The 567469-nt window shown below is 49.6% G+C and overlaps 11 protein-coding genes and 2 long non-coding RNA genes across 63 annotated transcripts in view; 6 read left to right on the top strand and 7 right to left on the bottom strand.

Annotated features, from left to right (window-relative positions):
- Positions 1 to 6920, bottom strand: part of D2HGDH (D-2-hydroxyglutarate dehydrogenase) — a 33435-nt gene extending 26515 nt beyond the window's left edge. For all 4 annotated transcript variants that reach the window (XM_063595664.1, XM_034955590.3, XM_063595665.1 and 1 more), the window contains exons 1-3: positions 6798 to 6920; positions 5979 to 6362; positions 389 to 446 (exon numbers count right to left, since the gene is read on the bottom strand). In XM_063595664.1, the coding sequence (XP_063451734.1) occupies positions 389 to 446; positions 5979 to 6270 (350 nt within the window). In that variant the 5' untranslated portion in view covers positions 6271 to 6362; positions 6798 to 6920. The remainder of the gene's footprint in view (positions 1 to 388; positions 447 to 5978; positions 6363 to 6797) is intronic.
- A 27-nt stretch (positions 6921 to 6947) lies between these two features.
- LOC117979509 (uncharacterized) lies at positions 6948 to 10770 on the top strand. Its single transcript, XR_008624626.2, has 2 exons — positions 6948 to 7098; positions 7675 to 10770. It is a non-coding gene; the product is annotated as an uncharacterized LOC117979509 (long non-coding RNA).
- A 1289-nt stretch (positions 10771 to 12059) lies between these two features.
- Positions 12060 to 55233, bottom strand: ING5 (inhibitor of growth family member 5). 21 transcript variants are annotated; one of them, XR_010109562.1, is made up of 10 exons: positions 54856 to 55233; positions 52374 to 53072; positions 37529 to 37600; positions 32881 to 33047; positions 30707 to 30818; positions 30125 to 30218; positions 21914 to 22043; positions 21425 to 21549; positions 20095 to 20543; positions 18449 to 18584 (listed from the first exon to the last, which is right to left on the bottom strand). XR_010109562.1 is itself a non-coding variant. In XM_063595659.1 (9 exons), exons 2-9 carry the CDS (start codon positions 52414 to 52416, stop codon positions 16491 to 16493), a joined length of 729 nt encoding a protein of 242 aa, XP_063451729.1. In that variant the 5' UTR covers positions 52417 to 53072; positions 54856 to 55233; the 3' UTR covers positions 12060 to 16490. The 21 variants fall into 21 exon arrangements, 11 of the variants coding, with proteins under 11 accessions (XP_063451729.1, XP_063451730.1, XP_034811477.1 ...); XR_008624623.1 differs by lacking the exons at positions 52374 to 53072; positions 54856 to 55233 and adding exons at positions 35608 to 35949; positions 40173 to 40224; XR_004670388.2 differs by lacking the exons at positions 52374 to 53072; positions 54856 to 55233 and adding exons at positions 33171 to 33327; positions 40173 to 40220.
- An 840-nt stretch (positions 55234 to 56073) lies between these two features.
- On the top strand, positions 56074 to 67565 carry DTYMK (deoxythymidylate kinase). 4 transcript variants are annotated; one of them, XM_055109318.2, is made up of 6 exons: positions 56074 to 56267; positions 57044 to 57152; positions 60004 to 60120; positions 62599 to 62689; positions 64644 to 64841; positions 67075 to 67565. In XM_055109318.2, the coding sequence occupies exons 1-6, from the start codon at positions 56138 to 56140 to the stop codon at positions 67183 to 67185; spliced, it is 756 nt and encodes a 251-aa protein (XP_054965293.1). In that variant the 5' UTR covers positions 56074 to 56137; the 3' UTR covers positions 67186 to 67565. The 4 variants fall into 4 exon arrangements, with proteins under 4 accessions (XP_054965293.1, XP_003813098.1, XP_063451733.1 ...); XM_003813050.6 differs by lacking the exon at positions 60004 to 60120; XM_063595663.1 differs by lacking the exon at positions 60004 to 60120 and having other exon boundaries at positions 64644 to 67565.
- Positions 67566 to 69462: 1897 nt separating this feature from the next.
- On the bottom strand, positions 69463 to 106362 carry ATG4B (autophagy related 4B cysteine peptidase). 4 transcript variants are annotated; one of them, XM_003813046.6, is made up of 13 exons: positions 105774 to 106362; positions 92413 to 92514; positions 92188 to 92259; positions 89918 to 90016; positions 88877 to 88978; positions 88164 to 88236; positions 84323 to 84402; positions 76439 to 76632; positions 75051 to 75129; positions 74580 to 74725; positions 72542 to 72598; positions 71914 to 72007; positions 69463 to 71128 (listed from the first exon to the last, which is right to left on the bottom strand). In XM_003813046.6, the coding sequence occupies exons 1-13, from the start codon at positions 106045 to 106047 to the stop codon at positions 71055 to 71057; spliced, it is 1446 nt and encodes a 481-aa protein (XP_003813094.1). In that variant the 5' UTR covers positions 106048 to 106362; the 3' UTR covers positions 69463 to 71054. The 4 variants fall into 4 exon arrangements, with proteins under 4 accessions (XP_003813094.1, XP_063451726.1, XP_063451728.1 ...); XM_063595656.1 differs by having other exon boundaries at positions 69463 to 72007; positions 105774 to 106304; XM_063595658.1 differs by lacking the exon at positions 89918 to 90016 and having other exon boundaries at positions 105774 to 106268.
- On the top strand, positions 106322 to 161390 carry THAP4 (THAP domain containing 4). 2 transcript variants are annotated; one of them, XM_034955582.4, is made up of 6 exons: positions 106322 to 106557; positions 109423 to 110585; positions 137537 to 137696; positions 140726 to 140835; positions 141804 to 141907; positions 161092 to 161390. In XM_034955582.4, exons 1-6 carry the CDS (start codon positions 106481 to 106483, stop codon positions 161209 to 161211), a joined length of 1734 nt encoding a protein of 577 aa, XP_034811473.2. In that variant the 5' UTR covers positions 106322 to 106480; the 3' UTR covers positions 161212 to 161390. The 2 variants fall into 2 exon arrangements, with proteins under 2 accessions (XP_034811473.2, XP_008963853.1); XM_008965605.3 differs by lacking the exons at positions 106322 to 106557; positions 109423 to 110585 and adding an exon at positions 126447 to 126576.
- A 10015-nt stretch (positions 161391 to 171405) lies between these two features.
- LOC134728767 (uncharacterized) lies at positions 171406 to 173156 on the top strand. Its single transcript, XR_010109565.1, has 3 exons — positions 171406 to 172836; positions 172878 to 173009; positions 173050 to 173156. It is a non-coding gene; the product is annotated as an uncharacterized LOC134728767 (long non-coding RNA).
- On the bottom strand, positions 172031 to 187573 carry BOK (BCL2 family apoptosis regulator BOK). Its single transcript, XM_034955580.3, has 5 exons — positions 187436 to 187573; positions 186726 to 186974; positions 183967 to 184095; positions 176167 to 176330; positions 172031 to 173665 (listed from the first exon to the last, which is right to left on the bottom strand). The coding sequence occupies exons 2-5, from the start codon at positions 186943 to 186945 to the stop codon at positions 173540 to 173542; spliced, it is 639 nt and encodes a 212-aa protein (XP_034811471.1). The 5' UTR covers positions 186946 to 186974; positions 187436 to 187573; the 3' UTR covers positions 172031 to 173539.
- A 52516-nt stretch (positions 187574 to 240089) lies between these two features.
- STK25 (serine/threonine kinase 25) lies at positions 240090 to 253538 on the top strand. 3 transcript variants are annotated; one of them, XM_057301568.2, is made up of 12 exons: positions 240241 to 240259; positions 240567 to 240696; positions 246955 to 247185; positions 247866 to 247922; positions 248381 to 248489; positions 249248 to 249405; positions 249488 to 249673; positions 249878 to 250023; positions 250313 to 250427; positions 250876 to 250947; positions 252030 to 252166; positions 252862 to 253538. In XM_057301568.2, the coding sequence occupies exons 2-12, from the start codon at positions 240667 to 240669 to the stop codon at positions 252899 to 252901; spliced, it is 1281 nt and encodes a 426-aa protein (XP_057157551.1). In that variant the 5' UTR covers positions 240241 to 240259; positions 240567 to 240666; the 3' UTR covers positions 252902 to 253538. The 3 variants fall into 3 exon arrangements, with proteins under 3 accessions (XP_008963858.1, XP_057157551.1, XP_054965292.1); XM_008965610.4 differs by lacking the exon at positions 240567 to 240696 and having other exon boundaries at positions 240090 to 240259; XM_055109317.2 differs by lacking the exon at positions 240241 to 240259 and having other exon boundaries at positions 240391 to 240696.
- Positions 253539 to 253718: 180 nt separating this feature from the next.
- FARP2 (FERM, ARH/RhoGEF and pleckstrin domain protein 2) lies at positions 253719 to 392959 on the bottom strand. Of its 4 annotated transcripts, XM_034955575.3 has the most exons (28): positions 392814 to 392959; positions 375906 to 376112; positions 343987 to 344091; positions 343079 to 343121; positions 340302 to 340380; positions 336789 to 336886; positions 334498 to 334612; positions 329832 to 329979; positions 316160 to 316255; positions 313639 to 313802; positions 312931 to 312999; positions 311437 to 311494; positions 306390 to 306642; positions 291044 to 291219; positions 285679 to 285768; positions 284827 to 284960; positions 284315 to 284396; positions 279899 to 280136; positions 272221 to 272351; positions 264819 to 264887; positions 264021 to 264110; positions 258849 to 258869; positions 258536 to 258618; positions 257403 to 257521; positions 256902 to 257065; positions 255545 to 255652; positions 255142 to 255293; positions 253719 to 254552 (listed from the first exon to the last, which is right to left on the bottom strand). In XM_034955575.3, exons 2-28 carry the CDS (start codon positions 376086 to 376088, stop codon positions 254435 to 254437), a joined length of 3186 nt encoding a protein of 1061 aa, XP_034811466.1. In that variant the 5' UTR covers positions 376089 to 376112; positions 392814 to 392959; the 3' UTR covers positions 253719 to 254434. The 4 variants fall into 4 exon arrangements, with proteins under 4 accessions (XP_034811466.1, XP_034811467.1, XP_034811468.1 ...); XM_034955576.2 differs by lacking the exon at positions 258849 to 258869; XM_034955577.3 differs by lacking the exons at positions 253719 to 254552; positions 255142 to 255293; positions 255545 to 255652; ... (4 more) ...; positions 264021 to 264110; positions 264819 to 264887 and adding an exon at positions 268605 to 269691 and having other exon boundaries at positions 392814 to 392956.
- A 2174-nt stretch (positions 392960 to 395133) lies between these two features.
- Positions 395134 to 433551, bottom strand: SEPTIN2 (septin 2). Of its 3 annotated transcripts, none has more exons than XM_003813068.5 (13): positions 433046 to 433551; positions 424512 to 424537; positions 422633 to 422753; positions 413693 to 413779; positions 412800 to 412923; positions 411383 to 411517; positions 411110 to 411227; positions 406047 to 406148; positions 405243 to 405388; positions 402909 to 402992; positions 400968 to 401025; positions 398960 to 399090; positions 395134 to 397192 (listed from the first exon to the last, which is right to left on the bottom strand). In XM_003813068.5, exons 2-12 carry the CDS (start codon positions 424518 to 424520, stop codon positions 398989 to 398991), a joined length of 1086 nt encoding a protein of 361 aa, XP_003813116.1. In that variant the 5' UTR covers positions 424521 to 424537; positions 433046 to 433551; the 3' UTR covers positions 395134 to 397192; positions 398960 to 398988. The 3 variants fall into 3 exon arrangements, with proteins under 3 accessions (XP_003813116.1, XP_034811456.1, XP_034811457.1); XM_034955565.3 differs by lacking the exon at positions 433046 to 433551 and adding an exon at positions 432687 to 432793; XM_034955566.3 differs by lacking the exons at positions 424512 to 424537; positions 433046 to 433551 and adding an exon at positions 432687 to 432810.
- HDLBP (high density lipoprotein binding protein) lies at positions 432802 to 519714 on the top strand. 13 transcript variants are annotated; one of them, XM_055109314.2, is made up of 29 exons: positions 433460 to 433554; positions 457583 to 457705; positions 479938 to 480002; positions 481564 to 481676; positions 483866 to 484023; positions 485549 to 485764; positions 491686 to 491892; positions 492093 to 492308; positions 492912 to 493118; positions 493324 to 493431; positions 494987 to 495091; positions 495449 to 495527; positions 498507 to 498646; positions 500139 to 500243; positions 500371 to 500484; positions 501345 to 501431; positions 501604 to 501735; positions 505766 to 505984; positions 508310 to 508531; positions 508612 to 508830; positions 509644 to 509782; positions 511659 to 511813; positions 512840 to 512944; positions 513179 to 513313; positions 514471 to 514614; positions 517982 to 518167; positions 518657 to 518773; positions 518965 to 519093; positions 519239 to 519714. In XM_055109314.2, exons 4-29 carry the CDS (start codon positions 481601 to 481603, stop codon positions 519323 to 519325), a joined length of 3807 nt encoding a protein of 1268 aa, XP_054965289.1. In that variant the 5' UTR covers positions 433460 to 433554; positions 457583 to 457705; positions 479938 to 480002; positions 481564 to 481600; the 3' UTR covers positions 519326 to 519714. The 13 variants fall into 13 exon arrangements, with proteins under 13 accessions (XP_003813102.1, XP_063451718.1, XP_034811448.1 ...); XM_063595655.1 differs by lacking the exons at positions 433460 to 433554; positions 457583 to 457705 and adding exons at positions 475637 to 475721; positions 479184 to 479278; XM_003813054.6 differs by lacking the exons at positions 433460 to 433554; positions 457583 to 457705 and adding an exon at positions 432802 to 433086.
- A 4349-nt stretch (positions 519715 to 524063) lies between these two features.
- On the bottom strand, positions 524064 to 562065 carry ANO7 (anoctamin 7). Of its 2 annotated transcripts, XM_055109315.3 has the most exons (25): positions 561911 to 562001; positions 560512 to 560626; positions 559420 to 559477; positions 554802 to 554944; positions 550307 to 550414; positions 549503 to 549639; positions 548411 to 548468; positions 547462 to 547572; positions 546272 to 546437; positions 544777 to 544867; positions 543157 to 543253; positions 541392 to 541535; positions 541185 to 541322; positions 540428 to 540526; positions 540251 to 540353; positions 538612 to 538723; positions 538191 to 538245; positions 535455 to 535552; positions 534120 to 534265; positions 532475 to 532680; positions 531445 to 531587; positions 525963 to 526053; positions 525458 to 525577; positions 525284 to 525334; positions 524064 to 525142 (listed from the first exon to the last, which is right to left on the bottom strand). In XM_055109315.3, the coding sequence occupies exons 1-25, from the start codon at positions 561946 to 561948 to the stop codon at positions 525086 to 525088; spliced, it is 2685 nt and encodes an 894-aa protein (XP_054965290.2). In that variant the 5' UTR covers positions 561949 to 562001; the 3' UTR covers positions 524064 to 525085. The 2 variants fall into 2 exon arrangements, with proteins under 2 accessions (XP_054965290.2, XP_034811451.4); XM_034955560.4 differs by lacking the exons at positions 524064 to 525142; positions 525284 to 525334; positions 525458 to 525577; ... (16 more) ...; positions 549503 to 549639; positions 550307 to 550414 and having other exon boundaries at positions 554482 to 554941; positions 561911 to 562065.
- Positions 562066 to 567469: the final 5404 nt, after the last annotated feature.

Genomic DNA, 567469 nt, shown 5'->3' with positions numbered 1-567469 from the left:
CTGGAGACAGCAAGTCCCAGGGATGGAGTTTAACAGAGTAAGTGCACGTTGCCCCAAAGCACCTGCTGAGGATGATCTAAAGCACTGTCCATAATCATGGACACCCGGAGACCAGTGCCACCCTGTAGTGTGTTCATGGGGGAGGAGCTTTGCTGTTACAGACAATGCCAAGAAACGGGCATGGGCATTGCCAAATGGGGGGAAATGATTACACACCACAGATGCATTGAGATAGCACCGAAAAACCACAGAACAAACACTGAGACACACAAACCAAGATGTCATTGGCTGGCTTCCCACCGCGTCACCCCAGCTGCCTGCAGGCTCCATGAGGAAATGACCCACAGGCAACAGGGAAGGCTGGGGGAGCCGGGAGCCACCACCTCACCTGAGGATGTGGGACACCTCCTCCGACGTCCGTGGCCTCAGCAGCACCTTGCTACAGCCTGTGACAGGAAGGAGACCCTATGAGACAGCGTGGGGGGAGCTGCACATGAAGCAAGTGGTCGCTCGCCCCAGAGAGCGAGCTTTTTTTTTTGGAGACGGACTCTCACTCTGTTGCCCAGGTTGAAGTGCCACGATCCTGGCTCACTGCAATCTCTCCCTCCCAGGTTCAAGTGATTCTCCTGCCTCAGCCTCCCGAGTAGCTGGGATTATAGGCACCCGCCACCACACCTGGCTAATTTTTGTATTTTTAGTAGAGACAGGGTTTCACCACATTGGCCAGGCTGGTCTCGAACTCCTGACCTCATGATCCACCCACTGCAGCCTCCCAGAGTGCTGGGATTACAGGCATGAGCCACCATGCCCAGCCCCCAGAGAGTGATCTTATTTGGGAAGCTGAGGAGGGAGAATCATCTGAGCCCAGGAGGTCGAGGCTGCAGTGAGCTATGATCGCAACACTGCACTCCAGCCTGGGTGACAGAGCAAGAACCCATCTCAAAAAAACCAAAACTAGGTCCCACGTGGGAGGTGGTGGGCTGGGCACTGGGCACAGTGTGCAGAGGTGGGTGAGGCTGGGCCCATGGACGAGAGTCCCACAGGCCAGGCACTGGCAGCTCCGAGGTTGCCCACCCACTTGTGGTGAGGTCAGCTCGGTCCCACGGTAACGGGATGTCTGCAGGCTTCCCTCCTGCCACGCCACCACACTTCCTTTCGTGATGTGTGTGCACCTCGCAAGCAGACGCTTGAGACTATGTGGACATCCTGTTGCTCCTCGAGCTTCACCCATTAACATCTTTGATTATCCTAGACCAAATCAGCTACTAGGATAGTTGCCAACTGGTGATTTTCCTAAATCCATCCGTCCACCTACATTTCCTTTTATTTCTTTTGAAACAGGGTCTCACTCCGTCACCCAGTCTGGAGTACAGTGACACAATCACGGCTCACTGCAGCCTCAACTCCTGGGCTCAAGCGATCCTCCTGCTTCAGCCTCCCAAGCAGCTGGGACTATAGGTGCCTGCCACCATGCCCGGCTAATTTTGATATTTTTAGTAGAAACAGGGTTTCGCCATGTTCCCCAGTCTGATCTTGAACTCATGGCCTCAAGCAATCCACCCACCTCAGCCTCCCTAAGGGCTGTGGTTACAGGCATGAGTCGCCGCGCCCGGCCTCTTAGCTGACTCTGCCACGAGGGAGGGCTTTCCCTTCGCTCCCACTGACGTGTTTATGTAGCTGCTTATTCACAGTGATGTGGGCTCTCGGCTTCTCACTTTATTCACTGGGCTGTAAGTCTTGGCCGCCTTATTTGCTGAATGCCTGGATGTGACCAGTGGGAGCCCTCTGAGCTAGTTGGCCGGTGTTGCTAACCACTGCTGCCCCAAGTGAGCAGGCGTCTTTCTGCCTTTGGGTTTCCTTGAGACGACTTTCCCAGGTGATGGGGGCTGCAGAGAGGCAGCAGGTGCAGTCACGGGTGCCTGTCACCTCTTCGTGGAGCTCTGAGAACCAGGCTGTGGTGTCCACCTTGCTTTTCTGATCAGAAAGCCACTTATCTCTCTTTTATCAAATGAGCAATTTTTGCAGAGGGGCCTGCTGGGCACCTGGGCCTCGGCCCGACACTTCAGTGCAGCACCTGAGGGAACCCTGGCACCTGCGCTCACTGCGTCCCTGTCCCGAGTGGGCTCAGGAGCCCCAGGACTCATGGCAAAGCTTTCGACTCGGGCACACTTGTGACGCGCCTGTGGCAGGGTTCTCAACACAAACATGAGTACCCCCCAAGAATGCAGGCCAGGCCGCGTTCCAGACACAGAATGAGCACAGAATTTCCCACTCCTGTGATGTCTACCTTCTAACGGGAAAGATGAGAAGGAGGGCTCCCTCCCGGTGGTGCAGTGTTAACAACGGGAGCCCCACAAAGACGGAGGGGGCCATGGGGGCAGAGCCGCCAGAGGTGACACAAGGGCCCAGCCTGTTTTCACACCGCGAAGCTCCCACCTTCCCGCCAGTGCAGGCGTGCTCACTAAACGTCTGCAGCATCCATCCTGAGCAAATGGTCTAGATTTTTGAATATGATGCTTAATGAGTTTTCAGAAGTCTAGACAAGCTCTCTCTCCAAAAGCAAGCCACATGAAGGGATAATTCACCTAAAATTCAACAACTAAGCCTCACATCAGCAAACACCTACTGAGCAGACATTCAGGACCAAACCTGTGGACTCAAAGATGAGTGAAATTCAGCCTCGCCCTCACCAAACTCGGGGCAGCAGGATGCAGAGGAAGGCGCCCTCCCACAGGCGCACACAGACACCGAGGGGCGGCCCTGCAGCAGGACAGGGTGTCCATGGCCACGGATTCCCAAAAAGGTGCTGATCAGAGAGAGGGAACCCAGGGGGACAGCCAGTTCTTGCCCAGTCAGGCTCAGGCAAGGCAGAGGAGAGGAAGAGTGTGGTCACCCCTCAATCTCAGTTACAGCTTCCTCCCCGCTCCTGCAAGCCCCGGGGGGGCCCTTGCCCACAAGGGCAGCAGCGGCATAGCCCAGGGTGCTGGCCTCCGAGCAGGCTGGGAGCACGGGAACCCAAGCATTGTGCTCAAGGCTCACGCTAGGTTCCTGCCCCACTTACCCGCACGGTGTTCCTGAGGCAGTGGCTCCAAGTCCCATTTTGTAGGGCAGGCACTTAGGGTCATCTGCCTAGGGCCACCCAGACAGCAGTGCTGAGCCAGGACTGGGGCCCGACTTAGCCAAGCCCAGGGTGGGCGTCCATCCTCACCTGCCTCCGGGGACAACATTCGTGAGCCCGCAGGCCCTGGGCCATGGTGTGCACTCAGGGCAGCAGCTTGAGATCGCCCCAGAGGGGTCCTTACTTCGGGAGCAAGGTGAGGGTGGGGGCCCTTCCACTCAAGAGAGCTCCTACACAGTGACCATCGGTCCAGCGATTTCCAGTGACTCCCAGCCTTTCTGCAGGGAAAGAGCTGCTTCCATTATCTGAGCCTAGACCCCAGTTCAACTTGCTAACTTTCTGAACTGTTTTAACATACACTGCACTCCCAGATTACACGGTCTGGAAACTTTCTGAGTGTTCTTAATAATTTCAATCTTCTACAAGGGCCAACAAAAAAAAGACAAAAACAATTCCAGATCTTCCCAATGACAGCACACCCTACGTTCAGCCCCAGGACCTGGTGCCAGTGCTACAGATTTAAATATATCATTTTGTTGTAAATTAAGAGTCAACCAATTCTCTTCTACCTCGCTTTACTATTTTAGCACACAGACACATGCCACCACACCCGGCTAATTTTTAATTTTCTGTAGAGATAGAGTTTCACCATGTTGCTCAGGCTGGTCTTGAACTCCTGGGCTCAAGCGATCTCCCACAGAACTGGGTTACAGGTGTGTAACCCAGCTGTAGTCCCAGCTACTCAGGAGGCTGAGACAGGAAAATCGCTTGACCCCAGGAAGTGGAGGTTGCAGTAAGGGGAGATCGTGCCACTGCACTCCACCCTGAGTGACAGGGCAAGACTCCATCTCAAAAACATAAATAAAAAAAGAGAAAACTGGGCACTGTTACCAAAAGGAAGTGCCAGCCCCAGAGGCTGAGAAGTCCCTCATTCGTGCACAGACTTGTATGCCACTGGGCAGAAGTGCAGTGGGAGGAGAGGAGCAGGCATGGTTGGCCAGGAGCCCTGCATCTTACCTAATGGGCTCCAAAAAGATACGTCTACTTCCCAATGCCCCAAGACCTGTGAATGGGACCTTATTTGAAAAAATGGGGCTGGGCATGGCGGCTCATGCCTGTAATCCCAGCACTTTGGGAGGCCCAGGCAGGCGGATCACGATGTCAGGAGATTGAGACCATCCTGGCTAACACGGTGAAACCCTGTCTCTACTAAAAATACAAAAAGAATGAGCCGGGCGTGGTGGCGGGCGCCTGTAGTCCCAGCTACTCGGGAGGCGGAGGCAGGAGAATGGCGTGAAGCCAGGAGGCAGAGCTTGCAGTAAGCCGAGATCACGCCACTGCACTCCAGCCTGGGCGACAGAGCGAGACTCCGTCTCAAAAAAACAAAAAGAAAAAACGGTCCAGCTAAGTGCAGTGGCTCATGCCTGTCATCTCAGCACTTTGGGAGGCCAATGTGAGTGCATCACCTGAAGTCAGGAGTTCGAGACCAGCCTGGTCAACATGGTGAAACCCCGTCTCTACTAAAAATACAAAAATTAGCCGGGCATGGTGGCGGGCACCTGTAATCCCAGTTACTTGGGAGGCTGAATTGCTTACACCCAGGAGGGGAAGGTCGCAGTGAGCCAAGATTGCACCATTGCACTCCAGCCTGGGCAAAAAGAGTGAGACTTCGTCTCCAAAAAAAAAAAAAAAAAGGATGAACGGTCTTTGCAGATGTAATTAAGTTGACAGTACTGAGATACGATCATCCTGGATTAGGGTGGGCCCTCAATCCAATGAGAAGTGTCTTTATAAGACAACTGGAGAAGAGTCACAGAGAAGAAAAACCTGTATGAAAAACAGAGGCAGAGACTGGAGTAATTTGGTACCTGGGGCCACCAGAAGCTAGAGCTACAAGAGACAGGAAAGAGCCTCCTCTGGAGGCTTTGGAGGCAGCGGAGGGAGTGCAGCCCTGTGATACCCTGATTTCACACTTTTGGCCTCCAGAGCTTAGAGAACAAACTTGTGGGGTTTGGTGGGGAGGGGAATTCTGTTTTGTTTTAGAGATGTAGTCTTGCTCTGTTGCCCAGGCTGGAATGCAGTGGTGAGATCATAGTCCACTAAAACTGGAACTCCTGGGCTGGAGTAACTTTTTTACTTTTTGTTTTTTCAATCCTGGGCCGGCTACTTTTATTTATTTATTTTTATTTTTAGAGGTGAGTGGGGCAGGGGTTCTGGCTATGTTGCCCAGGCTGGTCTTGAACTCCTGGCTTCAGCCTCCAGGGCAGCTGAGATTACAGGCAGAGCCACTGCGCCAGGCAAACTTGGGTTGTTGGCAGGGCGGGGTGGCTCACGCCTGTAATCCCAGCAATTTGGGAAGCCGAGGCGGACGGATCACGAGGTCAATAAATCGAGACCATCCTGGCCAACATGGTGAAACCCTGTCTCTACTAAAAATACAAAAATTAGCGGAACGTGGTGGCGGGCGCCTGCAGTCGCAGCTACTAGGGAGGCTGAGACAGGCAAATCGCTTGAACCCGGGAGGCAGAGGTTGCAGTGAGCCGACGTCGCGCCACTGCACTCCGGCCTGGCGACAGAGTGAGACTCCGTGACTGCACTCCAGCCTGGCGACGGAGTGAGACTCCGTCTTAAAAAAAAGAAAAAACAAAACAACAACAACAACAACAAAACTTGGGTTGTTCTAAGCGACTTGTTCGTGGTCATTCATTCCAGCAGCCTGTGGCGGTGCACACGCCCCTCTCAGCGCAGCCAGGGGCTGGCACCCCCAACCAGGTTGTTCTCAGCCCGCTTTGAAGCCTCCACGGGAAGGCGCAGGGGAGCAGGGACGCGGCCCCGCCGCAGCTTCCCAAACCTCACCCACCTCGCAGCGTCCGCAGCCAGTCCACGTTGGGAGCCTGCAGCGCTTCCGGGTCCGTGATGACCCCGCCGGGCACGATGCGCTCAAAGGCGGCCAGGTCCTGCTCAGACACCGTGGAGAACGGCAAGCGCCGCACGGGGTAGCGCTCCCGGGTCAGCGGCACCTCGGGGATCCCCGGGGCGGAGCAGCAGCCTCTGCGGGCCAGGGGGCCAACCGGCCGACCCCAAGAACCCGCGGCTCCCGGAGCACCCCGCAACAGCCACGCGGGCCACGCCAGAGGCCGACGGGGCAGCATCGCCGCCGGGACGGAGACCTCGGGCTCCTCCTTGGTGGGGGGCCGGTACTCAGGGCCCGGAGGGGAAGGGCAGGGAGCCGCTGGCTGCGCGCCTGGAAGTGGCCAAGGGTAATTTCATGTTTTATGCACGTTGTACAAATTGAAACACGCTTGCAGAAGCAGGGAGGGGGCAGGAGGGCAGCGAAGGGAAGGCTCCGAGCACCCGGGCCCTCCCCCTGCCCGGGCCGCAACCCCGCGAGAGCGCGAAGCCCCACGCAGCAGGCCTGGACTTAGCGACGCGCAGGCTCGGGGCGGCCTCGCCGGGACCTTGCCCAGGACCCCGTTCCGCCAAGCTCGCCCCCCGAGGGGATCCCGCGGACGCGCGCGCGTTCCACGCGGTCACGTGACGAGCTGCAGCGCCGTCCCCCTCCCCCCACAGGCACCGACTGGCTGACGGCGCCCGAGATCGCGCCCCGCCACCCCGACCCGCGGCTGAACCGCAGCCCGGGACCCTAAGCCCAGCGCTCCGCGCGGCCGCGCGCACGCACCCACGACCACGTCCCGGGCTCCAACCCGCAGCGCCCGCCGCAGGCCCAGAGCCGCCGAGCCGGAGTGGGCGGGGCGACGCCGCGCCTGCGCATTGACGGCTCCGCCCAGCGGCCGAAGCCCCGCCCCGCGCGCCTAACGGGCCCCGCCCCGCCTGCCCTCCAGGCCCGGCCCTGCGCGCCTACAGTCCCCGCCCCGCCGTCCAAGCCCCGCCCCGACTGGCACCGGAGGCTCGACGGCCACTGCCTCGTCCTGCGTTTCCTGAGGGCCTCCGGCGCCCCGCTGTCGGGCGCATCCCTCCAGGTAGAGAAGGGACTAGGCTGAGCGCAGCCCAAGACGCCCAAGCAGCAGCTGGAGGGTTCTCCAGAACGAGGCCCGGGACGTGGGCTCGGCCGAGGGACCTGGGGGCCGGCCCGCTCCTCCGAGGCCGAGCCCAGGGGGCGCCCCTTTCCCCAGCGGCCTCCCCAGCTCCTGCACGGACCACCCCTCCTGGGTCCCCAGCCTTAGCTTAGGGGGCAGCTGCCTCCTGCAGGTGTTTTCTTGCCTCCGTGTCCCCTTCTGCCTGTTCAGCCCTCCGTGCCCTCAAACCCTTTGCACACCTGGGGAGCTCCTGCCCTCCTGACGCAGTAACTGCTGTCCCGAGGAGCCTCCCGGCCTGGGATCCCCTGCCTGAGGCATCGCCAGCACTTGTTTTGTGTTTTTTTGAGACAGGGTCTAGCTCTGTTGCCCAGGCTGGAGTTCTGGGGTTGATCTCAGCTCACTGCAACCTCTGCCTCCCGAGCTCAAACCATCCTCCCACCTCGGCCACCCAAGTAGCTGGGACTACGGGCGTGCACCACCACACCCGGCTAATTTGTTGTTGTTGCTGTATTTTTGTAGAGATGAGGTCTCATGTGCTGCCCAGGCTGGTCTCGAACTCCTGGACTCAAGCGATCCGCCCGCCTCGGCCTCCCAAAGCACTTGTTACTTCAGCTCACCCAATTCCATAGAACCCTAGGGGGTGCAGAGGATGCAGATCTCTGAGCAGATGAGGGCAGAGAGCAGGAGGCCACACTCGGTCCGAAGCAGGACTGTGCAGCTGTGCAAGAGGTGGAGGCTACGCCCGTGACAGCAGATGGGTCCTGGTAGTCACACAGAAAACCGGCGAGCTGGATTTGTCCTGGTGATGAGGCTCTGGAGCAGCAGTTGCATGGAGTCATTCCTGTCCTCCTTAACCACATCCCCAGGGGCCACTCACCTTCTTCCCAGGTGAATCACCCATGCAAGACTCTTCCAAGTCAGCAATGCATTTTGCCTTTGGACTACAACCCTGGAAAGAAGACATCCACCTGGCCCTTCCTACCTGGCTGGCCCTTGCTCTGCAGATGAGTGTGGGAGTTTGCCCATTGTCAAGTGTAACTGTTTCAATTACACATTCAGGAACTGGAAAGACGACCACAGATGAGGTCTGTGGACCCCCTTACCACCTGACCTCCACACACCCTCCCTTTGACTAGCAGGCCAGTGGCATCTTGGACCCCTGGGATTAGGAATGATTCAAAACCCATAAAGATTACCACCCATACCATCCCCTAAAATAACTGATTTTTCTGACCAGGCACGGTGGCTCATGCCCGTAATACCAGCACTTTGGGAGGCTGAGGCAGGTGGATCACCTGAGGTCAGGAGTTCGAGACCAACTGTGGGCAGCAAGCCACCCAGGTGCCGAGGCAAAAGACCGAGGACACGAGCTGTTCCAGTATAATAAAATAAGAATAGTTATACCAAATATAGATCTTAGATATGATTATATATGAATATCATTAATCATTAGTTGGTAGCAATTACTCTTTATTCCAATATTATAATAATCCTCGCTCTACAATCACAACCTAGGAAAAACCAGGCCATACAGAGATAGGAGCTGAGGGGACATAGTGAGGAGTGACCAGAAGACAAGAGTGCGAGCCTTCTGTTATGCCCAGACAGGGCCACCAGAGGGCTCCTTGGTCTAGCGGTGACGCCAGCGTCTTGGAAGACGCCCGTTACCTAGCGGACCGTGGTCTAGCGGTAGCGAAAAGTGTCAAGAAACAACACCCGCTACTTAGCAGACCGGAAAAGGGAGTCTCCCTTTCCCCGGGGGAGTTTAGAGAAGACTCTGCTCCTCCACCTCTTGTGGAGGGCCTGACATCAGTCAGACTCGCCCGCAGTTATCCGGAGGCCTAACCGTCTCCCTGTGATGCTGTGCTTCAGTGGTCACGCTCCTAGTCCGCCTTCATGTTCCATCCTGTACACCTGGCTCTGCCTTCTAGATAGCAGTAGCAAAATTAGTGAAAGTACTAAAAGTCTCTGATATGCAGAAATAATGGCATAAGCTGTCTCTCTGTCTCCTCTCTCTCTCTGCCTCGGCTGCCAGGCAGGGAAGGGCCCCCTGTCCAGTGGACACGTGACCCACATGACCTTACCTATCACTGGAGATGACTCACACTCTTTACCCTGCCCCTTTTGCCTTGTATCCAATAAATAACAGCGCAGCCCGACATTCGGGGCCACTACCGGTCTCCGCGCATTGGTGGTAGTGGTCCGTAGGGCCCAGCTGCCTTTTCTTTTATCTCTGTCTTCTGTCTTTATTTCTGTACTCTCTCGTCTCCGCACATGGGGAGAGACCCACCGACCCTGTGGGGCTGGTCCCTACACCAACCTGGCCAACATGGTGAAACTTGTCTCTACCAACAATACAAAAATTAGCTGGGCATGGTGGTTGGTGCCTATAATCCCAGCTACTTGGGAGACTGAGGCAAGAGAATGGCTTGAACCTGGGAGGCAGAGGTTGCAGTAAGCTGAGATCACGCCACTGCACTCCAGCCTGGCGACAGAGTGAGACTCTGTCTCAAAAAAAAAAAAAAAAAAACTGTCTCAGAAAATAATAACAACTGATTTTTCTTTTTCCCAGGGCACAGTCACCCTAGCAAAGCCCACATGTACCCTCAGAGAATGCTTGGAGGAAAATACGGCATGTGCTGGTTTCAGCGTTGTGGGGCCCTCACCCAGCATCTCAGCCTCCTCTTCCAGCGAGATGGCAGGTGCTGGTTTCGGCGTTGTGGGGCCTTCCCCCAGCATCTCAGCCTCCTCTTCCAGCGAGATGGCAGGTGCTGGTTTCGGCGTTGTGGGGCCTTCCCCCAGCATCTCAGCCTCCTCTTCCAGCGAGGACTCCGGTCTACGGATTGGTTTTCACCTGGACGGTGGGTGAGAGGCCGACTGTACCTCGTGATGACCAAGCTCTTCCCAGGTTCTGTTAATGCACTCCTCAAGGCAACATCTTGAGACCCATCAGCTCCTGTTATGTTTGTGTCCCCCAGAATTCGTATGCAGAAGCTGTAACCCCCAATATGGCCGTATTTGGAGATGGAACTTCTGAAGAAGTAATTAAGGTTAAAGTCAGTCACAAGGGTGGGGCCCTGATCCGACAGGACAGGCATCCGTAAAATAAGAGACACCAGAGAGCTCCCTCTCCCAGTCAGTTTCGTAGGCACACATGAGAAGGCAGTGTTCACAACCCAAGGGAAGAGCCCTGGACAGGCACCAGACAACCCCAGCACCTTAATCTGGGACTTCCAATCTCCAGAAATATAAGACATTTTTCTTAAGCCTCCCAGTCTGTGGTATTGTGATAACAGCCTGATATGGTTTGGATTTGTGTCCCCGCCCATAATCCCCCATGTTGGGGGAGGGGCCTGGTAGGAGGTGACTGGCTCATGGGCGCAGATTTCCCCTTGCTGTTCTTGTGGAGGTAAGTGAACTCCCAGGAGACCTGCTTGTTTAAAAGTGTGGCACCTTTCCCCTTTGCTACCTTTCTCTCCTGGTCCGCCATGGTAAAACGTGCTTGCTTCCCCTCCGCCTTCTGCCATGATGTAAGTTTCCTGAGGCCCCCACACCACGCTTCCTGTACAGCCTGCAGAACTGTGAGTCAATTAAACCTCATTTCTTTATAAATTACACAGTTTCAGGTCGTTCTTTATAGCAATACAAGAATGGACTAATACAGAGCCCAAGCTGACTCCAGCAGCTTCCAAAAGGCAAGTGCAACACGGTAAGTCTTGCCCTTCCAGAGCAAGCACAGTACTCCTTTAGAAAGCAACTGCAGCGGCCGGGCGTGGTGGCTCACGCCTGTAATCCCAGCACTTTGGGAGGCCGAGGCAGGCGGATCACGAGGTCAGGAGATCGAGACCATCCTGGCTAACACGGTGAAACCCTGTCACTACTAAAAATACAAACAATTAGCCGGGCATGGTGGTGGGCGCCTGTAGTCCCAGCTACTCGGGACACTGAGGCAGGAGAATGGCGTGAACCTGGGAGGCGGAGCTTGCAGTGAGCAGAGATTGCACCACTGCACTCCAGCCTGGGCAACAGAGCGAGACTCCATCTCAAACAAAAAAAAAGCAACTGCAGCATTCTCACACGTTTTCCTTGGAAGTCAACTTGAGCCCCAGCACTGGCCACTGAGCTTCCTGAGCAACCACCCAAGGTAAGGCACAGGGTCCTCCCCAGACCCCCAGCCAGCAAGCTCCGCAAACCACTCTCCAATCACTGCATACCCCTTCAGAATTCAATTTCACACACCTGTCTCTGGGCACAACACTAACATTTTACACCTGTTTCCCAAAATGATGCTGAGTCTTGGGGGTGGTTCCCCCATACTTTTCTCGTGGTAGTGAGTAAGTCTCACGAGATCTGATGGTTTTTTTAAGGGGAAACCCCTTTCACTTGGCTCTCATTTTCTCTTGTCTGCTGCCATGTAAGATAAGCCTTTCGCCTCCCGCCATGATTGTGAGGCCTCCCCAGCCATGTGGAACTGAGGGTCCACTAGACCTCTTTTTCTGTCAGGTGAGGTGGCTCACGCCTGTAATCCCAACACTTTGGGAGGCTGAGGCAGGCAGATCACCTGAGGTCAGGAGTTCAAGACCAGCCTGGCCAACATGGCGAAACCCCATCTCTACTAAAAATACAAAAATTAGCAGGGCGTGGTGGCGCGTGCCTGTAGTCCCAGCTACTCAGGAGGCTGAGGCAGGAGAATCACTTGAACCCGGGAGGCAGATGTTACAGTGAGCCGAAATCATGCAGTGCCATTGCACTCCAGCCTGGGTGACAGAGCAAGACTCCATCTCAAAAAAAGAGAAAAGAAAAATTTTTTTTAAAAAACCTCTTTTTCTTTACAAATTACCCAGTCTCGGGTATGTCTTTATCAGCAGCGTGAAAACGGGCTAATACAGATGCACTTTCAATTGTTTGTTCCAAAAAATACTTTATTTATTAAACAATATATCCATAATCTATAACATGATCCAAAAATACTGATATACATCTTTACATTATCTAATAAAAAGATTTACAACATTATGTTTCCTTTACAAAGGGAACATAGATAATAATTCCTTGAAAATAAAAATGTAACATTCATGTTAAAGCTGCATCATCGTTTTGGATGAAACGTGGTTAAAGGTGGACACCACAAAATACATACAGAGGAAGAAAGAAACTCCTGAATGGGAACATTTTCTTACACTTCCCCTGGCTTAAAATTCCTCTCAGCACAAGTATTGAAGGCCAATCACTGCTCACTAAAAATTTAGGAAAACCTTAAGTCTTCAATGCCCATAATTAACATCCCTCACGATTTTATTCTAAACCATGGGACCTAACCTAGGACAGGGCAGACCCTCGGCTCTGGGGTCATGTGGGAAGCTGCTCTGGGCCAGCGTCATTGCTCAAAGCAGCCCCAGCCAGGGCTCCCAACGACAGGACAGGAGGCCAAGTCCGACAGGGCTGCTGGACAGAAGACAAGCTGGCCGGTGTCCCCATCAGTCCCAGCAAACCCTCCCACCGCCACCAGTCCGCACAGCTGCTTCTCGCTGCTCCAGGCAGACTGGAAAACACCCACGCCACAAAGCCCTGGCCAACAGTGAGACGGGCAGTCAGCTGCTGCTCAGGCAGCCACGTAGGCCTCCGCGCGGCGTCCCTGGCCAACAGCGGTCTCACGTCCACCCGCCCAGGGGTCCCGTCCAGCATGAGACGGGTGGTCAGCTGCTGCTGCTCAGGAGGCCACGCAGGCCTCCGCTCGGCATCCACGTCCCCAGCAGCAGCACCTAGGGCACGTTCGCAGATGCAGAGGGCTCGGTTTCACCAGCTCCTGTTTTCACTGCAGCCTGCCTTCCCCTACAGGATTTCCTCAGATCACTGACTGACACCGTGGCACTGAAAACAAGGAAAATGGGCAGAACGCTCCTTCCCATCGAGGTCAATCGCACAGCCACTGAGGACCCACACCTTCAGCTCAGATGAAGCTGCCACAGTGACCCACTGGGTCCAGCCCACACACTCTCAATCCAAGAGATGGGTCTGGGACCGGGCAGCTGTGGAGGGGGGTCTGGTCTGAGACCAGATCCCTGAGTCACCCCCAGGGAGAAGGCGGCCAGGCCTTCTGGAGCAAGGCGTGGATGGTGCAAATGGTGTGGCTTCTGTGTCCCTGCAGGGCGGGGTCCAGGCCAGGGGCCATGACCTTCTTTTCTGGCCAAACGGCCACTCCTGAGTGTGTCTCTCCCACAGGTAGACAGCGTCAGCCACAGAGCACTCAGGATTCAGTTGGGTCCAAACTACAGCCCAAGGAATTGTCTCATTCTGCTCATGTTTTCTGTGTTTCTTCCAAAACTCTATGCATATTATTTTGGTGATATTATTGTAAGTGGCAAAAGTAAACATTAAAAACACTAAGCACAGAAACTTGAAAAGAAAAGGTCAAAATTCAATACCTGGGATGGTGCACAGTGGCAGGCAGGACCACATCATCACGTGTCAGACAAAAGCTTCCCACATGGAAGCCAGTCATCTTTCCCCAGAAAGCAGCGAGACCTCAGGAAGCCGGGCAGCCAAAAGCATCAACAACCCCAGCGCTTTCCAGGGGTAGCCACGGGTGTGAACAGCTCAAAGGTGGAGCGCAATATCAAATTCATTTCTGAAAAATTGCCAGGCACTGTTTCAGCACAAACTCCCTGCACTTACCTATCCCTCTTCCCAAAAATGGTAAAAGAGAGAAAAACATTTTCCACAATGTATCCTCCAAGATCAATAAACATCTGTGTTGGCTGGGTGCAGTGGCTCATGCCTGTCATCCCAGCACTTTGGGAGGTCGAGGCGGGTGGATCACTTCAGGTCAGGAGTTCGAGACCAGCCTGGCCACACATGGTGAAACCCCATTTCTACTAAAAATACAAAAATTAGCTGGGCGTGGTGGTGGACGCCTATAATCCCAGCTGCTCCGGAGGCTAAGGCAAGAGAATCACTTGAACCCAGGAAGCAGAGGTTGCAGTGAGCCAAGATGGTGCCATTGCACTCCAGCCTGGGTGACAAGAGCAAAACTCCGTTTCAAAAACACAAAACAAAAAACAAAACACACACACACACACACACACACAAAACCTGTTCTAACAAAACGTTAAGTCATTAAATGAAAATTCATCTCCCAGCTGAGCACAGTGGCTGACACCTGTAATCCCAGCACTCTGGGAAGCCGACGCAGGCGGATCATTTGACCCCAGGAGTTTGAGACCAGTCTGGCCAATATGGTGAAACCCCGTCTCCAACAAAAATACAAAACTTAGCTGGGTGGCCAGGCGCGGTGGCTCACGCCTGTAATCCCAGCACTCTGGGAAGCCGAGGCGGGCAAATCACGAGGTCAGGAGATCGAGACCATCCTGGCTAACATGGTGAAACCCCGTCTCTACTAAAAATATAAAAAATTAGCCAGGCGTGGTGGTGTGCGCCTATAGTCCCAGCTACTCGGAGGGCTGAGGCAGGAGAATGGCGTGAACCCGGGAGGCGGAGCTTGCAGTGAGCCGAGATCACACCACTGCTCTCCAGCCTGGGTGATAGAGCAAAACTCCATCTCAAAAAAAAAAAAAAAAAAAAAATTAACATACAAAACCCACCCATCTCCAGTTTCACAGCCGTGGTGGAGGGTGTGAAGCACTGTAGCCTGCCCTCTCTGGCACTTTCCCTTCTAAGCCGCAGGAAGGCACCGCTCAGAGGGAGCCCCTTCAGGCCCAGACACTGGCAGGGACGAGCAGCAGCAGTGGCCGACCGCCCGCCTGCACCTGCCTGGCACCTGCACCCGGAGGATCCACTCCCACCCACACCCTCGGAAAAGGACAGGCGGCCCAGAGGCATCCGTGTGTTCAAGAACCGCAGAACACGAATGTGGACACCATCCCAACCAGGACTGTTCGGGGTGTTCTTGTTCTCACTCACTGACTACCAGCTTCTCGACGGGAGGGCCCCGTCTGAGACACAGAGCTTCACACGTTCCTTCTGCTTTATTTCCTCTCCCTAGTGAAACATTAAACACAGGAGGTAAAGATACAGATGTAGCCATCAGAAGGAAGTGAGGCTGTCATTCCAAATGGCCCCCCACCATGAAGAAAACCAGGCTTTTCTTAAATCGGGAACCTCACGTCTCAGTTTTCCTTCAGGTTTCTTTCTGTGGTGTGAGGACAGAAACAGGCTTCCCTGCATTCCTCAGGACTCCTCTCCTTCCTCTAAAGGCACAGGAGAGGATTTCCGAGCGCCTGCGATGCTGTCGGGAACCGCAGGCTGGGCACCGTCACCAACGCATCACAACAGAGCAAATCTGCACGGCCTTCCCCAACTACCACCGAAAGGATGGCTCCGGCTCAGCTTGGGGAACGCTAATTAAACAAAAAGCACACTCGAGTTTCCTAGCTTCATTCCAGAACTGCTATTGTGGCACAATAAATTCACAACAAATTCACATCGGAGTCCCCTTGAACGGGAGCTGCGGGCCTGGGAACGCGCAGCACAGGCAGAAGCATTCGTGGTTCGTCAGCTCCTGGCAGACGGGACTCACTTCACAGACACACAGACCCACGATCTTCATGCTATTAGGATAATTTCATCTTCACAGTAAAAAATCACCAATTCCCAGAGAAACGGAGCATCAGCCCAGCTGTCGCGCAGGGTCTCGTGGGTGCTGGTCACAGGACCTACAGCTACTCCAAGCTAATGAAGAGCCGTTTACTCCAGAGGTGAGTCCCCCGAGGGAGGACCGAAGTCCAAGCTAAAAAGGCGGCGCACAGCGAAGCGGAGGCCGCTTCCTCCGGGGAAGAGCCCCCAGCCCTCCTGGGCCCGTCAGAGGCGCCCCAAGCGGGAGTGCGCGGTGGCCGGAGGCGGCGCGGAGCTGAGTGTGAGGAGGGCAGCGGCCCCACCCGCGCCTCTCAGTGGCAGGTGTGGCAGGTGTGGCAGGTGTGCTCCAGCGGGTGGGGCGCGCGGAGCCCGGGCTGTAGCAAACGGTCCTGGAGAACCACAGGAAAGCTACGCGAGGGTGGCGCCGCTCTCCGTGGACCAGGTTACCACGTCCCCGCCCGCACGCCCGGCCGGGCAGCCCGAGCTCACGAGCGCCCGCCCACGTCCGCGGGGGGAGTCCTGTAAAAGCCACACTAAGGTCGCGGCGGCGAGTCCCTGCAAGGTCGCCCTTCTGTGCGAACAGGGTTTGGTGGTTCTTGTTCTAGGAAACATCCAGCGCTTCAACTGGCCACGGAGTTACTAAGTATCAACCGAACAAGGTAGTTTTAAAAGGAAGGGAAATATTGCGACACGAATGAAGGGATAGATTAACTTGCTCCTCGGATCCGGGCACACAGCTCCTCCTACTTCTTCTTCCTCTTTTCCTGGACACACCGTGGACAGAACCTGTGACAAGAAAGGCGCAGTGAGGCCCTGGGCGCCATTTCCGCCAGCGCGCAGGGTGCCCAGGGCCCGCCTCCCCATGTCTCCCAGGGCTGCTGGACGCCGGCAGGAGGGCACCAGGACAGGCACACGCAGTGGGGCCGCGGCCCTCCCGCAGGGAAAATGCGCCGATGCACGTGCGGCTCTATGCAGGACGCCGGTTCTGAAGTTGACAGATACACATCAATGAGCTAGACCGATTTGACACCCAGGCGTTCCTCCTTAACAGGTGGGTCCTTCTTCCCCGGCCGATGGCAGGGTCGCTGGTGCCCTCTGTCTGCAGTCTGTGGGGGCTGCAGGTACGAAGCACGCGTGAGAGCATGGCAGCCCCTCAGGCCCACGGAAACCCAGCCAGGCACCCTGCACTGGCCCTGGAAGCTGCCGTCTCACAAGTGCTCCCTGGTGACTCTGAGCAAGTTCTGGAGCCGCACGCACAAGGGGCTCCTGAACAGAGGCAGCTGCTGACCACAGAGAACATTCCATAGGTTCCCCACGCAGGAGGCAGCCGACTCGCATGACGGCAACCGTCAACCACCGCCTGGCCCAGGCCCAAGCCTGCCCAGGGCCCTCCGCCCTAACAGCCTCCGTACCCCTTCTCAAAACCCTCGGTGCACCGTCCCCCAGCCGCACGGCGTGGGGCACCACAGTGCCATGTGTCCCTGTGACAGGACAGTCTGTGTCGACGCCACGTGACACCGTGAGCTCGGCCAGCCTCCGAGACACGGCATCCTTTCCCTGTGTCCTCACACCGAACACCAAGGATAACTGGCTCTTACCAACTCGGGCGAGTCTGCCGGAGTTTCAAACACGCTGCCACGATGACCTCTGAGTGCCACACAGAAGAGCACATTCCGATTTCATTTTCAGAACATAGATATCCATTTTTAGATTTTCAGCACAGGCAAACAAAGCCAGGTTTTTATCTTTTTATTTATTTATTTGAGACAGGGTCTTGCTCTCCTGCCCAGGCTGGAGTGCAGTGGCGCGATCTCAGCTCACTGAAGCCTCGGACTTCCAGGCTCAAGCCATCCTCCCGCCTCCGCCTCCCAGGTAGTTGGGACCACAGGCACGCACCACCACGCCCAGCTAATTTTTGTATTTTTTGTAGACTTGGGGTCTCCCGATGTTGCCCAGACTACAGGTTTTTATTTAAATGAAATCTGAGGAACAACAATGCAGAAAGTTGCCATTGCCAAGGGGATGCAAGGGTCAGGTAGAGAAAACGCACCCTTCTCCACTAGACAGAGCCAGGGGCAGAGCCCCAGATCCATGCCCCGGCTTCAGGGCTCACATCTCATGCTACCTTTCCCAAATTTCCCTAGGGGACAAGAACCTCTCATTTCTGATTTAAGACGATCCCTACCTCCCACAGAGTCTGGAAGGTTGTCCTTCAGGAGGGGCCGTTAACGTGAACATTACGTAACCTGGTAACCACCATTCCTGGGTGACAGCATCCCTCTGCCAGCTCGGACAGGCACAGCAGCAAAGGGGAGATAAAGCCACACCCAGAGCAGCCAGCCAGCCAGCCACACTCCTTGAGGCCACAGTGGGGCATGCCTACATGGCTACCGTGTCCCGCTAAGCCCGGCAAGATTCTGCCATGGAGCGCCTTCTCCCGGGGAGGCCAGCAGCGCAACACCCAGCAGACTGGGAGAAAACAGAGCGAGCGTCCCCACACTCACCATTTTCCTTTGGGTTTCGTGGTAAGGTCCACGCAGGCAAAGTGAAACCACTCAATTGGACACTGCAAAGTAAAGGGAGAAACCGCAGTCAACACGCCTCATGTTCTGTATGCAAAACACAAGAAATGCCAACATCCGCCAGCCCTGCCCCACACAAGACCCCGCCCCATGGCGCGAATCCTGCAGGCGACACTCACGTCTGGATTGTCACAGCCAATCATCTCCCCATAGGAGACCTGGTGGCAAAGGCAGTACGTGGGTTCGTTCGGGTCCACGGGCATGTCCAGCACGTCAGAGGGGTGCACGGACAGGATGGTGTCAGTGAACTCAGACCTGCAGGGGACAGGGCACAGGCACCACTGAAGGCCATGGTGGGAAGTGAGGTGGCACGGACACCACAGGCCCTTCTGTCTCTGACTTAAGGCCCCCTCACCCCAAAACTGTGAAGGCAATCATTCCAAGGGGGAAATTGGTACCGTGCTCTGAGCGACACATAATGAATAAGCTTGCTTCCATTTTTCCCATTGTCCTTTAGAAATGAATGCGACTCCAGGGCCAGCCACTGCAGTCATGCACTAACTGAATACACACCTTGTGGACGTTTTCTTCCTGGAGCACACATTTTCAAAACCTCAATAACCCCTCTGAACACGCAATGTTCTAAGAAGGCGCAGCAAGAAAATCATTAAGTATACGAACAGATTGTCAGCTGATGCTAGAAAGAACACTGTTACCCACAAAAATCCAGGAACAGCAGCAGCTGGCAGCAGAGGGGTGGAGACCTCACGCCCACCTTCGGACCCAGGCAGGGACATGAGGGCACAGAGGGTCCCCAGGAGGCCATGAAGCGCAGCACTCACCCACAGCACCGGGGTTCTGGTCCCACTCTGGGGACGAGTCCACTCTCATCTCGGTCCCTCCTCCCAGACAGAACTCCCCCAGGGACCTCTGGACTCAACCCACTTCCGGGCCATCCCTCCAAAGACCCCGGCCCCTTTGGAAACAAGCACACGTCACCTCTGCCAGCAGACGGCTGACACCTGAGAGAAGCCTGCCAGCCTCCCACCCCAGACTGACAGGTGTCAGAGCAGCCCACACAGTCAACAGCTCTCCCGTAACTGTGACCTCCTCCCAAGAGAACAGCCATGCGTCCTGCGCCCAGGCCCTCCACGCACCTACTCAGGCACCTCTGCCCCAATACTGACTCAACCAGCAGCTCCCCACACACTCCCTGGACCGCCCACCACCCACCCAGCTGTCCACCTGGCACAGGGCCCCTTCCGACCACACACCATCCTTGTCACTCCTTCATCCCCATCAGCTCCCACGTGGGTTTCTACACAGCAGCCTGGTGGGTGTTCCACCCCGTCTATGCCTCCCTCCAAGCCTGCCACCTGTAGCACCATGGCCGTCCCACCAGGACCACAGACCTCAGGTGGAGACTTTCCTGTTTGAAAGGGATGCACTTAGGGGGAAATTTACGCTTTTATATTTCAGTATTTTTCAAATAAACTTACAAGCTGCAGGTACTATAGACAGTGTATTCCCACTAGTACAGAAAGAAAAAGTATCTTCCCTATCCCACCCTCCAACCCAAGAATATCTAGTTGGTATGTAAACACAGCAGGTTAGCAGGAGGAACGTGGCCGTGAGAAAAACAGTCACGATCAGGGAAAGCCAAGGAGCAGAAGTCTGGGTCCCAGAGGGAATCAATACTCAGCTTTTCCTTGGATACCTGTCTAAAGCTTTTCTACGCCTTTGCAATTGCCTGTACACATACACACACACTCGGGCTCAGCATGCACCCGGCCTCCCCGCTGCCCTCTGGCACAGGGGCGCCCACCTAAGTCTGTCCTTTGCAGGTAGTCTGCTCTTCTGCTCTTTCTCTCTGTCTGGGAATAGACAGGAGTTTCTCTTTAGAGCTGAAATCCATCAGCGTCACAAGTCCAGGTCCAGGTGCTGCCGACACTGCTTTCAAGCAACAGTCTCAAGTAGTCTTCGGGTCTCTCCTCTGACAGCAGCACGCAAGGGTCTACGTCTCAGCCTCCTGCCGATTCCGGGATGCCACCTGTGGCTTCACCTCCAAGGGGCTCCTGCAGTCTCCTCGAGTCACCTCTCACCCACGGAGAGCAGGGCAGCACCCTCTGCTGCCAACCGTCCCCGAAACGCTGACGCCCTCCTCTTCTGCGCCGAGCCCAATTCTGTCCGCAAAGCCCGACCTGACATCTTGAGCTGCCACTTGACCTGTGTCTCAGCATCACCAGGTTCGAGGGCACTGGCCAGATTTGATGGCTGTGGGAGAGGGCCAGGGGCCTGAGGGGACTGCCCAGCAAGGGCACCCCAGAAGCTGAGGCCACCGTGCAGGCCTCACTGGCCTCTCAGTCTCGCCTGAGGGAGCGCCATGGCGTGTGGCCAGGGAGTGCTGCTACCAGCCCTGAGGGAGGCAACCAGGAGGCCATGGGGAGCCCTGTCCCTTGCACAGGCCAGGGTGACCCCAACTGTCAGCGGCTGCTGACTCCCTTCAGCACCACTGCCACAAGAGGCACCCTCTGTGCTAACTCCCCAGGGTGTGGCAGGCACCCCTCGCCAGACGGTGCCAGCGAGCCCTTCCGCGCCCGGCCCCGATGGCTTCCCAGCACTCCACGTGGCTCCTAGCAGGGGGCTGGCTGCCTGTCCAAGCCCCAGGATTCCAGGTGCTACAGGTGACACTGCCCTTCATCCACACACACAGGTTCTGCCTCGCCAGAGCAAGGCCACAGGGCAGCAACAGTGCAGGGGGCAGCCTCAGGTCACGGGATCTCAGACGAGACACGGAGCATCTGTGCAGTGTAGGAACACTGCATTCCAGGAAGAGCCCTGGGCACGTGGGGAATAGGCCTGAAGAGGGCAGTCCACAGGGACAGGATGGTGCGTGCGCCTGGGTCCCCAGCAGGGAACAGGACCTGCCTTGAGGCAGAGCGGCCTGGCACCACAGCGTGACCACGAGGGGCGTGAAAACCCACTGTGCTGATGGGTCAGGGACGCGCACCACAGAACTCCAGAGCCCAGGGGCAGGCGGGCTCCTGCACACACCCAGGATGATGCCCTTGGAGGCACCCGAGTGCACACTCCCGCCCCGGCAGGCCAGGCTTTGGGTCCAACCGACTGGTCCTCAGGATGACCCATCTGCCCACCTGCACCATCCTCCTGTCCCTCTGGAAGGGGCCTCCTTGGCGCCTTGGACGTCAGAGCCCAGCTTCAGAGCTGGCCTTACCAGCCTGTCTCGACGTCTTGCAATGGGACAGGAGCAGCACTGCCACTTGGGGGCACAGAGAAGAAAGAGATTCACACACAAGCTAGATCCAGAGCCGCAGGGGCCCCGCAACTGTCGCCATCGGTGATCACCCTTCTCATCTGTCACTACTGGGACCTGCACGGCAGGCAGCGCTGAGCTCCCAGGCTCCGCACTGCTACTAAACAGTGCTGGTCAGCGCACTGTCAGGACAGGAAAAGCCATGAGGCCACAGTGGATCTTCCTGTGTTTGCAGAGGTGCTGGCTGTTCCTGAGGTCTCTGAAGCTGGGCAGAGTCCTCAGGGAGGAAGCCCCGACCCCAACAGGGAGCTGGAGTCTCCTTCACCCCCACAAGGACCCCCAGTGCCTGCATTCCTTATGCCTAGCATACCCTTGAGAAACAGCACTGGGTGAGGAAGAGACCAGGAGGAGTCCCACTTTCACGCAGAAAAGGCACGGTCGGGACAGGGCCTTCAGGTTCCGAGCAGGAAGGAGCAGGAAGACTCAGAACGCTGTTGCCACTGAGTTAGAAAACACAAAACCCAGCAAGTCACAAAAACCACATTCTCAAAGATGTCGGGGAGCTGTGGAGCAACAAGAGCTAGATGACCTGCAGCCAGAGTGGGGGTTGTTGGGGGGTTGGGGGGGGCGTCCGCCTGCCTCATGCACTGAGTGAGGGCTGGGCTGGCCACTGGGCCACGCTGAGCCCACACAGCCACACATGGCGGCCGCGTCCCCACCGACATTTATAGTCCAGAGGCTGCAAAGAGCAACTAAAAGCAGAGGGAAAATCCCTGCAACCTCGGAGTTCTCGAGCAAGGGGTCTGCTCGGGCACCGCTGGTCTCCTCCCCCACACTTCTACCAACTGTGGAAGCCGCTGGGGCAGGAGGCGAGAGAGGAAATCTCAAGGTCCTCAAGGGGCCTCGGTGGAGCTGAAGCTGAGACCCTGCCCCGCCCCAGGCCCCCAGCCCTATTGGCCTGGACCAAAACAGAACGAACACCTCCTGGGGAGAACGGAAATTTCCCTCTCCACGCTTCCTTTATACCTAAAGTCAGACAGCTAATAAATCATGAGACATGTACCCTCAGCAGGGAAATAGGACTGATTATGTTTTTTTAAAAGCTGGTTACCAAGGAATGGTGGCACATGCCTGTAATCCCGGCTACTCAAGTGACCCTCCCACCTCAGCCTCCCAAAGTGCTGAGATTACAGGCATGAGCCAAAGCACCCAGCCCTACAATCTCTTAAATGAAAAATGTATTAAAGGAGATTAAAACTAACTTAGGGCCGGGCACAGCAGCTCACGCCTGTAATCCCAGCACATCGGGAGGCCAAAAACAGGCAGATTCACCTGAGGCCAGGAGTTCGAGACCAGCCTGCATAACACGGTGAAACCCTGTCTATACTAAAAATACAAAATTAGCCAGTCATGGTGGCATGCGCCTGTAATTCCAGCTACTTGGGAGGCTGAGGCAGAGAATCGCTTGAACTTGGGAGGCGGAGCTTGCAGTGAGCCAAGATTGTACCAGTGCACTCCAGCCTGGGCGACCAAGCAAGACCTTCTCAAAAAAAAAAAGAAAGAAAGAAAGAAAGAGAAAAGAAGGAAGGAAGGAAGGGAGGGAGGAAGGGAGGGAGGGAGGGAAGGAGGAAGGAAGTGAGGGAGGGAGGGAGGAAGGGAAGGAGGGAGGGAAGGAGGAAGGAAGTGAGGGAGGGAGGAAGTGAGGGAGGGAGGAAGGAAGTGAGGGAGGGAGGGAGAAAGGGAGGGAGGAAGGAAGTGAGGGAGGGAGGGAGGAAGGAAGTGAGGGAGGGAGGGAGGAAGGAAGTGAGGGAGGGAGGAAGGAAGTGAGGGAGGGAGGAAGGAAGTGAGGGAGGGAGGGAGGAAGGAAGTGAGGGAGGAAGGAAGGGAGGGAGGGAGGAAGTGAGGGAGGGAGGAAGGAAGTGAGGGAGGGAGGGAGGAAGGGAGGAAGTGAGGGAGGGAGGAAGGAAGTGAGGGAGGGAGGGAGGAAGGGAGGAAGGAAGTGAGGGAGGGAGGAAGGAAGTGAGGGAGGGAGGAAGGAAGTGAGGGAGGGAGGAAGGAAGGGAGGGAGGGAGGAAGGAAGTGAGGGAGGGAGGAAGGAAGTGAGGGAGGGAGGAAGTGAGGGAGGGAGGAAGGAAGTGAGGGAGGGAGGGAGGAAGGGAGGGAGGGAAGGAGGGAGGAAGTGAGGGAGGGAGGAAGGAAGTGAGGGAGGGAGGAAGGAAGTGAGGGAGGGAGGAAGGGAGGGAGGAAGGAAGTGAGGGAGGGAGGAAGGAAGTGAGGGAGGAAGGGAGGGAGGGAGGAAGGAAGTGAGGGAGGGAGGGAGGAAGGGAGGAAAGAAGAAAGGAAGGAAGGAAAGAAAGAAAGAAGGAAAGGGAAGGTGAGAGGCTGAGCTGGGCGGATCACTTGAGGCCAGGAGTTTGAAACCAGCCTGGCCAACAGGCTGAAACCCCGACTCTACTAAAAATACAAAAATTAGCCGGGTGTGGTGACGCTCACCTGTAATCCCAGCTACTTGGAAGGCTGAGGCGGGAGAATGGCTTGAACCCGGGAGGCAGAGGCTGCGGTGAGCGGAGATTGCGCCACTGCACTCCAGCCTGGGCCACAGAGCCAGAACCTGTCTCATAAATAAATAAAGTAATAGAAACAAATCAAACTGAAGTACAGAAAGAAAAAAGCTTACAGAAAGTAAGCAGAGCCTCGGTGAGCTGTGAGAAAATCTAAGCTAAGGAACGCACAGGGAGCTGGACAGCAGGAAGAGGAGAAAGGAGAGCATAAAAATACTGGAAGAACTGTCTGAAAATTTTCCAAATTCGATGCAAAGTATAAACCAACAGTTCAGAGATGCTCAACAAGTTCCACGCAAAATATACACAAAAAAATCACACCAATACACATCATAATCAAACTGTTAAGAGCCAGTGACAATGAGAAATCTTAAAAGCAAAAAAAAAAAGAGAAACCACCAAAAATAATTATTATCAGTAATTTATCATCAGAATCAATGAAAGACAGAAGAAAATGAGAGAACATCTTTAGTGATAAAAGAAAAAAGTCAACATAAAATTCTATATGCAGTGAAATAAAAGCATTTTCAGAGAAACAAAAACAGAATTCATCACCATCAGCATACATGTACGGCAAAAAATGTTAAAAGTTCTTCAGTAGAGGAGAAATGACAAGACAGAAATTTGCATCCACATAAAGAAATATACATAAGCAGAATATGTATGGAAAAAAATTTTTAAAGAAAGAAAATAAATATTAAGAAATAATAGTTGGGCCAGGCACGGTGGCTCATGCCTGTCATCCTGCCACTTTGGGAGGCTGAGGCGAGAGGGTCACTGGAGGCCAGGAGTTCGAGACCAGCCTGGCCAACATGGCGAAACCCCATCTCTACTAAAAATACAAAAATTAACCAGGTGAGTAGGTGGGTGTAATCTCAGCTACTCAGGAGGCTGAGGCACAAGAATCACTTGAACCTGGGAGGCAGAGGTTGCCGTGAGCTGAGATCGCACCACTGCACTCCAGCCTGGGACACAGAGCAAGACTCTGTCTCAAAAAAAAAAAAAATGAAGGTTACCAGAAATGGCAACTATATGGGGTAACTATATATGGGGTGACTTTCGTGGTGAGAACACTTAAAATCTACACATTTTTTTGAGACTATATTGTTATCAACTGTAGTCACCATGTTGTAAAACGGATCTTTTGAACTTATTCCTCCTATCTAAATGAAATTCCGTATCCAACATCTCCCCTGACCACCCCAGTGCCTGACCACCATTCTACTCTCTACTTCTGTGAGTTCAACATCTTTACATTCCACGTATATTTTAAAACGTGTTTCACGTAATCAGTGGGTTGCGTCTAAGGTAGCAACGTACTGTGAAGCTTAGATCACAGGCAGAAGCAAAGTGAAGGACAACAGCACAAAGGCAGGAAATGGAAGAACACTTGTGTGGAGCCACACATTAAACATCAAATAGTGTAATATCTGAAGCTCACTGTGATAACTTAAGGAAACTGAGTGCACACTAGAACAATCCTTAAAATACAGGGGCTGGGGCAGTGGCTCACGCCTGCAATCCTAGCACTTTGGGAGGCCGAGGTGGGTGGATCACTTGGGGTCAGGGGTTCGAGACCAGCCTGGCCAAAATGGTGAAAACCTGTCTCTACTAAAAATACAAAAACATTAGCCGGGTGTGGTGGCACACACCTATAATCCCAGCTACTGCGGAGGCTGAGGCATGAGAATCGCTTGAACCTGGGAAGCAGAGGTTGTAGTGAGCCAAGATCATGCCATTGCAAATTGTACTCCAGCCTGGGCAACAGTGCAAGACTCCGTCTCAAAAAAAAAAAAAAAAAAAAAAAAGCATGGCTAATAAGACAAGAGTGGGGAAAAAAACGGAATACTAAAAAATACCTGATTAGTCCAAAAGAAGACAGGAAAGGAGCAGAAGGAACAAACAGAAAACTAATAGCAAGATGGTGAACCTAAATCCCACCATATCATTAATTATGTTAAATACGAACAGACCAAATATTGCAATGAAGGCCGGGTGCGGTGGCTCATGCCTGTAATCCCAGCACTTTACAGGGAGGGGAGGCCAAGGTGGGCAGATCATTTGAGGTCAGGAGTTCGAGATCAGCCTGCCCAGCATGGTGAAATCCTGTCTCTGTTAAAAATACAAAAATTAGCTGGCCTTCAAAGGATTTCAATTATGTAATGTTCTTTGACCACAACAGAACTCAACTAAAAAATTAAAATTAGAAAGGTATCTGAAAAATCCCAAATTATTTGGAAATTGAGACACATACTTCTACATAAGTTATAGGGCAAAGAAGTAGCATGAAAAAAAAAATTCTAGGTCAGGTGCGGTGGCTCACGCCTGTAATCCCAGTATGTTGGGAGGCCAAGGCAGGTGGATCACCTGAGGTCAGGAGTTCAAGACCAGCCTGGCCAACATGGTGAAACCCTGTCTCTACTAAAAATACAAAAAAAAAATTAGCCAGGCATGGTGATACGTGCCTGTAATCCCAGCTACCCAGGAGGCTGAGGCAAGAGAATTGCTTGAACCCGGGAGGCAGAGGTTGCAGTGAGCCAAGATCACACCACTGCACTCAAGCCTGGGCAACAGAGTGAGGCTCCGTCTCACCAAAAAAAAAAAAAATTCTATTCCAGCACTTTGGGAGGCCAACGCGGGTGGATCACTTGAGCTCAGGAGTTTAAGACCACCCTGGGCAACATGGTGAAACTCCATCTCTACCAAAAATATAAAAATTTAGCCAGGCACGGTGGCATGCACTTGTGGTCCCAGCTACTTGGGAGGCCGAAGTGGGAGGATCTCTTGAGCCCAGGAGGTGGAGGCTGCAGTGAGCCAGGATCATGCCACTACACTCCAGCCTGGGTGACAGAGTGAGACCTCATCTCAAAAAACAAGAAAAACATTCTAAAATATTTTAAATAGGTAAATGAAATAAAAATTTAAAACAATATCAAAATTATATCAAAATCATAATATATCAAAATTTGTGGAGTGCAACAAAGATAATAATTAGAAGAAGGAAGATACAAAAATCAATTATGCAAGCTACTTCCACCTTAAAAACCTAGAATAGTATAGGCAAAGTAAACCTGAGTAGAAAACAGGAAATAGAGAGTAGAAAAAAATGCAATAGCAAACAAAAAAATAGAGAAAACAATAAAAATAATGAAACTAAAAGCTAGTTCTCTAAAAAGATCAAGACGGCCAGACGCAGTGGCTCACGCCTGTAATCTCAACACACGGAGAGGTTGAGGCAGGCGGACTGCTTGAGCCCAGATGTTTGAGACCAGCCTGGGCAACATGATGAAACCCTGTCTCTACAAAACATTAGCCAGGCATAGTGGCGCGTGTCTGTGGTCCCAGCTACTCGGGAGCTGAGGTGGGAGAATCACTTGAGCCTGGGGACAGGGAGGTGGAGGCTGCAGTGAGCCATGTGCATGCCACTGCACTCCAGCCTAGGTGACACAGCTAGACCCTGCCCTCAGGGGAAAAAAAAGGATCAAGACAAAATGAGAGAAACATAAATTACCAGTATCAGGACTGAAAGAGGGGTCATCATAACAGACACATCAGAATCATAATAATGCAAAATTATTAACAACCTGATGTCAAAAAAATCTGACAACTTACATGAAACAAATTTCTTGAAAGACACAGATTTTTTCCAAAACTGACTCGAGAAGAAATAGAAAGCCTGAATACTTCCATAACTTTAAAGGAACTGAATGCAACATCAAACTGTACACTTAGAATAACATTTTATTGTATGTAAATTATTCCTTAATAAAGTTAATTTAAAAGGTTAGAAAAACAACAGGACTAAACTATAATGTATAGTGTCTAGGAATGCACTATAAAACTATTAAAGAAACAAGGAAATAAACACTATAGAAATCTGGATCACGTTTATTTGGGGGCAGGAGGAGTTTATGATTTTAACAGGGCATATGGAAGGCCTTCCAGCAGCAGTTAATCACTGACTAGGTGCTACTTACAAAGATCTTCACTTTACGGAAATTAATTAAACCATGTTTGTTCTGTGCGGTTTTCTGTATCTGTGCACTACTTTACAACACGAGAATGTTGGGATTTTTTTTTTTTTTTTTTTTTGAGACAGAGTTTTGCTCTGTCACCCAGGCTGGGGTGCAGTGGTGTGATCTTGACTCACTGCAACCTCCACCTCCCGGGTTCAAACAATCTCCCTGCATCAGCCTCCCGAGTAGCTGGGATTACAGGCAGCTGCCAACTACTCAGCTAAGTATTTTGCATTTTTGGTAGAGACGGGGTTTCACCATGTTGGTCAGGCTGGTCTTGAACTCCTGACCTCAGGTGATTAACCTGCCTTGGCCTCCCAAAGCGCTGCGATTACAGGCATGAGCCACCTCGCCCGGCCAAAAGGCTAAGCCCTAGCTAAAAAACTGAAAATTGGGGCTGGGCACAGTGGCTCACGCCTGTAATCCCAGCACTTTGGGAGGCCAAGGCAGGTGGATCACGAGGTCAGGAGATCAAGACTATCCTGACTAACAAGGTGACACCTCATCTCTACAAAAAATAAAAAAAAATTGGCTGGGTGTGGTGGCATGCACCTGTAGTCCCAGCTACTTGGGAGGCTCAGGCAGGAGAACTGCTTGAACCTGGGAGGCAGAGGTTGCAGTGAGCTGAGATCGCGCCACCACACTCCAGCCTGAGTGACAGAGAAAGACTCCATCTCAAAAAAAAAAAAAAAAAACAAAACTGAAAATTGGGTCGGGTGTGATGGCTCATGCCTGTAATCCCAGCACTTTGGGAGGCTGAGGCAGGTGGATCACCTGAGGTCAGGAGTTCGAGACCAGCCTGGCTAACATGGTGAAATCCCATCTCTACTAAAAGTACAAAAACTTAGCCAGGCATGGTGGTGCGCACTTGTAGTTCCAGCTATCCAGGAGGGTGAGGCAGGAGAATCGCTTGAACCTGGGAGGCAGAGGTTGCAGTGAGCCGAGATGGCGCCATTGCACTCCAGCTTGGGCAACAAGAGCGAAACCCCATCTCAAAAAAAAAAAAAAGAAAATTGTCCCTTTTTTGTCAAGAAGAACTCTTTTTTTCTCTTTTTTTTTTTTTTTTTTTTTTTGAGACAGAGTCTCATGTTGTGGCCCAGGCTGGAATGTAGTGGTGCGATCGTGGCTCATGATCCTCCCAGCTCAGCTTTCCCTAGTAGCTGGGACTACAGCCCACACCACCACCCTCAGCTAATTTTTTCTATTTTTTGTAGAGATGGGGGTCTCACTTGGTTGCCCAGACTGGTCTCAGATTCCTGGGCTCAAGTGATCCTCCCGCTTTGGCCTCCCAAAGTGCGGGAATTACAGGCATGAGCCACCGTGCCCAAAACTTACACTCTTTGACCCCTCCCTCTGTGAGATCATCTCCATAGAGGTTTCGTGGCATTTCAGCATTTTCTCTTTAGTCTAAATGTCACTCCTCTGAGGTAATGCTACGATCTCTTTGGAGGGTATACAACACCTTTGGCAGGGAGGGTGTCAGTGGGAGAATGCTTTAAATAAAGTATCTCAAAAAACTTCAAGTTAAATGACATGTCTATTTAATAAATGTGGCCACATAATTAACAATGAATATATGCAAACTATATGTTGACACATAAAATAACTGACAGGTATACAGAAATCTAGCTACTTAAAGAGTGGTCTACATTGGCCTCTGTCAACAACACGTTGCTCACCATCCTCCTGTCCCTAGTGGGGCAGCACACAATGTGGCTAAGAGGACAGGCACTGGAGTCAGACTCCAGGTGCAGGCCCAGCCGCACCACAGCAGCCCTAAAGCCTGGGCAGGTCCCTGCGACACCGAAAATGCCCCTGACAACGGCACCCCCTCAAAGGCTGCGGGGAGGACGGGCTGACGACAGGCGTACAGCGTAAGAATCAGAATACCGCCCCGCACACGGTGTGCACTTCACTCAGGTCAGCTTCCATCAGTGTTCCTACATCCGGGATACAGGCTATGGGTATTCGTTCTTTTGGGAAAAAGAGGGGAAAGCCTCTTACCCTCCTTTGTGCTTCTTTTTCTTTGGTGTGTCTTCCTCTGATGTCCTCCTGCCTCGGCCCCGGGACCCTCTTTTTTCTTTCTGACCCCGGCCTTCTGAAAAATAATCAAGACGCAAATTATTTTTATAGAATTCACTAAAGCAAGGCAAGTTTTGTGTTTTGTTTTTAAAAAGGGGTCTCGCTCTGTCTCCCAGGCTGGCTGGAGTGCAGCGGAGCAATCACAGCTCACCGCAGCCTTGACCCTCGGGCTCAAGCAATCCACCCACCTCAGCCTCCCGAGTAGCTGGGACCACAGGTGTGCACCACCACACCTGGCTAATTTTTAAATTTTTTGTTGAGATGAGGTCTCGCTATGTTGCCCAGGTTGGTCTCAAACTCCTAGCCTCAAGTGATCCTCCTGCCTCAGCCTCCCAAAGTGCTGGGGTTACAGGCGTGAGCCACCACACCCAGCCTGCAAGACAAGGTTTACCCAAATGTGATACTTACCCTAGTGATCATACTTTAATGATTTACCATGACAAAACTCTTCAAAACTCCATAGTTAACAGTAATAAAATAAAGAAAAAAAATTAACAGACTTGCTTTTTAACCCTCGCCCTCCGGAGCTTTCAAAATCACTGCCCTCCATCTTGTCCTTCAGATCTGCCTCAAAGCGCGCCAGGTCTGCATCAAGCCTTCGAATGTGTTTATCCACCTACAAAAGGATACCCAAAGTCTTATTTTAAAGTAAAACCAAAACACCTCAGAATCACGAATGTACAAAAGTATCCACCAGGAAACACCTTCTTGCCCTTTAATTGAGTCTCCAATGAACAAACCTCTGCTAAAACAAGGCCCACTATTTCAAAGTCCATGCAAGGGTCTTGTGCTTTTTCTGCATATTTTGACATTGCAATGGAATAAATCCCATTTAGGGAAAAGACATGAGTGTGGGCAATAATGAGAAGCAGAGTTGTGAAATGCAGTGAACAAGGCCTGGGATATCTGACGCTGAACCCTACTTTAAAATATGGCTACCTGGAGGCCAGGTGCAGTGGCTCACACCTGTAATCCCAGCACTTTGGGAGGTCGAGGCAGTCTGATCACCTGAGGTCAGGAGTTCAAAACCAGCCTGACCAACATGGTAAAATCCCATCTCTAAAATAAATACAAAAATTAGGGCAGGCGCGGTGGCTCACGCCTGTAGTCCCAGCACTCTGGGAGACCGAGGCAGGTGGATCATTTGAGGTCAGGAATTCAAGACCAGCCTGGCCAACATGGCAAAACCCCATCTCTATTAAAAATACAGGCCAGGCACGGTGGCTCATACCTGTAATCCCAGCACTTTGGGAGGCTGAGGCAGGTGAATCACCTGAGGTCGGGAGTTCAGGACCAGCCTGACCAACATGGAGCAACCCCATCTCTACCAAAAATACAAAATTAGCCGGGCTTGGTGGCGCATGCCTGTAATCCCAGCTACTCAGGAGGCTGAAGCCGGAGAATCGCTTAAACCCAGGAGGCAGAGGTTGCAGTGAGCCAAGATCGTGGCATTGCACTCCAGCCTGAGCAACAAGAGCGAAGCTCTGTCTCAAAAAAAAAACCAAAAACAAAAAACAAAAATTAGCCTGTTGGTAGTGGTGCACACCTGTAATCCCAGCTACTTAGGAGGCTGAGGCAGGAGAATCGCTTGAGCCTGGGAAGTGCAGGTTGCAGTGAACTGCAACCATGCCACTGCACCCTAGTCTGGGCGACACAGTGAGGCCCTGTCTCAAAAACTAAATAAATAATACAAAAATAAAAAAATAAAACTACAAAAATTAGCCAGGCTTCGTGGTGGGTGACTGTAATCCTAGCTACTCAGGAGACTGAGGCAGGAGAATTGCTTGAACCTGCGAGGCACAGGTTGCAGTGAGCCGAGATCGCACCATTGCACTCCAGCCTGGGCAACAAGAGCAAAAGTCCATCTCAAAAATAATAATAATAATAAAGTATGGCTACTGCATGCCTGTAATCTCAGCTACTCGGGAGACTGAGGCAGGAGAATCGCTTAAACCCAGGAGGTGGAGGTTGCAGTGAGCCGTGATCACACCACTGCACTCCAGCCTGGGCGACAGAGCAAGACTCTGTCTCAAAAAAATAAATAAATAAAATAAAAAAATAAAATAAAATATGGCCACCTGGAGGTCGGGCACGGTGGCTCATGCCTGTAATCTCAGTATTTTGGGAGGCTGAGGCGAGTGGATCACTTGAAGTCAGGAGTTCGAGACCAGCATGGCCAACAGGGTGAAACCCCGTCTCTTCTAAAAATATAAAAATTAGCTGGGCGTGGTGCTGCATGCCTGTAATCACAGCTACTCGGGAGGCTAAGGCACAAGAATCACTTGAGCCTAGGAGGCGGAGGTTGCACTGAGCTGAAATCACACCACTGTACTCCAGCGTGGACGACAAAGTGAGACTGTCTCAGAAAAAACCCAAATGGTTCCTCCGAGCAGATACACAAACAAAAAGGGCCCAGAAAAAAACAAAAAAAACAGGGATGGTCCTACATGAAGTGTATTCCGTCTGCACTTCCTCCAGCAGCGTCAGCTACCAAAGCCAGCCTTCCATTTGGCTATGCCCATTTCCGGGCAGTTTTTACATTTTGTTGCATGAGAGGCAGGAGTAGAGGTCAGAGGAAGAGCTACGGCCCCCGCCCCGCCCTCGCCATCTCGTAGGTCTGTGCGGCCAGCGGCACTCTGTCATTGCCGAGAAAGCCGTGGCCCCCGCCCCGCCCTCACCATCTCGTAGGTCTGCATGGCCAGCTGCACTTTGTCGTCACTGTATTCCTTGCACTTGCTGTAGGCGTTCTGGATCTTCTGCAGGCGCTCCACGCGCTGGTCTGGAGACAGCGTCTTCACCGTGGAGATGTACTCTGCAGCCAGGATGTCAATCTCTGCTTTCTTATCTGATGGAGAAACGGGGGAAAAGCTAGCCCTGCACAAGACACCATGATGTGCTCACCAGACTGGCAACAACTAAAGTCAGCCAACACCAAGTTGTGGCAAAGATGTAGCTGATATGAACTCACGCTGTGCTGGTGGGAGCGCAAGTGGGCAGAACCGTTCTGCACAAACAGTCTGGGATCGTGTGGATGTGCAGACTTTACGGCAACGTGCCCAGGACAGTCCCAGCTCTGAATGTTACACAGCAAGTGGTCACAGTGCCCTCTTCGACTCTCAAACATCCTGTGTGAATAATTTGTAGTCACCTTTCCTATGACCTGGCATACTACTCTTTTTTCCCTTTTCTTTTTTTCCGGTAGAGCAGTCAAGAAAGAACACACTACTCTTAAATACCCTAAACAAACCTTATGTCACCTAAAGAAATCCACACGGGAAACATTCATAAGAGCAGAAAACAGAAAACAACCCCAATGTCCAATCCTCAGTAAAATGGAGAAATAAGCTGTGGTCCCTTCAGACAACAGAGTGCTACTCAGCAACAAAAAGAGCAAACTACAGCCACACACAGCAACACGGATGATTCCCAGAGAAGGTGACACGGAGCAAAAAGAGCAAGAAACAAAAGAAAACATACTGGATGATTCCATTAATATGAAGGGCAGAAACAGACACAACTCTTAACCCTTCAGTTTAGAGGGGTAAGAAAACTAGGCCAGGCGTGGTGGCTCACGCCTGTAATCCCAGCACTTTGGGAGGCCGAGGCGGGCAGATCACGAGGTCAGGAGATCCAGACCATCCCGGCTAACATGGTGAAACCCCGTCTCTACTAAAAATACAAAAAATTAGCCTGGCGTGGTGGCGGGCGCCTATAGTCCCAGCTACTCGGGAGGCTGAGGCAGGAGAATGGCGTGAACCCAGGAGGTGGGGCTTGAAGTAAGCCAAGATAGCGCCACTGCAGTCCGGCCTGGGCGAAAGAGCGAGACTCCATCTCAAAAAAAAAAAAAAAAATGAAAACTGTTGAAGGCCATGCACGGCGGCTCACGCCTGTGATCCCAGCACTTTGGGAGGCCAAGGCAGGAGGATCACGAGGTTAAGAGATGGAAACCATCCTGGCCAATGTGGTGAAACCCCGTCTCTTCTAAAAATACAAAAATTAGCTGGGCATGGTGTTACGTGCCTATAGTCCCAGCTACTCAGGAGGCTGAGGCAGGAGAATCACTTGCACCCAGGAGGCAGAGGTTGCAGTGAGCCGAGACCGTGCCACTGCACTCCAGCCTGATGGTAAAGCGAGACTCTGTCTCAGAAAAAAAAAAGAAAACTACTGTTAAAGGTGGAAGGTGACTGTTACCAAACTCAGGATGGTCACCCCTTGGTTGGGGAGGGGTGTCATGACTAGGAGGGTCACAAAGGCCTTCAGGTGCCAAAGGGCTTGATTTCTCCATCTCGGTAGCAGAAAACAGAGAGGTTCACCTGGTAATATTTGTTAAGCAATGTATAATTGTTGCACATTCATTTCCTGAATATATGTTACATTTCACAATAAAATAACTCTCTGTATTCCCTAGTCAAGATGCTGTACCTAAGGAAAAAAACACAGCTATCTCAGTCTTGCAAAACATGTGCCCAGGCCGGGTGTGGTACTCACGTCTGTAATCCCAGCACTTTGGGAGGCCAAGGCGGGTGGATGAACCTGAGGTCAGGAGTTCGAGACCAGCCTGACCAACATGGAGAAACCCCGTCTCTACTTAAAATACAAAAAATTAGCAGGGTGTGGTGGCGCATGCCTGTAATCCCAGCTACTCGGGAGGCTGAGGCAGGAGAACTGCTTGAACCCGGGAGGCGGAGGTTGCGGTGAGCTGAGATCGTGCCATTGCACTCCAGCCTGGACAACAAGAGCGAAACTCCATCTCAAAACAAAAAAAACAAACCTGTGCCCAGCATAATGAATAAAAAATCTCAGGCCAGGCACAGTGGCTCACACCTGTAATACCAGCACTTTGGGAGGCCAAGGCGGGCAGATCACCCGAGGTTGAGAATTTGAGACCAACCTGATCAACATGGAGAAACCCCATCTCTATTAAAAATACAAAATTAGCTGGGCATGATGGCGCATGCCTGTAATCCCAGCTACTCGGGAGGCTGAGGCAGGAGAATCACTTGAACCTGGGAGGCAGAGGTTGTGTTGAGCCAAGATCGCGCCATCGCACGCCAGCCTGGGCAACAAGAGTGAAACTCCATCTCAAAAAAAAAAAAAAAAAAAAATTGCCACACCGAAACACATTACCATGAAATTTAAAACTTCAGAGATAAAGGTAATATCTCAAAAGCTTCTGAATAGGAATAACAACAAAAAAATAGATCACACATATAAAGGACCAAGAATCCAAACGGCACCAGATTTTCTGCAGCAACGTGGAAGCTAGGAGACAAGGCAGCAATGTCGCCAACTTCCTGAGTGAAAACAATTGTCAACCTAGGATTCTATACCCAACCAAACTATCAGCTGAGTATGAGGCTAGAACAAACACATTTTCAGACATGCAATGTTACAAGAAAATCTACCTTCCTTTTTTTCTTTTTTTTTTTTGAGATGGAGTTTCGCTCTTGTTGCCCAGGGTGGAGTGCAATGGTGCGATCTCCAGGTGCAACCTCCGCCTCCAGGTTCAAGTGATTCTCCTGCCTCAGCCTCCCAATTAGCTGGGATTACAGGCATGCGCCACCACACCCGGCTAATTTTGTATTTTTAGTAGAGATGGGGTTTCTCCATGTCGATCAGGCTGGTCTCGAACTCCTGACCTCAGGTGATCTGCCCACCTCGGCCTCCCAAAGTGCTGGGATTACAGGCATGAGCCACCACGCCTGGCCAAGAAAATCTACCTTCCTATGTGCCTTTTTTTCAGGAACCTACCAAAGGAAAGGCTCTATCAAAACAGGAGAGCAAGGGCAAAAAGAAGACATTTAAGATTCAGGGAAGAGGGTCCCACACTGAAGAGGGGTGAAAGGAGATCCCAGGAAAACCTCAGGGCAACAAGTGTGCAGTTGGCATGGCAACAATCAGGACTGTGGCCTCCAGGACAGAGGGCTCTGCGGAAAGAAAGCACACACAGAACTGTCAGGGTAGACAGCCTGACAGACCACAAGGAAAAGCCCAGCTGGGGAGATAAGGGTTGAATGCAGAAAACAAAGCCAACAAACAGGGCCATGAGTAACTCTAAGAAATATACAAAGTTATTCCAAAGAGGTCATATAAGCACAGCAGGTGGCATGGCTCAGTGTTAAAGTACCTACACAGCTGCCCAATGGAAGTCCCATCACTGGTCTCACCACAAATTCTAACAACCTACAGCCAGGAGATGGGGGAGCCAGGTGAGGGCATGTGAGGGTGTGGGGGCCACTGGAGAAGTACAGCTGCCTGTGCCATATACGGCTGAACAACGTCTAAAACTGACGAGAGATAAAATAAGAAACAGCAACAAAAACATGTTGTTTAGAAACAGGGAGTTTAAGGGCCGGGCGCGGTGGCTCATGCCTGTAATCCCAGCACTTTGGGAGGCCTAGGCAGGCGGATCATGAGGTCAGTAGATCAAGACCATCCTGGCTAACATGGTGAACATGGTGAAACCCTGTCTCTACTAAAAATACAAAAAATTAGCCGGGTGTGGTGGCATGTGACTGTAGTCCCAGCTACTCGGGAGGCTGAGGCAGGAGAATCACTTGAACCCGGGAGGTGGAGGTTGCAGTGAGCCAAGATCATGCCACTGCACTCTAGCCTGGGCGACAGAGTGAGACTCTGTCTCAAAAAAAAAAGAAAAAAAGAAACAGAGTTAGGGCCAGGCGAGGTGGCTCACGCTTGTAATCCCAGCACTTTGGGAGGCTGAGGCGGGCAGATCATGAGGTGAGGAGATCAAGACCATCCTGGCTAACACGGTGAAACCCCGTCTCTACTAAAAATACAAAAAAAAAAAATTAGCCAGGCGTGGTGGCGGGCACCTGTAGTCCCAGCTACTCGGGAGGCTGAGGCAAGAGAATGGTGTGAACCCAGGAGGCAGAGCTTGCAGTGAGCTGAGATCACGTCACTGCACTCCGGACTGGGCGACAAAGCGAGACTCCATCTCAAAAAAAAAGAAACGGAGTTAAATATCAAATGGCCAAAAAGTACTACCAAACTTTTAAAACAATGCACGCACTACACACTTTGAAAATTGAAAATATTTAAAAGAAAAAATTGGCAATAAATATTTTGATTGGAAAGGGTGATGGTTATAAAAACGTGATATAAAGATGTGTAAGAACCCAAGAAACAATGTGGCTTCGAAAGTATCAACACCTCCTGCAAGACACTGAGTGATACCCACGGCCCAGGGCTAGGCCAATGCCCCACTAACCTGGGTCCCCTCAAAACCCTCTGCCCCCAGCCTTCAGGAGCTGCTGGCTCCCACCTGTCAGAACCCAGTTCTGGTTGTACGGAGAGGTCTGAACCCACCTTCCGTCCTCTGGTCCAGCTCTCGCATCAGCTGGAAGTTCCTCTGAAGTTCGCAGGGAAGGTTCTCGATACCTGAAACGCAAAAACACAGAAGCCATGTACCTCTCAGCAGCAAGACAAAAATTCACCTCCAAAGGTTTTTTGTCTTTTTTTTTTGAGATGGAGTTTCACTCTTGTTGCCCAGGCTGGAGTGCAGTGGTGCGATCTTGGCTCACTGCAACCTACACCTCCCAGGTTCAAGTGATTCTCACGCCTCCGCCTCCTGAGTAGCTGGGATTACAGGCACATGCCACCATGCCCGGCTAGTTTTTGTATTTTTAGTAGAGACGGGGTTTCACAAGGTTGGCCAGGCTTGTCTCAAACTCCTGACCTCAGGTGATCCGCCCACCTCGGCCTCTCAAAGTGCTGGGATTACAGGTGTGAGCCACCAGGACTGGCCAAAAGTTTTATACTTCAAGTCTACAAGCCCACTCTGTATTCTGTCTCTGTCAGGGTTTGCGGAGCGGAAGGATTGTGATCTCATTTTTAGACGCCGGTACCAAACAGTGCTGACAAGAGGCTGTGTGCACACTTCAGAAGCTGTCAGAAGTCAAAGAAGGGAGAGGGAAACTTGGAAACCAACAGCACAGGCAGGGGAGGCCAACTGACCCCACCCTCTAGGCTGCCCCCCCTCAGTGAGCAGCATCCTCCAAGGCTCAGGCCAAAATCCCCTGGGTCCTCCTTGATCTTCCCCTACTTTACCCAGAAATCCAGTGCATCGAGCAGTGTAGCCACGCTGCCCACGCGACTTTATGCAAGGATAGAAATGTTTCCTCTCTCGGATGGGCGTGGTGGCTCATACCTGTAATCCCAGCACTTTGGGAGAGCAAGACAGGCAAATCAGTTGAGGTCAGGAGTTTAAGACCAGCCTGGCCAACATGGTGAAACCCCGTCTCTACTAAAAATACAAAAATTATCCAGGCGTGGTGGTGCACAGCTACAGTCCCAGCTACTCGGGAGGCTAGGGCATGAGAATTGCTTGAACCTGGGAGGTGGAGGTTGCAGTGTGCTGAGATCATACCCTCCAACCTGGGCAACAGGGTGAGACTCCATTTCAAAACAAAACAAAAAAAGAAAAAGAAAAGAAATGTTCTCTCTCTGAGCTGCTCAAGACAGTGGTGGCCATAGGGAGCTACTGAGCACTGGAAATGGGACTAACGCCATTCAATTTTTAATTTTACTTAAATAGTCCCTGTGGCTAGCGCAACAATTCCCCACAGTCTGCCAGGAGGACCCCCGTGCTGCTTTCCCGTCTGCTTTGTTATCCCCTAGACCAGGCCAACCTCCGCCCCCTGCACAGCTGACACAGGCTCCTAAGGGGGGCTGCCTCCTCCAGTCTTGGCCACCCTCCCATCTGCTGTTCACAGTTACCAGGCAATCATTTTAAACCTAACTCTATCTTACGCATCTGATGCTTCCAGCCCCAGTGTTTTCCCAGCTCCCCTAGAGGACAGAGGCACAGCCTCCCGGCTGGCACAGCCTCCCAGACACACACACAGTCAACCCTCCTTGGGAGGCCAGCCCACTGGGTGGGCACCAGGATAGAGAAGGCCTCCCCTCCAGCGTGCTCCCCAGCTTGACTCTTCTACCCAGGGAACCCCCCACTACTCAGACCCCCAAGAGACAGCGGAGCACATGGGCAGAATCGGGCGTCCCTCTAGGGCAGCGGTCTCCAGCTCCAGGCCACGGCTCACTCGCCACTGTCTCAGCCCCTGGGCGGGTGCCAGGCCGAAGACCATGAGGATCCCCAGTGCAGCGCCCCCACAAGGGCCCTCCAGGGCCACCCGGCACAACCCCAAACACCGCGACCCCAAAGCTGTGCCCATCCCGGGCCGACGTCAGGGGTCCCGCGTGGGGTCTGCCCCTCTACGAGCGGGAGACCCTGAGCAGGCTGCTCGGCAGCGCTGGGCCTTCCCTGGTGTGTAAAGTGAGGGAAAGCACCGTCCGCTCAGCCGCTGGGGGCGCCGACCTGCTGCCACCTGGAAACAGCACAGCCCGCCCACCAGGGCCGACTCGGCACCGCCCTCCCCACCTCCGCGCCGCAGTCCCCAGTGCCGGGGAGAGACGCCCCGCGGCCCGCACGCCCTCCCCAGCCGCGGTCACACAAGAGGCCGGCGCACACGGGCGCACAGCCAGGCGGAGGCCCAGACCCCGGAGCCCCCAAGGCCCGGAGCCCCGCAGCAGGCGCCGGCTCCTCCTGCAGACGGGACGGGGACCGGAGGGACCTCGCGGGGCCGGGGCCCGAGCTGGGGGCGGAGATGAGGCGGGGCCTGGGTAGGGGCGGGACCTAAGATGTGGGCGGGGTCGAGGCCGCAAGCCCCGCCCAGCACCGCCAGGCCCCGCCCAGCACCGCCAGGCCCCGCCCCGCCGTGACGCACCTGGAATTGGCGCGACCCAGCCGGCGGGACCACCCGCGCCCGCCCCCCGCGCCCTCCCCTCCCTTGCGGCCCTGCTCCGCCCCGTCCGCGCGCCCCCCGTCGCGCCCGGCCGCGCCCGCCGCCCTCCCGAGCCCACACGGTCTGCATGCGGTGCCCGGCGCGCGGGGGGCTGCGGCACGGAGGACTCCGCGTGGGCGGCGGGCGCGGGGCCCGTGGGGCGCGCTTACTGTCCAGATAGTGCTCCAAGTACATGGCGGTCGCCATCTTCGTCCGCGGCCGCGCTCGGGGTCTGCGCGAGCGGGCGGTGCCGCGGGAGGCGGGGGCGGGGCGGTGCCAGCGCGCTCACTATTCATGAGTCGCGCGCGCTGATTGGTCGCGCCCGGGGGCGGGGTCTGACACGCCTTTCAGCTTCCGGCGGGCGGCGGGCTGCGGGGCCCGGGCGGAGGTTGTGGCAGCGGCGTCGGGCAGAGAGCAGGACCCAGGGCCGCAGCCGATCGGAGGCCGAGGAGGAGCAGGGGTTCCCGGCCCCACCGCCCGGCGTGCGGCCCAGGGCACCCAGGTGGGCGTCTCCCCTCCGCATCTGTCAGCGACCCCTGGGCCACCAAACGCAAACACGTGGTCCCGGGGACCTCACGCCCGTCCAGACGGCGCCCACGCGACCCCTGCTCCCGGCCGGGTCCCGGACAGGCCGCCACGAGGCCCTCCCTTCCCGAAGGCTCCTTGGGACCTGTCTGGCTCAGCGCCTTCCCCCCGGACCCCGAGCCCCCGGGGCCTCAGCCCGGCCTGAGCCGAGGGCCCGCACCGCGTGGCCCGGGCGAGCTGCCCCTCCCTCAGGGCCTGGGCCCTGGCGCCCTTCCCCCGCCAACGCCGCCCCTTCCCTCAGAGGAAAGCGGCCGCCCCGCCCAGCACCAGTGAGGGCACTGGCTCCTTTGCTGCCACCTCTCGAGGCAGGCAGGACCCGCACCATCTGGATGCCTTGGCCGAAAAGGCACGTGCGGCAGTATGATATAGTTAATAAGATGGCGTGCAAAGGTGTGCCGTAAGATGCATGCAAAAATACTGGAGAAGGCCAGCGCGCTGGCGCATGCCTGTAATCCCATCACTTTGGGAGGCCGAGGCGGGCCGATCACTTGGGGCCAGGAGTTAGAGACCAGCCTGGCCAACGTGTTGAAACCCCGACTCTACTAAAAATACAACAAAAAAAAAATTAGCCAAGCGTGGTGGCGTACGCCTGTAGTCCCAGCTACTCCGGAGGCTGAGCCGGGGAGGCGGAGGTTGTAGTGAGCTGAGATCGCGTCTGCACTCCAGCCTGGGCGACAGAGCAAGACTCTGTCTTAAAAAAAAAAGAAAATTTTAAGAAAAAAAAATACTGGAGAAACATAATTAAAATATGTTTCAGACTCGGCACGGTGGCTCACGCCTGTAATCCCAGCACTTTGGGAGGCCGAGGCGGGCGGATCACTTGAGGGCAGGAATTTGAGACCAGCCTGGCCAACGTGGCGAAATCATGTCTCTACTAAAAATACAAAAATTACCCTGGCGTGGTGGCGGGCGCCTGTACTCCCAGCTACTCGGAGACTGAGGCAGGAAAATTACTTGAACTTGGGAGAGGGAGGTTGCAGTGAGAAGAGATCACGTAACTGCACTGCAGCTTGGGTGACAAGAGCAAGACTCCGTCTCAAAATAATAATAATAATAATACAAAAACTAGCCGGGCATGGTGGCAAGTACCTGTAATCCCAGATACTCGGGAGGCTGAAACAGGAGAATCGCTTGAGCTTGGGAGGCGGAGGTTGCAGTGAGCCGAGATTGCACCACTGCACTCCAGCCTGGGCAGCAGAGCAAGATTCCATCTCAAAAATAAAATAAAATAGGGCAGGCGCGGTGGCTCACTCCTGTAATTCCAGCACTTTGGGAGGCCAAGGCAGGAGGATCACGAGGTCGGGAGATTGAGACCATCCTGCCTAACACGGTGAAACCCCGTCTCTACTAAAACTACAAAAAAATTAGCTGGGCATGGTGGCAGGCGCCTGTAATCCCAGCTACTCGGGAGGCCGAGGCAGGAGAATGGCGTGAACATGGGAGGCCGAGCTTGCGGTGAGCCGAGATCGTGCCATTGCACTCCAGCCTGGGCGACAGAGCAAGACTCCGTCCCCCAAAAAAAAAAAAAAAAAAAAAAACTTAGCCGGGCATAATGGCTGGTGCCTGTAATCCCAGCTACCCAGGAGGCTGAGGAAGGAGAATCACTTGAACCTGGTACGTGGAGGTTGCAGTGAGCCGAGATCGTGCCACTGCACTCCAGCCTGGGTGACAGAGCGAGACTCCATCTTAAAACATAAAATAAAATAATTAAAAATGTTTAAATATTAGTCTTTGGGGTGATTCTTCTCTGCCTCCAAACTGTGTAGCATCATCATGCAGTGCTCACCAGTACCCATGTCATTCCTCTTCCCACTTCACCGCTGGACGCCCCCAAGCTGGGGATCAAACTCATCTCTGGCAGGTCTTTCATGGGTGAGGTGTGTCACTTCCCAGTCCTGTCTCCACTCCCTGTGATCTCAAGAGGACGTCCCAAAGGCTCCCTGAGCCCCAAGAACTGATGACCACTAGATGTAACGTGTAGGCCCCAGAACCCCCCGCCCCACCCCCAGCCACATCCTTGACTTCCGAGATGCAACGTTGCTGGTCACACAAATTAGCATAAGCTGATCAAAGGAGCAGTACTTTCATTATTTAAAATGCATTTTTAAAGATATTACGCCAGCTGCTGTGACTCAAATCCGTATGATCACCATGAGAGGCTGAGGCGGGAGGATGGCTTGAGCCCAGGAGGTCTAGGCTGCAGTGAGCCACGATCAAACCACTGTACTCTTGCCTGGGTGACGGAGACCCCCACCTAAAAAAACAAGCTATGTCCCCCTTGGTGGACTCTTCCCTAAACCCCAAATATTGAAAGCCAGAAACAATGTTGTTGCCACTACTATGTTCATTATAAAAATTCAGGCCAGGCATGGTGGCTCACGCCTGTAATCCCAGCACTTTGGAAGGATGAGGTGGGTGGATCACCTGAGGTCGGGAGTTTGAGACCAGCCTGACCAACATGGAGAAACCCAGTCTCTACTAAAAATACAAAATTAGCCAGGCGTGGTGGGCACGGGCCTGCAATCTCAGCTGCTCGGGAGCCTGAGGCAGGAGAATCATTTGAACCTAGGAGGCAGAGGATGCAGTGAGCTGAGGTCATGCCATTGCACTCCAGCCTGGGCTACAAGAGCAAACCCCTCCCCTCCAAGAAAAAAATTCAGCTGGGGTGGTGGCTCACGCCTGTAATCCCAGCACTTTGGGAGGCCAAGGTGGGTGGATCACCTGAGGTCGGGAGTTTGAGACCAGCCTGACCAATACAGAGAAACCCCATCTCTATTAAAAATACAAAAGTAGCTGGTTGTGGTGGTAGCTGCCTGTAATCCCAGCTACTTGGGAAGGTGAGGCAGGAGAATCACTTGAACCCAGGAGGCAGAGGCTGCGGTGAGCCAAAATCATGCCATTGCATTCCAGCCTGGGCAACAAGAGCAAGACTCTGTCTCAAAAACAAAAAAATTAAACAATACAGGAACTTGTAGCTTCCCACCTCCCCAGGGGGCAGGACTGTGATTGCCTTGTTCAGCTTTCAGTCCTAATGTTAGCAGTTTGAGTGCATCCTTACTGGCCTCATTTAATTATAGACTATTTTTCCATCAGTTTTAGGTTTATTGAAAAGTTGAAGAGAAAGTAGAGTTCTCATATACTCCTCCACACACACACACACACACACACACAGATTCCTCTATTATAAACATTTTGCATTAATGTGATACATTTGTTACAATCGATGAAACAATATTGATACTTTTTTTTTTTTTTGAGACCTCAAATTAGCTGGGCTCGGGTCACTGCAAGCTCCACCTCCCGGGTCCACGCCATTCTCCCGCCTCAGCCTCCTGAGTAGCTGGAACTACAGGTGCCCGCCACCATGCCCAGCTAATTTTTTGTATTTTTAGTAGAGACGGGGGTTTCACCGTGTTAGCCAGGATGGTCTTGATCTCCTGACCTCATGATCCTCCTGCCTTGGCCTCCCAAAGTGCTGGGATTACAGGCGTGAGCCACCACGCCGGGCCCCTGATACATTATTATTAACCAAAGTCCATCATTATTTCCATAAGGGTTCATTCTGCCTTGTGCTTTTTTTTTTTTCTTTTCTTTTCTTTTTTTTTTTTGAGATGGAGCCTGGCTTCTTCGCCCAGGATGGAGTGCAATGGTGCAATCTTGGCTTACTACAACCTCCGCCTTCTGGGTTCCAGCGATTCTCCTGCCTCAGCCTCCCAAGTAGCTGGGATTACAGGCAGGCACCACCACGCCTGGCTAAGTTTTGTATTTTAAGCAGAGATGGGGTTTCACCCTGTTGGCCAGGCTGGTTTCAAACTCCTAAACTTAGGTGATCCACTGGCATCAGCCTTCCAAAGTGTTGGGATTACGGGCATGAGCCACCACGCCCAGTGCCTTGTGCATTCTTATAGGTTTTGACAAATGTATAATGTCAGCTACCCCCCATTACATGCCATACAGCATAGTTTTGTGGCCCTAAAAATCCCCTGCACTTCCCGATTCATCCCTCTCCCCCTCCCCTGAGGCCCCTGGCAACCACTGATCATTTTACTGTTTCCAGTTTGCTTTTTCCAGAATGTCATGTAATTGGAATCATACAGTATGAGCCTTTTCAGAATGGCTTCTTTCACTCAGCAATATGCATTTAAGGTCCCAGCGTGCCTTTCCGTGGCTTAATATCTAGTTCATGTTTAATTTGAAAAATATTCCAACGTCCGGATGTTCCACAGTTTACACATGTACTTTTTTTTTTTTTTTTTTGAGACGGAGTCTCGCTCTGTCACCCAGGCTGGAGTGCAGTGGCAGGATCTCGGCTCACTGCAAGCTCCGCCTCCCGGGTTCATGCCATTCTCCTGCCTCAGCCTCCCGAGTAGCTGCGACTACAGGCGCCCGACACCACGCCTGTCTAATTCTTTGTATTTTCAGTACACATGGGGTTTCACCGTGTTAGCCAGGATGGTCTCGATCTCCTGGCCTTGTGTTCCGCCTGCCCCGGCCTCCCAAAGTGCTAGGATTACAGGCATGAGCCACAGCCCCCGGCCACCCATGTACTTATCAAAGAGCATCTTGGTTACTTCCAATTTTTGGTTATTATTATATTATTATTATTATTTTGAAACGGAGTCTGTCTCTCTGTCACCCAAGCTGGAGTGCCGTGGCGCAATCTCGGCTCACTGCAACCTCCGCCTCCTGGGTTAAAGCGATTCTCCTGCCTCTTCCTCCCAAGCAGCTGGGATTACAGGTGACTGCCACCGTGCCCAGCTAATTTTTGTATTTTTAGTAGAGACAAGGTTTCGCCACATTGGCCAGGATGGTCTCTATCTCTTGACCTTGTGATCTGCCCGCCTCAGCCTCCCAAAGTGCTGGGATGAGAGGCGTGAGCCACCACGCCCAGCCTTGGTTATTATTATTTTTAGAGTCAGGGTCTTGCTCTGTCACCCAGGCTGAAGTGCAGTGGCACAATCATGGCTCATGCAGCCTCGACCTCCTGGGTTCAAAGGACCTGTTGTCTCAGCCCTGAATATCTGGGACTACAAGCACACACCATGACACCTGGCTAATTTTTAACTTTTTTTCTGTAGAGTTGGGGTATCTATGTTGCCCAGGCTGGTCTCCAACTCCTGGGTTCAAGCACTCCTCCAGCCTCAGCCTCCCCAAGTGCTGGGATTACAGACATGAGCCACCGCACCCAGCACTTTTGCCCATTTTTTCATGGGGTTGTTCTTTTATTGACTCACCATTTTTCTACTACTTTTCATTCTGTTTTGTTTTTTGTTTTGGAGGGTTTTTGTTTGTTTTTGTTTTTGTTTTTGAGATGGAGTCTTGCACTGTCACCCCGGCTGGAGTGCAGTGGCGAGATCCCGGCTTGTTGCAACCTCCACCTCCCAGGTTCAAGCGATTCTCCGGCCTTGGCCTCCCGAGTAGCTAGGATTACAGGCACCCACCACCACACCCGGCTAATTTTTTGTATTTTTAGTAGACACGGGGTTTCACTATGTTGGCCAGGCTGGTCTCGAACTCCTCACCTCGTGATCTGCCCGCCTCGGCCTTCCAAAGTGGTGGGATTACAGGCATGAGACACCGAGCCCAGCCTGTTTTGTTTTTTGAGACAGGATCTCACATTGTCGCCCAGGCTGGAGGACAGTGGTGTGATCACAGTTCACTGCAGCTTGACCTCCTGGGCTCAAGCAATCCTCTTGCCTTGGCCTCCGCAAATGCTGGGACTATAGGTATAAGCTGCCGCACCCAGCCTGTCTTACATTTTTAGCTGAATACTCCTTGTGAGCATCTGGCCCTGCTTTACTCACCCTGCTTTGTCCCACTGACTAGATCTATTTCATTGTAGTGGTGTATCAGACTTTAACAAACTCTTTACAGATGTTCCCAATATTTCAGTATCATAAATCATGCTCTAATGAACATGGCTATACATAGAACTGCAAGTATCTGTTCCCATTATGTATCACCGCCTTACAGACCCCTGAAAACTTAGTGGTTTAAAAGAACCATTTTTTTTTAGACGGAATCTTGCTCTGTCACCCAGGCTGGAGTGCGGTGGCGCGATCTCGGCTCACTGCAACCTCCACCTCCTGGGTTCAAGCAATTCTGCTGCCTCAGCCTCCTGAGTAGGTGGGACTACAGGCGCGTGCCATCATGCCTAGCTAATTTTTGTATTTTTAGTAGAGATGGGCTTTCACCAAATTGGCCAGGCTGGTCTTGAACTCCTGACCTTGTGATCCACCCACCTTGGCCTCCCAAAGTGCTGGGATTACAGGCGTGAGCCACCGCGCCGCCAAGAACTATTTTGTTATATGTGACAGCGTGTCAGGAATTTCAGCAGCTCCACCAGGTGACCGTCCTGTCCAGTGTGACAGAACAGAGATCACCGGGTGACCGTCCTGTCCAGTGTGACAGAAAAGAGATCACTGGGGTGGCTGGAAGGCTGATGTCAGCTGGCACCGTGGGCCAGAACACCCACATGTGGCCTCTCCAGCACAGCAGTCTCAGTAGCAGCGGGTCTCACAGAGTCCCAGGAGGCTGGGGTGGAAGCCACCGGCTCTTGTGACCTCACTTTGGTAGCCCTAAGACATCACCTCACTACATTCTATTGGTCAAGCAAGTCACTGGGGCCGACCCAGGTTGAATGGGAGAAACATTATACCCACAACTAACAATGGGAGGAGGAGCATGAATACCACATTGTCTTACCAGTCCTTTTTTTTTGAGATGGAGTCTTGCTCTGTCGCCAGGCTGGAGTGCGGTGGCGCAATCTCGGCTCACTGCAATCTCCTCCTCCTGGGTTCAAGCGATTCTCCTGCCTCAGCCTCCCAAGTAGCTGGGACTACAGGCATGTACCACCATGCCCGGCTAATTTATTGTATTTTTAGTAGAGACGGGGTTTTACCATGTTGGCCAGGATGGTCTCGATCTCTTGACCTCGTGATCCGCCCTCCTTGGCCTCCCAAAGTGCTGGGATTACAGGCGTGAGCCGTCTCGCCCGGCCTGCAGTACCATTTCTAATAATTTATTCTAAAGAACTGGTAGGGGCCGGGTGCAGTGGCTCACGCCTGTAATCCCAGCACTTTGGGAGGCCAAAGAGGGCGGATCACGAGGTCAAGAGATCGAGACCATCCTGGCCAACATGGTAAAACCCCGTCTCTACTAAAAATACAATAAATTAGCCGGGCATGGTAGTACGTGCCTGTAGTCCCAGCTACTTGGGAGGCTGAGGCAGAATCGCTGAACCCAGGAGGCGGAGGTTACAGTGAGCCGAGATCACGCCATTGATCAGCCTGGGCGACACAGCGAGGCTCTGTCTCATAAAAAAAAAAAAAGAAAAGAAAAAAAGAAATGGTACTGCAGGCTCAGAGAGTACTGCACTTTTTTTTTTTTTTTTTTTTTTTTTTTTTTTGAGACATTGTCTCACTGTGTTGCCCAGGCTGGAGTGCAGTGGTGCGATCTCGGCTCACTGCAACCTCTGCCTCCCAGATTCAAGTGATTCTCCTGCCTCAGCCTCCTGAGTAGGTGGGACTACAGGCGCCGCCACCAAGCCCTACCAATTTTTTTTGTATTTTTAGTAGAGACCGGTTTTCACTATGTTGGCCAGGCTGGTCTCGAACTCCTGACCTCATCATCCACTCGCCTCGGCCTCCCAAAGTGCTAGGATTACAGTGTGAGCCACCATGCCTGGCCGAGTATTGCACATTTTAAGTGCTGATACTTTTAAATGAATTGCCCAAAGGGAAGGTTATACCAACCGGCATGGCCACTGGTTGCTTTCCATACTTCTGCCAACCCTAGATTTCATCAGGCTTTTTAAATGTTTAACCTTCGCTAACTCATTAGAGGGGGGAAAAGCCAACCTTAAATATTTTAATCACATTTATTTCATTTTAAGTGAAGCTAAACTTTTTTTTAACATATTTGTTGCCTATTTGTGGTTCTGTCCTTTTCTCCTTTATATCTTTTACTGATTCTTTTTTTTTTTTTTTGAGATGGGGTCTCGCTCTGTCGCCCAGGCTGGAGTGCAGTGGTGTGATCTTGGCTCACTGCAAGCTCTGCCTCCCAGGTTCATGCCATTCTCCTGCCTCAGCCTCCCGAGAAGCTGGGACTACAGGCGCCCGCCACCACGCCGGGCTAATTTTTTGTATTTTTAGTAGAGATGGGGTTTCACCATGTTAGCCAGGATGGTCTCGATCTGCTGACCTTGTGATCCGCCCGCCTCGGTCTCCCAAAGTGCTGGGATTACAGGCGTGAGCCACCGCGCCTGGCCATCTTTTACTGATTCTCTGTGTAGAAACTGGTCTTCATGTATTTTGTCTTAAAAAAAAAAATCTTTATTATTAAGGGTTATTGGCCCTCACATATCATATATTAAATATAACTCTCCCAGAGATCAATTTGTCTTCTTTCATTCACACACACAAAACTGGCAAACCCTTTTGAAGGGACCCTGTTTTAGAAACTGCCAGAGAGGGCCAGGCGCGGTGGCTCATGCCTGTAATCCCAGCAATTTAGGAGGCCAAGGCAGGTGGATCACCTGAGGTCAGGAGTTCGAGACCAGCCTGGCCAACATGGTGAAACACCCCGTCTCTACTAAAAATACAAAATTAGCCAGGCATGGTGGTGGGTGCCTGTAATCCCAGCTACTCGGGAGGCTGAGGCAGGAGAATTGCTTGAACCTGGGAGGTGGAGGTTGCAGTAAGCCGAGACTGCGCCATTGCACTCCAGCCTGGGCGACAGAGCAAGACTCAGTCTCAAAAAAAAAAAGAGTTGTATTTCTCAGTGCAACAACTCCAATGTGAACAGGCAGGACAGCACACTCCATGGGGCCTCTCAGGGACCCACATTCCTTCTTGTATGGTGTCTGTCCACAAAGGGCCTTGCCATCATCTGCCTGGTCAAGGCTGGGTTGCAACAAGGGGTATGTCGGAGAGCGTAGGGGATGCAGGCCTGCTGTGTGAAGGTCCACATGCCACATCTACCTGCAAGGAGGGTTGGGAGTTTAGCAGAGCAGCGAGTACCAGCACAACTCGAAGCTCCTGGGAGCAGGTGAGGACATGGACTGAACTGTGTCCCTCCAAATTCCTGTGTTGAAGCCCTGACCCCCAACGTGACTGTTTGTAGATAGGGCCCTTAAGGAGCTTTGCTTTTTTTCTTTCTTTTTTTTTTGAGACAGTCTCGCCCTGTCGCCCAGGCTGGAGTGCAATAGGGCGATCTCAGCTGCAACCTCCGCCTCCTGGGTTCAAGCAATTCTCCTGCCTCAGCCTCCTGAGTAGCTGGGATTACAGGCGCCCGTCACCACACCCAGCTAATTTGTGTATATTTAGTAGAGACGGGGTTTCACCACGTTGGCCAGGCTGGTCTCGAGCTCCTGATCTCGTGATCTGCCCGCCTCTGCCTCCCAAAGTGCTGAGATTACAGCCGTGAGCCAACGCGCCTGGCCAAGGAGCTAATTAAGGTTAAATGAAGCCCTAATGTGATAGGACCAACAGTTTTCATGTGTCTGCTGCACAGTTAACAGACCCATGATGCTCAGACAGCAGGGTTTGCAGCAGAGAAAGAGTTTAACAAACAGAAAAGAGTTTAACAAGGCCCAGGTGAGGAGGCGAAAGGAGACCTCTCCTCAAATACATCTCCCTCAGGAGTTCTGAGCTAAGGTTTTTAAGGGGATCATGGAAGGTGAGGGGCTGGAAAATGGGGGTCGCTGATTGGCCAGGGTAAGGAGGATGATTCACTAGAATGTGGAAACTGCATTCCTTGCTGAGTCAGCTCCTGTGAGGTCCTTCAGAGCAGCTGGCATCAGTACTTTCACTGGTATGCAGGGCCTGAAAGAATCTCAGGCTGGGCGTGGTGGCTCATGCCTGCAATCCCAGGGCTTCAGGAGGCCGAGGCAGGATGACCGCTTGGGCCCACCAGTTCAAGACCAGCCTGGGCAACAGGGCAAGACCCCGTCACTATTTAAAAAAAAAAAAAAGCCAGATGTGTGTGCCTGTAGTTCCAGATACTTCAGATGCTGAGGCAGGAGGATCACTCGAGACCAGAACCTCAAGGCTGCAGTGAGCTATGATTGTGCCACTGCACTTCAGCCTGAACAAGAGTGAGACCCTGTCTCTAAAAAGAAAAAAAAAATTAAAATAAAAAAAAACTCAAAGGGAAAAGTTAAGGTTTCATAATGTTCAAGTTGTTATCTCTGGAGCAGTTAAGGGTAACTGTAATCTTATAACAAGAGTCTACCTGATTCTGAGGCACGAGGCGCCAGCTCAGAGGGGCTCACCGCATGACTGGTGCTGCGTGTGCTGCAAGCTCGGTTATTCCATTTCCCCCTCCCCTCTTCCTTGATTAATTTTGTGTTTTTAGTGACGGTTTTCTTTTTTTATATTTTTTTAAAAATTGAGACAAGGTCTCACTCTGTCACCTGGGCTGGAGTGCAGTGGCACAACCATGGCTCACTGCAGCCTCAACCTCCTAGGCTCAAGTGATCCTCCCACCTCAGCTTCCCAAGTAGCTGGGACTATAGGCACGCCCACCTATTTATTTTGTAGAGATAAATAAATCTACAAATAAGTCTATGTTGCCCAGGCTGGTCTCAAACTCCTGAGCTCAAGCAATCTACCTGCCTCCCAAAGTGCTGGGATTGTAGGTGTGAGCCACCATGCCTGGCCAGGGATGGTTTCAATAAGGGTGCAACCCTAATCCGATAGGGCTGGTACCCTCATGAGAAAAGGAAGAGGTACCAGAGCATTCTCTTTGCTATGTGCAACTCTAAAAGACAGCCCTTACCAGGCAGCAATCTGTCGGGCACCTTAATCTTGGACTTCCAGCCAATAAATGCCTATTGCTTCAGTTCCCCAGTCTAAGGTAGTCTGTCGTGACAGCCCGAGCCCACTGACGGTGAGAAAGACTTTATTCCCTGTGTGGTGGAAGTTGCAGCACACTAAGAAACAGGGACCAGCAAAAGAGCTTTCCTGCTCCTTCAGTTTTTTTGTTTTTGTGTTTTTTTTTTGAGACAGTGTCTCACTCTGTCACCCAGGCTGCAGTGCAGTGGCATGATCTCAGCTCACTGCAACCTCCACCTCCCAGGTTCAAGTGATTCTCCTGTCTCAAACTCCCAAGTAGCTGGGATTACAGGCATGTGCCACCATACCCAGCTAATTTTTGTATTTTTAGTAGAGACGGGGTTTCACCATGTTGTCTAGGCTGGTCTTGAACTCCTGACCTCAAATGATTCACCCACCTCGGCCTCCCAAAGTGCTGGGATTACAGGTGTCAGCCACAACACCCAGGTCCTTTTTTTTTTAATGGAAAATCTCAAACACAAGAAAGCAGAGAACCTGGCTGGGTGCGCTGGCTCACGCCTGTAATCCCAGCGCTTTCGGAGGCTGAGGCGGGTGGACTCACCTGAGGTCAGGAGTTCAAGACCAGCCTGGCCAACATGGTGAAATCCTGTCTCTACTAAAAATACAAAAAATTAGCCGGGTGTTGTGGCGGGCGCCTGTAAATCCCAGCTACTTGGGAGGCTGAGGCAGGAGAATCGTCTGAACCTAGGAGGTGGATGTTGCAGCGAGCTGAGATCACACCACTGGACTCCAGCCTGGGTAACAGACCGAGGCTGTCTGGGAAAAAAAGAAAAAAAAAAAGCAAGCAGAGAACCTAATGAACCCATGAACCCATGTGTTCACCTGCATCTTTCTGCAATTATCAGCCTGTGGCCAACTCCATTTCACCTGTATCTCTGACCACACAGACCCAGCATCCCACCATTTCCCCTATAAAGTGGATGTACTCACCTATCAGGCCTCCAGGGTCTTGTGGAGTGACTCTTGCTCCCATTGCTCCTGGACAGACAGTGCTGGAAATCAGGCCTGAGGCTGTCAGTGGCAGTACGAAGGACACTGGATGCTCAGCCACGCAGACCCTCCTATGCCCACGCCAGGGCTGAGGTCAGCAGGCTGGGGTGTGGCAGTCATCCTTTGATCACGCAGGAACACCAAGAGAACTGCTAGGATGTGGACCAACCTGATGTCACTGAGTCACAGGAGCAGCTCCTGCCTGCCTAACACTGGACTTCATGTAATGTCAGATGATTAAATATCTTAATGCTGTGAGCCACAGGAGGCTGGCTGGTATTCTGCTACCTGTGCTAAAAGGTATCCTAAGAGAGGTACACCATGCTGGAATAGGCAAAAGCAAACCTGTTTCTTGTATCTTAGTAACACACTTCAAGGTGCTTATGTGCTTGAGCAATTCCTGCAGTCAAATGGGCCCTCCACCCCCCAGTACACAAGGCCCAGCCAGCCAGATTCCCTCCATCTTCACCCTCCTCCCCTGTCCCAGGGGAGCCAGGAAAGCCATGCATCCACCAAGGCGGATGCGCTGTGTCCCTCTGCATCAGCCTGCTGAGTCCTCCTGGACCTGATGAGAGACAGTACTGCAGCCTTGCCCAGCCCCGGGAAGGTGGTCTTCCTTCCTACAATCCCCTTCATCCTCTGGAAGGCAACAAGATGGAATTTTATAAGGAGACATCAATCAGAAAAAAGGATATTACTTTTATTACTTATCTATGTAAGGGAATAGTAAGTACTATTCTTAGTACTTGTAAGCGTTCGCTAGGTTGTGCTGTGGTAACAAAGGATCCCAAAGTCTCAGTGACTCAAAATCACGATGGTTTACTTCTTGCTGGTGCTGCCCATCAGCTACAACGGCTGTACTTCATGGGCCTTTGTTACAGGATCTGGGGTGAAAAACCAGCCCTCACTGTGCACATGCTGTGTTCATGTTGGGGGCAGAAGGGGAGGGACCAAACCACAAAACACCCTTTAAAGCTTCTGCCTGAACAGGGCACATGACAGCAGACTACTTTACATTACCATCTGGAAGTCTCACCGCTAAGCTTGACGTAAAGGAAGAAAGGGTAGGCCAGGTGCAGTGGTTCACGTCTGTAATCCCAGCACTTAGGGAGGCTGACGTGGGTGGACCACCCGAGGTCAGGAATTCGAGACCAGCCTGGCAAACATGGTGAAACCCCATCTCTACTAATACAAAAATTAGCTGGGCGTGGTGGCAGGTGCCTGTAATCTCAGCTACTTGGGAGGTTGATGCAGGAGAACAGGTTGAACCCGGGAAGTGGAGGTTGCAGTGAGCCAAGATCACGCCATTGCACTCCACTCTGGGCCACAAGACAGAAACTCCGTCTCAAAAAAAAAAAAAATTAAATTAAAAAATAAATTGGCCAGGCACAGTGGCTCACGCCTGTAATCTCAGCACTTTGGGAGGCTGAGATGGGCGGATCATGAGGTCAGGAGATCGAGACCATCCTGGCTAACACGGTGAAACCCCGTCTCTACTAAAAAATACAAAAAAATTAGCCGGGCATGATGGTGGGCACCTGTAGTCCCAGCTAGTGGGGAGGCTGAGGCAGGAGAATGGGATGAACCCGGGAGGTGGAGCTTGCAGTGAGCCGAGATTGCGCCACTGCACTCCAGCCTGGGCAACAGAGCAAGACTCCATCTCAAAAAAAATAAAATAAAAATACAAAAATTAGCCGGGCGTGGTGGTGGGCGCCTGTAATCCCAGCTACTCAGGAGGCTGAGGCAGGAGAATAGCTTGAACCCGGGAGGTGGAGGGTGCAGTGAGCTGAGATCGCGCCACTGCACTCCAGCCTGGGCGACAGAGCAGGACTCCGTCTCAAATAAAATAAAAGCAATAAAAGTAAATTAAAAAGGAAAAAAGGGCATAACTGGTAATAACAATATAACCCATATCCTTCCAGAACCCCAAACTGAATTGGGGAGGCTTCAGTCTGGAAAACATAAAGCTACTCTAAGTATGCAATGATAATATAATCGCGGGCTTACACAAATGCTGGGAGTAAAGTCCGGGAAATTGTTGCCAATGACCTCAGCCCAAAGCACTGAAGTGGGTGGTGGTCTCAAGAGCTCATGGGGAAAAAACCAATGCAAACTCAACACTTAAAAAGCTACCAGCAATTTCCTGGTCTACATCAGAGAGGCAGGTGGTTCTCAAAACAGACAACAGCTTTGAATTTCATCTGTATTTCTGGCTAAGGGTGCCTCCCAAGAATAATCGCCTCGAAAGGTAAGAGTGCCTCGTCTGGTAGACTGTAATCCAGGGCTACACAGATGATTCTGGGAAATGCAGTTCCTACCATTTCTTCTGCTAAGCAGAGAAAGTGATGTCTAGCTGACAACTGACAATATGGCACATATAGATAGTAGTATTTTAGATATCTAAAATAACAAAAAGTCTCACCTGAGAAATGTCCAGGCAGCCTGATATCCCTAAGATAACAGCAAACACTACTGAGCGCTTTCTAGATACCGGGGACACTTCGCGGGACTTTTTCCACCTCTCTATGGCAGAGACAGTTTTTCCTATTATCATCATGACCCACATTTCAGAGGAGTTGGAGGCATGGAAAGAGGAAACAACTTGCCGGTTCTCTCTCCGTGCCATAATTTGTATACATCATCTTTTAAAACGGACTTTTCGGCCAGGCGCGGTGGCTCACGCCTGTAATCCCAGCACTCGGGGAGGCCGAGACGGGCAGATCACGAGGTCAGATCCAGACCATCCTGGCTAACACGGTGAAACCCCGTCTCTACTAAAAATACAAAAAATTAGCCGGGCGTGGTGGCGGCCGCCTGCAGTCCCAGCTACTCGGGAGGCTGAGGCAGGAGAATGGCGTGAACCCGGGAGGCGGAGGTTGCAGTGAGCAGCGATCGCGCCACCGCACTCCAGCCTGGGTGAAAGAGCGAGACTCTGTCTCAAACAAACAAAAACAACAACAAAAACACACACACGGACTCTCCAGAGCCCTGCAGTTTTGCGCTTCAGGGACAACAGTGAACATTTATCGATCCCATGGTTCTCCTACAATTGCCACGTGGCCAGTGTCTACACAGCCCCCTATCCTGCCCCTGCTGTCAAACACAGCGTTTCCAGAACGCAGTCGTGCTGGGCTCCAGGTGAGCTTTGGGAGGAGCCCCGGCTGAGCCCCTGCACTGGGCCCCGCGCTTCGGGAAGCATCTCGCTCGTTCGTCTCGCGCGCCGCGTGACCGGAGCCCTCGCGCTGGCAGCGGGCACCGCAGGGCCCTGAGAGTCGGGCCCGCTGCGCGCAGCCAGGGGCCAACGAGAGCCGACGCTGGGCGGGCAGCGCCCGGGAGCCCCTCCGACCCTGCGCTCCCCTCGTCCGCGCCCTGACCCCGCGTCTCCGGCCGTCCAGCCCGCGCCGCGTCACCTCCCCTCCCGGAGCGAAGGGCCCCGCTCGCCCGAGGACGGAGGCCCGCACGGGACACGGGGCCCCAGTTTCCGCCCCGGAAGCCCAGGACACGGCTCCAGTGGCGGCGCGGCCCAGGGCGCAGGCGCGGGTGTCGGTCCCACCGCGCGTCGTCCTCGCCCCGGCCCCGGCCAATCCCTTCGAATTTGGCCGAGGCCGGGAAATACTAGCTAATCACGGCGCGCGCTGTTGACGCCGGCCAACGGGAGCTCCGGAAGGCTGTGTGGAGACGCCAGCGGCGGGCGGTGGACAGTCATGGCGGCCCGGCGCGGGGCTCTCATAGTGCTGGAGGGCGTGGACCGCGCCGGGAAGAGCACGCAGAGCCGCAAGCTGGTGGAAGCGCTGTGCGCCGCGGGCCACCGCGCCGAACTGCTCCGGTTCCCGGGTGGGTGCGCGCGGCGGGGGGTGCGCCGCGGCCTTCGGTGCCTCTGCCTTCCCAGGGGCTCTTTGCTCCGCTTCGTTGTCTGCGGCTGACGTGCTGTGAACTGTGCGGTTTTTATTTTAAAAGACGGGCTTTCGCTGTGTCGCCCAGGCTGGAGTGCAGTGGCGCCATCTCGGCCCACGGCAGCCTGGACCTCCCGGGCTCAAGCGATCCTCCCGCCTCAGCCTCCCGGGTAGCCGGGAACATAGGCGCGCGCCACCGCGCCCGGTCCACGCTGCGTGTCTTTAAGTGCGGGGTATGGTGATGACTGACGGGTAAACCCGCGCGAAACCGTGGTCTCGCCCCCAAAAGTTTCCTCCAGCTCTTTTGTAATCCATGTCTCGTTTTTGTGGGTTTTTCTGGTGTTGTGTTTTGTCTGATGGCTGTTCGCGCTTTCAGGGGTTTTATAGCATATATTTAAAAGTTTTCAAGTGAAGCATTGACCTTAATCTTTGGCCACCCAGTCCACAAATTTTATAAATGCTTTCTTTGAAGTCTCTACTTTCTACCCGAGTTCTTTTTTCCTAAAGCATTTTTCATCCCAGCTTGTTTGCAGATTGCTGTTATTTCTCAGAGAAATTCCTTTGGCTTCCGCAGAAGATCCAAGCCTGTCTAGAGATTTAGTAAAGTAAAATTCAACGTGAGACTTGAGTCCGGGAGAAATTCAGTCCAAACTATATTGTAATGTAGAGGGAAAGCCTGATCTCATTTGTATTTTGTCTGTTTCTCTTTTTTTCTAGAAAGATCAACTGAAATCGGCAAACTTCTGAGTTCCTACTTGCAAAAGAAAAGTGACGTGGAGGATCACTCGGTGCACCTGCTTTTTTCTGCAAATCGCTGGGAACAAGTGTAAAAACCATTGCACATTGCTCCCTCTGCCCTTGCCACTTTCCTTCCTCCTGAGATTCAGTGAACGCAGCACTCGATTCTGAATGACAATGACAGTAGTGCTGGGCCTGAGGTTCTTCTATTTAGCAGTCCTGTGGGCAGAGGTGGTGAAGCGCCCTAGTTCCCAAAGGGCGCTAATGAATGCTATTTCGTCCTCCTGCTCCCCACACCCCATAATTAATAGACTTCAGTTTTTCGGGTTTTTTTAGACGGAGTTCCGCTCTGTCACCCGGCAGAGGTGCGATCTTGGCTCACTGCAACCTCCGCCTCCCAGGTTCAAGCGATTCTCCTGCGTCAGCCTCCCGAGTAGCTGGGACTACAGGCGCGCCCCAGCATGCTCAGCTAATTTTTGCAATTTTAATTTACTTTATTTTTAAATTTAATTTTTGTATTTTTAGTAGAGACAGGGTTTCACCATGTTGGCCAGGATGGTCTCTCTTGACATTGTGATCCACTCACCTCGGCCTCCCAGAGTTCTGGGATTACGCAGGTGTGAGCCACCGCACCTGGCCCTTTTTTTTTTATTTTTAAGACAAGGTATTGCTCTGTGGCCCAGGCTGGAGTGCAGTGGCACCCGATCATGGCTCACTGCAGCCTCAACTTCCTAGGCTCAAGCAGTCCTCCCACCTCAGCATCCCGAGTAGCTTAGGGCCATAGGGGCATGCTACCAAGCCCGGCTAATTTTTTTTTTTTTTTAAATGTAGAGTCAAGGTCTCACCATATCACGCCCAGGCTGGTCTCAAACCCCTGGCCTCATAGACTTAATGTTTTAAAGATAGCTTTAGGTATATAGAAAAACTGATCAAAAAGTAGAGTATGTAGAGAGCTCCCTACATACTACCCCTGCCTTCCCCGCTTCCCCATTATTTATGTGCTGTGTTATGTTACATTTGTTAAAATTGATAACCACTATTGATACATTAGTAACTGAGTTTGTATGAACTCTCCTACCACCTTTTTTTGTTTTACATCATTGTAGTAGGTTTCCTCTTCATTCAACACTTGATGTGTGTTCTTTCAATGTTTTTATTTACATTTATATACATATGTAGAAACTACTATAGTTAGAATTTTGTTTTTTAACATAAATGAGGTCATACCAATTATTTGGCAGCTTTCTTTCTAACTCTGCCTTACAGATTTCTGCACTTAAAGATCCCCTAACTCTGCCCTTCTCATTCTCTTTAATTGTCGTCGCATGTTCTCTAGAAAAGTTGTTCCACGGTGCGTGTAGCCAGTTCCCTGCTGGTGAATTTTCAGTGGTTCCTCATCATCTGTGTTACATGCATGAAACACTGCATTACTCTCCTCCGGCTTAGCTTTGTGTCTTGCTTGGAAAGGCTGTCCCCACTCCAAGTCTTGAATGAAAATGAGACCATTTTTATAATCTTTTTAACACATCTAGAATTTATGGAGGCAATTGTTCTTCTGATTCTGCTTTTTGTGGCTTTGTAGAAAAGTGATGAAACACGTATATGCCCAATTTAAAATGAAGAATAATCCTGATTTTACTTTTTAGATAATAGTCTTATCCCAGGTACCCAGGGCTACATCTCTTTTGTCCATCTATTCTCCTACAGGTTACTTGTTTCCCTAATAGATATTTAAGTTTCCTCTAACCGTGGCTTGATAGTTTTTTTTTGTTTTGTTTTGGGTTTTTTTGAGACAAGAGTCTCGTTGTGTTGCTCAGGTTGGAGTGCAGTGGCTCAGTCTCGGCTCACTGCAACCTCCGCCTCCCGGGTTCAAGCAATTCTCCTGCCTCAGCCTCCTGAGTAGCTGGGATTACAGGCGCGTACGACCATGCACAGCTAATTTTTATGTTTTAGTAGAGACAGGGTTTCACCATGTTGGCCAGGGTGGTCTTGAACTCCTGACCTCAAGTGATCCTCCCACGTCGGCCTCCCACAGTGCTGGGATTACAGGCATGAGCCACCATGCCCGACCAATAGTTCATGTCTTTTTTGCCCTAATTAATAGTCCCTTGTTTGGATGTACCATAGTTCATTACCTACTAAAGGACATCTTTGTTGCTTCCAAGTTTTGGCAGTTATAAATCTGTTATAAACATCCTGGTGCAGGATTTTGTGTGGTCATAAGCTTTCACTTCTTTTGGGTAAATGCCAGGGAGCACCACTGCTTTAATATGTGGTAAGACTATTAATTTTTGTGAAGAACTGCTAAACCATGGGTGTCCAGTCTTTTGGCTTCCCTGGGCCACACTGGAAGAACTGTCTTGGGCCACGCATAAAATACACTAACAATTGCTGATGAGCTTAAAAAAAAAAATCTCGTAACGTTTTGAGAAAGCTTAACAAATTTGTGTTGGGCCGCATGCAGCCTGCGGGCCTCAGGTTGGACAAGCTTGTGGTAAACTGTCTTCCAAAGTGGCTGCAGCATCTTGCATTCTCACCAGCAGTGAGAATAGCAGTTGCTATTGCTCCAGATCCTCACCAGCATTTGGTGTTGTCAGTGTTTGGATGTTTGCCATTCTGATAGGTGTGTGGTGGCATCTCATTGTTCTAGTTTGCATTTCCCTGCTGACATATGATGTGGAGTATCTTTTCATATGCTTGTTTGCCATCTGTGTATCTGGTTTCATAAGGTATCTGTTAAGTGCTTTGGCCCACTCTTTTTTTTTTTGGGACAGGGTCTCAACCAGGCTAGAGTACGGTGGCACAGTCTTGGCTCACTGCAGCCTCTACCTCCCAGGCTCAAGCGATCCTCCTGCCTTAGCCTCCCAAGTAGCTGGGACTACAGGTGCATGCCACCATGCTAAGTTTTGTATTTCTTTTTTTTTTTTTTCTCGAGACAGTTTCATTCTTGTCGCCCAGACTGGAGTGCAATGGGGCGATCTTGGCTCACTGCAACCTACGCCTCGCAGGTTCAAGCAATTCTCCTGCCTGAGCCTCTCAAGTAGCTGTGATCACAGGTGCCCACCACCATGCCCGGCTAATTTTTCTATTTTTTAATTCGTGATGGGGTTTCGTCATGTTGGCCAGGCTGGTCTTGAACTCCTGACCTCAGGTGATCCACCTGCTTTAGCCTCCCAAAGTGCTGGGATTACAGGCACGAGCCACCATGCCCGGCCAGTTTTGTATTTTTTGAGGAAATGTGGTTTCACCATGTTTCCCAGGTTGGACTCAAATTCCTGGGCTCAAGTGATGAGCCTGCCTCCGCCTCCCAAAGTGTTGGGAATATAGGCATGAGCCATTACGCCCAGTCTTGGCCCACTTTTTAAGGGGGTTGGTTGATTTCTTATTTTTGAGTTTTAAGAATTCTTTGTATGCTTTAGATAACAGTCCTTTATAAAATGTGTCTTTTATACATATTTTCTCCTAGGCTGTGGTTTGCCTTTTCTGTTTTCTCACTCTCTCTCTCTCTCTTCTTTCTTTTTTTAGACAGGGTCTCTGTGTCATGCAGGCTGAGTGCAGTGCGCAATCACAGCTTACTGCAGCCTCGACCTCCCGGGTTCAAGTGATCTTCCCACCTCAGCCTCCCAAGTAGCTGCAGCTATAGGCACATTAACACACCTGGCTAATTTTTGTAAAATTTTTTGTAGCGATGGAGTCTCACTATTGTTGCCCAGGCTGGTCTTGAACTCCTGGACCCAAGCAGTCCTCCTGCCTTGGTTTCCCAAAGTGCTGTGATTAGAGGCATGAGCCACCCTGCCTGGCCTTATTTTTTTAAGAGAAATGTCTTGCTCTGTTGCCCAGGCTGGAATGTTGTGGCATGATCACAGCTTACTGCAGCCTTAAACTCCTGGGTTCAAGTGATCCTCCTGCCTCAGCCTCTGGAGTAGCTAGGACTACAGGTGCGTGCCACTATCCCTGGCTAATTTTTACATTTTTTGTAGAGATGGGGTCTCACTATTGTTACTCAGGCTGGTCTCAAACACCTGGCCTCAAGGGATCCATCCCGCCAAATGGCTTCCCAAAGTGCTGGGCTCACAGGCATGAGCCACCACGTCCGGCTGTCCTTTCCTCCTCTTGACAGTGTCTCTCACAAAGCACAAAGTTTTTATTTTCGTGAAGTCCATCTTAATCAATTCTCTCATGGGCTGTGCCTTTGGTTTTGTATCTAAACAGTCTGCCAAACCCCAGGTGATCTAAGTTTTCTCCTGTGTTACTGTCTAGGAGTTTCATAGTTTTGCATTTTACATTTGGGTCTGTGATTCATTTTGTCTTTTTTTCCCCCCTTTTGTGGAGAACAGGGTCTCACTATATTGCCCAGGCAGGTCTCGAGCTCCTGGGCTCAAGCAATCCTCCTGCCTCTGCCTCCTTGAAAGCTGGGGTTACAGGCGTGAGCCACCGTGCCAGGCCTGTGATTCATTTTGAATTTATGTTTGTGGAGGGTATACGGTCTGGTCTAGATTTATTCTCTTTCATGAGGATGTCCAGTTGTTCTAGCAGCGTTTATTGAGGAAAATGCCTTTGCACCATTGCATCCCTCTGCTGCTTTGTCAGAGGCCAGTTGACTCCTTATGTGGGTGCCCCTGTGATTTGAAGGCCCCAGTGAGACTGGCTGAGTCGAATGAATCGGACTTTTCTTTCTCTGTCTTGAGCAGTGCTTCTCTCTAGTGTCAGGCCCCGTGTCTTTGTACATCCGTGATCTTGGCAGCTGTAGGGATGATGGTGGACTTGTGGTATTTGGTTGAGAACATCCTTGCAGTCCAGGCTAGGGGTCATGAGCATGGATGAGTCACCTGCTGGCTGTGCCCACGCTTCCCCCGCCACCATCCTCTGCTCTCTTCTTTGCCTGTGCTTTCTTCTTCCTCGACAGGGTAGTGCTGGCCTCTCTGCCCAAGACAGCTGACAGTGCATCTCCTTTCCCCTGCCGTGTTTCTGGAACATTGAACTTTACCAGTTGTGTTTGTTACTATTTAGTAAGGTTATCTTTTCCATGTTGGGTTTTGCTGGAGATGTGGGTATGGCATCTTCTAGAGAAGATCCAGACCTTTTTGGATTAAAAGTAAGGTTACAAATCACTGTGCTATACTTGTTGTCATATGAGATTTCTGAGTTGTATTGTTGGGATAATTTTTTTTTTCTTTTTTTGAGATGGAGTCTCGCTGTGTCACCCAGGCTGGAATGCAGTGGTGTGATCTCGGCTCACTGCAACCTCCACCTCCTGGGTTCAAGCAATTCTCCTGCCTCAGCCTCCCGAGTAGCTGGGATTACAGGTGCCTGCCACCATGTCCAGCTAATATTTTGTATTAGTAGAGACAGGGTTTCATCATGTTAGCCAGGATGGTCTCGATCTCCTGACCTTGTGATCTGCCCGCCTCAGCCTCCCAAAGTGCTGGGATTATAGGGGTGAGCCACTGCGCACAGCCTGTTGGGATAATTTAAGCTTGACAGTTCAAGGCCTATGAAACAGGACCAGGGCTCAGGAGCATCCTCTTTTTCAGGCCGTTAATTAAGGAAAAGTTGAGCCAGGGTGTGACCCTCGTCGTGGACAGATACGCATTTTCTGGTGTGGCCTTCACCGGTGCCAAGGAGGTGAGTGCCACTTGGCCTCCTGTCGGGCGAGCACAGATGTGTGGACCCAGGACTGCCCTTGAATGCGAGTACGAGTGACATGCCTCAGATTACTCTGCAGAGTTTCGTGATTCTTATATTCCTTTTATCTCTTTGCTAGATTAATTTGGTTTTATCAATAAGAAGAGCAAACATTTATGTAGCTAGAGATTGTTTCACAGATAGAACCATAGTTGGTATTTGGATTATATTTTCCACATGCTTTTTTTTTTTTTTTTTTTTGGGAGACAGTCTCTCATTCTGTCACCCAGGCTGGAGTGCAGTGGCGTGATCTCAGCTCATTGCAACCTCTGCCTCCTGAGTTCAAGCGATTATCCTGCCTCAGTCTCCCGAGTATCTGGGATTATAGGCATGCACCACCATGCCCAGCTAATTTTCATACTTTTAGTAGAGACGGGGTTTTACCATGTTGGCCAGGCTGGTCTCAAACTCCTGACCTCAAGTGATCCACTCATCTCAGCCTCCCAAAGTGCTAGGATTACAGGCATGAGCCACTGCACCCAGCCTCCAGATGCATTTTCAAAGATGGTTCACTTGTAGTACTTTTTTCCCCTGTTTTTTGAAAGAGGGCGTCTCCCTCTGTTGCCCAGGCTGGAGTAGAGTGGAACAAGCAAAGCTCGCTATAACCTTCAACTCTTGGGCCCAAGTGATCCTCCCGCTTCAGCCTCCCAAAGTGCTGGGATTACAGCTGTGAGCCACTGTGCCCAGCTCTGTCCCTTAAAGAGACAGTAAAAAGAAGGATAATGTGGTTATTTTTCATGATAACCGCCCTCACTTTTTATTTTATTTATTTTTTTTTAGACAGAGTCTCGCTCTCTCGCCCAGGCTGGAGTGCAGTGGCACAATCTAGGCTCACTGCAAGCTCCGCCTGCCGGGTTCACGCCATTCTCCTGCTTCAGCCGCCTGAGTAGCTGGGACTACAGGTGCCTGCCACCATGCCCAGCTAATTTTTTGTTTAGTAGAGGTGGGGTTTCACCGTGTTAGCCAGGATGGTCTTGATCTCCTGACCTCGTGATCCGCCCGCCTCGGCCTCCCAAAGTGCTGGGATTACAGGCGTGAGCCACCGTGCCCGGCCACGCCCTCACTTTTTAATTCTGCCATTTCTTCATGTGTTAGCTTGAGTCCTTCCCCTCTGAAGTATTACGTTGTAAATAAGGAGGACAAGACTCATGATTCCTTTGCTTCTTCCTGCTGTGCGGATCAGCTGACAGAGCCGCAGGCTGTGTGGGAGGCGCTCGTGGACGCCTTCCCTCAGCTCATTGTGCTGTCGTGTGATGTGTGGCCTGCAGTCACAGCCTTTCTGGTCCTACCTTTCCTCCGGAAACAGGACAGCATTTGGAGGGAGATGGGATGAGTAAGGGAGGGAGAGAGGGTGCTCGCACAGCCCTGGCAAGAAGGGCCAGTGGATGAGACTAGGCTGGCACATAACAGGCTCTAGGAGTGCCTGTCTTCTTCCTGCTCTTCCGTGGGAGAGGAGACCCTGGCGTGTGTATGTGGCAGAAAAGACACTGCCAAGGACCTCGTGCCTGTGTCCGGACCCAGCTGCTCTCTGCTGCAGGCGTCCTAGGCCGGGGGTCTCCAGGGGCTCTGTACATAGACTGTTTCCTCCTGGCCAGCAGGCCTGTAGCTGCGCTGGGAGGGCCTCCATGGGGCCTGGGCTGTGGGTGGCGGGGACTGGGAGCCATTCTATCTACCTACTTTTCTGTCCACTTGTCTGTTTACAAAGGAAAAACAAAGGTGACACTGGAGAAACCGACACGTTTGAGGTTCTAAAAATTAAACAAGAGCCACAATATAAACAGTCTCACGTCTTGGTACCTCACCAAATGTCCCCTCATTTTTTCCTGTTTTTACGACTTTCGAAACAAAAACCTAGACTACACTAAGCTTTAACTGTTGGGTTCTTTCTTGGCAGAATTTTTCCCTAGATTGGTGTAAACAGCCAGACGTGGGCCTTCCCAAACCCGACCTGGTCCTGTTCCTCCAGTTACAGCTGGCGGATGCTGCCAAGCGGGGAGCGTTTGGCCATGAGCGCTATGAGAACGGGGCTTTCCAGGAGCGGGCGCTCCGGTGTTTCCACCAGCTCATGAAAGACACGACTTTGAACTGGAAGGTGAGAATCCCAGAATTGCACACTAGGAAGCGTGGAGAAGTGGCTCAGGATGACACCGTGGTGACTGGCGCAGTCGTGCCAGCAAAGCTGCTGCCGTTTCCGTCTGGTCCTCCCAGATGTGGTGCCCCGGGAGTAGTCGTTCAGGGGTTCTCGGTGCCAGCAAATTCTTTTTTTTTTGAGACTGAATCTTGCTCTGGGTGCCAACCCAGGCTGGAGTGCAATGGCACGATCTCAGCTCACTGCAACCTCCGCTTCTTGGGTTCAGGTGATTCTCCTGCCTCAGCCTCCCGAGTAGCTGGGATTACAGGCACGTGCCATCATGCCTGGCTAATTTTTTTTGTAGAGATGGGGTTTCTCCATGTTGGTCAGGCTGGTCTCCAACTCCTGACCTCAGGTGATCTGCCCACCTCGGCCTCCCAAAGTGCTGGGATTATAGGCGTGAGCCATCGCGCCCGGCCAGTGCCAGCAAATTCTAACCCGATGAGTTTTGCTAAATGTTGACATTTGGCGCTTTGTCTGGTGGGTCAGGTGAGAGTCTGCGCAATCCTCCACATCCTCAGCCCCTCTTCAGACACGAGTACCAGCCTGTTCCTGCCACTGTGTCCTCTGGTGTGGCCTCTCGCTGGGCATGGGCCCTGCAGCAGCACCTGGCCATCTAAGTTCAGGAGGGTGCTGTGTGCTGCCGTCTGAGTTCAGGAGGGTGCTGTGTGCTGCCTCTCCCTTCAGTCCTGCCTCCTTCAGTCTCAGCAGTCCCAGGTCTGGCTCTGCTCCCAGGATGCTGGACTCTCCCCTCCCAGTGGACTTGCAGGCTGGCCGCCTCTGCTCCTCCCGACCACAGCCCCTACCTCTCTCCCAGACTCCAGTCGCCCGTGCCCACCGCTGCCCACGTGGCCTCTTTCCAGGCGGCAGCCAGGGCTTCTGGCACGTCGGGCGCCAGCACTGTCGCTTGTGGCCACGGCCCGCGGAGCTTCAGTCCCTTGAGCTCCTCCTCCAGAGCAGGGCCGAGGATCTCGCCCCAGCCCGACTGGCTGTGCCTGCAGATGATGCTGGTCACGCAGCTTTTCGTTTCCCGGAACGCAGGTGGGATAGCAGTGCCCTTTTCTGGCAGTGCGGCATTCTCTGGCAGTCATTCCGCCCGGAGAGGCTCATCTTGGGCGGTTCTGGGCGACAGCTGTGTGGCTGCACAGTGGCCAGTGAGAGGCATCTGGGAAGGTGGCCCTTGTGTAGGGACTCTCCTTCCGTCACGGTCACACCTCATGAAATGGTTAGATTCTTCCAAGTGCCTTCTACGCCCCTGGCAGATTTTCTAGAATTTGCTGTCCCAGAAGCTTGAGAAGGGTCCGGTGCCACCCGACAGCAGAAGCCGGGATGCCGTTGAGACGCCAGCGCTTCTGAGTCCCTCTCACTGCCTGCCTTCTGGTGGAGAGAAGGCTGTCCGGCGCGCTTATGCCCTCCCCACGTTCCTCGCACCGTTCACGCCATTGTGCAGCACAGCTGTTAGGACCAAATTCATCTTCCCCGCAAGGACGAGTCAGGCCCAGTGTTGCATTGGTCCTGCTGTCTGGCTTCTGCTGTGGAACTTCCTCACCTTCCAGGCAGGGCCCAGGAGCCACAGGAGCGTGGGCAGGGCAGGGTCTGCCCTCTGTGCTTCCGACTCGCCGCTTGCGAGCTGGACAGTCACCTCGACCTGGTGGGCTGGGTGGGCCTGGCTGTGCTGTGGGCTGTGCCTCACTCCTGCAGGTGGGCACTCAGCGGGGTTGGGGTCACGAGGCTGAGGTCGGCTTAAAGCAGGAGTGGGCAGTTGGCACGTCATGTTTCTCCTGCATCAGGGCTGTGGCAGGAATGCCGGGTGACTACCGTGGACACTTGTCAAGGTTGAGGTTCAGAGAAAGGTGTGGGGTATCCCGGAGGTCACCACTGTGTGCCAGGAGGTTCAGGTTGGCCTTCCAGAGCCCGGCCTGTGAAATCCCCATGAGCACAGAGGACACAATGAAACATGGTGGTGTTTTGAGACAGGGTGTTACTGTGTCACCCAGGCTGGAGTAGAGTGGTGCCACATTTTTTGTAGAGATGGGGTGTCCCTATGTAGCCCAGGCTGGTCTTGAACTCCTGGGTACAAGCAGTCCTCCCTCGTGGGCCTCCCAAAGTGCTGGGATTACAGGCGTGGGCTCCCGTGACCAGCCTGGAACGTGCTGATGAGCCTCTTTTTCTCCTGAAACCCCGGTGGGAACAGATGGTGGATGCTTCCAAAAGCATTGAAGCTGTCCATGAGGACATCCGCGTGCTCTCTGAGGACGCCATCCGCACCGCCACAGAGAAGCCGCTGGGGGAGCTATGGAAGTGACCCAAGGCTGCCCACTGGAGACGCCTCTCCCTGCAGTCCCCCGAGAGGTGGGAGACTCGCGGAAGGCCCCGTCCCCAGCGGTGTCCAGACCCCACAACTTCAGGAGCTCTTTCCCGGCAGCAGAGATCTGCAGGCTGCCTCTTCTGCCCCGGAGCTGGGGTGCACTGGGGAGCCCCGTGGTGGGGACCTTGGCAGTGTGGACATGAGCAGAGCGATGGAGCAGTCTCCTGCCCTCTCCCCTGTCCTGATGGCACTCTGTTGTATTTTCTTACTGAAGTTCAGTGATAACTGAGCAGTTTCATTGTGATCACTGTAAATGGTAATCAGTTGGAATTCTCCTAAATGTCTTCCAGACACTAGTAAAAAACGACCTGAAAATTGTTTGTGGAACGCTTCACTTTTCTTAGACTGAGGACGGAGCTGGCTTTGAATGGGAACCTCCATCCCAGGAGAGAAGAGGCTTCATTGGGCCCAGTAGGGCCTTCCTGGACCCTGGTTCCTGCCTAGTTGAGGGAGTCCCACTGTGGGTCTGAACAGTTGCAGCCATGCCCTGGGCTCGCTGGGTCCAGCCAGGCTATATCCGAGTGTCATCACAGCTTACGTCCTGAACTCACCTAAGTTAACTCTGCTATTTTCATTGCAACCCTGGAGCTTAACTTCTCATCCTATCCTTTATTTTTTATTTTTTTGGAAACAGGGTCTCACTGTCGCCCAGGCTGGAGTGCAGTGGCACGATCGTGGCTCACTGCAGCCTTGACCTCCTGGGCTCAGGTGATCCTCCGACTTCAGCCTCCTGAGTAGCTAGGCCTACAGGCCTTCACCGTGCCTGGCTAATTTTTTGTGGAGACAGGATTTTGCTATGTTGCCAGCCAGGCTTGTCTTAAACTCCTGGGCTCCAGTGATCTACCTGCCTTGGCCTCCCCAGAGTGCTGGGAGTACAGGCATGAGCCACCATGCCGAGCCCATTGCATCCCCTTAAAAGTGACACTTAGAAGGAATGATTTGACACTCCTGGCAGAATCTGTCCCACAGAGCACACTCCGCGTAGACAGCAGCATACAGTGTGCTGGAGTAGAAGGCAGGCAGGGTCCCCCATCTGTGGGGGCAGCAGCTGTGGGTCTCAGCACCCTTCTGTGGCCAAGAGACAAACCCAGGCAAAACAAAAGGATTTCACTCTTGGGTAAGCATTGCCAGGGGCTGTGGGATGGGCCTGGGTGAGGAACCTTCAGATGAAGACTTTCCTGGACTATCCAGGTGGGCCCGGTGTCATCACAGGGGCCTTTTTTTGTTGTCTTAAGACTGGGTCTCACTCTGTCGTCCAGGCTGGAGTGCAGTGGTGCAGTCTTGACTCATTGCAGCCTCTCTTTCCTGGGCTCAAGTGATCCTCCCACCTTAGCCTCCCAAAGTGCTGGGATTACAGGCTGGCGCCACCATGCCTGGCCCATCATGGGTCCGCATAACAGGGAGGCAGGCGGTCCGAGTCAGGAAATGAGATGCCAGCAGCAAAAGCTGGAGAGATGCCATGTTGCTGGCTGTGAGGCTGGAGGAAAGAGCGAGCCATGAGCCAAGCAGTTTCTGGCATCCAGAAGCTAGAAAGGCACAGCAACGTTCTCCCCTAGAGCCCACAGCACGATATGGCTGTCTGCCCTCCGGGTCTGGAAGAGGCTGTGCTGTTCCAGGTACTGAATGTGATCATCTTTTAGAGCAGCCACAAGAAGAATACGAGCATCGGAGAGGCCACAAGTCCTCAGCCACCTCACCGGGGACCCAGCAGGGCCCCCTCCGGTCTGGCTTTGGGCCCTTCACACCTATACCAGGGCTGCCCACAGGGATGCACTGGCCAGAGTGAGCAATGTCCTCACCAAGCCCCCTGCTGTGCCCCAGGCATGGCCTCCCACAGGCCAGGACAGTCACTGCGCACTTGGGGAAGGCTTTGCTGTGATTCAAATCGAGGCAAATCCTGCAACTCCAGGCACTTCCTGTGACTTCCTCCTGCTGAAGATGGGAACCGCCATTTTACTTTCCTAAAATCCTATTTTCCTTGCACTTTTTCCTTCTAGGGTTGTATGAGGTGGCCGATGCCACGGCTGGTAGAGAGCCAGGCTGCAGGCAGGACAGGCCCCCCGCCAGGGCTGGGGACACACCTGCTCAGGCCCCCACAGCCCGCCACGCAGGCAGCCGCATCCTTTACGTGTGATGCTACGGGCTGAAACATTCACTTATTTTTTTTCTGGAACTGACATTCAATTAGAACTTAAGGAAAAAATAGACACAAGGTTTGTTTTCTACTGAAACTTATTATTTGCCATTAAGAATTGCAAACTATACTACTAAGAATGAACAACATTGTCTTCATTAAGCCTTTTTCAAAACACACAAGACAAAGCTCCCCTTTGGTCAAGGTGTCCCACACATTCCCACTGCAGCTCCCAGCACAGCGGCGCACCATGAACTCGGACGCGGAGCCCAAGGAATGGAGATCGCATCAGCCTTCCCTGCTTCCCCACCCCAACTACACCCAAGGGAGAAAGGATACGAGGAAATACACTATGTCTTCAATGCTTGGGGGGCTGGGGGTGTCCTCTGCTACCAGGTGGGCCGGTCAGTGCCGAGTGTCCGGCGCGCGTCCTCAGGGATCTCCGGCTCCCCCACCTACACAAGCAGCAGCAGCAGCAGCGAGTCCTGCCAACGCCGCAGTAGCTGCTCGTGAGAAAGGTGCCCACGCTCCCCAAGCCCTCCTGTTTACATTTCCTAGTGGGGCAAAGCTACTTTCCCAGGACAGGCAGCAGAACAGCGGGGCAGCGTGCACTCTGGGACCCGGGACAGCAGGTTACACAGGGTCAGGCGGTGGTGGGTGCTGGAATCGGGGCTGAGGTTCTGGAAATGCCACCAGGTGATGCCACCCTGTGGTGTCTGCCCACCACACACCACAAGACTCAAGTGGTTTTCCCCTTTTGGCCCTAAACCACCTAACACCTCAGCGGCATGGGAGGGCAATTCTCAGCAAGGCAAGGACATGGGGAAGGCTCCTGGGAGAGGCACGCCGTCCACCCTCAAGCCTGACCGTCACAGGTGGAGGCCCTGCCCCACCCGTCACCACACCTGGGGAAGCTGCCACAGAATGCCGCAGCACTGGAAAGGGACACTCTGAGGGCAGGTTCCAGCAGCAGCTCCAGGACAGCCAGCCGCCCTTCTGCCCAGGCCGCCCACGCCGTGTCCTGTGCACGCCATCTTCAGGTTTCCCACACACCCACTTCCTGAATACTTTTCTCCCCAAAGCAAGGAGGAACCTTGCCTTCGTTCCTCCAACCTCATCTCCCACTGAGGTAGCCCTTGGTAAGCCAGGCTGGGCAGAGAGGACACAGCGGTGGGCGCGCCCCACTGGAGAGCAGCCTAGTCCTTGGACGTGGGGCCGCAGTGTAGCTGCCGCTCCTCTCACGCCAGCCTGCACAGGTCTTCTGAGACTCTGACTCAGGGAGCGCCCCAGAAATTCATGTCTGTGTCTGACAACTTCAAACAGGACTTTAATTCCAAACCAACCACAGAACCGGCGCCTGGGAGCAAGTGGGACTGAGGCCCAAGCGCTAACACGGGGCTGGCAGTGTCGAGAGAACGCTCTGGAAGCTCCTAACAGACGGCTCCACGTGCGGATGCACAGGCCCTGACGGGCACTCTGAGCTGGGCAGTCTGACACCAAGCAGTAAGGCCTCCCGGGCAGCGCAGCCTCAGTCCACGAGCACAGCGGGTGGCCCTCTGCGGGGAGGCAGCACGGGGCACAGCCCTCGGCAGGCGAGCGGGCGGGATGGATGGAACGCAGCGGCACCAGGAGCCCCAGGCTCTCACAGGTGCCACCCCCGACCCCAGGATTTTCAAAGGGACAGGATTTCAAAGTCTTCATCTTCTGAGTCGAAGAATCTTTCCAGTCGCTCTACATCAGAAGAATCTAGAAGGAACAGGACATAGCGCATCAGGCATCTTGAGTGGGCCACCTGGGTGTGAGTCAAGTGCCCTTGGCGTGGGGCAGACTGAGCAGTGCCTGCTCTGCAGCCCACAGACAGCTGTCCCCATGCGGGTGTGAACAGGTCCTGGGGTTGTGCAGACCTGCGAATATGGGGGGAGGGAGCAGAGAAGAGGAGCAGGGCAGGGTGAGGAGGGCAGGGGGCGGCCGGCACAATCTCAGGCCTGAGGGGCCTCTGTCCCGTGTCTGACCCTCGTGGTCATCAGGAGTGGTTCCATTGCCATTGCCTTGTTTGTAGAGTTTCCCACAGGGAGACAGGGATGAGGAGGACACGCTCACGGCCACTCACTTCACTGCACGAGCCCAGGCTGGCTCCTGCGGCACGCTGGCCATGGTCCAAGGGGTCTACGCCACCCGTGGCCAGTGGTGCCCAAGTGAACCAGTCCCCCACCCAGGACTGCGTCACCACAGAGCCTGCATGTTCTGTCTGCTCCAGAGCCCTGAGGACTCCATGGGAGCACGCCCAGCTCCACAGTGCCCGGGCAGGCAGCGCTGGGGGGGAAGACGAGGTGGGTCCTGGGCTGCTGGGCGCAAGCTTGGAGGAGGGGACGCTCCGCTCCACACCTGGTCTCACAGGCGAACCACTGCCAAGTGCTCACGGCTCAGGCTCACACACACCTTAATGGTCAAAACCAAGGGGGCCAGGACTGGGGAAGCAAGGGCACAGATCGTACCTCCGAGGGACCCCACCTGGACTTGGCAGCTCTCACCTAGGGACAGGTTCAGGACGTCGGGGCAGGCCAGATGTGAAGGCTGCTGCTCCACCAGCTCAAACATGGGCAGGGCACCTCCGAGCAGAGACAGCTGTTAGTGAGACATGGCCGTTAGGTGCAGCCTCACCCCAGTGCTTGCTACGGCCAAGAGAAAGGGGCCGGCCGGCCACAGCCAGCGGACAAAGCTGACTGTCATCCCATCTCACTGATGAGAAAACAGAGGCAGCTTCCACACTAAAGGCTACACGAGAACCCAGTGTGGTGATCAACACACAGCACAGTCTGACCACAACAGCAGAGGGGGTGGGCCACACGCACTAGGCCAGCGTAGCTTAGCACCCCATCACCACCCCCATCTCAACAGGAGACGGATGAGGACACTGGAAATCCCATTCTAAAGTCAACACGCAACATCCGTCCCCAGGGTTGTTAACTGTGTTGCCAGATGGGCAATCCAGGACACCCCACCCTGGCTCAGCTACATAGCTGTGCCAGGCGGGACAAAGCTCCCCACGGCCCAGTGAGGCTGCCTGAGACCTGGACGCAGGCCTTCGACCCCTGCACGCCCCGCTGCCTGTCTCCCTGGGTGGCTCAGCTCGGCTGTGGGTGTGGGGCGGCTACAAACCTTTTTGACTTGCTGGCACCAATCATTGAAGTCATCTTCAGTCTTACAGAAAAACCCCTAAAACGAAATGACGATGAGCAGAACACGACACCCCCATCTGCAGGCGGCTAAGAGGTGGGGGCTTCCATTCCCACTGCCAGTGGCGCAGCAGAGGCCCCCAGCATGCAGGTGCTGGACACTCCAGCCTGCCTTGGCTCCTGTGGCCGGGAACGGAGCTCCGAGGGTGCCCTGTGCATGGTCCCCTGCACCAGTGCCCGGCTCCCCTCAGGCTCCACTGCGTTGCTGTGCCTTGATTCGCCCACGAGATGTTACGTGGTGTGCATCTCTCAAACCTCACCGAGTGTTCCGGGATTGGGGCAGGTTATGAGTTAGGGCCAAGGGGGGAGCTCTTCTCTCTGTGACTGTGAGGCAGGGCCGCTGGGTCTCAGCCTTCACCCAGCAGCTCCCTGGAAGCTTGGCGGCAAAGGCCACCGAGAACTGCCCAAGGACACCGTGACACAGGGAGCCTCCTGCTGAGGAGCCAGGAGACGGGACCCGCCAAGGGTCACCGGCAATCACATCCTTAAAGCTGCCGCCTGTAATGACAGTCACTAGGAATTCTCAACGCTGCCAGATGCGCAGATGTTAACACAAAAAGAAACTAAATGGGAGGAGAAGCTCAAACTGAGCACTCTCTTCCCCTGAAGACACCGTTTCTGCCGCCTCGGCGCTGGTGTAGGAGCACTCTCCCCCGGGGACAGGGGACATTCCTCCTCCTCACGGGTGAGGACAGTTATCCCACCAGGTGGCCCCTTTGGTCTCAACTCAACGTTCACGCGTCCACTTCTCTGTCTGCGGTGGCTGGCTCTCTAGCCCGACCTGACTGTTAGAGTGCCAATCACTGTAAGCCACCAAGCCGCGTTTACAGTAACAAACATACCTAATTCTAGTTAGACGAGGAATTCGTGACTAAGTTCTGGTAAGAAGTGTGCGCCAGGCTGCGCGCGGTGGCTCACGCCTGTAATCCCAGCACTTTGGGAGGCCGAGGTGGGTGGATCATGAGGTCAGGAGATCAAGACCATCCTGGCTAACACAGTGAAAACCCGTCTCTATTAAAAATACAGAAAATTAGCCAGGCGTGGTGGCGGGCGCCTGCTGTCCCAGCTAATCGAGAGGCTGAGGCAGGAGAATGGCGTGAACCTGGGAGGCGGAGCTTGCAGTGAGCCGAGATCGCGCCACTGCACTCCAGCCCAGGCGACAGAGTGAGACTCCGTCTCAAAAACAAACAAACAAAAAGTGTGAGCCACAGAGCTCCAGCCCATGTTCCCCACTACTGCCACCCTGCCCAGGAGGTGCATGGAGCGTGGTGTGCACTCTGGGGCTGTGCCACAGCTCAGAGACCGTCCCATTTCAGGCCCAGATCTGCCTTCTTCTTCCTAAATGGGGCGGAGCATCCACAACAGAGCCCCCGATTCGGTTAACTGCTTCCCTGAGCATGTCACCGTCATTCATGATTTCTAGGGGGGTTTTTTGGCCTCTTTCCCCATCAAATATATTTGAGGGCAGGCACGTCTGCATAAATCACACACCAAAAATCACAACTAGGTCATCAAAATGGAAAAACAGGGAAGCTCCTTCTTAGGAAATCCCCCAGAGAGGTCAAGTCAGAGCCTCCAGAAAACAAAAGGTGGTGCAGGAGTGGGTGGGTGGAGGGGCCGCCCGTGTGTTTAAATGTAGGTGTGAGGGGGACACACTCACCATGGCTCACACTCATCCATGCACACTCAGCACGCGCCCACACATGCTCACATCCAGACACACGCTCTCTGGGCCACTCGAAGGCCATGAAGGCTGCGCAGGAGGTGGTGCCTGGGGGAGGGACGTGAGGGTGCAAGGACACAGTTCCGGCTCTTATACCCTTCAGATTCCCAACCACGTGAACACAGTACTTATCCCAACATGCTGAAAAAAAAAAACGCAAAAATCCGAAAGTTTTCCTCGTCATTCCCAAACAGCATTCAGCACCAAATGCCTGTGTGCTCAGGTGGCCGCCACGTACCACAGCGATGGACGGGTCAAGCTCCGCGATGCTCATGCGGCACGGCGGGTGCTGGCAGTGGAAGCTCTCGTCCGGGATGAAGCAGCCGTCAGTGGGCTCCACGGCTGGCTGCGTGGTGTGGGGGTCCAGGTAGATGAGCTCCTCACCTGGGAGGATGAGGCAGGCGGGCAGGTGGGCGGCCGAGCCGGCAGAGGAAAGGGACAGAGGAGGCCGCGTTTCAGACCCACTGCACCCACATCACACTGAGAAGCAGTGGGCAGGAGGTGGGGAGGGAGCCGAGGGCACCAGACCATCAGGGAAAGGGGCACACAGGAGGCCGCCCGCGACCAGGCTGAAAATGAACCCCCCCTCTCAGAGCATGCTGCTTTTCCACCAGTGGCCTCAAGTGGCCACCTGGGGTGTGGTACCTGCTCATGGAATGCCCTTAAAAGGCACAGGCCCACAGGGACACGGTGGGAACCCTGGACTCACCAACGTAGCCGATGAAGTAGTGGGCACTGTTGGGCTTCCCTCCGATGACGCCCAGGGACTGGGGCATCATGAAGCAGTGCTGTGGAGGGGCGGGGGACTGAGCACAGGTCCCAGGTGGGAGCAGACGATCCCCCCACCCACTGCCATAGGGGGCCCAAGGGCCTGCTGAGGCCCAACTGGGTGACACAAGAGGCGACAGGAGGGGACATGGTACCAAAGAGCTTACTGTCCAGGAAAGACCACAGGACATCCCACAGGCACAAGAAACCCAATCTGCAGGCTCAGCTCAGGGAAGCTTCATGTCAGAGGTGGGCTTTGGGGAGGCTGGGAGTGAGGGGGCCTGGCAGGAGATGTGAGCAGGGGTGCGGGAGGCGGCCCTGCTGAATGCTTTGACCTGACAGGGCAGAAACGATGGAGATGGGGCCTATGTGTGGGGGCAGCTGAGACCCCGCAGGACGGGCAGAAGGCTGGACGGAGGGGCCAAGTTCAGACAACTGAATAATTTTAACAGGAAGCCACATTTCAGTTCCATACAAATGTGACTCCTTGGTCTAAAATTTGAGTTACCTGAAGAAAGGATGGTTTTCCCTTCTGCTTGCTTTTTTTTTTTTTTTTTTTTTTTTGAGACGGAGTCTCACTCTGTCACCCAGGATGGAGTGCAATGGCATGATCTCGGGTCACTGCAAGCTCCGCCTCCTGGGTTCAAGAGATTCTCCTGCCTCAGCCTCCTGAGTAGCTGGGACTACAGGCGCGCACCACCATGCCCAGCTAATTTTTATATTTTTAGTAGAGACGGGGTTTCACCATGTTGGCCAGGCTGGTCTCAAACTCCTGACCTCGTGATCTGCCCGCTTTGCCCTCCCAAAGTGCTGAGATTACAGTCATGAGCCACCGTGCCCCGCCCCCTTTTGCTTTCATGACATGGGGGAGCCTGTGGCTGGAGCTCCTCACAGAGCCCTGCCCATCCCCAGGCCCTGCCCACACGTCCCTTCCTCACAGGCCAACCCACCCTCCGAAGGGACCTCAGGCCAAGAGGGCTGTGGGGGAGTGGGGCGGGCATGCCTGGGGCACAGTGGAGACCCGGGAGGGGGCGGGGCTCCCCGTCAGGCCGAGGAGTGGCACCTGGTTCCGAGGACCCCCTGCAAGCGCCTCATGCTTTCATCTTCGACACTCGCCTTGACACTTGCAGAACCAAAGCAGCACGTGCCTACTGATGGACGTGCCTCACGCCCACTCACCCCTTGGGAAACGGTGTAAACCAGGGTTGTTTACCCCTCCCCCGAGAGCCGGCTGCACAAATGGCCACGTGACGACGACGCACTGAAAGTGACTAAGAACTGGGAGAAGGGGACGGGGACTCAGGGCAAGCGCTGCACGGCAGGACCCACCTTCAGCGTCTCCACGTAGGCCTCGTTGATGTCCGTGAGCCCCAGGCGCAGGGGAATGAGAAGTACCAGGGGTCTCCATGGCGACAGCCTGTTGGTGACCTCAGCTCCGGCAGGGAATCCGTTGCAGTGCCGGTCGGAATCTGCAGGAAACGCAGTGGCGCCTGCACAGGGAACGCTGGTCCTGCACAACCTTCCTAGAAAGGGAGACATGCTTTCACTAACCAAGCAGACCTGCGCAAAAGTGCTCCCACAACAAGCAAGCAAATGATGACTGTGTAACAGAAAAAAGGCAGTACAAAGCCAGGTGCTTACAGTGAAATTCAAACTTGGAAAATATAGAAAAGCATAAGAAAATTTTTTCATAATCTTGCCACCCAGAGAAAAAAGAAATATTTTCTATGCATACTTAATTCAAGAGTTTTATTGTGAAATAAAGCACACACACGAAACAGTGCAAGAAAAAGCCACATGCACTTGAGAGGAAAATCACAGAAGTATCCATGCAGCCCGCCAGCCTGGCTAGTGCCAGCATAGCCAGAACCCGCTCCCTCCGGGCCTCCTCAGCAACGCCTTTCCTTGCTCCCACCCCTTCTGCCTACACACACCCGTGAGTCAATGGTCCGGAGGACACATCAACCGGAGGGTGCGGTGATGGGAGAAGACACTCCGGGAGCATGGAGCATGCCCGGCGTCTAGATCGAGGTTTCTCAACACCACTCCCCACTCAGAGGAGCCAGGCTGATTCCAGGGCTAGGCAGGGAATGTTCAGAGGTGCCTGCAGCATCTGCTTAACCCAGAACATAAGGGAGGGCTCAAAACATAAACGAAAAACGCCAGAACACGGCAAAAGACACCACCAGACTGAGGTGGCCACCGGCCAAAGGTGGAACCGTCAAGCATCAAAAAGATGGACAGTGACAGGTGACAGTGACTGACAGGTGATGGTGACAGTCACAGGTGACAGTGACTGACAGGTGACAGTGACTGACAAGTGACAGTGACAGGTGACAGACAGGTGACAGGTAGCACACTGCACACTAAGTGATGGGAGAAAAGACGGCTCTTCTCAAGAACGCCAACCAATAAACGTGAAAGGAAAGGACAGGCTAGAAAAACCACCATTATCAGGCAGGAGTCACACAGCTCACCAGGACACGCTCAGTGTCACCACTGGATTATTCATTAATTACAAAGGAAAAAAGACACTATCTCCGGGGATCTGACATAGTGTCCCACTGCAGGCCCCGGATGGGATAGCAGAGGACACTGCCACCCAGAGGCTACTCTCAGCCACAGGCTCAACCCAAGCCCAACTGTGAGGAAGCAGACAAATCCAGCCTGTGGGATGGTCAGCTCACCTGAACTCCTCAAAAATGCCACAAAGCAGCAACAACCACAACAAAGAGGCAGAACCTTCTCAATTAAAGACTAGAAAGACATCACAACTATATACACACAGCACCGGACCCTCAACCAGGAACACAAATCAGCGGCACGGGTTGTTCCCTGGACAGCAAGGGGCCAAGACGGACCCTGGTGAGTCGTGGCGTCACCTCTTTTGTGGTGATGAGGCTGTGTGGCTCTCAGGAACACTCTCATTCACAGGAGGCTTGCTCATAAAAACCAAGCGTGTCAAAACACAATTGGTGGATCTAGGTGGAGGGTTTGTGGCCATGACTCACTGAACTTTTTTGTAGGACTCAAATTTCTCAAAACAGACAGCTGGAAAACAAGGATTCTGAGACAGAAATTTTTAAATTTCTTTTAGAGATGGGGTCTCACTCTGTCACCCAGGCTGCAGTGCAGTGGCGCAACCACAGCTCACTGCAGCCTCAAACACCTGCGCTTAAGCAATCCTCCCGCCTCAGCCTCCCGAGTAGCTGGAACAACAGGTGTGGGCCACTGTGCCCCACTGACTTTTCTTTTTTGAAGCCGATTCTCTGTTGTCCAGGCTGGAGTGCAGTGGCATAATCTCGGTTCACTGCAACCTCCGCCTTCTGGGCTCAAGCAATTCTCCTGCCTCAGCCTCCCCAGTAGCTGGGATTACAGGTGTGTGTCACCACGCCCAGCTAATTTTTGTATTTTTAGTAGAGACGGGGTTTTGCCACATTGGCCGGGCTGGTCTCGAACTCCTGACCTCAAGTGATCTGCTCGCCTCAGCCTCCCGAAGTGCTGAGATTACAGACATGAGCCATGTGCCTGGCCTGATTTTTCTATTTCTTATAGAGAGGGAGTTGTCCAGGCTGGTCTCAAGCAATCCTCCAACTCAGCCTCCCTGAGGGGTGCGATTATGGGTAGGAGCTACCATGCCCAGCCTTAAGGGAGTTGTTTGGGTTTCTGTTTGGTTTTTGAGACAGGGTCTTACTGTGTCACCCAGGCTGGAGTGAAGTGGTGCAATCACGTCTCACTGCAGCCTCAACCTCCCAGGCTCATGGGATCCTCCCACCTCAGACTCCCGAGTAGGTGGGACTACAGGTACATGCCCCCATGTCCGGCTAGTTTTTTTGTTTTGTTTTTTTGTCGAGATGAGGTTTTCCCATGTTACCTAGGCAGCTGGTCTCAAACTCCTGGACTCAAGCAATCTGCCTGCCTCCGCCTCCCAAAGTGCTAGGATTACAGGCGGGAGCCACAGCGCTTAGCCAAGGGAGGGATTTTAACTTTGATTTTTTTTAAACATATATGTTATTGCTTCAAAGAGCCAGTTCTAGTATGTGTTAGTTCTAATAAATTTAATTTTAAAATTTATTTTTAAAATATTTTATAGAATGAGGTCCAGGCACGGTGGCTCACGCCTGTAATCCCAGCACTTTGGGAGGCCGAGGTGGGCAGATCATGAGGTCAGGAGATCAAGACCATCCTGGCCAACATGGTGAAATATGGTGAAACCCCATCTCCACTAAAATACAAAAAATTAGCCAGGTGTGGTGGCATGCACCTGTTGTCTCAGCTACTCAGGAGGCTGAGGCAGGGGAATCACTTGAACCTGGGCAGTGGAAATTGCAGTGAGCCAAGATCGTGCCACCACTGCACTCCGGCCTGGCGACAGAACAAGACTGTTCCAAAAAAAAAAAAAAAGACATCTGGCTATGTTGCCCAGGCTGGTCTTGAATTCCTGGCTTTAAGCAATCCTCCTGCCTCAGCCTCACAAAGTGCTGGGATTACAAACATGAGCCACTACACCTGGCCTAATACATTTCTTCCTTTAAATAATTAATTTCTGTATTTGTCTTTAATATTATTCTTTGGTTTCTTCAGTTAATTTTGCTTTTTCCGAATTCTTGAGTTGTATGCTTATGTCATTAATTTTCACTTTGTAAAGAACCCATATACTAGTATTGAAGGTACACAGGTTTTCTTCTGAGTTCTGTACACATCAGGTTCAGATACATAGTTATGGTCTCTACACTCGACTTTTTTGAGGTTTCACATTTCCAGGCAGCAGGGTTTTGTCCTTTTTTCATTTTATTCCTCATTAGTTTCACAGAAATTCCCAGGCACACTCTGCTGTCACAATCTAGGGTTTGACACGTATCTACTAAACTCTGCCTGTTGTGTTATCTGGGTCCCCTGTAGCTTTGATCTTTCCATAGCTAATCTGTTAATTATTCTGTTTTCTATATATTTTGCTTTATTATTTTTTGTTGTTTTGGTTTTTTGAGACAGTCTTACTGTGTCACACAGGATGGAGTGCAGTGGCATGATCTCAGCTCACTGCAGCCTCTGCCTCCCAGGTTCAAGCAATTCTCATGCCTCAGCTTCCCGAGCAGCTGGGATTACGAGGGCGTGCCACCATGCCAATTTTTTTTTTTTTTTTTTAGTAGACATGGGGTTTTACGATGTTGACCAGGCTGGTCTTGAACTCCTGACCTCATGTGATCTACCCACCTTGGCCTCCCGAAGTGCTGGGATTACAGGCGTGAGCCACCGCGCCTGGCCCGCTTTATTGGTTTTGAAGTTGGGATTATAGGCGTGAGCCACCGTGCCCGGCCCGCTTTATTGATTTTGAAGTTGGGATTATAGGCGTGAGCCACCACGCCCGGCCCGCTTTATTGATTTTGAAGTTGGGATTATAGGCGTGAGCCACTGCGCCTGGCCCGCTTTATTGATTTTGAAGTTGGGATTATAGGCGTGAGCCACCGCGCCCGGCCCGCTTTATTGAAGTTGGGATTATAGGCGTGAGCCACCACGCCCGGCCCGCTTTATTGATTTTGAAGTTGGGATTATAGGCGTGAGCCACCGCGCCCGGCCCGCTTTATTGATTTTGAAGTTGGGATTATAGGCGTGAGCCACCGCGCCCGGCCCACTTTACTGATTTTGAAGTTATGTTTTGATAGAAAGGCTTCCTGGTGGTGACAGTTTCCTGCTGCCTGGTGCTTTGTTACCTGCACAGACCCTACTGTCTCAGGAATATGATCGAACACATGAATCGGCTCAAGGGCTGATGTGTAGCTGGGCCGGTTGCTTCTGTGCCTCCAGAGCCCAGCACTGAGTGTGTGACCTACCACGTCACAAACACCCTGCTGTCAACAGGGTGCAACGGGCTTTTGCCTATTCCTGCCACCACCTGAAATTTTCTCGTGTTCTCTTTACATTTTGAACACATTTAAATTTTATATTTCTCTATCAATGACAACTACACAGTACACATACCTACTCTCACCTCATGAAGCCAGGTCTTTTCTCAGAATTCTAAACATTTTCCAGTAGCATTTGGTGTGGCACAAAGATGAGATGCCCAGGCCAGTTGAGACTGCCTTTCTTCAAAGCAGCTTAGTAGTGATACTATTATTTGGATGTTTAGAGAAGTTTCCCTTTACTTCTGCAATTTGGAAATATTATCAGGAACATGTATGTTTAAGTACTTCTGATAAAAAAATTTGGGGGTCTTTAGCTCTAAAGACTCAACTCTCACCAACTCAGGGGAATCTTCTCCTACTCTGAATCAGTGGCCAACTGTCCCGAAAAGTTCTAATCCACACACTCTGCTCTCAGCTGCCTCTATTTGGCTGCACTGCCTCTCAGAGAGTTGAGTTTCTCCCCACTCTGTTTCTGACTGTGCTTGCTCTGGTATTTACTTTTCTTTCATTGGAGTCATTTGTCCTCACTGCCAGACTGACACGTTTTCCAATCTGTATTTCCTCCCTACATTCAGTGACATTCTGTCTACTGTCGTTAGAAAGGTCTAAGCCCATCAACGTTAAGGACAAGAAGAGCATGCTAAGGATGTCCTGGCTGGCCTTTGACTGGGGGTGGACGGAAGGATGAGTTGCGGGGGGGATGGGTTGGTGGATGGGGACACTGTAGGCAGTAAGGTCTCCCCTTACCCCACAGGCTTCACCTAAAATCTGAGTGGGAACACCGTCAGGCAGCTCTTTCGCGGCAGGAAGAAGCTTTAGTGGAATTTCTGAATGGCATGAGTCTTCTCCTATCTAACTGCTCCTTCCACAAGCAGTTCCGAGAAACTAGAAGAAAAGTCCTTGCTTGGCCCAGGACCCGTCTGTTTCTCTAGCTCCGGCTTTGGGGACTTCTTCCTGGGATGTCCTCCCTTGCGCACTCTTAGCAGCACGACTGAAAAAAGCAGCCTGCTTCCTGCCCTCCCCCCACTACTCCCTCCTGGGGCTTTTGGTGCTTCCTGCCCTCCCCCCACTACTCCCTCCTGGGGCTTTTGGTAGGGGTCATTCAGAACGACCCCGATGTCCTCCTCACAACACCACGCCACACTCAGGAACCCAGAAACCCCAGCCTTGTGCATCAATGCCAGTGCCTTTGCCGGGTGGATGTGGATGCCCTTCTTCCTAAACGGGGGCATCAGGCACCTTCCACATACTCCTATGAGGAACAGTGTCCTGTCAGGCAGCTGACGCAGTGAGACGAAGCCAGTCAGACCAGGCAGCCTCCACATCCTCCTGGGAGCCACCATCCCCAGGGGCTGGGAAATGCAGATTCAAGCTCTTCCAGGACCTGACCCCACTCTCACTCTGACAAGCCACGTTTCAGCAGCACTGCTTTGGGCAGCCCTGAGACTCCCGAAGGGACGGAGCTGGAGTCCACACAGTCAAGCTGCCCCCGAGACTCCCACCAGTGCTACCTGCACCCAGAGGGACGGAGGTTCTAGGAAGCCCTGACCCTTGCGCCTTCCTGGCCAGTGCACCCAGCAACAGCCTCCCTAATCCGAGGCCAGGGACTGAGGTGTGACTTGGTGAGATCCTGAGCACAGGTGCGGAACGAGGGGGTAAGTGATTTCCCCAAACACGGGAGGGAGGATGGGGCAGTGAACAGGGAACTAAGGTATAATAGTATATTGTGTAGCCAGTTAATAATTACAATGCTGTCACTCACGGCCAGGAGAAAATACTTAGGAAACTATGTAAGTTTTTGAAAAGCACAGCAGAAATACTGAGAGTAAGAATGTCAAAATGCTCATATGAGTTATTTCTGAGTGGTAAAATCAATAATTTTTCTCTTTCTTTGTACTCTTCCTGTGTTTCCAATGTTTTATAAAAATTTCAAGAAATAGAATGGAGGGAAAAGGCAGATGGAAGAAACAAACACCCTTTGGTTATGATCCCAAGTTCAAGTCTCTGAGGAACAGAATCCTGGAAGGAGAGCCTGCTGTGGCAAAGCTCTCAATGCTGCAGAAGCCAGCCTCACTCTCCCTTATAAAGTCCTGCCTCACTCCCTCCGCTGTGTCACAATGCCCCCGAGGATGGCCAGACGACGAAGAAACAGAATGGAGAGGCAGGGAAGGGGCGTGTCTGTGACCCAGCACACACCTGTGTGGTGACCTGGCACACCCACAGTCACAGGGCAGGACCCACTCCCACTGTGAATCTGTGCGCAGTTACGGCTGTGGCTCTGAATGAGGTCTTTTTTTGGGGGGGCGGGGGACGGATTCTCGCTCTGTGGCCAGGCTGGAGTGCAGTGGCGTGATCAAGGCTCACTGCAACCTCCGCCTCCCAGGTTCAAGCGATTCTTCTGCCTCAGCCTCCCGAGTAGCTGGGACTATAGGCGTGTGCCACCATGCCCAGCTAGTTTCTGTATTTTTAGTAGAGACGGGGTTTCACCATGTTGGCCAGGCTGGTCTTGAACTCCTGACCTCATGATCCACCCGCCTCGGCCTCCCAAGGTGCTGGGATTACAGGCATGAGCCACCGCGCCCGGCCTAAATGAGCTCTTTCTTATGGAAAATTGGATTCAAGGCAATAGCCTACATGTAGAACTTCAATAAAATTGGAATTGAGGGAGTTTTGAGAAGCTCCTTGGGAAAAAGGTGGCCCTGAGTAAAAAAGGCGGTGAGGCATTTTTAAGAGTTCTCAGCTTGGCTACATCATGGAAGGTGAAACATGAATTTGGAACTCACTCAATGAGCCCATTTGTTAAAACTGAGCCACAGTTTTCCTCCTAGATGTAAATGTTGCCACGCCCAGGTTCCTTCAGGGTTGCAGCAGACCTTTCTTCCAGAAAGCTGAAAAGAGCTCTGCCTTCACGACGTGCCTTTGCTCGAGATGGTGCAGCTAGAGATGGTTGCTCCATCTCTCTGTGGCACATCAAGGCACGCAAAGTAACTTCACCAGAATTCCCACACGAGGGCGCCTAAGCACAGCAGGCCTTCACAAACGATTTGTAACCAAGACACAAAACACGACATGAGATACCAAGTCGCGGCCTCCAGACAGCCTGGGCTCTCCTCTCTTGGTATGACCGCCGGGATAGGAGAGCGAGGCCACCGTGCATCTGGCTTGGCGCACAGGCCCCACGGAGCACCTGCACGGCATGGGGCGACTGACAACACTCGCCGAGGCTCCCGTGGGGACTCAGGCGAGGAAGTGTGTATGCTGCCCGTGATTTCAACTTTCTTGTCCATGGAAACCCTGAGCCACTTACTGATTTCCTCCATCACAACAGTGTTGTCCATTGCAATGTGGACCGCCAAGGAGCTCCACGTGTCGAAGACAGCAAGCTTCCTACAGAGAGTAGGAGAATGACCATAAGCTTTTGTACAATTCAAAGACGGTTCATCTTTGCAGCGACAGCTGCGCGAAGGAGGGTTCGCGTTAGAGGTGCTTCTCGGATGAGAAGGGCCAAGGCTCCTAAAATACGGGGCACAGCCAATGCCACAGACAGGAAGAAAGCTGAGGGTAAATCTGCTTCTTCTCGCCTGAGGCCCAGGGGTCCTGCCCTTGACCCAGCCTCCATTCATAGAGAGCACACGCAAGAGGCTTTTGAGTGGCCTGGTTTTCTGGTCTCACTGGCACAGAGGCAGGAACTAGAACATGAACGCAGCTCTGAGACGCTGTGGGTTTTGCCAACTTTGAAGCAGGCCTCCCAGCACCTTCACGCTCTGCTCTGCTCTCCCCTCCACCAAACACGCTGAGCTGACAACCAAGGAATCTGAGTCCTTACAGAGAAACCTGCAGCTTAGTGGGAAGCACGACTGTGCACGCCAGTGAGGAGGAACCATGGCCTTGGATTTCCCGTTCTGAGGGAAGGGCAGATTCTGCAGCCAAAAGTCTAACACGACTCTGATCTCATCTCAGGTCTGGTGGAGGTGGGGTCAGAGGACCTCAACAAAAGGTAAAACAATAGAAAAGGCCCTGAGGCAGCAAAGACCTGGTGCTCCCGGGGACAGAATGCAAGACCTGTGGAGGGGAGCTGGGTGGGGGTGGAGCAGGGGACTGGGGTGACCACACAGAGCCCCTCCCAATGCACAAGCCCAGAGGGGACACTGGGAGGACAGCCTGCCCCCCACTGCCCCCCTGCCCCACCACCTTCCTCCTCCCATCTCCAGCCCAGCTGCAGTGCTGAAGATGGGAGGACAGCCTGCTTCCCCGCCCCACTCCCACACCACCTTCCTCCTCCCACCTCTAGCCCAGATGCAGTGCTGAAGACGCACCCACACACAAGGGACACAGCAGCACTGGCAAAGCTGACCTGGCGGAGGGCAAACAAGGAAGCAGCAGCCACGTGGGCCGGTGGTCAACACTGCAGAGAACAGTAACGCAGGAACGGGGAGTGGCACTACTAACGTAGCCACAGGGAAGACCTTGGTGCCAAAGGGTACCTGGGCAGACATGGGGCGCAACCCAGGCAGGTGTCGGGGGAACAGGGTCCAAGTGCCAGGCACCACACATGCAAAGGCCCTGAGGCTGGTGTGTCCCAGGAGCACAAGGTGTCATGCCAGGGAGGTGGGGTAGAGCCCCGCCTGAGTCAGCAGTGAAGAGCCAGGGCAGTTCAAGGCAGAGCAGTGGCCAATATGTTTTATGCAGATGGCTCTGCTGTTATTTGCTAAAGAGACTGTAGGATGACAAAGAGAGAAGGAAGATCAACAAGAAAGAAGAAGATGGGGCTGGGACCAGCACAGGGAGCGAAAGGATGAACACTGGTCAGAGTCTGGACATATTTTCAATGGGCCCACTGAAAGAAAGAGGAATTGATATTTTGAATGGGCCCACTGAAATAAAGAGGAATTGGCCAGGAGCGGTGGCTCATGCCTGTAATCCCAGCACTTTGGGAGGATGAGGCAGGTGGATCACGAGGTCAGGAGTTCAAGACCAGCCTGGCTAACATGGTGAAACCTTGTCTCCACTAAAAATACAAAAATTAGTTGGGCATGGTGGCACGTGCCTATAATCCCAGCTACTGAAGAGGCTAAGGCAGGAGAATTGCTTGAACTGGGACCCGGGAGGCGGAGGTAGCAGTGAGCCCAAGACTGCACCACTGCACTCCAGCCTGGGCTACAGAGCTAGACTCTGTCTCGGAAAAAAAAAAAAAAAAGAAAAAGAGGAGTCCTGGCCAGGCGCGGTGGCTCACGCCTGTAATCCCAGCACTCTGGGAGGCAAAGGCAGGTGGATCACGAGGTCAGGAGTTCAAGACCAGCCTGGCCAACATGGTGAAACCCCATCTCTACTAAAAATTGAAAAAATTAGCTGGACATGGTGGCAGGTGCCTGTAATTCCAGGTACTGGGGAGGCTGAGGCAGGAGAACTGCTTGAACCGGGACCCGGGAGGCGGAGGAAGCAGTGAGCCCAAGATTGCACCACTGCACTCCAGCCTGGGCTACTGAGCTAGACTGTCTCAAAAAAAAAAGAAAAAAGAGAGGAGTCCTGGCCAGGAACGGTGGCTCACGCCTGTAATCCCAGCACTTCGGGAGGCTGAGGCAGGAGAATCACTTGGGATTCTGAGCAGAGATCATGCCACTACACTCCAGCCTGGCGACAGAGCGAGACTCCGTCTCAAAAAGAAAGAGGGGTCTAGAACAATCCCAGATTTTGGTTTGAGCACCTGAAGGACCACTGTAGGAGAAGCAGGCTGGGGCCAGCACGGGCTCTGGCTGTCAGGTCACCATGCACACAGATACCTAGGTGGAAATGCAGAATAAGCAGCTGGACCTGAGCTTGGAGTCCAGGGACAAATCAGCCCTGGAAGCCGTCCATGTGCCTGGGTGCCACAGCACTTGCAGGTTGGGAGGATCATCCAGCAACAGGGGCGGGGGCTGGTGGGGAGCAGGCAGGGGACCAGGAGAAACAGTGAGCATGGCGAGTGGCCTGGTGCTTCCAGAGAACAGCGCTGACTTGGTGGGGCCACTCCAGGCAGCAGCAAGAGAAGTGTGAGTGGAAGGGTGTGGTGGGGGCTGGGGAGCTGCTGGACAGAGGACTCTGAAGGGCATGCAGTAGGGACTGAGCAGGTGCCACGCCAAACACAGGGCGGGCCCTGGAGACAGAGGGAGCAGCAGGCTGGGGATGTGGGACAGGGGTGACGTGGGACGCGGGTGACGTGGGATGTGGCAGAGACGGACTTGTGCAGGACCCCAGGGAACCTGACAGAAAAGCTGGGTGGAGACAGTGACTGCCATGCTGAGGAGCAGGCTGTGGGTGAGGGGAGACAGGGCCACTTCAGGAACGTGGAACGTGGGATGCCTGAGGGCCTTGAGTGGGATACAGAACAGGCAAATGCAGAAGGAGAGGCTTCAAGGGGGCCGTGGCTGAAGACAGGCTGGGGAGACGCTGGCCCTCAGACCAGTGGGGAGGAGACCCTGAGGGGACAAGTCCTGGGGGAACTGGCCAGAGCCTCCCCAAAAATGCTGGGATGCCAGGACACATGGAATCAGACCAAATGACCCTGGATGGGTCAAGAGGAATGAAGAGTGGACACGAAGCTGAAACCACAGGCAAGTTTCTGGAACTGCAGGGAGGGTCATCTCAGAGGAATCTGGGGGGCGGGCACGCAATGGGGCTGAGTGAGGTGCGAAAGGAAGCAGGTGCGGAGCAGGTGCAGAGCACACTTTCAGACGCTGAGGTGTATGGGAAGGTGAGCGAGGCTACAGGGAGTCTCCGGGTAGAGTGAGAAAGGCAGGTGGCAAGGGCTGCGGAGGGCAGCCTCCAACAAGCCTGCAGAGGTGGAAGGGCCTGGCACCCGCACAGATGGCTGCAGACTAGCTTCAGCTGCCCACCCCATCAGAAGCCACCATTACAGGTGGATCCATGCAGCAAAGAACAAGGGTCCAATGTGCCAGCCAGGATGTGGACTACGGTGTTCATTTTGTTAGAAAACATAAATTCCTATTCACAAGACCTCGACACAGTCATCGCTGAGAAACCTTCCGAGGGCCATGAAGTAAATAATTAGAGACCCCTTATTTCCTGTAGCCATGAAGACTCAAGGAGAATTTAACCCCCAGGGAACATCCCTGCTGCCCCATGCTCGGCAGTGGAAGCACAGTACATACTTGAGGACCTGGGCGACAGTGTTCGGCCCGTACCACTGGCCTATGGACTTGCCTTCGCCAACTCCCATTTGCGCTGCAGGGAACAGATACACATTAGCAACACACACCCGCCCCGACCATCCCAACGCCCCCAGCCCTGACCTCTGGTGGCACGTGGTGCCAGGAGACACATCACAGGAAGGCCTGGACAGCACCCTACCCAGCCTCCAGACGGAAGGATGCCCCAACAAGATCGGGGGAGGCGTGAGGGGGCAAACAAGGTCTCGGGGACTGTCCTTCACTATGAACTTAGAAAAGAAGGGGAAATGAAGGGACCACTTCCTTCTATAAGTGAAAACACAGTGCTCAAAAGCCGGCCTTGCTTGCAAGAAAGGCCAACTCTTCTTTACTCACTCCACTTCAATCTGAGCATTCAGATTCACTGATGGGGCGAGGCCAATTTCCCCAGACTGTGCCGAGCACCAGGCACTGCAAGCCGCATGGACAGCAGGAAGGGCAAGGCCCAGGGTCTGGGCCTGGGTGGGACAGGGGTGATGTGGGATGACACTGGGGTGATGTGACAGCAGCGCACAGATGGTCAGAGGTCAGTGTTTACAGGTTTACAGCCTCCTGCTCCACAACCCACGACACCAGAAAAGCTCTGAGGGGAAACCGACCACTCCACCCTCTCCAGACAGCCCGGGTGGGGCCTGGCACATTCTGCAGCCTCCCACCTATCTGGTGAATGGAGTAGTAACTGTCCTTCCTGTCGATGAATGCGTTGAGGACGCTGAAGTAGCTGTCTGGCTGCCTCTTCCTTTGTGTCCACCTCCAATCTATTGGAAAAAAAATTACAGGTCAGCTCTACCATCAATATGAGAAACAAGTTTTCACTTTCACACTAAAGATACAGATGGCATCCAAACCTTTTTCAGAATCTTTTCTTTTCTTTTTTTTTTTTTTTTAAACAGAGTCTCGCTCTCTCACCCAGGATGGAGTGCAATGGCGTGATCTCGGCTCACTGCAACCTCCACCTCCCGGGTTCAAGCGATTCTCCTGCTTCAGCCTCCCGAGTAGCTGGGACTACAGGCACGTGCCACCAAGCCTAGCTAATTTTTGTATTTTTAGTAGAGATGGGGTTTCACCATGCTGGCCAGGATGGTCTTGATCTCCTGACCTCGTGACCCACCCGCCTCGGCATCCCAAAGTGCTGGGATTACAGGCATGAGCCACCACACCCAGCCCAGAATCTTTTAAAAGTAAAAACCCATGTTCTTCAGGATTTCAAATACATATACGCCAAGTTATCAAAACAAATCTGTACAGAAAACAGTTTCAGTAATTTAAAACATTTATTAGCATTCTTCTTCTTCTTCTTCTTTTTTTTTTTTTTTTCAGATAGGGTCTAACTCTGTTGCAGAGGCTGGAGTGCAATGGTGCGATCTCAGCTCACTGCAGCCTCCATCTCCTGGGTTCTAGCAATTCTCCATATCAGTCTCCCAAGTAGCTGGGACTACAGGCAGGAGCCACCACGCGTGGCTAATTTTTGTATTTTTTGTGAGACGGGGTCTCGCCATGTTGCCCATGCGGATTTATCAGCATTCTTTAAAGTCAGTTTTTTAAATCAAGAAAAACAAGTGGCTCATTACTCAAGAAACCCCCAAGTTCTACTTACTGTTTTACCTGTGGTCTGCTCTAAAGAGCCCTGACCCCACAGTCCCCTTTGCTTCCTGAGAACACCGTGGCCATGCGCCCTCCCCAGGGCTGTGACTCACCTCGGCCTAGGTGCCGGCACACCAGGGCTTGGGCAAAGATCATCTGTCCACACCGCAGCATGCAGCCCCAGCCTGTGTCCGAGGTGGGGCCTGTCCCCCCTGTCGTGGCAGACAGAGAGAGAAGTGCTCATGGCCAAATGGCCCCACAGGCCACAAGCCCACTGGCAGGAGGCAGCCGGTCAGTCCCACACCACAGGCACCGACTCCCTCCTCCATCAGCTCCACCTGGGGCAACACACACCTCTTAGGACTCAGTAACGCCAAGGGCCACATTTACTGGAGAGTGAAATGTCCCGACAACCTCCTCAAAATGGGCAAAACACATGAACAAGTCAGTCACGGAGCAAAAGGAATGTCTGACAAACATATGAAGACACTGACCCCCGTAAGTCATCCAGAAAATGCAAAGTTAAACAAAACAACGCATTTTCCAATTATCAGAAAGGCAGAAATTCAAACGCTTGATGACAACCAGTGCTGCTGAGAGCACAGGAAGGGCCGCAAGGGCAGCAACTCAGCCCTTCCAGCACAGGTGCCTGGGCCCTGCCCTCACGGCCACTCCCTGGGGCCCAGAAAGATCGACAACACGCACCATGGAACTGCGCGGCATGTGACAGGCACGTGGGAAACACTGCCAGCCCATAGCAGGGGTCCAGTGGAAGGCCACTGCACAGCTGTGACAACAGAGAGGGCCACCTGTGCAGCAGACAAGAGGCTGTGGCTGCACACCAGGGTGAGAAGCAGAGATTCAGGGGTCAGACCACAAGGTTCGCCCTGTGCCCACCTCTGGGCTTCCGGCAGCTTCTCCATGCACTGGCAAGGACAATAAACCCTGTGTCTTGGGGTAGTGGTGGCCGTCACCCACCAACAACCCAATCAGCAGTGCCCATGGTCACCCTCGCTCCACTGCTCACCGCTCTACTGCTGATAAAAACGTATCTCAGAGCCAGGCGTGGTGGTGTGCACCTGTAGTCCCAGACACTCAGGATGCTGAGGAGGGAGAACTGCTTGAGCCCAGGAGTTCAAGTCCAGCCTGGGCAACATAGCGAAACCCCATCTATTAAAAAAATGAAAGTAATAATTTTAAAAAGTTCTCTCTGTGGGGCTAAGAAGGAAACACAGCACACTGCCCTTCAGAACTGCGACAGGGCTGCTTCACGTGCAGGCTCTTCCCCAGCCTCCACCTCCTCCACAAGGCCTCTGCCAAACCAGAAAGGCTTCGCTCCAGTCCTGTTCTCCTTCCCAGCACGCGGCAGGGTAGCTGTGAAGGAGATGGAGGCTGGGGACAAACCCGCATCCAAGGCCGCCAAGAGAGCAGGTTCAGCGCAGCTGCGAAACAAGCGGAAACTGTGGAATGAGCAACTATTCCCAGGGCACATCTGACAAGGTATGTCATTAAAATATATCATTACATATCAATATTCCCAGGGTACATCTCACAAGGTGTATCATTAAATATCAACCTAAGGAGACACTGTCGTATGTCCCTACGCGTCAGTGTTCTCCAATGTCCAGCCGTTGTGGCTATTTGACTTCCACCTCACTTCAGGATAAAGAATGAAACCACCCCTAGAAGAGGGACCAAACCCTGACCTGGCACTGAGGAAGCATGACGCCAGCCCGGCCCTCACCTCCGGCCTCAGTTCTCCGCCGGTGAGAGGCAAGGCTGAGAACCAGTCCCCATCTCCTTCCAGCTCCAGGGTATACAACAATGATGAATGGCTTTTAACAGAATGCACCTTAGTGTTACACAAAAACATGTCACATTCACCTGGCCCTTCAAATCTCCCCACAGGTTAAGTGTGGAAAATACTAAAAAAGATGAGGGCTACAGAGAATGGCTTCCAAACATTCTGGACCTAAGTAAGAAACACATTGTACAGCTGTGACCCAGAACACACACTCAAACATGCAAACGAAAACGAAGATCCCTGAAGCGCCATGCTGCGTGCCCGTGGCGGACAGACACTGCTTTCTATGACATTCTGTCCTACATTTAAAACAATGTTGGTCGTAACTCATGATACTGATTTCCAGCTCCAGTAATAAGCTGGGATTTGCAGTTGAAAACACACTGGCCTAGAGTCAGGCGCCGTGGATTCTAGCTTTGCCACTACTACACGTGAGGCCTCGGCCAATTCAGTTAAGCAGGATTGCTGTGAGGAGTCAAACGAAGTCAGTGGCATACTGAAGTCAAATCTACAAGCATAAGTTTTCCTCCTTCCTAAAAACATATTTTGTCCCGCGTTGTAATAAAACAGAGTACTTACCAATGGCTGGAAAGTTTTTCCTGTATGTAAACCAAAGTCTAGATGCCACATCAGACAAGATCTCGTCCTTTTCTAGAGGTTGTTTAAAAGAAAAAAAAACACACACACACAACGCCTTAAGTTTGCAAGTCACAAGTTATGGCAGAGTTAGCAGAGAACAGTGATCACAAAATGCTTCTGCAGGCCAAGCAGTCAGACCAGGGTGGGCTCCAGCATGGCCGATACCTGTGAAAATGCTGTATTTTCTACCCAGTATCCAAACGGGCTCTGAGGTCTCAGGAAAATCTTCAAACTCAGCAAACCGGAGAGTGTCGTAGGTCAGAGTAGCTGTTGAAACCAAAGATGCACAATCATCAGACACTTATAATTTCATAAACTAGTATCGAAAGAGGCCATTTACAGCATTTCTGTGCTGAAGAGAACAACTGTAAATTCTTGTAACAGCAGCACTCCCTCTCGTATCTCGGGCCTACCAAGACACCCACCATGGATGGAGTAAACTCTTGGGAAAGAGCAGGAGGCCCTGCTGGGCAGCTGCTCTGCTAAGGTATGGGGACAGGGAGGTGGGGCCGGCATGCTACTTCCTGAGCCTTTCATATTCTGAGCCACTGAGTCAGTGTCTAACAGCTGACACGAGGGTGAGAGGCCAAGTTAGGGGCCAACCTGAGGGGTGAGAAAGCAAAAAAATGAAAACCCACCCGATTCAAGCACTTACTTTAGACTTAAAAAGTAACGGACAAAAATAAAGTTAAACCACCTCCTTCATCCTTGTACGCAAGGGAAGCCAAGAAGAAACAGGGCAAAGAGTCGTTTTCCATGGCCATCCTAAGGTTTACCAGATGTCACCATGGCAGCGTGTTCAGAGTCACTGTGATGAAGGCAGATGCTCCGGGGCAAGAAACACTGAGCTGCTGGGAAGACTGGGGTTCTGGTCTACCCCAATTTCCTGGTTAGGAGCAGGTGCTGGAGAAGCATGGGATGCTACTCTCAGGTAGAAAGTTAACCCCTGGACACTGAGAGATCAAACTCTCTGCCAAGTCCCCAGAGGTACCTGGGTACAAAAAGCCTAGTGATCAAGGACTGAACCTGTTTTCATTTCAACAATGCTACCAGAAGAGCATGTCACCACTTCCATGGGGCAACATCCCACTTTCTAAGGAGGCAGCTGGCTGCAGAGCCATGGTGCTTACCTGCTGGGCTAATGATTAGCCCTGCATGCCATCTTACTCTGTTTTACTTCAATTAAGAAACTAGGCCAGGCACAGTGGCTCATGCCTGTGATCCCAGCACTCTGGGAGGCCGAGGTGGGCGGATCACCTGAGGCCAGGAGTTTGAGACCAGCCTGGTCAACATGGTGAAACTCCGTCTCTACTAAAAGTACAAAAATTAGCCAGGCCTGGTGGTGGGCGCCTGTAATCCCAGCTACTAGGGAGACTGAGCCAAGAGAATCACTTGAACCCAGAAGGTGGAGGTTGCAGTGAGCTGAGATTGTGCCACTGCACTCCAGCCTGGGTGACAAGAGTGAAACTCCGTCTCAAAAAAAAAAAAAAAAAAAAAAAAGAAAAGAAAAAGAAAAAAAAGAAAGAAAGAAACTAGAGAGGCCCAGGGTCTTCCTGTCCACAGAACTGTGGCTGAGGATACCCATGTCCCACAGTGTTCCTGAAAAGAAGGCGCCAGCCAGCAGCAATGCACCAGCCCAAACACCCATGCGGCGAGATGCCCATTGCGTATTCTGGGGCGGCACCAGAGGCATCTCTCTCCAGCTGCTCTTCAGGGAACTGGGAACACACAATTCCCATCTGCTGCCTCTCCAGCTCTGATGGTGTCTGATCACTCATCCTTCACCAGCAACTTTACAGCAATCTTTTGAAAATCAATCACATATGAATTTCTCCCACATCTAAATTTACTTTTTGATAACAACCCCACACTTCGATAAGAGTGACATATGCTAATCATAAAAAATTCTGAAGACTACAAAAATACACAAATCACGTGAAGCCTCGTTGCCCAGCAATGACTCTTTCCAGAAGTCTTTATGCACAGGTTCGTACGTGAAATCATACTATGCCTGTGGTTTCCTCAGCATTCTACATAAACACAGATCTCCACCTAAGCTGATACTATAAAGCATCGTGTGTGAACTTCTGTGCTGTGCACAATCCCCTTGGGGAGGCAGGGGGCAGTCAGAATTTAAAGCCCAGCTTGGGTACTGGTAAATTGTAGTTTCCTGGGCCACTCACTTAACTTCTAAGTGTGAATGTTCCCTCATCCATAAAATGGGATAATAACAGGACAGCCTCAGCATATGGGTGTGACGTTTCAATGAAACACTTCCAATGAGGTGCTGGCTGGCAGACAGAAGGGCTGCAGTGTCCGCTCTGTCATTAACATCGAGGACTCAGAACCACAGGGTCAAAGGCACACAAATTTTACTATACCCAAAAGCCTTAATTGTATGCGCAGCTAATTCCCAAACGCAGGGTTCAGAAGCACCTGCAAGCATCTCCCTCGGTGCAGGCAGAACTACCAAATCCACAATAGAGGGCCCTACAGGCACTGTTTAAAGGATTCTCAGCTGCGGGAGACCCAGGCCCCTCTCTGCCCTTTTCCTAGAGTAGTGCTGTGGCTTCCTGAGCAAGACGACGGGCGTTGTGGAGTGGCTGCAGCCAGATGAAGCAAGCTTTCCACAGCAGGGCTTTGTCGAAGAGCTCTGCCCCTGTTTTTTTTTCTTTTTTTTTTTTTTGAGACAGGGTCTCATTTTGTCACCCAGGCTGGAGTACAGTGGTGTAATCACAGCTTACTGCAGCCTCAAACTCCCAGGCTCAATCAATTCTCCGGTCTCAGCCTCCTGAGCAGCTGAGACTACAGGCAAGTGCCACCACACCCAGCTAATTTTTGTATTTTTTGTAGAGATGAGGTCTAATCACGTTGTCAAGCTGGTCTCAAACTCCTAGGCTCAAGCAATCCACCTGCCTTAGCCTCCCGAAGGCTGGGATTACAGGCATGAGCCACTGCACCTGGCCCCCAAGAGCTCTGCTCTTACATATTTCACTTGTCCATGCTTTCAGAGACATTATCAACCAAACTGCTTGGTGACTGTGAATAAAGTCAGTCCAAGTTTACATCCTCTCCTGCCTTTTTATATATATGTTACTTGTTTCTGCACATGATTACAAAAACTGAATTAGGATGAATTAAGGTCCATGCCTTTTTTTTTTCTTTTGTGATGGAGTCTCACTCTGTTGCCCAGGCTGAAGTGCAGTGGCATGATCTTGGCTCCCTGCAACCTCCGCCTTCCGGGTTCAAGCAATTCTCCTGCCTCATCCTCCCGAGTAGCTGGGATTACAGACATCTGCCACCATGCCCGGCTAATTTTTGTATTTTTAGTAGAGACAGGGTTTCACTGTGTTAGCCAGGCTGGTCTCGATCTCCTGACCTCAAGTGATCCACCCACCTCGGCCTCCCAAAGTGCTGGGATTACAGGCGTGAGCCACTGCATCCGGCCCACTCCTATCTTTTTAAAGAGCTGAAAAACATCATGATGTCCCTGCTACCTCTCTAAAGCCACTCCTGAATCTTCAGAAGTCCCTACTATTCTTTGACCTGTAGGCTTTATTCAATATATAGACTAAAATCCAGAAAACTTATTCTCAAGGAAAAAGGATGAAAACACCACCGGTCTAATTTCTTTCTTTTTTTTTTTTTTGAGACGGAGTCTCGCTCTGTCGCCCACCAGGCTGGAGTGCAGTAGCGCGATCTCGGCTCACTGCAAGCTCTGCCTCCCGGCTCACACCATTCTCCTGCCTCAGCCTCCTGAGTAGCTGGGACTACAAGCGCCCGCCACCACGCCCGGCTAATTTTTTGTATTTTTTTTAGTAGAGACGGGGTTTCACTGTGTTAGCCAGGATGGTCTCAATCTCCTGACCTCATGATCCTCCCGACTCGGCCTCCCAAAGTGCTGGGATTACAGGCGTGAGCCACTGCGCCTGGCCACCACCGGTCTAATTTCAACACTGCAAGACAATGATTCCATCTTGCTGTTGGAACATTCTTCTCATGTTTGACACCGTTCCAAGGCACCAGCTTTGAACTAAAGATACACATATCTTTTATTTAAAGTACAGCAGAGCTAAATGAACACTGGCAAGTATCTCTTTGTAGACTACAGATGTTCCTTAATTAGGATGGGATTATGTCCAATAAACCCATTGTAAATTGAAAATACTTAGGTCAAAAATGCACTGAGGCCAGGCACAGGGGCTCATGCCTGTAATCCCAGCACTTGGGGAGGCCAAGGCGGGTGGATCACCTGAGGTCAGGAGTTGGAGACCAGCCTGGTCAACATGGTGAAATCCCATCTCTATTAAAAACACAACAAGTTACTCGGGCATGGTGGCAGGTGCCTGTAATCCCAGCTACTCGGGAGGCTGAGGCAGGAGAATTGCTTGAACCCAGGAGGCGGAGACTGCAGTGACCTGAGATTGCGCCACTGCACTCCAGCCCAGGTGGGAGAGTGAAACGCTATCTCAAAAAAAAAAAAAAAAAGCATTGAATACACGTAATCTACCTAACATCAGAGCTTAGCCTAGCCTGCCTTAAATGTGCTCAGAACACTTACATTAGCCTACAGTTGGGCAAACTCAGCTGGCAACACAGTGCCCTGTAGAGCAGGGGTCATTCCCCCTCCCCATCATGTGGCTGACGAGGAGCTATCTGGCATCTCGAGAGTATCTGGAGGCATACTGCTAGCCCAGAAAAAGATCAAAATTCAAAACGTCAAGTATGGTTTCCATAGAATGCATACTGCTTTCACACTATCGTAAAGTCAAAAAATTGTAAGTCAAACCATGGTAGTTTGGAGACCATCTGTACTTCAGAAGAATGTGGCGTATGTCATCAGGAAAGGGACCATATTGTTGAATCAGTAACAGTCTGCAGTAACAGAATCTGGAAGCTGAGAAACTTCTAGGATGTCTAGTTTCCCATATTAAAAATATAAATGGTAAAGGAACGAGAGAAGTATAGATAAGGAAGAAAAGGAAAAAGGCTCCCTCTGAAAGCAGGGTCACGAGGCCTGAGCGGCTGTGAAGTTGAGGGATTTTCATCACGGACGCAGTAAAATGCACAGCAGGTGTATTTCTTAGGTTTATCACCAAACTTTATAGGCAAGGAAGCCAACTTCAGAGTGAAGGGAATAAGAGGTGTTCCATTAAGTTCAAATACACCACCACACCTCCAGCTATAACTGTGAAAATTACAGGTGTGTGGCCTCAGATTGCTCACTGTATAAACCATCAAGGAGACCAGGAAACCCCAGGGGAGCAAATCCAAGGAGCAATCACGGTGCTTGGCAGTGAACAGGAGTGGCGCAGCCATGGCGAACGTGACCCATGAGGTCCCTAAGGAGGGCTCCCACACCGTGCCCCAAGCTGCTCTGCTCCTCCATCCAGAGAAACGCACTCCGGCCCTCCCCCAGAATCCTGCCCTCTGTTGGGAGCGAGTCACACATTCCCCTAGGGCTAGTGGCGGACACTCTGAAAACACGATCCCTTGCTTCTCCCACCACATTGCACCCTCCTCTCGGTACCGTGGAGGACGCTGCAAGTGGGGAGTGTCCGCACGTCACACCTGGAGCACGTTCCTGACAGCTGGAGCGCCAGCTGTGGAGTCAGAAGTCTGAGCCCACCACTGAGCAGTCATGCAACCTTACAGGCTAGTGACCTTCTTGTGACTTGGTGTCCTCACTGTGAAACGGACAAGTCAAGGTGCAGGAAGAGCTCTAAACCGCACGGGAGCAGTAACTGCTCTTTCAGGGCCAGCCTTCTCAGATCACTGAAACGGGTGAGCAGTCACGACCCGGCATGGATGGGAGGTATTCTGTAAGCAGAGGTGCAGCACAGAGTACAAGGTCAACAGAGACCCAACCAAACATGAGTCTCTTTACTAACACTGAATCCAACATAACGTCCTTTCCTCCAAGAGTGACTGCATTTAGAGAGCAAGAGCCTGCCCCCGGCCTCACGGGCTGGCTCCAAGGACCAGAGAGACCTGCAGCAATTCCTACAAAAGAGCCAATAAAGACTCTCAGACTCGCATCTCTTCAGTTATGAGGAGGTCTTCCCTGTACTCTAGGGGCCCCACACTGTCCCTCTCATGCTGGAGGACAGGAAGGAATGCCCTCGGCAGGCCCTCTGAGCAGAACTCACCCCTTCTGGACACCCTCGCAGCTTCAGCTGAAGAGGAAGACACAATGAGGAGCCACGGACTGAGGCATCGGAACGGTACAGAGACCTCCCTGACCTTCCAGATCTTACTTTATAATGGAGGAAGATAACTTTCTTGGAATTAACACTTCTAATTTCTTTTTTTTTTTTTGAGATGGAGTTTTGCTCGTCACCCAGGCTGGAGTGCAATGGCACGATCTCGGCTCACTGCAACCTCCGCCTCCCGGTTTCAAGCGATTCTCCTGCCTCAGCCTCCCGAGTAGCTGGGATTACAGGCGTGTGCCACCACGCCTGGCTAATTTTGTATTTTTAGTAGAGATGGGTTTCTCCCATGTTGGTCAGGCTGGTCTCGAACTCCTCATCTCAGATGATCCGCCCACATCAGCCTCCGAAAGTGCTGGGATTACAGGCATGAGCCACCGCAACCGGCCGACACTTCTGATTTCTACTGAGGTTTGGTTCTGGAGTCTGACAGCCTGCTCGATAGCTACAGGCAGACCGCGCCAGGCCAACACTTCTGATTCCTACTGAGGTTTGCTTCTGGAGTCTGAGTGCCTGCTCGATAGCTGATTTCTACTGAGGTTTGTTTCTGGAGTCTGAGAGCCTGGTCGATAGCTACAGGACAGACACAGGCCTGGACTTCTTCCAGCCTCAGTCTCCTCACCCATGAAATGGGGCACAGCCACCAGTTTTCCAAGTGGGGTGAGAACCCACAATGGGTGCAAAACTAACGCTCACAATCACTAACATCTGCAGATCGACCAACACGATGATTCCATTCCCAAACGTTCCTTCTGGCTCTGTCACCCAAGGGTCTGGCTCTGTCACCCAAGCTGGAGTGCAGTGGTGTGATCTCAGCTCATTGCAACCTCCCCCTTCCGGCCTCAAGGGATCCTCCCACCTCAGCCTCCTGAGTAGCTGGGACTACAGGCATGCACCGTCATGCCTGATTTTTGTATTTTTTTAGAGGTGGGGTTTCCCTATGTTAAGCAGGCTGGTCTCAAACTCCTGGGCTCCAGTGATCCACCCACCTCAGCCTCCCAAAGTGCTGGGACTACAAGTGTGAGCCACCACACTTGTTCCTTCACTGACTCTCAGATGAATGAGATCCACTTAGGCCTGAGGCCAGCTGCCTCAGCAATTCGCCATGGAGAGGTTCCCTTGTCTTATTTCATAGCCCCTGTCATAATTTCATCATCTTCCCATGCCACATCATGTGATTTATAAGGTAATTCACGTAGCTCCTGATAGAAAAGGAGTCAAGCTTCGGAAAAAATATCCACTGGCCGGGTGCAGTGGCTCACACCTGTAATCCCAGCACTTTAGGAGGCCAAGGTGGGTGGATCACCTGAGGTCAAGGGTTCAAGACCAGCCTGGCCAACATGGCAAAACCCCGTTGCAGTGAGCCGAGATCACGCCACTGCACTCCAGCCTGGACGACAGAGAGGGAGGGAAAAATATATATATATATATATATACACACACACACACGTATATATATATTTATACATATATGTGTATGTATTTATTTATGTGTATATGTACATATATATTTATGTATATATGTACATATACACATAAATAAATATATAGACCCATCTCTAGACTTCCAGGTAATGATATTAATTTGAAATAAGATGACATGTAAGGCCAGGTGCCGTGGCTCATGCCTGTAATCCCAGCACTTTAAAAGGCCAAGATGGGAGGATCACTTGAGCCCAGGAGTTTGAGACCAGCCTGGGCAATACAGGGAGACCCTGTCTCTCTTAAAAAAAAAAAAAAAATTAGCTAGGCGTGGACATCTGTAGTCTTAGCTACTGAGGAATGTGAGGCAAGAAGATCACTTGAGCCCAGGAGGTCAAGGCTGCAATGAGCTGAGGCCGCAACACCATACTCCAGTCTGAGCGATGAAGTGAGACCCTGCCTCAAAAAAAGATGACACGCAGGAGGAACAAGATGAAGAAGTAGGTTGGATGCAGTGGTTCACCTGTAATCCCAGCACTTTGGGAGGCCGAGGCGGGCAGATCACTTGAGGTCAGAAGTTCGAGAACAGCCTGGCCAACATGGTGAAACCCCATCTCTACTAAAAATATAAAAAAGTTAGCCAGGCATGGTGGTGCACACCTGTAATCCCAGCTACTCGGGAGGCTGAGGCAGGAGAATCTCTTGAACCCAGGAGGCGAAGGCTGCAGTGAGCTGAGATAGAGCCACTGCACTCCTGCCAGTCTGGGCGACAGTGAGACTCCGTCTTAAAAAAAAAAAAAAAAGATGGAGAGGTACTGTACACCTTAAGAAAGAGTCCCCCTTAGAAGCAGTTCTCCCATTTGGTCGGCTGGATCCCAGACACTTGCGATCACAAGCAGAAGAGGGCAGATGGCATTTTAATAATATAGTAATTCCATCAGAAAAAACATGTGACTTAGTATTACTAATCTGACAGGCAGAAATGTAGGGAATTGTACTCAATGAATTTAACCAACTTCTCTCCATTTAGTACCAATTACACTTCATTCAACCAGAGAGGACTACAAAAAAAAAAAAACGAGCAAATTTAAGAGCTTACTGTAAACCACTTCATTTCGAAGAAACCTTCCTAAAACACTTAGAAGTTATTTTCCAAAAGATTTATATTTTATAAATTCAACAAAGGTTCTTCTTTTCCTTTAGAAAACTCTTAGGTTTAAGATAACAGTTTGCATATGATTACTACTTTTTTTTAAATCTCCAAGAGTTTACATGAGAATGCTAGTAGTTCAGTCCTGAATGAAAACAGAGAAAGAGAGAAAGGAACTCCAAATTTAGCTACATCAGAAAGCTAGAAAACACTGTTTCAGTGCACACACTGGGCAGATTGCGCACATTAAAACCCACTCCCCAAGATCGCGCCCACCGCACTCCAGCCTGGGAAACAGAGCAAGACTCCGTCTCAAGAAAAAAAAAAAAAACCACTCCCCAGCAGCCTCTGCATTCATTACATGTTATGCTAACATACTGGATTTATGTTAAACTCTACAAACTGAAAGCTTTGATAGCAGGGGAATGTGTAGGTTATTATTAATTCAAGTTCTGTTTTTTTTTTTATTACCAACCACATGCCAGACACAAGTGATGCACTGGAAATGCAAGCACAAGACACCAGCTCTGTCCTCAAGGAATGGGCAGTGTGGCTATTTAAGTGCTGGCACCTGCCAGTCGTCTGAATGGGGAGCATGCTTTTAGGGACAGTGCTAGGGACTGGTGGAGAACACAGCCACACTGTGGTCTGCCTGCCACCTCCTGGACCTCTCCACACCCGCAGAGGCCTTTGGCCTCTTTTGTTTCCCACCCACATTCACACCCTGGGTGACCTCATCTGATGTGACCTCCAGTCTATCTCCAGCCCAGGCTTATTCTTTTAGCTCCAAACCTGTAGACCCAAAAGCCCACTGGACACTGCTCTACAAGGATGTCTAACATCCACCTCACATTCAACACACATAAATCCAAACTCGCAACAGAAAGCTTCCCACCAGACAGGACCTCCCCAAGTCTTCCCCATCTGAGTTTCTTTTTTTTTTTTTTTTGAGACGGAGTCTCGCTCTGTCGCCCAGGCTGGAGTGCAGTGGCGCAGTCTTGGCTCACTGCAAGCTCCGCCTCCCGGGTTCACGCCATTCTCCTGCCTCAGCCTCCTGCGTAGCTGGGATCACAGGCGCCCGCCACTATGCCCGGCTAATTTTTTGTATTTTTAGTAGCGACGGGGTTTCACCGTGTTAGCCAGGATGGTCTCGATCTCCTGACCTTGTGATCCGCCCACCTCGGCCTCTCAAAGTGCTGGGATTACAGGCGTGAGCCACCACGCCCGCCCCCCCCATCTGAGTTGCTTAGCTCAGGCCATACACTATGGGGCCATCTTTAACTCCTCCCTCTCTACCCATCCCTCTCCCAACTTCCAATCTACAAACAAATTCTATTGTCTCAACCTCCAAAACACATGCAGAAGTCAACCTCTTACCCACCCTGAGCTAATCCACTGGCATCTCCTTGCTGGCTTGTTCAACAGTCTCTTAGCTGGTCTCGTTGCCTCTGCCCTGGCACCTCTGCAGTACATTCTCAAAAGAGATGCCAGAGCAAGCCTGTTGAACACAGTCTATCATGTGACTCCTCCTCTAGAACGAAACCTTCCAAAGGGCTGCCATCCTGTTCAGAATAAACACCGAGTCCTCACTATGAGCTGGCAAGGCCCCACTACACTGAGCCTAAGTCACCTTTCTATCCTCAGCTCCTGCTTCTCCCACCGCCACCCGCTGCACCCGAGCCACACCAGGCTCTTGCTACCTGCCCTTCCTCCTACACTGCTTTAAGTCTTCGTCAAAACTTAAACCTTCAGAGTGAGACCCTTCCTGGCCATCCTGGCTACAATTCCAATCTTCCTCATCCTTGGCCCAAATCACCATCCCCCAGGAGCCACGCACTTCGCTGCTAATGCTGGTCTCATGTCTAGAACGTTAGCTACCGCAGGGCAATGGTTTTCATCTATGTTGTTACTTCTCTAGTCCTAGTGTCTAGAACAATGCCTAACACATATCTGACAGTCAGTAACAAACAGTGTATTGAATTAATGACTATCAGAACAGAAACTGTATTACACATGGTCAAGGAAGGCAGAATCTTCAAGAACTCTAGAGATCAGAGGAGGGCAGATCATTAATCATCTCTGAAAGGAAATACAGCATCAAGTCAGAAGGAAAATTCCCCATGATATCCTACAAACATCATATACGTTTTTATCAGCATAAACAGAGACCTTTAAATGCAAACACCTTTTCTACTCTGATCCCACATGCAGCAGCATCCAGTGTCCTATTAAAGTATCATCATGTCAACACAGTTGTCAAGGGAAAATAAAAGATAAAAATAAAGTATCGTCATGTAACAACATAACTGTTCTCCCAACTTGAACATGATGATTTTCACATTTTAGGTCATATGATCGACACTGAACTGTGTTTTTGACCTTAGCCAAGTCTCTCATATGACACTCCAGCCTCAAGGTATCGAAATGATAGAGGCAGGAGGCAGACAAATCCTAGGCAGAGAGGGGTGGGTCACCAGTGAAACCCAACCTTCAAGCCACAGTTTAAAGCCTGAAAGCCAAGCGACGAGTCTCGGATAAATTCACAGACTGGATTGCGAACCTCTCTTCCTGTTTGGTGTGCTTTCCTCTAATTAATCCCCACCCTTCACCTATTTTACATATACCTACTTTTCTCTAATTGGTTTATTACACTGTTGTGCCCACCTTTGAGTAGTGACTTTCTTTTAGCCTTTTTTGCATACTCACAGACAAATCAGCACACACTCCCCATTCTGAGCCTATAAAAGCCCTGGACCCAGCCACACCAAGGGACACCACCCGACTTTGGGTGGAAGACCACCCTTGAGTCCCCTCTCTGCTGAGGGGTGTTTCATCACTCAATAAAACTATTCTCCACCCTCCTCACCCTTTGATTGTCAGTGTTAAGTGTAGTCTCATTCTTCTTGGACGTGGGACAAGAACTAGGGACCCAATGAATGCAAGTACAAAGAAGGCTGTAACACTGTGGCCCTGGGCCCTCTGCCGGCAAAGGGCAGCCACCCCACGTGACAGGAGGCAGCAAAGGGAAGCAGCGGGGACGGAGCCAGCCCCAGAGCTATAGCCTGGAGCAAAGCAATGGGAGTAACAGGGCTGCTGACACTCTGCAACACCCCCTCTTGGGCTTCAGGGTTGCAAGCACCCCTGCTTGGGTGCCACTACCTTCCCCTTGTCTGGACACCAGAATCCACTGTCGCTTTGTCTGGACGCTGGAGTCCGCGGTGGGAGTTGCTTGCCACATGTGTAGCTGTAAGCTCTGCAGAGCCCACTCTGGTGCCTGCGCTTGAAACAGCTGGCGGGACCCGGCACTCACTCACCCACACACCCACTACCGCCAGGGGCTGAGCATACAGTCATGGTGGCCATGGTATCCGTGCCATAGTGCAAACCAGGTGCCCACCGGTGGACCAAGTAGATGGGGGCATCTCCTGCGGTGAGCCTGGACCCAAGCAAGGCCTGGGCAGGGGCCTCGCCAGCCGGAGGTCTCTGGCTGGCAGAGTGGCTGAGAAAAATCCTGCATCACAAACAATAACACCTAAAAGATATAATACAACAGTTGTAAAATAGTAAACAACAAATAGTACACAGCTGCAAATAGTTCAACCGTGAATGACGGTTATTCTAAAAAACAAACTTCACAAGATATACACCTGGTCAACATGCTCCTTAGGGAGTCAGGGCTCCTGTTTCCTCCAGCCACTTAACCACATTTAAGTGGTGAGCTGCTACAAATCATTTTAATAGATATTGGCAATACACATTACAGTTTTCCAACTCAGATCTTAATAAATTTATGTTGTAGCTACCAGAAAAATAAAAAGTAAAAACAATCCCATTCAGAATGACAGAATTAAACCAGATGAAAATCTTTCTTTACAGATGGGGGATACTTGATAAAAGGCAAATCAGTTCCCACAAAGAATGAATGAGCTAAAACGTCTGTGTAAAAATATTTCTAGGGCTACTGGGCAAGCGATGGGTTTGGCACTGACTTAAAATAATCTTGCTAGCAAAAATGGAGCGGAAGCATGAAAGGATAGGAAAAAAAACCAACACTCCCTATACACACACACACACACACACACACACACACACACACACTCCTTCTCTTTCTCTCTTTCTTAGGACCCCAAGAAACTAAGACCCGATGATACAAATTCACTGTTTCTCTTTCTCGTCACGGAAAAGCAGCTTGGAGAATCTACTGGTTACTAAATTGAAGACAGAAACAAAAAAGATACGTATACTGTGATGAACACGTCACGTTTCTCTCCTCCAACCTACCAATAACTTCATAAAAGTAAGAGTTTCCATCCCTTTACGCTCAGCTGCGGAAAGGCTACGCTTTCGCCCGCCGCTCGCGTCCCCGGCCCGGACCGCGGCCGCCCCGTTCGCCGCCGCGCCTCTCCCCGCCCGGCAGGCTCCGCCGCCCTCCACGGCCGACCTGGCGCAAGGGCCTGTGCAGCCACAACCTCCGGAGCGCGCCGGACGGGACCGGAAAAGCAGGAGAAGTTCCAGCGCAAACGACGGCGGGTTCCGCGGCGCAGGGCGCCGCCGTCCCCCTCCCGCTCCCACCGCCCACCACCCACCAACACCGCCCCGCGCTCCCGCAGCGCCCGCCGCCCCGGCCCAGCCTGGCCCGCACCGGCGTGCCCCGAGGCGAGTCGCGGCAGCCCGACCCGAGCAGGGGAGGCCAATGATAAGGCGAGCACCTCCTGCGGAAAGACCGATCCCCGGCAACTCCTCACCTGCGTCCATCTTCCCAGTCCGGCCGCCGACTGACCCGAGCGGCGTCGCTCCGACGGGCCAGCAACGCGACGCGGCGACGGGACGCCGCGGGGGCCAATAGCGGTGCCGGCGCAGGCGGCGAAGACGATACGGCGCGCGAGCGGAAATACGCGGGAGCCGCCATTTTGGCGTACGGCCGGGCCGACGCGAGCCCCGAGGCGCCCTGCGGGCGGCATGGGGTCGTGTCGTGGGACGACGGCTGGTTCTGCTGTCCGACGGGACACTGTGTGCCATGGGTGGCGCTTCCTCCTCTTAGAGGACCCAGGAGCAGTTGTCGAGGCGGCAGAGGCGAGCTCTGTCCCCGTCCGAGCAGCCATCTTGCGGTACGGACGTGCTCGGCGCGCCCATGTCGCGGTACGGACTTGCTCCGCCGGGGCGACTCCCCCGCCTGTCTGCCCGCCTGCCGACGGACGCTGCGAGGGGCCTGCGGCGCCCCGCTGGTCCGAAGACGCCCGAACCCGCGGCTGGCGAGGACGCGGGCGGGGGCGGGGGCGGGGGCGGGCCCGCTGCGGGCGCCTGCGCCTCCATCTTGCCGTACGGCGCGGACGCCGCGGGCCGGCCCACGTCCCGAGCCGTGTCGCCGCCGCGCTCCCTCCCTCGGGGCGGTCCGCGGGCGGGCGGGCGGCTAGGGCCGGGGCCTGGCTGCGCGGCTGGGCCAAGGCCCGCGATGGTGATCTGCTGTGCGGCCGTGAACTGCTCCAACCGGCAGGGAAAGGGCGAGAAGCGCGCCGTCTCCTTCCACAGGTACGCGGGCCCCGGGCCGCCACGCCCCCGCCCCGACCCGACCCTGCGGGGAAACTGAGGCCCCGCGGCTGGCCCGAACGCGGGGGGCGGGGGCGCCGGGCCTCGGCGGCCGGGGCGCGGGGGAGCGGGCGTGGGCGCTGTGTGACCTTGGCCCGGCCGCCGTCTCTGGGCCGGGCGCCTCGGGCAGCGCAGCCGCCCCCACCCCGGCCGCCTGGGTCCGCCCTGCGCGCGATCGATCCGGCCGGCGCCGAGGCTTCAGAAGCCGCAAGCTCTGGAAGCGCAGGTCTTGGGCCGATTGTCCTGCTCGGCCGCGACTGCTGACTCTCCGGACCGCGCGGGCCGTCGGCCTGGATGTCTGCGAGCAGGAGCGACCGGGCAGACGCGACCTGCGCCTCCCTAGCTGACAGCCCCCGAGAGGGCTTTCCGGGACTGGGCCCCCGAGCCCAGGACGCGGGTACACGCGGAGAGTCTACGGGACGGCCGGCTGGGGACGGCATCCTACTGCGCTCCCTTAGAGCCTGGCCCGGGGCTCTCGGCCGCTTCCCACGTGGGCCCCCGCGGCAGGGCCCAAACCCCTCTAAGGCCTTGTGAGTTCAGCCTATTTCAGTGAGATTTCTGCGGATTACACGCGGGAGGCACCAGAACCGCGAACAGACTTTAAAAACCACTTTGAAGATGTTTCTGTTTTATGTTGCATGGTGTTATTTAAGTTTTAAAGACGGGAATGGCACGTGTTATTTATAGGGTTATTGAAAGTTCACAGTAGTTTGCTGTAAGTCTTAAATCATTACAATGTATTATAAGAATTAGTAACATTAGATTATTTCACAAGTCAGCCAGCGCACTTTCTTGACAATTTCCTTCAGAGCTTGTGTCCTAGAAGTTTTGTTATTGTTTTTTGAAAACGAGGCAACGTGTTGCCACGGTCTAACATGGTATGGGAGGAAAGGACATCGGAATTGGGTGTGGGGGGCGTACCTTTGCAGTTGGCCTCACAGTGTTCAGAAAGGAGGTTAGAAGGTCCTGTTGCTCAGAAGGGCCCAGTCCATCCTGTTAGGATTTGTCCTGGTCCACACTGGCCTCAGGTGGAGCAAATAGCAGTTAGAACTGACCACCCTGTCCCTTATGTGCACATTAGGGCCTGTTTTTTTTTTTTTCTTTTTTTCTCTTTTTTTTGAGACGGAGTCTCCCTCTGTCGCCCAGGCTGGAGTGCATTGGTGCGATCTCAGCTCACTGCAACCTCCGCTCCTGGGTTCAAGCTATTCTCCTGCTTCAGCCTCCCAAGTAGCTGGGATTACAGGCAAGCACCACCACGCCTGTCTAATTTTTTTGTATTTTTAGTAGAGACAGGGTTTCACCATATTGGCCAGGCTGGTCTCGAACTCTGGCCTCAAAGTCCTGACCTCAAGTGATCCACCCGCCTCGGCCTCCCAAAGTGCTGGGATTACAGGCATAAGCCACCCCGCCCGGCCCAGGCCTATTTTCTTAAACACAGAGTTTGCCTTAATGAAGAAATGGTTATGAAGGATCTTTATTAGGTAATAAAGAAATGACTAAACATCCTATTCAGTATCTTCCTGTGCTGGTTGCTTTTTTCTCACCATTTTTAAATTATGGTATAATACATGTAACATGAAATTTACCATCCTAACTTTTTTTGGAGACAGAGTCCCACTCTGTCACCCAGGCTGGAGTGCAATGGTATGACCGTAGCTCACTGCAGCCTCAGCCTCCTGGACCCAAGTGGTCCTCCCATCTCAGCCTCCAGAGTAGCTGGGATCACAGGCATGAGCTACGGCTCCCAGCCTTTCCTACCGCTTTTTCAGTGTACAATTCATGGCAACAAATACATTCACATTGTTGTGCAACTGTCACTACCATCCACCTCCAGAATTATTTTTATTTTGTAAAGCAGAATCTCTGGACTCATTAAACATTAATACCCCAGTCCTCCTCTCCCTAGGCTCTGGGAACCCGCATTCTCCTGTCTCTATGAATTTGATTACTCTGAGTACCTCATGTGAGTGGTATCATGCAGTGTTTGTTTTTTTGCACCTGCCCTATTTCATTCAGTATAATGTCCTCAAGGTTCATCTGAGTTGGTTGATTTTTTTTGAGGGGAGAAGACCGGGTTTCACTCTGTTCCCCAGGATGGGGAGCAGTGGTGCAGTCTTAGCTCACTGTAACTTCGAATTTCTGGGCTCAAAGAACCCTCAAGCCTCAGGCTCCCAAGTAACTGGAACTGCAGGTGAGCACCATTGTGCCCTGTCCCTGAGCTGGTTGACTTTTAAAAGGAGCATGTTTACTCCTGGAGGTGGGCATGTAACAGGAACACAGAACTGTAGCTCTGGAGTCTTCTGGAGGTCTCCAGATTCTCAGCTGCTTGCGCACAGCCAGGGCTGCCTCCGTGCAGTCCTGACCTCTCACGCCCTAGTCTCTGTGGATGCTGGCCCTGGTTTTGGTATCCAGAGTCCTACCTTCCAGGCAAGTTGGGAGGGTTGGTTAGCAGTCAGCTTCTAGGAGCTATTTCCTGCTGTCCTGAGGCCATCCTGGCACTGTCTGTCAGCATCCTGTGTCCCCATAGGGCATTTACCACAGCCTGGGGAGCAGTTGGTTACCTTCTTTCCCATCCGCCCTACAGACTATAAGCTCTGTATGGGTAGACAACGGGTCTTTCAGATTTCTACTCCAGTAATAACTGCAGGTAGAAGATGTTCCTTAAATCTTTTTGAAGTATTTTTGTAAGTGGATGAAGTCAATACGGCTTAGGGTGTGTGCAAAAATACTTGTTTTGCTTTTACAGTTGATTATTTTAAGGGGAGACATTGAATTATTTCTAATGACTTTTTGTCATTTGTCCTGTAGATTCCCCCTAAAGGACTCAAAACGTCTAATCCAATGGTTAAAAGCTGTTCAGAGGGATAACTGGACTCCCACTAAGTATTCATTTCTCTGTAGTGAGCATTTCACCAAAGACAGCTTCTCCAAGAGGCTGGAGGACCAGCATCGCCTGCTGAAGCCCACGGCCGTGCCATCCATCTTCCACCTGACCGAGAAGAAGAGGGGGGCTGGAGGCCATGGCCGCACCCGGAGAAAAGATGCCAGCAAGCCCACAGGGGGTGTGAGGGGACACTCGAGTGCCGCCACCGGCAGAGGAGCTGCAGGTTGGTCACCGTCCTCGAGTGGAAACCCGATGGCCAAGCCAGAGTCCCGCAGGTTGAAGCGAGCTGCTCTGCAAGGTGAAGCCACACCCAGGGCGGCCCAGGAGGCCGCCAGCCAGGAGCAGGCCCAGCAAGCTCTGGAACGAACTCCGGGAGATGGACTGGCCACCATGGTGGCAGGCAGTCAGGGAAAAGCAGAAGCGTCTGCCACAGATGCTGGCGATGAGAGCGCCACTTCCTCCATCGAAGGGGGCGTGACAGATAAGAGTGGCATTTCTATGGATGACTTTACGCCCCCAGGATCTGGGGCGTGCAAATTTATCGGCTCACTTCATTCGTACAGTTTCTCCTCCAAGCACACCCGAGAAAGGCCATCTGTCCCCCGAGAGCCCATTGACCGCAAGAGGCCGAAGAAAGATGTGGAACCAAGCTGCAGTGGGAGCAGCCTGGGACCCGACAAGGGCCTGGCCCAGAGCCCTCCCAGCTCATCACTTACCGCGACACCGCAGAAGCCTTCCCAGAGCCCCTCTGCCCCTCCTGCCGACGTCACCCCGAAGCCAGCCACGGAAGCCGTGCAGAGCGAGCACAGCGACGCCAGCCCCATGTCCATCAACGAGGTCATCTTGTCGGCGTCAGGGGCCTGCAAGCTCATCGACTCACTGCACTCCTACTGCTTCTCCTCCCGGCAGAACAAGAGCCAGGTGTGCTGCCTGCGGGAGCAGGTGGAGAAGAAGAACGGCGAGCTGAAGAGCCTGCGGCAGAGGGTCAGCCGCTCCGACAGCCAGGTGCGGAAGCTACAGGAGAAGCTGGATGAGCTGAGGAGAGTGAGCGTCCCCTATCCGAGTAGCCTGCTGTCGCCCAGCCGCGGTCAGTACCGGAGCCTCGCGTACCCATGTTCCCTTCCCGTTAGGAGGGGTTTCTCTGCAAGGTGGCCAACGTCCCCTGAGCATTTCTGGGAGGTGTCACAAGCTCCCTGCGCTCTCAGAAGGAAGCTCTGGTCGTAACCATACCTTGTGGATGAGGGAACCCAGGTTAGAAAGCAGGCCTCACTGCACCTGGTCCCACAAGAGGCATCTGTGTGTGTAGGGATGTAGGCCGTGAAGGAGGCAGGCAGCACGCGTCAGCCAGGAGCGCCTGAACGCCTCCGTGGAGAGTGCACAGGGAAAGATAGCTTCTGTTTCATACCTTATGCAACAGAAATTCCAGATGAGTTAGGAACTAGATGGAAAATAAGAGAGTAAACTTTCAGAAAAAGCAAATATCAGAAACTGTTAAAATCATGAGGAGGTTCTTTCTGTTCACGTTTTAAGGAATATCCTTGAAGTTAAATCATCATGAACGTTAATAATTATTTTAACATCTATTCAATTAAAACATCTATTGAGGCTGGACTCGGTGGCTCACACCTGTAATCCCAGTACTTTGGGAGGCTAAGGTGGGCAGATCACTTGAGGTCAGGAGTTCGAGACCACCCTGGCCAATATGGTGAAACATACAAAAACATACTACTAAAACATACAAAAACCAGCTGCACGTGGTGGTGCACGCTTGTAATCCCAGTTATTGGGGAGGCTGGGGCAGGTGGATCGCTTGAACCTGGGAGGCAGAGGTTGCTGTGAGCCAGGATTGCACCACTTCACTCTGGCCTGGGTGACAGAATAAGACTCTGTCTCCAAAAAAAAAAAAAAAAAAAAGACACACATCTATTGAAACACATTCTCAGCCGGGCATGGTGGCACACTCCTGTAATGCCAGCTACTCAGGAGGCTGAGGCAGGAGAATAGCTTGAACCTGGGAGGCGGAGGTTGCAGTGAGCTGAGATGGCACCACTGCACTACTCTTTGTCAGCCTGCGTGACAAAGAGCACAACTCTGTCTCAAAAGAGGAAGAAAAAGAAATACAATACATTCTCTGTTGCAAAAATTAAAACTGCAGAAATAGACTAAGAAGTGGTAAAAAAATTATTGTTTCTCATCCACCTCCCAAGTTCTATTCCTTGTTGTTATTAAAAATTTGGTGTGTAAGCCAGGCACAGTAGCTCTTGCCTGTAATCTCAGCACTTCGGGAGGCCGAAGAGGGAAGGTTACTTGAGTCCAGAAGTTCAAACCAGCCTGGGCAACATAGGGAGACCCCATCTCTATAAATAATTTAAAAATTAGCCGAGTACCATGGTGCACGCCTGTGGTCCCAACTACTTGGGAGACTGAGGCAGAAGGATAGCTTGAGCCTGGGAGGTCGAGGCTGTAGTGAGCTGTGATCGCACCACTGTACTCCAGCCTAGGTGACAGTGAGACCCTGTCTCAAAAAACAAAATTTCCTGTGTAATCTTTGTATGTATATTAGCTCTATTTCTGTTTTTTCCCGTATTTTACTGTTAAGTACTTCTTAAAATTGGTTTCTAGATGTTTACATAGGCGGATGGTTTCCTTTGCCTGTCGTGTACATAGGAAAACCATATTCCTACCACATTGTTGATTTCATCTGGATCAATGCTTGTCAATAAGTATATGATAGTGGGACAAGATTTTCAGGACCTCCTGGATCCTCAGGGTAACAGCTATTAGCACAACCGAAAACAAAGCCCATCCGACATGTTTTCCAGATGTGTCCTGGGGAGGAACGGTGCCACTGAGTACTGCTGACCTAGATTTTCAGATCAAATCTAGATTTTCGGATTCTCGGGTTGAAATTGTATACTGTTTTTCTCTTGGAATTTTATTTTATTTTTTGAGACGGCATCTCACTCTGTTGCCAAGGCTGGAGTGCAGTGGTGAGATCTCAGCTAACTGCAACCTCTGCCTCCCGGGTTCAAGCAGTTCTCCAACCTCTGCCTCCTGGGTTCAAGCCATTCTCCTACCTCAGCCTCCCAAGGAGCTAGGATTACAGGCCCCTATCACCACACCCGGCTAATTCTTATATTTTTAGTAGAGATGATGTTTCACCATGTTGGCTACAGTTGTGAGCCACCACACCAGGCCTTCTCTCGGAATTTTTTTTTTTTTGAGACGGAGTTTTGCTCTTGTTGCCCAGGCTGGAGTGCAATGGTGCAATCTTGGCTCACCGCAACCTCCACCTCCCGGGTTCAAGCGATTCTCTTGCCTCAGCCTCCCGAGTAGCTGGGATCACAGGCATGCGCCACCACACCCAGCTAATTTTGTATTTTTAGTAGAGACAGTGGTTTCTCCATGTTGGTCAGGCTGGTCTCGAACTCCTGACCTCAGGTGATCCATCCGCCTCGGCCTCCCAGCTTCTCTTGGAATTTTAAAGCTGTTTGTAGTTATCAGAGCTAATGCTGCTTTTGACAGCTTCTCTCTGTTCCTGTTGGTTAAACTTCCTGAAGTTTGTCTCCATTACAGGTTTTTGCAAACAGCCAGCCCTTCGTGTCTCTGAGTTGTTGTTTATGCTGGTTAATCCTTACATCTTTTTGCTTTGTTGGGTTTTTTCTTGTAGTTCTGGTTCCTGGCGTGTTCCTTAACCCTGCAATGGAGGCTGTGGCTCTCCTGTTCCTTGGGCTGCGCGCCATGGATCTGCCTCTCTCTGCTTTTGTTGCTGTTCATTTCTGAGTCGTTTGTAATTCCAGCCTTGATGCCCCCTTTAACCCTGTGGTTATTTAAAAGGGTGTTGACAGATTTTTAAGTGCACACAGATTGGGCGAGGGGAGCTAATTTTTTTGTAGTTACTTTAAAATTTGATTGCATTAAGGTCTAATGGTAAGGACTGAAGGAGTTCTGCTTTTTGGAATCCTTTGAGACTTCACTGTGGCTAACACAGTCCCTTTTTGTGACTGTTGCAGTGTGGTGCTAGAAAAATGTGTCCTCACCACTCCTTGGTTACATTGTTCCCGCCTGAAGCTGGGCACTTGCTTACTTGTGTTAGTCAGCGGACCAGAGCGTTCCCTAGCTTCTTGTCAGGCCCTCGGTCTGCTGATTTCCAAGAAAGGTGAGGTAGACCTCCCCTGTGGTTCTGGAGGTGCCCGTTTCTGCTTGTATGTCCAAGTTTTGCTTTCTGCCCCAAGACCATGCTGTTTGATGCATAAGTTTTCCTGTTACCAACACAAGAAACTCCTTTTTGTCCTGTTTAACGTCTTATTTCTTCATTTCCTTATTTTCAACCTTTTCATCTTATTTTATAGTTATATTTTTAACTCAATCCAAAAGTCTTTTTGTAGAGTAATTTAGTCATTTACAATTGTGATTACTGATAAGTGGGAATTCAGGCCTACCTTTTTAATTTGTTAGGCTTCCTCACCGTTTTCTTATTATTCTTCTAGTGGATGTGTTTCAATTTTTTCTTTTCTTTTTTTTTTTTTAAGAGATGGGGCTTTGCTCTGTCACCCAGGCTGGAGTGTGGTGGTCCTATCACGGCTCACTGCAGCCTTGACCTCCTGGGCTCAAGCGATCCTCCCACCTCAGCCTCTCGAGTAGCTGGGACTACAGGCACATACCACCACATCCGGCTAATTTTTAAAATTTTTTGTAGCAATAGGGTCTTACTATGTTGCCTGGGCTGGTCTTGAACCCTTGGCTTCAAGCGATCTTCCCGTCTCAGCCTCCCAAAGCTCTGGGTTTATAATTGTGAGCCACTGTGCCCAGCCCATCTTTCAGTTTTAAAAACAAACACGTGAGCCCCTCTTTGTGTAACTGTTGAGAGCTGATCGGTCCTGTGTGCCACCTTCCCTAGGTGGAGGCTGTATGTCATCTTAGTTCCGGTGCTTCTTATTCTCCCATCAAGCAACCATGATTATTAGATTGAAGTATACATTTTACTGGTTACTTTATTTACCATTGTTTACTGTATCCAAGTTTCCCCTCCTTTTTGGCAGTATTTAATGACTTTTTTTTTTTTTTTTTTTGAGACAATCTCAGACTGGAGTGCAGTGGCATGATCTCGGCTTACTGCGGCCACGACCCCCTGGGCTCCAGCGATCCTCTCACCTGAGCCTCCTGAGTAGCTGGGACTACAGGCATGTGCCATCATGCTCGGCTAATTTTTTGTGCTTTTTTTTGTTTTTTGTTTTTGTTTTCTTTTTGTAGAGATGGGGTTTTGCCATGTTGGCCAGGTAAGCCACCGCACCCAGCCATGACTTTAAAAAAAAAAAAATCCTATTCCAGTACAGTTTTGAGGGGGGCGCTGCTGACTGTTGTGGCAGTCCCAGGGTAGATGGCGATGGCTCAGACTTTAGGGAGGAAGTGGCGGTGGTAGCAATGCTGGAGGACTGGCTGGGTTCAGGGGGTTGAGAGGCAAAAGAGCAGCAGACCAGCTACAGGGATTAGGCTTGAGCACCTGGAGGATGCTGAGTGGGAGAGGCTTTTGGGGAGGAGCAGGAGATGGGGGTGAGGAACGGAGTTTGAGATGCTCTTGGGTGCTGAGGCCAGAGTTTGAACAGGCAGTCTGAGGCCAGCAGCTGGCCTCTGGGATTTGGGCATGTGAGTGTGGGGGTGGAGGGCAGAGGTGTTTGAAGCCTTGGGGGGTCGAGTGTGGTTCTAGGCAGGGCTTCAGTGCCTGGCCCAGGAGCAGGCCTCGCTGAGAGAGGGGCAGCCGAGGCGGGTCCAGGGCAAGGCTGAGGGGTTGTTCAGGAAGGAAGGGTGCCTTGCTGTGCTGGGTGCTACTCTGACCAGAATGGAGAGAAGGGGGCTGGATGTGCCCCAGGATAGTGGAGAGAAGGGGGTTGGATGTGCTCCCAGGGTCGCTGGTTACTGGAATCTCACTGGAGAGGCCGGTGGAGCCGGGCGGAGAAGGGGCCAGTGATGAGGGGTCAGGGCCAGGTTTGGCCGTGAAGTGGAGTGAGGCAAGTAGACAGGAGCCAGAGGGAGTGTGGCTCCAAAGAGAGTGTGTCAGTGGGGAGGGCTGTGAAGGGCCGGGCTCCGGAGAGCAAGGGACAGGTGCAGGCACCACCCTGCATGCCTTGTGCCCCTCCAAAGGTGAGGCCAGGCCACGGCTGGGCATGCGGTGTGGGCACAGGGGTGGCAGGAGCTAGGGTGTGGTGGGGAGAGGACATCCTCTCCCTGGGGTTGCAGTCTGTCACGCCGGCGTCGCAGGCCCTGGGGTCTGCACTCTGTGGTTCTCGCTGTCCGTGTGGATTTGTTCTTCAGTGACAGACTCTTTGGGTCATTCTTTAGGGATTTATGTGGAAAGTGCTACACACTTGTCTATTCAGCTCGTTAGCCAGTGTCTGCTTTTGGGCAGGTTCCCCAAACTGAAGGATGCGGGCCAGTGGGCTTCAGAGGTGGGTTGAAGCCACCCTCCAGAGGCAGTGCCCGGTGGCGTTCTGTGGACGTGGTGTTCTTCTCCGCCAGCAGCGATTCCTTGAGGGTACATTGTTAGCACGTCTATGAACCACATGTTCGCGGTCTTGCTTGCCCACTGAGTTATAAACGTTCTTGATATAGTAAGGATACCAACGCCTGTTAAATATTATTCACCTGTTTCCTAAGTTCAGCAATTTAACACTTGCTTCAAAATCTGTTTTCTTTTTATTCCTTTATGGATTCATTATCTACATATAATTCTTGAAATCTGGATTTTCAAAATCCAAGTACAAAACAAGTGAACCTTAATGTAAACTATGGACCCTATTTGTAGCAATGAATCAGTATTGGTTCGTAACTTGAGACATACATACCCACACTAATGCAAGATGTTAATCATAGGGGAACAGGGCAGGGGGTGAGAGGGTGAAGGAATTCTCTGTACTACCTGCTGGATTTTTCTGTCCTAAAAACAATCTGTTAATAAATAATAAATGGAAGCTGAAGAGTTTGGAGAAGTGCAGACAAAACAGGAATGTCAGAAGAGTGATAAATGGTGAAACTAGGGACATGTGTGTGGATTTATTATACTAATCTGTTTAATTTGTAATGTTCAAGATTTTTCACAATATAAAGTTGTTCAAAAATCCAGATTAGCTGGGCTCAGTGACTCATGCCTGTAATCCCAACACTTTGGGAGGCCGAGGCAGGCAGATCACTTAAGGTCAAGAGTTTGAGACCAGCCTGGCCAACAGGGTGAAGCCCTGTCTCTACTAAAAATACAAAAATTAGCTGGGCATGGTGACACGTGCCTGTAATCCCAGCTTCTCAGGAGGCTGAGGCAGGAGGATCACTTGAACCCGGGAGGTGGAGGTTGCAGTGAGTCGAGATCACGCCACTGCACTCCATCTTGGGTGACAGAGCGAGACTCCGTCTAAAAAAAAAAAACAAAAACTGTTAAGAAATAGTAGAAAGAATAACAGTGTTTTTTTTCCTCCTTATGATGTGAGCTGTAGTACTTTGTTGTTGTTTTTTGGTTTTTGTTTTGTTTTGTTTTTGTTTTTGTTTTGAGACGTAGTTTCGCTCTTGTTGCCCAGGCTAGAGTGCAATGGCGATATCTAGGCTCACTGCAACCTCCGACTCCCTGGTTAAAGCAATTCTCCTGCCTCAGCCTCCCAAGTAGCTGGGATTACAGGCATGTGCCACCATGTCCAGCTAATTTTTGTATTTTTAGTAGAGATGGGATTTCACCATGTTGGCCAGGCTGGTCTCGATCTCCTGACCTCATGATCCGCCCGTCTCAGCCTCCCAAAGTGCTGGGATTACAGGCGTGAGCCACCAAGCTGTAGTTTTTTTATATGTCCTTTATCAAGTTGACAGAATTCCCATTTATTCCTGTTGCTGAGAGCTGTTATCATGAATGGGATGTTGGAATGTGTCAGATGATTTTTTTGCACCTATTAATGTGATCCTGTGATTTACGGTCAGATGGTTTGCCTGTTGGTGTGACGGGTTACGTTAATCAATTTTAGAGCACAGAGCCAGCCTTGCATACCTGGAATAGATCTCACTGGGTCATGGCAAATAATTCTTTTTATACATTTTTTTATTCAATCGCAAATGTTTTCTTAGAGATTTTTGCATCTGTGTTCATGAGAGATATTTGTCTGTAGTTTTCTTTTTTCTTTCTTTTTTTTTTTTTTTTTTTTGAGACGGAGTCTTGCTCTGTTGCCCAGGCTGGAGTGCAGTGGCACGATCTCAGCTCACTGCAAAAACCACCTCCCGGGTTCAAGCAATTCTCCTGCCTCAGCCTCCCTAGTAGCTGGGACCACAGGCGCCCGCCATGACGCCCGGCTAATTTTTTGTATTTTTTAGAAGAGACGGGATTTCACTGTGTTAGCCATGGATGGTCTCGATCTCCTGAACTCGTGATCTGCCTGCCTCGGCCTCCCAAAATGCTGGGATTACAGGCGTGATCCACACACCTGGACTCTTTTTCCTTTTTCCTTTTTTTTTTTTTTTTTTTTTTTAAGACAGTGTCTCACTCTGTCACCCAGGCTGGAGTGCACAGTACAGAGGTGTGACCTCGGCTCACTGCTGCCTCAACCTCCTCGGCTCAGGTGACCCTCCTGCCACAGCCTTTCGAGTAGCTGGGACTATGGACACGTGCCGTCACACTGGCTAGTTTTTTAATATTTTTGTACAGACAGGGTCCCAGCCTGTTGCCCAGGCTGGTCTCGAACTCCTGGGTCCAAGTGATTCTCCCAGCTTGGCCTCTGAAAGTGTTGGAACTACAGGTGTGAGCCACCACACCCGGCCTGTAGTTTTCTTGTAGTGTGCGTGTTTTGGTATTAGGGCCCTGCTGGACACACAGAATGAGTTAGGAAGCATTTCCTCTGCTACTGTTTTCTGGTTTCATTTCTTCCTTGAATGCTTGGTAAAATCCACCAATGAAGCTAGCAGGGCTTGGTGCTTTCTGTTTTGGAAAGCTATTATTCCATTTCTTTAATAGATGCTGTGACATAATAAAAAAATATATTTAGTCTCTGCCCCAGAATATGGCACAGAGCTCCTAAAACCCTTGTCGTCTCCTGAGCAAAATGGCGCTCCGACCACCTTCCGTTCTCATAGTCGGTCTTTGCTCTGTTCGTCATACAGAGCTCCTAATCCCTTGGAATGTTCTAATAAAGTGATTCTTGGGGGGCTCCCAGATGAGGGCTGCTCACCAGAAAGACCAAGACATAAACAGAAGCTAGGGGCTTTGAGCCCCACCCCTCCATCCTGCAGGAAGAGGAATGGGGTAGAGTTAATAATTGATCATGCCTGTGTAATTAAGTCTCCATGAAAACTTCAGAACTACAGAATTTGGAGAGCTTCCAGGTTGGTGAACACATCTGTGTGCTGGATGAGGTGGTGGTGCACCCCCAACTCCACAGGGACAGACGCCCCTTGCCCGAGACCCTTCCAGACCTCTCCCTGAGCTCTTCCTCTGACTGTTTATTTGTATCTTTTTTTTTTTTTTTTTTTGAGAAAGAGTCTCACTGTGTTGCCAGGCTGGAGTACAGTGGCGCGATCTCGGCTCATTGCAACCTCCGCCTCCTGGGTTCAAGCGATTCTCCTGCCTCAGCCTCCTGAGTAGCTGGGAGTACAGGCACGCGCCACCACACCCAGCTAATTTTTTGTATTTTTAGTAGAGACCGTGTTTCACCTTGTTAGCCAGGATGGTCTCGATCTCCTGACCTCGTGATCTGCCCGCCTCGGCCTCCCACAGTGCTGGGATTACAGGCGTGAGCCACCACGCCTGGCTATTTGTGTCTTTTAAAATATCCTTCGTAATAAATTGGTATTAGTAAATAAACTCTTTTTCTGAGTTCTGAGAGCCTTCTAGCAGATTATCAAACCCAGGGAAGGGGCTGTGGGAAGCCTGGATTTGTAGCCAGGTGGGGCAGAGGCTGTGAGTAACCTGGGACCCACTACTTGCCATCGTCCTCAGATGGGGGCAGTCTTGTGGGACTGAGCCCTTAACCTGTGGGATGTGCACGAACTCCAGTTCGTGTCAGAACTGAATTGATGTGCAGGACACCCAAATGGTATCAGAGAATTGGTCAGTGTGGGAAAAGACCTGCATGTGGCCACAGAAGTGTCCTGAGTGTGCGTATAGAGAAAGAGATTGTTTTTTTCCATATATTCAATATAGGCCTGTTCAGATTATCTATTTCTTCTTGTGTGAGTTTTGGTGGAGGTGTCTTTCAGAGAATTGGTCCATCTCATCTATATGATTAAATTTGTGGGCATGGAAGTGTTTATGATACTGCTCTATTAAGCTTTTAATGGCCATGGGATTAACAGTGATTGACCCCCTCCCTTCTTTTTTTTTAAATGATATCAATAATTTGTACCTTCTCTCTTTTTTTTTCCTTTTTTCTTTCTTGAGACAGGGTCTTGCTCTGACACCCAGGCTGAAGGGCACTGGTACGATTTCGGCTCACTGCAACCTCCGCCTCCTGAGCTGAGGCGATCCTCCTACTTAGCCTCCTAAGTAGGTGGGACTACAGATGCGTGCCACCATGCCCTGCTAATTTTTGTATGTTTTGTAGAGACAGGGTTTTGCCATGTTGCCCAAGCTGGTCTGGAACTCCTGAGCTCAAGCTATCTGCCTGGCTCAGCCTCCCAAAGTGCTGGGATTACAGGCATGAGCCACCATGCTGGCCTATCCCTTTACTTTTAATCTATGTTTTTATATTCAAAGTGGGGTTTTTTTGTTGTTGTTTTATTTTTATTATTATTATTTTTTTTGACAGAGTCTCACTGTGTCACCAGGCTGGAGTGCTGTGGTGCAACGTTGGCTCACTGCAGCCTCCGACTCCCTGGTTCAAGTGATTCAGGAGGCCTTAGCCTCCTGAGTAGCTGGGATTACAGGCATGCACTACCACACCCAGATAATTTTTGTATTTTTAGTAGAGATGGGGTTTCACCATGTTGGCCAGGGTGGTCTCGATCTCCTGACATTGTGATCCGCCCGCCTCGGCCTCCGAAAGTGCTGGGATTACAGCCGTGAGCCACCGTGCCCGGCCTCAAAGTGGGTTTCTTATAGTCAACATATATTCAGGGCCAGGTGAGGTGGCTCACACCTGTAATCTCAGCTTTGAGAGGCTGAGGTGTGAGGATTGCTTGAGCCCAGGAGTTTGAGACCAGCCTGGGCAACATAATGAGACCCCATCTCTACAAAAAAAAAAAAATAAGAAAATTAGCTAGGCATGGTGATGCACACCTGTAGTCCCAGCTTCACAGGAGGCTGAGGTAGGAGGATCGCTTGAGCCCCGGAGGTTGAAGCTGCAGTGAGCGGTAATTATGCCACTGCACTCCAGCCTGGGAAACAGAACAAGACCCTATCTCAAAAAAAGAAAACTTTTTTTTTTGTTTTCTGTTAGGTCAATTAAGAATAAGAAAATATTTTATTTTACCTTCACTTAATTCTCTCTGATGCTCTCCCTTTTTTTACATACATTTTAGTTTCTGACGTATATCATATTCCGTCTCCCTGAAGAACTTTTAATATTTCTCAAAGGGAAGAGGTACTGCCAGTGAATTCTCTGTTTTTATTTAAAGAAATTTTTTTGTTTGTTTTTTGTTTTGTTTTGTTTGAGACAGAGCCTTGCTCTGTCGCCAGGCTGGGGTGCAGTGGCGTGATCATCTCAGCTCATTGCAACCTCTGCCTCCCAGGCTCAAGCAATTCTCCTGCCTCAGCCTCCCAAGTAGCTGGGATCACAGGCGCCCGCCACCAGCCCCAGTGTCGTATTTTTAGTAGAGACAGGGATTCACCACGTTGGCCAGACTGGTCTCGAACTCCTGACCTCAGGCGATCCACCCACCTTGGCCTCCCAAAGTGTTGGGATTACAGGCGTGAGCCACCGCGCCTGCCTAAATAAGTCTTTATATTAAGTTTCTTTTTCAGAGATTTAGAAAAAAATGGGAAAAAAGTAAGTTCTTTACTTCTCCTTTGCACCCGAAGAATAGTTTCACTGGATGTAGAGTTGCACGTTTTTGGTTTGGTTTGGGTTTTTTTTTTTTGCTTGCGTGGTTTCTGACAAGTCTGCTGTAATTCTTATTCTTTCTGCTCTACATGTAAGGATTTTTTTTCCTTTTGATTCTCTTAGTCTTTGGTTTTCTGCAGTTTGAGTATGACATGCCTATGTGTAGATTCTTTGGTATTTATCTTGCTTGATGTTTTCCGAGCTTCCTGGATCTGTGGTTTGGTGTCATCGATAATTTTGGAAAACTCTGAACTATGGTTAATTCAAATACTTCTGCTCCTTTCATCTCTTTCTGGCATTCCCATTATGCTCATGTAACACTTTTGCCCCACAATTCTCCAATATTCTGATTTTTTTTTTCCGTTTTTTTCTCTTTGCATTTCAGTTTGGGAAGTTTCTATTGACATATCTTCAACTCAGTGATTCTTTCTTCAGCCATATCCATCCTGTTGATGAGCCCTTAGAGATTCTTCATTTCAGATAGCATTTTTGGTTTGCAGCAATTTCCTTTTTGTTCTTTTGTCCATCACTCCTCTTACATTGCCCATGTTTTCTTGCCTATCACCCACTTTTTCCGTTAGAGCCCTTAGCATATTAATTGTACTGATTTTATTATTATTACTATTATTTTGAGATGGAGTCTTGCTCTGTTGCCCAGGCTGGAGTGCAGTGGCACAGTCTCGGCTCACTGCAACCTCTGCTTCCTGGGCTCAAGCAATTCTCCTACCTCAGCCTCCTGAGTAGCTGGGATTACAGGCACCCACCACCACGCCCAGCTAATTTTTGTATTTTTAGTAGAGACGGTGTTTCACCATGCTGGCCAGGCTGGTCTCGAACTCCTGACCTCAAGTGATCCACCCACCTTGGCCTCCCAAAGTGCTGGGATTACAGAGGTGAGCCACTGTGCCCAAACTAACCAGTAATTTTAATTTCTCCGTGTGGTAATTCTAAAATCTCTGCCATACCTGAGTCTGGTTCTGATGCTCACTCTCTCTCTTCAGATTTTTTTTTTTTGCCTTTTAGCATGTCTCGTAATTTTTGGTTGCGAAGTAGACATGAAATATCAGATCCAGCCGTGTGCTACATGATGATGTTTTGGTCAATGACAGACCACATACACCATGGTAGTCCCGTAAGATTATAATGGAGCTGAAAGAGTCCTGTCACCTAGTGACATTGTAGCCATTGTAACATCGTAGTACAATTTTTTTAAATCGATTTAGTGTAGCCTCTGTGCAGTATTGAGAAAGTCTACCATAGTGTACAGTCATCTCCCAGGCCTTTGCATTCACTCACCGCCTCAGTCACTGCCTCAGTCACCGACTCACTCACCCCTCAGTCACCGACTCACTCACCCCTCACTCACTGACTCACTCACCCCTCACTCATCCCTCACTCACTGACTCACTCACCCCTCACCCCTCACTCACCGACTCACTCACTCCTCACTGACTCACTCACCCCTCAGTCACCGACTCACTCACCCCTCACCCCTCACTCACTCCTCACTCACCAACTCACCCCTCACTCATCCCTCACTCACTGACTCACTCACCCCTCACCCCTCACTCACTGACTCACTCACCCCTCACCCCTCACTCACCGACTCACTCACTCCTCACTGACTCACTCACCCCTCACTCACCGACTCACTCACTCCTCAATGACTCACTCACCCCTCAGTCACCGACTCACTCACCCCTCACTCACGACTCACTCACCCCTCACTCACCGACTCACTCACCCCTCACCCCTCACTCACCCCTCACTCACCGACTCAGTCACCCCTCACCCCTCACTCACCCCTCACTCACTCCTCACCCCTCACTCACCCCTCACTCACTCCTCACTCACCGACTCACTCACCCCTCACTCACCCCTCACTCACCAACTCACTCACCCCTCACTTACCCCTCACTCACTGACTCACTCACCCCTCGCTCACCGACTCACTCACCCCTCACTCACCAACTCACTCACCCCTCACTCCTCACTCATCCCTCACTCACTGACTCACTCACCCCTCACCCCTCACTCACCGACTCACTCACCCCTCACTCACTCCTCACTCACCAACTCACTCACCCCTCACTCATCCCTCACTCACTGACTCACTCACCCCTCACCCCTCACTCACCGACTCACTCACCCCTCACTCACCGACTCACTCACCCCTCACTCACCGACTCACTCACCCCTCACCCCTCACTCATCCCTCACTCACCGACTCACTCACCCCTCACCCCTCACTCACCGACTCACTCACCCCTCAGTCACTGACTCACTCACCCCTCACTCATCCCTCACTCACTCCTCACTCACCAACTCACTCACCCCTCACTCATCCCTCACTCACTGACTCACTCACCCCTCACTCACCGACTCACTCACCCCTCACCCCTCACTCATCCCTCACTCACCGACTCACTCACCCCTCACTCACCGACTCACTCACCCCTCACCCCTCACTCACGACTCACTCACCAACTCACTCACCCCTCACTCACTGACTCACTCACCCCTCACCCCTCACTCACCGACTCACTCACCCCTCACCCCTCACTCACCCCTCACCCCTCACTCACCCCTCACCCCTCACTCACGACTCACTCACCCCTCACTCACCCCTCACTCACCCCTCACTCACCCCTCACTCACCAACTCACTCACCCCTCACTCACTGACTCACTCACCCCTCACTCACTGACTCACTCACCCCTCACTCACCAACTCACTCACCCCTCACTCACCCCTCACTCACCAACTCACTCACCCCTCACTCACCGACTCACTCACCCCTCACCCCTCACTCACCAACTTACTCACCGACTCACCCAGAGCAACTGCCCATGCTGCACACTCCAGTGCTGGTAAGTGCCTTATGCAGGTGAACCATTTTTTGTCTCTTATGCCATATTTTTACTGTAGGTTTTCTATGTTTAGATGTGTTTTAGGTACACACACACTTGGCACTGTGTTACAACTGCCTGCAGTATTCAGTAACACACTGGGGTGTGTAGCCTGGGAGCACAGGCTGTGCCATACAGCCTAGGTGCGTGGTACACGGTAAGTGCACTCTGTGACGTTTGTACAATGATGAACTTGCCTCATGACGTGTTTGTCAACGCATCCCCCATCAGTAAGTGCTGCTTGACTGAAAGGTGAAGTAAGTGTGCCTTGTTTGGAGGGCATCCATCCCCTTAACCTGGCTGGCACTCGGGCTGTGTTTAATCCTGCAGTGGCTGTAAAATTCCTCGAGTGTCCTTGTTTTGTCTCCCTGTTGTCGTGGAGTTTCTCCGAGCATGCCTTCCACAGCCTGCGCCTGGGCCCTTTCCACTCCCACCCAGGATGTTATGCTGGAGCCTGCAGGGCTGGGAGGGGAAGCAGGCTCCAGCCTGTGACTCGATTTAAGCCCTTCGGTGGCCCGTGTCCCTGAGCCGTGACCTTCACACGTGTCTTTCCCTTTCTCCTCCCCGCTTGGGTGAGACGGAAGACTGGTGGGGCTGGAGCAGTGAAATGCCCTTCCCAGCTGAGATGAGGTCCTGGTGAAGTCAGCTTCGCTACAGAGCAGGCCTGGCCTTTGCCTGGAGAACGCTCTGGGCTCATTTCAAGGTGGTCACCTCCCCCTCCTCATCCCAGAGACATGAGGTGTTTTTTTGTTTCTTGGCTTTTCGTGGGGAGAACCTGATGGGGTTCCTGGAGGTGAAACCTATGAAAATGTAGGACCCCAGGAGATTCTCACACCTGCCATGTTCAGCCTCCAGCATTTTGTTCAAATCAAGTTCCCACCAGTTCCTTCCCCTGTAGACTGTAGATTCTGCTCCACGTGAGCTGATCTCACTGCTGTTCTCTGTGGCAGGAGAAACATCTGTGACCTTACTTCCTTATGGATCCAAGAAAAGTTGTTGATTTTCACTTCTTTCAGTGTTTTTTGCTGTTGTTTTAAGGCTGTGGTATATGACTCCTAAGCTCTTTACATGCGAGAGTGGAAACCGGAAGCTTACTCCCCACCCATTATTTTTCGGTTATTGCTAGCGTGTGGGAAAGCTACCAATTTTAGTAATTGGCCATCTTATCAAATTCACTTGTAGATTCTAATAGTTCTTCAATTGAGACTCGGATTAACGAGGAAATCAAACATAACATTTGCAAATTATTTGTATCCACTTTATGGCCTTTTTATATTTTATAGAAATACTTGCTGTATTTTCTCTCCATCATGATTTCTGTTTTTCCCCTGGGCATGCAACTCCTTCCGTTTCATGGTTGATAAGTTGAGGGCCTTGATGTCACTTTAAAACAACAGTTCCCTGCTGGTATGCCTTGTCAGTGGACCCAAACATATCACGGTGTTCCTGGACAGCTCCTCCCCACCTTGGGACAGCTGGTGCGGGCCGCGCACCCTCAGCTTCCATGCACCCTGTTGTACTAAGCAGTAAGTGTCCCTTTCTGTGTGTGCCTTGGCAGGAAACACCGTGTCACTAACACAAAGAGATGTGAGGGTGGGAGCTCCAGGAAGGAGCCGTCCCCAGGTCCCAGTGGGTGCATTTGCTCACTTCCTGTCCTGGGTTCCCGGGCCGCTTGCCAGGAGACAGGACAGTCTCTGAGCCTCCATGTCCAGGTGAAGATGAGTCTCCAGCCACCCTCTAGGAGACAGAAAAGGACATGCCAGGGGTGGCCAGAGGGACTGCTCTGGAGAGAGAAAGCATTTAGGATGTGCCTGGCTCTGTGGAGTTGCCTTCCTCTGCTGTAGCTGGTGGAGGAGGCTGAGGGTAGAAGCCGCACTCGTCACTCCGCCCAGACCTCTGGCCAGTCCCTCTTTCATAAAATTCACCTAACCTCCAAAGCTCCTTCCAGCTCTGAAATTCTGTGATCTGGGCTGTCATTGTCTTTTACTTTCTTTTGAGACGTGATCTTTCATAGTGGAACTACAATTCCCAGAATGCACCATTTAAAGTTAGCATTCACTTCCTGCAGAGCCATTAAGAGCCAGGTGCAAACATTTCCCGTCAATTGGCAGAAAACAACCTTGAGGAACCTTGACGAGTGTCCGGAGTTTAGAAAACTTAGGGATGGGTAAGCCTGCTTTCAGTGTCTTGGGCCAAAACATGAAAATTTAAATTTCTTGCAGGAAATTTAAATTTTTGTTTTTGTGTTTTGGTTGAGATTTTAATAAAAGAAAAATGAAATCAGAAAAGAAATGCCTAGAAAAGCCTGTCTGGTTTATTTAAAGAGGTGGAAAGTGACAAATAGACTAGGTCCTTTATAGTATTTTTTGTTTCATGTTTAAATTTATTTTTTTCTAATGAAGTATAATTTACAGAGAGTAAAATACACAGATATTGAGGTCACAGTTTGATGGATCTTAACATATATCTAGGCTCAAGTAACCTGATGTTTGGATTCTAAAATTCTCTTACTGGTCGTCCTCACCCCCACCCATGCTTCAGTGACAACAAGGAGGGACAGTGGCTAGGCTGCTGCCACGTTCCGCGCGGCCTGAAGTGGTAGAGGGTGCAGGGGGAGCGGCCCCAGGAGCAGGTTAACCTGGTGAGGTGCAGCGTAGCCAGAAGGAGGCGCCGCCGCTGCTTGTTTACTGCCTGACCTGTTGTCCCTGTCCAAATTAAACTCCATTAAGATTCAGAGCAAATAACAGCAAGCCGGGAGGGCGACAGGAAGAGAAGTATTTCTCACAGCCATTAGTTGCTCACAGCCGTAAGCCTCCATCTAGTTGCTTAGCCGCATGCTCCTTCCTTTCCAGTCTGATGTTATTTTTTCTGCTCAAAAGCATTTCTTTTGAATTTCAGAGCTATCTTAGAATTCTCTAGTTTTTTAAAAAGAAATTGCCACATAAGTGCTGCGTCCTGTCCTGTCCCCAAGTGTGGTGTGGGCCCTGTGCCCCCGAAGCAGCAGCCGCCTGCAGGGTAGCTTCTCTCCAGGGCCCGCGGGACTTGCTTCCCTGACCTGGCATGCACATAGCAAAGTCCACTCAAAAGCTCACTTTTAGCCAGAATTTTTGAGGCAGCCTCTCCCTACCTGTTCTTACCAGGACACCATCCCCCTGCTCAGGTGCCACTGCTTACCCGCTCTGTGGTGGGCCTCTCTGGTCCTGATGCCAGGGCTCGCCCTCAGCTCTCGTGCGCCTGCACCCGCCCTTCTCACTGATGTCACGGGTCGCCTTCCAAGCTGCCAGCAATGCCAGCTGCTGGCCATCTCCAGCCCACCCATCCCTCTCATCTCACTCTCATTTCCGTCTCCCTTGGGCTAGTCGTTGAGGCAGAAAGCCCGGGCCACGTCCCTCCTACGTAAAAGGTGCTGGCCCATCCAGGCCCACTTGGGGGAATAGATGGTCCAGTTCAACTTGACCAGACTTCAGATAAGCCCAGTTCTTCCGAGGAGCCAGCTGTGCTCACCTGTCCTTGCCAGCCCCCTGACCGAGTTCTCCCAGGCGTCTTGTGGCAGGGGCTCTGGGCTGCTCCAGCTGCAGGACTGGGGCAGAGTGTGTCCCCATGGGCGCCCTCCTTGCTTCCAGGCCAGCCGGGCTGGGCCTGTGTCTAGAACCAGCTCCCCAGCATCCTGAGGAACGCGAAACCTACTCAGAAACACGGCTGAGGGCGGCGAAGAGCTCTCCTGATGGGTCGGGAACCGTGGGCTTGGGGCACGGGGATGTGCTGGGTGCCGCCAGTGGCGTCCTCACTCCCACCTGGGAGAAGAGAGGAGTGAAGAAGAGAGGTGGGAGGTGAGAGGCACCGGGCAGGGCGCTGTGTGTGGCTCCAGCCCTCTCTGGCCCTCTGCATCTGCCCCAAGGTATGCGACTCACACCACAGTGGTGTCATTTGTTTTAATTTGAACAGATGTTTAGAAATGGGGATATTTTAGCCTAAAATCAGCTTCTGGCTTTTCTCGAAATATTGGATCTGCAGTAGGTGCTGCAGCTTGGATGGCAGCAGACCCTGGGGCCAGGAGCCAAGGCCCTGAGCTGTGAGGCCGACCTCACTCCCCACCACATCCCCTGCTCTGAGGCCGCCCAGAACCCTGTGCTGCAGTGACATAGTAAACACTCTTGAGATAAAATGCTTTTAGTTTTTTTACGTTTTCTGCTTTTTGAAATATCAATTTGTTTGGGGAGGTTTTTCTTCATAACATTTTTATTGAGGTGTAATTCGCATAAGTGAAACACAAGCTCCTAGGTGTTCCCGTGGTGAGTTTTGGCAGGTGCAGGCGCTTGTGCAGCCACACCCACGTCCAGCGGTCCGGGTTCTCCTTTGCACTCCCCTCCAAGCCCCTCCCCGTCACCGTTCAGATTCCCCACCCTCCATCCTTTCTGCCTGGTCTGGAATTTCATCTAATTGGAATCATAGAATATATACGTTTTTGTCTGGCTTCTTTCTTTTCGCGCAGTGTTTTCAAGGGACACCTGATTGATTTTCATTTCTAGTCTCACTGCATTGTGATCAGACAGTAGACTTCTTTCTGCTTTCTAGAACTTACAGGCTTTCTTTGACCCTTTAGAAGGCCAGTTTGCATGACTGTTCCAGAGGAACTTGAAGAAGGCATTCCTTAGTTGTTTTTTTTGTTTTTGTTTTTGTTTTTGTTTTTGTTTTGAGACGGAGTTTCGCTCTTGTCACCCAGGCTGGAGTGCAATGGTGCAATCTCGGCTCACCGCAACCTCCGCCTCCCAGTTTCAAGCGATTCTCCTGCCTCAGCCTCCCGAGTAGCTGGGATTACAGGCATGCGCCACCACACCCGGCTAATTTTTTGTGTGTTTTTAGTAGAGACGGGGTTTCATCATGTTGGTCAGGCTGGTCTCGAACTCCTGACCTCAGGTGATCCACCCACTTCAGCCTCCCAAAGTGCTGGGATTACAGGCATGAGCCACTGCGCCCGGCGGTATTCCCTAGTTTTAAGCTACAGAGTTCAATATGTATCAGTCAGAACTACCTTATTAATTATATTATTTGGGAATTTTGTTTTATTTGTATTCATTCAGACTTAGAGGTGAATTGCAATTTCATTTGGTTTCTTTCTCTCGACATCTTCGTGTGTCATCAGTAATTTCTGCTTTATAGATGTTGCTGTGCTTGGTGCATGAGTATCCCTCACGGTTACGTCTTCATTGTGCATTCTGCCCTTCATTCGGGAGAGCCATTCTTTGTCTAGTTCCATGCATTTTACGTGATGCTAAGATTGGGAAGCCTGCTTCCTTATTGCTTATTGCCCAGCTTTCTGGACTCTCTCTCTGAATTGCTTTATTTTAGGTGCATCTCTCATTTACAGCAAAAGAGGTGAGGGTCTTGCCTTGTGGTCCAATCTGAAAAGCCTTTTTTTTTTTTCTCAAGGCAGGGTGTCTCTCCAGTTGCCCAGACTGGAGTGCAGTGGCGCGATCTTGGCTCACTGCAGCCTCAACCTCCTGGGCGCAAGTGATTCTCCCCACCTACCCTCCCGAGTAGCGGGGGCTACAGACACGCACCACCATGCCTGGCTAATTTTTTTGTATTTCTGGTAGAGATGGGGTTTCACTATGTTGCCCAGGCTGGTCTCGAATTTCTGGACTCAAGCAATCCACCCACCTCGGTCTCTCAAAGTTTTGGGATTATAGGTATGAGCCATCATGCCCGGCCCTGAAAACCTTTTTCATATGTAAGTTCAAGCATTTTTAGTCTTGGTTCTGTCATCTTATTTTATATTATGCTTGTTGTGTTTTACTTTTTTTTGTTTTGTTTTTGTTTTGTTTCTGAGACAGGGTCTCGCTCTGTCACCCAGGTTGGAGCGTAGTGATGTGCTCTCGGCTCATTGGGATCTCTGCCTCCCAGGCCCAAGCGATCCTCCCACCTCAGCCTCTGGAGTAGCTGGGACGACAGGCACGTGCCACCACGCCCAGCCAATTTTTTGTAGTTCTGGTAGAGACAGTGTTTTGCTATGTTGCCTGGGCTGGTCTCAAACTCCTGAGCTCAGGCGATCCACCCTCCTCGGCCTCCCAAAGGGCTGGGATTACAGATGTGAGCCACTGTGACCGGCCCAGTTTTCAAAATGAAATCTTCCACTGCTTCTTCATTTGTAAGCCTCTGTGGTGTCAGCTCTCAGGGACAAGACCAGTGGGGAGTTCTGTCCCTTCAAGGGTCCTGTGAGTTGAGTGTCATGCCTGTACGACCAGGCATCTACCACCTATAACCAGTTTTTTTTTATTGTTTCTATAACCGCTTTTTTTTTTTTTTTTGGCTTAGTACATTCAGTGTTTACGGAGGTTTCTTTCCGCATCATTTCCCTGTTGTCTCCTGATGACATCCAGCTGCTGGTAATGTCCTCAGGGAAAAGACATAGAAACAAAGCTCCTTGCGTGCTGAGGGTTGAAAACTCCATTCCTGCACTGTCGAAAAGGTCTAGAGAGTGAGTCTCTTATGTAGTTTAATATTTTCTAATAGCTACATTAAAAAGGTAAAAAGAAACAAGTGAAATCGATTTTAATAATATATTTTATTTAACTCGATATTATCTAAAAATTATTTCAACAGGCAACCACCCATACTATAAGATTATTGAATTATTTGAAGACTTTTTGGACTGAGTTTTCGGAATCTAGTTTGTAGCTTGCACTCACTGCACGTGTCAGTGAGCCAGCTCATGCGCCTGCAATCTGGAAGGATCGCTGTGGCCAGCCGTAGCATCCTTGCCACTCACCTTCCCTCCTCATGCGCCTTCTACGTGTGACTCTAGCATCTTCTGCCACAGAACGCAGCTATGGAGAAACACTGACCCACGTTCTGTCTCTGTAGATGTGTGTGTTCTGCACCTTTCACAGAAATGGAATTGCAGGATATGTGCTCTTTTGAGCCTGATTGCTTTCATATGGCGTGTTGTCAAGGGTCATTTGAATTGCAGCTTATATTAGTGCTTCATTTTTATGGCCAAATAACATTCCATTGTCTGGATATACTGCAGTTTGTTTACTCATTGGTTGACGGACATCTGTGTTGTTTCCACTTTGGGGCTGTTGGGAATGGTGCTGCTGTAAACATTCATGGGCAGCGTCCTGTGGGGACAGGTGTGTCATTTCTGCTGGGTATGCATGTCTCCAGGAGTGGCAGTCCTGGGCCACTGCTCCACGCTTAACCTCTCAGGCACATGCCAGATGGTCTTCACTAGGCTGTGCCAGTTCACGTCCCCATCAGCAGTGTGCCAGGCGTTCCCGTCCTTGTAACTTTGTTTCCATTTCTCTATCTTTTGTCTTTTTTTTAAGTCATTTCTGTCCTCTGTATTCCGCTGTGTTTCCCGGTGTTTGTTTCTCCCTGTGCTGCTTCCAATCTCCACTTCATTTGGGTGGTGGCTTGATTTTTTTTCTTTTACTTTCTCGACTTCTGCCAGGTCACGTTTCACCTTCTCCTCTTTCCTTGCCGTTTCTCTCCTGAGTTCTTACATGTTTAGTTAGTGGTCTTTCTTCATGGAGCAGCTTCATTCAACTACTCGGGAGGCTGAGGCGGGAGAATCGCTTGAGCCCCAGTGGTCAAGGCCGCAGTGAACCGTATTCATGCCACTGCACTCCAGCCTGGGTGACTGAGCAAGACCCTTTCTCTTAGTTTCACCTTTGCCCCATCCACATTTTGCAGTTTGTATGTTTTACTGCTCTTGTTCACACTTGGTGTCTTGTCACCTTTTGTCCATCTCTGAACTCAGGCAGTGTCTTAGAGTCCATTAGTCCATTGCTGGAGAAGCAGAAGGTCTTCAGGAGCAGCACGCCTTTCTTTCTTAATTTTTTTTTTTTGGAGACAGAGTCTCACCCTGTCACCCAGGCTGGAGTGCGGTGGCACAATCTCGGCTTACTGCAACCTATGCCTCTGGGGTTCAAGTGATTCTCCTGCCTCAGCCTCCCTAGTAGCTGGGACTACAGGCACCCGCCACCACGCCCGGCTAGTTTTTTATATTTTTAGTAGAGATGGGATTTCACCATGTTGGCCAGGCTGGTCTCGAACTCCTGACCTCAGATGATCCACCCGCCTTGGCCTCCCAAAGTGCTGGGATTATAGGCGTGAGCCACTGCGCCCAGCCGGCAGCACCCCTTTCTTTCGGAGTGGCGCATTACTTCTCTGTGGCGGGTGGTCGGTAACCCTGCATGGAGGCCAGCCTGGCCCTTCAGCACCTGGGCGAACACCTGGGGTGTCCTGGGCGGACGCGTGGGGTGCCCTGGGCCTGCTGTTTGCAGGAGCTCCCTGTGGCAGAGCGGGGGCCAGAAGAGCCTCCAGGCTTCCCAAGTCCAGGGCTCCCCACTCCGCCCCAGGCCTCTGAGCCAGGCCAGACCCTGAGGCTTCTCAGGGGCCACCCCCGCAGCTCCCAGAGGCCCCTCCTGTCCTCCAGCAAGGCACTGACCCACCACTTCTCACAGCATCCGTATGTGTGTTTTGGTGGCTGTGGGTTGTATCTGTGACCTATTTTCCCTCAAAATCAAGTTCAGGGAAAAGGTTTTTTCGTTATTTTTATTTTTTTTTAATTCTTGGGAGGGAAGGTGATAATATTGTTACTTACCTGAGGGTCCCCCTCGGAGACCCCCAGAAACTGGTTTTAAGGGAAGAAAGAGTAAGATCCCTTTCTGTGTCTCTGTCTCTGGCCCCATCTCTGGCCCCATCCCCGTGTCTCTCTGGCCCTGTCTCTCAGTCTCTGTGTCTCTGTCCCCGTCCCGTCTCTCGCTGTCCCTGGCTCTGTCCGTCTTTCTTCCCCATTTAAGGAGCGCTGGATGGAGGACAGGGCCTCCCGGAGAGGACTCCACGGTGGGTGGTGGGAGGGAAAGACCAGGGGGAGGCAGAGGCTGCCGGTGAGAGGCGTCTGCCAAGTAGATGAGGGGCCGGGAGAAGACCCCGTGGCTGGGGAAGCAGGCGTGGGGAGGGCGGGGCCTCCGGGCCGAGGGGCGCGGTCGCTGTGGTCTGTGGAGGGGCTGGCGAGGCTCCCGCCTCTGCTCTTGCTGGAGGTCTTGAGTGAGCCCTGTGACGCCTGCTAGGTGAGGTGGCAGCCAGTGAGCGCGCCCCACCGCCCAGCGCCGCCCAGCCTCTGCCCAGCCTCTGCCCAGCCTCCGCCCTGACTCCTCTGCCGCTCCCCAAACAGGGCGCGGTGGCGTGACCCTGGCGCTAGGGGGCGAGCGCGGCCCTCCCGGTCCCGCAGGCGCAGGAGAGGGCGGAGATGCGGCGCCTGAGGCGGGGCTGCGCTTCCGGGGCGGGGCCGGCGGAGGCTGGAGGGGGCCGCCCGGGAGCAGAGGCAGGACTTGCGGCGCGTGCCCCTCACCCCAGCCCGGGGCTGTCCTGCCCCGTGGGGAGTGTGAAGGCCATGCCCGGCGCCGCGGCCCTGGTGCCCCTGTTCCACTGGGACCCTGGGGGGCGCCGCCAGGCCCCTTGGCCTCTTCCTCGGGGCCCTCGGGACCCAGGGGCCGGTGGTGGCCGTGCCGGGGACTCGGGCGTGAGGGGTGGAGATTCGTGCCGGGGACTCGGGCGTTAGGGGTGGAGATCGCGGCCCCGGTGCAGCAGCTCAGAACCTGGACTCTGGATCGCTGCTCCCCAGCGCCCGGGGTGCCGCTTCCCACAGGGTTCAGCTCCCATGCAGGCTGCGCTCACCAGTGGAGGTGGGTCCACCCGGTCCCAGGAGAGCCAGAGCCCCGTGGCAGTCGCTGTGGGGTGTGCTCCGCACAGGCCAGAGAGCCGGCCCAAAAACCTGAGGTTTGCAAAGCCTCTTTCTTTTTTTTTTTTTGTTTTTGAGAAAACGTCTCTGTCGCCCAGGCTGGAGACACGACCTCGGCTCACTGCAACCTCCGCCTCCCGGGTTCAAGCAATTCTTGTACCTCAGCCTCCCGAGTAGCTGGGATTACAGGCGTGCGCCACCACGCCCGGCTAATTTTTGTATTTTTAATAGAGACAGGGTTTCACCATGTTGGCCACGCTGGTCTCAAACTCCTGACCTGAGGTGATCTGCCCGTCTCGGCATCCCAAAGTGCTGGGATTACAGGTTCAGTGAGCCATTGCGCCCGGCCCAAAGCCTCTTTCTTTTCAGTGCTGAGCTGGATAAAGTCTACCAAACTGAAAGGTCTCCAAAGCTATAGCTGGCTGTCTGAGAAATTATGGTGTTTGTTTAGCCCATCTTAGGACTTGGGCTATCCCAGGTGACTGGGTTTTGCTGTTTCACACCTCCCAAGGTTCTTCTCATTCTTCCTTTTCTCCATTAATGGTAACCTGTCTTCTCAGTTGCTCAGGCCAGAAACCTCCGTTACCATCTCTTCTTACATGTTTCACATCCAAACCATCAGCACATCCGGGTGGCTCTGCCTTCAAGATAGATCCAGAAGCTAGGTCCTTTCCACTGCCTCCACCACGGCCACCTGGCCCAGGCCACCCTCCTCTGCCACAAGGGTTTTTGCCATTGCCCTCCCTGGCTTCCTGTGGTTGCAGTCAGAGACCTCGTCCCTCCCACTCAGCCTTCTCGAGGGCTTCTGTCTGCTCAGAGTCAAGGTCACGGCCCTTCCGAGGGGTGAGGATCTCCTTCCCCCGGCCACACTGGCCTCCTGTTCCTCTCCAGCAAGACCAGGCCTGCGCACCCAGGACCTCCGTCTCTGGCACTTCCACCTGGTCTGCTCTTCTCCAGGGTAGCTGCAGGGACCCTGATCCCCTGCCTGGTCTGTGCACACTTCTCAGGGAGGGTGTCCTTGTCCCTTTTGGGTAGGTTTTCACAGTGCCCCAACAGCCCTGTCTCCCTTTCTGCCTCATCTCCTAATGTACATTCAGTTCTGCATCATTCACTCATTTCTTGTGTATTGTCTGCCCTCGCTAGGATGTATGCTCCGTAGGGATGTATGACTGTTCCGTCAGCTTCTCCCTGGAAGAGTGTCCAGCACGTTGAATGATGAAAGAATTGATCAGCTATGATAGATCACAAGCCTCGTTCCAGAGGCCACACATTGGATTCAGAAGCTTCTATTCCTTATCTCCGTGAAAGATTGCAACGAAAATCTTGATTTAAAAATTCTCTTATTGTCTAATTAGGAAAGTTTTATTGAAGTCCAAATATTCCCATCCTCACCTTCCCACTTTTCACCGGGAGTCTGAGGAGGAAATACTGATATAAAAAATTTTTAAATCATCATTTAAGAAAAACAAAAAAGGAAATACTGAAAGACCACAGGCCAGTCTGGAAAAGGAGCGGACTCTCCCACTCTCCTGCTTCAGGGCACCTACGTTTGCCCTGTGCAGCCAGCAGGCAGAGTGCTCATTACCTGCTCTCCACCCTCGGTTCTCACTCTGGGCCCCAGGGCTCGGCCACTGGGCCAGGCCACATGTGCGGCCCTACTTAGTTCCAAGCTGTTCTTGGACGTGGTCTCCTCCACCCCCGGAGCCTTTGCTTTCCTTTCCCCAGATCTTCTTTTCCCAGACTTCCTGGAATTTATAATCCAAAGGTTGTGTAATTTCAGAAGCTGCGATGGTTCCAAGAACTCCTGTCCCCGTCAGTCCGTCTTCTGCTTGCGCGGGCCTGGAGGAGACACTGGGGGTCAGTCCTGATCCCGTCCCCATCAGTCTGTCTTCTGCTTTTGCGGGCCTGGAGGAAACGCCGGGGGTCAGTCCTGATCCTGTCCCCGTCAGCCGTCTTCTGCTTGCGCGGGCCTGGAGGAGACACTGAGGGTCAGTCCAATCCTGTCCCCATCAGTCCGTCTTCTGCTTGCAAAGGCCTGGAGGAGACACTGGGGGTCAGTCCGATCCTGTCCCCGTCAGTCTGTCTTCTGCTTGCGCGGGCCTGGAGGAGACACTGGGGGTCAGTCCTGATCCTGTCCCCGTCAGTCCGTCTTCTGCTTGCGCGGGCCTGGAGGAGACGCCGGGGGTCAGTCCTGATGTGCAGGCTGGTCTCTGTGCTTGGGCATCTTTGGGCTCCGTAGATGAGGCTTGTGCGGCCACAGAGCTGCTTCTGTCCCTGCTGCTGCTCCTGGGTGTCAGTGTCCGTTCTGTCAATTGAAGCACTGAGACTTGAGGGTTAAGCAGGCCTGGAAAGCAGGTCTTTGGGATTGCCTCTGGGGATCAGTCCTTCTCTTCCAGCGCCCTTGATGGGTAGCATGCAGTGGGGCTTTCCTGTGGTCCCCGCACAGGTCTCCCTTAGAAAATGAGTAAGAGGAGGGCCCGTGCATCCAGCCAGGGTGAGGGTCATGTGAGTGAATCCTGAAAAGCCGCTCGGGAGCACCCAGTCCTTGCTGAGCGAGGCAGGAAGCAGGGGTCCCTTTGAGTTCGCCCAGCAGAACAGCCAACCCAGCGGCCCCTCCCTGCTGTCCTGTCACTGCACCCCCACCTCTGAGTTCCAGGCCTGTGGTGTCATCCTTCACACTTAGTGGGATGAGAGACTGAACCCCACAGGAGACCTTCTAAAGGGGTCTCCTGGCCACTACACAGGCTGCTGTGAAGCCCCAGCCCCTCCTCAGGGAAGCGGGGTCTTACTTCCCTTTTAAACCCCGCCTGCCCCTGGGCTCCTCACACTCTGCCTGCTCCGAGACCCTGCATCCCCTTTTCATTTTCTCCCTCATGCTCTTTGTCTCCTTCACACACTCTTCACGCCAGGGCACCGTGCCTCCCATGTGAGCTGCTTTCAGCCTTGCCGTAGGACATGTAGGACCCCTGAGCTATTTGGGGTCACAAGGAAGCTGTTAGTATGTGGTTCTCATATTCTTAACCGTACAAGAAAGCAAAAGCCCCTTGAGGTCCCTCAGTATCCCTTCCCACCACCTGTACCCCACAGGTGGAGAAATTGCCTGCTTTTAGGGAGATAGCAGTGTAGGCCTCTTTGCTTGCGCCCTGCCTGGCCCCTCTTGGATCTCTTTTCTCTGCAGGAACTGCAGAGGCTTCTGAAGCTGAATCTCTCACTATGATATTTACAGTTGCTTGACCATTTTCTCCCCCTCTTGACAGGTCCCCCAGGATTAGCTGTGGCCACCAGAAGCAAGCGTCGATATGGAACGTGCATTCTGCTTAAAGCTCAGCAAGGCATGGTTGGAGGGAGGCCACTGATAGTCTCATTCTTTTGTCCTCAGAGCCCCCCAAGATGAACCCAGTGGTGGAGCCACTGTCCTGGATGCTGGGCACCTGGCTGTCGGACCCACCTGGAGCCGGGACCTACCCCACACTGCAGCCCTTCCAGTACCTGGAGGAGGTTCACATCTCCCATGTGGGCCAGCCCATGCTGAACTTCTCGTAAGTTGTCTCCCTCCACCCCACCCTGCGTGACTCATGGGCTGCCTAGGTCTCTGAAAATAATTCCAGACTGATCAAAGACAAAGGCCAAGCAGGAAGGTGTAAAAGGAACTTGTCCGTCTATTTCAGAAAGGTGTCCTCTTGCCTGAATGTGCAACTGAGACACAGAGTGGTAAGAATGATAGTTTCTGGTTCTGTTCTATTTTTGGAGATATTAAGCTGACCACCAAATTACAGGCTTGTTAATCCAAACATAAAAACAAATGCATGTACTTAATTTATGTATCAAAATTAATCACCCTGGCCAGTGCGGTAGCTCATACCTGTAATCCCAGCACTTTGGAGGCTGAGTCAGGAGGATTGCTTGAGCTTAGGAATTGAAGACCAGCCTGGGCAACATAGTGAGACCTTGTCTCTACTGAACAGTATTTAGCCAGGTGTGGTGACACATGCCTGTAGTCCCAGCTACTCGAGAAACTGAGGTGGGAGGATTGCTTGAACCCAGGGAGGGCCAGGGCTACAGTGAGCCGTGATCATAACACTGCACTCCAGCCTGGGTGACAGAGTGAGAACCTGTCTCAGAAAAAAAAGAAAAAAATTAGTCACCCAGTATTACTGAAAATAATAGTGCATGGTTGTATTTTACACGTACCCCTGAGCTATTTGGGGTCACAAGGAAGCTGTTAGTATGTGGTTCTCATATTCTTACCGTACAAGAAAGCAAAAGCCCCTTGAGGTCCCTCAGTATCCCTTCCCACCACCTGCACCCCACAGGTGGAGAAATTGCCTGCTTTTAGGGAGATAGCAGTGTAGGCCTCTGAAGTAGAGGAGAGCCACCGGGGATGGGGAGTGGTTGAAGTATCTTTATTTTTTAATTATAGAAGTAATACACAGTTTTTTTAAAGTTTAAACAAAATATAAAAAGCAAACCCTTCCTTAGTCTCCATTACACAACTATATGTTAAGAATCTTATTAAACCAACTTGGTACTATTTGTCTAATGCCTAGCAGTTTCAGAACGGGGCTGGGCACCTGGCTCTCGGACCCCCAGCTCTGAGACCCTCCATCCCCTTTTAGAAGATCTCATTGTTTTTAAAAATATCTCATACCTTTTTATATTATTATTGATTGAATGCATGAGGTCAAAGTAATACATCTGCACATAAACCAAAAGGTGAGAATTCTGGGTAATACAAAATAACCCAGAACCCAAGCAGTCTTTTTTAAACTATAGATTATAACCCACGAAAAGGTCAGAAAGTCAATTTTGTGACTAGCATTCGAAGAAAAATGAACCAGAGTGGAAAATATATTTCAGTAAACGTGATGGTATGTGTGTTTGTGTGTGTGTCCTAGAATATGGTATAAATGTATTTCTTTGTCGGGGTTATGTTAGTGAGTATGTACCATTCTAGAAGGTATAGTACCATCACTAGCCCAACAGAAATTTATCTTGGCCCAGCACGGTGGCTCGTACCTGTAATCCCAGCACTTTGGGAGGCCAAGGCGGGTGGATCACTTGAGTCCAGGAGTCCAGGACCAGCCTGGGCAACACAGTGAGACCCTAAAAAAATTTGTTTTAATAAATAAATAAGTTTATCTTGGCCAGGTGCGGTGGCTGACGCCTGTAATCCCAGCACTTTGGGAGGTCAAGGCAGGTGGATCACTAGAAGTCAAGAGTTCGAGACCAGCCTGGCCAATGTGGTGAAATTGTGTCTTTACTAAAAAAAAATACAAAAATACAAAAATTAGCCGGGTGTGTGGCTGGGCACAGTGGCTCACACCTGTAATCCCAGCACTTTGAGAGGCTGAGGTGGGCAGATCACCTGAGGTTGGGAGTTCAAGATCAGCCTGACCAACATGGAGAAACCTGGTCTCTACTAAAATTACAAAATTAGCCGGGCATGGTGGTGCATGCCTGTAATCCCAGCTACTCGGTAAGGCTGAGGCAGGAGAATCGCTTGAACTCAGGAGGCGGAGGTTGCAGTGAGCCAAGATAGCGCCATAGCACTCCAGCCTGGGCAACAAGAGAGAAACTCTGTCTCAAAAAATAAATAAATAAATAAATAAATAAATTAGCCGGGTGTGGTGGGCGCCTGTAATCCCAGCTACTCAGGAGGCTGAGACAGGAGAATCATTTCAACCCAAGAAGCGGAGGTTTCAGTGAGCTGAGTCCGCGACGAGCCTGGGTGACAGAGCAAAAAAATAAATAAATAAAGTTTATCTCTAAGAATCATAGAGATGGATTCCCTATAGAAACTCATAAGGTTGGTGAAATGATAAATGAGGCTTTTTTTTTTTGGGTTTGATTTTTTTGTTTTTATTTTTGTAGAAACAGGGTCTGTGTTGCCCAGCCCTGTCTCGAATTCCTAGGCTCAAGAGATCTACCCGACTGGGCCCCTGAAGTGCTGGGATTACGGCCTTGAGTCACCATGCCAGCGAGTTAGTTTTTAAGCCGTGGTTTTGTGCCCTCAGTTCAAGATGCAGGTGCCTGTCTTTTACTGTTGAGAATTTGCACTAATGATGAAGGGTGATAAGAAACCATACCATAACTCAGCACCTGTTCTGTTTTTTACCGTAGGAATTGATTAGATTCTTACACAAGAGCATAGCTCAAAAGAGAAAGATTGTGTTAGGGTGAGGTTTACTGCAAGGGAGTGCTGAGGGCTGACACTGTGTGAGGCCTGGGCTAACGGGCCCAGGGCAAGGATATGCCCTGAGGTGATTAAGAACAGTGCTGTCTTCAGGAGGTGAGGGTCAGCAGGTAAGACACAGCCAAAATGAGCAAGGTGCTGGAGGGGGCGGGCAGGTGTGTGGGCGTGGCTGGAACAGCCCGTCTTCAGGATCTGAGGGTCAGCAGGTAAGACAGACACAGCCAAAATGAGCAAGGTGGTGGTAGGGGCAGACAGGTGTGCGGGTGTGGCTGGAGCAGCCACCTGGAGGGCAGCCTGGACAGTTCTGGCATCCACGCAGCCCACGCCATCTTGGAGGCCAGTGCCTGGGCTTCTCAACTCCAACTTCCCGTCCAGGTTCAACTCCTTCCACCCGGACACGCGCAAGCCGATGCACAGAGAGTGTGGCTTCATTCGCCTCAAGCCCGACACCAACAAGGTGGCCTTTGTCAGCGCCCAGAACACAGGTGAGGCCCAGCTTGCGGGGCGGGAGGGCTGGCCATGGGAGGCTGCTGCCTGCATTCGAAGCAGGGGTGCAGGGATGCCCATGTGCGACCCTGCTGAGGCATGTGCTGGTGGGGACCGTGGGGATGGCCCTGAGTGTTGAGAGTGGTCGTGGGAGCCTGCGGGGCCGACTGTGTAGCTGTAGGGGCCTCCTGCACACAGGTTGTGTGCGTGCAGCCCCCTGACCATGAGGGCCCGTTTACCCAGTGCCACATCTGCAGAAATGGCCATCAGCTGTGTGCATTCATTAGGAATTGCTGGAAAACAGGTTGGGCACAGTGGCTCACACCTGTAATCCCAGCACTTTGGGAGGCCTAGGTGGGCAGATCACTTGAGGTCAGGAGTTCAAGACCAGCCTGGCCAACATACTGAAATCCCGTCTCTACTAAAAATACAAAAATTAGCTGGGTGTGGTGGTGCATGCCTGTAATCCCAAGCCACTTGGGAGGCTGAGGCAGGAGAATCACTTGAACCTGGGAGGCAGAGGTTGCGGTGAGCCAAGAATGCGCCACTGCACTCCAGCCTGGGCAACAGAGCGAGATTCTGTCTCAAAAAAAAAAAGAAAAAAAAAACCAGCATGCGTGACTCTAGATCAGTGTTTCTTCCTGGACGTCCATTCCCACCTGCAACTTCTGCCACTGTATGTGCTAGGGGTGGTTCTGCCAGGCTGATTGGTGGGTGGAGGTGGGAGGGCTGGGGCCCAGTCTGGAGAGGGTGGCCTTCCATAGAGCACCTGCCTGTGCTGTGAGGAGAGTTGTGGCTTTCCCTCCGTATCCACAGGGTGAAGTGGGGAGGAGGAGAAATATCGTTGCTTCCACAGCTGTAGAGTTGGGGCCTCCTGTGGAGTCCCGGCTTGCAGGCAAGGAGAGTCAAGGCTGCCTCTCTGCAAGCCGAGCAGCTGCTGGGTGAGCTGACTGCCCTTCCCTTGCAGGCGTGGTGGAAGTGGAGGAGGGCGAGGTGAACGGGCAGGAGCTGTGCATCGCATCCCACTCCATCGCCAGGATCTCCTTCGCCAAGGAGCCCCATGTAGAGCAGGTGAGCCCAGCCCTGCCCCCAGCACGCTCCTGTCTTGAATTTGCAGCATCTGTGGAGTCAGCCTCTTCCTCCTCCGTGAGGTAGCGCGTGTCTTGCCACTGTGTCTCACGGGCCTGTCTTCACTGTCTCCTCCTTTTCCCGTCTCGGACCATCCAGGGTGGATGTTCCCTAAATTCATTGCCCCCTCCTCGGCTGGTCGGTGGTGTGGTTTTTTTGAGGTTTGTTGTTTGTCACAAACATCCTTTTGCATTTGGGTTGTCCACGTTTACAGGTATATCCATATCTATTGATAAATTTTTCCCAGTTAAATTGCTGGATCAAAGGATAGGTACATTTTAAATTTGATACACACTGTTAGATTGTATTTCTTCATGATTATCCTCCCACTATCTCTTGCATGAGGGCAGCTGGTTCCCTACTCCTTAACAACATGGTGTATTTTCAGAATTTCGGTCCTTTCAAATCTGAGAAATAAAAGATGAAATCTCACTCATGTTTTGAATCTAACTTAGAAGCAGGAGGGCTCATTCCCCATGCTCACTGGCCGTTTATGCTTCTTATTCTGTGCACTTGATATTTAAAGTCTTTGCCTGTTTTTCTATGGATTGTTCTTTTTTGAGGCGGAGTTTCGCTCTGTTGCCCAGGCTGGAATGCAAAGGTGGGATCTCGGCTCATCGCAACCACCGCCTCTCAGGTTCAAGCGATTCTCCTGCCTCGGCCTCCTGGGTAGCTGGGATTACAGGCATGCGCCACCACGCCTGGCTAATTTTGTATTATTAGTAGAGACAGGGTTTCTCCATGTTGGTCAGGCTGGTCTTGAATTCCTGACTTCTGGTGATCCACCCGCCTCAGCCTCCCAAAGTGCTGGGATTACAGGTATGAACAACCGTGCCTGGCCAGATTGTCCTTTTTTTTTTTAAAGATTTGTAGGAGCTTTCTGTATGCCATGGGTTAATCTGTTGTCTGCTTTATTTGTGACACATACTTCCCTAGTCTGTGGCCTGGTCCATGATGGGCTGTGCCCCACAGGTGCTCAGCTTTCCTGTTGTTGCCTCTGGGCTGTTTCCTTTACAATGTCTGGATTTGGGTTCTTGCTAAGGAAGTTGTTGTCCACTCCAAAATGATAAAACCACTCCAAAATGATAAAAATATTCTCTCATTTTCTTTCTTTTTTTTTTTTTTTTTTTTTTGAGACGGAGTCTCACTCTGTCACCCAGGCTGGAGTGCAGTGGAGCAATCTCGGCTCACTGCATGCTCTGCCTCCTGGGTTCACGCCATTCTCCTGCCTCAGCCTCCCGAGTAGCTGGGACTACAGGTGCCCGCCACCACACCCAGCTCATTTATTTGTGTTTTTAGTAGAGACAGGGTTTCGCTGTGTTAGCCAGGATGGTCTCGATCTCCTGACCTTGTGATCCACCTGCCTCGGCCTCCCAAAATGCTAGGATTATAGGCGTGAGCCACCGCGCCCAGCCTGTTCTTTCATTTCTTGTATTCTTACAGCTTTCCTTTTTACATTACCACCTAGACCTTTAATCTCTCTCACATTTGTTTTTTGAGTGACGCAGCGTATAATTCTAACTCTCCCAGATGAGTGACCCAGTGGTCCCAACACCATTCATCGAATTCCATCCTGACTCCACAGATTTGGAATGTCATACATACATTAAACCACATCCACATAAATATAGGGGTCTGTTTCTTTTTTTCTTTTTTCCTTTTTTTGAGAAGGAGTCTTGCTCTGTTGCCCAGGCTGGAGTGCAGTGGCACAATCTCAGCTCACTGTAGCCTCCACCTCTCGGGTTCAGGTGATTCTCCTGCCTCAGCCTCCCGAGTAGCTGGGATTACAGGCATGTGCCACCATGCCCAGCTAATTTTTGTATTTTTAGTAGCCATGTTGACCAGGCTGGTCACAAACTCCTGACCTCAAGTGATCCGCCTGCCTCAGCCTCCCAAGTGCTGGGATTACAGGCATGAGCCACTGTGCCCAGCCTTGTTTGTCTTTCTTCGTCTGCTTGTCCACTTCCTTACCAGTAACACATTTTTAGCTCTCACAGCTGTATATTACATGTTAATGTCTAAGGGAACGTTTCCCACATTTTTTCTCCAAATTTTCTTACTCATTCTTAAGCATTTCCTCTTCTAGATGAACTTTTGAATAAACATCTCAAGGCTTATAAAATGTACATCAAGACTGCATTGAATACATGAATGAATTTGGGTAGAATTGACATTTTCATGGGTAGCAATATGCAGCGTGACAGTGTATTACGGTGACTTTAGGTCATGTTTTGTGTATTTTAGTATATAGAAAAGCTTTATTTCTTTATAGTTTTAATTATACAGGTCTTGTACATTTCATGTTAGGGTAAACTCAAGTGTTTTATCATTTTTGTTGCTTGTAAATAGATTTTTTTCCCATTTAATCTTCAGATTGATTATTGATAATTGTGTGGACACTTCTGATTTCTCTGTGTTGAACTGGGCCACTGGTGTAACTTTCAGACAGCCAGGATCTTAGGCACAGCATGGATAGAACAACAGGCGTGAATGTTTGTTGCATGCTTGTCCCTGACTCTAGTGGAAATAGTTCTGTGTGTCACCACCTGTAAGATGCTCACTGTAGATTACTTACTGGTAGATAAGAAGGTAGCTTTTTTTTTTTTTTTGAGACAGAGTCTCAATCTGTTGCCCAGGCTGGAATGCAGTGGCACGATCTCAGCTCACTGCAACCTCCGCCTCCTGAGTTCAAGCGATTCTCATGCCTCAGCCTCCCGAGTAGCTGGGGTTACAGGCATGCACCACCACACCCAGCTAATTTTTGTATTTTTAGTACAGATGGGGTTTCACCATGTTGGCCAGGCTGGTCTTGAATTCCTGATCTCAAGTGACCCACCCGGCTCAGCTTCCTAAAGTGTTGGGATTGGGCATGAGCCACTGCGCCCAGCCGGATAGCCTTTTTTTTAGTTGTAAAATTTTTCTACTTTTTTTTTTTTCCAGTGCAGGTGCGTATCTTGGTAAAGGTAGTCTTTTTCAGGTTAAGAAGATTCAGTTTCTAGTATGCCAAGAATTGTATTCAGAAATGAATTTTGAATTTCATCAAATGCTTTTATAACCTGTTGGGGATGAATCTGTTTTTCCCCCTTGTCTTCCTCTTGAAGCTGTTAATGCAGTCCTCACTGCAGGAGGTGAGTGGCCAGCAGGTGAGTGGGCATGACCTCCTGAGCTCCACCTCCTGTCCATCAGGTGGCAGCATTAGATTCTCATAGGAGCAGGAACCCTGCTGTGAATTGTGCATATGAGGGATCTAGGTTTTGCTTCTAATGAGAATCTAATGCCTAATGATCTAAGATGGAACAGTTTCATCCCAAAACCACCCCCACCCCCACAGCTGTGGAAAAATTGTCTTCCATGAAACCAGTTCCTGGGGCCAAAAAGTTTGGGGACTGCTGTAATAAATTATATTAATAGCTCATCAGTGTTGGATCATGGTTGTTTTGGGGGATAACCCTGAGTTGTCATGATACGTTGTTTTTAGACATCATTGTCCATTTTGGTATTGGAGTTATGCACAGGCTAGCTGGGAGCTTCTTAGCTTTTGCAAATGTTCTCTGGCAAAGGGTGGCCCCGTGGGAGTTGGTCGGCCTCTCTGGGAAGGTATCTGGTAACCAGACCTAAGCTGTGCTTTTCCTTTGTTCCGTGACTGCTCGTCTCTCCACATTCTTACTTGGCTCCATCTGCAAATTCATGTTCTCCTGCAAAAGTGTCCGTTTCATGAGGTTTTCAGAATTTTTGGAAGAAGTAATAGATACTGTTTTCTCTTGATCTGCTGTTCTATGTCACTTCTCTTTTACTGATGTTTTGTGTGTGTTTTCTCTTTTTCTTGATCATACTTGTCAGAGGTTATCTATTTTACCAGGGTTTTTTGGTTTTTTTTGTTTGCATGTTTATTTTTGCTAAATAACTAGATTTGGGTTTTATTAATTTAACAAAAAGTGGCTCTTTTTCTGCAAATAGAGGGAGGAGACAGAGACGATGGAGTTGCGAAGCCTGGGCATGACGCTCAGGGGAAGGCTCTGTGCCATGCAGCCCCTGCACCCTGGGGGCTTTGGGGACCTCTACCGAGCGACTTAATGGACAGAAGCTGGAAGCACAACCTGAGGGGCTGGGCCTCCCCATTGGGTTGACATCAGCAGGACTGAGGAAGCCAGGAAGCACACACAGAAGGCAGGGACCTTGAGGCTAGAAGGAGAGCAGGAGGCAAGAAGAGCTGGGTCTTGGAGGGCCAGTCCTGCTAGGCTTGTGCGGGGGTGAAAGGAGCTGTCCCTGTTATTACAGTGTTGGGGGAATTTCCTGGGACTTTGTTTGTAGCCAAATACAAAGTCAGTGTTTATCATCTTTCCAATATGTATTGGGGGAAATGTGTCTTCCTTGTTAGGTTCAGAGTTCTGTAGCTTTATGTGCTGCATAAGGAAGTTTTCCAGCTGGGCGCAGTGGCTCACACCTCTAATCCCAGCACTTTGGGAGGCTGAGGCAGGTGGATTACCTGAGGTCAGGAGTTCGAGATCAGTCTGGCCAACATGGTGAAACCCTGTCTTTACTAAAAATACAAAAATTAGCCAGGCGTGATGGCGGGCACTTGTAATCCCAGCTACTTGGGAGGCTGAAGCAGGAGAATCGCTTGAAACTGGTAGGCAGCGGAGGTTGCAGTGAGCCGAGATCGCGCCACTGCACTCCAGCCTGGGCGACAAGAGCGAAATTCCATCTTGGGGAAAAAAGTTTCCTTCAGTGACGGACTGACAGACCCCACTTATGATGGTCAGGCCATAAGATTGTAATGGAGCTGAAAAATTTCTCACTTCATGAGTGAAAGAAGCCATCTAATGTAGCACAATTACTTTTTAAAAATAAAAATATGTTTATAAATTTAATGCAGCCTAACTGTACTGTATTTATAAAGTCTATGGTAGTGTACAGTCATGTCCTAGACCTTCACATTCACCCATCACTCACTCACTGACTCACCCAGAGCAACTGCCAGTCCCGCCAGCTCCACTCATGGTGCCTGCCCCAGACAGGTGGACTTTTTGTTGTTGTTGTTGTTTTTGAGATGGAGTCTCGCTTTGTGGCCCAGGCTGGAGTGCAGTGGCGCAATCTCAGCTCACTGCAAGCTCCGTCTCCTGGGTTCACTCCATTCTCCTGCCTCAGCCTCCTGAGTAGCTGGGACTACAGGTGCGCGCCACCACGCCAGGCTAATTTCTTATATTTTTAGTAGAGTTGGGGTTTCACCGTGTTAGCCAGGATGGTCTCCATCTCCTGACCTCGTGATCTGCCCACCTCTGCCTCCCGAAGTGCTGGGATTACAGGCGTGAGCCACTGCGCCTGGGCGACAGGTGGACCTTTTTATCTTTTTTATTTTTTCCGCAAATGTTTTGAAGGCAACAATTTAGATTTTTTTTTCTTTCTTTTTTTTTTTTTTTTTTTTTGAGACAGAGTCTTGCTGTGTCACCCAGGCTGGAGTGCAGTGGCACAATCTCAGCTCACTGCAACCTCTGCCTCTGGGGTTCAAGCAATTCTCCTGCCTCAGACTCCTGAGTAGCTGGGATTATAGGCCCGCGCCACCACGCCAGGCTAATTTTTGTATTTTTAGTGGAGACGGGGTTTCACCATGTTGGTCAGGCTGGTCTCAAACTCCTGACTTCATGATCCGCCCACCTCAGCCTCTCAAAGTGCTGGGATTACAGGCATGAGCCATCACGCCTGGCCTAAAAATCTTTTATACTGAATTTTTACTGCAGCTTTCCTATGTTTAGATGCACAAAGACTTTGCATTGTGTTACAGTTGCCTATAGTGTATATAGGACAGTCTGTCTACCGTACCTATACATATACACGTAACTATATGCTGTGCAGGTTTTTCTAGCTAAGGAGTCATGGGCTGTCCCAGAGAGCCGAAGTGTGGAGGAGGCCATTCCGTCTAGGTTTGTGTTGGAGGAGGCCATTCCATCTAGGTTTGTGTAGGTGCACGCTGTGATGTTTGCACAATGATGACATCACTGAATGGCACATTTCTCAGAATGTATCTGTCCTTAAGCAACCCGTGGCTGTTTGTCTTTAAATCAGACTTCCTAATCATGATTGAAATTCTCTTTGGCCCTTTTTTCTTCTTCATCTGTCAGTTTGTGAGTTCTGCTACGTAGTGTTCCCACTCAACTGACCCTTATTTCTTGTTCGTTAGAGGTAAACAGTCTCAACTCTTTGAACTGATTCATTTAGTTTTTAGCTCCATATTTAGCCATGAGGTGTGTTGATTGCTTCCTCTTAACATTGCTGACTACGCCTTACTGACCGAGCGTCTGCTCACCGTGGATGAAGAAGATTCTGCTCCCGTACCCAAGACCCCAACTCAGTTCCCATGCATGTCCTACTCCCGCCTTCCCGGAGAGTGTGTGTCCTGATTTTACTGGGTTGCCACTGTTACAGCCGAGTCCCCACGCTCACAGCCAGATCATGGGCTCCACGATGGCTGTTCCTTTTCCGTGTACCTTTTTTGAGTTAAAAATGTTATTTTTGTTTGTTTGTTTGCTTAGTGTTTACATGCTTATCCCTGAGTCAGCACCATGCGTTCTGCCGGTATCTAAAACTCAGCTTGGGTACTCAGATGTGATACCTGAATTCCACCTGCGGAACTCTCAGAGCTGCTTGATCTGCTCTGTTAAGACCAAGGAGTAGAGCTGCCGTCCTGAGACTCCCTCCCCACTACCCCCTTCTCTTGGAACTCCTGAAGTGGCCTTGTGTTTTCTGATCTCCCTTGCTTTTTCCTCCCGTCTCTTGCTCTGTTTTCTGGGAGGTTTCCTCGTTGTTGATGTCCAGTAGTTGTATGGAAGATTTTGTTCTGCTGTTGAACTCATACTCCCTGATCCCCCTTGTCTTCCATGCACCTCGTTCTTGGCGTCCTGTTCTCATTTCATTCATGGACACAATTTCTCCACCTCCCCAAGGACACTAATGGTAGACTTTGGTTTTCTTCTTCCTCCACCATACCTGTATTCCTTCCAAGCTGCCTTTTTTTTTTTTTTTTTTGAGACGGAGTCTCGGTCTGTCGCCCAGGCTGGCATACAATGGCTTGATCTCAGCTCACTGCAACCTCCGCCTCCCGGCTTCAAGCGATTCTCCTGCCTCAGCCTCCCGAGTAGCTGGGGTTACAGGCATGCGACACCATGTCTGGCTAATTTTTGTATTTTTAGTAGAGACAGGGTTTCACCATGTTGGCCAGGCTGGTCTCCAACTCCTGACCTCAAGTGATCTGCCCACCTCAGCCTCCCCAAAGTGTTGGGATTACAGGCATGAGCCACCGTGCCCGGCCTTTTTTTTTTTTTTTGGAGACAGAGTCTCACTCTTGTCGCCCAGGCTGGCATGCAGTGGCATGATCTCGGCTCACTGCAACCTCTGCCTCCCAGGTTCAAGTGGTTCTCCTTCCTCAGCCTCCTAAGTAGCTGGGATTACAGGCTCATGCCACCATGCCTGCCTAAATTTTATATTTTTAGTAGAGACGGGGTTTCACCATGTTGGCCAGGCTGTTCTCAAACTCCTGACGTCAGGTGATCCGCCCTCCTCAGCCTCCCAGAATGCTGGGATTACAGGCGTGAGCCACTATGCCCCGCCCCAAGTTGCTTTTAATTTTATGTTTGTTTGTTTGTTTGTTTTGGTTCTGGATTGGATCTTATAGGCCACCTTTAGATGTCTGGGGTCCCTTGGACCACCCCCAGCCAGGTTCACTGGGAGGCCTCATAGGACGTGGCAGGAGCTGACTTATTACAGCGGAAGGACATGGAGCACGGTCAGCACAGGGCAGGGCACGGGGCAGAGTCTGGAGGAAACAGGTGTGAGCTTCCAGCATCCTTTCCACGTGCAGCCCACGGGACGCGCTCCATTGCCCAGCATCGCATTGTAGCGACAGGAGTGAAATGTCCCAACTAGGGAAGCCCTTCAGAACCTCAGTGCCCAGGGTCGTTCCGGGGCTGGTCTTGCAGCAGCCTCTGCCTGGTTCTTGCTCCCAGTGTCTGGGCACAGCTGAGGCCCAGATTCTCATGTCACCCTCTGCTGGTAGAGGGAGGCACAGTTGCCTCAGTACGGGGAGCTGGTGGTGGAAGCTGGGGAGTGACTGCTGCTGCCTTGTTTGTGTCCATGTTTGTTTGCCATATACCTGTCACTCAGCATGTCTCATGTATTTCTTCTTTTTTTTTTTTTTTGAGACAGAGTTTCGCTCTTGTTGCCCAGGCTGGAGTGCAGTGGCGCCATCTCAGCTCATCGCAACCTCTGTCTCCTGGGTTCAAGCGATTCTCCTGCCTCAGCCTCCCGAGTAGCTGGGATTACAGGCACGTGCCATCATACTGGGCTAATTTAATATTTTTATTAAAGATGGGGTTTCTCCATGGTGGTCAGGCTGGTCTTGAACTCCTGACCTTAGGTGATCCGCCCAGCTCAGCCTCCCAATGTGCCAGGATTACAGATGTGAACCACCACACCCGGCTGTCTCACGTATTTTTAACAGCTTTTTAAAGATATAATGCAGGGCTGAGTGCGGTGGCTCACGCCTGTAATCCCAGCTCTGTAGGAGGCCAAGGTGGGCATATCGCCTGAGGTCAGGAATTCGAGACCAGCCTGGACAACATGGTGAAACCCCATCTCTACTAAGAATACAAAAAAATTAGCCAGGCGTGGTGACAGGCGCCTGTAATCCCAGCTACTGAGGAGGCTGAGGCAGGAGAATCGCTTGAACCTGGGAGGCAGAGGTTGCAATGAGCTGAGATGGCGCCACTGCACTCCAGCCTGGCGACCGAGCGAGACTCTGTTATCAGAAAAGAAAAAAAAAGATATTCACGTACTATTCAAATCGCTCACAGTGTGCAATTCTGTGGTTTTTAGTATGTTCACAGCACTGTGTACCCATCACTACAGTTAATTTCAGAACATTTATCTTCTGTGGCACAATCATAACTCACTGCAGCCTCAACCCCCCTGGACTCAGGTGATCCTCCCACCTCAGCCTCCTCAGTATCTGGGACTGCAAATGCACACCACCACACCTGGCTCATTTTTTTGTTTTTGATTTGGGGTTTTTCTTTAAGAGAGGGTCTCATTCCATCACCTAGGCTGGAATACAGTAGCAAGATCTTGGCTCACTGCAACTTCTGGCTCCCAGGCTTGAGCGATCCTCCCACCTCGCCCTCCCAAGTAGCTGGGGCCACAGGTGTGCACCACCATGCCCGGTTTTTTTGTTGTTGTTGTTTTGTTTTGTTTTTTGTATTTTTAGTAGAGATGGTGTCTTGCCACATTGCCCAGGCAGGTCTTGAACTCCTGAACTCAAGCAGTATACCCACCTGGGCCTCCCAAGATGCTGGGATTACAGGCATGAGCCACCTAATGAGCACGGCTACTTTATTTGTAGTTTTTGTAGAGACAAGCTTTTGCCATGTTGCCCAGGCTGGTCTCGAACTCCTGGGCTTAAGCAATCCTCCTGCCTTGGCCTCCCAAAGTGCTGGAATTACAGGCATAAGCCACAACCCCTGGCCAGAACATTTTTTATACCCCAAAAAGACACCTGGTACCCTTTAGCTGTCAGCCCCAACTTCCATCTCCCCCAACCCCTGGCTACCACTAATCTTCCTTCTCTGTAGATTGCCTGTCCTGAGCATTTCATAGAATTGGGGCCATAGACTGTCACTTAGTGTAAGGTTTCCAGGGTGTATCCAACTTGGAGCATGCCTCAGGCCTCACTCTTTTTCATGGCTGAATTATTCCATTGGTGATGTGCTGTATTTTGTTTATCCATTCCTCATTGACGGGCAAGTTGTTCGTTACTGAATCTTGGCTGTTAAGAAGAATACTGTGCCTCGCGTGGTGGCTCACGCCTGTACTCCCAACACTTTGTGGGGCTGAGGCAGGAGATCGCTTGAGCCCAGGAGTTCAAGACCAGCCTGGACAACATAGCAAAACCTGGTTTCACAAAATATACAAAAAGTAGCCGGGCTTGGGGAGGCATGCCTGTAGTTCCAGCTACTTGAGAGGGTGAGGTGGGAGAATCGCTTGAGCCTGGGAGCCGGAGGTTGCAGTGAGCAGTGATTGTGCCACTGCACTCCAGCCTGGGTGACAGAGTGAGACCCTGTCTCAAAGTAAATACATGAAATAATACTGAATTGCCTCTGAGACACATGTTCAAGCAAACCTGCTGTTTTCAGCCTTCATCCACGGCCACTCGTAGACACACTCAGGCCACGCCACGGAGCTTTTGTGGGGTGTAAGGCAGGCTGTTTGCCTGTCCCCAGTGCTGCATTCAGCCTCGGCCTTCCTGGGTCGGCTGTGTCAGGTCCCCGTGTGCGTCTCATTTCCAGCCCCTCACGTTCTGTGGCTGTGTGCCGCCTCCCCTCTTTCTCCTGTGGATTCACGCTGTGGACAGCATTCCTTCACTGCCATTCCAGTCGGGGGCTGTTGCGGGAGACACAGTGCTGTCCTCACCCGGGAGGCCTCACCTCAGAGCTCTGTGCCGGCTTGCTGGGTGAGCAAGATTTTCATCTACATTTTACCGTTTTTTAAAATTTTTTACTTTTTATTTTATTATTACTTTTTTTTAGACAGAGCCTTGCACTGTCGCCCAGGCTGGAGTGCAGCCGTGCGATCTCGGCTCACTGCAGCCTGCACCTCGTGGGCTCAAGCGATTCTCCCACATCTTCCTCCCAAGTAGCTGAGACTACAGGCGTTTACCACCACTCCCAGCTAATTTTTTGTATTTTTAATAGAGATGGGGGACTCACTTTGTTGCTCAGGCTGGTCTCAAACTCATGGCCTCAAGTGATCGACCCGCCTCAGCTTCCCAAAGTGCTGTGGTTATAGGTGTGAGCCACCGTGCCTGGCCAGCTTTTCCTTTTAAGATGCATGGTATTTGGGATTATTGTTTCTCTGTAGTGTGAGGTAGCAGTCCCATTTTCCCTTTTTCCCCGTACAGACGTCCTGTGGCCCTTGTTAGGCACTGTGGCCCCGCTGACTACTGTTTGGGGCATTTCCCTCCTTGGCTGTCAGGATTGATGCTGCCAGCCATAGCGTCAGACACGGTGTCTGCATGTGGATGCAGAGGCACCCGGTTTTTCCCCCTCGCTCTGGAGGAGCGGGCTGGAACCTCTCGAAGAGAGCGAGGCTTATGTTGGGGAAGTGAGGCTTTCCTTTAGCTGCTCCGTGGCATCTGGGGGATCAGGCTGGGATGGGACGTGTGAGTGTCTTTACTGTTTGTGTGGGTGTTGGTGGGCATGGCCCAGACTGCAGGCCCCACAGAGGGTAGCAATGCCTCAATGAGCTGTGTACTGAGCCTGGTGGAGCCTGTGAGCTGCCGAGGGTCCCTGGCCAGCTTGCCCCAGGGACAGCTTGTCACTCATGTCCGGTGACTGAGCAGTGGTGGCACACCCCAGGGGAGAACTGAGTGTGTTGGAAGAGGCTCGTGTGACTCTTTTTGGGAGGGCCTGAGGGGTCCCCAGGCTCCCGCTGACCTGCACATTCCCTGTGCTGTGTGTGTCTGTGCTTTGTAACTTCAGGGCCCCATGCAGTCTGTGTAGCACGTGCCTTGCAGCAGCCCTGAGACGAGGCAGGTCCAGGCCAGGCCCCATTTTACAGTGAGGCTCAGAGAGGCCCCCAGCCTGGCAGAGCCTCCCCGCTTCCTGCCTTATGTGGGTGGCTCTGGACCTAGCTTTGCAGCCTGGGCTGCCACCAGTGACCTGTGAGCTTGAGCATCTTTTCACGTCGTTGCTGGGTCATCCTCCAGCAAGGTGCCTGTTCAGGTCTGGTGACCATTTCCACTGTGCCTTTTCTGGCTGACATGTCAGAGTTCTTTATATGATTTGAATAAAGCTCTGTTAGCTAAATGTGTTGCAAATAGCTTTTTCGGTCTGTGATTATCTTTTGAGTTTTACAAATTGTTTTTGAAGAACAGAGGTTCTGGATTTTATGTGGTTCAGTTTGCCAATCTCTTCCTTTATGGATTCTGTTTTTAATGTCTTAGTTAAGCAGTCTTTCCTCACTAACAGGTCAAAATATGTATTCTGAATTTTTCTGGAAGCTTCACAGTTCAACCTAAAATCTTTCCTTTAGGTCATTAATCCACCTGGGGTTGAGTTGTGTGTATAGTGTGAAGTGCTGTCCCCTCTCCTTCTTCTCAGATGAGGGCCAGCTACCCTGCACCCTGCCTGAAGAGCCCGGCCCCCCTGTTCACCCATGCAACTGCCCCCTGAGCCCCTCAGTATCCTTCATCAGGGGTCTGCTTCTCACCCTCTCTCTGGTTCCAGGCGGTCTGTTTGTCAGTCCCTGTGCCAGTACCACACTGTCTTCATTATCATGGCTTCTACTTTTTAAAAATCACCTCTATTGAGGTATACTTTATATGGAATAAATGCATACACTTCAGGTGTGCAGTTTGATACATTTGGACAAGCATATATAATCTTGTAACGCTGCCCCAGTCAAGACTGAGAACAGTCCCAGCACCCTAGAAAGTCCCTGTGCTCCGCAGGCAGCCCCCGCTGCCCTCTCAAGCCCCTGGCCCGGTTTCTGCCACTGTAGACCGAGCAGCTCTGAGTGTCCTAGTGCCCATCATCATCAGCCGAGCAGCTCTGAGTGTCCTAGTGCCCATCATCATCAGCCGAGCAGCTCTGAGTGTCCTAGTGCCCATCATCATCAGCCAGGCAGCTCTGAGTGTCCTAGTGCCCATCATCATCAGCCGAGCAGCTCTGAGTGTCCTAGTGCCCATCATCATCAGCCGAGCAGTTCTGAGTGTCCTAGTGCCCATGATCATCAGCCGAGCAGCTCTGAGTGTCCTAGTGCCCATCATCATCAGCCGGGCAGTTCTGTGTGTCCTAGTGCCGCCCATCATCATCAGCCGAGCAGCTCTGAGTATCCTAGTGCCCATCATCATCAGCCGGGCAGTTCTGTGTGTCCTAGTGCCCATTATCATCAGCCGAGCAGCTCTTGAGTGTCCTAGTGCCCATCATCGTCAGCCGGGCAGTTCTGTGTGTCCTAGTGCCCATTATCGTCAGCCGAGCAGCTCTGCGTGTCCTAGTGCCCATGATCATCAGCCGAGCAGCTCTGAGTGTCCTAGTGCCCCTCATCATCAGCCGGGCAGTTCTGAGTGTCCTAGTGCCCATGATCATCAGCCGGGCAGTTCTGTGTGTCCTAGTGCCCATTATCGTCAGCCGAGCAGCTCTGAGTGTCCTAGTGCCCATCATCGTCAGCCGGGCAGCTCTGAGTGTCCTACTGCCCATCATCATCAGCCGAGCAGCTCTGAGTGTCCTAGTGCCCATCATCGTCAGCTGGGCAGCTCTGAGTGTCCTAGTGCCCATCATCATCAGCCGAGCAGCTCTGTGTGTCCTAGTGCCCATCATCATCAGCCGAGCAGCTCTGAGTGTCCTAGTGCGCATTATCATCAGCCGAGCAGCTCTGAGTGTCCTAGTGCCCATTATCATCAGCCGGGCAGCTCTGAGTGTCCTAGTGCGCATTATCATCAGCCGAGCAGCTCTGAGTGTCCTAGTGCGCATTATCATCAGCCGAGCAGCTCTGAGTGTCCTAGTGCCCATTATCATCAGCCGAGCAGCTCTGCATGTCCTAGTGCCCATTATCATCAGCCGAGCAGCTCTGAGTGTCCTAGTGCCCCTCATCATCAGCCGGGCAGTTCTGAGTGTCCTAGTGCCCCTCATCATCAGCCGGGCAGTTCTGAGTGTCCTAGTGCCCATTATCATCAGCCGGGCAGCTCTGAGTGTCCTAGTGCCCCTCATCATCAGCCGGGCAGTTCTGTGTGTCCTAGTGCCCATGATCATCAGCCGAGCAGCTCTGAGTGTCCTAGTGCCCCTCATCATCAGCCGAGCAGCTCTGAGTGTCCTAGTGCCCATCATCATCAGCCGAGCAGCTCTGAGTGTCCTAGTGCCCATCATTATCATCAGTGGAGTCACAGCACAGAACTCATTTGTTTCCGGTCTCCTTTCCTCACTGAAACGCTCTCAAGATTCAGCCGTTCTGCTGCATGTGCCACGTCTGCTTGTTGCTGTGTGGTGGTCCACCAGTGAACTTGTCAGTTTTGTTTATCCTTTCTGTTGATGGATGTTTATTTTATTTGTTTCCAGTTCCGGGCTATTAGGAATAAAGCTGTAAGCATGTGTAGACCTAACTTTGTGTGGACACATGTTTTTTTTTCCTCTTGGGTGCATACCTGGGATTGGAACTGCTGGGTTCTGTGGTAAGCACCAATCTCTTCCAGAGTGGCTGTCCCCCTTGACACCCCAGCAAGGTTGTCCCACAGCCTCGCCAAGGGTTGGCCTTTGAGTTTTATCCTGGCCACTACAGGGTGGTATTTCATTGTGATGTTAATTTGCACTTCCCTGCTGAGTAACGATGCTGCTCATCTTTTTGTTGTACTTATTTGCCGCTTGTATTTCTTGTTTTGTGAAATGAACATTCAGATTTTTTGCCCATTTGTTTAAGTGTTTGTTTTATTCCGAGTTATAAGAGTCTGTTGTTTGTTCTGGGTATAAGTCCTTTATCAGGTGCACTTGCCAACACGATATTCCTATCCTGTGCCTTGCCTTTCTGTTTCCTAGACAGTACCATTTGAAGAACCAAATGTTGTTTTTTTTGGGGGGGGGGTGGGGGTTTTCTTTTCTTTTCTTTTGAGACATTGTTTGCTCTTGTTGCCCAGGCTGGAATGCAATGGCCTGATCTCAGCTCACTGCAACCTCTACCTCCCAGATTCAAGCGATTATCCTCTCTCAGCCTCTCAAGTAGCTCGCATTACAGGCTCCCACCACCATGGCCGGCTAATTTTTTGTATTTCTAGTAAAGACAGGGTTTCACCATGTTGGCCAGGCCGGTCTCGACCTGACGTCAGGTGATCCACCCTCCTTGGTCTCCCAAAGCGCTGAGATGACAGGCGTGAGCCACCATGTGCAGTCTAGAACCAAATGTTTTAATTCTGTTACCATTTTTTTTCTCTAGTCAGTGCTTTTTGTGTCCTGTCTTAAAATTTTTCACCTAGCCCAGGCAGCAAAGATTTTCACCTGCATTTTCTTCAAGAAGTTTTATAGTTTTACTTTAAGATATATGCTATTTGGAATTGCTATTTCTAGATGGTATGAGGTAGTAGTCACATTTTTTCCATTTTTCCTCATACAGATACCTCGTTTCCAGCACCATTTGTTGAAAAGAGAACCCTTAACTTATTAAAGTATGCGGTGCTTTTGTCGAAAATCAACTCACTTTGTGTGTGTGGTTCTTCCCCAGGACTCTCTCTTCTGTCCCACTCTTCCCTGTTTCGGTCTTTATACTGTTACCATGCTGTCTTGATCACTGTAGCTTTATATTGAATCAGGTGATAGAAGTTACCCAACTTTTCTTCTTTTTCTTTTTTCCAAAATTGTTTTGGCTATCCTAGGACCCTTTGCATTTCCATATGAATTTCAGAATCAGCTTGTCAGTTTCTAGAAACATTTTCATTGGAACTACTTGAATTTCTAAATTAATTTGGGAAGAAGTGCCATCTTAGGCAAACTGAGTCCTCCAATCCAGTGCCATGGTAAGGTGCTCCATTTATTTAGATCAGTCTCATCCTATATTTTCTTGTAGTTTTCAACATATTGGTTTTGCACACATTTTGTTAAATTTATTCCTACATATTTTGTGGTTTGGGATGCTATTATAAATGATTTTTTAATTTTCCACTTATTTGTTGCAAGTATATAGAAGTACAATTAGCTGTTGTATATTGATCTCGTATCATGTGACTTTGTTAAATTCATTCATTTCTGTAGTTTGTTTCTTTCTTTTTCTTCTTTTCCTTCCCTCCCTCCCTCCCTTCCTTCCTTCCTTCTTTTCTCTCCTTTTTTCTTTTTTCTTTCAATAAAAACAAGGTCTTCTGTGTTGCCCAGGCTGGAGTACAGTGGCTATTCTCTAGTGATTTTTTTCTTTTTTTCTTTTTTTTTGAGATGGAGTTTCTCTCTTGTTGCCCAGGGTGGAGTGCAGTGGCGCAATCTTGGCTCACTGCAACCCCCACCTCGCCAGTTCAAGTGATTCTCCTGTCTCAGCCTCCCGAGTAGCTGGGATTAAAGGCATGTGCCACCACACCCGGCTAATTTTGTAGTGATTTTTTTTTTCTTTGAACAGGGTTATTTAGAGATATGTTACTTATTTTCCAAATAATTGAGAATTTTTTAAATAGATTCTATTGCTCAGGATTTTTCATTCAATTCTATAAGGCCCAGACAACATACCCTCTAATATTTTAGTCTGTTAAAAAATGTTGGAGACTTATTTTACGCCCCAGTATATGGCCTAACTTCATGAATATTTCATGTACACTTAATGAATGTAGCATTCAATAGTTATAAAAGTCCCCTCCGCAAGCTGGAAACCCTGGGATGCCAGTGTCATGGCTCAGTCCAAGTCCAAAGGCTTCAGAACCAGGGAAGTCAGTGGTGTCACTCTTGGTCCTGGGCCAAAGGCCTCAGAGCCCTGAGGAGAGAGGAGGTGCTGGTGACATCTGGGAGTCCAAAGGTCGGGGGGCCTGGAGGTGTCCAAGGACAGGGGAGGAAGAGTGTATCCCAGCTCCAGCAAACAGATGGACATATTCGCCTTATCTTTGTTTTAATTTTATCTGGGCCCCCAGCCTATTAGATGGTGCCCACCCTCATGGAGGGTAGATCTTCCTCACCTGGTCAGTCACCTCAGGAAACATCTTCTCAGACATACTCAAAATAATCCTTTACCGGGTTTCTAGGTGTTCCTTAATCGGCCACCTTTGACCTTTGACACCTAAAATTAACCATGACACCCACACCCACCTCTGGCTGCTTTCAAGTTTCTATTTTCTTGCCTTTGATTATCAGCCAAAGTTTTGCTGTGATATAATTAGAATTTGTGGCTTGATATATTTTGTTAGGCTCAGAAAATTCGCCATGAGCTTTTCAAATATTGCTTGTGTTCTGTTGTCTTTCCTATCTTCTTCTGGGTCTCTGGTTACACATGTGTTCAGTCTTTTGCAATTTTCAATGTGTCCCTTATGCTTTCATCCATATTTTCCATTATTCTCTAAGCTTCAATGTGGATATTTCCTACTGATCATTTTCCATTTTACTAATCCTTTCTTCATCTGTGTCTAAGCTGTTTATTTCATTATTGGGGCCTCAATTTGAGTTATTATGTTTTTCAGTTGTAGAATTTATATTTTAATCTTTTTGATAAATTCTGATTACCTGCAGAAATTCTCCATATTGTCTTCTAATAACTCCAATATTGGTATCCCGTGGGTGAGGGTGGGGGAGGTGTCTATTTCCTGTTTTTTCTTTTGATCTTATCTCCTAATAACCTAAGGAGTTTTTCTTTTTTTCATGGATTCTAGACAATATGTATGAAAAATTGTAGAGATGACTTGAGGCTTCCTTTGATGTTATCCTCACCAAAGAGCAGTTCTGTGCTTCTGCCTGTTGGTCAAGGATGGACAGCTCGTGTTCAGTAGAGGCTGAGCTGGTTTGAAACTGGACTTCCCAGCCTGTTTCTGGTTAACTCTTACTCCTGGGATGGGACCCTTCAGGGACCCCACCCAAAGCTGGGGTGCTTTTTTTTTTTTTTTTTTCTCTTGAGATGGAGTCTCGCTCTGTTGCTCAGGCTGGAGTGCAGTGGCGCGATCTTGGCTCACTGCAAGCTCCGCCTCCTGGGTTCACGCCATTCTCCTGCCTCAGCCTCCTGAGTAGCTGGGACTACAGGCACCCGCCACCACACCCGGCTAATATTTTTTTGTATTTTTAGTAGAGACGGGGTTTCACCCTGTTAGCCAGGATGGTCTCGATCTCCTTACCTTGTGATCCGCCCGCCTCGGCCTCCCAAAGTGCTGGGATTACAGGCGTGAACCACCGTGCCCAACCTCAGGGTGCTTTTTTTCTTTCTTTTTCTTTTTCTTTTTTTTTTTTTTTTTTTTCTGAGAAGGAGTCTTGCTCTGTCACCCAGGCTGAAGTGCAGTGGCATGATCTCGGTTCACTGCAACCTCCACCTCTTGGGTTCAAGCAATTCTGCTGCCTCAGCTTCCCGAGTAGCTGGGACTACATGTGCATACCACCATGCCCGGCTGCGCCTTTCCTCCTAGACGGACACTGAATTCCAGTGTTTGTCCCTCCAGCTCCATGAGTCTGAGAAGGCCCCACTTAGCTTCTCAGCCTCTTAGCTACCACATCCCTCTCAGCCTCCACCCCTTGAACCCCTTGACTTCCGGGCAGCAAAAGCATCGGGGCCAGTTGCTCCAAATTGGGTCTCACCTCCACACTTCCTTCTCCTTGGGGTGCTGGTCCTCGCTGACTTGGTGGTTCTCTGACACCTTTAAAGAAACTTCTTAAAACCTGGGTTGTTATCTGCAAGAGGGTCGGTCAGTTACAGAGTAGTCAGCCATGGCCATAAGCAGAACTCCGTTTCATCCACTTCTGGTGCCCCCCCCACATGACCCCCCACACATCTGGGGCACTAGAGAGATAGTGCCCATCAGAGAATTGTCTTTTGACAGTGGTCACTCTCACAATTTGCCGGCAAACATTCTGGGCATACAGGGCTGACTCATTCGGGACTTAGCTGCCATAGGCTTGGATTCTTGTTGGAAACAGCTGCTATAATTTATTCTGATGAATTACTGTTCCAAAGATGGTATTTCTGAGCTTTCCAAGAACACATTGGACATCAGTTCTAGTTACAGTGAAAGTGGGAGGCAGTGGAGAAGGGAAGCATTGGAAGCTCAGCGCTTGTCTGATCAGGTATATAATTTGTAGAGACCAAAAAAAGGTGACTTCTCCCATCCAAGTACTAACCAGGCCCGACCCTCCTTAGCTTCCGAGGTCAGACGAGATCAGGTGTGTTCAGGGTGGTATGGCCGTCGACAAAAAAGGTGACTTCTAAATAAACAATCCCTGTGTTCACCTGGTGGTCTTCTGGAGGCAGCTGAAGGGCACCTGGATTGTGACATGCCCAGGGGCCCTGGGCTGTGTGTCTATCCTCCTCTGGCAGGGCCACTGCCTGGCTCACAGCCCGTGATGAGTGTGTGGCATGCAATGGGCACACAGGCATTGATTGAATCTTTTGAAGATAAAACTAAGGTATTTTTGTTTCATTCTCCTGCTCAGATTACCCGGAAGTTCAGGCTGAATTCTGAAGGCAAACTTGAACAGACAGTCTCCATGGCAACCACTACACAGCCAATGACTCAGCATCTTCACGTCACCTACAAGAAGGTGACCCCGTAAACCTAGAGCTTCTGGAGCCCTCAGGAGGGCCTGGCTACTGTGTCTCAACGGTTCGGCTCCTTGACAGACAGTCCCTGCAGCAGAAGTGGGTGTGGCCGTGAGCCTCTGCAGGCTCAAGAGTGTTGTCCAGATGTTTCTGTACTGGCATAGAAAAACCAAATAAAAGGCCTTTATTTTTATGGCTGAGGATTTTGAATATTATCACTTGCGTAGGCTGTACATTTTTTTTTATCTGCTGATGTTTGTTTTCCAAAGTGTTCCCTAAGAAATTAAGAAGGGGGCTGGGTGTGGTGGCTCACGCCTGTAATCCCAGTACTATGGGAGACCAAGGCTGGCGGATCACCTAAGGTCAGGAGTTCGAGACCAGCCTGACCAACATGGAGAAACCCCATCTCTACTTAAAATACAAAAAATTAGCCAGGTGTGGTGGTGCATGCCTATAATCCTGGCTACTCGGGAGGCTAAGGCAGGAGAATCGCTTGAACCCAGGAGTTGGAGGTTGCAGTGAGCCAAGATCGCACCACTGCACTCCAGCCTGGGAGACAAGAGCAAGACTCTGTCTGGGAAAAAAAAAAAAAAAGAAATTAAGAAGGGATGAATCTCTTTCCTTTTCTTTCTTCTTACAGTTTTGACAAGATCTAAAATATTTGTAAATCTTCTATAGAGTTGGCAGGGCGCAGTGGCTCACGCCTGTAATCCCAGCACTTTGGGAGGCCAAGGCGAGGAAATGGCTTGAAGCCAGGAGTTTGGGACCAGCCTGGGCAACAATGGCAAAACCCCATCCCTACAAAAAAAAAATAGAAATATTAGCCGAGTATGGTGGTCCATGCCTGTGGTCCCACCTACTCAGAAGGCTGAGGTGGGAGGATCCCTGGAGCCTGGGTGGTGGAGGTTGCAGTGAACCAAGATCACACCACTGCACTCCAACTTGGGTGACAGAGCAAGACCCTGTCTCCAAAAAAAAAAGATGGCAGTCATTTTCTCATTACTTTTAAAGAGCCGAGTCTATATTTTCCTACAGATGGAGCATTCCCAAGAGGCTAGCTGTGATCTTAACATCATCATGTAAGTTTTAGTTTGTAACTCTAATACAGCTTTCGTTTTTGTGGGGTTTTTTTCACTATGAAAGTTTCCAAACATACACTAAACCCTTGTACCTGTCACCCAGCTTCAGCACCTGCCAGCATTTTGCCCAAAGCACTTCCATCTTTTCCTCCCCCACTTCTGCGGGAATACACGTAAGCAAATTCCAGACATATTGTCACTTGCCCCTAAATCCTTTGGTATGCATCCCAAAACAACACAAAGCCATTTTCTTTCTCTTAACTCACCGCCGTATCAGAAGTCTCAGCAGGCACATGGAGACGAGGCTACACGGGTGTTGGGAAGCAGTCAGAAGAGGTAGCACACAGGCTGCGCAGGGTTAACATCCAGGGTAGCAACCGCAGGTACCACCTCCAGGGCTTGGGGACAAAAAGTATTACCAGGGTGGGGTTTCACGGACCTCAGAGCTTACAGGATGTGCTTGGTTCTCACAAGAGGGGCAGGAGGGCCTCGGACTGTACTCCAGGAGCCAAGGGGGCACCAAGGGACCTGGTGGCTGGGCTCAGAGCTGTCTCTGCTCCCAAAGTGATGCTGAAATAACCTGGGAACACCAGGGAGGTCCCAGCCCCAACTCCTGCATCCAAGGCTCCTGCACGCCCAGCTGGAAGGGCGTGTGGAAGGGCAGCACTCAGGGCAGAGCACAGACAAGCCAAGAGACAAGAAGTCAATAACTGACGGCACAGTGCTGTTTTCACAAAATGCATAAGAATTCTGTAATGTTCTCTAACAGTCCTATTCGTATTTCCCTTACTGCCTAAGAAATATCCTCACACGATCGGATTATCAAAGCTTTATTCACGTTTGTGTTTGGCTACAAAGTCTTTTAGGATCCTTTTGATCCTAAAAGTCCCCCTCTTCCCTCCCCTGTGCCCTTGACTTGTTGGTGAAGCTGGTCACTTGTCCTCGAAGGTGTCCCCAGTCTGGACTTAGCATCCTCCTTGTAGTGTTTAACTTGTTCCTCTGTCCCCTCTATATCCTGTCGTCTGGAAGTTGGATCTAAAGTTGTGGCTGGAATCACACCCGGACAGTGCTCAGTTCCTCGTGTCACAGCCTCATGTCCAATTGTGTCACTTTGTTGAAGCATTAATAAGCTTGGATGGCGACAGCCTGACCCCTTTATCGGCAGTTTCCCCTCAACTGTTCCCCTGACAGTTTTGCCACCTGTGGGTGACCATTGCTAGAACCAGAACCTTCACTGGGACTGCAGAATTCTCATCTTCTGTCTCATTAGAAGGACATTTAGTGGCTGGAATTCTCTCAGACCTTCCCTTTATCCATTAGGGTAAGTCAGGTTACCCTGAAGTGCGTTCATACTAGAAAGGCAGCATAAACACTTAATTATTTCCCTTTAATGATCAATTTTTGGAGTAAGAATGTCCTGGCACCCTCCAGTGGTGCCAAAGGACTGGGAGTTCCTCACACCACTGCACTTACCCTTCCCGCTTCCCTACTCATGTTACGAGCTTAATGCTTTCATGTATACAGTCTGTCCTCAGTATCCACAGGGGTGCGCTACAGGACCCACATGGGTACCAAAATCAGATGCTCGAGTCTCTTGTATAAAATGGCATGGGATTTGCATGCAACTTACGCACATTCTCACATATACCTTAAGTCATCTGTAGATTGCTTATAATACCTGATACAGTGTAAATGCTCTGTATGCAGTTGTTATACTGTATATTTTTTGGGTTTTTTATTGTGGGCTTTTGGGGAATATTTTTATATTTATTTATTATTTTTTTTTTAATTTTTTTTTTTTTTTGAGACGGAGTCTCGCTCTGTTGCCCAGGCTGAAGTGCAGTGGTGCGATCTCGGCTTACTGCAAGCTCCGCCTCCCGGGTTCATGCCATTCTCCTGCCTCAGCCTCCCGAGTAGCTGGGACTACAGGCGCCCGCCACCACACCTGGCTAATTTTTTGTATTTTTAGTAGAGACGGGATTTCACCATGTTAGCCAGGCTGGTCTCGATCTCCTGACCTCGTGATCCACCCACCTCAGCCTCCCAAAGTGCTAGGATTACAGGTGTGAGCCACCATGCCCGGCCAGGAATATTTTTTATACACAGTTGAATCCACAGAAATGGATGGCCAACTGTATTTGATATCATTTTAATCAAGTGCTGCGTATATCTTTGGCAAACAGGAGATGCTCAGATTATCTCGTAATTGGCCAGAGGAGCCCCTCCATCCAGTGGGCTTTGATGCCTCCTTGCTCTGGGGCCACAGCTGCCTCTGACTTTTCCTGCCCAGAACCTGGAACTACCCATTTCTCCAGAGCCCTGGTTCTCGTTAGCGGGGAGTGGGAATTGGAGGGAGTGGGAATTGGAGGCCACAGACTGAGCACTGACTGCTTATGATGGCTGGGCTGCTCTACCTCCCAGCCTTTCCATGGACAAAACCAGAAAATTGTTCTAAAATTTATTTTCTCAGCTAGGCGCGGTGGCTCATGCCTGTAATCCCAGCACTTTGGGAGGCTGAGGTGGATGGATCACCTGAGGTAAGGAGTTCGAACCTGGCCAACATGACAAAACCCCATCTCTACTAAAAATACAAAAAATTAGTCAGGCATGGTGGCGGGCACCTGTAATCCCAGCTACTCGGGGGGCTGAGGCAGGAGAATTGCTTAAACCTGCGAGGCAGAGGTTGCAGTGAGCCGAGATTGCACCATTGCGCTCCAGCCTGGGCGACAGAGCAAGACTCTCTCTCTCAAAAAAAAAAAAAATTTCTGGTTTATTTTCTCTGAATCGTGAGGTTGTATTAGAGATCAGGACCCTTCACCCTTAACTACTTTAGCATGGGATATACACATGTATTTTTGAAAAATATGAATTCATACTGTTTTCCATTCAAATGTTAAGATTCTAAGGGTTTTTAAATATTCTTTGATTTTACCTCTTAAGCTGAAAATCTTGGTTCATTACAACATTAACATTATTTGCTTTATTCTACATATAAATGCATATAATCATTTCAAAATAAGCCTGGGCAACATAGTAAGACCCCAGCTCTACCAACAAAGGTATTGTTAACAGTGACTACTGGTCAAAGTTTTTTTCTGCTAGCCTTTTTAGACCTTTCCCTTTGAAGATACAAAGTTAAAACATGATGTAATTGGATTAACTACTCTGCGCTTCTGTCACCAACTTGATACACAAGTCCATTTGTTTAAATTCTAGAAATTGTTACAATTTGTTTTGCGAATACAAATCATTTGACTGGCTTTCTTGTCAGAACTGTAAAACCAGGCACATTTGCTCCACACAGGCCTCTAGCACAGCTACCGAGTGCTCCGGTAAGCTCGCCGTGGGTTAGCTCGCCATGGATTAGCTCGCCGTGGGTTAGCTCGCCGTGGGTAAGCTCGCCGTGGGTAAGCTGGCCGCGGGTTAGCTGGCCGCGGGTAAGCTGGCCGCGGGTTAGCTGGCCGTGGTTTAGCTGGCCGCGGGTTAGCTCGCCGTGGGTTAGCTCGCCGTGGGTTAGCTCGCCGTGGGTTAGCTCGCCGTGGGTTAGCTGGCCGTGGGTTAGCTGCCTGTGGGTTAGCTCGCCGTGGGTTAGCTCGCCGTGGGTAAGCTGGCCGTGGGTTAGCTGGCTGTGGGTTAGCTGGCCGTGGTTTAGCTGGCCACGGGTTAGCTCGCCGTGTGTTAGCTGGCCGTGGGTTAGCTGGCCGTGGGTTAGCTGCCCGTGGGTTAGCTCGCCGTGGGTTAGCTCGCCGTGGGTTAGCTGGCGGTGGGTTAGCTCGCCGTGGGTTAGCTCGCCGTGGGTTAGCTCGCCGTGGGTTAGCTCGCCGTGAGTTAGCTCGCCGTGGGTTAGCTCGCCGTGAGTTAGCCAGCAGATCCCCTCATGCTGGGCCTTGGGTTGTTTCCAGTCTTTGGCCAATCAAATGTCAGAGTTGGACCCAGCACCTCCGTTGGGACTGCAGAGTGCTTGTCTTCTAAGTCTGGTTAGAAGGGCATTTCCACATCCTTGTGGATTCTGGCCATCGTATCTTAAGGATACATTTCTGGAAGTGGAATTGCCAGTTGGCGGGGAGAGGCTCATCTGGCTTGTCTGGGTGTTGTCCCTGTCCCCAAGGGGCCAGGTGTTCTGCATCCCCACAGCATTGTAGGAAGTCCCTGCCCCCCTCAGCAGCCGAATCTGGTGTCAAATTTGGATTTGGGTCAATCTTGTAGGTGAGAAATGGAGTCTTGGGGTGATTTTGGTTTGCATTTCTCTCTTTTTTTTTTTTAAATCATTTTCTTGATTTTCCAAACTCATGAGCTCGTTTGAATAAGGAATATTAATCCTAATATTTCTCATTTTAAGTTATAATTTTTATTGAGGTAAAATATACATAAAACAACATTTTTATCAGAGTCCTATAGATGGTTAAAAAAATTCACCATTTTAACCATCTCTTAAAGTTTACAATTTAGCAGCATTTAATACATTCATAACGTACAACCATCACTTCTGTGTGCTTCCAAAGCCTTCATCACGCAAGAAGGAGACCCCGCACCCGTTCAACACCATCCCCCCACCCTCAGTCCCCGACAGTCACTGCCCTGCTTCCCACTCAAGTCACCGACACTTTGAAAATGTGCTATGTTATAAAACTTTTTTCCCAGTATACATTTTGTCTTTTATCACTCCTGGGTTTTAAGTCATATTTAAGAAGATTTTGCCCACTCCCCGGTGATGAAGGAATTCACTTTTTCCTAGTACTTTTAACCCATTTGGAATTTGTCTTAGTGTATGGTATGAAGTGCAGATTCATTTTCGTCTTTCTCCAAGTGGTTAACGTTTAACCACTTGTATTAACAAGTCCATCCTTTCCTCACCGGTATCATATGCTACCTCATAGACTGAATGTTCTAGGCACTGGGGTCTGTCCCTGGGTTTTCATGTCCCTGGGCCTGCTTGCCTACATGGGTCCTGGTGCCATGTGGTTCCATTACGGAGGCCAGGAGATGGTTCGGTGGCAGAGGACCTCCCCATTTCTTTTGCAGAGTTTTCCTGGCTATTTTTACACTCTTGTGCACTTCCTCTCTCACATGAACTTTATAATTAGTTTTCTAGATCTGGGGAAAAACATGCGGCGTTTTTATAAGGATTACATTACATTTATAAATTTACTTTTGTAGAATTGTCTTGCTTAGGAGAGTTTTCTTATCCAGGAACATGGTCTTTCTTTCTGTCTTAATTCATTTTCTGTTGCTATGACTGAATACCACAGAGTGGGTAAGTTATAAAGAATTTTATTTCTTACAGTTCTGGAGGCAGGGAGTCCAAGGTATAGGAGTTGCATCTGGTGAGGACCTTCTTGCTGGTCAAGACTCTGCAGTCTCAAGTGGTGCCGGGCATTATGTGAGGGTCTCATGAGAGACGGCAAAGCTGGCTTTTATAACCATCCCCCTGGTGATAACTGCTCCACTCCCTGAGAACCCATTAGTCCATGAATGGATTAGTCCTCATGAGCCAGTCACCTCCCCAGAATCCCATCCCAGCACTGCTGCATTGGAGTCCAGGTTTCCAACACATGAACTTTTGGGGAATGCATTCAAACCATGGTGGTGTTGAAATCGACTTTGGTGTCTTTATGGTCTATTTAAAGTTTTTCCCGTTTAGGGTTTCACATTTCTTTTATGCATGGGGATTTTTATCTTTTTGTTGCTGTTAAAAATGGGTCATCTCTTCCACTCTGTCTTTGAACTGAAAGTATACACAAAGATCTCTGTGTGCTACTTTAAATCCTGCTGTTTCTCTGAATTCTCTTAGTGTTTGTAACATCACTTTCTTGTGCTGGAAATATAACAAAGTATTTGATCCAAGAAGCATCTGGCAGGAAGCCTGGGCAGGAGGGGCACCTTGAGCATGGGCTTCCTCCTCCCCTTTCCTCTGCCCCTTCTCCTACCGGCCGCTTTCCTTCTCTCCCATCTGCTGTCCACCAGGCAGGCGTTGCCAGACCACCCCAGAGGTCCCCTCTTCATGTTTCTTGAGGCTGCGTGGGGGGAGGGCATGATAGAGGGAGGCAGGGCTTCGAAGGAGGCACTCGGGGGAGGGGGGGGGCGAGGAGAGGATGGGGCATGCGAGGGGGCCTTGTCCTCCAGCTTTGTCAGAAGCCTAATGTGCCCTGTGGCCTGAGCTGGCATCAGACAGGCTTTAAGAGGAGAATGTCAGCTGGGTGCGGTGGCTCACACCTGTAATTCTAGCACTTTGGGAGGCCGAGATGGGTGGATCCCTTGAGGTCAGGAGTTCGAGACCAGCCTGGCCAACATGGCAAAACCCCATCTCTATGAAAAATAGAAAAATTAGCCAGGCGTGATGGCAGGCGCCTGTAATTCCAGCTACTCAGGAGGCTGAGGCACAAGAATCACTTGAACCCGGGAGGCAGAGGTTGCAAGGAGCCAAGACTGCGCCACTGCACTCCAGCCTGGGCGACAGAGTGAGGTCCTAAAAAGGGAAGAATATTGCTGCATCAGAAAGCAGGAAGGTGGGGCCTGCCCGGGCCCATGGCCCTGCAATGAGTTTGGCCCAGAGGCACAGACAGACAGACAGGAGACCAAAGTGAAAGGAATGGAAATGGACTGGACCGATCGGAGGACTGAGGAGAGCCGGGCCTCAGGGCACCTGGCATTTGTTCTCTGGACAGATGAGGGGACAGAGGAGAGCCGGGCCGCAGGGCACCCTGGCAAATGTTCCCTGGATGGATCGGGGGAACTGAGGAGAGCCGGGCCTCAGGGCACCCTGGCAAATGTTCCCTGGATGGATCGGGGGAACTGAGGAGAGCCGGGCCGCAGGGCACCCTGGCGTTTGTTCTCTGGACGGATGAGGGGACAGAGGAGAGCCGGGCCGCAGGGCACCCTGGCATCTGTTCCCTGGATGGATCGGGGGAACTGAGGAGAGCTGGGCCGCAGGGCACCCTGGCAAATGTTCCCTGGATGGATCGGGGGAACTGAGGAGAGCCGGGCCTCAGGGCACCTGGCGTTTGTTCCCTGGATGGATCAGGGGAACTGAGGAGAGCCGGGCCGCAGGGCACCCTGGCAAATGTTCCCTGGATGGATCAGGGGAACTGAGGAGAGCCGGGCCGCAGGGCACCCTGGCATTTGTTCCCAAGGTAGGGGAGCTCTAGCATGGCACACAGTAGCAGAAGATAGCAGGTTGTGGTCGGCCCATGTAGAGATTTTAGAAACATCTCACACTTCATGTGTTGTCGTATCAGGTTCAGTCACCCGTGTCCAGTGTCCACCGGAAGGCCTGTGCAAGGCCTCATGGGAAACAGGGTGGTCCACCAGGCCTGCCCTCAAGGGGGCCCCGTCCCGGAGAAGCAGATGCACAAAGCTGAGGGACACAGGTCGTGGGCCTTCTTGTGTGGCTCCTTGGCCACGGCACCGCAGCACCTGAGAGCCACCGCTGGAGAGGCAAACGAGCCCTGCAGCAGGCCCGAACCAGAGTTCCTAGGCACGGCCCCGTGCACCCAGTCGGGAGCCTCCCTGCTAAGGGTCAGCGAAGGCTTGGGGTGCTGGCATTAGGGCTGGGTCCTGAGGGAAGATGAGGGAGAGAAGTATAGGAGGAGGAGGGAGTTGAAGGCTGCAGACAGGAGGAGGAAGGGGAGGGAGTAGGGCTGCCAGGGGAGGGGTGGAGGGCTGGATAAGGAGGAGGGCTACAAAGAAAAGAGTAGAGCTGCAGGGAAGGAGGGTGGAGGGCTGCAGTGGGAGGAGGAGAGGGAGGAAGGCTGCAAGGGGAGGAGGAGGAGTATTGCAGGGGAGGGGGAGGAGAGCTGGCAGGGGAGGAGGAGGAGGGCTACAAAGAAAAGAGAACTGCAGTGGGAGAAGGAGAGTGGTGGAGAGTTGCAAGGGAGGGGGAGAGGGAGGAGGACTGGAGGAGGAGGAGGGATGTAGGAGGAGGGTAGTGGAGGGCTGCAGAGGAGGAGGAAGAGGAGAATAGGGAGGACAAATCCACTCTAGCAGGGGAACGAAAGCAGCATGGGGCAGACAAATCCACTCTAGCATTCCAATCTCCCTAAGCCTTTGAATCCCTTCTTCTACACTAGCCACGGGCGGCCAGGCATGTCCAGTTATCCCGTGGTGGGCCATGTTTTGGTCCATGTTTCAGCCAAGCAGCCAACCAACCAATTAGAGCCCTTTCTAAATGCAGAATCTCTGCTTAGTGAGCCCGTATCAATAAACTTGGCCTGATCTAACTCTATGTTCCTCCTACCATTCTCCCAGGCCCTCAATATGCACTCCCACGGTCCTGGGATTTCTATGTAAACTGGAAAACTCACGTTCTCTTGGGTAAGTGCATCTCCTCATGGTCACGCCCTGTATCTCTAGGGGCTGCCCAACATCAGTCTAGTTCCATGTCTAGAAGCAAACAGGGGTGGGGGCAGATCCTGAGAAGCAGCAGCTTGGTCCTGCTAGTCAGCAGCCTCAGGGCAGTCCCATTTCCTCAGGCAGTACAGGGTTAACCCACTCAGATGGAGCTGGGGAGGCTACCACTAGGGTTAGGAAGGCCTCTTCCACTGAAGACTCATCAGGATTTAGGGGTTGTCTTCACTGTTCATCAGGGTCACCCCATACATCCTCATCCCAACTGACAGGATCCCATTCCTTCCTAACCAATGCCTTCATTTGCACAGCAGACACCGTGAGGCTGGGAGTTCCACATGTGCTATAATCCAGCCACTGGAAGGACGAGATTCTGGGTTTGATTTTCAGTAGTCTCAGACCCGCAGCTAAAGGAGGTAAGAGTCTCTCTTGGGACAGTCATAACTTTCAGATTATTCATGTGACACTTCAGCTGGGAATCTGAATCCTGAGCTCACTCCCATGATACTTTTTCTGAGACGGAGTCTCACTCTGTAGCCCAGGCTGGAATGCAGTGGGGCAATCCCAGCTCACTGCAACCTCTGCCTCCCAGGTGCAAGTAATTCTCCTGCCTCAGCCTCCCGAGTAGCTGGGATTACAGGTGCCTGCCACCACACTTGGCTAATTTCTGTATTTTTAGAAGAGTTGGGGTTTTGCCATGTTGGCCAGGGTGGTCTTGAACTCCTGACCTCAGGTGATCTGCCCGCCTCAGGCCTCCCAAAGTGCTGGGATTACAGGCGTGAGCCACCACACACGGCTTGTTTTTTTTGAGACAGGGTCTCACTATGTTACCCAGGCTGGAGTACAGTGGTACAATCACAGCTAACTGCAGCATCAACCTCTCAGATTCAACCAATCCTCCCACCTCAGCCTCCAGAGTAGCTGGGACCACAGGTGCAGGCCACCGTGCTTGACTAATTTTATTTTTTAGAGATGGGATCTTGTTATGTTGCCTAGGCTGGTCTTGAACTCCTGGCCTCAAGCCATCCTCCTGCCTCCCAAAGTGCTGGGATGACAGGTGTGAGCTACTGCTCCTGGCCCATTATACTCTAGTTTGATGAAAGTGTTCAAAAGCCACCGAGAACCCTGCCTTCTGCAAGTATTTAATTAGGAGCACCCAGTGGTGATACTATGCATACCTCTATTGCCACATCACACTACGGACTATCACTATCGGTGTTCTTTTTACTACTGGAAATCAGCATTAGTGCCTTTACATCTAATCAGGATAAAGACCCAATTCCAGGAACCCTCCCACCCCCACCCTCTCACCACTCCCCACCCTCAATTACTTTCAAGCAAACCCTCCACACCTCTTGCCGTGTTGTGTGTAGGTAGAAGCTCTTTAACACACACACAGTGACATTCTGTCTAAAATGACAACCATCATTTGGAGAAGTTTATTACCACCCCTACCCTCCAGTGGGATCTCAATGTCACATTGAGTCCGGGGCTGGCTTTCCGCTGGGACCCTCCTGTCCTGGCACATGGCCCACCCCAGCACGAAGCCTGGCCGGGAGGGCTCAGGTGGGTGGCTGCTAGGCCAGGCCTCCCCAGAACGACTGCCCCATGTCCAGCCTGTATCTCCTGAGTGCCATGCTGCACTGGGGAAGGACAGGGCTGGCTCGGGGCTCCAGGAAAGATGCCTCACATGTGCCTAGAAATGTAGGCGTCAAGGGAAGGCTGTGTGTGGGGGCACCTGAGGGGCTGGGCTTCCCAGGCATCTGAGTTCTTACGGAGCCCTAATAGGCACATCCCCAAATGGTTGTATGAGGATGAGCACAAAAATAGCAGATGGGGTCACCCTCACCCTCCACTGACAATGGACTGGGTTCCGACTCATGCAACATTCCTTCTCGGCCGTAGGTTCCACATCCATGGGTTAGGTGTGCTGGCCTGGAGCCCGCCGGCCCCGGTCCCCACCGCACAAGGACCCCATCACAAGTGGGGGTCATACTTTTCCTCCAGAAACGGATTAAGCAACCAGCATGTGAACCTTACGCTCTGTTTACAGGCTGAGTCCCCACAGCTCTTCCAGCTTCAGCCAGGCCAGGGTCACCTTCAGATTGAATGTGCAGGGCCCCTGAGGACTCATGTCCTGAGATGGCCCTTCTTCCTGGGATGGGACCCCCGGGTTCAGGTGAGAGGTGTTCCCGGGCCCCTTCACCTGGGGCTCAGGTGACAGGAGGTGTTCCCGGGCCCCTTCACCTGGGGCTCAGGTGAGAGCAAGTGTTCCAGGCCCCTTCACCGGGGGCTCAGGTGAGAGCAGGTGTTCCCGGGCCCCTTCACCTGGGGCTCAGGTGAGAGCAGGTGTTCCCGGGCCCCTTCACCTGGGGCTCAGGTGAGAGCAGGTGTTCCGGGCCCCTTCACCTGGGGCTCAGGTGAGAGCAGGTGTTCCCGGGCCCCTTCACCTGGGGCTCAGGTGAGAGCAGGTGTTCCGGGCCCCTTCACCTGGGGCTCAGGTGAGAGCAGGTGTTCCCGGGCCCCTTCACCTGGGGCTCAGGTGAGAGCAGGTGTTCCGGGCCCCTTCACCTGGGGCTCAGGTGAGAGCAGGTGTTCTGGGCCCCTGCATCTGAGGCCTGGGAGTTGACCCCGACTTCCTGGCCCCAGAAAGAAAAGGGAAAACACAGAGATCACAGGAGAAGGGACACAAGCGGGGAGGGTCGCAGGCTGCCCCAAAGCCCAGCTCCAGGCTCAGGAAAGCCCCTCCCCACTCACCCCTTCCGGAGGGCCTGGGTCTGCGGAGGAACGGGGCTTAGGGGGTCTCCGAGGGTTAGAGTGCTCCAGGCTCGGGTGGGGAGGAGGAAGATGTTTTCGGGTGCTGAGGGCCTCCTGCGTTGGGCCCAGAGGGCCAGGCTGCGGCCACTGCCAGGTGGGCAGCTCATCTCTCTGGCAGCAGCACGAAGAAGGCAGCCTTCAGGAAGCGGCCGAAGCTGCAGAGTGCAGCTACCAGCCAGTGGGAGCGGAGGCCAGGGTCTGTGCTGACCACACACTTGAGGACATCCGTCTGGGAGGGAAGAGGGAGACCGTTAAGAGAGCAGAGCCAGCACCGCCAGGCCCCCAGCACCGCCAGGCCCCCCAGCACCGCCAGGCCCCCCAGCACCGCCAGGCCCCCCAGCACCGTGCACCAGAATATCAGCAAACTGCATGAAGGGAATGCAGGAGACTGTTCGGGAAGGAGGTCTGTGGCCTGGACTGAAGGCTCCAGCACAAGATCAGACCCGACGCCGTGCACATTCAGACAGCGTGAAGGGCCAGGAGGCACGGGAGGTGGGGACAGATGGCAGCCAGGCAGGCCGGCCGGAGGGCCCCTGCCGAGCAGGAGAGAGGCCTTCACGGCCCTCGCTGGGGCTCCAGACATCCAGACCAGGGTGCCAGCTCCCCTCGGCCACCTGCCTGCTGCCCCCCAGGGGCTACAAGTATGCCGCCGTCATCCTCCTGTGGGGCCTTGGAGCCTGGGCTGCCAGGAAGGGACAAACCCAGCTTCATTCAGACTCTGCCTGGAACAACAGCAGGGACTGCGTTTCCGGAAGCCCACGGACTCCCTGGACTCTAAGTTCCTTCTGGAGAAGTGAATGAACGTCCAATTCTCTTATTCCCTTCACTTCCTGCTAATACACGAAGGCTTTTCCCTGCAGCCTGGACCTGTGGCCTTGGCGTTGCTCAAAGCGTCGTCGCCCACTGGGCACACAGTGCCCCACCCCATGCCAGACTCCACAGGAGGAAGACAGGAGGGGACGGAAGTCTTGGGGTTTCTGTGCTGAGGGACACCTGTAGCCATGTGCGACATCTTGGGACAGTGCCCTCCGCACCCCCAATTCAGCCTTCAGAGGAGACCACAGCCCCCGCAGACCACATGACCTCAATCTCTCGAGATGCTAAAGCTAAGGCCCCAGCAGAGGGGTCTGAGCGCTGTCACCCCTGGCCGCTGATTTACACACCAGGCCAACAACACCCGCTGTACAGGAAAGAAGGCTGGACTCTCGGCAGGGGAGCCACCCTCCACACCCAGGGCCCAGCGGCAACTGCGGTCTGGCCGGGGCAGGGCGGGAAGTTGGGGGCGTGGAGACAGAGGAAGGGTTTGGCTCTGACACCCACCCCTCGGGGCCTTGCTTTTCCCACTCGGGAGGGCGGGGGCTGGGGCAGCGGGTCCTTAGCACAGGGGTAGGATCGGGGGTAAGTCAGTGCTGGATCTGGGCAGAGGAGAGTCCAGGGCCTGCCTGTAGGTCTCGGCCCTTGCCCCACCCCCTGCCTCACCCATCTCCCCCAGCAGTGCTCAGGTGACCACCCACCCGCCATTCCCTCCCGTACCTCTGCACCCTCGCACCCCAGCTCTCCCACCCCCACAGGCGCTCAGACACTCACCCATCCGCCACTCCCTCCCGTACCTCTGCACCCTCGCACCCCAGCTCTCCCACCCCCACAGGCGCTCAGACACTCACCCATCCGCCACTCCCTCCCGTACCTCTGCACCCTCGCACCCCAGCTCTCCCACCCCCACAGGCGCTCAGACACTCACCCACCCGCCATTCCCTCCCGTACCTCTGCACCCTCCCACCCCAGCTCTCCCACCCCCACAGGCGCTCACTCACCCACCCGCCATTCCCTCCCGTACCTCTGCACCCTCCCACCCCAGCTCTCCCACCCCCACAGGCGCTCAGAGGCTCACCCATCCACCACTCCCTCCCGTGCCTCTGCACCCTCGCACCCCAGCTCTCCCACCCCCACAAGCACTCATAGGCTCACCCATCCACCACTCCCTCCCGTGCCTCTGCACCCTCGCACCCCAGCTCTCCCACCCCCACAGGCGCTCAGAGGCTCACCCATCCACCACTCCCTCCCGTACCTCTGCACCCTCCCACCCCAGCTCTCCCACCCCCACAGGCGCTCACTCACCCACCCGCCATTCCCTCCCGTACCTCTGCACCCTCCCACCCCAGCTCTCCCACCCCCACAGGCGCTCAGAGGCTCACCCATCCACCACTCCCTCCCGTGCCTCTGCACCCTCGCACCCCAGCTCTCCCACCCCCACAAGCACTCATAGGCTCACCCATCCACCACTCCCTCCCGTGCCTCTGCACCCTCGCACCCCAGCTCTCCCACCCCCACAGGCGCTCAGAGGCTCACCCATCCACCACTCCCTCCCGTACCTCTGCACCCTCGCACCCCAGCTCTCCCACCCCCACAGGCGCTCAGACGCTCACCCATCCGCCATTCCCTCCCGTACCTCTGCACCCTCGCACCCCAGCTCTCCCACCCCCACAGGCACTCATAGGCTCACCCATCCACCACTCCCTCCCGTGCCTCTGCACCCTCGCACCCCAGCTCTGCCACACCCACAGGCGTTCACTCACCCATCCACCACTCCCTCCAGTGCCTCTGTATCCCCACACCCCAGCTCTCCCACCCCCACAGGTGCTCAGAGGCTCACCCATCCGCCACTCCCTCCTGTACCTCTGCACCCTCGCACCCCAGCTCTCCCACCCACACGGGCGCTCAGGCGCTCACCCATCCGCCGCGTCTCCGAAGCCAGGTTGCCAGGGTCTTGCGCACGAACTCCCCCAGGCAGTCCACGAGGGCGTGGACCATGGCAGGCTGGGCCTGCCTCACACAGTCCACGGCCAGCCCCGCGGCCACCGCATACAGGGACACCACCTTGCCCCACGTGATGCCTGCAGGGAGAGAGATGGTCAAGACCAGGACTTGAATCCCGCCCATGGGAGCACTTAAGGAAGGGGCTGGGCCTCTCTGAGCCGCTGTCCTGCTTGCCGTCCAGCTAACGACCAGGGACCGTCCCAAGGGGGGACCGCTCCCTGACAGGATGCCTGTCAGGTAGTTCTCAGGCAGGCAGGTTTCTCGGCCTCCACTGCACACCTGCCCAGCCCACGTCTGTGCAGGAGGCCGCAGGGACAACGTGGGGTGAGGCGGGGGAACTGAGGGCAGCAGCAGATGGAGTGAGCAGCCAGTGACCTCACGGGTGGCACCCCTGGGCTGCCTGTTCCCACAACAGGCCTGGCGTCCACATTTTACATATAAAGAAGCTGAGGCCTGCGGAGAAACCGCCTTCCCCAGACCCCTAACCTGCTGAGGCTGAACTGAGATGGGAGCAGCCTTGAAAGAGAGGACGAAAGATGGTGACAGCGGGGGAAAGAACAAAAGGCAGGACACGACGCCTCAACACGGAAAGACGTCTTATACGTGAGCGAGAAAAGAGGGGCTTTCAAAAAAGAACTATGAGCACAGAACTGGAACAGCTGATTCACCAAAGAAAATTATAATAAGAGACACGAAAAATGTTTACCTTCATTAATAACCAAAGAAAGGCAAATTAAAACAAGATGTAATCTGTTGCATTAAAAGCTTTTACGCCAGGCGCGGTGGCTCACACCTGTAATCCCAGCACTTTGGGAGGCCAAGGCGGGCAGATCACAAGGTCGGGAGTTCAAGAGCAGCCTGACCAACATGGTGAAACCCTGTCTCTACTAAAAATACACAAAAAATTAGCCAGGTGTGGTGGCACGCGCCTGTAATCCCAGCTACTCGGGAGGCTGAAGCAGGAGAATCACTTGAACCCGGGGAGGCAGAGGTTGCAGTGAGCTGAGATCGCGCCAGTACACTCCAGCCTGGGCGACAGAGCGAGACCCCGTCTCTAAATAAATAAATAAATACATGCTTTTAAATGGCAGTGTGAGGATTCAGGCCACTGCACAGCCTTGTAAACCTTGGTGGGAAGCCCAGCTTGAGGGCACTGGCAATATCTGAATGGCCACAAAACATGCAGCCCAGCAGTGATCCCTGGAGGGAGTCAGCAGCGGTCCCTGGAGGGAGTTAGCCTGAGGACACTGTACATGCAAAGATGAAGCACTGCTCTCCAATCCACCCTCATACAGCGGCCAACCTGGATTTGTTATGAAAACATAAATCAGCTCAAACAAATAGTCACAGACATTCACAGCAGCCAATTCACAATTGCCAAAAGGTGGAAAGAACCCAAGTATCCTTCAACAGATAAATGGATACAAATGTGGTGGATGTTACTCAGCCACAGAAGGCAGGCTGGGCACAGTGGCTCACGCCTATAATCCCAGCACCTTGGAAGGCCGAGGTGGGCAGATCACCTGAGGTCAGGAGTTCAAGACCAGCCCGGCCAACATGGTGAAACCCCATCTCTACTAAAAATACAAAAATTAGCCGGATATGGTGGTGGGCGCCTGTAATCCCAGCTACTCGGGAGGCTGAAGCAGGGCAATCACTTGAACCCAGGAGGTGGAGGTTGCAGTGAGCCCAGATCGCACCACTGTACTCCAGCCTGGGAGACAGAGCAAGATTCTATGTCAAAAAAATAAATAAATGGCCGGGCGCAGCGGCTCATGCCTGTAATCCCAGCATTTTGGGAGGCCGAGGCAGGTGGATCACGAGGTCAGGAGATCGAAACCATCCTGGCTAAAACGGTGAAACCCCATCTCTACTAAAAACACAAAAAATGAGCCAGGCGTGGTGGCTGGTGCCTGTAGTCCCAGCTACTCGGGAGGCTGAGGCAGGAGAATGGCGTGAACCCAGGAGGCGGAGCTTGCAGTGAGCCAAGATAGCACCATTGCACTCTAGCCTGGGCAATAGAGTGAAAAAGTAAATAAATAAATAATAAATAAATAAAAGAAGGCATGGGGCTCTGAGGCAGGCTGGGCATGGATGGGCCTCAAAAACACATGCTGGGTGGAAGCTGCCTGGCATAAAAAGCCACATACAGTGTGTGTCCGTGGATGCAAAATGTCCACAACAGTCAGGGACAGAGCTGGGACGCAGGCTCACGGCTGGCAGTGGGCGAGGGGTGGGGAATGGCGGTGGCAGCCACGGGCACAGGCATTCTGGGGTGATAAAGACCTCCTGAGACTAGTAACTGGTGGCTGCTCCACCCTGGGAATGTGGCAGATGCTGCTGAATTGCACACTTTTAAGTGGATAATTATGTCGTGTGAGTTTAACGTCAATTAAAAGAAATGGGGAAAAACACAAATCAGACCATGTCACTTCCCTGCATAAAGTTCTCGTGTTGCTGTGACTTCCCGTGTCTTTCAAAGTAAACCTAAGTTTGAATTCCCAGCTGAGCTGGCCCCTGGCAGACTCCAGCCCTTTTCCTGCCACCTCAACCTGTGAAATACGCCAGACACAAAATGAACAAGCCGTGTGATTACACTTATGTGAAATTTTCAGGGTAGGTAAATCTACAGAGACAGAAAGTAAGATGAGTGGCTGCCAGGGGCTGTCAGTGAAATAGGGAGTGACTGCTAGTGGGCGTGGGGTTTCTCGTGGGATGATGAAAATGTTCTAGAATTAGATAGAGGTGATGGTTGCACAACTTTGTGAATATGCTCAAAGATATCCCACTTTTAAAAGATTAATTTTATGGTAATGGAATTATATCGGTTAAAAAGACACAGAAGAGCTGAAAGGACACAGTGGACGCCAAGGCTGGTGCCTCCGGACTCCTGTCTTCCTGTCTTTCTTTCCCATCCACCCCTCTGGAGTGGAAATGTTGCCGTCACTCGGAACATAGTATGTTCTTCTTTTTTTTTTTTTTTTTTTAAATTTAATTTTTGCTCTTTTGCCGAGGCTGGAATGAAGAGTTGTGATCTTGCAACCTCCGCCACCCGGGTTCAAGCGATTCTCCTGCTTCACCCTCCTGAGTAGCTGGGATTACAGGCACCCGCCACCACGCTTGGCTAATGTTTGTATTTTTAGTAGAGATGGGGTTTCACCATGTTGGCCAGGCTGATCTTGAACTCCTGACCTCAGGTGATCCGTCTGCCTCAGCCTCCCCAAGTGCTAGGATTATAGGCATGAGCCACCGCGCCCAGCGTGGAATGCACTGTTCTGATGGAACCGGACACCTCAGAACAAGTTGTCCCGCAAGCCACACGCAGTGCTGACATCAGGCTCCGCGCCCCGCGTGGCCATGCCCTTGAAGAAGGAACAGCCCCACGTGCTGGGGAAGTGCAGCGGGCAGAGCAGGGGCTATGCCAGGTGTGTGCATCCCACCAATGACAAGGGCACCTTCGAGGTTGGGGTGGCAGGAAAAGGGCTGGAGTCTGCCAGGGGCCAGCTCAGCTGGGAATTCAAACTTGGGTTTACTTTGAAGGACACGGGAAGTCACAGCAACACGAGAGCTTTATGCAGGGGAGTAACATGGTCTGATTTGTGTTTTTTCCCAGCACTTTGGGAGGCTGAAGTGGGTGGATCACCTGAGGTCAGGAGTTAGAGACCAGCCTGGTTGACATGGTGAAACTCTGTCTGCTAATAATACAAATAATACTAACAATACAAAAATTAGCTAGGCGTGGTGGCACACACCTGTAATCCCAGCTACTCGAGAGGCTGAGGCAGGAGAACTGCTTGAACCCAGGAAATGGAGGTTGCAGTGAGCTGAGATCGCACCATTGCACCTTCAGCCTGGGCAACAAGAGTGAAACTCCATCTCAAAAAAAAAAACAAAAACGAAAAAAAAGAAAGAATAGGGTCTGCCTCTGTCACTCAGGCTGGAGAGCAGTGGCACAATCTCGGCTCACTGCAACCTCCGCCTCCCGGGTTCAAGCGATTCTCCTGTCTCAGCCTCCCGAGTAGCTGAGATTACAGGCATGTGCCAGCAAACCTGGCCAATTTTGTATTTTTATTAGAGACAGGGTTTCTTCTTTTTGGTCAGGCTGGTCTCAAACTCCCGACCTCAGGTGATCCACCCACCTCGGCCTCCCAAAGTGCTGGGATTACAAGCGTGAGTCACTGCACCCAGCCATTTTTATTTTTCTTATAATGAAACTATAATTAGAAGAATTATATAAAATTACATATGTATTTATAGAAAATACAATTCAAATTCAAAGAAAAAAATAAACACTATTGCCAACTTTTAAATGGGGAGGAAAATTGAGTTCTACCACTTTGGAAATGAGTTTTTCCAAAGTCCTGAGCAGGAACTTTGAAGCCCTAAATGAAAACAGCCAGAAACAACATTTGTTGGCCTCTGCCTTCGTGGGAGTCTCCTGGGGCTGGAGACTTGGAGACCCCCACGGAGCCCTGCCCTGCAGCCCTCACACGGCTCACAACACTAGCCAAGGCCCCAGCCCTGAGGTGCGGGCTGTGCGGCTTGCCTGCAGTGGAGGGGCTGGGCAGGGCGCACACCCTCAAGGGCGCCTGCTAAGAGGAGGAGAGGGAGGAAGACCCGGGGGTCAGAGCGTGCAGGGATGGCTGGCGTGGGAGGGGCCTCAGGCAGGGAGGCAAGGACGTGTAAAGCACTTGGAGGCTGGAGGCTCGCCCTGTAGACAAAGGGGCCCAAGAGGACTGGGATGGACAAAGGTGAAGGGGGCTGGGGGTGCAATTGCCAGTGGGCCTGAGGGGCAGAAGGGGCGGCCCTGCCCTAGCTCCCTAGTCAGGTGGCTCTGGTTCAGGGAGGTTCAGAAACTCGTTGCAGGTCACGAGGCTCTTGGGCTTCAGCCTGCGTGGCTCCCCTGGGGCAGGGCCGCCTCAGAGTAGCAGCAGGTGGGGGTGTGGGGGCTGCCACATGGCCAGAGCCGGGCCTGCGTGGGACAAGCCTGGGGCGCTGGGTGGGGTGGGGGATGCTGACCACAGGGGAGTGGGCTCCAGTTTTCCAGTGAAAACAACAAGACTTAAACTGAACTCTACACATAGCCTGGGCCACCTGGCCGGTGCCGCCCACATCCCCCGTCAGCTGTGTGCCCGCTCGTCCAGCCATCCCCTTCCCCTCAGCCCTCCCTGGCCCCCAGGCGCCCTCCCAGAACCAACCAGAGTCTTCCTAGGCACCGCCCCCACCTCAGGCCAGGCCCTGCTCAAGCAAGGCCGGGCGGGTAGGGGCATCCTGGCCCCATCCTCTCTCCCTGCCGAAGGGGGAGGCGCCCCACCTCTGGGCAGGCTGCTGCATTCTCAGAAATGACTGTTCCTTTTAAAGCCAGCCTGCAGCTCGTAAACCCAGCGGCCCCGAGACAGACACCCGGGTGGCCACCCACGCGCCGGCGTCGGCCAAGGGAGGGCTGAGAGTGGTCGTCAGCCCAGGACGCCTTCCACCCCTGGCTTCCTTCCGGGGCCCCACCCACTGCCTGCCCCGTGCCTGCCTGGGTCACCCTGGTGGCAGGAGGGGTGGGCACCAGCTTGCCAGCTCCTGCCACCATGCTTCCGCTGCCCACTGTGCCATGAACCCTGCCCCCTGCCCACCCGGCCCCTGAGCCACACCACCTGCCCACTCCCCAGCCCCTACCCATATGCACCCCCAGCCGACTCAGGTCTGCCCCATGACACGCCTCAGCCTGGCCTGGGCCCGGCCCCCCACCCTCAGCTGCCACGTGGGGGCCTTGGAGCCAAACTGCCAATGAGGATTCATTTACAATCTCCCAAAGGAACACAGGAGCGGTGACAGAGTCCAGGCTCTGAGGCCACCCCAGGAGCGCCAGACAGGGAGTCTCGCCCGCACCCAGCTTGGTTCCGCCTCCTGACCCCACACCACAGCCTGAGGTCACTGCCCCTCCCCAGGTGTGGTCTGAGGCACTCCAGCACATGCTGTGGCAACAAGACAAGCCCGGAGGCAGGACCAGACCCCGCCTGGACTCCCATCCCTGGACTCAGCCTTCCCTCTCCAGCAGCCTGCCAGGTTGCCGCTGCGTCCCAGCCACAGTAACTTCTGTCCAGGGAGGTCAGCAGTGAGCAAGCGTGGCACTGGAGAGGCCGGATTCTGTCAGAAAACGCTCGCAGCCCCTGCCGCCTTGGCCTCCAGTCGAGGGTGTCAGCCCCGCTCTGTCCCCATCTGGCTGGCCCACCAGGGGTTGGAGGAGACGTCTGGGAGAGGAGCTGGAGGACACCCCACAAAGGTGGGGTCTGCCTGAGCGAGAGGCAGTGGTCCTCACACTCCTGGCCTCTTCCCCTTGCCCTCCGGTGGGTGGAGGTCCCGAGGCCATCTGAAGACCCCTGGCTCTGAGGGTCACCCCGTGGCGTGGGATGCATCTCCCACAGCAAGGGTGTGGCTTCCTCTGGCGCCTGTCTGATGCCTGGCTCCTGCTGCTGTCAGGACTGCCTGCAGACAAGGCAGCTGAGGCCACAGAGATGACAGCAGGCCACAGTCACACAGCTGACTGGCCACGGACCCACACCAGCTCCCAGACAAGGGTGTGCAAGGCCTCCCTGCTGTCAGGGGTCTTCCAAAAAACCGCCCCAGGGGAACAGCATGCCCCTCCTCCAAGCTTCAGGGAATCCTGCGCACCCCGGGGTTCACTGGCCCAGAGCTGTGCCCAGCACCTGGACAGCACTTGGAAAACAGCTGAGGAATGTGCCAATCAGGGAGGTGCCACATCGGGGCCGGCGCACCACTCACCCCAACAGCAGCACCCAGCGCCTGCCACACCCAGGGGCAGCTCATAGTACGGGGTGCCAAGACAGGACCCAAGGTCACAGAGGTCAAAGGCAGGGGGCTGAGGTCTGCAGGGCCAGACCTGATGACACGGGGCAAGCGGACAGAAGCCACACTGGGCAAATCCAGGCCAAGGCAGCTGGACAAGTGGACAGCGGGCACCAAGCAGGGGAGACAAGCCCTGAACCTCCCGTGGGCCTAGAAGCATGTGGACAGCCAGGAGCAGGGAGGCAGGGCCAGGAGGTGCCTCTCCAGGGCAGAGATGGGAGCGCCCAGGAGGGTCACAGGTGAGGCAGGCACAGCCAGGTGAGATGCGCTGCTGTTCTCCGGATGCCCTCCGGGAGCCAGTCTGCTTGGACCCCCATGCTCTCCCCTCTCCTGGACGCTGGAGCCCTGAGGCTCGCTTCTGACCATCAGAATCCAGCAGTTACCCGTGACTTCTGAGGGTATATCCTAACAGCCTGGCAGCATCTACTCGGGAGCTGTCTGGGAAACCTGCTCCTTGCCACTCCTCCTTGGGACACAGCACCATGCTGTGAGAAGCCCAAGCCCCACTTGGGGGCCCCTGCAGGAAAGCAGGCAGCCCTAGGACGTGCCACCCCACAGGACTGCAGGTCACGCGGCCCCACGGATGCTGGACCACAACTACAACCGATCAAGAAGCCTGTGCCAGCTGCTCAGCATGCCCACCAGCCTGCAGAACCACAAGAGACCCTGAATGCTGTGGTTTGAGCCCACGCTGGTGGCTGGGCAGCTCCTGACACCTGCAGCAGCGAGATGGCACCGGTGGGCACTGGGCAGCCCCAGGATGGGTGGGGGCCAGCTCGTGGGGTCCCTGTGAGCCTGAGCCACAGACCCTGGATCCCTCCCTGAGGTCCCATGGGACGGGCAGGCTGGGCATACCTGCAGAGAAGATGTGGCCAGCCACGGCCAGGAACGCATCGGTCACCACAGGCTCAGACTGCAGGGAGATGTGCAGCTGACGCGCCACGTTGCGGTAGACGCTGGGCCGGATCATCTCCAGCTCATCGCCTGTGTGGTCACAAGAGCAGGTGAGAGGCAGCCCACGCCCCAGCTTCCTGGGACACGACTGGCTTGGGGCACACCCTGCACCTGACCCCCACCTGACCATGCTTGAATTCCAGCCTGTTCCTCACTTGTCTGATTCCCACCTCCACTTGACCCCATCTGACCTCCCTTGGGCCATCCCCCAACCTTGGCCCCTAGGGACCAGAAGACCAAGGAAGTACTGAAGGCGCCCCCAGTCCCGCCCCTCTGACGAGCCAGCCCCTAAGCCTAGCCGGCCAAGCCGGTGGGGCGGGAATCCTGCGAGAGCGTGGGCCGTGCCTGCTGGTGACTCACAGCCGACAGGCAGCCGAGCTGCCCAGAGCAGGAGGGACCAGGCAGATGGCCAGACCCCGACGTGGGGAGGGGCTGGGCAGAGAAAGCACTGGGGTGAGAGCAGGGGACAGCCCGAGAGCCCGGCTCAGGCCCTAGCATGGCTCAGGGACCGCTCAGATGCAGAGGCTGAGCCGCTGTCCTGGGCCACCCGCACTGCCACACTCCCACCTGGCCTGGCTGAGCCCCTGTCCTGGGCCACCCGCACTGCCACGCTCCCACCTGGGCTGGCTGGGCCGCTGTCCTGGGCCACCCGCACTGCCACGCTCCCACCTGGGCTGGCTGGGCCGCTGTCCTGGGCCACCCGCACTGCCACGCTCCCACCTGGGCTGGCTGGGCCCCTGTCCTGGGCCACCCGCACTGCCACGCTCCCACCTGGGCTGGCTGGGCCCCTGTCCTGGGCCACCCGCACTGCCACGCTCCCACCTGGGCTGGCTGGGCCCCTGTCCTGGGCCACCCGCACTGCCACGCTCCCACCTGGGCTGGCTGGGCCGCTGTCCTGGGCCACCTGCACTGCCACGCTCCCACCTGGGCTGGCTGGGCCGCTGTCCTGGGCCACCCGCACTGCCACGCTCCCACCTGGGCTCTTGCTGCCAAGGGGATGTGCTTGGAGGTGGCACTGCATCAGCCCTGCCCCTGGCAGCCGAGGATGGCCCCTATAGGCCCACCGCCCCAGTGCTGCCTGTGGCACCCTTGGCAGCAGCAGCGCACAGGCACGGGGCAGATGGTGCCGAGAATGCCACAGGGCCCTGGGATTGGGAGTCCGCAGCCCGGCCAGTTCTCCAACCAAAGCAAACAGGGTAATGCTGCTGACCAGACCATCCCAGCTGATAAAGGCTGCTCTGTATCTCATTAATTAAGATCTGGAAGCAGAGCAGAGCCCAGGAGAGGCTGGCCGGGGGCGGGGGACGACATGGAAATTCCCAGGACTGACCCGGCAGCTCCCAAACACAGATCTCCGGGGCTGCTGCAGGCTGGCCCCAGACTGAAGGTGGGGACACAACCCGGGCTTCTTCCTGTCTGCACTGCCCAAGGGCAGGGAGACAGCGCTGGCCTCAAGGGACTGACCCTGAGCAGCAGATGCAGGTCTGAGCTGTGTCCCTCTGGGGTCCCCCTAGACATCTGAGACTTCTTCCCAGCCATTCCAGGGGTCTGGCATCATCTTCTCAGAAGGCCACTAAAAGGATCCCCTAGGGTCATTCTCAGAGCCCGACTAGAGGCAGCAGCAGGCGGGGGGTCTCATGGAGCCCCACCAACCCCCTAGCTCCCACCCAGAGACCTCTCCCTCCTTCTGAACTCAGATGGGACTCCACCTCCTCCTGGAGGCTCTGTGCTGGTCCCCATGGATTCTGTCTGCACCCCACACACACTCCTGGGCAGGCCAGGTCTACACAGCTTTGTTCTCTGGGCCCAGCCCACCACGTAAGGGCAGGGGCCACCTAGAGCCCATGCCAGCGCCAGCCTGAGAGGAGGCAGCGTGTCCCCTCACGGGGTCGTGCCCTCTGACTCCAAACCCCTGCCTGGAGAGCCACCGATTCAGTTTCACCTATGCTGTCACCTCCCCTTCCCGGGCTCAGCCACAAGCGCCCCATGTGCCCTCTTCGGGCATCACATAAACATTCCCAGGTGACGGCCGCAGCCCAGCTGTGGTGAGGGAACTGGACAGTCACAGTGGGGCTGGTCCCTCCCTCTGCGGTCCAGACCTTGGAGACGGTGGGGGCAGCCAGTGGACCGTGTGTGACCCCAGAACCGAGCACCCCCAGATGTCCTCACAGCACCAACGAATACTGAGGTTTTGGCTACCCAGCCCGGTGGGCGCAGTTTCCAATGGGGGGGCCTCGGAGGCCTCGGAATCCAGAGGGCAGCGGGCGGGATCTCGGCCAGTAACAGCAAGAATCTGTTTTCCAAAATAAACATCGGGACACGTGCTCCTACAAAGGGTTTCTGTGCCCAGCTGAGAACAAGGGTCACTGTGGAAGCTTAGCCACCCACTAATAGATTATTCTTTCTGGAGCTTTCTATTGTTTATGGCCAGCATGACTGAAATCTGGGCTGAGCAGGCAGCTGATGGGGGGGCCTGCGGCGTGGGAGGCCTGAGAGGGCAGATCCGGGAGCACCCGCCTGGGTGGCCCTGTCCCGAGCGCCTGGTCGTCCCAGGCAGGGGGTGGGCGCCCCTGGGCCGGACCCCCATCTCGGCCTCGGAGGGAGGCTGCGGCCCCGCAGGGGAGGAGGCGCAGCTGGGGATCCCACCAGGGCGCACTCACCCAGGCGCAGCAGCACCGCGCACACCTCAGCCAGGCGTCCCGGGACCGGCGCGGCACGCTCGGGCGCGCTCCAGGAGAGGCCGGCGCGCAGCAGCCGCGCGTGCACGTACTCCCGGCCCAGCGCCTTGGCCTGGGCCACCAGCTCCTTGTCTGTGGGCGAGCGGTCAAAGGCGTCCATGATCTCGGCGGCGAAGACCGAGGAGCGCCGCAGCACCTCCATGGCGGCGACGCGGGTGGGGGGCGCCGCACCTGCGGGCACAAGCGCTCAGCCGGGTGGAGGGAGGCGGCGCGGGGAACGGGGCGCGCGGGGCGCCGGGCTGGGCGTGGCCCTCGGGAAGGGCCGTAGCCGGCGCCGGGTCCGCTCTCGTTTTTTGTGCCCCAAATCTTTAAAAACCCAGCGCCACCTTCTTTCAGAGCCCGAATTCAGCTACAGACATTCCCCGAGGCTGCCAGGGACCGGTGGGGCCGCGGGGAGACGGCGGTTTGCTCCGGGGCCGCCGGGCCCGCCCTCGAAGACGAGTGCGTGGGCGGCGGGGGCGGAGGGCACAGCCCAGCGCGTCCCCCACGGCGACTGCCTGGACCCGGCCCTCCCCGCCCCGGCCCGGGGCCGCCCACCTCCGCCGCTGGCGTCCTGCGCGCGTGTCCCCGGCCTCGCCGTTCCCGTGGCACCCCGGCCACCCCGGCACGGACGCCACGCCCGCCGCGCTCACCTCTCCCGCCGCATGGCGCGGGCGCCGGGGTGGAGTTCTGGCTTCAGGATCTGCTCGCCGCCGACGACGACCTCGACCCTTCCATTCAGACCCGCGAGGACGCGCGCCCCGCCCCGGCGCCCGCCCCGTCCACGCCCGAGCCGGGAGCGCCAGGTCCGCGGAGCTTCCCGCGCTCTTAGGGGGCTCCTGCCGCGGCGTCGGGGGCCTGGGCAGCGAGGTGGGCACCGCGCGACTCCCAGCCGGCGAGAGGCTGGGCTTGGTGCTTGGCCTTCTAAGGGAAAGGCAACCCTGGGGGCGGAGTCGGGGAGACGCTTTCCGAGCTTCCCCGACCGCCTCCCCGCTTAAGGAGGACCGAGCGAGTTCCCTGGATGCGCCCGGAGAAGGCGACCAGGCCGGAGCGGCCCCCGCAAGGCGGAGCAGTGGGGACCTAGAGCCAGCCCCAGCCGCCTGGGTGTTCCCCGGGGTCCATTTGAAAATTGGGTTGTCTTCCTCGTTCGTAGAGGTTCTTTCCAGAGTCTGGATACGTGTTCTTGGTCCGGACGCATGCCCTTTGTATTGTAGATGGATTCTTGGATTCGCATTTATTGAAGTTATTGCAAATATCTTCCTCTATTTTGTGGTTTACTTTTGCTTTGGATGAACAGGAGTTACTCTTAGTGATGTCCAATTTATCAATATTTTCTTTATGGTTAGTACCTTTTTATTGGGATATCCTCCTGTATTTCCTTTTAGAAGCTTGTTTTAGGGCTCATATTTAGATCTATGATTGATTACATATTAATTATTGTGAATGGTGGTGTACGGGGCTAGAGCTCATTTTTTTCCGTGTAGATATCCAATTGACCTGGCATCATTTATTGAAAAGCATCATTTTTTTCCCACCGAATTGGAGGAGTCCCTAATATCTCAACGTAAATCAGCTGAAGAGTGTGTGTGTGTGTGTGTGTGTGTGTGTGTGTGTGTCTGTGTCTGTTTCGGAACTCTATCCCACTGGTTTATTTCTTTATCCTTGAATCAACCTCACACAGTTTGAACAATAGGATTAACCAACTTGGCCTAATTCACGTGTGTACAACACTATAAAATACTTATTCTTCCCATGTGCACATAGGATGTTTATCGAAATAGACCATATCATGGACCTTATACAAGTCTCAGCAAATCTCAAAGGACTGAAATCTTACAGCGTGTCCTCTCTGAATTAAAAGTCAATAACAGAAAAATTACTGGAAAATCTGCAAATGCTTGGAAATTACATGTCACACTTCTAAATAATCAATGGGTCAATAATCACAGTGGAAGATTAAAATATGTTGACAAGAACAGTGAAAAATAAGACATATCAAATGCTGTACAGTGCAACTAAAACACTGCTTAGAGGAAATTTGATAGCTTTAGAAGAAGGATTGAAAATTAGGCCAGGTGAAATGACTCAGACCTGTAATCCCGGCATTTTGGGAGGCTGAGGTGGGCAGATCACCTGAGCTCAGGAGTTTGAGACCAGCCCGGTCAAAATGGTGAAAACCCCGTCTCTACTAGAGATACAAAAAATGAGTTGGGTGTGGTGGCAGGTGTCTGTAATCCCAGCTACTAAGGAGGCTGAGGCAGGAGAATTGCTTGAACCTGGGAGGCGAAGGTTGCAGTGAGCAAAGATCATCCCACCTGCACTCCAGCCTGGACAACAGAGTGTGATTCCATCTCAAAAAAAAAAAAAAGGAAAAAGAAAAATAAAATTACTGCTCTAAGCTTCCACTCAAGAAGCTAGAAAAGAACAATAAAACTAAAGATGAAAGGAAATAATAAAAATAAGAGCAGAAATTAATGGAATAAAGCAAAAAATAGAGAAAATCAACAAAGCCAAAAATTGGTTCTTTGAAGAGATTAATAGAACTGATAAACCCCCAGAAAGATTAAGAAAAAAGATAACACAAATTTCACTATCAAGAATGAAAAAGAGGACATCACTGTAGATACTACAAGCATTAAAGGGATAAAAAGATAGTATGGAGGACTTTTTGACAGTGCATTTGAAATTTTAGATGATACACAACTTACCAAAACTGACACTAAAAGAAAGAGAAAATCTGGATAGTCCTACACCAATTAAATACATTGAATCTGTAATTTAAAATCTTCCCACAAAGAAAATTCTAGGTTCAGATGGTTTCATTGAGAAATTCTTCTCAACAGTTAAAAAAAATACCACCAGTCTCATACAAACCTGCACAGAGACTAAAAATGAGGGAGTATTTCCCAACTCATTTTATGAGGTCAATGTAATTTTAATACCGAAACCTGTCAGGAACATTACCAGAAGCTAGGAAAGCTATGGAACTTCTATCTGCTATGACTTTCCTGTCTGGGAAGTAGGAAGAATAATAATACCTACCTCCTAGGATTGTTGAGAGGACTGAATTCTTTTTTTTTTTTTTTTTTTTTTTTTGAGACGGAGTCTTGCTCTGTTGCCAGGCTGGAGTGCAATGGCGCAAACTCGGCTCACTGCAATCTCCGCCTCCTGGGCTCCAGCGATTCTCCTGCCTCAGCCTCCCGAGTAGCTGGGACTACAGGCACCTGACACCATGCCCGGCTAATTGTTTGTATTTTTGGTAGAGACGGGGTTTCACCATGTTGGCCAGGATGGTCTCGATCTCTTGACCTCGTGATCCGCCCGCCTTGGCATCCCAGAGTTCTGGGATTATAGGCGTAACCCACAGCACCCAGCCTGGGAGGACTGAATTCTTAATCCATGTCATGTAGTAAGTGCTCTGTCATTGTTAGCTGCTTTTTCAGAAAAGCTGTAGTACTGTAAAATCTGAGGGTGCATTTTAATGAACTCTTTAATGCAGAGTCTAGAGCTCCTTGGACAGTGTGTGCCTCAGATTTCTGAAGAGCAGTCAGGTTTGGGATTCCCTGTATTTTATAGATAGCATTACAGAAATGCAGAGAGGGAAAAGATCTCGCCCAAGGAGTCACTGCAAGACTGGGCATGGCCAGACTGTAAACCTTGGGGTCTAACTCCATGGTTCCTGAAGTACCTCTGTCAGGGGAAGAGCCTATACTTGCAGGCAGGAGACCAGGAAGCTCACACCTGCAACCTTCCCGCTGTGTAGCCTCAGGCAACTTCCTGCCCCATTCACAGGCTCAGTTTCCTCCTGTGCAGAATGAACTCATACTTCCTGCTTCCTGTCTCCTGTTGGAGCCGTCTCCTGGGCTCTGACATGGGGGTAGTGGGCCACTGGGCATAATTGATAGACATGTTCTGCATCCCAGGAGCTGCAGAAACCAGGTAACGCTGTGTCTCTGGATGTTCAATATGGAACATTGCTAGCAGTAAGGAACTGAAAATGACCTAAGTGTGCCAGGCGTGGTGGCTCATGCCTGTAATCCCAGCACTTTGGGAGGCTGAGGCATGTGGATCACCTGAGGTTAGGAGTTCGAGACCAGCTTGACCAACAAGGTGAAACTCCGTCTCTACTAAAAATACAAAAAATTAGCCAGGCGTGGTGGCGCATGTCTGTAATCCCAGCTACTCGGGAGGCTGAGACAGGAGAATTGCTTGAACCCAGGAGTCGGAGGTTGCGGTGAGCCGAGCTCATGCCACTGCACTCCAGCCTGGGCAACAGAACGAGACTTTGTCTCAAAAAAAAAAAATGACCTCAGTGTTTATGAAGAGATCAAGCCCAGCATGGTGACACTGCACTAGTAGTCCCAGCTCCTTGGGAGACTGAGGCAAGAGGATTGCTTGAGCCCAGGAGTTCAGGGCTGTAGTGCCTGTGAATAGCCACTGCACTCAGCCTGGGCAACTTAGCAAAGACGGGTTTCTAAAACAAATTTTAAAAAGAGAGCAGATGAGGAGATTAAGCAATCTGGAGTACCTAGACCGCAAACCTTTATTCAGACCTTAAAAAACTTGGGCCATGCTGGAGTTAGCTGAGGTCTTCCTGTCCACTGAGACATGGAGGAGGCCCAGTCCCAGCCCTCAATTTCCCAAGAGTGCTTTGACTTCTTGGGAGCCTACATTTCTCCGGTCACCTTTGGCCCTGATTTTCTGTCTCTGCAGAACTCTTACATCCACTCTTGCCATGCAACTGACTCCTCTCTCTGCCCCAGTGTCGACCTAGCATGGAACTCGGTCCCTGGTTGGTGAGTGGGCTTCTGAGCGCTGATACCAGCCCACCAGACTGGCTTAAGCACAGGGCAGTTTGTTGATTTGTGTGACCAGAGAGAGGTCGGTTGGTTTCAGGTGTAGCTGGATCCAGGAGTCTCTTTCCATCTGTGCTCCCCTGTGATGGCTCCACTCTCAGACAGACTGTCCTGGTGTAATTGCAGGATAAAGCCCGCAGCTCCCTGTATATACCTCACAAGTTCAGGCTTTGCCAGTGGAAAAAAGTCGGGCTGTCCAGGTAGCTCTGGGAGATCCCCTGGGGTGGGCAGCTTCTGTACTCTGTCCATTTCCAAGCCAGCTGTGGCTGGACATGGGGAAGGTGTTAAGCATTCAGGCCTGGGTCTCATACCTGGCCCTGGATGGTGTGGAAGCGGGTGGGCCCCCATCAGCTCCTGTGGAATGTGACCTGGAGGATGCTGGATTTCCATAAGAGCCTGCTCACTCAAGGCTGCTGTGTGGTCACAGAGTGGGGCGCAGAGGGGTCCATAACCCAGGGATGCCCACATTCAACATTCCAAATTCAAGCCAGCCCCTCAGGCTTGGGATTCTCCCAGCCTAGCCATTCACCTCCTCATGGCTCCTCTCTATCTCATCTCTCATGTGACGGCTGCTTGCCTCCCCCACCCTGGTCCTCTCTCCTCCTTGGCTCAGGCCCTGCCATACAGAGCCAGCCCCTGACGGCACAGAACGGGAGCATCCTGGTTGTCCTCCTGGAAGGCTGCTGTGGCCTTGTGCCGCCTTGGAGACTGAGCTGAGCCCTCCCTCCCACGGTGACAAATGTGTGGTGCCCCCCAGAAGCAGGGCACCTTCCTCTGTGCAGCCACCTGCCCTGGCCGGCTGCAAATCTCAGATGCTGTGAGTAGATCTGTCATCCATTTCCTTTGCCCAATGGGTCTGAGGCAGATCTGAGACTCTACCCCTAGCATGGAGTGGGGAGGGAGGTCTGCCGGTCTTGGGAGGCTTCCGGAGCCCCCCTCCCTGTGTCCAGTGACTTCCCTCACTGTGGGGTACCCCTTGGGGTAGAGGCCACTCTACCCCGTTGCCCTTGGCAACGCTATACCCTGAAGTGAGTTGTGTGGGTGATACAGCTTGGATCTGTGTCCCAGCTCAAATCTCCCGTCAAATTGTAAACCCCGGTGTTGGGGGAGGGGCCTGGTGGGAGATGATTGGATGATGGGGGCTGATTTGCAGTGCTCGTGATAGTGAGTGAGTTCTCACGAGATCTGCCTTTTTAAAAGCGTGTGGCACCTCGCGCTTCACTCTCTTCCTCCTTCCCCTTCGTAAGACACGCGTCTTTCCTCTTCGCCCTCCGCCATGATTGTAAGTTTCCTGAGGCCTCCCAGCCATGCTTCCTGTACAGCCTGTGGAACGGTGAGCCAATTAAATCTCTTTTCTTTATAAATTACCCAGTCTCGGCTGGATGCAGTGGCTCACACCTGTAATCCCAGCACTTTGGGAGGCTGAGGCGGGTGGATCACCTGAAGTCAGGAGTTGGAGACCAGCCTGGCCAACATGGTGAAACCCCGTCTCTACTAAAAATACAAAAAATTAGCTGGGTGTGGTAGTGGGCACCTGTAACCCCAGCTACTCCGGAGGCTGAGGCACAAGAATTGCTTGAACCCAGGAGGCAGAGGTTGCAGTGAGCTGAGATCGTGCCACTGCACTCCAGCCTGGGCTACAAGGGTGAAACTCCATCTCAGAATAAATAAATAAATAACCCAGTCTCAGGTACACTGGGGACGCCATGCCGGGGGTGGGTGGGACTGGGCGGGCGTTCAGCCTGCAGGCCACAGGGGTCGGTGGCAGCAGAGTCCTTGGACTTTGTGCCGGCCACCTCACTCTGGACTGGCCTCTCCACCCACTACCCGGTGGCCTTCAGATGGTCCTTTTTTTTGCAAAACCAGGCAGAGGGCTCTGTGGTGAGCCGCCCAGAATCTTTCTGCTGGGTGGTGTGTGTCTGCACGTGCCCCAGGCTGGCACCCCTCCATCACCTCCCGGTCACTGCAGGCTGCCTCTGAGGAGGGCAGTACTCGCCCACAAAGGCCCACGGAGCCATGGCTTCTTCCCAGTGGTGATCCCTGATGGGCTGGAAGGTGACCGAACCGCTTGTCCTTTATAAGCTGGGCTTGCTGCTTGCCGTTGAGGAAGAGCTTGTCATGGGTGTGAGCGTTTAAAAGTGGAATGTGAGTTTCTGAACGCGCTGGCATTGCAGGGGAAAGTACATACTTGCAGGGAAAAAGGCACGAAGGAGACACAGGAGACGGGGGCGGGGAACGGAGGATTGAGCAGCGGCGGCAGCCTCAGGCATAGGTGGGTCCTGCCTGGCCCTACCACTCCGGCCTCATTCTTTAGAGGGTCTGTTCTGAGCCCAGCCCCTAAGGGGTACTGAGCTGTCAGTATGTGCAGGGGCGTGGATGGTATGAGTGGGCCGGACAGGGTGTGGACTGGCATGGCGCGGCATGGAGAGGCCAGAGGGACTGGGTGGGGCCGAACACATGAGGCTCGCAGGAAGCCTCTGGAGTGCTGCGGGTGCAAGAGACAGGCTGCAGCGCTCTGAGGGAGTCCGGCATTCTGAGTTGGATCAGAGCCTGGTGTCTCTGGTGGGGCCAGGACATTCTCTTTGGCCAGTTCCTGTGCATGGGGTGACCCAGGCTGCATGGAGGGAGCCGCTTGTGGGTGGGCCACACCTCTCGTTCTCCTTTCAAAATGCGTCCTGAGGTAGCAGCTGCCTGGCTGCTTCGCCATTGCCACCCCGTCCCAGCCGCGCCACCTCCTTCCGGACAGCCCCAGCACCCTCAGTGAGACCAGAGCCCCTCCTGCCTCTGCAGCCTCCTCCCCCGCTCCTCGAAGATCACTTTCCTTCTTCCTGGAACATTCTTCCCCCATCTTCAAACTCTGCCACCCGGCGTTTCCTCAGAGAGCGCCCCCCACCCCACCCCACGGGTCACCCCCACTCCAGGTTCAAGTGGCCGAGGTGAATACTGGGTGAGCAGGGCGGGAAGTGGGCGGCAAGACACCTCCGCCATCCCAGCCCACCCTCGCTGCGGTCGAACCTTCCCACTAGAACTAGAACGAGATTCCTGTGTTTTCACTTGGCCAGCGCAAGCCTTCCTCCTGGGCGGAGGGACCCCCCTGAGGTCTCCCCACCTCCCGTGGGGGGTTTCCCTGTGCCTGGGAGGCAGATGGGCTGTGGTGAGCCCTGAGTGGACTCAGCCAACAGCAGGGGCTGCTGCTATTGTGCCCCCCACCCCCTTAGTGGGTCTCCCCAAGTCATCTGCAGCAGTGAGACCAGCTTATTCTAAACCTCGGAGTCCTTCCTTCCCCTTCTCTCTCGTGGCCCAGAATGTCTACTTCTTCATGAAGCAACGAAATACTTCCTACCTGCAGTGAGCGGTGGGATGCGCTGGTTCCGAGTCACAGAAAAGCAGCCTCACGCTGCTTCTAGAAGGAAGGGAATGCATGATCTGTGCCTCCAGAAAAGGCACCCCCAGGCCCCGGCCTCTCTCTGGGAGGTCTAGGGCTGGGCCATGTGACCGATGCTGGCATAGTGAGGCTGCCAGAGGATCCTTGACCAAAAATTTATAGCATCCTCAAGCCCTGGAGATGTTTTAAGAGAACCAGCAGCAGAAGCTAATAAAGTGGTCAAGTGGGCATCAATTCGCAAACCCTCTCGGCTTGGCCCAGGCCCCTGGATGAGGTCATTGCCCTGGTTTCCAGATCAGAACCCTCCAAGGAGAGGCCTCGAGGTGATGGGCAGAGTCTGCAGTGGGCCAGTTCCAGGGAGGGTCCCTTGGGTGCTTCTGCAAGCACCCCATCCCACCATGGGCAGAAAGCCAGGGACTGTTTGCACCCCAGGAGGCTCAGCACTGCACAATAACCCCTACAGTTTGCACAGGCTGAATGAGGTCCCGTGAGAGCTGCTGTCAGGGCAGGTGACCCGGGTTGCCCCCTTGGGAGAGGTGTGTGGTGCAGAGACAGAGGGACAGGAGCTCCCTGGGCTGGAGGCTCTCCTCCCACAAGCTGCCTGGACCCCCTTCCCCATCTGGAAGGGGGGACACGCCCCTGGTCTGCTGCTCATGCCGGGATCTGTGGTGATAGATGATCAGATGGGATGTACCTGACCAAGGGGGCACCATACACTTTCTGTGCCAAGGCCTGTGGGCCTGTTTCCCCATTTGCCCAGATGGCTCCCTGAGCAAACAGCCCCTCCCCATTCACTTTTCCCAGAAGCTCATTCCTCTTACTAATGAAGGATCAGAGCTTGGACCAGAAGGGTTTTGTATAAACTCAGATGAGTGCTAAGTAAACAGCCGGGAACCCGCACGGCTGGAGAGTTTGTCCACTAGCCTTGCAGCCAGGCAAGGGCAAGTGACCACAGGCCAAGCAGGGGCCACAGTCTCCTGCTTTTAGCACCCCCCATGCACCGACCCCCTTCCCTCCCTGGCAGGGTCTGGAAGAGTGGGCTTCAGCCGGGCCAGGGGGTCCTGATGCAGCCTCATGTCCAGGCTCAGCCAGGCCAGCCACATCCTCTTCCACTGTGGATAGAGCTGCCCCGGCTGGAACCTACCCCCTCTGGCAGCAACCTGCCAACCCCTTGATACTACAAAATCTTTTTTTTTTTTTGAGACGGAGTCTCGCTCTTTCACCCAGGCTGGGCTGCAGTGGTGCGATCTCGGCTCACTGCAAGCTCTGCCTCCCGGGTTCATGCCATTCTCCTGCCTCAGCCTGCCGAGTAGCTGGGATTACAGACGCCCGCCACTGCGCCCGGCTAATTTTTTGTATTTTTAGTAGAGACGGGGTTTCACCGTGTTGGCCAGGATGGTCTCCATCTCTTGACGTCGTGATCCACCCGCCTCGGCCTCCCAAAGTGCTGGGATTACAGGCGTGAGCCACCGCACCCGGCCGATATTACAAAATCTGTAAGTATTGCTGATCCGGCAGATGAATGGTGACACCAGGTGGCTGTACTGTGCACATCCCAGGCCACCTGTAAGGCCTAGCGTGTTTCATCCCCCTGTTGCTCATTGGACTCTTGGGATCTCTAGGTAGAGAATTTGCCCATTTCTCTGGGATTATTTTTTTTAGTTGGTTATAAATGCTACAGATATTTCTCACCAGACTTTCACTGCAAACTCTTTCTCTTCCTGTGCAGAGATTGCGCATTTTGTCAGAGTCAAATGTACCCATCCTCCGCAGCCTCGGCCTGAACGGGGCTTCCCCGCCCCGAGACCAGGCACCGCTCACCCAGGCTCTGTCCTGACCTTCTCGGTGTTTTGTTTTGGTGTTTCATGTTGGCCTCATTTTACTTTTATGTGATATTTGGAAAGGACGTATATCAGGACTCAGGAACTGAAGTGGTTTTTTTGTTTTTATTTTTATTTTTTTTGAGACGGGATCTCACTCTGCCACCCAGGCTGGAGTGCAGTGGTGCGATCTCAGCTCACTGCAATCTCTGCCTCCCAGGTTCAAGCGATTCTCCTGCCTCAGCCTCCAAGTAGCTGGATTACAGGTGTGCACCACCACACCCAGCTAATTTTTGTATTTTTAGTAGAGATGGGGTTTCACCATGTTGTCCAGGCTGGTCTCAAAATCCAGACCTCAGGTGATTCACCCGCCTCAGCCTCCCGAAGTGCTGGGATTACAGGTGTGAGTCATTGTGCCCAGCCGGGAACTGAAGTGGTTTTTATTTTTATTTTGTTTCTGTATTTATTTTAGAGACAGGTTCTTGCTCTGTCACCCTGGCTATAGTGCATTGGTGCCATCACAGCTCGCTGCAGCCTCAAGCTCCTGGGCTCAAGCAATCCTCTTGCCTCAGCCTCCCGAGTAGCTGGGACTACAGGCATGAGCCACCACACCCAGCTTGAAGTGGTTTTCAGAACCATTTTTGTGAATATGAGAAAGCATTTACCCTTTTTTCTTCCCCAGATTGGCTTGGCTGTGGGTCCAAGGTGTCATCTCTTATCTCTCTGAGGATTGTCATGTTTAGGGACCTTTTTGGTAGGTGGCATTTTCACTGCTCCTTGCTGCGCCTCAGTTTCCCCCAGGTACTCCTCTGTGTGCTTTGGTCCTTCCTTTTTGGGGGGAAGGCCTGCCCTTCCATAGGAGGAGCAAGACTAGCAACTCCTTGTGGGGTGTCCAGGTGGAGCCTGGGGGCTGGTCTGCTTCTTTCTCGGGGACCCCAAAAGGAGGTCTTTTCCCCAGGCAGTTCAGCATCTCCCAGGAAGGCCCCTGAGGTCTCCTGTTTGGGGTTGGGGGTCCCTGTCTAGCTAATGGCAGCCTGAGCCGAGTGCAGGAAGGGTTCCAGGGGCCACAAGTCAGGAGGCAGCCCCTCCTCCACCTTCTCCCCAGACCTTAGCCATCCCGTGTCCCTCAGCTGTAACCCCTTAGATCCAGTTTCTCCAGAGAAGACCTTGTTTTGTCAGCTTTGGAAGGGCCATCGGGGCTGGCTGTGGGAGGCAGGGAAGGGGTGTGGGTCCCCCATAGCAACCTGGGCTCCCAGCGCCAGCCCCGCCGTTCATCCATGCTGTGGTCACAGCGCTCGTCATCCACGCCTGTGGGAGGAGGACAGTGTCCTGCAGGTGGGCCTGGGGCTGGGCCTCCTGATGTGCCTCAGCCAGTGGGGCATGGGCAGGTGATGACCATCCCCTCCCAGCAGACGTTTGAGGAGCTGTGCCCCTTTCCGGCACAGGACGGCTCTGTCTCAGGGAGGGCTGCTGGCTTCTGGGGTAAAGTGGGAGGAGGATGGGGTGTGAGACAGCAGCAGAGCATCCGGGATAGGCGTGTGCCTGCGTGAGGAAGCAGCCTGGGCTGCCGGAGCCACTGGGATTCCAGGGCTGTTTGTTACCACAGCAGAGCTCCACCGAGGCTGACAGCTACACCTGCTAAGTCAGTCACCCTCCTCAGCTTTGGGCTAAAATGTGGGGGACATCAAAATCTCTCATCTTGCCAAGTGCGGTGGCTCACGCCTGTAATCCCAACACTTTGGGAGGCCGATGTGGGTGGACCACTTGAGGTCAGGAGTTCGAGGCCAGCCTGGGCAACGTGGTGAAATCCCATCTCTACTAAAAATACAAAAATTAGCTGGGCATGGTGGCACACACCTGTCATCCCAGCTACTCAGGAGGCTTAGGCAGGAGAATCACTTGAACCCAGGAGGCAAAGGTTTGCCCGGCCTGGGCAACAGAGAGAGACTCGATCTCCCACCAAAAAAAAAAAAAAAAAAAAAAAATCTCTCATCTACTGTTGTCTCCTCCCCAGCTTTTTTTCTTTTTCTTGTGGGCTTTTCTCCTTTAGAGGGAAATTTTTAAAATTCCTTTCCTGTTATTGTAGGAGGGTTTGGGAGGGAGAGAGGGCTAAGGAGACACAGATAACAGGGATCGTGGCTGCCCTGCGCTCTTTGGTTTACGATCAGCGCCTGTGGACTCCAGTGCATGCTTCGCTGGCCTCTGCCTGCTGTGTGGCTTCATTCCAGGGCCTTTTGTTTTCTCGTGGACAGTGTTGTCCCGTCGTTCCTTCCCTTAAGCAGGCTTGTGGGAGCAAACTCCCTGAGTCCGGGTGGGTTTGCAAATGTCTGGAATTCCTCTCATGCTTGAAAGATGATGACTGCGGATAGATTTGAAGCTGTCACCCATTGGTCTTTATACTCCAGTTGTACGTGTCAATCTGATTTGTGTTCCTTCTTTACCTCATGGCCTTCCTCTCCCCCTCCTCCTCCTGCCTCCCTCCCGCATTAGTTTCCTGACACGAACCTGGTGGCTTAGGACAACACACACTTACTCTCTCACAGTTCCTGAGGCTGGAAGTCCAGAAGTCGGGGTGCTGGCAGGACGTGCTCTTCTGAAGCCTCCAGGGCAGGGCCAGCCGCATGCCCGTCTCCTCGCTCGGGCACCTGCCAGCGGTCCCCGGCGGTCCCCGGCTCATTGCTGCATGGCTCCAACGTCCACCTCTCCCACCGTGTGGCCTCCTCCTGGTGTCTCTGTGTCCAAATCTCCCGCTCTGTCTAAGGACAACAGTCACTGGTCATGGGACCCATCCTAATCCAGGGTGACCTCGTATTAACCTCATCACATCTGCAAAGACTATTTCCAAGTCAAGCCACACTCCCAGCTGCTGGGGGCGGGACTTGAACATATTTTTTGTGGGGACACAATTCCCCTCTCAGGTTTTAAGATTTGTCTTTATCATTAAAGTTTTCAAAACTAACTATCATGTGTCAGGTCAACATTTTGTTTTCCCCTTTTCACCTGAAAACTTACATTTCTCTTCAATTTGGGGAAATTTTTCCTGTGTGTGTCTGTGTCTGTGTCTGTGTGTGTCTATGTGGTGTGTGTGTCTGTGTTTTCTGTGTGGGTATGTGTGGTATGTGTGTTTTCTGTGTGTGTAGGTGGGTGGTCTCTGGTATTTGTGTACGTCTGGGTTTTCTGTGTATGTGTGGTATGTGTCTGTGTGTGTGCTTGTGTATCTGTGTGTGTGTTCATCTGTGTGTATGTGTGGTGTGTATCTCTGTGTGTGTGCTTGTGTATCTGTGTGTGTGTTCATCCGTTTGTGTGGTATGTGTCTCTGTGTGTGTGTGTGTGCTTGTGTATCTCTGTTCATCTGTATGTGTGGTGTTTGCTTGTGTATCTGTATGTGTGTGTTCATCTATGTGTGGTATGTGTCTCTGTGTGTGTGTGCTTGTGTATCTGTGTCTTTCTGTGTGATGCATGTGTCTGTGTGTTCATCTGTGTGTACGTGTGGTGTGTATGTGGGGGGGTTGTCTGTGTGGTATGTATGTGTGTATATGGGTGGTGTGTGAGTAGGCATCTGTGCGCATCTGTGTGTGTGGTGTGTGTGATGTGTGTATCTGTGGTGTGTGTGTGCATCTGTGGGTCTGTGGTATGTGTGGTATGTGTGTATGTGTAGGGTGTGAGTGTGCGTCTGTGTGCATCTGTATTGTGTGGTATGTATGTGTGCGATGTGTGTGTGTCTGTGGTGTGTGTGTGCACCTGTGTGTCTGCGGTGTGTATGTGTGTGGTGTGTGTGTGGTGTGTGAGTGTGCATCCGTGTGCGCCTGTGTGTCTGTGTGTGGGTGGTGCCTCCTCTCTGCCCTCCTCCCTCTCTGTCCTCCTTCTGGAATGCCTGCTGGATGGCTACGACGACTTGTGGATCTCGCCTCCGTGTTTCTCAGCTTTTCCTTGACAATTTATTTCTAGGTCCACAATCTGCGGAGTCGCCTTCCTGGGCTCAGTCTTCATCCTGTCAGTGTTTTCATCTTCATCCATTTTGCTACTCAGTCCCTTCACGGTGGCGTTTTATTTGAATTCTTGTTTGTACTGTTCCTTTTCTTTCTCCAGCTGATCCCTCTCTGCACACACAGCATTCTCCTGGCTCTCGCCGAGATGTCTACACACATTCCGGAGTCTCCTAATTGCTTTCTCAGTTATGTTTCCCAGGGGCGGGAGTGGGGTGACTCCTTCCCTCGGTTGCGCTGCCGTTTCCTTTCTGTCTTGGCTGTCTTCCATGCTTGGTGTGGTAGCTGAATAACGGCCCCTAAAGATGTCCTGGTCCTGATCCCTGGCACCTGTGAATATGGGACCAAAAGGGACACTGATGATATGAGTATGTTGAGGCTCTGGAGATGGGAGATTATCTCGGATTATCTTGGTGGTCCTAATGTCATCACAGACTCCTTATAATATGGAAGCAAGTGCTTCACGATGGGAATACATTAAAAAAGGAAAAAATGAAAACGGAAGCAAGAGGGTCAGAGAGAGACGCCGCAGTGGGAGCAGGCCGGAGAGAGGCTCTGCTGCTGGCTTTGTAGGTGGAGAGGGGGCCATGAGCCGAGGGATGCAGGTGGCTTCTGGAAGCTGAAAAAGACAAGGAAACCAATTCTCTCCTAGGGCCTCCAGAGGAACCAGCACTGCCGACTCCTTGATTCTAGCCCACTGAGGCCTATTTTGGATTTCTGCACCCCAGAACTGTGAGAGAGTCAATTGTGCTGTTGAAGCCACCATATTTGTGGTGATCTGTTCCAGCTGCAGTAGGAAGCTCGTATGCTTGGCAGTTCTGATTGTGAACTCACCTTTATGTTGGAGATTCCTTTACACATAAGTCCCCTTATCCACAGCGAACAAATTCCATGACCCCCAGTGGATGCCTGAAATCGCGGAGAGTACTGAATCCTACATATAATGTGTTCTTTCCTATATGTATATATCTATATCTATGATACAGTCTAATTTATAAATTAGGCACAGTGGGAGATTAACAACAATAACTAATAGTAAAATAGGACAATGATGACAATATAATGTAATAAAAGTTTTGTGAATATGGTCTCTCTTCTCTCTCAAAATATCTTACTGTAAAATTAGCTGGCCATGGTGGCGTGTGCCTGTAGTCCCAGCTACTCGGGAGTGTGAGAAGGGAGGATCACTTAAGCCTAGGAGGTGGAGGCTGCAGTGAGCCAAAGATTGTGCCATTGCACACCAGCCTGGGCAACAGAGTGAGATCCTGTTTCTAAAAACAAACAAACAAAAAACAAACTTACTGAACTTATTGTACTGATATTTTTGAACCATGGTCGACTGTGGGTAACTGAAACCATGAAAAAGCGAAACCACGGATAAGGGGGATTGCTGTACTCCCTGCTGTGTCAGTGACTCAGCCTCCCTGGTGGAGGGAAGGGCTGCTGGGGGACACATTGGAAGCTGGTCTTCTGGGTCCCCAGGAGGCAACCTATTCATGAAAATAATATGTTCATTTTATACAAGTTGGAAAATATAGAATAATATAAAGAATTTGCATAAGACTCATAATCTGGTTCACAGGCAACCATTATAAATATTTGAAAAAAAATTTTTTTTTTTTTAGACAGAGTTTCGCTCTTGTTGCCCAAGCTGGAGCGCAATGGCGCGATCTCGGCTCACTGCAACCTCCGCTTCCCAGGTTCAAGCGATTCTCCTGCCTCAGCCTCCCGAGTAGCTGGGATTACAGGCGCCCGCCATGACATCTGGCTAATTTTTTGTATTTTTAGTAGAAACGGGGTTTCACCATGTTAACCAGGCTGGTCTCGAACTCCTGACCTCAGGTGATCCACCTGCCTGGGCCTCCCAAAGTGCTGGGATTGCAGGTGTGAGCCACCGCACCCGGCCAAATGTTTGAAATATTTTTATGCAACTACAGGAGGGAAGAGAGAAAGAAAGAGGGAGAAGGGGAAGGGGGAAGTTGGGACCTAATAGGAGCACTTTTTCTGTCTGTTTTCCCCACTTACATTGTAGCTTGTGAGCACCTTGCTAAGCCATTACCATGTTTTATGCACAATAGTTTGATGGCTGCGCCATACTCCATGGGATGGATGTCTTATATAAATTGTTCATGTCATTGCGTATTTAAGTTGAAACAGCCCAGTGACATTTGAGCTACATCATTGTGCATCTCTGACATTTTCTCAGCACTAACACTCAAAAGTGGAGCCGCTGGCTCAGTGGGAAGGGGCGTTTTTAAAGCTCTGCATTTGGAACAAGTTACAAAGGAGAGTGCCATCCTGTGCAAGCCCACAGCCAGGGTCTGCATGCCAGAGAGGGCCAAGGAGTCTAGGCTCAGAAGGTAAAGCCAGTGTTTGGTCTGGGGTCTGATGCAGTCCAGTTAGTGACCAGGGTTGGTGTTGGCTGCCTCTAGGAGGCTGGGCGGGAGCCAGAGGCTGGGCAGCCAGTTAGGAGGCACCCGAAGGCACCTGGGCATCACCAAAACGGGTTTGAATGTTCCCAAAACTTAAATTCAGCTTCAGGGCTGGGCGTGGTGGCTCACGCCTGTAACCCCGGCACTTTGGGAGGCCGAGGTCAGGAGTTCGAGACCAGCCTGGCCAACAGGGTGAAACCCTGTCTCTACTAAAAATACCAGAAAAATTAGCCAGGCGTGGTGGTGCATGCCTGTAGTCCCAGCTACTCGGGAGGCTGAGGCAGGAGGATTTCTTAACCTGGAAAGCGGAGGTTGCAGTGAGCTGAGGACACACCACTGCACACCAGCCTGGGCGACAAAGCAAGACTGTCTCCAAAAATAGAAAAAAAAAAATCATCTTCATCAGATGAAGAGCTGCCTCTGGTGAGGACAGAGAAGTGACCGAATCCCTGGGGTGCTGCCCAGCACTGCAACCTCTTGGGATATGTGGGCCAGGCTGCTTGGCCCGAGTCCAGGCGGGCACAGGGTGAGTCCCGGCTCAGGAGGGTTTTGTGAAGGACACTGAGGGACGCTGTTGCCATCCACCTGGAAACGCTGAGTGCCCCAGAGTGGCAGACACAGCGTCCAGTCCTGGCACTGAAGAGCTTGACTCCCGTCCTTCCCAGCAGCCGTCTCCCATAGTCTGGCGAAGCCGGGAGGCCCAGGCTGCCACACCGCACGCGCCTTCCCTGTGTCCTTCACCCATCTCTCCCCTGAACGGGATGCCCACTCTACGCCCAGCTGGCCAGGCGCCGGAGACAGTGGTGGGCACACTGGACCGAGCTGGGCGTCCCCTTGGGGCAGACCCTTGTCCCTGGGTTACACAGCTTCGGGGGTTGGGTTGGGTGGGGTTGGGGCGGACGTCCCGTGCAGGGCAGGACAGGTCAGGGCGCACTGGTCGGAGCTGGGGCCTGAGGCTACCGGGTGCTGAGGACGGGCGGCAGGTGTCCGCGCACACACCGGGCGCAGCCCTGTCCCCGCTGCCAAACCCTCCGCAGCGGCCGCGCTTACTCCTCGGCCAAGCCTGCTCTGCAGAGGGGGAAACGGAGGCTCCGGCCAGCGGGGCCCCAGCTGGTCAGCGCGTCTCAGCCTAGCGGAAGCCTGCGTCCCTGGGCTTCCCTGGTGCCGCTTCCCCGCTGTCCGCGCCTGGCGCCCTGGGAGCGGGGGCCAGAGTCCTGACCCGAGGAATCTTGGGGCCGATGAAGCAGGAGGACAGGACCCTCCTGGAGCCGGGGGACGACGGTGCCCGGTGCCCGGCAGGTCAGGTGGCGCCGGAATCGCGGGGCGGGGGTCCCTCCGGCCGCGCCCCTTCCCTTCCGCGGCACATTCTGAAGGTTCTGCCGATGGAGAGAGAGGGGCTGGAGAGCGAGATGCTGGACGGGGCCGAGGGACAGGGATCTGCTGTTGGGGAACGGAGGGCTGCGCGGACCACGCACCGGCCCTAATCCCCCAATCGCCCACACCCCTCCTTGTGGCTGGAAACCCTCGGGTACCCCCACCTGCCCCAGGCACCCGTCTCCAACAAGGGCGCTTCTGCCCTGTGGGGCCGCTACTGGGCTCTTGAAGCCGGGAGCTTCGCACCTGTGCGCAGAGAAGCCCCGCCCCTCCCAGCGGCCACGCCCCCCAACAACCACGCCCCCACGCGTGGCCCCGCAGGGTCCTCGCCTCGGAGGCAGCCCCACCCCTCTCTTCGGTCCTCTCACGACCACGCCCCTTCTCACCCCGCCCCTGGTGACAGGCCCCGCCCCCGCCGCGGCCCCGCCCCTCGCCTGGCCCCGCCTTTCATGACCGCGCCCCGCCCCTGGCCGCGGCCGCTGTCGTCCTCCGTGGGCGCCGGGGCTGCTGCTTTCCTTGGCGTAGCGAGCGAGCGGTGGACTTGCCGGCTGGGTGCAAGCAGGGCGGGCGCGGAGCGGGGCTCATCTGGGGCGGCCGGGCCCCACCTGCAGCCGAGCGACGGACGGCAGGCCCTGTCCTCCCACAGGGACACCTGTCCTTTCCCTTCGCAGGCGTTCTTTTTCTTCAGCTGTTTCCCGCTTCCTGAGATCTGGAGGCCTTCTTTTTGCACAAATATGTTGTTTTGAAACACTGGGCATTGTTCTGAGACTTCAGTCACGGCCTGCAGCCAAACGCAACACGCATTTCAACCGAGCGCTCCGGCACTCTGGGGAATTAGGGGAGCGGATGAAAGATTTAAAAATCCACGGTCACTGTGCAGAGATAAGGAAATGTGATTCGTGTGTGGCTCTGAAACATGACTTTTCACTGAACGTCGCGCCCTGGGCATGTTCCCAGGCGATCCTTCACATTCCTAAAGACCTGGTAACGCACCCATACCTGGAACCCCGGGCCACCCTCCAGAGTGACCTCATCCTCACACTGCCTCAGACTCAGACACCCGAAGCTGCAGAGGTGGGACCCCGCATCACAAGTGGGAAGGCGAGGCCTGCCTGGGGTGTGGACTCCCAGCTGCTGGAGGAACATTGTCCTTTGGCTCAGAAGAGAAAGCCAGTTTCTCTTCCGGCCTTTCCAGTTCCAGAGGAGCCCCCAGGGTGTCCCTGGTTTGGGGACAGTTCCCACTTACAAGCTGAAGGAGAATCCCACTCACCATTGGACAGAGGAGAAACAGGCCCAGCGAGGGGAGTGCTTGCCTGTACAGAGTGAGTTGGTGGGGAGGTGGATGAAAGTCTGGGGGTGGGAGAGACCCCCAGGGGTCCAGACTGAGCCCACACCAGGATGGTCGGACGACCCAGGGCCACCTCTGCCCCAGGAGCTCACCTGACAACCCAGGGGGCGGTGAGAGCTCCTTGTTGGGGGCATCCTCCTTGATGATGCAAAGCTGCCAGAGCATCCCAGGGACACCCCCAGGGGCTCTGACACCTGCTGTCAGAGTCACTTTCCCCAAAAGTACCTTCTCCTGTAGTCCCCAATGTTGTCCTCAGCTCCCCCACTTTTCTTGATCCACCAGGCTCCATGGCCAAGATGGGTGGGCCCACTGCATGACTGGGGGTCCCCTGGGGGAGAGCCAGCAGTCTACCCCACCCCTCTTTGAGGGCCCATGGAACCTGGGGATTCCCTTCTGGAACCCACTCCCAGGGAGAAAGCAAAGTACCTGGCCAGGAAGGTGAAGCCCAAAGACAGCCCGAGCCGCTCACCGCCCCCGCCCCGTGTTCTCCGTGAGGGAGCCCCCTGGAAGGGGGTGCTTCTCTGACTCTCCCAAAGTGGGAGGAGCCCACTGGGTGGCACAGAGGGCTCCAGCCCAGGCCCAGAGCAGGGCTGGCTGGCAGAATTCTATTCCCAGCACCCAGGTCACAGCATCACTGCTGCCACTCAAATGCCACAGGACAGACTGGACAGGCGGGGAGAGACAACAGCTTCACCTCCCCTCCTCCTCTGGGCCCCTGGGACCCCAAGGGAGAATCTGAACTCTAGCAGACAAGCCTCTGTCTTTGGCCTAATCATCTACCCACCTGGGACACCCTTGCCCTCACACAGCATGGCCTGGCAAGGAGAGAGGTGTGGGCCACATCCCAGCCTTCTTGTTAAGTGTGAAGTCCAGGTCCTCCTCCCCAGCACCTTTCTTTCCCACTCAGCACATTCAGAGCCTGGCTGCGGCCACTTCCCTTCTGTTCCAGGTATGGGGGACATCACACGGCCTTTAGGAACGTGAAGAAACACCTGGGAACACATCCAGGGCACGATGTTCGGCAAAAACTCATGTTTCAGAGCCGCACATGAATTTTGTACACATGTGAATTCTCTCACAACCATGGATTTTTAAATCTCTCATCCACTCTCCTAATTCCTCAGAGTGCTTGAGCGCTCAGTTGAAATGCATGTTACGTTTGGCTGTGGGCTGTGACTGAAATCTCAGAACAATGCCCAGTATCTGCCCCTCTCCCCCTGCCCCTCTCTTGAAGTGGCCTCTGCCCTGTGTGGTGACCCCCAACCTCAGCTTCTGGGTGGGCCTCTGGCTAAGTTGGAAGTGGCTGCCACCCCACACCTCGGAGTGTTCCTGACAACACTGAAATTGCACCTTCGTTTACGCTGAACCTTGCAGCCTAAATCAGCAGCCCCTTTCTGACTCCTTTAAATTTGGTGGAAAGATTTTCTCTCCCCATGGGACATCTTTCCTGCCTCTGGCTTGGCCACTCCTCCCTCCAGGAGGCTCACCTGGGCCCTCCTGGCTTTCACCTCTCTCCTTGTCAGCCCAGTGTCTGCACATCCGCTTTGCTTTTCCTTCGCCTCTGGGCCTGACATGTGTGTTTCTGGCGTGTTCCTTCAGTGAGTCTCGTATCACATCACGGATTCTGCATCTGCCAACAGCTTCCATGACTTAAGCATACCTCCCTCCCTACTCCCCAGGTGGTTGATCCTCATCCTTCCAGGGGTGTCCCCCATCAGACCCACAGCCAGGACTCCCCATTAGGGACACAGATGTAATCGCAGTGAATTCATATCATTTTATGTTGCCCCAGCTTTCAATTTTAAATACTTTTATTTTACTTTTTTTGGAGACAGAGTCTTGCTCTGTCACCCAGGCTGGAGTGCGTGGTGCCATCTTGGCTCACTGCAACCTCCACCTCCCAGGTTCAAGCAGTTCTCCTGCCACAGCCTCCCAAGTAGCTGAGACTACAGGCATGCACCACCATGCCCAGCTAATTTTTATATGTTTAGTAGAAACGGGGTTTCACCCTGTTGACCAGGCTGGTCTTGAACTCATGACCTCAGGTGATCCACCTGCCTCGGCCTCCCAAAGTGATGGGATTACAAGCGTGAGCTACCGTGCTTGGCCTATTTCACTTTATTTTTTAATTGATACAATAATCGTATAAATTTATGGGGTACATAATGATGTTTCCATACATATATAGTGATTAGATCAGGGTAATTAGCTTATCATCTCAAACGTTTATCATTTTTTCATGTTGGAAAATTCAGTATTCTCCTTCTGGCTATTTGAAGCTATAGGAGATATTATTGTTAACTATAAAGCATCCATTTTGCATACAGATGCTCCTGGACTTACGATGAAGCTGCATCCCAATAAACACATCATAAGTTGAAAATATCGCAAGTCAAAAATGCATTGAATACACATAACCTACCAAACATCATAGCTTAGCCTGGCTTTCCATAAACGTGTTCAGAACACTAACATCAGCCTGCAGCTGGGCAAACTCACCTGGGGACACAGTGGCCTGCAGAGTGAGTCGTTTACCCTCCGCCTGGTGCGGCTGACCCGGAGCTTCAGCTCCCTGCCATGGGTATGGTAGGATGTATGGCTAGCCCAGGGAAAGATCAAAATTCAAAGTACGGTTTCTACTGAATGCATATTGCTTTAGCATCATTGTAAAGCTGAAAATTCCTAAATTGAACCATCATAAGTCGGATACTCTCGGCATGAGTTCAACTTTCTCGTATCTGAAGCAGGACAGGCTCCGACAGTTCATGAAACTTGGCCACTCACTTTAACCTTTTTCCATTTTAGAAAAAAAAAATTCAGCTCCCTGCTAGCGCTCATTTAATTTTACATAAACATACTCTTTGAGGCTGAAGCAAATCTGACTAATTTTTAATGTGAAAATAAAATATAAATCTATTCTTGGAGGCCAGGAGTGGTGGTGCACACCTGTGGTCCCAGCTACTCAGGGGGCTGAGGTGGGAGGATTGCTTGAGCCTAGGGGGTCAAGGTGGCAGCGAGCCGTGTTCGTGCCACCCCACTCCAGCCTAGGTGACAGAGCGAGACACTGCCTCAAAAAAAAGAAAAGAAAAGAAAAAAGTGTTCTTGGAGTTATTTCTAAACAGAACTAACGTCAAAATCATCTGAATCATTAGAATGATCCATCTGGGGCTGGGCGTGGTGGCTCACGCCTGTAATCCCAGTACTTTGGGAGGCCAAGGTGGGTGGATCACTTGAGGTCAGGAGTTGAAGACCAGCCTGGCCAACACTGTAAAACCCCATCTCTACTAAAAATACAAAAATTGGCCAGGTGTGGTGGTGCATGCCTCTAGTCCCAGCTACTCGGGAGGCTGAGGCAGGAGAACTGCTTGAACCCAGGAGGCGGAGGTTGTAGTGAGCCGAGCTGGTGCCACTGCACTCCAGCCTGGGTGACAGAGTGAGACTCCATCTCCAAAAAAAAAAAAAAAAGTAATCTATTTGTGAAAAATTCATCAAAGGGATCTTCAGCCAACAACTGTTTGAGGACAATATTAACATCACGTGTAGGAATGCTGTGTTTTCTAGGACTTGAGGTGTTCAGCCATAGAGAATGACTATATTTTGTGAATGGAAACACCACTACTAAAACCAGAATGCTATGAATCGTGACGTCTTTTGTTTCTGAAGTCAATATACCAGAGTGATGTGAAAATAATGAAAGTGAGATATTGTGTGGCAAAGTTATCTCTGGGTAAATGCTGCAGCCGCAAGTGCCGTTGGTGACTATTCTTGGGGCAAATGGGAAAAGGGTTAAACCTGCTAGTTGGAACTCCCTGAGGGGAGCCTGCCTGGGTAGGACCCTGGGGCCCAGGAAAGGGCTCAGCCATGGCCCCTCCTGCGCTGTCCGGCTCCCACCCGCTGGCTGACACGTGTGTCCGGAAGGCTTCCTCCTTCCCACGGCCCTGCGAGGTTTGCTGCCCTGTTCCCTCTGGGATCTGAGTCACGAAACTGCTTCTGTAGCTTCACGTGTTAGGGGGACCAGCTCCTCTGGGTCTCCCCTGACTGACACAGCTGAACCTAACTTCTTTCCCAGTTAGGGCTCTCCTAGAGAGTGGACCACTTAGCAGGAATAAACCCAACACAGGTCAGACCAGAGCCACAAGGGCACCTGCTGGTGTAAACAAGCCCCTGGTCACAGGTCAGGCCCCCAGGCATTAAGCCGTCTGCCAGGATAAAGAAGTGTCCCTGAAAGCTCACTGTGCCCACCCACCACCACCAGCTCCCCCGGAGCTAGATTTTATATCCACTCTCCAGAGAGAGCAACCCTAGACCAAACTAGAGTAAAACACAACAAGAGTAGAAAAATGTAGTAAAATAATTAGGAAGTGATGAGTTTCCAGTATTTATTATCCATGTTTGTATTTGTTTGTGTGTGTGTTTGAGACAGCGTCTCAGCTGACTTAGCTAGACTCCCAGGCTAGAATGCAGCGGTACCATCACGGCTTACTGCAGCCTCCAACTCCTGGGCTCAAGTGATCCTCCCACCTCAGCCTCCTGAGTAGCTGGGACTACAGGCATGAACTGCTATGCTCCGATAATTTATTGTTTAAGAGATGGGGTTTTACTATGTTGTCCAGGCTGGTCTCAAACTCCTGGGTTCAAATGATCCACTCACCTTGGCCTCCCAAAGTGCTGGGATTACAGGTATGAGTCACTGCACCCACCTCTTATTATCTGTGTTTTAAAAATATAACTCATTTCGTTATAAGTGTTTATAATTAATTTTTAATAATGACTGTGTTTTAACAACCAGCTCAGAATTCCTGTAAATTTAAGGCTGGGCTCCCGAGGCCCCCGGGAATTGGCTCCAGCACATCTCGAGGCCCTGCAGCTCCTACAGTGTTTCTTGGGTTCCCTTTTGCAGTCTGAACCCCATGACCTTGGGATGCAGACAACAGCAGCCTCCGCACCTCCAAAACTGTCACCCCAAACTCTCAACCCAGTGCCTTTTCCAGTGCCTGCCTGATCTATGTGTGGCCACATTTTCTCTGGAATTGTCCAAGGTTGGGGGACCCACTTGCTGTCATAGGCCCTCTGTGAATATCTCAGGAAGTGCCCCCCAGTAGTCTCTGGGCGTCTGTCCTGGAGTGAGATGAGACTGCCTATAAGCCACCCTGGGCCTCCTGGTGCCCGGGCTAATGGTGATTCTCCAAGCCAGTTACCCAGGAACAGGCCTCAGATTTGGGGTCAGTCTCCCAGCTGTGGCCACTTCCGCAGAGGAAGAGAGGGGCCCAGAAGTGCTTCTTGTTCCATCCTGAGGTCAGTGACCCTCCCTGCGTGAAGCAAGGTCAGGACCCTGCCATTTAAAGCCAGTCCAGGCTGATGGGCTTGACCGACCCGAGGTGGCCTGAGAGCACTCTCTGGAGGGGGATGGGTCGACTCAGGATGCAGCGGGGCAGAGTGAAGTTCACAGCAGTACAAGGCGGGTGGGAAGCAGCCCCGGCCCGCACCAGCTCACCTGCATCTGGTCCCAGCGTCCCTGGGGTCTCAGTCTGCGCACTGAGAGACGCCCACTCAGAACCTCTGGGGCTGCACCCGTTGGCTCCTGCCACCTTTCCCGGGGCCCTGCCCCTCATTCTACCCTGCAGACCCCACCAGGGAGTGTCCACCTGGTCCCTTCTGGCCCTGTCCAGGGAGCAAGTCCTACCGCTGAGCTCACCGAGACTGAAGCAATTTCAATTCCAGTTCCTGCTGGGCTCTGACTTAATACCTTCATTCATTGCTTGGCTTTTCAGCCTCATCTCTGCAGTGGGGCTTGGACCCCGTCCTCCTGTGGGGCATTGGTCCCCACCGGCCGAGGCTGGACGCCAGGCCACTGTCGCCTGCTTCCAGACGCAGAGCACAGCAATCCCAGCCCACTGCTTTGAGTTCCTCATCCGTTTCTATACCAGAGTCCAGCCATGTCTTCTTTCTAGTTTATCCCTCATTGATGTAGTTGGAGCTAGAAGAATGCCCTGTGAATTCACAGTCATTTGGGGCTGAGATTAAAGAATAGAAGTTGACATTGGGTGGGCCGGGGCTCTTGGCCGGGTGCTGGGGAGGGATTCCCATCATCTGCCCCGTTGCTGCTGGCACCTGGATCCAAAGGTGGCACATTCTAAATGAGGTCAAAATGGCTAAAATGCCATATGGCGTGATGCGGAAAAGGAATGCAAAGACTGAGAGAGACAAGCATATTATAGCAGATAACACTGCACCCTACTCTACCTAGGCCCCCAGAGGGAGCCAAAGACCCTCCCTTCCCAAGGGGCTTAGAAATACTCTGGTGGGGCTGGGCGCGGTGGCTCACGCCTGTAATCCCAGCACTTTGGGAGGTGGGCGGATCACGAGGTCAGGAGATCGAGACCATCTTGGCTAACACGGTGAAACCCCGTCTCTACTGAAAATGCAAAAAATTAGCCGGGTGTGGTGGCGGGTGCCTGTAGTCCCAGCTACTTGGCAGGCTGAGGCAAGAGAATCGCTTGAACCCAGGAGTCGGAGCTTGCAGTGAGCTGAGACCACGCCAGCTGACTCCAGCTGACTCCAGCCTGGGCGACAGTGCAAGACTCCGTCTAAAAAAAAAAAGAAAAGAAAGAAAAAGACATACTCTGGTGGGGGGACGCCACCCTGGGCCAGCTCTTAAGGACAGAAGGTGCACAGGGGCACCCTGCAGCTGGCATGGATACCTTGATGAAGCAGGTGGATTGAGTAGCCACTCCCTGACTGGCAGCAAGAGGGAGAGGTGGCAGGGGCTGGGGCGGGGCCTGCAGAGATCCCTGGTGCCTTCCGGTGGTTGTGGGATCCGCTGGACCACACAAAGGGCAGCCACTAAGGTTAACAATTGGTGAGGGCAGTGGGCTGAGAAAACCCAGGTCTGGAGCAGCCCTGGGGAAGTCCTCGCCCTCACCCAGCTCCCAGGCCTGAGTCATTCTGTGACCTGGGGCCCCGTGCTAAGGAGGAGGGTGGGCGACCTGGAGGAAGAGCATGGTGGTAGTCCCAGAAGTGAGACCCCCAGGCCTGCCCCCACAGCTCGGGGTGGCCTTCCTTGTGTCGTGGGGGAGTGACCTGTCCTCCCTGTGATGGGGTCTGCACTCCTGGCTGCAGCACCTCTCAGCCATGGCCTCCTGGAACCCCTCAAGGGACAGTGCGTGAAGGGGCTGGGGAGCTGATGGTGGCCTTCCAGAAGCAGCTGCCGAGCGGACGGACCGGCGGAGCTGATGGTGGCCTTCCAGAAGCAGCTGCCGAGCGGACGGACCGGCGGAGCTGATGGTGGCCTTCCAGAAGCAGCTGCCGAGCGGACGGACCGGCGGAGCTGATGGTGGCCTTCCAGAAGCAGCTGCCGAGCGGACGGACCGGTGGGACCCATTGGAGGCTCCGTCACGGGGCCCTGGCTAGAGTCACACCTGGAGGTCTGCAAAAGGGCAAGGTCCTCATCCGTGAGGCCTGCAGCCAAATGTGCAGCCCAGGGCAGTGACAGAGCTGCTGCCACCCTGCGGCCGTGTCCCTCTGACTTGGGGGTTTGTACTGGAGGGGTGGCTTGCCCAGTTGTGGCACTCTGGTGGGACTGAGGCTGAACTTGCTTTGGCGTGGTGGGTCAGCTGGCTCTGGGCCCTCAGCAACCCCGGCGGCGAGGCAGCCCTGCTTGTTGTCTCCACATCTCCTCTTCCCTCCGTTTCCGTGGCCCCTGGTTGGAGGGTGGTGCTCACCCATCCTGGGGGCTTTGCCCTCCTCCAGCCCCTCCCCAAGGCCAAGCTGCAGCTTCTGCAGGAGACGGGACTGGGGGCCTGGTGGGGTGTCCTTAGACACCCTGGGGTATGGGACTTTCCAGGAAGATGTGCCACCATCACACCACTGTACCCCAACTTGAGGGAGTGTGCAGTCTGATAAAGACCACCTGGGCTTGCGGGAGAGGAGGTGGGCTTCCCACAGAAGCCAAGAAGCCCACAAGCCTTGCCACCTACTGCCAAGCACAGGAGAAGGGCGCTGAGGCACAGGGAGGTGGCACGGGGTCCAAAGGCCAGTTTGTGGCCTCCACAGACTGGAGGCTCGATATCCTCCACTGCTCGGTTGCAGGGGCAAAAAGAGACTTAAGAGACAAGGAAACAGGTGTGGAGGGATGGAAGTGTGAACAAATGGTATGCAGTTGCTCTTGGGAAATCCTATGTACAGATAGGAAATCTGGACACTGACTCTATATGGGATGACGTTTAGGAATTATTAATTTAAAAGCTTTCATTTAAAAATTAACATACAGGGCCGGGCATGGTGGCTCATGCCTGTAATCCCAGCATTTTGGAAGGCTGAGGAGGGCGCATCATTTGAGGTCAGGAGTTTGAGATCAGCCTGGCCAACATGGTGAGATCCCATCTCTACTAAAAATATAAAAATTAGCGAGTATGATGGTGCATGCCTGTAATCCCAGCTACTCAGGAGGCTGAGGCAGAACTGCTTGAACCTGGGAGACGGAGGCTGCAGTGAGCCAAGAGCATGCCACTGTGCTCCATCCTGGGCTTCAGAGTGAGACTCCGTCTCAAAAATAAATAAAATAAAACAAAATTAACATACAGCAGAACTGACCTTTTTAGTGTGGAGTTCTAGCAATGTTCCTGCCTGTATGGGTTTGTGCAATGCTCCCCTCTGCACACACCATCCACACGCAGCGTGATCCCATCACCCCAGAAAGCCCCTCATGGCGCTCCTCTGCAGGACCAGACTTCCCGACCCCTGGAAGCCGCCGGTTACTTCTCCATGGCTTGTGTCCTTTTGACAACACTGGACAAATGGAATCATAGCCAGATGTGGTGGCTAGAGCCTGTAATCCCAGCCACTCTGGAGGCTGAGGCGGGAGGATCACTCCAGTGCAGGAGTTGGAGATCAGCCTGGGCAACACAGTGAGACCCTGTCTCAAAAAACTAATCATACATAATAATAAGTAAATGGAATCCTACAGTATGTAATGTTTGAGGCTGGCTTCTTTCTCTCCAACGTGCCGCCAAGGCTCACCCTTTCCACTCGGGAGCGTGATCTGCTGCATGCGTGCCCTGCAGCCTGGCCGCCGCTCACTTGATCAGATCTTGAAGGACGTCTGTGTCATTTCCAGGTTTTGGCTGTCACAAGCAGGCATGCTCTAGACATTTATGTACGGGTTTTCCTGTGAGGACAGGTTCCCGTTTCTCCAGGATAAACACCTGGGAGTGAGAATGCTCAATATTCAGTTTGTAGGTAACTGCCTGGCTGTTGTCCAGAGTGGCCACACTATCTCGCATGGCTGCCGTCCCAACGTGTGAGCTCCAGATGCTGCCCGTGCTCGCCCAGAGTGACCAATCACTGCGCTTTGTCCGGGTCTGAGGAGTTTCCTGGGATTTGAGACTTTTCCATGCAAAAATCAGGAAACTCCTGGACACACTAGGACATGGGTCACCTTTCTCTTTGATGGTTAATTTTACGTCAGCTCGACTGGGCTGAGGGATGCCCGGATGCTGGGGAGACACTGTTTCTGAGGGTGTCTGTGAAGGGGTTTCTGGAGGAGATGAGCATTTGTGCCTCCTACTTAGTAAACTGGATCTGCCCTCACCATGCAGGCAGCCAGCATCCAATCCACTCAGGGCTTGGGTAGAACAAAAAGGCAAGGGAGGGTGAATTTTCTGTCCGAGCTGGGACCTCCATCTTCTCCTGCCTGCAGCATCAGCCCACCGGTTCCTGGGCCTTCGGACCTGGACTGGGTCAGACTGCTGGCTTTCCTGGTGCGCCAGCTTGCAGACAACACTGTGGGACTTCTCGGCCTCCGTTTGGATGAGTCAATTCCTATAATAAATCTCTGTCTCTCTCTGTCTCCACCCCATATAGATATAGATACAGAGAGACAGATAGATACATAGATAGATAGATACAGATATATCTCCTGTTGGTCAGTTTCTACGGAGAACCCTGACTTATATACTTGTCAACACTTGGTATTATCAGTGGCTTGTTAAATTTTAGCCATTCTAATTGTTGTGTAGTTGGGATCTCATTGTGGTTTTAGTTGGCATTTCCCTGGGGGCTAAAGGTGTTGAGCCGCTGTTCATGTGTCTCTTAGCCACTTGTAGGCCTCCTTTGATGGAGTGTCTATTCCAATCTCTTCTCAATTTTTTCTTATCGGGTTGTTGGTTTTGTTTTCTTTTTTTTCTTTGAGACAGAGTCTCGTCTCTATCACCCAGGCTGGAGTGCAGTGGTTCAATTTCGACTCACTGCAACCTCTGCCTCCTGGGTTCAAGCAATTCTCCTGTCTCAGCCTCCTGAGTAGCTGGGATTACAGGCATGCGCCACCACACCTGGCTAATTTTTGTATTTTTAGTAGAGACAGGGTTTCACCACGTTGGCCAGGCTGGTCTTGAACTCCTGACCTCAGGTGATCCACCTGCCTCGGCCTCCCAAACTGCTGGGACTACAGGCGTGAGCCATCATGCCTGGCCTTGATTTTCTTACTGTTGAGTTTTGGGAGTTCTTTATACATTTTTGAGACATATCCTTTGATGGATATATGACATGTCATTTTTTTTCTCCCAGTCTTTAGTTAATTTTAGTTTTTTTGAGACAGAGTCTCACTCTGTCACCCAGGCTGGAGTGCAGTGGCACAATCTCAGCTCACTGCAACCTCTGCCTCCCGGGTTCAAGTGATTCTCCTGCCTCAGCCTCCCGAGTAGCTGAGACTACAGGTGCCCGCCACCATGCCTAGCTAATTTTTGTTTTTTTTAGTAGAGATGGGGTTTTATCATGTTGGCCAGGCTGGTCTCGAACTCCTGATCTCAAGTGATCCGCCTGCCTCAGCCTCCCAAAGTGCTAGGGTTACAGGCGTGAGCCACCGCACCTGGACTAGTTTGTCTTTTGTCTTAACAGTGTCTTTCTCAAAACAAAACTTAAAAATGTTCATAAAGTCCAATTTATCACTACTTTTCTATGGTAAAATATACATAATGTAAAATGTACCATGTTAACCATTGTTTTTGAGACGGAGTCTTGCTCTGTCGCCCAGGCTGGATTGCAGTGGTGCGATCTTCACTCACCCACGTGCCACCACACCCGGTTAATTTTTGTATTTTTAGTAGAGATGAAGTTTCACCTTGTTGGCCAGGCTGGTCTCGAACTCCTGATCTCGTGATCCGCCTGCCTCAGCCTCCCAAAGTGCTGGGATTACAGGTGTAATTACAGTTTGCAGTGGTGCGATCTCCGCTCACCCGCGTGCCACCACACCCAACCTACGTTAACCATTTTTAAATGTACAGTGGCGTTAAGTAAATTCACAATGTTGCGTCACTATCACCACTATCTAGTTCCCGAACTTTTTCATCACCCCAAACAGAAGCTCTGTACTCATTCAGCAACATCTGCTGGTCCCCTCCCCACGTAACTTTGATTCCACTTTCTGTTGCTGTGAACTTGCCTATTCCTGCTGCTAGTATAAGTGGAATTGCACGATGTTTGGCCTTTTGTGTTTGGCTTATTTCACTCAGCATGTTTCCAAGGTTCATCCATGCTATAGCATGCATCTGAGCATCATTAATTATATTACATTATATTATATTGTACGTATGTATTTATTTATTTCGAGATGGAGTCTCGCTTTATCACCCAGGCTGGAGTGGAGTGGCGCCATCTCAGCTCACTGCAACCTCTGCCTCCCGGGTTTGAGCGATTTCACCTGCCTCAGCCTCCCAAGTAGCTAGGACCACAGGCGTGTGCCACCATGCCCGGCTTTTTGTTTCTTTATTTGTTTTTTGAGACAGTATCTCATTCTGTTGCCCAGACTGGAGTGACTGCTCACCACAACCTCCACCTCTCAGGCTCAAGAGATTCTCCTGCCTCAGCCTCCCTAGTAGCTGGGATTACAGGCGTGTGCCACCATGTCCAGCTAATTTTTGTGTTTTTAGTAGAGATGGGGTTTCACCATGTTGGCCAGGCTGGTCTCGAACTCCTGACCTCAAGTGATCTGCCCACCTTTGCCTCCCAAAGTGCTGGGATTACAGGTGTGAGCCACCCGGCCCAGCCTATTATATTTAACTGTGGTAAAGTACACATAACATAAATGTTACCATCTTAACCATTTTTGTACAGTTCAATGGCGTTATGTTTACATTGTTGCGCAACCAGTCTCCAGAAGTCTTTTCATCTTTCAGAACTACAACCCTTTATCCATTAAAGAACAGCTTCCCAGCCCCCTCCCAGCCCCTGGCAACCACCTTTCTGCTTTTTGTTTCTATGAATTTGACTAGATTTCCTCATATAAAAGGAATCAATCATGCAGCATTTGTCCCTTTGTGACTGGCTTATTTCACTGAGCATAAAGTCCTTTCGGTTTATCCATGTTGTGGTCAGGAGTTCTGTCCTTTTAAGGCTAATAATATTCCAGTGCATGGATAGGCCACATTTTATATATCCATTCGTTGATGGACTTCGGGCTTTTCCCCACCTCCTGGCTATTGCACGTAATGCTGCTATGAACATGGCATACAGATATCTCTTTAAAGGGGCCGGGTGCAGTGTCTCATGCCTGTAATCCCAGCACTTTGGGAGGCCAAGGCAGGAGTATTGCTTGAGTCCAGGAGTTTGAGACCAGCCTGAGCAACATAGTGAGACCTTATCTCTAATTTAAAAAATAAGAGGCTGGGCCTGTAATCCCAGCACTCTGGGAGGCCGAGGTGGGTGGATCACCTGAGGTCAGGAGGTCGAGACCAGCCTGACCAACATGGAGAAACCCTGTCTCTACCAAAAATTCAAAATTAGCCCAGCATGGTAGTGCATGCCTGTAATCCCAGCTACTCGGGAGGCTGAGGCAGGAGAATCACTTTTACCCAGGAGGCGGAGGTTTCAGTGAGCCGAGATGGTGCCATTGCACTCCAGCCTGGGCAATAAGAGTGAAACTCCATCTTAAAAAGAAAGAAAGAAAGAAAGAAAGGCCGGGCACGGTGGCTCACACCTGTAATCCCATCACTTTGGGAGGCTGAGGCAGGGGGATGACAAGGTCTAGGAGTTTGAGACCAGCCTGGTCAGTATGTTGACACCACGTCTCTATTAAAAATACGAAAATTATCTGGGCATGGTGGCTCACGCCTGTAGTCCCAGCTACTCGGGAGGCTGAGGCAGAAGAATCGCTTGAACCCAGGAGGCGGACGTTGCAGTGAGCCGAGATGGTGCCACTGCACTCCGGCTGAGGAGGGTGGATCACGAGGTCAGGAGATCAAGACCATCCTGGCCAATATGGTGAAACTTTGTCTCTACTAAAAATATAAAAATTAGCTGGGTGTGGTGGTGTGCACCTGTAGTCCAAGCTATTCAGGAGGCTGAGGCAGGACAACTGCTTGAACCCAGGAGGCACAGGCTGCAGTGAGCAGAGATCGCACCACTGCACTCCAGCCTGGGTGACAGAGCAAGACTCTGTCTCAAAAAAAAAAAAAAAAAGAAAAAGAAAAGAAAACAAATATCTCTTTAAGCTCCTGTTTTTAATTTGTGGGGAGTATATGCCCAGAAGTGGGATTCCTGGATCATACAGGGCTATGGTTTGAATGTGTGCAGCAAAGCTCATGTGTTGGAAACTTAATCCTCAAAATGCAGTGGTGTCGGGAGGTGGGGCCTAGTAAGAGCCATTTAGGGCACGAGGACTCTGCCACCATGAATGGTTTCATGCTGTTATCGCGTGACTGTGTCGGTTAGCTCACAAGTGGCTTTGTTATAAGTGAATACGGCCCCTCTTGCTCTCGTGCCCTTTCGCTGTCTCTCTCTCTTGCCCTTCCACCTTCCACTACAGACGACGCAGGAAGGCCCTCACCAGATGCTGGTGCCCTGCCCTTGGACCTCTCAGCCTCCAGAACCATGAGTCAAATAAACATCTATTGCTTATCAATTACCCAGTTATCAGGGGTACCCGCTCCCAATATTTCAACGTAGGTTCTATTTTCCATAAGTGTCGGCTGGTCTGAGAAATAGAGAAAGAGTACAAAGAGAGGAATTTTACAGCTGGGCCACCGGGGGTGACATCACATATCGGTAGGACCGTGATGCCCGCCTGAGCCACAAAACCAGCAGGTTTTTATTAAGGATTTCAAAAGGCGGGGCGGGGGGTATGAACAGGGAGTAGGAACAAAGATCACATGCTTCAAAGGGCAAAAGGCAGAACAAAGATCGCATGATTCTGAGGAAACAGGACAAGGCAAAACAGAACTACTGATAAGGGTCCATGTTCAGCGGTGCACGTATTGTCTTGATAAACGTCTTAAACAACAGAAAACAGGGTTCGAGAGCAGAGAACCGGTCTGACCTCAAATTTACCAGGGTGGGGTTTTTCCCTACCCTAGTAAGCCTGAGGGTACTGCAGGAGACCAGGGCATATCTCAGTCCTTATCTCAACCGCATAGGACAGACATTCTCAGAGCGGCCGTTTATAGACCTCCCCCCAGGAATGCAATTCTTTTCCCAGAGTATTAATATCAATATTCCTTGCTAGGAAAAGAATTTAGCGATATCTTCCCTACTTGCACATCCGTTTATAGGCTGTCTGCAAGAAGAAAAATATGGCTCTTTTTGCCCGACCCCGCAGGCAGTCAGGCCTTATGGTTGTCTTCCCTTGTTCCCTAAAATCACTGTTATTCTGTTTTTTCAAGGTGCACTGATTTAATATTGTTCAAACACACATTTTACAATCAATTTGTACAGTTAACACAATTATCACAGGGTCCTGAGGTGACGTACTTTCCCAGCTTACGAAGATAACAGGATTAAGAGATTAAAGTAAGACAGGTGTAAGAAATTATAAGAGTATTATTTGGGAAGTAATAAATGTCCATGAAATCTTCACAATTTATGTACCTCTATCGCAGCTCCAGCTGGTCCCTCCGTTCGGGGTCCCTGAATTCCCGCAACACCTGTCTCAGGTATTCTGCTATAGCAACACACAGTGAGCTATGATGTATGGGAATTCTGTTTTTAGTTTTTTGAGGAACCACCATTCTGTTTTCCACAGCAGCTACACCATTTTACAATCCCACCAACAGTGCACAGGTTCCAATTTTCCCACAGCTGTGCCAACACTGATTATTTTATGTTTCTTTGATAGTAACCATCCTGATGGGTGTAAAGTGGTATCTCAGTGGGATTTTGATCTGTTTCCCTAATGATTAGTGATGGCGGGCATCTTTTTGTGTGCTTCTTGGCCATTTGTATGTTTTCTTTGGGAAAATGTCTATTAAAGTTGTCTATTCTTCAATTGAGTTGTTTGATGTTGCTGAGTTGTAGGAGTTCTGTATATATTCTGGATATTAAACTCTTATCAGATATATAATTTGCAAGCATTTTCTTCCATGGATTCTCTTTTCACTCTCTTGAGAGTGTCCTTTGATGTACATAAGTTTTAATTTTGATGCAGTTCAATTTAATTTTTATTTTGCTGCTTGTCCTTTTGGTGTCACATTTCAGAAACCATCACCAAATCCAAGATCACAAAGATTTTTGTCTGATGTTTTCTTCTGGGAGTTTTATAGCTTTAGCATGGTTTTGGTTCTATGGATTGTGCTTTGGTATTATATCTAAGAACTCTTTTCCCAGGTCACAAGGATTTTAGATATTTTCACCTAAAAATTTTATAATGTTATATTTTTTACATTTAGACCTATGACCCATTTATATCAATTTTTGTATAAAGCTTGTGGTTTAAGTTGAGATTACCTCTTTTTTTGGTATATGAATGTCCAATTGTTCCAGTGCCCTTCATTGAAAAGACTATTCTTCTCTCTGTTGACTTGTTTTTGCACCTTGTCAGAAATCAGTTAGCTGTATGTGTGTGGCCTACTTCTGGATCCTATTGTTCAAATGACCTGTGTGTATATCCCTTTACCCAAACTACACTGCTTATAGGAAGGCTTAAAAGTGGGGAGTATGATTTAACTTTATTTTTCTGTTTGAAAATTGTTTAGAGTATTATAGTGTCTTTGCTTTTCCATATACATTTTAGAATCAGCTTGTCTATGTCTTGTCATAGCTCGTCCAGACCGAGAGACATCTGGGGACAACCAATGGGTAACTCACAGCCATTCAGTGGTACTTGGAATTCTGGTTGTATTAGTCCATTTTCACGCTGCTGGTAAAGACATACCTGAGACTGGGTAATTTATAAAGAAAAAGAGGCTTAATGGACTCACAGTTCCACATGGCTGGGGAGGCCTCACAATCGTGGCAGAAGGCAAAGACATGTCTTACATGGTGACAGGCAAGAGAGAAAATGAGAACCAAGCAAAAGTGGTTTCCCCCTTTTATAAAACCGTTAGATCTCGTGAGACTTACTCATTACCATGAGAACAGTATGGGAGGAACCGCCCCCGTGATTCAATTATCTCCCACCAGGTCCCTCCCACAACACGTGGGAATTATGGGAGCTACAATTCAAGATGAGATTTGGGTGGGGACACAGCCAAACCATATCACTGGTCTTTCCTAATCCACCTGCTGCTATTTCCTGCTCAGAAACCTCAAGTATCTGCTCCATTAGTTGCGTCCAGATTTTATAGCTGCATTCCACAGGAGAGGCAGGTGGAACTTGCTTACTCCATCTTACCTGGAATCGAAACCCTCTTGTTAATTTTTAATAGTGTGATAATGGCATTGTAGTTATATTTTTAAAGCCCTTATCTTTTATTTATTTATTTATTTATTTATTTTTTGAGTCGGAGTCTCACTCTGTCTCCCAGGCTAGAGTGCAGTGGCGCGATCTCGGCTCACTGCAAACTCCGCCTCCTGGGTTCGCGCTATTCTCCTGCCTCAGCCTCCCGAGTAGCTGGGACTACAGGCGCCCGCCACCACGCCCAGCTAATTTTTTTGTATTTTTAGTAGAGACGGGGTTTCACCGTGTTAGCCAGGATGGTCTCGATCTTCTGACCTCATGATCCGCCCGCCTCGGCCTCCCAAAGTGCTGGGATTACAGGCGTGAGCCACCACGCCCGGCCTTAAAGCCCTTATCTTTTAGAGATGTAAACAGAAATATATATGGATTAAATAATTATTTAATTATTTATTTATTTTTATTTTTTTGAGACGGAGTCTCGCCCTGTTGCCCAGGCAGGAGTGCAGTAGCATTATCGGCTCATTGCAACCTCCGCCTCCAGGTACAAGGGATTCTCCTGCCTCAGCCTCCCAAGTAGCTGAGATTACAGGCATGTGCCACCACGCCCTGCTAATTTTCGTATTGTTAGTAGAGATGGGGTTTCACTGTGCTGGGCAGGCTGGTCTTGAACTCCTGACCTCTAGCGATCCGCCTGCCTTGGCCTCCCAAAGTACTGGGATTATAGGCATGAGCCACCGCGCCTGGCCTGGATTAAATGATTTTCTTAAGCCACAATGAGAACTATTTTTAAAAAATATATCAGATTAGCAAGGATAAAAAAGTTTGTTAATGGAAAAGCAGCAGGAGGCAGTCGTGTGGACACTGCAGCCAGGCTTCCTGGGTTCCAACCCTAGCCCCTCACCTTCACAAACGTGGCCTTGAGCTGCTGCTAGCCTCCCTCAGCTGTAATGGGGACAATCATAGACCCTTCTCCCAGGGTGTGGGGTGGACAAAATGAGTTGAAAGGCGGAATCACTTACAACCTGCGAGTGAATCTGAGCTGTTTGTTACTTACCCCATGGGTGGGGAGAAGTGTCAGAAGGGTGCAGCCCCATGGAGGGCAGTCTCCTGTGTCAGCATTTTCAACACTTGTCCCTGTTGACTCAGCAACTCTCCTTCTAGGAATCGTGCCTGTAGGCTCTCATAGGGGAGGCCACTTCAGGGTTCGTGGTAACAGCAAAGGTCAGGAGACCCCTAAATATTCATCCACAGGGACACGTTCCATTATGGCTGAGTGCTAATTTGTTTAGAATAGAATCCTATAGATGTCTATTGTTCTGTTGTGGGAAGTTAGGTCTATGTTGTGGTGCAGAGGGAAGGGCACAGCTGGCTACCATTTGTATAAAAATAGAAGAATACACACATAGGTGTGTCTGCCTCTCCACACACAGATGCTCCACAAAGGCCCCGAGGGCCCAGCAGTGGTGTCCCTCAGAGAGGAGAGCTGCAGACAGGTAGTGTGAGAGGGCAACTCAGTTTTCACCGAGTATCTTCTCTTACTTTTTTTTTTTTGAGACGGAGTCTCGCTCTGTTGCCCAGGCTGGAGTACAGTGGCGCGATCTCGGCTCACTGCAAGCTCCACCTCCCGGGTTCACGCCATTCTCCTGGCTCAGCCTCCCGAGTGGCTGGGACTACAGGCGCCCACCACCACACCCGGCTAATTTTTTTGTATTTTTAGTAGAGACGGGGTTTCACCACGTTAACCAGGATGGTATCGATCTGCCGACCTCATGATCCGCCCGCCTCGGCCTCCCAAAGCATTGCAATTACAGGCATGAGCCACCGTGCCCGGCCTTTCTCTTACTTTTTAACTATTATAACATCTACATATATTATCTTCTCAAAAGAAGTTGAAAATAATAGTAAAAAGGAAATAATTCATACTACTCAAGTTGATCTATAGATTCCATGCAATTCCTCTCAAAATTCCAATGACATTCTTCAACAAAATAGAAAAAAAATCCTAAAATTGTTTAGAATCACAGAAGAGGCTAGGCCTGGTGGCTCATGCTTGTAATCTCAGCACTTTCCCGATTAACTGGGAAAGGTTTCTGGAGAAAACAAGAGTTGAGTGGGCTTTCTCACCTCCGTGCCTTTCCTTCAGTCACAGTACAGGACCGATGGGAGGAAGTGGGGGGCCGAGGTGAGAGGATCAGCAACATAGGGAGACCCCATCCCTACAAAAAATGTAAAAATTAGTGGGGCGTGGGTGGCACCGTGGTCCCAGCTGCTCAGGAGGCTGAGGTGGGAGGATTGCTTGAGCGTTGGAGGTTGCAGCTGCAGTGAGCTAGGATCATGCCGCTGTACTTCAGCTGGAGCCACAGAGCAAGACCCTGTTTTAAACAAGCCAACCAACCAAAAAATGTGATACACACACACACAAATATTATTCAGTCTTCAAAAAGAAGGAAATGATCCTGTCATTTGTGACAGACAACATGGATGAACCTGGAGGACACTGTGCCCAGTGAAACAAGCCAGGCATCAACAGACAAATACTGCATTATTTCACTTATTACGGAAAGCAAAAAGGGTGAACTCATGGCAACAAGGAACAGCGGGGTAGTTAGCAGGTCCTGGGAGGTAGGATAAACAGGGAAATGTCAGTAGAAGGGTACAAACTGTCAGCTATAAGATGAATAATCACGTCTCGTACACTTGATATTGGCTAAGAGAGTAGATCTTGTATCCTAACCACGCACACACACACACACGCACATACACACACAAACGTAACTCTGTGAGGTGAGGAACATGTTAGCTCAATTGTGGTAATCATTTTAAAGTACGTATGTACATCAAATCATCATGTTGCATGCTCTAAGTACATACAGTTTTAAATTTTGAATTGTACCTGAATAAAGCTGGAAAAAAATAAAAATTAACTGGGAAAGGTTTCTGGAGGAAACAAGGGTTGAGTGGGCTTTCTCACCTCAGAGCCCTCAGTCACAGCTCAGGACTGTGGGAGGAAGTGGGGTGAGGCCCCTCCCTTCTTTTGATTTAACTTTTTTTTTTCGAGATAGGGTCTTTCTCCATCATCCAGGCTAGAGTGCAATGGCAAAATGAGAGCTCACTGCAGCCTCGACCTCCTGGGTTCAAGTGATCCCCCTTACCCCAGTCTTACAAGTAAATGGGACCACAGGCAGCTGCCACCATGCCCAGCTAATTTGTAAATTTTGTGTAAAGGCAGGGTCTCCTTATGTTGCCCAGGTTGGTCCCAAACTCCTGGGCTCAAACAGTCCTCTTACTGTGACCTCCCCAAGTGCTGGATCATAGGCATGAGCCACCATACCCGGTCTTTTTATTTTATTCTATTTTGTGGGTTCAAGCAATCCTCCCACCTCAGCCACCTAAGAAGCTGGGACTACAGGCATACCCCATGCCTGGCTAATTTTTTAAATTTTTTGTAGAGACTGGGTCTTGCTATGTTGCCCAGGGCTGGTCTTTAACCCCTGGCCTCAAGCAGTCCTCCCGCGTCAGCCTCCTGAGTAGCTAGGATTACAGGTATGAGCCACCATGCCCGGCAGGGGCCTTCTTCAGCAAGTTTTCTTCATTTTTTCATTGAATTATTACCCCCATATACTCCAAATAAACAGCCTCCACAAGTGTTTATCACTCCTATTTAGAAATAAAGAAATTTTAATTCAAAAAGGTTAAGTAACTTGCCCAAGGCCACACAGGGACGTGTGCCTGACACTACCGCACACATCCGTCTTCCTGGGGAGAAGTGAGTATGTGGGAATAGGAGGCAGCAGTCTGGGGACTTGGATTTTAGCTCTACTCTACTAGGGAACCTGGAGCAACCAACCTCCGTGAGTTAAACTCAGAGTCCAGGCAGCTGTGGCTGAAGCCTCCCTTCTGCCTGAGGCCAGGAGGGGCTGCTGGAGGCTCAGATGTGTTGCTTTTCCCCAGGGAGGGTTTATGTCCTGAGTAAGTGCAGCTACCTGTGGTTTTTCACTCACTCCATGCGAACACATCCTAGATCGTCGCATGGCTCAATGGCACTCTTTGTTTATAGAAATTCTTCTTTCTGCCGGGTGCAGTGCCTCACACCTGTAATCCCAACATTTTTGGAGGCTGAGGTGGGTGGATCACGAGATCAGGATTTCGAGACCAGCCTGACCAACATAGTGAAACCCCATCTCTATTAAAAATACAAAAATTAGCCGGGCGTGGTGGCACACGCCTGTAATTCTAGCTACTCAGGAGGCTGAGGCAAGAGACTTGCTTGAACCTGGGAGGCGGAGGTTGCAGTGAGCTGAGATGGTGCCATTGCACTCCAGACTGGGTGACAGAGCGAAACTCTGTCTCAAAAAATAAAAATAAAAAGGTAATTCTTCCTTCTGTTTCATTTTGCATATTTCTATCACTATGTTTTCAAATTATCTAAACTTTTTAAAAAAAATTTTTTATTGAGATGGGGTCTCATTATGTTGCCCAGGTTGGTCCCAAACTGCTGGCCTCAAATGCTCCTCCTGCCTTGGCCTCCCAGAATGCTGGGATTACAGGCGAGGGCCACACTCACTAGGCTCTTCCTCTGTGGTGTCTTGTCTGCTGTGAATCCCGTCCTGTGTATCTTTCATATCACACATTGCAGTTTCAACTCTAGAAATTTACTTTCGGGCGTTTTTATAAGGTCCATGTTTCTACTTAACTTTTCTCATATGTAAAATACAGTTATAATAACTTTTAATATACTTGTCTGTTAATTCTAACATTCGTGTTAACTACGAGTTGTTTTTGATTGGTTGATTTTTCTCCTCAAGGCTAATATATATGTATTTTGAGATGGAGTCTCGCTCTGTTGCCAGGATGGAGTGCAGTGCTGTGAACTTGGCTCACTGCAACCTCCGCCTACCGGGTTCAAGAGATTCTCCTGCCTCAGCCCCCTGAGTAGCTGGGACTACAGGCGTGCGCCACCACACCCAGCTAATTTTTGTATTTTTAGTAGAGACGAGGTTTCACCGTGTTGGCCAGGATGGTCTCGATCTCTTGACCTCGTGATCTGCCTGCCTTGGCCTCCCAAAGTGCTGGGATTACAGGCGTGAGCCACTGCGCCCAACCAAGGCTAACATTTTCCTGCTGTTTGCATGCCTGCTAACTTTCCATGAGATTATCATTGTCATGTAATTTACTTGGTTGGGTGCTGCATATTTTTGTATTCCTATAAATATTCCTGAGCTTTGTTCTTTGATGCAATTAAGTTACTTGGAAACGGTTGGATCTTTTCAGGTCTTGGTCTAATATTTGTTATGCAGGAACGAGTAGTTTTCAGTTGATGGGTAATCGTTCCTTTAGGGTGCTAGGTAAAATACAGAACACACAGTGGAATTTTAATTTCAGATAAACAACGTTTTAATATAAATATTAATATATCCCCTGCTTTTTTTTTTTTTTTTTTTTTGAGACAGGGTCTTGCTCTACTCCCCTCGCTGGAGTAGAGCAAGCTCACGGCTCACTGCTGCCTCTACCTTCCAAGCTCAAGTGATCCTCTAACCTCAGCCTTCTGAGTAACTGGGACCACAGGCATGTACAACCACGCCTGGCTAATTTTCTTAATTATTTGTAGAGATGAGATCTTGCTCTGCTGCCCAGGCTGGCCTCACACTTCTGGGCTCAAGCCATCCTCCCACCTCAGCTTCCCAAAGTGCTGGGGTTAGAGGTGTGAGCCACCATGCCTGGCCCTGCCCATTTTTAAATTGGGTTATTTATATTTTTATTATTGCATTGCAAGAACTTTTAAAAATATATATCTTGGATACAAGTCCCTTATCAGACAGATGATTTGCAGATACTTTCTCCCGTTTGGTAGGTTGCCTTTTCACTTTCTTGATGGTGTCCTTTGAAGCATACAAGTTTTCAATTTGGTGAATTTGAATTAATCTATTTTTAAATTTTGTCTCTTGTGCATTTGGTGTCATATCTAATAAGCTATTTTATAGTTTTAGCGCTTACATTCAAATTCATGATCCGTTTTTAGTTGGTTGGGTCTAACTTCATTCTTTTGCATGTGGATATCCAGTTGTGTGTGTGTGTGTGTTGGATGTGTGTGTTGGGGTTTGTGTGTTGGGGTGTGTGTATGTGTATGTGTTGTGTATGTTTGTGTGTTGGTGTGGGGTGTTGTGTGTATTAGTGTATTAGTGTGTGTGTTGGGTGTGTGTTGAGGTGTCTACGTGTTGTGTGTTGGGTATGTGTGTTGTGTGTGTGTTGAGGTATCTACATGTTGTGTGTTGGTGTGTGTATGTGTGTGTTTTGTGTGTGTTGGGTATGTGTATGTTGTATGTGTTGGGGTGTGTGTTGGTGTGTTGGGTGTTGCGTATGTACATTATGTATGTATTGGGATGTGTGTTGGGTATATGTGTGTGTTGGGCATGTGTGTGTTGGGCATGTGTGTGTTGGGTGTGTGTGTATTGGGGCTGTGTATGTGTGTGTTGGGCGTGTGTTGTGTGTATTGGGGGTGTATATGTGTGTGTTGTGTATGTTTGTGTGTGTGTTGGGTGTGTGTATATGTCAGGTGTGGTTGTTGGGTATGTGTGTGTTGGGGTGTGCATGTTGGTGTTGTGTGTGTTGGGTTTGTGTGTATGTTGTGTATGTGTTGGGATGTGTGTTGGGTATATGTGTGTGTTGGGCGTGTGTGTGTTGGGTGTGTGTTGTGTGTATTGGGTGTGTTGTGTATTGGGGTGTGCATGTGTGTGTTGCGTGTTGGGTATGTGTGTGTGTGTTGTTGTGTGTGTGTTGGGTATGTGTGCGTGTGTTGGGGGTTTCTGTGTGTTGGGTGTGTGTTCAGCATGTGTGTTGGGTGTCTGTGTTGGGTGTGTGTGTTGGGTGTGTGTTCAGTGTGTGTGTTGGGTGTGTGTGTTCAGTTTGTGTATTGGGGTGTGTGTGTTGGGTGTGTGTGTGTTGGGTGTGTATGTGTGTGTTCAGTGTGTTGGGTGTGTGTGTGTTGTGTGTGTGTGTGTTGGGTATGTGTTGGGGGTTTCTGTGTGTTTGGGTGTGTGTGTTCAGCGTGTGTGTTGGGTGTCTGTGTTGGGTGTGTGTGTGTGTGTTGGGTGTGTATGTGTGTGTTGTGTGTGTGTTGGGTGTGTGTTCAGTGTGTGTATTGGGGTGTGTGTTGGGTGTGTATGTGTGTGTTCAGTGTGTGTGTTGGGTGTGTGCGTGTGTTGGGTGTGTGTTCAGTGTGTGCGTTGGGTATGTGTGCGTGTTGGGTATGTGTGCATGTATTGGGTGTGTGTTGGGTGTGTGTGTGTGTGTTCAGTGTGTATGTTGGGTGTGTGTTGGGGGTGTGTGTTCAGTGTGTGTGTTGGGTATGTGTTGGGGGTTTCTGTGTGTTTGGGTGTGTGTGTTCAGCATGTGTGTTGGGTGTCTGTGTTGGGTGTGTGTGTGTTGGGTATGTGTGTGTTCAGTGTGTGTGTTGGGTGTGTGTGTTCAGTGTGTGTATTAGGGGGTGTGTTGGGTGTGTATGTGTGTGTTCAGTGTGTGTTGGGTGTGTGCGTGTGTTGGGTGTGTGTTCAGTGTGTGCGTTGGGTATGTGTGCATGTGTTGGGTATGTGTGCATGTGTTGGGTATGTGTGCATGTGTTGGGTGTGTGTTGGGTGTGTATGTGTGTTCAGTGTGTATGCTGGGTGTGTGTTGGGGGTGTGTGTTGGGTGTGTGCGTGTGTTGGGTGTGTGTGTTGGGTGTGTTTGTGTGTTGTGTGTTGGGGTGTGTGTGTTGGGTGTGTGTGTGTTGGGGTGTGTTGGGGGTGTGTGTTGGGTGTGTTTGTGTGTTTTGTGTTGGGGTGTGTGTTGGGAGTGTGTGTTGGTGTGTGTTGGGTGTGTGTGTTGGGCGTGTTGGGGTGTGGTGGGGTGTGTGTGTGTTGGGGGTGTGTGTGTTGGGTGTGTTTGTGTGTTGGGGGTGTGTTGGGTGTGTTTGTTGGGTGTGTGTGTGTGTTGGGTGTGTGCATGTGTTGGGTGTGTGTGTTGGTGTGTGTGTGTTGGGGGTGTGTTTGTGTTGGGGGTGTGTGTATGTTGTGTATGTGTTGGGATGTGTGTTGGGTATATGTGTGTTGGGCGTGTGTGTTGGGTGTGTGTTGTGTGTATTGGGTGTGTTGTGTTGGGTGTGTATTGGGGTGTGCATGTGTGTGTTGCATATTGGGTATGTGTATGTGTGTGTTGGGTATGTGTTTGTGTGTTCAGTGTGTGTGTTGGGTATGTGTGCATGTGTTGGGGTGTGTGTGTTGGGTGTGTTGGGGGTGTGTGTGTGTTGGGTGTGTGCGTGTGTTGGGTGTGTGCGTGTGTTGGGTGTGTGCGTGTGTTGGGTGTGTATGTTGGGGGTGTGTGTGTGTTGGGGGTGTGTGTTGGGTGTGTGTGTGTTGGGTGTGTTTGTGTGTGTGTTGTGGGGGTGTGAGCACAGAGCTTATCTGCCCTCCGTGGGCATGCTGCCCTCCAGGAGCTTGCACATGTTCAGGTATCTGCAAGATCCCAGCACCATTTGTTGAAAAAATTACTCTTCCCCTTTGTTCACTGGCTGGAACAGAGCTAAAACAAAACAATTAAAATAAAATAAAGTAATTATTTCCCAACTGAATTGTCTTGGCATACTTTTAAAAAATCAATTGATCATAAATCTATTTCTGGTAATGAATTTGATTTCATTAATCTACGTATCTTTTTTTGTTTTTTGAGATGGAGTCTCACTCTGTCACCCAGGCTGGAGTGCAGTGGCACAGTCTCAGCTCACTGCAACCTCCACCTCCCAGGTTCAAAAGATTCTCCCGCTTCAGCTTCCGGAGTAGCTGGGACTACAGGCACCCGCCACCAGGCCCAGCTAATTTTTTTTTTTTTTCCCGACACGTAGTCTAGTTCTGTCGCCCAGTTTGGAGTGCAATGACACAATCTCGGCTCACTGCAACCTCCGCCTCCTGGGTTCAAGCAATTCTCCTTTCTCAGCCTCCGGAGTAGCTGGGACTACAGGCACACGCAAATATGCCCGGCTAATTTTTGTATTTATAGTAGAGATGGGGTTTCACCATATTGGTCAGGCTGGTCTCGAATTCCTGACCTCAGGTGATCTGCCCACCTCGGCTTCCCAAAGTGCTGGGATTACAGGCGTGAGCCACTGTTCCTGGCCGTTTTGTAGTTTTCATTTTACAAGTTTCACAAGTCTTTTTTCTTTCTTTTTTTTTTTTTTTTGTGAGAGGGAGTCTCACTCTGTCGCCCAGGCTGGAGTGCAGTGGCGCGATCTCAGCTCATTGCAAGCTCCGCCTCCTGGGTTCACGCCATTCTCCCACCTCAGCCTCCCAGGTAGCTGGGACTACAGGCGCCCGCCACCACGCCCGCCTAATTTTTTGTATTTTCAGTAGAGACGGGGTTTCACCGTGTTAGCAAGCATGGTCTCGATCTCCTGACCTTGTGATCTGCCTGCCTCGGCCTCCCAAAGTGCTGGGATTACAGGCTTGAGCCACCGCGCCTGGCCCACAAGTCTTTGTTAAATGTATCCCTAAGAAGCATTTTATTCTTTTTGGTGCTATTGTAAATGGACTTTTCTTCTTTTTCTCTTTTTTTGAGACAGGACCTCACTCTGTTGCCCAGGCTGGAGTGCAGTGGCACAATCTCCGCTCACTGCAGCCTTTTGACCTCCTAGGCTCAGATGATTCTGCCTCCTCAGCCTCCCAGGTGGCTGGGACTACAGGCATATGCACCACCATGCCTGGCTAATTTTTGTATTTTTTGTAGAGATGGGGTTTTGCCATGCTGCCCAGGCTGATCTCAAACTCTTGATCAAGCTCAAGGCATCCGCCCAGATATTACTGCACCATTTTCTTGCTCCTGTATTTCCTGATGAAATGTCTGCCATCAGTTTGATTATTGTTCTTTCATAGATAGTCTGTTTTCCTCTCTGGTTAAATAATATTCTCTTTAGCCTTGATATTGTACAGTTACACTATGTTGCATTTGGATGTGGATTTGTTTTTATTTATGCTACTGGTACATGGATGGCTCTGTCAATGTGAGGCTCTGTGTCTTTCTTCATTTCTGGAAAGTCTCGGTACATTTTCAAATACAATGAAATATCACAAAACATGGCTGGTGCAGAAGGAGGTAATGGTTTACAAGTTGTACTCACTTTTTTTTTTTTTTTTTTTTTTTGAGACAGAGTCTTGCTCTTTCACCCAGGCTGGAGTGAGTGGCACAATCTTGGCTCACTGCAACCTCTGCCTCCTGAGTTCAGGTGATTCTTGTCCCTCAGCCTCCTGAGTAGCTCACATTACAGATGTGTGCCACCATACCCAGCTAATTTTTTGTATTTTTAGTAGAGATGGGGTTTCACTATGTTGGTCAGGCTGGTTTCAAACTCCTGACCTCAAATGATCTGCCCGCCTCGGCCTCCCAGTGTTGGAATTACAGGCATGAGCCACCTTGCCCTGCTGTACTCACTCTTAATTATTATATGGTACATATGTAAACGTACCGTAGACTTGGAGTTTTAAAACATTCTTTACCCACCGAAGTGTCCTATGCTTTCTTCTCACACCAAAAAAACCTTAGCTTTTGTGACCAGGCAGCAGTTCATATTGTTGTCTTTGCTCTCAGTGGCTTAAAACTAAAAGTGATTCTGACATTTTCTGAACTAAGACTGAAGTGCAGTTTCCCTTTCTCTTCTCCTACTTCTAGATGCCATTTTTCTATCTTCTTCCTTACTTCTACTTCTACATGGTTAAAGTGGAAAATCTTCACATTCTATAGAGAATAATTATAAATGTTAAAAATCAACATATGGGAATTACATTATTAAGCCTAAGACATTACTGCTGAGCCTGTGACAGCTATAATTCCCTCATCTTTGTGTTTTCCAAAGATGGCCTCAACATTACCTCCCTCCTCTATGTTTGTCTCACAATGTGAGTTACATGCTTTCCCCCCTTAAATCTGGGTGAGCTATGACGATGGTGGAAGTGGTGCTAACCAGCTGCCAGGTCATTACAAAGCCATGCACTGGCACCTTTTCCTTCCAGAATGCTAGCCTTTGGAATCTCCTGCTGCAGACTCATTTGTGTCTCTTCTACTCCAAAGTTCATATGCTGAAGCCCTAACCTTCAATGTATTTGGAGATAAAGCTTACAAGGAGTTAATGCAAGTTAAATGGGTTCATAAGGGTGGATCCCTGATCCAACAGGATCGGCGCCCTCATGAAAAGAGACACCAGAGAGCTGTCTGCCACGTGAGGACACAGTGAGAAGGCAGCCATTTGCAAGCCAGGAAGAGGGCCTCACCAGGAACTCAATCAGCCAGCATCTTAATCTCAGACTTCCTAGCCTCCAAAACCGTCAGAAATAAATGTCTATTGTCAAAGTCATAGGCTGGTATTTTGTTATAGCAGCCTGAGCAGACTAATGCAACCTTCTCATCCCCTCTCCTGCCTACCACGCTGTGAGAAAGCTTGAGAAGCCAGTGAGAATGGAGGCCCCAGGCTCACAGCCCTGGATGAGCTCCAGCCTTCAACCAGTACAGACCGAGTGGCCACATAAGCGAGTTTTCTTCAACTTGGATCCTCCAGCCCCAGCTGGCACATGTGAAGCAGAAAAGAGGTGCCCCATCAAGACCTGTCCAAATTGCAGATTCTTGAGCAAAACAAAGTATTGTTTTTAGCCGCTGAGTTTTGGAGTTGTCATGCAGCAACAGACACCTGATACATTTGCTTGTAAACTTTTTGCTTTCCCAAGTAGTGCAAATCTGAAAATGTCTTTATTACATTCTTATACTTGGTAACCAATTCTGTGTTGACAACTGTTTCACCTCTAAACTTTGAATGTATTTCTCCACTATCTTCTAGCATCCCATGTTGCTGATGAGAAGTGATGCCCCTGATTCTTCATCCCTTGAAGGAATTCTTTTTTTTTTTTTTTTTTTTGAGGTGGAGTCTCGCTTTGTTGCCCAGGCTGGAGTGCAGTGGCACCATCTCGGCTCACTGCAAGCTCCGCCTCCCAGGTTCACACCATTCTCCTGCCTCAGCCTCCTGAGTAGCTGGGACCACAGGTGCCCACCACCATGCCCAGCTAATTTTTTTTGTATTTTTAGTAGAGACGGGGTTTCACGCTGTTAGCCAGGATGGTCTTGATCTCCTGACCTTGTGATCCGCCCGCCTCAGCCTCCCAAAGTGCTGGGATTACAGGCATGAGCCACTGCACCCAGCCCATCCCTTGAAGGAATTCTGTATTTTCCTCTTGGAAACTTTTAGGGTCTTCTGCTGATCCTTGCTCTCTTGGTTTTTCATACCAATGTATCTTGGTTTGGTCCTCTCCTATTCACCATGGGGGGAGCTCAGTGCCTCCTTTTACCCAGAGATCAAAATCCTTGAACTCTGGGAAATGAAGATTTCTTGGCCGGACACGGTGGCTCACGCCTGTAATCCCAGCACTCTGGGAGGAGGAGGCCCGTGGATCACGAGGTCAAGAGATCAAGACCATCCTGGCCAACATGGTGAAACCCCGTCTCTACTAAAAATACAAAAATTAGCTGGGTGTGGTGGCGCATGCCTGTAGTCCCAGCTACTCAGGAGGCTGAGGCAGGAGAATTGCTTGAACCTGGGAGACGGTGGTTGCAGTGAGCTGAAATCATGCCACTGCACTCCAGCCTGGTGACAGAGCAAGACTCAAAAAAAAAAAAAAAAAAAAGAATTTTTGGCACTTTCTTCCTCTCTAGAATTCCCATTAGTTTGGTACTGGACTTGAACTTCTAAGCTTATCTTACTTCCTGAGTTCCTTAATTTTATCTTCCAACTAAACTTTACTTTTCTTTTCTCTTTTTGGAGACAGGGTCTCACTCTGTTGCCCAGACTGGAGTGCAGTGGTATGATCGCAGCTCACTGCAGCCTCCACTTCCCTGAGTTCAAGCAATCCTCCCACCTGAGCCTCCCAACTAGCTGGGACCACAGGTACACACTACCACATCCAGCTAAGTTTTTTGTATTTTTTGTATACATAGTGCTTTGCCATGTTGCCCAGGCTGGTCTCAAACTCCTGGACACAGGTGATTCTCCCACCTTGACCTTCCAACATGCTGAAATTATAAACTTTCTTTTTCTTTTTTTTTTTTGAGACAAAGTCTTGCTCTGTCGCCCAGGCTGGAGTGCAGTGGCATGATCTCAGCTCACTGCAACCTCCACCTCCCAGGTTCAGGCAATTCTTCTGCTTCAGCCTCCCAAGTAGCTGGGACTATAGGCGTGTGCCACCATGCCCAGCTAATTTTTGTATTTTTAGTAGACACGGGGTTTCACCATGTTGGCCAGGCTGGTCTCAAACTCCTGACCTCAAGTGATCCACCAGCCTGAGCCTCCCAAAGTGCTGGGATTACAGGCATGAGCCACCGCGCCCAGCCTAAACTTTACTTTTCTTAAAACATGTTATCAATGTCTTTGGTTCTGTGGGTTCACTGAGCCCAGCTGAGTGGCTCCTCCTAAGAGTTGTGGTGACAGAACCTAGGGGTGGTGCTGTCTGAAGGCTCACCTAGGCTGGAATTCCATTTCCATTCATGTGTCTGACATTGGGGTGGCCACACAGCTCAGGGCTGGCTGTGCATCTACCTTTGTGTGTCTTTTCCACATGAGTTTCTGGGTAGATTTCTTAGGCTGACTTCTCCAAAAGAAAGAATCCAAGAGCCTGTGGTAATTTTAATCTATTGTCATTTTATCTCCTGATAGCCTTTTCTTGGGCTGTTTCTTGAAGCATTCTGTGTTTCTTCTAGGAATGTTCTAACGAGGTTCCAGAATGCTCTTCATTTCTCTGTGTTTCTATTTCTTCTCACATCATCTTTCTAATTTACGTTGGTCTCTATTGTTCATGTTGAAAGTCTTCCCAAATACCCAATATCCTTAGCAGTCTTAAAGAGACTAAGACTGAGGTGTTAGGAAGCTCACAAGGAGTTTGCATTCAAAAGCAGGACTTGTCAAGCGCTGGGCTTTGCTGTAGAAAGACTGTGTAGGAAGCCCACTCTCAGGCCAGCCTAAATCCCACCTTACAGGGGTGTCTTTTTCTGGAATACCCCCACATTATTTATGCTAGGAAACCCTGTTGCTGTATGATTTGTGTGTGTGAGGGGATGGAGGGATGAGGAGTGGGAAGCTGTTGACTCATGCACATACCTGTCTCCATGGTGTCTCTGCTGTCGACCTCCTCTCCCCCAGCTCCAGCCCCTCACCTTTCCAGGGCTCTGTATCCAATGGAGGGGGCTCAAGTGAAGGCTTCTTCCCCCCGTTTCACTGTCACCAAGCTTTACCTCTGGACATTTGTGGCACTCACCTGCTGGGAACCCACTCCTTTCTCTGAACAGTTGCAGGGTTTAGCCTCCCTTCCTGAGCCCCTTTTGACAAGTTATCAGGTCCCTGGTAGGGAAAGAAGAACAAGCTCAAGTGCCCGATCTCTTATCTTAATCAGAAGGGGAACCCAGTTCTAATCCAGATGCTGCTATGCTGTCCTCTTTCTGGGTTTCATTTCCTTGTCTGTCAAACCAGAGGGTGGCTTGGCCAACTCACACCTGACCCAGGTTGACACAAAGTCCAACTCCAGCTTCTCTCCACTCCTACCTGAATTCCCAGCAGCATACAAACAGGACTCAGGAGACCTGGGTTCAATCCTGTCTTTGCCATATTCTGGTTGTGGCCTTGGGCACGTCCCTTTACCTCTTAGTTATCCCTTGCCTGCCTCGGAGGGCTGTTGCAGTCACCAAGTGACTGGACCTGAAGGCAAGCTGCCCAAGGGGCTCAATTGTGAGTGTTCCCTCCTCCCACCCAAGGTCAGCCTTGTCAATAATAAACACAGTGACTCTCTGAGCACCTGCCAAGGGCCAGGCCCGCCACATACGGTGTTATTCTCACAATCTACAAGAAAATTACTATTAGCGCCATATTCCCAAGGAAGAAAGTGAGTGCCCAGAGAAAAAACTAAAATTTCTTGGAGGTGAAAAATAGAGACCAGGCTCAGTGGCTCACACCTGTACTTTGAAAGCACTTTGGAAGGCTGAGGCGGAAGGATCACTTGAGCTCAGGAGTTTGAGAACAGCCTGGACAGCATGGGGAGACCCCGTCTCTACAAAAATTAGCTGGATGTGGTGACATGTGCCTGTGGACCCAGCTACATGGGGAGCTGAGGTGGGAGGACTGCTTGAGCCTGGGAGGTCGAGGTTGCAGTAAGCCAAAATTGCCGCACTGCATTCCAGCCTGGGTGGCAGAGTAAGACCTTATCTGGAAAAAAAAAAAGAAAGAATCACTGAAAAGAAAATTTTTATATGAAAGTTGAAAGATAAAACCGAAGAATAAGGCCGAGCGTGGTGGCTCATGCCTGTAATCCCAGCACTTTGGGAGGCAGAGGTGGGCAGATCACGAGGTCAGGAGTTTGAGACTAGCCTGACCAACATGACCAACATGATGAAACCCCGTCTCTACTAAAAATACAAAAATTAGCCGGGGGTGGTGGCGCATGCCTATAATCCCAGCTACTCAGGACGCTGAGGCAGGAGAATCGCTTGAACCTGGGAAGCGGAGGTTACAGTGAGCCAAGATCGCACCACTGCACTCCAGCCTGGGAGACAGAGTGAGACTCCGTCTCAAAACAAACACACAAACAAACAAAAACCCTGAAGAATAATAGAAGTATACAACAACAAAAAAGAAATGGAAAACAAGAGAAACGGGATGAAGGGCCTGGAAGGTCAATGCAGGAAAAGACATGGTGATGATCAAGTCCGGACGGCAGCTTAGCAAGACAGCAGCCAGGAGCAAAGGATTAACAATTGGCCAAAAGCGGACAAAGGCTGAAAAACTCTTCTAGGCACTTTTATTAATTTTTTTTTTGAGGCAGAGCCTTGCTCGGTCTCCCAGGCTGGAGTACCGTGGCACGATCTTGACTCACAGCAACCTCCGACTCCCAGGTTCAAGCGATTCTCCTGACTCAGCCTCCCTAGTAGCTGGGACTACAGGCACGCACTACCATGCCTGGCTAATTTTTGTATTTTTAGTAGAGATGAAGTTTCACCATGTTGGCTAGGCTGGCCCCGAACTCCTAACCTCAAGTGATATGCCTGCCTCAGCCTCCCAAAGTGCTGGGATTACAGGTGTGAGCCACTGCTCCCAGCTTCTAGGCACTTCGGAAAAGTGCAGCGATTACTGACCACACGAAGGCCAGAGATGCAGCAGGCATCTATTTACATGCATTAAATACATATATTATCTTCATGCATTTACACATTCATTCAACAAACATTACTGAGCGCCTGCCATGGGCTGGCATGGTCCTGGGCACAGCTCTGCTTGCAGGAAGCCCACTTTCTCCTGCGGAGTCAAAGCACAAACAAAGCCAAGTCAGTATGTAAAGAAGCAGGGGTGATGAGAGATGCGGACCCAGGAGGGGTTCAAGGGGCTGTCCTGGACGCATGACAGGGAAGCATAGCTTCTTAAAGGACTCGGCAGTGCACCATGAGAAGACACGCACCAGGGAGCAGAGAGAAACGCCAGAACCCTCTCGAAGAAGGAGGGATGTGAGGAGGTCAGGATAGTCACCTGTGCTGAGCCATCATGGAGAGTGAGGGCCTGTAAGGGTGGACACAGTATGGAGGAGGGACAAATCTTCCTCACCGGACAGGTGGGGATCCCTGCGGTGCACTAGGGGAATGCACACAGGGGGCACTATGACCTGGCGGCCCACGGGGCACGGGGACGCACCAGGTAGCCTTGGGCTCTGCAAGTCCCTCCCGGACCCTGGGGAGTGCCATGACGGCTTCCAGCAGCAGTCACTGTCCTGGGAGCGTCCCGCGCTCTAGCCCAGGTGGGTCCCACAACGGTGTGACCAAGGATGTCCTATGACCACCCCTTTACAGGTAAGGAAACTGAGGCAGGAGAGGCGAAGCAACTCGCCCAAGGAATGGGCTGTGCCGGTAGCTTCTCCAAGGCCTGGTGCGCCCTGGCCTGTGCGCGTGATCCCGGGCGGGGTCTCAGTGCGAACAGGGGCTTCGCGATGTGGCCAGCGCGGGCTTATCTCCGTGCCGTGAGGACAAGGCTAGAAGCCTGGGCGGCCGCGGTGGATCCTCGTGGCGAGGCGGGGAGGGCGCCGGGCCTCACTGGCCCGCTCGAACCAGGGCTGCGCAGGGCAGAGCCCAAGGGAGAGGGCCGCGCGGCCGCCGTAACGTCGGAGACGACGCCTGGCAGGCGCCAGCAAACGCAGAAGACCAGCGAGGGCGAGGCAGGGAGGGCGCGACGCGACGACGACCACGTGCCCCGCCCGCCCAGGCGCGCGGCCTGCCGGGAGACGCAGTCCAAACCTTTCGGGAGCAGGACTAGGGGTCCCAGAGAGCCTCGCGGCGCGCATGCGAGCCCCGGCCCCCACCCCCAACTCGCGCGGCCTGCCGGGACTTGTAGTCCAACGCCAGCAGGCTTCCGGGCCCGGAGTGGGCGGTGGGACTCGGGGTCCCAGAGAGCCGTGCGCGGGCCGCGACGCCGAGCACCGCCCTCGCCGTCGCCTCCGGGCTTTCTCCGGTCGCTGCCGCCACCACCGTTGCTTCGCGGGCTGGGAGGCCCGGGGTCCCCGGGCGAACAGAGGCTGCGGGTGGGAGCCTTCGCGGGCGCTGCAGAGCGGGCCGGGGGAGGCCGGGATGGAGCCCCGCCGAGGTGGGCGCGCTGCCGGGCGGGGCGCTTGCGGCGGTTGGGGAGGGGGCAGAGGGAGGGGCCCGGGGCGGGGCTCGGTGGCGGGGACACCGGGGCGGGGGCACCGGGAGGAAGCTGCCTTGGAAGAGGTGGGGGCGGGGACGGGAGGGGCGGCGAGCCCCCGGGAGCCTGGGCGTTAGGCCCGGGCGTGGCGGGGCCCCGGCGGCCTGGGGGGTCTCCTGGGCCCCCCCCCCTCCATGGAGCCCGCCGCCCCGGAGCTCGGTCTCAGATGACTGAACTGGGCACCGAGCGCCCCTGGTGTCCCTCGCAGTGGACTGACGCCGCAGGGGCGAGCTAGCCGGCTCCGCGCCTCTCCGCGGGATCCAGACGCCTCCTGGGGCTGCTGGCGGAGGGTCTGAGGCGGCGCGGCCATGGCTCACCTCCGGGGATTTGCCAACCAGGTGAGAAGGGTGCAGGTCAGGAAGACTAGCGGTCTCTCACCGAGGGGCTCCAGAGTCTCCTGGGGGTTCAGAGGGGAGCGCCACGCCGGAGCGGGCAGTGGGGTGAGGGAAGGAGCGCGCGTCGTGCGACCAGCGGAGCCGTCCTGAGGTGGGCGCAGGGCGGCCCCGGGGCTCTGCCGTGTGCCTGTGGCGTTTTGCGTGGCAGAAGCTCGCAGGCCTCTAGAAACCGAGCCCCTGGTGGCTCCGCCTGTGCGAGGGCGGTGGAGGTGCGTGAAGAGACACCGGCGCAGGGACAGGGCGCTGCCCCCAGCGCGGGGCGGGAACCTCATGTCAGCATCTGAAGGCAGTGGAAGGTCGGGGGCCACCCTGCGGCCTCGGCCTGGGCCACGGGTCATTCTGGCCGTGTTGGGCTGGGCAGGGGCTGTAGGGGAGACCCTGACGGGCGCTGAGGGGCTGAGATTGTGGAGAAGCAGATCTGAGTGGCCGGTGTGCAGGGAAAGCAGAGAACACGTGTGTGCTTTGGCCCAGGGGAGGGTGAAAAGGCTGCTCTGTGCAGGACCGTTTAACCCCTGTGAACGTGAGACTCATCTTTCTTCTTTAAAGAAGTCGTTTCCACTATGGAGCCACCTTTAAGCGTCTGGTGGGACAGCCTCGGAGGGAACCACTACGGCGAGCCCTTAGCCTGGAATGAGGACCAGCTGCTGGTGCCAAAGGGCTTGCCGGGGAAGGAGGGTGGGGACAGCCAACCTGGGGCCTGGGGACTTGCATTCTCTACCCCTCCCCACTTTTTTGACTCTGGCCGCTGGGTTTTCTTACATCTTAGCTGTTCGGTTTTGTTCTTGATGCCTTGGCTCTACCTAAGGTGTTGGAATCGCCGCTAAAATGTGTGGCCCTCCTTGTTCACTCCTATGTGCTGAATGGAGAGTTGGGCCTGCAGTGGAACAGGAAGGGCGTCTGTTCGCGTAGGGGCAGGAACTGGAGTCAGGGCTGCTTTGGAGGAAACCGGACCAGCCTAGAGACCCGGAACACCATGTGCAGCTGTTGGGCCAGGCAACCTGGACCTGCGTGGTCACAGATGAGACTGGGGCTTGCTGACTGATGCTGAATTAAGCTAACAGATTTTTGGTTTGCTTTTGGCATTCTGTATCTGGTAACTTACATGACTAAGGTGCTGGGAGAAAAATCTGCCACCAGTTTATTTTATTTTATTTTTATTTTTTTGAGACGGAGTTTCGCTTTTGTTGCCCAGGCTGGAGTGCAATGGTGCAATCTCAGCTCACTGCACCCTCTGCCTCCCAAGTACAAGTGATTCTCCTGTCTCGGCCTCCCAAGTAGCTTGGATTACAGGCATGCGCCACCATGCCCAGCTAATTTTGTATTTTTAGTAGAGACGGAGTTTCACCATGTTGGTCAGGCTGGTCTCAAACTCCTGACCTCAGGTGATCTGCTTGCCCTGGCCTCCCAACGTGCTGGGATTACAGGCATGAGCCACCGCGCTCGGCCACCAGTTTATTTTTAAGAACTGCAGAAATAACTCCTTTGGGTCACAGGATGAGAAATTGGAGCTCCGAGGTGCCCCGTAACTGTGTGCTGTTGGTTCTTGGTGCGATCACACACAGGGAAGGGAGTGCGGGCACATTGGAGAAGGGATTCCAAAGGTAGGAAGCTCCTTTTGTCCTTTTAGGGATCCCTTTGTCCCAGCCTGGATGATGAGAGACTTGACTTCATATAGTGGCAGAAAACCTGAGGGGCTGTGGTTTTCTCCTGAGATGGTTGCCATGGTATCCTGTGGACCTGTGGGGCAGCCCCTTTGTGGGAGAGTGGGGCGCATTCCCCCCATAGCCTGTGCTCCTGCCTTAGACTTCTCCCCTCTACGTGGCCAGTTCCTGCCTGGCCCTGGAGGGCCCGAATGGCTGTGGGGTGCCAGAGCACTGTATCACCACTCAGCTATGTGTGCTGGGTCATTCCCCTTGTTTTGTGGGGCAACACTGACAGCAGACACATTGGCAAGTGGAGGCCCCAGACCTGGCAGCCCCAGGGCTAATGTGGAGAACAGGTGTCCACCGCCCGAGTCAGCTGAGTGGCCCGAGTGATCATCCAGGCCACAGCTGCTGCTACATCCAAAAGAGGATTCGCAGCCTCCAGGCCAGGGGCCCACTTACCCTTTCTTCTCCAGGTGGGGGTGGGGATGGCTTGCCTTGGCTTGGCCTGCGATGTCATTGTAGGGCCAGGATCACAGCCAAGAGGGTTCCTGTCACACAGTTTCTGCTTGGGCTGATGAGCCCTGGCTCTGGCTTAGGGGTCCGCTGTGCTCCCCTGCTGTGAAGCAGTAGAGGTCTGAGTGCCCACCCAGGGGTTTCCCTTCCGGGGCTGCTGTGATGGAGCAGATTCAGCTCCAGGCCCTGTGTGGAGAGCAGCATGGCCTCAGCAGGGAGCAGGGAGTAGAGCAGGGCGGGAGGACGCGTCATCCAGAGAGGCCTGAAGAGTGGGAAAGGGATCTCTGGGAGTTGGAGGGCTGGTGGTGCTGGGTAATGCTGCCAGGCCATGGCCCTGCTTTCTCCAGGCCCTCTCTCAGGCCACCTTAGACAGGAGTAGATGGGAGGACACAAGCTCAGGGCACCAACCAGACCTCTGGAATCCCCAGGAGGACTCCCTTGGGGTGCTTGGCAGGGTTGGGTTGAGGCTGAGGCCAGGCCTACAGGCTAACGGCTCGGTGGAGCAGCGTCCCAGGGCCCTGAGTAAGCGTTGATGGGCTGAGCAAACGGAGGATTTGACAAGGTGGCGTTGGGCCTGCTGGAGGAGGAGCAGGCAGAAGAGGGGCTGCTTCTGCAGATCACCTGAGGTCAGGAGTTCAAGACTAGCCTGGCCAACATGGTGAAACCCTGTCTCTACAAAAATTCAAAAAAAAAAAAAATTAACGGGGCATGATGGCGGGTGCCTGTAAGTCCAGCTACTCGGGAGGCTGAGGTGGAAGAATCGCTTGAACCTGGGAGGTGGAGGTTGCAGTGAGCTGAGATCACACCACTGCACTCCAGCCTGGGCAACATGAGCGAGACTCTATCTCAAAAAAAAAGAAAAAGAAGAGGGGCTGCTTCTTAACCTTGTCCTGCACCTGGCATCCAGGACTGGGCTAGGAACGGGTGGTCCTCCACCAGAAATGGAGCAAACGGAGGAGGAAACGGAGATGACGCTCTCTATGGCAGGAGGGTGATATTTTAACACTGACTGCTTACCTGTGACAGCCAGTGGGCTGATGAGCTTATGCTTTGACATGCACTTGTGGTCCCAGCTACTCAGGAGGCTGAGGAGACCAGCCTGGGCACACAGCGAGACCCCCCATCTCAAAAAAAGATTGCATGTTCTGGGTTGACTTTCCTTTCAGATGGGGGCTGGTTCTGACCTCATCTGTGCCACCCACCCTCAACCTGGAGACAGCTGAGCACCTGTGACTTGTCAGCTTTGAATCTTTCCTGGCTTCTCTTTAGAACACATGGTCAGCTGCAGTGGTGGGGCTGGGGGCAGACACAGCTCACCTTGACCGGAATGACCCCGGGCAGTACTCAGCTCTCTCTATCCTGCCGAGTTTCTTGACCTTGGCTTTGGGGACTCCTGGTAGCAGGTGGGCTCAAGGCACCCCCTGCTGTTTCCTCCATGGGTACTGGCTTTAGGACTGGGCTGCTGTACTGATGAGAGAATGAGAAAGGTCACTTTTGACTCGACCAGCTGTCTCAACTGGCCAGACCTTTGGGCTACACTGCAGCTGGCCTGCTCTAGCTGCTGCATGGGGGCCACCTGCACACCCCCGGGCCTTGACAAGCCAGCCTTGCAGGGAAAGGTTAGGTGGCCTCTGGCCCTCCCCTAACTGCCTTTCCTTCCCCAGAGTTCCTGTCACCTCGGGGTCTGGCGCTCAAAAAGGGATGTGCAGCAGCATGTTTCAAGGTGGGGGCCTGTGTGCCGCCCCTTCCACCCTCCTGGTTAGGAACCCTGGGAGGTCAGCTTATTGGCAGTTTCACACGGAAATGTCGCCTCAGGCTGGTGCAGTGTCCAGTTGGCTTCAGCCAGCTCCTCCGCTGGGCTTAGGCCTGGGGTGGACCCAGCACACAGGTGTCCAGGGGGTGAGCGTGAGGGCTGTGTGTGGTGTACCCTATCCTTCTTGGAGGGCACGGTCTCCCCAGGCCCAGGAACGTGGAGGGCACCCCCACCCAAGGACCTGTCCTGTCTTCAGTGTTTTTGTGGCATAATTAGTCGTTTTGCCTTTTTTTTTTTTTTTTTTTTTTTTGAGACGGAGTCTTGCTCTGTCGCCCAGGCTGGAGTGCAGTGGCACGATCTCCACCTTCTGGGTTCATGACATTCTCCTGCCTCAGCCTCCCGAGTAGCTGGGACTGCAGGCGCCCACCACCACACCCGGCTAATTTTTTGTATTTTTTAGTAGAGATGGGGTTTCACCGTGTTAGCCAGGGTGGTCTTGATCTCCTGACCTCGTGATCTGCCCGCCTCGGCCTCCCAAAGTGTTGGGATTACAGGCGTGAACCACCGCGCCCGGCCCGTTTTGCCTTTTTATGCTCTGCCACACTAAATTGGCATCAAGACCCTTGATGTTGTTAGGGGAGGGGCCGTGCGTGGTGGCTCACGCCTGTAATCCCAGCACTTTGGGAGGCTGAGGTGGGCAGATCACCTGAAGTCAGGAGTTCGAGACCAGCCTGGCCAACATGGTGAAACCTTATCTCTACTAAAAATACAAAAAATTAACTGGGGGTGGTGGTGCATGCCTGTAATTCCAGCTACTTGGGAGGCTGAGGCAGAAGAATCGCTTGAACCCAGGAGGCAGAGGTTGCAGTGAGCCAAGATTGCGCCACTACACTCCAGCCTGGGTGACAGAGCGAAAAGCCATCTCAAAAACATTTAAAAAAGGGTCGAGGCTTGAGGACACACCTCTGCTGGCTTCCCCTGGACTCTGGGCCTGGGCCACAGACCAGGCACCTTCCACACCAGTGGCTCAGAAACTTTTAGGCGTTGCTTCTTTAAATCTGAGGACTGTGTGAGGCAGCTTTCTGCATCAAGAAAGCATCAAGTTTCTAACTCCGCGCTGGTGTAGCTGTCAGGAGGACTTATGTAGGGGTGAGGGAAGCCCTTTCTAAATACGTGACTTTCAGGAGTGAAGGAGAACTTGGTTAACACATACTGAGGTTTTTTGTTTTTGATGGTTTTTTTTTTAAATTTTTTATTTTTTTGAGACATAGTTTCGCTCTTGTTGCCCAGGCTGGAGTGCGATGGTGCGATCTCGGCTCACCGCAACCTCCGCTTCCCTGATTCAAGTGATTCTTCTGTCTTGGACTCTCAAGTAGCTCGGATCACAGGCATGCGCAACCTCGCCCGGCTAATTTTTTTTGTATTCAGTAGAGATGGGGTTTTACCATGTTAGTCAGGCTGGTTGCGAACTCCTGACTTCAGGTGATCAACCCGCCTTGGCCTCCCAGAGTGCTGGGATTTCAGGTGTGCACCACCAAGCCTGGCCTGATGAGTTTATTTTTTAGTAATTTCAGATTTATAGCAAATTAAGTAAGAGCTCCCAAATCCCCCCTCACCCCCAGGGGCCATTCACCTATTAACATCTGTCACGGGGCTGGCATGTTGTTCGGGTTAGATGAGGCAACCTTCATGCCGTGTCATCACCTGAAGCTCCTGTTTCCAGCAGGGTTCATCGAGTTGGCCTGGCCTCTTTATACTTTCTGGGGACTTTTTCCCTTGCATGGAAAGTTCAGTTTAGGTTTTTTTGTTGTTGTTTGTTTGTTTGTTTTTTTAATGGAGTTTGATTCTTGTTGCCCAGGTTGGAGTGCAATGGTGCGGTCTTGGCTCACTGCAACCTCCGCCTCCCGGGTTCAAGCAATTCTCCTGCCTCAGCCTCCTGAGTAGCTGGGATTATTACAGGCACGAGCCGCCACGCCCAGATAATTTTTTTGTATTAGAGATGGGGTTTCACCATGCTGGCCAGGCTGGTCTCGAACTCCTGACCTCAAGTGATCCACCTGCTTCGGCCTCCCAAAGTGCTAGAATTACAGGCGTGAGCCACCGCGCCCGGCCAAGTTTAGTTTTTGAACAAAAAGGGAGAAAGGAAGAAACCAGAGAAGAATTGAGGTGCGCTCCCTCGGACTCCCCCTTCCCTACAGGTCCCTTCCTCCCCAGCAGGGCAGCCTCTGCCTGTCCCCCGCCTCTCGTGACCGGCGCTGTCTGCCCTCTGTCCCCTCCCTGGCCCCACAGCACTCTCGAGTGGACCCTGAGGAGCTCTTCACCAAGCTCGACCGCATTGGCAAGGGCTCATTTGGGGAGGTCTACAAGGGCATCGATAACCACACGAAGGAGGTGGTGGCCATCAAGATCATCGACCTGGAGGAGGCCGAGGATGAGATCGAGGACATCCAGCAGGAGATCACCGTCCTCAGCCAGTGCGACAGCCCCTACATCACCCGCTACTTTGGCTCCTACCTAAAGGTGCCTGTTGTGGGAAGGCAGGGACCCTGCTGGTGCTGTGCCCGGCTCTCTTCCATGTCAGAGGGACTGAGTGACATGCCAGAGGGTGCAAGGCGGTCTTGACGGTTCAGTGCATGCCTTCCGGGAAATTGCCCTGGGCAGGCAGGGTGTGAGCAGGGTCCACGAGGGTCAGTTGGCTCTAAATGGCCATTGGGACCCACTTGCCTGCCTGTGGTAATGCAGTGAGGGCGCTGCTAGGAGCACTCTGGGGGGCCCCTGCTGGCAGTGGTGAGTGGGCCTGTGAGGAGCAGGTGGCTGGTGGTGCCAGTGTCTGGGGTGTAGGGAACGCTGTGGCCATCCTGCCCAGGAGGGTGATGGGTGTGTCGGGTCACGTGCTTGCCAGCCATGCCCTCTTCCCAGCCCTGTAGGACTGGATCAGCAGCCTGGTTTTTGATGGGGTCTTGGTGAAGTGGAGTCAGCCACTGCTGTGTGTACTCAACCTGTCCTCTGAGCATCTGTAGCAGTAGTGTGGCAGGAGGGGAAGATGGGCAAGGCCGAGAGAGCCCTTTCCTGTTCAGGGTTCTTGGCAGGGATGGGACCGGTGGGGCCTGGGCCCTGGCTGATTCCGGCCTGTGACTCCCACCCTGGAGCATGCCCTTCCTCTTGCTGCCAAATGCTGATGGGTTTGTCTCCGGTCCCAGAGCACCAAGCTGTGGATCATCATGGAGTACCTGGGCGGCGGCTCAGCACTGGACTTGGTGAGGCATAGGCCATGGCAGTGGGGGGTCATGCAGTGTCCGAGTCCCCTGCCCCTCAGACTCATGGGCTCCAGGGGCCACCTCTCGTTTGGTGTCATGGCACGTTAGGTGTTAATTAGGAATCGTCTAAAGCAAAAATGAACTGCCATCTGCACGTCTGCCCAGTTGGTGCTGAAAGGGATCCTGGCCTGTGGGAGTGGGCGGGGGCAGGCCTGCTGGGAGATGGCTGGGAGCCTATTTTTCTGTTACATGACAGTAAGGTGAGGCTGGTTTATATGCTTTAGAAAGAGCCTCCACCACCCCGCTCCCATCTGAAACTTAGTTCTGTTTGGGAAGTAAAGGAACACGAAGCCCCCAGCTATCTGCAGGGACAGCCCTTCCCTGTCAGAGAGGCAGAGAACTCAGGCATTGGGCCTGGGACAGGAGCTGAGGCCCTGCTGTCGCACCTTCCTCTCCAGCTTAAACCAGGTCCCCTGGAGGAGACATACATTGCCACGATCCTGCGGGAGATTCTGAAGGGCCTGGATTATCTGCACTCCGAACGCAAGATCCACCGAGACATCAAAGGTCCTGCTGGGGGTGGAGGTGGCTCTTGTAACGTCCTGAGCCCCACTGACCTTAGAGAGGCCGGGGCCTGTGAGGGGCAAGTGGCAAGTGGTGCCCAGGGTCTGGAGTATAGAGAACCTTGTGGCCACCCTGAAACTGAGCAGTCCTGTCTCGCTCCCTTTCCAGAAGATACTACTTGTAACGGTTTCCTCGTACGCTGAGGAAACCAGCTGTGGACTGAGTGTAGGAAAGGGCCACACTTGGCTGGAGTTGTTGGTTCCCTGTGGCGCACGGCACAGCAGCAGGTGTAGAACTGAGTAGCCCCAGCGTGTGGTCTGGCCCTGCTGAGAGCAGACGGGAGGCTGGGCCAGCCCATGGGGAGGGACTTGCCACTGGCAACAAGCCATCTCTGTCATGTAGGGGACGATTCTGGTGGAGCAGGGGGCTTCCTGGCAGGCCCGTGTTGGCCACACCCTTGGTCAGGGTCACCTCTGCGGTAGCCCCCAGTGGGCGAAGTCGCTTGTCGTTGGGATTTGTTGTAAAAGCCAAATGCAGGAAGAGCCCTGGAGCTCGGAGTGGAGCCCTTGGGCTCCTGCTGGCAGTGCGCCTGTGGCCCTAGGTGGCCCTGGGTTTGAGAGCGGCAAGGAGGGCTGAGGTCCTGAGGACAGCCCTGCTGTGCCCTAGGAGGCCAGGTGGATGGTACCCTGGCCCTTCTCAGGGGGCCCAGGGTGGAGCCACGTGGAGCCTGGGATGACGCCCGCCTGTCCTGTGTCAAGCAGCTGCCAACGTGCTACTCTCGGAGCAGGGGGACGTGAAGCTGGCGGACTTTGGGGTAGCAGGGCAGCTCACAGACACGCAGATTAAGAGGAACACATTCGTGGGCACCCCCTTCTGGATGGCGCCTGAGGTCATCAAGCAGTCGGCCTACGACTTCAAGGTGGGTGCGGCGGGCGGGCGGGTGCGGGCACCATGCCTGGCTCGGGTGCTCAGGGCAGCGACAGTCCTTGTGTTCTGTCCAGGCTGACATCTGGTCCCTGGGGATCACGGCCATTGAGCTGGCCAAGGGGGAGCCTCCAAACTCTGACCTCCACCCCATGCGCGTCCTGTTCCTGATTCCCAAGAACAGCCCACCCACGCTGGAGGGCCAGCACAGCAAGCCCTTCAAGGAGTTCGTGGAGGCCTGCCTCAACAAAGACCCCCGATTCGTAAGGCCCGCCTCTGGCCCGGTCCCTTCTACACAGGATGTGGAGGGAGGGCGTTCGCTCGGGGTGGGCGGCACAGCCCGGAGGCCCAGGCCCACCAGCCTTGTAGCCGTGAGGACCCGCCCCGGTCCAGGCTGCCTCACGTTGGCTTCCCTTAGGCAGAGCTTGGCTGGGCCCAGTGACTAGTGTTTCCCTGACCCTCTGCAGCGGCCCACGGCCAAGGAGCTCCTGAAGCACAAGTTCATCACCCGCTACACCAAGAAGACCTCCTTCCTCACGGAGCTCATCGACCGCTATAAGCGCTGGAAGTCAGAGGGGCATGGCGAGGAGTCCAGCTCTGAGGACTCTGACATGTAGGGACCTGGTTTATCCTCATGGTGACCCTAGGTGCTGTGACGTGGGTGGTCCCCACTCCGGAAGCAGGGGCGTGGGCCCTGGGGGTGAGGGTGACCGGATACAGTGTTGGGCAGGGACCCCCTCAAGGCTGCAGGACGGGGCCTGCTGAGGCATCAGCTGGACCCCGTGGCCTGGCAGAGCCCCGTCTGGTACCTCGGGTTTCCCTTGGCCGTGCGGTGTGCCCTGAGGCCCTCATGCCTCCTGGCCCTCTCCCCACTGGCCCTGGCAACTCCTCATCCTCTTCAGTGATGGCGAGGCGGAGGACGGGGAGCAGGGCCCCATCTGGACGTTCCCCCCTACCATCCGGCCGAGTCCACACAGCAAGCTTCACAAGGGGACGGCCCTGCACAGTTCACAGAAGGTCTGTTCCTGGCCTGGCCTTTGCCCTCTGTGCACCCCTGGGGCCGTGGGATGGGCTGGATGCGGGACCCAGCTTTGTCCACCCAGTGTCTGGAGCTTGGACAAGGAGCTTGGGAAAGGCAGGGGTGGTCTGAAGCCCACTGTGACACTGGGCCTGGTGTGGAGACCCTGAGCCCCAGCATGTGCCGGGAAGATGAGGGCCTGTTCGGAGCCAAATTTGTGAGGAGAGGGTGGGAGTCACAGGCCCTCAGAGTCAGGAGAGGGTGGGAGTCGCCCTCAGAGTCAGGCCATCCGGGTGGCTTGATGGTTTTGGGGCCGGCCCTGGACATGTGCCCCGACAGGCTGCTCCCAGTCTCTGTCTCTTCAAGGCTAGAGCCTGGGCAGGGATGGGAGTGCCCTGCCTGTCGCCTGCACGGCCCTGCTCACCCTGGGCCTCCACTCCTTTGCAGCCTGCGGAGCCTGTCAAGAGGCAGCCGAGGTCCCAGTGCCTGTCCACGCTGGTCCGGCCCGTCTTCGGAGAGGTGAGGATGGGGCTGGGGCTGGGCCTGGAGTCCCGTCAAGGACAAGGCTGTGACACTGTTGCACGGAGATGTCTCCCTCACAGCACTGTGGGGCGGTTTCAGCTTCTAGCTTTCCTGCAGCTGATTATGGGCTGGGTTTTCTGAGTGGAAGGAGCAGAATCTGCTACAATGACTCCTTTTGTACTCCCAGACCTGCCAAGGTTCTCTGGGTTCCTAGGGTGACTTTTTTTTTCTTCAGGTGCAAACACAGATGATCCTTCTATAGAGAAAACAGAGAAGGTTTAGTCGGGGTCCATCCCCGGGCAGGTGCCGCCCTGGTTAGTCACGTGACCCTGCATCAACTTCACCTGCTGATGGGCAGTCAGCACCGTCCTCAGAAATGTGATACAGCCAGGATCTCTGTGCCCAGGGCGTGGCCAGTGGGCTTGGGCCCAGGTGTGCCCTCCAGGAGCCCCACCTGGAGCCTGGGGAGGGAGGATGGACGATGTGGGTGAGAGGTGGTGACGGCAGGGCCTGCCTGAGGACGGCAAAGGGAGGAGCACGGTCGAGGGACATTGGCCCCAGCCCATGTGGAGACCCCAGCGGGAAGCAGCCACTCAGGCCCAGGTCCTGGGCAGCCTGCTGATCCAGCCACAGCCCTCCGAGGGTGGGTGACACCCGGTGACAGGAGGCTCAGATGCTGGTGTCCTGATGGAGGTCAGATCTGGGCCTGGTCGTGCAGTGTGCTTTGGGAGTTTCTGGGCTTCGTGTTTTTGGGTCTGATTAGACCCATTCAGTGGCTTCCATGACCCTCAGCTGGGAGGAAGCCATCTGGTCCCCTCCTGAGAACCGAGGTCCGAGATTCCCTGGAGTGTAGGGGGAGGGTAGGTGCTGTGGGGAAGGACCACTAGGGTCCCCATTGGCAGGGCAGGGGCAGAGGCTTCCTTGCACCACCTCACTTCCCGGCTTGCTGAAGGGCTCCCGGGTGTGGGTCCTAGGCGAAGGCCCTGAAGGCCTCCAGTGTGACTGTGGCCGAGCAAAGGAGCAGGCTCCCTGAAGGCCTGTCCTGGGGTCCAGGGTCAGGCGTGGTGGTCTTTTCACAGCTCAAAGAGAAGCACAAGCAGAGCGGCGGGAGCGTGGGTGCGCTGGAGGAGCTGGAGAACGCCTTCAGCCTGGCCGAGGAGTCCTGCCCCGGCATCTCAGACAAGCTGATGGTGCACCTGGTGGAGCGAGTGCAGAGGTGAGGGCGGCCGTGCCATAGGGTCGGGGAGGGCACCCCCACCAAGAAGCTGGACGTGGGGTGAGGTCCAGTGCCCACTCGTGGGTGTGGCTGCATTTGGCACTACATGGGCTCGCTTCACTCTGGGAAGGCGCAGCGTGGCATCCTCTTCCTTGTTTGGACCCAGCTCACAGGGCCATGGAGACTTTGGGGCTGGAGAGAGTGGGCAGGGCCTTTCCAGTCTAAGTGTCTGAGGCAGTGTCTCAGGGTCCCTGCCTCAGTGGCCACATGGCTGTCCTCAGCTGGCCTCTGCCCTCCACCTGGTGGCTCCCGGAAGCTACTCTGACACGCTGGTGGCAAAACGTCAGAGCTGCCCCTGTGCTGACTCGAGTCCTTAGCACAGAGACAGGGCAGGACAGATGCTGGGCCCTCCACCGCCCAACGGACTTAGGGTCCAACCGCCATGCCGCCGGCAGATGCGCCAAGTCCTGGTCCACACACAGGGACCCCTTCCCGGCGCCCCTGGGCAGCAGCTCTGGGGGTGGGGTCTGGGCCAGTCATTGCTGCTCCTGAGACCCTGTGCATTGGGGACACCTTCAGACCCACGTGGTGCGGTGGCTTGTCAGGGCTGCCACCGCAGACTGCACACCCAAGAGGCCGTCAGGAGCCTGGGCACAGAGGTGCACGCACGCAGCAGTGGGCTCTTCTCTCTGCAGGTTTTCACACAACAGAAACCACCTGACATCCACCCGCTGAAGCGCGCTGCTGTTCAGATAGGGGACGGAAGGTCGTTTGTTTTTGTTCTGAGCTCTGTAAGAACTGTGCTGACTTGGAAGGTGCCCTGTGCTGTGTCGTGCCTGCAGGGACACGTCGGATCCCGTGGGCCTCACATGCCAGGTCACCAGGTCACCGTCTCCTTCCACCCCTGCAGTGTGCTGTTCTGCACGTCAGGGATGCTGTTCTCTATGCCCACTGCCCTCCTCCCTCTCCTGGCCCAGCAGTATTGCTCACGGGGGCTCCAGCAGCCGGCGTGGCCCTCATGACCTACGCCTGGGTCTTCTGCAGACTCATGCAGCCCTATGGCCGCTCAGACCAAGGCGCAGAGCAACTATCAGGGCAGCTCTGCCTCCTCCTCCCATGAGGTGGGGAGAGGCAACAGGGCAGCCCCCAGAGGAGTGTCCTGGCCGCTGTCCTCCCGGGGCCCATGATGGCCATAGATTTGCCTTGTGGTGTTGGATCAGGTACTGTGTCTGCTCATAAGTACTTGTGTCATCCAGAATGTTTTGTTTTTTAAGAAAATTGAATTGTTTCCTGAAATATTCTGAGGTTAATATGTTAGTTTTCATAGAACATTGGGAGGCCCCTGCCACTTTCAATAAAGACCTGACTTGGAGACATGCAGGTGTGTGTGGTGGGGCCCGGGCCATGCGGGGCTGCAGCATCCCTGGTCCCGAGTCCTCATCGCAGCACGCAGAGATGGCAGCCCAGCCCCCACTTCGAAACTTCCCTGTGACGGATTCCTGGGCTCTGCTTGGCCCACCGGAAGAACAGAGCAGGCGGAGGAGAATGCAGGTGGGGAGATGCTGTTTATTTATTTTTAATCAAATGTGTGTGAACAAAGCAGTCGCCCATCTACTTCCCGTTGGAAGGAATGCTGGGCAGTAATAAATTAGAGGGCCCCACCCTCCCAGGGCACAGGGGGACTTTGGTTTCTGCTTCTCTAGAGGTACATGGGGAACAAGCGTGGCTTCTACCAGACTTGTTTAGCTGTGACCTGCAGGGCAGGCCCCTGGGGCTGCCACTTGGTTCACCAGATGGAAGGTCAGCATGGCTGTGTCACGCTTGTCTGAGAGGGTCCTGGCAGTGGGTATGCAGGGTGTATGGCAGGGCCTCTTTTCCAGGGCTTGCTCTAGGCCAGTCCTCGGCAGGGACCCTGCTCTGGGGAGAGAGGCAGGGTGTGCCCAGGCTTTGGTCTGATGCCGAGAGCACTGCTCAGGCCTTGTCTGCGTCTTTGAGCCAGGGGCCTGGGAGCTGTGGCTTGAGCGGCTCCACGCTCAAGACCCGCACATTTTCCCCAGGGCCCCAGATAGCTGCCGGCATGCACTAGGTCCTGGGTGGGGGGATGAAGCCCCTCCCAGATGTTACCTGAGGCCCACCCACACTGCTGGTGCCAGTGGGGATCCAGTGAGACCACAGCCACTTCCCATCTGTTGAGAAGCCTCAGGACAGAGGTCACCTCTGTGTCCTGCTGTTCTTTGTAGTTGTGTCCAAACCTGGGCAGGTTGAGCGTCATTCCTCCTTCCCCCTGACCATCCCCTCCAGCCCTGAGGAGGGTTGGAGGCCATCCTGCACGATGCTTGGGGCCCTCCCGGCTGAGCTGCTGGCCCCCTGGATCACCTCCATCCACCTGGAGGAGAGGGCGGCCATCAGACCAGTGAGCCATCTTGTGCTCAGACACTGTCCCAAGAACAACCCAGGATACGGGACAAGCAGGACAAAAGAAGGGTTAAAAACCTGGGGCCGGGTGCGGTGGCTCATGCCTGTAATCCCAGCACTTTGGGAGGCTGAGGCAGATGGATCACTTGAGGTCAGGAGTTCGAGACCAGCCTGGCCAACATGGTGAAACCCTGTCTCTACTAAAAATACAAAAATTAGCCAGGCGGCGTGGCGCGCATGCCTGTAATCTCAGTTACTCAGGAGGCTGAGGCAGAAGAATCGTTTGAACCCTGGAGGTGCAGGTTATAGTGAGCCAAGATTGTATCACTGCACTCCAGCCTGGGTGACAGAGGGAGACGCCATCTCCAAAAAAAAAAAAAAAAAAAAAGCATTGCTGTTTTTTGGAAATGCTGGAAGCATTGCTCAGCCCTTCCTTTCCAGGGCCCAGAAAACTTGCCTCCACCACCATGAGTAGAAACGGGAGCTGAGGAGACATCGATGTTCCTTGGGGCCCCAGTCAGACCTCGGCAGCTGACCAGGGCTGCCTCCTGCAAAATTACCTTTCAAATGTGTACTTGCTCTCAGCCCGGAAGAAGTAGACGTGGGATTTGAACTGGAGCTTGAAAACATAGTCTTTGTGTATGCCATCGGCCTCCCTGGGGATGCTCACGCTGTAGCCCAGCAGCGGGAGGCTGGCCAGTGGGTAGTCATCCTGGAAGACAGCATAGGGACACGGGTTCCAGGGGCTGGGTTGCCACAGGGAATGCCCATTCCTCTGCTACCTGCACAACGGTGGCACGTACAAATGCCCACGGGCCAAGGGAGCCAGTTTCCCTGTTCACACAGCACAGGGTGTGTGGGCAAAGCATGGGAGGGCAGAACCAAAATACAAAAGGGACACAGGTGAGCAGGGTAAGTGTCTGCTAGCATCACCTGCATTGGGCTCCAGTGAAACTCCAGTACCTGATGAGTTTTGTAGAAGAACAAACAGAAGTTGGTAAAGACGACCCAGAGCTTCTGCCAGCCATGACTGTTTTTGAACTTTCTTAGCAGATATCCTGAAAGCTGGTTCTGTCAATAAAGGAAAAGTGCAGGTGCATTAACCAGCACCCAGGACCCCTCGTGGGAGTGGGTTTGCTCCCCAAGACTAAGTATCTGCATGCTTTCTCCAGCTGAGGCCTTGGTTTTACCTCTGGACTGCTATGAACAGCAGCTTTATCAGTACTTAAGTCCAACAGAAGCATGTTAAAAACCTAGAGTGACATTCCAGGCACCAAGTAAAGTGAGTTCCCTTTCCCTGTGCATAATAAAGTCAGTGTTCAGTAACCAACCATCCACAAACCCATCCAACAGCCAGAAGAGAGAAGATACCTTAAGAGACAGTACATTGAGCCAAGTCTGGAAGGTTCTTTAAAATGATGGGTGGGGGAGAGGCAGTAAAGGCACACACAAGATGCCCCACTGCGGCCCTGTCCCTAAGCACGTGGCATCTGTTCTGCCAGGATTAGGCATGGCTTTGGCGCTGGAGTGGCTGGGCTCATGGGGCTCACATGAGCCTCCCGCCTTCAGGGTGGTATTCAGGGGTTGCACTCTAAGATGGCGGAGCGGGCCTGGCTAGGACCCTGCTCAGATCTCAGGTGTCCTGGACTGGCCATAAGCTGGTGGGCCCAGATCAGGGACCTGCTGCACCCTGACCTACCCAGGGTCATCAGGGGAGAGGCTCGGGCTCAGCCCCCTCACGGGGGTGCTGGGGTAGCTCCTGAGCCCCTGCCCAGCAGATTGTGGCTGGGGTGAATTATGGGGAGACAGCAAAAAAGACAAGAGCTCTGGGTGGAGTAAGACAGCAGGCTTGGGGAAGGGTGTGGGGGCACCAGGCTGAGGAACCTGGTGACCCACAATGGCAGACCGGGCCCATGCAGTGAGATAGAGCTGACAACCTTCTATGGCAGGGTGCCTGGGCAGAGCCTCGAGCTCCAAGCCCGAGGTGAAGGGTTTTGGAGGCGCTGGGACGGGGGGGCTGCAGGGGATGTGTCTGGGAGGGCTTTTCTCAGCTCCACTACACACCAGCTCCAGGCCCTGAGGACACGCCCCGCCCGCTGGACTTCATCAGACACCAGACCTTAAACACCCTTTTCAAAGAGGGTTTGACTGGATGAGGGGCCCTTTCCATACCAACTTCTACCAAGGGGAGAGTAAGAGGCAGTCCTCTGGGGCCAAGCCTGCCTGCTGGTACCCTCCTGAGGTCCCCTCCTCAGCAGCCAAGTGCAGAGACAGCTGGCAACATTCCAGATGCACTGAGGTGGTGCTCATGCGGTCGTACCTCTACAGCTGCACTGTGGTCTGCCCTGGACACGCTGGTGTTCCGGTACCAGCACACGTGCATTGTGGTGTTGGCCCGGTGCTGGCCATGCCCCTCCAGGGAGCTGCGGACACCCCGAGCATCATCTTCTGACTCCTGCTCCAGAGATACCTCGTTGGGGGATCCTGGGGAGAAGTCAGCAGCGTCTCAGGGGGAACCCCCTGCGGCCTCTGCTTGCCAAATACTTCCACCCCTTGGGTTCCTGTCGGGTGGCCCTGGGGAAATGGGGAGCCCTTGGTGCTAGGCCAGCTGCTGGCTGAGAGCAAAACCACAGGTGCTTCTGCCAGAGCAGCTGATTGACACCTCTTCCCGCCCAGGCATGAGGCGTAGCCTGGCATATTCCTTGTGGAAGGGGATTGTGTGGGAGCTTAGCGGGCCAATGGGGACCAAGGAAAACAGTTTCCAAAAAAAGCTTCCTTAGGTGTAGTGGAGGTCTCCCGGGGGGTTGTGGCCAGCACTCACTGGGGGGACGAGTGCACGCAGTGCCGCCTGGCAGTGCAGGGGCCGTGTCACCGCCACTCTTGGCTGCTTGGATCGCGGTGTTCAGGTCCAGCATCCACTTCTCTTTCTCCAGCCGAGTGCTGCGGGGAGAAGGGCAAGGCTCAGTGGCTCTGCTCTTCCTTGTGTAGGGCCCCAGCCCTCAAGGGAGGGCGAGCCGTCAGGGCACCTGTTCTCTCACATTCTGCTTTGTCCTGCCTGGTGAGAGGACTGGGAAACGTGTCCCCTCCAGCAAGAACAGCAGGGAGGAGAGCTGGGAGGGACCTGCATCAGCCTGACCTCCAGGGTGCTGTGACAGGGTTGTGGGTGCCAGGGCAGGGCTCCGGTCCTAGAACGGGGTCTGCAGGGCTATTTGTTCCTGAAACGATGTTCTCTACATCTGTGATGCTGAAATGCAAGATTGGCCCTGGTTCACGATTAAGTGAGCATCTCCTGGTGGGAACTGAGTGCCCTGTGCTCTGATGCTGGCCAGGGCGCTGCAGAGTCGGAGCTGAGACTCCTCACAGAGCACAGTGTGGTGCTGGTGACCATGCAGGGGCCCCTGCATCCTGGCCGCCACATGAGCTCAGTGTCATCCTTCTGTTGATCTTACCTGGGGAGGAGGGAGCTGTTTCCACTTGATTCTGTGCCATAGCCTGGGCTGCCTCATGTGAGTCTATACCACACTGGGACTGGGAGGCAGTGTTTGGCTGGGCTGGGTGTAAGCTGCCCTGTTGGGGCTTTGACCACTAGCTGCTGGCACTTCTTGACGTGAGGGTTGGGGAAGCGCCTGTGCCCTGGGAGACCACAGGAGCCTGCCTACTCACCCATCCTGTCTTTGGAGGCACTGTGAACCGGAGGGCAGAGGGAGCGGCTTCACAGCACTGGGGCCTGCCACTTGTGGGGTGTTGTCAGGTTGGCAAGCAGCCCTGCCCCTGACAAGGGCGAGGCTGCTCCTTTGGTTGTGTGACTTGGAAGCAGAGCTCAGAGTCAAAGGGGGCACAACCCCATGAGGCTACATGGCCCCTCACAGCTCAGAGGACTCAGAGGCTCATGGCGAGGAAGTCCCCACCCCTCCATCCAGGGCTGCTCAGGATGGAGACATGGAAGACCCTTACCTGGCTGCCACCACGATTGTTTTCTGAGCCGTGTAGATGGTGAAACAGTGTGGAACAGACCACTCGTTATCACTTTCTTCCACCTGTGGGTGGGAGAAACGGTCCAAGTCTTGTGGCCAAGAAGGAACTGACAGCCTAAGCCTGAGCAGGACACAAGGTGACTGCTGGCAATGCTAGGTGGGGCTTGGAAGCCCAGTGCTGTCCAAGTGCACACAGACTCTACAAGAGGCCAAGGAGGACACTGGTATCCCTGCGCCATGGCAGGTGCACCCCAGGGGGTGAGCCATGGGCCAGAGGGCACCCAAATACTCACCGGGGGGTCCAGCACTATTAGCTGAAAATCAAGCAAAGGAAAAAATGTTGAGCATTTTGATTATCCAAAAGGGAGTTGGACAATTCATTTATGAACCAAAGACCAAAACCTAACAGAGCTAGATTCAAAGAAAACCCACTGCTGATTAATTTTAATTTTAAGTAGTTAGATGAAATAAATCCAAAATAAAATATTACCAAATCTAATCTAAAAGCATGTAACAAGGAATTGTCCCATGATCAAGTAAGGTTGTTTGGGGAATGCAAGGATCGTTCGGCATTAGAAAGCTGATTGATAACATTCATCCTATCGGAAGTCAAAGAGAAAAAGGGAAATCAATTCTCTACATGCTGAAAATGCCTTTGCCAAAATCCAAGGTGTTATTTCTGATAATACCTCTTAGAAACAGAAGGAAACTGTGTTAACATGATAAAGATGATCTTTTCAAGCCAAGAGCCATCATCCTTCCCTTAACAGTCAGGAACGAGGGCCAGTTCTCTGTCCCCAGGACCAGCCAGTTACCAACAACTCCACAGAATGGACAGCTTCCCTGTGCAGAGCCTGATACACCAACCAAGCCTCTCACTGGACATCAAAAATCTGAATCGACATAAGCAAGGGCAGGCAAAACATTGTCCAGATGTTAGTCTTCCCGTAAGTTAACACAAAAATTTAATGCAATTTCAACTGAAATCTCCATGGTGTTTTTGGAAGGAATTTGTCCAATGACTTAGAAGATTACTTGGAAGAATTAAATGCTTGAGAATAGCAAAGCAGAATAAGGGATGGAATGTGTTCACCAAACAGTGACTATCTCATATGACACCACTAATAAGAGAGAGTGCACTGATGCTGGACAGACAGGAATGGAGCAGAATGCCCAGAAAGAACTCGAGTGCAAAGACAAAGGCTTCCATTTGATAAAGTCTGAGATCAGTGAGAAAGTGAAGGATTCAACAAATAATGGGGAGAAATGTTACATCTCAATCTAATATCTATCAAAACAAATTCTAGGCCAGGCACGGTGGCTCACACCTGTAATCCCAGCACTTTGGGAGGCTGAGGCGTGCGGATCACAAGGTCAGGAGATCGAGACCATCCTGGCTAACACGGTGAAACCCCGTCTCTACTAAAAATACAAAAAATTAGCCACCTGTAGTCCCAGCTACTTGGGAGGCTGAGGCAGGAGAATGGTGTGAACCCAGGAGGCGGAGTTTGCAGTGAGCCGAGATCGTGCCTGGGCACTCCAGCCTGGGAGACAGAGCAAGACTCCATCTCAAAAAAAAAAAAAAAACCCAAAAAAGTAAAAAACAAATTCTAGGGAGATTAATTAAATGAGAAAACTGAAACCATTAAAAGGTGCCAATATAATATTGGCATGGGGAAGAACTTCCTGAGCCCATACAAAGGATAGAAACCCTCAAGGAAAAGACAGCCAGAGCTGACCCTGATAGGCCCTGATTTTTCAACTTTATGATGGTGTGAAAGTGATAAGCATTCAGTAGAAACTGAACTTCAAGTGCCCATACAACCATTCTGTTTTTCACTTCCAGCTTGGTATTCAATAAATTATGTGAGATATTCAACACTTTGTTATAAAATAGGCTTCATATTAGATGATTTTGCCCCCAACTGTAAGCTAGTGTATGTTCTGAGCACATTTAGAGTAGGCTAGGCTGGCTCATGCCTGTAATCCCAGCACTTTGGGAGGCCGAGGTGAGCGGATCACAAGGTCAGGAGATCGAGACCATCCTGCCTAACACGGTGAAACCCCGTCTCTACTAAAAAATACAAAAAATTAGCCAGGCGTGGTGGCGGGCGCCTGTGGTCCCAGCTACTCGGGAGGCTGAGGTAGGAGAATGGCGTGAAACCGGGAGATGGAGCTTGCAGTGAGCCAAGATGGCACCACTGCACTCCAGCCTGGGCGACAGAGCGAGATTCCATCTCAAAAAAAAAAAAAAAAAAAAAGAGTAGGCTAGGCTAAGCTATGACATCAGAGAGCTTAAATGTATTAAATGCATTTTCTTTTCTTTCTTTTTTTTTTTTTTTTTTGAGAGGGAGTCTTGCTCTGTCACCCAGGCTGGAGTGCAGTGGTGTGATCTCGGCTCACTGCAACCTCCGCCTCCCAGGTTCAAGTGATTCTTGTGCTTAGCCTCCCGAGTAGTTGGGACTACAGGTGCCCACCACCACGCCTGGCTAATTTTTGTATTTTTAGTAGAGACAGGGTTTCGCCCTGTTGGCCAGGCTGGTCTTAAACTCCTGACCTTAGGTGATTCACCCACCTCAGCCTCCCAAAGTGCTGGGATTACAGACGTGAGCCACCGTGCCCTGTTAAATGCATTTTTGACTATGCTATTTTCCTCTTACAATGGGTTTATCATGACATAGCCCCATCATAAGTTGAGGAGTGTCTGTTTCAATTCACACCTTCAACAAGCATTTGCTGGGTTCCTTGTATGTGCCAGATGCCATTCTAGAGTAAGAGAAACAGAACCCATCAAGATGGAGTTTAAATTCTACAAGGTAAAACTAAATTGTAGGCAAAGTAAAAAGCAGTTACTGAGAAAATAATTTGTGACTTAATAGTGTTGGTGAGCATTTTTATCATATAAACATTTCACTAATGTGTACAAAAAACTCACAGACCAATGGAGACCAGAGTGACCAGCACGCTGAGTGATTCCTGAGAGGAAAAGCATGGAATGCCAGGGCACAGGGACCAGGCTGGCCTCACCGACAGTCCACAGGGATGCAAAATGAAATGATGGGGCTGCTCGATGGGGCTGCTTACCTTACCCACTTGGGAAGAGTAAGAGAGACAGGTGCCTAGCACTTTCCATGGTGGAGGGAAAGATGCATGTTTAGACCTAGCTCCTGCAGGTGGGAAGGTCAGCTGGCGCAGGTGCTCCAACAGCAATTTAGCAGGAGTGCCCAAGGCCGTAAACACCTTTGCTCAGACAAATCTACATTTTGGAATTGATCTGAAGGACATAATTAAGGATGTGCAGAAAGACAGAGACCCAACAATGTTACAGTCCTCAACAACCAGCCACAGCGAAGTGTCCAGTGACAGGTGACTAGTTAAGTGAACTGGGGCTGCCATGAAAGGAAAGGAAAACCAGTGTCCTGACAAAACAGCCCGTGGGTGATGGCAACCGTGCAGCAGATGCCTGCAGCCATCACTGCTGAGTGGGTACAATGATGATAGAGTTCTTTTTCTTGTTTCTTTTTTCTGTGGGTTTTTTTTTTTTTGTTTTTTGTTTTTTTTTGAGACGAGGTCTCACTCTGTCACTGGGGCTGGAGTGCAGTGGTACAATCACGGCTCACTACAGCCTTGACCTCCTGGGCTTAAGTGATTCTCCCACCTCAGCCTCCCAAGTAGCTGGGACTACAGGCACACACCACTTTTGCTCAGCTAATTTAAAAAAAAAAAAAAAAGATTTTTGGAGATTTGGCTTCGCCATGTTCCCCAGGCAGGTCTCAAACTCTCAGCTTCAAGCGATCCTACCATCTTGACCTCCTAAAGTGCTGGCATTACAGGCGTGAGCCACAGCGCCTGGCCAGTGATGAGTGATTTATACTTTCAATTATTTTTTTCTATAATAAAGGTGTAATTTTTAAAAGTATACTTTAAAACAAATGGGGTCTACTTCCAGTGGTGGCAGATGAGCTAATTCAAACTGACCTCTTCTTGCTGAGGGTCTGAAAAGTGGAATTAAATTTTACGAACACCTGCCTGAGGGTTTTGGTGCTCATTGTCAGGAGGAGGCAGTGCAGAGGGACAAGACCCTTGAAGAAAGAACAGGGAAAGAGGACCCCAGGGAGGGAGGACCCCACTGGGGGAGGAAGGACTCCAGGGAGGGAGGACCCCAGGGAGAGAGGATCTCAGGGAAGGAGGACTCTACTGGGGGAGGGCCCTGGGGGAGGAAGAACATGGGGAGGGAAAATCCCAGGGAGGGAGGACCCCAGGAAGGGAAGATCCTAGGGAAGGAGGACCCCAGGGAGGGAGATCCCAGGAAGGGGAGATCCCAGGGAGGGAGGGAGGACTCTAGGGAGGGAAGATCCTAGGAAAGGAGGATCCCAGGGAGGGAGGACCACAGGGAGGGAAGATGCCAGAGAGGGAGGGAAGATCCTAGGAAGGGAAGATCCCAGGGAATGAGGGAAGATCCCAGGAAGGGAAGATCCCAGGGAGGGAGGGAGGACTCTAGGGAGGGAAGATCCTAGGAAAGGGGGATCCCAGGGAGGGAGGACCACAGGGAGGAAAGACACCAGAGAGGGAAGACCACAGGAAGTGAGGAAGGACCTTGGGGAGGGAGGGAGGACCCCAGGGAGGGAAGATTACAAGAAGGGAGGATCTCAAGGAGAGAAGATCACTGACAGGGAGGACCACAAGGAGGGAGGGAGGACCACTGTAGCACTGTAGTCAAGGCAAATAAGCCAAGAGGGATAGGGCAGAGCTGGGGATTAGAGCCCCTGTCCTTGGCGCCCTGGTCAGGAGGCCTGGCAGGCCCATGGGGAGAGACAGTCACTGTGACGTGGTGTCCTGGATGAATGGCACATCCTTATGGCAAGTCCCGGACTTGGCTACCTGTCTGTACCGTTCTAGGCCTAGTGCAGGGACATGCTCAGGGCAAGTGGACATAGCCTCTAGAGCTGCATGAAAGTCTCCCCATGACCTGAGAACAGTATTTCTATTGAACACAAAAAGCACTAACCACAAAGGACAAAGTTGATGAACTGGATCATGCTAAAATGAGGAATTTCTGTTCCCATCCCAGGCATGTGCCTACATGGGACAGAGGGCTGGCGTGGATGTCACACAGGTGGCACAGCCTGAGGAAGATGCCGCTGCAGAGGCTGACTCTAAGCTTGCGGGGAGCAGGCCTTATCCTGCCAGGTGCTGACAGAGACCACAGGCTGAGTCCAGGTTTCCCTAGAAGGGAACCATGGACTAGAGACAGGGCAGTTTGAGCATCAATAACAACAATGACCATGAGGGACAGAAACAACCAACAAGAAATGCCCAGCAGGTGCTGCTCCCAGTGCGGCCAAATACTCAGCAGGTGCTGCTGTCAGTGTTGCTGGGTAAGGATTCGCCTCTGCAGGAGAGAGGCAGGTGGGGCCCAGCCCAGCACCACGTGGAAATCCCAGGCAGGGTGCAAGACCACTCACCAGCATGCCTCGGAGGGGAAGGAGGCCCCGGATCCGGAAGTGGCTGGTCCCTGCAACTCCTTTGCTTGTGTACAGCAACATATCTGAGAACTGAGAAGCAGCAAGCTTTACATCCATGAACTTCACAAACAAGTGTCTTAATAGTCAGACCAACTTAGACTCTGGCTGCTCATCATGTGCACATCAGATCTATGCAGCTTGCTGGAGATTTTTGGCAGAAAGGGGACTTTTATTCATTCATTTGGTCGTTTTTGACCAGAGGCAGGAAAGGGCCACAGGAACCAGTGCATCTGCTGGGTCAGCTCCCAGCTAGCTTGGCTGAGAAGCTGGAGGCAGTAAGGAATTCTGGCTGGTGCTGACTCAGTTACCTCCTCATCCACATGTTTCAGGCTGGAACCCACTAACTGGTAGGAACAAGGACATGCTGGGAGGGGCTTCTGAGCCAACAGTGAAACTGTCCCGACTGGCCATTGGGCCATCAGTAGCACCTTCTTGCAGCCACATGTATGTGGACTTTACAATCTTTTGGCTTCTGTTTGTCCCACAGTCAGGTGCTCAGAACCTGGAATGAAGAAGGAGGCTGGCCCTGGGGTGGGTGGGGAAGCTGTTTTCTGCTTCTTCCCACTCTGTGACCCTCCCCTGGCCCTGTCTGACTCCAACGCTACCCACCTGGACCAAAGCCTCCAAGTGCTAAACTACCCAGAGGCCAATGGGCTGCCGCTGCAGGCGATGTCCCTAACAGAACTGCTGCCCATCCCCCTCGGGGGGAAGCACAGCTTGAGTGGGGAGAGAACCTACCAGAAAGAACATCCTCTGCTGCAGGCCCTTCTTGGTGAGCTTGTGAAGGCAGCCCTCACGGATGAACTCCTGAAAGACAGAGACAGAGTCCCCTTTCAGCGGGCCGAGGGCAGCTGGCAGATGCGCACTAGCCGGGCTGAGGGTCAGGAATAGCCTCGTGGCCGCTTGTGCTCCTCTGGCTCCTCCCAATGAGGGTCCTCTAGTGGGGCCTCCCAGTGGGGCTCCTCTACCCTCAGCAGTGCCCTTGGTCACCAGCTCCTGTCTTGGTGCCAACAAATTCAGTCCTCAAACCATCTACTGAGCATCTGCTCTGGGCTAGGAGCCCTGGAGCCCTGACACAACCAAGAGGTAGAGCCCGGAGTATTGTTCTTGCTGAGGAGAAGCTTCTGGAAGGTTCAGCCACAAAGATGTCATCTGAGATCAGCTTTGAAAAAATTGGACAGGAGCAGGTTCGAGAATGGGAGGAGGAAAGGAGGGTTCTCCTAAGTATTCAAATTAGCACCACCCCGCCCCACCACAGGGCATTAGATAAGAAAAAAGAATCCTGCCAGTATCAGACACCTGCGCAGATAGGGTAAGCGAGAGTCCTGGGAGCCCCTCAGATTCCTAACCTGGACTGCTCTGGAGCCCTTCCACCATCTGTTCCTTTCAGACAAACAGGAGGAGCAGCAGGTGTCCGGAGAATGTGCTAGGGGCCTGCTAGTGTGAGCAGTCCCAACATACTGCGTGAAGGCAGAAGGAGGAGCACACTACACAGATAATCCTCACAGAAACGCAGGATGAAAAACCAGCCCAAACAGAAACGTCCACCCCACACAATGAAGAAGGTGGTCATATGGATGCATTTGCGTTAACTGGATGGGGCCGGTAACTAAGCTTGTGGCTCTCACTCCACATCTGCCTCCTAGCCCTACTCTGAGAGGCCACAGGGGCATGACAGGGAGCCCTGGAGAACACACGCTGAGGTCCCTGTGAGCTGCTGGCAATTGCTTGGCCCTGGGAGTGGCAGTTCCTTCCAGCCACAGGCAGCAGCATCACCCTCAGAGACCCCAGCACTGGCTAAGCAGCAGCCCCCTCTCCAGAGCTCCCTCACAGGATGTGCGTCCCAGACCCACGGGGCGCCTTCCCCACCATGCACTGGCCCCGCTGCCAGCTGTGAGGCTCAGCACCATGGGCCTTTGACCAAGCTGTCAAATTTGTTCCCCAGCCCTAGGGTAGTACCTGTGGCTCACAGTTCTGCCACCTCCCTGACACTTCACAGTTCTTTTTACCCTTTGGCACCTCATCAACTTTATACCTGGTTAACAATCCTTGCTATTACATCCTCTGCTCAAATAACTGGCATGGTTTCTGTCTGTTGAGTGACACACATATTTAACTCAGGAAGACAAGAAATTCTGGGCTATCCAGACATGACTTTAGAGATTTTGACTAATAATAACAAATTATTATTTGAATTTGCACAGCATCTACTTCATGCAAGGCCCAGGGCTGAGCAGCTGACATAGATTCCCTGTTCATCCTCAAGACCTCCTGCCTCAGAGAGGGGGCGCAGCCTGCCCAGGCCACATGGGAAGTGTGGAGAGCCTGAGTTTGATGCATGGCTCAAGAGCCTACACCTTTGCCTATGTAGCTACTCTCAACTGTCTTTTCATTGACAGTTCCCTGGGCCACCATCTATAAGACCCAGTGACAGTTCCCTGGGCCACCATCTATAAGACCCTGCACAGAGGTTACTAGGAGAAATAACAGTATGTAACATGAGCCCTACTTCCAGGAGTTCCCAGCCAGCAGCAACAGCTCAAAGCTATGCAGCCAAGGAGAGAAATGAAAGAGTGGTGGTCCTAGCACCTGATCAAAGCCCAGACTCCCAAAGTGGGGAAGGTTTCCTGTATATTACAGGCTAATTCATTTCTCCAAGCTTGCAGTTCCACATTTTCAATACCTTCTTCTAACAAGGCTAACACAGAACATGATTCATACACATGCTTCAATGAACATGTGTGTGCAGAGACAGGAAACATCTCCATGTAATTTTTAAAACAATTTTTTATGTTGAGAGTATTGAGTTAAAAGCAAAAAGTACTAGTGACAGAAAGTAACTGGCCCAATGGACATATAGACCATGGGATAGAATCAAGAGTCCAGAAATAAATCCGTATGTTTACAGTCCATTTATTTTTTTGTTTTTGTTTTCGCTCTGTTGCCTAGGCTGGAGTGCAGTGGTATGATCACGGCTCACTCTAGCCTTGACCTCCTGGGCTCAAGTGATCCACTTGCCTCAGCCTCCTGGGTAGCTGAGACCACAGGTGTGTGCCACCATGCCAGGAAATTTTTTTTTTTTTTTTTTGGTAGAGACAAGGTATCAGTATGTTGCCCAGGCTAGTCTCAATCTCCTGGCCTCAAGTGATCCTTCTGCCGTGGCCTCCCAAAGTGCTGGGGCTATAGGCTTGAGCCACTATGCCCAGCCCCCATTGAGCTTCTACAAGGGTTACATGACAGACAATTCAATCAATGGTGCCGGGAAAACTGGACATCCACATGCAAAAGAATGAAGTTGGACTCCTACCTTCCACTATACCCAAAAACTAACTCAAAATGGATCAAAGATTTAAATGGAAGAGGTAAAACATAAAACTATTAGAAGAAAAGAAACAGAAGGGTAAATCTTCATATCCTGGGTTAGGCTTTCTTTCTTTCTTCCTTTCTTTTTTTTCATAAATACACAATTTTGTTTGCTATTTTCAGGGGAAACTTAGGCATTCAACTATAAGCTGATAAAATACCATACCTAAAAAAGTATAAATATCCCCTTAGAATAAATTTTAGTGAATTGTCTTAATATCTTTAAATTAAAAAAAAAAAACACAACACAAGCCTATCTATTGTATCAAGGTCAAAAATCAAACAATGCTAAGGGGCCAGCAGCTCCCCAGAGAGTACACCCTGAGGGCCCACAGTGGCTGCCTTCCTCCCGAGCTCTGCTGGGGAGGACAGGTCACCCCAAGGCTAAGTCTGCCCTCTAGAAAGGCTTTTATAAATTGTCTAAGCCAAACATTTAACAGCATACAAGAGACCTTACAAAGAGGAGGTGGTAAGTCCTAATGCTGGAGAACTTGGTTAATCAGGTTATTGGCAAAGAAGAAGATGAGGCCTAGGCAAGAAGTCTCCAGAAGCACTGGAAACCAGACAGTGTCAGAGCCTCTGACCTGCACATGGGCAGCTGGTGGTCAGTCTGCACAGTGCCCCTTGGGAAGCTGGAGTTCCAGAAACAAAGAGCTTGGAGCATGCCCTGCACCCCAGGTCCCCAGACTCTGACAGGTCCCTACAACCAGCTGAGAAAGGTCTGTTTTCAAAGCATGTGGGCAGTGGTTTCTAAAAGAATCCCATCAGCTCCCATGTCATGTTGGGTGGAGCCCAGGAAGGTCGACTGAAGTCCCAAACATCCCAGAAAGGCTGCACAGTTATACAAAGAAAATGAGAGAGTGGTGAGAGAAAGGCATTTGTGATGCTCCATAAACATCTCGAGTTTTCACTGTGATCCAGACCTTCAGCTCCAGAAGCCAGCAGACAGGCTTCCAGCCCAACCTCTATGCCAGGTGCAACATGGCACTGACAGGCACCAGCTCCCCCGTGAGCCCGCAGAGTGGGGGACAAGGCAACACTGCTACCTCACGCTAACGGGTTGAACAGATCAGTCTGAATGCAGCAATCCTTGTGGGCACTTCCAGAGTATAAGCACTGGGGAGTCTATCCACACTGAAAAGGGGTACAAAGTTCTCTCACCTGGAAAATACAAATTGAAAAGCCTTGACTGTCCCAGGCTGAGTCAGGCAGGATCATAGCCTGTGTCGGAAAGAGGCCTGGCCTCGAAACGGCGCTCAGAAGTAGTGATGACGCAGAAGCCACCTTTGCCAGGAGCTCTGTGAGGCTGACAGCAACCAGCGATCCCACCTGGGAGGCAGAGCAGACTCCTGACTGAGATTAAGGCCTGGCAGCCTGACCAGAGGCCACGGCGTGCTGGACGCCGATGAGGCCGTGGCCGCTTCCTGCCAGTGAAGCCCAGGCTGCTTTTACAGACTATGTGTAGTACCAAGAACTCTGTCCTTTACATGATCTTCGGGGACTGAGTGGGCTGACTGGGAGCATCTGCCTCAGTCTCTGGCCCCCCTCAAGAGATAGTACCCACCTGGCCGCCATGCTCCTCCCCTTGGGGACACCTGGCCTTGGACAGCTGGATCTGTCTCTCACCACCCACCTCAGAAGCAAAAAAGGATTCACACCCAGATCTCTAGAAAAATGATCAAAAGCAGGTTCCTTCTCGCAGCCAAGCTTCCTGGACATGGTAGTTCATTGCATCTTGGGAAAGAGTAAATCATTTTTTCAGCTGTCAGTACTGTGTCCCTCACATCCTTGAACCTTGTTCTTGCAAAATCTTGGCCTTCTTGCTGGGTTCACTGGCCATACTGTATGGGGTGTTGTGAAGTTCCTTGGACACCACATAGAGGAACTTGGCCTGATCTTCATTCCCATAGTTGTAAGAAGAGCCACTGCTGACCAGTTGTTCAAACTTCCAGCTGTCGGACATGGTGGACACCACCTGTGTGAGTTCCTCCTCCTGACACTGAAGCACGTGGTACACATGCTTCATGGGCACCTGTGATGTTTTGCTCTCTTGTTCTCTAATTTTGTCCTTTACAAGTTTTATTAATGAAGTGATACTGTAAAATTCTGCTTTTTCCAACACTCCTTCCTCCACAAGGTCTTTGTTAATCACCAGCTTGCCACGTCTCAGGTAGTTCAGCACAGGCCCAAAATAGGTGGGGTCTCTGTCCATTAAATAGGCAACAGTTGCATCCTTGTCGGGGTTAGCCTGATACAAGGAGTACAGGAAGTATTTCAGGTCCTGGCACAGCATCTGCTGGGTGGTGAGAAAGTAGGTGCCACCAATGTTGAGCCAGAGCCATTTGGACAAGCTACCGGGTGCTGGGCCACGGCACTCTGAGTCTTGCACTGCAGCAGCACAGGTTGCCCCCGCCAGCCCTGCCCTAAGGCTGCCCCAGGCAGGTGGCAGTGCTCGCATTAATTCCTTTTTTTCTGAGACAGGGTCTCACTCTGTTGTCCAGGCTAAAGTGCAGTGGTGGGATCATAGCTCACTGCAACCTGGAACTCCTGGGCTCAAGCAATGCTCCTACCTTAGCCTCCCAAGTAGCTAGGACTACAGGTGTGCACCGCTACACTTGGCTGACAATAGTTTCTTAGATATAACATCTAAGACACAAGCAACTAAAGAAAAAAAACAGATAAATTAAAACCTTTCATGTTGTAAATGAAGGCCACATCAAGACAGTGAAAAGACAACCTACACAATGGGAGAAAATGTTTGCAAATCATAGTCTGATAAAGGTCTAGCATTCAGAATATATAAAGAACTCTTAAAACTCAACAGGTTGTCTTTTTACTATTGGGTTTTAAGAGTTCTTTACAATTTCTGAATAAAATAAAAGGTGGGCAAAGGATTTGAATAGACATTTCTCCAAAAAAGGCCTACAAATGGCCAATAAGCACATGAAAAGATGCTCAATATCATTAGCTATCAGGGAAATACAAATTGTAACCACACAAGACAGCATTACACACTCACTAAAATGGCTAGAACCAAAAAGTGACACATGATGTGAGAAACTGGAAGTCTCATACGAGTTGGTGGGAATGAAAAGTGGTTCAGTCACTTTGGAAAACAGTTTGGCAGTTCCTCAAAATGTTAAACATGGAATTACCATATGACCCTGTATATGGTATATACTCAAAACTGAAAACATAAGTCCACACAAAACTTGTACATGAATGTCCACAGCAGCACTATTCGTAACAGCCAAGAAGTGGAAATAACCCAGTGTCCATCAGATGAGTGGAGAGACGTGTGATACATGCACGATGGAGTATGATTCAGCCACAAAAAGGAACATGAGGCCGGGCACGGTGGCTCATGCCTGTAATCCCAGCACTTTGGGAGGCCAAGGCAGGTGGATCACAAGGTCAAGGGCTTGAGACCATCCTGGCCAACATGGTGAAACCCTGTCTCTGCTAAAAATACAAAAATTAGCTGGGCATAGTGGTATGTGCCTATAGTCCCAGCTACTTGGGAGGCTGAGGCAGGAGAATCACTTGAACCTGGGAGGTGGAGGTTGCAGTGAGCCAAGATCGTGTCACTGCACCCCAGCCTGGTGACAGAGCAAGACTCTGTCTCAAATAAAAAAAAAAAAAAAAAGGAACATGAATGAACCTTGAAAAGATTATTCTGAGTGAAAGAAGAGTCACAAGAGGCCACATTAATGTATGATACCATTTCTATGAAATGCCCAGACAGGTAACTCCTTAGAGACAGAAAGCACATCAGTGGTTGCCAGGGGTTAGGGAGCAGAACGAGGTCCCCACAGAACAGCATCCCCACCCAGAACAGGGTTACCTCGGAACAGAGTCCCCTGAGAACAGGGTTCCCTTCAAAATAGTGATGGGAAGTGACTGTTAATTGGTGTGGGGGTTTCACTTTGGGGTGATGAAAATGTTCTGAATTTGACATTGATGGCTACATAACCTTGTGAAGATACTAAAGCCCACTCAATTATATATTTTTTGTATGTATATATGTGTGTATGTATGTATATATGTATGTATTTTATTTTATTTATTTTATTTTGAGACGGAGTTTCACTCATGTTACCCAGGCTAGAGTGCAATGGCGTGATCTTGGTTCACTGCAACCTCCGCCTCCCGGGTTCAAGTGATTCTCCTACCTCAGCCTCCTGCGTAGCTGGGATTACAGGCATGTGCCACCACGCCCTGCTAATTTTTTGTATTTTTAGTAGAGACAGGGTTTCTCCATGTTGGTCTGGCTGGTCTCGAACTCCCGAGCTCAGGTGATCTGTCTGCCTTGGCCTCCCAAAATGCTGGGATTACAGGCGTGAGCCACTGTGCCTGGCCGTATTTACTCATTTTTAACAGAGACAGGGTCTTGCTCTGTTGTCAGGCTGGAGTGCAGTGCTGTGATCAGGGCTTACTCCAGCCTCGACCTCCTTGGCTCAAGCAATCCTCCCATCTCAGTCTCCTGAGTAGCTGGGACCACAGGTGTGCGCCACCACACCCAGCAATTCTTTTTTTTTTTTTTTTTTTTTAATTCATAGAAATGGGGTTTCCCTGTGTTGCTCAGTCTGGTCTTGAACTCCTGGGCTCAAGTGATCCTCCCACCTCAGCCTCCCAAAGTATTCGGATTACAGGTATAAGCCACTGTGCCTGGCCAAAATTATACATTTTAAAATGGTGACTTTTGTGGTATGTAAATTATATCTCAATTAAAAAAACAAAGTAGCTCAAAAAACATTCCCAGAGCAAGGTCACTCACCCTGCCAGGAGCAATGAGGTTCTCTACGCCCACCAGGTCCCGCTGCAGCTCCGTTAGCTTCTGCAGGTTCTCCAGCCGGATGAGAATGTGCTGTAGTGTGGTGGTCACCTCTGTGATGGCTTTCAGGGCGTCTGTGTGGAGAGACCCCTCAGTACAGGTGCACAGGCAGTGGTGTGCACAGCACCCTCCACCCACCACCTTGTGACAGGAACCAGCATTCTAAAAGGCAGTTCTAATTAGAGGTACATCCTACTCAACTCCTTACAGCAGCGGTCCGCAACCTTTTTGGTACCAGGGATGGGTTTCATGGAAGACAATTTTTCCACAGACCAGAGGTGGTGGGAATGGTTTGGGGATGAAACTGTTCCACCTCAGATCATCAGGCATTTGTTAGATTCTCACAAGGAGCACACAAACTAGATCCCCCACATGCGCAGTTCACAATAGGGTTTGTGCTCCCATGAGAATCTAATGTTGCTGCTGATCTGACAGGAGGAGGAGCTCAGGTGGTAATGCAAGCAATGGGGAGTGGCTGTAAATACAGAGAAGCTTCACTTGCCTGCCACTCACCTCCTGCCGTGTGGCCTGGTTCCTAACAGGCTATGGACTGGACTGGTACTAGTCCATAGCCATGGGCACTGGGGACCCCTGCCTTATAGGACTTATAGGACTGCTGCCTACTATGTGCAGCCACCAGGCGCCTGCTCCTGCAGATACCCCTGAGGCCTTCAGGTTGTTCAACCCAAACTGTTGGCCAGCCCATATTCTGGTTTGGCAAAGACGATAGGCTTTGTAAATAACCATTTAATGTTATGGGTAAGGCAGTATTTGCTCTTAAAGGAAAATGATTTATTGTACTTTAAAGGCTAAATGATTTGCACCTTCAAAGCAACTGTAACTTTCTCTTTTAACCAGGAACAGATGCTAATCTTATAGTTCAAGCAAAGATAAGAGAAAGTTTATAATCTGGACAGGAAACTTAAAACACAAAGTTATACTAAGAGTGGTCTGCCCAGCTCTGAGGCCATGCTGAGAGTGGTGGCGTAGCGTAGCTGAGCCTGCTCCCACCTCTGATGATGCTTGGAGCACAGGGTCTGCATCCTCCTTGTTGGAATCACTCATGGGGACCACTTTCCCCCTTCTTTCTTTTTATTTATTTATTTATTAATTACTATTATTATTAATAGAGACAGGGTCTCACTCTGTCTCCCAGGCTGGAGTGCAGTGGCACGATCTTGGCTCACTGAAACCTCCGCCTCTCGAGTTCAAGCAACTCTTGTGCCTCAGCCTCCTGAGTAGCGGGGACTACAGATGCCCGCCACAACGCCTGGCTATTTTTTTGTATTTTTAGTAGAGACAGGGTTTCACCATGTTGGCCAGGCTGGTCTCCCACTCCTGATGTCAGATGATCTACTCACCTTGGCCTCCCAAAGTGCTGGGATTATAAGCGTGACCCACCATGCCCGGCCACCTTCTCCCTTGTTTCTATCAGGACTCCCTCTTATTTCCTGGCCACAAAGCTTCTCCATGACAAGGTCCACACCCCTCACCCAGCACTGCCCAGTGCTCAGCTCTAGCCCTGGGCAGATTTGTTAGCATGAAGTCACCTGACTGTTCCAGCTCTATCTTTTTTTTTTTTTTTTTTTTGAGACGGAATCTCGCTCTGCGCTCTGTCGCCCAGGCTGGAGTGCAGTGGCACGATCTCGGCTCACTGCAAGCTCCGCCTCCCGGGTTCATGCCATTCTCCTGCCTCAGCCTCCCGAGTAGCTGGGACTACAGGCACCTGCCACCATGCCCGCCTAATTTTTTGTATTTTTAGTAGAGATGGGGTTTCACCATGTTAGCCAGGATGGTCTCGATCTCCTGACCTCGTGTTCTGCCGGCCTCGGCCTCCCAAAGTGCTGGGATTACAGGCATGAGTCACCGCGCCCGGCCTGCAGCTCTATCCTTTCCAGTGGGGGTGACAACAGCCCCTTACAGCTTTCAGAGGATAAAGTCAGAAAAGAATGAAGTATGTGAGGAGATCATCATTGACAAAGAAAATTGACTGACAAAATTCACTTTCTGTCAATGACACCTGCATGACACTGAAAATGAGGAAGAACTTCAGTGCAGCCAGCATAGGTCTTGGCAGCTACCAACCCTATTGCTCTGTGCAGATTTCTAAGCTCCTGCCCCCATCCCCTGGCTCTCCCAGGCTGGCCATCCCTCAAGCACTTGGGTCTGAGCCCCTCCTTCCAGACATCATGTCAGGCAGAGACTCATCACGCCATGTCCATTTGCTGCATGGCTGCTTGAGTCCACTCAAAGAGCACCAGTGCCACCCTGCCCTCAAATGCTGAGTCCACAGAGTGCAGGGCTGGGAGCCTGACTGCCACATGGACACTGTGCTGCACCTCGGTAGGGACTGGCAGCTGCTGGAAGCTCAGGACACATTTTGGACCTGATGGCATGATAATGATCCTATACATCACCTGACCTGCCTTGACATTCTCCACAGAACCCACAGAACAGGGTCTCCACAGAGTAGTGCCCCCTGCAGAACAGGGTCCCTCAGAAAAGGGTCCCCCTCAGAACATGGCCCCCACAGAATAGCATCTGCCACAGAACAGGGTCCTCTTGGAACATGGTCCCCTCAGAAGAGGGTACCTTCAGAACAGCATCTCACTCAGAAAAGGGTCCCCTCAGAACAGGGTCCCTATAGAGCAGGTTCACCACAGAACAGGGTCCCCTTAGAAAAAGGGTCCTCATAGAACAGGATCCCCACAGAACAGCATCCACCTCAGAACAGGGTCCCCAGAGAATATAATGCCCTCACAACAGGGTCCCCTCAGAACTGCATCACCCTTGGAACAGAGGCCACATAGAGCAGCATCCCCCTCAGAACAGGGTCCCCACAGAAAAGGATCCCTTCAGAACAGGGTCCTCTCAGAATAGCATCCCCCTCAGAATAGGGTCCCCTCAGAACAACATCCCTCTCAAAAGAGGGTCCCCTCAGAACAGGATCCCTCTCAGAACAGGGTCCCTGCAGAACAGCATCACATTCAGAATAGCGTCCCCTCAGAACAGCATCCCCATAGAAAAAGTTCCCCACAGAACAGGGTCCCCACAGAACAGAATCCTCCTCAGAACAGGGTCCTGACAGAACAGGATACCCCATAGAACAGGGTCCTCACAGAATGAGAAGCCCCACAGAACAGGGTCCCTTCAGATCAGAATCCCCACAGAACACCATAAAACAGGGTCCCCTCAGAACAGGGTCCCCACAGAAAAGAATCTCCCTCAGAACAGGGTCGCCTCAAAACAGCATCCCCGTCAGAACAGGATCCCCCTCAGAATGGCATCCCCCACACAACAGAATCCCCACAGAACAGGGTCGCCTGAGAACAGCATCTCAAGGAATCCAAGCAGGATTCCTTCAGAACAGGATCACTACAGAACAGAATCCCCTCACAACAGGGTTCCCACAGAAGAGGTTCCCCACAGAACATGGTCCCCTCAGAACAGGGTTCCCATGGAACAGCATCCCCCTCAGAACAGGATCCCCCTAAGAACAGGGTCCCCTCAGAACAGGGTCCCCTCAAAACAGCACTACCCTCAGAATAGGATCTCCACAGAACAGAATCCCCCCAGAACAGGATCCCCGTAAGAACAGGGTCCCCTCAGAACAGGGTCCCCTCAAAACAGCACTACCCTCAGAATAGGATCTCCACAGAACAGAATCCCCCCAGAACAGGATCCCCCTAAGAACAGGGTCCCCTCAGAACAGGGTCCCCTCAAAACAGCACTACCCTCAGAATAGGATCTCCACAGAACAGAATCCCCCCAGAACAGGATCCCCTCAAAATGGCATCCCCCTCCAAACAGGGTCTTCTCAGAACAGTGTTCCCAGAAAACAGGTTCCCCACATAACAGGTTCCCCTCAAAACAGCCTCCTGCTCACAACAGGATCCCTTCAGAACAGCATCACCGCAGAACATAATCCCCTCAGAACAGGGTCCCCACAGAACAAAGTCCCCTCAGAAAAGGGTCCCCACAAAACAGCATCCCTCTCAGAACAGTATCCCCTTAAGAACAAGGTCCCCTCAGAAAACAGTCCCTCAAAACAGCACAACCCTCAGAATAGGGCCTCCGCAGAGCAGAATCCCCACAGAACAGGGGCACCTCAGAACAGAGTCCCCACAGAACAGGGGCACCTCAGAACAGGATCCTGACAGAACAGGTTCCCTTCAGAACAGCATCCTCACAAGAACAAGATGCCCCACAAAATAGGGTCCCTGTAGAACAGCAACCCCGGCTGGGCGCGGTGGCTCACGCCTGTAATCCCAGCACTTTGGGAGGCCAAGGCGGGCGGATCATGAGGTCAGGAGATTGAGACCATCCTGGCTAACACAGTGAAACCCCGTCTCTATTAAAAATACAAAAAAAATTAGCCGGGCGTGGTGGCGGGAGCCTGTAGTCCCAGCTACTCGGGAGGCTGAGGCAGGAGAATGGCATGAACCCGGGAGGCGGAGCTTGCAGTGAGCCGAGATCGCGCCACTGCACCCCAGCCTGGGGGACAGAGCAAGACTCCGTCTCAAAAAAAAAAAAAAAAAAGAAAAGCAACCCCCTCAGAACAGGGTCCCCACAGAACACGGTCCTCACAGAATCAAATCCCCTGTAGAACAGGGTCCCCTTAGAACAGCATCCCCCTCAGAACAGGGTTTCCACAGAACAGGATCCCCACAAAACAGGGTCCCCTCAGATCAGCATCCCCTCAGAATAGTGTCCCTTCACAACAGCATCCCCCTCAGAACAGTATTCCCCGAAGAACAGGGTCCCCTCAGAACGGCATCCCACTCGGAACAGGGTCCCCTCAGAACAGTATCCCGTTATAACAGGGTCCCCTCAGAAGAGCATCCCCCTCAGAACAGGACCCCCGTCAGAGCAGAATCCTCCTCAGAACAGGGTCCTTCTCAGAGCAGAATCCCCCACAGAACAGGGTCCCCTTCAGAACAGCATCCTCCTCAGAACATGTTCCCCCATGACACTATTCCCCACTTAGAACGAGATCCCCTCAGGGTAGTGTCCCCCCTAGAATAACATTCCCCTCACATAAGAGTTCCCTCAGGGTAGTGAGCACCCAGAACAGGGTCCCCCTCTGAATAGGGTCTCCTCAAAACAAGGTCCTCTCAGAGCATCCCCCTGTGAACAGCATCTCTTCAGAACAGGGTCCCCTGAGAGCAGCATCCACCTGAGAGCAGAGTCCCCACAGCACAGTATACTCCTAAGAACAGAGTCCCCACAGAATAGAGTCCTCAGAGTATGGACCCCTCCCTCAGCGCAGGGTCCTCAGTCCAAGATCCCCTCAGAGTGCATCCCCATCAGAACAGGACCCCCTGAGAGCAGTGTCTCCCTCATAACTGAGTCCCCTCAGAACAGTGTCCCCCTCAAAAAAGGGTCCCCCTCAGAAGAAGGTTCTCTTAGAGTAGTGTTTCCCTCAAAACAGAGTCCCCCCTCACAACACTGTCCCCTTCAGAACAGAGTCCTCCTCCAACCATGGTCCCCTTAGAATAGAATCTCCTCAGAGCAGTGTTCTTAGAACAGGGTCCCCTCAGAATTGGGTCCCCCTCCGTCCAAGATCCCTTCAGAGCGCATCCCCATCAGAACAGGACCCCCTGAGAGCCACGTTCCCTCATAACTGAGTCCCCTCAGAAAAGGGTCCCCCTCAGAACAGGTTCCCCCACAGCAGTAGGCAGAGCAGGTGCATGATAGAATGGATCAACAACATACACTTAACATCCAGCACCCTTGGAAACTGTCATCAAAATGAAGGATAAATAAAATTACAAGGCTGGCTTCTGCCAGCCCCAACAAATGTACTCCCTTTTGTCCAAGAGAATTCTATTCAAGTTCTCAGGAAGACCAAGAGGCTGGTAACATTTGCACACCAAAGGCCATTTTCCAAGAAGGCCCTTCTTGACAAGCATTCCTGTGTCCCACATTTGGAGAGTGGGGTCATGGAGGGAAAGGAGCCTGCCATAGTGTCAGCTGAGAATGTTTCATCGACTGGGCTCTCACTGTGCTTCAGAGATGGCTGAGGTCTGAAGCAAACCTAGGGAGGCTGATGGTTATCAGTGTTCTGTTGAGTTGACAACTTCAAAGCACTTTCACAAACAGCTTCACAGAGGTTTTGCACCAGTCTATACATTTTACTGATGAGAAACCTGTCACGTTGTGAGGTACAGGAATCCCTCCAAAGTCCTATGTACCTCAAGCACATGGTAGATGTGGCCAGAACCCGGGCCCCAGTCTTCTCCATGGCATGGCTTCCCTGGTGGCCCGGGCCCAGGCCAACCTCTGCTCCAGCACTCTGCCTACCTAACTACTGTGGTATAATGACTGACAATGAGAAACATTTTAAACATGGTGTGGTTATGTCATATTTTCCTTAAAATGTTTGAAAATGTTTTCTATAATTTTGTCCTTCTCCTTTTTAACAAACATGAAACATTTTCTTTTAGAATGAAAAGAAAGAGAATCGTCAACATTGTATGATCCATTCTATTTCTTGCTAATCAGAAAGCATCCTTATTTATATCTATTCATGGCTATGGGAAACCAGCTAGAGGAAATGCTAAGTATTTTTTCATCTATTTTTAATGACAATGATAAAATTTACTTGTAAAAACCTCCTCATGTGGTGGCTCACACCTGTAATCCCAGCACTTTGGGAGGTCGAGGCAGGCAGATCACGAGGTCAGGAGTTCGAGACCAGCCTGGCCAACACGGTGAAACCCCGTCTTTACTAAAAATACAAAAATTAGCTGGGTGTGGTGGCGGGCGCCTGTAATACCGGCTACTTGGGACGCTGAGGCAGGAGAATCACTTGAACCCGGGAAGTGGAGATTGCAGTAAGCCAAGATCACACCATTGAACTCCAGCCTGGGCGACAAGAATGAAACTCCGTCTCAAAAAAAAAAAAAAAAAAACCATAAACATAAACAAAAACAAAAACAAAAAACCTCCTGATAAGCATAAAGTTCCCATCAGAACACATCCCCATTAGAATAGGTCCCCATTAGAGCAGTGTTCCCCTCAGGCCTGAGTCATCTCAGAAAAGGGGACTAAATTTACAATAAAATTAGAAATCCTATTTTTAGGTTAAAAAGGTCAGAGTTTACTCTTTTATCCCTTTAATAAACATCAAAAATTACAAAGGCTGTCTATGTTAAAAACTTCTAACAGGTCACCTTGGCCCAATCTTTTGTATGTTTTAGAGCCAAGGCCTCCAGGACAGAAACATCCATAGGCAGCAGGTTGCTCTGGGGGTTCCACCCCATTCCCCAGTGCACTTGTGGGGGCTGTGGGGTCCCCAGCAGGAGCATGCCCTGTGACCCCTGCAGAGCAATCAGAGTCATCCCCTACACTGCTCAGACGTGGAGATGGGCAGGGCCTTGCCTGAGGGTGGAGGAGCAGAATAGACAGAGACCTGGTGTAGCCTGGGACCTGCCCTCTGCCAGCAGCCAGAGGAGACGGGAAGGAAGGCCAGGGCCAATGCTGACCATTGTGGTCCAGGCCCTAATGGAGTGGACTCCTGCGCTTCCCAGTGAAGGAAGTCTTCAGGTCTAGCAAAGCCGCCCCTGCTTCCCAGCCACGCATGCTGATCCTCGAGATGTAGGGCCGCACCCACACTCACCATGGCAGTCAGCATAGTCATGGTGCCCGGGGGTGTAATGTCCGCATAGGCGGCGCAGCAGCAGGCGGTAGTGCAGCAGCCGCTGGATGGGCTTCAGCAGGAACGTGTTGAGAGGCAAGTAGCAGACCTTCTGCAGCTCAAACTCCTTGTACACTGCCTCCAACTTCTTACAGCGTTTGGTAGCCTTTTCCAGTTCTGTTAGGACCTCGTCATGTCTTTGGAAGTAGCTGGTAAACTCCTGTGGAGGCGCAAGAGTGGGGCCTTTAGGTGAGGAGATGTAGGAGTCCAGGGGGAGACTGGCCTGTTTTCCTTGATGGCAGGTGCCGGCTGGAAATCCCCACAGGGCAAATGGACCAGTGGCCCAGCGTGCGCCAGCAGGGGCTTTCTAGCCTCCACGGAATGCATCTCAACCCGTCTCAGATGCCATGTGACCTGCACCTCATTCCACCAATTCACTGCTACATGCACCACTAACCGGCCCCACATCACATGCACTGAGTGGACCAGGGCCACCTCCCCACTGGACAGATGAAGTGAGGATGGGAAGGCTGCAGTTGGCTGCGTGGGACACAGCAAGGGAGTGCAGGGCAGGGGTTAAACAAAGCCCACTCGAGTCCTGCCCAGTCTTAGGGCTCGCTCCAGAAACTTCTCTCAAGAATGGAACTAAGCGGTTGTGCTGGCACAGTTACTGGACAGAGGGAATAACCACACCTGACTTTTTTTTTTTTTTGAGACTGGATCTAGCTCTGTCGCCCAGGCTGCCGTACAGTGGTGGGATCTTAGCTCACTGCAACCTCTGCCTCCCGGATTCAAGTCATCCTCCCACCTTAGCCCCCCGCAAGAACAGGCATGTGCCACCATGCCCGGCTCATTTTTAAAATATTTTTTGTAGAGATGGGGGTCTCACCATGTTGCCCAGGCTGGTCTCGAACTCCTGAGCTTAAGCAATCCACCCATCTCAGCCTCCCAAAGTGCTGGGATTACAGGTTTGAACCACCATGCCTGGCCCATATCTGATGATTTTACAACACATGTATACATGTATGTGGATTCTGAGTATTACACAGACATATTAAACTAAACTATTCTCTAACTTAAAGTTTGTTTGTTTGTTTGGATACAAGGTCTCACTCTGTCACCTAGGCTGGAGTGCAGTGGTGCGATCTCAGCTCACTGCAGCCTCAACCTCCCTGGTCTCAGGTAATCCTCCTGCTTCAGCCCCCTGAGTACCTGGGATCACAGGCGCACACCACCACACCCAGCTAATTTTTGTATTTTTTGTAGAGATGGGGTTTTGCTATGTTGGCCAGGCTGGTTTCAAACTCCTGGACTCAAGCGATCCACCTGCCTCAGCCTCCCAAAGTGCTGGGATTACAGGCATGAGCCACTGCGCTCAGCTAAAGGGTTACATTATTTTTATTTTTATTTTTTTAACAAAACACTTTTATCTGGTCCACTGGAGCCTGAGTCGGAAACCACTGTGGAGAATCCTATCATAAAGGAATGAGGACTGACAGTTGATAAAACAGCTTCTGTGTCACAGGAGCTGGCCGTATTTACATATTTAGGGGTTAAAAATATTCACAGTTCAGGGTACAGGGAGGCCAAAGGGGAGTGGGGAATGTTTCTCCAGGTGTAAAAGCTCTGGAAGCCCCTAGGAGGGTACCGGTGGTGGTGGGGGACGGTGGTTGGGAGGGGAGTGAAGGCAGGGCTGGCCCGCTGCCTGGGGGTGAGGGGTGGTGAGGGCCAGGTGGGGACGCAGGAAGCTGGGCTCAGATGTCTATGCATCCACACTCGCTAGGCTTCTAGCGGGAGGTGGAAGTGGCCAAGCCCTGCCGATGCCCATGATGGGCTGGGGTCCCTCTGTGTGGCAGGGCCGGGCCAAGGGACAGGGTTGGCTGAGGAGTCTGCTGGTCCCCGGCCTGCCTGGCAGTGGTGAGTGGTGCTGAGGACCAGTGCCCACCCACAGCGGGCCTGGCACCCACCTGCACCTGGTCATGGCTTCAATCCTGGAAGGCACTCCAGGAGTTGTATAGTGTCGCTGAGGGGTGGCTGGCCAAGGGCCCCTCTTTCCAAGACAAGCACCACTCCGGGACTCACCACTCCACACCAGGGCTCCAGGGACCACACTTGCACTGTGGGGGGACAGGGGCCCGGGCTCTGGGGGAAAACTGACCTTATGCCTCGTGAGGGGGTGGTCCCTGATCCCACCCTGGGGTCTTGGCCTCTGACACCCAGATTTGGTTTTGTGGACAGAGCTCTTCGCTGCCTCCCCAGAGCTAAAGGGTTTTAATATCAAATCCCTTTGTTTTAATGAACATTAAAGATGACTACAGTATGATAATCTGGATCAAACAGATTTGTGCATATTTCAATTTTAAATTAGTGCAACTGCCTTTGGGATAAGTAGAACTTTCTCATTAACAACCTGACTCAGCTTCCGTCTAGGCAGGAAAAGGGCACCTAGGCTGAATGCAGTTCTTCAAGTGGGGCTATCTCAATACAGAACAGCAAAACCTATAGTCCCTTGGGAACTCTAGGTGTGAGGAGTGGCCAGAGTCTTGCAGGATTGGGTAGAAGGTGGGACAGGCGAGGGATGGAGGAGGGGGAGCTTGAGTCGTCGTCGTCGTCACTGTGGCTCAGCTTTATGGTGTTATGCAGAGCTCCACACCTTGGGCGGTCACGTGGTGAACTCATGAGCAGCCTGAGAGGGAGGGAGAACTGTTCCAGGCACGTTAAGCAAGAGTGAGACCCCTGAACAGTCAATGCACGACCTGCACTGTTGTCCACATGTGAACACCTGTACCGTTGCTCCTATTGAAGAGAAATCTCACTTCCCCCAGTGCTGCCCCTGCCTATCCAAAAGTCTACTCCATTTTTGCGACCCCTGCTACATGCTTTGTGGAGCTGGAACACCTGAAAGAAAAACCTCAACTATGAGCCTAGCAGCCAAGGTGGAAACAAGTCCCAGAGCCCTGCCCTCCCCACAGCAGCTATGGGGACTCTGCCCTGAACAGGCCCTGTCCTGGGGAGGGGGGACTCTGTCCTGAGAATGATGTTCTGAGGAAGACTCTGTTCTGTGGGGAACCCTGATCTGAGGGAGGCCCTGTTCTGAAGAGGATGCTGTTCTGGGAGGACCCATTCTGAGGAGGACCGTGTTCTGGGGGAGAATCCTGCTCTGAGGTGAACACTGTTCTGGGGGAGTCCTGTCCTGATGGAAATGGGGACACTGTCCTCAAGGGAATGCTAATCAGTGGAGAAAAAGGTTCTGAAGAGAACAATGTTCTGGGGCTGGTAAGGGCCCTGATCTAAGGCAAACAATGTTTTAAGGTGGAGTCTGTTCTGGGGGTAGTTCTGATTGGAGGGAGACCATGTTCTGGGGGACCCTGTTGTGAGAGGTATGCTGTTTTCAGGGGCATCCTATTCTTGGAGAGCCCTTATTGAGGGATGCGGTGAGGAGGGAACTTGTTCTGAGGGAAACAGTGTCCTGATGGGGCCCTGGACATTGCCCTGAGCCAGACTCTTTTCTGAGGGAAACAAGATTCTGAGGGAGACTCCATCCAGAGTAGGATCCTGTTTGAGGAAGATAGAGTTCTGAGGAGACCCTGTTCTGAGGGTGATGCTGTTCTGGGGGAACCTTGTTCTCATGGGAATGATGCTTAAAGGGAGACCCTGTTCTGAGGGGGCTGCTGCTCTGAGAAGGACTCTGTTTTGAGGGAACTTTATTCTGAGGGAATCCTGTTCTGAGAGCCTGAGGGGGATGCTATTCTGAGAAGACCCTGTTCTGAGAGGACCCTGTTTTGGGTGGACCCTGCTCTGGAGGGACCCTGCTTTAGGGGGGAACTCTGCTCTGGGGAAACCCTGCTCTGGGGGCACCCTGCTTTGAGTAGGATCCTGTTCTGAGATGGACCCTGTTCTGAGAAAATCCTTTTCTGAGGGGGCCCCTGTTTTGAGGGGTCCCCTGCTCTGAGGGGATGCTGTTCTGAGGGTACCCTGCACTAAGGGGACCCTGCTCTGAGGGGGTCCCTGTTCTGAGGAGACCCCGCTCTTAGGGGACCCTGCTCTGGGGGGACCCTGCTCTGAGGGGACCCTGTTTTGAGGAAACCCCACTCTGAGGGGGACCCTGTTCTCAGGAAACCTTGTTTTGAGGAGACCCTGCTCTGAAGGGGACCCTGGTCTGGGGGGATCCTATTCTGAGGGGACCCTGCTCTGAGGAGGCTGTTCTGAGGGGGACCCTGGTCTGGGGGGATCCTGCTCTGAGGGGACCCTTCTCTGAGGGGCCCTGTTCTAAGGAGACCCTACTCTGAGGGGGACCCTTTTCTGAGGGGACGCTGTTCTGACGGGCCTCAGCTTCGGGAAGATGGTTTTGCTCCCATTAAGAGCATTCATGTAGGCAGTAGTCACCATGCAGCCTACCTTTAACTGGCGCATGTTCCTGAGCAGGATGTCCCCGATTCGTTGATGACTGCCTTTTGTGTGGGCTTTGGAGGGCCCTTCCCTGAGTAAAAAGAAACAAAGTCATCCTAAACATGGTGAAAGCTTGCAGAAGGCACTGTAATCTGACGCAGGGTGACAGCTGCCCTGGTTCCAGCTGGAGGAAGGTGGTGAAGCTCTGAGGTGGAAGAGGCCGCAGGGCAGGGCCTGCCCTGGATGGAAGCTGCTATTATGTGTCTGGCCATTCTCTAAAACAGACAGTAACCAGGCAAAAAGGGATCTTCCATTTTTAACTTGCTCCTTGCACTCTCTTTTCTGGAAGAGGGTGAATAAAGGGTATTATTACATCTGTACCTCTCCCCACAGGCTCCTAAAAATATGCTCCAGTGAAAAAATGGCTCTTCTGAATTAGTTTCTGAAGCTGGGAAGTTCCTAAGAGCGGTGATGATGAGTTGGTGTGGGAGTCTCCCGTGTGGGGGCTGAAGGGGTGTTACCAGAGTGCCAGCCTCTGCTCCACCTCGCGCAGGAAGCCTCTGTGGAACTCATAGATGGGATCGATGTTGGAGAAGAGCAGCGTCATCAGAGTCACAGGCATGGCGTCCTCCTTCACCACTGCGCTACGGAACCACTGTGGGAAGAGTGTGGTGTGATGGGAGGTGTGGCTCTTGCTGGGGACTGAGAAACTGTGCCCCTGAGGGCCTGTAGCCATAGGTCACCCAGCGATGACCCTCCAGTCACCGCCTACAAAGAGGGTTCAGATCAGCACTACAGCCATCCTCTTTGTTGACCATCCAGTTTTCAAATATAATGAAACTATCCTACATCAAAAGTTTCAAATGGACACTTTGCAGCTTTATAGCTTCACAAAAACTTGGACCCAACGTTCTGACCTGACTTAGAATAGTTTTAAAGGAGATATATTTAATAAAATATATACAAGCAAGTCTCATGATTATCAAGAGATATTTCTTGGCTGGGCGGTGGCTCATACCTGTAATCCCAGCACTTTGGGAGGCTGACCAAGGTGGGCAGGTCACTTGAGGTCAGGAGTTTGGGACCAGCCTGGCCAACATGGTGAAACCCCACCTCTACTAAAAATACAAAAATTAGCTGGGTGTGGTGGTGGGCGCCTGTAATCCTAGCTACTAGGGAGGCTGAGGCAGAAGAATCACTTGAACCCAGGAGGCGGAGGTTGCAGTGAGCTGAGATCATGCCACCGTGCTCCAGCCTGGGTGACAGAGTGAGGCTCCATCTCAAAAAAAAAAAAGAAAAAAAAGAGATATTTTGCTGTGTTCAGATGAGAGATTTATTTATAAAAAAATCAAAGTAATCAAGGACATTCATACCACGGTAATAACTTCTAAATCCTTGAGGTATGTTCGTTCTGTAGCGAGAATCTCTTTGACTATGAAGTAGGCCTCGTCTGCAGGCACGCGCTGAAAGAAGCAGAGAGCTGTAAGTGTGCGTCCCTGGGACATGGGACCCTCCCATGCTCAGGGAGCCTGAAGTTGGTAATGTTTGCTTTCTTCTGCTCAAGGTAACATCGTCATGGGGTTTTCATCTTCAACTTCTGAAGAGATTTATCCCTGAGTAAAAACATAATCCTGTTATTCCTTTGGAGAAAAGAATTGCTGTTCAAATATCACCATATGTAAACAGGGTTGAAGTTTATTATTGGTTTTGTGATAAAATCATTTTTTATATATCACTGCCAGTGGCATAGCTGGTTAGCAGACACAGGTCCATGAGTGTGTGTGTGCTTATAAATTATTAAACCTAACCCATACAAAAGTCATTAAAATGAGCAAACAGTACGCATTCTAAGTGTGCCTGCATCAGAGCGCCAGACTTGCTGGTGCACTTCCTGATGCAGACGTGGACCATACCCCGGGCCCAGTTTTCCATGCCCTGCTAGAGACAGCCCAGCCCTGAGCGATCCTATAGCTGGCAGGGCTATCTGTGCCCAAGGTGCTGGTGCCAAGCAGGCAAGCTGGCCATAGGGGACCCTCTACACCTCACCCAACACAGTGTTCCTGGCAAAGCACATGCCTCATGACGGCCTTGGCAGGCACTGGGTCCTGTCCCTGCAGGGCCTCTCCCCACCCTGAACTCTCTAAGAGCCACCCTCTGTTGAGGTAAAACTTAACAGCCTCTTCTCCGTCCTCTCCCTGCCCAGAAACCACGATCCTGCTCTGCCCTGGCAGCTCGCCTGCCCCACCTCCAGACTGTGGCCAGCTTCAGGGTAGGTGGGCCGTGCAAATATCTATGGAGCAGGTGTCAGCTCCGAATAGGCGCCTGGACACTGCCCCCTGCCCCTGTGAGGGTGTCCTACCAGGAGAAGACAGGCAAGAAGCACAGAGGGCTGTACAAGGCATAACGCAGAGCAGAGGAGGGGCTGGAGGCTGGGGGACACAGTAGGCCGCAGCCTCACTCAGAGCGGACAGGGTGGCCTGTGGGACAGGTCAGAGGTCAAGGGGCTGGAGCAATGTGGGGAGGTCAGAGGGAATAGACAGGCTACTGGTGGGGAAGCAGGCCACGTGGGCCTTCTGGACCCTTTGGGGTCTACCTGAATGTGCTGTGACACACTTGGGCCCCAGGATGAGAGCAGACCAGGAGGGCAGAGAGGCTCCCGGTGGACCTCAGCACCACCCAGCGAGACAGCACTGGCTGGGGGGCGCGGAGGGGTGAGGGGTGAGATCCTGGACACATTCTGAAGGTCCGGTGTGGAGGTAAGGTGTGAGGGTTGGAGGCAGGAGGGGTGACTGCCGCAGTTTTTGGCCTAAGCCAAGGGAAAGACCAGCTGCCATGACTGGAGGTTTGGGAGGAGTATCAGGAGCTGGGTTTGCAAGTGAGCAAGCAGCTGAGGTGGCATGTGGAGCCATGTCTTCTTCCTTGTACTGCTGTGAAGTTTAGCAGAGCCTGCAGGGTTGTCTACCCTCGTGGATGAGAGGACAACAGAGGCACATTTATCCTGTGAGTCCTGAGCCCATGGATATAGCCAGCTGTGAAGGGACAGCACCCTACAGTCCACTGAGATGCTGCTGCCTAGAGCCCTCCAGTGCCCAGGTGCTGTGCCTCCCCCGCCAGAGTCCTGCACACGTCCACTGCCGTTCTCTCAGCTCCTCCCCATGGCTGGCAGCCTGCCTGGCTCCCACAGCCCTGCCACCATGTGGCTCTGCCACCAGCTCAGCCCCCACCTCTTGGTGCACTGGCCTCCTCCCCACAGAGAAGCTGAACCACCTTTCCAGCCTTTAGGCTTTTTCTATTTTTTCTTTTTGAGCTTCATGATATTAAAAATGACTTTTTAATCTTTCAAATGAAAGGTTGAGTCCATCTTTCAAATCCAAATTCAGTAAAATCTCTTTACAAAGTCTTTTCTTGGCTGGATGTGGTGGCTCATGACTCTAATTCCAGCACTTTGGGAGGCTGATATGGGAGGATCACTTGAGGCCAGGAGTTTGAGACCAGCCTGGGCAACATAGTGAGACCCTGTCTCTTAAAAAAAAAAAAGGTTAGCCAAGCATGTGGTCACACCTGTAATCCCAGCTCCTGGGAGCCTGAGTTGGGGGGATCACTTGGGCACAGAAGTCCAAGGCTGCAGTGAGCTGTGGCTGCACCACTGCACTCCAGCCTGGGCAACAGAGATGGACCCCGTCTCTAAAAAAAGAACTCATTTCTCCACCTGAGCTTGATATGCCCAGTGAATTCTCTGGGGGCAGAGCTGGTCCCGTCCCCAGAGGCCCATGTTTATGGTCTGGGAGGCCCCAGCCTTCCCCACACAGCTGAGGGACAGGGATGTTACATGTTAATGCCCCACAAACTGTTGGCCTTGGGCCCTGGGGAGAGTCTGGTAGAGGGAGGACAACTTCCTGGCCACAGTCACCGTGGCATGGAGTCCAAAGGCTATGTCCTAACTCTGAATGTTGTTCTATAGAAAGAAACAGGATGCTCGAGTTCTGGAGCAGCTCCACTCCTCCAGGGGCGAGGCACATAGAGACACATACGCCATCAGAGAGCCACAGCAGTCGCTGATGAGACTTCTCATCACAGGTGCCACCAGTGGGTCACAGGGGAGTCAGGGGAGCAGAGCGACCAAGAGAAGGGCCTTCCGTCCCGCCCCTGCCCCCGCCCCGCCCCACCCAATCAGCCCAAGGAATACCATGAGAAGACTCTCAGGGACAAAAAATACAGCAGCTGCCACTCTGCCCCCACCTCTAGATCAATGTCAAACCTGACCCCCAGCAAGCTGGGCTGCAGGCCAGGGATGAGACGGCGGCCAGGGATAGGCCCAGAGGAGCGTGCAATTCCTGTGAGCTTCACCACCTGTCCCCACATGAAGGGTCTATGTGCCCATGCAGAGCGTGGAAGAGGCTTCTGCCACCTTTGGCTTTCCTACCTTTCAACTGTGGCCGATCCTCACAAATCTCTATTAAAAAGGGGACAAACAGTGCATCAAGTGGGAGACACTGGGGAGGAGGGCACCAGGTGGTGAGGGTGGGCTGGAGGGTGGGCAGCTCTTCGCCCCTCCCCGCACAGTCCAGCAACTGGGTGCAAGCGCAAAAGCTTGACGGGTGGCCTCAGTGGCAGCACGTGCTTCTCAGACCCCTGTCACCCTGGCTCCCCAGGAGAGTGGTCTGCCAGGCCTTGCCAGCAGAACCGTCAGTGAATGTGGGGCCGGGGTCTCCCCAGAACCTGTTGCAGCCTGGCTGGGCACACTGGTTCATGAGGTCAGCACAGAGGGGTACTCTGGTGGGAACCTACCTCTGGGTCAAACCAGCAGCCCCTGCATGGTGATGAAGGGGCCATCCTTGCCATCTCAGAGCCCACCTGTGCTGGGCAACAGCCTTGCTATCTCAACTCACACACACAGGATTGAAGCAGAGCCCAGAGCCCTCCCTCCAGAGCCCAGGTGTTGAGGAGAAGCAACAGGAGACACCACATCAGGGCTGAGGGTGCCCACACGCAGGGGCTGGGCCCAAGGGCTGCCGAATCTTTCTCTGCAGTGACCCAGCCACCAGCTCCTCAAGGGCATGGCTCTGTGAGGACCCTGAGGTGCCCCCATCCCAGAGGGCCTTGCCATGCTGCTGGCCCCATGCCACGTCATGACTAACAGGCTTCTCCCAGGGCCACTTGCCACCAGCCCAATTATCCTCAGATGTGACAAGCTGTCATCCTATAGAACCATCTAAAGAATCAACTGATTTTTGTAATATAAAAAGTTACAAATTAAAATTTAGTCTTAATAACAGACTGCTTGGTAGCCATTTTTTTTTTTTTTGTACCAAAGAAACAGTGAACTAAAGAGATTGTCATTAGGTTTCCAAAATAAAATAAAAAGACATCTTTTTTGGAAACAGTCTTGCTGCCAGGGCCCAGAACCAGCCCTCACCTGCAGGCCTTGTGCAGCAGTACGTTTAATATCCTTTGCTGCCTCCAGACCAGGGGGCTCCTTCCACTCCAGTGGGATCCAGGGGGACCCTCAGGGCACCGGGAAGGAGGAGCCTGCCCTCCCTGTGCCATCCTACCTGCTGAGAGTCCCAGCATCCCACGGGTAGCCCTGGCATCTGGAAGGCAGGCCTTGGACAGAATATCCTCTGGCCAATTCGGGCCAAAGCAGGAGTGCTGAGGTGTCACAATGATATACCTCCCCCTGTACCAGCACTGACTCCCTCCCTCCTAGAGGCCCCATGGCCTCTTCCCATCCAGCTGCCACTCAGGGACCCCGTGTCTCCCTTCTCTGTGGACTCCAGGCCCAATATAGTCTGCAAACTCCCTGGACCCTGAGTCTTTTCTTTTAGGGTCCATCTGCAAAACCGTAGCTGTAGGCAGACTCCCCCGGGCTAGGAGAGTGGAGGCCACCCTGAGGCCACAGCATCCCTGCCCCTGGTTGCCCTGTGCCTGCCAGCAGTGAGCTTCTCTGCTCAGTCACTTTCTCCCTGCAGACTCTCAGTTTGTGCCCTTATTCCTATCATCTCTGATAAAAAGAGACCCATAGGGGACACTGCCTCAACTTTGTCATAAAGCCTCACCCCTGTCTGTGGCCCATGTGCCCCCCGCCGTGCCACAACAGCAGAGAACCGTCCCCTCGCCCCAGGTGGCTCCTCCACTTTCTCCAACATCGACACGGGGTCTCCCGCCCAAGAGCCTCTCCAGAACCCAAAGCGGTCCCTAGTGCACCCTCCCTTAGCACCCAGATCTTTCTACACTGGGTCTCCCACCCAAGAGCCTCTCCGGAACCCAAAGCGGTCCCTAGTGCACCCTCCCTTAGCACCCAGATCTTTCCTCCCAGTTACTCAATTGTCAAAGGAGAAGCTTGACCAAGCAGGGAGAGAAGAAAGGAGCAAAGGAGGGAGGGAGGGAGGGAGAAATGAGGAAGGTGGGAAGGAAGGAAGGAAGAGTGGGGGAGGCTGGAAGATCCAGCCTGACACATGGAGCCTGTGGGTTCCAGGGACCGTTTGCTAAATGAATAAGGAAACTTGTTTTTGTACGAAGGAACCTGGAGTCCCAGAGATAAGAGGAAAGTCTCAGGAAGGTTTTGCTACGGAAGGCGGCCCAGTACCTCCTCTCTGCTCAGGAGGCTGGTAAGGCGGCTGTGAGTGCAGAGCCCTTCCCTGCCCCACCCCAGGGTCCCCACCAGCACCACCCGAAGGAACAGTGAAAACAGGCCCACCCTGCAACCCTCTGCTAGCTTCTCAGCCTCGAGGGGCCCACCTTGTGTCTGGGCTCCTCGTAGTCCATCCCGGCTCCGCCAGCATCACTGAGGACAGGGCTCAGGAGTGGGGATGAGCCCTGTTCAGCTGGGCCCAAAGGCACCTGAAATGCAGGGCTCAGACTCAGGGGGCTCTTCCGGCTGGAGGGAGAAGGCTGAGGACTCTTCGTGGAAAGGCCTGGAAATGAACGGGGTGGGGGATGGAGCGAGAAATGAGAAAGGGCTGTGAGGCTGGCTTAGAGCCGCTACTACACTCCTGACCATTCAACCTCCAGCCTCAGACAGCGCCAGGCGCTTCCTGTAAAACGTGTATGTACAGCCTCTATCACACACAATTCTAAACATGACATAAAATGAAAATGAGGGTTGATGGTTCATCTACCCAATTTCAGAGAGCAATCCACAGACAGTGCGGATACTCCCAGGACTCTAGGGGGGCCTGGATACCATCCTTGTGTTTCTAGGGGCTTCTTTTGGGCTCTGCAGAATATGTCACTATGATAAAATTAAGCACCACAAAGTGTGTAAAGCAAAAGGCACCACCAGGATGGGGGAACACTTTCTATGTGCATTGCTAGAGGTTAGAGACTTAAGATGTCAAACCAGGGCTAACATCTGAAAAGACAATGTCTATTTTAAGGCCAAACTTATTATTCATTAAAAAATGGATCATATAAAACTGCTCAATTCATGATACTGTTTTCCAGTTCCTTGAGTTTTTCATTAATGGGGATTTTATTTTGGTTTTCTAAAACACAGTAATAATTTTCCCCTTCTTAAAACCATGTTTGTTTTCGAATAAATAGGTGCCAAATTTGCAGCCCAATTCTAAAGATGATGTATATTTCATTGTGTATTTTATAATAAAAAAATCCTTTTCTATTTAAAAAAATTCTCAAAGGTTAATTTCTAATGTTTTTCTATGGGAAACCAGTAACTATTAAGTGCCAAATTTTAAAGATAACTTTACCTGGCTAACACGGTGAAACCCCGTCTCTACTAAAAATACAAAAAATTAGCCGGGCATGGTGGCAGGTGCTTGTAGTCCCAGCTACTCGGGAGGCTGAGGCAGGAGAATGGCATGAACCCAGGAGGCAGAGCTTGCAGTGAGCCAAGATTGCACCACTACACTCCAGCCTGGACGACAGAGCAAGACTCCGTCTCAAAAAAAAAAAAAAAAGAAAACTTTAGAGTTTTAGAGAAGGAATTTAACTGCTGTTTAAAAACCACCAAAGGCCAGGCATGGTGGCTCATACCTGTAATCCCAGCACTTTGGGAGGCCGAGGTGGGTGGACCACCTGATGTCAGGAGTTAGAGACCAGCCTGGCCAACATGGTGAAACTCCATCCCTACTAAAAATACAAAAAATTAGCCGGGCATGGCGGCGGGTGCCTGTAATCCCAGATACTTGGGAGGCTGAGGCAGGAGAATCGCTTGAACCTGGGAGGCAGAGGTTGCAGCGAGCTGAGGTTGTACCATTGCCCTCCAGCCTGGGCAACAAGAGTGAGACTCCGTCTCAAAACAAACAAAACTATCAAAGATGTAAATTTATGTTTCCAAGTGCACAGTGTTTGAACACTGAAACTATCATGATTTCCAACGATGATTACTGAGTCAGCTTACCAAATGTTGCAACAGAAGTAACTCAATTTGAACCCCTGGTCGCATAAATGCCACACCATGGTGACTCCTTACTCCACCCACAACTGGTTTTAAAGCAAGATTCTCTCACACTATTGTTGGCACCTTCAGATGCAGTTGCTTATAGTGACCAGTTTATAGAACCCAAACTTGGTTCACTTAACCTAAAACATGTAAGTGTACAGGCAGATTAGTATAGAGCAGCTTCTTGAGAGCAGCTGACATCATGATTCCCTGTTTGCTGGGTTGGCATAAGCAACTCAACAGGTTAACCCTCCAGTGGGACATGGGAGATGGAGCGGAGGAAGTCCTTATTTTCACATTGACAAATCAGGAGCCCTGGAAAGATCTTGCCTGCTGCTAGGAATTCTAGTTATTAGGATTCTTAAGATGAAATATCAGTGCTCATGATAGCAGGGCTTTCCTCTGGAATTTTTCACAAGATACATTGAAAACACAAGGAAACATTCACTGCTATAGAAAACCTAGGTAACATCACTATAGGAAATTATTAACAACAAATTTATTAGAATTTGCTTTTATTACACATTCAGTTAAAGTACACTAAGCAACCTTAAAACAGCATGAAATTCCTACTTCCGCCTTGCCTCACATACTGGGCCACATTTGGTCTTTGTCACTTCTGAAGGGCTCAAAGTGGAACTGTGGCTTTGTGCTAGCCCCCGAAGCGTGGATTACTTCTTATGTTGAAAACAGGCATGTTTCCGAAGATGTGCTGTTTGGGGTTTGTGTTCCAGAATCTTCTTTGTCCTCAATAAGCCAGAATTTCACAAGGAGATATTTTATGTGATGAAAATTCAGAAAAAGTCTAGAAGCTACTAGTATCTATTTATTCTTCATAACTGTATATTGTTCAGGGTGTAGCAGGAAGATGTTTTCCACTCATTGCTTCTGGAAGTTAGAGTCGGCCTTCACTATTCTGCCCTTGTGTCCTTCCAGGGGTCCTCACAGCACCTCACTCAGAGAAGTACAGTCCAACAGCAAGTTACTAGTTGACAGTTTACCAAAAAGTTGCTGCAAAATCTGCCTTTAAGTTGCAGGAGGTAAAACTTGAGGAAATGGCATAATCACGAGACCCATCATAATGTGTGCTGCCATGACGCTGCTGGGGTTGCAAACAGGCCATGGCCAGGGTGGGGTAATAGGGCTGTAAATTAGAAAGGGCCACTCCTGGCCGGGTGCGGTGGCTCATGGCTATAATCCCAACACTTTGGGAGGCCGAGGTGGGTGGATCACGAGGTCAGGAGTTTGAGACCAGCTTGGCCAAGATGGTGAAACCCTGTCTCTACTAAAAATACAAAAATTAGCCAGGTGTGGTGGCATGTGCTCATAATACCACCTACTCAGGAGGCTGAGGCAGGAGAATCGCTTGAACCCGGGAGGTGGAGGTTGCAGTGAGCCGCGATTGCACCACTGCACTCCAGCCTGGGCAACAGAGGAAGGCCCCATCTCAAAAAAAAAAAAAAACAAAACAGTAAGTGCCACTCCCAGTAAACAACCCCTCATAAAGGAAGGACACTCCCCTTTAGGATACACTGCTCATTTGGAATAAACATTTTTGGTTCTACGGAGGTTAAAAGTCATCATTTGATAATATTATAAATACTTTTTTTTTTTTTTTTTGAGACAGAGTCTCGCTCTTTCACCCAGGCTGGAGTGCAATGTTGCGATCTCGGCTCACTGCAAGCTCCGCCTCCCAGGTTCACGCCATTCTCCTGCCTCAGCCTCCCGAGTAGCTGGGACTACAGGCGCCCACCACCACGCCTGGCTAATTTTTTGTATTTTTAGTAGAGACGGGGTTTCACCGTGTTAGCCAGGATGGTCTCGATCCCCTGACCTTGTGATCTGCCCGCCTTGGCCTCCCAAAGTGCTGGGATTACAGGCATGAGCCACCGCGCCCAGCCATAAATACATTTTTTGAGACAAAGTCTCTGTCACCCAGGTAGGAGTGCAGTAGCACGATCTCGGCTCACTTCAACCTCTGCTTCCTGGGTTCATGCCATTCTTGTGCCTCAGCCTCCTGAGTAGCTGGGACTAGAGATGCACGCCACCATGCCTGGCTAATTTTTGTATTTTTAGTACAGACAGGGTTTCGCCATGTTGGCCAGGTTGGTCTCAAACTCCTGACCTCAAGTGATCTGCCTGCCTTGGCCTCCCAGAGTGCTGGGATTACAGGTGTGAGCCACCACTCCGGCCCTATTATAAATACTTTCTACTTAACAAAAAATGGTCAACTCACAATTTAGTGGATACATTAAAAAGTACCACAAATTACCGTTAAACATTTTTCTTTTTTTTTTTTTTGAGACCAAGTCTCTCACTCTGTCACCCAGGCTGGAGTGCAATGGCATGATCTCGGCTCACTGCAATCTCCGCCTCCTGGGTTCAAGCGATTCTCGTGCCTCAGCCTCCCGAGTAGCTGGGACTACAGGTGCCCGCCACCATGCCCAGCTAATTTTTGTATTTTTAGTAGAGATGTGGTTTCACCATGTTGGCCAGGCTGGTCTCGAACTCATGACTTCAGGTGCTCCACTTGCCTTGGTCCCAAAGTGCTGGGATTACAGATGTGAGCCACTGTGCCCGGACTCTTTTTCTTTCTTCTTCTTTTTTTTAATGGATGGGATCTTATGAAGTCCAATCTGAACTTGAACTCCTGGCCTCAAACAGTCCTCTTGCCTTAGCCCTCTGTGTAGCTAGGACTACAGGCATGCACCACTGTGCCTAATTTAAACATTTCTTTAAATGTTAGCTATAGCAAACCTTATAAATCAAGCCTACTTCAAATTACACAAACATAGATCCTACATGAAAGTCAATAAATCTGTGGGGAGACTTTTTTTTTTTTTAAACAAGCAACTGGCGATGAATGTGTAACTTTATTTATACACGAAGTTGTTGGACTGTGTCCTCATGCCTGATTTTGTATGGGCTGTTGCATTTATCCCTGGGGAACAGGTTTAGCTGAAGTCACCAACACAGATGTACTCCACAGTGAGAAAACAAGTGTGGGACCATGGCTCTGAAGAGTGCTTTCCACAGTGACATACGACAGGATAAAGTTAGTGCCTTTTAGGCTCTGCAATTTTGAATTCTGTGGATATCATAAAAGGACACTTGGCCGTAGTGCTCCTCTGTCTTAGAAAATCTTTTTGACACTGATAATGCATATCAGAATGCATGGTTAAAAGCAGATGTTGGCCGAGCTTACGCCTGTAATCCCAGCACTTTGGGAAGCTCAAGCAGGTGAATCACATGAGGTCAGGAGTTTGAGAGAAGCCTGGCCAGCATGGTGAAACCCCATCTCTACTAAAAATACAAAAATGTGCCGGGTGTGGTGGTGTATGCCTGTAATTCTAGCTACTCGGGAGGCTGAGGTAGGAGAATCGCTTGAACCCGGGAGGTGGAGGGTGCAGTGAGCCAAGATCGTACCACTGCACTCCAGCCTGGGGAACAGAGTGAGACTGTGTCTCAAAAAAAGAAAAAAAAAGGCAGAGAAGTTTTAAAATGCTAAATATCAAGTTTTAGGTGCCACAGAATATGTTTAGCTTTACTTGACATGGTAAATAATTAATCTTAGGTATCTGTAAAAAATAAACTCTAAATCCGAGGTCATCTACTGAATAACAGCCAGTAAGAATCAGCCTTACTCTGCATTTCGAGAGTCCCTTTTATAAAATTCATATCATATACAACTCATAGGAGGACACACCGACCACACACAAAGATGAGGCCCAGCTATCTCACTATATCCTCAAGGACTGATTTCTTTACCCATAGACAAGACGTCAATTGCCAACATTAAAAGACTTGAAATTGAGAGATACAAACAGTAGTTATGTTTTACTGAGCTCTGCACTTTTGCTGGGATGGATCACAAACTGTCCACTGGCTGTTCACCAATGGGCTTCATTGCATAGACTGCACTTTGGGAAAAGAATAACATCTGAAATACTCTCAAAGCGGCAAATTGGCCAGGCGCGGTGGCTCATGCCTGTAATCTCAGCACTTTGGAAGGTCGAAGTGGGTGGATTACTTGAGCCCAGGAGTTTGAGACCAGCCTTGGCAACACAGTGAAACCCTGTCTCTACAAAAACAAAAAAATTAATATAATTATCAAAAATTTAGCCAGGTGTGGTGGTGTGCTTGCCTGTAGTCCCAGCTACTCAGGAGGTGGAGGTGGAAGAAATGACTGAGCCTGGGAAGTCAAGGCTGCAGTGAGCCGTGATCAGGCCACCACACTCCAGCAAATAACAAGATTTGATCATCTTCAAAATATATATATTTATTTATTTTTCTTTAGACAGTCTTGCTCTGTTGCCCAGGCTGGAGTGCAGTGGCGCAATCTCAGCTCACTACAACCTCCGCTTCCTGGATTCAAACGATTCTCAGGCCTTAGCCTCCCAAGTAGCGGGGATTACAGGCATGTGCCACTGTGCCTGGCTAATTGTTTTGTATTTTTAGTAGAGACAGTTTTTGCCATGTTGGTCTCAAACTCCTAGCCTCAAGTGATTGGCCCACCTCAGCGTCCCGAATTGCTGGGATTACAGGTGTGAGCCGCCATGCCCAGCCTTTTTTGAGACTGAGTCTCGCTCTGTCTCCCAGGCTGGAGTGCAATTGCAGTGGCTCAATCTCAGCTCACTGCAGCCTCTACCTCCTGGGTTCAAGCAATTCTCCTGCCTCAGCCTCCTGAGTAGCTGGGATTACAGGCACACACCACCATACCCAGCTAATTTTCGTATTTTTAGTAGAGACGGGGTTTCACCATGTTGGCCAGGCTGGTCTTGAACTCCTGACCTAGTGATCCGCCCACCTCAGCCTCCCAAAGTGCTGGGACTACAGGCGTGAGCCACCGCGCCTTTTTTGTTTTGTTTTGTTTTTTTGGTTGAGACAGGGTCTTGCACTGTTGCCCAGGCTGGAGTGGAGTGGCACAATCATGGCTCACTGCAGCTTTGCCTTGACCTCCAGGCTCGATCCTCCTACCTCAGCCTTCCGAGTAGCTGGAATCACAGGTACATGTCGCTGTGCCCAGCTATGTTTTAGTTTTTTGTAGAGATGGGGTCTTGCTATGCTGCTCAGGCTGGTCTTGAACTCCTCACTCCCTCCCTGGGCTAAAATGATCCTCCCACCTTGGCTTCCCAAAGTGCTCTGATTCCTGGCCAAAAGACTTAAAATTTAAAACTGTTATTTCAGACTGTCGGCAGTGGGCATCTCTGGCAGATGATTTTTTTTTTTTTTTTTTTTTTTTTGAGATGGAGTCTTGCACTGTCACCCAGGCTGGAGTGCAATGGAGCGATCTCAGCTCACTCCAACCTCTGCCTCCCGGGTTCAAGTGATTCTCCTACCTCAGCCTCCTGAATAGCTGGGATTACAGGCACCTGCCACCATGCCTAGCTAATTTTTTTTTGTGTGTGTATTTTTAGTAGAGATGGGGTTTCACTGTGTTGGCCAGGCTAGTCTCGAACTCCTGACCTTGTGATCCACCCTCCTTCGCCTCCCAAAGTGCTGGGATTACAGGCGGGAGCCACTGCGCCCGGTCTGGCAGGTGATTTTCTTTGTGGCAGTCTCTTTACTTCCAGAATTTTCTCAATATTCATCATATGATTTCTGAAATGCCATTTAAAAATCACAATGTTAATTAAACTTTTGTGCTTACCTTCACTTTCTCCTTCAAGACACTGTTTTTATTCATCTAACTAGATGATGAAAGAGAAATATCACATTTAGAGAAAAAGGTAAAGTTATTTTTATTTCATACTTTTAAATTCTCCTCTTTAAAACTCTAACAAATGATTCTTGAAAATATTTGCCTATTAGTGGAGGAAGAATCAGCTCCTGCTTGGCAAAATTCAAGGTCAAGTTGAAGGTTAACTTCAGAGGAGGTACAGGAAACTGAGGCTCAATGAATGAATTGTTACGCTTTTTTTTGTTTTTTGTTTTTTTCCTTTTTCTGGAGAACGGGGTCTCGCTATATTGCCCAGGCAGGTCTCGAAGTCCTGGGCTCAAGCTATCCTCCCGCCTCTTGCCTCCCTGAGAGCTGGGATTACAGGCGTGAGCCACCGCGCCCGGCCAAATGAATTGTTAATTCCAGAAGAAAAGGAAAATGTGGAACTGTCCAAGGGATCCAAGTAAATGTGAACCTGATGAGTTAGCCGAAAATTATTTCTGGCTTCTCTACTGGAAGAGGATGTCATGAGTGGCTCTTACACAAAATCTGGCTCAAAGAATACAAGTGGGAGATAGAAAAATGGTTAATGGCAAGGGGCCCAGGTATTGGTTCATCTCTTACTGTGCATTCAGTTCACCTCCCTACCCGGCATCACTGCCCACAGGACAGGACGTGAAGGTGTGATGCATGGCACAGCTTTCCAAAGGGCCATTTGGGGTTTTAATGAGCTGACACACGAAGCCTTGGGCCACGGCTTGGTAGGCAGCACACAGTGGAGCCACCGCTGCTGCTCTCCCATGGTTCAGACAACTGTATCAACACACGAAGTGCTCCCAATAATCTTTGTTTCTTTCCTGTTTTGCGCTAAATAAACGAGACCTTTTCCTTCCTAAGAAAAACAGGTGTTCCAACCTATAACAGCAAGTTGTGCTTTGGGCCATTTGTCCAGATCTGCTATCTGCCAGGTGTACGGTCTCCTCTTGAATAAGTGAAGGTGCTCCACAGTCTCTATGTTTTTGTTCTAATACATTGTGTCCAAAACTTTGAGAAGCATGCTCTGACTTATGAATCTTTCTATTGGAACAATGGAGGCAAGGTCCCGAAAACAAACTATTCAAGTAAACTAAATAAAGGGTGATAGTTATTAGGATTAGGAAAGAAATATAATCTGAACTGACATATTTGAAGAACATAAAGGCCACACGGTTTTTACCATCTAAATCAGTCAACTTATAGACCTCATACAGAAATGCTTTTGAGCAGTTTCTTGAAATCAGGATTTAGGCACCCAGGTGCCTCCCACTTCATCCTTAGGCAGCGGATGCTGGGCAGGGGTGGCCCCAGGATCAGGAGGGTGATGGTCAGGGAGCAGGGCTGGCATGATGTAGGGGGGGTAAGTGAGGCCCCTGGGACTCTTTCCCCTCTCCTCTAAGTGGGAAGTAACTACCCATCCGTGGGCTCTGAGGAGACCCATGAGTTTGTTCTGACAAGTGCCTTTCTAGAACATGCTGCTGCCACAGCCCCTCTGCTCTGGTGTGGCAGGTACAATTGCTGAGCTCCAGGAAGGGCTTACTGCCAGGTGCCTCCCACCCTGGCCTCAGGTGCTCACTGAGCACCCTGCCCACTGGGCAGCAGGTGCTTTAGAGCCCCGGGGAGGCACCACCACCTTCCCAGAGGCGCCTGACATCAGTGGCTGCAGCTCTGTGCTGCTCCAAGGTCCGAAAAGGGCGAGGTGAGGAGCCTATCCTCAAAGGGCTCAAAAGCAGGAGGCAGTGTCCAAAGCCCCCGCCCCCACCCCCTCAGGCGTGTGTGGGGCTAGAGAGGCATGGACACTCCACAGAGGCAGCAGAAACTCGTGTTGGCCGAATGGGAAACTCAAGCTCAGAGTGGAATAAAGCCTTGCCCAGAACCTGCAGAGCTGTCGCACTCTGGGGCAGGGGTCTCTTGTTCACGTCCTCCCCCGTAATTTACAGGGTGGTTTTGGCTGACTGTGGAAAAAACAGGCAATAATAACCTCATCTTCAGAATTTTAAGCCAACAGTATCTGTTCTGTGCACGGTAAAAGCGCAAGGACACAAGGCCCGCCCCGTGGGGTGTGGTGGGGGCCTGCACAGCACATCCTCCCCGACACCCAGCTCTGCTGTGCAGGCCACACCAGGCGAGAGCAGGAAGCACTGACAGAGCTAAGACCAAGAAGAAGCAAGGCACCTTTCCCTACTGGCCTTCCACAGACATCATCACCCATATTAAAACAAGACAATCTGCACAAGAGTCATGGTGCCTGTTCCCTGTTTGTTGCTCAGAAGCCTATGAAGATGTCAGTGACACTGTTATAAAAAATATGCAGCTGCTTCAGGGATTAATATGCAAAATAATCTTTAACTTATATAAATCAAAACTAAAAGTAGAGGGAAAGAAAGCTAAAAAGCCCATTTAAAAATTCACAGTAAATACATCCTTATTTTATTGAACACTTAAAAAAATCTAAATTAGTACATATCTGCAAATTTATAAATGGCAATTTCAATGGAAAACAAATTTTATAAGTACCACAAAGCAGACAACAAAAATGTCTCTTTAAAAAATGAACAAATTCAAATGTATAAGGAAATTTCAGCTCATTTTTTCTTCATTTCCTAGGGGAACGCAATTGTTTTCATGCAAAAGATGGCGCTTCCTTGAACTAGGGGACACGTCAGGCATGGACCACCACGTGGAGAGGGAGGCTAACAGCATCTGCCCACATCCCAGCCGCCTGTGATAGAATATTCCATACACATGGCTCCCAGATGAGCACCAAAGGGAGACCACAGCAGATACGATTCTGTGGACTTGAGAACCAAATCTATACAAATATTTTCAACTCTAAGTCCCCAAGAGAACATTAACATTTTTGTCTATGAAATAATTTTTCCAGCAATGAATTTTTTTGATATTCCACGAGCTGGGAGGGAACAAGCATACCTTGAAGACATATGTATTGGCATCAAATGTCACATAAACACACAACAGCTGGGAACACACATGCTATGTATGTCACCATGTGATCACAACCACAGCACATGTGAAGTGCTACAATTACTCCTCAGAGCGGTGGAATGGCAGAGGAGCTTGCATGAAAAATCAGAACATACCCGTACACCAAAGCAATTCAAAAGGACCAAGTCACCCTCAGCAAAATGACATTAATGGGAATGACTTAACCAACAGGTTTAAATTTTTCATACTAAACTCTTTTTTTTTGGTGTGCTATTGTCCATCCCTCAATCATCAGTACTAATTTAAAAATGTGTGTTAACTGGAGCAGAGAATCCTAATCTAATTCCATATTTAGAGAATCTCTTGGTAATATAAAAAAGGCACATATCAATACCTAGTGATGTGAAAAATTACATAGCATACGCTATTACATATTTTTCGTGTAGTCAGTTGTATTAACATATAACTGTGCTACTGTTAGACTTGAAATATTTATACATTGGCCTACATAAAGTACCTGGACTTTTGGAAACTTAAATACAAAAACAGTTTGACAGCTAATAAAAATATTCTACCTAAAGCACAGTATATAATTAGTGGTGGACTTCATGGGTCCAACAGGCACTGTCTGCTGGTGGCCTCTCATTGACGGGGACTGCTGCAGGATTGCGTCCCCTCTGAGTAGACACACCTGGCTATGACGGTGACCCACGGGTAAGTCCTCCTGGGAGCTACCAGTGCAGCCCCTGATGCGCCCTGCCTGAGACTGCAGGCGGAGGATGACAACTGTGCGGCTTTAAGGTTCTGGATGTAACTGAGGAGATCAATAGATTGAGAGAGAACTGTTAACATTTTGCAGGCACTTTCACCTCCACACTCTCAGTGAGCTGTATCCAGACACTTCCAGGAGTGCTGAGTCAAATCTGCATACTTCTTTCAATTTCAGGGTTTATCAGGCCACACCTCTCAGGCTGCGCACTACCCAACACTGGCTTGAAGAAGAGCCACAAAGCAGAAACAAAAGCAGAGCCCAGTGCTGCTGCAGGGCACTATGGCCTCAGGCTGAATTGCTCCTGGAGTTTTGCTATTTAACCACTGTAAACTGTCTTGTTAAGGTGGAAAAGAGCAACGTCAGTGCCTCATTAACTGTTACAAGTGGAAAGACAGAATCTGTAGAGGGAAATGTCTTCCTTATGGTTCTAAAGCCATGGTGCCCACGCTTGCCTTCCCTTCCGTTTCTAAATCCCCTCTGGGTGGACATTACAACCCACTCAAAAGAGAAAGGGGTAAGAGGACTGTGAGCAGTAACTCGGAAGAAAGCCTTGATTGATTTTTTTTTTTTTTTTTTTTTGAGACAGCGCCTCACTCTAGCACCCAGGCTCATGCCTGCAATTCCAGCACTTCGGGAGGCTGAGATAGGAGGACTGCTTGAGCCCAGGAGTTCAAGACCATCCTGGGCAACATGAAGAGAACCTGTCCCCACAAAATTTTTTTAAAAATTAGCTGGGCGCAGTGATGTGTGCCTGTAGTCCCAGCTACTCAGGAGGCTGGGGTGGGGGGATGGCTTGAGCCCAGGAGGTTGAGGCTGCAGTGAGATGTGACTGTGCCACCATACTCCAGCCTGGGTGACAGGAGTGAGACCCTGTCTCTAAAACAGTAATAATAAAATACTTTAGCAACAAAATACCCAAGGAAAGAAAAAAGGCACTGCTGGGGCAAGCATGGTCAAGTGTGGGTAACATTGAATTTGAGGTGATGCGGGTTCCTTACATTCCTGCTTTGTATATTTTGAAAACTTCCTAAATAAAAAACTAAAGAATTATCTCTAGAAAGTGAGGTTCCATTAACACAAACCAAAAACAGCAAATCTATTTTATAGGAGGCCTAGTAGAAGATGCCCGAGAACAAAACTTATTCAGAATCTCGCACATGAGCGAGTGATGAGATACCTCTGCCGGGGTAGGGGCATGATCCCACTCCTTAGGAAGGAACATTCCAGCTTCCACAGCATTAGCTTCACCAGGGAGCGGCCACCCCTGCCCCACAGCAGTGCTAGCTCAAAACCACCCAAACCTAACCTGCTGTCCAGACGCCAGGGTGGGTTCCCTTAAAAACAAAAAGACAACTTTGTTAGTTCACAGCATCAGCAAGGACCGTCGTCAGGCAACAGTAATGAAGGGGAGAGGAACCATCAGCTACCATATGAATACTAAGGTTTAGGAAAACGTTTTAAATGTAATCTATACTCATTTCTCCCCAGCACACAAATCCAAGGTTTATTTTTGGAGTGACAGTAAGAAAAGAAGAACCTCCCAAACAGTCCTGTCCTGACCTCAGGTTCACTGCTGCGCTTCTGTCTGTTAACAACATTTTCACAGGCATTTGATAGCCAATGTAGAAAGCTGTGCCCAATGGCCCCTAAAGCATCAAGAAGGCAGGTCTAAATTACCAGGGACAGAACGAATAACAACTATACAGACTGAAAGTTCTAGCTGCATAAGCAAAATGATGAGACAGCGGTTTAGGTATAACAAAGCTACAAAAATGGGAAACTGCCTGATGTGGTTAGCCACAAAACCCCTGCTGGCATCCAGTCAACACTGATGAGAAAAGGAAAACCAGCCCTTGCAAGATGCCCTCAATGGCTCAGACACCTGAGCCACGTGGTCCCTGTGCAATCACAGTAAATCCATCCAGGCAAAACATCAGAGATCTTACAATGTGAACGGGAATGAAATGTAAAGTTTCCACAAGACATTCTGGGAAGAGAATTAAACTTTAAATGTGGTATTGCACTACTAGGTAAGATCAGAAAAGAAAAACAACAAAAACCCCAACCCTATCTGTGGACTTCACAAATTGAACAGTGTCATCTAGGGCTGGCCTGAGACCAGCACTTGTGGGTGCTGAGCTGCATGGCAGTGGTTTCCCCATGACGTCCCTGGATGGACCTACCCACTCTGTGCCACAAACATCAGCCTTGACTTTCATGGTGGTTTAGACTGAGAAGCTCTCCATGTGGTACCCAGCAGGGCCTATGGCACCTGGTATGTGTTTACGGGTACGCTGGATGGGTGGGCAGGGCCACCGTGGCACATCTGCCCCTGGGACCCTTCCCATTGTCCTGGGACAGAATGGTGTTCATGGTGTGTCTGGTTCTGCTTTTTTTGCAACCACGTATCTTCTAGTTCCCAATTAAGCTGAAGAAAAGAAAACAGCTCAAACGTACATAAGTGCATTTTAAACCAACGCCTCTCCAAGACCACTGTCTACACACAGCACTATTTCTGGGTCTCAAGTCAATAATGAGGCAGTGGCCCTTTGACACCTTTAAAAAAAAAATGACATGGTGCCTTTGGCACTGGGACAGTTCCAGGCACCCCCTCACCCCCAACCCCAGTGCAATGGATGACTGTCCCCCCAGAGTCCCAGTGGGACTCTTTTTCTCCACTTGTCTGTGCAAAAGGGTTGCTGAAGAAAAGGCTAATGTCTACGGGGGCCTTAGGGTCTCAGAGTCCCACGAGTTTGACCACAGCACACAGGAGGCCATGGCCTATGGCCATATTTCCCAGGGTTAGGGCTGTAGAGGCATACTCAAGGTTTTGTGTAGCGCAGTGGCTGGACAAGTGAGACAAAACCTGTGTCCTAGTTAATTATAGGCAACAGGGCTCATCTTGAAAAGCAGCATCAATAGTGTAATACACATATTCTATTGAAGATCAACATGAACAGAATTGTGTAACATTCAGAATGTATAGCACCAGTTCTTACTTGAATCAAAGCATATGCCAAAAAACATAAACTACAAAGACCAATTTATCGGTCCTCTAGGAGGACTGGCTGGAGTACTCAGGTCTAAGACTGGAGGCATAGCTTTTACGTCATTCCAAGTGAAAGGTCAAATTTTTTGACATTCAAAAAAGTATAATAAATCAGGAAATTAAAAAAAAATTGAATATCTATCCATGAAATGAAAGTCACTTTCTGTGTTTAAACCAAACAATTCTGAGCTCTAAACCACACAGCGTGGGTGAGTGGGTTGCCTTGTAAAGGAACCCAGAGTGGTCAAGATGGGTTTTTATCTATTTGCTCTCCTGGAGTCAAATTCTTTAAATTGTTCTGTAAATCAAAAGGGACTCTTTCTCCACTTGTGTGTGCAAAAGGGTTGCTGAAGAAAAGGCTTATGTCTAGGGGGGCCTCGGTTTCAGAGTCCCATGAGTCTGACTCTGTGCTGCTGGAGTCCTCGGCCGTCGTGGGTGGGTAGCTGAGCTGCTCTAACTGGTCGATGATGTCAGAGAACTGGAAGGCTGAGCTGGACTCAGAGCGGACTGAGTAGGCTGGGAAGTTGACCATGGAGCTGGCCTCAGATTGATTGGCTGAGCTGCATGTGTGCACAGACAGCCCACCACGTAGTGGCATGTTATTGAGGGAGCTGTTTTCAGACTGGCTGTTCCTCAGTGAGCTGGTCTCAGAAGGACCCAGCAGGCGCTGCATCCGGCTGGCCTGCGCCTTCACCTCAAATAGCTCAGAGGTGTCTGAGGGGTGTGCGTTCCCATTGAAGTCACTTTCCTCCTCAAATGCAAAACCATCTTCTGTGTTCATATCTACTGCCTCCGTGGAGTACCTGCCTGGGCTGGACTGAGCAGACCCTGGAAGCTCACACAAAGGAGGGGCCACCAGAGGCTGGGCAGAGGCCTGAGGTTCCTGTGGGACTACAGAGCCATAAGGAAAAGAAAATGCCTCAGAGCCTCCAGCAAAGAAGGAGATGTCTGCTGGGTCATCGTCTATGAACTCCTCAGATACCTGCAGCTGCGCATTTGTCAATGTGAAAGCAGGGGCCCCCCCACGACACTGCCGGTCACACCGGTGCTCCCCACTGGAAGGAAATGAGCCTGTGGTAAAGTCATCCCCACCATTGTCATTTTTACAAGCAGCACTGAGCTCCCTCCCGGCCCTCCTTGTGTCTAGGTCTAAGGCACTGAAACTCTGCCCCCCAGCACAGACAGAACCACAGCTGCTCACAACATGACAAAACCCGACACCTGGACCAGGCTGGAGTGCGGGGGGCCCGAGGGGCTGGGCCGATGGTGTGTCGGGGCCTCCAGCCACTGCTCCACTGCTCCTCTCTGCAGCTGGACTCTTGATGTAGGAAACCTGGGGATCTGTGAGGGAGCTGCTGCTGTCCTTAAACTCTGGCAGGCCAGAGGGGACCAGAGTGGAGGGAGAGAGCGAGTAAAAGGCATTCGCTGAAGATGGGGAGGCAGGAGTCCTCAATCCCTCGGGGAATGAGATGCTCTGGGAACCAAAGTTAAGAAAAGAAAAAAAGGATATAAAATTACAAATTACCACTAGAAGTTGCAAAGCCACCTGGCCTAACTTAGGGCATCCACACATTTCTATCACAGCTTTCATGAAAATGGGCAATTCACTAGACTTTCCCTTGTAGAACTGAAGATTTGTAAAAGTAGCATTGCAAATCAACCCAGGATCGTCTGTTTACAAACCCTTACAATTCCATTTTTTTCTCTTATGACATGAAATATCCACAATAAAGAAAAGTTTTTTAAATTAAATTACAATTTTTAATTTTTTTAGAGACAGGGTCTTGCTCTGTTGCCCAGGGTGGAGTACAGTGGTGCCATCATAGCTCAAACTCCTGGCCTCAAGTGATCCACCCATCTTCGCCTTCCAACATGCTGGGATTACAGGTACATGCCACCATGCCTGGCCAAGAAAACCTCCATCTTGCAGAACCTAATGACACGTGGTCCACGTCTTCCTGGAATCCCCTGTTACCAGGAGATTCATAGTTTTGTACAGCTGGAGAGGGAGTGAACCATTCCACTCAGCCAACAGAACCCTAAACCACAGTACTGACAGATGAGTAACAAGTCCAAGTTCTACAGTAATGCGCACTCATCTGTCAGAGATGTATCGTCGCGAGGGAGTTAGGACACACACCAATCCACTCATACATGTAAGGGAAGGTTGAGGGTCACTGCCTAGGATGCCCTTTGCCAATGGGAGTGGCACAAGAGACCTGGGGCCTTCCAAAAGCACAGGAGTGGCCACAAGTCTGAGGGAGAAGCAGCTCCCAAGCAGGATGAGGAAATACTGAGGGGCCAGGACCAGATGTCCAGTGGCTATGCTGCATCACCCGCTGCTCCATAGGTGCCCTAACACATCCTCCCCTCATGGTTCCACACACAAGGACACGGCTGAGCCCCCTCTACTCGCTAAGTGTCACTCCTTGCGCGCTATCACGGGATGCAGTCACGCTTTGGGGACATCCCTTACAATATATACACACGCCACATCGTTAAGAGTGTGGTCAGACCAAAATATAACCAAACACAACTGAATAACTTTTTGTGCAATATGTACACAGGCAATATACACATGCACGTGTTACCATATGTAAAAGGTGCAAATGTAACTGCACAAGGCTTAGTTACTAGGCTTTCAGAAACAAAATAGTAGGCCACAGTCCATAAGATTAACCTATTTTCAAATGCTGATCTTATCATGTCTCAATTATTCAACCATATTCAATATTCTCATGTGGCTTTTAAAATGGAATGGAAGAAAATTGAAAGCGTAAAGGTTTTATTTATTTATTTATTTATTTTTGAGATGAAGTTTCACTCTTGTCACTCAGGCTGGAGTGCAATGTGCCATCTCGGCTCACTGTAACCTCCACCTCCCAGGTTCAAGCAATTCTCCGGTCTCAGCCTCCCGAGTAGCTGGGATTATAGGCGCCTACCACCATGCCTCACTAATTTTTGTATTTTATTAAACCTGGGGTTTCACCATGTTGGCCAAGCTGGTCTCAAACTCTTGACCTCAGGAGATCTGCCCGCCTTGACCTCCCAAAGTGCTGGTATTACACCTGTTGAGTCACTGTGCCCGTCCTTAAAGGTAACTTTTAGATTATTCTTATTTTGACATTAAATTCTTTTGAAGGCCGGGCGTGGTGGCTCACACCTGTAATCCCAGCACTTTGGGAGGCCGAGTCGGGCGGACCATGAGTTCAGGAGATCAAGACCATCCTGGCTAACACGGTGAAACCCTGTCTCTCCAAAAAATACAAAAAATCAGCCAGGCACTGTGGCATGCACCTGTAGTCCCAGCCACTTGGGAGGCTGAGGCAGAAGAATCACTTGAACCCGGGAGGTGGAGGTTGCAATGAACCAAGATCGCACCACTGCACTCCAGCCTGGGCGACAGAGCGAGACTCTGTCTCAAAAAAAAGAAAAAAAAATTCTAACTTTGTGGTTGGGTATGCTGGCTCATGCCTGTAATCCCAACATTTTGGGAGGCTGAGGCAGAAGGATCACTTGAGCCCAGGAGTTTGAGACCAGCCTGGGCAACATGGTGAGACTCTGTCTCTACAAAAAAAATACAAAATTAGTTGGGTGCGGTGGCATGCGCCTGTAGTCTCAGCTACTTGGGAGGCTGAGGTGGAAGGATCACCGGAGCCTGGGAGGTTGAGGCTGCAACGAGCTGTGATCATGCAGCCGAGATGATAGAGTGAGACCCTGTCTCCAAAAAAAAAGAAAAAAAAATCAAACTGTGTAAAGGAACAATTAAAAATACATTTCCCTTTAATTTCAATTGAATTAACAAGAAATTTCTAAAGAGGAAACATATCTAAAAGAGTTGGCCAGGCGCGGTGGCTCACGCCTGTAATCCCAGCACTTTGGGAGGCTGAGCGGGTGGATCACGAGGTCAGGAGATCGAGACCATCCTGGCTAACACGGTGAAACCCCGTCTCCACTAAAAAATACAAAAAAAATTAGCCAGGCATGGTGGCGGGCACCTGTAGTCCCAGCTACTCAGGAGGCTGAGACAGGAGAATGGCGTGAACCCAGGAGGCGGAGCTTGCAGTGAGCCAAGATCGTGCCACTGCACTCCAGCCTGGGCGACAGAGCGAGACTCTGTCTCAAAAAAACAAACAAACAAACAAACAAAAAAACCAGAGAGTTTAAGAAGGTTTTCATGTACCCATGAAAAAAACTGGGATACCATGAGCTTTTCTTTTTGAGACATTCTTACCCTGTTGTCTAGTCTGGGGTGCAGTGGTACAATTGTGGCTCACTGCAGCCTTGAACTCCTGGGCTCAAGTGATCCTCGTACCTCAGCCTCCCAATTAGCTGGGACTATAGTTCAGTGCCACCACACCTGGCTAATTTAAAAAAAGATCTTCAGATAGATAGGTCTCACTATGTTGTCCAGGCTGGTCTCAAACTCCTGGCTTCAAGCAATCCTCCAGCCTCAGCCTCTTGAGTAGTTGGGATTAAGGGTGTGAGCCACTGTGCCCAGTTCACATGACCTTTAATATAATGAGGTGCAAGTCTAGCTTCTGAAGTGCTATGACAGTATAAATGACAAACCATTAAAAAAATTGACACTGTACAGAGATAAAAGTTGAAACTGTAGCACCATGAAGAAAGAGTTATGATATGTTACATAAAAATAGCAAGATTCTGACTAGGCATGGTGGCTCATGCCTATAATCCAAGCACTTTGGGAGGCCAAGGCAGGCGTATCACTTGAGGCCAGGAGTTCGAGACCAGCCTGGCCAACATGGTGAAACCATGTCTCTACTAAAAAACACAAAAATCAGCCAGGTGGCTGGGCGTGGTGGCTCATGCCTGTATTCCCAGCACTTTGGGAGGCCGAGGCGGGCAGATCATGAGGTCAGGAGATCAAGACCACCCTGGCTAACACAGTGAAACCCCGTCTCTACTAAAAATACAAACAAATTAGCCGGGCGTGGTGGCAGGCGCCTGTAGTCCCAGGCTACAGGGAGGCTGAGGCAGGTGAATGGTGTGAACGCGGGAGGTGGAGCTTGCAGTGAGCCGAGATTGCGCCACTATACTCCAGCCTGGGCGACAGAGCAAGACTCCGTCTCAAAAAAAAAAAAAAAAAAAAAAAAAAAAATATATATATATATATATATATATGTATGTATGTATGTATATGTATATGTCAGCCAGGCATGGTGGTATGTGCCTGTAATCACAGCTACTTGGGAGGCTGAGGAATGAGAATCACTTGAACCCAGGAAGCAGAGGTTGCAGTGAGCCTAGATCATGCCACTGCACTCCAGCCTGGGCAAGAGAGTAAGACTCTCTCTGGTAAAACAAAACAAAACATGCAAGATTCAATGTAAAAATATGCTTGCATATGGAAGTTAACATGCCAGCATAAAAATGCAAAGGGACTGTAGTGAAGTAGACCTGAAACATGAGAAGGTCGCTGATGTCCCATCACAGTGGCACGGAACAGCTGTTGTCACATTCTGGGACATTCTTGTCAAATGTTTTTGTATGAAGTGTCTGTGTGAGTTGGTGTATCTTTGTTTTGATATAGTTGCAATCATGCCAAAGACACAGAGATACAAATTTGTTTCCTGCTTTTCATTTGTAACATAACAGCAAGAATTTCTCCATGTCACCACATACTCTTTTTAAGCCATGCTTTTAGCAGTTAACAAAAAATCCTACTAAGTGAATACAGCTAAAAACGTAGTTAGTAAGTCATCTGGCACAGATGAGAGTTGTCAGGATTTTGTGGTGTATTACACACAACACTATGATGCGCATCTCAACATACAGGCTTTCTCTTTCTCTTTTTTTTGAGACAGGATCTTGCTCTGTCATCCAGGCTGGAGTGTAGTGCCACTATCTTGGCTCACTGTAGCCCCAACTTCCTGGGCTCAAGACATTCTTCCACCTCAGCTCCCTGAGTAGCTGAGACTACCCGTGCGCCACCATCATGCTCAGCTAATTTTTGTATTTTTTGTAGAGACAAGATTTCGCCATGTTGCCCAGGCTGGTCTCGAATTCCTGGACTGAAGCAACCCTCCTGCCCTGGCCTCCCAAGGAGCTGGGATTACAGGCATGGGCCACTGCCCTGCTGGCTTTCTATTCAGGACCCCTTTCTGAAAACAGAGTCCCAGGATTACAATTGCTGCATTAAATAATATGATTAATTTTAAGACTCTTGTTACAATACTGACAGACTATTTTCCAAAAGAGTACAGGGAACTCCTACTGCCCCCATGTTGAACCGGAAGAGACTAACCTGTTTTGGTAGGTCTGCAGTCAGAGCTCGAACGGACATGTGGGTCTTGCTGTGCCTTCTGCAAAACAGAGGACGAGCTGTGAGAAACCAAACCCTCCCCTTCTCAGCGCCTGTTTTTAAAGCAGCAAGCATGTACTGTATCCATGAAGAAAACCTCACAAGAAAATGTAGCTAAGAGGTATCTAACTTGAAAGCGGCAGGAGAATGGAAAACAAGAATTCAAATAAAAAACAGAGGTCCCAAGAGAGGTAAGATTACACACCCACACTAAAGGAAAAAATTCCACGTGCGGAGAAACAAGAATTTTCAGATTAAATGTTTACTATAGGCCGGGCGCAGTGGCTCACACCTGTAATCCCAGCACTTTGGGAGGCCGAGGCGGGTGGATCACGAGATCAGATCAAGACCATCCTGGCTAACACTATGAAACCCCGTCTCTATTAAAAATACAAAAAATTAGCTGGGTGTGGTGGTGGGCGCCTGTAGTCCCAGCTACTTGGGAGGCTGAGGCAAGAGAATGGCGTGAACCCAGGAGGTGGAGCTTGCAGTGAGCCGAGATCACACTACTGCACTCCAGCCTGGACGACAGAGCAAGACTCCATCTCAAAAAAAAAAAAAAAATTTACTATACTATGTAAAAATATATATAAGCTAAGCTATACAGAAGAGAAACTAAAAATATCTCTGTGTATACAATGTCTATATAAAAATATTACAGGCCAGGTGCAGTGGCTCACACCTGTAATCCCAGTACTTTGGGAGGCCGAGGCGGGTGGATCATGAGGTCAGGAGGTCGAGACCACCCTGGCTAACACAGCGAAACCCCATCTCTACTAAAAATACAAAAGATTTGCCAGGCGTGGTGGCAGGCGCCTGCAGTCCCAGCTACTCGGGAGGCTGAGGCAGAAGAATGGTGTGAACCCGGGAGGCGGAGCTTGCAGTGAGCCAAGATCGCACCACTGCACTCCAGCTTGGGCGACAGAGCGAGACTCTGTCTCAAAAAAAAAAAAAAAAATTACAAATCCACTTTCTTTAAAACATTGAAACTGAACTCCTGTAAAAATACACATTCATGTATTTGAAGTGACTTTTAGTCAAGTAAAGATTAATATTTAAAATAGGCTGGGCATGGTGGCTCACACCTATAATCGCAGCACTTTGGGAGGCTGAGGTTGGAGGATTACTTGAGCCCACATGTTTGAGACCAGCCTGGGCAACATAGCAAGACCCTGTCTCTACAGAAAAAAAAAAACACAAAAAAAACTAGCCAGGGGATAGTGGTGTGCACCTATATTCCCAGCTACTCGGGAGGCTGAGGTGGGAGGATTGCTTGAGCCCAGGAGTCTGAAGCTGCAGTGAGCCGTGATCATGCCACTGTACTCCAGCTTAGGTAACAGAGCAAGACTCAGTCTCTCTTTTCGCTCTCTCTCCATATATATATTTAAATTTAAATTTTAAAAGCACACACTTTACATCATAAAGGCCAGAGCTTACCTTTCATATGGAATTCTCTTCATTCCACTGTCTTTGAAATAATCTACTAGTTGTTTCTGAGTTCTTCCACTGTGAATAAAGATTCAGATTTTTAATAAAGAACAGTAAGTCAGCATTAATTTTTCAGAGTAAAAGACAAAAGAAAAGATTTACCCATCCTCTCTCATAAATATACACACATATATTTTATTTTTTGAGACTGAGTCTCACTCTATTGCCCAGGGTGGAGTGCAGTGGCGTGATCTCTGCCTCATGGGTTTAAGCGATTCTCATGCCTCAGCCTCCCGAGTAGCTGGGATTACAGGTGTCCGCTAACACGCCCAGCTAATTTTTGTATTTTTAGTAGAGATGGGGTTTCACCATGTTGGCCAGGCTGATATCGAATTCCTGACCTCAAATGATCCACCCGCCTTGGCCTTCCAAAGTGCTGGGATTACAGGTGTGAGCCACCGGGCTCGGCCCACATACATATTTAAAAGTTATACTTTGTAGTAAGCGTAACTGAATTTGTAAGCAAAGTTTTATTAAGCCTATTTTTTCCATTATTTTATTTCATATGCTTCCTCTAGTTATTCTTTCACAATACCTCCACTTTGTGTGTAATTCTCTGAAATATTTTATAACACTTCTTTCTTGACTAGGAATTACCTATTTTCTCAGCTTTACAAACCAGTGAGGGGCCCATGCAAGCCATGGCATGGCCCCTACCTGTATCTGAAGGAGGAGCCCCGGCTGAAGAAGACGGCTTTTGCTTTTGGCTTAGGTTGGTCCAAAAGTCTAAAAAAGGTGTGATACTCTACACAAATCTTCCAGAAGTTCTTACATTCATCTCTACTACCCAACAAAAATTCTAATGTGTCCTGGTAAGGTCCCTAGAAACAAAACACAAAGGTTAATTAATTCAAGAATGAAGTATTGGACAAGAGAAAGTACATTTAGGAAGCAGATCACACGATAGGGAATTCCAAAATTAAAAATTAGTAAGGTTTTTTTTTGAGACAGGATCTTGCTCTGTGCCCAGGCTGGAGTGCAATGGCGTGATCTTGGCTCACTGCAACTTCAACCTCCCAGGCTCAAACAATCCTCCCACCTCAGCCGCTCCCCTCCTACCGCTCAGTAGGGACTACAGGCTCACAACACCAAGCCCAGCTGATTTTTGTATTTTTTGTAGAAAAAGGGTTTTGCCATGTTGGCCAGGCTGGTCTTGAACTCCTGAGCCCAAGTGATCTGCCCACCTCAGCCTCCCAAAGTACTGGGATTACAGGTGTGCACCACTGCACCCAGCCCAGGAAGGGTTTTTCTAAAAGTTGTATACAAAGTCTTCTGGTTCCATCTGCTTAATTAAGAAAAGATAAACAGTATATATATTCATAGTAGAACTAGCAGAAAAATGAAGTCACCCACAATCACACAACTATCAACATTCTGAATTCTATCTTTGTAAACACTTTTTCCACCTAGCCTTGGCATTTTTCATGCCAGCTGACATATTTACATGTTATTACTGAATTGTTTCTACATGGTATATATTTTTAAAATCTAGGATATTTTAGATGTCCAGGACATGCAGTTTTCAGGCCTACAAATATTGCCCTGAAGGAACTGCATTCACTTTCAGTTATTCCTTAGGATAAATTCCTAGAAATGGAAATCTGAGCTCAAAGACTGCACATTTTTGAACCTGCTGATGTATGTTACCCAATTACCTTCCACAAAGACTGTAATACTTTGAATCTAACATTTAGTCTTTAAAACGTGCTTAGGTAAGTAAAATGTAACTTTGCTAAGTGCAGATGCAAACAGTTCTGGGCTTTGACTTATCGCCCTATTCAAGTTAATAGCTGCTTTGGTGAACTTTCCCTATCATCTCAAATAACTGCAGGAAACTTTATTTTTTTTACTTACAGAGTAAAACATCTTTTACTTGTGTTTCTTATGTGTGTTTGGCATTCCTTCTACTTCCCTTTCATCCACAGAAGAGATATTTGTACAACAATTAAAGCCACTTTCAAGCCTTCTACCAAAAGCAAACACACTTACACATAGCACGTGAACCCAGTGTGTACCAAAAGCCCTACTACTCAAGTGCCTTTTAAAGGCGTAGGCAAAGCTTTTCTTCTGACTGGCCCAAAGGCTCTAAATCTCCCATAACCCAAAATGTGTCTGGGCTGACACATGCATGGCCATCTCTTAAGCTTCAAACCCCATGGTAGCTTGGCAAATCTACTTTTTATTTTCTAACTCCTTTTGTACAACGGAAATGCAGCAACTGGCACATCTTTGAATAACTGGAAGTACTGGATTTTACCAAATACACTGCACAGGCATTTATTTTTTCCATTTTTACTCATTTCAGTAAATTCATATGTAATTATTACTTTATTAATGAGCAGTCAGTAAAGAAGGGAATATTTACTCCCTGATAATCAAGGCTTCTTCAATTAGAGCTATTCAAAGATCAATTTCTGAATGAAGGACACAAGAGAACACTGGGGATACTCCTCAGTTCATTCTGAAGCTCTCAACTGCTGTAGGGCTTCAGATCATTTTGAATACTTTGTTCTTCAGCTTCCTTACCTAGAGAACAAAGAGGCTGCAATAACCATGGTTCTTAGCAGCCCCTAGGAGCTTGTCAGATGTGCACCTTCTTGGGTTCATCCCAGACCCACTGAATCTGAAACCCTGGGGTTTTGAGCCAGCAACACGTGAGTGACAAAGTTCCTGGGGGAGGTAAGTGCGAGACCAGCTAGGCAGACTGCCCTCAGCCCCTCCAGACCTAAGTCCCGAATCCTGTCCTTGAGTTCTTGTGTGCATTATGCTGAAATGATTTACAAAGTAGTTATGTTTTAGTAGAATAAATTATGAGTTAAAAAATGGTCAAAATAGGCTGGGCATGGTGGCTCACGCCTGTAATCCCAGCACTTTGGGAGGCCAAGGCAGGTGGATCACCTGAGGTCAGGAGTTTGAGACCAGCCTGAACAACATGGAGAAACCCTGTCTCTACAAAAATACAAAATTAGCCAGGTGTGGTGGCGCATGCCTGTAATCCCAGCTACTTGGGAGGCTGAGGCAGGAGAATCGCTTGAACCCGGGAGGTGGAGGGTTGCGGTGAGCCGAGATCATGCCATTGCACTCCAGCCTGGGCAACAAGAGCGAAACTCTGTCTCAAAAAAATAAATAAATAAATAAATAAAATTAAAAAAAATAAAAAGCTAAAAATAATACTTACATGAACCTCTGGATGAAGTTTGATAAGAAATCTTTTCCTCTTGAAGCTTAGTTTACGGACCTTGGACCAGTTGAAAGTGTTGATTTTGGTGGTGCCCTGAAATTCAAGAGACAGACAGATTACATTTGTATCTAACACATAACCCCTTCCTCATGAAATAGGGAATGCTTAAATTACATCCTTGCCAACACAGCAATCTACTTGGCATTTTACCATTATATCTGAAATAGCTGACTTAAAATGTCAATAACTAAACATATTAATCTATCTGTTCTAGAAAGATAATTTAATTTTTTTTTGAGATGGAGTCTTGCTCTGTTGCCCAGGCTAGAGTGCAGTGGTAGAATCTCCGCTCACTGCAGCCTCAAACTCCTGGGCTCATGCAATCATCCTGCCTCAGCCTCTGGAGCAGCTGGGACTACAGACACCAGACACCAATCTTGCCTAATTTTCTATTTTTAATTTTTTTTGTAGAGATGAGGTCTTGCTCTGTTGCCCAGGCTGGTCTCCAACTCGAGGCACATCTGGAACACACGGACACTGAAAGGTTCAAAGAGATGGAAAAAGATGTACTTAACAACTGACCAAAAGAAAGCTGCTGGAGCAATATTATCATCAGACACAGTGCATGAGAAAGAGGGCTTACATCATCTAAAAGCAATTCACCAGGAAGATACACTTGGACTTGTATCTCTCCCTATATTGTTTCAAATATTTATAGGAAATAGACAATTAGAAGAAGAAATGGAAAGATTTGCACTTTTTTTCTTTTTTTTTGAGACAGAGTCTCACTGTATCACCCAGGCTGGAGTGCAGTGGTACGATCTCCATTCGCTGTAACCTCCGCCTCCTGGGTTCAAGCAGTTCTCCTGCCTCAGCCTCCTGAGTAGCCAGGACTACAGGTGTGTGCCACCACACCTGGCTAATTTTTGTATTTTTAGTAGAGATGGGGTTTCACCATGTTGGCCAGGCTGCTCTTGAACTCCTGACCTCAGGTGATTAGTCCACCTTGCCTCCCAAAGTGCTGGGATTTACAGGCATGACCCACTGTGCCTGGCTAATTTTAATTTCTTTGATAAGGTTTTATTGCAAAATTTTAAAATCAATGTTAATATACATTTTTTGAAGTTCACTCCTGCAAGGAGGGTGGTCTGGAAGGGGCAGTGATAGTGGCCAGGCAGGGCGGGGAGTAGAGTCAGGTTTCTCACTGAAGCTAGAACACAGTGCTAGAGTGTAACAGGAGCGAATGATGGGAATTCCTGGTTTCAGCAGATACAGACACAGATATAGAGGTAAATATAGATATGTGAGGTGAGGGGGTATATGTACATGTGTGTAGCATTGTCTGTTGAGAGGGCCAGAAGTGGTGATACCCCCCAAAGCAATGGGCACACTGAGTGCATGGATCTTGGTCTCTAAATACCAGTCTTCACTAAAACGGCTGGGCTCTGTGGGGAAATGGCTGACTCCATGGTGAAGCAGGCAAAGTACAAAACAAAGCCTGGCATGTTTTATTCTGTAAGAAAGCAAAGAAGTGCTCATAAAATGAAAGGACATGTGAGAAGGACACAAGAGGCAGCTTGAAGAGCCTCCCTTGGGCCAAATGTGGGAAAGTTAAAGATAAAAATAAATAATGAAACCAACAGATTATCAAGTACCAGATTTGAATCTATGAATCCACAGTGACATAAACTAAATAAATGGAGAGAAAACTCTTCCTTCCAGTAGTAGGAAGAATGGGATTTAAAGAGTCATCACTGGGCAACCATCATAGTGACCTAACTAGAAGATGAGTGTGATGAGGTACAAGATATTTACTTAGTCTCACAGCATCTCTCCACAAAATACTTAGTAACAAAGGACAAAAAGTAACCTCTCTTTCCTTAAGAGATAAGGAGTCTCAAACTCCTGGGCTCAAGCAATCATCCTGTCTCAGCCTCTAGAGCAGCTGGGAATACAGGCACCTGATACCAATCCTGGCTAATTTTCTATTTTTAATTTTTTCTTGTTTAACGAGTTAAAGGCAGATGGGCATCTCAGGTAAAGGCCAGCAGGACCTTTTGTAGAGATGTGGTCTTGCTATGTTGCCCAGGCTGGTCTCAAACACCTGGCCTCAAGTGATCCTCCTGCTTCAGCCTCTGTTGGGACTATAGGCATGAGCCACTACCTAGTCAAAAACAACTTTGTATACAGAAAAGCTGGCAAACATCATCTTGACCAAGTGATCAATGTTACCACCACTACCAATGGGACAGATGGACCCTATGTGCCACATGAATCAGGACACATCATCACTCTGGGAGTTTCTCACCTAGGCAGTGAGCCCAGGGTCTGATCCTGGGAAAGCACTGCACAATCCCATATCATAAACATTCTACAAAATGACTGCCCTGTAATCTTCCAAAATGTCAAGGTCATGAAAACCAAGGAAAGGAGGAAGAATGTTCCAGATTGCAGAGACCAGAGAGACATAATGCCTGGGTACAGCATTTGCTCCTAGACTGGACCTTCTGTAGTAAACAACACTGGGACAACCAGTTAAAGGCAGACTGGCATCTCAGGTAAAGGCCAGCAGGACCTTTCTGTGCTGTTTGTGTAGCTTTTCTATAAGCTTGAAATGGTTTCAAAATAAAATTTTAAAAACGTCTGAGACACTGCTTGGGCATTTCAGCGACTATACGTTTGATGTTACCAACATTTACTCTTACCTGCAAACTCAGTGCAAGAGGCAGCAAGGTTAGGGACACAGTCCCCTCAGAGACAGCTCCAAAGGAAAAAACAAACCCCTTTAGCCATAAGGAGTAAAACACTGATACATGCTACCACATGAGTGAAACTGGAAACAAGGAAACACTACACACAACAGACCACATGTTTGTATGATCCCACTTATATGAAATATCTAAAATAGGGAAATCCATAGAGAGGGAATATCCTGATGGGTGCCTGTTCTGGATACCAGTGGTTGCTGGGGGCTGGCGGAGTAACTGCTAAAGAGTATGAGGGTCTCTTTTTGGGATGATGAAAACGTTCTGAAATTAGATAGTAGTGATGGTCATACAACTGTGTAAGTATCCTAAAACAACTGAATTGTATACTTCAACATGGTGAATTTTATGGCATATACATTTTATCTCAATTAAAAAAAAAATCCTGAGTTAGATGTTCTCAAAGCCAAGATACAAACGTTAGGGTCTAAATGAGGACTTAAGCTTCCTAGTTCCCAAAATATTGCCCCAACACTAAGTCGTTCTAATTTCTACTGAAAGTAAAATATTGAAGGCCAGGTGCTGTGGCTCACGCCTGTGATCTCAGCACTTTGGGAGGCTGAGGTGAGCAGATCACCTGAGGTCAGGAATTTAAAAAAAAAAAAAAATTAGCTGGACATGGTGGCCAGTGCCTGTAATCCTAGCTACTCAGCAGGCTGAGGCAGGAAAATCATTTGAACCCAGGAGGCGCAGGTTGCAGTGAGCAGAGACTGCGCCACTGTACTCCAGCCTGGGCAACAAAGGGAGACTCCGTCTCAAAAAAAAAAAAAAAAAAAAAAAAGGTAAAATATTGGAGGATTTTCAACTACATTCTCAAAATTCCTGTCCTAAATTGTATTCTCAAAAACAAAGCAAAACAAAACATCAACAAAAGGAAACAAAATCCCCACAGCCCCAGCTCTAGATATCATTTATATATCCAGGACAGAGTCTTAAAAAACCAAGGGCCTAGGCCGGGCACGGTGGCTCATGCCTGTAATCCCAGCACTTTGGGAGGCCAAGGTGGGCGGATCACGAGGTCAGGAGATCAAGACCATCCTGGCTAACACAGTGAAACCCCGCCTCTACTAAAAATACAAAAAATTAGCCAGACGTGGTGGCAGGCGCCTCTAAGTCCCAGCTACTCGGGAGGCTGAGGCAGGAGAATCCCTTGAAGCCGGGAGGCGGAGGTTGCAGTGAGCTGAGATCGCGCCACTGTACTCCCACCTGGGCGACAGAGTGAGACTCCATCTCAAAAACAAAACAAAAAACTGAGGGCCTCCCACGGAGGTAAGAGATGAAGCCCTCCCAAGAAGAGGGCCGACAATAGCTCAGAGGCCCCCAAATAACTGCTCCAGCTGCTTGTTCAATCCCTTCTGGTCAAAATAAGAAATTTCTACAGCTGTCTCTTGGTATCTGTAGGGGATTGGTTCTAGGACCCTCTACCCCAGTACCCAAATCTATAAATCTTGAGGCTCTGATAGAAAATGGTGTAGTATTTGCATATAACCTACACACACCATCTCTACAAAAAAACCTACAATTTTTGTAGAGATGAGGTCTTGCTTTGTTGCTAAGGCTGGTCTCCCGAGCTCTGGTGATTCTCTTGCCTTGACCTTCCAAAGTGCTGGGATTACAGGCTTGAGCTACCACGCTGGGCTTCCTGTATACTTTAATAAAATCATTTCTAGATTACTTATGTACCTAATACAATGTAAACGTCACATAGTTTTACTGTACTGTGTTAAATTTGTATTTTTTAAAAAATTACACAGACACATATATGTGTGTGTGTGTGTTCTGAGACAGAGTTTCGCTCTTGTTGCCCAGGCTGGAGTGCAATGGTGCGATCTTGGCTCACTGTAACCTCGGCCTCCTGGATTCAAGCGATTCTCCTGCCTCAGCCTCCTGAGTAGCTGGCATTACAGGCACCTGCCACCACACCTGGCTAATTTTTGTATTTTTAGTAGAGATGGGGTTTCACCATGTTGGCCAAGCTGGTCTTGAACTCGTGACCTCAGGTGATCTACCAGCCTTGGCCTCCCAAAGTTCTGGGATTACAGGTGTGAGCCACCGCGCCCAGCCTGTATTGTTTTTTATCGTTTATTTTCCTGCGGATATGGAGGGCCAACTGTATATCCCAGGGTCTTGACCACCATGATAAAAGGAGAAATAAATAGAAAATCCAAGGACAATCACAGCTTTCATCTACTGCACCCTGACTTGACAGACTTTAAGACAACACTTTTAAACCTGCACAGTTAGCTGTGGAATGCTAAAATCTACTGTTTTCATTTTCATATTCATCCAATAATCCAGGGCATATCTGAAAATGCCATATAGACTACACGACTGGAAACAAACTGCCAGGTCAGGGTCACCCACTCCACATCAAGTCCTCTTCCTCAGACAGAACTAGCTTCACCTCTCTTGGCTGCCTTTCTGGGATTTACTCTCATGCATCCATTCATTCACCCGTATTTCTGAAAAGCACATTTATGTCAGCTAGCACATTCTCCACTTTGAAATCTTGCCTCCTCAACATCTGTCACTGCCAATACCTCACACCTACCCCTCCCCACACTCTCCTAATTGTTGGTAAATTTTAAATTCAGTATTTATATTAATGGTCATGTAAGCATTGCTCACAAGCTGAGCTATGGTGAATTTAACTACTTTTTTTATATTATAAAGTAAAGCTTCCTTCTTCAAAATTTCCTTGAGAATCCTAATTGCCTCTTTTCATTTGCTTCACTGGCATGTACCTATCCCTAGTTAACACTCTTCCACACGGTCCAGCACAAGAAATGAGTCCCTGGTCTACCCTCTCTCCCGGGGCCCTGCCCTCTGCTCTGGTGTTGGTGGATGCTCTCTTGGCAGGCAGAACCTGTGTCTTCCTCTGCCTGTCTCGGATGTGGACCACCCTATTTCCTTCTTTCTCACTTTTATTTCATTCCCTCCTCTAGTTTTTCCTTACAAAGGGCGAGTAGTAGTTAAATTTTTAAAAAATCTACATGTGTGAAAAAAGGTTTTCTCTGTACAGAAGTCATGTGGAACAGAGCACAGAATTCTACTCTAGAGCCCCCCATACACCAAATTAAAAAAAAAAAAATCGCCAAATGCTCGGGGAAACTGATTTGCGTAATAATAAAACTGTAGTCTCAAAAAAAAAAAAAAAAGAATTAGTTTGGAAATAATTTCCTTTTAATGTTTGAGCTGCTGCCATTGCAGTGCCATTGCACTCCAGCCTGGGCAACAAGAATGAAACTCCGTCTCAAAAAAAAAAAAAAAAAAAAAAAAAGAGAGAGAGAAATTGTACCAGCTCTTCTTTGTACCTCTGGTTGAATTCAGCTGTGAATCCATCTGGTCCTGGGCTACTTTTTTTTTTTTTTTTTTTTTTTTACTTGGTAGGATATTATTGCCTCAATTTCACACCACATTTCTGGTCTATTCAGGGATTCAATTTCCCCCTGGCTCGGAAAGCCCCGTTGCTTTCTAGCTTCCAGTACTGCTACGGAATAGTTCCAGGCCATTTTAAATCACACTTCTTTCTCTCTTCTTCCTGGGAGTTCTTGGGTCTTCTCCACTATTATCCTTTGTTGGATGGATAGACTGCAAAATTTTTCTCCCATTCTGTAGGGTTGTCTGTTCACTCTGATGATAGTTTCTTTTGCTGTGCATAAGCTTTTCAGTTTAATTAAATCTCATTTATCAATTTTTGCTTTTGTTGCAATTGCTTTTGGCATTTTCGTCATGAAATCCTTCCTGTGCCTGTGTCCTGAATGGCATTGCCTAGATTTTCTTCCAGGGTTTTTTTTGTTTTTGTTTTTGAGACAGGGTCTCACTTCATCGCCCAGACTGGAGTATAGTGGCTTGATTTTGGCTCACTGCAACCTCCGCCTCCCAGGCTCAAGCGGTTCTCCTGCCTCAGTCTCTCAAGTAGCTGGGGTTATAGGCACCCACTATCATGCCTGGCTAATTATTATATTAGTAGAGACAGGGTTTTACCATGTTGGCCCCAGGCTGGTCTTGAACTCCTGACATCAAGTGATCTGCCCCCATCGGCCTCCGAAAGTGCTGGGATTCAGACGTGAGCCACTGTGTCTAGCCCTCATCTAGGGTTTTTATAAGTTTCTTTCTGGTTCAGTCTTGGGAGGGTATACGTGTCCAGGAATTTATCAATTTCTTTTAGATTTTCCAGTTTATGTGCACAGAGGTGTTTACAGCATTCTCTGACGATCGTTTATATTTCCGTGGGTTCAGTGGTGATATTCCCCTATCATTTCAGATTGTTCATTTGATTATTCTCTATTATCTTCTTTACTAGTCTAGCTAGCAGTCTATTTTATTAATTTTTTCAAAAAACCAGCTCCTGGATTTGATTTTTTGAAGGGTTTTTTGTGTCTCTATCTCTTCAGTTCAGCTCTGATCTTGGCTATTTCTTGTCTTCTGCTAGCTTTGAGGTTTGTTTGCTCTTGATTTTTTAGTTCTTTTAGTTGAGATGTTAGGTTGTTAACCTGAGATCTTTCTAGCTTTTTGATGTGGGCATTTAGTACTATAAATTTCCCTCTTAACACTGCTTTAGCTGCATCCCAGATTCTGATATGTTATCTCTTTGTTCTCATTAGTTTCAAATAATTCTTGATTTCTACCTTAATTTCATTATTTACCCAAGAGTCATTCAGGAGCAGGTTGTTCAATTTCCATATAGTTGTGTGGTTTTCAGTGAATGTTTAAATCTTGAGTTCTAATTTGATTGTGCTGTGGTGTAAGAGACTGTTTGTTATGATTTCAGTTCTTATGCATTTGCTGAGGAGTGTTTTGCTTCCGATTATGTGATCAGTTTTAGACAAAGTGCCATGTGGTGATGAGAAGAATTTATATTCTGTTGTTTTTGGGGGGACAGTTCTGTAGCTATCTATAAGGTCACTTTATCCAGGGCTGAGTTCAGGTCCTGAATATTTTCAGAAAGTTAACTTTCTGTCTTGATGATCTGTCTAATATTGTCAGTGGGGTGTTAAAGTCTCCTATTATTATTGTGTGGGAGTCTAAGTCGTTTTTTAGATCTTTAAGAATTTGCTTTATGAATCTGGGGGCTCCTGTATTGGGTGCATATATATTTAGGATAATTAGCTCTCTTGTTGAACCCTTTACCATTATATAATGCCCTTCTTTGTCTTTTTTAATCTTTGTTGCTTTAAAGTCTGTTCTGTCAGAAACTAGGATTGCAAGCCTTGTTTTTTTCTGTTTTCCATTTGCTTGGTAAATTTTATTCCATCCCTTCATTTTGAGCCTATGTGTGTCTTTGCACGTGAGACAGGTCTCTTGAAGACAGCATACCCATAGGTCTTGGCTCTTTATCCAGCTTGCCATTCTGTGTCTTTTAATTGGGGGCATTTAGCCCATTTACATTTAAGGTTAATATTGTTATATGTGAATTTCATCCTGTCATCATGGTGCTAGCTGGTTATTTTGCAGACTTGTTTTTGTGGTTGCTTTATAGTGTCACTGGTCTATGTATTTCAGTGTGTTTTTGCAGTGGCTGTTAACAGTTTTTCCTTTCTGTATTTAGTGCTTCCTTCAGGAGCTCTTGCAAAGCAGGCCTGGTGGTGATGAATTCCCTAAGCACTTGCTTGTCTGAAAAGAATCTTATTTCTGTTTTGCTTATGAAGTTTAGTTTGGCCAGATATGAAATTCTGGGTTGGAAATTTTTTCCTAAGAATGTTGAATATTGGCCCCCAATCTCTTCTGGCTTGTAGGGTTTCTGCTGAGAGGTCCCCTGTTAGTCTGAAGGGATTCCCTTTGTAGATGACCTGGCCTTTCTCTCTGGCTGCCTTTAATATTTTTTCTTTTATTTCAGCCTTGGAGAGTCTGATGATTATATGTCTTGGGGCAGATCTTCTTGTGGAGTATCTTACTGGGGTTCTCTGCATTTCCTGAATTTGAATATTAGCCTGTCTCGTTAGGTTGGGGAAATTCTCCTGGATGATATCCCAAAGTACGTTTTCCAACTTGATTCCATTCTCCCTGTCTCTTTTGGGTAACCCAATCAGTTATAGGTTTGGTCTCTTCACATAATCCCATATTTCTTGGAGGTTCTGTCATTCCTTTTCATTCTTTTCTCTCTATTCTTGTCTGCCTATTTCAGAAAGATAGTCTTCAATGCTCTGAGATTCTTTCCTCTGCTTGGCCTATTCTGCTATTGATACTTGTGATTGCAATGTGAGGTTCTCGTGTTGTGTTTTTCAGCTACATCAGGTCGGTTATGTTTCTCTCAAAACTGGCTATAAGCTCCTGTGTTGTTTTATCATGGTCCTTAGCTTCTTTGCATTGGGTTACAACATGCTCCTTTAGCTCAGCAAAGTTCATTATTACCCACCTTCCAAAGCCTGCTTCTGTCAATAACGCTATCTCAGCCTCAGCCCCAGCCCATTTCTATGCCCTTGCCAGAGAGGTATTGTGGTCATTTGGAGGACAAGAGGCACTCTGACTTTTTGAGTGTTCAGCATTTTTGTGTTGATTTTCTCATCTCTGTGGGTTTATCAAACTTTGATCTTTGAGGTTGCTGACCTTTGAATGGGGCTTTTATGGGTTTTTTGGTTCATGTTGTTGTTGTTTTCTGTTTTTTTTTTTGATACAGGGTCTCACTTTGTCACCCAGGGTGGAGTGCAGTGGCACGATCTTGGCTCACTGCAACCTCTGCCTCACAGATTCAAGCAGTTCTCCCTCCTCAGCCTACCGCTGTGCGTGGCTAATTTTTTTTTTTTTTTTTTTGTATTTTTAGTAGAGATGGGGTTTCACCACTTGGCCAGGCTGGTCTTGAACTTCTGACCTCAGGTGATCTGCTTGTTTCAGCCTCCCACAGTGCTGGGATTACAGGTGTTTGTTTTTTGAGACAGTCTCGCTCTGTTGCCCAGGGTGGAGTGCAGTGGTGTGATCTCAGCTCACTGCAACCTCTGCCTCCCCATGTTCAAGTGATTATCCTGTCTCAGCCTCCTAAATAGCTGGGACTACAGGTGCCCACCACTACACCCAGCTAATTTTCGTATTTTTAGTAGAGATGGTGTTTCAACATGTTGTCCAGGCTGGTCTTGAACTCCTGACCTCAAGTGATCTGCCCACCTCAGCCTCCCAAAGTGCTGGGATTACAGGTGTGAGCCACTACGCCTGGCCTGTTGTTTTTAGGGCTGCTGCAGTTTGCTGGGAGTCGCTCCAGACCCTGGTTGCCTCGATTTTTCTGTACCTGGAGGTATCACCAGCAAAGCCTGTGAAACAGAAAAGATAGCAGGCAGCTTCCTCCTCTAAAAGCTTTATCCCAGGAGGGTACTGACTTGTTGCTGGCCCAAATGCACCTGTAGGGGGTGGCTCACCCAGTCAGGAGGAACAGGGTCAGGGGCCCACTTAAAGCAGCAGCCTGGCTGCTTTTTGCAGAGTAGGTATGCTGCATGTGGGGGAACTCTTCCTTATCCAGACTCCAAAGCCAGCAGGCTAAAATGGCTGAGTCAACCAAACTAGAGATGGTGGCCACCCCACCCCCGCAGGAACTTGGATCCATCTCAGGCAGATTTCCAGCCTGCTGCTGTTGGCTGGCTAGAATTCCAAGCCAGTGGGTCTTAACTTGTGAGGTGCTGTGGAAGTGGGCCTCACAGAATGATACTGCTTGGCTCCCTGGATTCAGCCTCCTTCTTAGGGATTTGTACAAACAGATTTCCCACCTTGCTGGGGGTCCTGAGGCTGAAGTATGTGAAACTCCTAGGTCTCTGTGTGTGCCTCAGTGGCTGCTCTGCTGAGACTGAACACAACTCTGTGTATTGGACACAAGGTCCTAGTGGCATGGGCTCATGAGGGGATCTCCTGATCTGTGGGTTGCAAACATCTGTGGGAGAGGTGTAGTTTCCTGGGTGAGGTTGCACAGTCACTCACCATTTCCCTTGGCTGGGGATGGGGGTTCCTTTGGCTCCATGCTGCTCTTGGGTGGGCCATCAACCCCCACCCTCGCTTTTCTTCATCCTCTGTGGGTTGAGTTGTTCGCCTAGTTAGTTTCAGTGCAGGAACCTGAATATTTCAGTTGAAGGTGAATCTACTCACCCCTTTTCTTTCCTCTTCGTGAGTGGTGTGAACCTCAGTTGCTTCTAATCAGCCATCTTGGATCCTCCTATATTATAATTTTAAATATCTGCGCTTAGAACTGAGGCTGCCATACCTCTGTGGATGATGGAGATGAAATTGTGGAGCCCAAGGTCTGCTGGGGTTAGGTTCCTATTGTTGCATGTGGGGCCAGGCAGTAAACCTGCTGAAAAGTAGCAGAGCATGTGCCAGCACAACTCTGCAGGACAAAGAGGCTGATGACCCCTGCCTGGCGTGCAGACCAGGTAGGAGACATGGGGTGGGGATGGACTGGGGCAGCCTGTATTTTAATTTGCAAATGTTTTTATGTTCTCCATTTGTTTCTATCATGGTATCCTGCTCGTTTCAGAGATGCAGCGTTTTATTCCTGTGAAGGTTTTGTGAAAATGTAATACAGTGATACATTCACAAGGCTCAAATTCTGAAGGTTCAAAAATGAGTCCACAGTGCAAGTCTCCCTCTCAGCACTGTTCCAAAGCCTGCCAGCTTGGCCACTCTTCCCTGGGGCCATTAATGTCACCAGTTCATTTAATAGTGTGGAATATAGTGCACATATAATTTTCTCTCTTTTCCCCACAAGCAGTAGCTACTATACAGAGTTTTCAATCTTTTCTCCATGTAATGATGCATCTTGAAGGATGTCTCATTATTGGGACATAAAGAGCTGCTTCCTTGTTTGTACAGTTGCCCAATATTCTGTTCACATGGATGCACCACCATTTATTTAGCTGGCTTTTATTTATGTACTTATTTAGAGACAGGGTCTCACTCAAGGTGCCCAGGCTGCAGTGCAGTGGCACAATCTCGGCTCACTGTAGCCTCGACCTCCTGGGCTCAGGTGATTCTCCCACCTCAGCCTCCTGAGTAGCTGGGACTACAGGTACATGCCACTACACCCAATGAATTTTTGGTATTTTTAGTAGAGATGAGGTTTCTCCATGTTGCTCCAGCTGGTCTCAAACTCCTGGACTCAAGCAATCTGCCCACCTTAGCCTCCCAAAGTGCTGAGATTACAGGTGTGAACCACTGTGCCAGGCTATTTAACTGGCTTTCTAACGGTTAATTCCCAGAATTTTACTATCACAAACAAGGCTGATAAAAATTAAAAAATTACAAGATAAAATTTTACATTTCTGATAAAGAAGTATTCCTATTTCTCATAAGCATGAACTGTGAGCCCTTTCTGGGGCTCCTGGGAACATGTTGGCTTGCACTGTGACTTTGCCGCTGAAGGCTGTGAGATTCCAGCCTTCCCTACTCTGCAAAGTCAGGTCCCACTCCCTGTTTCATTTCCCAGCTTCCAAACATTGCTGCTATCCTCATCTTTCGTGGGCTGTTTTCCCATTCTTTGTTCTTACGGATTTAAATGTTTAAAAAATTCCTTCAACTGTCATTGTGTTCAGGGTTTTGAGGGAATAAAAATAAATACATATATTCAGTCTGCTATCTTCAATCTGAAGTTTCTAATCCCTTGCTTTTACGACTTCTTTAGGTTGTATTATTTGTTTTTTTCTGGAAATGTGGCAATGGCTCAGTTTGGATATGAGGTTTTCATCTCTGTGCAATGGGGGAACACTCATCAGCAGGTGTAGGCAGGGGATGCTCAGACCCTCCACCTGAAGGCATGGGTTGCTAAGGCTGGTCTCTATCATGGATTTTTATTGCTCTCTAATCACATTTAGTATGAAATGTAACATAATATTCTAAATTCAAAATTAATTTTTTTTCTGACAGGAAATTGAAACTTGATGGCTAGGTTGAGAAAAATAAGGAAAAGAAAACAATAATAAACATGGCTTGATGAGGGAGGCCTGAATCAGACCAAGCTCTTTTTGATAGTCACAGGTTAAAAGAGCCCACAAAGAAACAGGAGGTCATGCAGGCAATGGGCTCCCAGACTGCAATAGTGACAATTCCCACAATATTCAGCATCGAGGAGACCTTTTCAGGATTACCGTAGTCTATCAGAGGGGCAAAATTTTACAAGGGCCAGTGACTGGAGTGCTCCCAAAAGGAGGGGCCCAGACAAGTCGGACATATTTAGCCTGGGTGCGAGGGGACTTGGGGAGCCCCAGCAAGAGCTTTCTTCAGATATGCAAAGGGCCTGAATAAGGAGAAAAGCTCCTTCTAGTCGGCACTAGCAGTCACACTTAAGCTTCTTGGACATCACAAACCCCAGCATACACACACATAACCACAAATGGAAGTGAGCAGGCCATGCCCACCATTTATGTAATTATTTACCTATGCATCACAACTAATACAAACACCTCAGAAGACAACACTGACTCTTATCACAAGCAATCCCTCTGATATTTTCTATTCTATTCTAGTTTGTTTACTGAAATGATTACTGTAACCCACTCTAAAGCACTCACAGTCCAGCCCAGGTCACACCCACAGCACAGAGACTGCTCCACTGGAAAAAAAACAGGGTTGTGGTTTAGGATCCTAAGGGGGTAGGCCAAATCCCAGGAGGGAATGCGAAGTCCCAGAGGCAGTGGGCAGCCCTGGTGGGGCAGGAGGCAGTGGGGAATCCAAGGAGGCGGGAGGCAGTCCCAGGAAGCAGTGGGCTCCATGACATGGAGGATAGTCACACATGGTGTCAGAGAAGGACAAAAGAATAATTTCCCCACTGAGTAAGAGGTTGGATTGGATGATATGCAAAGCCCTTCTTCCAAATCAAGGCCCGTACTCATCAGGACAAATATTTACTAACATCTATAAGAACAAACCCCACCAGGTTGCAGAAAACCTCCCCTGCCCTGTTCTCACCCCTCCCTTCCCCACTGGCCTACCTGGAACACGAGTACACCCATGTGGGAAACTGCCAGTTGAATCTTGGTTCCTTCCCTGTCAGAAGCCATGTGAAATCTGATGCCGTACACTTCCAACTTTCGAGCAATTTCGAGCACCTGGAAATCCGACTCAGCAGGTGTCTGGCCCCTGTAATAAAAACCGGTAGAATCATACACTACAAACACTTGATTTCTGAAAGAGCCAAAATGCATTATAGAAGTGATCAGGAAAACCAACAATGAAGGCTTTGTGTGTTTAGAGGGCAGATGGTTCACTGTCTGTGTTTACCCACTACAAAAACAGCATACCACACGTGCAGGCCAAAGACATCCTCAGTTTTCTTCTATTCTGTAACTACTTTGTAACGGGTAGAACACTTTCTTTGCATACACTAGCTACTCAGCCTTACATCTGCTCGATAGTGACAAGGTTATACACAAATACTACTGGCAGAGACAAATTTTAAATCAGAAGAAACACCACAGAGGGCCGGGCACAGTGGCTGATGCCTGTAATCCCAGCACCTTGGGAGGCGGAGGCGGGTGGATCACCTGAGGTCAAGAGTTTGAGACCAGCCTGGACAACATGGCGAAACCCTGTCTCTGCTAAAAATACAAAAATTAGCCAGGCGTGGTGGCGGAGGTTGCAGTGAGCTGAGATCATGCCACTGCACTTCAGCCTGGGTGACAGAGCGAGACTCCATCTCTAACAATAATAATACTAATAATAAAATGAAAAAGAAAGAAAATGAGTGTGACGGGATAGTAGTGTTATCTATGGTATTTCTTTTCTTTTCTTTTTTTTGATGGAGTCTCACTCTGCTGCTCAGGCTGGAGTGAAATGGTGCAATCTTGGCTCACTGCAACCTCTGCCTCCCAGGTTCAAGCGGATTCTCCTGCCTCAGCCTCCTGAGTAGCTGGGACGACAGGTGCACGCTACCATGCCCAGCTTTTTGTATTTTTAGTAGAGACGGGGTTTGCCATGTTGGCCGGGCTGGTCTCAAACTCCTGACCTCAGGTGATCCGCCCACCTCGGCTTCTCAAAGTGCTGGGATTACAGGCGGGAGCCACTGCGCCCGGCCATCTCCTTTTCATCTTAAAAAATATTTTTTACTATCTGAAACACTTGTGTCTTATAAACCCATTTTCTCACTCACTCACTCGCTCATTCGTTTAGAGACAGGGTCTCACTCTGTTGCCCAGGCTGGAGTGTAGTGGCATAATCTTGGCTCACTGCAAGCTCTGCCTCCCAGGCTCAAGCGATCCTTTCGCCTCAGTCTCCTGAGTAGCTGAGACCACAGGCATGCACCACCACACTTGGCTAATTTTTTGTAGAGACAGGGTTTTGTCATGTTGCCCAGGGTGTCTTGAACTCCTGGACTCAAACTTGTCGGCCTCTCAAAGTGTTGGGATAACAGGCATGAGCCACTGTGCCCGACTTTTCTCTGCAGTTTCAAAGATCCAAAAGCAATGTGATAAAGTCAAGAAAAACACTTCTTTAATATCCTATTCAGTGATTATAAAGGTGTTTTCAGTGGATCACTGAAGAACCATCAGAATCATAAGACAATGTAAGAAATGTATAATAATTAAAATAAAGGTACAATATTGTCTTTAAAAAAAAACCTGAAGAATTATCAAAAGAAATAAGATGTGCAACGAAGCTGTGGTGACTGTGACAGACACAGTCTCAAATTAACGCAGTGAAGGCCTACAACGTAGAGCAGAGCTTCCTGCTTCCGCGCTTATTCGGCAAGAGTTCAACTGTATTCCCGTATGAAGCAGACCACATGACTCACCCTTCTGTTACCGGCTTTCTAGGGTTTTTAGCAGATACATGTGCACATGTACGCACACACGCATGCAGAGACACACAGGCACAAGAACATGTGCAAGTACACATAACCACAGTATACAATGTACACAGGAACACACATCAACACACATGAACACATGAGCCACACACAGAAACACACACAATGCATGCATAGGAACACATATAACATACATGCACACACGACCACACAGCCACACATGTATACACAGAACACACCCAGACACACCCAGACACACACACACACACACACACACACACAGAACTACCCTGAGGGTCCAGTTCTTTGTTCTTCCACAGGCAGGCTTCTTGACATAAGTGCCCAAAGATGTTGTCACTGTCTCCTCACTGCACTTTCAGTGTACTTGAATCTAGAATTCACCCTCACCACTCACTGAAGCTGCTGAAGGCGATACATTGCCACACTGCCAAGCTCAGAAACCTGCTCCTGTGCCTACCTCCCCAGGCCTGTAGTCTCCACACAAGAGGCTGTGGCCACTATCCTAAAACATGCTCTCTTGGCACCTGTGCCCTTCCATGCTTCTGGCTGCTAAAGGCTCTTGTGGATGCCTCCTCCTGCACTCAGCCTCTCAAATGTCAGTTCTTCAGGGGTTCATCCTGGGCTCTTCTCCCTTCCTGACCTGTATCTGCCCTCTGCCTAGCTGATTTCACCCACTGCACAGGTTAGTCCAGCCTACGTGCTGACAACACTCTCCCCAGCATCCCAAACCCACCCATCCACTAGGGACTGTCCTTCAGGTTGGACAGTTCGCAGCACAATGCCCAATTCTCCCTTCCTCATGTCCAGCCCCTGCTGTGTGTCTCAGCAGGGAGAGACTATCCCCAACCCTAGGAATACAGACTGAACCAGTGACCGTTTCCTGCTGGGATGGCACACAACACTAGCAGAGGGCCCTTGGCTCCATGGGTCAAGGTCTGGATGTGACACTCAGAACAGCTGTACCTTCCTCACTACCAGCCAGAATAATGGCAACACTTGAAAGAGGCAAAGCCAAGGGTACCCGGGAGAACAGAGCAGGAGCTCTACCTGTACTGCCCTGCATGAAGGCCTCCTCAAGGTCAGGTCAGGCAAATGGATGAGAAGCACCGACTTACACACACAAGATGCCCCACACCGCCATGTCCGAGATGGAGCTCTGCACGCATGGTCTCACCGTATGTACAATGGGGTAAAACAGTGCATGCCATGATGTGGGTTTGAGGATCACACAAAAATGCTCGTAAGAGCTGTCCGTAATTGCCACTACGGCCTCTCCAGTATCAGTTGGCACTTCTACCTCCAGCCCTTGAACCCAAACTGCCCATGCCACGCTGGAACCTCCCTCTCCTCTCTGCTTCCTTCTCCCTCCCTTCCCAGGCTGGTGCTTTGCCTGGAATGCTTCCTCCCTGGCTTTGTCCGCCTAGGTCCTCCCACGAGCCTCCTTGAGCCTGCCCTCGGCCTTCTTTCAGCTCACAGCGTATGAGCTATGCTCCTGCTACACTGCACACATTCTCATCTGTAGAAACGCATCTGTATATCTCATGACTGCCATGCTGTCGGGCACACAAAAGGCACTCCCCTGCAGACACAAGAGATCCCCCACACTGGGAGTGGTGAGGTGCACGAAATCCACACAGTCTTACGGGGTAAGGTAAGATCTGTATGGGTAGGCACCTCAGTCTGTGCCGTTCAAACCAGCTCCCCAGTGCTGACAGCAGTGGTGGATGCGTAGCTGGCACTCATACTCTGAAGGTGTGAAAGGGCAGCTGCCAGCAGGTCCCGGTAGAGCCTTAACGACACACATGAACATACATGATCTGACAAACAAACCTGCATTTCAACAGGATGTGTCACAAAGGCAAGGCTAAGTCCTCCTGACTCACTTTCACCAGCTGAGTGCTCCCCTTTGGTGACTAAAGCTCCCAGCCACCTGGGCCAGAGCCCAGAGCCCTTTCCCATACCGTTCTTCAATCCTTTTCCCCTTAGCTAGCACTCCTTCTCTAGGTCTCTATCACTTCCATCCAGAAAAACCCACCAGTATCAAGTCTTAGAGAAATCAAAACAAGATGAGACGAAGGCCATGGGTGCCAGGCGATTCCCAATGCCCTGACACAGGCAGACACTGTTAGCCTCACACAGTCCCCTCCTCCTCTACCACAGCACAGTGTCTTCCCCGTAGAGGACTCTTTCTGCCACACTGCAGAGACACTGCAGCAGCTGACACCCCCCCAATAGCCACCCCATCCTGCTCAGTAGCATCCTCCTCCCCCAGACCCTGATGTCTTTTCCAGCACCTTTTTTTTTTTTTCTTTGAGACGGAGTTTCACTCTGGTGCCAGGCTGGAGTGTAGTGGCGCGATCTTGTCTCACTGTAACCTCCACCTCCTGGGTTCAAGCGATTCTCCTGCCTCACCTCCCGAGTAGCTGGGACTACAGGTGCCTGCCATTAGCCCAGCTAATTTTTTGTATTTTTAGTAGAGATGGGGTCTCACTATGTTGGCCAGGCTGGTCTCAAACTCCTGACCTCAGGCAATCCACCTGCCTCAGCCTCCCAGGGTGCTGGGATAACAGGCATGAGCCACCGTGCCTGGCTTCTTCCAGCACCTTCTAAAGCAGCACATCGTGCAGGTGTGAAGGTGCTTCAGGCCAGGGCACCTGTGTGTCTGTGTGTCTGCCAAGCTGCCTCTGGCCGCAGCTGCACATCCTGAGGCCAGGAGCAATGGTCCTTATGTTAGAATCTTGCAGAAGTCACGACAACAGTCCTTTCTCGTTACACACTCTTTAGTCATTACTGTGGTGACAATGTGTTGACAGACAATTGTGATGACTTACACGTGCTTCTGATGGAATTCTAGTATCTTCTCAAGGCAGTGCTGCTGGCCAGGCAAATACGCGTTCGCTTTGAGGTGCTCTCGGTCCAGCGTTTCATCGTAATCTCCTATTTCCGCTGAGATAGGTTAAAAGTAAGTAACTAATTTTTAAATAAACTACAAGCATTTGTACGTGTCATTGCATACATTAAAAGTAAAAAAAAATTATCCCAAATTTGTAGCAAAAGAATATATCCCTAAAAAAGCAAGATTTTGTATTTAATTTTTCCAAATATTTTATGCTGTTAAAAGGCAAATATAATGGGAAGTGAAGAGGATTTCTTGAAGAACAAAGGCCTGATTAGTAACTCCAGGGAGGCAAACATTGATGAGTTTAATGTGTTTATTATTATTTTGACACAAGGTCTCGTTCTGTTGACCAGGCTGGAGTGCAATGGTGCGATCACTACTCACTGCAGCCTCAACCTTCCGGACTCAAGCAATCTGCCCGCCTCAGCCTCCTAAGTAGCTGGGACTATAGGTAAGCACCATCATGCCCAGCTAATTTTTGTATTTTTTGTAGAGATAAGGTTTTGCCACATTGCCCAGGCTGGTCTCAAACTCCTGGACTTAAGCAATCCTCCTGCCTTGGCCTCCCAAATGTGCTGGGAATATAGGCATGAGCTACTGCACCTGGACTACTATTATTTTTAAACTACACCTTAAACCTAAATTGTCTCAACATTATCATGATCAGGCTGAAGTATTTTATTTATTTTAGGATAATGTATTTTAAATGATTTTTTTCCTTCAGACCTTCTCAAATTTCTTGATGAATAATGTCTCTGTCTAATTTCATGTATTTTAAGGCCACAATGTCTTAATAACATAAAGTTCAATAATTTAAAGCAATATGCTTTTATTTTTAGACAATCTCATATTCACAGAGAAGTTACAAGCACAGTACAAGAGTTTTTTCTCCTTTGAGCCATTTGAGAGTGAGTTGCTAACATGTTACTTGCCATACTTCAGTATGGACTTCCTATAAACTACGACATTTGATACGGTTTGGCTGTGTTCCCACCCAAATCTCATCTTGAATTATAACTCCCACAAGTCCCACTTACTGTGGGAGGTACCCAGTGGGAGGTAACTGACTCATGGGGGCGGATCTTTTCCGTGCTGTTCTTGTAACAGTGAGACTTTCATGAGATCTGATGATTTTACAAGGGGCCGTTCCCCTGTACAAGCCTCTCTCGCTGCCGCCACATCTCTATCAGCAGTGTGGAAATGGACTAATACAATATTCTTACCCGCAGCCTTGTAAAACTACCCAGATCAGGAACAGGGCCACGATCTGAGGCTCCATGCCAGATGTGGACCCTAGTCATATTTTACCAACTGCCCAATTATGTTTTTTATAGCAAAAAGATCTGGTTCAGTCACACGTTGCATTCGTTGCCATGTGTCTACCTGAGAAGTCTTTCAGCCAAATGAGTAAGAACCAAAGTCACTTTGAAAACTTTTATTAATCAACACGTCCCCTGGTGGAGGATAGCAAACCCATAATAAAATTTATTATTTGAAGAAGGTATGTCTGGGGAAGGACCAAGGAAACTGCAAATAACCTATATACTTATTAATTCCTAAAATTTTGGAACTTTCTATGTCATATTTCCTGGATTCAAATTTCAGAAACATTAGTTCTGTGCCAGCTGTGGTCCCACCTCTAGTCCAGGAGCAATGTGGGTATTTCTGTTTTTCTATTCCCATCGCTGGGGGCTCGGCAAGGCGCCAGAACCTCCTCTTACACTTCTCATGGTTTATTTTTGAAGTAACTATAATTCTTGACACAGTTCTGAACCATCTCTTGATCTGTGTGAGATACTGAAGAAATGTCTTCTTTTTCCTTCATGGCTAACGCTTTACTAATCTGAGAGGACTGTAACTTTTATCCCAGTGAGGCCCTTTCCAGGGTTTGCTGAGAGTTTGGTTTATATTCTGACTCTTAGACTGAATATGCATTGCTGGTAAAATGCACAAAGGCATAAATGAGAGACAACCCAAAAGAAGGAACGTGGCTACAGATTTTGGCCTTGGCCTGTGTTTGCTACGTGGAAACTATTTGCCTCAAGGAGTTCCACTTTACAGAAGTTAATCTGTAGCTTATAAAAAACACTGAAGTTGAAACACCTCATTCTATGGTCAGGCTCACTAACTAGGCAAATACATCAGCAACTAATTGTAGTTCTGAGTGCGGGTATATCTGTGCCATGGTCAGTGCATGCTCCCCGCTGGCGGGGAGATACTCACACTGCAGGAGATGGGATGTGAGAAGGGCGGCTGTGGTGTCAGCACAGGTCAAACGCTCTTCCAGCAGGTCTCTCTTAAGTTGCAAGGCAAACAAGTATCTAGAAGAGAGTTCAAAATAAGACAGAGATCAATTCCAAATGTTCTCTGAATGTAACATAGACATGTCTCCACAGCAAGACAGCAAATGAGCCCTGGGAAGTGGCAGTGACCCAACAGTGAGCAAAATGCAAGGCGGTCACGAAACAGCAAAGTCACAAAAGGCCTTTCATGAAACAAACAGTCACCAAGTGAAGGTCAGATGACAAACCAACTCACCAGACTGAGTCACACACATGGGAGAGCGCAAAGAAAGTGCTGAACACACTGAGGCACTCTGATGTGAACAATAAAAAAAAGAAATTGGCCGGGGGCGGTGGCTCCCGCCTGTAATCCCAGCACTTTGGGAGGCTGGGGCGGGTGGATCACCTGAGGTCAGGAGTTCGAGACCAGCCTGACCAACATTGTGAAACCCTGTCTCTAAAAAAAGTGCAAAAACCAGCTGGGCGTGGTGTGCACACCTGTAATCCCAGCTACTTGGGAGGCTGAGGCAGGAGAATCGCCTGAACCCGGATGCAGAGGTTGCAGTGAGCTGAGATCATGCCACTGCACTCCACGTTAGGCAACAAGAGTGAAACTCTGTCTCGAAAAAAAAAAAAAAAAAGAAAGAAATTAGCCTTTTCAGGCATACCATCTACCCACATATAATTACACATCTGCAGCCATACCTTCAAGGAGGAAGGTCACAAATTCACATTACTTCTGTTAGTCACATAAAACTGCACTCACAGTTTTGGATGAAATAGGAGAAATATCCAATGAAAACACAGCTTAAAGCATGGCTGTGAAATTTTTTAACGGATTGATAATATCTGGTCTTGGCTAGGATCTGAGAAACAGGCACTTTGGAATACCATTAGTGAGAATGTAATGAGAGAAGGCAATTGAAAATATTTATATGTTCATTTATTCCATCAGCAAATAATTACTGAGCGTGAATTACGTTCTAGGTACTGTTCTGGGAGCTGGAAATGCAAAGGTAAGCAAGACCAACCCCCATCCCTAGTGGAATTCATGCCCCAGTGCACAATATTAAAATTTACCACATTCTCTTAAAATTCAGGATGTACATACCCTTTAACACAGCAATTCCATTTCTACAAACTTTCCTAGACTAATATTCCCATAGTTCACAAAGGTATGTGAACAATGTTTCTCTGCAGCATTATAACAGAGAAATATTGGAAATATGGATGAATATGAGAACGATGAAATTATGTTACAGCCTAATTTAGTATATTTTTATATATAATATGGAAAAATGTCCACAGCATGCTTAATAAGTGGGGGGAAAAAATCAACCTACAGTTCAATACGTATCATTTGATATTGTTTTATAACATTTGTAATTTCTTTAAAGTTCTGATATCTATGTGTTTATTGCACATCTATGCTTTCATCTGAAAGATACGTACTTATGCGGAGAATAAGGTGCTGGGTAAATGGAGAACTTTTACTTTTTACTTATCTTTGTTTACTTATTTTTTTTGAGACAGGCTCTCACTCTATTGCCCAGGCTGGAGTGCAGTGGCGCTACCACAGCTCACTGCAGCCTCAACCTCCTAGGCTCAAGTGATACTCCTGCCTCCGCCTCCAGAGTAGCTGGACTACAGGTGCATGCCACCATGCCTGGCTAATTTTTTGATATTTTGTAGAGATGAGGTCTCCCCATGTTGCCTAGGCTGGTCTTGAACTCCTGAGCTCAAATGATCCCCCCACCTTGGCGTCCTGAAGTGCTGGAATTACAGGTGTGAGCCATTGCACCTGGCCCTTAGCTTTATTTGGAAAAAAAATTCTTTTACCACAAACATGTACATTTTTATAAACAGAAAAAAGAATCCTCCACATAAATATGGGGGAGAAGGGAGTAACTATAATACTGAGTTACCAGCATGAGTCCTAGAACTTGAGACCCAGGATCCTGAATGAGGGGACACTTTGTTATCCATCATTTTCAGATATCTATCTATCTATCTATCTATCTATCTACTATCTATCTATCTATCTATCTATCTCTATTTAAAAGTGATTCCCTCAAAAGAGACTTTTTTTTTGGTAAATGTCAGGCATTTAATACACTATTAAGATCTATGGTCACTCATAAAAATACTTTTTGCCATCTTTGGAGTTTCCTAAACCTTTAAAAATAAGAGGGTGAACTAATGTGGTCTCTCCATTTCCTTGCAGCTGACATTCTACGATTTTGTGTTGCTAAAATGATATGCAGAAACCTTTAAAAGAGAGTTCATAAGACATCTGATTCATTTATGAGTACACTTTTAGCCAGAAGGCAAAAAAGTTATTGATACCACTACAACATCATAGTTCTCTTTTATATCTAATTTTGGGTTTTCAGTTGCTTTTTAGGTTATTCCTCTATTCTTCATAATATAATTGATATGTGAACAAATACAAAAAACACAAAGAAAAAAACCTTCCATAACCTTACTGTCCAGATGAAACAATTGTTAATATTTTCTTTTTTTTTTTTGAGACAGAGTTTCGCTCTTGTTGCCCAGGCTGGACTGAAATGCCAATCTCGGCTCACTGCAACCTCTGCCTCCTGGATTCAACAGATTCTCCTGCCTTAGCCTCCCAATTATCTGGGATTAAAGATGCCTGCCACCACGCCTGGATAATTTTCTTTTCTTTTTTTTTTTTGAGACGGAGTCTCGCTCTGTTGCCCAGGCTAGAGTGCAGTGGTGTGATCTTGACTCACTGCAAACTCCGCCTCTCGGGTTCACGCCACTCTCCTGCCTCAGCCTCCTGAGTAGCTGGGACTACAGGTGCCCGCCACCATGCCCGGCTTATTTTTTGTATTTTTAGTGGAGACGGGGTTTCAAAACTGTGTTAGCCAGGATGGTCTCGATCTCCTGACCTCGTGATCTGCCCGCCTTGGCCTCCCAAAGTGCTGGGATTACAGGCGTGAGCCATTGCACCCTGCCATCTTTAGATCATTCCTATAAAGAATTGATCTTTAATTCAAAATAGCAGCACAAAAGAAGTGACCCAAAGTATTTCTGCTCCATAAATTCTTAAGGACTAACACACTGGGTACTTCTACCAATTAAGTATATTTTATTGATAAATAAGTATATATGAGCAAAATCCCTGAGAACCTTATGAACATGCATAAATCTATGTTCATTTGGAAAATGTAAGTTCAATATGACCCTAACATCCCATTCCATTTTTTATTTTCAAATTTGTACCGTAAACCTTACACTGAAGTCTTATTCACATGTGTCTGTGCAAGGGTCAACTGCCAACATGCTTCTTTTAACCACTCTACATTCATGGTCACTTTTCTGTGTATATCAGGCTTATTCATTCTTTCAATGAGCCAGGTGCTGTGGGAGATAACAGGTGAATACAAGATTCCTGCTGACAACAGCTTCAGCTCTGTGAGCTCTTTACCTTGTATATTCTTCTTGTAGCTGACCAGGATCAGGTGGAAAAAATTTTACAGCTAGGCGAAGCACCACATTCTTTGGCCCTATAACAAAAAAAATTTAAACTTCACAAATAAGGCCGATCTTTGCATTTATTCTCTCTTCATATATTACTGTATAACTGAGGTCATGCTTCCAAGTGGACTGTTACAGCAAATCTTTTCAAATAATATGATATTAAGAAATTTCTGCCCAGGTGTGGTGGTGTGTGCCTGTAATCCCACCCCTTTGGGAGGCTGAGGTGAAAGGATGGCTTGAGGCCAGCAGTCTGAGGTTGCAGTGTGCTACAACTGCACCACTGCACTCCAGCCTGGGCAGCAGGGTGAGACCCTGTCTCCGAACAAAAGAAAAAACAAAGAAGCATTTTCTGTATATGAATTTATGAGTCCCAAGTACCAATCACATATATATATAGAATTTTAAAATCTTTTGCATTAAGCAGGGATTACTCAAGGAAGCCTTAAAAACAAGTAGGGCTGGGCGCGGTGGCTCACGCCTGTAATCCCAGCACTTTGGGAGGCTGAGGTGGGCGGATCACAAGGTCAGGAGATCGAGACCATCCTGGCTAACACAGTGAAACCCCGTCTCTATTAAAAATACAAAAAAATTAGCCGGGTGTGGTGGCGGGTGACTGTAGTCCCAGCTACTCCGGAGGCTGAGGCAGGAGAATGGCGTGAACCTGGGAGGCGGAGCTTGCAGTGAGCCGAGATCGTGCCACTGCACTCCAGTTTGGGTGACAGAGCGAGACTCCGTCTCAAAAAATAAATAAATAAATAAATAAATAAAAACAAGTAGGAAATTGCACATTAAAAAATTTAAATAGGCTGGGTGCAGTGGCTCACATCTGTAATCCCAGCACTTTGGGAGGCGGAGGCTGGTGGATCACTTGAACCCAGGAGTTTCAGACCAGACTGCGCAACATGGTGAAATCCCATCTCTACCCGCCCTTCTCCCCACCAAAAAAACCCCAAATTAGCCAGATATGGTGGCGCATGCCTGAAGTTCCAGCTACTTGGGAGGCCAAGGTGGGAGGACTGGTGGAGCCCAGGAGGCAGAGGCTGCACTGAGCTGAGATCACACCACTGCACTCCAGGCTGGGTGACAGAACGAGACTGCCCACCCCTCCACACACACAAACATGCGCGTGCTCTCTCTCTCTCTCTATATATATACACACAGACATATATATACCCACACATACATATATATATATATAAAGAGAGAGAGAGAGACATTTTTTCCCCAGTTTATGTTTTTGTTTTGTTTTGTTTTTGAGACAGAGTCTCTCTCTGTCACCCAGGCTGGGGTGCAGTGACGTGATCTCGGCTCACTGCAAGCTCCGCCTCCCAGGTTCATGCCATTCTCCTGCCCCAGCCTCCTGAGTAGCTGGGACTACAGGCGCCCCCCACCATGCCCCTACACCTGGCTAATTTATATTTTTAGTAGAGGCGGAGTTTCACCGTGTTAGCCAGGATGGTCTCGATCTCCTGACCTTGTGATCTGCCCACCTCGGCCTCCCAAAGTGCTGGGATTACAGGCGTGAGCCACCGTGCCCGGCCCCCAGTTTATGTTTTAGGGAAAAAAATGATAAATGAAAAAGTTTTTTTTAAAAAAAAGTTAATGTGTTTACATCTACTTTTTTTTTCTCAGATGCAGTCTCAATCTCTTGCCCAGGCTGAAGTGCAGTGGTGTGATCTTGGCTCACTGCAACCTCCGCCTTCCAGGCTCAAGTGATTCTCCTGCCTCAGCCTCCTGAGTAGCTGAGATTATAGGCATGCGCCATCACGCCTAGCTAATTTTTGTATTTTTAGTAGAGACAGGGTTTCGCCATGTTGGCGAGGCTGGTCTCGAACTCCTGACCTCAGGTGATCTGCCCGCTTGGGCCTCCCAAATTGCTAAGATTACAGGCATGAGCCCCCACACCGGGCCAGTATTATTAATAGTAATAAAAACACATTATTTTTGAAATCTGATTACTGTAAAGGTACATTATCTTAGTTTATTGGTAGAAAACAGTTATTTTTTTTCTTTCCTCAGAGATCCTTGTTCTGATATAATGAAGTTATTTCTACACGTTTTTCTTCAATTTATAATAGTAATACAAAAAATTATGGGTGACTCAGACAACTATAGACTTCATCTGACACAATTACACAAGAACTGAGAAGTGCTACTATATGCCTTAGTTAAAAAAATTTAATAAGTAGATGAACGAAAATAATTATCTTGAGACTGAGGTGGGAAGATAGCTTGAACCCAGGAGGTTGAGGCTGCAGAGAACTGTGTTCACACCACTACACTCCAGCCTGGGCAACAAATAGCGAGACCCTGTCTCAAAAATAATAATATAATTGTTATTATTATATTCACAATTACAATTATGTTTATAACTGTAAAACAGTATCAACTATTTTATTAAAAGCTATTTAAAAGAAGAATCTCAATGTCTTTTCATAATCAAGGGAGAAACTGCAGTTACTTTTGCATATTGGCCAAAAATTAAGATGATATCAAACAGCATATGCTCTTATTTCCAAATGTGAAGCAAGTCACCTAGAATCTTCTGAGTTAAAATTACTAAAACTAAAGAGCAAAATGACTTCCAAGTTTGTCCGCTATTGGTGATTACTTCTTGCTAACCATACACGGTGGTGATAATGAACAGTTGAACATGCCTTTTAAACATTCCAGGACAACACATCTTAAACAAACAGATTTTAAAGAGTTAAACCAAGGACTTACTTCGTATTTGCCTAATGATGGGTTTCATAGGTTCAAGCCAAATCTAAAGAAGAGTTAACAGAAGAAATCCAATCTATTAAATAATGTATCTATTTAACAAGTATGCTATAAAAACAAAAATGGTTATAATAAGATAAATTTTTATGTCAGGAAAATTTTGACTCTACCCCCCCTCTTAAAGGTTGAATCCTGATAAAACAAACTGTACAAGAAGGACAGCAATGCCTGCTTTGGGAAGCATGGGAAGACATTAAAATTGCTGTTTGATACTGGATACCTCTATTCAGTTGCTGCTATGCGCAGAATGGGTCCTAATAATTATTTGTGGGAATTTGTTAACACCAAACAAATATTTGGTACTACTGCATTTGTGAACAAACTGATGAGCGGGCTTCTGCAAAAAAGAGGTACGTCATGTCACCAGAACAGGAGACTTGGATAAATCTGGTCGCACTGCCAAGGGTATCTGAAAGGCTGGACAGAACTTAATAACGCTGACATGCTTTTTGAACTAAAAGGTTGATGTATGGTTCTTTGAAACAGTTCTATCTATAAATATTAAAACTCCACACTTTTTAAGGTTGCATCTATTAAGTAAAATGAGGCATAACTGGTTAAGTTTGCTACAAGCCCACTTTCGAAATGATTTTCATACAGGATGTATTAGAGGTTGCTTTTATACCTTTTAAGAGAGTTTCCTCAGCACATGTGCTAACGAACAGAACACATTTAGGGAGAGTGTGAATTCAGGCTTGGATTAAAGGCAGACATATTCTCTACAGCTAACAAGAATATATTTTAATAGCAAAAACATTTAATGCTGATGATGTGGCAATGATGAAAGATCTTGCGGCTGTCATCACAGCAGGCCCAAAGGCTCCACGCGTGGGCACGTCATAAGCACTTACCCAGTAGGACTGAGTATTTTGAAACTCCAACCCGAAGTAGTCACATTCTACCAGGTTTAAACGCTTCCACACTTGTGTCAGTAATACCTGGCCATCGCATTTAGGCTGTGCAGAGAGAGGTGGGAAAAATAACAAGGATTGAAAGACTAAACAGCAAGGGTTTATGAAAACTGTGCATAAAACTACTTTCCCACACATAAAATCACTTTGTCTTCCAGTGTATAACTAAGATTTATAAACTATATATATAAAAAAAAAGTCTGAAGCATTTGTGCTCAGAAACTGGCAACAAAATAAATAAAGCTAAAAAATTCCTTCCATTTTACATTTAGTGTGTTTTCAGTCCTATTTCTTTGTAACTTTAGGCTATAGAAACCATTTCTAGTTTTGATTTCGATATTTACACCAGGTGCGGTGGCTCACGCCTATAATACCAGCAATTTGAGGCTGAGGTGGGTGGATTGCTTGAGCCCAGGAGTTTGAGACCAACCTAGGCAATACAGTGACACCTCACCTCTACCCAACTTAAAAAATTAGCCGAGCGCAGCGGTGCCCACCTGTATTCCCAGCTACTCAGGTGGCTGAGGTGTGAGGATTGCTTGAACTTGCGAGGAGGCTGCAGTGAGCCATGATCGTGCCACTGCACTCCAGCCTGGGTGACAGAGTGAGACTTTGTCTCAAAAAAATGTAATTTTAATATTTACTAAAAAGCTAAAGTCTTAGAGTCTTTATTTATATAAGATCCCAGTAAATAATTATTTGGTCAATCGGAAATTACAAAGAGAAAAAAATATTATTTGGTAGCATTTCACATCAATGAGAAGAACTGTTCATAAAGGAGGTGGGGCAACCGACTCTCCCATTAAGGAAAAGAATGGGCTGAGCATGGTGGCTCACGCCTGTAATCCCAGCACTTTGTGGGGCTGAGGCAGGAGAATTTCTTGAGTACAGGAGTTCAGGATAAGCCTGGGCAACATGGCAAAACACTGTCTCTACAAAAAAAAAAAAAAAAAAAAAAAAATATATATATATATATATAAATTAGCTGGGTGTAGTGGCGTGCACCTGTAGTCCCAGCTAACTCAGGAGGCTGAGGTGGGAGGATCACCTGAGCCCAGGAGGCAGAGGTTGCAGTGAGTTGAGATTGTGCCACTGCATTCCACCTTGGGTGACAGAGTAAGACCCTGTTTCAAAAAACAGAAGAAGAAAAATGGAAATAGAGTTTTATTGTACATTACTCACAAAAATAAATTCCAGTGGACCTAAAGACCAGAATCAAACAGAGAAGAATCTCTATAATCTTGGGAAAGGTAAAGTCTTCCTAAGCATAGCAAAAAGGAAAGATGGACAGACTTGACTTAAATAAAAGTGAAAAACATCTGAACAGAAACACATTTAACAAAGTTATCTAGAATCACAATGGAAAAAGTTACAATGTTTTATTTTGCTCTTATTAGATGAAGATGTACAAATGGCTACTATGCATTTAAAAAGATACTAAATTTCTTTAATAATAAAACAGTAAGATATTTTTCACCCATCAAAGAGGGTTAGAATGATGATGCCAATATTGGTGTGTCTGTGAGAAACAGCCACTTTCACAGAGTGCTGGGAAGAATGTAAGTTCATATGACCTGTGGGGGGATAATTTGAAAACACCTTTTAAAATTTAAAGTGTGCATTTACCTTTGCCCAGCAATTCTACTTCTAGAACTTTTTCCTACAGATACTTTCATACAACTGTACAGACCTAAACATGTTAAGGACAAATTCAGTAAAGAATTGGTAAAATAGGCCGGGCGCGGTGGTTCATGCCTGTAATCCCAGCACTTTGGGAGGCTGAGGTGGGTGGATCATCTGAGCTCAGGAGTTCGAGACCAGCCTAGCCAACATGGCAAAACCTTGTCTCTACTAAAAATACAAAAATTAGCCGGGTATGGTGGTGCACGCCTGTAATCCCAGATACTCAGGAGGCTGAGGCAGGAGAATAGCTTGAACCCGGGAGGCGGACGTTGCAGTAAGCCGTGAGCCAAGATTGCGCCATTGCACTCCAGCCTGGGCGACAAGAGCGAAACTCCGTCTCAAAAAAAAAAAAAAGAATTGGTAAAATAAATAATGACATATCCATAATGGACAACTATGCAACCCTTAAAAAGAACACAGAACCCTCTATTGTGTTATCATTGAAAAAAGTCTACAACACATAGTTTAATTAAGAAAAAAATAAAAGGGACTCTGGGCATGGTGGCTCACGCCTGTGAACTCAGCAACCTGAGGGAGGAGGATTGCTTGAGGCCTGGAGTTCAAGATCAGACGGCACAACAAAGAGAGACCCTGTCTCTACAAAAGATAAAAATTAAAAGGAAAAAGAAAAAAAGGCCTCCATTTCTATACAATGTATATAACGATTCCATTTTATTAAAAACACATATGCCCCATGGATACATTTATATGTAATAAAAATAAGTTTGGAAGGCTGTTCACTAAATCTTTAAAAGTAACCATCATTAAAGAACTAAGCAGAGGTGGAGGTGGGGGCAAGAGCATTCTTACTTCTTCACTTCTATAACATCTCCATTTTTAACCAATAGGCATATATCATCTTCACAATTAATAAACAATATGTGCAAACTGGGGGAGGCAAATCTCATTGTTCCAAAGGACATTATGGCCCTTGAGGTTTAGTCACCAGGTTCTCACTGTGTAAGAAATAAAACCTTGCAAATCCATTGTAACAAAGCAGCATACGGAATGAAAGTACAAGGAACACCTCTTTAAAATGGAAAGGTGAGCTATGAAGTGACCTGACATTGTACATACAATTTCTAAAGAACAAAAGGGCAAATCTGTGTTGAACTTGCTCTGACATAATCTCTTAGGGCCTTCTCCAGTAAGAACTTACTCTGATGCCTGTGGGCATCTGGGAGGAGGCATGCCAGCGCTCCACATGTGGGTCCATCAGGATGGGGAGAATGCAGCCAGACCAGGGTTTCTGAGACTGTTAACTAGTCAGAAATTATGAACCGTGGAGTATGCCGCACTAACTCACTGTGGGCCCAAACAACCCTATGAAGTTCTTTCAAAGCCATACTGTCTGTCCACACCTCCATCCAGGATCACCAGGACAGTCCTCCTCATGACTCTCCCTGAGTCAGGACTTGGGGTGGGGAGGCTACATACAACCAAGTCCCTCACCCTGATACAGCCTCACACTACCTGGCTTCACCTGAGTGCAGGGATAATGACACGCCCAGGCTATTCCCTTAGAGAAGAATTCTCTCTCACTTCCCTTCTATCAGTCTCCAGTGAATGCTTTGAGAATCTGATAAAAAGTCAGCTCATTTGTGGTCTCTCTTCATCCAGTCAATTCTACCTAATTACCACACCAGTTGGTACTCGACTCTAGAACTGCCCTTTGGCATTGCTGCTGACTGTGACCCGTTTATTTGTTTGGGTGTGTTCCTCCTACCAGATGGCAAGTTTAAAGGGCAAGGACTGCACCTTCTCCATCCTAGTAGCTCCAGCTCTGGCTCACAGGAGAGGCACCACACACGGCCAGATTCCCGGACTGTCCACCACTGCTCCTGATTCTGACGGCTGTTGTGGGAGGTTGAGTGTGCACTTCAGGTGGCACAGAGAATATGAAATTCTCTTAGCTCTCCCCTCTTTTTCAACTACCTGGCTGCCCCTGTGAGTCAATGGGGAGGTCAGGGTTCCCCGTCCTACCTGAGCCCCTGCACTGCCTAGGGTAGTGTGGCCAGAGTGTGCTCCAGGAGCCCTGCCCGACTACACTAATGAAGGCGATAGACACTAACCACGCAGGTGCAAGCACATTCACAAGGCACCTGTTAACCAGCAATGTCCAACACCCAGGACAGGGTTTGTAAATACGGGCACAAAAATTCACAGTTATATGGGTATTTGTATATATACACACAAACAAACATATGTATGTGTGTTTAACCTTCAGTACAGGGAGGATGATCTTTTCATGAATGGTGCCAGGGAAACTGCATATCCATACAGGTGAAAATAAGCACTGACTCCAACCTCACACCATGCACAAAATTAATTCAATATGAATCACGGAAAGGCACAACAATAAAGCTTGGGGTAGGCAAATATTTCTCAAACAGGACACAAAAAACACTAGCTCCCCCACCCCCAAAAGACTGATGTCGACTACCTGAATATTACAACCTTCTGTATATCAAAAGACACTGTTAAGATAGGAAAAAGGCAAGCCACAAAATAGAAGATAGTTGCAATACAAAAACCCAACAAAGAGGCTGGGTGTGGTGGCTCATGCCTGTAATCCCAGCACTTTGGGAGGCCGAGGCAGATGGATCATGTGAGGTCAGGAGTTTGAGACCAGCCTGACTAAAAATACAAAACTTTCACTACTCTCTACTAAAAATACCAAAATTAGCCGGGTGTGGCGGCGTGTGCCTGTAGTTCCAGCTACTTGGGAGGCTGAGACAGGAGAATTGCTTGAACCTGGGAGTGGAGGTTGCAGTAAGCTGGGATCATGCCACTGCACTCCAGCCTGTGCGAGAGAGCTAGACTCCGTCTCAAAAACAAACAAACAAACCCAACAAAGGTCTTGTAGTCAACATATATAAAGATTTACAAATCATAAGGAAAAACCAGACAACCCAATTAATGACAAATGGGCTGAAAGACTTAAATAGGCACTTCACAAAAGAGGATATTCAAATGTCCAATAAACAACAAGAAAAGTTGGACAATATTACATCAAGGAAATGCACACTAAAACCACAATAAGATACCACTAGACCCTCACTAGAATAGCTGGGAATATAAAAATGGATAATCCTAATGTGGGCAAGAAAAGTAGAACATCTGGAGTCTCAAACACTGTAAATTTGTATTATCTCTTTGGAAAACTGACAGTATCTACTAAAGGTATACGGAAGTATACCCTATAACCTAGCAATTCCAGTCCGGGGTATAAACCCAACAGAAATATCTGTTTATAGAGACCTAAAGACAAATTCAAGACTGTCTGGTTGGGTGCGGTGGCTCACGCCTGTAATCCTAGCACTTTGGGAAGCCGAGGCAGGCAGATCACCTGAGGTCAGGAGTTCAAGACCAGCCTGATCAACATGGTGAAACCCCATCTCTATTAAAAATACAAAAATTAGCCGGGCGTGGTGGCACACGCCTGTAATCCCAGCTACTTGGGAGGCTAAGGCAGGAGAGTTGCCTGAACCTGGGAGGCAGAGGTTGCAGTGAGCCAAGATTGCGCCACTGCACTCCAGCCTGGGAGACAAAGCAAGACTGTCTCAAAAAAAAAAAAAAAAAGAATGTTCACAGAAGCTTTACTCATAGGAGCTCAAAACTGGAAACTACCAAAATGTCAATTAAACAGCAGAATGGATAAACAGTGATTTGTTTTTACAATGGAATACTACCCAGCAACGAACAAACAAGCAAACCACAGCTATACCAACAACACTGATAATTTTCACATAGTACATATTGTATTCATGTACCTGATAAATATATTCATACTTAAATGAACCTGAAGATCTGGCAAAACTAATTTATAATGCTAAAGATCAAAACAGTGGCTACTTTTGGGGGTCATAACTGAGACAGGCACAGGGAGCCTGTTCTACTCCATTCTCTGGGTGGGGATACATAAGTGTATACATATGAAAAATTATCAAGCTGCACACATAAGACACATGCACTTTCTTATGTAAGTTATATTTCAATAAGAATGTAATTAAAAGGAAAAAAGGGCCAGGCATGGTGGCTCACGCCTGTAATCCCAGCACTTTGGGAGGCCGAGGTGGGCAGATCACGAGGTCAGGAGATCGAGACCATCCTGGCTAACATGGTGAAACCCCATCTCTACTAAAAATGCAAAAAAAATTAGCCGGGCGTGGTGGCAGGCGCCTGTAGTCCCAGCTACTTGGGAGGCTGAGGTAGGAGAATGGTGTGAACCTGGGAGGCGGAGGTTGCAGTGAGCCAAGATCATGCCACTGCACTCCAGCCTGGGCGACAGAGCGAGACTATCTCAAAAAAAAAAAAAAAAAAAAAAAAAAAGGAAAAAAGGTTTAAAAAACCTTTGGAGTTCATGAAAATTGATCTTTCACATTTTATAATAATCCTCTCTACAAAAGTCTCTGAGCTGTGAACTTCGCCTCTGCTTGATACACCTAGAACCTACAACTCAATGAAGCAGCTGATTCTACCGCTGGACAGTTCTGCTTGCAAATAATTCCTAGCCTTTCGTCTAAATGTCTCTCCAACCTCTACCTCCCTAAATCCTCACCTGATCAGTCTCTTCTGGACACAGTTCAGCTTACCAAGGTCTCTTTTAAAATGGTCACACAGAACAGAATACATATCACAGAAATTACCCAAAAAAAGACGAGTTTGGTACAGTGCCTACACTATGAAGTTTGATCACTTAACATAGATCACCATATGCAAATTAAGTTATTCAGAGAACAAAACTTTATACTTCATGAGAACAAATTTTCTAAGGGGACTACACCAAAACACACATCAATCTAGTTTATTTATTTATTTTTATTATTATTATACTTTAAGTTTTAGGGTACATGTGCACAATGTGCAGGTTAGTTACATATGTATACATGTGCCATGCTGGTGTGCAGCACCCATCAACTCGTCATTTAGCACTAGGTATATCTCCTAATGCTATCCCTCCTCCCTCCCCTCACCGTACAACAGTCCCCAGAGTGTGATGTTCCCCTTCCTGTGTCCACGTGTTCTCATTGTTCAATTCCCATCTATGAGTGAGAACATGCGGTGTTTGGTTTTTTGTCCTTGCGATAGTTTACTGAGAATGATGATTTCCAATTTCAACCATGTCCCTACAAAGGACATGAACTCATCATTTTTTATGGCTGCATAGTATTCCATGGTGTATATGTGCCACATTTTCTTAATCCAGTCTATCATTGTTGGACATTTGGGTTAGTTCCAAGTCTTTGCTATTGTGAATAGTGCCGCAACAAACACACATGTGCATGTGTCTTTATAGCAGCATGATTTATAGTCCTTTGGGTATATACCCAGTAATGGGATGGCTGGATCAAATGGTATTTCTAGTTCTAGATCCCTGAGGAATCACCACACTGACTTCCACAATGGTTGAACTAGTTTACAGTCCCACCAACAGTGTAAAAGTGTTCCTGTTTCTCCACATCCTCTCCAGCACCTGTTGTTTCCTGACTTTTTAATGATTGCCATTCTAACTGGTGTGAGATGGTATCTCATTGTGGTTTTGATTTGCATTTCTCTGATGGCCAGTGATGATGAGCATTTTTTCATGTGTCTGTTGGCTGCATAAATGTCTTCTTTTGAGAAGTGTCTGTTCATGTCCTTCACCCACTTTTTGATGGGGTTGTTTGTTTTTTCTTGTAAGTTTGTTTGAGTTCATTGTAGATTCTGGATATTAGCCCTTTGTCAGATGAGTAGGTTGTGAAAATTTTCTCCCATTTTGTAGGCTGCCTGTTCACTCTGATGGTAGTTTCTTTTGCTGTGCAGAAGCTCTTTAGTTTAATTAGATCCCATTTGTCAATTTTGGCTTTTGTTGCCATTGCTTTTGGTGTTTTAGACATGAAGTCATTGCCCATGCCTATGTCCTGAATGGTAATGCCTAGGTTTTCTTCTAGGGTTTTTATGGTTTTAGGTCTAACGTTTAAGTCTTTAATCCATCTTGAATTAATTTTTGTATAAGGTGTAACGAAGGGATACAGTTTCAGCTTTCTACATATGGCTAGCCAGTTTTCCCAGCACCATTTATTAAACAGGGAATCCTTTCCCCATTGCTTGTTTTTCTCAGGTTTGTCAAAGATCAGATAGTTGTATCATCACTCTAGTTTAATTTTTTAATATATCATTTTTAAAGTACTAAACATAAAAATAGATAATTTGTAGGCCATATGTTTCAGGAGGGCAGAAACCATATTATGAACTTTGATCAATAATTAGATCACCACACTCTTGGAGACTTTCAACAGAAAGAATTATCCCTGAGGACAGAATCCCAGGTAGTTCCTGATACTTCAACTCAAATTACTGGAAAACAAACAAACAAACAACAACAACAAAAAACAACTGTCAGGAGAGCCCTTTTTTCCCCCCACATAGTAGGCACTCAGATGTCTATTAATGAAAAAACAAACCACTTCATAACTGGAAGAAACATTTCTGTTATGACCATAAATACTGAAGTCCAACCTGACATAAGTTATTAAAAGGTGGGCAATTCAACATGACCAGAAGTAGCAGGCAGTGTGTGAGGTACAATGCAGGCCACAAAGAAAGGCTCTGCAAACCGGTCAGGTGACCACAGGGATCTGGGCCATTCTTAAGCTGCTCTGCAATGGCATAAATGCATGGTTTCCAAGGATGTCAAGAAATCTGGGAAGAGGTTGACCTGCTATTTTTCAAACCTAAAGAAGACCAAAATAGAAAAAACAGATTTAATTTGAATAGCTAAATGTAAGGAAGAATTGATGGTCAAAATGATAAATATAAAATAAGGTATAGAGATATATTTTTAGCTCTTTGAACTTTTTGGTATATTGTATAATCATCTCTAAAACAGTACCAACAGCCATTGAGCCAAGGGTCAGGCATCCTCTGCTCTAAGTAGAAGAGGAGCAGATATTCTCCAGGCTCTTTGTGGCTCCTGAGTTGATCCCAAGGAACAGGTTTCCTCACACCGTCCTAAGGGCAGAGGCTTTGGAGTAGGAATCCTGGTTTCCACTTGGTGGGTATGCTTAGGCTCGGCTTCCTCAATTGAAGAACAACACAACTCTTACCCTGAATGGGTTTTATGGGAGTGTAATAAGGTAGCATAGGAAAGCTGCTGAGCACCATGCCTGGCACACGGCCTCTCCAAGTCCAATACTGCTGCTCGCTGTCCGCCCACACAGAACAGTGTGAGCATCACCAGAAAACATCACACACAGCGAGGGCTCATGCCCCTCCTGAGTAGGGAGTAGGGTTCATTCGGGACAGGTCCTCAAGTGTGCAAAACAGCTTCTTAATAAGGTCTACAAAAAGTAAGACCACAGATGAGAGGGAGAGCCCTTTGATTCCATGATGGGTGCACGTTACTCAACACAGCATCCAATAATTTCTTTTTCCTGCCAACATGTAAAACATATTTTAAAAATCAAAATATTTTCCATAATGTACTTTAAAGAAACCGAACTTTTTTCAAGAATTCTTGCCAAAGTAATTTTCCACAGGTTCACTCTCCATAATTTGTATAGATGCCTTACGACCTGGACAGTAGGTCATAAAGTGTCATAATCAGTTCTATTTTCAGTGTCACTTGTATCAGTCACATGTCTTTTTTTTTTTTTTTTGAGATGGAGTCTCGCACTGTCACCCAGGCTGGAGTGCAGTGGCGCGATCTCGGCTCACTACAAGCTCCGCCTCCTGGATTCATGCCATTCTCCTGCCTCAGCCTCCTGAGTAGCTGGGACTACAGGTGCCCGCCATCACGCCCAGCTATTTTTTTGTATTTTTAGTAGAGATGGGGTTTCACCGTGTTAGCCAGGATGGTCTCAATCTCCTGACCTCGTGATCAGCCTGCCTCAGCCTCCCAAAGTGCTGGGATTACAGGCGTGAGCCAAAGCACCTGGCCCACATGTCCACTTTTATCCTTTCAAATCTTCTCGACTTAAAACATACCTTCTGGTCCTAAAAATACAGAAATTCACTATCAGGTGGACTACAATAATCACCGCATGTTCCCAAAGTACCAAATGATCAGATGAAACAAGATTCTCCCTGCACTAGGTTGGAAGGGCCTCACAGCCAGTTAGAGCACTGGCATCATCCAGATGCTCAGAATGGAAGAAAACCCCGCCATCACACTGTGCTTCCTGCTGAACTCAACATTGACTCAAATCAGAACTGTTTCAATACTAGGCTGGAGGAGAAACAGTATTAAGAACATAGTATAAAAAATACAAGTTAAAAAGCAAAACTTTTTGTTGAGTGTTTCCAGTTTTCTAGTTGGTCATGGTGTTAAGGTCCTTTTCCAGGCTTAGGTATAAACAATATTGTTAAAAATTTACATTTACAAAACTATTAAAGATTGTGTCTAGATGAAAATGGGCGACAAAGGCCTGGCTAACAAAGTACTTCTTTATTCTTTGTCTTAAGCTCTGTGGGAAAATTCTTCTTGAAACAGCTTTTGTCCTTTAACTTGTTTCATGTGCTCATTTACAGTTCATTTGCCAAATTATAACTCCTCTATCTATCTAGATGGCCCCTCCTATTATATAATTCATATCTGTACTGTAAGTTTCATTACTTAAGATTTTTATTGCCTAATTAGATCAATCCCAAATTTCCTTTTATAATATTATACTGTACAATGAAAATAATCTTGAGCGCTCAAAAGGAAACTGTAGCTACATTCTTTGAAAGGTCACCAACATTTTTGATAGGCATTTCACTCTCATTTTGGCACATTTTCAAATCTTGGGTTCTCACATATTCCTAAAATACTGTACACCAAACTTCTACTGCAAATTGCACTAAGAACCATAAGGAGGCCGGGTGCAGTGGCTCACGTCTTTCATCCCAGCACTTTGGGAGACCGAGGCAGGTGGATCACCTGAGCTCAGGAGTTTGAGACCAGCCTTACCAACAAGGTGAAACCCTGTCTCTACTAAAAATACAAAAATTAGCCGGGTGTGGTGGCAGGTGCCTGTAGTCCCAGCTACTCAGAAGGCTGAGACAGGAGAATTGCTTGAACCCAGGAGGCAGAGGTTGCAATGAGCCGAGATGCCCCCACTGCACTCCAGCCTGGGCAATGGAGTGAGATTCCATCTCAAAAAAGAGACAGAAAAAAAAGAACCATCAGGAGTAGCGTTAAATCTCAGCATAAAGATGTTAACTGCTACTTCTGCTTTTTTTTTCTTTTTTGAGATGGAGTCTCGCTCTATTGCCCAGGCTGGAGTGTAGTGGTGCCATCTCGGCTCACTGCAACTTCTGCCTCCCGGGTTCAAGTGATTCTCCTGCCTCAGCCTCCTAAGTAGTTGGGATTACAGGCATACATCACCACACCCAGATAATAGGTTTTGGATTTTTAGCAGAGATAGGGCTTCACTATGTTGGCTGGGCTGGCCTCAAACTCCTAACCTCAGGTAATCCATCCGCCTCAGCCTCCCAAAGTGCTGCGATTAGAAGTATGAGCCAACACATCCAGACTGCTACTTCTGCTTCTAAGGGAAGGGTTCTGTATCATAGAGGGACAAATGAATCCCCAGGCACTTCATCTTTCTAGACTAAAGAGACCAACTGGCAGATAAATCATCTCTACCATGAGATGTGGGCAAAAGCTGAGCTTATGTATCAATGGATTCATTCATACCCTAGCTCTTCTACAATCGTTTCTCTTAAACTACTCAAGGAAACAGTACAACATGAAATCCCCCAATTTGAACCTGTTAATACTGGTGACTCAATTACTTATTTATTGCCTTTCCATTCCAAACCCACCCTTCTTTACCCTGCTTTGTGACACTGGAGTAGCACCCTGTAGACATTCCTTTTACACAAGCTGGCTTTGCCAGTAGAGGGCTCTGGGGAGATACAAGAAGAAGAAGGGCCTTCTCTCCCCATTTCTGGGCTTTTGGCTTTCTTGCTAGCTGTGTGCAGGAGAGCCAGCGGCTCACACCATCCTATGAGTTTCACTGGCATTCCGGTCCCACTGGTGGGCAGTTTCCTCCCTGCCAGCCGGTTCCTATGACACCTTAGTGAACTTCACCATCCAATGGGTCTGCACCTCAGCCTTGCGAGAGAAGGCCTCTTTCAAGTTTGCTGCTTCTTTGGATATTCCTTCCCTCAGCCCTGGGGTGGCAGCTGCTCACCACATCTCCTGGTCCTATATTCTTTAGCATCTCCCTCCTGTCTTAGTAGTTAATCCTCTGTTGCTGGTTAATCATTATTTCTATTAAATTTCCCTGTTCAAATTACTGGTACAGTTTCTGTCTCCTGACTGGCCCTTGAACGATTCAATGGTATTCTCTGGAAAACGACTGTACAGCTTTAACATCTTGAGCTTGGGAAAAAGGGTTCTTCCCCAAGAGTGGGGAGAAAAAAAGCCAAATCCACAGTGGTCCTCCTAACTACTGCAATGTAGTGGTAGCAGAAGCTCTGCACGACCAGATGAGGTTGAAAACTGGAAGAAGAGTCATTAAATGGAGGTTCACTTGGCATCTATTCTGCTAGCTGCCTACCTGTATTCCCAAATTCATCAGGAGAAAAAACTGTGCCTTCTAGTGCTCTCAGAAGTGGGGGAAGATGGGCCCGAGAATACAGAACCTGCGATGAGCTTCCTCACAGAGACACCAGTGGAAATGTGGAGGGGATTGCCATCTGAGCACAGAAGCAGATGATGTAGAACACTCGCCCATTAGTGCTTTATGTTTATTAAAGTCTTCCACCTGGGCAAGGGCACATCAAGAAGGACACACCCCAAGGTGAAGGAGGCCCCGCTTCATTACACAACCCCATCTTCCCAACACACTTGCAGACAGTGTATGCCAAACACCAGAAGCCAAAGAAGCAACCTGCTACTAACTGGCTTGTTTTAGGAGTTGGGCACAAAACATATAATTATTTTCTTTTTTACTGTCTTTTACTTAGCATCTGGGAAAAAGCAAAACAGAAGAGTAGCTTAGTTCAGCAGTAAGATCTCTCAAAGCAAGCTCTTAAGCAATTCCTTTCTTTCTTCTTCATCAACCAAAAGAGTTCCAGTAGCTTGCCTGTCCTTACTTGTGCGTACTTGTGAAAACTCACAAAAAGGAAACGTGTCTGTCAGCGTCCCCACCCACTCACTATGGTCAGGACGCAGCTCACTCCCACAGCCCTGTGGCCAGGTGGCTGTCATTTTCAGAAGGGAAGCCTGCCTGGGAAATCAAATAGCAGCCTTTAAAAAAGGCCAATAAGACCATTATTGATCAATCTGAACCTCATTTGCAAAAATACACAGACACTGAGAATGGTTAGACATTTAAACCAAACTCTTGAACTACAGAGACCTACCTGAAAAGCAGAGAAATTAGTCACCAAAGAATGAGTAAACATGGTATACCAAAGAAAACATAATCTAAAAAAAAAGATCCTATGTACAACTATTGTCTTTGTATACAAATTAATAAAAATGAGAAAAAATTAAAATTAAAGAAAAAAATAAGATCCCCAAAAAGGTCAGTGTTAGAGGTAAAGGTATTCATAAAATGAGAGGAGACTGGAAAAAGAATCCAACTAAATAATGAAAAGGGGATATTACAAAGATGACTCCAGAAACCAAACCTCAACAGGAGGCCCAAACAACAGATGGACAAGACTTGAACTGGAATCAGTGGTGTGGAAAAATAAACAGATGCATTCTTCTAGAGATAAAAATGATGAAAGAAAATCCAAATTTAGGAATCACAAATGTGTCTACGAGGAACCTAGGAGAGGGGGCTGTAGCAGATACTGGGGTGTGATAATCCAGAAGATGCCTGGTGACTCCTGTCCTGAAGACGGCAGTGTCAGCTGTCATCTCCTTAGTCATTTGCTGGACTCGTTCAAAATCAAAAAGGTAAATAAGAAACTCTATTTTCAGCAAAAGTAGGAACTCTCAAATCCTGCATCACAAAACTGTGGGGAGAAGCACCACTAGCAATAGGGACAGAGCAAGGGGTTGGGCATCTGTAGTGGGGGCACAAGCACTATGCCACGGGGCCAACTTCAGCAGAAGCCCTAAGAACACTTATCAAAGGTGAAGGGCACAGTGAGGTGCAAAACTTCAGTCCCTTGCTTGTAAGAGCAAGGATGGGAAGAGACCTGGGTAGCAGGGTCCAAGTGTGGGCCCAGTTTGGCTTGGAAGAGCAGAGGTGATAGACCAAAGAAGAAATCTCAAGCAAGTCACATCCAAACCCACATACCAAGCTCGAGTCATAGCATGAACTTTACATTTCAATGAGTCTATGACCAGCCAATCACCAAGAGAACCTCCTTAAAATAGCCAACCTGTGAATAACTTATCTGCTTCAAAGATGGGTGATCAAAATAGAATAAGCGCTGCAAATATTAAAAGGTATTCAAGATAAAAGAGAAAAGAAACAGATATTAAAAACTATTTAATAAAGCAACTGCCTCTATAATACAAGAGCACAAAACTACAGTATCAGAGCTCTAGAAAGAGAAGGAAAGACAACTGTTATTCAAAGAAAGTGGATCACCTGGGTGAGAATTCTTGAGTTCCTGTGTAACCTTGAGTAAGATTTTAAATTGGGTTGTTTTACAGAGTTGTAAGATGTCTTAGTTGGTTCAGGCTGCTATAATAAATACACTATAGACTGGGCAGTTTCAACAACAAACATTTATTTCTCATAGTTCTGGAGGCTGGAAGTCTGCGGGCAAGCTGGCAGTAGATAAAGTTTCTGGTGATGTATAAGGCTTGGTTAACAGATGGCCATTTTCTTGTATTCACAAGTGGAGTAGCACAGAGAGAGAGGAAGAAAATTCCCTTATGTCTCTTCTTCTTTTTTTCTTTTTAAGTCCAAAGAGTTTTTGTTTGTTTGATTGTTTGTTTTTTTGAGACGAAGTCTTGCTCCGTCATCCAGGCTGGAGGGCAGTGGCACACTTGGCTCACTGCAGCCTCTGCCTCCCAGGTTCAAGCAATTCTCCTGCCTCAGCCTCCCAAGTAGTTGGAATTATAGGCACCCACCACAATGCCCAACTGATTTTTGTACTTTTAGTAGAGATGAGGCTTTACCATGTTGGCCAGGCTGATTTCTAACTCTTGACCTCAAGTGATCCGCCCACCTTGGCCTCCCAAAGGACTGGGATTACAGGCATGAGCCACCTCACCCCACCTCATGTCTATTCTTATAAGGGCACTAATCTACACTCGTGAGGGCTCCACCCTCATGGCCTAATCACCCCAAAGGTCCTATCTCCAAATACCACCATATTGGTGGTAAGGCTGCAATACAAAACTTTTGGGAGAACACAAACGCCTAGTCCATAGCATTAGAGATATTTTTTTGGGACAGGATCTCACTCTGTTACCCAGGCTGGAGTGCAGTGGCATGATCACGGCTCACTGCAGCCTTGATCTCCTGGGCTTAAGCAATACTCCCACCTCTGCCTCCCAAGTAACTAGGACTCTAGGCATGTGACACCACACCTGGCTAATTTTTTTTGTAGTGATGGGATCTTGCTATGTTGCCCAGGCTATAAGAGTTATTTTAAAAAGTATATTCTAGATGTAAGTTCCTTATCAGATATATCTTTTGCAAATATTTTCTCTCATTATTTTTACTTTCTTGATAGCATCTTTATTTGTTCTTTTATCACTTTGGAATTTGGTGTCATATCTACTCCTAGGTTTTCTTCTAAGAGTTTTATAGTCTCAACTCTGACATTTACATTAATGATCCATTTTAAATTAGTTTTTGATTATGATGTGAAGTAGGGGTCCAAATTCATTCTTTGCATGTGGATATTCACTTGTCTAGGCACCATCTGTGGAAGACTATTAGTTCTCCCATTGATTGTCTTCACATCCTTTTTGAAAATATCAATTAACCATAAATGTAAGGGCTTATTTGTGGATTCTCAAGTCTATTTCATTGATCTATAAGTCTATCCTTATGCCATACCACATTGCCTTGATTATTGCAGCTTTACAATAAGTTTTGCTATGGAAAAGTGTGAGTCCTCCAACTTTTTTCTTTTGTGAGATTGTTTTTGGCTATTTTAGGTTTTTGGCTATCCCTTGCATTTCTATATACATTGTAAGATCTGCTGTCAATTTCTACTAAAAAGCTAGCTGAGATTTTGATGGAAATCATATTGAATCTGTAGAGCAGTTTGAGAGTATTGCCATCTTAACAATATTAAGTATTCTGATCCATGAACATTGTTTTTCAACTTATTTAGATGATCTTTGATTTTTTTCAATACTTTTATGATTTTCTGTGTACAAGTTTTAAGGTTCTTTTGTTAAATTGAATCCAAAGTATTTTATTATTTTTAATGCTACTGTAAATAAAACAATTTTCTTTTTTTATTTTTTTTTTGAGACAGTCTCACACTGTCACCCAGGCTGGAGGAGTGCAGTGGTGCGAGCTCGGCTCACTGCAAGCTCCGCCTCCCGGGTTCACGCCATTCTCTTGCCTCAGCCTCCTGAGTAGCTGGGACTACAGGCGCCCACCACCACGCCTGGCTAATTTTTTGTATTTTTAGTAGAGACGGGGTTTCACCGTGTTAGCCAGGATGGTCTTGATCTCCTGACCTCGTGATCAGCCCACCTCAGCCTCCCAAAGTGCTGGGATTACAGGCGTGAGCCACTGTGTCTGGCCAATAAAACAATTTTCTTAATTTTATTTTGGAATTGTTCATTGCTAGTGCATAGAAATACAATTGATCTTGGTATATTAATCTTGTATCCTGCAACCTTCCTGAAATCGTTTATTAGTTCTAATAGCTTTTTTTAAAAGAGAGAGAGGTATGTTAAACTTTTCTATATACAAGGTAGTGTCATGTGTAAACAGTTTTTACCTCCTTTCCAGTGGGGACGGCCTCCCTCTCTTCCTTTCTTTTCTCCTCCCTCCTTTTCTTTCTTCCCAGCTGCTCTGGCTGGAGCCTCTAGTATTGGGTACGTCTTTCGAAAACATCTCTGTCCCAAGTTTCCCAAGTATAAAAGAGAAGACTAGTTCTAACAGAGAGGACCGAATAAAACAACGCAGACAAGGGGTTTTAGAAGAGCAACTAGTATGTGGCGAATGCTCACCATGAGCCATTAGGCTGTATATAAGAAACACATTTCAAACACATTAAATGATTCAGAAAGGCTGAAAATAAAAGAAGGACATGGGTATCCCAAGTATATTCCAAACAAACAAACAAAAAAGCAAGGGGACCTTGGTTACATGGTTGAATATAAGGTTGAATTTAGGCCAAAAAGACACAAGTGAGACAATAAAAGGACACTTATTAGAGGAAAAAGTGTTATTGAAACCATATCCCAAACAGTTAAAGAAACCAGTGACTAACAGAAAAGCTTGAACTTACAGGATGGCAGATAAGAAAAACAGCAGCTTGCTGAAACTCCCTCTGTTTGTAAGATAACAAATCTGGGTGAAATTGGTGGGAACCAAGGTGGCCAACTGGAGCCTGCACAGAAGGAGCTTGCTAACAGCACAGCTGGAATCTCTACCACGTTTCATACTCCCCCTGAATCTGCACATGCAATGCACGAAGACGCGTGAAGAGACAGCTGCACATGCCCAGGGGGCTTTCCAAACCTCCCCTTTCCCTTTGACAATCACTAACCAATCTTTAAACGCTTCCCCCAAAATCTCTCCCTTAAATACACTGTCTTAAGGACAGAATGGGGAGACAGATCTGAGCCGGCCTCCTGTCTCCTTGTTGGTTGACTGGCAATAAAGCTTTTCTTTTCTCAAAACCCACTGCTGAGCGGGGAGCAATGACTCCCGCCTGTAATCCCAGCTACTCAAGAGAATCAGGCCGGAGGATCACTTGGGGCCAGGTTCACTTGAGCTCAGGCTCAAGCTAGCCTGAGCAACAACAGCGGGACCCCATCTCTAAAATTAAAAAATATATATTTTTTAATTGGCTGGGTGTGGTGGGGCACTTGGAAGGCTGAGACGGGCAGATCACTTGCGCCTTGGAGTTCAAGGATGCAGTGAGCTATGATCATGCTACTGCACTCAAGCCTGGGTTACAGAGCAAGACCCCATCTCTAAAAAAAATCAAATCAAAACAAGCTGGTGCCATATGCACGTCAGGCAGCCAGCCCCTTTGCTCAGTAACCTTGTATCCATTAAGATCTAACAGTTATGTATATCTTTGGACAAATAACCATAGTGTTGACATTCATAAAATAAAAATTACAGGAGGTAAAGAGAGAAATATATATAAGCACATTCACAATGGGAAGCTAATTCTTCTCAGTACTTAAGTAATCAAAAGGACAGAAGTAGTGATATAGATGGGGTGTGTGTATATAAAAGTGCATAAGTAAGTGCAAAAAATGTCTAGAAGAGTTAAACGGATGATATGACGTAAATGTTGAAGACATTAATTCTGGGTGTGGGCAAATAGGTAATTAAAATTTTTTTTTTCTCTTTTTTTTGAGACAAGGTCTGGCTCTGTCACCCAGGCTGGAGTGCAGTGGTGCAATCACGGCTCACTGCAACCTCCACCACTAGGGCTCAGGTGATCCTCCCACCTTAGCCTCCTGAGTAGCTGGGACTACAGGTGTGAGCCACCATGCCTGGCTAATTTTTGTATTTTTAGTAGAGACAGTTTTGCTATGTTGCCCAGAATTGTCTCGAGCTCCTGAGCTCAAATGATCCACTTGCCTTGGCCTCCAAAAGTGCCGGGATTATAGGTGTGAGCCACTGTGCCCATCCTACTCATTTATATTGACTGAATTTTTTGTTGGATGTATAAATTTTATAATTTAAGAAATATATTTAAAAATTTTCTAAGGTAGAAAACATACAATATACAACAAAATACTATTATTTTATAAACTACTTGACTTGAATGATTTAAATAGCAGCATCAATTTCTTAACTGAGGAAAATTAACAGCAATAAGAGTTTTAGTTTTTATAACTTACTTTCTAGCAACCATTTCCAAAACAAGTTTGCCCTCCTCTACTGTTCTCAGTTTTCTCCAAATTTGATTCCTCTAAATAAGTAAAATTTGAAGATTCATTATGAAATCCTGTGTTTTACTAAGAGCTGATGAAAGACTCGCAAGATGGTTGTTTTTGCTTATGTTAATATGCTAACAAGTCTAATTTTATATGATGTTAGGACTTATGAATAATTTATAATTTCATTTCTTAATACAATTAATATTCATAATTAAATTTAGGACATGTTTCTATTATTTTCTATGTTTTTAAGAAATTTAAAATTGATGTAAATTAAAGCCAGAAGCAAACAATATAAAGCTGAATAACCTTGATTTAACATGTTTACTTTAAAAGAGCTCACTGTGTATTTTTAGCATGTATGTTCCAACATTTTTCCTAGGATAGTAATGTCTAGAGCCTTTAAGCCATGTTTGAGTTGTCTTAATTGAAAATTGCTTTAATAAAAAAGAGGTTTTTCTTCTGCTACAAAGATCTGACTTTACCAGTTTCAAATATCAATACATGCAAAAAGCATATGGATGAATATTAGCAAGGACCAAACAAATCTAAAAAGTGTAATTATGAGAAAACATCATCAATATCTAAAACCAGAAGATTAAGAAGGAATGTATTTTTCATAATCAGGAATATTAGATTTATTTCAAAGAAATATATTTTAGATTGATCCATGAACTTACCAGTCGCATCTCCAGGATGCAACGGATTCTCATCACTAGCTTTTCAGAAGTTTATTAGTTCCAGGCAAGTGTTTAAGATTGTGGATCAAGGAGGAAAGAATATCTTTCTGACTTTCCTAGAAACCAGAAAAAGCCTTTAAGTAGGACTGGGATCCCCTCTGCCACTGTGGCAAAAAGCTGCTGCTATATAAAGTGCAAAACTGTACATGTAAAGCATCACTCATGTGCATAGAACATTCCAGAGCATTCCAATAACAACAGTTGAAAGTGCCAACAGATACTTTTCATGTTTCTCTTTAATGACCAGTCTAAATTTCTCTAAGAATAAAAGTTCAGAAGTCGAAGACTGATGACAGTTTAGAAAAGCTGTCTTTGGGTGACTGCAATGTCACCCAAAGGCTTCCACTAGGTCATGGTGAATGCCAAGTGTCAGAATATCTCTGACACTTGGCATTCACCATGACCCAGCGGGATAACAGTGGTGGCTTCACAGAAGGGCAATGTTAGCACCTTCTGGAAGGTCACGGCAATGGCCGCCTTGCATCTGGTGCACTGAAAAGAGCTCACATTCCTTCAGGACATAGCAACAACGCTTCTTCCCACCAAGCCCAGTGCCTGAGAACCCTCTCCTAAGATGCCTAATGAGCCTCTTCAACTCCACATGGCCCCAAACCAAAGCAGCTCTTCCCATGGGCTCCCTAGTGCAGGACATGGGAGCTCAGGCCCAGTCCTTGCACCATGTTGGCTCCTGGGTTTCTGATCCTCCACATCAGCACCAGCAAATTCTGCAGGCTCCACCTTCAAAATCTCTCCAGGATGCAACTGGTTCTCACTACCTCCCTTGCTCCCTTCTACCCAAGCCACGTCCTGGGTCACCGCAAATGTCACCCAAAGGCTCCCCTCTTGCCCTGACCTGGTTCTGGACCAAGTCATCACGTCCTGGGTGGAGTTCCATTTCCCTCCATGTGAGCAGAAGCCCTCCTAGATGCCTCTCTGCTCCACTCCCACCACATGGTCTCTTGCTAATCCCCAAACGTGCCAGATGGGGGTCACCTAATGGCACCTGCATGTGCTGTTCCATCCACCTGAACACTGTTCTCAAGAACAGAGATCTGTGCCGGCCCCTCCCACCACAGGAACAGGGCTGTGGGAGTGTGGGATGTGGATCTCCATCTGAGCACAGCTCCATGTCTCCTGCTCCCTCCGTGCTTTATTTCTCTCCTGGGCACTAAGCACTTCGCAGTGTACCTTGTCTACCGTTGAGCTCCCCACTGCCGAACAAGCGCAAGGAGGCAGAGCTCCTGTTTGCTACGTTCACTTTGGCACTCCCAGCTCCGATGGCAGAGGGTGGTGCACACCGAGGCTCAGCAAATACCTGCCAAACACGTGCTGGCCTAAGGCTGTTGGGGTGAGCACAGCCCAAACCCACATCCCATCTGTGTGGCTTTCCGTAGTTTTTCTATCCTTTCCTTCACCATAAGTAGTCACTTTCTGCGAAGTCTCCAGCACTCCTCGATTCTTATTTCCTTTTTTATTTTACTTCCAACACAATGTATTCAGTATCTTCCCAACTCTTAAGTTATTTTTAAACTTCAAATATGATGTAGACCAAAAACACCAAAAACTGCACAAAACAAAAAATAAACCAGACAAGTCTGATGAAAATGTGAATAAAAATCCTAACTTTTGCCTATTAAACAGGAGATGTTACTAAAAATTGTAATATGAAATGTCCATAAAGGTGAGAGAAATGAACACCTGCATATACCACTGGTAGGGGCATGAGGTGCTTCTGCTGTTTCTGGAATACAATTTCACAACATGTATCAAAGACCTCAAAACTGTACATACACTTTGATGAAGAACCTCCATTTCTATACGTTTACCCCAAGGAGATAATCAAAAATGTGTATAAAGATTTTGTATAGACTGGGTGTGGTGGCTCACACCTGTAATCCTAGCACTTTGGGAGGCTAAGGCTGGTATACGGCTTGAGCCCAGGAGTTCAAGACTAGCCTAGGCAACATGGGGAAACTCCATCTCTCCAAAAAATGCAAAATTAGCCGGGCATGGTGGCACACATCTGTAGTCCCAGCTACTTGGGAGGCTGAGGTGTGAGGATCACTTGAGCCCAGGAGGCGGAGGTTGGATTGCACCACCGCACTCCAGCCTGGGCAACAGAATGAGACCCTGCCTCAAAAAAAAAAAAAAAAAAAAAAAAAAGATTTTGTACAGAGAAACTGAAAATAGAACACTGTATAGCCATTAAAAACTTTTAAAAGACCATATAAAAAAAGTTCAGAATATAATGTTTAATTTTTGAAAAGACTACAAAAATGCACATAGTTCAGTCCCAATTTTGTTTAATATAGGTGAATATATAAAAGGCCAGAAGGGTATTCAGAAAAATGTGAATGGTTGTTCTCTCTGGGTAGTTATCTTTGGCTGTGGGCCACTGTGAGTTCCTGTTTTTCTGCAGCGTACAAGTATTAATGGTATAATGAAAACCGAATTACATTTTGGATGAATTCCCTCTAAAAAAAGAAGCATGAGGAACCTTGAGAGATGGCGTTGATTGGTCTTCTAGCTGCAGCATGTAACCCAATGGGCCTTTGCTCGACATGAAGGAAAGGACTTGGGGGGCTTCACCAGGGGCAGCTTCATCCCCAGAAAGCTGAGATGCTGCAGTGCAAGTGTTAAACCACTGCGAACACATAATCTGTGAAATAATCATATAACTTGAAAAATATACATGTAACACTCGGTAAGGTAAAAAAGCAGAATGCACTCTCTCAAAGAACAGAGATCACTGTAATTCTACCATCAGCTCTCTGGAGATTCATGATTACTTTCTATACCTAAAAAGGAACAATAATGTAGAATTAGCTTCCTTACGTGAGGCTGATATGACTGAAAAATGCCCCCAGAAGTGAAGTGCCAGGAGAACCCTGAAAAGCACTGCACCTTCCAGCTGTGGAGAAGAGGGCTCTGAGGTCTGTTGTGTTCAAGGATGAACAGAGGGGGAGAAATGAGGGGGAGAAAGAAATGGCATCAGCAAAAGGTGCCTGATGGATGAGGCAGGCTGAGGGGAGCTCAGGTGGGAAGTCCATGCTCCAGAGCCTGTGAACTCTTCTCAAAGTCAGCGGTCCTCAATCCTGCCTAGAGCACCTTGAGGAATTTCTCCACAATACAACAACAAGCAGCAGGCCGGGGTACAGCTGAGTCTAAAAGGTTTTGGGCACTAGAGGGGAGTGGCACCCCAGGACAAAGTGGCTGGCGGTGGCAATCAGAACAGGCCAGGAGCGGCACTACTTATAGCCCACAACAGGCCAGGTACAGGGCCCACAGCAGAGTGGGGTTTCCAGAGTAGGGAAACGGACACAGAGAACAAAGACTGGCAGAACACCAGCGGCACGAGGCAATCCCCTAGGATGGGCCCGTGTTGGGAAAGGGAATGTAATCTCCAGCCCTGGAAGAGACTCATGTCCACACTCCATCAGGGGGGTAAGGACTGAGATTTAAAACCTGGTCCTAACCTGCCCCAGGTGGAAGCCAGCTACAGAGTGGGGATGGGCACACTGGTCATGGAGGCCCAGAAGAACCTGCTCAGTGGAGGCGGGGCATGTTCAACATGCACTACCCACCCACTCCTCCTCCTGATTCTGACCTCTTTGCAGGGAGTTGGGCCAAGAATGTAGGCATTTGAAGTTTCAGGGGAGGGATGAGAAGAACTGAAGGGTAGTGGCAATTCAGAGGCAGTCAAGTAAAATATAGTATGGGTTGAGCATCCCATATAATATAATCCCATATAATATAATATTATTATTATAATATAATAATCTGAAATCTGAAATGCTCCAAAATTCAAAAAATTTTAGTGCCAACATGATGTTCAAAGGAAATGCTCATGAAACAATTCAGGTTTTGGATTTTCAGATTCGGGATGCTTGACTAATAAGCATAATGCAAATATTCCAAAATCTGAAAAAAATCTGAAACTCTTCTGATCCTAAGCATGTTAGATAAGGGATACTCAACCTGTACAAGCTCAGCTTTTCTAGCCTCCCACAAATCAAATAACAACAGAATCAAATTCTCTCCTGATCAAAAATGGGGGAGTTACATGGGTACGAGTAGATCAAGGGGTTTCTGAGTTGGGGCTCACAGCTCACATGGGTCAGCCACTGCCTGTGTCACCTGATATGTGATCAACATCGGGTGCTAGAACTCTCAGGTGCTCAACAAATGGTGTGTGAGTTCAGGTGACCCAGTCAGCAAGTTTCATTCCCACAACCCTCTGCTGCGATCCTGAAATAACTTGGTTATTCTCTGCTATACAACCACTGTCATGGCGTCTTCACTGGTACAGGGATCAATAGGATGACATTTCCCTATTCTTTTCCATTTGCTGGCCTAACTTCTTCATCAGTCGCCCTTGCTGTGTAATCTAACACAGACTGTGACTTACCAACCTTGCTTGTGTATGTGTGTTAGGGCTTGGTGGGGGAGCTGGCTCTGGGAGTGCCAACATCACCACTGGAAAACTAAGAATAAAAATGTCCACGTCTCTGCCGTGCACCACCCTACCACATTCTTGAGCATCAGGGTCAAAGGAATAGATCAACTTTCCAAGACAAAATAACAGGTTTTAAAAGCTAGGGCAGAGTCACATAATAGCTTGGTATCCCAGAAACACATAAGAGCTTTTGTATAAAACCTCTATTATCCCCAAATTTCAGAAGCTGAGTTACTTTTTCTTCTGAGGTCAGACCAAAATAAGTTCTAAGGCAGTTTATTTGCTATATTTAGGATGTTCGTGTGGGAGCAATGACAAACATCTGGCTACAATACTTTCTGGAATTTTGACTATTTCTTCCTGCCAGAATGAAAACATTCAGTTTTTACTGGAATAGCAAGTTAAAGTCTTCTAGCACAGAACTTCGTGACTGAGAATTTGTCTTCCTACTTGTCACTATTTAACCTAAAGCCTCTGCAATTCTAAAGAAAAAAAGAAAGAAAAAGAAAGTCCACCCTAACAACTGTGAGTATGTTAAAGAAAAGGGGAACGTGAGAAAGTAGATGAACAATAATAAAGAAAACTCTCATGCTCATTAGATGCAATTCCCACTTGTCAGCAAAGGCAAAGGACATTCGCTGCCGGGGCGAGGCCTCACACCCTTAAACTGCATCCCAGGTTGTTCTTTTAATCATTACATATCTCTTCTCCATAATACTAACTTTCAGATAATAGAAAACCTTTAAATCGCATTAACTCCTAAACCTAAGAGTTAATTATGAATTAATGAGAGTATAATTGTTCTAGACATCTTACCCTCTAAAGATCTGGGAAGACTTTCTAGAACGGGGTCTCAATTATGCACCTCAACTCTCCTTCCACTGCATCCAGCAATGGAGTTAGACACTTTTCATATCTGGCATGGTTTGGAGCTGAAAGTATTTCTACCCGATGACTTAGCACACAAGACAAGGCAAGCTGACACACAACTTGCAGATGGTTTTAAAACAATTATGGCTCAAAAACAAGATTCTTTAGAGCTGAGGCCAGATTTCTATGTTCAAAACCACAGAATTTGTTTAATCAACTAAAAAAAAATCAAGACTTTCCTAGATAAAAAAACTAGTCACTGACCTTTGATTAGCTAAATATCCCATTAATAAATGCCAAAAGTGGCTTAAAATAAAACATAATTGAAGTCAATATCCACAAATAGGCCTCCACCCTAAATACATCATACAGATTTCTCTCCTGATCAAAAATCAGTTTACGAGTTGGCTTCTGGCTAGGTGTGGTAGCTCACACCTATAATCCCAGCACTTTGGGAGGCTGAGGCAGGAGGATTGCTAGAGACCAAGAGTTTGAGACAAACGGGTAATGTGGGGAGACCCCATCTCTACAAAAATTTAACAAATTAGCCAGCATGGTGGTACACGCCTGTAGTCCCAGCTACTCGGGAGGCTGAGGCAGGATGATCACCTGAACCCGGGGAGGTCAAGGCTGCAGTGAGTTTTGACTATGCCACTGCACTCCAGTCTGGGTGACAGAGTGAGATCCTGACTCAAAAAAAAAAAAAAAAAATAGGCCGGGCATGGTGGCTGGCACCTGTAATCCCAAAACTTTGGGAGGCCGGGGGGGGGGGGGGGGGCGGATCACTTAAGGTCAGGAGTTCAAAACCAGCCTGGCCAACATGATGAAACCCCGTCTCTACTAAAAATACAAAAAAAAAAAAAAATTAGCCGGGCATGGTGGTGGGCGCCTGTAATCCCAACTACTCAGTAGGCTGAGGCAGGAGAATTGCTTGAGCCCAGGAGGCAGAGGTTGCAGTGAGCTGAAATCATGCCATTGCACTCCAGCCTGAGCGACAGAGTGAAATTCTGCCTCAAAAAAAAAAAAATAAAATAAAAATAAAAATATCATCTCAAACCACAATGAGATACTACTACACACCTACAAGGATGGCTAGAATAAAAAAGTCAGAAAAAAATAAGTGTTAGCAAATATGTGGAGAAATTGGAACATATAACATTGCTGGCAGGAATGCAAAATGGCACAGCTACTTTGGAAAACAGTCTAGCAGTTCCTTTAATGATTAGACCTAGATTTCCCATGTGACCCAGCAATTCTACTCCTAGGTATTCTGTCAGTCCTCTGTATCCACAGGTTTGGCATCCACAGATTTGATTAACCACCTGATGATCAAAAAGGATAAAAACAACCCCACCAAAATGATAAAAAGTAATAGTACAATGAGAGATAATAGGAAAAAAAAAGTCAATACAGTATAACAAGTATTCACATAGTGTTTCCATTGTATGAGGTATTATAAGTAATCTAGAGATGAGTTAAAGTACACCAGATGGCCAGGCGCAGTGGCTCACGCCTGTAATCCCAGCACTATGGGAGGCCAAGGCAGGTGGATCACCTGAGGTCAGGAGTTTGAGACCAGCCTGGCCAACATGGTAAAACCCTGTTTCTACTAAAAATACAAAAAATTAGCTGGGTGTGGTGGCGGGCATCTGTAATCCCAGCTACTCGGGAGGCTGAGGCAGGAGAATTGTTTGAACCCAGGAGGCAGAGGTTGCAGTGAGCTGAAATCACGTCATTGCACTCCAGCCTGGGCGACACAGTAAGACCCCATCTCAAAATAAATAAATAAATAAATAAAATAAAATAAAATAAACAAAGTACACCAGATGATGTGTATATGCAAATACTATACCATTTTTTTATATAAGGGATTTGAACATCGATGGATATTGGTATCCTCAAGGGTCCTAGACCCACTCCTGCTAAGATACCAAGAGACGACTTTATCTTCTCAAAAATGAAAACATACATCCACACAGAAACTTGTACATGAATGTTTACAGCAGCATTATTCATAATAGCCAAAAGATGGAAACAATCCACATGTCCATCAACTGAGGAACAGATAAAATGTGGTATATATCCATACAATGAAATATTATTCAGCCATGAAAAAGAATGAAGTACTGCTACATGTTACAACATGGATGAACATTCAAAACATATACTAAGTGAAAAAAGCCAGTCATACAAGACTACATAGTATATGATCCTATTCATATGAAATGTTCAGAACAAGGTAATCGATAGGGATAGAAAGTAGGTTACTGTCTGCTTAGAGCTGAGGGGAAGGGAGATGGAGGTTGAGGAGGTGACAGCTAAAACATGTGGGGTGATTAAAATGCTCTAAAATTGACTGTGGTGATAGTTGTACATTTCTGTGAATATTAAATACCAATGAATTTTACACTTTAAATGGGTAAATTGTATGATATGTGAATTACATCTCTATAAAGCTGTTAAAACATTTCAGCTCCATTTTATCCACCAACACTATTACATACTGAATAGCTTCTAGCTTCAAATCATCTTGACTTATCGGTGGCAACAATAAACAAGCATGCATTTCTAGATCTAGAGAGAAAGCATTGCCAGAATAAATATGCATGTATTTGTAGATCTAGAAAGAAAGAGCTGCAAGAATAAACAAGCATGTGTTTCTAGATCTAGAGAAAGAGTGCTGCAAGAATTAACACGTATGCATTTCTAGATCTAGAAGGAAAGAACGGGAACAAAATACAACCCTGTGCTCAATCACCTCCATTAGCTTCTCTGTCGGCAGTTTTTGCTCTAGAATCATTTGCCATTCTTGTGGCAATTTGCCTTGATAGAAAACAGATTTTCATTTGTACACTCTGGGAGATGGGAGATATAAATAAAACTGGAGACTTAGAGAGCTCAACTTTCTGAAGAAAATATAAGGAAGACAGCCAGGGCTTATTTGTTGCAGACATACATAAAACCACTCAACATGGTTTTCTACATGGACAGACAGCCATGAGCACCAACACTGAGGTCTTCAGGCCAAGTTGGTCTATGTTTTCACCAAAGCAAAAAATAAACATTTTAAAAACAACGAAACATCAAAATTTCCCCTATGTTAAAAAGGCTCCTGAAATGTAAACTTCCAATATCAACTTGGGGAATCTGCACAGCACCACACAATGTCAGTGTTTTCTGGCCATGAGAATACAAAAGAAGCTAGTGCTTTTCAAGTTTAATATCAGCACATCTCCCTGGAAGAACACTACTGTTTAAGACTTAAGTGAAATGATAATCTAGTAAACAGACAAATAAGATAGGTGCATATGGCCAGAAAACCCCAAAACAAAACAAAATTGAATTCCTGAGGTTAGAAAACACTGCTATAGAGGGAAAAATTCAAAACATTCTTAAAGTCTGTTAACCAAATCTAACTTTCGATTTCATTCATTTAACACGTTTACTCAGCAAGGCCCTGTTCCAAACACCAGAGGCACAGAAGTAGATACAATACAGCCTTTCCTTCCCAGAACTTGCATTTCAGGAGCAGGGAGACAGCAAGCAGGCACTAGGATGTGGTGTCTTCACCAAGACAGACCTGCCCAGCCAGGGGTCTCACTGCTCAGTGCACCCGACACCCTGTAGCTGAATGTCTGCCTCAGTCTACAGGTCCAACAGCAAAAACCACCTGACCACAGTCTGTCTCTTGGTTCCAATGTAAAGTCAAGAAGCAGAAAGACAGAATACGAATGAGACAAGTGGATAAATGACAGCAAGACAGTGATGGTGGGCTCAGGTCAGGCAACCAGCCTTGATCCAAAGACAACAAGGAAGAGGGGGCGGGACAAGCCTGCCTCTGTGGGGCTATGCAGGGTGGACTTCCCCAGGAGGGGACTCTGCCCACTCAGGGCAGGCCCTACACACCAGCCCACTGACACCAAACCTTAGAGTGGCACAGACAATTGCACTTCCAGAGGCTGTATCCTGGTACACTGGCAATATTTGTCAGGGTAGATTACAAAAAAGGCTCACCAATTCCTGGCCGCTCTCCCATCAAGGTGCCTCTACTTCTCCACCCCTCGAATCAGAGCTAGCCTGTTAGCTTGCTTTAATTAATAAAATGTGGCAGAAGTGACAATGGACAAACTCCAAGCCAAGAGCCCAAGGGACACTGCAGTGCCCACTTCTGAACTGAGAACGTTTCTGTGACCACAAAAATGAGGCCAAGTGGGCTGGAGGGAGAATGAGATTCTGCACATGAGGTTCCAACCAGGGTGCCAAATGTGTGGGTAAGGCAATCCCAGGTTGCCCAACCCTCCAAGTCAGCCTAGTAGAGCCTCCAAACCAACACACAGACCTGTAATTTAAGCTCCATGTTTGAGATGGTTTGTTACTTAGCAAAGCTAACTGATGCAGTTGTGGAGGACAGGGTACTTGGAAGCAGAATACAACCAACTTACAATATATTGAATTTTAGCTCTCCCTAAAGGTGTGTATCAGCAGGCAACACAATGTAAAAAATACCCCAAGCTGGCACAGTGGCTCACACCTGTAGTCCTAGCTACTTGGGAGGCTGAGGCAGGAGGATCACTTGAGTCCAAGAGTTAGAGGCTGGCCTGGGGAACATAGCAAGATCCTGTCTCTTAAAAAAAAAAAGTACCCCATCCAACCCAGGATATTCAGAATATGCAAGACCATTTTCTTTTGCTTCAGATAAAAGTTCTTTAATTTCTGGTAACTCTGCCAGATATATCAAATACCAAACATGACGGTTATATTTAACTGAAACCATAATCTCAATTTATTAAAACTGACAAGCTCTAAATATTGTAAAACCTTCACAAAATGGCATCTCTTATTTCCTTAGGTATAAAATGACTCATACTCAGTAAAGGTGAATTTCTTAGAGAAGAATTTACATCTTATTTATGACTCAACAACAAATGTGTGCTTTTTTCTTCTGGGTCCTAGTTTTAGTTGATAAAGTCCAGTAGGCAGAACAAAAAAAAAAGACACTCTAAAAGTAAACCTATTAGTACAATTATTTTTCTTTTACTTTTTTTCTCTTAAATTTTGCACCTATTACAAGCCTAGACAACGGTAAATGTGTTTATTGGAGGATGACTACATGGTGGAAATTCCTCCAAACACTTGACTGAAAAGATTTGGGGCTGGGCGCGGTGGCTCACACCTGTAATCCCAGCACTTTGGGAGGCCGAAGCGGGCAGATCACGAGGTCAGGGGATCGAGACCGTACTGGCTAACATGGTGAAACTCAGTCTCTACCAAAAATACAAAAAAAGAAATAAGCTGGGCATGGTGGCAGGCGCCTGTAGTCCCAGCTACTCGGGAGGCTGAGGCAGGAGAATGGTGTGAACCCGGGAGGCAGGGCTTGCAGTGAGCCGAGATCGTGCCGTGGCACTCCAGCCTGGGTGACAGGGCAAGGCTCCACCTCAAAAAAAAAAAAAAAAAAAAAAAAAAGAAAAAGATTTGGGAGCCTAATTAAGTGTCCAGACTTTAACCTATTTCCTACAGGAAAGTCACCCAAGAGCTGGTGAAAGGGCAGCCGACTGCTACTCTTCAGGGTTCAAAGGTTGCCCAGCTTCAGACCTCCTTCTCTGCAACAGAAGTGATGTGGGAAGTTGCACAGACAGGTCCTACCAGTTTCAGTTACCATGGCCCTGATGAAATTATCTTTCACTTCCTCCTCAGATAAGCGCTTCAGAAAAGCATCCAGGTCCCCTGAGTTCTTACACCCTCCATACTTGCCTTCAAACAACACTCAAAGCCAGAGACCACCTTGCTCAGAGCTTCACTGCCCCACCCACCAAGCTCCCCTCCTCTGTGTTCCCTCTTCCCTCCTTCCCACCCCATGCAATGCATTCCGCAATAAGGTCCACAGCTCAATAATAGTTTTGTTTTCTGTGTGGCATCTTGACTCCTCAAAAGAAATTCCCAAGTGTAAATAAACCTCCTGCTAGTTTAAATTCATTCTCTTGTCCTTACTTTTGTGCCATTAAGAGCAAGAAAAGCTTCTAAAGATGTTACTTGAAAGCCAGAAAAAATAAGAAAAAAGAGAATGTATTTGTGTATTACATATGAAAATAAATAATTTTAAAAAGAACTTTTGGCCGGGCACGGTGGCTTACACCTATAATCCTAGCAATTGGGAGGCTGAGGTGGGAGGATCCCTTGAGCCCAGGAGTTTGAGGCCAGCCTGGGCAACATGGCAAAACCCCGTTTCTACTAAAAGTACAAAAATTAGCCAGGCGTGGTGGTGCATGCTTGTAATCCCAGCTACTCCCGGGGTTGAAGAGGGCGGATCGCTTGAGCCCATGAGGTCCAGGCTGCAGTGAGGCATGATCGCGCCACTGCACTCCAGCCTGGGTTGACAGAACAAGACCCTTTCTCAAAAAAAAAAAAAAAAGTAAAAGATGAATAAAAAGAACTTTCATGCTAATAACATGTAGAAAAACAAAAAAATGTTTTCTAATACATCACATGGATCTAAAAAATAGTGTTACTTAAATATTGATATATGCATATATTCTTAGTATATTTAATTGTTCTTGCTAATATTACCAGTGCAATCTTCTATCAGGGAATTTTCAAATAAAAACTGTATTATCATTGACCTAGAAAATTAAGTTATATGTTAACACCATACAACACCTCCTGCATGACAGGCTCTGTGTGTTTGCTCAATCCTCTCACCAGCAGCTCTGAGAAAGAGGGATTATAATTGTCCCTCTGTTTCAGAAAAGGAAGCTGACACACATGGAAGCTAAGTGGCATCCCCGCATCCAGGTGGCCCGGGCCTCGCTGAGACCAGGTGGCTTAAGCTGGGAAGGTCTGGATGTACCATCTGGCTCCAGTCTGCACCTTCCAGCAGTCTCTTAGCCAGCCTCTCACGAAAGAAGATGAGTAGAAAGACCAAATTGTACTACAATTTTAAACAAAAGATACAATACCACTTTCCAAATAAAAGGAGAAATTCAGATTTACTGTTTCTAAGGATTTTCTCATGTGTTACCAAAGCTACTCTTGATCAACTTAATATGCAAAGTCTAACCAGCAAAATGGAATTTGGTACATAATTTGACTGTTAGAAGATATAAGGAAATATGCCTCCAAAAATCATGCTTCTTACCTCAATGTCAAATATTTCCATGGTGTTGTCCAGCAGCTTTACTCTGAGGTGCAGGTGCTTCTCTTGCATTCTGGGCAAGAGAGTCTGCCCAGGCTCAAGGGTGCTAACTCCCACAGGGGTCTGGGCACCCAAGCGTGTCCCTGCAGTCTGCAGGACTCTGTATGTTCCTTCTATCTCCCCCATTCTTCACCATGAGTGAAGAAAACACTAAAATGAAAAAAAAAAAAACCACATGAAGGAATTATCACATTATTTAGGTACTAAAACAAGGTAAAAGACAAATTATCGGAGACATGGGAATCCTCTGTACTATTACTGCAACTTCTGTGACTCTTAATCACGTCAAACGAAAGTGTTACAAAAGATTATTTTCTACTCAGGCACTCATAGGTGGAGCATAAAATAACAAGCACCACCCTCAATAACAATATTTCCAGATGCTCTATGAGCCAGGCATACCCATTAACTCATTTAACCAGTTAGACCTCACAAACGAGTGACATCACCACCACCCACCCACCTAGCAGAGGCAAGAGAGCCCAGGGCTGCCACACCAACCCTAGGCTGCCCACTCCCTGGCACACCTCTCGCCACCAGCCCAAACAGTTATTGTGGTGATGATCCTTTTTAAGTACTAGATGGTGCCATTTCTACCAAACGTAAACAGGCTCCACAAAGCACAGCATCAACGCGTGTCAGGCAGTGCACAGCAAGAGCTGAGGCATTCGTGCAGCTGTTCTTCCCCTCTGCTGACTTTATGTGGAGTAAAGGGCTACTCCAGCTGAGGAAAAATGCCAATAAAGGAGATGAAAACAGCCAGGTTTGTCTTTGCCAGCTTTGTAACCCGCGATTTTTCTAACGTGTCTCGCCAGGGTGGAGTGGGTGCCACTGGTAGTCTGGGATGTAATTTCACATATGGAACTGAATGACAGCCTGGATAAGGGTAACAAGGACCACATGCCTGGTAGCAGGAGGCACCTGCCCCTGGTCAGGCCCTTCCCAGCTCCTGCCCATTCTCACAATAACCCCCATACTCACAATAACCCCCTCATCACTAACCACAGCCCACTTAACAGATGACAATGAGGGCCCAAGAAGGTCAAACACCTGGCCTAGGGAGGAGCTCAGGTCCTTTTCAACTCTCCTTTTGTGCCAAGGGAAAGGTCTCTGCTTGCAAGCTGTTAAGTCTAACAGTGCTATGCTTGTCATTATTTATTTAATGCACTGTAGATTTTATTTTTCCATTCAAATTGGGTATATATTTTTTAAAACAGATTTTATTGTGTATATTTGAAGTCTGCAACATGATGGCACGGGACACACAAAGATAGTAAAATGTGTCTTCATTGTTTTTAACGAAGATCAGGCTAGTATTAGGTACTAAATATTTAGTATTAAGTATCAGCTAGAATTAATAATACTAGCTTGTTTTTAATATTTATTAATAATCTATTATTTATGGCAACTTCCCTTGTGAAATGTCTTATGTTTAAAAATCAATTTTTAAATATTTAATACAATAAAACATAGTATGGCAAAAAATATGGCAAAACTGGTGGAGGTGAGATACAAATGCTCGGTGTTTAATCAACAAAGCATGTAGCACTGCACGCATTATTTTATCTCACCCAATCACTCTCAGAGTCTTCCACTAATCTGTAACCTTTTAAAGAGTTAATCTCACTCAATTTCTAGCCCAGTCCCCTTGCACGACAACTTAATTGCTCCGAGTCTCCTGGCCCTTTCCTCTTTTTCATGCTTATTTTGTCATCAAGACAAGCAAATCAAGAACCCCCCGCTTTTTTTTGGTGACGGAGTCTTGCTCTGTTGCCCAGGCTGAAGTGCATTGGCCCCATCTTGGTTCACTGCAACCTCCACCTCCCGGGCTCAAGCAATTCTCCCACCTCAGCCTCTGGCGTAGCTGGGACCACAGGCATGCGCCATCACACCCAGCTAATTTTTTGTATTTTTAGTAGAGATGGGGTTTCACCATGTTGGCCAGGCTGGTTTTCAACTCCTGGCCTCAACTCATCCTCCCACCTCGGCCTCCCAAAGTGCTGGGATTACAGGCGAGCCACCACACCTAGAAAAGAACCTTTTTAATCTCTTAATTTCAAATAGGCTCTCAGTGACTTACTGCCAGGCATTTCCTACTGTACACTTAAACCTTACCCACAAAGACAACCTTTTGAACTTCTGCACACGTCCAATTTATCAAACAAGAAAGCAAAAAATGAAGAGCTAAATCCTCCGGGACAAGCAAAATGTGAGTACTATGAACAAAACAACAAGGCAGTGCAAGGTCCCATCCTAATTCCTAAACAAAGCCACTGACTGACACATTTATTACCTAAGCGGCACGTTTGGCACAGGTTGGCAGTTACCCATCATCTTCAGCTGTCTTTCTCCATGCTGGAAGCTCCTTGAGGGCAGGAACTAAATTCTTACTGTAAACATTTGCTAAGTATTTACTTAATGTCACTGGCACCAAAAAACATGAACTGGTACATCATGAAATGTACTGTAAAGATGATAACAGCAAAAGACAAAAGACTACAACCACAAACAGAACAACACTTTAACAAAATTACCGTTTTTGCAACACTAATATTAAACATGAGATATATGAAGTTCTGAGAATCATAAACGAGCCTTTTCATTTCAGTTCCACAAACTTTTACTTAATTTTTATGAGTGCATAATTGTACATGTTTATGGGGTATGTGATTTTTTTTCTTATTTTTTAATTGACAGAAATTGTATATACTTATCATGTACAACACGATGCCCTGGAATATGTCTACACTACGGGATGGCCAAATTGAGGCGATTAACATATGCATGACCTCACAAACTTCAAATTTTTTGTGGTGAGAACACTTAAAATCCACAAAAATTAGTAATGTTCAGAAATACGGTATGTATCTTAGCAATTTTCAGAAATACAATATGTTGTTACTAACTAGAGTCACCATGCTATATAATAGATCTTCTAAACTGCTGTCTAACTCAAGTTTTGTATCCTTATACAAGCAAACAATGTGTAATGGTCAAATTAGGGTATTTGGGATATCCTCGACCTCAAACATTTACGAATTCTTTCTGTTGGGAACATTCCAAATACACTCCTCCAGTTATTTTGAAATATACAATAAGGTATTAACTATAGTTGCCCTATTGTGCTACCAAACAATAGATCTTATTTCTTCTTACTGCATTTTTGTACCCATTAATTAATCCTTCTTAATTTCCCACCCCCTACTACCCTTCCCAACCTCTGGTAACCATCACTTTTTTTCAGTTCCCACATATGAGTGAGAATATATGATATTTGTCTTTTTCACAAACTTTTATTTATTGAGTAGTTAATGCAAAAGTAAGAGAATGCAAATGAAGAAGACTTCCACTTTGAAGGTACCTCCAACGTGAAAACATGAAAATAAAAATAAGTGATCTATATGTTCTTGGTCAGCTCACAACATTTATTAAATATAGAACCACCAACAGTGGGTTCTTCTGAAACAAAGGGTAGGATGTTTTACTTTGGTCACCAAAGGCATTCTTTCCCTTAAGTAATGCTACAAATCTGTAAACATTTATACAACTGAAATACATTTTTAGAAGTCATTTCTCTTATTTATTCTACTGTATAATTCTCATTTATGTTTTCTTAAGTATAGCTTTAAAAATTTCTTCAGGTTCTTTCTCTTCTACTCATGAGAAAGTCATGTCTAAACATCTACTGCTAAAAAAAAAAATAGACAAGACTAACCTGTAATCCCTAGAGGTGCACATTCCACTGATAAAACCATAAAGAGAAAACACCAGGAAGTTATTACTAGAAAAGTGGTCCCTTCTTGATGGAAGAGAGGGACTGTCACTGGGATGGAACACAGAGAAGGAGTTCTTAGGTGGGCAGGGCACAGTTTTATTTCTTGATCTGGACAGTGTTCATTTTATAATTCATTAAGCCATATATCTGATTCATGTTTTTATGTGTGTTTATTTTATAACAAAAATGTTTAAAACAAGTTTTTTAACATTGCTTCCTCTTCCACGAGAACATGACACACTAGACAAATAAAAAACACTTTTCCTAGCTTAAGGAATATCAAACGCTCTTCTCAAATATGTGGCTCACGGAGGAAATCTTTACACGTTTGCACACTTTCCAAGCAGCGACTTACATCCTCATTTTCATTTAGCCCAGACAGACGTCAACGTGGCTGCAGCTGAGATGCAGGGCCACAACAAGATACCCTTGTTCATGAGACTGATCTTAAGAAGACAGATTCACTTGAGAGGAGATGACCCTGTGGTACTCTGTTGCTGATATCCCAAAGAAAAATCTGTTTGTTGTCACATAATAGTAACGTGGCATAAACTATCCGTTTAATAATTACTCAGCTTTAAGATTAAGACTAAGACTTATATTTAAGACTTTAACACTAAATTTAAGACTAAGACTTAAGTTTAAGACTTTAAGTTTATTACTAAGCTTATGAAAACTTAAAAAGACCTTAATAAAGCCAGGAATAGTGGCGCACACCTATAATCTCAGCTACTCAGGAGACTGAGGTGGGAGGATCACTTGAGAATCGCAGTTCGAAACCAGCCTGGGCAACATAGTGAGACTCTATCTCTAAAGAAATGTAAAAAAATACATCAATAGAAAACCGGCAGGTAACCCCATTGCTGTGACTGTCGGTTAACCTCGGTGTCAAAGCCTGTCAATCCCAGCTACTCGGGAGGCTGAGGCTGTTTCACATAAATTTTGACTAATGAAAATTACATTTGTTTTGCTTTGTGCGCTTATAAACAAGTATTAAAGAGGCAAGAACGCACAGGCTAGACTAGGAACACGGCAAGGCCATGAACAGTCCTTGGCGCACCATGTTCTGTGGTCCCAGGAACCTGGTGCCAACCTCTGCCCATCCCTGCTCCTGCCAGCGAAACTTCCCAGATACCCAGAGGAAAGTGGCAATGTAAACAACCAAGAATCTGTGGGGGACTCAGCTTATTGTGCCATCTTCTTTCAACGTGAATGAAATGCTTTGCAGTCTTCATTCCTAAAAACATTTCTGGTGGCCGATACAATTTGCACTACTGACATTTGGTCCTGCCTACTACAAACTCGGCTCTTGTGGGTATAGTCTCATTTAATAATAAAAGAAAACCCCGTGACGTGTCATTTCCATTTTAAAGTTGGAAAATTCAGCTCAAAAGTCTGCCAAAGCTTTGGGTGATAATGATGTACTGAGTAGGTTTGTAACAAATGGACCACTCTAGTGACAAATGTTGACAGTAGGGGATGCTGTGTGTATGTGGGGGTGGAGGGTATATGGAAAATCTCTTTACCTCCTGCTTAATTTTGCTATTAACCTAAAACTGCTCTAAAAAATAAAATCTATTAAAAAAAAAAAGACCTGCCAAGGAACAAATAACTCAGAAGTGACAGAGCTAGGACTTGGGCCCAGACTTGGCTACCAAAACTCTTCCCCTTCTGCTGGAAAATCAGCACATGGCTTTTTAGACAAAAGCATAGTCCACCATCCACAGTAACGGGTAGAGGCTAACATTTCTATTTTGCAATTAAAAAAAAATCACCTTTCCTAAAATATTTTTCACTGTCTGCTTTGGGAAAATGAAAAACTAAACTCCTCTATGACCAACCCAAGAAACCAGAATATGAACTTAATATTTCACTACACTCATCTAATATGAAAGTCCACTGCAGCATTGGGAAGAAACTTCACTGCTGATGATGTTCAAATGGAATTCCTCCTCAATCCCTCGGCCCTGGGGTGCATTACCTCTTTACTGCAGCACAGCAAGAGACGGATCCTTCTTTATTCTCTTTCTAAGCATTACTAACTTTTAGAATAAGGAACTAAATAGTCAATGTGAGGAAGCAGAGAAAAATGTCAAGACCTGTACTGTAAAGTAAGGCCTTCAAACTGCTAATGAGAAATGGCTGGCTGGGCAGGTGGGCGGGCCAGCAGGGCTTGCACACCCTCCCCAGAACACTGCTGCATAAAAACACACCAACACTGCTACAGTGTTGTCTGAAGGCAGTGTGGCCCCAGCATCACAGAAACCAGGCTTGGCCCCAGAAGCTTGGGGAGAAGGGTGCTGCAGAACTCATCTGCACACACTTCTCCAGCAGGCGCTTCAGGATGGCTGTGTCACTTGCACAGAGCTGACCACTGAGGAGGATCCATATGTGGGCAACCCTGTCCCTCAAACACCAGGAAGGGCAGTCAACAACTCAAGAACTCTGCTGATGGAAGAGCGCTTACTGACACAGAAAGGTATCTACCAAGCTGTGATTTAAAAAAGACCAAATAAAAAGGCAGGTGCTAATGGGGAACAAGGAAGGAGGCAGCAGCAGCTGGGGATGGTGGAAATTCAGGGCCAGCACACTCAGGTTTCAATTTCAACTCTGCCATTAACAAACTGAGTCACGGCACCACTCCCAGCCCCAGCTTTTTCAACTGGAAAATGACAGGGGAAGGGAAGGGTTAATCAGATATTTTTCAGGTCTAAGAATCCATGATTCTGTGATAAGGCAGCTCAATGTGAGAACAAATGGAAAGAAAATGTGTTCTTGATTTCTACTAATTTATAGTGTTTGGTAGCCAAAAATTAAATATACCCCATAAAATCATGTTATCACAATCTTCCTATGCAACAGTGGCTAAATGTGTGCAAGAAAAGGAAGATCACTTTCAGACAAATTCAGCAACATAGTACACACACAGACTAATTGTTCCAAAGAGATTTCTTTCTACATAACTAATATTTGAAAATCTTACTTTTACTCCCCAGGTTTTTTTTTTTTAATTGCCTGAACACTAAATGGATGTATTATTTCCTTTAGAGTGTATTTTAGATCTCTACAACCTGGTATCCTGATTTTATGTTAAACAAAATTCTACAAACTGAAAAGCAGAAGTTTTAGGAGCTGAAGTGAATCTGGATAACTGATTCTCAACACTTCTGTGGGGGATGGTATGAAGCCATCCAATTTAACATCAAAATCTTTACAGAAAAAAGCAAGATCTGTATATGCTGCTTTGGTGTGAAAGTGAATAAAAGGTGCAAAACCAGGTGCATGGCATGCTAACCTCTGTTAAAAGAGGAAGAAAATATATATGTGTGTGTGTGTGTGTATATATATATATATATATTTTTTTTTTTAGTAGTGATGAGGTCTCACTAGGTTACCCAGGCTGGTCTCGAACTCTCAGGCTCAAGTGATGCCACTGCTTTAACCTCCCAAAGTGGTATGTATTTGTTTATATTAAAAAAAAAAAAGAGCATAAACCAAAAACTAGTGAAAATGGTTACCTATGAGGGAGGAAGTGAAAGGGGTAAACAATGTTGGAAACTGTACACGGTGTTTAGTAGTTTTGATATGGGAACCTCATAAATGGTTTCACATAATTAGAAAGCAAAATTAAATCAACATTTTAGAAAAGCAAGTCCTAAAAACCCAAACGAAATGAAACAAATGGTCTTAACTGTAAATCAAGACATCAGCTAAACTAAAGAAAATTACTTCAAGTGACTTCAAAGCCCAGTAACTTCATTCTACGTCACCAGGAAAATATATCCTAAGGAATAAAAGAACCACAAAGAAATCCTACAGGATAAATGACCTTGTCTCTTCGGTAAATGGCAACAAAAAAAGGAAACGGTGTGTGTATGTGTGTAAATAAAAACTACTAAGACATGTTATCTATAAGGTATGATGTTATCAAATGCTATATATAGGACCTCATTTGAATCCTGAATCAAATATTTACAGATCAGAGAAATACGAATGCTAACTAAGCATCAGATGATATTAAGAGGTTAATATTATTTTCTAGTGTTTTAGTGGTATTGTGGGTACATGAAGGGGAAAAAAGTCCCTCTCTTAGAGATGGATACTAAAGTATTTATGGATAAAATGAAATAATATCTAGCATTTACTTTAAAATAATCCAACGAGTTGGGGATCAGTGGAAGTGGGTACAGGAAAAAAAGACTGTCCATGTGTTGATTATTGATGTTGTATACACGGGCTTTGATTTATTATTTTCTCTACTTTTGTGAATGTTTGGAATTTTCCACAAGTCAAAACAAAAAACAAATCTAGCAATAATTTTTGATGTACATAAGGATTCAAGGAACCCATGCAAGAGTTCAAGCTGAGAGAGAGGGAGAGAGAAGCTCCTACTTTATGAAATCCTGGCCCAGTCTCTACTTTCCATAAGAAACTACAGCCTTGAAAACGAAGCTGCTTGCTCAAGGCCACAGACCTGATTTGTGCAGGGGTGAGACTAATATCCGGCATGGCTCCCAGTCCAACAGATTACAGTGCAAATTCTTCAAGACTAAAAAACATAAGACTATATTTACAGGGATCATTTCTACAGTTCATTACTAGAGAAGTTTCTCTCAGGATGTAGAGCAGAAAAAATATATTAAAAATGACTGTGAAGGAATAGTTGTCAAGAAAAAATGAAAAGTATTAAAAAGATTAAAAACAAACAAAAAACTGATTTAAAGAACTGTAAATCCATGCATTATGAATTCACTCTTTCATCCATTTTATTTCAGTTATTGTATTTTTCACTAAAATTCCCACTTCTTTATATCTTCTGTTTTCTTGCCAAGACTTTCTATATTTCCATCTGTTTGAAGAGTAGCTTTACTTCTTGGACTATTTTAATAATAGGGGCTTTATAAAGTTTTATTTTTTTTTTTAACTGTAGCCTTAACAAATTTCCACAAACTTAGCAGCTTAAAATAACAGCCTTTTATTATCTCACAGTGTCTACGGGTTAGAAGTTTGAGTGTAATGTAACTCACCAGAATTCTCTGCTTAGGGTCTCAAAAGGTCTAAGTCAAGGTGTCAGCTGACCTGGGGTCTTATGTGGATTTTCTTGGGGGAGAATACACTTACAGGCTCATTCAAGTCTGTGTGGGTATAGGACTGAGGTCCTTAGTTCTTGCTGTCAGCTGTTTGTCATTCTCATTCCTTGGCTCATGGCCCCTTCCATCTTCCATGCCAGAAATGTTACGTTGAAAACTTCTTATACTTCCAGTCTCTCTGCCTTCCCCATCTGCTACCAGCTGGAGGAAGATCCCTGCTTTTAAAGGCTCATATAATTACCTAAGGCCCACCTGGATAATCTAGACAACGAATCCAGGCTAGTTGATTCGTACCCTTCATTACATCTGCAATGTGCTTTTGCCAAATCAGTCACATACTCCCAGGATAAACACTAGGAGGTCAAGCTCATGGAGGCCACAAATCTGCAGACCACAGTCTATCAGATAATTCCAACATAGGCACCACCTCAGCTTTAGCCTGTGTCTTTTTTCACGAGTTATTTTCCTGGTTCTTCACATGCTGAGTAAATTTTGCATTGTATCCTGGACATTTTTAACATTACACTCTTAGAGACTCTTGATCTTGTTTAAATCCTATGGGGAATGCTGGTATTTTGTTGAGCAGGCACTGGCCTGGCTGGATTCAGTCCCCAAGTCCTGACCAGCCTTCTGTAGAACATGGTATCAGTGTCACTTTCACTTTCAAAGCCTTTGCAGTGCTCCTCAGCAATGTCCTGCGGTCCCTACTTGCTTGGTGGCCAGCCTGCCTTCCAGGCGATGGTCTATCCCATAGCCGAGTTCCGTCTTTGGCAACCTGTTCTGGCTCACATCACGCGTGCATAGCTCAGTGTTGAGCCTGTAAGTTAACTAACAACTTCATGGGGTCACTTTCCTGAGCAATTCCCTCTCTGGAATCTCCCTAGTATCCCTTCCAGTGACCTGGGCTCCCCTTTTCAGACTCCAACCAGAAACTTACGGCTTTAATTACTCCGTTTAGCCATGCTATTCTTGTGCCTGCATCTTGCCTGGGACTGAGCTGCAGGAGGGAAGAGAATAAAAAGGCAACTGGGGTTTTCCCCATTCCCTAAGAGTTTTAGGTGTTCACACACTCCTGCCACTGCAGGGCTGAGCGGAGGAGAGGAAGCAAGAGGGAAAAAAAATAAGGGCTTTCTCCCACTTTCTGTCTTGGGGCCCAACTACAAAACTACTCTGTAGCTCTCCCTGTTCATACTGGGTACCTGCCTTCAGGTTTTGGACAGCCAGAGTCTAGGGCAGGGGATGCTGAAGGGAAGACAAGAAACTCACTACTGGTGCAAAGTGGTGCTTCAAATTCTGGCCTTCTCCCCCATCCGCCTGTTACCGTTTACTTGTCAGAGTCCTCAACAGCTGCTCCATGCACATGTCCAGGTCTTACAGCCACAGACAGTGGGAGAGGCAAGATGGAGTATGCTCCCTCCACCTCCCAGAAGCACAGCTCCACATCCATGCATTTTAAAATATATTTATAGTGGTTATCATTGGGAGGGGTAAGAGGATTGATTTTTATTTTCTTCTTCCTAATTTTCTGTATTTGTCAAATCACCTACAGTGACGAGTATACATTATCTTTGAAGTCAGATGGTTTCTCTGCAGAATCCTGCAGAAGTACTACCAGCTTTAAAAGTCTTAACTGATAGGGGCTACCTACAGTATGCCATTACTTACCTTCCAAGAGAAAGCTGGAATAACTGTCTTTCCCCTTAAGAGTTGTATTTGCTCTTCTTTCAAAAATAGTTCAATTAAAAATTAATATACATATATATTTTTGAGATGGAGTCTTGCTCTGTCGCCCAGGCTGGAGAGCAGTGGCGCAATCTCGCCTCACTGCAAGCTCCGCCTCCTGGGTTCACGCCATTCTCCTGCCTCAGCCTCCCGAGTAGTTGGGATCACAGGCGCCCGCCACCATGCCCGGCTAATTTTTTGTGTTTTTAGTGAGATGGGGTTTCACCATGTTAGCCAGGATGACCTTGATCTCCTGACCTCACGATCTGCCCACCTCAGCCTCCCAGAGTGCTGGGATTACAGGCATGAGCCACCACGCCTGGCCAAAATTAATATTTTTAAACACTCTCTGGGTTCCATTTCTTGTTCAGATACTGATACTTGTTTTCCAACATTCATCTTATTAACTACTATACTAACAAAGCAACTGAGATTTTAATCATAAAGGGGGACCGGGCGTGATGGCTCATGCCTGTAATCCCAGCACTTTGGGAGACGGAGGCAGGTGGTTTACTTGAGGTCAGGAGTTTGAGACCAGCCTGGCCAACATGGCGAAACCCTGTCTCTACTAAAAATACAAAAAAATTGGCCGGGCGTGGTGGCGTGTGCCTGTAATCCCAGCTACTTGGGAGGCTGAGGCAGGAGAATCGCTTGAATGTGGGAGGCGGAGGTTGCAGTGAGCCAAGATTGCACCACTGCACTCCAGCCTGGGTGACAGAGTGAAACTCTGTCTAAAAATAAATAAATAAATAAAAAATAAAAATAATAATAATAATAAAGGGGACAAGAGATTTATAAAAGCCTAGTAATTTAAACAATTTCTAAAAGTAGTTCCTCCTTTACAAACACATTCCCACTAGCTCCTGGAAGATTCACTTAGCACCTTCACCTCACATTCCCCTACTGGGTTATCTGGCATCAAGCCAGGGACCAGGAAACTACCCCCACTAAAGCAGTTTGACTATAGAGCTAGTCTGGCTCAGGTTTCTGGGCCCTCACTTGCACCAACTCCTTCCAAGGTCCTGAGAAAGGCCCTAAGCAGAGTGTCCCTATGGTCATACACTTTTGTAAAATTTACCCCCAAAATATTCTAATTGCAATAAATTAAGACTACTGCCTTTTCCCACTGCAACTCTGCTTCTGTTCCTCTTCCCCTTCATGTCAGGTAGCTTGGGAGGTGCTGCTGGCATTTTTGAGATCCACCTAAGGGTACATTAAGTTGGAGAAAGACACTTAGTTTGGGTTTAACAGGACACATTTATGCTGTTTACAGTTACTTCTACTATGCAAACCTAGGTGATTACCAGCAATCTCAATGCGGGTATTCCTTCTAGAAATACTGCTATCACCCACTGTGCTGGTTCACCACGGCTTTTATGAAATAAAGGTGAAGGGCCAGGGATCCTGTGGCAATGTGAATAGGTCCAATGGGGTCTGACTCAGGGAAGTCTGTGGGCAGTGGAAAGGAAACATGGTTTGAAATGGAGGGAGCCAGTTGCTTGTTTGTGGGGAATTTACCATCAGACGTGCTAAAATATAAGCGAATAGATCAGTTACCAGAAAAATAATCAATATAGCAGTACAATTCTGTGTGCCTAAGATGTGTTTTTTTTTTTCTTTTTTGAATGGAATTGTGCAAAACAGGATTTACCTGAACACCTGTTTTTCTGGGACACCAACCTGTAGCAGTACTAGAAACAGCAAATACGTCTATGTGAAACCATAAGTTTTATGTACCCTATCAACAATAAAAATTTATCTACTGTGCTAGAGGAATCACTGAGTTCTTTCTATATCCTGTCATATGAAAATGTGATTAAAAAGTACACAGCCAAAGGAAGAAATATTACACAGGTGTGTTAGATAATTAACAAACGTTATTTTTCTCAATTTAGCCATTTGCATTATTCATCAGCTTTTTCAAATTTGTTACGTTCTCATTCTAAATATTCACTTTTTTTTTTTTTTTGAGACAGAGTCTCGCTCTGTCACCCAGGCTGGAGTGCAGTGGCATGATCACGGCTCACTGCAACCTCCACCTCTCGGGTTCAAGTGATTCTCCTGCTTCAGCCTCCTGAGAAGCTGGGAATACAGGCACATGCCACCACACTTGGCTCATTTTTTGTATTTTTAGTAGAGACGGGGGGTTTCACTGTGTTAGCCAGGATGGTCTTCATCTCTTGACCTTGTGATCCACCTGCCTCTCCATCTCTTGACCTCGTGATCCACCCACCTCGGCCTCCCAAAGTGCTATGATTACAGGCGTGAGCCACCGCTCCCAGCCTCACTTTCTAAATTAGTTTTTATTTGTAACTTTGCATTCTTTCTCTTAAAGAGTTCTCCCCTTCCCCCAAATTGTATACCTTCAAGCTCCATAAAACCTGGCATCTACCTCTGCCTCAGAAGAAATCTGATTAATTCATTCAAATATTTATTGAGCTCTATTCTGTTTCAGGCAAGTCTAAATGCTTAGGGATACAGGAGTTCCTAAGAGAGAAAAATTCCCCCCTATATAGTGGACAAATACAAAGAAGAGAGTACCTAATATATATTAAATGGTGATTTAAGTGCCTTGGAGTGAGTAAAGTGAGGGTGGTAGAGAGGAAGTTGGCAGCTGGAGGGAGACAGGGAGGAGGCTTCATCAAGAGGACAAGGTCCAAGACAAGGCCTCAAAAATGCACTGGTACACATTACAACAGCTACCGTGTCCTGTATGACCACCACTGCAAGGAGATGCATGTCAAGCCCTTCGCTTATGTCATCTCATTTAATCCTCACAATAACCATGTGCAGCTGGCATCAAGGAACTCAGGCTCAGAAAGGTTAGCGATTTGTTAGCAGTCACTCAGCTCCACAAGCGGCCTCAACCCCATCGTGACTGCATGGTGTGCACAGAGCACACAAAGATACAGAAGTTTAATTCAGAAAGGGAGACGACTGAGAAAGTAACCAGTACTACCTGCCCACTGCAGTCACAGAGAGAGCAGAAAGAAAGAGGGAGCACCGCTGGCTAGCCTGACCTGGAGCAGCTTCCCTCACAGGGTAACAGGAGACCAGGTGGACAAAGGACATAGTGTGTGCACAGGCAGAGGACTACACAGAAACTGCAGGAGCAGCTGGGAAAGGATGAGTATAGTTGGGCTGAGACACCCGAGGGGAGGTGGGCAGGTGGCCTGGGGTTGTGCTGTGCGAGCTCTAGTGGGCCAACTGGTTGGAATCTCATACCAAAGTAGGTTTTGCAGCTGGGATAGGACATGACCACATTTTCATTTTGGGAAGCAATCAGGAGGATGGGCTGGGAACGGGAAAGATGGGATTAAGCAAGATTCATCGCTGCATCCTACAACATTATAGGGCCTTTTTGTTTTTGAATTTTAAAATGGCAATAAGCTAAAACACCAGTTTAGGGGAAAACAATTCATGACTCTTAAAATAAAACCACTTACATCACTCTAACTACCCTCCTGATCCTGTTCACCTCCTCACGTATTTTTACAACACTATAATTGCTGTGTACACACCATTTCAACTTTTCAGTTAAGTCACATTTTAAAGCATATTTCCATGGATCAAAATGGTTCAAATTTTCCTTGGATGGGAGGATGGGATTCAGCTTGCGGAAGCATGTTTACTTGCTATGGAGTACTCTACCATACTGACACAACAAAGTTTATCAGATTGTTTTGAAAAGTGTGATTCCAAAATCAAAATCTTTGCCACATACTGCTACTTTCCAAAAAGATTAGACCAATTTATAGAATCACTGTCAACTAAATGCTCCCCAGAAAATCACCAAAGACTGGGCTTTATCATATTGCTTTGTAGGATCCTCAACTTTTCAACTCCCTGTGGCATTGACAAATACGCTATGGTCAAAGGACTCTATATTCTGATCTCAGAGAACATGACCGGAATTACCTCAGCTCAGCATCCAACACTACAATGGGGTTTTGCCTGTATATCTAGCACTATGCTGTGTTTATGAAGCTCATGACGCACTGAGTAAAGGGGAAGCTGGCAAGCTGATATGAAAGTGGGTGAAGGAAAAATAAGAACAAAACTGAAAGGGTAAGCAGCAGTAGGAAAAATCTGTTACTGTCCGAATATAGAAGAGGTATTGATGTGACTAGAAGCAGGGGTGTTTGGAAAGGAAGGAAGCAACTGAATTCTTTGGGCCAAATGGATTTAAATGAGCTCACATGGAATTGCCCATGCATTGATCTTTGCTTTGGCAATCCAGTTCATACCATTCCCTCCAAACAGGATAAATTTGCTTAATTATTGCCTAATTTTTTCTCAACTGTTTTTTGTAAATATCCTGGGTTAGCTTGTTCTACTTTCTACTCGGATTATTTGTCCACCTGATAATAATAATGGCTAACATTTATTAAGCACTTACCTTGTGCCAGGCATCTTGTTAACACAGCTTTATTTATTTATTTATTTATTTTTTTGAGACAGAGTCTCGCTCTGTCGCCCAGGATGAAGTGCAGTGGCACAATCTTGGCTCAATGCAACCTCCACCTCCTGGGTTCAAGTGATTCTCGTGCCTCAGCCTCTCAAGTAGCTATGATTACAGGTGTGCGCCACCAGCCCAGCTAATTTTTGTATTTTTAATAGAGATGGGGTTTCGCCCTGTTGACCTGGCTGGTCTGGAACCCCTGAGCTCATGCAATCTGCCTGCCTCGACCTCCCAAAGTGCTGGGATTACAGCCACTGTGCCTGGCCAAGTAAATTTTAAACTCATTTTTTGAATAAGGAACCTGAGGCAGAGAGAAATGAATACACCTTATATCAACTTCCTCTTTGGGAAAGGAATTAGTATACAAGGAACCTGGAAATTTACTAACGACTGATAGTCCTACAGGTAAATAAGCCAGCAAACGTCTGCAGTCCAGGAACTGCATCATCAGCATTTAGTTTGTTAACAGTGAACCATCTAATGAGAATCTGCAACAAGGATAGGGCACATGAGAAGTACAGATGGTATTTTCAAGTACCCTAGGTGTGACCCTAAACTGGTCATTCCACCTCTCTCAACCTCCCTTTCCTCTACTTTAAAACGGGGCTGTGCAACTTGGTCATGTCTCTGAAGAGTTTTGGAAAACTGAATAAATAACGAGCATGAAGTGCTTCCTAAACCTTTAAGGACCTCAAAAAACAAAACAAAACAAAACTTTCAACAAGCAGATGCAGAAAATTTAAATTATATTTGGCCTACAAGTAAAGGTTACTCCATGCTTCCCTACCTCAAATGTCCTCTCCCATCTCTCTGGTACTGAAAAAATCTGTGTCGCCTGTTATAAGGCAGTCTACACAAGACCAACACGCTAACCCACTGCCACCTCAGGGTTATCAAACATTTACACAGTGGCGCAGACAAAAATACCCCACGGAAACAAAACAAAAACAAACAAACAAAAACCCAGAGAGAAAAACCACCCTTTAAAGATTTGGCCTTGGGTTTTAAATTTGCCCATCGTTTTTTAACACTATGTATTGACAATCTTTCCTTCAATGATGCCTTGTTCTAACTTCTGCTTTTCACATCCATTAATGGCACATGATAGGCCAGGGGTTGCTGCCATAGCGTAAACGGAAAAGGTGCCTGTAATCCGGGTGTGTAATGTACTGGGCCATATTCTGGTCCCCAGTTTTCATGGGTTTCCCATGGTAGGCTACCCACTGGCTTAGGAGTATTTCCAGCCCTTAGTGGAGTAAAAATATTAACACCTAACACTTGATTCCCACCTTTAAGATACAATTTAAAGAAATGCTAAAAAGGCAAACGGCTCAAAATGCCTCCACCAGGCACCTCCAGGCCCATACCGTGCGGGTCCCTATGGCCTACTCTGGGGTGTCCTTCCGGGGTGGGACACTCCCCGGCCCACGGCCCTGCCGGCCTCCACGGGGCACAACTCAACCCGCGAGTCCACGCGGGACACTCCCCGGTCTACAGCCCCACCGGCCTCCTCCACGCGGCACCCCTCAACCCGGGAGTCCACGCGGGCCACTCCCCGGCCCACCGCCCCGCCTGCCCCCACGCGGCAGGCTCCCTACAGACGGACGCTCCTCTAACCCGGACCCGCCTAGGAGCTCCAGCCGCCTCACGAAGGCCTTCAGAGGCCGGGCGGGACCATCTCTGCTGGACCGCGGCCTCAGCGCCCGCCCCGCCTGGGCCTCTCGCCTCGGGCCTCGGGCTTCGCCGCCCACCCGCAGAGGCCCACCCCTGCCCCACGCGCCCAGGCCGCTTCACGTCCTCACCCTCGGCCTCTCGCTCGCCCGCCGCGTCCTCACCGGCCTCGCCCGGCCTCCGCAGTCGCAAGCAGCAGCCGCCAAACTCGCGTCGGCGTCGCCTGCTCCCAACTGCCCGCCGGCAGCCCCCGCGCCGCGCGCCCCGCCCTGACCCCGCCCCCGCGCCGCGGACGCGCAGTCGATTGGCCTGCGGGGCGCCAGGGCAGAGCCTTCCCATCCCGCGGCCTGAAAGCGCAAGATCGAGTTCTGATTGGTGAACGGACGGAGAAGGGGCGGGACCAGGCAGGCAGCGGCGTAGGATATAAATCTGTGCAGCGCTCAGCTCGTTGGGCGGGGAGTCGGCTCGCTGGGCGGGGATAGGTCCTGGGCGAGGCCTAGGCTCGCTGGGCGGGGCTAGGTCCTGGGCGAGGCCTAGGCTCGCTGGGCTGGGATAGGTCCTGGGCGAGGTCTAGGCTCGCTGGGCGCGGATAGGTCCTGGGCGGGGAGTCGGCTCGCTGGGCGGGGCTAGGTCCTGGGCGGGGTTCGGCTCGCTGGGCGGGGCTAGGTCCTGGGCGAGGCCTAGGCTCGCTGGGCGCGGATAGGTCCTGGGCGAGGCCTAGGCTCGCTGGGCGGGGATAGGTCCTGGGCGAGGCCTAGGCTCGCTGGGCGGGGATAGGTCCTGGGCGAGGCCTAGGCTCGCTGGGCTGGGATAGGTCCTGGGCGAGGTCTAGGCTCGCTGGGCGCGGATAGGTCCTGGGCGGGGAGTCGGCTCGCTGGGCGGGGCTAGGTCCTGGGCGGGGTTCGGCTCGCTGGGCGGGGCTAGGTCCTGGGCGAGGCCTAGGCTCGCTGGGCGCGGATAGGTCCTGGGCGAGGCCTAGGCTCGCTGGGCGCGGATAGGTGCTGGGCGAGGCCTAGGCTCGCTGGGCGGGGATAGGTCTTGGCCTGGGCCTTGCCGGCTGTCCTTGCACCCTTTGGCTCAGTCCCTGGCTGCCAGCCTCCTCCTTACTCCTACGCATTGCATCCCTCGTGGGACTACAGGGACCGAAGGGGATCATCGAAGGATCGCGCGAGGGTGTGCTAAGGCTGAAACAGGCTGCTCCGTGGTGGCGGCCAGGACGGCCTTCCTCTGGCCTAGGGACCCCCACCCGAGAATGGAAGACTGCTGTGGCATACTTCCCTTCTCTTGAGAGGTTCATCGAACTCCTATGTGTTCTTCAAGACCCTACCCATCGTGCTCTCCTAGCCCGGCCCTGTCACCCACTGTCACCATGTGGCTGTTGAGGGAATAATTAACTTCAGGAAACACCCAGGCACTTAAGAGATCCTCCTATGGTGCTGTGGATTCCAGAGTGAAACCTGACCCTTCGTTTCCCAGAAGCCCAGACAGGAGAAATGCTGGCTCAGGGGAACCTCCATTTCTCCTGAGACAGCTATGGGGTCTGAGACCCAGGCACACCAAGACTGGGCTCAGCTGTGCGGGATGCTCCCCTCATGTGCCACCCACCTCTGGGGCTTTTCCTTTAACCAACCCCCAATGACACCACCAGGCCCAGAGTGGTGCACACACCCCAGAACAGAGGATCCCTGCCTCCAGACGGGCAGGGCCGGGTGGGGATAGTGCAGGTGAGAGCCTGGCCAGAGGGTGGTACTGACCCCTGGTAGGCTGCAGGGTGTGTGCTGGTGACCTGAGGCTGGCAGTCTGGAGGGAAGGCAGCAGGCGTGGCAGCTGTCAGCTGAGGAACTAGAGAGAGCAAGAGTTTCAGTATCCAGGGGTCTGTCTATACGGAAGCTCAGAAAACACTGATAGCAAGGTAAAAGGGGCCCAGGTGGTCCTGGGATGATCAGTCCAGTGGGCAGGAAGAAGGCTAGAGGCCTTGGAGTGTAGGTGTCCAGCCACCCAGATCAATTCAGGTTTCCAGTTTCCTTTACTCAAGTGGCAGAGCCGCCTTAGCCTATTCTTGAAATTTTATAGGTTAGAAATTTCTTCCTAGATATATTTCAATCATTCACTTACATTTCGAGTAATTTAGTAGTTGCTATTATCAATGCGATCTTTCTTTTCTCACTACATTTTCTAATTAGAAAATAGATATCACTGACTTCTTAGTGTTAATTTTCACCAGATGTCTTGTACTTTCTAAGTAGATGTTCTGATCACCTGTAAATAATTCCTTTCCAATCTTTTGTGCTTTCTTTTGGGCTGGATCTCCAATACGTACAAAGTTGTCCAGTACTGATGCTATTGATTCAAGTAATTTTTCTTGATTTTATACAAAGATGTTGTCAAGACTTTGAATTTTCCCAGAAAACCTCACAACTTTCCCTTGCAAATAACCGAGAGAAATACTCATTTAATATCTAAACAATAGTGCTTTATTGATAAAAGGTTAGTTTAAATGGATACAAAATTGCTGTGTAAAATAAGTGTTTTCAAAATACATTTCTATAGGTAGAGACTATGTCTTAGTAAAAGAGCAGTTATCTATTATCAAAAGTATCTATTTAGATTTGGGTAGTAAAACCAAAGGGGATCAGAAGTGTAGCAGTGTGGGTCCTCCCTCCCTGCATAGCTGTTACCAGGAGGCAGCGTGCCTGAAGTACTTTCACTCACATATGCGGGGCTTAGTCACTAGCAAACTTGTTTTTCTTTTTTACAGATTTTCCAGCGAAGTTATTAAATGTCAAACTCAAATAATAGACTCCACATGGATGCACTCTGAAGTCATGGAACACTTCTTAGTTACCTTCACATAATAAGCCATAACATATAGCTTTTGGCTGTTCACAATTAAGCAACAGTGAAGGGCAAAGTTAGCAAGAACACCAGATTATTTTCTGTAGCACACCTTCATTAACTATTATTATTTAACTGCCTCATTTTATGTTTTTTCTAGTCCCCACAAAAACGAAAAAACCCTGTCTCATCCTCAGATTAAGCATTTTCTCCATCTCCCTACACAACCATTGTCTCCTTTCATCTGTCAATTTCTGGGGTTGAATTTCCCAACTTCAGTAGAAATGATAAAAAAGGCAACCGCTGGAGTGTACCATAGGGAGACACAAGAAGAAAGGTGACACTAAGGCTACAGTGCACAGAAAACAGAACAGGTGTGGCTTCGACTGTGCGGACCTGCCCACTAGCCTATGCTACAGATTTGAAATGTCTTTCACTTTGACATGACACACGGTTTATATTACACAAAATGAATGAAACGACAATGGCTAAAAATAAATGAGACACAGCCTGCACACAAAGAGATGATTACTGCTACTTTCCTCCCATCAGAAAATTACTCAAAAAGGGAGTATTTAAAGGGAACTCAAATCAGGAGAACCCGGTAGGCATAAGAGGTTCAGGGCACCAAGGCCTTAGGGCGGGAACACTTTTCAACCCAAGCCAGGCTTCAGGGGCAAGCCCACCAACAGACCCCAATTTCCACAGGGGAGGCAGATCTTCTATACCTACAGTTACAGAAAATACACTAAAGTGCAGTATAAAATATAAAAAGGTTTGATTCTGAATAGACCAACTGCTAATTTTCCTTAAGAAAATTTTTAATTTGGTTGAGTAAGAACCAAATTAGTTCACTGAATCTCATTTTGTAGGTAAGAGTCTTATTTGCAATACGAAAACTGGAGCTTATGACTGCTTTGATTTTCTCTGTAGCACAGGATAACCAGTATTAGTGGAGAACACTACAAAAAGTGGCTTGTGGTGAGTTCTTTGCATAGTGGTTTTAAAAACAACCTAGCATCAGAATTAAGAGACTTCTTTAAAACTCACCTCTAAAAAAGCTGTTTAAGTATAAAGATATATCTCATTAGGAAATTCTATTATGTTTTATTTGGTTAACAGATAAAATCGCAGACGAATCAACAGTATAGAATTATAGCAGCAAAACTGGTTTTAGGTGTTGTGTACAAACATAAAAGCAAGGAAGCAAAGATCTCCAAGTGGTGTGATGTGGTAAGCAGATGGCCTTGCACCAAGTCAGTGTATCTTTCTACCTCACTAGGCACACACCTCTACCACTAAGGAACATTATGGCAAATCTGAATGTTCTAGATAAAAATGAGTGCTCATCAATGGTTAATCAGTTGTTAAGTCAGTTAAATCAAAGAAATTCAGTATTAAGTATACATGCCGAATCTTGGAAATCAATTCTAACATTAGTGGTTAGGGAGAAAGAAAAGGAAAACATTCACCTCACAAAATACAGAGTATAACACAGCAATGAAATACATATGTTAAAAGTACTTCATACAAAAAACACATCAAAAGTCTTTTAAAAATTAAATTCTCAGGCACAGGTACTGTTAAAATGTGGATGGCACCCTCCCAAGGATTGAAAACACACAGCTGGATCATGCATCTGGAATGTTTTCTTTTTTATCCAGGAAAGTGTTTTCTAGAAAAAAGAAAACAAAACACACTTAAGTGGGAGTGAGGCAATGTCTGCTGCGTTAATTATTAACAGTTCTACTTTTCTCCTTAACAAAGGTCATAAACTGAGCAAAAGGCAGGGCTTACATGACCACAAAGTTAACTAAACCAAGACGCCATTCATGAGGCTCCTGGAAACTGGAAATGCTGCAAAACTAAAAAGTATACAGAAATAAAATTTTATCTATCTAAAAGTAAAATTTTCATTCCATAAAGGTTGAAAATGAAGCTCAGAGAAAATAAGCAAACACCTGTCACTGCTTCCTGCTTCAAATGAGCTGCATCGCTGAGGCATCCTTGTCTCTTTCCACTGTACCCTCACTTCCCCAGTCACATGCCATTAACTGGTTATGCAGGACCAGCCTCTAGAGTCAGCAGGCCATCGTTTAAAAGTCATGGCACCATCAGCAAATACTTTTAAACTCTCGGAGCGGCAACAATTTCCTCATCAGGAAAGTGTGAACTAAGCATATACCCTCAGGACTATTCTAAGGTGTCACTGTGATGATGAAACTAAAGCAACCAACTTGGACTCAGTTGGGGGTGACATGGATGTTTTCTTTACAGTAACTTATTAAACTGTACATACGTATTTTTGTGCATTTTGTGTAAATACCGTATTTTACAATCAACACCTTTCCCACTAAACTGCAAGAGGGTTTGGTGACTAAGCCTCCAGCAAGTCACTCTGGGTCCTTCCTCAGCCACCTGTCCACATGCTGTGGAGGCCTCAAGACTCCCTGCCTTCTGCCTAACCCACCCTGCCGTATGTCGGTGAAGGCTCAAGTCCCCTCCCTGTTTTCATGAACACACTCATGCTTCCAGAATGAGGTCCCTGAATTGTAGTAGAGACCTTCTACCAAATTCCCAGCGTTTCATCCTCAGATCTTGGCCAACTCAAACTCTCTTTCAAGCTCTAATCAGATCTCTTGTATGAGGTTTGTTTGCCTTTACCCCAGCTCCATGTGACCTACCCTCTTCTTTGGACTCTTAGGTCATTACCTAACTTTACCTTTCATGCTTTTCCTCTGGCAAGTGATGGGAGTGGCCACCTGGACAGTTCAGAGAGCCTGCCTGTCCGTAAGATACATAAGATACAGGGGAATGGGCATCTGCCTTTTCCTGGTCCTGAGTCTCTGGAGTCTGCAGATTCTTTTCAAGCAGGCAGACCAGCATACACCATGCCAGACAGATCTATTCACTAATGACCATCAGTCGGGACAAAGCTATCTGAGGAACAGGAGGTCAGCAGTCACCATCCAGGGAACCCTTATCTACCTCGCATAATTCTTCTTCCTTGTGCCATCTTTACTTTTAATCTGTACAAGCTGTTTTAATAACACATTTTTATTCCCTTTAAAGAGATGTTTTAACAATTAACAAATTTCCAATAATACAACTAATAAAAGTGCTTTGATACATAATTTCCTTCTAATGTTGGTATTTGCAAGCTTAGAAAATAACCTGCAAATGTACCCCAATAAAATAAAAGTTGAAATTATTTAAAAAAAAAAAGAAGAGACAAAAATATGAAAAATCTTTACTAGAAAGTAGGTGGCAAAGTAGTGGCTTCTGTTTTTCAGGAGCAATCTCTCCTTGTTTAAGATTAGTGATGGAGTTACTTCAAAATGCAAAATATTAATGAGGCTTAAGGAGGAACCTGTCATATTTAAGCTGACACAATAATGTTAGTAACTGCCTGTCTTCCAGGCTAAGGGACAACAGGGCCTACCTCTGACTTCTTGATATGTGCACATCACCTTACACGTGGTGCCCGAGAGCCCCGCCATCGCCATCCCCGCCCTGCATCTGCATCTGCATCTGCGCCTGCATCCTTGCAATCATCTCTTGCATGCGGCGGAGCTGTGAACACACACACACATTATAGGTTTTCAAGGTTTGCTGTCTTTGAACATTATTTCTGGGTGTTCTGTGATTCCTAAAATTTCAACTTCTACACCTTCCCAAAATATGACAAGAGTTATTACATAAAGACTTTTTACCAATCAATAAAAAAACCAACAGCTAAAGAGAAAATCAAGTAAATGATACGAATATGCAAGCCAAACAGAAACAATAACCAAAGAAAGATAAGACAATATGATAAATTTTCTTAAGACAGATTCTCACTCTGTCTCCTAGGCTGGAGTGCAGTGGCGCAATCTCGGATCACTGCTACCTCCGCCTCCCGGGTTCAAGCGATTCTCCTGCCTCAGCCTCCTGAGTAGCTGGGATTACAGGCACACACCACCACGCCCGGCTAATTTTTGTATTTTCAGTAGAGACGGGGTTTCACCATGTTGGTCAGGCTGGTCTCAAACTCCTGACCTCGTGATCCACCCGCCTCCGCCTCCCAAAGTGCTGGGATTACAAGCGTGAGCCACCGCGCCCGGCCAATATGAGAAGTTTTCTAACCTAAAAGGAGGGAAAGAGACTGATGACAGTGAGAAATGCAAAGTAAAGGGGAATGGGAATGAATCAGCTTTTCTGGAGGGCAATGAAGGCCTCACAATAAAAATAATATATATACATACATATACATATATATATGTATTTTTTAAAGGGATGGGATCTTGCTCTTTCACCTAGGCTAGACTGCAGTGGCACAATCATAGCTCACTGCATCCTTGAACTCCTGGGCTCAGGGGATCCTTCTGCCTCAGCCTCCCGAGTAGCTGGGACTACAGGTGCATGCCGACATGCATGGCTAATTATTTTTTAATTTTTTTCTAGAGAACGAGGGGGGTCTCACTCTGTTGCCCTAGCTGGTCTTAAACTCCTGGCATGAAGTGATTCTCCCACCTTGGCCTCCTAAAGTGCTGGGACTATAAGTGTAACCCACAGTGCCTGGCCAAAAATAGTAAATGTTAATTCATCTTTATCCTTATCATTATGATTTGTATGTGTTCAGAAATGCCTCCAGGAAAGTATTATAAAACATTTAACTAAATTTTCTTCAGGTGACTTTGTGGTTATTTTTAACATTTAAATATTTGATCAATATTGAATTAATTTGACCAAAGAAGTATTTTCTTTTTGTTTCCAAAAGGCTAGCCCATTATGATCCTATTGTTTACTGAATAATGTGTTTGCCTTCCAAAACTCCAGCAGATCTGAATGCCACCTTTACAACAGAGCATATTTCCATATTTATGATCTACTTACAAATATCAGTGACATTACTAAATTGTCTCCAAAGTCTTTCAGCTAAATATATGAAGCATCATGTATGCTATGTAAATATCCATGTTTATTATTATATATAGATGTGTATATATAGTAATAAAGTAGTTATATGTATCCTCCTCAACAAATTAAAAAAAAACTATAAACTTTAAGTTAATTACCAATGATATCTACGGATGTAAACAAAACAGCTTCAGTCACAAGAATAGTACTTTTTGGCTGGGCACGGTGGTTCACACCTGTAATCCCAGCACTTTGGGAGGCCAAGGTGGGCAGATCACCTGAGGTTAGGAGTTTGAGACCAGCCTGGCCAACATGATGAAACCCCGTCTCTACTAAAAATACAAAAACAACTAGCCAGGCATGGTGGCAGGCACCTGTAGTCCCAGCTACTCGGGAGGCTGAGGCAGGAGAATCACTTGAACCCGGGAGGCAGAGGTTGCAGTGAGCCGAGATCACGCCACTGCACTCCAGCCTGGGCAATGGTGCAAAACTGTCTCAAAACAAACAAAACAACCAACCAACCAACCAACCAATAGTACTTTCCTACTTACCTCAGCTTCTTTTTCCAGCAAGATCTGGTCTTTATTCATGTCCTCATTCTCCACTTTCCTAAGAATCGAAAGAAATCAGAATCATAACACTGCAACAAATAGTTATTTGCTACCCCCCCAAAAAAATTCTACTTTAAAATTTAAAATGACATGTATTTATCATTTCTCTTTTTATATTGAGATGGTGTCTCGCTCTGTCGCACGGGCTGGAGTGTAGTGGCATGATCTTGGCTCAATGCAACCTCCACCTCCTAGGTTCAAGCAATTCTCCCACCTTAGCCTCCTGGGTAACTGGCATTACAGGCACGTGCTACCACGCCCAGCTAATTTTTTTTGTGTTTAGTAGAGATGGGGTTTTGCCACGTTGGCCAGGCTGGTATTGAACTTCAAGTGATCCGCCCACCTTGGCCTCCCAAAGTGCTGGGAATACAGGCATGAGCCACCACGCCCAGCCTATCATTTTTCTAATTAAAGATATAATGAATAAAAAGGGAACAGAATGATTTTAAAAAGTTCGAACAACATGAAATGGAACATTCAAGAGACTTTTCTTACTCTAAGCTTGAGCGACAACACTTGCTGTTACCCACTCAAAAATAGGTATTATCTGAAGAATTTGCTTTGAGATGTTATTCTTTATTAATGCGAATGTAGTCACCACATTTAAGGAGCAGGATCTGCGTGAGTGAACGAGGGGCAAAGGGTAAGCTCCCCAAGCACACCTGAGAACTGTGCTCTGCAAAGCACACTAATCTCCATCTCAGGGCCAGCGCCTGCTCAGCTTCCAGAGGGTGGAATTTTCTTGCTGCCTCTAAAATCTTTCTTAATGTCTCATTTCCAAACTCATAATTAGACTTCAATGTGTACAACATATATATCTAGAAATCCATCAAATTATTAGAATGTGAGAATTTTAATGAATTACAACACAGGAAACTTTTGTTGTTGAGACAGGGTCTCACTCTGTTGCCCAGTCTGGAGCGTGGTGGTGCGACCATAGCTCACTGCAGCCTGGACCTACTGGGCTCAAGCAATCCTCCCCCTAGTAGCTGGGACCACAGGCATGCACCACCACATCTGGCTAATTTAAAAAAAATGTTTATAGAGGCGAGGTCTCCCTATGTTGCCAGGGCCGGTCTCAAACTACTGGGCTCAAGTGATCCACTTGCCTTGGCCTCCCAGAAAACTTACATAAAAACATATTAGAATGGTTAAAAAGAAAAGGTGAGTGAGGATGGCTGCAGGACTTTGCGAGGATCGAAGCTGCTGCTTCAACGGCCACTGGCTGCTTGGAAGCCACTCATCCTGGCCTCACCCTTAACTCAGGTGCTGCAGTTTCCTAATGGCAACAAGTTTGTCCTCATGTACAGAGTGATGCTTTTGAAGGAGAACTCGACACAAGCCTCTGGCCTTTCCATCTAAAGTTTTTGTTTGTTTTTTGAGACAGGGTCTTGTTTTATTGCCCAGGATAAAGTGCAGTGGTGCAATTACGGCTCACTGCACCTCCCAGGCTCAACTGCTCCTCCCAACTCAGTCTCTCGAGTTGCTGGGATTATAGGTGTGTGCCACCATGCCCAGCTAAATTAATTTTTTTTTTTTTTTAATTTTTGTAGAGATGGGACTTCACCATGTAATCTCATGGTCTCAAAACTCCTGTGCTCAAGCAATCTACCTTGCCTTGGTCTCCCAAGGTGCTGGGATTACAGGCATGAGCCACCGTGCCTGGCCTAAAGTTTTTACGTGCATATCATTAAATGTACTTTTTCTTAAGGCTAAAAGAGCATAATTTGATTAAATTAACAACTCTTTTATAATAACTTTTGAGTAGGAAACCAAACCATGTTGCTTAATGGTCAAGAAGGCTGAGCTGAACACATAGAGGAGGAGGAACATTGTGGCTCAGGGTGACACAATACAGAGAAAGGGGCACAGTGTGATGACCTGCCGCCTCTCTTGAGTCTCTCAGAACGGAAGTTTTCATAATGAAGGTCCTGGGTCACCTCCTGGAGATCCTGCATGTGGGTGCTGAAAGAGAAGAGGAATGCACCAAGGTGGCATCATGCACATGACATTCTCATGAGAAAAAAACCACCCATCAAGTACATAGAAGAAATAGCAGTAATTAAAATTACTTGGCAAATTGTACATAAAGCTGCTGGGATTTCAGGATAATGAGTATGGCCGTGGAAATGTCTAGTGAGGTGTAGCTCTCCCTTTCTTCCCCAATAAATGATATACAAACACAGGTCTCGACTGAGTCTCTCAGGGGGATTTCTGCTAGAGGCACTGCCACCCCTGTGTGAGGCCATCACTACCACAGGATGGCAGACAGATTTTAAGAGATTTTCAGGTCAACAATGTCTGAAATAGAAGACACTCTTCTAAAAGGACTTACGGAAAATGTAATGAAAATATTCATGCCTCCTATAACTCAAAATTTATATATTACTCCCATATGAGAAAAAAAGAGTTGGTTAGCTTAAGCTATGTACAAGACCATAAAGTGAAGGACTAATATTCTGGATCCAAGAATATTAGTCAGCAACTTAACCTTCCATTCATCTTATGAAACACTCTTAAAAAAATTTTTTTAATTGCCTAGCTTATTCAAAATACTTAAAAGCAGGCAAGAATGAGCAAACATTGTAACACATTCCTATTGATTCAGGATCCAGGGAAATGGATTGAGATAGCCAAGGAGTGGCTCACTCTACCTCATTGTGAGAAACACACAACTGACACTAAAGTAAAGTCCCCAAACCCTGTCTTCAGCCTCTACACCCCCCTCAATAATAGGGATCAGGATAGCCACAAGGATGCAGCCCTGGAGGGGCTGAGTGCGCTTAACTTCTTACACAACCATTAAATTGTGTTTGACACAGCTTGGATGGTAACATGCTTACTGATTTTAACTCACTACAAATTGCTAAACTAAGTGAGACATGCGGCAAATATGTAGCAACTTTCAGCTAATCAAAACACTGATTTATCCACATCAGTCATTCTTTGAAGTCCTCTGATTAAAGAGGTATAGTTTAAGCAATACTCTCAGCCTGTTCTTTTTTTTTTTTTTTTTTTTTTTTGAGATGAAGTCTTGCTCTTGTTGCCCAGGCGGGAGTGCAGTGGCGCAATCCTGGCTCACTGCAACCTCCACCTCCAGGTTCAGGCTATTCTCCTGCCTCAGCCTCCCAAGTAGCTGGGACTACCGGCACCCACCACCACACCCGGCTAATTTTTTTGTATTTTTAGTAGAGACAGGGTTTCACCATGTTGGCCAGGCTGGTTTCACCATGTCGGCCAGGCTGGTTTCAAACTCCTGACCTCAAGTGATCCGCCCGCCTGGGCCTCCCAAAGTGCCAGGAGTACAGGCATGAGTCACCGCACCCGGCCTCAGCCTCTTTTTTCAAGAGTAAAAGCAATGTATGCATGTTACAATATGTGAAATTTATTTATTTATTTATTTATTATTTTGAGACAGAGTCTCACTCTGTCGCCCAGGCTGGAGTGCAGTGGTGCAATCTTGGCTCACTGCAACCTCTGCCTCCTGGTTCAACAGTGATTCTCCTGCCTCAGCCTCCTGAGTAGCTGGGATTACAGGTGCGCACCACCACGCTTGGCTAATTTATTTTTTGCACTTTAAGTACAGATGGGGTTTCACCATGTTGGTCAGGCTGGTCTTGAACTCCTGACCTCGTGATCTGCCTGCCTCAGCCTCCCAAAGTGCTGGGATTACAGGTGTGAGCCACCATGCCCAGCCATGAAATTCATTTTTAAAGGAAAAGAAGACTATTTTTGTAGTCAGGTCTGTAATTGTTATTAATAATAAATGGAAGACACAAAAAGCTAACCAGGGCCATACAATGAATCTCAGACTGGTGAGCAGGGCACCAGGGGTGGCTCAGCCTGGAGCAGTGGACCAGGGGCCTATACAGCCTGACCGTTTCCTTACCAGCACTGGGGACCTCTCAGACCCCAGTTTAGGTTCTAGTCTCCTTTTAACATCAAAGATGTTAAGATCTTAGCAAGAAGGAAAGGTACTGCAGGCTACAGTCCACAGGCAGAAGAGCTAGTTTAGTAGTGCTACAGAGGGCCCCTGGGTGAGGGTTCTCAGCACCAATCTGCAACAGCCCCACACCACTTCTGCAATGTGAGAAACACTGAGGGCGACAATGAAGCTGCTGGCTGCAACCATCTTGGGGGCCAAGTGTACACCCCGTCTGAAATCCATATTCTTCACGCCAAATTCTGCCAGAAGGAACACACCAAATGTCTTACATGAGCATGGTTCTCAGCTTCAGAAAGTCATTGTGCTCTGGGTTCTCCACCTCCACAACACCCCAGGGGTAGAGGCGGCCTCTGACCTTCTTTCCTTTGGCTTCAATCAACTGATTGGATCCAACCACAGAGAATGGGATGCTAGCCTAGAAAGAGACACAGAGAGTAGACAGGCTCCACACAGGGAACCCCAGGGTTCACTGGCAACACGAGAACATCAGCACAGACTTAACACATTGCTATTGACTACAAAATTTAATTGGAAAGCTGGGGGTATGTAACATTTTCTTGAAAAGTGTCAGATACGTTCTACATGGGACAAATTGTACGAAAACAAATTAAACCTACAACAAAATTTCTAAGCTTTAGGTGATAGCTGTATCAATTTTTTTTTTTTTTTGAGACAGAGTCTTGCTCTGTCGCCAGGCTAGAGTGCAGAGGTGCGATCTCGGCTCACTGCAACCTCTGCCTCCTGGGTTCAAGTGATTCTCCTGCCTTAGCCTCCCAAGTGGCTGGGACTACAGGTGTGCACCACCACATCCACCTAATTTTTGTATTTTTGATGGAGATGAGATTTCACCATGTTGGCCAGGATGGTCTGGAACTCCTGGCCTCAACTGAACCATCTGCCTTGGCCTCTCAAAGTGCTGGGATTATAGGCATGAGCCACTGCATGAGGCCTTAAAATATATTTAAAGCAAAAATACTATGGTAACTGAACATACCCAGGCAATCTCTCTCACCTCAACATGGACAACAGTAAACAGGAGTTATTTATGTTGTGGATTTGAAGCCAGTTCTTACTTTGAGAAGTCTAGTCTGCTCTTTAAAATCTTCATCTTCATCTGATTCTGCATCAGGTAAGTGATAGATTTTGATGTTATGTTCTTCAATTTCATCCAGAATCTGAGAGAATGACAAAACCAGGATCAATTTTAGCAAACTGCCTATGTTATTGTAGCCAATTCTAGCTCATCTTGTAAGAAATATATCGGAAACCATACAAACGTCAATAATCAAACTGATGACGAAAGTTACTGTCAAATAAATTTATAAAACTGCGGCCGGGTGTGGTGGCTCACGTCTGTAATCCCAGCACTTTGGGAGGCCGAGGCAGGCAGATCACAAGGTCAGGAGATGGAGACCATCCTGGCTAACATGGTGAAACCCTGTCTCTACTAAAAATACAAAAAAATTAGCTAAGCGTGGCAGTGGGCGCCTGTAGTCCCAGCTGCTGGGGAGGCTGAGGCAGGAGAATGGCGTGAACCTGGGAGGCGGAGCTTGCAGTGAGCTGAGACCACTGCACTTCAGCCTGGGCGACGGAGCAAGACTCCGTCTCAAAAAAAAAAAAAAAAAAAAAAAAAAATTACAAAACTGCTAGAAAGGTATTTATACTTGAATTTTGAGGATCCTCTGTACAGAATAAAAATAACATTAGCAATAATGCACCACTACCCTCAATGTACAAAGCAGCAGGAAGACTAACGATAGCCCCAGCACAACAGCTAAAATGGAAATCACACCACAATCAGCCTCAAGAAGGGTAATTGCCACAGAGAAGCTACAGGCATGAGAAGACCCTGGAGAACAGGCAGGAGTCTTAAAAGCAGAGAGAAGGGAGAAGTACCCCAGATGGAAAAAAAGAAAGAAAGAAAAAAAAACAAAACCTCGTCAAAGGCACAGAGAGGACACATGGGGTGCATTTTGAGAATAAGAAATTCAAAAGGTTGGAATCTAAGACATCCAGTTGGATAAGGAAACAAAAATTGGAATTACAAAGTGGAGAGTTCCATCAACACCAGGCTAGCGACCTGGGGATCTGTATTTCATTCAACAGGCAGCCGGCAGTCAGCAGTGAAATCCCACAATCGGACCTATCAAGCAGGCAGTAGTGTGGGGGATGGGGCTTGAGGGGAGAAAGAACTGGGCTGAAGTTGAAATACGAATGCATTCATCAGTCAATCAATTAAAACCCTAGCACTCAAATGCTCATTGCATGGTGGGCATTCTCACAGGCACCAGGCAGGCCACAGTTTTGTTTGGTCTCACCTCAGTACCTGAGCCATTCAGGGAAGAGAGAACAAGAGCAACATGAGCAGAAAATATCCCGACCTCATACTGTGCACTGGATTTGCTTTCTGGTTTTTAAGAATGGAAAGCCTTAATGTGACCTAAAAAGGGCCTTGAATGGTCAGAGATTTGGTCTTAGCACAATGTCTGCACTAATTCAGAACTCCAGAAAAGGCCCTCCTCTCTACATCCTTTACTCTGTAACTCGACCTTCAGTCTTTTCATAAATCCTTATTCCTAAATGGGAGGAACCATCTTATCTCTGGGAGAAACTGAGCAATACAAAGCATGAACTTGCTCACCTGTCCTCATCTTACGGCCCCTTTCCTGGTCTACTATCCATCCATGCTAACCTCATCTTTTGTCCTATGCTGGCCTCATAAAAATGGAGCTTACACTTTGGAGGACAGAAGAGTTCGGAAACAGTTAGTAAGCTATTTAAAAGTGAGCAGAGGAGTCAGAAGTGATGAGTAAAAAATAATTTACACATTTCTCAGTCTGGATGATTTCAAGAATTGTGGGACCATTTAAAGAGACAGGGGAGCTGGAAGGACAGGAGTCCATCAGTGGTCAAAAGAGGACTCCTGTGGGTAAATGTGGTTCACAACAAGAAATAAGATACTTGGAAGGGCAAATCAGAAGCCACAGAAATAATGTGATCAAAATAATACTAAGGAATACTGACCTTCAGGGATCAGGAAGGAAGGTGGTAAAAAACAGCAGATAGAAAAGCAAACACAGTGGTTCAGCAGCCAAGGAAGGGAAGTTTCAGGAGTAGAATTGCCAATCACACAAACCCCACAGGTGGGGCCCACATCTGAGAACTGAACTGCTGGCCAAGCCCATGAGAGAGCAATTGCAGGTGGATGACAACAGGAAGACTGAGTGAACAGGATCATGGGGAGGGCAGATAACAGCTACCAGTAAGTGTCTGACTAGAAGAAAGGCTGGTGAAGGCAAGAGGCTAGTAGAGGCTGGCAGGAGGCAAGAGGTTCTTTTAGATAGGGCAGAATGAACAAACTGGTAGGCATCAAGGAGAAACTGGAGGAAGAGAAGTGATTAATGAGGCTCAAGAAGGAAGGGATAAAAGCTCGAAGTATTTCGATTCATCTCAGATGTTGTAATCCAGCACTAAATGTTTCCCATACAGGATTAGAGATTAGAATTAGAGCATTCTAACCCTGACACCACCACCATTTCTACCACAAAGAAATTTAATGTAGCAGAGTACAAAAGGTGAAGTTCCCTTAAGTAGGAATTGCTAAAGTATTTATTAGCATAAAAACGTCTACGCTTCCAGGGGTTCTTCAAAGGTTCAAACACTTCCTAAAAAACTGGCAGGCACTTGAGACAATTTAGGAAAAGGCTGCCAAACATGACTACATGCTGCTTAAAAATTGCTTTGGAAAAAAGCACCAAGAAAAATGTGAAAAAATGAAAGTCAAACCAGGTGAAATCATCTGCAACGTGATAGTCAACATCTAAAAATAAGTATATGTGTTAAGTCAATAAAAAAGCAAGAGCCAAGTCCCTGCAACCTGAGAGAATACACCAACCGGCATCAACACCAGCACAGATACTCACATCGGCAATCAAGGAAAGGCAAATTCAAATGAGATACAATTTCTCAGACAGGAAACACGTTACAAAAACTGGCAACATAACCAGGACAGTTTTAGGGGGTGGAGAGAAGAGTACACTTTGGAAATGTAAATTGTTACAAACTTACTTTAGAGCAAATTTAGTCATCCTTCAAAAATTTAAATGTATACTTATTTCCTAAGAATTCGTTTGGCTCACACAATTGTGAAAAGATAGATGTACACCAGTGTTCATTACAACAATTATGCAACAAATCTATTATGTGCCAGACATTATTCGGAACTCTGGGAATACATAAGTGAACAAAGCAGATTCCTGATCTCAGGACCTGGGGTCAGGGGTCAGGAGAAGCCAAAAAATACGCTAGAGAAATACTTTATGCAGTGTGGGGGGAGTGCTACCAGCAGAGCAGGGGATGGAGATGTGAAATCTTGTGTGCAGCGTTGGGCTCAGTGAGGGAGTTGCCCACACAGGTATCTGAGGGAAGACTGTTCCAGGCAGAGGGTATCACTAGCAAAAGCAGCGAGCAAGGGGCAAAGAAACAGTAAATTTGGTCAAAGAAGAAAAGGGGCCAGAGCAAAACAAAAAGTAAGCCAAATACTCATCAGCAGGAAACTGGACAAGTTAGAGTATATGCATATGGTGGAATGCTGTGCATCCAGGAAGAATTAGGATACAGTATATATATGAGGATGCTTCAAAATATTTTTAAATAGAAAAATCAAATGGCAGAATAGTATTACTATGTGATTTCATTCTGCAAAACCAAAAACATAAGCTATGTTCTAGAAGGATATATACTTAACAGTTGTTCTTTCTGTGGGTAATTACAGAAATTCCTTTTTTTTTTTTTTTTCTTGAGACGGAGTCTTGCTCTGTCACCCAGGCTGGACTGCAAACCTCTGCCTCCTGGGTTGAAGCGATTCTTTTGCTTCAGCCTCCTGAGTAGCTGGGACTACAGGTGCCCGCCACCATGCCCGGCTAACTTTTGTAATTTTTTAGAGACGGAGTTTTGCCATGTTGGCCAGGCTGGTCTCGACCTCCTGACCTCTGGTGATCTGCCTGCCTCAGCCTTCCAAAGTGCTGGGATTACAGGCGTGAGCCACCACACCCGGCCTAGAAACTTTTATTAAAAAAATATAATTAATATATATAAATATATAATATTTATATATATAATATATATAAATATATATTTATATATAAAATATATATATTTATATATAAAATATATATAAATATATATTTATATATAAAATATATATAAATATATAATATTTATATATAAAATATATATAAATATATAATATTTATATATAATATATATAAATATATAATTTATATATATATAATATATATAAATATATAATTTATATATATAAAATATATATATATTTTTTTAGAGACAGCGTATTGCTATGTTGCTGAAGTTGGCCTCCAACTTCTGGGCTCAAGTGATCCTCCTGCCTGAACGCCCTGCTGTATCCCCCTACCCTGCCCCAGCTACTGTGATTACACGCACATATCGGTATGTTCATTTAGGGATTTGTATTTTTATGCACGTACCGGTATGTTCAGTTAGGGATTTGTATTTTTAGAGTTTAGCATATATAAACTATTTGGACTTTCTTAAGGAGCATATAATCAGAACAAAGTAAGCAATTTAAAAATATATAGCAGAGAATCAATAAAGAGGCTTTACAGACATACACGGAAGAGGCACTAAAACTGGGACACCACAGGAGCTGCTGGGGGGTGAGAGGCGCTTCGCTGGCTGACAACTGCTATGTTTCCAAACAGAAAAGAGAACCAGTCTACTTAGATACATCCTTGTATGGGTCATTTGCAGTAAAGAATTTAGGTAAAATGACAAACTTCATGGAGAGATCACATTTCTATATTTGAGTCATTTAACTCCCATGGAAGGTACTTGTGTGTAACCAACTGCTACTCATCGAGGGCATTTTAAATATAAGGAGAATTTAAAGAATAGAAATTTGATACCTTCATGAAGGCAAAAATTAAAATTTGTAACTATCAGGTTCTCCTTGAAAACCACCACTAAAATGCAGGAAAAATTCTCCCACCCTGCCTCCCGACACCTGAGCAGACTGAGCGTGAGAACACACTCCTTTCTTCATCCCCATGCCCCCGAGTCGCACCCAGAGGGAGAGCAGGATGCCAGCCTCACTCACCCTTTTCTTCAGCCGCTCCCGTTCCTTCAGGGTGAGAGTGTCAGCTTTTGCAATGACAGGCACAATATTCACCTTGTTGTGTATTGCCTTCATAAACGCCACATCTAAGGGCTTAAGTCTAAAATTAATTTTAGAATTGTCACTTATTTAAAAAAATACATATAAAACTCTTCTCTCTCAAATTATCTTAATTCTTATATTAAAATACACAGTTTGGGTAAAACTTACAAACCCACGTAGTAAAGCATTTCTCCACGATAAACAATTACTTACCCATGTCCAAAAGGTGAAATAAAGTAAAAGCAACAATGCACCCTATTATCAATGATGTGCCGCCTGTTCAAGCCGCTCTCGTCATGCAGGTACCTCTCAAATTGCTCATCAATATAGGAGATAATTGTCTTAAAACTGAGAGAAACAGAAACATTAACAATAATCATAGGGTATAAAACAGGGGGTCCCTGACTTCAAAGGGAAAACAAGTGCCTCCACCCAAATATATAAAATTTAATAATTCATTTTCAAGATGAGAACAGAAGACTGACTCCTAGATTTGGCAAATGGAAGTTTTTGGAAACTTATGCCAAGCATAACTGCCCCTAAGTGCTGAGAGTCAAAAGCCTGAATGGAATAGGTTATGATGCACCTGAGAGAGGGCCAGAGTAGACAGGGCTGCCAATTCTTTCTTTTTTTTTTTTGAGACTGAGTCTTGCGCTGTTGCCCAGGCTGGAGTGCAGTGGCGTGATCTCGGCTCACTGCAACCTCCGCTTCCAGGGTTCAAGCGATTCTCCTGCCTCAGCCTCCCAAGTAGCTGGGATTATAGGCACACGCCACCACGCCCGGCTAATTTTTGTATTTTTAGTAGAGACAGGGTTTCACCATGTTGGCCAGGCTGGTCTTGAACTCCTGACCTTGTGATCAGCCCACCTCAGCCTCCCAAAGTGCTGGGATTACAGGCGTGAGCCATCGCACCCGGCCAGGGCTGCCAATTCTTTTCAGGAACGTGACTGTGAAAAGGGGCAGAGGAACAGGGTGGTAGAGAACATGGGTCAAGAACAGGTTTATCTGAGCTGGGAAACAGCATTTAACTGAGCTGGGAAACAGTACAGCACTTTCACATGTAAGAAGGGAGAAATTCCTAAATGTAGGAGAAAAACAACAGAACCTTCCCCTTTTCATCTAGTGGTGGAAAGCTGATGCTTTATGTTGACAGGATTAGAACCAGGAGGGAGTTTGTACAACAAAAGTGGCATTCTTTGCACAGTACAGGTGACAGACTGCTCTATCTTCTACTTCTTCATTTCCTTATTTGTGAAAATGATGCCAATGAGCAGTCATTTACAGACACTACGACTCAACCCACTCTCTAACAGGTTTCACTTCCTTCCACATAGAAAGGATGTACTACAGTATCTCGGTCACCAACCACGGCTCAAATCCAGGTGTTTCATTTATACTAGCAGTCTATGGATGACTGGCTTTGCGATCTCAAATTACAGTAGAGTACCGGAAAAAAATTACTCTCCATAAAATTCCTTATTTAAAAAGTCAACATTTAACACACTTTAAATTGTCTAGCTGTTTTATTATATACAGCAATCCCAAACTTAATAATCACTCATTAACACTATCTATAAATTTAAGTATATTAAGTAAACAAATGCAGATCCCTGGGCATGGGGGTGCATACCAATCTCTGCAGTTGATAGCGTCACCATAGCCAGGGGTATCTACCACTGTCAGGCGTAGCTTGACCCCTCGCTCTTCAATTTCAACAGTTGAAGCCTCAATCTGGACGGTTCTTTCAATTTTTTCTAGAAAAGAAACAAACTTAATAGGGAATATAAGCAGCATGTGAAGAGGAAAGCTCACGTTCTTACGACAAGTGACTTCAGAGTCTACTGCCTCTCTACAGAGGTAGGTTCTCCAAAGACACCATGGGGATTATGAAAAAAAGATCCCAGAGAAGTCAGAAAGGGGAAGGTTAAAGCTAAGATTATTGTGCTACTGGGGAAGGTTAAAAACACAAATGTTAAAAATTATAATTTCTGTTCCTGGGAAAAAGAAAGCAATTTACGAATTCACTTAAAAACTGAATTCAAAAATATTCTGAAAGGGCTACATATTCTTGCAGCAGCCCAAGTCTTAGGCTCTCACTATGTGTGCCTAATTCATTCAACAGTCATTTGTGGATGCTGGTGTCCTGTGCTGGAACTTTCTGACAGTAGATGAATTCGAACATCTATCCTAGTAATCTTCTAGTTACACAGCATTTTTGATGTAAAACATTCTCACTTAATCCTTCCATCAAATATTTAATATAGGCAGAAACTACTTATTACGTTTTACAGACAAAATAAACTCAAGAGAGGATGGATCCATGGATACGTGTCAAAGAAAGTCTACAACCCAAATATCCAAGGACCTCAGTGCAGCACACCTACCCCATAAAAGTGTTTTCCTTGTGTTCAATGCTGAACAAGAACAAACAAAACACACAGCTAAGAAATAAAATATTAATTAGGCAGTCTTCAGCATCTTTCATGTAGAATTACACTTACAGTAACATAAGAATGTTTTTACCTGCTGCTCCAGGTATGACTCTTTCTGGGTACAGATCAGTTAGGAATAGGCTGTTTATGAGAGTCGATTTTCCTAGACCTGATTCACCTTTAAATAAAAAGAAAAACCTTGTCATGACCTTATTCATATGACACCATTCAATCGGTTAAGTGTTTACATAAGGCCTGGTACTGGGCTAAGTACCTCACAAACATCATTCTGTGTTTAGTACCTACAGTACTACTATGTTTGCAGTATGATCTTTGAGGGTACTCAAAGAAACTCTAATTTGCCCAAGGTCAGAGTACTATCCAGAGCAGGGCCAAGATTTGAATCCAGGTCTATGAGACTACAGAACTTGAACATCATATAATTAGAAACATAACTGTTCACAAATGTGAGGAATGTACTTTAGAGGTTGGTTTTTATTTTTGACAAATAGAATGCAAAGCAGGTTTTCAATTATCAGTTCTGCTAGTCACTAAACTCACCACATTTTCAGAAAACTGAACATATCTATCCCATAGTGTCAACAACACTTGTGCTTCCCGAGCTGCAGAAACATGTGAGCAGGACAGGGCCTGTGGTCTGGTGGGCTCACATGCACACCCTCAATCTGCAACCTCCCCCTTCTGCCACCTTGTCTTCTTCCTGCTTTAAATCCATCCCCGTTTCCCAGCACTGGCAACTGTCATATGTCGGGCAACTTTCGTGCTCACTTTGTTGAGTTCACACGACTAATTCAGGTGACACATATCCATGTAAGCTTTCAACGAGGTGAGAATCTCTCTTTAACTACTGTGACTACATATTCTGAATATTTGAAATTTAACTTCAAAAAAGATGCAAAATACCCAAAATTAAATTTGACATTTGAAGGAAGCCCAAATCCCACTGCTTCATTGCAGATGATCATCTAGGTCTCAATTCTGCATGGAGAACTGCTTCTGATCTTGGTACTACTGGTGCTGGACTGTCCTCTGGGTACCCTAAACCACCCTCTGTTAAGTTCTGCAAAGCATGAGGAAGGAGTACACATCTCTTTTGAAAAATTATTATTTCTGGCTGGGCACAGTGGCTCACACCTATAATCCCAGCACTTTAGCAGACCAAGGCTGGAGGATCACTTGAGGCTAAGAATTCAAGACCCCGCCTGGGCAAAATAGTGAGACCCCCCATCTCCCAAAAAACCAAAACAAAGTAAAAAAACCCCAAAACCTTAGCCAGGTGTTGTGGCACGTACCTAGAGTCCCAGCTACTTGGGAGGCTAGGGCAGAAGGATTGCTTGAGCCCAGGAGTTAGAGATTACAGCAGGCTATGATCATGCCACTGCACTTCAGCCTGGGTGACAGAGTGAGACCCTGTCCCTTACAGAATAAAATAATTCTGGGAAAATCAAGAACAAATAAGTGAATTTGCAATGTGCAGATGCATGGCCGGGCGTGGTGGCCCATGCCTGTAATCCCAGCACTTTGGGAGGCTGAGGCAGGCGGATCATGAGGTCAGGAGTTCAAGACCATCCTGGCTAACATGGTGAAACCCCGTCTCTACTAAAAATACAAAAAATTAGCCGGGCGTGGTGGCGGGTGCCTGTAGTCCCAGCTACTCGGGAGGCTGAGGCAGGAGAATGGCATGAACCCGGGAGGCAGAGCTTGCAGTGAGCCAAGATCGCACCACTGCACTCCAGCATGGGCGACTGAGCGAGACTCCATCTCAAAAATCAAAACAAAACACAAAGAAACATGCAGACATACAAAATTAGGACTGCATTTTAAGTGAACTGCAATTTTCACACATGAAAAAACAGAACAATGTGTTGAACATGCCTAAATATGAGTGTAAAAATTTGACTAAATGCCTGTTATCCCATTAAGTCATCCTTTTATTAAACTGTGGTACAATGCCCCTTTACCTATTTCTTTGTAAGTCTGATAAAATTTTAAAAACTGCCTTTCCTCTTCAACAGTCTCTCATTTACTAATTAGGTGTGTTAGGGTTTTCCTGATATACCCATTTTTCTTGAGCTATTAATACTACAATTTAAAAGTTGAGGATTCTTGTGGCTTTCTAGTTCTACTTTTCACTACTCACCCTCAACCCCCTACCTGTTTTCTTTTAAAGCCACTTTATTGAGGCACGATTTACAAATACTAAAATACACCCATTTAAACTGTACAGTTTTGACAAAAGTAGATACTCAGATAATCAAACTCCACTCAAGATAAAGATTATTTTCATAACCCTAGAGTTGTTTTGTGTAACTGTGAAGTCTACCTTCTCCAGTCCCCACTGCAGGCAAACACCAATCTACTTTGTCACTATGTATCAGCTTTGCTTATTCTAAAACTTTTAAATGGCATCATACAACATGGCCTGTTTTGTGTCTGGCTGCTTTTGCTCAACAAAGCTCTGAGACTGATGCATGTTGTTGCATCTATGAGTAGTTCGTTTCTTTGTAGTGCTTGGCAATACTCCATTGTATGGCTACACCACAATTTGTTAACCCACTCTCTAGATACCTCTGCTATCCCCAGTTTGGGGCTATTTTGAGAAAAGTAGCTATCAATATTCATATACAAATCTTTATGGACATGTTTTCATTTCTTGTGGGTAAACACATACAAGCAGTACTGCTGGGTCGTAACTGTTAAGGAAGTACCAAACTGGCTTCCATACTGGTTGTGGCATTTTTACATGCTCACTAGTAAGAGTTCCAGTTGTTTCACATCCTTGCTGACACCTGGAGTGCCTGCCTCTTAGTGGCTGGGTAGTGGCATCTCGTGGTTTCAATGCGGATTCCCCTGACCACCAAAGATGTGGACACCTTTATGTGGGTTTACTGGCTATTTGTTTATCTTCCTTAGTGAAATGTCTATTCAGATCTTTTGCCCCCTCTTTGTAAGTGGGTCATTCGTCTTACTGATCTGTGCAATATTTTTATATATTCTGGACACATATCCTTTGTCAGATATGGTACTATGAATACTTTCTGAGTTCCTCACGTTTTATTTTCCTATTGATGTCTTTTCAAGAAGGCAAACTTTTAATAATGCACAATTGTTTTTATTATTTCTATTCTTCATGTCTTAAGAAATCTGCTTACTACAAAGTCATAAAAAATTTTTTGCCCATTTTCTTGTAGAGTTTTTATAGCTTTACATTTAAATCTACTATAATTTCAGGTTAATTGTGATATACAGTGTGAAGCAGGAGTTGAAGTTCATTTTTTCACACATAATCATCTAGTTGTTACAGACTGTAAAAAGACTAAACTTGCCCCCACTGAATCAACTTGGCTTTTTTCTCAAAAAACAAACAAACAAAACAATTGAACTTATTATATTGATGGGTCTACTTCTTGGCTGTTGCTCTGTTTAGTAGATCTGTGTATCTACCCTTACCACACTGTCTTGATTACTGCTGTTAAGTCTTGAAATCAGGGACTGTAATCCTCCAACTCTGCTCTTTTTCTAAACTGTTTTTGTCTGTTCTAGGCCCTCTACATTTACATTTAAACTTCCGAATCAGCTTGTTAATTTTTATTTCTGAAAGTTGGAGCTGGACGCTGTGGCTCATGCCAGTAGCAATCCTTGTACTTTGGGAGGCTGAGAAGGGTGGATCACTTCAGGCTAGGAGTTTAACACCAGCCTGGCCAATATGACAAAATGCCATTTCTACTAAAAATACAAAAATTAGATGGGCGTGGTGGTGCATGCCTGTAGTCCCAGCTACTTGGGGAGGCTGAGAAACGAGAATCAGTTAAACCTGGGAGGTGGAGGTTGCCAAAATCATACCATTGCACTCTAGCCTGGATGACAGAGCAAGACTGTCTCAGAAAAAATATGGGACAATTTGGGGGAGAAAGGGCATAATAGTTCCAATCCACAAATGGGGCAGATCTTACAACTTTAGATTTTAATTTCTCTCAGCACTGTTTTGTAGTTTTCAGTGTATAGGTCTTGCACGTTTTGTTAAATTTATCTCTAAACAATATTTTTTGTGACTGTTAAGTGGTACTGTCTTAAAATTATTAATACTCTTGTTTGTGGATTTTTTTTCCTTTTTTTTTTTTGAGACGGAGTCTCGCTCTGTCATGCAGGCTGGAGTGCAGTGGCATGACCTCGGCTCACTGAAACCTCCCCCTCCCAGATTCAAGCGATTCTCCCGCCTCAGCCTCCAGCATAGCTGAAATTACAGGCACCCACCATCATGGCCGGCTAATTTCAGTACTTTACAAAAGTACTGAAGAGATGAAGTTTTACCATGTTGGGGGGGCTGGTCTTAAACTCCTGACCTCAGGTGATCTGCCAGCCTCGGGCTCCCAATGTGCTGGGATTACAGGTGTTAGCCACTGCACTCAGCCTAATTTCTTATCTTTAGTGGGTCCTGGATTTTTACAAATTCGTTTTTCAGCTAACATCATCTTCCTCCTTGATAACTACACTGAATGACAATGACTTTGAATGTTGCATCATGTATTCCTAAGATAAACTCCATTTGTTTAGTCAGTCCTAATTTGAAAATGAGAATTTGTTACAACGGGATTGATAGATTACAGAACAATAGCAGTGTAATACAAATTTCGTATTTGCTTATTATATATGATCTCATTGGTGAGAAACTAGGTGAATACAGAAGACTGTGTTTAATTCTGCATCCAACAGAATGAAACCACTTGGGGATATTCCCAACACACACCCCTAAATATCTATCAGCTATCTTTCTTCACTGCCTGTTATGAGCCACACCCATTTACACCTAGTGTTACGACTTTCCAACTTTAGAAAATCCTCCTTCCACAGCTACACAAAAGCGCACAAGCTGCAACCCTCCTGATGTCCACTTGCACAAACCAACCTCAGGGCTTCTATGGTGCAGTCATTATTTTTTAACCATTTACGTGTGGACTGGTATAATTCTTACGTTCCTATCTTTTTTCCCATTGTGTCACTGATGAAGGTTCTGAGTATTGTGTCCCTGTTTTCTCCATAAGCCCTGTGGTGTTTATTCATCATGCTGTATGGCATGGTGATTTTTTTAGAAACACACGGCTTGCATCATAGCAGGACTCAGTGCATTGTCTTTTTATTTAGATATATTGCTGGACTCGGTAAGATTTAATTAAGATGTCCATGTCTAGCTCATGTATATGTAAAAAGTAGAGGCTCCTCTTTAAAGACTTTACTCCCCGTCTAATTAGGAATAATACTAACTTCTCTTAGAAGCAACATTTATTCAAAGACCTGTGCTAAAATTCTTAAATATCTGCCGGCCGTAATGAGGAAATCAAAGTACTTTATGTTCTTAGCTCGCACAATTCAGCCTAAACATCTGCCCTGGCATGCTTATGCTGGTCCAAGCAAGCATGAGGTCATAGCCTGTTGCTCTTCCTTATTTGAAGGTGATTTTACCTTTGTCAACATTCCTCCTTCCTTTGTTCTCCTCTGCCTTTGCCTCTTTTAAGAAGTTCTAAGTGGCTAGCCAATCAGGACAAATACAGAATGGGAGGTCCCGTTTCAGCCAGTGGAAACCAGACACAGCAGTAAGGTAGACGCATCAGGTTACAAATGATCCTCTTTGTTCGGTGTACCCTCTTGACAAAACTGCTGGCGAGTGTACCCTTTCTGTAGAAAGTAAAAATGGCCTTGCTGAGGAAACTGAATTTATGTTCAAGTACTATTTCTTTATGGCACCGAAGAACAAGCATTTCTAACATATATTAGTCTGTAGTTTTCTTGTCATTTGTAATAGGATAATGCTGGCTTAATAAAATAGGCTGGTAGGTGTTTCCTACTCATCTATTTCATGAAGAAGTCTGTGTAAGATTTATATTAATCCCAGCACTTTGAGAGGCCGAGGCGGGCGGATCACGAAGTCAGGAGATCGAGACCATCATGGCTAACACGGTGAAACCCTGTCTCTACTAAAAATACAGAAACAAAATTAGCCAGGTGTGGTGGCGGGCGCCTGTAATCTCAGCTACTTGGAGGCTGAGGCGGGAGAATGGCGTGAACCCGGGAGGTGGAGCTTGCAGTGAGCCAAGATCGCGCCACTGCACTCCAGCCTGGGCAACAGAGCGAGGCTCCATCTCAAACCATCTCAAAAACAAAACACACAAACAAAACAACAACAACAACAACAAAAGATTTACATTACTTCTACTCCCCGCCACATATACCTTTTCTCATTTTTAAATCTCTACCTTTTTTGTGTGTGTGAGATGGAGTTTCACTCTTGTTGGCCAGGCTGGAGTGCAATAGCGCGATCTCGGCTCACCGCAACCTCCACCTCCCGGGTTCAAGCGATTCTCCTGCCTCAGCCTCCCAAGTAGCTAGGATTACAGGCCTCCACCACCATGCCGGCTAATTTTGTATTTTCACTACAAATGGGGTTTCTCCAAGTTGGTCAGCCTGGTCTCGAACTTCCCACCTCAGGTGATCCACCCGCCTAGCCTCCTAAAGTGCTGGGATTACAGACGTAAGCCACCGTGTTTTGAGATGGAGTTTCTCTCTTGTTGCCCCGGCTGGAGTGCAATGATGGGATCTCGGCTCACTGCAACCTCCACCTCCTAGGTTCAAGCGATTCTCTGGCCTCAGCCTCCCGAGTAGCTGGGATTACAGGCATGTGCCAACACGCCCAGCTAATTTGGTATTTTTTTTTTTTTTAGTAAAGGCGGGATTTCTCCATGTTGGTCAGGCTGGTCTTGAACTCCCAACCTCAGGTGATCTGCCCACCTCAGCCTCCCAAGATGCTGTGATTACAGGCATGAGCCACTGCACCCAGCCAATTTCTACTTAATTTTATTTTTTGAGATGGAGTCTTGCTCTGTCGCCAGACTAAAGTGCTGTGGCGCAATCTTGGCTCACTGCAACCTCTGCCTACCTAATTCAAGTGATACTCCTGGCCTCAGCCTCCCAAGTAGCTGGGTCACAGGCATGCACCACCACGCCCAGGTTTTTGTATTTTTAGTAGAGATGGGGTTTTGCCATGTTGGCCAGGCTGGTCTCAAACTCCTGACCTCAAATGATCCGCCCACTTTGGCCTCCCAGAGTGCTGGGATTACAGGCATAAGCCATCACGCCTGACCAGTTACATTATTCCTAATGACAATTCAGTGGTCACTCCTCTTATCTTCAATCCCCTGTATGTAATAAATTTCTTTGTTCTGGCTACTTTTTTCTTTTCTTGAGACAAGGTCTCACTCTGTCACCCAGGCTGGAGCGCAGTGGCACGATGACAGCTCACCACAGGCTTGACGTCTCAGGCTGAGGTGATCCTCCTCCCTCAGCCTCTCAAGTAGCTGTGACTACCGGCATCCCCCACCAAGGCTGGCTAATTTTTATATCTTTTGTACAGAAGGGTTTCACCATGTTGCTCTTGAACTGGTCTTGAACTCCTGGGCTGAAGTGATCCACCCATGTTGGCCTCTCAAAGTGCTAGGATTACAGGCATGAGCCACCACACCAGGCCTGATCTGGCTACTTTTAAAGACCTTTCTGTTTATCTATGATCTATTTGCTTATTACAGGCTTTGGTGTGCTTTTCTCTATTATTTCTTCTGCTTGTTGTTTCATCAGTAGTTTCTGGTAGCGTGTTATGATGCATCCTGGTGTAGTTTTCTTTATATTTATTTTGCCTGGTATTTGTCGAGCTTCTTGGATCTGTGCATTTACAACTTTGCTGAAAATTGGACAATTCCCAGGCATTATTTTTTCATGTTTTTTTTTTTGCTTGCCTGTCTTCTCTGTGAATATAATCCATATATTAGACTGTTTACAATGTACCAAAGGACACTGAGGGCACATTCAATTTCTTTTTTTTTTCCAGCTTTTCCCTTACTGTGCTTCTTCTGTGCTTTTTCTCTTGCAGTGTATAATGTGCTGTCAGGCTTATCATGAAAATTTCTTATTTCAGTTGTATCTTAATCTTTAGAAGTTTCACTTGGTTTTCTGTTGTATCTTTCCTTTATCTTATTATATTCATGCTTTCCTTTAAGTAATAGAGTTCTTCTTTGCCATCGAGATCCATTTCTATCATTTCTGGATCTGTTTCTATTGCCTGCTTTTTCTCCTGATTATGTACAGTTTTTGTTTCTTTGATGCCACACAATTTTCTATTAGACATTAGACGTTGTGAATGTTACACTGTAAATGCCTGGATTTTTTTTTTTTTTGAGACAAGGTTTCATTCACCCAGGCTTGAGGCTTGAGTGCAGTGGCATGATCTCAGCTTACTGCAGCCTCAACCTCCTGGGCTCAGGTGAGAGGAACTACAGGTACATGCCACCATGCCTGGCTAGTTTTCATATTTTCTGTAGAGACAGGGTTTCACCATGTTGCCCAGCCTGATCTTCAACTCCTGCCTACCTCGGCCTCCCAAAGTGCTAAGATTACAGGTGTGAGCCGCCATGCCTGGCCTGGAGGATATTTCTGAAATGGGTCACTTACACAGCCATTGGCAGGCCTTGGTTCCTTACTTGGTAGGCTTCCCTGTAAGGCTGCTTGAGTGTTCTCTTGACATGGCAGCTGGCTTCCTCCAGAGTGAGTAATTTGAGAAGAGGCAAGGTGGGGGGCCACAATGCCTTTTATGACCTAGTCTTAGAAAATGACAACACTTTCATCTCCACAATGTCCTACTGGCTACACAGGTAAAACCCTATTCAATGCAGGAAGGGACAAGAAAGTTGTGAATACCAGGAGATAAGAATCACTGGGGGCCATTTTGGAGCCTAGCTGACACAATGAGTAAACTTTCACTACATATAAATAAGGAAGTGACAGAAAAATAATTTTGCTCCTGAGAAAAATTTTCTAATGAATATACATATATTTGTTCAAATTCTCAAGTTATTTGACTCTGCCAAATTTTCCTCTTTCTTTATAGGTCACGTTATCATACTCCAGAGATTGGAAAGGGGAGATATTTATTTATTAAGTTGGAGACTATAGATTAATTTCTTACCGACCACCATCAGTGTGAACTCAAAACCTTTTTTCACTGATTTTCGGTGAACTTGATTGGGGAGATTTGCAAATCCAACATAGCCAGGTGTTTCTGGATTTATAAACTGAGTTGGCTGTTGCTAAATAAGATTAAAAAACAAACAAACTAATAAACACCTTAGTAGTTGCTTTTAAGATATAATCAGTTAGACATGAAACAAACATAGGTTATCAGTTTTCACAAATTTTTTAAAAAGTATAAACACTTCCAGAAAGTCATACTTCTATCAGAAAACCAGTAGTATTCAACTAGGAGCATTAAAAAAAGAAAAACTTATCTAGTATAACTCCTTAGTTATATGCTGACTGAAAATTAACATTTTGTTAATCAGTATTCTGTTTAGGAATTTAACAATACATAGAAGATACATGCTTAATACATCTTAATGCAATTTCAAATTTCGACTTGAGAGACTATGGAGTTCCAGGAAAATCAGTCAACCTTACAAAGTACTGCTACAGCTGACAGTACTTTGAATGAATGGTTTCATTCAACAAACTTGGCTAAAGAATAGCTTCCCCCAGGTATTAGGTGCAATGCATTTCTGAAAAGTATCGAGGAAAAAAGCATCTCTCTTGCTGTGCTTCTAGCTGTATAGAACAGAGTTTCATCAAGGGTGAGGCAGGCAAATTAGGGGTGGGATGTTGAGTATCTAGTGTCAAAGACCAAGAAAGAAAAGACAGAATGAGAAGATCATAGATGACTACACTGAAGCATCAATATTCCTTGACAGAAGGGTATCTGATGAGAGAGAGGACAGAGATATGAGAAGGCAAGAATAGCAGAAGTAACCAGAATCTAGACAGTGGCATGCTGAAAATGAGAAGAAATTTAAAAAATCAATTTATTAATTGAAAAAGGCAAGATACAAAATAGTATTTCCTTTAGGATTACATTTTGTAAATGTATAGTCAAATGCACACACAGGTGAAAAAGAATATATGTAACATATTAACAGTGGTTATTCCTGAGTGGTGAAATAATGACTTTTTTTTTTTTGCTTATCTGTGTTCCACGCTAACACTGGTATAAAATGCAAACACTGGTATGATGATTTTGCAATGGACAGTAATGAACACCCACAGGATTCAAAGATAAAAAAAAAAACAGAAATAATAATCTTGCAATGTTAACCACAAGTTCTGCTTTTCTCAGAATATGTTCTTTAGAACTAATTTATCTCTGAACTAACTTGCAAAGGCTGATTTAAACCAATTTATCAAGTCTAAGAGCCCCATCAATTTCATCATAATAAATTATTAGAATTCTAAATTATCTGGTCTGCTGGGAATGAACTAAGGGGGCTAAAAGGACTGTTACTGATGTGTGTAGAGAAAACAAAGTAGAAGCCTGAAAAAAGAGAAAGCTCCAAGCTTTTAAGATGACAATTAGGCCAGGCACGGTGGCTCACACCTGTAATCCCAACACTTCGGGGGGCCAAAGCGGGTGGATCACGAGGTCAACAGATCAAGGCCATCCTGGCCAACACGGTGAAACCCCGAATTTACTAAAATACAAAAAATTAGCCAGCGTGGTGGCACACGTCTGCAGTCCCAGCTACTCCGGAGGCTGAGCCAGGGGAATCGCTTGAACGTGGGAGGCAGAAGTTGCAGTGAGCTGAGATCATGCCACTGTACTCCAGCCTGGTGACAGAGCAAGACTCTCGTCTCAAAAAAAAAAAAAAAAAAAAGACGACTAAATTAGAACTCTTTGTCTTAATGAATCAAATGTATCAGTTGTATTAAAAATAATGAATCATGTAAGTCCCAACTGTCAACAGTCTGAAAACATAAAGCAATTTCTCCTTATGCTGTAGATACATGAAGTATGATCTTACCTTAGACATCTTTTGTGAAGCTTCGTCTGTTAAAAAAAACACACAGACACACATAAACGCACATACATAGTATGTATGTATACGCACGTATATTTAACAGCGTGAAATGACCTGAAGAAGACTTACACATACATAGGCAATGTAAAAAGAAAATACAATTTCAGGACCTTCCAAATGCATTAGGCCAAAGGGAAAAGTTAAGCACTGACAGCCGGCTCATGTAACATCACTACTTTCATTCTTTCTGACTTTTGTGTTTAGATGTATACATTAACCAGACTCCCTATTCTTTATTCAAAACTAGACTAAATGACTGGGAGATGAGAGATCCTTACGACTGTTACTTCTTTACAAAAGGAAGTTAAACAAATCCCTTCAAGTGTAATCAATAGTAGCCAATCAAATTTGTATCTTTAAATGAGCCTTAGTTCAGAAAATGTTGGAATTCTGTTTGGCACCTCCATTTTGCCTATATAAACAATCCTCATTTTTCCCCACCCTGGAAGCGCTAACCACCATTCTTTGGTGTAGCTCGGCTTACACTCTGTACTTAAATGAATTCTTTTAACTGAATCAGGAGCCTTTTGATTATTTTAGGTGACAGCATCTCAATTACTTCAAATATTTCCCTAGGAATAAGACAAGCATCTATCATTACAAAAGTAAATTCGATTAAAAAAATTAGGCCAGGCGTGATGCTCACGCCTGTAATTCCAGCACTTTGGGAGGCCGAGGTAGGCGGACCACTTGAGGTCAGGAGTTCAAGACCAGCCTGGCCAACATGGTGAAACCCCATCTCTACTAAAAATACTGATTCAGCCAGGCTTGGTGGCGCGTGCCTGTGATCCCAGCTACTCAGAAGGCTGAGACAGAAGAATCGCTTGAACCTGGGAGGCGGAGGTTGCAGTGAGCCGAGATCATGCCACTGCACTCCAATCTGGGCAACAGAGTGAGACTCCATTAAAAAAAAAAAAAATTAGATGGTGGCTGGGTGCAGTGGCTGACGCCTGTAATCCCAGCAGTTTGGGAAGCAGAGGCAGGACTGCTTGAAGCCAAAAATTCAACACCAGTCTAGGCAACATAGCAAAACCCTATCTCTACAAAAAATTAAAAAATTTAAAAAATTTGTAAGTTGATAAAAGCAACTGTATATATATATGTATGCACATATTCCATATTTTCAATAATATTCAAATTTTTTTTCAGTACTGACTATATGTTAGACACTAGGGACACAAATGGGATACACACGGATACATACTTCCCTGACCTCTGGAATTATGTCATTTCCCCTCTCTCTTTGAAACCTTTCAAGGAGTAAGGGACTTCATTACATAGAGCACTGTAACCTGAACATGTTTGCCACCCACTGGAGTTTCCTAGAGCTACCTGAGAACTAGATTTTGACACTGGGGTACAGGGAGCAATGTGAACTACATTTATGAGGAAAGGAAATAGTACTGAAGGCATCTGAGTGTCTGAAAAATGTGACAATATTTTTAAAGATATGTGGAATTTTTTTTTTTTTTTTTTTTTTTTTGAGTCTCGCGTTGTCTCCCGGGCTGAAGTACAGTGAGTGATCTCAGCTCACTGCAAGCTCCACCTCCCGGGTTCACGCCCTTCTCCTGCCTCAGCCTCCCGAGTAGCTGGGACTACAGGCGCCCGCCACCATGCCCGGCTAATTTTTTTTTAATTTTTACTAGAGATGGGGTTTCACCGTGTTAGCCAGGATGGTCTCGATCTCCTGACCTCGTGATCCGCCCGCCTCAGCCTCCCAAGGTGCTGGGATTACAGGTGTGAGCCACTGCGCCCAGCCAGAGATATGTGGAATTTTTATACAAATTTTAGAAACCCTGAAGCTTTGGAAAGCATGGAGTCTGTTGGCTAACCTTCAGTAACAACCCCAAGAAAGACGACTGCTGTCAAATTTGGTTCCCTCTGGAGCTTAGAAACTTATTAAAAAGCTTCTCTCACTTTGCCTCTCGATTCCCCTCCCCGACATCTTAACTTCCTGAATACTGTGTCCTCTGTTTCCCTTTTGACTGGAAATGTTCCCAGCTACCTTGGAAGAAATGAGATCCCTGCATCCCCAGTGTTATTTGGCTTGGTTAACCAAGGGATAGTAGCAGTAAGGTTCAAGAGCCTTTAATTTCAGCAAAACCTAAGAACTGAGAGCAAGTGTGAGTGTGGAGGAGTAGAACTTCCTAAAGGGAAAGAGAAGGGTCAGATGTAATACAAACAGTTTTGGCAGAAGGAGTTGGCATCTTGTTTTCAAATAATACAGAGGTAAGTATCTGATTATGAAAGTAAAAAAAAAGGTAATCATTAAAGAAAATAACAATGAGAACTTCCAAATTAAGAGAAAAATGTGGAGGAAACAGCAACTTCATCAAACCAGCAAAAATATGGAAAAGGAACAAGAAGAAACAAAATCAGAAGTAATCCTAAATCAAGACAATGGGGACAAAATTCAAGAATATCAGTCATCGGTATAAATGTGAAATAACCAAATTCTCTGCTTAAAGGAGAAGACAGATTGGCCTGAAAAACCAAGAAAAAAAAAACAACAAACAAACAACAAACTGTCCAGCTATAACGTATATGCTTAAAGCAAAAGGAACAAAGAGAGGCTGAAAATAAAGGGACAAGGTAAAAAATAGCAGGCTAGTGCAAACATGGAGGAGAGACAACACTACTATCAGCCAAGGTGGGAATTAAAGTAAAAATAAGCAGAATAACAGGGATAACAAGTTATAATGATAAACAATTTATAGGGAAGATGTAATATTCATAAGCCTGTATATTCAAATAATCACTGCAGATAAACACATAAAGCAAGGACTAGGAAAAATACAAAGTTAACTTAAAAAAAAAAATTCAAGTGAGAAACTTTAATAGAGTTCTCTGAGAACCGGACAGATTCAGTAAACACAGTATGTGCAAGGACAGAGAAGAACTGAGTAATATAACAAATAAATCTGATTTAGCACACATAGAGAAACTTGAATCAATACCTTAAAAAATGCTTGAAGTCATGTATCTACCATAAAAAAAAGCCTAAGCAAAATTTGAAAAACATTTTTACAGTCAATGTTCTGAAATAATTATCTGCTTAAATTGGGTGGAAAAAGATGAAAAGTAACTCCCAGTAATTTGTTACATTACTGGATATCCCCAGGATCAAGGAGGGTAACAAAAGCAAAGCCATAAGCAATCTCTAGAAAGCAATGGAAGGAAGATAAAAGCAAAACTTAGGAGATAAAACAGGAAATCAATAAAGAGAAAAAATGAATTATGGGGGGGGGGGGGAAGAAGGGTAAACAAATCCAAAAGCTGGTTTTCTTTTTGTTTTTTGAGATGGAGTTTTGCTCTTGTTGCCCAGGCTGGAGTGCACTGGCGCGATCTCAGCTCACTACAACCTCTGCCTCCTGGATTCATGCAATTCTCCTGCCTCAGCCTCCGGAATAGCTGAGATTATAGGTGCCCGCCACCACGCCCAGCTAATTTTAGTATTTTTAGTAGAGATGGGGTCTCACCATGCTGGCCAGGTGAAACTTCCTGACCTCAGGTGATCCTCCCACCCTGGTTTCCCAAAGTGCTGGGATTACCCACGTGAGCCACCGTGCTTGGCCGCAAAAGCTGATTTTCTAAAACAAATTCCTCACAAGCCCAATTCAGGAAAAAATAGCAAATATAGAAAAGTAGCTAAAATAATGACAGAGGAGACTACATGTAGCAAAATGGCCCCAAATCTGAAAATGTAGAAAAAATGGGCACTGTAAATTACCAATACAGAACCAAAAACTGGAAAATCTGACTAAAACAAGTATCACTAAGCAGCTGATTAAAGACACACCAATGAAAAGGACCAAGACTTGACGTTAGAGTTGAACTCCATCTAACCTTGGACAAGACCAAAGTCATTTAACTATTCCAAGCCTCTATAGAGAAAAGGGAAAACAATTTGTTTTATGAAGACAGCACAGTTTTAATAACAAACCCAGATGGAGACATAAGAAAGGAACAAAGGAATGAACGAACGCCATAGGCCAATCTCACTCACAAATATAAATGCAAAAATCCTGAATACAATATTTGCTAGCAATTAGATTCCAGGAATGTATCAAAAGCATCTACCAATATTAATCCAACAACACAATATAGGGGAAAAAATATGCATTAATAGATGCTGATGAGGCATATGAAATCCAGCAACCAATCATAATGAAAACACTAAGTAAGAAAACTGCTGGCGGAGTGTGGTGGCTCACGCCTGTAATACCAGCACTTTGGGAAACTGAGGCAGGAGGGGCGCTTGAGCTCAGGAGTTCAAGACCAGTCTGGACAACATGGTGAAACACTGTCTCTACAAAAAATACAAAAAAATTAGCTGGGTGTGGTGGCGGGCACCTGTAGTGCCAGCTAAGTGGGAGACTGAGGTGGGAGGATCCCTTGAGCCCAGGAGGTGAAGGCTGTAGTGAGCCGAGATGGTGCTGCTGCACTCCAGCCTGGGTGACAGAGTGAGACTGTCACAAAAAAAGAAAAAAAGGAAAACTGCTTAAATCTAATTCAGGATATTTCTGAAAACCAAAGGCAAATACTATTTTCTAAACAATAGAAAATTAAATCTATTTAAATTACAACCGATAATTAGGCAGGAATGCCCTTCCATAATTATTTTTAAGCACCTACATGAAAACTTTTACATGAAGACCTATACAAAAAGCAAACAAAATCCCCATGTGCTGTCCATTATCCAGCTTCAACAATTAGCAACTCAAGGTCAATAATGTTTCATCTATTTCCACAATCATCAATGCCACTGCCTGGATGATTATGAAGCAAATACGAGATATAACATTTCATTTATATTCCACTACACATATCTAAAAATAAGGGCTCCTAAAAATGACAAACCATTACACATAGCTAGTTCTTTAATGCAATCAAATATCCAATCAGTATTCATATTCTCTATTCTCTCATTTTTTTATGTGAATCAAGATCCAAGTAAGATCTAGATATTGCAATTTCACCATGATTATTTAATACTACCTTGGAGAGTTTACTGAATATAATGAAACAAGAAAATCAAAAGAAAACACTTTTTTGCTGATTGGACTGAATACACAGAAAATACAAATACTCGGCTAGGTGCGGTAGCTCATGCCTGTAATCCCAGCATTTTGGGAGGCCAAGACGGGCATATCACGAGGTCAAAAGATTGAGACCATCCTGGCCAACATGGTGAAACCCCGTCTCTACCAAAAATACAAAAATTAACCAGGTGTGGTGGCGCCTGCCTGTAATCCCAGCTACCCGGGAGGCTGAGGCAGAATCACTTGAACCCGGGAGCGGAGGGTGCAGTGAGCTGAGATCGCACCACTGCACTCCAGCCTGGCAACAGAGCAAGACTTTGTCTCAAAAAAAAAAAAAAAAAAGAAAAGAAAAGAAAATACAAATACTCTGGTTAAAAAAATTCTAGAATACGATAATTTAGTAAGGTAGCTAAATATAAGATCTCAAGTAAGTCAAGTACCAGCAACGAATATCAAGGAATAGAAATGGGGGCACATCATTTACAACAGAATTTTTAAAAATCCAAACAAGTAGGGACCAAACTAGAAAACAGGTCCTACATAAATCAAATCATTTTTATTTTCCCCAAATGAGTATATTATTTAGTCCATTTCTAACTGGAATCCCTAATGGTGTGGCTTTTTTCTTAAAGGATTGGATAAAATGAGCTTCAAGTTCACATGGAAAGATTAAATGCCAATGCTGAGGATAGAAAAGAGCAGGCACTTACCTTATCACCTATTACATGTATCTGATTTCAAACCCACACAGTGCAACATAGAAATACCATAGAGCACCTCTCCCGCACCTCCACAGAACCCCTCAGCCTCACTGAACCACATATGGGAAAATGGAGAAACTATTTGTCTTAAACTGGCATTTCAACTTTGCTTTGACTTTACCAAGTTTCTCCTGCCATCTTTTTTTTTTCCTGTTTTTTTTTTCTGAAGCATAACTTGGATCCACAATGTTTTCTCTCATAATTTATTAACTAATGTGAAATGGAAGGTGAAAGAGGAATTATGAACCTTTAAAGCACATGGTTTTCAGTGAGAAAGCCTTGATTCAGCAACACAAACTGCCAAGCACTGTGATTAACTTAAACACTGGGTGCAAATTGGATCAAAAATGTAGTCAAATGAAAATTTTATTCCTTCAGATCGTGTTTATTCCACATGCCAGAAGTTGTTTAAAGCTCTTTAATCTTGACCCACAGCTTATTTCTTCCACAGAATATCCCCAATACATATAAAAAACCAATTTTCGCAAAACAAAAGATAGAAGATGAACAACATCCGGCGATGTAGAACCCGGAAGGTCCATGATCTCATTCAAAGCATCTGGATTCTTTGGATTCGGGGAAGGTCCACGTTCAGTATACCCACATAACACTCCTAACAGGGACTGGGGCAGGGATAAGTGGCATGTATGACTACTAACAGAACAGACAATACAAATGGCCTTACCTCACCTCTGCTGCCAAATGAGTTTTGGTGTCCCCTTTCCTCCAGACAAAAAAAAAAAAAAAAAATACCCACAACTTCTTATTTTACAGCAGTTTCTGTACGCTGGTATTGGGGATAAAAAGGGGCCCTGAATTACATTTATGAATGATAGAGGGAAACCCTGGCCCCTTTCCCTAGGTCACCTTGCTAGTTTAAGAGCCAGTCAGAATGTAAATCTGATCTAATTAAAACGCTCCTGTTCTTTATTCCTGGCTGTGGCACTGGTGAGAGAGATCAAGGTGGAAGTTGAGAAAAAAAACTCAGGACAACCTTTATAGCTAATGAGATCAATGCCAAGATTATACATAACAGTGCACATCATGAGTTAGAATGCTGGGTGGTGCAAAGAACCCATTAATGGGAGCTATCAAAAATCACTGAAAACAATGAAGCTCAAATCAGAAGTATCAAGAATCAGCTTTCATGACCCCTACACCATGATGTTTTTCTTTATGACGGCAGAACTATTTTGAAACATTAAATATATCGGCAGGCACTGTGATTCAAAAAGTATTTGAGAACCTACTAGGTGCTAGACACCAACCGAGGCAATGAGTATGGGTGACAACATGTGCCCTGCCCTCACAGCACCAATAGTCCACTGGACAAATACCATCTGGAACATCAGGTAAACACCTAAGCCTGTCTGGAGGAAATCTAATTTGGGCGGAATCCCACAAGCAGGGACTAGGTAAGGAGAAGGCAGTTAAGGTGGGAAGTAACCAGATTTAAGAGTTTGGGCAATGGCCAAAGGTGCAGAAGTTTGAACTACAAGAAGTTCAGTGTCGTTGGTTCATGTGTTTCCGTGGAGAGAGGACAAGGTCTGGTGGCACTGACAAGAATTAGACCGAAAAGGTAAAAAAGCCAGCCAGGTTTGTCTGGGGCCGTAGGCCAGGTCACAGTTGGGACTCCACTGAGACCACGGAAGCCACAGGTTTGCTTCTCATCCCCGGGCCAACTCGGCGGCCTCCAACCCTATACCCTACCCCCTGCTGCCTGTCCGTGCCTCGCTGGTGCAGACCTTCGTCGCCTCTCCTCGCCGAAGGTACCCGCAGACAGGGCCTAGTCGCTCTCCCCTCGCTTATCCGCGGCATCCAGCCGATGGGCTTGGAGGTTTGGGGGCTGGCCAGTCCTCCACGCCTCAGGGAGGAAATGGCACCGTTAGAAAGACAAGATGGCCACACAAGCTCTAAGTGTTGGTCGGGCCTAAACCTGTATCCTCCCTCCAAGCACCAAACCTCCCGACCTCGACCGCACTCGACGCCCCGAGGCCCAGCACCGACGACAGGGCAGAGGAATTCCCGCAGGGTCAACAAGGGGTCACCGGAATCCCCACTCCCGCGCCCGGCCCTGCCCGTGTCGGAGCCACTGTCGCCGGCACTAGGACCGCCCGGGACGGGGGAGCCCACGATAAGCGCCGAAGAGCCCGGGCTCGGCCGCCCCTCCCCCACACCGCCCCGCCGGCACCCCAGAGCCAGCCGACCACCGCCCGAGAGTATGGGACGTGCGGGGCGTCCCCCGCAGCTCCTCGGAAGGGCCGGCCCACAACTTGTGCCCCCGCCGCGGCGGGGTACACCGGCGAGACACTCACCCGCCAAACAGCCCGAGAACAGGCGCCGACCGACCGCGCCGCGGACCCGCCCAGCGCCCGCGGTCGGCTCACACCCCGCCCCGCCCAGCGCGCAGGCGGATTGCGTCACCGCGTCACCCCGCCCCTTTGCCAACTGCTTCCTGGCTCAGTGCGACCTGGCCTTCTTCCCCTCCCCCATGCGGCCGGCTTCCGAGTGCGCAAGCCCAGACTCGTCAGCGTTGTCCGCCTCTGCGCAAGCGCCGTGCTCCTCCCACGGCAGTTGGCCATATAGAGGCTGGGGGTGGGGGGGGGGAGGTCAAGCGTAGCCTCTTCTCCTTTACCAAGATGGCGGCTTGTCCCTGTTTCGCCACAGTTCCTACCTTATGAGCTCGGTTTTCTTATGCTTATAAGAGTGGAACAGGTAATGAGAATCTTCGCCTTGCGGTGGGTAACTGGAGTGGGGGGAAGGCCGTTTGTTAGAAGGAGACAAGTGCCCACTGAGGAGGAGAGAGGCGGTCGCGGGAGGGCAGGTGGTGGCGGGAGTGCGGAGCGATCACGGGGAGGGGGAGCCTTCGCCTCTCCTCCTGTCCTCCAAGAAGATGGCGGCAGCACCGAGCTGGGGCGCCGAGTACGACTGGGCGGGGGGACGGCGAGCGGCCGCGCGAAACTGGTCTAGCCCACCACCGCCGCCGTCTCGATGATCGGGGGCCTCTCTGGGATTGGCTGCGCGCACGTCACGTGGGGCCGACGGGCCCTGCGCAGACCATCGAGTCGGGCGTCCCTCCCCGGGGACGTGGCCTTCCTGTGCCCGGGCTGGGGCCCGCCGCCCCGCGGGGGAGGGCGGAGCTGGCGCGGCCCCTAGCTTTCTCCTTCTGGTGTGGGGCCCGAGGTGAGACCTGGGGAGTGCTCCGCGAGCCCACGAGCAGCGACGTGGCTCGGGGACGGGAGGGTGCCGTGCCTGGCTGCGGCCTGAGCGGGATGGGCGCGGGCGGCTCCGGCCCGCGGGTTGTGCCCCGGCCCGGGGTGTCCTTTCCTCCCTCCCGCGTGGCCTGGAGGCACTGCAACTGTTCGAGACTCACGTCAAAGCTCGGCGCAAATACCCCTCGTTCAGGAAGCCTTCCTAGGTTTCCCCCGCTTAGAGGAAACACTTCCTGAGTTTGTAATGGCTGACCCGCATGATGTTGGGAACCTGAGCCTTTCTGACACCGTGGCATGTTGCTAGGGTATTTTTGTGCGTAGCTCCTTTGAAAAGTGGTTAGGTGCTCAAGGCTAGCTGCTACATATCCTCTCCATTCGACTTAAAAAATGAGAGGGTCAGACTTGACATGGTGTTTGGACGCCATGTAAAATCGAAGGAAGTCGACTTGGGCTTTGCTTATTAAACAGTTCCTATTATGGTGAAATTAAACGTCTGAAGGAATGTGGATGAGTCGTAATCTTAAGGAACATGACGATTTGCCCCTCAGTTTTGCGTTTTATGTCCTCACATTCATAGCTACCTATACCCTAAGCCCTCAATCAATGACTTCACATTTATTTGGTGTCTGCTTAAGGATAGTCAGTCACTTTCTTAGCAGCTAACTTCCTTAAAACCCTATTAAGATAGGTTAAGTCACAATTAGGGTTTTGTCTAAGGCTCCTGGTAGCGGCACATTGCATAATAAGCTTAATGTTCATTTAGGGAAGCAAATCTGGGATACTGAAACACTGGATGAAACGTAGTGCTTAGGTTTATATTTTGATTTTTTGACATGTAAAAGTATCCCTAGGCTAAATTCATTAAGTACACATGATATTAGGATGCTTGGCAACAGTATTTAAAAATAGTTGAAAAGGTGTTTGGGTAAGAATTATTTCCATCATTTGGATTACCGAATCTCTGAGTCTGAAACATCAACCTATCAAGTTTTAGACTTGGGGAAAATGGAGCTGGAGCCTACTGCCTCAAGTCTCAGGGACAGCGTTTGAAACCCCATTAAATAATTCATCATGAGGATTAAACTTTCCTGTTACTGCTATTAGTTTTGCTTGGTGCCAGGCACTGTTGCAGGGACTTAGCTCATCTTATCAGGAGTCAAATTAACGTCATTCGGGTAAAAGTGCATTGAGTGTAAGGAGAGCACCTCAAAGATATAGTTGACCTATGTCCCGTCCCTCAGCGCCACTAGGCTTACTTGAATCCCTGTTACAGTGTCCTCTCCAGTGGGCAAAGCTAACTTCTCAGTAGCCTGGTGGGAGAATTTCTTCTTGAGTAAATACGTATTTTTCCAGGTTTTGTTGTTTTGGCCTTCCAGTTGTCTGACTTCCGCCTCATGACCTCACTTCTTCATTTCAATTCAAAAAAATATTTGCTGGAAATTGCTGTGTAGGGTTAAGGGTTCTGCAGATACAAAGGTTGAGAGGATATAGTCTTTTCGACCAGGTGCGGTGGCTCACGCTTGTAATCCTAGCACTTTGGGAGGTCGAGGCGGGTGGACACTTGAGGTCAGGAGTTCGAGACCAGCCTGACCAACATGGTGAAACCCTGTCTCTACTAAAAATACAAAAATTAGCCTGGCATGGTGGCGCGCGCCTGTAATCCCAGCTGCTCAAGAGGCTGAGGCACGAGAATCGCTTGAACCCAGGAGGCGGAGGTTGCAGTGAGCCAAGATTGTACCACTGCACTCTAGCCTGGGCGACGGAGTGAGACTGTGTCTCAAAAAGCCAACAAAAAAAAGAGGATATAGACTTTTCTTTTCCTCAGGCAGCTTGTGGTCTAGTGTGAGAGACTTATTTGTAGAAGAGTAATTACATTATGGTGTGATAAGTGCAATGATAGAAATATGTATAAGGTGTGGACATAGGAAATAGGCTGTGATTACCTGTTAGAAAGTCTTCCTACAGAATGTGGTCCTTGAACTGCGGTTTAAAAGACGTGTAAGAGTTTTTCCAGGTGGTGCTGAGTGGACAGGAAGACTAGGAAAGAGGAGGCTGACATTTATAGTTGGTGGCATACGTGTGCAACAGGTTTAGAATTTGGTATACTCTTGCCATGGCAAATGGTAGAGGGCTTGGCTCAGACTGTGTACTGAAGGACTTGATGCCCTTCAGTGAGTTTTATCTAAGATACTCGGACCTGAACAGAATTTGAGATGATTGTGCCGGGTCCACTGGGATATCTTACGATCCTTCGTGGGTCATATGGATTCTCCATTAGTGCCTCCCAGCTGAAACTTACAGAAAGGGCTTAAGCAGAGAACATGCTTTTTGGAGTACAAAGTGATATTTTTATTTGGTATGGCCCGTTCATTGTGCATCCATCCCATAGGCAAATGGTGATACGAAAGCTTTTCCCTCTTTTGGTAAGAAGTAACCAAGTTCTGAAAGAAGCATACCCTGCAGCTTTCCCAATTGCCAAGTTATGATGACACAAAGTCCAAAATGCATGTAAAGGTTTTTGACGAAGTAGAAAAGCAGAGAACCCCAACCAGTATAATGTGTCAGAATGCTTTTTCTCTTCAATGGTAAAAGCACCACAACGTTCAACATCTGGAAACCAAGAAAATAATGAAAAGAACCTTTTTTCATGTGTATAATATTTTAAAAATTGGTTACATGTTATTTTTTGGTATTTCTAAAGTCAGAGACATTTTAGAAGTGAAATCCCTAGTAGGCTATTGTTCTACCAAGCACACTGAAGTTCCTCGAATACTGTTGAAGATGAGCTAGACACTTGTTCTGAGACGTGTCTGGACATCATGTGGTTGTGTTAGTTATCTTGTTGATACTTGTTGTTAATTTGGTAACAATACATTGACTACATACTCTCCCTTACTACTTTTTATTAGCATTCATATTAATCTTATTTCAAATCAAGGTTACAGCTTCATGTAATTTGTAGAGTCAGATAATCCTAGAAAGGCTTGTAAGAAAGAAGTGCCAACATCCTTCCCCTAATCATGTTTCCTCCCCTGCAGAGTATCTACTTCAGCCTTAGTAGATTTCCTTGATCTTTGCCTCCAACTCTAAAGAGCATATTTGCTTGACATCTGTATTTGTGTCCCCTACCTCTGTTTCATGTGATGTCTCTTCGCTTGACACTGAGAATAGGTAGGAAGTTCCTAGCTTTCTTTCACCCTCTGCCTTCTCAGTGCAAACGGATCCATGGCTGCCCAAAGTGATATATCCTTAATTTGGTTAGTTCAGTATTGATTGTTTATATTATGACTACATATTGCCATTTACAGCTGGATGAAGTGGTATAATAGGATTGTTTTCCCTTTTCTGGATAACTTTTTGTTTTCCTGGGTTATTACAAGTCATATTTGTTTTTGTTGGCTTGCTGCTTGCTCAGTTTTCTATATTTTGTCACTACAATTCAACCCCAAATTCTGAAGCAATTGTCTAAATCTTTCAAGAAATTGTCCGTTTTCTTTGGAAGAAAATTAGTATTCCTATCATTTTATCTTGAATAAATCTCTCCCAGCGCCTCCAATCTGCTGCAGGCTTGTCTGTGCCTGAAATCTTCCTGTAACTCTCCTCACTCCCTCTTGTGTTGGAGCCTCACTTTTCTGGAACCTATGTCATTCTCTTGATTTGACTGTCTCACTTCGATGGAGCACATCCTTCACTAGTTGCCTGAGAAGTGCATGGCAGATGAAGTTTTCAGAATTTGTATGTACGAAAGTGCCTCGTTCTGCTCTTATCCTGAGTAGGAGTTTGGACATCATTTTGCTCCGCGGTCTTTAAGTTTCCAGTGTTGTTGAAGTCTTAAGCCGTTCTGATTCTCTTTTATTGATATGTAACATTTTTAGAGCCTTTGTGTGTGACTATGTTTTCCTCCATGAAACCTGAAGGTTTTTGTTTCTTTTTTTTCTTCTTCTTTCTTTCTTTTCTTTTGTTTTTTTTTTTTTTTTTGAGACACAGCGTCTTGCTCTGTTGCTCAGGCTGTAGTGCAGTGGCGCTGTCATAGCTCACTGCAGCTGCAATCTCCTGGGCTCGAGTGATGCTCCTGCCTCGGCCTCCCAAGTACCTGGGACTACAGGCATGCACCGCCACACCTGGATAATTTTAAAAACTTTTTGTAGACATGAGCTCTCTATGTTGCCCAGGCTGATCTTGAACTCCTGGCCTCAAGTGATTCTCCTGCCTCAGACTCCCGAAGTGCTGGGAGTGAAGGCTTTGCATCTGGCCTCAGAGGCTTTTCTTTCTGTGAAATTCAGAACTCCCAGAACAGTGATGTCCCTTGGAGACTGTTTTCATCCATCGTCTTGCCTACTCTTTGGTCCTGTTTATTTGCAACTCATGTTCTTCAACGCTGGGCATTTTTGTTGATTTATTGCTTTGATTTCTTCCTATTTGCTTTCTCTCTCTCTCTAGAATTCTACTCTTGGACCTTCTGGATTGGCACTCATAATTTTCTTAAGGTTTTTTTTTCCCCCCTCTAAGATTTTTTTGTTTTTATCTTTTAAATTGTAAATTGACAAATTATACTTGTACATATTTAGGGGGTACAAAGTGATGTTATGATTTATGAATACAATAAATAATAAAATCAAGTTAACATAATTCATCACTTCAAATACTTCAAGTTTTTTGTGGTGAAAGCATATGAAATTACTGTCAGCACTTTTGAAATCGACATTATTATTTACTATATTCACCGTGCTGCACAATATATCTCATAAAAGAAAACCACATTCCTCCTGTCTAATTGATGTTTTGTACCCTTTGGTTTTTCATTTTCTTCCTGGAAGTTATTCTCAAGTTTATCTTCCAGCCCTTCTACCAAGGTTTTTCTCATTTCTAAGAGCTTTTTCTTGTTCCCTCTATTCCTATTTTATAACCTATTTTTTGTTTCATGAATGTGGTATCTCCTGTTAACTGTTGGAAGATATTGATAAGGTTTTATTTTTCCCTGTTTTCTTTTTCCTTAAGTCACTATTGAGGCTGCTCTGGTTTGTTGTGGGGTTTTTGGCTTTTCTCAGCCTTTTCTGGGCTATGCAGTGATGTTGTGCCTGCTCATGAGTCAGAGGGCCTCTGCGCCTGTGTCTGTGGCTTGCTGACTGTGGCTTTCACTGCAGAGGCACCTGGCTGGGCCATTTCCTTACAGCACCCTTGTCAGCTTCTTTGGGTTTCTTCAGATTCCCCAGAGAAATATCTTGTAGCCCTTTGCCTGGCTAAGTGGCCAAGTGAGGAGAGAGGCCTGGGAGCACAGCAGTAACCATAAAAGAGCTTACTTCCCTCTTTTCAGAATTGTTTCCCTCCTCTGTAACTGGTGTCCCCAGTCCAAAGATTCTACTTCCCTTTGCAGACAGAAAAGTGATACCTTTTTGCCAGGATAGGAGAGGGACTGTGCAGGTTGGCTCTGTGTGGCTGTGCAGAGTTGTGGGGTGCATCTTAGGGATCTTCGTGCCTTTTAAACCTATCAGCCAACTCTGTGTTTAATTCAGGTCTCCTGGCTTCCAGTCATATTGCTAGTTGGCCTTCCCCATTGCCGATATAGGATTCAGCCCTTTTAGGTCTGTTTCCAGTTTCTAGCCTCCAGTATTTTAATGTTCTTATCTCTATTCTTATTCTTTGCTTTCGTGATTTGTATCTTAAAAAAAGAAAAAATAGTTTACTATCATTTTAGTGGTGCTTCACGAAGTAGTGTAAATGTATTGATCTGACAACAGCTCGTGCTGGAGACACTGTTCCAGGAAGTGGGACACAGTAAGGAAAATGCGAGTGTGTTCTCCTGCACTTTCACGGAGGTCACATTTTGGTAAGGGGTGTCAGGCAGTCAGCAGACCAGCAGATATGCAGTATGTCCAATGTGGACAAGAAGGAAGGAGGAAAATAAAGTATCGAGGGGAGTGGAGTCGGGGACACAGTGGCAGTTTGGCATAGTGGGGAGGCCTTGCTGATTGAGCGACAGTTGATTCAAACTTGAGATGAGCAAACAAGCCATGGGCAGCGATCTGGGGAAGAGCGTTCTAAGAGGAATGGACAGGAGGTGAAAAGCACGGGGGCAGGACTGTGTTGTGCACGTTAGAGGAATGTGGAACACCAGTTATTAGACCAGTGTGGAGCAGGGCCAGAGGGTGTAGGAGACGGGCAGGTCAGGGGAGAAGCCGGGGCTCCTAGCAGTCGGATCTTGATGCCTTTGGAGAGCTGGAGCAGAGTGACCCAGTACTGGTGGTGGATCGTGGTGAAGTGACCATGGGCCACACCATTCACGACATTTCTTACTTTTCCTGTCACCTGTAGGAGGCAAGCATTGTTGTTATCACAGGTCGAGGTAGACCCTGAGGCAAAGGCTAGACTTAGTGGTTTGGCTCCAGTTTGTGCCTTCAGCTACTTCACTGCTTCCCTAACCTGGCCTTGTCAGTCAGCCTCAGTCTACCATCTACCCAGGTCTGCATACCCCCCAAAACAGTATACACTTTGACGCTTTTCTGCAAGCACAATTACCTTTTGGGGGAGCCCTTCTCTTAAAGCAGAGTAGGTTAATGTTTGTGAATGAAACGGAACTTTGTCAGGCTGAGGTGTCTCAGGTCATCAGCTTACGTTGTCTACTGTGTGACTAATTGAGGCAAAAGATGTCCTTTTTAATAGTATTTTCTCATCACTTTTGCCTGGGTGCTCTTTAGGAATGTTATTTTTGGCATACAACTTGAGTTTCACTTAAATTTATAATTCTTTCTGTTCATTCCTACTGCTCTGTTGCCCAGATGTGGATTTTGCTTTGTCTCACAAGCGTTGCTGAAACACTGGTAGAAAGGTGGACGACGGATTGGTTGTGATTAGTTTGATCTTCACAGTAGAGAAATTCAAAAGGTCAATAAGCTCAACAAGATTGCTGTCTCACTGATGATCAGAGTTGCCATTAAAATCGTATTTCCCCCACATCAGGCTGGAAAAAAGAATAAACATGATCATTTTAGTTGTCCTCAAAGGAGAAGAGGACAGGTATCCTGTAATCAGGTGTTGTGAGTGTAACTAGTTAAACTCTTTGGGAGGTGGGCAGTTTTACCTTGGCGATATCTATCAATGCATTGCCTGTCATCATATAATTACATTTCCAATTCAATTTATCCTGTGGGGGTAGAGGCCCAAGTGAGCAGAGGATGTTCTTTCCAGCATTGTTTATAATCGCAAAAAAAAAAAAAAAAATTAGTTCAAGGGTCCTATCAGTAGGGGATTTATTAAGGTATGTTTACTCCACTCAACATGTAGTTGTTAACAAATGAGGTAAATTTGTATTTGGTACTCGGAAAGATGGCCATGATGTCTTTTTAAATGAAAATAAGTGTAGCAGATGGTGAAAGAATGCATGTAAGATCCTATTTTTATTTAAATCATGTATTAAAATTATAATTAAAGTATAATTAAAATTACAGTTTTGAAGATACACTTTAGAATATATTTTTTGGTAAAGCCTCATGGGGGGGTTGCCAGTTTTTACATTGTTTTGTTATCTTTTAGAATATTTTTAAAGCTAAAAAATCAAGGCCCTTGGTAGACCATCACTACAGCAAGCCCACTGCAGTATTAATCTGTTAATACTGTCAATGTTAATTAAACCATTATTCGTGTAGCCCCTACGCATCCCATTCCAGTCTCTCAGGAGGCTTAGCTGTATCCCAGAGACCCCAGTGCTATGACCGCAGGTCTCTCCTGGGGCAGGAAGAGGTAAGAAGTGGCTGATGTCAAAGTCAACAGTCAGCAAGTGGCGTGAGCAGTCTCGATGAATTCTTTCAAATAAGCGTTTTTCAGATCCACTCTAGGGCTTGCCTTTTCCCTCTGTTGTAGTCTCAGAAGTTCTTGAGGTAGACCTTGTGAGACCTGCAGCAGTACTTGCTGTCTTAGGTACAGAAGGCAGGATATTGATTATTTCTCCCTGACTCAACAAAGAGTTGAGATGTTTATCCAGGTTAGGATGACACTGCCCCCCTGTCCCCCCCACCCCCCAAAAAAGAAACAAAAATGAAAGGATGGTGTCTTCGACTGTACTGGGAGTCAGGAGACCTCACTTCAATTTTGGGCTTTTCCTCTTTTTTTTTTTTTTTTTTGAATAGGTTCAGAGCTACTCCCTGGACCTGTTCTTATCAGCCTTATGACTTGGGGACTTGGGATACTTTTTTTTTTTTTTTTAATTTATCGAGACAGAGTCTCTCCCTGTCACCCAGGCTGGAGTATGACAGCATGATCTCCACTCACTGCAACTTCCGCCTCCCGGGTTCAAGCAATTCTTCTGCCTCAGCCTTCTGAGTAGCTGGGACTACAGGCATGCACCACCATGCCTGGCTAATTTTTGTATTTTTAGTAGAGATAGGGTTTTGCCGTGTTGGCCAGGCTGGTCTCGAATTCCTGACCTCAAATGATCTGCCAGCCTCGGCCTCCCAGTGAAGTGCTGTGATTATAGGCGTGAGCCACTGCTCCCAGCCTGACTTGGGGTACTTTTTGACCTGTAGGATTTCAGCTCCTTCCTTTTAAAAATAAGAAAGCTGAGGCCAGGCGCAGTGGCTCACGCCTGTAGTCCCAGCACTTTGGGAGGCTGAGGCGGGCAGATCACCTGAGGTCAGGAGTTCGAGACCGGCCTGACCAACATGGAGAAGCCCCGTCTCTACTAAAAATACAAAACTAGCCGGGCGTGGTGGCTCATGCCTGTAATCCCAGCTATGGGAGGCTGAGGCAGGAGAATTGCCTGAACCTGGGAGGCAGAGGTTGCAGTGAGCCGAGATCACGCCATTGCACTCCAGCCAGGGCAACAAGAACAAGACTCCATCTCAAAAAAAAAAGCTGAATCTCTGAGTGGGTTTTTCATTTTTCATTTTTTTTTTTTTTTTTAAACAGATGCCTCAGAACCTGGGTAACTCAGTTTATCAGAAATTCAGTTTTCAAGTTTGGAAGGATAACACTTGGAGCTGATAGTCACTCATAAAACATCTGATTTTGTGATCACGTTTAAGAATCCATGAATGATATAAAAATCCTCACCTATTAAAACTTTTTGGCCGGGCGCGGTGGCTCACACCTGTCATCCCAGCACTTTGGGAGGCCGAGGTGGGTGGATCACGAGGTCAGGAGATCGAGACCATCCTGACCCCGTCTCTACTAAAAATACAAAAAATTAGTCGAGCATGGTGGCGGATGCCTGTAGTCCCAGCTACTCGGGAGGCTGAGGCAGGAGAATGGCGTGAACCCGGGAGGCGGAACTTTGCAGTGAGCCGAGATCACGCCACTGCACTCCAGCCTGGGCGACAGAGCGAGACTCCATCTCAAAAAAAAAAAAAAACAACAAATAACTTTGTATTCATTGCTTCCTATATACTAGTCATCACGCTATTTATTTCTAGCAGTGGTTATCACCAGGGTGATTTTTGTTACCCAGGGCACATCTGGCAGTGTCCAGAGACCTTTGTGGTTGTCGTGACCTACAATCATCTGGTGGTTGTGGCCAGAGATGCTTACATCCTGTGGTACACAGGGCAGCCCCTGCAACAGAAGTATTCGACTCAAAATGTCAGCAGCGCTGAGGTTGAGGAGCCCTGCTGTAAAGGGTCAGTCCTTGAAAGGGCTCTAGGGTATAGCCATCACAGGCCCCGTTTTTTTGGTTGGAAAGAGTAGAGTCTGGCCAGGTCCGGTGGTTCACGCCTGTAATCCCAGCACTTTGGGAGGCCAAGGCGGGTGGATCACCTGAGGTCAGGAGTTCGAGACCAGCCTGGCCAACATGGTGAAACCCCATCTCTACTAAAAATACAGAATTAGCCGGGTGTAGTGACACATGCCTGTAGTCGCAGCTACTCAGCAGGCTGAGACAGGAAGATAACTTTAACCCAGGAGTTGGAGGCTGCAGTGAGCCAAGATCGCGCCACTGCACTCTAGCCTGGGAGAGACAGAGCGAGGCTCCGTCTCAAAAATGAAAAAGGAGAGCCTGGTAGAGTGAAGCCACTTGCAGGAGTCGTTTAGTTAGGGCTGTGTTGCCTTACAGTGCTGGTGTCCTCACAGATGATAATAGTAATAAAAAACACCACACTGGTTTATTGTGTGCCAGCTCGGGTTAAGTGCTGTCTATGTATAAGCTCATGGTAACACAAAAGGCATTAATATCAACTTTTTATAGGAGAGGAGACAGGCCCAGGAAATCAAGATCTGTAATTATTTCTTCTTTTTGTTATCTTGGCCCTTAACTTTTAGAAGTTCACACATTTAAACATTCCATCTTGACAGATTTACCCAGCGTTTGAGTGTCTGTGGGGCTTCTCTAAAGCTCAGGGTCAAAGGGGATATCCTGCCCACACAGCACTTTCTAGTTCAGGAGTGGGACCAACCAGGCCTTTGCAGCAAGATGGGTATTCGGTGCTGAAATACACGCTGTAAAGTTGTCCTGTGTTTCTTGGGATTTTGAATATCTTTCATTGATTCAATTGGCATTTATTTTTCACCAAGTACATATTCAGTAAATGTGTTTTGGAAAAACAGTGAACAAATCAAAGTCCCAGCCCTAAAGCCATTTAGGCACTCACGGCCTATCTCTGCAGTAACCTGCTGCTTGTTAGCACTGGGACCAAGTCCATCTGTGGCTGCCTTCGGGGGATTGGCTTCTAGTCTAGACTCTTGCTGGGTTAGTGTTTCCATCATTCTGTCAAGGATCCAGCTCTAAGGCTGATAGCCACTTCCCTGAATTCATGTGATGGATGCACAAGCCTCTTGGACTAACTCCCCTCTTCATTTTACTGCTTCCACCCCAAGCCTGGGTTACGCGTGAAGCCATTGGTGTGCTATTAATGTATTGGTGATGCTTTTACTTGGTTTGGATCCCTATGGCTTAGCAGAGTAACTTGATCATGGCAGGTGCCGTATACGTATTTTGAGGGATGAACAGATAGCATAGTGTTGATTGCTAAAAAGGTAATGATCTGGCCGGGCATGGTGGCTTATGCCTGTAATACATACACATGCACTTTGTAATCCCAGCATTCTGGGAAGCTGAGGCAGGAGGATCACTGGAGCCTAGGAGTTTGAGACCAGCCTGGGCAACAAAGTGAGACCCCCATCTCTACAAAATATAGAAAAAAGTTAGCTGGACCTGGTGGTGTGCCTTTGTGGTCCCAGCTACTCAGGAGACTGAGGTGGGAGCCACGTTTGAGCCCAGGAGGTCAAGGCTGCAGTGAGCTGTAGTCACACCACTGCACTCCATTCTGGGTCACAGAGTGAGACTCCGTCCCCAAAAAAAGAAGTAATATTCTGAACTTGTCCTTTCTTGACTTTTTGGTGAATTGTAACGGGCTGCCAGAATCTAGATCAGCTTTTTAGGCTCTGAGAGATATGCTTCATGTAGAAATAATCCAGTCTGAAGGCCAGGTCTCAAGGTGTCACTTTTGTAGTCTTGGATGACTGTTGAATGTGTGGTCTCGACGAATGGCTTTGTGGAGCAGCTATCTCCAGAGACTCGCATGTGCTTGGATTAACAAACTTGTGATCCAGGGATGCTAAGCAGGTGCCTTCTGTGACCAAGCTCAGTATTGAGGGCCCTGCTGTCCTTGAGGCAGCCAAGTGTTCTTGTATACAGCTGTGTTGTGTAGCAGGTTAAGTGCTGCCTCTCTCCTGTTGCTTGTTTTCTGTAATATGTCACCTTTCTTGGCATGATTCCTTTGTCCAGTCTTCCAGCGTCCTGTTGTATGGTGTGGGTGGGCTGGGGACTGCATAAATGAGTTGGAGCAGTGATGTTCTTGGCCTTGCTCTGTCCTGTGAGAGAGGACCCTGCACAGTCTGGGGCTCCTGGAGTGGCACCCTGCACCAGCAAGACGCAGCTCTTCCTGGCCCTTCTGTCGGCCTCTAAACACAGTGCAGGCTGACTTTCTTATCACAGCTCGTTTGGCTGGCTGGACCAAATGCTACTTGTTTCTTTCTGGAGTGGGGAAATAACTTCAACCAGGTGCAGTCAGTGTGTATTCTTATCTCAGCTGCAAAAGCTGTTCTAAATGCCCTTCTAGGGAACTTTTGCGGTGTGAATTTAGTGGTTGTGCTGCGTGTTAGTCCTGCCCAACACTAGGCCCAGGCAGCTAGAGTTAAGTCGTTGGGCATTGGTAGGGCACTGTGAGCAAAGACTCTCTTACCTCGGGCCAGGCAGAGAAGGACACAGTGGCTGAGCTCACCTGCTCCTTGGTCATCCTTCGAACCTCTGAGTGTGTGTGGTTCCTTGGGGAGAGAAAGCAGTTTTCTCGTGGGTGCCAAGACAGCAGCTACCTGCATAGCAACTGCTCCTGGCCTAGTAGGAGATTTACATGTGGAGACTCTGGAGAGAGCTGCACTTCTAAAGGGGTTGCCACAACAGACAGCCTTAGGGGAAATGGGGAAACTGGAGAAAAGGGCTCTTATCCCAAAATGACCAGATCCATTGGAACAGATAGAGGTAAGGAGGCAAAGAGAAAGCAACAGTACAAGTGTAAAATTGGGAGAAATAGTTTTTAAAGGGGGTCATTTATTTGGCACTTTTACCAATTTGTTTTGAAACAGAGTCTCAGTCTGTCGCCCAGGCTGGAGTGCAGTGCTGTGATCACAACTCATTGCAGCTTCTAACTCCTGAGCTCAAGTAATCCTCCTGCTTCTGCCGAGTAGCTAGGACTATAGGGTGCCTGGCTAATTTTTATTTTTTTTGTCAAAATGGAGTTTTGCTATGTTGCCCAGGCTGGTCTTGTACTCCTGGACTCAAGTCCTTCTGCTTCAGCCTCCCGAAGTGCAAAGTGCTGGGATTACAGGTGTGAACCACCTAACCTGGCCTCTAGTTTGTTTGTTTGACACAGGGTCTTGCTCAGTCACTCTAGCTGGAGTACAGTGACACTATCATAGCTCACTGCAGTCTCGAACTCCTGGGCTCAAATGATCCTTTTGCCTCCGCCTCCTGAGTAGCTGGGAAGCATACTACAGGCACTGTACCTGGCGAATTAAATTTTTTTTTTTTTTTTTTTTTGTAGAGATGGAAGTTGGGGGGGGGGGTCTCACTCTGTTTTGCTATATTGCCCAAGCTGATCTTGAACTTCTGACCTCAAGCAGTCCTCCCACCTCGGCCTCCCAAAGTGTTGGGATTACAGGTGTGAGCCACTGTGCCTGGCCCTCGGCCTCTTTTACCATTTTTGAAATTGAGGTTTTGAAGCAAGTGACTTGCTCAGAAACAGTTCTACCCCTTAGGGCTTCCTTTTCAATATTATAAGATGTATGGTTTCTGATTTATTTATTAGAATAGGAAACTTTTTGCCTTAAATCTTTTTCTTGAAAAATTAAAAAAAAACGAAAGGAAAGGATGGCCCTTTGGGATCTTTTCTGCCTGTCTGCTGTAACCATTCGACAGTTGAGAACCATGTTGCTTGGTGTCTTGTAGCTTGTAAATAGAAGACTGAAGTGTGTGTGAGTAGAACCTTAAAATTCACTTTTCCTTTGCTTTGTCTTCTTTATGTTGGAGTTTGCTTACTCCTGAGTGTATATTATTAGATGATTACAGGTGTGTACTATTCACCCCAGTATTTGCTGGCTAGTGTGAACAAAATGAAATACACTGCATCATCCGAATGTGTTTTATTTTGTAGCAATGTGTATATTACTCTTAATTTTCAGTCTTCTTACGTGATATGCTTTCTAATTTTATTAATACCTAGCTCATTTGACTGTTTCAAATGATATTACTGATTTAATTATATTTACTTTTTAAACATTTGCTGATAAGTAGACGATTAGGTGGTCTTATAGCATTGGTTTAAATCAGTATCTGTGCGGCCGGGTGCAGTGGCTCATGCCTGTAATCCCAGCACTTTGGGAGGCCTAGGCGGGCAGATCACGAGGTCAGGAGATCGAGACCATCCTGGCTAACACGATGAAACCCCGTCTCTACTAAAAATACCAAAAAAAAAAAAAAAAAAAAAATTAGCCGGGCCTGGTGGCGGGCGCCTGTAGTCCCAGCTGCTGGGGAGGCTGAGGCAGGAGAATGGCATGAACCCAGGAGGCGGAGCTTGCAGTGAGCAGAGATGGCACCACTGCACTCCAGCCTGGGTGACAGAGTGAGACTCGTCTCAAAATAATAATAATAATAATAATAATAATAATAATAATAATAGTATGTGTGCACGAAATCAGTTCACTTTGAAGAATACAATTTTTTTCTTTTGAAACAAGGCTTCTATTTTGATCTAATTGCTCATGCTTGGAGCTGCCTGGCCAGCCCCTGAGACCCAAGTTCTGTGTTCCCTTTGTCGTCTGCACAACGAGCTCAGCAGACTGCCGGCTGCGTGTTACAGGGCTCTGGGGTGTCCCCAGGTTCAGCCCTGCTGTCTCAGAGAGAGGAGGACCTGGCCTGTGAAGGACTGAGGTGGTGATGTGAAGGTCTTTTCTCCATCAAATCTTGCCCCAGTTACCTTGTATAGTATTTAGATTGTTGTTATCAGTTGGTCATATGGCTTTATTGAAGGCTGGTTTAGTATATTTAGAACTTATTTGGCATGCATTAGGATTCTTCTTCTTAGAGTATTTTAATTCCAGTATGTACTTATGCTTGTCTTCTCTACCTGCCCCCAGTATTGAAGTGGTGGAAATGTGTGTGTGTGCATGTGTGTGTACTTTCCTTAAGCCCTTGCTGATTGATGCAGTCACTTGCTTTCACCCTGCTTAAATATTCCTAACTCTTGCTGGGCAGTGTTCCTGTTACATGTCGTGGGTTACTCCGATTTGCCTAGTGTCTGAGTTTTGCCTCTTGTTCGTCTTTTAGGGCAGTGTACGACTGGGGCTCAGCAGTGCTAGTGGCTGGCCCAGATGGAGCACCGGGGGGGCGCCCGCCTTCTACTAGGAAGAACTGGGTGGGGTGGGGGGAGTTCCCCATGTGGACCTCGAAGTTGTTTGGGATGTGCTGCTGTGCATATCTAGGTTGTGCTGTGGCTTTCTTGACGCTTTCTGGTGGTTTAAAAATCTACTTTCTCATGAAAGAACGTGAACCAGAAAAAAAAAATCTTTTATGAAGTTTGAGAAAATGATTGGGTGACAGACTTTAGAATCGTGACAATATCTTTATGCTTTGCTACATAAAGTTTGGGTGCAATGTGCATTCATTTTGTAGTTGAACTCGTAATTAAACAGATATAGTCAAAATTTGTTTTTTGTTTGTTTGAGATGGAATCTCGCTCTGTCCCCCAGGCTGGAGTGCAGTGGTGGGATCTCGGCTCACTGCAAGCTCTGCCTCCTGGGTTCACGCCGTTCTCCTGCCTCAGCCTCCCCAGTAGCTGGGACTACGGGTGCCCGCCATCATGTGCGGCTAATTTTTTGTGTTTTTAGTAGAGATAGGGTTTCACCGTGTTAGCCAGGATGATCTCGATCTCCTGACCTCGTGATCCACCTGCCTAGGCCTCCCAGAGTGCTGGGATTACAGGCGTGAGCCACCACGCCCCGCCCAAAATTTGGGTTTTGACTTTGAACTGGAATGGTCAGTGTTATCTGCCATCCCTCTCCTATATTGATGTTTGTTTCCAAATTAGGGTGTTTAGTTTTTCTTTCTTTCTTTTTTGTTTTGTTTTTTTTTTTTTGAGACGGAGCCAGGCTGGAGTTCAGTGGCACCATCTTGGCTCACTGCAACCTCCGCCTCCTGGGTTCAAGTAGTGATTCTCCTGCCTCAGCCTCCCGAGTAGCTGGTACTACAGATGCACGCCACCATGCCTGGCTAATTTTTGTATTTTTAGTAGAGATGGTTTCACCGTATTGGTCAGGCTGGTCTTGAACTCCTGACCTTGTGATCCACCTGCCTCGGCCTCCCAAGGTGCTGGGATTACAGGCGTGAGCCACCGCGCCCGGCCTTAGGGTGTTTAGTTTTTCTAATCACAGTAGTAGTACATATCCTCCATTAATTTTTTAAAAAAACGATCCTGAATTTACAGAGGAGGTACGGGTACCGTACAGCTCTTTATCTGAACCACCTGAGAGTAAGTTGGGACCACGAACCTCACCCTGGGATATTTTGGTATGTTTACTTATAGACAAGACACCTTCCTCCTTAACCGCAATACAGCCATCAAAGTCAGGAAATCAACATGAATGCGTTGCCGCCTTCTGATCAGGCAGCGCATTCTCATTCCACTGAAAGGATCTAGTTCAGAACCACAGTTCATTGTCAGATCTCTTTAGTCTCTTTCAAACTGGAATGGTTCCTCTGCCCGAGCTTGACACTTTTAATGATTACCAGCAGTTATTTTGTGGGGTCCCTTATTGTGGGTTTGTTTGGTGTTTCCTTTTGATTAGATCTAGGTTTTGCGCCTCTGGCTGGAACAGTACAAGGAGGAGGCTGGGTTCTTCTCTGCATCCTAATAGGTGGTGCAGAATTCAGTTAGTCCCCTTAGTGGTGATGCGCACTTTACTTGCTTGATTCAGATGCTGCCTTCCAGCTTCTCCACTGTGAAATCTTTGTAATTGTTAAGTATATAGTAGGGAGATACTTTTGAAATAAAATCAAACTTTCAGTTATCTCAACTATCTCAACTTTAATCAGAGTTCAATTGCTTATTTATATCAATATTGGCTCATGGTTTCCCTAGTTAATTCGGTTGATTATTATCCTTTTACCATGATTTTATTTGATATTCATCATCTCAGGTTTGCCCCTGAGAGCCCCTCAAGCTCCTGTGTCCTTTATTTATTTATTTATCTATTTATTTTTATTATTATTATTTTTTTTTAGACTGAGTTTCACTCTGTCGCCCAGGCAGGAGTGCAATGGTGCCATCTCGGCTGACTGCAAACTCCACCTCCCGGGTTCAAGCGATTCTCCTGCCTCAGTCTCCTGAGTAGCTGAGATTACAGGCACGCTCCACCACACCCAGCTAATTTTCTGTATTTTTAGTAGAGACAGGGTTTCACCACGTGGCCCAGGCTGGTCTCAAACTCCTGAGCTCAGGCAACCTCCTGCTTCTGCCCCCCAAAGTGCTAGGATTACGGGCATGAGCCACCATGCCTGGCCTTTTTTTTTTTTTTTTTTTTTTTTGAGACAGGGTCTCACTCTGTCCAGGCCTGGAGTGCAGTAGCGAGCTCTCGGCTCACTGCAACCTCTGCCTCCTGGGTTCAAGTGATTCTCCCGCCTCAGCCTCCCCGGTAGCTGGGACTGCAGATGTGTGCCACCACGCCCGGCTAATTTTTTTATTTTTAGTAGAGATAAGGTTTCACCATGTTGGCCGGTCTTGAACTCCTGACCTCAGGTGATCCACCCGCCTTGGCCTCCCAAAGTGCTGGGATTACTGTCTGTGTCCTTCTGATATGTCCTCATTATTCTCTGTCTCTTTCTCTTCTCTTTCTTTCTTGTACCACAGGATACTCTGGGCTCTTCATGTACCTTCCCTGCCCCAGACCTGGATTCTGCCTTTTCTTCAAGAAGGCCTGCTTCCCTTTTATGGCAGTTGGTTCTCAGAGGAACAGGGTCTAGGCACCAGCTAGGTTGTTGGAGTGTTACTATACCCAGGCCCTCTCAGTCGACAGAGTATGTGTATACATACATATACAAAACATACCTACAGATAGATGCGTGTGTATTTTTAACACAGTCTCATTTTTTAATATCTCCATGTATTGAAAAGCATGAGTTTATTCCAGTACCCCCATTTCCAATGTAGTAGCACAGGGTTTATTCTAGTTTCTCGCTTTCCAAGTGGATAACTCCGTTTCCCAACAGTGACAATCTTAGATCCCAGTGTCTCTAATATGTTTACTTCCTTGATTATTCACCCTGTATGGAACGAGGCTCCTCTTGTTGACCTTCCTGCTCGGATGCCCACTGCCTCCTCATCTCACTCAGCTGCTGTCATCCTGCACCTCCACCCACCATGAGCATCTTCCTCACTCCACTTGGGCTCTGATACCCTAGCTATGTAGATATTCTCTTATGTGGAAGCCCATATCCCCAGTTTAAAAACAAACAAAAAAAGTCCAAGTCCTACACGCTCTCTTTTTGCAGCTTGATCATTTTCATTTAATGTACAGTAGTCTGTGCTTTTTCCAGACTGATACGTGAGCTGTTGGATTCTTGTTGGTAACAGCGCCTTACTGTGTGGTGTCCTTGTCCCACTTAGTATGACTGCCTTCGTGCTGACGCACACTCGTGTTCTTCCAGTTCTTTGCCTGTGGCATGCTGTTGTGAGCCTCACCTGTCACACCTATGCTTCTGTATTCTTTTGCAGGCACTTCTGGAGAGTAGCATTTTTGAAGTGTGATTGCTGACTTAGACTGTATATTTCTATTTTTTGTTATGTGTTTCTAAATTGCCTTCTAATTTTATACTTCCTCAATGGTTGAGTAGTCTTTTTTCCCCCTCACCATTATAAACACTGAATGATCACTTTTGTTCATCTTTGCTGATCTCATAAAGGCTGCATGAAGATGAACATCTATTCGTGTGTTTGTGGGCAATTTTATGTTAATTTTCTATGATTTGTGTGTTCATATGTCCTAACCTATTCAGATGTTTTCCAGACATTGAAAAACTCCATTTGTATCTTGACTTCTATATTTAGTGTTCTATAAAATTCTTATGCTCTGATAGGGTCAAATAAATCAATATCTTCCTCAGTGGTTTTTACAGTATATGTTGTTGGAGGCTTTTTGCAGCCCCAAATCACAGGTTTTCCTCCTTAATCTTCAAGTCTTCAGGGTTTGATTGTTTACATCCAGATCTCCAATCCAGCTGAAATTTATTTTAGAGTATGTTGTGAGGTAGGGATCAAACTTTATATGTTTTCAAAATGGATAACAAATTGGCCCAGTTCCTTGCTGATTTGAAATGGCACTTGTATCAAATAATAAATTCACAGGTACACGTGAGTCTGTTTCATGCATCAAGTGCCTCTTAGCCAGTAACACCAAGTGCTAATTACCATTGCTTTGTAGTATGCTTTGCTAATTTTAGTTGAATCCCAGCTTTTTTTTTTTTTTTGCAAAATTTTCTAGCCTGGTTTTATGTTTAGGTGAATTTTTAGGAGAATCCTTGTTAGAGTTAAAAAAAAATCCTACTGGGATGTTGTGTTACTTTCCCAGGGCTGCCGTAACAAATTACCACACATTTGGTGGCTTACAACAGGAATGTATTCTCTGACAGTTTTGGAGACTGGAAATCTGAAATCTGGCAGGGCCACACTCCCTCTGGGGGATAGGAGAGAGATTGTTCTTTGCTTCTTCGTCTTCCAGCTCCTGCCCCACAGTCCTTGGCTTGCAGCTGCATGGTTCCCACCCCTGCCTCCCTCTTCACGTGGCTTTCTCGTCTGTCACGGGTGGCATTTAGAACCCACCCAGATAATCCAGGATCATCTCCTCATCTTAGTATCTTTCACTTAATGTCATCTGAAAAGACCCCTTTTCCAAGAAAAGTAAAACAAATTTCAGGGATTGGGATTCCCTATCTTTGGGTGGCCATTTTTCAGCCTATCACAGATGTTATTTGGAGTGTGATTGGGGGTGTAGATGAACTTGGAATAGAACAGACATCTTTTGTGATGAATCTCCTGGCTAAGTCTTGGCATCATCTCCATGATTCAGGCTTCTCGTGTATATGTGTGTGTGTAAAATTTTTGTTTTGCCAACTTGCCAAGCTTGCCTTCACTGTTACTAGAGCTTCGTTATAATAGAGAGGTTTTCTAAACAGGTCATCTGCAGACAGTGGTATTTGTCTCCTTGCTTCATTCTGTCTCTTTAGATGGCCTATTGGACAGTCTTTGACAATAGTAACATCTTGGTCATTCTGTTACTTACTTTAATACTGTACTATTAGCTTTTTAGTAAATATGTTACTTTGGGGAAATATTGTTCATATAGCCATTTGCTGATGTTAAACTCCATAGAAAGTAAATAATACATGCTGAATTTCATCAGTTTTTTGGGCATTTTTGAAATGGTCGTCGGTCAGCCACGTATATGTTTATTTGTCCTTTTTTTCTTTGAGACAGAGTTTTGCTCTGTCGCCCAGGCTGGAGTGCAGTGGTGCGATCTCGGCTCACTGCAGCCTCCGCCTCCCGGGTTCAAGAGATTCTCCTGCCTCAGCCTCCCGAGTAGCTGGGATCACAGGCACCCACCACCATGCCTGGCTAATTTTTAGTGTTTTTAGTAGAGATGGGGTTTCACCATGTTGACCAGGCTGGTCTTGAACTCCTGACCTCAGGTGACCCACCTGTCTCGGCCTCCCAAAGTGCTGGGATTACAGGTGTGAGCCACTGGGTCTGGCCCATTTGTCCTCCTTTTAGCCATAAGTATATATTTTCTAATTTTAAAACTGTATCCCTAGAACAGACCATTCTTAGTCATGATGTCTTGTTCTCTAAATTTAGTGATCAATTCATTAGGCTCGTGTTTTGTTTAAAATTTTACATGTTTTCTAGCTTGGGCAATATAGCAGGACCTGTCTCTTGGAGAAAAAATTAGTTGGGCATGGTGTATGCACCTGTAGTCGCAGCGCCTTAGGAGTCTGAGGTGGAAAGGATGGCTTGAGCCCAGGAGTTCAAGGCTACAGTGAGCTATCTTGCATCACTGTACTGCAGCCTGGGCAGCAGAGCGAGACTCTGTCTCAAATAAATAAATAATAAAATAAAATAGAAGTTTACGTGTCTGTAGAATAGTCTATAATGATTCATCTCTGCAGCATCTACTCATTGTTTTGGGAAGACAAAACAATGCTGATTTTCCTTTGGGGAACAACTCTTTCTACCATGTGTAAACCATGTGTTTTAGATAGAATGGCTCAGCTGCATGCGTGGACCTGGTTGGCTGTGGCTACTAGACATGACACATGCCCTTGGCCCCCTGATTATAGTTATTGGTCCCTAACGAGATCAGAACCCAATTAATGCCAATGAGTTACAAAAATAATTCGTGGCACCCGTGAGACAAAGAAGCTCTTATTTCCTTGGGAGCTACCAGAAGATACAATTACTGCCATTTATAACACTTCTTATTTCAAAACCAGGCAAAGATAATATTGTATCATTGTAATCTCGGGTGTGTGTTCTTTTCTTTTGTCAGGCTAGAGAGAGTTAATTGCTCTTCAACTGCTTTTTTCAAAGAAACTGATTTTGGTTTTGATTGACCAAGTAGCTATGTTTCTGTTTTTGTTTTTTTTTTGAGGCAGGGTCTCGCACTGTCACCCAGGCTGGATTGCAGTGGTGCAATCACGGCTCACTGCAGGCTCAACCTCCTGGGCTCAGGCGATCTTCCTGCCGCAGCCTCCCAAGTAGCTGGGGACTACAGGCACGTGCCACCATGCCAGGCTAATTTTTTGTATTTTTGGTAGAGATGAGGTTTCGCTATGTTGCCCAGGCTGGTCTTAAACTCCTGGACTCAAGCGATCTGCCTGCCTCAGCCTCCCAAAGTGCTGGGATTACAGGTGTGAGTCACTGCACTTGGCCTGTTTTGTTTTGTCTTAATTTTTTTTGAGGCAGAGTCTCGCTCTGTCACCCAGGCTGGAGTTCAGTGGTGCAATCATGGCTCACTGCAGGCTCAACCTCCTGGGCTCAGGCGATCTTCCTGCCCCAGCCTTCCAAGTAGCTGGGACTACAGGCACGTGCCACCCAGGCTGGGAGTGCAGTAGCGTGATTATAACTCACTCACTGTAACCTTGAACTCCTGGGCTCAAGGGATCCTCCTGCCTCAGCCTCTCAGTAGCTGGGACCACAGGTGTGTGCCATCATGCATGGCTTTTCTTATTTTATTTTATTGTATTTTTTATTTTTTTGTGGAGATGGGGTCTTGCTTTGTTGTCCAAGCTGGTCTCAAACTCCTGGGCTTAAGTGATCCTAAAGTGCTGAGATTACAGGTTTGAGACACTGCACCTGGTCTTATATTTCATCAATTCTTTTGTTCCTTCTACTTTGGTTTTCACTTTACATCTTGACTTGAATGCTTAGTTCATTCATCTTCATTAATAAAGTTTACAAGTTTGATTCACCCTGTGAGTGTAGCTTTAGCAGTGCTCTGTAGACGTTGATAAGTGGTCCTCTTTGCTCTTTCTTCTTTTCTGAGACGGGGTCTCGCTTTGTTGCCCAGGCTGAGTGCAATGGCAGAGCTCACTGCAGCCCCAGCCTCCCCGCACTCAAGTGATCCTCCTGCCTCAGCCTCCCTAGTAGCTAGGGCCACAGGTGTACACCGCCACACCTGGCTGATTTTTTGTTTTCTATTTTTATTTTTGTACAGGCAGTCTCACTATATTGCCCAGGTTTCTTTTCCTTTTTTAAACCTTGTTGGGAAAACTTCAAAATATACCACAAAATAAAAGAGAATAGAAGAGAATCATATGCCTGTCACCCAGCTTTCACAGTTGTCAGCATTTTACTATAGCCCTGCCCACTCCCAATATTTTATATTTTTCATTTGAGTATTTTAAAGCAAATCTCGGACTTTTAGTCACCTCTAAATACTTTAGCATGTATTTTTTAGGAAACGGCTTTAAAAAACATAACCACAATACCTTTATCATAGCTAACAACACCAACCACGCTCATTAATATTATCTAATATTTATTCTGTGTTTGGTTTTCTCCAGATGTCATAAAAAGCCTTTTTACACTTTGTTTGCTTGAATTGAAATCCAAAGAAGGTCTCCACATTGCATTTGGTTTAAGCCTCTCAGCTCTTTGAAAATCTATAACTTGCAGCTTCCTTTCCCTTTTTTAGTTTTTGTTTTTAATGCCATTTATTTATGAAGGCAATAGGGTTGTTTGTGCTGTGGAACGTCCCAGGTTTGGGATTTGGTTGACTGTTGTGGCACTATCTAATGTGTTTTTCTAATCCTCATACTTCCTGTAGCTAGGTCAGGATGCTTAATTGGTTTCAGGCTGTTTGTTGTTGGGGGGTTGGGGTCAGTGGTTTCAAGGATATTCCACAGACTGTGCTCTGTGTTGCACGTTGAGCAGCCAGGTTACATGATGTCGGGTGCGGTGTCAGTAGGTTGAATTATAGAGTTCTTTATCAACCAGTTCTCTACTGGGTTTAACGGCCATTTGCTTGTTGCTTGTACCCGTTATTTAGTTGGTGTATTACTTTCCTATTGCCGCTGTACCAAATTACAACACTGTGGCTGAAATCAGTCTCACTGGTCTAGAGTCTGAGTATCTGGGTGCCATCAGGCAGCTCTGGAGAGTATCTGCTTCCTGGCCTTTTCCAGCTCGTGGCAGCCATTTTTTGGCTATGGCCCCTTCCTCCATCATTAGAGCACATGATCTAAAGGACACTTGTGATTGTGGTTACGTCCCACCCATATAATCCAAAATGATCTCCCATCTCAAGATTCTTAATTCGTCTGTAACATATCCAAATCCAGAAATTAGGACTTGAATATCTTTGGAGGCCATTGTTCAGCCTACAGCTGACAATTATAAAGTGAAGATTTTTCTAATTCTATTCTTATATAAAGAAGATTTCCTGTATCAATTTTGGAGGTTCTGAAATGTGGTTCCTGCTGGGGAGAAAGAAGAAATGAATGATTTCTTTCCTTTATCAGTGTTTAGGATGCACTGGAACTAATAGCTTCCAAAGTTGAAGTTCATTTCTGTAGCATTTCCCCTAGTACTATAAACCCGGGGATGTGATTGTGCTTCAACCCGTGGAAGCCGTATTTTGGTGCTTCTGTTGTTCTACCCAAGTTAGCTTGTGTCATCTTTGGGTGTGACTCCTTGGTTTGTGACTGCTCCCTGCCTGCCTGTCACAGCAGGGTGTTGTACCTCGTCCGTGTTCTGCTTAGACCTAGAGTCAGTCATGTTTCTAAGGAACCCCAGTCTCTTGCCGTGAGATGGTGTTTATATATCAGTCAGTTCAATGTGTATCATTTTCTTAGGCTAAAATCTTGGTTCTTAATGATATTAACTCGCTTACCTATTCTAAATTTTGTGACTCTGCTTTTCACTGATTTGTAGTAGCCGACGATGCTTAAGCATCTTTCATTCCCTTTCTAGATGGAGGCATCTTTGAAAAGTAAAGCGCCTCGTATGATACAGAGCTTCCCCTCCTGCAGATAACTCTCACAAACACTTAGCATGTGTCTGTCCAGAGTTTCCTGTTAAAACACACTTTCGGAGGTATGTAGTGTATGAATAAGTGCCATTTTCATAGCACATATTTTTCATACAATATATTCTTACAGTAACGATACTGACATTATTAGGATATATCCCATTTGGAATATATTGTCAAATTACTGTGTTTTAAAGTTAAATAATTCTCTGATGCTTAGGCCGCCGATCTGACATTGTTAGATACATTTGTTTCCGTTTTCTAAGTAGACTTTTTATTGAGGTATAATAAACACGCACTTTTTAATGTATATAGCTCAGTGAATTTTCACTAACTGAACTCACTCATATAACCAGCATTGAGATAAAGAAGTGGAACGTTTTATTTTTAGAGTTTAGAGTCTCTGATTTTTTTTTTTTTTTCCTTTGAGACAGAGTTTTGTTCTTGTTGCCCAGGCTGGAGTGCAATGGCGCGATCTCGGCTCACCGCAACCTCCGCCTCTCGGGTTCAAGCATTTCTGCTGCCTCAGCCTCCCGAGTAGCCGGGATTACAGGCATGTGCCGCCACGCCCGGCTAATTTTGTATTTTTAGTAGAGACGGGGTTCCTCCATGTTGGTCAGGCTGGTCTCGAACTCCCGACCTCAGGTAATCCACCCACCTTGGCCTTTCAAGGTGCTGGGATTACAGGCGTAAACCACTGTACCCGGCCTCTTCTGATGTTTATGGTTCTAAAACAGAGCTGTTACTCTTGTTCTGCTCAGATGAGCTTGACTTCCATCCCTGTCCCCTGTCCCTTCTTTCCTTGCCCCATCATTTTCTTCTTGTTTCTTTCTGAAAATATAAACAGACATACACATTTCTATTTCTGACTCTTTCTTACAGAAAGGTAGCATACCCTGCACCTGCTGGCCTCCGTTGCTCTTTTCATTAACTGTGTACCCCGAAGACTATGCATAGTAGTGTATGGAGGCTTTCCTCCTACCTTTTATGCTATGTGTTGCTTCACTGCATGGACACAACGTGGTTTCTTCAGCCCATCTGCATATTGAAGTTGTGTTACTTTCCAGATTTTTTTTTTTTTAGCTTTTTATGTCTCGCTATCTCTGCTGTTGCCCTTCTGAAGTCCATTCATCCCACACGTGCAGTAGCTGGAGTTTCCTTTTTATCTAATACTTGAGTTTCCCACTGCCATACTCACCCCACGTTGATGCCTAATGTCTTCTTGAGGTTTCCTTTAGAGTGCACTCCTTACCTTTGGTGCCAGCCATTCTGCTATTCTGATCCTACTTCCCCTCATTACTGATCTTCCTTCTCTGCCATCCTGACCCCTTCCTGTCCTTGGATGCCTTTGGAGTTGCAGAGAAGCTGTCTTTATCTTCCTGGTGTGATACTTGTTTTCTAATAGTAGGAAATAGTGTTTTCTTGTTCTGCCCAGTTTTCTCTCTTTATAGATGAGACATCTAAGTTCCTGCTCCCTGGATGTATGTCAGTTTTTCTCTTACATGGTAATGTTCTGATCTGAGTCCGGTATCTCCATTGTCTAACTTTGCATAGAGGAACATACCTGTGCTTTGGTGGGGACGTTGTGCTTGTATTCGTGCAGTTTAATGTTGAATTAGCTCTTTGTGGAGACAGTTATATAAGTAAGCGTTTCTAGGGAGTCTTTATATCCAAAAGTGAGGCTTAATCTCTGAAGAGTAGACTGATAGGAAGAGAGTACTTGGAGAGATGATGCAGTCCCACCTTCTCATGAGACAAAGGAGGAAGCAGGCCAAGTGAAGAGGGTGATGTGCCAAGCAGTGTCAGCAGCAGATCGCACATTGGAGTGCCACATGCTCTCCACCCTTGAGAGGAGAAAACCTGAAGACTTGGGTTTTCCTGATGTGTGTTTTCTTGTTTGTAGAAAAGTATTGTTTCTATTTGGATAGGACTGAGCCCAAGATTAATCTTTCAGATTCTTAAGTATTTCCACCCATGGCGTTAGCTAGCTTTGTATCCATAACAGAGTTCTTTATAAACATGAGCTAAGCTAATTCTAGCTCATAGAACTTTCCTATGTAAATTGTAGGAAGGAAAAAATCATCAAGTGTAAATTGTTGCCCTGGGTCAAACTTCAAATTATTTTGTTTCTTGTAGTTTAATGAGATTTATAGTGAGGAGATGGAAGGGATTTTTAAATGGCAGGACTAAAGGGGAATGGTCCTTCCTACAGCCATTCTGTTCCCATCCTCTTCCCAGGAACACCATTACAGTTGGGGTGGAGGCCTGCAGTGGGCTTCAAGCCCTGGTGAGGAGTATGTGTGTGCAGGAGCTGCCATGAAACACCTTTCAGCGGCTCAGGGTGGCAGACTAGTGTTACCATGGCAGTTAGAGACATCAGTAAACCCATGGGTCATACGGATGCATTTCCACCTAGAAGCAGTGGTTTGTTTCTTCAGTGAGTCAAAGAAACTTAAGATGGAGGAGACCCTAAGGAGTCATGTAAGTTAAATGATCACCCAGTGGAGAGTACACTTCACAGTGGGAATAAGCTCTGCCCATTTTTTTTCCTAGGTGCTAATTCAGGAAAGCATGCTCACTCTTAGTGATCCTTTTCTTCATGTTGAGATGAAATGTGTCTTCAGAATTGTTCTTAGTTGTTCTTGGTTGTGCAGGCAACTGGACAGAACTCAGTCCCCCTTTAAATGCTCTCCACATGGTAAAGACAGCTCTTATGTATCTTGTTCTCAGTTTCCAAGGCTTGAATAGGTTCATGTAAAGTCATCACTACTTCCTCAAAAGGAAATTAACAAAAAAAATTTTAATTCAGACGTCTTGCAGATAACGTGGCAATTGTAATGAGAATAGCACAGCAGAGAAAATAAATTTTGTGACTCTGTTTTTCACTGATTTGTAGTACCTGGTGATACTTAAGTGTCCTTTTTTCCCTCTCCAGGTGGAGGTATTTTTGTTGAAAAGTAAAGAGCCTCATATAATACAGAGCTTTCCCCTTCTGCTGATAACTCTCACAAACACTTAGCATATGTCCATCCATAGTTTCCTATTAAAACACACTTTGGGGGTATGTGGTGTATGAATATGTGCCATTTTTCGTGGTCTTCCCTCCCGTCTTCACATTCTACAGCTTCACAGCAGAATGGTCTTTTCAAGTCCATCTTTTACCCAGCTGTTCATGTTGATGCTTGTTGAGGACTGGGCTCTGGACTTCCTGTCCTTTTGCTATTCTCAATGACTTGAGTTTCCTTCTAGAGAGGTCTTATGCATGTACAAACATGTATATCTTTTAACACGACTTGTTACATATCAACGTAACACATAGCTGCAGGCCAGGCGCAGTGGCTCACACCTGTAATCCCAGCACTTTGGGAGGCCAAGGCAGGCAGATCACTGAGGCCAGGAGTTCAACGCCAACCTGGCCAATGTGGTAAAATCCTGTCTCTACAAAAAAATATACAAAAATTAGCCAGGCATAGTGGCGCACACCTGTAGTCCAGCTACCTGGGAGGCTGAGGTGGGAGAATCGCTTGAACCTGGGCGGCAGAGGTTGCAGTGAGCTGCGATTGTGCCGCTGCACTCCAGCCTGGGCAACAGAGTAAGACCCTGTCTCAGGAAAAAAAAAAGAAAGAAAGAAATAGGCCGGGCGCGGTGGCTTATGCCTGTAATTCCAGCACTTTGGGAGACAGGCGGGTGGATCACGGTGTCAGGAGTTTGAGACCAGCCTGGCCAACAATGTGAAACCCTGTGTCTACTAAGAATACAAAAATTAGCCGGGTGTGGTGGCGCACGCCTGTAGTCCCAGCTACTCGGGAGGCTGAGGCAAGAGAATCGCTTGAACCCAGGAGGCGGAGGTTTCGGTGAGCCAAGATCACGCCACTGCACTCCAGCCTGGGCAGTAGAGTGAGACTCTGTCTCAAAACAACAACAACAAACTGCCTCTTCTTGTTCACTGACACTGGGTGTATGGTTAAAGCCCCCTTAACTGACCTGTTTTGAGGCACAGAGGTTTATTTAATCACCAGTCATTTGATACAGGGTGAAGACCTCCTATTTGAAATGGGACTGGTTGGATTCTACATGTTTTCTTTTTTTTTTTGGAAACAGGGTCTTGCTGTGTTGTCCAGGCTGGAGTGCAGTGGTGCCATCATGGCTCACTGCAACCTCAACCTCTGGGGCTCAGGTGATCCTCCCACCTCAGCTTCCACACTGAGTAACTGGCACTACAGGTGCATACTACCATGCCTGGCTAATTTTTATTTTTATTTTTATTTTTTATTTTTTGGTAGAGACAGGGTTTCACCGTTGTAAACCCAGGAAATCTGACAGGTCTCAGTTAATTTAGAAAGCTTACTTTGCCAAGGGTGAGGACGCGCACCCGTGACCCAGCCTCAGGAGGTCCTGATGACGTGTGCCCAAGGTGGGCAGAGCACAGTCTGGCTTTATACATTGTAGGGAGACATGAGACATCAGTCAGCATATACAGGACGAACATTGGTTCGGTCTGGAGAGGCAGGACGGCTCGAAGCAAAGGCAGGAAGACTCCAAGTGGGGAGGGGACTTCCAAGTCACAGGCAGGTAAGAGACAAATGGTTGCATTCTTTGGAGTTTCTGATGAGCCTCTCCAAAGGAGGCAGTCAGATACGCATTTATCTCAGTGAACAGAGGGGAGACTTTGAAGAAAATGGGAAGCACGTTGGCCCTAAGCAGTTCCCAGCTAGACTTTTCCTTTTAACTTAGTGATTTGGGGGCCCCAAGATTTATTTTCCTTTCAGACTATGTTGCCTGTGTTGGTATTGAACTCCTGGGCTCAAGCGATCTACCCACCTCAACCTCCCAAAGTGCTGGGATTACAGGCATGAGCCACCATGCCTGGCCACATACTCTCTTCTTATGTAAATGAAATTGATAATATGTCATCTAGGATTTTCAGCATTCATTTAAGTGGAACAAAAATTTAAGAAACTCATAATCAGTGTAGATTCTCTGAGATTTTAAAGGTTTTCCTCCATTTGACTTTTTCTTTTAAACAAACAGGTCTTGCTCTTTTTCCCAGGCTGGAGTGCTGTGGCACGATTGTAACTCACTGCAGCTTCAAATTGGGTTCAAATGATCCTTCTGCCTCAGTCTCCTGAGTAACTAGGATTACAGGCACAGGCTAATTGTTTTTATTTTTTATTTTTTTAAGAAATGAGGTCTCACTTTGTTGCCCAGGCTGGTCTCAAACTTTTGGCCTCAAGTGATCCTTCTGCCTTGGCCTCCCAAAGTGCTAGGATTATAGGCATGAGTCACCATGTCCAGCCATAATTTTTTTAAGGCAACTTGTTTTTCTTGAAATTTCAGTGTGGTAAATTTAATATCCATAGATACATTTCTCTTCACTCTTTCATTATTTTGAATTATTTCTAAATGTAGTTACATTAACTAGTGAAACTGGCATAAACAGGTTTGAGAGCAAGTAAAACTGAGTCTTACTAAGCACACATCATCACTGGTGGGGATCGGTGTTCAGGGCACACTAGAAGGCACTCTGCTCATGACATCAATTAATATTTTACTGTGGGGGTGGAGACTTGGTCATTCATCAGGTCGTTTATGGAGGTCAGTGATAGTGCTTTGTGTTCTGCCACCCTTTGTTTACCCAGTCCCGGACTGAACCAATGCAAATGTTTAATTTTCTGACTCTACAAAAATGCTACAGTGCACATCGGGCACACTGCAGAGACACTGCAGGTTTGTGATACCACCACAAGAAAGCCTGACATCCCAATAAAGCACATCACATGAGTTTTACGTTTCCCAGTGCATATAAAAGCTGTAACATGTTTAGAAAAACAGTGTATATAATTTAAAATAATGGTTAAGGCCGGGCGCAGTGGCTCAGGCCTGTAATCCAGCACATTGGGAGGCCAAGGTGGGTGGATCACCTGAGGTCAGGAGTTCGAGACCAGCCTGGCCAACATGGTGAAACCCCGCCTCTACTAAAAATACGAAAATTAGCTGGGTGTGGCGGAGCACACCTGTAATCCCAGCTACTTGGGAGGCTGAGGCGGGAGAGTCACTTGAACCCGGGAGGTGGAGGTTGCAGTAAGCCAGGATCGAGACTGTGCCACTGCACTCCAGTCTGGGCAACTGAGTGAGACTCCATCTCAAAAAATAATAATAAAATATTGGTTAAAAAATGCTCATGATCATTGAGCCTTCAGCAAGTCTTAATCTTTTTGCTGCTGGAAGGTCTCGCTTTGATGTTGATGGCTGCTGACTGATCAGAGCAGAGGTTGCTACATGTTGGGGTGACTGGCAATTTTGTAAAATCAGACAACAATGAAGTTTACTGCATTGATTGACTCTTCCACAAAAGATTTCTCTGTAGCACGTGATGTTGTTTGATTGCATTTTCCCACAATAGAACTACTTTCAGAATTGGACTCAATCCTCTCAAACACTGCCATTGCTTTATCAGCTAAGTTTATGTAATATTCTAAATCCTTTGTTGTCATTTCAACAATGTTCACAACATCTTCATTCAGCATCTACTTCCTGAGTAGATTCTATCTTAGGAAACCACTTTCTCTGCTCATCCATAAGAAGCAACTCCTCATCTGTTCACGTTTTATCATGAGATTGCAGCAATTCAGTCCCATCTTCAGGCTCCACTTTTAATTCTAGTTCTCTTGCTGTTTCTACCACACTTGCAGTTGCTTTCTCCACTGAAGTCTTGAACCCCTCAAAGTCATGGCATCTGGAATGGTGAATCCTTTACAGGAGGTTTTCAATGGACTTTGCCCAAATCCATGAGAGGAATAACTATCTATGGCAGCTGTAGCCTTAAAAATAATTTCTTAAATATTAAGTCTTAAAAGTCGAAATTACTTCTTCATCCATGGGCTGCAGAATGGCTGTTAGCAGGCATGAAAACAACATTCATCTCCTTGTACATCTCCATCAGAGCTCTTGGGTGACCAGATGCTTTGCCAGTCAGCAGTAATGTTTTGAAAGGAATCTTTTTTTTTTTTTTCTGGGCAGTAGATCTTAACGGTGAGCTTAAAATACTCAGTAAATCGTTTTAAACAGATGTGCCGTCATCCAGGCTTTGTTTCATTTATACAGCACAGGCAGAGTATATTTAGTGTAATTCTTCAGACCCCTAGGATTTTCAGAATGGTAAATGAGCATTGGCTTTAACATAAAGTCACTGACTGCACTAGCCCCTAACAAGAGAGTCAGCCTTTTGAAGCTTTGAAGGCTTCTCTTAGAAGCGATCTAGCTATTGGCTGGGCGCAGTAGCTCACGCCTGTAATCCCAGCACTTTGGGAGGCTGAGGTGGGCGGATCACGAGGTCAGGAGATCGAGACCATCCTGGCTAACACGGTGAAACCCCGTCTCTACTAAAAATACAAAAAATTAGCCGGGCGTGGTGGTGGGCGCCTGTAGTCCCAGCTACTCGGGAGGCTGAGGCAGGAGAATGGTGTGAACCTGGGAGGCAGAGGTTACACTGAGCCAAGATCGTGCCACTGCACTCCAGCCTGGGCCACAGAGCGAGACTCTGTCTCAAGAAAAAAAAAAAAAAAGCCATCTAGCTATCAAAGTCCTTAGATGGCATCTTCTTGCACTATGAGGCTGTCTCATTTACACTGAAAATCTGTTTAGTGCAGCTACTTTCATCAGTGACCTTAGCTAAATCTTCATAACTCACTGCAGCTTCTACATCAGCACTTGCTGCTTCACCGTGCACTTTCATGTTAGAGATCTTAAACTTCAAGAACCAACCTCTGCTAGCTTGAGACATTTTTTCCTGCAGCTTCCTCACCTCTCTCAGCCTTCATGGAATTAAAGAGAGTTAGGGCCTTGCTCTGGATTAGGCTTTGGTTTAAGGGAATTTTGAGACTGGTTTAATCTTCTAGCCAGACCACTTAAACTTTCTCCTTATCAGCGATAAGGCTGTTTCGCTCTCTTACCATTTGTGTGTTCACTGGAGTAGCACTTTTCCTTCAGCCTTTTTTCTTTGCATTCACAGCTTGGCTATTTGGTGCAAGAGGCCTAGCTTTTGGCGTGTCTCAGCTTTTAACAACTCTTCTTCATGTGCCTTCTTAATCATTTCTAGCTTTTGATTTAATATGAGAGACGTGCAGCTCTTCCTTTCACTTGAACACTTAGAAGCAATTGTTGGGTTATTAATTGGTTTCCCCTGAATATTGTGTCTAGGGATCGGGCGGCATGAGGAGAGGGAGAGAGATGGGAGTGGCCAGTTGGAGCAGTCAGAACACACACAGCATTGATTGATTAAGTTCTCTGCCTTGTATGAGCGTGGTTTGTGGCACTCCAAAACAATTACAGTAGTAACATCAAGGATTACAGATCACCATAACAGATACAATGACAATGAAAACGTTTGAAATATTGCTAGAATTACCAAAATGTGCTGTTGGAAGAGAGGCATGGAAAGACCTGCAGAGTTGCCAAAACCTTCAGCCTATAATAAACACAATGTCTAAAAAACCCAAGTAAGAGAAGCACTGTAAGCTGAAGTGTGCCTCTATCTTTGGGCACATGTGTGAGAAATTCTTAGAAGTAGGAAGTGTTAGATCAAAGAATATTGATGTTTTAAATCTCAGTCCACAATCAAATATGTACGCTCTCCAAAGAGACCACACCAATTATTCCTCCAGCCACACCTGTTTTCCCACACTTTTTTTTGAGTCTTCAGATTTTATTTTTGCCAAACTGAGGTGAAATGTAGAATCTTATTCTACTTTTCACTTGCATTTTAAAATACAAATTGAATAAATGTTTCCTGCATTTCCATGAAAGGCCTGCTTGTATCTTTTGCCCATTTTTTAAAAATGGGTTATTAAAGAGTCCTTTAGGAAATACTGTAAACGTAACATGCTCCTCTTTTCCCCAGAAATGTTTGAGCCTGCCACGTGTGCCATGTTTGTGTTTGTGGTAGAGGAGATGTTTTCATGATTGAGAAGAAGACGCATTTTATACTCTTTTCCCCTAATGTAAATTTATTCATTAAACACAAAAGATTTGTAATAAAATATTTTTTCCTTAAGATTGTTATATAAAGTTTACTAATGAGAAAAACTCCCTTGTCAGTTTATAGTTTAGCTTTGGTTTGAAAATACAGACACTGTAGCACTGCTGTCCAATATGAGCCACATATATTTAAAATTTTCCAACATCTGCCTTAAAAATATAAAAATAAACAAGTGAAGTTAATTTTAATAATATTGTTTCACCCAATGTAAGATACTACCATTTTACATGTAGTCCATCCTAAAACTAATAATAAAATGTTTTACATAGTATTTCTTGTACTAAATCTTCAAAATCTGATGTATATTTTAGACTTACAGCACATATCATTTTAAACTAGCCACGTGTGAAGGCTGTAGTGACATGTGGCCAGCACAGCTCAAAAGAGTAGTCTGTTTCTATGAAAATCCATCAATTTATTCTTTTGGACCTAACATTTGTCCTATCCTCTTTTTTATTTTTTTGAGACAGGGTCTCACTTGGTCAACCAGGCTGGAGTGCAGTGTCACGATCTCAACTCATTGCAACTCCCACCTCCTAGGCCCAAGCGATTCTCCCACCTCAGCCTCCCGAGTAGCTGGGATTACAGGCATGCACCCCCAAGCCCGAGTAATTTTGTGTTTTAGTAGAGATGGGGTTTCTCCCTGTTGGTCAGGCTGATCTCGAACTCTCGACCTCAGGTAATCCACCCACCTCGGCCTCCCAAAGTGCTGGGATTACAGGCGTGAGCCACCATGCCCAGCCCCCCATCTTATTAAGAAAATAAATTGTATTTATCTGACACATGTTCTTTAATTAGGCTCTAAGTAAATAGTATTCTTTACTCAGCTGTAGAAATATGTGCTGATTGTTTCTGTATTTGTAAAATTAATGTAGTGGCATACTCCACTAAATGTATTAATTTAGTGGAAAGTAGTGAGTTTAGTGGTTTAGTGGAATTAAATGTTAGCATTCCCAAACAGTGAGATACCTATTAAAGGGCAGGTTCTTTTAGATACCATTTTCCTTGATCTTTTTAACAACTTGCAGAAAAGGCCCCAAAACTTAGAAATGTGAATTATTAAAGTTGAGAGCTTAAACAACTAGCCAAGGTGACCCAAATTATATCTGAGCAAGATTCTGAAAGCAGGTATCCTGGCAACAAGTTTGGTGTTCTTTATACAATTTGTTCTCATTATAGGTGCCTATAATGACTCGGATAAAACACAAGTTACGTATTTTCACCTTACCTAGAAATATGTGAATCAAAGAAATAAGCCAGAGAACAGTATCACTGGAGAATATACTAAGTTACCTTTTCTGTTACTTCCTGAAAAGTAGTGAAACTGACAGAATTAGTTAGTGGAGAAAGAACAAGGCAAATTTACAGGAAACCCTGGACTGCAAGGTCTTTGTTTCTGTCTCATCTGAACTTCCGTGAGACTTTATTTTAGGGCTGGGAGTTTAATGTAATAATATATACTGTAATATATCAGCAGTAAATACATGTGAGCCAAAGAAAAGTTGTTCCTTATTAGAATATGCTACAAGTCAAATTAAACTGAGTATAAATAAGCTTAATTATAAAATTAGTTTGTGCTAATAAAAATGTAATATGAGCCACATATAATTTTAAATTTTCAGCTTTCAAATGGGATGGAAACATTTCTTTGACCTGACTTTGACCACCACACTCAGTAATGGGAGTGCAAATTGTGCTAAACTTGGCTCCCATCCCATGGTGCCAATAACTTCCTATAAGACTGCACTGCTGCCAAGCAAGTGGTGGGCGCCTGTCCTCCACATCTCTGCTCCCACAGCCTTGGAGATGACCCCTGGTCCGCTGCTCCTCCTAACCCCTTCAGCATGGCTCCACTGCAGCGGGTTCCTGTCAGGTGATAAGTTAAAGCAAAGAGAGGAGTAGGCTGCACAAATTGTATACCTCTGTTTATCCATGTTATCCACTGACAATTAGGTTCTTAAAAATTTGTTGACTATTACTAGCAGTGCAGTGAGATGAGCATTCTTGTACGTATTTCCTTTTGCCCAGGAAAGCTTTTTCCTGAAGTACGTCTCCAGAAGTGGGATCATTCGCTCGTGGAGTATTTGCATCTTAAGCCTTAATAGGCCTTGCAAATGGTGTCAAATAAGGACCTAGTTTTTCCCTCCTACTGTAGATAACCAGTTTTCCCAGAGCCATTGATTGCATCATCCATCTCCCTGCTGATCCACACGACCACATCTGAGGCAGGCAATGTCAGTGTCTGTGGTGTCCGCGTTGGGCCCACTCTGCTGCTCCCTTGTTCTCTGTCTGTCCCGGCACTAGCACCACAGTCTGAATTACTGACACTGGAGAGAGCAAGCCCTCCTCCACGTTGTTTTCTTCAGAGTTATATTAGCTGTTCTTGGTCCTTGATCTTTTGTATAAATTTTGTTGTGTAAATATGATTGTATTTGTAAATATTCTAAAAATGGTGTATATAAATAATTTTTTTTACAATTCAGTGTTTGCAATGCAGCATTATAAAAATTACATATAGAAAACTTGTATAAATAAAAATTGTATAAAATCTGGTTGTAAAATTCCATACACACACATACCTTTTGGGATTTAAGTTACATTTGCATTGAATTTCTAGTCTAATTAGGGGAGAATTACTATCCATGATTAAGTCTTTCTTTAGATGACCATGGCCTGTCTCCATTTATTAAGGTCATTTCTGTATTTTGACAAAGGTTTTTATAAGTTCTATAAATCACATTTTTTTTCTTATTAGATTTTTAAAAATTTTTTTAGAGGGGTGGAGAGGGGACAGAGTCTCACGCTGTTGCTCACGCGGCAGTGCAGTGGCGTGATCTTGGTTCACTGCAGCATCCGCCTCCTGGGTTCAAGCGATTCTCGTGTCTCAGCCCCCCAAGTAGCTGGGACTACAGGCATGCATCACCACACCCGGCTTAGATTTATTTTTAATAGTTTGTTGCTGGTGTTTTGGAAACATAATTGATTGTGTGTATTGGTTTTATTTCCAGAAAACTTAACTGAACTTTTTAATTAGTTCTAATAGTGTGTCCATACATCCTCCTGGATTTTCTTCCAGCACAGTTATATTGTCTGTGAATACTGGCAGTTTTGGTTCATTTTCAATTCTGGTAACTTTCTTTTTCTTGCCATACTGCCCTGGCTTATATTCCTAGTTGCTATTAGGAATGGGTTAATTAGTTGAGATTCTTCATTTGAATTTTTTTTTTTTTTTTGGAGATGGAGTCTTGCTCTGTTGCCCAGGCTGGAGTGCAGTGGCACCATCTTGTTTCACTGCAACCTCCCCCTCCCGGGTTCAAGCAATCCTCCTGCCTCAGCCTCCCAAGTAGCTGGGAGTACAGGCATGTGCCACCACACCCGGCTAATGTTTGTATGTTTAGTAGAGACGGAGTTTCGCCATGTTGGCCAGGCTGGTCTCGAACTCTTGACCTCAGGTATCTGCCTGCCTCAGCCTCCCAAAGTGCTGGGATTACAGGCACGAGCCACCGTGCCCAGCCCATTTGAATCTTTTGAAATGATCAAATTATCTTTGCCCCTCATGCTGTTAATGTGGCGAGTAACTTTACTCTGTTTTTCTAATATTGTACCACCCCACATTACTGGATTAAACTTCATCGTGATAATATTTGTTTTTCTATTTCTGGGTCAGTTTGCAAGATTGTTTCAGGCTTTGGCTTTTAAATACCTAGGTGAGATTCACCTACTCCTTTGTCTGTGATGAGTCCAAGCCCCCTAGCTTTGTGTGGGAGATAATCTCTCAAAGCTTCCTTACAAAAGCATTTGGAGGCCCGCCTTTTTGTTGTATTATTTTGTTGTTGTTTGTTTTTTTTTGAGATGGAGTTTCACTTTTGTTTCCCAGACTGGAATGCAATGGCGTGGTCTCGGCCCACGGCAGCCTCCACCTCCCAGGTACAAGCGATTCTCCTGCCTCGGCCTCCTGAGTAGCTGGGATTACAGGCATGCACCACCACGCCCAACTAATTTTGCATTTTTAGTAGAGATAGGGTTTCATCATGTTGGTCAGGCTGGTCTCGAACTCCCAACCTCAGGTGATCCGCCCGCCTCGGCCTCCCAAAGTGCTGGGATTATAGGCGTGAGCCACCTTGCCCGGCCTTGTTGTAAGTTTTATATTTGTTTCTTTGAAGATTGGGGAAGGTTGGTTATTGAAACTATATTTCTAACTCAGTTTGGGTAACTTATTTTTCTAGAATTTGCCCATTTCATCTGTTTTCGAGTTTTTGACACTACTCTTCTCAATAGAATTCTTACATGATTTTTCAAAGTCTCCATTTTAGCTGTAGTTTTTGACCCCCTTTTAATTCTTAATATTGCCTACTTATACTGTCCTTTTTTCAGGAATCATTTTTGCCAGAGATTGAACTTGTCTTTTAAAAAATTTGGATGTAGGTTTTGTTTATCCTTTGTGGTATATGTCTTTTAGTTCATTAATATCTTATCTTTATTTCCTTCTACCTTTCTTTTGTTTATTCTGGTGTTTTTTGTTCTAGTTTCAGTAGTGGATGATTAGCTTATTTTATTTTTTTCCTCTTCACTAATAGGATGGCTTAAAGTTACAAGGCTTTAAGCAACAATCTTGTTTCATTCCACAAGGTGGGATATATAATTGCTTAATGGCTTAGTTTTAAATGTTTTCAGATTTCTTCCTTGTTCCATGAGTTACTTAGAAGCAAGTTTTAAAACTTATATAGTCTTTAAATTTTTAAGTTGAGTTCTAATTGAGTGGTGGTCTGAGAATGTTATTATGATTTAATTCTTTACTATTTGTTTAATTTTTTTTTTTAGCTCCTGGCCAGGTTTTATGGTTTTTTAAAAAGGTGTCACTTTTAATCATGTGTTCAATAAAGTAGATTTATTAATTGTGTTTGCATCCTCTATACATTTTCCAATCCCATAACCTGTGTTACCAAGAGAGTTGGGTCAGTCTCACCCTTTAACCTTGGATATATCAATTTCTCCTAGTAACCTTCAGTTTTTACTTTATATGTTTTGCAGCTATGTTATTAGATACATGTAATCAGAGTTACTGAATTTTTAAGTTCTTGACCTTCTCTGTTCTTAATAATGATTTTTATCCTACAGTGTGTGTTATCTGAAAATAATATAACCAACTTTCATATGGTTAGTATTTGCTCGGAGTACTTCTTCCATCTCTTTATTTCAGCCTATATGTCTGTATGGTTTAGGACTGTTGAATGGCCTATAGCTGCTGTTAGAGTTGGTCAGTTTAGTCTGTTAACACGTATTTAGGTTACTGATGGGTTTGAATTCATTCCTCTCATCAGTTTTGTGTTTTATTTACCTTGCTTTTTCATTGCTTCTTTTACTTTTCTTGCCTCCTATTCTTTTTTCTTGTTTTCTCTCTTTTCTTTAACAATTATTAATACAGTATAATGTAACCAGTAATAATGTACATCGTAATGAATACCGCTGAACCTACCACCTAATCCAAGATCTAGAACATTGCCAATAACTTCCATTTGAGTAAGAGTTTAGTTTGAATGTTAAAAACTCTTTGTTTTTCCTAGATTGTCTTTAAATTTTTAACATTCATTCTCAACAAGGGCTAAAATTAGTATCTCTAGCCTCTCCCCAAATAATAAGAATCTTGAAACCTTGCAACTTCATATCCCCCTTCCACCTTATATATTATTGCTGCCTAAGCATTTTAATTCTGTCTTTTATTTTATTTTGTACTTGCATATTCTGCTTACGTACCTATCTATAATTTAATTCCCTTCAAATTTTATTGTTGATATTAGTATAGGGTCACCACTTGTTTCACTTTATCTAGGTTGCTGGTTTATCAGTATTCCTTCTTTCTGGCTTTCATTTTCTTGCTGAAATTTGTCCTTTAGTAGGTCTGTCAGCAGGGATCTATTGGTAGTAGTTGCTTTATCTTTGAATATGTCTATTCTCATTCTTAAATGAAAAAGAATTCTTAAATCCAAATTGACAGTTATTTCTTTTGTCACAATTTATATACAGCCATTATCCTCTGGTATGTATTGTTTTAAGTGGTCTGCCTTTGGTCTCATAGTATTCTTTATGAGTAACCTGTCTTTTCTCTCTAGCTGCTTTTAAGGTCCTGCTCTTGTCTTTGGTGCTCTGAGGTTACTCTGTAGTGTGTTTTGATTTGGATTAGTTTAAATTATCCTGCTAGACACCTTCTCTGTCTTTTTTGGGATGAGGGAAGAATGTTGTATCATTAAATCTTAGAATTTTCTCAGCTATTTTAAAAAATGTTTCTTCTCTGTTCTTTGGATTTTTTCTTTTCTCTTTTTGTTTTGGAACTCCAGTTATAGACATATGTTAGAGTTTCTCATCCCATGGTTCTTAGCTCTTTCATTCGTTCCATCTCTCGATTTTTTTCTAAAATGTCACCTTTATGTCTCTTATGCTTTTTTATTGTCTCAATCTTAGTTCTGTCTCCCGAAGTTCTTGAGTCTAATCCTACTTCTAATCCATCCTTCCTTCTTTTTGAGCTTTGGGCTTTTAGCCTCTCTACCATTTGTGCTGATCTGTGGGTATCTTTTTTAGCCTGGTATGAGGTTTATTCTTTCCTGAGGCGGGGTGGGGGGGAATTGCTTTCTGTTTTGTTAATATCTCAGTTTGGGCTAGGGGTTCCTGGACAAATGGGCTTGGTTGTAGAGTACTAGTCCATTGTCCCTACAGCTCAAGAGATGCTCATATCTGCCAGCTCAGGATAGTCAGAGAAGGCATCCTGTAGTCCCCTCTGCACTAGTGGGCTTTTCTTCTTCTTTTTTTGATCTACCTATCTTCTGGTAAGTGTAGCCCTTTTGGGGATCATGACTTTATGGAATAGGAGGGTATCTCTTCTCACCTCCTACCTTGAGCAGACCCAAACTTCTCCCCCGTCCCTTTGAGGGCTGAAAACTCAAATGTCACAGACAGACGTTCACACTTCATTTGGTCTGAATATTGCTAGCCATGGAATTTCTAAAATTTGCTTCTATGAACTATTTATTAGTTTCAGTGTGCTAAGCCTGCTGGGAGGAAGTGCTGGTTGTGAGCATCAGCACAGAAGCATTCTGGACGGTTATTAGCACAAAGTTAGCATATGATTTTGTAATCTCTTCTGCTAACAGTGTTTTTTAAACTAACTCTTTACGGTGTCCTGTGTACTAGGTACTGTGCCTGTGCTGACTTCCTAGCTTTATTGGAAGTTCCTTGACAGTGGACCGAATCCCTACCCCTTACTCTTTCTCCATCTCCCTCTGCAGTGCTGAGCCCTCAAAAACAAAACAGCAACAAAAAACACACTTGCACTAGTTGCTGATTGGTTAATCCCCACGGAAAGGTTACCAACAAACCACAGCAGTGACACAGAAGGGAATGCCTATTTCCACATCTAGGGAGGCCCACCTGCCCAGTTCCGTGCTGCTGACTTAGAGCACGGCTTTGCTAATGATATCCTTGGCTCCTTCTCTGCGTCAAGCCGCAGGTGTTCTCTGCCTTCTGTGATTCTGCTCCCCTCCCTAGGTGGTGTCATGAAGTGCATGGTGTTTCTGCTGGCTCCTAGGCTTCTCCCCTGACCTTGCACATACAGTTGCCTGCTCCACTTCCCCACCTGCCCAGTCAGGGCATCACACCCCCTTATCCATCCAGTCTTCCTTGAATTTTACCCACCTCAGTGAGGGCAGCTCTTCCCAGTCACTCAGGCCAAGAACCTGTGTCTTTCTTAACTTCTTTTACACCCCTCTTCTGGTCAATAAGGAACTTCTTGGTGCTTCTTTCCGAATATATACCAAATCTGGCCATTTATTTCCTCCATTATGCCCACCATAATGCAAGCCATTGTCATCTTTAGACTGAACTATAGTAGGCCTCCCCTGCCCTCCCCTCCCCTGCCACTTAGTGTCAAGTGTTCCACAAAAAAAAAAAAAAAAAAAACACGTCTGATCCTGCCTTCTGCTGCTTGCAGCCCCCACCCAGCTCCCACCATCCTCAACAGCACCCGTGGCCCGGCTGCAGGCTGTGCGGACCTGACCCCATTCCCTGGGTAAGGCTGGGTGTGCCCCTACCTCTTCCCCTGTGTGGGACGGTCTTGTCCCCAGATACCTGTAGTTGATCCTGTGCCCTATGCAGTATTCTGTTGACCTGCGACTTTGCCAGAGGTTCAGACTGACATCTCTACAGATTGCTCGACTCCCTTTATACCCTTAAAAGAAACAGTGGCAGTTATCACTTAGTAAACACAATGGATGCAGAAGTGACAAGTCCTTCCCGGAGGGTGGAGACCCCGAGAGTAGGGATTCCGTTCCGCCCAGTCCTGCGTATCCACCGTGGGCTCAGAGGCCACACACCGGTTCTTTTGCGTGTATACATCTATGTAGAGATGGAGCCATAAGTAATACACGCTTTAAAGGAAGGGGATTTTACATTTTGGGGGGGAGATTAAGTTGATTGCCAAGGAATCGGGTGGGGATAGTTTATAAAAGTGAGGGACATAAGGAATAGACACGCAGGAATGAGGGAATGAAAGCCCCGGAGCCGCCTGGGAGCCTCACTGCGCTGTAGGACCTCGTGCCGGTGTGGCCATCCGTTTACGATGTGGTGGGCATCCTTTGAGGTTTTTCTTCTGTGATTTTGGGGAGGTGGGCGGTACTGGTGACATCTGCTTCCAGAGCAGCCGTCCTTCCTGCTCCCTTTCTGGTCTTCGGTTGTTTCCACTGGGGTTCTTGCGGGGCGCGCTCCCTCTGCTTTCTGGAGGTGATTAATTTCCCAACTGCTCGGCACCGCCTTCCCCACCCGAAAAAAGGATGCAGAACCACGCCTGCAGTTGGGTGGGCCTCCCGGGTGCTGGGCGGCCCGGGGCGGCGGGGACCCCAGCGGCGGGGCGGGCGGGCGCTGACGTGTCCAGGCGGGATTGGGCCGCCGCCCTATATAGCAGCCGGGGCCCGGGCGCCGCGCCTCGGAGCGTCCCGGCTTCTCCCGCGCGGGGGGCGAGTAAGCCAGCGGCAGGACCAGCGGGCGGGGGCCCACGAGTGAGCGCGCAGCACGGGGCTGGGAGGCCTGGGCGGGCGGGAGGACGGGGCGGGCGGGCTGCCGGGCTGGGCGGGGGGGGGGCTGCTGACGTGGAGGCCCAGGAGGGGGAGGGGCCCGGGTGCCGCGGCCCCCACCCGGGCCCCAGGCTGCGGCCCCCGCCCGCGGGTGTCCTGCTTACCGCGCGTGGCGGTTCCGGTCCAGACCTGGGGCCGGCTCCGAGTCTCTTCTGCGCGTGGCCGTGGCGCGGAGGGGCGCGCACAAACTTTCTCAAGTCCGGTGGCGCCGCTGGGCCGCTCTTGGCTGCAAGCTGGGCTCCCCCGCCTCCTCCCGGGGCTTCGGTGGGGCACCCCTGGTGCCGTGGCCGCACGGCGGGGAGGGGCGGCCGACCTGAGCCCAGGTCGCTGACGTTGCCGGGCCGGCCCTCCCCTCCCCCGCTCCGGCGGGGGCGCCGTGTGCGGCCAGGGTGGGGGTCCCTGGGAGGCCAGCGGGGTCCTTCCCCCCAGGTGGCGGCGGGGCGGGGGTCTGGGCGCAGGCCGGGCGGCGGGGCCCCCGCAGCACCTCCACCTGCCGCGCGGGGCCCGCGCCAGTCTACGTGTTCGGGGGTGGGGAAAGCTGCTCTTCTTGGGCCTGGAGTGCAACTTGGACGTGCCCCAGGGTCGTGGATGAAAAATACATTACGGAAAAGTACCGAATTTGGATGAAAGGCGGGGAGGCCGAGGGGTTGCTGTCCCTTTAAGCCTGTCCCCGCCCGCGGGCCCTCGTGGCCTGTGGGAGGGCCGTGCTGAGGTGGCATCTGCGAAAGTTCCTCCATGCAGGATGGGTGCCGACTTCCAGAACTTGGTGAGAAGTGCGGAGCGGAGCCTGCCTTCTGCTCGCCAGTCGCCTGTGGTCTCTCCTAGATTTCGATCTTGTGATCTCTGAGTGGATCAGGATTTTATTTTCCCATTCTGAACTTTGGTTTGTGGTCTTGAGTAATTTTAGTTTTGGAAGAGGAGAAGTCTGGGTTTCAGCCGGAGGCTTTTTTGGTGCCCTCCATACCCGGTCCTGTCTGGTGCTTTAAAGCACTTGCGGGTCTCATTAACTGAGGCTGAAATGAAATTCTTCCTGGAGTATTACTGATAATTCTCTTCGAAGACTGTTGCCCCTTGAATATGTAGTTGGCAAAACTTATCAGAAGGGAATCAACTTAATTACTTCCTCGTTTAAAAGCAAAAAAGTAGAACCCCTCATGTGAAGCCTTTTCTGTTGCTGTCAGCAACCTGTTAGACTTGTGCTAAACTTGTAAGCACCGGGTTTCCCACGCAACACACAGCTCTGTCAGGACTCCACGTTTTGCTCTACACGTATTAGGGCGGAAAGGGGTCTTGGTTCCTGCCCTCCTTCCTTTAGTTCTAGTTCTGTTTGCTGAAAGTTAAATTCTGAGATGTGACCTTTTTTGCTTTGGATGTTTGCACTCTGGGAAACAAAATTAAAAGTCCAGGTTCAGTATAGTTTGAGGTTTACATTAGGTGGACCTGGACACTGATTGATCCGAGCTTCCTATGGGAAAAGTAGTTGGGAGAGCCAGAATCATGAAGGGACTGGGGCCATATGGGAGGGACTGAAGGAGACAGGAGATAGGGCTCACCTACCAGAAGGAGCCTTGGAGGAGAGCGGACTTGTTCTCCATGGCCAGAAAGGGGAAAGAAGTTGTAGATTTTGTCATAACTTGAGGTGGAGCGTTTACAGCCATGCAGGGGTGGACCCGGGCCCTGAGAAGGCCACGAATTTCCTGTCCCTGGTGGTATTAAGAAATGGGATTAGATTAATATCTGAGGTTCCTTTCAATCCTGATTTGGACAGTACTGTTAGATCCAGTGAGAATCTGAGATACCCGATGTTAGCCTCTGTTCTTGGGTATCTAGGCCTGCCCAAGGTATCCTGGGAACTTTAGATAGCAAGTGGAGTTGCCTGGCGCTGTCCTGGGGTGGCTGAAAGATCCACATGGAACAGGATTAAACCCTCGTGGGTGTTGTCTGTGAAGGCAGAGCCAGGAGCAGGGCGTAGCAGTGCGGGGTGGACATGGAGCTGTAGGGTCAGCTTCTTAGGTGCTGCTTTGTTGAACCAGAGGCAGGTGGACCCCTGGGCTGTGCCTCACTGGATTGGGAGCACAGAAGGAGAATGAGACTGACTTTTAAGAAAATCTCACCCAGAATTTCAGGTGGGGACAGGGTCTGCATTTACATGTGGGTCATCAAATGCTTGCTTAAAACGCAGTCTTCGAAAACAGGTTTTTGAGTTGTTTAGAAGAAAAACAAAATGTTGTTTGATGATACCAGAACCCTAGATGTTAAATGTATCTCTAGTTGTGAACCATTTGTTACACACTCTGACAAACTGCCACTTGGAATCTGGAGGCTAGGGACCCAGTATAGCCTGTCAAACCAGTCTGGAGTTTTCTGGAGGTCTACCTTCTGCCTTACCTGGCTGCCTGAGGGTCTGTACACGCCTGAGGAACATGAGAGGCTCTGCTCCAGGGTCTCCCTCAGACACAGGAGTAGGTTCCCTTATGTTGAGACTCCTTTCAGTATAGGGTCTGGCTGGACTTGGCTTCTGAAGGGTGTGTGAGTGGTCTCAGAAGAGACTGACACTGGGTGCACAGTGGGGATTGGCTCATCACAGCTCCGTGCTGGAGAGTCGGTGCGGGCTGACATGGACGGAACTGCATTTTGCAGACTTCTAGTGTGGCTGTCACTGGGCACTAGAGACTTGCCCAGAACCTAGCTTGATAAGGGGGTGGGTGTCTGGGTTTAAGAAGTGACATTGGAGCCCGGGACAACCTTGAGTGAGAGACCATGCCAGGTGAGAGTCAGCAAGCAAGCGTGGGAGGGCGGAGGGTGGATGCGGGAGACCAGAGGCAAGTGTCACTGGACACCTGTTGGGGCACCTTAGCCTGGAGTGCCCTGCCCTGTTTTGCTCCCAGACCGGACAGACACTTGGAATCTCAAGGAGCTCTTGCCGAGTTGTGAATGTGCCAATCTGACACTTTGGAGAAATTTTCTTACTTTAATCTTTAAAACTTGCAAACTAGAATTTTGGTGATGCTTTTAAATGGAACACTCTTGATCAGTTTGTCCCACCTTTCCCCTTCAGTCTTGGGGTACATCTGTGTGTCTGGTGCATCTGGGACCCCATAGTGTCTCTGGTTTGTGGCAGGTTCCCTGTGTGACTCAAGCCCTGTATTTAGAGTTTTTAAAAAACTCATGACCAAGATTAGAATCCGGAAATACCACCAGTCCACATCCTCTGCTGGAAAGGCGAGACCCTTTAATCCAGTCTACTGGATGCACCCGCATTGCCATGAACCGCCTTCTCAGCTCCAGGCCCATGTGTCTTAAGGGCAAGATTGTTGTCACGGTACGAGTAGTCTTCTCCAGTTGAGTGGAGTGTTCCTGTTACTGTCATTGCTTTTCCCATTTTAGACACATGCCTCACTCCTGTCAGCAGTTCCACCTTTTCATGGTTGAGGAGCACATGTGGTCGCCAGCCTCCCATCTCCAGAGTCCCCTAAGGCAAGGTGACTCACCCTCCTACTTCACAGAGTTCTTGGTCCTCCCCAGACAGCCTTTGAAGGTTCCTTTCAATCCTGCGATTTTATGACCTGGTTTCTAAATCCCCAGTGGATTAGAAAGGACTGAAGGACTTTTACAGGCTAACAGCAAGAAGAACAAAGTAACTGCAAAATATACGGAGAATTCTTGAAGACAGTAGCTCTTGGTCACCATAAGCGCTGCAGAGACCCCGAGGTCCACATTCTGTTGTAGGTCAGAGCCCAGCACAACAACCCTTCTTCTGGTTCAGCCGCCTGGCGGTTATGTGGGGTACAGGAAAGATGATCCAGCCATGCAAGAGAGCACCAATGGTTCTGTGAGGATTTTACTTCAAAATAGTTAAGTTTAGAAGTTTGGCACTTAAAAGATCACTCCCTCAGGTCGCTGGAATAGTTGTCCTCTGCAAGTTGGAGCTGGTTCATGTTTTATTTTAATATGTTTTGTTTCAAGCTAACGTTTTTTTTTTCTTCCAAGAAACTTGCCTGAGTATTGGTGTTAGTAACCAAAGCATAAATATCTTGACCTTTTCTGATTTTGAGGTAAAAAGATCTGAGTTGTAAAATGTAGATAAGTAACTTTTCTCTGGTTTCCTCTCTCTTCTCTCCCACTTCCCATCCCATACCAGCAAAAGCTGGCAGGCTGACAGAGGCGGCCTCAGGACGGACCTTCTGGCTACTGACCGTTTTGCTGGTAAGTTTGACCCTGTCTGAAGACTTCCTGTCCCTGGGCTGTGTGTGGACCTGGGGGCGCAGGGATGCGTATTTTCTTAGTCCTGTGTGTACCTTCTTTCTTTATATCACACCTTCAAGTTTCTCGTGGTTCGTCAGAGATGTCTCCATAGCTTCACCTCCCAGCAGGAACCATCCATAGACGTGTGTCCCTTAGATGTGTCATCTGGCTTCCGTCTGTTTTTAATCTTTTATTTCTTAAATGTGAATTATGTTTATTCAGTATTATCTGAATTGGGGTCTTGCTTCTCTTTAGGATTGCAGGCCTTAACTTTTCTTCAACTTGGGGAGCGGTCTTAATTATGTTATAAAAATTATGCAAAATTCACTCCTTATTACTTGGCCTTGTTGTGCGAGTAATTGATGCGTAATTGTGTAAAGAAAATGGGTTCTTCCTCACTGTAGTAGTTTGGAGCTCACCTGGAACTGGGGAGAGGGAAGGAGAGGAAGCTAACATTCCTACCTCAGAATGCTGAATGTACCCCATTTTTCACATAAGGGAGCTGTGGCTTTCGGAGCCCATATCCCGCTGAGCACTGTGGCTGTGCTCATGAGAAACTCAGCGCCCTTGGGCCAGGTTTCCCCTGCTGTGCGAGTTCTGTCCCACACCTGGAGGAATGTGGAGAATAACCAGTCAGTTTGGATCAAGGGCATTTAGCGCAATTTGTGGGTCTGTTACTGTTGCTACAAAGCACTGAGGCTGCTTTTTCCTGTCACGCAGCTACCACTTATAACCACCTGGTTAAGTCGAGATTTGGAGGTGGTTTAGTTTGGGGCCTGGATGCACCTTGCAGAGAGAGCCCGCTGGCTTTTTGTAGCAACTGTCATGATGCATTTTGTAAGCATTAAGAGGTGTGTGGTGAGCAAATTGACAGAATAACCAAGGTCACTGTTAGGAGAACGATCCTGGTGTTGATCTATGCCTGGAGCCTGGGTCAGGCAGGTGGCAGGTTCCGTGGTCCCCCCACCCCTGCGGTTAGGGGTGGTGTTGACTGTGTCTCTGTGGCCCCTGGGGTGGAGAAATGGATGCAGACTGCCCCAAGTGGAGGATGAGCTCCTCCATTACAGGCAACTTTTGAGGGGACAGTTAACCAGCTGTTCTAGGACAAGCTTGTCCAACCCGAGGCCCAGGACAGCTTTGAACATGGCCCAACACAAATTTCTTAAACTTTCTTAAAACATGAGGTTTTTGTTTGTTTGTTTTGTTTTGTTTTTGTTTGTTTATTAGCTATCATTAGTTTATTTTATATGTGTCCCAAGATCATTCTTCTTGCATTGTGGCCCAGGGAAGACAAAAGATTGGCCACCCCTGTTCTAGGACCTCCTTTACTTGCATTTTTCCCCCTTTTTATCACTTGGTGAGAGTTTGGGTATCAGCTTACATCAGAGGTTGTGAGGAAAATAAAAAGGTATAGTTTGCTGGTAAAAAAGAGAGTAAAACTTTGCTAAAACTCTTAGGTTAACAATCTCATAGATAATTGAGGGTTGTACTTTGACTTCTGATTTATTCTTCTTTGCTTTAGTGGTTTTCCCGGATTGTGTGTAGGTGTGAGATCAACCATGAGTTCCGTTGCAGTTTTGACCCAAGAGAGTTTTGCTGAACACCGAAGTGGGCTGGTTCCGCAACAAATCAAAGGTGACAGCCCTTTTATGTGCTCTTCCTGGTAATGTCTAAGGCATTGCTCCCTCTAAAGCCTTTACCAAATCCCATGCCCTTTCTAGAAGTACCTTTTGGCCCTGTGGTTGTGGGGCAGGGAGGGTCCAACATCTTGTGCACTGTTTTCGCATTGCTGTGCGTGCAGGGGCGACTGGCCAGGCATGAGGAAATGAATCAAGTACAGTGAGATTTAACATGTGGGCAGCTTTCTGGAAAGCCAGCGAATTTGACCATTGGTAATTAATGCAGTCCTTTTCAAAACTGCTTTTTCCTAATTGTGGTGAACTAAAATCTGGGCTCTGAAGCATCCCAGAGCATTGCTTAAGCCTGCCTTGAGGATGAAGGCTGGACCTTGGCTTCGGAGTTCTCGAACGCCACTGGCTGGGATTAAGAGCAGTGCTGTACAGTAGAATAGACTACAAGCCACGTGTACAATTTTTAGGATTCTCTGGTACTTATTAAAAGGGAACAGGTGAAATTAATTTTGATATTTTACTCCAATATGTCTAATACACTGTCATTTCAACATCTCTAATGTAAAAAAAAGTGGGGGAACCATTGATATTTGAGATTATTTCTCTTCGAAGTCTGATGTGTATTTACAACGGCGGGACATTTCCTTCCATTTGAATGCCAGATTTTCATCCAAAATCCTTGATCTGTGTTTAGATGTTATAAAATCTTCATTTGAAAGAGCAGATTGTTCTACTCCAGGTTGTTCGAAACACACTTAAAAGTTTTCCAATAACTAAATTGAGTATTAGTTCTTAAAATTAATTAAAATATAAAATTCACTTTTCCTTAGTCACACTAGCCACATTTCAGAAGCTCATTTCTGGTGGCTGCTGTGTCAGGTGTTGGAACCCCAGAAGCTGCTTTGTTCTGGGGGCCTGGGATCCTCCTACTGGAGCCAGCTTCCCTGTGAAGTCTCTGTTTCCCTTTCTAGAGAGGGAAGACGGCACTGAAAGAATGCTCCCACCTGTCCTGTCAGCGCTGTCGGGTAGATGGGCATGCAGCTGGGAAGCGATGGGCCTGGACTTGGGCATGAGCCTGTCTGATTCCAGAGATCATCCCCCTGTTCTCTGTCACATCCATTCATGGTGTTTTTCACTGGGCCTTGCTATTGCCAAGACGCCGTGCTCAGTCCTGGGGATTTGGGGTTATCCAAAACAGTCACACCCTTGATTTCATGGAGATTGTGGCTAATGGCACAAACACATGAACAAATAGGGCACTATGGAAGATGGAAGTGATGATAATCAGGGAACCTGATTTCCACAAGCCTTGCTGTCCTCTGCCTTGGGCAGGGCAGGGGAAGATCAGCGGTGACAATTCCCACTGCAGTCTTTTTTTTTGAGACGGAGTTTTGCTCTTGTTGCCCAGGCTGGAGTGCAATGGCGCAGTCTTGGCTCACTGCAACCTCTGCCTCCCGGGTTCAAGCGATTGTTCTGCCTCAGCCTCCGGAGTAGCTGGGATTACAGGCATGCACCACCCACACCTGGCTAATTTGTATTATTAGTAGAGACAGGGTTTCTCCATGTTGGTCAGGCTGGTCTCGAACTCCCGACCTCAGGTGATCTGCCTGCCTCACCCTCCCAAAGTGCTGGGATTACAGGTGTGAGCCACCGTGCCCGGCCTCCACGGCAATCATTTTTAACCTTGTATGTTACAGTGGAAAATCAGAGTTTGCTTCAAAGGCAATTCTCACAGGTGGTGCTGGGTAGGACCATTGTTTTGCAAATGCAGGGGTCTGCTCTGTGCCTGGCATTGTCATAGTTGTGATTTTTTTAAGTGTGTTATTAGACTCTAGAGGACTTAAAAATTGATGTAGCAAGGCTTGCTTTCAAGGGACTCACCCCGTTAGGGGAGTGGGGCTCGCAGTGTCTGAGCTGATGTTTACCAGGGAGGCCATGTGGATGGGGGTAGGTTCGCTGTCAGAGACTGGGAGTCTCTGGCCTCCTCTAGCTCTCACACTTAGGGTGCTGGGCCTGGTGACCTCCTGGGGCCTTTTCCCATCACTATGAATTAGAAGAGAGGGGTGAGGGGAGTTGTCCTTGGAGCATTTGATGGTTCTTGTTTGTCTGTTTTTAAGCACTAAAACCCTTAAAAGTGGTTTTCATGTAATGCTAAAAGTAGTGCTTCCTTTTAATCTGTGTTGGCTGGTCCAGTTGCCACTCTAAATTCAGAAGAGGAGAGTGACCCTCCAACCTACAAAGATGCCTTCCCTCCACTTCCTGAGAAAGCTGCTTGCCTGGAAAGTGCCCAGGAACCCGCTGGAGCCTGGGGGAACAAGATCCGACCCATCAAGGCTTCTGTCATCACTCAGGTAGAAACACCATTCTTTCTTTTAAAAATTTTATCATGTAACATGTCTGTGTAAATTTTTAAATTTTTTTTCTTTTCTTTTTTTTTTTTTGAGACAGAGTCCCGCTCTGTCGCCCAGGCTGGAGTGCAGTGGCGCGATCTCGGCTCACTGCACGCTCCGCCTTCCGGGTTCACGCCATTCTCCTGCCTCAGCCTCCCGAGTAGCTGGGACTACAGGTGCCCGCCACCACGCCTGGCTAATTTTTGTATTTTTAGTAGAGACGGGGTTTCACCGTCTTAACAAGGATGCTCTCCATCTCCTGACCTCGTGATCCGCCCTCCTCGGCCTCCCAAAGTGCTGGGATTACAGGCGTGAGCCACCGCGCCCGGCCAGTTTTTTAAATTTTTAAAAATTAATTGCTGTTCTTTCTTAACCTATCCTTCCACGTGTAGAATCTGATGGAAGAGTTTCTGAATGTGCAAGATTGAGAATGCTTTGAGTAGCTAAAGGGAGAAGGCCTTCAATTTAAATCATCCCCCACCCCAGAGATGTTTCTGTCGACCACTTCTCTCATGTCCACCCTGTATGCTAGCACTCAGTAGGACAGGCACGCGGTCATTTTGCAGGCAGTGTTTGTCAGATGAATGGGTCCTGTTTTCTGTTCTCTATTCATCATCCTACTTTCTCGAAGAGGTTAACCAGTTTCCTGGTTTTCTTTGGCTTCAGTAGCCTTTCTCTCTGCTACCTGAATTTGAGATGTTAGTGAGTTTCAAAACTTTTATATAAACTCATATCATCTGGTCATGGTGGAAAATTACTATCTCGCTGCCAGTGTCTTCCCTGAATTTTAGGCTCATAAACAGTTGCATCCCAATCCTTCCATTTTCACCTGTCTGCTATCTTGTTAATGGTTTTGTTAAATGTACCACTGTCTACTTGGTGACTGTGGTCTCACACCAGGGTAGTTGATCCCTCTTGCTTCCACTTTGTCCCTCCTCAGTTCTTCTCCATAAAGCAACGGGAGGGACCCTCCACCATCAAGCAGAATGCCTCCTGCTGAAAAGCCTGTGTTGACTTTTACTACAGGGTGGGATGGGTGATCCTCTTCACTGTCCCCCTCTGGTGTGTGCACCAGGCTCCGCCCCCATCCACCTCCTCCGCTTTCCTGCCTGTACACCCTTAGTTCCCTCACCTCTTAACATGGATAGCTGCCTCGTGCTACAGGAAGGTGTTTCCTGGCCGTCCCCAGGGTCCACCTCCCACTTTCTCTCAAACTCTCTTCCCCCTGTTGATTTCATCACAGCACTTGCTAGCTGCCTCATTCATTTGTGCAGCTGATGTGGTTCTCTCCTTAGGATGTCAGCCTCTTGACCTTGGCCCTTTCTCCTTGTCTTTCGGCTGCTTTATCCCAGGGCTTCGAGCAGTGCCTGTGGGCAGGGTGGGGCTGCTTTGTGAGTGGATGGTGATGAACACGTGTTCTTTACTCCCTGTCTGTTGGCCTTCTTTTAATCTCTTAACCTTCCCTTTTTCGATCTTTTTTGAGCAGGTGTTCCATGTACCCCTGGAGGAGAGAAAATACAAGGATATGAACCAGTTTGGAGAAGGTGAACAAGCAAAAATCTGCCTTGAGATCATGCAGAGAACCGGTGCTCACTTGGAGCTGTCTTTGGCCAAAGACCAAGGCCTCTCCATCATGGTGTCAGGAAAGCTGGATGCTGTCATGAAAGCTCGGAAGGACATTGTTGCTAGACTGCAGACTCAGGTGGGTAGCCTGAGGCCTACTTCTCCCCAGTGACTGTGTGCCCGTTCCATTACCCGGCTCCTGATGCAGGCTAGAACGTCACTGGACCCTTCCTACCAGTGGGACAGTTCCGTCTTTTGGAGGTAGGACAGCAACATTCAGAGTCCCCTGGCATTTTTAGTGGAAAAACTCACTAAACTAATAATAGAACTGGGACACTTACCATTTTTGCTCTTTGAGTGAATGAACTTGAAAGTAATAATCATTTTTTTTTTAAGAGACAGTCTCACCTTGTTGTCTAGGCTCTTGTGCAGTGGCTATTCACAAGTGTGGTTATGGTACACTGTGGCCTCAAACTCCTGGGCTCAGGCAATCCACCTAGCCTCCCAGTTAGCTGGGATTACAGGCACACCACCACATCTGGCCAAACTGAAAATTAGAAGCTTGTCCCAGAGTTTGAGACACTCAAAAGAAGCTGGGCTTGCTGAATGGTAAAGATGGGTGGTTCCCATTGCTTTGCTAGTATGTTCACTAACTACACATTTCCAGGCCCCAAATTGAGGAGATTACAAGTTCAAATTCTGTTTTAAGCCAGTTTCCTAGTCTTTGGCAGTCTGATGCCAGTACTTGGACTTTATTTAAGAACATTTGTAATAAGCAAATCTCTGATGCATTTCTCCCTAAGTGGTAGCACTTAAAGACCAAGAAAAATGTAAAGAATCTTACTAAAGTGTTGCATGACTGCTGTTGTACTAGATAGGCTTATTTAGGAATGGGGGTTCTTCCCATCTGCTACTGAGTCTCCTTGATCTTGTGGGAGCTGGATCTGGAGCACCCTGGAGCACGGTGGTTGGACGATGGGGATCTGATGGGAGAGGGCCTGAGGGGTAGGAGTGCAGGGTGTAGCCAGGAGGCGAGGCAGAGGAGTGCCACCTAATGCAGGTCCAGCTGTGCCACTTAACCACATGGGGGCATCGGGACAGTCCCCAACCCCAGCTGGCTTCATGGAGTTAAACCATTAAGTGTTAGGAAGGTGAAAGTGTTGCTTATAATTGTCCAGCATGGCGGCCAGTGCATAATAGGCTCTGAAAGTTTTCCAGGTGTCTGCTAGTCAGTGGATATTTGAGCTTCTGTTTTGTAATCAACACTGTAGGGGAAAGGGCCACTTCACTGAATATATGGATCAGAATGAAGACACTGACCCCTGACACTCTCCTACTCCTCAATTATCTTCAGACAAATCCCAGATACATTATTGTGCCTTAGTTCAGATCTTCCCGTTTTCATGTATACATATATATAGTCATTGTGCTCCTAACTCATGTAATCATATTGATAGTGGTTTCTTAATATTATACCTTTTTAACCCAGTCTCTGTTTGGACTTTCCTCATCATCTCCAAGATGTTTCTTCCAGTTGGTCTTTTCAAGTCAGTGTCCAAACAAGGTCACAATGTTGCATTTGATTATAGAGTCCTGTCTCTCATTCTTTAACAGTGCTTACTCCCTCCTACCCCCTCTTTATTATTTTTTTTTTTTTTTGAGACAGGATCTCACTTTGTTGCCCAGGCTGGAGTGCAGTGGTGCAGACACAGCTCATGGCAGCCTTGACCTCCTGGGCTCAAGTGATCCTCCTGACTCAGCCCTTCAAGTAGTTGAGACTGCAGGCATGCACCATCAGGCCCGGCTTTTTGTTTGTTTGTTTTTTGGCAGATGCGGGTTTTCACCATGTTGCCCACTCTGGTCTCAAACCCCTAGGCTCAAATGATCCACTCATTTCAGCCTACCAAAGTGTTGGAATTACAGGCGTGAGCCACCACGCCCAGCGAATCCTCCCCTTTTTTAATGCCATTGATTAGTGGGGACCGTAGGTTTTTGGTTCTGCTATTGACTGATTATTTTTGGTGAACTGGTGTTAGATCTCTAGGGGCTTGGTTACTTCCACAGTCAGCTTGTTGGGCAAGAAGACCCTGTAGGTGGTGCTGAGTCTGTGCTGTGATAGCTGGTTGTTCTGCTTTGAACTGATTTTGAGATTGATCATTAGGCTCAGGTCTGGGTCTTCCCTTGTAAAGTTCCCTATCAGTGCTTTGTGTAATCATTTTACTATCAATTGGTGATTGCCCAAATTCGTTAAGGGTTGCAAATTATGCTTTTCTAATTCTCTCCCTGCTCATACATTAGTTGATAATTCTTGTAAAGAAGAATTTTTCTTCATCAGCAGTTGGGTGGGAAGTACCAGATAAATAATCGATTCTTTGGCGCTCCGGCGACTTCAGTGTTGATCAGTGACTCTCTTTAGTGTCATTATGAACTCAGGCATTGTCCATCATTCTTCATGCTGGAGCTGCTTCATCTTTGGCCAGTGGGTCCCCTCCTTTCAGTTTTGTTCCCTGCAGCTTTCTGTCATGACCTATTAATATCAATACCTTCTGGCCAGGTGCAGTGGCTCACGCCTATAATCCTAGCACTTTGGGAGGCTGAGGCGGGCAGATCACCTCAGGTCAGGAGTTTGAGACCAGCCTGGCCAGTAGGGCGAAACCCCATCTCTACTAAAAATACAAAAAAATTAGCCAGGCGTGGCGGTGGGTGCCTGTAATCTCAGCTACTTGGGAGGCTGAGGCAGAAGAATCACTTGAACCCGGGAGGCAGAGGTTGCAGTGAGCCAAGATCGTGCCATTGCACTCCAGCCTGTGCAACAGGAGCAAAACTCTGTCTCAAAATAAATAAATAAATAAATAAATAAATAAATAACTTCTTAATTTCTAACACAGAAAGATGCCTCAGGCTAATCTTACATATTTCCTTCCACAGACCTTGAGTCGGCTGTTTCTCTCTGAACTCTGAACCTTTTGAGTAGGAAATTGCAGTTGGAGACTCCAGTCTCCATAGGTGCATGTCGCAACTAGGTTGTCAGAGCTTCTAGGCTTTTTCAGAAGACAGAGCTAGGATAATTGTACTTTTAAGAAAGGAAAAGCAGGCGGTGACTCTCACGCCTGTAATCCTAGCACTTTGGGAGGCCGAGGTGAGCAGATTGCATGAGCACAGGAATTTGAGACCAGCCTGGGCAACATGGTCAGACCCCATCTCTACAAAAAATAGCTGGGCGTGGTGGTGTGCTCACCTGTAATCCCAGCTACTTAGAAGTCTGAGGAGAAAGGATTGTTTGAGCCTGGGAGGTGGAGGCTTCTGTGAGCAGTGTTTGCACCACCGCAGCCCAGCCTGGGTGACAGAGTGAGAGCCTGTCCCAGAAAAGGAAAATCATGAGTTCAAAATCACTTGAAGTAATTCCTTTTTTCTGAGTTTTTCTGTCATCTTGATATAGTTAGGTACATTTGTTTCCATTTACTGTCAATTTTTAAAGTATTTCAACATTTACATGCTTGCAAAGTCAACGTTATATAATAAAGTACTTTCAGAGAAATCTCCCCTGCCTGTTACCTTCACCCTGCTCCCTCCTCACCTTTGCAGGCGGCCATTCCTGGTCCTGGTTTATCCTTTGTTGTTTGTTGTTTGAGAGCAGAAGCAAAATACAGCTTGCCATACACTCTGTTCTATGCCTTGCTTTTTTTCTTTTATTATTTTTTGGAGGTGTCTGCATATCAGTAAGTAGTGATTTTTCTCATTTCTTTGTTCAGCAGTGTAATATTCTGTGGGCGTACTGTAATTTACCCAGGCTTTCCTACTGATGGGCATTTGGGTAGTTTCCAGACTTTAGCTGTTACAAATTATGTTACAGTAGCAATCGTGTGCATATGCTATTTCCTGTTTTACCCAGTGTATCTTGGGATAGATTCCTAGAAGTGAGACGGCTGGGTCAGAGGGTGGCTGCGTGTGGAATTGGGCCATCTGATGCTAAATTTCCTTCCTTAGGAATTAGTGTTTTGCAGTCTCATCAGCAGTATGCAAGAGCCAGGCTCATCACATTCTTGGGTTTTAGCCAATGTGAGAGGCAACCAAATATACTTTAAATTTGCATTTTTCTGATGAGCAAGATTGAGCACCTTTTCAATATATAAGGGCCACTTGCATTTTTTATTATCTTGAGTCATTGTTAGGAAAGTTTTTTCACTATCAGGTCGTAAGAAAGTTTATCTTTTCTTCTGCTGCTTGTAAATGTGTTCTTACATTTCAGTTTCTGATCTATTTGGAATTTATTGCAAATAGGGTTGAGGCACTGATTGAGTTTCACTTTTTTCCATACGGCTTTCGAGTTGTCAGCACTATTTTTTTGTTTGTTGTAACACAGGGTCTCAGCCTGCCACATAAGCTGAAATGCCATGGCGTGATCACGGCTCACCGGAGCCTCAACCTCCTAGGCTCAGGCAGTTCTCCTGCCTCAGCCACCCCAGTAGCTGGGACCACAGGCACGCGTCACCATGGCCAGCTAATTTTTTTTTTTTTTTTTTTTTTTTGAGACGGAGTCTTGCTCTGTCGCCCAGGCTGGAATGCAGTGGCGCGATCTCGGCTCACTGCAAGCTCCGCCTCCCAGGTTCACAGCATTCCCCTGCCTCAGCCTCCCGAGTAGCTGGGATTACAGGCGCCTGCCACCATGCTAATTTTTGTATTTTTGGTGACCTCGTGATCCACCCACCTCGGCCTCCCAAAGTGCTGGGATTACAGGCGTGAGCCACTGCGCCTGGCCTTGGCCAGCTAATTTTTAAAATTTTTGTAGAAGTCAGGTTTCACCATGTTGCCCAGGCTGATCTTGGACTCCTGGGCTCAAACAATCCTCTCATCTCGGCTTCCCGGAGTGCTGGGATTACAGGCATGCCATCACTGTCTTGAAAAGACATTTTGCTCTAGTGAACTTGAGTGGCTGCTTTTATCATGTCCTAAATGTTTATATTAACTTAGCTCTGTTTCTGGGTTTTCAGTTCAGACCAGCAGGTCTGTCTTTCCGTATACTGGTATTTCCTATGTTAATGATAATGGTTTCATGTTTAATGTCTAGGACCACTGTTAACACCTCCACCCTGCACTATTCTTTTTCAGGGTTTTCTTGTTTATTTTTGTTTGTTCTGTGTTACAACCTTTATAATCAACTGTTTGAAATTGTATTAATATTTTAAAGTTAATTGGGATAATCGCCATCTACTTAAACCTTCTTTTAGCTATTTTAAGGAGTGTTTTCTAATTTCGAATGCACATACTCCACCTTGTGTTGGGCTTATGTCTTGCTATTTTCTTGTCCTTTTTTCTGTTAGAAACACATCTTTTGGCCAGGCGCAGTGGCTCACACCTGCAATCCCAGCACTTTGGGAGGCTGAGGTGGGCGGATCACAAGGTCAGGAGTTCGAGACCATCGGGGCCAACATGGTGAAACCCTGCCTCTACTAAAAATATAAAAATTAGCTGGGCATGGTGGCGCACGCCTGTAGTCCCAGCTAATCGAGAGGCTGAGGCAGGAGAATCCCTTGAACCCAGGAGGCAGAGGTTACAGTGAGCCAAGATCGCACCACTGCACTCCAGCCTGGCGACAGAGCGGGACTCCGTCTCAAAAAAAAAAAGAAACGCATCTCTTTCATTACATCTTCTAAGTAGTTGTTGTTTGTGGAAGTTAATGTTGTTAACTTCTTGATTTCAGTCTTTTCTCCTTGCTATAAATAGAATTTCACCCAGTAGTTTTTTCAGGGTTTCTGGATATGCAGTCATGCTTCTTCCTGTCCAGCTTTTGTGGATGTTAACTCTTGTCTCCCTTTGTGGGTGTATATTCCAGTGGATGTTAAGTAGTGGTGCAGATACACTCGAACTTACCCTAACCTGGGAGTCAGGGCAACCTTCCCCAAGCATGTGATGTTTAAGCTCATGCTGTTTTAATGGATGAGTTGGTGCTGCTGGGCAGGAATAAGCAAAGATGGTGTTTCTGCCAGAATGTCTTGGAAAAATATGCTCCTTCAGAACCTACAAATATTCTTGTTTTCTTTTATTCTCTTCTTGCTATAGGCCTCAGCAACTGTTGCCATTCCCAAAGAACACCATCGCTTTGTTATTGGCAAAAATGGAGAGAAACTGCAAGACTTGGAGCTAAAAACTGCAACCAAAATCCAGATCCCACGCCCAGATGACCCCAGCAATCAGATCAAGATCACTGGCACCAAAGAGGGCATCGAGAAAGCTCGCCATGAAGTCTTACTCATCTCTGCCGAGCAGGTGAGGCCTGTGTGAGTGCCTCGTGCCCCTGCCTACCTGCTTGTGCAGACCTCACTCCCTCATGGGTTGCCGTGTCCAGTGTGGACTTAAAGGCATAATGTGGTGGGGGTGGAGGGCTTGACTCCAACTCTAGAAAGCCCTGTCTGTCCCCAGTTTGTTTTCAAAGGCCTGTTCTTATCAGATCATCCCTTCCTTTCCAGGACAAACGTGCTGTGGAGAGGCTAGAAGTAGAAAAGGCATTCCACCCCTTCATCGCTGGGCCGTATAATAGACTGGTTGGCGAGATCATGCAGGAGACAGGCACGCGCATCAACATCCCCCCACCCAGCGTGAACCGGACAGAGATTGTCTTCACTGGAGAGAAGGAACAGTTGGCTCAGGCTGTGGCTCGCATCAAGAAGATTTATGAGGAGAAGGTACACGATTTAGAGGAGGCAAATCCCCATGGGCAGGAATAGAAACGAGGATTTGGGTCTGGAGATTCAGTTAAGGCCTGGTTCTGCCCCTTATCTTTTTGTCCTTGATGAAGATGCTTATTGTCTCTACACTTGAGTGACCCGGGTGAGATCGGTGCCCGCCCCCCCTTGCTGTTGAGCATCTGCCTGGCAGTTGTCCTTGCCGTCCTGGGCCTCTGGCTGTGCTGACAGGCTGCCAGCTGGGCTGCCCCGGGTCAGATGCACATCCCGGACTTGTTCACGTCTTAGATTAAGCTGTTAGCTCAGCTTAGTGAACTTTGAGGTCTGAAACGTGTTCCTTAATTGAGGGAAAGGATTGGGTGTTTTGCAGTGTTCAAGGACGAAGTTATCAGCCGGCGGGTGACTAGACTGAGGGGAAAAATCCAGTCCTTGAACAGTGAAGTTTCTGGGGATTGGCTAGTCCTGATCACTTGTTGTTCACTTCTTGGGATCAGCATCTATAGTCTGGGCCGCTTTGGCTTGCTTTCTGCAGCAGTGGCCATGCCCACCTGCCCGCTTCCCACACCTTTCCCTTTGACTGCCCCTTATGGTGCTCTTATTTAGAAAAAGAAGACTACAACCATTGCAGTGGAAGTGAAGAAATCCCAACACAAGTATGTCATCGGGCCCAAGGGCAATTCATTGCAGGAGATCCTTGAGAGAACTGGAGTTTCCGTTGAGATCCCACCCTCAGACAGCATCTCTGAGACTGTAATACTTCGAGGCGAACCTGAAAAGTTAGGTCAGGCGTTGACTGAAGTCTATGCCAAGGTAACTGCCTCCGAGCATGAAGTGTGTCTCCTTTGAGTGGAGTCCGCGGGGCCTTCATGGATGAGCTCTCAATTTGTAAATCCTGGGGCCTGGACACAGTGCAGGTGCCCAGGTTTGGGGAGAGCGTGCCTCTGAGCCTCAGGTGAGCAGCCTGTGACACGACCTTGAGCTCTGCAAACCCGTGGCTGTTCTCCCATTTTCTCAGGCCAATAGTTTCGCCGTCTCCTCTGTCGCCGCCCCTTCCTGGCTTCACCGTTTCATCATTGGCAAGAAAGGGCAGAACCTGGCCAAAATCACTCAGCAGATGCCAAAGGTAAGGACACGTTTTTCACCTGTTGTATTGAATTTGTCTTGTTTTCTGTCTTTCTGTTTCTGGTATTGCTTTGTTGACCTTTGTACTGTGGATGCCCTTGAAAACTGGTGTATTTTTCTGAATTAACTGGCCTGTTTGACATGGTCAACTTCCGTGTTAGCTAAAGAACAGCAGAATAAATGTCTGTAGATGTCTGTACCATCCTTCTGGACTTTAACCAGAGAGGATTGTATGTTCTTAGGTTTCATAAGTATCTTAAGAAACATGTCATTTAGTAATTACGGTGAAATAACTTCATGATACTTTGGCGGGCCGGGTGCGGTGGCTCATGAGGTCAGGAGATCAAGACCATCCTGGCTAACATGGTGAAACCCCGACTCTACTAAAAATACAAAAAATTAGCCGGGCTTGGTGGCGGGCACCTGTGGTCCCAGCTGCTTGGGAGGCTGAGGCAGGAGAATGGCGTGAACCCAGGAGGTGCAGCTTGCCTGCAGTGAGCCGAGATGGCACCACTGCATTCCAGCCTTGGCGACAGAGCGAGACTCTGTCTCAAAAAAAAAAAAAAATACTTTGAAGAGCAGAACTTGTATACAAATTGTATTAAGTGTGAATTTAAAGCGTTCTCAGTTTACCAAAGGAGATTGTAGCCCCCAGGAAACATGAACAAAAAAGAAATACCAGAGAATCCAACCATCATATTGAATTCCTGTTTTATTTAAACTTTGTTTCCAATTAATGTTACAGTCCTTTTTAAAAATTAAATTTTTTTTATTTTATTCCTTCTCTTCAGTGACAAAGCCTCACTCTGTCACCCAGGCTGGGGTGCAGTAGCGCAGTCATAGCTCACTGCAGCCTTGAACTCATGGGTCAAGTGATCCGCTCGTCTCGGCTTCCCAAGTAGCTGGCACTACAGGCGCCCCAGGCTAGTTTTCGTGGAGGCAGAGTCTTACTAGTTGCCCAGGTTGATCTCGAACTCGTGGGCTCAAGTAGTCCTCCTACCTCAGCCTCCCAAAGTGTTGAGGTTATGGGTGTGAGTCACTGTGCCCAGCCCCTTTTACTTTTTATAGCTTCATATAAGGACCAGTCTGCCTTCCTTAACTCCTTACCTGGAGGATAATAAACCAGGAACGCTGGCAGCCTTGTCTATGTCAAGCAAGTTACTTTACCACCTTGGTACAGCTATACGAGTTTTAAAATTCCATCCATGCTCTGTCTCATTCTTTATGCAACTAAAGAGGACCAGGCCTTGTAAAAGTTCAGATGGTGCAGGAGCATGTCGCATGTCGCATGCTTTATGTTAGTGGCTTCTGTGGGGCAAACGGTGTCCTCAGTGAGAGGCAGGATTATTCGGCCACAGTATTTAGTTTCCTGACTATGGCTCCCTAACCCTCCCTTTCAACTTTGTTTGATGGCTGTGGATATGTCCCTCCCTTCCTCACATCTATGTGAAGCAGTTTGGGATCAGAAGCCGCTCCGAAGAGAGCTCCCACTGGGAGCTCAGGGGCTGCAGCTGTGCCATTCTGTTTTAGCTATCTCTTTGGTTTTGGTGTGGTAGGTTCACATCGAGTTCACAGAGGGCGAAGACAAGATCACCCTGGAGGGCCCTACAGAGGATGTCAATGTGGCCCAGGAACAGATAGAAGGCATGGTCAAAGATTTGGTAAGGTACCCCTTGGAATGTTGTGTGTGCTGGTGACAAGGGAGGCTCTGAGTTGGGCATGGGCGGTCATCTCTCGGTGACATCCCACATGTCTGGGCACAGACACCCAGGGCATCCTAGCTGGGTGAGTAATAGGTTCTGAAACAACCAGAAGCTGGTCGAAGTCCTGGAATAATCGTGGGTGGAGGAAACTTCATCTTGAAGAAGGCATCTTTCAGGGGAGATGCAGGGGCAGTCTCCAACAATTCCTGACAGCTGAGTGGTCAGAAAAGGCAACCGTGGAGACTGCTGGGTTTTGGTTCAGCTCATTGGCCAAGTAACCAGGCGCATCCATGGACCTCTGTGCTCCTCCTGCAGATTAACCGGATGGACTATGTGGAGATCAACATCGACCACAAGTTCCACAGGCACCTCATTGGGAAGAGCGGCGCCAACAGTGAGTGAGGCTGTCTGTTGCGGTGGGGCCAGTGTGCCCTGAGACCCTTGTGTGGGGTGTCAGCTGTGAGAACTGTGACGTCCGTGCAGACAGTCCAGGCCCATTGCTGCCTGTAATGGGGAGTTACAGACTTTACATCCTCCTGCCTGCTGGAAGAGGCCACTTTTCCTTTTCCCTTTGGTGCAGTGGTTGGATTAGAGCTGCTTGGCCAGTGGGTGAATTGTCACTTTTGGAAATCCATCTAAGCCCTCCCCAAATAACCCACAGAGGCCATGTTGAAGGCATGCCCAAGGGCAGCATTCTCTATATTTCCGTCAGACCTGCTAGGTTAGCCAATCAGTGTTGGTAGTACTCATGCCTTCTGAACGTGGAAACTGCTGATCTGGAACTCATTGAAGAGTAAAAACATTCTAGATTTGTGCCCAAGTAAAACAACATGGGGAGGGATACTTTTTTGAGACAGGGTCTCACTCTGTCACCCAGGCTGGAGTGCAGTGGCGTGATCTCAGCTCACTACAACCTCTGCCTACCGGGCTCAAGCAATTCTCCTGCTTCAGCCTCCTGAGTAGCTGGGACTACAGGTGCATGCCACCACAGCCAATTAATTTTTGTATTTTTAGAAGAGACGGGGTTTCACCATGTTGGCCAGGCTTGTCTCAAATTCCTGGGCTCAGGTGATCTGCCCACCTTGGCCTCCCAAGGTGCTGGGATTAAAAGTGTGAGCCACCACACCCAGCAGGGGGATTCTGCTGAAGAGGCAGTGATATGTCAGCCAAGGTCGCTATGTGCCTCACCTGTGCCGGGTTGTAGGTGTAGCACAGTTACAGGACGCTGTTGGAAGTATGTCATGTGGGCCAAGGTCGCTGTGTGCCTCACCTGTGCCAGGTTGCAGGTGTAGCACAGTTACAGGACGCTGTTAGAAGTGTGTCGTGGGCATTCTGCTGCAGGTCCAAGGATGTTTTGTGTTGTTTGTTTGTTTTTTGGGACGGAGTCTCGCTCTGTCACCAGGCTGGAGTGCAGTGGCGTGATCTCAGTTCACTGCAACCTCCACCTCCCAGGTTCAAGCGATTCTCCTGCCTCAGCCTCCCAAGTAGCTGGGATTACAGGCGTGCACCACCACACCCAGCTAATTTTTTTGTATTTTTAGTAGAGATGGAATTTCACCATGTTGTCTAGGCTGGTGTCAAACTGCTGACCTTAGTTGATCTGCCCACCTCGGCCTCCCAAAGTGCTGGGATTACAGGCATGAGCCACCGTGCCCAACCAAGAATGTTTTTTTACACCTCTTTGTTTAACTGTATGGCTATACGCACACACTCGTGTGTTCTGAAAACAAGTGCACACGTCGCGTGTGTTTCCTTCGGGTGGAAGGTGAGAAGGCAAGCACGTCCTCCATTCCTGGATAGTTCAGTGGATGAAGGAGCCTTTCCCAGGTAGTGGGACACCGACCTGCATAACATGACTGACGTCCGTGTATCCGTTTTTGTTATGAGTAAACATAGCCTTGCCAGCTGTGCTGTGGCCTGTGCAATGGTGAGCTCTCTGGTGTCAGTCTTATGTTTTGTGGGCATTTTACGTGACAGCAACGAGAGTCTGTAGGCACAAAGTGACCTTTTTGCGCACTACTTGAACCACGCATACACCATAAACTTGCTTTTACGGTTTTGTTTTGGTTTTGGTTAACTGTAGTGTTTATTTAGGCCTGACACAGTGGCTCTTGCCTGTAATCCCAGCATTTTGGGAGACCAAGGCAGGAGGATCACTTGAGCCCAGGAGTTCGAGATGAGCCTGGGCAACATAGTGAGACCCCTGTCTCTACAAAAAAGAAAAATTTAGCCAGGCCTGTGGTCCCCGCTACTCTGGAGGCTGAGGCAGGAATATCACTTGAGCCCAGGAAGTCAAGGCTGCAGTGAGCTGTGATTGTATCGTGCCACTGCATTTTAGCCTGGGTGACAGAGCAAGACCCTGTCTCAAAACACATATATATGGAAGTACAGTAGTGTAATTCTAACATTAATTTCTGGTTTCTGCCCCCGAGAAATTGCAGAATGTAGCTTAGTTAGTCATGTCTGTTCTGTTTTCTTCTCATGCAGTTCCTAACTCTTGTCTTCTTTCGTAATCTAAAAAAACCTGCTGCCCAGCTCCCATGTCCTCTGCTTCTCTTGTCTTGTGTTGCTCCACCTGGCACAGCTGCATGTCCATGTTCCCCCCTCAGCGCATCGCCTTGTTGCTGCCTCTGCGTGTGCATGTGTTTGGGATGGACGCACAAAAAGCCCTCCTCGTGGTCCTTCCAGCAAGCTGGGCTTCCCTTTACTGCACAGTGGGCAAGATTCCTGCCTTGTTTCCTGATGATACGGCTTCTCCAGAGTTTGGGGGGCCGGGAACTCTTAACTTGGGGGTACTGGGTTCTATCCAGAGAGGTTGACAGCAGAAGGGTTTGCAACAGCACTTGTCTTGCAGACACAGTGAAGTGCTCAGTGTAAATCTGAGCCAACAGTAGATGGGGTCTCTGGGCAGCAGCATGGGCCCCACAAGGCTCTTAGGCGTCAGTGAGTGCTTTTGTGTGGAGTTAATGTGTGTGGTTTTTTTAACTTGAGAATAGTAGTTCCCAAACTTACTGCACATTAGAAACACCTGGAATCCTTCAAATATTCTGAAGCCCTGGCCAATACCCCAGACGAGCTAAATCCCAGACTGAGTGGCCCCAACCGTCAGTTATTTGAAGGTCTCGGGGCATTTCCAGCTTCTGGTCCAGGCTGAGAGCCTGTCCTCCAGAACCCTTGTGATCCAGGTGAAGATCATAACTGGCCCCCATTCTAGACAATGGAGATTTTTGTTTGGGAAGCTAAGCATCGTTTTTGGTGATGGGAATCACGGATAAGGTTATTTAGCGCTTTAGCCCTGTCCTGCCCAGTTATTAGTCATTGGCAGAATGTTGTTGGTCTGTGTCCTAAATGTGTTTCCTTTTGTGTTCCTAAGTAAACAGAATCAAAGACCAGTACAAGGTGTCCGTGCGCATCCCTCCTGACAGTGAGAAGAGCAATTTGATCCGCATCGAGGGGGACCCACAGGGCGTGCAGCAGGCCAAGCGAGAGCTGCTGGAGCTTGCATCTCGCATGGTAAGTGCCATGGCTGGGGCCTCTAGAAAGGCACTGGCCTTGCGTCTCTTGGCTCCCTCTAAGGAGTAGCGTGTTGCGGTGTGCGGCCTTAGAGAATGGAAGTCGACAAATCCCACGTTGCACTGGAACCGGATTGGACTCCCTGGGGCCACATTTCCTTTATCCTCCCCAGGTCACCTGCACGTCTTGTTCTCCATGGCTGTGTGCTGTGCTAGAAGGGCACAGAGACTGTGTGGCAGCGTCTTGGCCTTGGCCACACCCTGGGTGCCCAGATGCCTGGGTACCATCTCCAGAGATTGTGACAGACATTTCTGGATTCTCAAAGGCATCCCAGGTGGTTCTCATGTAAGGCCAGACTCGAGGATCACTGCAAACCTGAAGTGGGGGCTGTTGCTCTCTACCACCTGGCAGAAGCACTGCACTGCTCTGGGCTCCCCGATGTTTCATACATGCTTATGCCAAGCTGTGAGCACCCTTGCTTCTGTGAGTCAGATACCCACACTTGAAAGTCTCTGGGTGCCTTTAAGTATCCAGAGAAGTCAAATACTGCGTGAGTGCCTGCAGCAGCACTTTGGCCTGACTGTGTGAGGAACAAGCCCCAGGGTTCCCTGTCATTCGCTTAGGGGATTCTTTGTTCACCTCACCCCAGTACCCACACGAGGAATCTCAAATTGGCAGACCTCTTTTATAGCCCTGAGCTGCATTCCAGGGCGTGATGCAGCCTCCCACTGCTTGTGGCCTTCCCGGAGCTCATTCCCCAGTCTCATATTCCAGGTTCTCCTCTTAGCCTGGCCTCCAGCCCAGGTCCCTTGTCCTGGCTGCTTTATGCCCTTCCTGATTGCTGAGCCCTTACTTCTCCGTCAGCCAATAGCCGTTTGATCCAGAATCTCTCAGAATTCTTGGAAATGTTTGGTTGGCTGTTGGTGTTCTTCCCTGAATTCCAGCTCTGCTTATTCTGTATTTCTTCTGACATTTTAATGGGGCCTGTGGAGGAGTTGAGAGCCATGTGGGTTCAGTGCCCTGTGTAGAACGTTCTCAGCCGTGCGGGGAAAGTGGTCCGAGCCACCCTCTGTTCAGAAGGGATCACTCACTGCTATGCAGAATGCCAGGCCTCCAAGTAGAAGAGCTGGGCCTCCCCTGTAGTACCTGTTAAAACAGAAGTGCTCACTGAACTGCTTTGGTGATTACTGCTATCATGATAGCACTTTTGGTTGAAGGGTCCTACAGCGAGTTCCTTAATTGGACTTTGTTCAGGAAAGTGACGTGCAGCCCATGCTGCGGAGTGTAGCGATGCTTGGCGAGAGCACTCATCATGCGCTGTGCACACTCTTAACAGCTGGTTGCTCCCGGGGTGCTACGAGGTGCCACCTGGAGACCACCTCACCTGCTCCATGAAGGACTGTGCCCAGGGCTCCCTGGTGTCCCCTTGTGTCAGTGGGGAGTTGCTCGCCGTGCTTGTGATGAATGACATCTACTTTAATTGTATTTTTAGGAAAATGAGCGTACCAAGGATCTAATCATTGAGCAAAGATTTCATCGCACAATCATTGGGCAGAAGGGTGAACGGATCCGTGAAATTCGTGACAAATTCCCAGAGGTAAAGTTTCCCAGAGACATTCTGTAACTCTATAGGAGTGATCCAAGTCACACTTCAGGAATATTTGATATTTGGGATATATGTCCTTCCTCATACTTGAACTTAGTCTCCCCATGATTTGTTCTAGGTCATCATCAACTTTCCAGACCCAGCACAAAAAAGTGACATTGTCCAGCTCAGAGGACCTAAGAATGAGGTGGAAAAATGCACAAAATACATGCAGAAGATGGTGGCAGATCTGGTAGGGGTGTTTCACATCCTTTCTTGTATGACAGCACCTGGGGTGGGTGGGGCATGCGTCCTGTCAGAAGTCCTGACCCCCACAGGACCCCTGCTCTGGGGAAAGCACATAGGCCCTGGGCTGGCCTTCCATCTCAGGGACCTGGGACAAAGTAGTGACGGCTTCTCACTTAATACCTGGATGTTTAGATTGGCAGTCATTGTTAAGACTGCAGTGTTTGTGGAATTCAGGTGGGGAGATTTGCCTTTTCTCATGCCCAGTTACCTTGTTTCCTTGAGGAGTCTTCAGATACTTAGAGAAATTGTCCCATCCAGTAAGATAAGAGGTATAACATGTGACATGAGGAGTCATATACTGATTTATTATTTTTCTCAAAAACTGACGTGGGAACAGGTTTAGAAAGTGTAGTGAGTAGTGGATGAGAAGGCCACAGGCAGCCATGTATTTCCGTGGGCTTCACCTTAGCTGATGGCTGCCCTGGGAGAGGCGATGGTGAAGGACTCCAGCACTGTGAGCTGCTGTCACATCACTGCCGTGAGTGCAGAATTGCCCAGAGCGTAGGGGTCCGTGCTGTCTCCATGTGTGTTCTGAGCCCCTTCCTTAGCCAGCTCTGATCCTGGCATGGGACATGAACTCTCTCTTAGCCAAAAAGTAGACTTGCATCGATTGACTGTAATTTGCAACGTAAGTTAGTTGTTGGACAAATGATCTATCTCACTTACCCTCATGACAAACCTCTGAAGGTTTGTTTGCAAATACCAGTGCTCTGTCGTGTTCATGCTACCCTTAGGGGTAGAAGGGATACTGTATTTTACTCTCTAGCACAGGTGGTGAATCGGGCTGTTTTTTTTGTCTTTAAGGTGGAAAATAGCTATTCAATTTCTGTTCCGATCTTCAAACAGTTTCACAAGAATATCATTGGGAAAGGAGGCGCAAACATTAAAAAGGTGATAACTTGTCCGCTGCATCTTGCTTCTTCTTGCCTTGTCCTCTGTAGCCCTGCACCATTTTGGTTTTAGACTAGGAGGGACTCTTCCTTACTTCTAGCCCTGTGCTCAACTGTGTCTCAACTCTGGGAGAGCTCTAGTCAGCTTCTCATGGTGATCTCTCTCCCTGTAGATTCGTGAAGAAAGCAACACCAAAATCGACCTTCCGGCAGAGAATAGCAATTCAGAGACCATTATCATCACAGGCAAGCGAGCCAACTGCGAAGCTGCCCGGAGCAGGATTCTGTCTATTCAGAAAGACCTGGTAATGGGAGATGTTTTCTAATGGAGATCCTCCAGTAAAATCTCTAACAGCCTCTAAGATTGAGCCTGGGGTTGAGTCACGCAGGGTCATTGGGCCAGCGCAGGCTGATGTGGAAGATTGCACCTTTCAATCCAGGCTACTGATGAGTTGGTCAGCAGTTTTCTGCCTTTGTCTCTCACGATACTTACTTACCTGGACCCTGCAGCAGTAACATTTGACGTGGGCACTTGTCTTATTAGACATTTTCTTCTTGTTACCTGAAAATCTTATCTGAAGGTATTTACGGTATTTTCTTTCCTTTAAAAAAAATTGACGTGCAGTAAATTGTACATATTTACAGTGTACAATGTCATAGTTTTGACGTGTGTATACATCCATGGAATCATTCCCACCATCACCCCAAAAATGTCCCATGCCATTTTGTATTACAGTCTCCCTCCCTCCCACTTGGCAGCTCCTGAAAACCACACTCCCCCCACCCCCACCTCTATCCCCAGGCAACCCCCAGTCTGCTTTCAGCCACAGTAGATGCTTTTGGATTGTCTACGCTTTTGTGTGAATGGAATCATAACATCTACTCTTTATTGGGCCCATCTGCTTTCACTTTGCAGGATATTTTGACATTTGTGTGTGTTGTCACCTGTATCGTTGGTTTGTTCTTTTTTATTTCAGGATAATATTGCACTGTAGGGATAGATCATCTGTTTCTTTGTGTGTACTTGGTAATTAGTGTCTTTCAAGGGGTTTTCTATTTTCTCCAAGGTGTCAAATGTATTAACATGAAGTTTTTTAGAATAGTCCTGCATTATCCTTTTGCTGTCAATACTGACGTCACCTCTCTTTCACAGTATATGTAATCTGTGCCATTATAAAATGATGCCTTTTCCCTGGTAGTATGCTTGGCTCCAAAGTCTATGTTATTTTTTTCCCCCTTATATTTAAAATTTTTTTGGAGATGAGGTCTTGCTGTCGTCCAGGCTGGAGTGCGGTGGTGCAGTCATGGCTCACTACAGCCTTGGCTTTCCAGACTCAAGCAGTCCTCCCACCTTAGCCTTCCAAGTAGCTGGGACCACAGGCGCGTGCTACCGCACCAGGCTAATTTTTTTCTTCTTTTAGTTAGTAGAGATGAGGTCTCGTTATGTTGTCCAGGCTAGTCTCAAACTCCTCAAGTGATCCTCTCGCCTTGGCCTTCCAAACTGCTGGGATTACAGGTGTGAGCCACTGCACCCAGCCTCCTTTATATGATACTAAAGTGAGTTTCTTTTTGGCAGCTTGCTTTTTAAATTAAATCTATCTACCAATCCCAGCACTTTGGGAGGCTCAGGTGGGCGGATCACTTGAGCTCACAAGTTCAAGACCAGCCTGGGCAAAACCCCATCACTACTAAAACTACAAAAAGAATTAGCCAGTAATGGTGCTGCAGGCTTGTAGTCTCAGCCACTCAGGAGGTTGAGGTGAGAGGATGGCTTGAGCCTGGGAGGTGGAGGTTGCAGTGAGCTGAGATTGTGCTGCTGCACTCCAGCCTGGGCCATAGAGCCAGACCTTGTCTCAAAAAAAAAAAAAAGAAAAAAGGTTATGATGTTCGCATTTAATTACAGTTGTGATTATATATGTTATATATCACCTATTTATATTTATTACATATGTTTAACAAACGCGGTTAAATAACTTACTGTAATTTTTTTCCTCAATTGTAAAATATACATAGCAGAATGTATCATTTTAATCGTTTTTTAATGGTTAATTCAACTGAGTACATTCACAAGGTTGTGCAACCATCACCCTGTCCATTTTCAGAGCATTTCCATCATCTTACACAGAAACTACACCCATTAAACAGCAACTACCACCATCCCCACGTGCTCAGCCACCATGATGTCATGATTTTATATGATTGGCTTTCAGTCCACCATTTACATTATTAACCTTTAAAAAAAATTCCATTATTTTTTAAAGAGATTTAAATAATATGAAAAAATGTATGTATTTATCCACACAGTTGCCATTTCTAGAGCTCTTCATTTCTTGGCGTGATCCTTGTCTTCATTTTCCTTCTGTCTGAAGGAAATCACTCAACATCTCTCGTAGCGTGTATCCGGTAATGACTTCTTTCACATTCTGTATGTCTGCCAGTATTTTTTTCCTTCACTTTCGAAAAGCTGTTTCTGCTGCATAAAGGTTTCTAGGTTGGCAGTTTTTTTCCTTTCCAGACTTGACTTCATTGCCGTCTCCTGTTGTTTCTGATGAGAAAGCTGATGGTGCCCCTGGCTTTGTTCCTCTGTCCATGACAAACCTTCTCCCTCTGGCTGCTGTTAGGGTTTTACCACCGTCTCTGAGCAAGTTAGGATGTGTCTCTGTGTAGTTTTCTTCATGTCTCTTAGCTTGGTGTTTATTGAGCTTCTTGAATATGTGTGTTCAGAATTTCATCAAATGTGAACAATTTTTGGTCACTATGAGTATTTTGTTCTGTTAGCCCCTTGCTGTCTCCCCGTCAGGGACTCTGGTGACCAGGGTATTTAGTTGTCTTCTACTTGTGCTCTGTTTATTTGAGTTGAGGGGAGGAAACTCCATGAGTTTCTTTAAATTCATTAATTCTTTGCAGTGTTCTAATCTGCCTCATTTCATCTAATATCATTTTCATTTTAGATGTTGTTTTCTTCCCTAGAAGTTCACTCTGAATTAGTATCTTCTGTATTTTCAGTTCTTAACATGTTCAGTCTTTCTGCTTTTGGCCATAGACAATACAGTTAAATACCTGTTTTTCTGTCCTTGGCTGGCTGATTCTAACACTGTCATTTCTGGGTGGTTTTCTATTTTCTTTTCCTCGTTATGGGTTTTCCCCCTATTCTTTGCATTTCTGGTGTTTCTTAATGAGGGTGTTTTTGTATTCCTCTGAATATTATTTTGTGTTTGTGAAGTCACTCTGAAACATTTTGCTCCTTTTAGGACTTGCTTTTAACGTTTATTAGGGAGGATCAGAACAGTATTTAGTTCAGGCCCAAATATTTCCACTGCTGAAATAAGATCCTTCTGAGTACTCCACGTCCCAGAAAGTTGAAACTGCTGAGGACGGTTCTGGACCAGGCTCCGACTGAGCTGCAGGCACTGTTTCCTGGTGTCTGAGCTGTAGGTACTATACCAGGCCCCGACTGAGCTGCAGGCACTGTTGCCTGGTGACTGAGCTGCAGGTACTGTACCAGGCTCCAACTGAGCTAAAAGCAATGTACCAGGCCCTGACTGAGCTAAAAGCACTGTTTCCTGGTGTCTGAGCTGTAGGCCACTATACCCGGCCCTGACTGACCTAAAGGCACTGTATGAGGCCCAGTTGAGCTGCAGGCACTGTTTCCTGTGATCCTTCTGGGGATTCTTTCCCAGGCCCAGGGTGATTTCTTCACGCGTATCAGTATATGAGTGGCTGGTCTCCGGATCTCAGAGGTTCTCGATGCCAGTCTCTTTGGGCTGTGATCTCCGGATGGTTCTGTTTCCTCACCTTCCCGTACTGTGGCAGCAACTTGGGGCAGCTGTAGGGCTCACCTTGTTTCCTGTCTCCAGGGTCTTGAAAGTCACCATTAGGCGGTAAGTTCAGTCCAGTCCCTGGTACTGCATCTTGGCTGAAAGCAGAATCTTTGGTTTTAGTAGGAAAAGTTTATGTATCCATAGGCATATGGAGCCACCTCTGGCAGAGCCGGAGCGTTGACTGAAGAAATAGAGCATTATGTGTGGTCTGAAATGACCACGCTCCCACCTCCCAATCCAGCATAGATTCACGAGGACTCTGGGTCCTGCTGAGTTAAACCCCTCCCAGCGCGCCTGCTCTGCTGGGCGCACCCCACTCTCCCCAGGACGTGCACTCTCCTCCCCCGTGCAGGTCAAAAATGGCTTGGAGAAGTTTGGTCAGTGCTTGTAAGTGGCATCACCAGGGCTCTAGGCCTGCGTGTTCATCACCACCAAAGATGATAGTTTATCTTTTCCTCTGCCCTTTTTGCCACAAAAATGTGACTTCCTCCTCCTGCCCTGTGTTTGGTTTCAGGCCAACATAGCCGAGGTAGAGGTCTCCATCCCTGCCAAGCTGCACAACTCCCTCATTGGCACCAAGGGCCGTCTGATCCGCTCCATCATGGAGGAGTGCGGCGGGGTCCACATTCACTTTCCCGTGGAAGGTTCAGGAAGCGACACCGTTGTTATCAGGGGCCCTTCCTCGGATGTGGAGAAGGCCAAGAAGCAGCTCCTGCATCTGGCGGAGGAGAAGGTGAGCATGAGGAGGGAGCGTGACTCTTGGCAGGAAGCCTGGTCCTCAGTACAGGGTTCTCGCTTCTCACTGTGGAAACCCCTGAATGCCCTTCCTTTGTGGCGGGTCAGAAAACAGCTCTATAATATACTGTTTATGCGTCTTTGTTTTTGCTGTTACTGGAGGGCCTTTCCAGGTCCAAACGCTCACATATACAATATATAAAAGTTGGTCTTTGGCTTATTAGTTTTGGGGTGCTTTTGTTTTTTAAATATGATTTACAGTAAAATTGGCCATTCTTCAGGTATAGTTGAGTTTTAAGTAACATGCAGTCATGTGACCACAATCATCAAAATTCATTTTCCATCACCCCTAAAGATTGCCCATGGAATTGCTGTTGTCCTTGTGTCAAAACCCATCTGTGGGTATGTTTCCGGGCTCTTCTGGTGACACCAGGTTTATGGGAAGTCTGGAAATCAGTAGTGTGAGCCCTCTTAACTTTGGCTGTTCTACATCCCTTGCTGATCAGCCCGTCGATTTGTAGGAAAAAAGCACTTTCACGTTTTGATTGGGATTGTGTGAAATCTGAAGATGAGACTGGCGAGGATTGACAGCTCAGCAGTTTTGACTCTTGCAGGCATTTCTCCATTTTTTTTAGGTCTGTGATTCTTTATTGGTGTTTTATAATTTTTAGCACATTTTTATGTTCGACTTAACAGATCTAACTACTGTTACTCTTTTAGTGCTATTGTAAATGGCACTTTTTTTCCGTTTCCAGTTGTTAGCACATGGAAGTGCCTATGGTTTTTGTATGTTGACCTTCACGAGGCTGCTAAATAAAGCTCATGTATATTAGCGCCAGTCACTGTTTTGTGGATTTTTTTTTTTTTTTTTTTGAGACGGAGTCTTGCTCTGTCGCCCAGGCTGGAGCGCAGTGGCACAATCTCGCCTCACTGCAAGCTCCGCCTCCCGGGTTCACGCCATTCTCCTGCCTCAGCCTCCCGAGTAGCTGGGACCACAGGCGCCCGACACCTCGCCCGGCTAATTTTTTGTATTTTTAGTAGAGACAGGGTTTCACCGTGTTAGCTAGGATGGTCTCGATCTCCTGACCTCGTGATCCGCCCGCCTCGGCCTCCCAAAGTGCTGGGATTACAGGCGTGAGCCACTGCGCCCGGCCCACTGTTTTGTGGATCCTTATTTTATATGTCACAATCACGTGGTCTGTGGACAGTTACATTTCTCTCTAATCTGGAGCCTTGTATTTCTTGTCTTTTTTGTTGTTGTTATTAGATTGATGTTTTTGTCTTTGTGTTTAACCAGCCTTGCATTTCTGGGGTAATCCCTGCTTGGTTTGGTGGGTTGTCTTTGGCCATATTGCTAGATTGCATTTGCCTAATTGATTGCCTAATGTTTGACTAATGCTGCTATTTGTGGATGTCTTTGAAAAGTAGCAGAGTCTCTAGGTGGTATTTGGTGAAACCTGCACTTAAAAGGTAGCAAAGTTGTTATTTAATATTTTTGTGCTAGCATGTTTTTCTTTGGTATTTTTGCTTGCGGGCCAGGTCTTGGGTCCGGAGAAAGGCAAGAGCTCCCCGTGTGGACCTGAGTCCCGTGGAGCAGCGCCCTTCTCGGGGCCCCTGCGTGGGTCTGCCAGAGGCACTGGTGTCCACAAGCACAGTGTCCGGGGCCTTTCCAGGACCCTCGTTTTCTTACTGCCACACAAGGGCGTCGCGCTACACGAGGCCTCTGAGGACCGGTCTCTAAGTGTAGCCTTGGTTGGCTTGTGTCCCTCTGAGCTTGAGCTTGAGCCTGGGGAGTGGCTGGTTTTGTGGAGGCTGATCTGTAGCACTCGTGGGAAGAAAGGGAGCCTGGCCCAGATTTGTGTGTGCTTGGTCTGGAAGCAGGTAGAAGAGTGGGAGCATGGTGCAGACCTCTTGGGCAGCTTGCTTCCTGCTCTGCTGGGCACACCCCACGCTCCCCAGGACGTGCACTCCGCCAACGTATCGTCCGGCGCGTTGCTCCCACCTCCCCCTGTGCAGATCAAAAATGGCTTGGAGAAGTTTGGTCAGTGCTTGTAAGTGGCAGGACCAGGGTTCTAAACCTGTGTGTTCATCCCACCAGCATCTGGTTGTTGTGGAAGAGAAGTAGGTGTGCAGTCCGTCTGGGTATTCATCTGTTTATTCAGTGAGGTGTGCTAGCCCCATTTTGGGGGTATTGGTGCAACATCAGGACACTGGTGACAATGTAAGGGGAGCCCGAGCTTGCTGTCCTACAGACCCTCTTGTCTTCCTCACTGTGGTCCAGGCATGTGGTGTCAGGCTAACACAGTGGGATTGGTTTCTGCAGCAAACCAAGAGTTTCACTGTTGACATCCGCGCCAAGCCAGAATACCACAAATTCCTCATCGGCAAGGGGGGCGGCAAAATCCGCAAGGTGCGCGACAGCACTGGAGCACGTGTCATCTTCCCTGCGGCTGAGGACAAGGACCAGGACCTGATCACCATCATCGGAAAGGAGGACGCCGTCCGAGAGGCACAGAAGGAGCTGGAGGCCTTGATCCAAAACCTGGTAGGGAGCGGGCCTCGGCGGCCGACTCTGCCGGGGCCGTGATGGGGTGGCTTATCTTCCGTCTCTTCTTAACGCTGCAGGATAATGTGGTGGAAGACTCCATGCTGGTGGACCCCAAGCACCACCGCCACTTCGTCATCCGCAGAGGCCAGGTCTTGCGGGAGATTGCTGAAGAGTATGGCGGGGTGATGGTCAGCTTCCCACGCTCTGGCACACAGAGCGACAAAGTCACCCTCAAGGGCGCCAAGGACTGTGTGGAGGCAGCCAAGAAACGCATTCAGGAGATCATTGAGGACCTGGTAGGCACTTGGGTGCTCGGGGAGGGGTTCTCACCCCCCAGTGGCCACTCACCGAAGCCGTGTATGAGTGTTCGCTCCACCCTGCAGGGAGGTGACTCCCTCATACAGCCCTGGAAGGCTTCAGAAGGGGCTTTCTGGGGCTCGCTCTTCTTTCCTCAGCCTGTCTGGCCTCCTTCCTGATAGTTGGTTAGAATTCTGCCTGCGAGAAGCACTTAAAAAAAAAAATAAGAGAGAGAGAAGGAGAAGAGGAGAGGGGAGAGAGAGAGAGAAAGAAAGCAAGAGAAAGAAAGAAAATGCATTCTGTATAAGGGATCAGAAAAAATGAAAATGCAGTCTAAGGGGTCAGCTCTCTTCTCCCCTCTGTGAAGGAAAGAAAATCGATTTGAGGGCATCCACGTGAATCCATGGGAAGTCATGAGAAGACGTGGTCTTTAGAAGCAGTCTTTAGAGAGTGTCTCCTCCAGGCCACTCCCCTGTCAGGGCCTTGGATTCCCTTTCCCTAATAATCAAGTCTGATGCCTCCTCATGGAGTCAGAGGCTACCCCAGGAGGTCCCACTCCTTTGGCTGAATTGGCCACCCTCCAGGGATGGCACCTGGCCTTCTGGGACACATTTCAGAGGAGGCCCGTCCCCTCAGACCTGTCCTGCTACCTCCCTCCCTGCGCCTGGAGCCCTGGACTCAGGAGAAGGGGAGCATCTGTGCCAAGTGGCTGTAGAGGACAGGGAGGAAGGTGGTGTGAAGAGTGCTGTAAAACTTGCCCTAAGGAATTTAATCTTTGCTCTTTTCTTTTTTCTTTGTGTACCTCCCTCCAGGAAGCTCAGGTGACATTAGAATGTGCTATACCCCAGAAATTCCATCGATCTGTCATGGGCCCCAAAGGTTCCAGAATCCAGCAGATTACTCGGGATTTCAGTGTTCAAATTAAATTCCCAGACAGAGAGGAGAACGCAGGTGGGTCCCCCATTAGCCCTGCTCTGCTTGTTAATAGTGGCGCCTCCCATGTGAGAGGCGGGGCTGTCGCACATACTGGTGAGGCTCTTTCCTGTCTCTGCTGGAAAACCATCTGTGTATTCTGGGGGCTTCCAGAGGTTCAGGGTCACTCCCTGGCCTTTAAAAGATGGACCATGTCAGTTACTGACAGAGTGACCAGGTGACCTTCATAGGTCCTAGAGACACACAAGGTAGCCAGTCCCAAGGCGATGAGGAGCGTGCAGCCTCGTCCTCGGGTGTCCCGAGTTCAGTCCCAGTGATTCTCATGACATCGTTTGGATCGCATGAGCCCCATGGTAGAGCTTCCTCCTCCACATCTCCCATCACCGTGGGGTGTCCCCTGTGAGGCAGGCAGCTGCAGCCTCTGGCTGGCCAGAGGGCACCATCCAAGTGGCCGGCAGTTCTAGGAGGGCATTCAGTTCCCCGTACCATGCTTGCCCCCAGCTCTGCTCATGCACCTGGTGGTGGGGAGGCGACCTGTGGGATGCGGGTTGGTTGCCTCTCTCTCACTTGCTCTGCATTTGTGAAACAAAAGGTATGCCCTCCACTCTGTGTTATCAGATGTCCGCCCTCCACTCTGTGTTATCAGTCTTGGTTGAGCTGTTTGGGCGGCAGGTGGCCCTGCAGCCTGCTGAGTGCACACAGTGTCATCTCTCTGGGCATCCAGGAAGCATGTCACACACAGCCATTCAAGCCCCTTTGTTTTCCTGAGAATACAGGGTGTTTTGAGTAGGAAACTAATAAACTCATACTGCACTCCGTCTATGTTTTACACTTCAGTGGTTATTTAAAACTTTGATTTTGATAGAATTTCACAGAATAGTATAAAGACACATCCTGTGGCACCAGTTTCTTTTCTCAACTTCTCCCCTTTTACACACATTTTTTTTTTCTGAATGTCATTTTTAGACATGTCCCTTTATTCATGGTGGGTATTTTCTTAGAACAAGGACATTCTCTTACATAATTCTAGCACATTTATCGGAATCGGATTTAACATTATATAACAGTAGTATCTAATATGTTGTCGGTATTCAAATTTGCCAGTTTTTCTCCTTCAGAAACACCTACTTCCCCATCCTAGGATCACCCTTGATTTCAGGCAGGCGTCTGTCTGGTCTCCTGCTCATTTATTTACATCACACACCTCCTGGGTTCTGTCTTCGTGATAATTATTGTTGTGTCTGTTTTGTGACACTTATTGTTGTGGTGTCTATTTTGGTACACACGCGGTGTCCCAGTGTGGCCTGTAGGAGCCCCTCCAGCTGTCTTCTGTGTCCTGTTCACACGCCTCTTCACTTCTGGGGCTCTCGCTTTCTGGCAGAAGGAGCTGGCACAGGTTTACCTTGGCCTTGCCCTTTCTGTCTCCCCTAGACCTCTCACCCCCCTTCCCACTGCCTCTCCTGGGTGGGGCTGTGTGCTAGCCGCCTTCCCTCATGAGCCCTGCCTCACAGTCAAGCCCCACTTGTGCAGTGGGCCTGCCCTGTGTTCCTTCCATGAACTAACTCATCTGATCTCACTGAAGCCTCTGCTGTAGTTAGTTGCTGTTAGCTTCATCTTCAAGGTGAAGAAGGGAGACACAGAGCTCACAGCCTCCCTGCAAAGCCTTCATTGCCGCCCCCCCCCCCAAAGGTCTGGGAGCCCTCTTTGAGGCTGCTGTGGGGACGTCCTATCTGCTCTCCCTGACCAGACCAAGACCTCCTGAAGGACGGGAGTGGTTTTCCCTCCCTTCTACCACCCAGCACCCAGCAGGTGCCTCACAGACGTATGCATTCTGAACAAGGTGTGGGGTCTCTTCCAGCAGCTGTCAGCTGTCCCTTTTCCCCTTTCTCTCTAGTTCACAGTACAGAGCCAGTTGTCCAGGAGAATGGGGACGAAGCTGGGGAGGGGAGAGAGGCTAAAGATTCTGACCCCGGCTCTCCAAGGAGGTGTGACATCATCATCATCTCTGGCCGGAAAGAAAAGTGTGAGGCTGCCAAGGAAGCTCTGGAGGTATGTGTCCATGTGCCCCCCTCCACCCCCCGCCAAGGCCCAGTCAGCAGGCACCTGGGGAGACGCGTGGCCTGGATGGGATGGACGGTTGCCCAAGTGGCAGTGGCAGTGGAGGTAGCCCTCTTGCTCCTACCGTGTGCGCACGGGCTGTCTGGCTGTGCTTCTCGGCTGGACACAGAGTTTGGGGAGGCCACTTCCCTTCACCAAGGCTCGGGGTTCTATAGCCCCTTTCTGGGACAGCTGCATGGGATCCAGCCTCTCAGGCCCACGGTGGGTGCGGGGGCTGTGGAAGGGTCTCAGCTGCAGGGGGATGAATGTGACCTCCAGTTGCAGCGTCTCCCCCCGCGTGAGTGGGGTTATCAGGCCTAGCTCACCTTGTGTGCAGTCAAGTGTCGAGTGCCACCTGCGTACTGGATGCTACTCTCAGTGCTGCGGTGCCACAGCACACAAAAATAGTTCTCACGTTGCCGTGGAGAGACAAGCAGTCAACGCAGATATATCCTGTGGCAAGTGATGGTAAATGCTGTGGCAAGAAAGCAGGTTCTGGAGGTGAAGAGCGGTGGGGGAGACAGGGCAGGGAAGGTGAGCAGCGGTCCGAGAGTCCCTTGTGGCACCTCGTGGGCATTAGCCAAAGCCGTCCTGATCCCAAGGGACAGGGCAGGGAAGGTGAGCAGCAGTCCCAGAGTCCGTTGTGGCACCTCATGGGCGTCGGTCAAAGCTGTCATGACCCCAAGGATGTGCCAGGAGTCAGGGCCTCTCCTACGTGGGCCTGAAGGGGCTGCTGTAATTCAGGAGGGTAGGCTTGGGATGAAGGGTCTGGAATTTCTGTCTGCCAGCATTAGCCTAATGCAAATCTTTTCCTATTCTTTTCTATTGAGTTAAAGGTCCTGGTGGCATTGTCAGGTGGGGCACATTGCTGTTGTCGTAGGGCTGTTTGCCTTGTGTTTCATGGAGCCCCATTGCTGAGCTTACAACGTCACTCTGCTCTCAGCTCCCACGGCCTAACCATGACCATCCTCCCTGCAGGCATTGGTTCCTGTCACCATTGAAGTAGAGGTGCCCTTTGACCTTCACCGTTACGTTATTGGGCAGAAAGGAAGTGGGATCCGCAAGATGATGGATGAGTTTGAGGTAGACCCCTTTCCCGGGAGGCCATGTCACAGGAGTGGCCTGTCGCATCCTCTCCCGAGTGCCAGTGTCCTTTCTCAACTTCCTGTTGACTCTGCCTCCTCCTGCTCGGACTGGGCACTGACTTCCCTTCACGGCGGGTGGCCTTCCCTCTCACCACTTCTGGGTCCCAGGGCCAGTGGACTCTTTCCTGTTCTCTGGGGTCCTGAACGTCAAGTCAGCCCCCTCTTCACGTAGGTGAACATACATGTCCCGGCACCTGAGCTGCAGTCTGACATCATCGCCATCACGGGCCTCGTTGCAAATTTGGACCGGGCCAAGGCTGGACTGCTGGAGCGTGTGAAGGAGCTACAGGCCGAGCAGGAGGACCGGGTGAGCAGGAGGTGGCCGGGGCGCTGCCCGCAGCCATGGTGCTCAGCTTTGGGCACATGTCAGAATCTAGGGAAGTTCTTCAGGATCCCAGCATCCCAGCGACATCTGGCTGGAGGTGAGATGCAGGCAGTGCCAGGACGCAGTCAGCATCCAGGGGTCTTGCTGTGGAACTAGCCAAGAGCATGGCACCTTTCTCTTTTTCATAAAAAAGTGACAAAGTTGGACTTCCGTGTAAATTTGCAGTTTCTCTCAAAACCAAATCAGAGTGGTACCTCAGACCTACAAGAAAGGTCAAGGTTGCGAGAGGCCCCCAAGCATGTGCTATGCAGTGAGGACGAGCGTCGGGGACCCCCACTAACCTCTAGCACAGGGTGGTCAAAGGGCGAGTGACTTCCTGGTAAGCAGGGATGAAACCCCCCCAACCTCTGGCAAGGCTGACGTTTGAAGGATTGTGTGAGTGGAGCGCTGCAGACGCCCAGCCTCTGGCAGGGCTGACGTTTGGAGGATTGTGTGAGCGGAGCGCTGCAGACAGGAGCGGGGGTTCTGGAACTTGGAGCAGACTGTGCTGGGGTGCTGGTTTGCTAAGGGGGTTGGCTTTCCACTCCTCCCGTGAGCACGTCGAGTCTGGTGAATGGGGTGGAGCTCGTGAACCTCACATGGTGTCAGTGTACCCCTGCGTGGACTCTGGGTTGTCTCCTGCAGCCAGGTCATACCTGTAGCCTTTGGCCATGGGTGTTCAGGGGCTGTGGCTGCCCCCTCTTCTTGGTCTGCATCTGCCCCAGTCCTAAAAAGATCCAGAGCATTTCTGTGCATATCCATCAGATCCCTGTTTGACAAATGAGGAGAGCGGGGCCCCAAGCTCGTGACTCACTGCCCAGCTCTGTCAGTTCCTGAGCACGATCCTCGCAAGTGGCCCCAAGCCCTCTTTGGAAGGATTTATAGACCTCCTTGTGGAGCAGCCAAGTTCCCTGGTTCTCACTATTAGCAGATAATAGAAGGTGGCAGAGGTTGGACCAGAGAGATGGCGGACCATTCCGGACCACGGGTTACAGAACACTGCAGCATCTCCAGTGTCCTATGACCAGGGTGGAAGGGGAATGGGGTCACAGGGTGGATCAGCTCAATCTTTGCCTCATTCTTGCTCCTTTCATTTGTAGGCTTTAAGGAGTTTTAAGCTGAGTGTCACTGTAGACCCCAAATACCATCCCAAGATTATCGGGAGAAAGGGGGCAGTAATTACCCAAATCCGGTTGGAGCATGACGTGAACATCCAGTTTCCTGATAAGGACGATGGGAACCAGGTGAGAGCCTCGGTTGGAGCGTGTCGGGGGCAGAGGTGCTTGTTGACCTTTCCTGTGACTTGGGAGCAGTAACCAGATGTGCCTAGATGGGGGTTCGAGGGCCAAGTTGAGAGTGGCAAGTCTCTCAGGACGTAATTCTGGCTTGAGGTTTGGGCTGTGTCTCGGTACTTGCCAGATGGGTGAGGTCTCTGGCACTATGTATCATCTGGGGCCTGGAGCATTTTCTCCTGTGTCTCCTTCCAGAAAATGAGCAGGAGCTCCAGCTGGGTCCTTGATCAGTGGTACCTCCAGGTGTAGCTCATTCACCTGTCACCCGGGCCTCTCTGAGGCTCCCAAGGGCTCTCATTCACCTGTCACCTGGGCCTCTTGGGGTCAGGTGGACATTTCTCTGCAGCCCCAGCTGCAAACACTGTTGTGCTTGCCGGATGGTCCTTAGTAAACTCTTGTTACTTCCTCCAAATTGCAGTGCCACCCCCCTGCCACTGGCCCTCATGGCCTCCTGCTTCACTCAGAACAAAATGAAAGGCAGCCCCATCCCCTCTCTGGGCCCTGCCACCTGGCATGCAGGGCAGCCTCACCCAACACCCCCTCTTGCACACACGTCCCAGGCTTGGTCTTTCCTGGCTCTGGCATCCTGCTGGGGTGTCTGCTTCCTAGGCGTGTCCAGCACAGCTTTGCCCACAGTGGGAGACTAGCAAGCCTTGGTGGCCACAGTTGTGCTGGTTTCCAGAAACAGCAGACCCCCTGGCAGCAGAGCCCCTCCACGCCCCTCGCTCCCACTGCCCCTTGCCCCCAGATCCCCCGGCAGCAGAGCCCCTCCACGCCCCTCGCTCCCACTGCCCCTCGCTCCCAGACCCCCCGGCAGCAGAGCCCCTCCACGCCCCTCGCTCCCACCGCCCCTCGCTCCCACCGCCCCTCGCTCCCACCGCCCCTCGCTCCCACCGCCCCTCGCTCCCACCGCCCCTCGCTCCCACCGCCCCTCGCCCCCAGACCCCCTGGCAGCAGAGCCCCTCCACGCCCCTCGCTCCCACTGCCCCTCGCCCCCAGACCCCCTGGCAGCAGAGCCCCTCCACGCCCCTCGCTCCCACTGCCCCTCGCTCCCAGACCCCCCGGCAGCAGAGCCCCTCCACGCCCCTCGCTCCCCCCGCCCCTCGCTCCCCCCGCCCCTCGCTCCCCCCGCCCCTCGCTCCCCCCGCCCCTCGCTCCCCCCGCCCCTCGCTCCCCCCGCCCCTCGCTCCCCCCGCCCCTCGCTCCCCCCCGCCCCTCGCTCCCCCCGCCCCTCGCTCCCCCCCGCCCCTCGCTCCCCCCGCCCCTCGCTCCCCCCGCCCCTCGCTCCCCCCGCCCCTCGCCCCCCCCCGCCCCTCGCCCCCACTGTGGATGTGCCGCCCAGGGATTTCCGCTGCTTCCCCTTCCCCTTTTTCCTCCCCAGCTTCTTGTTCCCTTTTGGATCTTTGAGTCACACACACACCAGCCAGGCCAGGAGGGCCCTCCTGCACCCTGCCTCCTCCGGCTCCCACGTCCTCTTCCCTCCCCACATACATTTTTTAATTTTTAGTCTTGATCTTGAGAGTTTAGTTCTTTTTTTTGAGAGAGATAGTCTTTGGCTTGTCGCCCCAGGTGGAGTGCAGTGGCGCGATCTCGGCTCACTGTAACCTCTGCCTCCTGGGTTGAAGTGATTCTCGTGCCTCAACCTCCCAAGTAGCTGGGACTACAGCTGTGAGCCACCGCTCCCGGCCCAAGAGTTTAGCTCTTTTAAGCCCCTCCCCCTTATTGCCTTTTATTTCCCTCTACTATTCTATATAATTACCAATCTTAAAAGTCATTATAGGTGAGTCACAGTGGCTCACGCCTGTAATCCCAACACTTTTGGAGGCCGAGGCGGGTGGATCACCTGAGGTCAGGAGTTCAAGACCAACCTGACCAACATGGCGAAAGCCTGTCTCTACTAAAAATATGAAAATTAGCCAGGCATGGTCACGTGCACCTGTAATCCCAGCTACTCGGGAGGCTGAGACGTGAGAATCGCTTGAACGCAGGAGGCGGAGGCTGCAGTGAGCTGAGATCATGCCATTGCACTCCAGCCTGGGCGACAGAGTGAGACTCTGTCTTTAAAAAAAAAAAAAAAAAAGTCATTGTTTAGCAATTAGACTATTCCATCTAATACACCATGAGCCAAGTGGGGTGGAGCAGTCATTTCTTCACAGGCAGCTTTTTCCTGTGAGCTGTGCTTCCGATCTTGAGGTTCTGTACCTGGCAGCACGCGGGTGGTGCCTGAGGCTGTCAGCTCTGCTGGGCCACGGTGGGTGGGGCTGCTGCCTCCCACTCTGGCATTTTGCTTCAATCTGGACAGAAGCTTCTTGGGCTGCTGCTCTGTTGTCTCTAGGTTAGGTCTTTCTGCTCATTTCCTTTCCAGGCATTTGTCCCTGTCCTCTAGTCCTGTTGCGTGGTGGTTTTTGTGTTGTGGACGTGTTGTTTTCGCCGATTGTGGGCTACAGGTGTTTTGTTACCACGTTTCCTTCTCTATGCCCTGAACTGTCTGCTTGGTCTGCTTGTCTGCTATCCCAAGTCTGGTATGGTGTCTCCTGTCCATTTGTGTGGCCCAAGGAAGGCCTGAGCAGGTGGGATCTCTGAGTGAGGGAGGGGCTCGCTGAGGAATGCCAGCCAGCCAGCCTCCAGCACAAAGATGCCTCCAGACTGTGGCCCACGTGGGCAAAGAAGCAGGAAGCTGAGGGGCTTGGGGCTTTGTCTTTGCCCCGCTGTCCTTGAGTCCAGAATTCTTGCCTGTTAGTGTCTCTCCTTTGTCTTAGAGGACAAATGTCCTTTTTCGTTCTGTAATTCACTGTCTTTCGGGTAGAGTTTGGGAAGAGATGGAAGCTGAGTGGACATAGGTTTTTTGTGGGGTGTTTTTTTTTTGTTTCTTTTGTTTTTGAGATGGAGTTTTGCTCTGTTGCCCAGGCTGGAGTGCAGTGGTGCAATCTCGGCTCACAGCAACCTCCGCCTCCCGGGTTCAAGCAATTCTCGTACCTCAGCCCCCGGAGTAGCTGGGATTACAGGCATGCACCACCACGCCCGGCTAATATTGTATTTTTAGTAGAGGCGGGGTTTCTCCATGTTGGTCAGGCTGGTCACGAATTCCGGACCTCAGGTGATCCGCCTGCCTCGGCCTCCCAAAGTGCTGGGATTACAGGCGTGAGCCACCGTGCCCGGCCCTGAGTGGACATTGTTAGCCTCTTGTTTTAAGTCAGCCGTGACGTTGCTTTCCATCTTCTCTCCTGAGCTGTTTTCCTCAGCAGTGGGGGCCGGCTCTTGCCCCTGACGGGAATCCCAGTAAGGCATCCCCTTTTCTGACTACATTCTCCTTTTTTAGCCCCAGGACCAAATTACCATCACAGGGTACGAAAAGAACACAGAAGCTGCCAGGGACGCTATACTGAGAATTGTGGGTGAACTTGAGCAGATGGTTTCTGAGGACGTCCCGCTGGACCACCGTGTTCACGCCCGCATCATTGGTGCCCGCGGCAAAGCCATTCGCAAAATCATGGACGAATTCAAGGTGAGCCGGCTGGAAGCACAGTGGGTGAGAATCCTCTCTCACCAGGGGCACCTGGCTGGCCAGAAGAAAGGGCAGGGCATGGCCTTCCCCTCAAGATGATGAGGCCACAACCCCAGGGCTGGCAGTGGAACTGTCCTCATGGACACCACGGGTCAGTGCAGGCGACGGCCTGTGTGAGGCTGCACTGCCACGGTGGTCATTAGGAGGGCATCTCCTTGACAGCTGCCTGGCGAGCTCGTCCTCTGTGGATGGGCATTTCATGCAAGAGCGCACAGTACGTGCTGCGGCCCTCTGTCTGCTGGGAACAAGGTGCTCCTGAGATACACCTAACTTGGTGTGGTGATGAGGCTGACTGACTTCAGAACAACTCTGAAACCAGATTTTAAAATGTTTGCTAACTCAGAAAATGCTTCACTAGAAATAGACACATAATTTTAACCCTTTTCCTCGCTTGGAGTCCCCTCATCTGACGTTGTACACCCCTTCCAGGTGGACATTCGCTTCCCACAGAGCGGAGCCCCAGACCCCAACTGCGTCACTGTGACGGGGCTCCCAGAGAATGTGGAGGAAGCCATCGACCACATCCTCAACCTGGAGGAGGAATACGTGAGTCTCTGTGGGCCTTGGAGCCCTGAGGCGCCCTGGCACGTCCACCGGCCTGAGGCCCAGCCAGGAGCTTCAGGGGACAAGGTGGCACTTGTGTTTCCAGAGGCAGGCGAGGTGCAGGGGTGAGCAGGCGGGCGGGATGCTGGGGGTGCTGGGCAGACTGACCCTGTCTTCCTGTCCTCTGCCTGCAGCTAGCTGACGTGGTGGACAGTGAGGCGCTGCAGGTATACATGAAACCCCCAGCACACGAAGAGGCCAAGGCACCTTCCAGAGGCTTTGTGGTGCGGGACGCACCCTGGACCGCCAGCAGCAGTGAGAAGGTCAGATGCGGGCTTCTGCCCTCCTGGGTCCCAGGGAGGGTGGGCGGGCAGGCGGGCTTGGTGTCCCGAGGGTGGCAACTGCGTCGGAAGCTGCTTGCGAGTTGGGGAGCATCCCCTCCTGAAGCCGTGTCCTCTCTCTGCACAGGCTCCTGACATGAGCAGCTCTGAGGAATTTCCCAGCTTTGGGGCTCAGGTGGCTCCCAAGACCCTCCCTTGGGGCCCCAAACGATAATGATCAAAAAGAACAGAACCCTCTCCAGCCTGCTGACCCGAACCCAACCACACAATGGTTTGTCTCAATCTGACCCAGCGGCTGGACCCTCCGTAAATTGTTGACGCTCTTCCCCCTTCCCGAGGTCCCGCAGGGAGCCTAGCGCCTGGCTCTGTGTGCGGCCGCTCCTCCAGGCCTGGCCGTGCCCGCTCAGGACCTGCTCCACTGTTTAACACTAAACCAAGGTCATGAGCATTCGTGCTAAGATAACAGACTCCAGCTCCTGGTCCACCCGGCATGTCAGTCAGCACTCTGGCCTTCATCACGAGAGCTCCGCAGCCGTGGCTAGGATTCCACTTCCTGTGTCATGACCTCAGGAAATAAACGTCCTTGACTTTATAAAAGCCAAACGTTTGCCCTCGTCCTTTCCCACCTCCCTCCTGCCAGTTTCCCTTGGTCCAGACAGTCCTGTTTGTGGAGTGCAATCAGCCTCCTCCAGCTGCCAGAGCGCCTCAGCACAGGTGTCAGGGTGCAAGGAAGACCTGGCAATGGACAGCAGGAGGCAGGTTCCTGGAGCTGGGGGGTGACCTGAGAGGCAGAGGGTGACGGGTTCTCAGGCAGTCCTGATTTTACCTGCCGTGGGGTCTGAAAGCACCAAGGGTCCCTGCCCCTACCTCCACTGCCAGACCCTCAGCCTGAGGTCTGGTGAGTGGAGCCTGGAGGCAAGGTGGTAGGCACCATCTGGGTCCCCTGTGGCCGTCACAGTGTCTGCTGTGATTGAGATGCGCACAGGTTGGGGGAGGTAGGGCCTTATGCTTGTCCTCAGTGGGGGCAGTTTGCCTTAGATGACAGCTGGGCTCTTCTTCACACCACCTGCAGCCCCTCCCTGCCCCTGCCCTAGCTGCTGTGTGTTCAGTTGCCTTCTTTCTACCTCAGCCGGCGTGGAGTGGTCTCTGTGCAGTTAGTGCCACCCCACACACTCGTCTCTTGAGATGTTTCTGGTGGTTAAGGGTTTCCCGTGGAGCTGGGGGTGGGCGCCGTGTACCAAAGCTGGAGGCTGGCGCTCTCCCTCAGCACAGGTGGGTCAGTGGCCAGCAGGCCCATCTGGAGTGGGAGTGGGCACTCCCACCCCGCCCACAGGCCATCCGGCTGTGCAGGCCAGCCCCTAGGAGCAGGTCCCGGGTGACTGGCAGTTTTCATGGTCTAGGGCCGAGACGATGGCATGGGGCCTAGAGCATGAGGTAGAGCGGAATGCAGACCACGCCGCTGGATGCCGAGACCCTGCTCTCCGAGGGAGGCATCTGTGTCGTGCTGTGAGGGCTGAGGACGGGGCCCTAGTCTCTGGTTTTCTGGTCTTCCCATCCTTATCTCTGTCCCCCACGGAGGTGACTGAGCTGCTAGCGAGTTGTCCTGTCCCAGGTACTTGAGTTTTGGAAAAGCTGGCTCACGCCCATCCATCTCACAGCCCTTCCCTGGGGACAGTCGCTTCCACCTTGACACCTCACTCTCAGTTGAATAACTCAAGCTTGGTCATCTTCAGACTCTAATTCTTGAGTAGACCCAGAACGGCTTAGCCCAAGTCTAGTTGCAGCTGCCTTGGCAAGTCCCCATTTGCTCAGGCAACCCTGAATGGGCCTGTTTACAGGAATGGTAAATTGGGATCGGAAGGAATATAGCTTCCAGCTTCATAGGCTAGGGTGACCACGGCTTAGGAAACAGGGAAAGAAAGCAAGGCCCTTTTCCTGCCTTTCCCGGGGGAGGCCAGTGGGGAAGGGCTGTCACCTCTTCCCCATCTGCATGAGTTCTGGAACTCTGTCCTGTTGGCTGCTTGCTTCCAGCTCCCCCCGATCTCCATCGCAGCGGGTTCCTCCTGTCTTTTCTACAGTGTCCTAAAACATCCTGCCCCTACCCTCTCCCAAAGGTCAATTTTAATTCTCACCAAGTTTTGCACATCTCTGTATGTCGCTTGATGTCTTAGACGCGAGCCCTTTCCTAAACTGTTCAGCGCTCTCTTTTCCTTTGGGTGGTTGTTGCAAGAGTGATGACATGACTGTCCCCAGGCCTGTCTCCCTGAAGTGTCTGTGCTGTCAGGACAGCCCTGGGCAGAGATGAGGCAGGGGTGAGGCGTGCGTGTGCTTTTCCTCCTTGTTGGATGTCTTCCATATCATCTGTTTCCATAGCTACAATCCATCCCTTGGCCTTAACTTTGGAATTTGGAGATTATATGCAAACATGTGTAAAGGCTCATGAATATGGATGACACTGGAATTTTATAAATTCTAAAATAAAACCCGAAACCAGATGTAGCATGCTGGGACTCATTTTGTCACGCTGCCGCCTGTGTGTTCTCTTTCTCGTCACCCTGGAGTGGTGACTGGCATCTGTGGGTAGTTCGTCTTTGGTGTGATTTTCTCAGCAGTTCTCAACACTGTGTTCAACGGCCCCTTGGGAGCCACATTGAGGGAGACCCAGGTGTGGTCATGGCAAGAGGGTGGCTGCCTGTCCCTGTCCTCTGGCTGCCAGACAGTCAGCAGCTGCCCTGCAGCCCTCCTCATTGAGGGTGGACAACCGTCCTTGTGGAGCAGCACCTGCCACTCCCTTTTAGGACTCTGCCAGCCTCAGTGGCATTCCTGGCACCCTGCACCCGGCCCGTGAGTTATGACGAGCTGAGTTGGGTGGTGGGGGGTGCAGGTGGAGGCCTCGGCTGGAGGAGGAGGAGGGAGGGGCGTTGAGTGGGAGGAGCCACCCCAGTCACCTGAGTGGCAGGAGATACCGGGAAGAGTCAAGAGGGAATAGGTGTTCCTGCTGCTGACTGGGCTGGTCCCCACCTGGGAAGACGGGTGTGGCAGTTCCTCTTAAAGCCAAACATGTTGGCCGGGTACGGTGGCTCACGCTTGTAATCCCAGCACTTTGGGAAGCCAAGGTGGGCGGATCACGAGGTCAGGAGATCAAGACCATCCTGGCTAACAGGGTGAAACCCCGTCTCTATTAAAAATGCAAAAAATTAGCTGGGTGTGGTGGCGGGCGCCTGTAGTCCCAGCTACTCGGGAGGCTGAGGCAGGAGAATGGCGTGAACCCGGGAGGCAGAGCTTGCAGTGAGCCGAGGTCACGCCACTGCACTCCAGCCAGGGCGACAGAGCGAGACTCCATCTCAGAAAAACAAAAAATGCCGAACATGTTTATCCCTGACCCAGCAGTTCTGTTGGGCCCTAAATATGCAACCCACAGCAAAGCACACAACTGCAAAATGACCCTAAGCCAAACACGAAGCAGCCCAGCAGCCAGGAGGGGCTGAGATGGATGCTCGGCACGGATGGAGCTCGCGCGATGTCCCGCGGCAGACGCCAAATGCAAAGTCCCCCAGTTCCATCTCTGCTTGGTGGCCAAGGTGGTGGCTACTCTGGATGGGAGAGGGTCACAGGCAGGGTAGGGCGCACGTGGGCATCAGGGCCCTGGATGGGAGAGGGTCACAGGGTAGGGCGCATGTGGGCATCAGGGCCCTGGATGGGAGAGGGTCACAGGCAGGGTAGGGCGCACGTGGGCATCAGGGCCCTGGATGGGAGAGGGTCACAGGCAGGGTAGGGCGCACGTGGGCATCAGGGCCCTGGATGGGAGAGGGTCACAGGCAGGGTAGGGCGCACGTGGGCATCAGGGCCCTGGATGGGAGAGGGTCACAGGCAGGGTAGGGTGCATGTGGGCATCAGGGCCCTGGATGGGAGAGGGTCACAGGGTAGGGCGCATGTGGGCATCAGGGCCCTGGATGGGAGAGGGTCACAGGCAGGGTAGGGCGCACGTGGGCATCAGGGCCCTGGATGGGAGAGGGTCACAGGCAGGGTAGGGCGCACGTGGGCATCAGGGCCCTGGATGGGAGAGGGTCACAGGCAGGGTAGGGCGCACGTGGGCATCAGGGCCCTGGATGGGAGAGGGTCACAGGCAGGGTAGGGCGCACGTGGGCATCAGGGCCCTGGATGGGAGAGGGTCACAGGCAGGGTAGGGCGCACGTGGGCATCAGGGCCCTGGATGGGAGAGGGTCACAGGCAGGGTAGGGCGCACGTGGAATGGCTGAGCTCCCCGTCTGTGTCAAGTTTCCAAGGTTCCCGCCCCGGGCCGTGTGTGCTGTCCACCATGCTCCAGCCGGTGGTGTCCAGCCCCAGGGCCCTGTGAGCCCGCATCCCTGCCGGAAGAGCCCTTCCATGGAGGCAGGGCACAGTGCTCCTAAGAGGCAGGTGAACAAGTAGCAAATCCTCAAGAAATGCTACAAGCAAGCACGCCGCCCTCAGGCCAGGCATCACGGTGGGTGAAATAGAACGCAGGCGAGGATGTTCAGAAAGAGGCCTTTTCTGTGGAGTAAGTTTGGCAGTACTCATCAAAGCACATTAAAACCACATGTTCTTTTTGTGTGTGTGTGTTCCCGAGACGGAGTCTTGCTCTGTCGCCCAGGCTGTAGTGCAGTGTCGAGATCTCAGCTCACTACAACCTCCGCCTCCCGGGTTCAAACGATTCTCCTGCCTCAGCCTCCCAAATAGCTGGGATTACAGATGCCCGCCGCCACACCCAGAATAATTTTTGCATTTTTAGTAAAGACAGGGTTTCACCATGTTGGACAGGCTAGTCCCGAACTCCTGACCTTGTAATCCTCCCGCCTCAGCCTCCCAAAGTCCTGGGATTACAGGTGTGAGCCACCACGCTCAGCTAAAAACCACATATTCTTTTTGACACTTAAGTTCCACTTGTAGAACTGCAAGGACATCAATACACATGAGCACAGATCCATTTTTTAGCAAGCAGACGGCCACACTGGGATTGTTGCGGGGTAGCAAGTTAGCCAGGGGCAGCTTCATGTGGCTCCCCAGCACTGGGCAGAACTGCACGTCACATTATGATCCAGCGTGGAAAACAATTATGTATGAACACAAACTTCTGGGGGAAGAGCCACCAGATGTTACAGGTATACACATTTCCTCCTCTCATCCCAAAACCTCCCCCATTTGGGTGCTTGCTGGGTACTAGGCCCCAAGGAACAGAGGTAAAAACAGCAAGAGGGGCCCTGGGCCAGGGGCCAGGAGCTGGGAGAGGGAGGGAAGTTGGGCAAGGATCAAAAGGACACATGTAATTGCTGCAGAATGCAAGTAAAGCGGCACTGTCAGAGGCTGCCTGTAGTGGCTAGGGGGAAAGCAGAGCCTGATTCAAGAAACAGAAGAATCCAGAGGACCCAGATAACTGGGAATGGAGGGAGAGGCTGAACAGACCTTTGCTGTGGCCTGGGACACAGAGCTGCAGGGTCCGAGAGCTGGGGCATGTGGGTGATGTCCCTGCGCGGACAGGGCAGGAAGAGGCGGGTGGGTCCAGAGGACACGAGGGAGAACGGCCCTGCACTCTGCAACATTCGAAGGTCACCAGGTGTAAGAGGAGAGGGTGATGTGGCCAGGGGCGGCGAGGACCACAAAGCCCACCTGCCTGAGGAGAACTGTCGTGTCCAGGGGCCTGGGGAGGCCACTGAGGGACAGGGTCCCTTGGGTGCAGGGGCCCCTTGGGCTTATGTCTGGGAGCAGGAAACAAAGAGGGCCTTGTGAGCTGACGGTCCCTCCCTGCCGGGGATGGAGTGACAGGCGCTCTGAGGGAAGCCGGCGCTGGGGGGAAGCAGGCAGTGTGCCCAGAGATGAGGCACAACAGCAGCCAGCGGTTCACATAGCCGCTGCCTGAGGGAAGAGGAAAAGGACGCTGCTTGCAGGGCTCAGGAGGGGCCACTCCCCTAAGGACCACCAGATGTCCTTCCAGGCGTCACTGCTGCAGCTGGCTGGCCTTGGGAACCGTGAAGGGTGTCCAGTGGGAGCTGAGCTGGGGAGAGGATTGGGGGCAGGGACAAGTCAGACTAGGGCCGGGAGCAGGCCATGGCCACGAGGCACAGCGGGCGGCTGGGCAGGGCCCTGTGACCTCAGGGAGTGCACGGGGCAGGGGCCTGGCTGCTCCCAGACTTGCCTCTGAGCCCTGGGGCTGCTCATCCTTTGTTCCGTTCGTTCCAAAAAGAACCTGTCCCCAAAAAAGGGCAGCAAGAGGAAGAGGGATGTGACTCAGTGTCCGGAGGTAGAGCAGCCACTGACAAGGATAGGGAGAGGGCTGGGGGGAGGGCCGAGACTGGGCTGTACAGTTCACCTCATTCTCAGCCAGTGCCTGCTTAGCCAGGTAGTACTCCCGCTTCACTTTGATCTCCACAGACTCTGGGATGTCAGGCACCAGGAGGTCCAGGAGGCGGCCAACGGAGAAAACCACATGCTGGGAGCAGAGGAAGGCACTCACGCCCGCCCAAACGCCCAGAGTGGCCTTCACAGGGCCAGGCAGGCCGGGGCTCCGGCACCTGCTCCCAGCTGTGGGTGGTGTCTGAAAGCAGCTGTGCAGGAAAAGGAACCCCAGAAAGGGCAGAGGCCACCCCAGCTTTCGTGGCCCTGGGGCTCCTGTGGAGACACCCACAATGTCCACACCACAACCCAGGGATGAGGCCAGGCAGGGAAAACGCAGGTGCAGAGAAGAGCTCTGATTTGACCAAGATGACACAGCAGGAAGTGACGGCACCGACCCCTCACCACGTGCTCGAATTAGGCAAAGCACAGGGTCGGGGCGTCATGCCATGGATGGGAGAACCAGCAGGTGCCTCGGCTACCTCAAACACAATGACGAAGGCCAGGCGGATGGCAAGAAGATTCCAGTAGGTCTGGGAATAATGTCCATCGTCATCCCGGAAAGCCCGATACCTGCAGCAGACACAGGACTCAGTGCGCGCAGCCAGGGCTGAGTGTTGGCTGGGCAGGTGCCTCTGGAATTAGCCTATCTCCCCTTTTTCCACCGTTTCGCTCTCTCATCCCATGTTCCTGGCCCGGCTCTTCATCGAGGGTGCCTGAAATGGGAATTCTTCCCAAACAGGATACTCTGACAATACCTTTAACTGGTGGGTTCCAAAGGTGGATGTGCTGGGTTGTCCCCCATTGGGCTAAACTGGACCCTCCCCACCCCCCAGGTGGCAAATGCTTTATTTTCTAGTAGATGTGACAGTCCAGTATGTCTGTGCTTCTACGGATGACATCAGTCTACTTACACGGTGAAAATCCGCCGATTGCTGACCTCTGTGAGATCAGCAGTTCACCTGCTCAGAGACTGTCCCTGCCCAGCAGAGCCCTCCCTCCCTATCATAAGCCACATTCAGCTTCACTTGCTATTTCAGACTTTGACATCTTCCTGTGTCTCTGTCCCATGGTAAAGATGTGACATTCCATTTTCTAATATAAAGTTACATGTTGCATTCCATGAAAACTATTACCAGGGTCAACTTTGTAGGAAAATAAAAAAAACAAAAAACCAAATATTGCAAGTTAAAAATATAGCCATTGGAAAAAAAATCCCTCAAATGAATGGAATAAACTTTTAAGTGGCCAGACACAGCAGAAGAGAGACTGGGGACTGGGAGACAGTGACGACGAGACCACCCTGCAGCAACATAGGGAGCACACTTGGGGGGAAGCAGGCCACAGCCCAGTGGGAGTTCCAGACGACAATGGACAAGCAGAGAAGCACTGCTGGAAGGAGTAGGATGGAGACATTTCCAGAACTAAACAAAGACGTAACTCTTTCAGCCGGGCGCGGTGGCTCATGCCTGTAATCCCAGCACTTTATTTATTTATTTATTTAATTCATTTATGAGACGGAGTCTCGATCTGTTGCCCAGGCTGGAGTGCAGTGGCGTGATCTTCGCTTACTGCAACCTCCGCCTCCTGGGTTCAAGCGATTCTCCTGCCTCAGCCTCCTGAGTAGCTGGGACTACAGGCCCGTGCCACAATGCCCAGCTAATTTTTTGTATTTTTAGTCAAGATGGGGTTTCACCGTGTTAGCCAGGATGGTCTCAATCTTCTGACTTTGTGATCCACCGGCCTCGGCCTCCCACAGTGCTGGGAATACAGGCATGAGCCCCTGCGCCCGGCCATCCCAGTGCTTTAGAAGGCTGAGACAGGTGGATCACTTGAGGTCAGGAGTTCGAAACTAGCCTGGCCAACATGGTGAAACCTCCGTCTCTACTAAAAATATAAAAGAGTAGCTGGGCATGGTGGCAGGCACCTGTAATCCCAGCTACTCAGGAGGCTGAGGCAGGAGAATCGCTTGAACCTGGGAGGTGGAGGTTGCAGTGAGCCAAAATCATGCCACTGCACTCCAGCCTTGGCGACAAGAGGAAAACTCCATCTCAAAAGAAAAAAAGGAAATAATCCCTTCCCTAGGCCAAGTGCAGTGGCTCAACACTTTGGGAGGCCGAGGTGGGCAGATCACCCGAGGTTCGGAGTTTGAGACCAGCCTGGCCAACATGGTGAAACCTTTGTCTCTACTAAAAATACAAAAAAAAAAAAAAAAAAAAAAAAAATCATCTGGGTGTGGTAGCGCACGCCTGTAATCCCAGCTACTTGGCAGGCTGATGCACAAGAACCCAGGAGGCGGGGGTTGCAGTGAGCCCAGATCACGCCACTGTACTCCAGCCTGGGTGACAGAGCAAGACTCTGTCTCAAAGAAAAAAGAGAATAGGACGGGCGCGAAAGGTGGCTCAGGCCTGTAATCCCAGCACTTTGGGAGGCCGAGGCAGGCGGATCACCTGAGGTCAGGAGTTCAAGACCAGCTTTGCCCACATGGTGAAACCTCATCTCTACTAAATATACAAAAATTAGCCGGGCGTGGTGGTGGGCGCCTGTAATCCCAGCTACTTGTGAGGCTGAGGCAGGACAATTGCTTGAACCCGGGAGGCGAAGGTTGCGTGCAGTGAGCCAAGATCGCGCCATTGCACTCCAGCCTGGGCAACAGAGCAAGACTCCGTCTCAAAAAAATAATAATAAAATAAAATAAATAAAAAAATAAAAATATCATTTTCTTTTATTTGTTTCACCAGCAGGCATCTGTAAAGGTAGTGCTTTTTTCTTTTTTTCTTTTTTTTTTTCCTGAGACAGCGTCTCATTCTGTTGCCCAGGCTGGAGTGCAGTGGCGCCATCTCGGCTCACTGCAACCTCCACCTCCCGAGTTGAAATGATCCTCCTGCCCCAGCCTCCAGAGCAGCTGAGATTACAGGCGTGAACTGCCACAGCCAGGTTTTGTTTGTTGTTGTTCTTGTTTTTCTGAGACGGAGTCTTGCTCTGTTGCCCAGGCTGGAGTGCAGTGGCACAATCTCAGCTCACTGAAAGCTCTGCCTCCTGGATTCACGCCATTCTCCTGCCTCAGCCTCCCGAGTAGCTGGGACTACAGGCGTCCACCACCACGCCCAGCTAATTTTTGTATTTTTAGTAGAGATGGGGTTTCATGGTGTTAACCAGGATGGTCTTGGCCTCCCAAAGTGCTGGGATCATAGGCATGAGCCACCGTGTGCAGCCTTTTTTTGTATTTTTAACAGGGATGGAGTTTCACCATGTTGGTCAGGCTGGTCTCGAACTCCTGACCTCAAATGATCCACCTGCCTCAGCCTCCCAAAGTGCTAGGATTACAGGCGTGAGCCACCGTGCCAGGTCAAAAAAATGTTTTAACAGACAGTCTCTGTCTCTGTTACCAAAGCTGGAGTGCGCTGGCATGATCACAGCTCCCTGCAGCCCTGACCTCCCAGGCTCAAGCGATCCTCCCACCTCAGCCTCCCAAGTAGCTGGGACCATAGGCGCATGCCTCCAGGTTCAGCTAATTTTTTAAACTGAGGTCTCACCATGTTGCTCAGGCTGGTCTCAAACTCCTGAGCTCAAGCAGCCCTCCCAACTCAGCCTCCTAAAATGCTGGGATTACAGAAAACTTTTGTTTTTGAGACAGAGTCTCACTCTGTTGCCCAGGCTGGAGTGCAGTGACACGATCACAGCTCACTGCAACCTCTGCCTCCCAGGCTCAAGCGATTCTTGTGAGTCAGCCTCCCAAGTAGGTGGGATTACAGGCATGTGCTACCACACCCAGATAATTTGTGTGTGTGTGTGTGTGTGTGTGTGCATGTATTTTTAGTAGAGACGGGGTTTCACCATGTTTGCCAGGCTGATCTCGAACTCCCGGCCTCAAGTGATCCATCTGCCTAGGACTCCCAAAGTGCTGGGATTATAAGCATGAGGTACCGTGCCCAGCCAGAAAAATTCTTAAATGCTATGAATGCTTCCAATCAGAAAAGCCAAGAAGAATAATATTTCCAAAGAACTGAGAGAAAATAACTCGACCTATACTTTTATATCCGCTATTTGAAGGACAAAAATGCATGGCGATATTATCATACATATGCGTGATACATATCTCTATGCATAAATATGTGTATGCATTTCTGCATGTGAAGACCCCACTAACCACATACCTTTACTGAAAGAATTACTAAAGGATATACTTCAGCAAGAAAAAAAAGACTCGGAGAAGGCAATACATAAGAAATTACTGTAACCACAGAAGTTAACAAAATACACAAATAAATTTGATGAACAGATGACTGAAAATGTTTTTTCATGTGTGTTTTTAACAGTAAAACTAAAACTCCATGTAACAATAATAAGATGGAGAGATTGGTGCTTACTAGGTGGTAAGGCATGTGAAGATCCTAGTCATATACAGAGGAAACAAAACTGAGTTCATTCAGGCTTTGTTAGGATAATATATAGTTTAGAACGTGTGCTAGCCGGGTGTGGTGGCTTGTGCCTGTAATCCCAGTGCTTTGGGAGGCCAGGGCATTGCTTGAGGCCAGGAGTTTGAGACTAGCCTGAGTAACATAACATAGCAAGACCCCATCTCTTTAAAGAAAAAAAAAAAAAAAAAAAAAGCCAGGCCTGGTGGCACACGCCTGTAGTTCTGGCTTGTCGGGAAGCTGAGGTGGGAGGATTGCTTGAGCCCAGGAATTCTAGGGTGCAGTGAGCTATAATTGTGGCACTGCATTCTAGAATGGGATACACAGCAAGACCCAGTCTCTAAAAAAAAAAGAAAAAAGAAAAGAACGTATGCTAAACATATGAGTAACCCCTAAAATAATAGAAATATATGCCATCGGTTCCAAATAAGCAAAAGAATAATAATAAAAAAAAAACCAGAACACTTTTACCCATCCACCAGAAGTCAGGAGAGGAGGAATAAAAAAGATAAAGAATAAAAGGAAAAAGTAAGTATCCATTATGAAGAGATCACAAGTATGAATTCGTACGCAACTAAAAAGCTCAAAATACATAGAGCAAAAGCAAAACCTGAGAGAGACCGACATGAAAAGACTGATAACCCTATGGTTTCGTAATTTTACTGCTGAGATTTGCTCCAAAATTAGGAGACTATGATGCTTTTCAAGTTTATTGAAACACATGCAAAACTTCATTGTAACCAGATCACAAAGGAAGTCTCCACAACTGCGGGTGAAGTACATCCTACCTGCTCTGCAGGTTCTATTATGGTATGAGGCCACCACTTCTCCTGTTGTCCTTCCCAGTTTCTCCCCAACCTCCCCTTTTCCCTAGTTTATAAGACAGGAGAAAAGGAAGAAAGCAAAAAGCTGGAAAGAAACGGAAGATAAATAGCTAGATGACCCTGGCGCCACCGCCTGGCCCTGGCGGTTCAAATAACAATAATATTAACCCCTGACCAAAACTACTGGTGTTGTCTGTGAATTCCAGACGCTTATGAGAAAGCACCGTAAAACTTTTTGTACCGTTAGCTGATGTGTGTAGCCCACAGTCGCGTTCCTCACGCTTACTTCATCTATTATGACTCTTTCACGTAGACCCCTTAGAGTTGTAAGCCCTTCAAAGGGCTAAGAATTTCTTTTTCGGCGAACTCCGCTCTTAAGACACGAGTCGGCCCACGCCCCCGGCCGAATAAAAAAACCTCTTCCTTCTTTAATCCGGTGTCTGAGGAGTTTTGTCTGCGACTCGTCCTGCTACACTATGACCAACGAGCAATTCACCTAGAATCCACGATTTGCCCTCCAGCCCCGCAAAGCTCCGTCCCTTACCGCGGGGAACCTCCCCCCAGCCCCTGCCCACGGCGCCCCCAGCTCCCTCCCTCCCCCGGCCTTGCCCCGCGGCGCCCGCCCCTCCCGGCTCCCCACCGCCGCACCCCTACCCCACCCGAGCCCCGCTCCGCCTCGTCCTCGTGCGCCCGCGGCCCCCTCCACCTGGCGCGGGGCTCACCTGCACGTGCGGTTGTGCGCGGCGGCGAAGGAGGACGGGGCTCGCGCCAGCGTGAAGTTGAGGAAGCCGCGCAGGTCGTGGGCGCGGGTCCACCGGTAGTAGGCGCGCGGCAGGAAGTCGGACGAGAAGGCCAGGAGGAAGGCCTGGGCGCCGGAGGGGTCAGCGCGAGGCGGCCCCCGCTCCGCCCCTGCGCGCCCCCGCTGCCTCCGCCCCTGCGCGCCCCCGCTGCCTCCGCCCCTGCGCGCCCCCGCTGCCTCCGCCCCTGCGCGCCCCCGCTGCCTCCGCCCCTGCGCGCCCCCGCTGCCTCCGCCCCTGCGCGCCCCCGCTGCCTCCGCCCCTGCGCGCCCCCGCTGCCTCCGCCCCTGCGCGCCCCCGCTCCGCCCCTGCGCGCCCCCGCTGCCTCCGCCCCTGCGCGCCCTCGCTGCCTCCGCCCCTGCGCGCCCCCGCTCCGCCCCTGCGCGCCCCCGCTGCCTCCGCCCCTGCGCGCCCCCGCTGCCTCCGCCCCTGCGCGCCCCCGCTGCCCCCCCGCCCCTGCGCGCCCCCGCTGCCCCCCCGCCCCGCCCCTGCGCGCCCCCGCTGCCTCCGCCCCTGCGCGCCCCCGCTGCCTCCGCCCCTGCGCGCCCCCGCTGCCTCCGCCCCTGTGCGCCCCCGCTCCGCCCCTGCGCGCCCCCGCTGCCTCCGCCCCTGCGCGCCCCCGCTCCGCCCCTGCGCGCCCCCGCTGCCTCCGCCCCTGCGCGCCCCCGCTGCCTCCGCCCCTGCGCGCCCCCGCTCCGCCCCTGCGCGCCCCCGCTGCCTCCGCCCCTGCGCGCCCCCGCTGCCTCCGCCCCTGCGCGCCCCCGCTGCCTCCGCCCCTGCGCGCCCCCGCTGCCTCCGCCCCTGCGCGCCCCCGCTCCGCCCCTGCGCGCCCCCGCTGCCTCCGCCCCTGCGCGCCCCCGCTGCCTCCGCCCCTGCGCGCCCCCGCTGCCCCCCCCGCCCCGCCCCTGCGCGCCCCCGCTCCGCCCCCCGCCCCGCGCTCCCGCCCGGGCCTCACGTTGCTGATGACCGCCAGGTGCGTGAGGCCCGCCAGGATGTGGAACCAGATGCCGATGTCCTGGGCGCGCTCGGCCACCGGGCGCCGGTACTCGCAGACGAACTTGCGCGCGTCCAAGCGGATCTCCACCCAGTTGTTGAGCAGGGCGAAGAGCGGCGCGAGCGGACAGGCGGCCACGAAGATGGTGACGAAGCCGAACTGCAGCACTGCGGGGAGGGGGTCACGGCCGGGCTCTCCGCCACCGTCCGCCCTCAGCCCTCGGAACGCGCCCCCCGCGGAGGACCGGCCAGTCCACGTGGTGCCGCCACCCCATCGCGGCTCATTCCGCCCCCACCTCCTGGTCTCCCTCGTCCTGGACCGCGCAGCGCCAGGGCCGCCTCTCCTGACCGGCCTCAGGCCGGCTGTCCTGCCCTGCGCTCCGTGTTTCTGGCTGGTCACCGGCCTTCTCCGGCTCGGTGAGCTCAGGAACTAACTCAGGGCAGGCGTGGGGGCAGAAACCTTCTGATTTTACAACCAGCTTCTCCAGTCACCCCACAGGGGAGCTGTTAGGAGAGGGCTCTTTGGAAGGGGTTTCTGGGTCTTCGCCGAGAATTACTAGTGAGATCATTGGGGTCCAGGGTTCAGTGGAGGAGGGTCAGGGTGTCCACTCCTCGCCCTGGGAACTGGCCTGCTCCCTTTCCACAGATGCTGCGGCTACGCTGGGGAGCTCCGGGGCCTGCCGGCTCACATGCCCGCTTGCTAGGTTAAGAGCTGCCTGCCGGGCACAGTTTCTCACGCCTGTAATCCCCAGCACTTTGGGAGGCTGAGGCAGGTGGATCACCTGAGGTCAGGAGTTCGAGACCAGCCTGGCCAACACGGTGAAACTCCGCCTCTACTAAAAATACAAAATTAGCCGGGCGTGGTGGTGGGCGCCTGTAATCCCAGCTACTCGGGAGGCTGAGGCAGGAGAATTGCTTGAACCTGGGAGGTGGAGGTTGGAGTGAGCCGAGATGGCGCCACTGCACTCCAGCCTGGGCGACAGAGGGAGACTCCGTCTCAAAAAACAAAACAAAAACAAACAAACAAACTGCCTGATGATTCCTTCTCCCTTTTGTCAGCTCAGAGTCAGACCCTGCACTGCAGGGACGGCACAGGTGATACCCACCCTCCAGAGTACACCACCCGTGCAGGCAGTGAGCCCCTGGCACTGGCCACCACCTGGTAAGGTGACAGTGGTAGGTCTGCAAATAGCGTGGGCATTGAGATTTCTGGGAACATTGGCTCTCCAGGCCGCTGCCTCCCACTGTGGCTTCACCCTTGGAGGACTTCTGTCAGCCCCCAGGGCCTGCTCTCCTAATTCTTTCCTTGCTCTGGCCCATGCTTTCTAGGTCCAGGGACCCCAGGGGAGCTCTGCAACGGCCCCGGGGGCCTCCTCCCCGTGCCGGTGCCCCTCTGTCCTCAGCCAACCCTCCTGGGCACTCTCAGGGGAAAAGAATTCCTTTCTGGATTCTCCACAGGCCCGACCCTCTGTCCCCACCCCACCCCACAGCACATTTCAGGGCAGATGCAGACACAGGAATGTCAGGCTGGGAGGCCCCTGAGCAGAGTGGCTGCCCATCCCTGCCCACGGCGCCAGCCATCGCCGCAGCTGCTAACGGGCTCCTACCCATTTCCAGGTACTCGTCGAACAGACCCTCACAGGGCACAAGCTCATAGTCGGCCTCCCAGGGCCCCTGGCTAGCCCCTGCAGAAGCTCCCGCCTTCCTCTTCTTGGAGCGAAGCCAGAACTTCTGCCACCAGCCCTTTAGCTTCCTGGGGACGGGAATACAGGAAAATGGCCTTTGATCCAACATGGGTCTCAGTGGCTGCTATAGTCCTGGGGGAGATGTGGCCGGGACAAGCCTGTTGCTTTGCAATTGAAGGGCAGCAGGGAGGGATGGGGTCTGGGGCCGAGGGGTGGACACTGTGAGAGCCAACAGCTTTGCAGGCCGGACTCAGTGAAAGCGTCTGTGTCTGTTGGTCAGATGTGGGAGGGCAGTCCACCCGCCCAGCCCCCCGCATTGTTCCGTAAGGCTTTAGGGGTAATGGGCTCCTCCTGGAATTGCAAAGCAGTGCCAAGAGCTCTGCCAAGGTTGGGAGGGAGTGGACGAGGACGACTGTGGTGTCCCAGGGAAAGCAGATGTGGAGGCCCACGTGTTGGGTTCGTCCTACACAGGGGCATGTGTGCATGTTGCCTTATCACACTGTCACTCATCCGTGCCCTGCTCCTGCCGGGCACAGAGCTCCACCCTGCACCTTATGGTCTTGTGGTTTCACAGCACCAATAGTTCCAAGAGGCAGGGCCATCTCTCGGGATGTGGCATGGCCACCATCTCCCAACTGCTATTTGTGGTGGCCCAGAAATGTCAGTGCTGATTTGGGAGCTGCCTTCTGGGGGCAGATCAGGTGTTCAGGGGGCGCTGGGAGGGCGTTCAGGTCAGTCTGGCCTTGAGCGGGAGGCGAGGCCCTGGGCAGCCTCTTTGAAGGACTCTGGCTATGGGAGCCTTGTGGTCAGGGTGTCCCTGGCAGGGGCATCTGAGGCAGACGTGTGTCTGAGGATCAACCCTGGGGCCTCCTTTTCCTCCTCCCTCTTGTGCTGCGTTGGGGGCTGGGGATGCCAAGGAATACTCTGGCCCAGCCGCAGCATCTCTGAACGGACAGAGCCAACACCCCAGCCTTGGGCCCAGGAGCCCAGACCCCCTCCCCAGCCAAAGCTGGTCCCAGGGGTAGTGTCTCCCACAACCACAACCCAGAAGACCTCAGCCAGCCACAGGGCAGCTGCAGGGCGGGCAGCCCAGAGCCCGGGGCAGACGGCCGGGCACACTCCCCCTCCCCCTCCCCAGGCAAGCTGCCTTCCCTTCACCTCTTCTCCCAGCTAGGGCCGGGCTGGAGGCTGCTACTGCCAGGTGCTCTGGGGTCCCTCGGTCCTTGGATGCCACCCAGGGAGGAGTGGAGGACTCACGGGATGAGGACCTCCTGCATGTTGTTGATGACCTGCTTGCCCACCATGATGACCAGGAGCTCCTGTGCCAGCTCGATGAGGCAGCCTCCAGCCGCGCACTGCGGCAGCAGGGCTCAGGTTAGCTGGGAGAGGGGACCAGCCACTCACCCACCCATCCCTTCTTGTCTCAAAGCTGGCCCTCATCCCGGCCCCCACCTCCCTTCTGACATGCCTTGGGCACCTGGAGGGTTGCAGAGATGCTCCCACCATAACACCCCTCCCGACCTCACAGGAGCCCCCAGGTCCAGCTGGAAGACTGCATTGGAAAGCTGCAGGGGGCACTGCTATATGTACCTAATGGCACCCCAGTTTTCCTTTGGAGACCCACAAGGGGTTACATGGGGCTGACTGTAGCCTCTGGCTTCAAGACAGACCCACGAGGCAGGCCCCACCAATCGGTGACCCAGTTCGAGCCAGTGGGAGGTGGAGTTCCTGGGAACACGTGCCTTGCAAGGGGTGCTAAGTCCGAGAGTGTCGGCTGCACTGCAGGGCACCTTCCCTCCAGATGGGGATAATCTTTCTGAGAACACAGGCAATGCTGGGAATAGCAGTGCAGCATTTTTAACGCCTGGATCATTCATACCTAAGCCCGCGTAGCCCTGAGCATTTTCAGTACAGGAGCCAAGAAAACTCCCTGCAGCCTCCACCTCCTGGGTTCAAGCAATTCTTCTGCCTCAGCCTCCCGAGTAGCTGGGACTACAGGTGCGTGCCATCACGCCTGGCTAATTTTTGCATTTTTAGTAGAGACGGGATTTCACCATATTGGCCAGGCTATTCTCAAACTCCCGACCTCATGATCCACCTGCCTTGGCCTCCCAAAGTGCTGGGATTACAGGCATGAGCCACCACGCCTGGCCGAAAACTCCCTTTTTCGTTTAAGCCAGTTTGAGTTGGGAACTTTTCCCACTTACAATTGAGAGCCCTCTGGCTGGTCCATTGTGGCACCCGCAGCCACACTCCCCACTCCATCCCCAGCCTTCCCTTTCCCCTCTCACATGAAATGGACACCACCCCTTCGGGGGCAGCCACTTTGCAGTTGGGCTGGCTCATGGCCCAGGCCCCATGCGAAGTTTCTCTCCTCCTCCTCCTCTTCCAAAAGGAGAAGAGGTCTTTCAGGCCAGGGGTCACTCAGCAGGGGTCCACTTAGGTCCCAGCCCAGCCCAGAGGCCACCTGTGGATGGCTCCAGATGCACCCACCCTGCTGCCTGCGACCCCAGCTGCTGGGACATGCCTGGCCCTCACCCAGGAGGGGCTGTGCGTCGGGAACAGTTTTGAGGGCTTCTCTACGGTGTCTTGGAGGGGCTGTGGCACAGTGGAGACTACTTCTGGGGTGATGCACACGTCAGTTACTTGCACCAGAATCTCTGTCTTGGGGTCTGCTTTGCAGGGACCCCCATGACAACAACGCTTCATCCTCCACCAGGTGAACTTCCATTTGCTTTCTGAAAAACCAGGTTCACGCCTGGCTCTCAGAGATACGGAGTCACTAAGGCTCTTAGAGATACAGTCACAGGCAGAGCCCACTGTGCTGATGGGGAGAGGACAGCTGGCCACAGGGAGATCCCTGACAGCCATGGCGGCAGCACGCCAAGCCTGTGAGGAGGCCAGCCCCTGCGACCCCTGTGTGCCATGAGGAGGCCAGCCCCTGCGGGCCTGTGTGCCATGAGGAGGCCAGCCCCTGTGACATCTGTGTGCCATGAGGAGGCCAGCCCCTGCGGGCCGTGTGCCATGAGGAGGCCAGCCCCTGTGGGCCTGTGTGCCATGAGGAGGCCAGCCCCTGCGACATCTGTGTGCCATGAGGAGGCCAGCCCCTGCGACATCTGTGTGCCATGAGGAGGCCAGCCCCTGTGACATCTGTGTGCCATGAGGAGGCCAGCCCCTGCGACATCTGTGTGCCATGAGGAGGCCAGCCCCTGCGGGCCTGTGTGCCATGAGGAGGCCAGCCCCTGCGGGCCTGTGTGCCATGAGGAGGCCAGCCCCTGTGACATCTGTGTGCCATGAGGAGGCCAGCCCCTGCGGGCCGTGTGCCATGAGGAGGCCAGCCCCTGCGGGCCTGTGTGCCATGAGGAGGCCAGCCCCTGCGGGCCTGTGTGCCATGAGGAGGCCAGCCCCTGTGACATCTGTGTGCCATGAGGAGGTCAGCCCCTGCGGGCCTGTGTGCCATGAGGAGGCCAGCCCCTGCGACATCTGTGTGCCATGAGGAGGCCAGCCTCTGCGGGCCTGTGTGCCAGAGGCTCTGTGCCCACCGTAATGGCTCACACTTGTCTCAGGTGTGAATTGGGTTAAAATGGGGAAAGAGTAATACGGGCTGGGACAGCTGGGGTGGGGTAGGGTTTTTGGTTTGCTTTTTTATCAATTTTTGTGGCGATGAGGACTCACTATGTTGTCCAAGCTGGTCTCGTACTCTTGGGCTCAAGCGATCCTCCTCCCTCAGCCTCCCTAAGTGCTGAGATTACAGGCGTGAGCCACTGTGCCCGGCCTGGAGTGTTTTGGGTGTGGTTCTGAATGGGGCATATCGGGGGTCAGAATAAGTGGTGAAGAGAGGCTGGGAGCCCTGAGGGGTCAGCTGCACAGCTGGCCCTGGCTGGGCGATGGAAGTAGCCGGTGGCGGGAGGAATTGCTGCAAATCAAAGCTCGAATGGAAGCGAGAGGAAGCACACAGCTCATCCCCCAGTCCCGGGCCTCAGGCACACTCACCTCCTCATTGCGGACTCCAAACAAGGTGTGGTAGTTGCCTGGGTATCCCACAAACCTAGGAGAAAGTCAAGATCATGAGCCTTGATGGGATCCTTCCTGTCTCCTCCCACTTCCCTGGGCTCTGGAGGCCTCAGCAGAGCTGCTGCACCTGCCCTGGAGGAAGCACCAACTGTGGCGTAGAGTCCCGGTTGTGAGCTGGGCCTCCTGTGGACCCCCGAGCTGGGTAGGGACCAAGAGGTGGGCAGCCCCTGTTTGCTCAGAGGTGCCGGGAGGCATGGGCCCCTGTCCCCTGCCTGGGTCTCCGGTTCCGTCCTCCACCTGCCTGAGCACGGCTGGATGATGCCTGGTACCCAGGCAGCGGGAAACATGAGCAGAACTAAGCCGGGGCAAGCTGTGGCCAGAGGGAGAGGTGCCCACCAACCTGCCCTTGAAGAAGGCAATGTAGACGGGTGAGGAGTAGAAGTTGACGAACTGGAAGATGAACACCTTGAGGGTGAAGGCGTCCTCGAACTTGGTCTGGGTGCGGTGCATTTCTGTGGCATGGAGAGCCTGGGCTCAGGCCCTGGGGGAGTCACCAGCATCCAACTAGGGGCCCCCTCTCCTAGGACCACCTTGCCACACACGGGTGAGGAAAAGGCCATATCATCCAGATATTTAAAAGAAGGAGACAAAGTGTGACATTTCCGAAGTCACCCAAAAACATGTTGATTAACAGGAGTTGGGAAAATTGATAATACCCTATATCCCAACACTAATAATGAATGTGGTGCACACGGGTGAGTGGTCAGGGGATGGGTCAGAGAAACAGAATAGATGCTCGATGCCAAGGCTGTGCAGCGGACTGGGCTCCAGTGCAGGTGCCGGAGGCAGGAGCATAAAAGGCTAAAGGTTACAGGAGGGAAAGAGGGAGGCTCAACACCCCACAGCAACCCCACAGTTGCAGAAACAAATGGGTGGCTCCCCTCAGAGCCCTACCCTTGGCCGTCCAGAACCAGGAACCTCTCCCTGAGACACCTGCCACCTGCAAAGGTCTTTCCCTGACACCCACCTTCCCCTGGCCACCCACCAGGAGGCACTTCCTCCTCAGCACTTAAGCCCTCTCCCATTCTCTGTAGCTGTGCGGGCAGCCAGTTCTGTCCCCTCTCCTAGAACCTGGGCTCCAGGGCGGGGCTGCCAGCTTTTGTTCAAGACTGTTCACCCCCAGGGCTAGAGCAGGGCTGGTGAGAAGCAGCAGCTTCTGGAATGAATAGGTTGGTCGTAAGTGTTTGTCCTCAGGAAATGAGACAGAGAAAGAGAAGACTGATGGGAGAGGAAGTGGGAGGGAAGAACTGAGAGGTGGCTGCCCAGCCCAGCAGCTGATACCCCACGCCACCCAACAGAGGCTCAGCGGCCCTATCCTAGAGGGACATCTCCCACCTGGGGGACCTCGCAGCCTGGAGGGGGGCCCTGTGGAGGGGCGAGAACTCTTTGGGTGCTGGAGTGCCCCCAGGGTCCTTTATCTCCAGGAAGGCCCTGCTCACTGCTCTTTTAAGGGGGCCTCTGGGGAGGCTCAGACAACTCCAATCTGTACCACATTTAGAAATAGGGAGCACTGGCTTCCTAACCCAGGGATTATTTGTGTCCCACCTGGGGTGCCAAAAACAAAAAATAAGAGAAAGAAAACCAGGTGCTGTGGCTCATGCCTGTAATCCCAGCACTTTGAGAGGCCTAGGCAGGAGGATTACTTGAGGCCAGAAGCTCAAGACCAGCCTGAGCCACACAGTGAGACCCCTGTCTCTATCAAAAAAAAAAAAAAAATTCAGCTGGGCACAGTGGTCCAGGTACTGAGGAGGCTGAGGCAGGAGGATCCCTTGAGCCTGGGAGGTCAAGGCTGCAGTGAGCCATGATCGTGCCAGTGCACTCCAGCTTGGGCAACAGAGTGAGATCCTGTCTCAAAAGAAAAAAGAAGAAAGAAATAGAAATGAGAGCCGTGTGTGTCAGTGAGTGAGAAAGTCACGTTCTGGCTGGCGGCCGGCAGGGTGGGTCCCTGGTCAGTGCCTGGCCGGCCTCAGCCCACTCACCCCATCGTGTCAGGACGTGGGCCAGGGATACATAGATCTTGGAGAGGATGAGGATGAAGACGAGGTTCACTACAGACCCCGTGAGGCTGGCGATGCGAGAGGCCTAACGGGAGACAGGCCGTCAGAGCTGGATGAGGGGCTGCTCAGGGCCCCCCGAGGCAGGCGGCAGAGGCTCACCCAGGCTGCGAGAAGGGTGTTGCCCGACCTGGACACCACGATGGCCATGATGGCACGGTACAGGATGATAGACACGAGGCACATGACCACCACGGCCACCTGCAGGGGCAGGGAGGCCTGTGAGACCCTTCACGGTGTCTTGGGCACCCCAGCACCCTCAGGCCATGGCCCCGACAGCTCTTCTCGTCCACTGCTGGCCCCAGCACTGCCACCTCTAGGAAGGCCCCTGCCTCCAGCCCCGGCTGTGCTCCCAGGCTATGTCCTTCCTGCTGAGTTGCTCAGGCAGAGGTGGGGTGGGGTTAGAGTTAGAGGCTGGGCCACATCTGGGTGTCAAGGCAGCCACTGTGAGTGTTAAGAGAGCTGTCCCATCCCAGGAATTGGGGATTCCTGACATCTTGGCAGGGGTGTGAGGGGTCCTGTTAGGAAGCCCTTTGGCTGGAAGGCAAGACAGGGTGCAGTGAACGGCCCTGCTGGGGTGCCCGCCTCTCTTTTCCTTGAAACCAACCCCCTTGCTTGAAAAATGCCCCATGCCCGCACCCACGGGGAGACCCTCCCAGGCCCTCCGTATGACTCACACCTGCTCTCAGCCGGGACCCCACGGCCGAGCCCCGGCACGTGGGGGCCTCTCTGCGGGGAGTGAGGGTTCTGTGCCCAGAGGAGGCATCTGGCCACGGCACCAAGGTGAGATGGGGGACAAAACCACCCCACATGGTGCAGGAGGATGGAGGCGTGAGTGGAGGACAGGGGGACCGCATACCATCACCACGACCACCACAGAGCCGGCCAGCATGCGGCGCGCGCGGCTCCTCTTGGGGAAGTAGGGCTCGTCCTCACCCGTGATGGGGTTCGGGGCTGTCATGGGGGCCGAGGCGGCAAACTGGGGCCGAGGCCTCTCCTGGAAGGGAGCCGGTGCTCAGTGGCGGCCCTCGCCGGGTGTGACCGTGGTCCAGTGGGGGTGGCTCACCTCAGTGTCCTCGTAGTCAGAGCAGTCCCAGCGGTAGGCCAGCGTGGCACTCTTCCGCTTCCAGTACTCCAGCAGCAGCACGGCCCACAGTGCCATGAACAAGCTGAAGAACACGGTGCCGCCGTGGTCGAACAGCCGGCCGGCCTGTGGCAGGGAGCGGGGGCGTCCAGACTTGCTTGGGACTGGAGGCCCCTTGTTCCTTCCAGTGTTCCTTCCTCCTGGAATGGGAGTGTGCATCCCACACACATCCCCCGACTGTGTATTTTTTGTTTGTTTGCTTGAGACGGAGTCTGGCTGTGTCGCCCAGGCTGGAGTGCAGTGGCGCGATCTCGGCTCACTGCACGCTTCGCCTCCCGGGTTCACGCCATTCTCCTGCCTCAGCCTCCCAAGTAGCTGGGACTACAGGCGCCCGCCACCACGCCCGGCTAAATTTTTGTATTTTTAGTAGAGACGAGGTTTCACCATGTTAGCCAGGATGGTCTCGATCTTCTGACCTTGTAATCCGCCCACCTCGGCCTCCCAAAGTGCTGGGATTACAGGCGCGAGCCACCGTGCCCAGCCCCCCGACTGTGTTTTGGAAGCACAGACCCACAGAGGGAGAGGAATTTTGCCTCAGGACGGCTCACACCCAGGTCTCACCCACACCTGACTTTGAGGGTGCGATTTGGGACTTTCTGAGCTGATATTTTCATGAGGTTTTGGACCTAGAGTTAATGCTGTAAGGGGTTGAGACTTTGGAGGATGCTGGGATGAGGTGAGTGTATTTTGCACGTGGGATGGACATGAAGTTTTGGAACCAGAGGATGACCTGTAGTGAGTTGAATTCTGGCCCCCAAAAGATATGTTCGTTGGGAACCTCAGAATGTAATCTTATTTGAATAAGGGCCTTTGTAGATGTAAGGTAAGGATCTCCAGATGAGAGTACTCTGGACAAACCCTTACAAGAGGGGAGAAGAAGAACCAGCACGCAGACACAGAAGGGAAGGCCAGGTGGAGATGGAAGCAGAGATTGGAATGAGGCGGCCACAAGCCAGGGAGGACCAAGGACTGCCAGCAGCACCAGAAACCAGGAGAGAGGCCTGGGGCTGAGTCCCCAGAAGTGGCCAAGCCTGCCAACAGCTTGATTCTGGACTCTGGCCCCGGGTCTGTGAGAATAAGCTTCTGCTGTTTTAAGTCCCCATTTGTGGTCCTAGGAAACATCCAAGTGGATTCCCAGAAGTGAGGTCAAACGGCGTCTGGCCCATCAGTAGTGCCAAGGGCTCTGGGTGCAGTGCATGTGGGGTACAAGTGAGGCCCTGAGGCCCCTGGGAAGGTGGACAGACCCAGGAAGCATGCCAGGCGGGAGGGGGGACAGTGGGGCTCAGAGACTGCAGGAGCCTCCTGCCCAGGTCTTGTAAGCTGGGAATTCTGCTCAGAAGTCCAAACCTTTGGTTCTACCTGTGCCCTGGGGTCTCCAGGGTTTGTCCGCCTTGGAGCCAAGGGCCAGGTGCCCCCAGACTGCCAGAGCTAGAGTCCTGGTGTGGGGTGTCCTCAAGTGGGAAGCACTAACATGGGCCACTCTGCCAAGTGCTGGGAGGTGTGTGCCGGGTGTAACCCCAGTTCCAGGCGAGAGAACAAAGGTTAAGGAGCTCATGGAGCGTTCTGCCTTTAGCTGGTGACAAGCAGGACAGGGGCTGGTGCAGGCAGAGCCAGGACCAGGACGAGGGGAGCTGCCCTCCTCATCCCCGACTCTCAAATCCCTTACCCCACCCACTTCTTCTCCTACCTGGGCCAGGGCACAGGCACCGGAGAGCAGCCAGAAAGGGCAGTCGAGGCAAAGTGGGCACATCTCGAAGCTGTCCTTGCTGCCACACAGTTCCTGCCTGCAAGGCATGGAGCGGAGGGGTGGGAGCTAATGGGGGAGGGGGGCTGCTTGCTCCTCCCAGCCAGGCGCCTCCCATGTCCTCTCTCCCTTGTCCTCTCTCCCTTGTCCTCTCTGTCCACCACTGCCTTTGCCAGGCCCAGCATTTCTTAAAAAAAATAGTTGTTTTAAAATATATGCCATGACAATGTCTGAGTTAAGTTTCTGAATTTCAGTTCCATGATAAACTAAAACACAAGCCCATTTATTAATATTATAAGAAAGCTTACATTATTATAATAAACAAGAGTGCCAATAAAATTAGCATGGGAGCACTCCTGCCCATCTGTCAGCCTTGGAACACTCCTGTCTACCTGTGTCAGCCTGGGAGCACTCCTGTCCACCTGTCAGACTGGGAGCACTCCTGACCACCTGTGTCAGCCTGGGAGCACTCCTGTCCACCTGTCAGCCTGGGAGCACTCCTGTCCACCTGTGTCAGCCTTGGAGCACTCCTGTCCACGTGTCAGACTGGGAACACTCCTGACCACCTGTGTCAGCCTGGGAGCACTCCTGTCCACTTGTCAGACTGGGAACACTCCTGTCCACCTGTGTCAGCCTTGGAGCACTCCTGTCTACCTGTGTCAGCCTGGGAGCACTCGTGCCCACCTGTGTCAGGCTGGGAGCACTCCTGTGCAACTGTGTCAGCCTGGGAGCACTCCTGTCCACCTGTCAGACTTGGAGCACTCCTGTCCACCTGTGTCAGCCTTGGAGCACTCTTATCCACCTGTGTCAGCCTGAGAGCACACCTGTCTACCTGTTTCAGCCTGAGAGCAGTCCTAGCTACCTGTCAGCCTGGGAGCACTCCTGTCCACCTATCAGCCTGGGAGCACTCCTGACCACCTGTCAGCCTGGGAGCGCACCGTCTACCTGTCAGCCTGGGAGCGCTCCTGACCACCTGTCAGTTTGGGAGCACTCCTGTCCACCTGTGTCAGCCTGGGAGCACTGCTGTCCACCTGTGTCAGCCTGGGAGCACTCCTGCCCACCTGTGTCAGGCTGGGAGCACTCCTGCCCACCTGTCAGCCTGGGAGCACCCCTGTCCACCTGTCAGCCTGGGAGCACTCCTATCCACCTGTGCCAGCCTGGGAGCACTCCTGACTACCTGTCAGCCTGGGAGCACTCCTGACTACCTGTCAGCCTGGAAGCACTCCTGTCCACCTGTCAGCCTGGGAGCGCCCCGTCTACCTGTCAGCCTGGGAGCGCTCCTGACCACCTGTCAGTTTGGGACCACTCCTGTCCACCTGTCAGCCTGGGAGCACTCCTGTCCACCTGTCAGCCTGGGAGCACTCCTGTCCACCTGCCAGCCTTTCAGCCATGTCCACAAGGCCCTCTGTGACACTCCTGAAGACAGGCATGTGCTCACCTCACACCTCAATCACCTCAAGCACCAGCTGTCTGCACAGGACCTAGCACCTAGGGGTCCCCCCGCCCCACACCCATCTGGAGGCCCAGCACCAGGCCCCAGAGCTGTGGAGAGGGAACACTCACGTGGGTATGTCTGAGAACACCAGGAAGCAGCCCACCAGGAACACCAGTGTGCCCACCACTGCCGCTGGCAGGAGCCAGCCTGTGTAAAACCCTGTAGAGAGGATGGCAGGGGTCCACCATCAGGAACCCAGGCTTGGGGGCCCCAGGTAGGGGTCTGCACAGCCATGCTTGTCCCCTAGGGACCACCCTCAGCCCAGCTTGGGGGCTGGGGCCCTATGTGAGGAGGCCAAGAGGTACACAGCTCTCCCTGGCAGCTCTGGCACGGCCCACCCTCCTGGGCCTCTGCCCTAGACTCTGGACACCCCTACCACATTGACCCCAACACCAGTGCTGCTGGGGCTCCAGCCCACCAGGCTCTCCACCTCTGGATGCCTTCTCCTCAGCCAGCTCACTCCAACCAACCTGCCCGGGACGGACAGAGAAGTCCCTCTACGTCCTGCCCACCACAGAGGTGTGGGCCCACCCGTGTTCCAGCCCCAGGGAAACCACGAGTCATTCCAGGTGCCTCCCTCCCCACCACCCAACCCCCACCCTGGCCCCTGCCTCATCTGACCACAGCCACAATCCCTCAGTTACCCCAGGCCCTCAGCATGTACCCCCACTGCCTCCCATAGGGCTAGTCCAGTCCTGGGCCTGGTGTCCTGTCTCCTGCCTGACTCAGTCCGGGCCTGGTGTCTTGTCTCCTGCCTGACTCTCTGCTGGCCAGAGTGACTGCTGTGAAATGCAAGTCTGCCTGGAGCCCAGATCCAGCCCTGGCCCTGCTTGCTCCCAGAAGCCCCCAGCCTGGCCGTGCTGTCCCAGGGTTGCTGCTCCAGGCCCTGAGATGGCCGGGTGAGTCCTGGCACACAGGAGCTGTCCCTCTGCCCTGATGCTGTGCCCCAGCTGCCCTTCCATGCCTGCCGGCCCCGCCCGCTGCCCTGGCTGGCTCCATTGTCTGGGTCCACTGTGGGGCTGTGTGTGGGGACGAGAAAGGGCTTTGGAAGTTCTGGGGCACAGAATGAAGGGGTTGGGGCTGACCCAGGATGGGGAAGGGAGGGTGCCAAGAGCTGAGTGGGGTGAGGGCAGCCAGGACCCAGGAGGAACAGCTCTGGGGTTGCCTGGGGCAGATGGGCATCTAGAAAGTGCTGGTCTGCTTGGAGGAGATAAGAGGCTTGGCCTGGACCCAGGCAGGGGCGACCTCCCTAGGATGGAAGTTCCTGGGGTGGCCCCAGGGCCTCATGGGCCAGTGACAGTCAGGGAGGGAGTCAGGAGAGACCCCCACTCAGCACTGTTACTGGAGCATTAGGAGGCCAGGGCCCGGCATCGTCATGGTGCCCAGTTAGAGTGAGTGGGCTTGGGGGGAGCCAGGAGGGCAGCCTGGTTGAGCCAAGAGCTGCGCCCACCGTCCAGGCCCCCACGCACGCTGCCCTCCAGGGGCACGGACTGGCAAATTGTTACAACCTGACACCAACCTGGGGGAACCCAGGTGGTCTGGGGGGCAGCGGGGGAGACTCACCGAGCCAGGCGAAGTAGAGGGCCACCTTCTCCCCGAAGTACCTGCGCACATGGTCCAGGGGCTGGTACTTGTTCCACTTGCCCCAGCGCGCCCAGTGCTGGAAAAGGACTTGGCGCTGGTTGAGGCGTGGGGCCTGCGGGCCCTCTGGGGGCGTCTTGAAGGGGCCCTGGGGGCGAGCGGCCTGTGGGTAGGAGGCTCCCCCAGCTGACCCCACTGGGCACTGTTGTAGGTGCAGGGGCTTCAGTGTGGGACATGGGCAGACAGGCCTGGGAGTCTGGGATTGCTCCATGAAGAAAAAATAGAGTAATGTGGAGGGGTGGGTACAGGGTGGTCCGGGAGGACCTCTCTGAGGAGGGGACATGTGTGGTGAGGCCCCTCTGACTCCTGGACTTCGAGGGTTCAGGGCGGGGAAGGGCCTGGAGAGGCCACCCTGAGAGAAGCCAGTGGCGGTGGTCCAGGGTCCAGCACCTTCTCTGGGTTGGAGAGTCCCCAGGCTCGTGTCCTGTGCTGTGCATCCTGGGCCCTGGCTGGCGGGAGGAGCCACCCCAGCAAGGTGGGACACCTGGCATTTCCACACCCACTTTTTCATTTAACCCTCATGACGGCGTTGGGGCAGGACTGGACCCCTGGCCACGCAGCAGTGGGCTCAGGCCTGACCAGGCCCCGGATGCCCTGGCTGCCTGCAAGGCCCCTCCCCTGCTCGGCCAAGGGGGAAGCCTTGAGCGGGTGGGGGAATAAATGGCCTCCTGCTCCCCACAGTGGCTGTTTTCTCAGGGATGATGGTAAGGCTGACAGGAACAGGTGCAGCAGCAGCTGCCCTGGTCAGTGCCTGCTTTGGCATTGCCTCAGTTTACCCAGCTTCTGGAGGGGGATAGGAGACCTGTCTTTCCCAGCAAGAGAAGCTACCCAGAGAGACAGAGCCATAGCATCTAGAGCCCAGGGACCGGCCTGTTCCCGTGTTGGGCACCGCAGTGTGGGCTGCAGTCCCCGCAGAGCCGGACCTGAGGCCCCGGACAGGCCACGGGATGGCCTGATCACATCGCCGCATGTGTGTGCATTTAGTGTTCTGACTCCTGGGTGGCCACGCCGGCTGACCATGCCTGCCCCACACCCGCCTCCCTGGGGGCCAACAGGACCCAAGGGGACTCATCTCCCATACCCAGGCTGGAGCCCCCAGCCCCCGAGCTCACGTCATGCAGGGGGAAGGCGGCACTGAGGACACCCTCTGCCAGCAGCTGGTGGATCCCAAGCAGGTTTTTCTTCTCGTGGCCGTACGGGGTCTTGGCCAGGATCTCAAACAGCTGCAGGGGATGTGGAGGATGGTGCAGGTCACTTGTCACGTGATAGCAGAACAGGGAAGTCCTAGCTAGCCTGTCTTTAGGCCAAGGCCATGGACGGCCTCCCTCAGCCTTCTGGTGACAATAGCGATCTGATGGAAAGGCTTGGGACTTTGTGTCACCACCGCACACGCAGGACGCCCCTGTGCCAGGGTAGTGCTCATTCTCCCACTGTGCAGGCTCAGAGTCCTTGACCAGAGCCACACGGCATGTGGGAGTCGAGTCTGCACCTGAAGCTGGGCCCCTGCCTGGCCGTGCGCAGCCCACTCTGGACCCGCACCCTGGGTGACGGTGAACGCTGCAGCCTGGTAGTCAGCTGTGTCCAGGGTGTGCCCTGCCCCCTACCTGGGCAGCCCACATGACTGTGTGCCCCGTGGTGGTCAGCAGGGCCTCTCCTGGGTAGGCCTCAGGAACAGGCCTCCTGCCGGGGTGCCTTGGGCCTGCCCCGCCTGGTGCCACCCTTCCTCCGACGCTGCAGGGCAGGTCTGCTCCCAGCCAGCAGGACCCACCCTGCCTGGGGCTAGTCTCGGCTGTCCCACGTGTCCATAGATCCAATATCTATTTTGAGCCCTGGGGTCCCGGAGGGGAACTGGGCCCTTCCCCACCCCTTCCCAATCCCAGGCCATGGCCTGCCCTGTGTAGCGAGGTGAGGTCAGCCTCTAAAGTTTCCAAAGCCTCCAGGCTCCAGGCCTCGGCCCTCTGGTCTCAAGCAGGCCTTTCTGCATCCATGGAGGCTGGGGGCTGGCAGGATCCTCAGAACCAGGTCAGGGTTTGGGGCCCGTGGCAGGGAACCCCCACTCACAATTTGGTGCCTCTTGGTGCTTGTGAAGAAGGTGTCCTGGTTGTCACTCCCGAGGAAGCTGTGGGCATGTGAACAGTGCAGAAGGTTTGGAGGAAGCTGTGGGCATGTGAACGGTGCAGAAGGTTTGGGGCCCGGGTGCCGGCGCGCACGCAGGAGCACAGGCCTGCGGACACAGCCCTCGCCCCAGGAGAAGCAGCTGGCTCCCCGGCAGGTCAGCAGCTCCCGATGATGCCTTTTCACATCCCCAGGAACAGGAGGCCACAGCAGGCCCCCAGATACCCAGAACCCCTCACCACACACAGGGTGGGGGGAAGCAAACTGTGGTTGGGCACAGGGCAGGGCGGTGTAGAGAGGGCCAGGCTGGCCAGGGAGCCCCATCCCGTGTGCCACCCTGAAGCTCCGTCATGGGGCCGAGGGTGCTCGTGGGCAGTGCGGACAGTGACTGGGTAGGGGCCCTCCCTGGGAAACCAGAATCTTGGGAAGCCATAGGTGGGGCAACACGGAGTGAGGTTGAATTTCCCACCAGCCCCAAAAGGAGGCATCCCGTGTGGCAGAAAGGCCGCCTTCAGCACTGGTTCCCCGACAGTGGTCCCTGCCACTTCTGGACTCCCCTAGTCTGTAGGCCTGGTGCCATAGTGCAACTGGCTTTGTCCAGTAGTAATGTGTGTGGACGACACACGTGTCGTTTCCAGGAGGGAGCCAGCATGGGCCAAACGTGTCCCTGTATTCTACCTCCACAGTTGGGGACGCTGTGATGAGACAGAGCCTCCATCGCCCGGGCCCTGAGAGACCGTGGTGAGCAGGTACCGCGCCGCCCCACCACATGTGTGCCTGAGCAGGAACTAGACCTCGCGTGTCCAGCCACTGGGCCTTGGGGGGGTTATCTGTCCTGCAGCACAACCGCCCCAGCCCGGCTGACGCAGCGGCATTTGGAAATGCAGACACGCGATAAGCGTGCGCACCTGGCCTCAGATTCCCTGCCGAAAACTCCAGGTGAGGAGAGTCCTGGGGAAGCACCAAGTTCCGCTCACTCATTCACCGACTCCCACTCACTCCTGTTCTTTCCTCCGACTGGCAGAGCCCCTGCCTTACCGTGGCAGCTTGTTCACTCTGAACCGGCAGGAGTAGTACTCGGGGGGTACGTCTGGCACAACCTCCAGCAGGACGTTGGGGATGCCCAGCCATGCCAGCAGGCCAGCTGACCAGTTGGAGGCCTGGTTGGGTAACTCCTGGAAGGAAACGTCAGTGGCTCCTCCCACTCCCGGGAGGAGGGCAAATGCCCCAGGTGGGAGTGGAGGTTGTGCAAGTTTGCAAATTGGGCAATGGGCGAAGGGGCTCCAGCAGAGGGAAGGAGCGTGGTAGACCCTGTGAGGGCCCAGGTGAGCCCCTTCCCCTCTCAGGGCCTCAGGCTCTGAGGCTGCTCAGCTTGTCAATTTGTAGCCCAGAGACCCTCAAGTGGAAAAGGGGTGGGAACCGGTAAGTAGCATGTCTCTGCCACCCGCATGCAGTGAGGGTCAGGCCAGCCAGTGCGGTGGGTGGCGGACCCACGTCCAGGCCCATCTTCCTGAGGTCACCTGGAGGCAGCCTTCTCCACCCCATGTCCATAGGCAGGGCCCTCAGCAGGTGGCCTGGCGGGGGTCTGGGCCTGGAGGGGTCAGCTCAGTGCACACGCACTGTTCACCCGACCCCACCTCCCGGGAGCCCACTGTGGGGGATGCCACCACCTGCCCTGTTTGCCCAGTGAGGTTTCTTGGGGCCTGGTGTCGGGGTGGGTAGGAGGAGCCCCTGAGGCCTCTGAGCAGGGAGCCCTCCTGAGGCTGTCGGCACTGGCAGCTGAACGCAGTGTGTGGGGACCGGGACCTCCAGGCCCACTCTGTCCCCATGCCTCCCACGTACCTGCAAGGGCAGCTTCAGGCGCAGGTCTTCGGCGTAGTAGCAGAGCACAGCCCAGGAGGCGCTGAGGAGGGCGTAGTGCACTGTGGTGTTCCCGTCCTGGACGTCCTGCTGTAGGCACCCAGGGCTCCGTGAGAGCCTGAGGGTGCATGTGTGGGGACATGTGTGCACGTATGCACATGTGTGTGTCCATTCGCACTCTTAGGAAAAGACTGGCATTTCTGTAGCCGTGGTAACAGCTGACTTTGAATCTCCTATTTGATACATGACACCTACTCCCATGGATACGCCTCTGAAAGCCAACCGGGCCTCGACAGCCCCGTTTGGGAGTCGGCCCCAGCAACAGATTTGCTGCAGACAGCACGCTGTTGGGACCGGCGTCACCTGCAGCCTCCCCTAAGGCTAGGGAGAACCTTGCCCTGCTGGCCAGACTATGCTGACGCACGCCCACCTCCTGGCTTGAGGGGCAGTGCCTCCAGCTTTTGGTTTTCAACATCGAACGGTCGCCTCACCTTTGATCAGTCACCAGGTGTACATGCATGCTGTGCACAGACATGTTTCCGTGTGTATGTGTGTGTACATATAGGTGAGCACTACTGTCTATGTTCACATGTGCACATGTGTGCCAACATGTGACAGGTGCTCCTGGAGCCCGGGGTGGGTTGAGACAGGGATCTGATTCAGTCCAGTGCACAAGTGCCTCCTCTGAGTGCATAACTGCTTTTCAGCACCACCCCCTTTAGTCCAGTGGCCTTCAGCCCTCACAGCCATCTGGGGTTCCCTAAGTGCCAAAGCCCCGGCCCCACCTTGGGCGAAGTGAAACAGAGTCAAGGGCAGACCCTGGCCCCCAGCTGGCCGTGATGTTCTGTGAGAGCTGAGAACTGTCCTGCAGACCGAAGACCAGGCACACTTTGGGCAATGTGCTGGGGCCACCGGCGTCCCCTGCAGTAGTCCCCCCTGCCCTCAACTAAAGGGCAAACCTGCTCGAGTCTGGATGATGACCTTGAAAACTCATGGGACCACGCCACCCAATCAGCTCTGTCCATAATAAAAGCAGGTGTCTTTCACCTCCACCTCCCAGACACTGAAGCAGATCCAAACTCAGGAGCGGGGTGGCTGTTAGCTCTGTGGGCTCCATGTGCCAACACCTGAGAAGGACTGGAAGGAAGCCAGGGAGAGCAGGGCAGGGAGGGGCACCCTGGGGTGGGGTGATGTGGCAAGTAGGGGCTGCTCCCTGTGTGTTCTGGACAAGGAGTAGGCAACGTGGGAATGAGAAGGTGGGTGAGAGAAGAAAGGCATGGAAGGTGGAGGGGAGTCGGATGCAGGACTAACTCAGTCCACAGCAGGTTAAAACCAACCAGGACACCATCATGACCAGGACAGCCAGCCAGGACTGGGGAAAGATGTCTGTCACACACGCCACCAGCAATGGCTAAGTGTCCAGAACAGACAACAAGCTCCTAAGCCTTAATAAGGAAGAGGCAGGTGAGGCCGGGCGTGGTGGCTCATGCCTGTGATCCCGGCACTTTGGGAGGCTGAGACAGGCAGATCCCTTGAGGTCAGGAGTTCATGACCAGCCTGGCCAACATAGGGTAACCCCGTCTCTACTAAAAATACAAAAATTAGCTGGGTGTGGTGGTACACACCTGTAATCCCAGCTACTCGGGAGGCTGAGGCAGGAGAATCACTTGAACCCAGGAGACAGAAGTTGTAGTGAGCCAAGATCACACCACTGTACTCCAGCCTGGGTGACAGAGTCAGACCCTGTATAAAAAAAAAAAAAAAAAAAAAAGGGCAGGTGACTTGAGAGGCTAAGGCAGGCAGATTGCTTGAGCCCAGGAGTTCCAAACCAGCCAGGGCAACAAAGTGAGACCTCATCTCTACAAAAAATTAGCCGGGCATAGTGGTGTGGGCCTGTAGTCCCAGCTACTCAGGAGGCTGAGCTGGGAAGATGGCTTGAGCCTCGGGAGATTGAGGCTGCAGAGAGCCGTGACTGCACCACTGCACTCCGGCCAGGGCAACAGAACAAGACCCTGTCTCGTTAGGCCTGGCGCGGTGGCTCACGCCTGTAATCCCAGCACTTTGGGAGGCCGAGGTGGGTGGATCACAAGGTCAGGAGTTCGAGACCAGCCTGGCCAACATGATGAAACTCCATCTCTACTAAAAATACAAAAATTAGCCAGGCGTGGTGGCAGGTGCCTGTAGTCCCAGGTACTCGGGTGGCTGAGGCAGGAGAATTGCTTGAACCCGGAAGGCGGAGATTGCACTGAGCCGAGATCGCGCCACTGCACTTCAGCCTGGGAGACAGAGCAAGGCTCTGTCTCAAAAAAGAAAAAAGATCCTGTCTCAAGAAAAAAAAAGAGAAAGGCAAGTGACCCAATAGAAAAAAGGGCAAAAGACACAAAAAGGCAATTCACAGTATTGGTAACATAAATGGACCATAAATGTGAAAAATGCTCGACCTGCAGCACTATTCACAACAGCAAAGACATGGAATCAGCCTCAGTGCTCATCAGTGGCGGACTGAATGAAGAAAATGTGGTACCTATGCACCACGGAATACGACGCAGCCGTAAAAAAGAACAAGATCATGTCCTTTGCAGGAACGTGGATGGAGCTGGAGGCCATCATCCTTAGCAAACTAACATAGAACAGAAAACCAAATCCTGTATATGCTCACTTATAAGCGGGAGCCAAACAATGAGAAGTCATGGACACAAAGGGAACAACAGACACTGGGGCTTACTTGACGGAGGAGGGAGAGAAGCAGAAAAAATAACTATTGTGTACTAAGCTTAGTACCTGGGTGACAAAATCATGTGTACAACAAATCCCCGTGACATGAGTTTACCAATATAACAAACCTGCACATGTGCTCCTGAACCTAAAGTAAAAGTTAAAAAAAAATCTCAACTTCTTTAAGAAGCAGGGAAAATGCAAATTAAAACCTGGTTGAGGCCAGAGGCGGTGGCTCATGCCTGTAATCCCAGCACTTTGGGAGGCCGAGGCGGGTGGATCACCTGAGGTCAGGAGTTCGAGACCAGCCTGGGCAATACGGTGAAACCCCGTCTCTACTAAAAATACAAAAATTAGCTGGGCATGGTGGTGGGTGCCTGTAATCTCAGGTACTCGAGAAACTGAGGCAAAAGAATCTCTTGAACCCGGGAGGTGGAGGTTGCAGTGAGCCGAGATCTCGCCATTGCACTCCAGCCTGGGCAACAGAGCGAGACTCTCTCTCAAAAACAAACAAACAAACAAACAAGCACACAAACCACGGTGAGCCACCACTATATCCCAACTGGTTGGTAAAACGTTAAAAGTCTGCAGTATCAAGTGTTGAGAAGATACAGAGCAAGGGGCCTCAGGCCACTGCCGATGGTGGAAATGGGGCCACCACGTGGGGAGTGGTTGGCCATATGCACATGCCTCGGCCCGGCACCCCTACTCCCAGAAGTCCCTGCACACAGGCACAAGGACACACACACACACACACACACACACACACACACACGAATGAATTGACAGTAGCTGATTTTCATAATCATCCCAGACTGGGAACAAGTCAAATGCCCATTCTCACGGCATCCATAAGCAAAGACTGGCATTCACATGAGAGCTGCCTGCGGCAAGGCAAGGGTGGGCCCCGGGGCAGCAGTCACTGGCAGCAGTGAGGCCCGCAGGAATGACCCCGCACATGATTCAGCTCTGCCAATCTCAAACAGACAAAGCCAGGCTGTATTGCTTGATGATGTAAAGTTGGCACTAAAATGGTAAAGAAACCCCAAGTGGGATGAATATAAAACTCAGGATCGATTACTCTGTGGAGAGGGAGAGGACAGGTGACAGCACAGCCTGCTCCTGGGGACAGAGGAAGGTGGTCAGAGGAGGGCAGAGAAGGAAGGAGCCGCTTGGACAGACCTGGCAATGAGCGGGGGACACAGCAGGGTGAGAGCTGGGCTCTGCACCCCAATCCCCAGCTGCCCCAAGCCCCACCTGCGCCTGCCTGTGCCCGCACACCCAGCATCCTCACGCCTAGTTCCTGTTTCTCACGCTCCCCAGACCTGTTGCTTAAATGATTCTAAGTGGTACCTACCATTATCACTGAAAGCAAACATGTGAAAGGACTTTTTAAGCTGTTAATTCTATAAGCACACTGAGAGTCATAAACACAAATGACACGCCTACCCAAAAGCTTTAATGTTGGAGATGGGACAGGTGAATGGCAAAAGTAGTGTCAGAGTTTTCAGGTGACCCTGAGGGCTCCGACTTCCATGAGAGAGCTGAGTGTGCAGGAGGGATCAATGTTTACCTCTGCCTCTGGACAGCAGCTCCCTAGCCACACGGAGGAGCTCACGGTGGCTGGGGGATCCAGCAGGACTTTGGGGCCTGATCTGCTCTGGGACTCTGGACACCATGCCCTCAGGCCTCATGCGGCAAGGTCATGGGTCACTGAGTGGACGCAGGGCCTAGGGCCCTGCCCATGACCGCCTCCACGTACCTGGTCTACACACAGCCCAGCCGCACGAAGATTATCCAGAAAAGTCTCCCGCCAGGTCCTGTGCATGTCTGTTCTGTCCCGGGCGGCACTGTCCTGCTGCCGGTCTAGCTTCAGGTCCTCCTCCCAAACAAGGACGAAGTCTGCTGGGAGCCAACAGGGACAGAGGCAGGAGCCTGGCTAAATGGCAGTGGCCGGCCCAGAGAAGGGATGCCAGCATCCCAGCCGGGACGCAGTGGGGAGCCAGGCACTTGGACACTCAGGGCCGGTTCCTTCCCGATCCCCTCTCTGGTCCCAGCCAGGGCTAGGAGGACTCCAGGAGCACTTCCAGGTTCCAGGACAGCCCTGCATTGGCCTGGGTGGGGAACGGAGGCCTGGAGAGGGGCTGGGTATGGCCCTCTGAGATCCCTGCTATGGTGCTCATCCCTGCAGGGTAAGTCCCAGACTCCTACAGGGGTCTTTAAGGACTTCAGGTGCAAGTCACTGTCAGACTTCCCTCCCTGCCACAGAGAATCATCAAAGCTGAAGAAAGTTTCCGAAGCCCCTGATTTTCTGGCATGAGACAGCAATGGATGCTGGGCTCAGGCCCTCCAGAGAAGAGGAGCGTGCGAGGTGAGCCTTCCCTTCCCTTCCCTTCCTCCTGGGGCATTTCCCAAACGACAGGGAGGGCAATAGAGCCCAAGCAGAGGCATTGGTGGGTGAAGCGAATGGGCGTTCGAATTAGGTGCTGCTAAGGGGGCTGGAGCTTGGGAAGAAGACGGAGCCACCGGGTCTGTGAGAAAGTCCCCCAGGTCCTTGGAGCACCAAGCTATTCACACACAGAGGCAGCTGCTGGAGGCCCATGGCTGACAAAGATTCCAGAGGGATACACAGTGCTGGGGAATCTGAGCTCCAGCTGGAACACGCTGGTCATCCAGCAGAGACTCGCAGGCCATACCCGAGGAGTAAGGACAACGGAGTCCCCTTAACTGCAGGGGATCTATTCCAAGATCCCGGTGGATGCCTGAAACTGTGCAGAGTAACAAGCCTATATATACTGTCTTTCCCTATACATACCTATAATACGTACATACCTATGATATACATTCCTATGGTGAAGGTTAATTTATGAATTAGGTAAAGTAAGAGATGAACAATAACTAATAATAAAACAGAATAATTATAACAAAATGCTGCAGTAAAAGTTATGTGAATGTGGGCATTCTGTCTCCCTCTTTTAAAATATCTTATTGTGGCTGGGTTTGGTGGCTCATGCCTGTCATCCCAGCAATTTGGGAGGTCGAGGCAGGTGGATCACAAGGTCAGGAGATCGAGACCATCCTGGCTAACACGGTGAAACCCCATATCTACTAAAAATACAAAAACAAAATTAGCTGGGCGTGGTGGCCGGCACCTGTAGTCCCAGCTACTTGGGAGGCTGAGGCGGGAGAATGGTGTGAACCCAGGAGACAGAGCTTGCAGTGAGCTGAGATCACGCCACTGCACTCCAGCCTGGGCAACAGGGCAACACAGCGAGATTCCATCTCAAAAAAAAAAAAAAAAAAAGGAAATAAATAATTTCTATATACCTATGACACATAGGCAGTGAAATTTTCCAAGTAATGCTATTTGGAATACATCTACTAAAAGATGTGCAAGATCTCACGAAAGCAGCAAAAAAAAAAAAAAAAAAAAAAAAAAAAAATTAAAGGCCAGGTGCGGTGGCTCACACCTGTAATCCCAGCACTTTGGGAGGCCGAGGCGGGCAGATCACTTGAAGTCAGGAGTTCGAGGCCAGCCTGGCCAACATGGCGAAACCCCGTCTCTACTAAAAATACAAAATTAGCCAGGCGTGGTGGCGCATGCCTGTAATCCCAGCTACTCGGGAGGCTGAGGCAGGAGATCACTTGAACCTGGGAGGTGGAGGTTGCAGTGAGCCAAGATCGTGCCCTTGCATTCCAGATGGGCAACAAGAGCGAAACTCTGTCTCAAAAAAAAAAAAAAAAAAAGAAAAAGAAAAAAAGAAAGAAAAAAAAGAGAAATTAAAGTAGACCCAAATAAATGGAGAAAATACCATATTTGAGGATTGAAAGACTCACTTTCTAAATATGGGAAATAATACATCAGGCATATGTTAATCCCTTTGACACAAAACAGAACACACAAAACTGACAAAACTTTAACAATACCAGGCCAAATGGATTTTAAGACACAAAGCATGATTATGGATAGACAATTTTCTAGGCACAATTAATATTGATAAAAGGCATGATTTTCTCAGAGGATAGAATATATTCTACCTTTATATGAAAGTTTAAAACGATTGTATCTCGGGAGGTGCCGTCTTGGAATGAAGGGTGAGGAGCTTCTGGTAGCAGGAGATGTGGTCTGAGGGCCTGGTGGGGCTGGGAGGGAGGGGTGGGCCTGTGGCTGCGCAGGCAGCTGTGAGGATGCCTTAAGCCTCACACACACAGAGGGGGCGTGTGGAGGATTTTGAGAAAATAAGGGCTGTCTACGTTTTAAAAAACCATCTTAGGCTGGGCGTGGCGGCTCACACTTATAATCCCAGCATTTTGGAGGCCAAGGCGGGCGGATCACCTGAGGTCAGGAGTTCAAAACCTGCCCGACCAACATGGCGAAACCCCGTCTCTACTACAAACACAAAAATTAACCGGGCGTGGTGGTGCGCACCTGTAGTCCCAGCTGCTCGGGAGGCTGAGGCAGGAGAATGGTGCGAAGGGAGGCAGAGGTTGCAGTGAGCCGAGATTGTGCCACTGCACTCCAGCCTGGGTGAGAGTGAGACTCCGTCTCAAAAAAAAACAAAAAACAAAAAACCAACCAACCAAACAAAAAACCATCTTAACCACATTCAAGTGTCCAGGTCATTGGTACTAAGGACATTGACATTCTTGTGCAGCCATGACCACCATCCATCTCCACCGAATCCCTACGCCCATTAAGCACTAACTCCCCCTCCCCCTCCCCAGCCCCTGGCACCCACCAGTCTACCTTCTCTCTCTATGAATTTGACTCTCTGGGGACCTCATATAAGTGGAATCACATTTGTCCTTTTGTGACTGGCTGATTTCACGTAGCATACTGTCCACAAGGCTCATCCCCGTTGCAGCCTGTGTCAGAATTTCCTGACTTTTTAAGGCTGAATAAATCCGTTGGATGTAAATACCACATTTTGCTTATCTAGTCATCTGTAGGTGGACACGTGGATGGCTTCCACCTTGATATGGGCTGAACTAAGTTTCTCCAAAATTTGTATATCAAAGCCCCACCCCACAGTCCTCAGAATGAAACTGTATTTGGAGATTAGGTCATTAAAGACACATGATGGCTATTAGGGTGTGCCCTAATCCATGACAACTCGTGTCCTTATAGGAGGAAGAGACCCCGGGGGTGTGAGGACACAGGGAGAAGGCGCGTCTGCAAAAGCGAAAAGAGAGGCCTCTAAGCCACCAGCCCTGCCTCACCCTCACCTCCGGCTTCAGCCCCAAGACTGTGAGAAAAGAAAGTTCTGCCATCTAAGCCCCGCAGGTCGTGGTACTTTTTTTTTCTTGGAGATGGAGTTTTGCTCTTGCTGCCCAGGCTGGAGTGCAATGGCGCGACCTCGGTTCACCGCTACCTCCGCCTTTTGGGTTCAAGCGATTCTCCTGCCTCAGCCTCCCGAGTAGCTGGAATTACAGGCATGCGCCACCACGCCTGGCTAATTTTGTATTTTTAGTTTCTCCATGTTGATCAGGCTGGTCTCGAACTCCTGACCTCAGGTGATCCACCCGCCTCGGCCTCCCAAAGTGCTGGGATTACAGGCGTGAGCCACTGTGCCTGGCCCAGGCTGTGGTACTTCTTATGACAGTCCCAGCAGACGAATGCACGCCTTCCAGCTACAGTGAATGATATTGCGGGTGTACAGATATCTCCCCAGGGCCCCCATCCCGTGCTCGTGGGCGCTCACCCAGGGAGGACATGCTGGCTTTTATGGGAACTCTGTGCTGAATTCTCTGAGGAACTGCTGTTTTCCTTAGCAGCTGTACCATTTTACACTCCCTCCAGCAATGCACAAGTGAGCCAGTTTCCGCTTATCCTCATCAACACTTGTGATTTTTTTTTAAGTAGTAGCCATCCTAGTGGGAGGAGGTTAGGGTCTCTCTGGTGCTGAGGGGACAGCAGGGTGGGCGGGGTGGGTGCTGGGAGCCCGGCTGGTGCTGGTGCAATCCCCTGGAGTTGGTGGTAGCTCCGGGCAGACAGAGGCAGTGGGTTGGGGGTGGATCAAAGATTTTGAAGGTACAAAAGGGGTGGAGTGCAAGAGATAAGAGTCAGAAATGACCTGAGTTGTGGCTGAACAGCTGGAGGATGGTGGAGGGGACTGGAGCAGGAGGGAGGGGGCAGCCCTGTCCACTCTCCAGAGCCCTTCCGGCCCCACCCCCTCAGTAGGGAGCCCCCTTTCCTGCTGTTCTTCCTGCTGTGGTTTGCTCACCCCGAGGCCCTCACCCCAGTGCCCCATCCCCAAGCAACTGGCCCCAGAGTGGCTACTGAGGAGGCTACCCCAGCCTGCTGCCCCTGGGGGCACCCCTGTGGTGTCCCCACCCTCAGGACCAACACGGGTGTGGTACAGGTGCTGGGAGGGACTCACCGATCCGGGGCTTGGCAGGGCTCCCAGCTCTGCAGGCGGCCGCTTGCTGTCCACCTGGCTGGAAGGCATGGAGGATGGAGAAGCATATCAGCATCAGCATCTGCCCGCGATGACTACACCCACCCCGCCCCACCCTGAGGCCGTCCTTGCCTCCAACCCGTCCCCGCCCTGCCCCAGAACACTCAGGACCACAGAAGAATGTTCGGCGGGTGGGTAGGGGGTGGAGGTCAGGGTGGAGGGGGAAGCCCCGCTGCTGTGTGGGGGCACAGGATGCGCAGGCGCGGGGAGCGGCAGGCAGGGCCAGAGGGCACCACCAGCCCTGGGCCTCCAGCCGGCTCCCCTCCTCCTTGGGCCAGGCCCATGGCAAGGGTCAGGTTGGTGGGAAGCATGGCCAGGACCAGGGGTGCCTGCCCTGCTGGCCTCCAGGGGCAGAGGGGAGCCAGACTGCTCCCAAAGGGGCCCTGAGGACAGAGTTGGCCATGGCGACCGAGAGTGTCTGGATGCTCGGGGTGAGAGGCCTTGTGCCCTCCTTGGAGGCTCATCTCAGCTGTGCTTGGGGCGGCAGGAAGGGGTCCCGTGTCCACCCGCAGGCTGCTGGGGCAGACGTGTGGCCCAGGAGAACCAGGAAGAGGGCCCTCCACGGCCAGGGCCTCCCGCATGGCCTTGAAGGCCCGGGACCCAGCCTCTCCCCACAGGCTCACAGCGTATCCATGGCCTCCTAGTGACAAGGTGGAGCCCTACAGATGGCCCTGGGTGCTGCTGTGGCCCTGCACTGACTGGGACTGGCACCACAGGGAGGGCCCCGCCCTGGTCTTGCCTTTGCCTGGCCAGGCCCCCCTTACCCTCCTGGGGCTCCTGTCTGAACATCAATGGGTTCTGCTCGGTTCTCCGCAGCCAGGCCGGGCCAGGCGGGCGGTGATCTGACTGTGTGTGCTGAGGACTGGGTGGCGAGGGCTTGGGGGTTGCCAGGGGATGCAGGGGAAACACGGTGATGCCCATCCACCCCCAGAGGCTCTGGGCCCAGGGTGGGGGCACAGACCCAGGCAGGGGAGGACCTCTCAAGTCGCACCACAGTCTCCTGGGTGCTGTTACCTCCGAGGCGTGGGCTGTGCTCCCGTAAGAGCCCCTCTTCTCTGCCTCAGCGGGGCTCACATCGATCAGGACGGTGCTGTCCTCTTCCTGGGCCCGTCGCCGCAGCATCCTGCTCCTGCACCCACCAAGGCCGGGTGGGGACGGGGGTCAGAGAGGGGATGCGTGAGACCCGTTCCTGGGGCCACCACACTGCCTGCAGTGAGCTCACTTTACAGACTCGACTCGGAGTAGAATGGGGCTGGGCTGGCTCGGCAGACTCTCCTGGCCATGAGCACATGGAGAACCCCCTAGCCGGCCACTAGCTCCAGGAAGAAACCAGTGCCGGGGCGGGAGCGTCTGGCAGGCCTGGCACAGCAGGCGTCTGTCTGTCCATCCAGTGAGTGCCCGTGTCCCCCAGCCCTGAATGCCGTCCACTCTGCCTGGGTACTCAGTGGAGCCTGAGAAGGCCCAGAAAGGTAGGCATGGAGTACAGACACCTCTCCCTCTCTTATCTGTAGGGTGGAGCCATGTGAGCCAGGGACAGGAAACCCCTCAAGTCGCCTGCCTTCGCTCATGGCCTGAGGACCCAGTGCCAGGACCCATAGGCCCTGAGCTCCCCAGCAAGGCGGGCCTGATGGAGCCCGGCCTCACAACTCTTGGGGGTCCCAGCTTCCTCCCGCACCTTTGCCCCGGGGGTCTCTCTCTGTGGGAGGACAGGTGCTGTGGCTGCTAGTCTCGGGCTGGCAAAACGGGGCCAGGAGCACGACATCTGTGGCCCTGGAAGGAGAGGGTTCGAGCTGGGGCTGGCATTTGGAGCTGCGATGATGACCGGAGGGTGTGACCATGGAGGCGCCGCAGGAGGTCGGAGGGGCAGCCTTCTAGTTCTACCCTTCGCTTCACATTAGCGGAGGCCCAGAGGGACAGAGACTGAGCCTGGGCCGCCTGCACCTGCCTAACCCTGAAGCCTGAGCCAGGTCTCAGTGTTAGGACTCGGACCCGGCCCCAGGCTGGGAGCCTCACTACGGACTGTGGGGTGTTCCTGGAGGAAAGTCCCTGAGGAGTTTCGGCCACCCAGCAGCCCCTCATGCCCCCATCCTGCTGTGGTGGGCAGGCGGGCCCCTCCTCAGAGCTCTCTGCAGAAAGAATGGGGATGCCCCCACCCCAACGAAGGGCTCCATGGGGGAGCCCCTGGGCAGGCAGGAAGCCAACCCCAGCTGGGTGTACCCCGTCCAGAGCCGCACTGAGCGTGTGTCCCTCCTCGTGCCCCAAGGGGCTTTGGGGACCAGGGCGGGCCCTGGCACTGCCTCCCCACAGGCCAGGGTGTGTGAAAGTCCCGGTGGGCTGGGGTGCTGCCCTGCCTCCCTAGAGTCCAACGCTCCACCTTCTCCCTGTGGCCCACACGTCTAGGCTGGGTCCCCACCTGGCACAGTGGCTTCCGGAAGAGGTCTCGGAGGTCATGGCCCACCTCTCAGCGTGAGCCTGGTCTCGGCAGTAGAGTCCCGTCCTCACTGCGGGACAGAGGGTGGGGAGGGGTGGCCCTTGGAGCCCCGCCCAGGCAGTGGCAGCCATTCGCATGCCCTCACCTTGCCTGCAAGTGGGCCAGGAAGCAGGCAGGGGAGGTGCCCAGCACAGCTGGCCAGGGCAAGGCTTCCCGGCTCCTGGAGCAGGATCTATCTTTGTTTAAATAGGGGGTGTGGGGCTCAGAGCTGCAAACAGAGGCAGCCCACTTGGCTGGGCTTTCACACACCCACATGCAAATGCTGCCGTCCTCCTGGGAACCTTATTTGCTTAGAGATTTCAGGGCTGGCATCAGCTGCCATAGTTGCTGCCTTGGAGGGTCTCGAGGAGGTGGGATTCTGCAGGAACAGCCACAAGTGCCACCTCTGCTGGAAGCCTTGCCAGGCAGACCTCGTAAGCTCTGTTTATGTGGGGGGAAACTGAGGCTCCTTGAGGTTACGTAGCATGTGCTGAGTGGTGGGCCAGGGTTTCACCTGGGGGTTGGGGAGACTGGGAGACCCAGGTCACACTGCTGGCTCTGCTAATGCCTGAGGGGTGACCTCAGGCACATCCCATGCTCAGGGCCCCATCTGCAAAAGGACAGGAGGGGTCCTAGCCTTCCTCCCATCCTTTCCGCCCTCCTCCTCGTCCTCATTCTCCTCCTAGCCCTCCTGCCCCTCCTCCTTTCTCCCCCTCCTCCTCCTATCCTTTCTCCCCACCTTCCCTCTCCTCCTTCTCCTCCTATTGTTTCTCCCCCCTACTCCTCCCTCTCCTCCTCCTCCTATCCGTTCTCCCCTCTCCCTCTCCTCCTATCATTTCTCCTTCCAACTCCTCCTCCTCCTCCTATCCTTTCTCCCCACTCCCCCTCCTCCTATCATTTCTCCCCCTCCCCCCACTTCTCCCTCTCCTCCTCCTTCTCCTCCTTTCTCCCCACTCCCCTCCTCCTGTTTCTCCCCATCACCCCCACTTCTCCCTCTCCTCCTCCTTCTCCTATCCTTTCTCCCCACTCCCCCTCCTCCTATCGTTTCTCCCCCTCCCCCCCACTTCTCCCTCTCCTCCTCCTTCTCCTCCTTTCTCCCCACTCCCCTTCTCCTGTTTCTCCCCATCACCCCCACTTCTCCCTCTCCTCCTCCTTCTCCTCCTATCCTTTCTCCCCGCCCCTCCTCTTCCCCTCTCCCTCCCCCTCCCCCTTTCCTCCTTGGTGCCTGGCAGTGTCTGAGAACCTACCACCCGTGCTCCTCGCCCTCCATGCACAACTGCACTGGGGAGCCCCAAGCTCAGCTTGCTGTTCCAGGTGTCCCCTTCTGCCTGTTGAAATCCCTCCAGGCGGACCCTCATCCTGGCTGCAGCTTTCCCTTATACCTATGCCCCTCTGTGCTTGGCACCTCCCAAGGGGCCCTGTTCTTGGACCTGTGTTGTGCCCCGGAACAGCGGGAAGGCCCTGCAGGCCAGGTTCCCTGTCAGCACCAGCAGAGCCTGGGCGGCAGGACCTTGGGGCCCTGGGCCTCAGGGCATCTGCATGAGAGGTCTCTGATGTGGCCAAGCTCGGCCTGCAGGCGCCTGAGGTGGATCCCTGGACGAGGGCTGGACTGGGGAAGTGCTCCAGAAACCAGGAAAGGAGTCGGGAGGCAGGAGGGGAGGGAGGATGAGCGGGGCACCATCTCCCCAAGACCTGTGGAGGGTGGCCTCAGCCTGCCATGGGCACTCTGCAGGGGAGGCAAGACGAAGCGTTTCCTCACCTGGATGCAACTGTAGGCTCTTACTCTGCTCAGTCATTGGCCAAGGACCCTCCCAGGAAGACATGCCACCTCCCAGGAGCTCCTGGCTCTCTGCTCTTGGTGACAAAGTGGCTCTGGTGGCCTCAGGGCTGTCTACTCAAGAGCTTCAGGGCCGGCTGCTGGAGGTGACCACACCCCAGTGGGAGCCCTTTCAGCGACAGTGCACGCACAACACCTAAAGGGGGTTCGGCCCTGAGGAGTGTCTTTCCATTTTTACTTCATACAACTCTGTTTGGGTGGGTGGTTTTTCAAGTTGTGTTACTTCTGAGGGAAAGGAAGGAAGGGAGGGAGGGAGAAAAGCCGCAACAACCAGCACAGGGGGCTCGCCAGGTTCCAGGCCTTGGGAAGAGCCCGGCCCAGAAGAGCCCAGGCCCAGAATCTGCTGCACCATCTTTCTTTGGCTGTAACATTTTTTTTTTTGAGACAGAGTCTCGCTCTGTCGCCCAGGCTGGAGTGCAATGGCGCCATCTCGGCTCACTGCAAGCTCCGCCTCCCGGGTTCATGCCATTCTCCTGACTCAGCCTCCAGAGTAGCTGGGACTACAGGCGCCCGCCACCACGCCTGGCTAATTTTTTCTATTTTTAGTAGAGACGGGGTTTCACCTTGTTAGCCAGGATGGTCTTGATCTCCTGACCTCGTGATCCGCCCGCCTTGGCCTCCCAAAGTGCTGGGATTCCAGGTGTGAGCCACTGCGCCCGGCTGGCTGTAACATTTACGGACATACTTAGGGTGTAGTTAGTGGAGGTGGAAGTGGTGGTGAAGAGCCCACACTGAAGTTCAGCCTCCTTCTGAGGCTCCTTCTGAGGCTGGAGGCGCGTGCAGGGCTCCCTCCATGAGGACCCTGGCACTGCGCCCCAGCCACATGGGAGCCCTGCTGGACGGACGGTGGCTGGGTCGCAGGGGACAGACTCTTGGATGCCTGCACTGCCCGCTTTCTAACCTTCCTGTCTGCAGGTGCAGCCAGCAGCCCAGCTTCCTGTGAGCGGCGGCTCCACACAGGCCACTGGCCCCTGGTGTCTGAGTTGCCCACTCTGGCCCTTGGCCTGCGTTTCCGTCAGGATTCCTGTCTCCTTTATTTGATGTGTGGGAGTTCTAAATGGTAAGCCTTGCCAGTTTTAAAAGCTGCAAACACCTTCTCTTAATCTACTGTTGCCATTATTCAGGTATTATTCATTATTTTTGTTCTATGTAAAATTTTATGTAAATAAACCCATCAAAATCTTGTCTTACAGTTGTGTTTGTGGAGTTTTTTTTTCGAGATAGAGTCTTGCTCTGTTGGCCAGGCTGGGGTGCAATGGCGCAATCTCAGCTCACTGCAACCTCCACCTCCTGGGTTCAAGCAATTCTCTTGCTTCAGCCTCCTCGAGTAGCTGGGATTACAGGTGCCTGCCACCATGCCCGGCTAATTTTTTGTATTTTTAGTAGAGACGGGGTTTCACTATGTTGGCCAGGCTGGTCTCGAACTCCTGACCTTGTGATCTGCCCACCTCGGCCTCCCAAAGTGCTGGGATTACAGGCATGAGCCACCACACCCGGCCTTGGGGAGTTTTCTCTACTGCTAGCTCACATATCCGCCTTCCCACATTCTTTTTTCTTTTTTGGGGGTGTGAGACAGGGTCTCACTCTGTCGCCCAGGCTGGAGTGCTAGTGGCGAGATCTCAGTTCACTGCAACCTCTGCCTCCCGGGTTCAAGCGATTCTGCCACCTTAGCCTCCCGAGTAGCTGGGACTACAGGTGGCTGCCACCACGCCCGGCTAAGTTTTGTGTTTTTTTAAAGTAGAGATGGGTTTTCACCGTGTTACCCAGGCTGGTTTGGAACTCCTGAGGTCAAGCAATCCACTCGCCTTGACCTCCAAAAGTGCTACGATTACAGGCACGAGCCACCATGCCCAGCCTCCCACATTATTTTCTACTGATTTCCTATTTCACCACCGCCCATGAATCACCAATTGCTCTGGAGCCCATCCTGCGTGTGATGCCAGGGAGGGGCAGTGTTCATTTTTCTACATAGCACACTCTGCCAACATCATGAGGACACTGTCCACCCCTCCCCGACCCCCGGACACTTTTCCCAGTCCCCGAGTCCCCTGGGTTCCTGCTGAGGTGTCCCTGTCTTGGTGCTGTTAGGTCAGGCCTCCCCCTACACTCTCACTGTGGGTTTGCAGCACTCAGGATCTGGTAGGAAAGCGTCTCCCCCAGCTCTTTTTCAAAATGAATTGAATCACAATGTTGACTTTTTTCTTCCATATACATTTTAGAATTTGTCGGGCACGGTAGCTCATGCCTATAATCCCAGCTTTTAGGAAGGCAGAGGTGGGAGGACAGCTTGAGCCTAGGAGTTTGAGACTTGCCTGGGCAATATAGCAAGACCCTGTTCGCCAAAAAAAGAAAAAGAAAAAGCCGGGCACGGTGGCTCACTCCTGTAATTCCAGCACTTTGGGAGGCAGAGGCAGGTGGATCATGAGGTCAAGAGATCAAGACCATCCTGGCCAACATGGTGAAACCCCGTCTCTTCTAAAAATATAAAAATTAGCTGGGTGTGGTGGCATGTGCCTGTAGTCCCAGCTACTCGGGAGGCTGAGGCGGGAGAATCGCTTGAGCCCGGGACGTGGAGTTTGCAGTGAGCATAGATCGCGCCACTGCACTCCAGCCTAGCGACAGAGCGAGACTCTGTCTCAGAAAAAAAAGGAAAAAAAATTAAATTTTAGAATTTAATGTGTCTCAAAAAATCAAATGGTGGCTGGGTGCGGTGGCTCGCCCCTGTAATTCCAGCATTTTGGGAGGCTGAGGTGGGCGAATCACCTGAGGTCAGGAGTTTGGGACCAGCCCGGCAACATGGCAAAACCCCATCTCTACTAAAAATACAAAAATCAGCTGGGTGTGGTGGCGGGTGCCTGTAATCCCAGCTACTAGGGAGGGTGAGGCAGGAGAATCGCTTGAACCCGGGAGGTGGTGGCTGCAGTGAGCTGAGATTGCGCCATTGCACTCCAGCCTGGGTGACAGAGACCGACTCCTTAAAAAAAAAAAAAAAAAAAAAAAATCAAATGGCATTTTGATGAGGATTGTGCTGGATTTAGCATACCTTTCCTCATCACTTCCACATTTTTTGTACGTTTGTAAAAATGTCTGTTAAAGAACAGATGGCTGGGTATTAATTTGGAGCCTTTTAAAACTTACTTGTTTTGAGACAGGGTCTCCCTCTGTCACCCAGGCTGGAGTGGGTACAATCATGGCTCACTGCAGCCTCGACCACATTGGACAGTACGGTTCTAGAGTCCTGGTTCCTCAAGTAGACGGTTCTAGAGTCTAGAGTCCCGGAGGCAGAAGGGACCTTGGTGACCACATGATGTGGCCCTCATTCTGCGGGAGGAGAAATCTGAGACCCTGGGAGGTGACGATGCCCTGGTAGCATTAAATCCAGACTTCGGGTGTCTGTCAATGTACATTTTATATTAAAAAAGCCAAAATAACAATGGGGTGAGAACAGGAGGCCACTATACCAGTGGCCAAGAGTTCAGATCCTTGGAGGCCGTCTTTGGAGAGGCTCAACGGGACTCGCATTCTGGCAGCAGCACAGCACCGTGTGGGACACAGGACACCCTCCCCACACCTGAGCTCTCACCCACAGGCAAGGGATGTGGCGAGAACTGACGGGCACACGTGAAAGCAGTCAGCCCTGCCTGGCGCTCTTTGAAGGAGAGCTC

This window comes from Pan paniscus, chromosome 13 (genome assembly GCF_029289425.2).
Source record: "Pan paniscus chromosome 13, NHGRI_mPanPan1-v2.0_pri, whole genome shotgun sequence".
NCBI lineage: Eukaryota > Metazoa > Chordata > Mammalia > Primates > Hominidae > Pan > Pan paniscus.
The sequence above is the reverse complement of the archived record's forward strand: the minus strand, read 5'-3'. Positions and strand labels throughout refer to the sequence as shown.

Coding starts and splice junctions, on each gene's coding strand:
- ING5 (XM_055109321.2), bottom strand. CDS start 38,586: ATGATCTCAGCACACTGCAACCTCCACCTCCCAGGTTCAAGCAATTCT. Junction 37,601..38,369: donor CCAAAGTGCTGGGATTACAG/GTATGAGCCACC, acceptor TTTGCGTTTCAG/GTATCGAGAACCTTCCCTGC. Junction 30,219..30,706: donor CGGAGGGCGAGGGTTAAAAA/GCAAGTCTGTTA, acceptor ATTATTTTTCAG/AAGGCCGGGGTCAGAAAGAA.
- DTYMK (XM_063595663.1), top strand. CDS start 56,138: ATGGCGGCCCGGCGCGGGGCTCTCATAGTGCTGGAGGGCGTGGACCGC. Junction 57,153..62,598: donor GCAAATCGCTGGGAACAAGT/GTAAAAACCATT, acceptor CCTCTTTTTCAG/GCCGTTAATTAAGGAAAAGT. Junction 62,690..64,643: donor CCTTCACCGGTGCCAAGGAG/GTGAGTGCCACT, acceptor CTTTCTTGGCAG/AATTTTTCCCTAGATTGGTG.
- ATG4B (XM_063595656.1), bottom strand. CDS start 106,047: ATGGCACACAGTGTCCCGTCGGACAGCAGAACCAGCCGTCGTCCCACG. Junction 92,515..105,773: donor GACTGGGAAGATGGACGCAG/GTGAGGAGTTGC, acceptor TGGTTTCAACAG/CTACTCTGACCTACGACACT. Junction 92,260..92,412: donor AAAATACAGCATTTTCACAG/GTATCGGCCATG, acceptor AACAACCTCTAG/AAAAGGACGAGATCTTGTCT.
- THAP4 (XM_034955582.4), top strand. CDS start 106,481: ATGGTGATCTGCTGTGCGGCCGTGAACTGCTCCAACCGGCAGGGAAAG. Junction 110,586..137,536: donor CCTGCTGTCGCCCAGCCGCG/GTCAGTACCGGA, acceptor TTTTGTCCTCAG/AGCCCCCCAAGATGAACCCA. Junction 140,836..141,803: donor TGTCAGCGCCCAGAACACAG/GTGAGGCCCAGC, acceptor CTTCCCTTGCAG/GCGTGGTGGAAGTGGAGGAG.
- BOK (XM_034955580.3), bottom strand. CDS start 186,945: ATGGAGGTGCTGCGGCGCTCCTCGGTCTTCGCCGCCGAGATCATGGAC. Junction 184,096..186,725: donor CGCGGTGCTGCTGCGCCTGG/GTGAGTGCGCCC, acceptor GTGACCACACAG/GCGATGAGCTGGAGATGATC. Junction 173,666..176,166: donor TTCGGAGACGCGGCGGATGG/GTGAGCGCCTGA, acceptor CTTCCCTCCCAG/ACGGATGTCCTCAAGTGTGT.
- STK25 (XM_057301568.2), top strand. CDS start 240,667: ATGGCTCACCTCCGGGGATTTGCCAACCAG. Junction 248,490..249,247: donor GATCCACCGAGACATCAAAG/GTCCTGCTGGGG, acceptor TGTGTCAAGCAG/CTGCCAACGTGCTACTCTCG. Junction 249,406..249,487: donor AGTCGGCCTACGACTTCAAG/GTGGGTGCGGCG, acceptor TGTTCTGTCCAG/GCTGACATCTGGTCCCTGGG.
- FARP2 (XM_034955575.3), bottom strand. CDS start 376,088: ATGGGGGAGATAGAAGGAACATACAGAGTCCTGCAGACTGCAGGGACA. Junction 313,000..313,638: donor GGCTCCTCCTTCAGATACAG/GTAGGGGCCATG, acceptor CTTTATTCACAG/TGGAAGAACTCAGAAACAAC. Junction 258,619..258,848: donor TAATAGTGCTGGACCCCCCG/GTGAGTATTTGG, acceptor TCCCACCCACAG/GTGGAAGAAAGTGATAACGA.
- SEPTIN2 (XM_003813068.5), bottom strand. Junction 411,518..412,799: donor GCTATCAACTGCAGAGATTG/GTATGCACCCCC, acceptor TGTTTCTCTCAG/TTTTAAGACAATTATCTCCT. Junction 399,091..400,967: donor TGCTGGAAAAAGAAGCTGAG/GTAAGTAGGAAA, acceptor GTGTGTTCACAG/CTCCGCCGCATGCAAGAGAT.
- HDLBP (XM_063595648.1), top strand. CDS start 481,601: ATGAGTTCCGTTGCAGTTTTGACCCAAGAGAGTTTTGCTGAACACCGA. Junction 498,647..500,138: donor TGGAGCTTGCATCTCGCATG/GTAAGTGCCATG, acceptor TTGTATTTTTAG/GAAAATGAGCGTACCAAGGA. Junction 518,774..518,964: donor TCAACCTGGAGGAGGAATAC/GTGAGTCTCTGT, acceptor CTCTGCCTGCAG/CTAGCTGACGTGGTGGACAG.
- ANO7 (XM_055109315.3), bottom strand. CDS start 561,948: ATGACCTCCGAGACCTCTTCCGGAAGCCACTGTGCCAG. Junction 546,438..547,461: donor CCGCCTTCCCCCTGCATGAC/GTGAGCTCGGGG, acceptor GCTCGCCCCCAG/GGCCCCTTCAAGACGCCCCC. Junction 534,266..535,454: donor ATGCAGGAGGTCCTCATCCC/GTGAGTCCTCCA, acceptor TCCCGTCCCCAG/GAAGCTAAAGGGCTGGTGGC.